The sequence below is a fragment of the Marmota monax genome, unplaced genomic scaffold (genome assembly GCF_021218885.2).
Source record: "Marmota monax isolate L192 unplaced genomic scaffold, Marmota_monax_Labrador192_F-V1.1 WCK01_AAM20220418_F8-fsc00165, whole genome shotgun sequence".
NCBI classification, from domain to species: domain Eukaryota; kingdom Metazoa; phylum Chordata; class Mammalia; order Rodentia; family Sciuridae; genus Marmota; species Marmota monax.
The window spans coordinates 3,126,528-3,703,243 of record NW_026693851.1 but is presented as its reverse complement, the minus strand read 5'-3'; the positions used below and the strand labels follow the sequence as shown (position 1 = coordinate 3,703,243).

Below are 576,716 nucleotides of genomic sequence, written 5' to 3'. Positions count from 1 at the left end.
TCACACAAGGAATTATTTCATGGTCCAAAACCTTCTCTTAATAACCTCAGTCTATCAAAAGTGATAACTCTGCCTATAAATTTTGCAACCATTGGGATGAACCCTGCACATTTTGTAATTAAGTTGTTTGTAAAAACTAACTTGTTAGAGAATCTGGTATTCTAGACATAGGATTTTTATCTGAAAGGTATAAATACTATTATATTTTTAAATTTTGAAGAAGCATGTGTAGAAGACTTTGAGTTTGGATATTTAAGAGAACTAGATTTAAAAGAATTAAATACTAGGAGAGATCTTGTTCATGTACCTTCTTTGGTTGTCTCACAAGATGTTTGAAGTATTCAAGGAAGTCAGATACTTGACATCTGTACTTATTGCATTAAATGACAGAGGTTGTGCTTCTCAAAGTATGGCTTGCCGAGCTGTATCATCTGCATCATCTGGAAATATATTACATATGCCTACTTTGGGGACCACCCCAGATCTACTGTATTGGAAATTCCAAGGGAGGCATCTAGCAGTTTATGTTTTTTGTAAATTGCCCAGAAGCTTGAGAACCACTGATTTAAAGTAGATTCATTAAATTAGTTTATAAATGTGTTATTTGTTCAAGGAAATTTAAACTGTTAGAGGAATATTAATTTAAGTTTATTTGATTTTTCATAAGATATGCAAAATTATTTTATTTATAAATGAAAAACACCACGATTCTTTAGTTGAACTCAATACTTTAATAAAACTAGGCTTTAACATTTTTTACTTTAATAAATTGAATTTTAATTTAAATACAAGCAATTGTAAGTAGCTCTTGCAGGGCAGAGAAGTTCTTCTTGAACTACAGAAAATTCAACTGATGAAGACTTAACACATATTTTTTCTTTTAATTTTTTTTGCCTTTATTTTTATTTTTTATGTGCTGAGGTTTGAACTTAGTATCTCACACATGCAAGGTAAGCACTCTACCACTGAGCCACAATCCCATCCCTGCTTAACATATTTTAATTGTGCTTGTTAATTTCCTTCAGTAATGCCAATGTCAAGTTTAACAATTATATGAGCCTATGTCCCCCCTCCACTTTCTCATTTCATATGTTTCAAAAATATAGGAACAAAAAAAGATGTGCTGGATTTGAGAGGATATAACAAAGGGAAAAGTTTAAGGGCTGATTAGGAAATAAGCATTGCAAATCCTGGTACTAAATATATATATATATTTTTTACATTTTACCCACATTTATTTATAGGTACATTTTATTGGGACATTATTGGTACATATTGATGGAATTTGTTGTTACATACTCATACATGCATAAATGCACAATATAACAATATAATCGGGCCAGCATTACTCCTCAGCACTTCCCCACTCCCTCCCTTTTTTGAGAACTTGTTTGTCTAGTGCCACAATTGTATCTAGGCTCATCTTGCTCCATCCCTGGTGATCACCACTTCCTAAGGGACCCTGATTCCCTTTATTGGCCTTGCCCTGAGTCCTGCACTTCTCTTTGCTCTGGTGGGCCACCTTTTGGATATGATATCTTCTTATATGCAGTTTATTTCTCCTATTCTGGCCTTGGAAGGACAAACAAACTATCCTGAACAATAGCTAGTGAACCTCTTCTTGTGCCTTCTGTGTGCCTCCAATTCCCTTCAGAACTAACCCCGCCCTACCCTGCTTTGGTTCTTGTATCTAGTGACCTTTGCTACTGCCTTATCTGGACTAAGACACTAGCATCCCAATACTAGAGCCTACTTTTTGTTTACTATATTGACTGATGCAAATACCTCTAGGCTCAGTCTCTGTCCAGCCACATTAGTGGTAAAATTTAGTGCTATGGAGGAAGAAAGTTTCTAGTTAACTATGCTGACCTAGACTCAGCAGTAGGGAATGATAAAAGCAGTTCCTCTCTCTGAGCCTTGGGGAGAGTTTGGATTGAACCCTGGTACTAAATATTGAGCACTTCAAAATTGCTTACTTTCTGTCTAATACCAAATTGTTTTCCAAATGTCACATTTTTTTTTCATCATAAAAGAAAGTTATGGTGCTCTTTACCTTCTACAACATAGAAGTCGTGTCAGGTAGTGCACTTTTGGTTTTAATTTACCTAAATTTATGCAAAACACACAACTAAATTGCCAAGTGATGAATTTTACAACCTACATTACTTTAATGTGACAAAAAAAACCCTGTAGTTCTGAGAAATTGGTGGCTATGCAAGCATACTTAGAATGTTCAACACTTGATAAGAGAAAATGAGTTGTTACTGATATGGCAGAAAGTTTGTTAGAGTACTTCATAGTTCTGCTGTGTCATTTCTGAAAAACCACTTCATAGGGAGAGCTATTTTCCTCTTTATTCATTAAGACTTTATACTGCACTAAATATTAATTTGATTAGAGATGCTACAATAATATAAATCCTTCCCATCTCAAATTTATAACAGTTCAAGGAATATAAAAGATTATAAGGCACATGCAATACCGCTCTTTTATAATCAGTCCTAATTCCATTCTGCCACCACCCTCAAACAGTGTTTGAACTTAGCAAACCATTTTTTCCTGAAATATACTTTTAGTGGTGAGTTATGGCCAGCTCCTATCAGCTTGCAAGAGTCAATGATTAAATTTGCAGGAATTCCACAATTCATTCACTTAACCTAGCCATTATTAAAAATTAAAGTACAAAACCTTACAATTAAATGTTATTTTTAAATATAACTCAAACTCAAAACTCATTGCTTCCTAATCATTTTACTAGTATCTATGTTCTAGAGGTTATTTTGTATCTATATGGATGATATTATATAATGATGTGCCACGGAGCATCTTTATCAACTCCATGTTTAGTGACATTACCATGGCAGCTTGAGATCAGACACAGTGGGAGTATTTACATCATGGAAAATCAGAAAACACTTCAAATCAAGGTTCTCAGGTATTTAGTTAACTTGTTTTTTTGGAGACATTTGCCAGCATACCACTGGATATACTGGCAAACCAAACCACAACTATCTTAGGAACTCCTTTCTATTCAGGGTGGCCTGATAAAACAGGATTCATAGTTAACTTTGAATTTCAGAAAACCAGTGAATAAATTTTTAATATAATTATGCCCATGTAATATTTAGATATATTTTTAGTTTGTCTCAAAAACTGCATGGGACATGCTTACATTTTAAAAACTATGCATTGTTTATTTGCAATTCAAATTTCATGGGGTATTCTGTATTTTTCATTGTAAATCTGGCAAACCTATACCTGTTTTCTCTTTCTAAGGGGTTATTTTCTTTGAATTTACCATATTTTGCTCTTTATGCCCCACTATCATCAATACACCTGATTGAGCTACAAGAAGATACCTAATTAATAAGTAGCCTAGGAAATATCTTAATATGAGAACTTTGTTCAATAGTGATAAAAGGTAATGAAGTAGGTTTTTTCAAGATGGTGGAATAGAGGAAGTCACTTTCCTGGCTGCTCTGTGGGGGTGAAACCAAGAAAGCAAACAGGCAACTTCTCAGCAAGGTGAGAAAAAAAAAAAAGGTGTGTGTGGGGGACTTTACTGGGATTTAATATTGGATATTCAAAGCAGATTGGGACTCAGGAAATTTGATATAATAAAATAAGGAAGAAATGCCCAGCACTACTGCTGCTATCACTGCCAGAGGCACCAGCCAGAACGTGGAGGGGTGAGGGAATTAAAGGAACCTGCATTTTTAGAAGGCCTGAGGTGTGTCTGGGTATAGAGAGATTAGAGGTTGAAGACACAGCTAGACTAATATGAAAGTTGTGCTGCACAATATCCTTGTGCAGGAAAGCATTTGCATTTCTCCTGTCTGCCTGTGGAGGACAGAGGAAGGAGCAATTTTGTAGCCATGGTGCAGGGGACCAACAGCTGGGGGAATCAAATCCTGGAAAATCTGAGTTTGGCCTGAAATACAGGCCTGGCAAACCCACACTGCATGACAGAGTATGTCTAAGTGACTAGGAGAAAATTAAACATGGAGAGTTTACACAGGAGAATATTGATTATGGAAATCCACCCAGCTACCCACCTTGCTCTCCAATTTGGCAGCTTGCAGGACTGGCTGGGAGAGACACACCTGGCCAGGAATTTGAAAGGGCAGGATGGGAGAGATTGAGTTTGGAGACTGAACCCAAGTAGAGACCAGGAAACATGAGGTCTGCAGATGACAGAGGGGAATAAGAATTGGGCTCTCCACCATATGAGTGGAATCCAGGGGCAATCCCTGGGGTGAAGTCTTCCAGCATGGACTTGCTGGGCCCCAAAAGTGAACTGATTTAAAATCTTCAAACTAGTCCCCATTCAAGGAAGAACCTGTAACCTACCTAAGCCTAAACCTCACCTCCAGGATCTCCACCTGTGGAATATCCTTTCACACTCCAGCAACCACACCCTGAGGGTGGAGCAGGCATCACACTCCAGCCCACCCCTCCCAACACTGCTGAGAAGGGAAGCTGAGAATCTTTGGAACTCCAAGGGAAACAATTATTTAACTTCTCATCAAGATCCTTTTTTTTTTTTTTTTTTTTTGAATTTTTATTTCTTTCTTCTCTATTCTGTTTAATTGTGACCTGAATGGTTCATGGATACTTATACATATTCATATTTTTTTCTCATTTCTAGCATTTTTGAAGCCAGTTATTTTTCATGGATCAGTATTTTGAGGACTAGTATGTTTGATCAGTATATTTCAACTTTCTTTTGTATTATTTTATTTTTTTAAAGAGAGAGAGAGAATTTTTAATATTTATTTTTTAGTTTTCAGCAAACACAACATCTTTGTTTGTATGTGGTGCTGAGGATCGAACCCGGGCCGCACGCATGCCAAGCGAGCGTGCTACTGCTTGAGCCACATCCCCAGCCCTATTATTTTATTTTTAACTTTTAAAATTTTACTTTATATATATATATGTGTGTGTGTGTATAATGTATGTATATAGTATACATACATTTATATATGTATGTATGTGTATGTATGTGTATGATACTTCAGTAATAGAATCTATTGACACAACAGTGGAGGAAATGTCAGAGAAGGAGTCTGGAATGTCCATAGTTAAACTGATCTGTGAGGTAAAGGATGATGTAAGGAGTGAGATTAGAAAGAAAATTCAGAAAGTTTAAGATCATTTCAATAAAGAGATGAAGATTCTGAAAAAAAAAATCAAGCAGAAATCCTTAAAATCAAGAAATCAATAAACCAAATTAAAAATTCAATGGAAAGCATCACCAGCAGACTAAATCATTTGGAAGACAGAGTTTCAGGCAATGAAGGCAAAAGATATAATTTTGAAAATAAAGTTGGCTATGGTGAAAAGATGTTAAGAGACAATGAACAGAACTTCTAAGAAATATGGGATAAATGAAAAGATCAAATATAAAATTTATCAGGATGGATGAAGGTGTGGAGATACAAACCAAAGGAATCCGCAATCTCTTCAACAAAATAATGTCAGAAAATTTCCAAAATCATAAGAATCAAATGTAAAATCAAATACAGAAGGCTTTCAAGATCCCAAATATACAAAATTACAACAGACCCACACCAAGACACATTATTATGAAAATGCCTAATATATAGAATAAGGATAAAAATTTAAAGGTTGCCAGAGAAAAATGACAAGTCATATTTAGAGGGAAACCAATTTAGATCTCAGCTGATTTCTCAACCCAGACCCTCAAAGCTAGAAGGTCTTGGAATAATATATATCAAGCTCTGAATGAAAATGGATGCTATTCAAGAATATTATACCCAGCAAAATTAAACTTCAGAATTGATGACGAAATAAAAACCTTCCATGATAAACAAAAGCTAAAAGAGTTTTCAACAAGAAAGTCTGAACTAAAAAAAAAAGTACTCAATAAAATATTTCATGAAGAAGAAATGAAAATAAAAGTGAAAACCAGCAAAGAGAGGAACCACACTAGGACAGTAGTCAATCAAAGGAAAAACTAATTCAAATTAAAAAAATAAGAAGTAAATGAAAATGACAGGGAATAAAAATAATTTTTCAATAATAACATTGAATGTAAATTCATCAATCAAAAGAGGCAGGTTTGATAAAAAAAAATAAGACCCAACAATATGCTGTCTCCAAGAGACTCACCTCATAGGTAAAGAGATCCACAGATAGAAGGTAAAAAGATGGAAAAAACATTATTCACGGGGATCTTATAAACAAGCAGAGGTTTCTATACTCATTTCAGATAAAATGAACTTCAAGCCAAAGTTAATCAGAAGGCACAAAGAAGGGCATTTCATATTGCTTAAGGGAATTATACATCAATAAGATATAACAATCTTAAATATTTATGCCCCAATCAATGGAACACCTACATACATCAAACAACCCTTCTCAATATCAAGAATCAGATAGACCACAACACAATAATACTGGCTGACTTTAACATGCCTCTCTCATCGCTGAATAGATCCTCCAAATAAAAACTAAATGAGGAAGCTATAGAACTAAAAATACAATTAATAATTTAATCTTAACAGACATATATAGAATACTTCATCTATCAGTGACTGAATTTACTTTCTTCTCTGTAGTACATTGATCCTTCTCTAAAATAGACCATATTTTAGGCCACAAAGCAACTCTTAGCAAATAGGAAAAAAAATACCTTACATTCTATCAGATCATAATGGAATGAAATTAGAAATCAATGATAAAATTAAAAAATAGAAGCTATTCTAACACCTGGAGACTGAATGACCAATGGATAACAGAAGAAATCAGGGATGAAATACAAAAATACTTACAGGTAAATGAGAATAGCAGCACAATATATCAAAATCTCTGGGACACTGTGAAAGCAGTTCTGAGAGGAAAGTTCATTGCATTGAGCTTATTCATTAAAAGAATAGAAAGGAACCAAATGAATAACCTATAATTACATCTAAAAGTTCTAGAAAAAGAAGAACAAGCAATACCCAAAAGAGTAGAAGACAGGAAATAATTAAAATCAGAGCCAAAATCAATGAAATTGACAAAAAAAAAAATTTCAAAACAATCAATGAAACAAAGGCTGGGGGCGGGAGTGTGGCTCAGTGGTAGAGCACTTGCCTGGCATGTGTGAGGCCCTGAGTTTGGTATATAAAGGCACCACATATAAATAAACTTAAAAAAATACATTGGCAACTAAAAATTATTTTTTTTTAAAAAAGTTGGTCCTTTAAAAAATATATAAAATTGATAAACCCTTAACCAAGCTAATGAAGAGAAAGAAAGAAAACTCAAATTACGAAAATTTGTGGTGAAAAAGAAACTATCACAATGGACACTACTGAAATACAGAAAATAATCAGAAATTATTTTGAAAATTTATACTCCAATAAAATAGAAAATCTTGAAGATATTAACAACTTTCTAGAGACATGATCTACCCGAATAGAATCAGGAGGACATAGAAAATTTACAGATAAATTTCAAGCAATAAAATTGAAGGTGCCTCAAAAGCTTACCCACAGAAAAAAAGCCCAGGACCAGATAGATTCTTAACCGAGTTCTATCAGACCTTCAAAGAAGAATTGACACCAATCCTCCTCAAATTATTACATGAAATAGAAAAGGAGGGAACCCTTCCAAACTTATTCAATGAAGCTATTATCAACTTGATACCAAAACCAGACAAAGATACATCAAGGAAAGAAAATTTCAGAACAATATCTCTGATGAACATAGATGCAAAATTCTCAATAAAATTCCTGCAAATTGCATACAAAAAACCTATTAAAAAGATAGTGCACCATGATCATCCCGGGGATGCAAGATTATTTCAACATATAGAAATCAATAAAAGTAATTATCAGATTCTTGTCTGACTTACAGACAAGAATCACATGATTAATATATGTAGAAAAAGCATTTGACAAAATTCAGCATCCACTCATGCTCAAAACACTAGAATAACTAGGGATAGTAGGAACATACCTCAACCTTGTAAAAGCTATATATACTTAATTTTAGGCCAACATCATTCTAAATAGAGAAAAATTAAAAGCATTTCCTCTAAAACCTGGAACAAGACAGGGGTGCCCTCTTTCACCACTTCTATTCAACAAAGTCCTGGAAACTCTAGTCAGAACAATTAGAAGAAAGAAATTAAAGGGATACCAATAGAGAAGAAGAAATTCAAACTATTTCTATTTGCTAACAACATGATTCTATATTTAGAAGACCCAAAAAACTGCACCAAAAACTTCTAGCACTCAGAAATGAATTCAGCAAAATATAAAAATATAAAATTAACACTTATGAATCAATTGCATTCCTATACATCAGTGATGAATGAACTGAAAGAGAAATTAGGAAAACTATCCCATCCCCAATATTCTAAAAAAAGTATTGGGGAATCACTCTAACAAAAGAGATGAAAGACCTCTATAATGAAAACTAGAGAACACTAAAGAAAGAAATTGAAGAAGACCTTAGAAGACGGAAAGATCTCCAATGTTCTTGGATGGGCAGAATTAATATCAAAATGGCCATAGTACCAAAAGCATGATACAGATTTAGTGCAATTCCTGTTAAGGTTCTGGTGACATTTTTCATAGAAATAAAAAAAAAAGCAGTCATGAAATTCATTTGAAAAAATAAGAAGTCTAGTATAGCCAAAGCAATCCTTAGCAAGAAAAGTGAAGCAGGAGGCATCAGTATACCAGACCTTAAATTATACTACAGAGCAATAGTAACAAAAACAGCATGGTATTGGCACCAAAATAGACTTGCAGTACAGAATAGAGGACACAGAGACAAACCCACATAACTACAGTTATCTTATATTAGACAAAGGCACCAAAACATACATTGGAGAAAAGATAGCCTCTTCAACAAATGGTGCTGGGAAAACTGGAAATCCACATGTAGCAAAACAAAATTAGACCCCTCTCACCCTAAATGGATTAAGGACCTAGGAATTAGACCAGAGAAACTGCACCTACTAGAAGAAAATGTAGGCCCAAATCTCTATCACACTGGCTTAGGAACTGAATTTCTAAACAAAATTCCTAAAGTGCAAGAAGTAAAATCAAGAATCAATAAATGGGATGGCATCAAACTAAAAAGCTTCTTCACAGCAAAGGAAATAATCAATAACACGAAGACAAAGCCTACACAATGGGAGAAAATCTTCGCCATCTGCCCCTCAAATAGAGCATTAATTTTATATAAAGATATATAAAGAACTCGAAAAATTTAACACCAAAAACGAGATAACCCAATCAATAAAAGGGCAAAGAAACTGAACATATACTTCACAGAAGAAGAAATACAATTGGTTGACATGCAAATTAAATGTCAAATTAAATGAGAAATGCAAATTAAAACTACACTGAGATTTCATCTCACTCCTGTCAGAATGGCAGTTATCAAAAATACAAGTAACAATAAGTGTCAGCAAGGATTCCATTGCTGGTGGGACTGCAAATTGGTGCAACCCTTCTGGAAAGCAGTATGGAGATTCCTCACAAAACTTTAAATAGAACCCACCATTTGACTCAGTTATTCCACTCTTCAGCATATACCCAAAGGACTTAAAATCAGCATACTATAGTGATGTGACCACAGCAATGTTTATAGCAGCTCAATTCACAATAGCTAAGCTATGGAACCAACCTAGGTGTCCTTCAACAAATGCATAGATAAAGAAAATGAGGTACATATACACAATCGAATATTACTCAGCCATAAAGAAAAATAAAATTATGCCATTTGCTGGAGACTATCATACTAAATGAAATAAGCCAATCCCCCAAATCCAAAGGCAAAATATTCTCTCTGATATGCAGATGCTAACTCACAATAAGCAGTGGGGTGGGCAAGGAAGAATAGAAGTTCACTGGATTAGACAAAGTGGAATGAAGGGAAGGGATGAGGGATGGGAATAGGAAAGACTGTAGAATGAATCAGATATAACTTTCATACATTCATATATGAATACATGACCAGTGTGATTCCACATCATGTACAACCACAGAATGGGATCCTAATTAGAATAAGTTATACTCCATGTATGTGTAATATGTCAAAATACACTGTACTGTCATGTATATCTAAAAAGAATTAATAGAATATCAGAAAAAAAAAACAACTTTTCAACAGTTAAAAAAAAAAAGGTAATGAAGTAGACTAATTAGATTCTGTCTTTTTCAGATGTGAAACCAGGATTTAATGGAGTGTTAGCTGGCAGTTTGACTAACAGATTTTAAAATACACAAAAGAATGCAGGCAGTAGAGTCCTTGCATAATGAACAGCTTACCTGTTCTACCCAGTGGAAGGTGAGGGAGATGGCTAGTGGCATCAAAGGTTGACACTGCAGAGAGACACGATGAGTCACTTTACAGGTAAAGCACTTTGAAGCAACCTGGGAAGCTTATAAAAGCACCAAGAACAGGCCATACACCTCCATTATTTTAGAGTTGCTGATAATAGATTCCTGGCTTCAGGTTGCTTTTGTTTTCCCTGTTTTTTATTTTGTTTTGTCTTGCTTCATCTTTTACATACCCATGGTGGTTCCATTGTCCATTCCACATTTCATTAGGGCAAATAAATGTTCTTCTACTACACAAGGCAGGGTCCAACCAGATTCTTCACTGGATTCTGAATGACCTTTATGCCCTACATTTTGGGCACCTGGAAGCCAAACAATTTTTCAGTGTGATCTTGCTTTGCTGTCATCTACTTTATAAAAAGTCTGCCCATAGACTCAATATCTTAGGTTAGGCTTCTATTAACTTAGTTAACTCACCATTTTCTGTCCTTATAACCTGAAGAGCCAATCTGACACAATTTAAAAAATCTAAACCTCTAGTTTCTTCAAACTTCCATTTTCTTTTTATTGCCATTTCTAGTTTCTAGATTAGTGGCTTTCAAACTGGAGTTCCCAGTCCTTTTGCATCAGTATCACTTGGTATGCAAATTCTCCTGTCCCACACCAGACCACTGAACCAGAAACTGAGGCATGTGGCCCAGCACCCTACAGGTTAGAACAAGCCCTAGAGGTGGTTTTGATGCACTTACCATTTAGAAACCTCTGCTGTAGAGGCATAAACCAAGGGTAACCACTAGTTAGAGGCATTAACAATAACTAAATCCTTTTCTTTTCTATGAGCCTGTTGCCTCATTTGCAAAATAAGGCAACCTGAAGAGTTTGCTTAGGGCTGCTAAGGTCAAATTTTGTGTGAAATATGATTTGGAAATGGAGCATCTGATTTGAGAGGGTACATTAGGAGAACTACTGAAACAGTGGAATGGAGGGAAGGGAGGAGAGATGGGATGTTGTCACGCTTCTAGTGATAACATTTTCTAGATGTTCAGTCTAAAATCTATTCTTTGTAACTCTCTGTCCATTACCCAGAACTCCCAATATGTTCACCTCATACTCAGATAGGTAAACTAAAATGGGTCCATTTACCCTCAGTAAATGGATACCTGAAAACAAGATAAGTTGTGTCAAGCTTACTCCTTCAGTAAAGATAAACAGAATATTCAATGCATGCTCTAAGAGATTAGACAGATTGTTAATTAAAATGTGACCCATCTGAGGAACTTACACAGTGTGCCTACAAATGATTAACTGCTAGAGTGGTTGACCAAAGAGGAACAGTTTGACCTCCAAGTATACAATGGTCTCCATGAGTTCTGATCTTTAATAAAGTTTGTAAATATTTTCCCAATCAACAAAATCTTAACAATGTCTCACCTGCTTAGGAGCCCCCCTCACAAAAATCATATATTAATAATCAGAGAGCTTACATGTGTAAGTTCACTCTTTTCTGAGAGGCAAGGGCCACCCACACTCTCTGTCAGTGCTTTTTACTTTGCTGTCCTTAAATAAATCTTGCTGATGCCTTGCTTACTGACATGGCAGCAATTTTTTTTCTGCGACAAATGTAAAAAACCTATGTTCCAAATGTAGATTCCCTCTCTTTGAACTCCTTGGACCCCCTCTGGTGATAATTAGTATTGTCTTGGAACAAACAGCTGTGAACTGAACATTCCACTTTGAAAACAAGACTAAACTGCCAGAAATAATTTTTACCTTTTTTTTCTATTGTTCTTTGTGTATAGAACTAATTGGATGGGCCCTTTCTAAAAGAGGAACCCACACTTTTCCCCCTAAAACGAACTTATAAGTTTAAAATTTGAGAAGTCCAAGAAATATTTATAAGCCTGATTTCCTTTTATTAGAAAAACAAATAGCTTTAAAAAAAAAAAAAAAAAGCTCCTATTTTCAGAGCCACTTCCCATTTTTTAGCCCACAAAATAAAGCCTGCAGAAAGTGGTGAGAATTTATTACAAAACCACACCCACTTTGAATTATAACTCAGATGTCTACCCCTTCCTCAGCCTCAACTAATGTGTATGCACAAGCAGGTACAGTCATCAGTCTCTTTCTACTGGGGCATGCTCTGAGATCAGAGAGTTCCCCCTCTGCTCCCACTGGGCCACTGCAGGCTACATTTCTCATTGCTCATTAGTCCTCTGAGCCAAATAATGTGCCCTGTATATTGGAGCCATAGACAGAATAGATGACTCAGTTCTCTCCTTCCCTGACCTGATTCCTTTTATTTCATCAGGAATCTTTTGTACAGATGTGCAAATGTTTTCTTTGAAAGGTTAGGAACATTTTCATAGGGATTTATACCCGGGGAAAAGGACCTATGTGCTTACTAACTAGGACTTTGCCAGAGGTCTACAAGGACAACATTGAAGCCTGGAGGGTCCTTTGCAGAGGGGGGTATTCTGTGTGACCTCACTGAATCTAGTCCATAGCCCTTCCAGACCAATCTCCACCATCTCCCTTAGGCAACCAGTCCCTATCTACAGGGTGCAGTTATAAATCCTGGACCTGTTCTCATCCTCACCAAGCATTTCATCCAAGTCTATCATCCAAGTCTGGAGGAGTCCAAGAGACTTGGCCATGTGTCATCAAAGCTTTGCTGAGTCCACACTGCAGGCAGCCGGCAAGGCTCTTTGCTGCTCTAGGTATTGAGGTCTTCTGTGGCTTGCCTCTTGGATTGCTTCTCAGTATTTTCTCCAGCACGAACCGCTGGCGTATTTGTTCTTTGAGAACCACATTATTAGAATAAGGACATACATATACAACAGACAGCTATTACTTTTCAGAGGTGAAATTAAAAGAAAATATTTCCTTAATGTTATGGGTTGAATTGTCTCTTTTTTTCCCCACCCCAAATTCATTATGTGGTAGTCCTAACACTTAGTTCCTTTGAGTGTGACCTTATTTGGAAATAGGGTCATTTCAGATGTAATTAGATAAGATGAGGTCATAATGGAGTAGGGTGGGCCCCTATTCTGGTATGATTGATGTCCTTATTAAAGAATGGCATGTGAAAACACAGACACACATGGGGAGAATACCATTTGAACCCTAAGGCAGAAATATGGTGATGCATCTACAAGCCAAGAAGCAAGAAAGACTTCCAGCAAAGCCCTAGAAGCTAGCAGAGAGCATGGAACAGATTCTTCTGGACAGTGCTCTGAAGTGCCGCAGTCTGGCTGGGCACAAAATCACGAGCCACTCACAGCCTTGTAGATTCAAACATCAATTCTTTATTCCCGAACTCACACCAGCACTCTACAAACACGTTCTGGGCAAATCCACACTCTCCACCGGGCTCTGAATCCCAAATACTCTCTGAATCCAACGGGAACTCAAGGCGCCTGAGGCAGCAGGACACGCCCTATTCCTAGCAGGAATCACCTTAAACCTGGAACCGCCCTAAACCCAGAACGCCCTAAATCTCAATCTGCCCTAAACCCTGATCCACCCTAAACCCAGATCTGCCCTGGTCCTTGAGCAAAGTCACCTTTCATGCAAAGTCACTGCAAATGACCTGGGTCCACCATGGAGAGTCCTTCCTCTAAGCAACATGGAGTAAACTGACAAAGAAATTGCTATGCGTCGTTCCTACTTAGCAATGGCTCTCAGCACTGAAGGAACTAATCCTACCCACACCCGACCTGGGGCTTCCAGAAATAGGAGGCCAAACAGTTCTATTGTTCAAGACACCATTTTGTAGTACTTTGTAATGGCAGCCCTAGAAAAATAAAGACACTTAAGTAGCTATATGCTACTTTTCTCCTCTGAAGTTAGGAACCATACTATTATGTTTGGTCTCTCCCCTCATTCCCGTGGCCTTGGGGCTCACCAGAATAATTAGAGCTGCAAGCCTTGTAACAACTGTCTGTCTCACTCAGAAGGGGCTGTGAACTGATCATTGTTGCAAGGATTCCATTGAATTTTTGGTTCTCTGAAGCCTCCTTTTGGTGGGACACATGGAGCAGAGGATGGGGTCAATCTGACCAATACTTCCCCTAATTCTAGAGTGTGTGCATGCATGAGGCTGCTTTGTTTCCTTCTAAAAGTCAGTGGCCAGTAAATAATAGTAAAGGACATTTATTTTTATTATTATCAAACTTATCATGTACCTTTCACTTTGTTGATACAGCTAACTTGGTCAGTGAATTGGGTTTAGATTTCTTTTTTTTTTAATTCTTGATACAAGACCTTTATTGTATATATGACTTGCAAATAGTTTTCCCCAGTCTGTAGCTTGTATTTTGTTCTCCAGACAGTATCTTTTTTCCTTTTTTTTTTTCTAAATTTATATATCAAAGATTATATTCCCAGCCAGGGTCTCCTCAAAGGGGCATCGGCATCAGCTATATGCAGTATACCATGTCTGCCAGAAGGTGTCGCTTCATTACAGCCGGTGCTGGAAGGAGAGCTCCGATCTTCACTAAATCAATTTCTTCAAAATGTACAACCAAGCAGTTATTGTGTCCCAGGGCATACTTTATCATGTCACTACCCAGAGTAGATTGATCAAGTTTTTAAGTTACTCTTAAAGTTTCCCTGTATTTTTAAAATTAATTCCTTTTACAGTCAGCTATTTAAAAATTCTCAGTAAAATAAGTGTTTGTGCTAGGAGATTTTCTAAAGAAGGGACAGAAGGACAATGTATGTTTTACCTTTTGTAAGGATAAAGCCGTTATAGGGAATTTAGTCTTAAGGAATCACAATGTTTCGAAAATGTGAGGGCACACTAGGCATCAAAAGGACTGTTTCAGGGACCCAAACCATGTGGCCCACCTACCTTTGCCAGGGGGACTGAGGTGGTAAAAGCCATAGTGGATAAAAGTGGACAGGAAAAGCCTCTAACAGTACATTGGTAAATGTGGCACATTTTTCCTCAGGTTATTTTTTTCCAATTGGGGGGAAATGATCACAACAAATAGCCTCCATAAACTATATAGAGGTCATCCAGGCAGAGAGGAAAGCATATCTCTTCAACCTAGCACCTCTACAGTGTATTCTGGACAGAGGGATTTTTTTTTTGTACCAGATATAGAACCCAGGGGTGCTTACCCAGAGTCACATTTTATTTCTTATTTTGAGACAGGGTTTCACTGAGTTGCTTAGGGCCTCTCTAAGTCTCTGAGTCTGGCCTTATACTTGTGATTCTCCTGCCTCAGCCTCCTGAGTAATTGGGATTACGGGCACATGTCATCACTCACAACTGGAGAGGAAAATAATTTTTTAAGTCACTCATCTGCTTATAATGACTATTGTCTAAGAATTTTATTTTGTCCAAACTAAAGACAAATTGACAATCAGTGCTTCTGTTATACTCTGTGTAATTAATGGATAGCCATTGGATTTATCCTCTTCATTGTTGGAAAAACACTATAATTATATGATTTTAAAGAATACGAAAACGTTCATAAGTTCTTGAGAAAAATCTGGAATAGTTCTAAAATTTTCCTGAATTATCGTTTTGAATAGGCAGGACAATATAAAAACACTGGCAACATAGTGTTGGTATGGGGCTCTTGACCCAGTGAATGGTGTGTTGGTCAGATATCTACCATTATAACAAATACTTTAGAAAATCAACTTTTAAAAGAGGATAGGTTTATTTTGGGGTCACAGCTTTGAGACTTCAGTCTGTGGTCAGCTGGCCCATTGCTTCGGGCCTGGGGAGGATTGCTTTGGGCACATTATGGTGGGAGCAAGTGGCAAGGAAACTGTTCACCTCATGGCAGCCAGGAAGTAAAAAGAGGACAAGAGGAAGGGACCAGGGTTCTAATATCCCCTTCAAGGATACATCCCCAATGACTGAACATCCTTCCACTAGGACCCATCTCTTAAACATTCTGCAACCTCCCAGTAGGGCCACAGCCTGAGGATCAAGCTTTTAATACATGGGCTTTGGGGGAACATTTGATATCCAAACTGGAGTGGTGAGGATCATGGGAATTTCCACCCTCCCTTGTCATCATTGCTGACAAGGCTATAAAAATCATCCCTTTTATAAATGGGGCTTCTCTTCTCTTCTATGTACATTTACTTTTAACTCTCCTTATTGTATATTGTCAAAAATAGGCTTTGAATCATGATCTGGAACTTCAGGTTCTAAATCAAGCTCTGCTGCTTTCTACAGCCAGATGGAAATTGCTGGGAACCTAGATTCTCACTGGTTTAGTAAGTAGACAGTGAAGCTAATGGTGTGTTTACATTGGTGCAACGAACACTAATTCTAGTCACAATTCTAACACTTTAGAAAACACACCATATGCACCACTGCAACCCACCAGTTTCATTAACCCTATTTCACAGGACACTGAATTTAAGTAATGGAGGCCATGTTTTCCATAATTCTACCCTATTTTTCATATTTAAGTTTTTACATGTCAATTCTATAACTTAGATAGGGATCTATCTGATTTTTGAAAACCAAGTTTGAGGTTGAAATATTTCAGGGAAAATTTGGTTCTTAAATTAAACCCCTATCTCATTACAATTCATATTACACATATAGAGCACAATTTTGCATATCTCTGATCATACACAAAGTAGAGTCACATCATTCATGTCTTCATACATGTACTTAGGCTAATGATGTCCATCTTATTCCACTGTTTTTCCTCCCCCCATGCCCCCTTCCTTCCCTTTGCCCTAGAGTTCATCTAATCCTCCCATGTCCCCCACCCCCAACCACATTGTGTATCAGCATCCTTAAATCACAGAAAACATTCAGCATTTGGTTTTTTGGGATTGGCTAACTTCACTTGGCATTATATTCTCCAACTCCATCCATTTACCTGCAAATGCCATGATTTTATTCTCTTTTATTGTTGAGTAATATTCCTTTGTGCATATATACCACATTTTCTTTATCCATTTATCTACTGAAGGACATCTAGGTTGGTTCCACAGTTTAGCTATTGTGAATTGTGCTGCTATAAACATTGATGTGGCTGTGTCCCTGTAGTATGCTGTTTTTAAGTCCTTTGGGTATAGACCAAGGAGTGAGATAGCTGGGTCAAATGGTGGTTCCATTCCCAGTTTTTCAAGGATTCTTCATACTGCTTTCCATATTGGCTGCACCAATTTGTAGTCCCACCAGCAATGTATGAATGTGCCCTTTTCTCAACATCCTTGCCAACATTTATTGTTGTTGTGTTCTTAATAGCTGACATTCTGACTGGAGTGAGATGAAATTTTAGAGTAGTTTTGATTTGCGTTCTCCTAATTGCTAGAAATGTTGAACATTTTTTCATATTTGTTGGTTGATTGTATATTTTCTTTTGAGAAGTGTCTGTTCAGTTCCTTAGCCCATTTATTAATTGGTTATTTGGTTTTTTTGGTGTTAAGGTTTCTGAGTTCTTTATGTAGCCTAGAGATTCATGCTCTATCTGATGTGCATGTGGTAAAAATTTGTTCCTAATTGTAGGCTCTCTCTTCACCTCACTGATTGTTTCTTTTGCTGAGAAGAATCTTTTTAGTTTGAATTCCCCCATTTATTGATCCTTGATTTTAATTCTTGTGCTATAGGAATCATATTAAGGAAGTTGAATCTGACATGATGGAGATTTGAGCCTACTTTTTCTTTTAATAGATACAGTGTCTCTGGTTTAATTCCTAGGTCCCTGATCCACTTTGAGTTGAGTTTTGTGCATGGTGAGAGATAGGGGTTTAATTTCATTTTGTTGCATGTGGATTTCCAGTTTTCCTAGCACTATTTGTTGAAGAGGCTATCTTTTCTCCAATGTATGTTTTTGGCAACTTTATCTAATATAAGATAACTGTAATTATGTGGGTTAGTCTCTGTGTCCTCTATTCTGTACCATTGATCTACCAGTCTGTTTTTGTGCCAATAACATGCTTTGTTGTTGTTGTTGTTACTATTGCTCTGTAGTATAGTTTAAGGTCTGGTATAGTGATGCCACCTGCTTCACTCTTCTTGCTAAGGATTGCTTTCGCTATTCTCTTATTTTTTCCAGAAGAATTTTATGACTGCTTTTTCTATTTCTATGAAGAATGACATTGGGATTTTGATTGGAAATGAATTAAATTTGTACAGTGCTTTTGGTAGTATGATCATTTTTATCACCATCTATTCTAGCTGGCAACCTAATGCTGGGTTCTTAAGTTATAGGAATCTGACTATTCCTATAACTTAAGAAAATGATGAAGAAAGTGCGCAAACACACCAAAGTACCTTTTCAAAATCTGTGGAGGCTCTCGACCTTAGGGGTTTGTGGAAAGAGAGAGAGCCAGTAGAATTTTTTAATTCTTATATAGGGGACACAGAAGGGGAAGTTCCCCGGAACATTCTGTCCCAAAAAGGGCAAAAGGGTAGGGTTACAAAGGAACAGATGAGTGTAACTCAACCCCACCGGGTGACACCTACTCCTTGAGCCTCATTATCCAAATGAAGGTAAAGCCTAAGTTATTTAGAAACACAATAATTAATTGTTCAATATCTCTTGCTCAGGACTTAAGGGCTTGTATTTCCAGAGCTGCTCCCGACACATTTTGATAATATTAATTCTGCCTATCCAAGAACAAGGTAGATCTTTCCATCTTCTAAGGTCTTCTTTAATTTCTTTCTTTAGTGTTCTGTAGTTTTTGTTGTAGAGATGTTTCATCTCTTTCATTAGGTTTATTCCCAAGTATTTTATTTGTTTTTGATACTATTGTAAATGGGGTAGTTTTCTTCAATTCCCTTTCAGAGGATTTGTCACTGATATACAGAAATGCCTTTGTTTTATGAGTGTTGATTTTATATCCTGCTACTTTGCTGAAGTAATTTACTAGTTCTAGAAATTTTCTGCTGGAGTTTTTTGGGTCTAGTAGGTATAGAATCATATCATCGGCAAATAGTGTTAATTTGAGTTCTTCTTTTTCTATCCATATTCTGCCACGTGACCAGTGCTGGCTTCATGAAAGAAGGTTCGATTCATGAGTAAATGCTAGGGAGTTTTAAATTAAAGAGACAAGACTCTAATTACCTTTAATACCAGCTCCGGGATGACTTCTAGCTCCCGTGTCCAGCCAACTAAAGCGATGGTGAGGTTTACAGAAGAGACTAGTGAGAGAGGGAGAACATGCCAGGGAGTGGACTTTTATTGGGGAACAAAAAATTCCAGGGAAAATCCCATCCAATGAAGGTTAAGGGGGGCAGCATCCCAAGGTCAGGGGTGACGATTGGGTCTTCGGGGCAGTGGCCAGACACGCCTCTGCATGGACAAGCCCTGGGACCTGGAGAAGGGTGGGGAAAGCTCTGACACAGCTGTGTCTAAGCGCCTCTCACCCAGCCAGGGAGGTAACTCAAATCATGTGTGAGGATGGCCTCCCACACCATATCAGTTTAATTTCTTTTGTCTAATTGCTCTAGCCAGTGTTTCCAGAACTATGTTAAATAGAAGTGGTGAAAGAAGGCATCCCTGTCTTATTCCAGTTTTTAGAGGAAATGCTTTCAATTTTTCTCCATTTAGAATGATGTTGGCCTGAGGCTTAGCATAGATAGCTTTTAAGATGTTGAAATATGTTCCTGTTATCCCTAGTTTTCTTAGTGTTTTGAACATGAAGGAGTGCTGTATTTTGTCAAATGCTTTTTCGGCATCTATTGAGATGATCATATGGTTCTTATCTTTAAGTCTATCTATGTGATGAATTACATTTTTTGATTTCTGTATGTTGAACCAATCTTGTATCCCTAGGATGAACCACACTTGATTGTGGTGCATGATCTTTTTGATATGTTTTTGTATTCAATTTGCCAGGATTTTATTGAGAATTTTCACATTTATGTTCATTAGATATATTGGTCTAAAGTTTTCTTTTTTTGATGTGTCTTTGCCTGGTTTTGGAATCAGGGTGAGATTGACCTCATAGAATGAGTTTGGAAGTGCTCCCTCTTTTTCTATTTCCTGAAATAAATTGAAGAGTATTGGTATTAGTTCTTCTTTAAAGGTCTTATAGAACTCAGCTGGGTATTCATCTAGTCCTGGGCTTTTCTTAGTTGGTAGGCTTCTGATGGCATCTTCTATTTCATCACTTCATCTGTTTAAATTGTGTGTATCATCCTGATTCAATTTTGGCAAATAATATAACTTTAGAAATTTGTTGATGCCTTTGATATTTTCTATTTTATTGGAGTACAAGTTTTCAAAATAATTTCTAATTATCTTCTGTATTTTTGTTGTGTCTGTTGTGATATTTCCTTTTTCATCATGTATGTTAGTAATCTGAGTTTTCTCTCTGCTTCTCTTCATTAGCATGGCTAAGGGTTTGTCAATTTTATTCATTTTTTCAAAGAACCAACTTTTCATTTTATCAAATTTTTCAATTATTTCTTTTGTTTCAATTTCATTGATTTCAGCTCTGATTTTATTTTTTTCCTGTATTCTACTGCTTTTGGTGGTGATTTGTTCTTCTTTTTCTAGGGCTTTGAGATGTAATGTTAAGTCATTTATTTGTTGGCTTTTTCTTCTTTTAAGGAATGAACTCCATGCAATGAACTTTCCCCCTTAATACCTTGTTCAGAGTGTCCCAGAGATTTTGATATGTTGTATTTGTGTTCTCACATCTAAAAATTTTTAGTCTCCTCCTTGATAAGTCTTTTGTAACTCTATGTTCATTAAGTACCATATTATTTAGTCTCCAGGAGTTGGAGTAGCTTTCATTTTTTTATTTTATCATTGATTTCTATTTTCATTCCATTATTATCTGATAGAATGCAGGGTAGTATCTTTACGTTTTTATATTTACTAAGAGTTGCTTTGTGGCATAATAGATGGTCTATTTTAGAGAAGGATCCAGCGCTGCTGAGAAGAAAGTGTATTGCTCATTGAAGGATGAAATATTCTATATATGTTAGTTAAGTCCAAGTTATAATTGTATTATTGAGTTCTATAGTTTCTTTTTTCAGCTTTTGTTTGGAAGATCTATCCAGTACCAGTCTGGATTTTAGAAGACCAGTTGGCAACTTTCTTCCAGCCACAACACTGAGATCTCTCTCTTTTGGGGCACACGCACACACACACACACACACACACACGTGCATACACAAACAAAATCTGTAGCAGTATTAAAAAATATGGAAAGATTTTGTTAGTGGACTAGAGTAAGCAAATTCTAGAAAACATAAAGAAGAGTTTGGAATGAAGAAACAACTGATTAATATTAAATTACTTGTGATTTCATTTTTTTAAAAAGAGTCTTAAAAGATCATTAAAAACATCCCAAACTCTGAATTGCAGAGTTTGAAATCATAAGGGCAGATAATGTCAACAGACTTCTCTCTCCAGCCATAATGGGCATAGACCTTTTAAATGAGGCTTTCTGCACCAGATGAGTCACCAGCCTAGCTGCAGATGTCATGTGCCCTGCTGTAGACCAGGCAATCAGCAGGAAGTTCACCTACTGACCTCACCTACTCAGACACTTCCCTTCAGGATCCACCCACACCTGCCACTCACCCACCCACAGGAAACACAACTACCTCCCCAGCTGTTGTCATCACTGATCAGTGTGGACTCTGGCACAGAACCCACTGGGGATCATATTAAGAGACAATTCTGATTCAGCAGCTCTGAGGTGAAAGCTTTCAATGGCACCAGTTCTACTGGTTTCTGGGCCACACTTTGAGTAGCAAAGTTCTAGACCAGCATTTTCCAAAATAGTTCCCTGATGCGCTCGCTCTCTCTCTCTCTCTCTCTCTCTCTCTCTCTCTCTCTCTCTCTCTCTCTGCCACAGAGCCACATCCATAGCTCCTTTTATCTATCTATCTATCTATCTATCTATCTATCTATTTATTTATTTATTTATTTATTTTGAGACAGAGTCTCACTAAGTTGCTTGGGGCCTCGTTAAATTGCTGAGGCTGGCCTTGGACTTGTAAACCTCCTATCTCAGCCTTGTAAGCTACTGGGATTATAGGTGTTTGCCGCCGTTGCCCAACTCCTGATGTTTTTAAAAATAAATAGACATTATAGCAGCTCAATTCACAATAGCTAAACTCTGGAACACACCTATATGTCCTTCAATAGATGAATGGATAAAGAAACAATGGAATATTACTCAGCATTAAGAGGGAATAAAATTATGGTAAATGGATGGAGCTGGAGAATATCATGCTAAGTGAAGTAAGTCAATCCCATAAAACCAAAGTCCGAATGTTCTCTATGATAAATGGATGCTGATCCATAATGGGGGGGAACATGGGAAAAATGGAGGAACTTTGGGAAAAGGGAGGGAAAGATGGGGAGGGGACATGGGGGCAGGAAAGATGGTGGAATGAAATGAACATCATTACCCTAGGTACCTGTATGATTGCACATATGTACAACTAGAGAAATGAAAAGTTGTGCTGCAATCATGTACAATGGATCAAAATGCATTTTGCTGTCATATATACCTAATTAAAATAGATAAATAAAATTAATAATAATAAAAAATAATCAATAGACAGGCCAGGCATGGTGGTACACACCTGTAATCCCAGCAGCTTGGGAGGCTGAGGCAGGAGGATTGTGAGTTCAAAGCCAGCCTCAGCAACTTAGCGATGCCCTAAGCAACTTAGTGAGATCCTCTATCTAAATAAAAAAGGGCTGGGGATGTGGCTCAGTGGTTAAGCACTCTGGAGTTCCATCCCTGGCACCAAAACAAAACAAAACAAAAAAAACAAAAAAACCAACAACAACAAATCAAAAAAAAAAAAAAATAGACATTCATAAACTAAAAAAATGTTCCATGCACTCTCTCTTTTGAGTGCATAGTCCTGGCTTTTCTAGATAAATCTCTGCTGTGTCTCAAAAAAATAAATAAAAATTAAAAATAATAAAATTATTTTCTAAATCCTTCTAAACTCTCAAAAGATATTGTTATAAATTTGAGGAAGTCTCATTTAATATCAGTAATTGTATTTGAACATTATCCCTTATTCTTTGACTCTCTTATGATTAAAAGCTTCCAACCTCTTAAATAAAAGGGTGAATCTAATTACATTGGTTTTGCACTCTTAATACAATGTTTACAATTTATTTCCAATTTGTCCTGGAGTTAAGTTGGCGCCTCTTGGGGTCTTTGACATGACAGAACACAAGTTTCATCTTGTGCTTTACTTGCCAAAGAGTTACAACAGCTGCAGAAATTGTTCAGAAGTAAAGTATATTTGCTTCGATCACTGAGTAAAAATCGAAATAAGAAGACCCTATTCATTCACCCAGAACCAGAAAGCCTTTCCCAGGGGTGGGCATTTTGGAAACTGATGAACAATTTTAGAAAAGACCTGTCTTTCACATCATGGCACATGTGATTAATTAGAAAAGAAAGAGGAAGACGCAAGGAGGCATGTGAGGACTGCTTCTCCTCAGGCAACTTCTTTAGATGCAAGGAAAGCAAGCTCAGGAAGAAAAGAGCTCATTTAAATTCCTGACCTTTCTCTGGCACTCTGTTGAAGCCTGAGTAGCTGCAAAGAGCAGCAGTCACTGCCTCTGAGTTTAGTTTTCTGACAGTCAAGGACAGCAGACAAAGCTGCCTATCAAGGGTAGAATTCTGCAGGAACTTGGGAACAGACCCAATTAGACAGGAATTTTGGCAAGTTACGCATTTTCCTAAGCCTGCACCATGAAGATAATAGTCTTTTTTCTGTCTGGGACAGTTGAGAGGATTATGGGAGATGATATATGTAAAAGATTCAGCGGTGGAAGGATGGGGTAGTTGCTCATTGTATTAATGTTAATACGATCAAGTGTTAATGCATGGGAGCTGTTCTCTGTATTAATATCCATACTGTCAAGCCCTGCTGGGTATGTCTCAGCAGCCAGCTAGCCCAGGCTTGTAGTTTCTACCTCCATCTCTCCCCGTTGTCAAGAAGCTTGAGTGGAGGTGGCCTGCTAGGCATTGAGACCTGGGGATAGGCCAGCCTAGATGTCTGACCTCAGTGAGAACTTAGTGACAATTGCATGTTAGGAGACAAGGGCTGTTTTAGACTGTTAAGACCAGATTGCAATAAATCACCAAATCGATCCTAAAGCAGGAGACGGAAAATTTACTCACCAGCTGGGGGTCTGGATCCACCAGCTGGCGGGCTAAGGGGTAGGCTGCAAGTCTATACCCTTTGACCCCCTCCTGGGGTTTGAGTACACCTTTTATAGTCCATATTAAAGCATAAGTGGCTGATGCTATGATTCAAAACCATGAACAAATGTCATGAGATCTGAAATCATAAGCAGAAAAGAGAGTGGGTCAAAATGTCCCTAGTTGTGTACAAGTTAAGGAATGGTTACTAACATCTAAACAATCAATCTCTGACAGGGTACATTGTCCAAGAAAAATGGAAACCAAAGAGAGAACACTTTTACATTGTATAAGAATTGCATTTTGTGTTGCCAAACATATTATGTTAAGCAACTGTTGATGGGTACAGAGGTGGGGCTTTCCCTGGGAGAAGCATTTCTTACATGATGTGGAGTCTCAGGGCAAAATGGAGTCTGTTTGGTCATTGTCCATATAGCCTGGCCCATAACCTCAGCAAGTTCAAAAACCAAAACAAACAAACATGAAGTCAAGTCATGGAGCTCATTTTTCCATGCAGAGGAGACTTGTGGATGCATTGGGGCTTCCTAGACAGGTCAGACAGGGCACTTAGGTGGCTAATGCACAGTACGTTTGAGGGAGAGGTGGCAAGTCCCAGCCTCTATCACTTCACCCTCCCTTTCTTGACATCACTATGGTGACCGAGAATGGAAGGGTGGGTATGAATCAAATCTGGGTTCATTTCTCTTGCCATTATTTCAATGAGGTGATATGGGGAAAATGAGAAACCAGCTTCTACCTTAGAGCAAAGCCTGTCCAAGGAAGGGGGCATGACCCTTGTCCTTGGAAAGACCCACAGAGCATTCCTAGACACAAACCCACCCTGCCGAGTTGTTTATCTACAAATAACAAGAGAGATCTGTGGAGCCAGGTGTCCCTGACTCAGTCAAGCTAGGTGAGGACCCATAGCAACCCCTAGCAATCACCAATCAGCATGAGACAGGGAAAATACCTGGGATTCCAGATGACCCTCCCAGTAGTATATGGTGGTTGATAACGTGTTGGGAAACCATGTAGTTCAGCACGTACTCCCCTCATGGCTTAAACCAATCAGCTCAAACAAATCCCCCTCTGGTACTAACCAATCACCCCTACCCAACTTGTTCCCGCCAGTGACTGTGCTAATCAATGTTGAGAGTTGTTTGATTTTTCCCACAGTATGTGATGATTTGCTAAGAGATGCTATGATGTATGTGAAGTCCCTGCCTTCCCCAAAGAGTGTATAAAACTGCTGCAAACCCTGTGCTCAGGGCCTCTCAGCATCACCAGTTGCTGTGTGTGCGGAGGACGGAGCTAGCTCGCAATAAACACCTCTTTGCTGCTTACATCGATCTTGGTCTCTGGTGGTTTTGGGGGGGGTCCCGAATTCGAGCATAACAGAAAATACTTTCTCTGAGTTTCCTTCATTTACATTATCTGTGAAACTGGCATTATCCCCCATCCTTCAATTTTGTTCATATCTAAAATGGCCAGATTTAGCAATTAAAAATATAGGACACCCAGTTAAATCTGAATTTCAAATAGAAACAAATTATTTTTATTATAAATTTATTTTTAGGACATCCAGATAATTTGATGGCTTTATAATATAAATATGTTCCAAGTATGCAGGGGATATACTTACACTAAAATATAACTTACTGTTTATCTGAAATTCAAATTTAACTAGTGTCCATTATTTTTTCCCGCCAATGCTAGTCATGACAATTAAATGTGTGAGAAAGTGTAGCATAAAGAAGTAACCAAAGTGACTTTCTAGGTACTTTTGTTACAGTTTGGATCTTAATTGTCTTCCAGAGGTCCATATCCTAAAGACTTGTCACCAACCTGTGGCACTGTTGGGAGGTGGTGGAACCTTTAGAAGGTAGGGCCTAGTGGAAGGAAGTTAGGTCATGAGAGTGTACCCATGAGGGGATATGGGGACTTGAGCCCCATTTCTCTCTCTTTGCTTCCTGGTGATGCTGCCTATTGTTTTTTGTTGTTGTTGATTTTTTAAAATTTGTGTTTGCAACCTGTCATGTTGCTCACGACTAAAACACTCAGGGTCATTCCAGGGGAACTGGGCTGGGCTGCGAGAAATAACCACACAAGAGACAGAAATATCTTTTTCTTTGGGAATGCTGTGATGGCTCCTCTGACCTTAAGGGTCCGCAGAAAGAGAGAGCAAGTGTGTGCTGACTCCTTTTATTGAGGAGAAGCCATTCAAATGAGGCAAGGGGTCAGGTTTCAGGGGGCTGAGTCTAGCTTCATGATGTCTGCTATCAGCAGGTTGACTGACATCTAGGAAGGCCACACCCAAGGGCAGAGTAAGAGAAGGGGACACACAAAGGGTGTTTCCATGGGACATTCTATTCCAAAAAGGGCAAGGGGTAATATCACAAAGGAACTGGTGAGCGTAGCTCGACCCAGGGGGCTGCAGGAAGGCACACCTATGCATGAAGACACATTTGGTTGCATTATTTCTACCCTCAAAATCAGGGCTACCATCTTCAGCTACTTAAAAGCAGCCAGATAACCGGAGTGACCTCAAACCAATCAGGAGAGGAAAAACGCTGGTCACACGATGTGGCGGCCTTCCACAGCAACCTAGGGCCTCACATACGTTAGGCAAGTGCTCTACCACTGAGCTATCCCAGGCCTGGATGCTGTAATATGAGCAACCTTCTCTCCCACATACTCCTGTCATGATATACTATGTTGTCACAGGCCTAAAGCAATAGGGCCAAGTGTCTATGAGCTGAAATCTCTGAAACTGTGAGTCAACATTCCCCAAAAGCTCCACATATACCCAGGTTCTCAAGGACAGTGAAAGAGGGAGAGGAGAAGAGGGTAATGTATTTTGATGGAGGTAACACTTGCTCTGGCTTTAAGGCACAAGTGGGAGAAAGCAGCATAGAGCCTCAGGCAGTCATGGCAGATGAGTGAAAAAGTGGAAGTACCACCATAAGGCCTGGACATTTATCCTGGGATCACTGGAGAACCACTTTCTCCCAGAAAAGTGATTTGATCATATTTGGGTTTTGGAGAGGTAGCCCTGGCAATGGTGAGGGGTTGGATAGAGGTTGTGATACAGGGGAGGGGAGAAGAAAGGCCTAGAATAGGTGAAGGGCTTGGGCCAGGTACATGGCAGTGAATAGAGAGGAAGAGATGGATCTAAGAGACATTTCAGATGGTGAATAACAGGATTTCATCAGGAGTTGAAAATGGAGAGAGAGGAATAAAAGACCATGCAAAAGAGAAAATCCCCAAATAGTATTTAATTGAAAATGTTCAGAGGTAGAGGAAGGCCATAGGAGAAAGCAGCACCATGGAAGCCTGAGGAAGAAAGACTGAAGGGAAAATGATGCACATTCTCACACACAGCAGGAGGTCCAGGAAGAGGAAGGGGTGATGAATTCTACTGACTTTGATAGTTATAATGGAGGTCACTTGTGACATTTGCATAGACAGTCTTAGAAACACCGGAACCAAGTAGGAGAGAAGGGAAGGTAGTCTACTCTTTCAAGAAAGTGACATGCGAAAAGAAAGAAATCACTTGAGGGAGAAGCATGGTCCATAGAAAGTTTTTAGTTTGTTTTTTAGTATGTGCAGGACACAAGCAATCTATTTACAAGGGCTAAGCATATAGTAGAGATGATTGACAGAGAAGAATAAGAAGCTAAGCAAGTGAGCAAGGTACCTGGGAAGGCAGAGACGAGAGCATGAATAACACAGGTGAAAACTAAAAAGGATAATTATTTCCTGTACAATAGGAAGAATATAGAATTAGTTAAGATGGGTGTTACGGTTTGAATACGAGGTGTCTCCCAAAAGATTCTGTGTTAATGGAGGAATGTACAAAAAGAAAATGATTGGGTTGTGAGAGCTGTAACCTAACCAGTCCATCCTAGTTTGAACAGACTGACTGGGTGGTAACTGTGGGCAGGAGGGGCATGGCGGGAGGAGGTAGCAAGTCCCAGCCTCCATCACTTCGCTGTACACTGGAAGGGTTCATCTTCTCCGTGGTTCCTTCCCCTTCTGTCTCTGCTTCCTGGCTGCCAAGAAGTGAGTGCTCCTCTGCCACACCTATCCTCCATGATATTCTGCCTCACCTAACTCCAGAGCAATGGAGTCGTGACCATGATCTGAACATCTGAAACCAAGGTTCTCTTCTAAGTTGTGTTTGTCAGGTATTTTGGTCCCAGCAATATAAAGCTGCCCAACACAATGGAGGTGAGGGCAGAGATGACAGAGAAAAGAAGCTGATGGGTTTCATGATTGGATGGTTTCTATTTTCTTTGGGAGTTAGAGATCAACTGAGGGATGAGGGAGGCGTCAAAAGATGATAGGTCTTTCCAAGTCAATAAACAGCTAGTGGAAGAAAGAGTGATAGAAGTAAAGGCATATAAAGTTGTGGTAGAAAAGAGAATAAGAACATTTTTTAAAATTTAATTATGATAAAATACTGTATTTTGCTTCTCCAGAGAAAGAGAAAAATAATTGAATAGAGTGTGTGTGTGTGTGTGTGTGTGTGTGTGTGTGTGGCGTGTGAGAGAGAGAGAGAGAAAGAGAGGGGGGAGGGAGGGGGAGAGATAGAGAGAAAGATACTTATTATGAGGAATTGGCTCACATGATTATAGAGCAAAGAAGTCTCATGATTTGCTATCTTCAAGATGGAGACACAGGATAACTGGTGTTGTAATTCCAGTCTAAGTCCAAAGGCCTGAGAACCAGGGGAGTTGATGATGTAAATTCCAATTCGAGGGATGTCTCAGCTCAGGAAGACAGAAAGAAAGCGGGCAATTCCTCCCTTCTCTGCCTTTTGTTCTTTTCAGGCCTTCAATAGATAGGACAATGCCCAGCCACATGGGGGAGGGCTGTGTACTTGACCTAGTCCACTGATTGAAATGCTAATCTCATCTGAAAACACCCTCACAGACGCCCAGAAATAATGTTTAATATGGACACCCTGTGGCCAGTTAAAACAACACATGAAACTAACATAAATACACATATTATAAATTGCCATCTTGACTTAAAGATCTTGAAGGAATATATAAGGATTGTGTCCTGGTATGTGTTCCTATAATGGAATGCAAGATTCTTAAAGCTGATGTAAGGAATTATTGAACTCAGTGGAGGAGAGAATGTTTGAAGAAGAACAAGGAAGTAAAAAGGGCAGGGTGGAGCCAAGATTATACGAATCTATCTTCTAGCCTCCAGAGGGAAGCCAGCATCAGGGGCACAAACTTCAGGTCTCTGTTAGGGGAGGAGATGGCAACATTTAAGAGTTAGCTATGTTTCTAGGTGGTTTATTGGAAATTAATTGTTGCTTAAGAACATAAATAGGAATATTTAAAGGGAAATTAAGTAGGAGCAGAATAGATAGTAAATATGTGGAAACTAGCAGACAACGATGAGCCTATGTGAGAAATTAGGTTAACCAGATAGGAAGTGTTATGAGCCATAACTCCAGTCAAGGAATGGGGGAGGCTGGGTGTTGAGAGCTTGGCATGAATGGAACTAACTAGGCTCATGTTCCAACTGCTATCAGGTTGCTTTTTGACTCTGAAAACTCTCCATTTATTCCTAGACAGAGCTACACACCCTTTGGGAATCAGGGACATATGTACTAGTGTGTGTTATAGATTGTGCTTTGGTGGCCTTGGTATTTTACTGAGACCATGGTGGTTTAAAAGATGGAGGAAGGGTGTTGTTTGGAAATTAAAGCAACTTAATTCAACTAGAAATTAACTGTACCTCAATCAACTTCTTGGTTGTGAGGAAGAAAGAGATTAAAACAGTCATGGGCACTAAGAAATTTTTTTTCTTTTAAAATCTTATTTTAAATTGAGAAATCAAAACTGTAATGTATAGGATACAATGTGGTGCTTTGATACATGTTTACATAGTGGAATTATCAAATCAGGCTAATTAACATACTGATCTCTCATTCTTTTTATTGTTTATGGTGAGAATGTTTAAAATCTACTCTTTCAGCACAATGTACCTGTTGGTGGACATTTAAGTTATTGTAAAGCCCCACTTCACCTTTTATATTATTGTTGTCATAGTTCACATCTATTTATACTGTGTCTTCATTAATGAATTATTACAACCATAGTTATAGTCCTCTTAGTAGGGTCTTTTGAAGACCAAGAGATGTAAGTTTTGATTCTGTTTAATCTGTCAATTTTTCCTTTAATGGATTATGCTTTTCAGTGTCTAGTCTAAGAACTTTTTGCCTAGTGCTACATACCAAAGATTCTCTCTTCTTTTCTAAAAATAAATTTCTTATAGTTTTATACTTTACACTTAAGTAAGTGTCCCATATGGATATAATTTTTGAATTATCTAAGGTTGGGACTTTGGTTAAGATTTACTTTTTTTGCCTGTGGATGGATTCAGTACTCTGTTTCCACAGAAAAAGAACTTCTTCACTCTTTCAGAAGCTTGTTTGGATAAAATGGCCTGACAACCTTTTATTTTAAACTTCCTTTGAAAATGAAAACTTATTCCAACATGGAGTCTAAACAAGTATTGTTCCAGTTAGAAAAACTGTTCACAAATGACTGGTTTCAAAAGCATCCTTTGATGTTAAGACACTGATATTGAATAGCTATCTCTGATCTCATAGATATTCAAAATCTAGTAAAATCATTTTACCCTTTTTTTAAACAAAAGAAATATAAGCTTGTTTCTTTCCTATTATATTTGAGCCACCTTTTCTTTTATTATATAAAATTTTTTTCTTATCCACAAAAGGGAAATTTGCTTTTGAATTTCCGTCTGCCTATATATAAAATTGTTTATAAACACTAGCTTGAAAACTAGTCACTTTAAATTTTTACTCTTTTTATCCCTTATCTTAAAATATCAAAATAAGAATATGTGAGGAAAAGAAACAAGTGTACAGATGAATGTATTTAATAATCATTCTTTTTACAACTTTAAAAATTGATATAAAATTCAGTTACAACATTTATACAATTCAGTAGTTTTTATAATGTATTCACAAGGCCATACAATGATCACTTCTATCTAATTCCAAAATATTCTTATTACTTCATAAAACAAACAAAAAGCACAAACTCATTCACAGTCACTTACCATTCACTCTTCTCTTAGTAAGTCCCTAAGGATTTACTTATTTTAGATATTTCATAGAAATAGAATTTTACAAAATGTGACTTTTATGGTTGGCTCCTTTTGCTTCGCAGAATGCATTTTGACATATTCTCCACAAATGTAGCACAACTTCTCATTCCTCTGGCTATACATGGTGCAGAGTTACACCAGTAGTGTAATCATACATGTATATAGGGTAATAATGTCCATCTCAATCCACTGTCCTTTCTATCCCCACACACTCTCCCTCTTCTCACTCCCCTCTGTACAAGCCAAAGATCCTTTGTTCTTCCCTACCCACTCTCCCACTCTGCTCATTATGGATCACCTTCTGCATATCAAATAAAACATTGGACTTTGGGTTTTGGGGTTAGGCTTATTTTGTTTAACATGATATTGTCCAGCTCTATATATCTACCTGAAAATGCCATAATTTCATTCTTCTTTAAGGCTGAATAATATTCCGTTGTGTATGTGAACCACATTTTCTTTATCCATTCCTCTGTTGAAGGACATCTAGGTTGATTCCATTGTTTAGCTATTGTGAATTGAGCTGCTATAAACATTGGTGTGGCTCAATGTGGTATGCTGTTAAATCAGGTTTTAATAATTTTTTCATTGAGTTGTAACAAATTCTTTGTATATTCTGGATACTAGACTCTTATTTGATACATGATTTGAAAATATTTTTTTCTTGTTCTATCAGTGGTGGTTTTACATTTTTTTACTTTTTTGTTTTTGTTTTTTGTGGTGCTGGGGATCAAACCCAGGACCTCATACATGCTAAGTAACCATTCTACCACTGAGCTACATCCATAGTCCAATAGTTTTATTTTCTTGATACTGTCTAGTGATGCACAAAAGTTTTTAATTTTGCTGAAGTTCAATTTATCTACTTTCTCTTTCATTGCTTGGATTCCTAATGTTATATGAAAGAATCCATTGTCAAATATAAAAACTTTTAAGAAGAAAACTCAATAAAATCTTATTTCTTTCTTACTAGTACCAGTAACTGTCATAGCAGTACTTTAATGAAACTATGGATCTTTCAAAAACATTGTTATGGGCTGAATTTTGTCACACCACCTTCAATTCATGTCTGGAAAACAACTCAAATCCTAACTCAGAAACTAACTCAAACCCTAGTTCCAGCCCCTTTTCCCCAATATCTCAGAATGTGGCTATGTTTGGAGTTTGGCCTTTAAGGAGAAATTAAGTTAAAATGAGACCTTTAGCATTGGTCTTAACCCAGCCTGACTGGTATTCTTATAAAAAGAGGAAGTTAAGACAGTGATATACAGGAAAAAGGCCACATAAAAATATTGTGAGAAAGTGGTCACCTGCAAGCCACAGAGAAATAGGCTCAGAAGAAATCAGATTTGCAGCCACCTTGATCTTGGACATCAGCCTCCAGGTAATTTAATTTTGTTGTTTAAGCTGTCATTCTGTGGTATTTTATTATGGCGGCCCTAGAACACTAAGGCATATATACTGGAATTTGTATCCCGGTTCACTTGGAGAGAATTGAAATATTGGTAATGAAGTGGCACCCCCTTTCTCAACTGAAAAATCTTAACTGGGCCTCTCCAGAAATCTTCACCATGACTGATTTTAGGACTGTCAGCAAAAGAGTCTCTGTGAAAGAGTCCAGTGTAGATAAACTTCCTATTTTCATGTCACCCTGTTTACTTGGCCACTGGCCGAAAAGATACCAGCACTCCAGGTGCTGGACACCCCCTTACTAGTTTTCACAAACGTATCCAGTATAGTACTTTGAAGAAATGTGCAAACAAGGCCTCTGGCCTTGAGCTGGGCTTCACAGAGATGTCTACATTTTTAAGATAAGTTACAAATGGGCTCCCTGGTAACAGCTGGCAGGGGGAGGAAAAAAAGGGCAGAAGAAACTCTCCCCTTCTCAGGTGCTGTCCTTGAAGAGTTAACTTGCCCAGAACAGTGAAAGAAAAAGCTGCTTTTATGTGAGCTTCTGCAGACTTTTATGTGAGCTTCTGGGCCCCTCCCCTTACATGCTGGGTATAAAACTCTGAAACTCCCTGAACTCGGGGTTCAGGGGATTGGTTGATTACAACAAAGGCTGTACCCTCTGAACCTGGCTGCAGCCAAATAAAACTGTTTCCTGCTATCTTCGGTGCCTTGCCTCGTTTGTCCCTACAACAGTAATACCGAAGTACACATTAATTCTTTTGAGTGCTAATGACCTACTGAATCAATTTGCTTCTCCCCACCCACCCCTACAAGGTTTGGGAAGTGACCAAAATTTCTCTTTCATTTCAAAATTTTCTGTCTGGACTTTGGATATTTTTGGACTATAGCTTCTGACGTGGATGTAAACTGTGTGAGGTGGAACTAACTCAATCTAAGCAAATAATCTTTGACTTTGTAAAATAATTTGTAATAAGTAAATTGTTTTAGTCAGCTTTTTCACTGCTGTGACTAAAAGGACCCATCCAGATCCAGAATAACTGTAGAGGAGGAAAAGTTTATTTAAGGGCTCATGGTTTCAGAGGTCTTAGTCCATAGAAGGCCGGCTCCAATCCTTGAGACTCAAGATAAGGCTCAACATTACAGTGAAAGAGTGTGGCAGAGGAGGAAGCAGCTCATATCATGATCAGGAAGCAGAGAGACTCCACTCTCCAAAAACAAAATATATACCCCATAGCCACACCCCCAACGAAACACTCCTTCCAACCATATCCCACCTACCTCCAGTTACCACTCAGTTAATCTTATTAGGGATTAATTCACTGATTAGGTTAAGGTATAACCCAATCATTTCTCCTCTGAACCTTCTTGCATTGTCTCTCACGTGAACTTTTGGGGGACACCTCACATCCAAACCATAACATAACCTGCTATTGACACTGTCTTACTCAAGCAGGAGCTCAGCATAGAACCGTAGCCTGAGCAAATCATCATGGGTATCATAGAGTCATGTGGAAGACGAAGTTAGTCAACTGTCATGGTTGTAAGAAAGGAATTGAGACTGAGAAAGATAATGAAGGTGATTTAAAAAGTGACCTAAAAGGCAATGTTTACATTTATAATTTACATTTAGAATTTACTTCCCTTTCAAGTTTCAGATTTTATGCAACTGATGGTCCAGCCATTTGTGCATCTTAATTTCTAGTGTATCCCTTTTCAAGAACAATTTAAATCAGTCTGCAGCTCAAGACATGAGTATAATATTAACAGACTTATCATTAGAAAAATTAGAGCCAAGGTGAAATGGCAATAAGCATTAACCTTTAAGATGATCATGATGGAGTAAGACCTGGGCTCTGGGCACAGCCAGCCAGAACATGACAGGTTATTTCCTGTGTGTGTATTCCCATGGACCTCACTTAAAAACAACACAATGAACCTGTTGTCTCCCTTTTATCTGTAGTAGGAAAGGATCTAAGGTAAATAAGGTCCCTTTCTGAACTTACTTTTTAAAGTAACTTTGAGAATTGCCCTGCTTGGTCTACTTTATATGAATTGTAATTCATTCTGCTGTCATATGTAACAAATTACAAAAAAAATAAATTAATTAATTTTTAAAAAAGAGTCAGGAACTATTCCCTAGAGCATTAGCCACATATGTCACTCACTCTAGATTCAAATCTGGGCATTTGTCCATAGACTCAAACATACTAGAAGCTGGTGTTCTTTTGGCTTCTCTTTATTCTTCTCACTCACTTAGTTGTATATCATAAAGCCTGAATGGCAACAAAGTGTTTTAAAGGTCTTTATTAAAATGTTAATGTATGTGAAGGATTTTGAACTTTATGTCTGTAGAGTACATCTTTCTATTGCTAAAAATATAAGCACTCCAGAACTGAAAATAAAAAGGTCCTAATAATAGTACTAGCATTAGGAGAAGGAGGAAGAAGAGTATTTGGAGAAATAAAGTCTTTCTCACTCTATTGCTTCTGGCCTTTGTTTCAGTTGTCTTACAAACCATGGACAGGGGATGATGACATACAGAAGGCTCATCTGATGCCAAGACTAACTTTTGACACTCCATGGTGACATATTCTTTCCCCAAACATTTCAAACTTTTAGGCTAAATCCCTTATAAGAACTCAATGCTGATCATTTCCCCTCACTTATACATAAGCCATACTGCTATATAGTGGTTTGAGCATAAATTTGCGAGTCAGAGCGATCTAGGTTTGATTCCTGACCCATTCCCTATTAATGATGTGGCCTTAGGCATTACTTAATTCATATATCTATTTTGTTTTGATTTCCTATTACTGCTGTAATCAATCACCACAAACTTTTTGAGTTAGCACACAGATTTTTTTTTTTTCAGTTTAAGAGATTAGAAGCTGGAACCTGGGTTCTATGGAGTTAAGGTCAGTGTCAGCAGGGTTGCATTCATTCTGGAGGCCCTAGGAGATTATCTGTTTTAGCTTTTCCAGCTTCAGAAGGTCACCTGCATTCCTTGGCTTGTGGCCTCCTTTCTTCTTCAAAGCCAGCTATCGCATCACTCCAACCTGTTTCTACCTTCATATCTTCTCTGTTGACTTGCCCATTTCTCTCTTAATGATGACGCTTGTGATCACATTAGAACCACCTTGGTAATCCTGGTAAAGCTCCCTGTTTCAAGATTTTTAATTTAATTGTATCTGCAAAGTCCCTTTTGTCATATAAAGTAACATATTTATACTCCAGATCTGCACCAACATTAAGAAATACTACTGCTTTAAAAATGTGAATTAGGGTTGGAGGTGTAGTTCAGTGAAAAAAGCACATGCTTAGAATGCACAAGGCCCTGGCTTCAATCTCCAGTGCCAAAAAAACAACAGAAAGAGAAACAACATAAATAAATAAATCGTCACATAAAAACATGAGTTTATTGTAAAAATCTAAATAGCATCTTAACTTTTTAAACTGCCCCAAACTAGAACATGCTGAATGCTAAGAGGAATGTATAGTACTAGGTTTGCCTAACCAAGACAAATTTCTTTTTATGCATTATCAGCTTAAAATCTTGTGGTTAAGTCATTGTAAAACGATATGGGCAGCCTGTCCCTGAAACACTGCACTCTGGCAGTCTGAGGCATTCCTCTCTCCAAAACGCATGTTAAGGCAGGCATGAGCTGCCTTGGACTATGTTAACCTTCTTGCTTGAATGTATTCCTCTGCTACTTCTACCCTTGACACACTTCCTTTGGTTTTGAGACTCCAGCCACATGAATCTTCTCGGGTTTCCTCAAAAATCTTTGAACATTCTCTTCCCTCCACTTGTAAGACACTTTGCCTGGCAATACCTAATCATTCTTCAGATCTCAGCCTAAATGTGCTGTCTTCAGAGAGTCTTCCTTTACCACCACATACAAATATGCACTAAAATCACATTTTGTTTACTTAATAGAACTTAATAAATATTTAAATTTTAACTTGTTATATTTCATTTGCTTTGGTGTCTGTCTCCTCATCTAGCCAAAAAGCTCCATGAGACTCGACATCAGATCATTCTTGTCTTCTACTTTCTCTTGCACTTAGTACCATGACTGGCAACAGTAAATACTGTTGAATGATTGGATGAATAACAAAAAAAAGAAGATAAACAAAATGTACTGAGTTATTACAGTACTTAACCAGGACCCAAACTTTTTTATGAGTTGTAGATGTTTATCTGGAATTACTAACATGCTTCATGATTGAATGTCATTTCTAAAGTCTAGCTATGTTTCATTTAGCCCAAGTAATTTGACTCATTGATTTTACATGTTCTGAAAACACTTCTGCTGCTGTAAAATAGTACTCCTTTGACCACAAGATACTCAAATTTCAGTGTTTCCAAATGGCTAATGCAGTGTTTATCTGATTCAGGTGTCAGGTGCAGGTCTTCAGGCTGTTGTTATTGCTATCCCAATATCTTTTCTCACATGTAGCGTGTACTATCTGGGCAAAGTCTGCATGTGGATACATAGCATAAAGCACACATTCTTACTGGCTGTCTATCTGGGTTCAGCTTTGTGCAATTTTAGAAATAATCTGGAGCTGCCTTCTAACTCAGCTCAGCCAGTGTGTGACCTGGAGGCAAATTACATCATTTGTCATCTCAATCACAAAATAAAGAAATAAGTATCATATTAACCTGTTATCTCACTTCCCAGAATTACTAACCAAACTGGGAGTTTAGATCAGTGGTATAGCACTTGCCTAGTATGTGTAAGGCCCTGGGGTTTGACCCCCAGATCCCCTGAAAAAAATTACCTTACATAATGATCAACAGAAATTTGATGAACTCCAAAGCATTTAATTTTTAAATAGGAAAGTAGGAAGAGACCATTTGTAAGGCCTCTTGTATGGCTAACATAGTTCCAGAATAGCTTTTGAAGTTCTCATGTATTTCTATCTTTTCCATGTAAGTACTGTTTCCATACTTGTTCATGGGATTACATTCTACTCTATAACGAGAAACTACATAGCTGTAAGTCATCAAGACTACTTTACCATCAATTATTTTTCTAACACTACACAAGCCAGAGCCTGGCATCTCCACTTTTGGCCTCATGATTTCTATATGCAATTCAGTAGCCTTTCTCATGATTTGCTGAGTCCTTCAAGCTGTCATTATTTAATTTTTTTTTCTAGTTCACAGCCAAAGTTGTTTTTAGGACACATAGCTACTTTGCCTATATTTCCATCTGTGCTCTCTGCCCCTTCCTTAGCTGGGCATCCTCTTCTATCTTTCTCTATCTGTCAAAGTTCCACTCAGATTCCCAATTTCTAGGCCTAGCACTGGATATTTTCTATCACTTTGGTTTTGCTATTCTTTTTTTTTTTTTTTTGGTGGGGGGGAAGGTACTGGGGATTGAACTTAGGCATGCTGAATCACATCGCTTGCCCCCTTTATTTATTATTTATTTTGAGATAGGCCTCACACAGTTGCTCAGGGCCTCGCTAAATTGCTGAGGGTAGTCTTGAACTTGTGATCCACCTGCCTCAGCCTCTTGAGTTGCTGAGATTACTGACATGTGCTAATGTGCCTAGTTCTTACTTAGCATTCTTAATAGGAGTTCTGTAGATACTTAGGTCCTATGATGTCCTTATTTGTTTTGCATTTCATTAGTTTCGAAGGTGAGGAAGGACTATCTTGATAAAGAGACAAATTTTTCTGCCCCAAGCCTCCCTCTGACTCTCCCTCTGTGACAAGATTGGGAGTAATATTTCATACAAACATTCCAGGTATTCTGATAGAAGTTGCAGTTTATGCTTAGAGTCATACAGAGGATTTAAATGAATGAGCTTTAGGGAATCTGTGAACCTCCAGAAAATTTTTACACTTTTCTCTTTATATATGTATATTTGTATTTTTATTTGCTAAGGGCGAGGTTTCATAACTAGTAGATTATTAAAGGAGTTTATGAAACAGTTTTGTAACAAAGAAACACATTATACTATTAAATATTTAACATTTAAATATTTATTTATAAGTGGATATATATTTGTATTTGTTTATAATTACATATATTTGGATTTGTTGAATAAAATAAATCTTGTTTAATTGAGGAATAAAATCTGATCTTAATATTGAGGGTCTAATATATGGGCTTTACTATATAAGACACTTAGATATACCCCCTCCCCCCAATAAATAAATAAATAAAATAAAAGAGGAAGGCAAAACTTTCGAATTGATTAAGGACAGTCAAGATGCACATGCACACAAACAAACATACATATATTTCTAGATTGCACAGTTTATTTCAAGTTCTGGAATTCCAGAGATTTAACATAATAAGATAGGTAACACATATATATTCTGCTGGAGAAAAGGGTGGTCCTAAAATTCTGTCATTTTCACTTTTACACGAAAAACACAAGATTAGTAGTTAGAGAAATCTTAGTTTTGGTCCCACCTGTAATTTTCTGATTACATAATTTTCAATAAATTGTTTAATATTTCTGGGCTTCTGATAACTGACTTCTTATAGGAATAATGGCACACAATCTTTCTGAAACCAAAACACAGGCTCGTATGATGTTCAAACCCCCCAACATACCTATGGATACAAATATATATTTGTACACACAGGTATATATGCATATATGCATACATATATAAATATGTGTGCATAAGATTTTTTTGTTAGACCACTGGAAAATGCATAAGAGTGTAAATAAATTAAAACATTCCATATTCTTACATTACAGAAATAACAGCTTTTATCCATTATTTTTTTGTTCACATGTAAACATTCAAGCAACACTTATTTTCGCTCGGCATTTTCTTAGTGAGATGCAACGTGTGCCTGATAAAATGATTCTATGATGGTTAATCTGGATTGTCATCTTGGTTGGATTGAGAGGTGATTGAGATTAAGAGAATTGAGGGTACTTCCAGAAATGATTGACCTGTGGGACAGCAAATTGGAGTAGGAAACCTGTCCTGAATGCCAGGCAGCAGAGTCCAATAGGCTGGGGCCTAGTGGAACAAAAGGTGGAAGAAAGAGGAAGCTGACTTAGTTGCAAGTTTGCTTGTTCTCAATAGGGTGCTTCAATCACTGTTGCAATTGTCTGAGGACATTGGGCTCCAGCTCCTTCACTCTTCTAAAGTGGTCTTTGGCCACAGGCTCCTCAGGGAGTTTCCAGGCCCTTGGACTGGAGCTGTATCATTGATCCTTCTTCTTAGGTTCCATCTTCTTGCAAGAGCAGCTACTATTTCCTCTGGCTCTGCAGCCTGCAGATGACCATTATGGGACTATCTAACTTCTGATCCTGTAAGCCAATCTAATAAATCCCCTTTTTGTAATCTCCTGTTGATTCTGTTCCTCTGGAGAACCCTGACTAAAAAAGACATATAAGCTATTCTAGCACATACCTGTAGCTGCAGCTACTTTCACAGCTATTTGGGAGGTTGAGGCAGGAGGATCACTTGAGCCTGGCAGTTGGGAACAGCCTGAGCAACATAGCATGACCCTGTCTCTTTAAAAATAAAATAAAATGATACATGCCTTCTGTTGGATTTTTATTCAAAAGCAAGCATTATTTCAAAAGATAGCATTAAATTGAGGAGAATTATATAAGTAATGAAAAGATACATTAAATAATATGCATATTTGCATAAGCTAAATACCAAATGTACTTTGTACAGAAGTTATACACTTATGCAGTAAATATTTCTTACAATATGCATGCTTCTATAAAATATAACAAATAACACCTTAGGGTTACCACCTTCTAGAGCTGTCTTGTCCATAAAAACAGAAAACTGGAAAATTCCTGATTGACTCATTGATTTGTATCTATATTCAATATGTTGTTGGTTAAGGATTTGTGTTCAGTAAGTACTTATTTATATGGCCTTTTAACCCACATACCTTATCACACAACAGTTTCTATGAGACAACAACAACAAAAAGGAAGTGACCTTGTGCTCACCAAAGCACAGTCCAAAGTACTTGACTGTTGACAAGTAAACTATACTTTTAGGCAGCCAGTGTTAACAAGTATATCAGTAACTGTCCCAGCAGCCAGCTTCAGTCGAGAAGGGAGGTTCCACCTCGCAGGACACATCACCACAATGAACTCTGCTTTGGGACACCGGTTTGTAAAACTCATTTGAGTTTCTTACAATTACAGAATAGACAGGGACCTTGGAGAACAATGCAGGAGCATATGACTGTGACAGAACCGGGTTTCTAGACCTCCCCATAAGTCTCCTGACTTTGTTACCCTGTCTCATCCCACACAAACTGAAATACAATAGTCCTGCTATAAGATCTTGAGGGTTTTCTGAAGTCTGTTAACAATGGTTCATTTCTACTCAAGCATATTAAAGTTTCATCTGCAAAATTCTATCTGGAAAAAAACGATAGCCCTAAAGTATGAATAGTTTTGTGTACAAAGATAAGTCTCAGAACCCAGAGAAATCCCAGAAATAGCTCAGGGATTCTCCATACTTTACATGAAATGTATTTACCTCATAAAAGCAAGAGTTGCTTTATTGCTGAATAAAATGTTGAATAAAAGTTGATATATAATTGTGTAAATACTAAGATGAAGATAGTATCTTAAGCTTATTTAATGATCTTAGTATTTCAAGATTATCTTATTTTTATTGAACTAAAAATAAGTCATTTAATGCTTTGCTATAAAAACTTCATAACGTTGTCAAATTTCATTTCTCAGAACAGGCACTATTTTTCTTTTAGTGTGCAATTAAATGGAATGCTTCCTTGGAAACACTTTGTACCACATGATAAACATAAGCATTAAGTACATACTATTTAAGCTCACTCATGAAACTCATCCTCCAGGGGCTAAGGCTGTAGCTCAGTGGTAAAGCTCTTGCCTCGCATGTGTGAGGCACTGGGTTCAATCCTCAGCACCACATAAAGATAAATAAACATACTGTGTGTTCATCTAAAACTACATAAATATTTTTAAAAACCCTCATTCTCCAAAATATGGAAAAAGGCATCTTTCAGTGTTTTTCATTTCTTGAAAAGTGGCAATGATATAGAAGTACACACCCATACCCTGGAAAGATTGCTACTGAAGAAAGTCATTTGTTAAAAAAATTGGAGACATTGCTTCTTCTTTAGTTTATCCTTATGTGAAGTCATATTTTTAATACCTAATCTGTCTGACTTTTGAACATGAAAGAGTCAAGGTGTGGAGACTGCCTGTGTTCCAATCTACTGAGCCAGAGCTCAAAGGGCACAGGAATAACTTAAGTGGAACATTCATAATACTTCCCAGGAAGATAACAATTGTGGTAGTCAGGGACCTCTTATTGCTATCCTGCCTTTTGCAATGTGGGAACTAGGACAATAACACTGCAGGGCACTGGGAGTGCTTCCTGGCCAGCAGACTCTCTCCCCCTCTCGATAAAGAATTTCTCTCAGTTATGAATTTCTCCTTGAAAATTAAAATACTGGTTGAGAGTCTTCTGTGTTTCCATCTCTTCGCAGCTTCTCTCTCACTCTGCTACTTTCTAAAAACTTCCTAGCTTACAAACCAATAGTGCTCTATTGCCAAGAGCCGTCTTGAGAGGCCGTGCAGTATAGCAGACAGAGCTGAGAGGCAGGAAATCCACATTCTAGACCCTATAAGTAGTGGAGGAAAAATGAACTGTTTTGGAGTCTTTGTTTCTTATTTTTAAAATGGGAGAGGTTTTATTTTCATCTTTAAGATTTTGGGGTTTTTCTGCAATATCAAAGGTTCTCTTCAATTAGCATCATCTAACCATCTCTTTAAATGCGATTCACTCAGTGTGACCCTCTCATCTCCACTGAGCTCCTCATTGACCTTCACACATTTGTCCAACAGTCACACTATTATCATTGTTTATCTTCCTCCTTCCCTGACATATTTCCTTTGTGGCTCACCTATTCCAAAATTTATCTGATTATTATAATTCATAGTTTTAAAATTCTGTGGTATTGATATTTATGGCTTCTATAACATGCTCTAGCATTCAAATGAAAAAAAAAAACAGACATGTCATATTCTCCAGTTATTTTTGTATGTACATTTGTGCCTTTGTTTTTTAATTGCATACACTTTTTTCCTACCTCTGATTTCTCCTTCTTTCTTAAGCTTCCGTCTTATTATGTGGGATTTGAAAGGCTTTTGATGAAAGTAAAATGTAAATACAGATAGAAAAAGGACACTGTTCATAGGATTGAAATTTTGGCACCTATGGCTTAAAGGAAATCTAATACGTTGTTGAAATCTCGTTTTCAGTAAAGAGGACCTAAACTTCCCCCAAATTCAAACTTGAAACAAATCTTTAATAGGAACATGGTAGACAGTATAAGTGATATAATGAATAGTGTCCTCAACATTTTTACAGTGTGGGGGCTCCAAAGTTTTGCTGGAATGAAACCACACAGAGTTTTTGTCTGTTCACCCCAGGACAGAAGCGAATTAGTCAAGAGGCAAGGTAGTGGTGGAGGAAGGACTTTATTATGATGAGCTGGCTGACTGGAAAATATCTGGACTACCATGCTGAAGATCATTTTAGTTAACAACCACAAGCCCAGATCCTATGTAGGAAACTTAAGAAAGTTCTTATTTAGCCACAGATGGGTGGTGCTAGAGTAATCATTAATCCTGCAGTGGTCCATTTCTTTGACACACATTCTGATGCTATCTGATGGTCACCAGATATTCTGGGTTCTGTATGTCTGAAGATTGCTGATTAGGAAGCCTTATGACTGATGGTTATACTTTGGATCTTAAATGATCCTCAAAACTGTTGAAGGTTTTTTTTCCTAATGTATCAGTATTCAGAAGTGGGGCCTCTGGGGTGTGACTGGGTCATTAAGACTCTGAACTCATGAATGGATTAAAGCATTTTGGGATTCAAAACTTAATGGAGGGGCTGGGGCTGGGGCTGGGGCTCAGCGGTAGAGTACTCTCCTAGCACAGGCAAGGCCTTGGGTTCTATCCTCAGCATCACATATAATTAAATAAAATAAAGGTATTGTATCCAACTACAAATAAAAAAATAAATATTCTTTAAAAAAATAAAGACTTAATGGGCTATTAGAGGTGGTAGAAATTTTAGGGGCTCGGCCTCATTGGAGGAAGCAGGTCATTGGAATTGTGCCCTTAAAGGGTATGTCTTCTTTCCACATGACTCTCTCCCCACTCCTTCCTCCTCCCCCTGCTTCTCCCTCCCTCTCCCAACCTCTCCTCTCTCCTTCCTCCCTCTCCCCTTCCTGGCTGCCATCAGGTTAGCAGTTTTGCTCCACCCTAGGCTCCCCACCATGATGTTCTGCCTCACCTCCTGCCAGACCAAAGGAGGCAAGTGACATTTTTTTTCTTTTTGCGGGGGTTGGGGATTTGAACCCAGGGTTGCTCTACTGCTGAGCTATCCCCAGTCCCTTTTATTTTTTTATTTTGAAATAGGATCTCTTTAAGTTGCTGGGGCTGACCTCAAACTTTTGATTCTCCTGCATCTGCCTCCTGAGTCACTGGGATTATAGGCATGGACTAAAACCATGAGCCAAATAATCTTTTCTTTCTTTTAAGTTAATTTCTCCAGGTGTTTTTGGCACAATGATGGAAAGGTGAAGAACACACCATTGTGTTTCCTGTTTTATCCTAGAATAGCTGACTTTTGAGGTGACATTTTAATCATGTAGGTGTGGCTTTTCTTTAAGGTTTAGAATGCCAGGCAAAGGTAAAGAAACCAAAAAGCAAGTTTGCAAAGGATAAATTAACCCATCAGGCAATTTCAAACAGACAAGAGACAGATCAGTGGAAGAAAAAGACATAATAAATTAACAAGTACCCAGAAAATTCACGGCCCAAGAGTCTTACACAAACTATGAGCTCCTCAGAAGAGCCAGATGGTAGAGTCCAAAGTCAAGCTACAAAGAGGAATAGAGGCTTGGATAGGGAGGGTTTGGGGTATCCTGGAGGGTAGCAATGACAAGCAATAATAGCATGAGTGAAGGGAGGAAGCACACAAATAAAGGTTGTCCTATTAGTAGATGCAGTCTCTCAGTGATCTCTCAGAGCTGCCCTCAAAAGAATAGATGAGAACTCTGGCTGGCAGAAGGTCCTTGGTGTGGAAACCTCAACTTTTCTATTTCTCAGCGGTTAACCTTTCCTGGTGAGTGAGATTTCATAACACTTGCATTCCTATGGGAATGGAACCTCAGAAGAAGCCCCCCTCTGCACTTTGGGAAAGAACGAGGATTCAGAGACCAGCATAGGGGGCGGGGGTAGGAGGAAGTTCAGAGAAATACCTTGATGTTACTCCTTTAGTTCAAAGTCACTATAATTTAGAGTTTGGGTATTGTTTCCTGAGCCCCAACAATAGCATATGTCTTTTTTAAACTGATTGTTTTTTTGTTGGTGAATTATAATGCACATAATAGTTGGATTCACTGTGACATCTTTGTACATGTACATAACATAATTTGGTCAATTTTGTTCCCCAATACCCCTTCTTCCCCCTCTTTCCCCACTCCTTCCTCTCTCCCCAGCCCCCTTACCTTACTCTACTGGTGTCCCTTCAACAGTAGCATATTTCAAATTTCATGTTCTTGCTCTTTGCAAGGACCCCCAATATAAACAGAGGACAAAATATTCATGTAAAATTAGTGAATTTGATCCCTAGCACTATAAAAAACAAACTAATAACAACAAAACTAGTGAAGATGGTAATTAAAAAAAATTTTGTATAGTGCCATATGGAATGTGAGGCATTCAGTATATGCTAAATAAAAACTTTTTTTGTGACATTTTTTTTTCTTTTTGCAGGGGTTGGGGATTTGAACCCAGGGTTGCTCTACTGCTGAGCTATCCCCAGTCCCTTTTATTTTTTATTTTGAAATAGGATCTCTTTAAGTTGCTGGGGCTGACCTCAAACTTTTGATTCTCCTGCTTCTGCCTCCTGAGTCACTGGGATTATAGGCATGCACTACTATGCCAACTTGTTAGTGACCTCTTTAAGGAAATTTCACAATGATATCTTAAAACCAGTGATGAAAATCTGTGGGGTTGTTCTCTTAGGAGCACTTACATAATCAAAGAGAACTGGGAAAGGAGAGAAACCCAGGTCCCTAAGTTAATCAAGTATTAATCATTGATTAGGTATAGGTTTTATTTGCTCTTTGTTAAAAAATTATCAGTGTGAGGCTAGAGATATAGATTGCACATACAAAACCCTAGTTTCAATCAATAACAACAACAACAACAACACACACACACACATGTGCGCGACAGGTAAAAGAAAATTATTAGTGAGTTGGAATTCCTACAGGCAGGAAACAAAATTTGGTTGTCAGGCCAAACAGATATGGTTCTATTGAATTAGAACAAATTTTAAGGTTGATCCTGCTTTTGCAGAGCTAGTATATAAGAGTATTAATTCAATGCACTTTTGGCTTGAAGGTTAAGCATCCTTATTGAAACTCTTTCTTCTCATACATCTCCTTAAACCAAAATTCTCGACCTTAGTGCTACTGAAATTTGGGGCCAGATAATTTTTTCTTGTGGGCAGCTGTCCTGTGCGATCCCTGGTCTTCGTGATCCCTTTCCTGTATCACCACCCCAACAGCTGTGAAAACCAATAGTGTTTTCAGATATTATCAAATGTCTTCAGTGGGCAAAATCACCCCATTTAGAGAATTGCTGATTTAGAATAATCTGAGACAGAGTCTCATTAGTACCAGGTAAGCTACATTATGGCTAGATTTTAATTATCAGGATATGTTTGCATTCTGCATGCCCATTTCTATATGCTTTGTATTAAAATTCCTATTTCAATTCCTCTTGAAAATTTAAGTTTACCCCAGATTAATTTAAAGAAAAAAATTTCCTCCCTTGGGGTTAAATGGGGAACTCAGCAACCCACGTATAAAGAAGTACCCAAGATGCAGGATGGGGAAATGCACGAACAGTTGGTAGCTTTAGAAGGCTCTCATGGAATTCTTTATAGTATTATTATTTGTGCTGCTGCGGATTAAACTCATAAGTACTCTACCACCAAGCTACATTCTCAGTCCTCACATGAAATTCCTTATTTCATGAAATTTCTTAGGATAACTTGTAGTCTCTTGAAGTCCAGGTTTGCATTCCTGAATATTCACTGATCATATCCTCCCACTGCTTCCTCGCTGCTCAGTGTCAAAGGATTGTATTGAGCCTTGGGGTTGAGGAGTCTGGCTCCACCTAATATGTACTGTAAGAGCTTTTAGCTCTGGGAGTCGATATGGTCCGAAGTAAACAAAACAAAACAGAGATGGTTTTAGAAATATATGAATTTAAAGAAAGAGGAAACTTAAAGGAACTCCTGAATATGTGAGTTGAAATGAGACATTTTAAAGATATTCAATGTGTAGAACTAAAGTAAAAGCAAGCAGGAAGTAGCATAGAGGGAAAATCAGGGTTGTGAGAAGTTTCAACTCTAGGAACCCATGGTTCCACCTGGGCACTAACCAAAAATGAAACTGCTTCAGAGATGGGGAGGGTGTGGCTCAGGCAGAGCCTGCACTTAGTGTGCTTCAGGCCCTGGGTTCATCCTGGGGGATGAAGGAATGAGAGAAAATAAAAAAGAGAAAATAAAAAAAAAGAAACTGCCTCTTCAAAGAACTATAATAACCTTAGGAGTTTATGTTTAAAAGTATCCAGTAACAGGAAAGGGGAATTAAAAACAGGATTTGTATGTTCAATTAACTTCACTAAAATTGATACCTTATATGCATATAGTATATATCCCAAGTTCCTTATATATTAAAACAATTTTTTAGACGAATTTGACATGGTAGAAATGCTGTTATAAGGGGAAGAAGACTGGATTCCATGAGTTGTGGTTTTGAAGCAGAAAAGGAAACTTTAGCTTACTCATGTTAATGATGGCAGAACTCATGTCAAACCCTGCCTTACAACAGACATTGTTAGGAATAAAACAGTAATAAGTGAAGTGACTCTAAGTCGACGTATAACATAATTCTATATTTCATTCTTACTGAGAGTACTTTAGATCATGTAACATTTTAGGTCATCATAAATATCAAATAGCTTGACAAAATATTATTTGTGCTTCTCATTTTTTAAAGTTGCATAACTTTATGGGTGACTTCATCTCATCTCATGGCTGATATAAGAATCCTTATTACAGGACCTTCAAAAAGTACTTGGCAATTTTAAGTTTAAAAATTTAATTGGAGTCACAAGCATGAAAGGCAAAAGATAAAACAAAACAAAAAACAGCTAAGAGGAGATGCAAATTGTTAAGTTGTCCTTATGAAATAATATGAATAGCATTCATGTGGTTTGAATGTGTCCCCAAATTTTGTGTGTTGCAAACTTAATACTTAAGTTATACGCTGACAGTAGTTTGTAGATCAGTGGGTAAGTGAGTTATTGAGGGAGTGGTTTTGTTATAAAAGCAAGCTTTCTTTGGCTAACCTGCTCTGCCTTGCACTGCCTTGGGACTCTGCAGAGAGTCCCACCAGCAATAATACTCTCATCAGATGTGGTCCCTTGACTTTGGAATTGCCAACCTCCAGAACTATAAGGAATACATTTCTTTTCTTTACAAATTACTCAGCCTGTAATATTCAGTTATTCAGTTATAGCAACAGAAAATTAACTAAGACAAACATACCTTCTCTTCTGTATAAACCTATAACAAAGCTCTTATGGTTAGTTTATAATACCATTCTGACAATGTAATAACAGAAGAAAAATATGGAATGATGGTTAATATCCAAAAGTCTTTTAAAATAATCAACAGTCTTAGTATACTTCAAAGGCAATGTACATTCATTTTAATAGGCAAAGAATATTATTGGACATGTATCAGAATATGAGGCATGAAATAATATATAGTGCAAATTTTAAAAAGACAAAATATTCACTGGCTGGGGATGTAGCTTAATATTAGAGCACTAGCCTATAATTTACGAGGCCTTGAGTTCAATCTTCAGCACTGCAAAAAAATAAAAAATAAAAATAAAAATTCACTGTACTATAAAGATAACAGATTTCAAGTCATTCAAAATGTAACATTTTTTTTTCTGAAAGTTGACTGATAAACTGGAAATGTCTATGTTGCTAAACATTTCATTTTAATAATGATAAAAATGCAACTAAAAATTGAAAAGTATTACTAAAATTCATAAAAGGTAGGTTCAAACAAGACCTGGTGAGATGCACATGTAGTCCCAGCTACTGGGAGGCTGAGGTGGAGCCCATGAGTTTTGGAACCAGCCTGGGTAATTATAGCAGGACACTGTTTCAACAAAAACAAAAATAGTAAAGTTGAAATGTCAGCCAGGAAGACACACCATAATCAGGCGGGTCACCCATAGTTCCCTGAGTGGCCATTTTCCCAGATTTTCAAAGTTACATTCATGATAATATAACTTGCCTAGCATATGACCTGTTGATTATTCCCCACTGAACTTTTACTAAAGGGGCAGACCATAGCCCCTTTTGGGGGGATGGGAGGATAAGCTACATAGTAATTATTTAAAACCAAACTGAATAAACTGTTTTCCTTTTGAGAATAAACATTACTTTCCTTATTTTCTTGAATAGCTATATATTTATATTAGAAAGTCCCTAGATACCATCAAAATGCATATTATGCAATATATAGTCTACAAACCCATGTTACTAATAAATATTCATATTTAAGTTTGCATTTGTGAATACTTTATACTATATAATAACTGTATGAATGAAGATATAGCTGGATGATACTGGAAAGAAATAAGATCATAGATATTTCCAGTTCACTAAGTAGATTAAAGTATATCATACATGAAGCTGGACATGGTGGTACATGCCTGTAATCCCAATGGCTCAGGAGGCTGAGGCAGAAGGATTGCCAGTTTAAAGCCAGCCTCAGGAAAAGCAAGTCACTAATCAACTCAGTGACATCCTGTCTCTAAATAAAATACAAAATAGGGCTGGGGATGTGGCTCAGTGGTCAAGTACTCCTGAATTCAATCCCTGGTAACCCTCCCCACCCCCCAAAAGAAGTATAACAATACATAAAAACTCAATATTTATGCACAAAATGAAAAATACATATTGTATCCTTGTGTCTCTATCTTTATTATAAAATGTTACATTCTTGGAAAGGCAAGGGATCCTGAACAACCAAAACAATCTGAAAAACAAGTTTGGAGAAGAAAAACAAATCAGAATTCCAGATTTCAAAATTAAAACTATAGCAGTCAAGACAGTGGCATTGGATGGGGATAGACATACAGGTGTATCAAATATAACTGAGTCTAGAAAGAAATCCTAACATTTATGGACTGTTGATTTTTGACAAAGAGGCCAAACCAGTTCAATGGTCTAAGAATAATACTTTCATCAAATGGTGCTGGAACAATTAGATTTCTACATACAAAAAGAATGGATTTGTATCCTTATTTCACACAAAGCCAGTTACAAACCGCCACATATTGTATGATCCTATTTATACAAAGTATCCAGAATAGGCAAATCTATAGTGACAAAAAGTCTGTTACTTAAAGTGGATCAAGGCATAAATTATGAGCAAAAGCTATAAAACTCCTAGAGGAAAACACAGGAGTAAATATGATGTGAGGTTAGGTAATGATTTCTTAGATACAATATCAAAATCACAAATGATAAAAGAAAAAATTGATTAGTTGGACATTATCAAATTAAAATATTTCATTCCTCAAAAGGCACTATCAAAAAAGTGAAAAAGCAACCTGAGTAATGGGAGAAAATCTTTGCAAATCATAGATCTCATTAGCAACTTCTATCCAGAATATATAACAAATACTTAAAACTCAACAACAATAAAATAATCCAATTTAAAAATGGGTAAGGGATCAAAATAGAAATTTCTCTACAGAAGATATACAAATGGTCAATAAACATATGAAAATATGTTCAACATTGTTAGTCTTCATAGAAATGAAAATCAAAACCACAAGATAAACTCACTAGAACAGTAATAATAAAAAGATAATAATGAACACTATTGCTATATTACTGTAATGAAGGGCATGTAAAAATTAGAATCTCCATATATTTTTAGTAGGTATATAAAATGGTACTGTCACTTTGTAAAGCAGTTTGGCAGTTTTTGAAATGTTAAACATAGAATTAACATATCATACAATCCACTCTAAAGTATATTCAAGATAAATTGAAAACATGCTCACATAAAACCTGTACAGAAATATTTATAGTAGCATTATTCAAATAATCAGAAAGTAGACAACTCAAATGTCTATCAACTGATGAATGCATAAACAAAAGTTGGTACATTGATACAAGGTAATTATTATTCGGCTTAAAAAAAGGAACAAAGTACTAGTATATGCTAAAACATGGATGAATCTAGAGAACATAAGTGAAAGAAAGCCAGTTACAAATGGCCACATATTGCAGGATCCTATTCATACAAAGTATCCAGAATAGGCAAATCTATAGTGACAGAAAGTCTGTTACTGGTTGTATAGGACTGGGAAGTTGTAGGTGGGGTGAGGTGAGGAGAGTGATTGCTAACAGGTGTGTTTCTTTTGGGGGATGATAGTGATCTAAAATTAGGTTACGATGATTGACTAATTATCAATATAGTAAATATTGATTTATACACTTTAAGGGGGTAAAATTTATGGCATATAATTTATATCTCAATAAAGCTGTTAAAAGCTTTTGAATGTTTTGTTCTGTTAGGTAATAAGGAATTTTTCTAAAACGTAAAAACATTATAGTTGTCTTAACCTTCCCCTAGGATTTTGGGGGTAAACTTTAATATACAATAAATATCATCAGTGGTGACCCCAAATTAAGCACCAATGCTGAAAAGAGTCCTTTTGGCTGGGTGTGGTGGGCAAATGCCTGTAATCCCAGTGACTAGGAGGGCTGAGGCAGAAGGATCACCAGTTCAAAGCCAGCTTCAGCAATTTAGTAAGGCCCTAAAGTAACGTAGAGAGATCCAGTCTCAAAATAAAATATAAAGAGGGCTGGGGATGTGGCTCAGTGGTTAAGTGCCCCTGGGTTCAATCTCTGGTACAAGCAAAAACAAAAACAAAAAAACAAACAACAACAACAACAAAAAACAGTACCTTTGAATAAAAAACACTGTTCATCTGCTGTTGGTAATTTTTCATATTGAGTTTATCTCTTTATATTCATCATCCTTTAGTTCACTGTTGGTTGTGTCCCAAAATAATGATGCCTCTACTGCTCCTCCCATTAAAAACAAGAAAAGATCACAAATTATTTCAGCATGTTCATTTTATACACCAAGATGAACTTAGTTTTCAGATCTGTCCTACAGATTAGGGCCATTTACTACACCCCATTACTTATCAGTCATGAGTCTTAGCAGTAAGCCAGCTTTGGAGATTGAAATATGAACTACTAGTATTTTTCTACTCTTTGTGGAAAAACTTATCCAGATTTGCCTATACAGTTCTTTCCAATTTGTGTTATATGAGAAAGAGATACATAGGAATAAAAAGAAAGACTTCTATGGCAACTTTAAAATGTTATAAACATCACTGGTACCACTTCATGCTTTCCTCCAGAAAAACATTTTGATTCATAGTTTTTTTTTAATCTTGGGACTACTTCCTATCAGATACTTCAAATGCCTGAAGTATCTTCTCACTAACCAATGTCTCCCAAAATCTAAGAAATAATTTAAAATAAAAGTTCAAATTTAACCTGAGTACAACATAATTTGAAATCTGCCATTAAGGTAAATATCATAAATTTTGAAGAAAAACACAAATTGTTTAAATATATCATCAGTTTTTGTGGTTATTGATACATCTGTTCATCAGCATATTTTTAAAAGATTATCTTTCCCCCCCCCTACACACTCAAATCTATATTTCACTCATTTTCTTCAGTTTCACAATCTTTTCTTTTTCCACAAACCCAGGAATCTTTACAGAAACATCTTGTGCCCACTAAAATATCAAGACTAGGAGAAATAGAGTTAGGCTAAGAGACCCTAAATTCTATGCCACCAGCAGGCATTAAATATGCATAAACTTAAAGAGGTGCCGAAAATTCACTACAAAGAAAAAGTACAATGAAGGTTTTCGAGTAATTTTCTTATTATTCAGTTTAAAAACTGTACCTTATAAGCCAATTTTAATATAATCCAGAATACAACAATTATATATTATGAGAGAAAAAGTTCTTCACAACTTCAGAAATTTTTACAACAAATTCACCATCCTTTAATGATAACCTTTTTGGCTAGATGTTTCAGAATTCAGAAGTAAGATTCCTTAAAAGCTAAGACTACTACTACGCAACACCTCCAAACACGTTAATATTTCTGTAGGAAACTTATGAATACTCACACCATAATTTTCAGTTATGATCCATTCAGGTCAAACTTTACTACTAAATGAGTTTGGAAAGACAAATTAGGGATCAGGGCCTGTAATAGTGTTAATTTCAAATCTTGTTCTTTTTATACTGTATTTGATATCTAGTTCAGAGCACAAGTAAATTTGTGGCCTTTTCCTTTCCAAAAACGAGTGGGGAGAAAAAAAATAAAACAAATAAGTAAGATTAAAAATTAAACAGTATATTTTATTTGAGGAGGGAAATGTAAAATGGATTAACTTATGAAACTACATTAACCACCTCTTCAGCTAGAATTTGTCCAGCTCTGTTCTGGTTAAAAATTCCATTTCTTGGCACGATAATAGAAACATCAGATAAGCCCCAAGTTTGCCCTGTGAACATCCCTGGTGCCTTCAAGGACGTTGAAAAGTGCAGCAGGGCCAGGAAACCGGGATGGTATAGTGTTGCAGCTTGGACAAACTTCAGCCTCAGAGATGAAGGGAAAGAGGCCAAGGAGGGATCTGTGTGGTCACCGTGCTCTTGCCAGAACACAGGGCGGACAACGAAATTCCTTTCTAAAACCCTGGTCTGAGTTCTTTGCTTGGGTGATGCAAAAAGCATCGCCCTGGGAAAAGGGAGGAGAGCAACCGGGCGCGCAAGAAAAAGAGTGAGGGAAACTGGGCGCGGCGTCAAGCAGAAGCCGGTGTAAACAGGTTTGAGCCATCAGTTTCAGTGTCTTCCAGGAGGCTGAGTCCTTCCGTGGGCAGAGAGCGATTCCCCAGATAACTCAGGTCGGGGCGTCGGGGCATCGAGCTCCCACAGCATCGGGCAGGTCACCGAGGCTGCGCGGACTTCGGGAGCTAGTTCGGTGCGAGGCAAGTCTTTCCCAGGACCGCAGCCCAGAAACTTAACCCAGGCCTAGAACGCTCGAGGCAGGCGGGGCCGAGTCCCTGCACGGCGCAGGCCCAGTGGGTCCCCCACTTCATGCACTGGGCGGGGCCGTGGAGGCCTTCTGTCCAATCCCGTTCCCCGGCGCGCGCGGGGCGGGACCCTCTTGGCTTTGCGTCCAATTCCCGCTCCTCTGCGGCGCACAGCGAGTAGAGCGGCGCAGCTGTCGGGAGCGGAACCCAGGGCGAGGCTCGGTTGGTGAGGATGGCTGGGAGGCCTGCGGAGCCACCACTCCCTCCCTCTCCTAGTCCGGCAGCTCAGGGGCGGGAGAAAGTTGAGTCGTTTAGGACAAAGTTAGGTCGCCTTGAACTGCAGAGGTGCTGGGGGTCAGCGGGGGTGTGGTGTCCTCCTGCATCTCGCCTGTCGGCGTCTGAAGCGGTACCCCTGAGGCTGGGCCACTGAGCTGGTCCGTCGTGGTGCTTGCTTGGATTTCTGTGACTTGGTGTCTTCTTGAGTGTGCAGAGCTGCCCTTGGGTTGGTGGGAGGAGTCTCTAAGCTTTCCTTGCCCTCTGCTGCTGCTCTGACCTCCTGAGGTCCTGCGACGGGCTGCTGGCACAGATACGGGCACAGGAAGGTATCTTGAGTCTCGGTGGACCCATCTAATGGAAGGTGCAGTTTCCCGAAACCTAGTTGATTTTATAGAAATTTAATCCTCTGCAGCAGACAGACAAAGTTTCTGCGTGAGTTTGCAGCGGTTCACAAAAAGTTGAGTCTTGGAGTCTCCCTTCTCCTCCTAGATTGTCTGTCTGCCCTCCACCTTCTTTCACCAGCTTTTGTTAATTTCTCTGAAGATTTTGTTAAGTTTGTTTCTTCCTTCCCATAGTCACAAACTTAATTCAAATGCTCGTGGTCTCAAAACAAATTGTTGCAACTGGTAGGCTTAAAAAGTTCATGTTGGTATACTGGTATGTGACAGTCTGTTCCTTTACTTATTGTTCCTGGTTCTCTAAAATCCAGCAACGTCATTTTCGTAGTGCTATTCAAATTATATTATTTAGCTTAATCTTTGTGATTGGGAATTCAAGATCACTCTTTAAAGAAAGAATCTGATAATTCATATTATTGTTACCTGTTGGTGAGTTAAGCACTGTAGTGAGTTTGAAATTAGTACTCTTGTTCCCAGTTTCCTAGAATCTATTAAGTAGCAGGGAGGTGTACAGAGAATATCTTCTCTGCATGTGTTTCTCTGCATCTTCTCTGTAATAGTTTCCTATTGTTGCAATAACAAATTACAACACACTGAACAATTAAAACATCATAAATGTATTACTCACAGCTTCTGTAGATCTGAAAGACTTCAGTGAATTTAGCTGGGTGTTCTGCATAGAAACTGTACAGAGTTGAAATCAAGGTTTCTGCAGGTCTGAGTTCTTTTCTGAGGCTGTTGGGGAGAATCCACTTCCAGATTCATTCAGGTTGTTAGCAGAATTGATTTCCACTGTGCTTATAGTACTGAGGACTCCGTTTTCTTACTGTCTGTCAGCCCTATGTATCCCCCTTGAGGCCACCTACATCTTCAAAGTCAGCGCCAGGATCTCTGCTTCAGAGGACTCAAGTGATCCGATTAGGTCCACCTGAACAGTATCCCTGTTTTATGGTCAGATGTTCTGTAGATGATAACCAAATTACAGTTACAGAAATAGTGATCCCATATTCACAGGTCTGGAGATTAGAAGAGCTGAAATTTGAGGTCATTTAGAGAAATTCTGCATATGGTTATTTCCAGCTGAATTGGTGGCTGGCCTTGAATTTGTGATCCTCCTGCCTCAGCCTCCTGAGTAGTTGGAATTACAGTGTTGCACTGTGCAGCTGGACCCAGCTTCAGCTGGATTATTTTTATAATGTACTTTTTCGGGCATTTAAAATACAGTCTATGATAAGGAAATTCGTTAAAGTTATTTGCCTCAGAGCACATGGCTAGAAGGTGGCTTATTCTATTTGGACCCAGATCTACATTTTTCATTAGGTTCAGAGCCTTTTTGGGTGCTCAGAACAATGTGTAACTGAAGTCATTAGAAAAGAAGAATGAGAGGAACTATTAGATCTTTGTTATACTTCACTTTCAAATTATCTCTTTATATTAATGGTATAGATAGCTCTTCTTCATAAAAAAAACAAAACAATACCCAAGATATGGCATGAATAAAACAAAAGTCGTGAGATTTTTGTTGTTGGTTTGAGAGCTATGTTGCCTGGCTGGCCTTGAATTCCTCCGCTAAAGCAAACCATTTGCTTCAGCCTCCTGAGTAGCTGGGACTACAGGCATGTGCCACCATGCCCAGCATTTTTTTTTTTTTTTTGATACATCTAGAGATAGGAGTCCATGCTAATAGGGTGCTTCTGACAACCTCAGCAAATGGCTTCCATAAATGGGTCCAAGGCGTTGTTCTAGTTGACATTCCCTGATGGGCAGTGAGGAGGAAACATGAAAGAACACATGCAGTCCTTTTTAGGGTTATGACTTGGAGATAACATATATCACAAGGCCACACTGAGCTCCATGGGAGAATAGGAGAAATATAACTGGGTGGCTGTATGCCCAGCTAAAACTCAGGATTCAAAGGGGAAAGGATGTTGACTGAAAAAAAATTTCTGCTGTGCCTTTGTTTTTGATACTATTTAATTTTGTGACATCTAAGTGGAATATTTGTTTTGCTTTGCTGTTTATTTGAAAGGATAGAAAATTCTTATTCAATATTAATACTCCTGTTTTCTCAGTTACTATTTTAATATGTAATTTATATATAAAGTCTTCTTTGAGAAATGTCATTTTTAAATTTAGCACTTGTATGTAGACCTTATTCATATTTTTGGTTTAGTTTGATTTATATGATGAAAATTAATACATGTGTGGAAGACATTCAAGATTGCTTTGGAATATTTGAAACCATTCTGAGTAGGCCTTACACCATCTTCACAACTTACAGCAGTTTGTCATATGATTTATTTATTTATTTTTTGTATTCTGTAATTCTATAGTTGAGCAACTCTTCCACACCCCTTCATGTGCTCCTCAAAGTTCTCTTTTTCAGCACATAAGCCTTTTCTAAACATCAAACCCCATCCACCCATCAATACTTTCTACACACTTCCTCACCCGCTACCATGCTTCCTATCCTGTACAGGGGAAATTTGCAGTCTAATAGATCTGGGTTACAGTTCTAGGCATAATCTCTTAGGCTGATTACTAAATCTCTCTGTGTATTATTTTTTCATATGTTAAAATTGCAGAGAATGTCACTTTTCAGAGATAAGAAGATTAGGGAGATGATACACGTTTTCATATCTGATTAGGCTTTCCCCAAAGAGGACTCCTCTTATTTCTTTTCTTTAAAAAAAATTTTTTTTAGTTGTAGTTGGACATAATCTTTATTTATTTATTTTTATGTGGTGCTGAGGATCGAACCCAGCACCTTGCATGTGCTAGGTGAGTGCTCTACCGCTGAGCCATAGTCCCAGCCCCAACTCCTCCTATTTCTTGCCTAGAGGACATAAACCAGTGTTTTGGGAACTGAATGGGGAGAGGGTACAAGGAGGTTCAAAATTCAAGGAGTATACTTTTTTCTTTTTTTGGTGGTGATGGAGATTGAACCCAGGACTTTACATATGCAAAGCAATACCTGGCACATACTGCAATACTTTTTGACTTTCTTTATCTGACAAGCTTGTAAATTCCACAGAGTGGGATCAAGTCTTAGATACAGTCTGACCCTGAAATATTGGTTAAATGAATTGGGCCTAGCATATATAAGAATATTTATGAGATTGAATTTGTGAGTGCTGTCTCTTTTTTCTTTAGGTTTCCTATTGTGACTATATCATGGAAAATCAACTGGCTAAATCAATCGAAGAACGAACATTTCAGTACCAGGATTCTCTTCCATCACTGCCTGTTCCTTCACTTGAAGAATCATTAAAAAAATACCTTGAATCGGGTATGTTTATAATCTTTTTTTTTTTTTATGAGCAAGACTAATTTTTTATTGTTGGTTGTTCAAAACATTACAAATTTCTGATATATCATATTTCACACTTTGATTCAAGTGGGTTATGAACTCCCATTTTTGCCCCATATACAGATTGCAGAATTACATCAGTTACACATCCATTGATTTACATATTGCCATACTAGTGTCTGTTGTGTTATGCTGCCTTTCCTATCCTCTACTATCGCCCCTCCCCTCCCCTCCCCTCCCCTCTTCTCTCTCTACCCCCTCTACTGTCATTCATTTCTCCCCCTTGTATTATTTTTCCCTTTCCCCTCACTTCCTTTTGTATGTACTTTTGTATAACCCTGAGGGTCTCCTTCCATTTCCATGCAGTTTCCCCTTCTCTCTCCCTTTCCCTCCCACCTCTCATCCCTGTTTAATGTTAATCTTCTTCTCCTGCTCTTCGTCCCTACTCTGTTCTTAGTTACTCTCCTTATATCAAAGAAGACATTTGGCATTTGTTTTTTAGGGATTGGCTAGCTTCACTTAGCATAATCTGCTCTAGTGCCATCCATTTCCCTGCAAATTCTATGATTTTGTCATTTTTTAATGCAGAGTAATACTCCATTGTGTATAAATGCCACATTTTTTTATCCATTCGTCTATTGAAGGGCATCTAGGTTGGTTCCACAGTCTTGCTATTGTGAATTGTGCTGTTATGAACATCGATGTAGCAGTGTCCCTGTAGCATGCTCTTTTTAGGTCTTTAGGGAATAGACCGAGAAGGGGAATAGCTGGGTCAAATGGTGGCTCCATTCCCAGCTTTCCAAGAAATCTCCATACTGCTTTCCAAATTGGCTGCACCAATTTGCAGTCCCACCAGCAATGTACAAGTGTACCCTTTTCCCCACATCCTCTCCAGCACTTGTTGTTGTTTGACTTCATAATGGCTGCCAATCTTACTGGAGTGAGATGGTATCTTAGGGTGGTTTTGATTTGCATTTCTCTGACAGCTAGAGATGGTGAGCATTTTTTCATGTACTTGTTGATTGACTGTATGTCCTCCTCTGAGAAGTGTCTGTTCAGGTCCTTGGCCCATTTGTTGATTGGGTTGTTTGTTCTCTTATTGTCTAATTTTTTGAGTTCTTTGTATACTCTGGATATTAGGGCTCTATCTGAAGTGTGAGGAGTAAAGATTTGTTCCCAGTGTGTAGGCTCCCTATTTACCTCTCTTATTGTTTCTTTTGCTGAGAAAAAACTTTTTAGTTTGAGTAAGTCCCATTTGTTGATTCTAGTTATTAACTTTTGTGCTATGGGTGTCCTATTGAGGAATTTGGAGCCCGACCCCACCAACTGTAGATCGTAGCCAACTTTTTCTTCTATCAGACGGCGTGTCTCTGATTTGATATCAAGCTCCTTGATCCATTTTGAATTAACTTTTGTGCATGGCGAGAGAAAGGGATTCAGTTTCATTTTGTTGCATATGGATTTCCAGTTTTCCCAGCACCATTTGTTGAAGATGCTATCCTTCCTCCATTGCATGCTTTTAGCCCCTTTATCAAATATAAGATAGTTGTAGTTTTGTGGATTGGTTTCTGTGTCCTCTATTCTGTACCATTGGTCCACCCGCCTGTTTTGGTACCAGTACCATGCTGTTTTTGTTACTATTGCTCTGTAGTATAGTTTGAAGTCTGGTATCACTATACCGCCTGATTCACACTTCCTGCTTAGCATTGTTTTTGCTATTCTGGGTCTTTTATTTTTCCATATGAATTTCATGATTGCTTTCTCTATTTCTACAAGAAATGCCATTGGGATTTTGATTGGCATTGCATTAAACCTATAGAGAACTTTTGGTAATATCGCCATTTTGATGATGTTAGTTCTGCCTATCCATGAACAGAGTATATTTTTCCATCTTCTAAGATCTTCTTCTATTTCTCTCTTTAGGGTTCTGTAGTTTTCATTGTATAAATCTTTCACCTCTTTTGTTAGGTTGATTCCCAAGTATTTTATTTTTTTTGAAGATATTGTGAATGGAGTGGTTGTCCTCATTTCCATTTCAGAGGATTTGTCGCTGATATACAGGAAAAAATTTCTTTATCCCTCACCTACTTTCATCTGAAAATTCTAATTTCTTATTTTTTAAAAAATTTCATTTATGGGCTGGGATTGTGGCTCAGTGGTAGATCCCTCGCCTAGCGTGTGTGAGGCCCTGGATTCGATCCTCAGCACCACATAAAAATAAAATAAAGATATTGTGTCCAATTACAACTAAAATATAAATTTTTTTTAAAATTTATTTATTATTATTCCACTTTTGATTATTGACTTATATTCTCTCTGAATCTAAGTTGGCTTTAGCAGTTTGCCTGATAAGATTTCAGAGGCAAAAATCAAACAGAAAGAAGATATTAATGTCTCATGATCTCTAATTAACTTTATAGCTTTATTTCAGAACATTTGGTTTTCATGGAATATTTCCCTTAGTCATGAGGCACTCTAAACTGCTCTGGGTAGGATTTATACTTATACATACATACATACATTTTGTATTACATATATTAATGATCAAGGCTCCAATGTGAACATTAATGGAAAGATGCTTTAATTTCTCCAATTTGTGGTTAAGTACGATTTACTTTCAACTGGACTGATAACTAGATGATAGTCCCACCTCATAATTTTAACTATCATCTAGAATGATTTTAAAATAATTTCAGAAAATTGTTATTAGAGTACATAATATCTCTCATTGTAATTTTTACAGTATTTTGCATTGTTGCTTTTTAGTCATTTTCATTTTGTCAACTCCTATTATAATTTATTATACTGCAGTGTTAATACTGTATTTTACATATGTAGTATGTACTAATTACATATGTGTATGTAGTGATTCAGGTAATTTGGTGGTACTTGAGGTCTAAATGCCTTAATCACATTTTTCTTTATAGTAAAGCCATTTGCAAATGAAGAAGAATATAAGAAAACTGAAGAAATAGTCCGAATATTTCAAAATGGAGTTGGAGAAAAATTGCATCAGAAATTACTTGAAAGGGCAAAAGGAAAAAGAAATTGGGTATTTATTTTAGTATGTTTATAATGAATAATGATGATCTTTGAAGAAGGAAATTTGAAAATGGGTATAACTTTTGTTTTTAAATTATTGTTGTATAATCCTTGCAGTCATTGTTATCATTATGATTATCCAAAGGAATGTAAATCGTTTAACTGGGGAGTTTTGAGTGTTATGAGTGGTCCCCTATCTTATGTGAGAACTTGTTAAAGATGCAGATTTTCTGGAAACAGTGATTCTGATTCAGTATATGTGGAAAGGGGCCCAGAAATCCTTATTTGAGCAACTATTCCATGCCGTTCTGATAACAGGCTATCTATAGGCCATGCTTGAGAAAAAACATTTTTTCCAGGTAACTATAGCCTGAAAACTTCCTGAAAAGGACTAAAATAGACATGTTACATAAGTGGCATAGACATATTTAAACACTTCATGGGAGAAAAGGAGAAGAGAACAGTTATGAATATTTTTTATTTCAGTGAGGTATATTGAGGGAAGAGTTTCTATTGAGGGCCTCAATAATTTTCCACAAGGAATCTTTGACTTCTTTCAGTTATCTACTTCACTTCTTTAATATATGAAATAAAGGATGAGTTTGTCAGTTTTGAGCCTTGGATTTTTTTAATTAAAGTGAGATGAAGGTAAAGAAGTTGTTCTGCCAGTTCCTTTTTTTGTAGGCCTTTTTCTGAAGTACTAATTATAGTTTATAACATCAGTTTCTTTAAAAAGAAATAACAATTTAATAAGATCTGCTTATGCATGAAATTCAATTGCATATTATGAAAGAAGGACACACAGAATTTTCTATGACAAATCTAAATTAATTTTAAGCCTACTGAAAAGTGGGGTGTTTTTTTTTTTTTTTTTTTTTTTTTTTGATACTGGGGATTGAACTCATCACTGGGCCACATCCCCAGCCGTTTTTTGTATCATATTTAGAGACAAGGTCTCAGTTGCTTAGCGCCTCACCGTTGCTGAAGCTGGCTTTGAACTGGTGATCCTCTTGTCTCAGCCTTCGGAGTCACTGGGATTACAGGCGTGGCCGCACCCGGCCTGAAAGTGTTTTTTAAATTTATGACTTAATATCTATTTTTGTTTAGAAATGGAAAATTTAAATTTCCTAATAACTGTTATCATTTGGTGAGGATTTAGTGATATTCATTATACCTCAGGTACTCTGAGGAAACAACTAAGTGCTTGGTTCGATACTGTGATTTCAACATGATAGTCCCTCTGAAGGTGCCTTTTCTATGCTTTCTTGTTTCATGTTTTTGATAATGTGTTTAAACAAATAATATTTTGGATCTTATAAGTCCAAAAAAAAATGATCATAGTAGCATTTTTCAATATCTATGATGATTTCAACAACAACAACAACAAAAAACCATGTTTTAAAGTGGTATAGAATAAATAAAGAACAATGTAGCTTTTTCTTTCTTTTCTTTTTTGTGTGTGGGGGGTGTCAGCGATTCCACATTTGAGTACTATGAAAAACATTAGGCTGATAATTTTAATTTCTTTTAGCTTGAAGAATGGTGGCTGAATGTTGTTTACCTGGATGTTCGTATACCATCACAGCTAAATGTCAACTTTGTTGGTCCTTCTGCCCATTTTGAACACTATTGGCCTCCAAAGGAAGGCACTCAGTTAGAAAGAGGAAGTATAATCCTTTGGCATAACTTGAACTACTGGCAGCTAATAAGAAAGTAAGGATACTTATATGAATTTAGTAACAAATGTACCTCAAACATCAATTGGCAAAATGTTGAAAATTTTTATTTGGGGAATAATAAATACTACAGTTGTGATGGTTTGATTTATAAGTTTAATAATGGCTTCTTGATCAAAATACTTTTTTTTTTAAATAGAGAAAAACTGCCTGTTCATAAAGTTGGAAATACTCCTCTAGATATGAATCAATTTCGAATGCTATTTTCTACCTGCAAAGTTCCAGGAATTACTAGAGATTCAATTATAAACTATTTTAGGACTGGTAAGTAAAAACACAGGTACTTTTTTTTTTTTTTTTGGTAAAAGCATTGGGATATTGATAATTTTGTTGTGATTTCTACAGTGACACTGGAACCCACAGTTTTGAAAAATGTTTCTTATTGGTCTTTGACAAATCAAAGGCTTTCCATGAACCTTGTCTTTGATTTGTTCTGATTAGTTTGAATGTAATATAAGGGAATTAATTTTCTAAACTGTCATGCATGATTGAATATAAACCTGATGCTTTTGTTGCATCATTTGAGAATTTAAAATATTTAATTGAAGAACAAAGTTATGAATGAGTATTAAGGAAGTCATGGAGCATAGGAAGGTTTCTGTATACCTCTTTTTGTACCCTCATTCCTTATCTGAATTGTCTTGAATGTTTGCTTGTATGTGCCCATGATGTTCCAGTTTCCTTTGTGAATATACTCTTCCCTCCCCTGCCCCTTTAACTGTTACCTGGAATCATGCTTCTTGGAGGCACACAGGTTCAGATTGATTCATCAAAATTTTGTTTTTACTGTCATTTGATGGCAATTTCTTCTTGGTGTTCTAGCATATCTTCAAATGGAAAATTCTTTTGTGGCAACTGCTGTCTTCTAGTTACTTTAGGAATTTTTATGTTTTATTGCTTTAATGACTGTTTATAATTATAGTAGAGTATAATTATGAATGGACTTTTTTTTCATAAAGTTTTAAGAGTAAACTTTTATAGTTAGTTGCACTCATAATATGAAGGTTTAAGTTTCCTTTTGTATAGAACTCACCTCCTCTTTGAAAATCTTTCTAGATATTTGAGATGCTTAATGTGCTCAAGCCTCCACACATTTACCTTGGATGTTGCAAGTAAAAGAATTAACAGGAAAGATTAGGAAAGTGGGTTTATTTATGGTACTTAGTTACATAGTGGAAAAGGTGAACAGATGAAAACTGATGTAAGAATAATAACCAGTAAAGAAAGAAAATATACATATCAGTTAAGAAATTGAGATCAGTGACCTGTTTTTGAATTTGGTCTTTGTTACTTAGTAGGCATGTCTTTAAATAAGGTAACTCTTTTGAGTTAATGTGTGTCAAATGGGGATTCATTAGCTTAATAATGTGTCTCAATGCAGTGTTTTAAGCTATCATGATTGTTGTATTCTTGGACTTATAGCTATGTAAAGAGGTGAAGATAGGTAAAGCAAAGGTAATAAGTTAATGTGAAAATATGTCAGACAGTTAATGGTAAATAATGTACAGAAAATTCAAATAAAATGAATCACTGTGTAATTGTTTAGATTAGGTAGTCAAGGAAGGTTTCTCTGAGGATCTGAATGATGATGAATCAGCATGTTTTTTCACTTTTTCTTTAATTTTTGTTTTTAACTTTTTGTTAAAAATGCTATAGGTGGGAATAAACTTGGTGTGTTCTAAGGGTATTAAGGATAGAGCAGAGCAGGCAAGAGAGGGGCAGATTCAAAAGGGAACTAGAGGCTAGTTCATCTAGTACTTTATAAACCAAGATAAAAAGGTTTTGACTTTTATTTGAAATGTAAATAGAAACTTTTTCTTTCTTTTGGTGAAACTGGGGATTTAAACCAATAGCATTCTATCACTGAGCTTCCCTTTTTATTTTAGTTTGAGACAGAGTTTCACTAAGTTTCCCAGGCTGGCTTCAAACTTGTGATCCTCCTTCCTCAGCCTCCCACTGTGGTATGTGCCACAGTACGTAGTTATTAATGGATTTTGAGAAAGAGAGTGATATCAGATTTATGTTACTAAAAGATTATTCTACCTGCTATTTGAAGAATGGAATTTTAGGAGACAAGTACAATAGCAGAGACACCAGTTAGAAAGTTGTTATAGTAGTTCATTTGAGCCATAATAAGGACGTGTACTAGGTGGTTGCAAGAAGGTGGTAAAAAGTTATCCACTTCTGGATATGTTTTGGATTTGGGACTAACAGAATTAGCTAAAGATTGGTAATAAGTATAAGTGAAAAATAGAAATCAGAGATGACTTTAAGGTATTTTGCTTATAGCCGGGTATGGTGACATGTGCTTGTCTTTCTAGTTACCAAGGAAACTGAGGTAGGAAGATTGCATGAGCCTAGGATTTCAAGGCTAGTCTAGGTGACTTAGCAGGATCCTCTCTTATTAGCACCCTTCTCTAACCAGCTGAGCTAACTGGGCCATGACAAGATACCCTCATTAAAAAAAAAAAAAAAAAGCCTTGAATAACTACTGAGGTGAATGTTCAGATAGACTCATCAAATTTGTAGGTTGTGTGTATATTCATAAGGTGGTAAAAATTGAAAGGACAAATTTTAGGGAGGAAAATCAAGAGGTCCCTTAGACTATGTTGAATTTAAGATGGCTTTTAAACATGTAAGTGGAAATGTAAATCGGCAGTTGGAGGTACAGTTTGGAGTTCTGAGAATTCAGGACTGCAGATATGGATTTAGGAGCCATCATTAGCAGGCCTAGAATTTTTTTCTAAAATCATAAAAGTAGTTAAGATTACTTTTGAAACATACATAAATAAAGATGATCAAGGGAACCACTATTGATCTTTATCACAATCCAACATAATATTTGCTTGTCAGAGGAGCCAGCAAAGGAGACCAAGACAGGGAGGAAGGAAACAAAGACATTGGTCTACTAGAAGTCAAGAGGAGGAAGTGTTTTATCTAATGCTCCTGAGGGGTCAAATGAGGTGAAAATGTGACCATTGATCTATCAAGATGATGTGGACAGAGACCATCCTTGACAAGAGCAGTTTTAGTGGAAGTTGGGGAAGGAAGCCCATCTGGAAGAGATGAAAATGAATTAATGAAGTGGTGACATTTGGAAATACTGCTTGCAAAAGCAAGTTTTGGTGTGCGGTGGGAGATTAAAAAAAAAAAGTTGAAAAGATGGGTAATATTATGTTATGGAAATGATATCGAGCCTCTAGGAGAACTACAACCCTGCTGGAATAAGACACGTTTCAGACTTGTCACCCTCTGACTTATATGATAATCAGTTTGTTTCATTTCAAGCCACTAAGTTAGTGGTAATTTGTTAAAGCAGCCATAAAAAACTTATTCAAATATTTACTCATCTTCTATTCCCTTGCACATTTATATACTTTATCTTCCATAAAAAAAAAAGATAAAATAGATGAACTGTTCTGACTCCTGAGGACATCTCTTCTATTTGTGTTCTGAATTCCACTTTTGCTTAGTCATTATCCTCTCTCTCTGCTGCATCATCAGTTTTTTCTTTATTGGATCATTTCAATCTGAATGTCTTTCATCTTAAAAGAAAAATAATTCGTCTCTTGTTTCCTTCAATTGTTACACCCCTGTCAAAACCAACATGCCCTCTTACCTAGAGTTCTTATCTGGACCACTTCAGTTATCTCATAACTAATCTGGCTGTATCATCTCTTTTCCCCTATTATCTGTTATTCTTCATGTAGCAGCTAAAGTAACCTTTTAGAGTAATAGTTAGTATTAGTTAGATCCCATTATTACTGTCCTGATAATTGGCTGATAATTGCACTGACCTTGTTTTCCTTTAAGCAAATCCCCTTGCTTTTGTCCTAATACCTTTACTCTTGCTGTTTCTTCTGCAAGGTTCTCTCTTCCTGCAATTTCCAGGCTCACATTCTTTCTTTACTCAGTTCTCTGTTTAAATATTTCTTCTCAGGTTCATTCTGAGGTTCCACCCTTCTGTTCCAGCTCCATTTCCAACCATTTATTGGATCATTTGACATCAGATTTATTTTATTTTTTCTTTTTCAGCCCTAAATTTTGGAAAGGATATGATCAGTAGTTGCCAGCAATAAAAGTGGTGCTAATGTAAAAGGATCTTTAGGTTTTTTGAAGGGCCAGAGAAGAAGTGATTTGGGACATGCCATGAGGAGCAAATACATACTTCATCTTCCAGGTCTTGAGGAAATAGGATCTAAGGGGAAAAATAGTAGTTCTTTTCAGGAGATGGTGCTTCCTTAGAATGAATAGATTTAACAAGTGATGTGTGTAATGCACTTAATACCAACCAGTAATTTTCCTTCCAGTGGCAGTATATGTCTTCTCTTTCTTCTTTTTCCTTTCTTAGAAGAAGGGATGGGGCAGGGATCATATAGGAAGACCCTTAGTAAAGGAGGGAATACTTTAAAAATGGGGATAACTCAGGGTAGTCTGAAGTTTACAGTAGATAAAACAATTCTTGGGGAGTTAAGGTATACCACAGGAATCTTAGATCAATTATCAGTGACTTAGGTTATCAGAGCCTTAAGTAAAACTACAGATTAGGCAAAATTCTTTCCCCTTGCCGCTCAGGCATCTAGTGCCCTTTTCTACTGAAAACCATTTTATTTATTTATTTTTTGGTATTGGGGATTGAACCCAGGGGAGCTTTACCACAGAGATACATCTGAAGCCTCTTTTATTTTGAGACACTAAGTTGCTTAAGGCCTCACTACTTTGCTGAGGCTGGCCTTGAACTTGTGCTCCTTCTGCCTTAGCCTCCCGTGTGATTGAGATTACAGGTATGTACCACTGCATCTGGAACTGAAAACTATTTTACTGGGGAATCATTGCTAGACATCACTACAACTAAATTATTTGATTAGTAATTAACGTTAAAATAATTTTAAAGAGACACATGTCTCTGTTTCCGTTCTTACCCTTACATTCCTGTCCCTGAACAAAATTAGAAAGCCCTATAATAGTTTGGGGTTTATGTGATTCTCAGAATGTACAAATACTTGAAACTTTCATGGATTTCTAGATGTCACATGGACAAGTTTCAAGAGTATATATTTATATCATAATAACTGAAATTCTATGAACTTACAGAGTTTTTTGAAATTATTTTTTTGCCTGATATGTTAAAAAACAAAAATTGTACATAGTAATGGACTACCATGCAATATATCAATAAATGTATATTTTGTATAATCAGATTAAATATATCTGTCTCCTGTAACATCTATCTTTTTTTATGGCAAAAGCATTCAAAATCCCTTTGACTTTTGCAATACAGAGTACTCAATCATTATCTATAGTAGTTACCTACTGTGCAATGAATAGCACACCAGGATTTACCCTTATCTGACTGTAATTTAGTACTCATTGTTGAACCTCCCCCTTCCCCTGCAAGTTGTTTTTATTCATGTGATGTATTTGACAAATATATAAGTGAATGATTATTTTCTTCTATTGGATATAAACAGCTTTACTACTGTTTAACTTTGGGAGATTTGAGTCTTGTGTTTTCTGTTTCTTTTTTCCAGAAAGTGAAGGGCATTCCCCAAGTCACATTGCAGTGTTGTGTCGGGGCCGAATTTTTGTCTTTGATGTAACACATGAAGGATGTTTGATCACCCCACCAGAGCTTCTCAGGTTTTCACATGACTGTCTTGAATCTCATTAGATCTTAAGCTGTTATTTAGGTTAAAAAAACAAATGTTGAAACTTGTCTTTCTATGAGGTGTCAGAAAGCTGAAAAGTAAGAATTTTATATGTGTATATATATTTTTAAAAAATCTATTCTTTGTTTTTAATTTTAATTTTTAATTTTACTAGATGTACATGAATATGTTCCACTTGAGAAAAAAGAAACATTGCAGATACTACCAATCCCATTCCCTACCCCCAAATTACACTAGTTTTGCCCCCAAATAATACTAGTTTTTATGTTCTGTCCTTCCAGATCTGTTACAATAAATTTATATGCACATATCATTTTAAAAAAGAGAACATATATATTTTATATATAGTATATATATATATATATATTTTTTTTTTTGTGTGTGTGTGTATATATACATATATATATATATATATATATATATATACACACATATACATATACATACACATAATTCATATATAGTATGCATACATTTTTGGAATAAATTATAGAAAAATTTAAAATATAGAATTATATAATGAAGACCCCCCACACACCCATCCCCTAACTTTAGTGTTACTTACTCCTAGTTTTAACAGTTATAAAGTCATTTAGCATTGTTTCAACTATCTGTGTTCTTCCCTTCACTCCCATGTGGATTATTTTGAAGAAAATATCAGATATAATATCCTTTAATTATAAATCTTTTAGTATATATTTCTAAAATATAAAGATTCTTGAATAGTTCACATCTAGTACCATTCTCAAACCTGATGTTGTCTTGTAATAAGTTAACAATAATTCTTTAATATTATTAATATTTAATAGGCTATTCAAATTTCCTAGATGATTTTATAACTATTGAGTCATATTTATGTAACTATCTATATATATAATTTGAATTTTTTTTTACTAAATAATTAAGCTAACTAAATAAATAAGCTTACAAAAGCACACATGCTGGCAGCTGGAAGTTTGCTGGGGCCCCTTTGGCTGTGGCTCTCAACATCTCCTCCTCTCTGTTTAAACAACAAGCATGTGGCTTAGGGACCGTGCCTGTTAGGCAGTCCAATTCAACATATGGTCCTTACCTGTCATCGGATGAACTGACCTCTAGGCGTCAGCCTCCTGTCTTAGGTTGGTACCACTGCAATTGGATCATACCCGTCACTGACTACCGGTCCAGCATACAGCCATACTTGTGGATAGGCCTTTGCACCTGTGGGGGGGTGAGGTTCTTTGCCTCACCTCTGTTGGCCCCCAAATTTTAGACCATCACTAGTAGAGGAGGATGCAAAATGCCATGACATTAAGCCAATTGAGGGCTCCTTTGAAAAATTGTACCACCGGTGACATCATCAGCAAAAATACCCCAACACTACCACAAGTCGCTGCACCAACAGATAGTTCACAATGCATACAGGTGAGCTCACAATGTGTCCAGGCAAGTTCTGCAAGCAGTTCAGTGATGGCTATTGTAGAAGCTGTAGATTGGTTTTATCTTTGACTTCACCAGCACTGGGATGAAGATAGGAATTCTGGCAATAATGGCTAAAGAAAAAATTATGTAACATTCCAGAAGGCACTAAAAGAAAACAATTTTCTTAACAATTTACATTATCTTTGAGAGAATTATTAAATATAATGAAAAGGAAAGGTGAAAGTAAACAAACAGATCTGTTAACCTTCTTTTTTGTTTACATATTAAAACAATCCTCAACAGTTGTTTACCCAATTTAAATTAAACCATATAAATCACGTGAAAAAAAAATATTTGGATCCATTTTATCATGAGCGCTCATCATATATGATATATGGACATACGTACATTCAAACATATAACACAAAACACAAGTGTGCACACATAATATAATACATACAACACATAACATTATAGTAAAGGCCTTATAACTTTTTACAGGTGAAATCTCCATTGCAATGCTTAAAAACTCTATAGTCAAAAAATAGAACTGATCAGCAAAACATTAACCTAGGTCTGTATGAGCTCAAAAAACAAAATAGAACTTCATGATATGGCAAAGGGCAATAATAAAATAGATATTGAAAAAAGCATCCTGGTTCTGTTGCAGATGTAAGAATAGCCAAACTGGAGTTTTGGATATCAGTTGTTATGGATTTGAGCCAAATCATCATCTTTTTGGTCTGTAGAAATCGCTTTAGTTAGTCTTTCTGGAATCCAAATCGGCTGCTGTTCTCCCTGTGGAAACACATAAACAGACCCCCGACTCCAGACAATCACTGGGTCAGGACCTTGGTTAATCTCTCTGGAATCCAAATCGGCTGCTGTTCTCCCTGTGGAAACACACAAACAGACCGCCGACTCCAGACAATTACTGGGTCAGGACCTTTCCATTGTCCTGTTAGAATATCCTTCCAAAGTACCTTGGAAGCACACACACAAAGTACCTGCCAGCACACACACAAATGTATAGCTGAATTCTCAGGTGACTGCCACCCAGGTCAAAACAGAACATTTCCAGTGCTCCAGAGCTCACTCTTATACGTCTTCCTAATCTCTGTGCTTACCCTCCTTCCTAAGTGGAATCACTTAGATTATTTACTACTGTAAAAATCCTCATACAAGTCTTTGGTGGATGTGTGCATGCGTTTCTGGAAAGCCCAGGAGAGGATTTGCTGAGTCTTAGATTATATGCACATTCAACATCAATAGATAATGACAGTTTTTAAAATTAGTTGTACTAATTTCCACTAGTGTACGAGTGTCATAGGAGTTCTTCATACATTCTTGATAAGATTGTTCTTTGTTTTATGTATTTCAATACACAGAAGAGGAGAATATACTTAAAATTGCTCTTTTATCCTATTAAAGGCATCATTTTTAAAAATTTTTGATTTTTTTAGTTATATATAACAGTAGAATGTATATTGATATACATACATGAAGTATAATTTATTCTAATTAGGATCCCATTCTTATAGTTGTACATGATGTGGAGTTATACTGGTCATGCATTCATATATGAACATGTCGGATTCATTCTACTGTCTTTCCTACTACCATCCCTCCTCTCTTCCCTTCATTCCCCATTTTAATCCAAAGTACTTCTCTTCTTTCCTTCTCCCCACTTATTGTGTGTTAGTTAGCATGTGCATATCAGAGAGAACATTTGGCCTTGGGTTTTGGGGGGTTGGCTGATTTCATTTAGCATGATAGTCTCCAGTTCCATTTATTTACTGGCCATAATTTCATTTTTCTTCATGGCTGAGTAGTATTCCATTGTGTGGGTGTATGTGTAGGTGTGTATCACATTTTCTTTATCCATCCGTTGAAGGGCATCTAGTTTGGTTCTATAGCTTTGCTATTATGAATTGAGCTGCTTAAAGGCATCATTTTATAAACAGTTATTAATTTAAATGTAGTCTGATTTGTTAGTCTTTTACAATATTGATTATATTTTTTGTATTATTTTAAAAAAGTGTTCCCTAACCCAATACCGAGAAGACATTTCCTTATATTCTAGAATTTTGTTTTGCCTTTCACTTATACAGTTTGCCTGAATTGATTTTGTGCGTGGTACAAGGTAGGGGTAGTTGTACGTTTAAAAAGGTGTTATTTTAGGTATTTTTCTTCAGTTTACTTCTTTTAGTTACTAATAAGGCAGTGGTATTTTTGTAGTGGTATAGGTACATCTACCTTATTCTCTAAACAGTTACATAGAATTCTGTCACATTGATAAACTAAAGTATATTTGATCATTTCTCTATTAGTGCTTATGGAAGTTGTTTCCATTTATTGCTGTAACAAATAATAATCATTTTCAAATGTGTCTTTGGAGAAAATATCTTATGGGTTGATATAGAATTGAAATTTCTGGGTCATAAGATATATACACTTAAAAGTTTTTAACTTAAGTCCAATTATTATCCAAAGCAGCATTATTTTCCCTGCTGGTATTATATGAAGATAACCATTTTTTCACATTATTGCTGTCATGATATTATTAAATTTAAAACATATCTGGTGAACTCACAAGTGAAAAATGGTTTTCATTGTTGGTTGAATTTGCATAACCCTTGTTATTAGGGGGTTAAGCATTTTTATATGTCTTTATAGGACATTTGTATTTTCTCTTCTGTGAGTTGTGTATCTGTTTTCCTGTTGTCCTATTTTATTCTTATAGATTTGTAAAAGTCAATTATATAAACTGTATACTATTCCTTTATCGATTACATGTGTAACAAATATTTTCTTCTCATTAACTGAAAAATTATTTTTTGGAAATTATATATTGTTAATTTTAATGTAGGCAAATTATCTTTTTGGTCTTTTGCTATTATGATTTAGATAACATTTGAAGGTGAATGTGATTGGTCCAAATTTGGCACGTAACTACTAGATCAGACTTATTAATTGGATTACATAGAGCTACTTTTGCAGAAATTGAATATATGTAATTCATGGGCTCATTTTAACCCGTGACCAATTTTGCTTGGATAACAGAATTCAGATCACTATTTAAAATTAGGAGAATTCATATTAAAGTTTGGATTTCTGATTTCTCTTAAAAAAATAAAAATTCTAATAATACCAGCTGGCCCTGTGGCATGCATGGCAACTCTGGGCTGGACACTGGTAGTTTAGAGTTGCCATTTCAGATTATATGTTTTAATTCAGCTTCCTACCATCCTAGCACTCCCTACACTGAGACCAAATGTTACCTCCATTTATCATTTCACTTACACAGGTTTGTTTTTGTTATGCTTGTTGCTTAATTTTAATAGAAGAGAAATATTCCTCTATTTCTATATCTCTAATGAAAGAGGAATAACAAGAACTCTGGGGCTGGGGATGTGGCTCAAGCGGTAGCGTGCTTGCCTGGCATGCGTGTGGCCCGGGTTTGATCCTCAGCACCACATACAAAGATGTTGTGTCCACCGAAAACTGAAAAATAAATATTAAAAATTCTCTCTCTCTCTCTTTCTTTAAAAAAAAAAAAGAACTCTGGCCTTATCATAGTGTTGGTAGATATACCTTCTTTTCTCATGTCTCTATTCTTCCTTTTACAGTTCTCTCACCCTCAGTGGTACCAATATCTATCCGTTATCCAAGTCTGAGAACTCCCCAGTGAGTTTAACCCTCTTTATTGAGATATAATTCACACACCATACCATTTAAAGTGTAAGTCAGTATTGTTTAGTATTTTCATAGAATTGTGGTACCACAGTTAGTTTTAGAACATTTTTGTCACCCTCATAAGTAATCCAGTACCCATAAGCTCTCCATTGCTTCCTAATCCTCCTCCATTATTTATTTTACATATATCCCAAAACATGCCTACCCCACCAACCCTAGACAATCACCAGTCTACTTTCTGTTCAAAGAATTTGCTTATTTTGGACATTTCACATAAATGGGATCTTATAACATGTGATAAATGGAATCTTTAACGTGATGTTTTGTGTTGCCTGTCTTCATTTAGCAAAATGCTTTCAAGGTTCATATATGTTTTAGCCTGTATTAGTATTCTATTTCTTTCTATGGCTGAATTATGTTTCATTTTATGTATATACCACATTTTATTTAGTCATTCATCAGTTGATGGGCATTTGGGTTTTTCTACTTTTTGGCTTTTGTGAGTAATGTGAGTAAACATTGTATACAAATTTTTATGTGGACATACGGTTTCATTTCTCGAGTATATACCTTGGAGTTGAGTTGCTGGATTATATGGAAACTCTGTTTGAGAAACTAGCAGACTGTTTTCCAAAGTGGCTGTACTATTTTATGTTTTCATCAGCAGTGTAGGGGGATTCTGATTTTTCTACATCCTCACCTACATTTATTGTCTGCCTTTGATTATAGAAATCTTAGTAGGGGTGGTGTAGGATTATATTGTGATTTATATTTACATTTCCATAATCACAGTGATTTTAAACATTTTTTTCATGTGCTTTTTGGCCATTTATATATATATATATATATATATATATATATATATATATATATATATATATTTTCTTTGGAGAAAGTTTTAACAGATACTTTATTTTTAGTTGGTTTTTTAAATTATTGAGTTGTAATAGTTCTTTATATTCTAGATACTCACCTTTATCAGATGTATATCTGCAAATATTTTTCTCCCATTCTGGGTTTTTTACCTTCTTGGTGAACTCCTTGAAACACAGATGATTTAATTTCTACAAAGTCCAATTTTGTCTATTTTTTCTTTCATTGGTTATAATTACATTGCCATATCTAAGGAATTATTTCGTAATCCAAGAATATGAAAATTTATACCTATTGTTTTCTTCTAAGATTTTTGTTTTTAAATTGTGAGAAGAGGGGGAGATAACTGTTGCATTTATCTTTAGTTTAAAATGTTGGTAAAATTGAGGTAGACATATCCGGGCAGTATTTGGAACTTCTTTAACAGAGAAAATGGGCTAAATTTAGAGACCCTATTATCTCTTGTATAAAGGTGATAGTTCAAACTATTAAAGAAGTGGATGAAATTACATATGAAGGGAGACACAGGAAGGCTGGAAGGAGGACAGTAGTCAATGAAAAAAGACTGAGCCGACTGGTCAATGAGGTAGGGGGATCATAGTAGAACAGTGCTATAAAAATCAAGGCAGAAGGATAATTTAAAGATGCACTCTTGGGTGTGGAATATTTCATAATGAAGAAGATAAGACAGATAAGGCTGCTGGGGTTGTGTTAGTCAGCTTTTCATTGCTGTAACCAAAATACTTAATAAGAACAACTTGGAGAGGGAAAGTTTATTTTGCTCATGATTAGACAATTCCTTTATGCTAGGCCTAAAGTGAGGCAGAACATCATGGCAGAAGGGCAAGCTGCTCCATTCATGACAGCCAGGAAGAGGAAAGAGAGACAGAAAGGGGCTGGGGGCAGATATAGTCCTTAAGGCCACCCCTCCAGTGACCTACTTTCTACAGCCATACCCTACCTGTCTATAGTTTCACCACTTTCTAGTGAATCCATTCAAATTATCAGTCCATTCAAATTATCAATCTATCAAATGGATTAATCCACTCATGAGGTCAGAGCCTTCATGATCCAGGCATTTCATCTCTAAACATTGTTGCATTGCCTAACTCATGAGCTTTTGGGGAGCATTCCAGATCTAAACCATAACAAGGTTTCTATTGGTGGAGTTATTTGTGACACAAAAGAAGTTTCAAGATAAACACCACAGCTTGCATATAGTTTAATGGTAGAGCAAATACCTAGCAGGCATGAGACCCTGGGTTCCATCTCTAGAGCCTCCTTCAAATGATAATTGCTGGAGGACAAAAGCAGATTACAATGAACTAAAGAGAGAGAGAGGGAAATGATGAAGGCAGAAACCAGATTGTGAGGAGACAGCAAATTCAGAAGATTTTTAAAAAGACATATGATTCTGTAGTGGAGAAATTTTATGTAAATCTTGGTGCTTCAAAATACCAAAAATTGAATGTGTAGTTGAAAAATGCATTCATAGATAGCCAAGTTAAAAGAAAAGAGGGACAATCCTCGTTTTGAGATCAGTACCTCTTAGTGATAGAGATTAGGGCAGTTATAATGTGACCTTTTATTATCAAACCTAAAATGTCATTTTAGGTTTAATACATTGCTCCCTGATAAAGACCACCTTATAAAATGAATATGAAAATGAGCCTTTCAGGGAACAGGAAAAAGTTTTGTAGTCAAAATATTTTGATATGTTAAAGGAAGGGCAGCAACAAGTACCATATGGAGAAAAACAGTGAGATAGAGATTTATTACTTTAGTATTCAGGATTTGTGATAGTTACTATGCCTACCAGGCTTTATTTGTAACTAGAACAAAACCAGTTTGTGTGTGTGTGTGTGTGTGTGTGTGTGTGTGTGTGTTACTAGGGATTGAACTCAGGGCCTCCTAAATTCTAGGGATTGCTCTACCACTGAGCTACGTTTCTGGCTCACAAAAATCAGTATTTAGCAAAGACAAATAAGTAGGAAGAGAGTCAGGGCAATTTGACCCCATCATCAATGCAGATTGTTTGATGAAGAAATCCTCATGTGCTTTAGAAGATACCATTAATGTACAAAAAGTGGGGAAATTTTGAGTAAGGAAATTATTTCTTTATCAGCAGTAAGTACAGATATAATGAACAAACAGGAATTTAGGCAAATTAAGAATTAGGTTTTTTCCAATTTTGAGTGGTGCTTTTTGACCATTTATTAAGCTTACATTAACTGCTTTCTGAGGAATATTTGCAAACTTAAATTGAGGTAACTTTTTAGCATGGGCCATGAGAAAGTAGGACTAAAACTAAAGTTTTATGAATTTTTGACTGATGAAAATTTTTCTCTTTATGAAAGAATCTGTTATTTACCTGTTATATGTTTAAAGATTGATGAAACTCATCAGATTGGAAGCATAGAATGCTATAGGGAGAAAAATTTTATCCTCAGATAATAGAGTCTTTAAAATATAATGGTTAGAAGTAACAAATGGCACATGTGAAAACACTTAAAACTTACTACATGGGACTTTTCTGAGTAAAAGACAACTATGAATTAGATATACAGTAAGTCCTCTGGTTACACACACACACACACACAGGCTTTGGTTAGTTAATATATGTACATGATATCTGTAAGACTGATTACCAGACTTCAAGTTCTCCATTGTAAACAGGGACTTACTTGAGTCCTAGAAGTGTTTGCATATTTTCAAAGTATAAATTATTCCTTTTTTGAATCTTGTTTTTTTTAATCTTCCATAAGACAACTGACATACATCTACAACAAGTGCCATAGTGAACCTGAAGGACCTGGAGTACCAGCACTAACTTGCGAGGAGCGAACCCAATGGGCTAAGGTAATTACAGTTTTGTTGTTTTGTAGGTAGAATCTCACTGTGCTGCCCAGGTTGTGACCTCAAACACATCCTGGGCTCAAATAGTCCTCCTGCTTCAGACTTCCAAGTAATTGAGAATATAGGAGTGCACCAACACACAGGAAGATTAATTTACCAAACTTTAACAAACTCTTCTGAGATTTTCTGCATATATTGTATTAAATTGTAACATTTAACCATTCTTTCCTTGCCCTTTAGTCACGAGAATATCTGATTGGCCTTGATCCAGAGAACTTGACTTTGTTAGAAAAAATTCAGAGCAGTGTATTTGTGTATTCTATAGATGATGACAGTCCACATATCACACCAGAAGATTATCGTCAGGTAACTGTCTTGTTCTGTTGTCTTTTCAAGTTTTCTTGGAAGACTCTTGAATATATTGAAATTGAGATGATCTTTTTTTCCTTTGTAGTGCTGGAGATGGGCTTTATGCATGCTAGGCAAGAGCTCTACTGCTGAGCAACATCTCCAGCCCTAGAAGATTGTTTTTTCCTTTTTTGTATTTGGGCTCTTAGAATTTTTCTTAGATGAAATAGATGTGTACCAAATTGAAACTAATACAAAAATGGTGCTTCATAAGTCTTTGCCACATTGTTTAGGTCTGTGTAGATTTATTATGTATCTTGTTTAAAGAAGTATGACTATTGCTTGCACATCACATCTCAGTGTTTCCCAACCTTTTCATTGATTACATAAGCAAAGTAATTGCGTAGGACACTGGGATAAATTACTTTTTCTTCCCAAAGGTGACATAAGAACTTACCTGTAACCCACACCAGTGTGCCTTGACTGGTTGGGAAGGTCTGTCCTAAGAATTATATCACCCTTGTAAGTAATTTATCATATCATTTTGTTTTACTGAACACAGTGACTTCATTGAGTTTAAGGGTAAATAGGGCCTTTTTTGTTTGTTTGATTTGTCCTTATCCCTGAGGCAATGTTTTCATTTCTTGGGACTTGAAAGGTAATACTTATGTAAGTGAAAGTCTCATAATCTTTTGAAAACAAATTATTTCATAATGCAGTCATCAAAATTAAATGAAAGGGGAAAATAATCCAGGTTTTAAATCTTATAGCTAGTAAACAACTAGCTAACTATTCGTTAGCCACAATTTTTGGGGGGTGGGATGGGGAGGAGAAGCACCAAAATATGTCTTAAGGAAAAATATGTTTTAATGCAGTATTGTTCAAACTTAGATCACAATCTGTACTTACAAATATGATTAGATTGCAGCTTACTATGAGTATATACATGGGTGTGCATGTACACATAAATGTAATAGTAATTTCACAAAGTAATAATTACTGTTACTATGATGTACTCTGCTATTTCTATTTATTATATTCTATTTATCTTTGTAAAGAATGTTGATTGTGATACACTAAATTGATTTCATGACTTATGGTGGGCCAAAATCTATAGTTTGAAAAACCGGTTTAGTGGGATATAAATTCTTAAAGTATTTTCTTCTTAACTCTTTAGTGGCTGAATTTTAAGACTTTATACTATTGAAGTTACAGAAGAATTATGTTTTTAATGGTATATTCTGTAAACATCCATTAATAATATACTTGCATTCTCTTTTCTGGTAGGATTTTCTTAACTTGAGATTTTGAGAAATAATTGAAGTCAGGGCCAGAATTATTATATCATGACTATAACTTCTGATTTTATTTAGTTGATCTGAAGAGGAAAAGTGAGATGATATATGTGTATTTAATATGTAAATACTTACAAACCAATGTTTAAATCCTTTTAATTTGGAAAATTAAATTTATTTTAGGTACTTTTGATTCTCCTTACTGGAAATCCAACCCTACGCTGGGGTGACAAATCCTATAACTTAATTTCATTTTCTAATGGAATATTTGGCTGTAATTGTGATGTAAGTATACTACTGAAGTCTTTTTTTTTTCTTTTAATCTTTTAGGTTAACTTAATAGTAATAAACCACAAACACTTAGGCTGTGCTGCACTGTAATATAAGTAAATACTCTTTTAAAAAGTTTTGTCACATTATGGTGAACAATTTATATATGAACTCTTATAAGTTTAGTTATTTTCTTTTATAGTAGAATTAACAGTTCAGTATTTTCTACGAAAAAGTTAATTTGCATATGATTCTTTTTATATGTACCATTATCTGCTTGCTAAGAATCACAATCTGTTTTAAAAATGATAGGGCATTCTGCGTATTTTCTTTGCATAGAGAAATATATGTGGATATATTTCTAGATTTCAAGGTTTGCCTAGTAATTAAATTAAATATTTTCCTAAAATATCACATGATCTTTGGAACAGTAGTTATTTATAATATGAATATTAAAATGTCTGGCAGTTGTTACCATTTTTGACCTTTATTAAAAAATAAACCCAACTTTTCTTATTTGTCTTCTGTCTCTTCCCAGAGTCTTTATAAGCTGTCTTGTAACTTTCTAATAAGCATTCAGGAGGTCTATAAAGCAAGAAAATAAAAAAAGAAAAACCAAGGATTCAATAGTTTTATTAATCAATATTTATTCAGTTGTAGGTGATGGAAATCTAAATCTAACTGGCATTAGCTTCAGAATATATCTGTTGTTAGAGGAGTACACCTAAATATGGATAAGGCTGACTTCCTGGGTTCAGATGCTTTTATTAGCATTTCATTAGCAAATGTTCCTCATTTTTTGGCACTCTGTTTCCCTTCATTTTTAGGTCTACTATTGGCAGGTTACAATTGTCATACCTTCAGTCTTCAATCTTCATAGCTTTCTTACCTTAGTGATCCTCATGGAAATAGCCAGTTTCTTTTTTTTCCAGTGGTTCCTCATGGAAATAGCCAGTTTCTTTTTTTCCAGTGGTTCCAGCAAAAGTACTGGAATAATTCTCATTGATTGTGATTGGCCTGTGAGGAAGATGGTTTTATCCCTGACAATCAAGTGCTTTCTTTAGTGTGGCCTAGGTCATATGCCTAACTTTGGGATCTAGTGAGTAGAATCAGTCTCAACTCGTTATGGGTGTGGTGGTTTCTTAAAGAACAATGAAGTAGCTGTTATCTTAGAAGTCCGTGTGCTGTTTAATAAGCAAGTGCTAAAACTAGAGCTCATTGGAGAGACAGTGCAAGATTGTCCTGAATCATTTTGAAGATTTGTTTTCTTTACTCTTCTTTTGACTCCATTGTTGATGAACTATTTCTTATTAAATGCTTTGGTTTTCTTCTTTTCTGTTCCTTATTTGGTTCTCCTTGACCTTCCTCAGTCTAATTTATGTCCTCACTGTTTCCTGCAAAGTATCCTATGTAAGGTGGCTAACTGCCTTCTGCCTTCTTCCCTCAATTTCTCTTGGGTCTGTCTGCTACAAAGAGACTAATAATCCTTCAGTCTTGCTGTTTCTTACTAGTTCCAGTAAAATAGTTAGAAATTGATGCTGTCATCTTAAATAAAACCATATATGTGATATGAAAATTCTTCATAAAACTGTAACGCACTGAGCAGTTGTAAGATGCGGATAGAAAATAGGTTCATCAGTGACTTGCCAGTATTGTTATAAGTGCTTGCTGATGACAGATGAATTGCTTGTGCATCTTCTGCTGACCTCCCACAGAGCCTATCTTGATGTTGTGACTACTTCCTAGTTGGTAATAGTCAACTTTGCATATAGTTGTCCAGTGGGACATGATACAGAGTAGCAGAGCCATAGTGTTAGGGCGACATTGAAGATAGCTAATTACTTCCTCTGAAACTGGGTCCATATCTCAAGCCCTTTCTTCTTTCCCTTGAAGGCTGGGATTATCACATTCAGTTCATGAATGATAAATGTTTATTGTAAAGGGAAAGTAGAAAGCACCATCTGATGTACTTGTCATTAATGGAATAAGGAGAAAATATGGGTGAAAGAAGTTGTTCTCCAAAATAAATGATGAGAAAATTCACTAGCTGCAATTCTTTTCCCTAAATGTAGCCATCAAACCTATAACAACCCTGCAACTTAGCCCATCTTTCCCACATTTCTTCAACTTGAAAATTATTTTTGCCATATCTCAGCTTTCTTGTAGAATGGCTGAGATACTGGCTACTATTCACCTAGCAGTCTTCTTTACTTAAAGAAGTTCATACCCATTCTAAATGCTCTGAGATAGTCTGCCATTCCAATCTGCTTTTCCACACTGTTCTTAACAATTCCAGAACATCTCAACATTGATACATTCCCCTGATTTCATTTCCACTAAAAATAGAAGTTAATTTTTCTGGATTGCTTCATGTTTACTTTACACACACACACACACTTATCTGTGACCCCAGGTATCCCAACTAGGTGCTTCCATTTGTCTGTTTTTTTGTTTTTTTGTGTTTTTTTTTTGGAATACAGCCATTACTATTCTGTAGGACATCTTTATCTTTATTTTTAGAAATTGAGGATAGAAACCTTTGACTTTATTGTCTGTTAAAAGTGGAGGAAAAGTGAAAAGAAAATATAGGGTAAAGCTTTAATTTGACATAAAGCATTCAAAATCTTGTGTGTTTTCATTTCAGCATGCTCCTTTTGATGCAATGGTTATGGTGCATGTTGCCCATTATGTTGATGAGAGAATTTTAGAGACAGAAGGAAGATGGAAGGTATGTTAGAACAAATCTTCCTTATTTTCCCCTGATAATTTCATAGATAAGTATTTTTAACTCTTCCTCATTTTCAGGGGTCAGAAAAAGCACGGGATATCCCACTTCCAGAGGAACTCATTTTTACTGTGGATGAGAAAATATTAAATGACATCAGCCAAGCCAAAGTCCAGTATTTCAAAGAGGTAGAGTTTTCACTTTTCTCTTAAGTAGTAATGCTTTCTCTTTTAACTACCATATATAAAAATTTGGCTACCATCCAAGCATGTCAGCATAAATTTTGTTTGTTTGTTTGTTTTTGGGAATTGAACTCAGGGGCACTCAACCACTGAGCTACATCCCTAGCCCTATTTCGTGTGTATTTCATTTCGAGACAGAGTCTCACTGAGTTGCTTAGCACCTCACCATTGCTGAGGGTGGCTTTGAACTCACGATCCTCCTGCATCAGCCTCCCGAGCCACTGGGATTACTGGTATGACCACTGCACCCAGAAGAATAAAACATTTTAAAATTATAGCTTTGACAGGCATAGTGGCAGATGTCTGTTATCACTACTATGTGGGAGGTGGAGGCAGGAGGATTGCAAGTTCAAGGCCAGCCTTGGGAACTTAGTGAGACCCTATCTCAAAATAAAATTAAAAGCTCTGGGAATGTACATAAGTGGTAGAATGCCCTTGAGTTCAATCCCTAATAACAAAGAGAAAAAGGAAATTATAGCTTTAATGCCTTTAATTCTTTATATCTGTTGATTACTGTAATGCAAATGGTAATTTGGTTTTCTTTTGGGTATTCTCTTTAGAAGATTTCTCACTGTTTATATTTAATTGTTTTGTTAGGCATCTAATCTGCAGATTGCAGCATATGCTTTTACATCTTTTGGCAAAAAGCTAACCAAGAAGAATGGGCTTCACCCAGATACATTTATTCAGCTTGCTCTTCAACTGGCCTATTACCGACTTCATGGACGGTAGGCACCATTCATTTTCCATTTTTGGAATCTTGAAGTCCAAGGGTATGTATTTTCCAACAATTCCATCCTAACTCCCTAGTAGTTTTTTCTTGCTTTTTTTTCCCCCTTGACAGCACTATATCCTGTTTTGTGTTTCCATCAATAGTTCATTAGAGACTGTGACAGTTTCACAGGTTTTCCTATCATCACAGTATCCACTTGATAATTTGAAGTATTTGCTCTCTACTAGTGTCTGGTATTCAGATATTTTGATTTTTCTACAATCTCTCTCTCTCTCTCTCTCTCTTTTTGGTATGGGGGATTGAACCCAGGAGTGCTTAACCACTGAGCCAAATCCCCAGCCTTTTTTATATTTTATTTAGAGACAGGGTCTCACTCAGTTGCTAAGTGCCTTGCTAATCTGCTGAGGCTGCCTTTGAACTCAAGATCCTCCTGTTTCAGCCTCCTGTCCCAAGTTGCTGGGATTATAGGCATGCACCACCATGCCTGGCTACAGTTTTTTTTTCTGATGTGTTCCTGAATATGATTTGTAGATTATCCAGGCTTTATTCTTCTTAGGATAGGAGAAATACTGTGTTTTGACTTTCTATATCTTAAGTAGAAATGGAAGCCCCTTGATCTTGCTTTTATATCCAATCTGAGAATATCTGCCTTTAAATATGATGTTTAGATAATTTACATTTGATGTAATTATCAATAAAGTTGGATTTAAGTCTACCATAATGCTGTTTATTTTCTCTTGATCTCTTATATTCTTTTAACTCTTCCTTTGAATTTTTAGAGTGGGTTTTGTTTGTTTAATTTTGTCTGCACTGTCAGCTATATTGATTTTTTAAAAGAAATTACATAGAGTTTAGAAAATACATTTTTAAACTTATCACAGTCTACCTTCATATATTTTCTACTTCAAATGTAATGATCTTAAAAGAGAATGCTTCTATTTCTCTTCTCCCATTCTTTATGTTGTAGTCATGCTTTATAACTCCATGGTACTCTTTTAATATATTTGCATTAAACAGATACCTTTTTAAATAGTATTAAAACATGTATAATATAAATTTGCCATTTTAACTATTTTAAGTGTATTTTTAAATATCACAGTGCAATGGAATTATTTATATTCATAATATTGTATGACCATCACTATTTCTTAAATTTTTTCCTCACTCTAAAGTGATTCCTCAGTCCCTGGCATCCTCTATCTACTTTATGTCTCAGTAAATTTGTTCTGGATGTAAGTGGAACCATGTAAAATCTGTCCTTCTTTGTATGGCTTATTTCTTAGGACAGTGTTTTTAGGTTTATTCATGTTGTAGTCAGGCTTTGTTCCTTTTTATGGCTGAATAGTATTCCTTTTTCTGGTATATATATATATATATATATATATATACACACACACACACACACACACATACATACACACACACCACATTTTGTTTAACCATTTGCTATTGTGAGTAATGCTGCTGTGAACATTGACATATAAGTATCTGTTTGAGTCCCGTTTTCAATTATTTTGAGGAATAGAATGTATGGGTTATAAGATAATTCTATCTTTAAATTTTTGAGAAACTGTCAGACTATTTAAACAAAAGTTCTAATTGCTCCATATCCTTGCCAGCACTTAAAAAGTTATGGCCACCCTAGTTATTTATGAAATGGTATTCTATTATAGTTTTAATTTATAATTCTCTAATGACTAATGATAAGCATATTCTCACATGTTAATTTGCTTATCTTTTTTGACAAAATGCCTGTTCAAGTCCTTTGAACATTTGTTAATTGGGTTTGTCTTTTATTGTTGAATTTTAGGAGGTATTTTTACCTTTGTTTTTGGTACTAGGGATTGAACCCAGGGGCACTGAACCACTGAGCACAATCCCTGGCCCTTTTTTGTATTTTATTTAGAGACAGGGTGTCACTGAGTTGCTTAAGGCTTCACTGGGTTGCCGAGGCTGGCTTTGAATTTGCAATCCTCCCAAGCCTCTGGGATTACAGGCATGTGCCACCACACCTGGCTAGGTGTTTTTTTGTTTATTTGTTTGTTTTCTGGATATGAAAGCTTTTTCACATCACATATATGACTTGTAAAAATTTTTCCCATTCTTTGTGTTGTCTTTTTGCCCCCCCACGCCTTTTTTTGTTTTTTGGTACCAGGGATTGAACTCGGGGGCTCTCGACCACTGAACCACATCCCCAGCCCTATTTTGTATTTTTTTGTTTTTTAGTTGTCAATGGATCTTTTTATTTATTTAATTAATTAATTTATTTATATGTGGTGCTGAAGATTGAACCCAGAGCCTCACACATGCCAGGCAAGTGCTCTGCCACTGAGCCACAACTCCAGCCCTCTATTTTGTATTTTTATTTAGACACAGGGTCTCACTGAATTGCTTAGTGCCTTGCTTTCGCTGAGGCTGACTTTGAATTCACGATCCTCCTGCCTCGCCTCCCTAGCCTCTGGGATTACTGGTGTGCACCTCTGCACCTGCCTTTTTTGCCCTCTATACTTTGATGCACTATTTTCCATTTTGATGAGGTCCAATTTATCTGTGTGTTTTTTTTTCTTTTGTTGTATGTGCTTCTGTGTTACATCCAAGAAATCATTACCTAATCCAGTGCCATGAAGCTTTTAAGGTTTCAGTTTTACTTTAGGTATTTAATCTATTTTGAGTTAATTATTGTGTATGGTATAAAGCCAGGGCCTATATTAGTTGGGATTCTCCAGAGAAACAAACCAATTAAATGTATGAGAGAAACAGAGAGATTGAAATTTATTATGGAAATTACCTCACATGATTATGGAGGTTAAAGAGTCCCATTATCTACTGTTGGCAGGCTGGAAAACCAGAAATGCTGGTGGTGTAATTTAGTCTGAATCCAGATTCCTGAGAACTGAGTGAGAAGACATGATGGTTTAAGTCCCAGTACAGTTATAGAGGCCCAAGAGCCAGGAGTACCAATGGCTAAGAGCATGAGAAGATGGATGTAAAAGCTCATGCAATGATTTTACCCTTCCTCTGCTGTTTGTTTTGTTCAGGCCAACAGACTGAGTGATGCCCATCCAGGTTGGTGAGGGTCATCTTCACACAGTATACGGATTCCTGTGTTAATCTCTTCTGTCAACACACAGATACATTAAAAAATAATGAATGTATCTAGGAATCCCTTCACTTAGTCAAGTTAACATAATATCTTTTGCACGTGGATATTCAATTTTCTCAGTATTATTGAAGATTTTGTGCTTTCCCTCAATGGAATGGTCTTTGCACCCTTATTGAAAAAATCAATTGGCCAAATTTATTTTTGGTTTTTCAGTTCTCTTCGATTGCTCTGTGTTTCTGTCCATGTGTCCGTACCACACTTGATTTCTGTAGCACTGTAATAAGTTTGAAACCTGCAAGTGGTTCATTCAACTTTGTAACTTTGTTCTTCTTTTAAGATTATTTTGGGTATTCTAGATCCCTTGAAATTCCATACAAATTTTAGAATGAATTTTTCTACTTCTTCAAAGTAACAACACTGAGATTTTGAAAGAATGTTATGATATGGATATGAGGTGTTCCCCAAAAGCTCCTGTGTTAATGCAGGAATGTTCAGAGGAGAAATAATTGGATCATGAGAGTTAACCAGTCCATCCTATTTGGAACCATAGGCAGATGGGGCCTGGCTGGAGGAGGTGGGTCACTGGAGGTATCCCTGGAAGGGTTCATCTTCCCTTTGTCTCTTTCCACCTTCACTCTCTGCTTTATGGTTGCCATGAAGTGAGCAGCTTCCTGTGCCACACCACGATGTGGGCACAAAGCAATGAACTCAGATGACCATGAAATACATCTTTAAAACTGAGATTTAAAGTAAACCTTCTTTCCTCTAAGTTGTTCTGGTCAGGTATTTTGGTCAAAGTGACAAAAAAGCTGACTATCGCTGTATATCCATTTTAGTTGTCATCTTAACATTAAATGTTAAAATTCATGAACATGGGATGTCTTTCCATTTATTTAGATATTCTTTACTTTCTTTCAGTGATGTCTATGTTTTCAGTATCTGTGTCTTTTTACCTTCTTGATAAAATTTAATTCTGAGTATTTTATTCTTCTTGGTGCCTTTATAAATGGGATTGTTTTCTAAATTTTCATTCATTGTTAGTGTATAGAAATGGAACTGATTTTTATCTGTTGATTTTATTCCTAAAACTTTGCTGAATTTATATGCTGCTGTAGTTTTTTTTTCTTTAGGGCTGTCTAAATATGAGCCTGATGGCCTATAGAGATATTTTTTACTTTGCAATTTAGATGCTTTTTATTTTTTTCTATTTAAAACATCCAGTACTATTTTGAATAGAAGTGGCAAAAGCAGGCATTCTTTTTTCTTTCTTATATTTGGTGGAAAATTTGGGGGTTTTAATTATTGGGTATGATGTTAATTGTGGGTTTTTCATAGAAATCCTTTATGTTGTTAAGGAATTTACCTTCTGTTCTTAGTTTGAGTATTTTTATTACAAATGAGTGTAGACTTTTGTCAAATGCTTTTTCCATAGAAGATGAGATGATTATGTTGGTCTTTTCCTTCATTCAGTACATTACATTTATTGAGTTTCAAATGTTTAAACACCTTCATGTACCTGATATAAATACCACTTGGTCATGGTATATGATCCTATAATATACTGCTGAATTCAGTTTCATAGTACTTTGATGAGGATTTTTACGTCTGTACTCATAAGGGATATTGGCCTATAGTTTCTTTTCTTGTAGTATCTTTGTCTAGTGTAAGTATCAGAATAATACTGATCTCATGAGTTAGGAAGTGTTCCTTCCTCTTCAGAAAGATTGGTGTTTTTATTTGTTTTGTTTTTAATGTTTGGTAGACTTCACCAGTAAAGCTATCTGGTCCTTGACATTTATATGCAGAAAGATTTTTTGATTACTGATTCAATTTTCTTGATTTGTTATAGGCTCAGAAAGATTTCTATTTTTTTCTTGAGTCAGATTTGGTAGTTTGTGTGTTTCTTGAAATGTATCCATTTCATTTAGGCTATCCAGTTTACTTGAACATGAGCATTCATAGTATTTTCCCATAGTCCTTTTATTTCTATAAAATCAGGAGTAATAATCCCTCTTTTATAACTGATTTTTATCATTGGAGTCTTTTTTTCTTCACGCCAACAAGTTTTGTCATTTTTCATTGCTTTCTTCAATGAACTAACTTTGTTTTGTTGGTTTTCTCTACTTTCTTATTCCTATTTTTTATTTACATTCCAATCTTTCATACTTTCTTTCTTCTCTTATGTTATATTTAGTTTTCTCTTGGCTTTTTTCTAGATCCATAAGGTATGTAGTTAGTTTTCTGATTTGAGATATTCTTTTAAAAATATTTTTTAAATGTTTAATTGAGACGTAATAATTATACATATTTGTGGGTACAGTGCGCTGTTTCAATATATGTATAAATGTAATGATCAGATTAGGGTAATTGGCATGTCCATCACCTGCAACACTTATCATTTCTTCATGTTTGAACATTGAAAATCCTCCTTACCAGTTATTTAAATATAAATATATAATTATTATATAAATTATATAAGTATACAATATATAAGTATACAATTGTGTGTGTCAACCATTGTTAACCTCCTGTGCTGTATGTAGAACAGAAGTTATTCCTCTTATGCATCTGTTAACCATCTTCTCTCCATTCCCCTTCTCCCACATTCTTCTCAGCCTCTGATAACTACTACTCTACTCTTTATTTCTATGAGATGAACATTTTTAGCTTCCACATACAAGTGAGAACGTGGCATTTCTCTGTGCTTTCACTTAACATAATGTTCCTCAGTTCTATCCACATTGCTGAAAATGGCAGAATTTCATTTTTTATGGCTGAATAATATCCTATTATGTATATGTACCACATTTTCTTTATTCATTTATGTGTTGATGTTACCTAGGTTGATAGTGTGAATAGTGCTCTAATAAACATGGAAGTATAGCCATCTCTTTAACATACTTATTTCATTTCCTTTGGATAAATACCCTTTAGTGAGATTGCTGGATCATATGGTTAGTTCTGTTAGGTTTTTGAGGAACCTGAATAGTTTTTTTCATAGTGACTGTGTTAATGTACATTTTTATCAACTGCGTAGAAATTTAACCCTTTTCTGCATCCTCACCAACCTTATTTTTTGTCTTTTTGATAATAGCCATTGTAACTGGGGTGAGACGACATCTCATTGAGGTTTTTATTTTGCATTTCTCTGATGATTACAGATGTTGATTTTTTTAAACATAATTATTGGTCATTTGTATATCTTCTTTTACCCTTACCACACAAGGTTAATAGCTACAATAGTAATGCACTTAGAGGCTTTACATCAATAATTGTTTTCTGGAGGGAAAAATCATTCCCAATTAAGATTTGACAATGTCTGGAGACATTAATGGTTGTCACAACTTGGGGAGAAGGTGCTCCTTGCATCTAAAGGGTATAGACCAGGGACACTAATTAAGTATCTTAAAAATGTATGGAAGTCTTCCCTATAACAAAAAATTATTCATTTCAAAATATCTCCAGTTCCAAGGTTGAGAAAACTTGCTCTACATAATGTTATTTTCCTTTAAATAAGAATTTCTTCACCTTCTCATGGGCAGTTAAAGTAGGGTGCCTTATCTTAGTTCATTCAGAGATTGTATTGATTCTAGGCTGGATTTTAGTGTCTTTTAGTATGATCTGTTTCTATTTGCCCTTTTTCCTATGGTCAGCTCCTGGGGTCTTTACTTGGGCCACTCTACTAGAACAAGCCTTAAGATCTTAATTTTTTATTTCTTAGAGCCATGAGATTGATGATTACTTCTGTGTCTCTATGCAGCCACTTTCTCCTTGGTCTCTCTACCATTCAGCCTACTGCTTTTACTATTCAGCAAATGCATCCAGGGCAGAGAAGCTCAGACTGTCAGATTCCCATCTCTGGATTTCCATCTTTAAGATGTTGGTCTTGCTATGTTGCCCCAGCTCCTTTGTTATCCTAAACTCTAGGGTTGTTTCACAGCTTGGTGATATTATTGAAAGCTCATGTCTTTGCTTCTTACCAATAATTTTCTGTTCAGTTTCTCAGCCTTTTTGCTTATGTGTCTTATGAAGCATCAAATTTCTTAAGGTGGAGGAAGTGGCATTAAATAAGTTGCCTCACTTAAAAAATTTGCTCCTCTTTCCAGATCTGGGCCTTTATTCACATCCTGGCTTCCTTAACAATTCTGCAAAGCCTTCAAACAGATTTTTTTTTTTTTTAAATCCAGTTTTTCTTGTTTTTCCCAGCAGTAGGACTGACTTGCTGCAAGCTAGCCCATCATAGCCAGCATTAGAAATTTCACACATTGAAATTTCAGATTTGTGTTCAGATCAAATCCCACATAAGTTTCACACATTGCATTTGATATCTCTTAAGTCTTTTTTTAGCTTTAAGAATCCCTTCTCCCACATTTTTCTTATTGCATTTTGTTTGATGAAGAAACTGGGTCATTTCTACATAAGGGTTTTCTGAATTTTCCTGATCTTAATTCCCTGGTATTCTTTAACATATTGTTGGTTTCCTTTATTTTCTGTAAACTGATAATTAGAACTAAAGACTTAGGAATAATAATCAGCTCTTATTTTTTATGACAGTAAACAAAATGTTTAATGCTGTTTGTTTCATCGTGTAAAGATTGAGAGTAGTTGTCAAACAGCATTCATTATAGATTTTCCTCTTTGAATTTTTGTTTCCTTGTTTTTGTTTTTTTGTTTTGTTTTGTTTTCTGAGATATTTTGTTTTTGTTTGAGATGGGGTCTCACCATGATACATTGACTGGTCTCAAACTCCTGAACCCAGGTGATCCTCCTGTCTCAGCCCCCTGAGTGCTAGGATTAGGCATGCCTGTCTGGCTTCTTCCCTAAATACTTTAAGTAGCCATTAATGGTCATTGGCCATTAAAGACTACACAGTGGTTACTCTCTTTTATTATTCATTTTTAATTTTTTTTTCATTCTCTATTTTTTTAAGACAGGGTCTTGCTATATTGCTGAGGGTGGTCTTAAACTTCTGGGCTCAAGTGACCCTCCTACTTTAGCCTCCTGATTAGCTGGAACTATAGGCACAAGCCACCATGCCTGGCTATTTATAATGGTTTTTATTTTTATTTTTGTTTGAAAGAATGTTATTTTAATGCTGTTTAAATTTTAATTTATGTTTTCTTTTTCATACTTTGAAAGGATCCTTTTTCAACTCAGATAAACACTGAAGAGACTCAATAACTCCTAGTTAGTAGAACTCTCCTAGTGCCCACACTCCAACCTATAAATTTGAACAGCAGCAAAGTGGTTGCAATTTAAAATACTAAAATTGTGTATCATTTTTTAGTCAAGGAAAACAGTTATCACTCTGGGAAACTTCTTAATGCTTCTACTTAATTCTAGTTATTCATGTTATATACAAAGGAACCAAAGGTCAAGTACTCATATTATTTACTTCTTTGTAACAAATTGCCCTAAAACTGAGTTAAACACAAGTATTCATTATATCACATTTTCTGCAGGTCAGTAATCTAGGCACAGTTGAGCAGGTGCTTCTTGTGAGTGTCAGCCAGGGCTTTGTTTTCATCTGTAGGCACTCCTCAGGGAGGATCTGCAATCCAACTTCACATATAAGGTAATTTCAGGACTCAGTTCTTTTCTAGCTGTTGTCCAAAGGACGTCCTTCAGTCTTTTGCTACCTGGCCTCTCTATAGGGTAGTTCCCAGAATGGCAACTTCCTTTCTCAAAGCAAGGAGGTAAAAGAGCTAGAGAGCTCTCTTTCTAACCTGATTCCAGAAGGGACATCCTATCACTTGCTATGTTCTCTCCACTAGAAGCAAGGCATTAAATCCAGCCCATACTCAAAGTAAGGGGTTACAAACTGTAGGAGGCATGAATCACTGGGGGCCATCGCGAAAGCTGCATATCACAGATTTGAGTGTATATAACCTGACAACAGCCAAGCCTTTGAAACAGCCCTTGGTACCAGAGTATTTTCTTAGTCCCATTTGAAAAATAGCTTCCTTGTTATTGAAAGTTTCAACACTAGTCTGAATTATAGGGCTTAGTCTTAACAAAGCCAATTTTATTAGCTAACTGTATTTGTAATGAGTACTTGTGATAAGCATTTTCTTTCTTATGATAAAAAATTTTTAAAAAATTAAAAATTTAAAATTTAAAAAAATTTTTTTTGTAGGCCTGGTTGCTGTTATGAAACAGCTATGACAAGATATTTCTATCATGGCCGTACAGAGACTATGCGATCATGTACAGTAGAGGCAATCAGGTGGTGCCAGTCCATGCAGGATCCTTCTACTAGTGTGAGTATTGGAAAAGAAAACAAATCATAGGATTTGTTTTATTGTTCTAAAGAAACCTTGGCTCTTGAATAACTAATTTCTTTGCTTTAGTTCTCCTAGATCGTTTAAATACTTTTAAGACTTTTACAATTTTTTTGAAGTTTTTGAAGTATTTGGTCATTTGCCAGTGAAGGGTGTGTTTGGGAAGACAAACAGAATACCTGGAAACAAGCCTATTTGTTTCATTTTCTATTCTTTGAGTGTATGAGTACTACTGATCTACATTTAGAACACCACTAGTAAAGTGCAGAAGGTCTTCCAAAGTATTTTTAAAAGGAAGAATTTCTTCCTGTGGTTGATGTTTTTGATATCACTAGGACAAGTGGCATATGAGGAAGATGTAGATTATGTACCATTATATTCCCATGGTACCTAATGGACAGGTGTTTAGGTTTTTTTTCATACTTTTTTTTTGTTTAAATATTTAGACAACAGCATATTTCTTTCCTACTAAAATGTTGGTATTTGTTTCTTTAGTTTTCATAGATGTGAATGTGTTATTTTTACAGAATTGCATCATTGTCATTTTTTAGTTATATTTGTTTCGGAATCTCAGTTGATTCTGTATTCATGTTTGCTAATATAACTTCAGTGCTGCCTAAAAGTTCTATTCTCCTTTTCCAGGGGGTAAAAAATTAAGATGCAGGGAATACAGGAAAGAAAAGGCAATAGAGAAACTAAGGAAAGACATGAATGCATGTGTCACTGTCATCCTAGGATCTTCTCTCTCCCAAAGGATCCAAATCCTAATTATGATGAGCTTAGGGTTTGTTTGTTGGTTTTTTTTGTTTTGTTTTGTTTTTTGAAGCTGGATTTTATGCAGTTTTTTACTGAACTTGATTTCTTGATTTGTATTGAAACTTGATTTTCTTGATTTTTACCATAGCTTCTTGAGCGGCAGGAAAAGATGTTACAGGCTTTTGCAAAGCATAATAAAATGATGAAAGAGTGTTCAGCTGGAAAAGGTACTTATGTTGGAATTATTCTGACTTAAAAAATGTGTTTAAAACTTTTTTTAACTACTTTTTTGGGGTTTCATTGCAGGATTTGACCGTCACCTTTTAGGTCTTTTACTCATAGCAAAAGAGGAAGGTCTCCCTGTTCCAGAGCTCTTCACAGACCCACTTTTCTCCAGAAGGTAGTATTGTATGATGTTTTATAATTGAGGCAATTGGTTTATTTTTTAAAAGTTCTTAAGAAACAATATAAACACCTATAGGCCTAGTAAAACATCCTTTCTTTGTGCCACACAGTGGAGGAGGTGGAAATTTTGTTCTCTCAACAAGTCTGGTTGGTTATTTACGAATCCAGGGAGTAATGGTTCCCATGGTACATAATGGATATGGATTTTTCTACCATATCAGAGATGACAGGTGAGGCAGCTTTCTTTTATTCTTATTGGGTAGAATAAGAAAGGTATTACTCTTATTATTTGAATGTTTTTTTTCCTACACTGTTATCTTAAATTATGTTGTCATCTGTCACTGGCTACATAAGTAACTATTTTTGCTTCTTAGGTATTTAATGTGTATTTATATTTCTCTGTCTTGCTTTTGAGACACTTATGATATCAGTCTTCAGGAGTTTTTATGTAGAGCATGGTTTAGGTTATCATACTATCCTCAAAACCAGTACATTCCTAATTTCCCTCATCTCCCTCGATTCTTATCCATATTACTATCCACCCAATTTACACTCCTTATAACAGCCAATGATCCTTTTACATGTAAGAAAACATGTAACTTCTGGGCTGAAAACTTGTAAAATGTTGACATATAGAATACCTAAAAATGCTGTACTTTATAAAGAAAAGGTTTATTTTGGCTCGCAGTTCTAGAGGCTGGGACGATCAGGTGGCCACATTTGGTAAAGACCTTGTACTGCTTCTACTTGTGGTAGAAAGTGGAAAAGGCAAGTGGCATATGAGGAAGATGTAGAATACAACGGGTACCCTCCCTTTATAATTACCATCCTTTGATTTTTTTTTTTTTTTTTGTGGTGGTGGTGGTTCTGAGGATTGAACTCAGGGCCTCATGCATGCTAGGCACAGCATTCTACTACTGAGCCACTTCCCCAACCCATCTAGTCTCTTAAGAATGGCATTAATTCCTCTTAACAACCTAATCACTTTTTAAAGATTCCACCATTTCTGTTGCATTGGGACCAGATTTCAACGTGAGTTTTTAAAAGGACAGACCACATCCAAACCATACCAAGAAGCAAAGATGATAACTTGTTCAAGGTTGTTGATAAGGTAGAGAGAAGTGGAAGATTTGAGATGTACCTTGGAATTAGAACTAGAAGAACTACCAATTCTGATGGTGACATTTACTGGAATGGAGAAAATTAGGGGAGAAATTGCTTTGGAGCCTTGAGTAGAATCAAGAACTGTTTTGTACATGTTGATTTGGAGAGTTCTGCTAATATAGGAGTTCATTATATTTATACACAAGAGGCTATTTCAGCAGATAGTTGGATATATGAGCATTGTGCTCTTAGAATTAAAGGCATACATTTACAAGTCATAATACACCAAAAATAAATTTTCCAATTAAATACCTGGAAGTTGGAAGAGAATTTTTTCCATTCATTGTTAAAACTTGAAAATTATGTGACTTAAAGAGTATTGGTTTATTTTAAAGTATCATTAAAAGTACTACATTAAATTCATTAAAAGTACTATATTCCCATTGTAAAAAACTTGTAAAATATGAAAAAGTATGAGCAAAGCTATTATACTTTCTGTGCAAGTCACAAGATTTATTATATGGTGCCGTCAATCTATAATGTATATAGATTGTGTATGATTTATACTAATTTAAATCATATAGTAATTTTTTTCCTTTTTGTGACTTCATTCCAACTTATTTCAAGCTATTTCCAATGCCATTAAATATGCTTTGAGGTATTTTAAGGATTGGAAATTTCCATCTTCCATAAGCTAAATTTCCATAATCTAATTGCTTCTCTCTCATTTCTCATCATTACAAATAACATTTATTAGTGTATTCTTTCTCATTTCTTCACACTAATGTCAACTCTAGGCTCTATATTTTAACTAGTTTGATAGACAAAGTCACTACTATAACTTGAATTCTTTGTTTAGTTATGAAGTGAAAATATTTTCATGGTTTATTGGCTTCCATTTGGTGAATTGTTTGTGGAAGTAGGAATGGTTATATTTACAATTTTAGGATAACAGTTTTTAAAAAGTTTAACAGATGTTTCTAAAACTTTCAGAATTCATTTGTAATACAGCTGGAAAATTACCTTTGTGATTATGAATCATTAGGTGAATAAAAGGCAGTTCTTCCTAAAGTTTCACATTTATCTTTCAGCAAATATAAGTCACTTAAATATTGGTTTCAGTAGACTGGGGATGTACCTCTATGGTAGTACACTTGCCTAGTACACACAAGGGTCTGACATTTGATTCCCAGCACTGGGGAAAAGATGATTTCATCATTATATGCAAGGCCAGAGCATGTTTTTATTTCATGTTTTATCTGAAGCTCATATTAAAGTTATAATTTGTTCTCTTTTTCAGCAACGTGAAAATTACATGGCTATATAGTACAAAGCTTTACAATGTACTTTGATGTTGATCTTTATTTGTGTACTTCCTAAAAACTTCTGAGGGTCTGGAAAGAAGAAGGCTAGTTCCATGAAAGGAGCCCATTTATCTACTCTGAGTCCACTAGAAACCCATTTTCTATCTCATATACTTCAACTTCTTCCTGGTACCACATTCTTACATAGGATTTTTCTGTCATGGGGATCTAGAAGGACATGGTAGAAGGGATGACTTGGCTTCAAGAGAGCTTTTCTCTTTCATTCTTCTAGAAATACTGATAAGAAGTGATAATAGCTATTTTTTCTTATTTCCTTAAATGCTTTTCAATTGCTATCCTCAAAATAGTTCGAATTTCACTGCAGACAGTAACATGAATTCATATTACAATTCATTCCAATGACATTTTTAAGGAAGAGTTTTATGTTCTGTTTTGAAGGAAAGACCTTCCTTCAGAACATACTTGGGCTCTAATTTTTTGTACGATTTTGCCCTCAGGCTGTCAGGTAGCAAATTAGGGATTCCCTAGTATTATTTATAATGTGGCTTTTCCTTCAGTTGTAATTGTGTCAGATTACATATACTTAATGTCAGCAAGAATTCATAGTTCATGTACAAACAGCCAGATGGCATAAAGGTTCTGACTCTAGCCACCATCACAGTTTGGAGTACTTTGTATAATCATTCATTATTTGTGCTTCACAGGATTTTTGTGGCCTGTTCAGCCTGGAAATCATGTCCGGAGACTGATGCGGAAAAACTAGTTCAGCTGATTTTTCATGCTTTCCATGATATGATGCAGCTGATGAGCACTGCTCGTCTTTAGAGACTAAGCACTTCCTAAAATTAGATCATTAAACTGGTACTAAAAATAGATTGGGGATATAAGATGGTAAATGTAGAAACTAAGTAGAATCATACTTTTATTCTACCACAGAAGGTAGTAAATTTGAGCTTCCTCTGATGCAGCAACAATGCAAATTATAATAGTGATATAGAACTATGCAATGTTTAAGATAAGCCTCAACAATGCAAATCTTATTCAAATTTTTAAATATTTTTGTTGATACTTATATAGATTGTATATATCTCTCAACATCATTAGAAAGTCCATCTTTCAAGCACTTTAACACTTTATAATTGCCAAAGGGTATGAAATTCATGATTGGATGCTAATTTCCTTAAAATCAATGGCTTTCCCATTCACTACAGGGATATGAGTCCATTTTTTGATGGGGGAAACCACTACAATTTAATAGTGAGCTAAAATAGTTTCTGTTGAACAGACAGAAGAATTGGGCTTTTTTTGTAGGGAGTCATTCTCCAACACACTCACAAAATTCTAATAAAATTAGGGTATGTTGTAATTAGTTTTATGAATATAAAAATAAAGCACTTATATTTAAAATTGTTATAGTTGGCTAAATAGTGAATCAATCTCAGGGTTTTATAGTTTTTCTTTCTTGTTACTTGATTTTATAGTTTCTGCTTTTTGAAAATAAAACTTATTTTGTGTTTGAAAAAATGGTTCATTCCTGTTTGCTTTGTATTTTCTGATCTCATTTATTACTGCATAATAAACCACTCAAAATTTAGTTACTTAGAACAACTTACCCTTTCTTACAACTATCAGTTGATTGTGCCCACCTAGATAATTCTGCTGGTCTTGCCTGAATTTGTGTATATGGCTGTATCATGGGGTTGCTAGGACTGAAGCTAGAAAGTCTAAGGTGGCCTTACCTACTCTTTGGAACTTTGTGGCTAGGACTGTCTCCTTATATGGTCTGTGATCATTCAGTATTCAAGACTGGATGTCCATACTTGGTATGGGTGTCTTCTGGGAGGTAAAGGTGAAAATTGCAAGGTTTCTTAGGCCTAGACTCTGAAGTTACATAATGTCACTTCTGCTGCATTCTGTTGGGTAAGTCACAACTCAAAAGGGAGGTCCAGATTCTAGGGGTGGGGGAAAAGTCTCACCTCTCAATAAGAACAAAGTCATCTTGTTAAGAATGGGCACAGAGGGCATAAATTACTGGGGGCAGTTTTTATAACACTTTACCACATAGTTTAATGCAATAGATGTCAGTATACTTAGTGCACTGGTTGTATACATTCCCCTTTTAAACATTTGTTCATCATTTGTTCAACATTATCACAACTGACGCTTAAAATCTTTACACTGGGCCAGACTATCCTTAGAAGTATTATTAGTCTGATTTTCTTGTGAAAACATTCAAAATCGGTGCCTATGGCCTTTGATACATCTTTCACACTACTCTCAATAGAAGAAATATGAACTTTTTACTTCACTAGTAGTTTTGTTTGTTTTTAAACTAGTACAGTTTCATAGTCTAGAGAGCCAGAACATTTGAGTGTTTTTTTAAAAGACATAAACATGATTATTAAATGAAATAACATTGTTAAAAATTTTTAAAAAGCTGGTTTATAAATGAAGTTGTGGACTTAATTTGTCAGAATTTTCAACATATATCAAGTCTCATAGGGGTCTAGGAACAAATACTGCCAGTGGTTAATATTTGAATACAAGAGTTTCTTTTTCTCCTTTCTCACTCCCCACCTTGCGCTGGTAACTAGGTGGAGGGAGGCAGTTCATTTCTTCATAGGGGACAGCTGGCTTCACATCTGAGCCACAGAGTAGCCATTACTGTGATCTCCAGCCAAGATGGTGTGGTTGAGGGTGGAAGCAGAACAGTCAGCCTTCTGTGGGGCTGTTGGTGCTCTCCCTGTGCTGGCAGCAGAGGATCTGTTTGAGGTGGGACTCATCTCTTTGTCTCGGTTGATGACGGGGTTCATGGCAGAGCTGAATTCAGTAAGGAGGAGGAAAAATTTTTCATAGGCCTACAGACATTCTCAACATTGCCCTACAGACAACACACATCTAGCAGTAACAAGACCAATCCAGGAGTCCAGCAGATGATAAAGGCACTATGCATAATTACTACAGTCTTCAGAAGACATCATGATGTTCTTATTCCACTAGGATCCAGAACTGTGCCAAGACAGTCTAATACATTCTCTGGTGAATGTAACCAAAGAGGCAAGTATAGAAAACCACCATTACCACAAAGGTCACCAGCCCACACTGGGCATAGCAACTGTAACGATGACCATAGTTCATATGACCACAATGACGACTACCACCTGCCAGTTTCTCATCCATGTATGGAACTCTGTGTGGAAAAATGAAATGTGCCTCATGATTGCAATAGCCAGTAGGTTGACCACAAATGTTATCAGGCTGGTGTCATTGAGGCCCTCATGGAGAAGCCACATGCTAATGGCCAGTCTCTGAGTATTGGGACCTGTGTTGAACATCATGTAGAAATAGGCCAACCTAGCAAAGAAGTCTGCAGCAGCCAAATGAGCCATTAAGTAATGAAGAGGAAATGGAAGCAATGGTTGATGTAAATTGCCACCATGACTAGTAGGTTGGCCAACAAAATGAAGATACAGTTAGAATCTAAGTCCCATCACCAACTTGCCGACTATTTCATTCTTTGGCAAAATACTTTCCACTGAAGTTATAGAAGGTGATAGATTCATTGTAGAAGCACTGTGGTTGATTCATGGCTGTGAAATCACAGAGGTGGAAGTAGAGGCAGCAGCTGTGACAACACTGTAGTTGTGGGTTGTGATCAGGCCCCAGCAGTACAGTGTCACACACAGGAGCCAATTCTTGTAGTTGCTGATCAGCGCAGGGTCATGCTAGGAGAAACTGTGAACCCTACTGCCAGACAACTTGCAGGATTCTGGAGGGCTCCTATGGATGTTTCATTTTCATTTTGTCTTGTTTTTTCCCTATGCAAAAAGCTCTAGAAGACATCACAAGGCCTGCAGATCCCCTGGAGTATGGTCTCTCTCCTAGTTCAGTTTCAAAACTTCAAAGAAGGTGCAAAGTTTCTCCCAGGGCAGCCCTGGACTGGAGATTGCGAAGAATGGGGTCAACTTCACTTCTAGAAAGGTGTGTGTTTCTGATTATGAATTTGACAGACTGGAGCTGCATACTGACAGGAGCAGTAGGGCTCTGCTCCGCTAGTTCTCCAGATCCATGATACTCTACAATTGTTTGGTTTTAAATATGTCTAACAAGTTGGGTATTTTGGAAGCTGTATGCAGACAAACCTTTTCATCCATACTTTAACATGTTTCCTTAACTTGCCTGAAGTTTAAATCACCCAGATTGCTTTTTAAAAACAGATTCCTGCCTCAACACAGACCTACTGAATCAATTTTCACTGTCGGATGCCTCAAGATCCTTCTAAGTATAGGAATAATTATATAGGAATAAATTGGATACTTCTCACTTTGAGTCACTGAAGTAACGTATTCTTTGTCCCTCTCTTGTCTACTAAAATCCAATTTATTCATATATATGTTCACCTTTGAATAATTCTTTGGTAGTATCTGGTTTATTACTGATAGAAAACTTGGTTTTGAAAGTTTATTGACCCAAATAACTTGTGGTGTCAATAAGAACTGATATTGCTGTAGAAAATAAGGAAAATAAAAAATGCAGAAAAAATTCACTGTGGTTAGATTCCAAGGGTTTCCTAAAATATTTCTTTTTGCTCTCCATCTAAACATACCTTTCTTTATTATAGGAAAATGGGCAATTCTCTGGAAAAAGATATTTCTAAGAGGAACAATACAGTTGCTATAAATATTGAGCATTTATAATTGATATATTATAATAGATATCTCTAACATTTCAAAGTTATACTAAGAAAAAATATGTACATATTAAATTAATGAGTTTAGGGAGTCTCCTTTGCAGGGGTAAGGATGAAAACGCCCCAGTAAAGTGTTAGTACAGATACTAGCTGTTCTAGTTCCTGGAAAGTTTCAGTCCTTACAGATTTGCACCCTACTTGGACAACCTGGAACTACACGGTTGCCTTGCCTTGGAAAAGGATCTCATGTCATTTCCCAGGGTACCCTCAGGGTATTGTAGTCAGGAGCTATCTTTAGAAATGAACTATTTGGCTGGAGATATATCTCAGTTGCTAGAGTGCTTGCCTTGCATGCACAAGGCCCTGGGTTCGATCCCCAGCACCACCAAAACAAACAAACAAAACTATTTCTGAGTTCTGTTTCAGGGGGTCTAAAAGACCTGCATATTCCCATCTTTGGGACTCCACAAATATTCCCTGCATTGGTTTTTGGGGAAACTGCCTTTTAAACCCAATTTGGCCCAGCAGAGTGACTAACCTAAGCTTGCTGGATGCTCTGTAAGCTCTAGGAGATGTGCATAAATACATGGAGGGTGCCACCCTGGAGAATCAGAAGAGGACACTTGAACTCTGAGACCCAAGCCATGGCCAGTACATGTAGATTTGTGCCAATGCCAGGACTGAAGGCAGGCACCTGTGTAGTTTCACTGTGCCACACTGAGGACCTGTTACAGAGCAGGGTTACACAGTGGTTCCCATTACTGTGCTGTCCACAGGTGCATACTGACAGGCATTGAGCAACTCTGGCTCTGTCACCCTGTACCAGGGTATGCATGACTGGGCATAGTGAGTACAATTTTTCCCAGCTCCAATCTTGTCCAACTTTTAGGAAGTTACTATCACCAAACCAGCAGAGCTAAACACCATGGTTTCTGCTGCCACCTCATCCTGCAGCATCTGGGCCTATAACACTAAATAATCAGAGGACAAAAGCTTCAGGTGTCTCTCTACAGTTGGGGCTTCCAGTGGCAGAGGCCCTTGCTAGTAGCAGAAGGTAGTATTAACACTGCCTGAGGAAATCCCCATCAACTGGTAAGGGCCACCACTCCCACTGTAGGGGTAGCCACACAGCACGACACCTGATAACTCTCTGGACCACAACTCTCTGAACCACTAGAGTATGTCCATTTTTGTATGACCTGTAGAGAGAGTATGAATGGTGATGGAGTCAGACACACTATATCCAAAGTTACTAATCACAGCCAAAGAAGCTGTTAGAATATTGCATCAGTGTGCTCATCTGGAAATAAAGCTAACATTTGTAACAATAAAGCTGCAAAACAAACTGACACCCCAAAACACATCTTCAGGAGAAACCTGCTTACTAAGAAGGCTACCCACTAAAAGTGGTAGAGAGGCTCAATTCATCAGATGCACAAAACTCCATGTAGAAGCATAAGAAATATGAAAAAGTAATGATGTTTCCAGAAGAACATGACTCTAGCAAAAGATTCTAAGGAATTCAGTATGGATTAAGTGCCTAATAATTTAAAAGAGTGATTATTTTTAAAAAAGCTCAGTGAGATCCAAGAGAATTCAAAATAAACAGTTAAATGAAATTAGTAAGAAAATACAGGAAATGAATAAGAGACTCAGCAGAAAGGGATTTAAAAAAATTTTTTTAGTTGTAGATGGACACAATATCTGTATTTTATTTATTTATTTTTATGTGGTGCTGAGGATTGAACCCAGTGCGTCGTGTATGAGAGACAAGTGCTCTGCCATTGAGCTACAACCCCAGCCGCAGAAAGGGATTTTGAAATGACCAAGCAGATGTCTTAGAAATGAAGAGCTTAGTAAGTAAAATAATACAATACAGTTGAAAGCCTCACTAACAGTCAAGCAGAAGGAAAAAAAAAAAATACCTGAATTCGAAGACAGGTCTTTGACAATATCCCAAAGAAAAAGGAACAATTGAGACCTTTTCCCACCATTAAACAAATATCCACCTCTCTCTCTCTCTCTCTCTCTCTCTCTCTCTCTCTCTATATATATATATATATATATATATATATATATATATATATATATACATATATATATGTATATATATATATTTAGTATATATATTTATATACTAAATATATAAATATTTAAATATTCTTCATTCTTTCTCTTCTATTCATTTTTTTGTGGTTCAGTGGTATTGCTGATGCTTGATTCTTCTCTTTTGTGAATCTACTTTTCTAGTGGATTCATATTTTCACTTGCTTTCATGATGGTCATTCTATTTCTTTCACTTCAAATTCCCTTAAGTATCTTTTAAGTCTTGGTCTGGTAGAAATGAATATATATATTTAGTTGTAGTTGGACACAATATCTTCATTTATTTTTATGTGGTGCTGAGGATCAAACCCAGTGCCTCACATGTGTGAGGCGGGCACTCTACCACTGAGCTACAGCCCCAGCCCATAAATATCCACCTCTTTAGAATAACTCAAGATGAGGACAAAATATTTAATAGCATAGAAAAACTGTTCAATGAAATAATAACAGAAAACTTCCCTAATCTTGGGGAAAATATGGACATCCATGTATAAGAGGCTTATAGGGTGCTGGGGATGTGGCTCAAGCGGTAGCGTGCTCACCTGGCATGTGCCAGGTGCTGGGTTCGATACTCAGCACCACATAAAAATAAAATAGAGACGTTATGTCCACCAAAAACTAAAAAATAAATATTAAAAAATTCTCTCTCTCTCTCTCTAAAAAAAGGCTTATAGGACAAATAGATGTGACCAGAAAAGATATTTACTCAAAGTTATTATGGTCAAACTGTCAAAAGTATAAGACAAAAATATTCTAAAATCTGCAAGGATACCAGATCACATTTAAGGGTATTCCAATTAGACTAACAGCAAATTTCTCAGTGAAAATCCTAAGGACCAGGAGGGAAAGGAATAACATATTATAAGTCTTGAAATAAAATTACTGCTAACCAGCAATACTATCCCAAACAAGGCTAACCTTCAGGAATAAAGAAATAAAGTTTTTCTAATAAGAAAAAACTGAGGGAATTCATTTCTACCAGACCAAGACTTAAAAGATACTTAAGGGAATTTGAAGTGAAAGAAATAGAATGACCATCATGAAAGCAAGTGAAAATATGAATCCACTAGAAAAGTAGATTCACAAAAGAGAAGAATCAAGCATCAGCAATACCACTGAACCACAAAAAAATGAATAGAAGAGAAAGAATGAAGAATATTTAAACAACTAGAAGAAAATCAACAAAATGACAGGAGTAAGTCCTTACTCATTAATAATAACCTTGAATTTAAATAGGTGAAATTCTCTAATTAAAAGATACAGACTGGTTGGATGGATAAGAAACAAAGCCCAATAATATACTGCCTACAAAAAATTCACCTCACCAGTAAAAACAGACAAAGTTGAAAGGATGGGAAATTATATTCCTAGAAAATTGAAACCTAAAGCAAATAGCAGTAGCTACATATATGTCAGACAAAATAGACTTAAAAATAAAAACTGTAAGAAGAAACAAAGATCACTATATAATGACCAAGGGATCAATTTATCAAGAAGATGTAATCATCATAAATCTATATGCACCTTATGTTGGAGAACCCAGTTTCATAAAACAAATGGACAGACCTCACCCTCCAAAAATCAAAGAAACAGAAGTTAAACTATACCATAGATCAAATAGACCTAATAGACATTTACAGAATATTTCGTAAAACAGTTATAGAATACAAATATATCAGCACATGAAACTTTCTCTAGAATAGACTATAAGGCCACAAAACAAGTATTAAATTAAAAAGAAAGATGAATTCTTGTATCTTTTATGATCAAAATGAAATAAAACTAGTAGAAGTCAAAAACAAAAGATTTTACAAATTACACAAATACATGGAAACTGAACAACACACTTTTGAACAAACAATGGGTCAAAAAAAGTCAGATGAGGAAGTTTAAAATATCTTAAAACAAATGATAACAAACACAAAAGACCAAAAGCAGTACTAAGAGGGAGGTTTAGAGCAATAGGTGCCATCATCAATAAAAATGGAAATATTTCAAATAAACAACCTAATGATGTATCTCAAGGATATAGAAAAGCAAAAAAGGAACCAAACTCCAAATTAGCAGATGGAAAGAAATAAAGGTCAGGACAGAAATAATTGAAAAACTAAAATTGGTACAAAAGATAATAATTGGTTCTTTGAAAAGACTAACAAAAGCCAGAAATCTTTAGCTAGAATAACCAGGGAAAAAGAGAAGACCCAAGTAAACAGAGGATAAAAAAGGAGACATTACAATGGATACTGTATAAATACAAAGGATCATTATAAAAAACTATATGCTAAGAGATTGGAAAATTGAGAAGAAATGGATAAATCTCTATAGACACATATGACCTATCAAAATTGAACCAAGAGGACATAAAAAAAACCTGTATAGACTGATAACAAGTAAGATTGCATCAGGAATAAAAAGTCTCACAACAAAGAAAAGCCCACGACTTGATGGTTTCACTGCTTCACTTTATCAAATTTTAAAGAACTAATGCCAATTATTTCATAGAATTGGAAGGATTTCATCCAAGTGATGAAACTATGAGGCCAGCAGTACCCAGTTACCAAAACCCGACAAGGACACCACAAACCAACCAAAAAACTGTAGATCAGTATTGCTGATGAACACACATGCAAAAATTCTCAACAAAATAGTAGAAAATTAAATTTCACAGCACATCAGTAAGATCTTACCAATTAACAAGTGGGTTTCATCCCAGGGTTACAAGGATTGTTCAGATATGCAAATCAATGAACTTAATACATCACATCAATTATATAAAAAATAATAATCATATGATCATCTTGACAGATGCAGAAAAAGCACTTGATAAAATTCAACATCCTTTCATGATAAAAATCCCTGAACACATTAAGCATAGAAGGATCTATACTTATAATTGACACAATAAGGGCTATAATTGACAAATGCACAAAACATCATATTGAATTGGAAAACACTGAAAACATTTCCTCTAAGATCAGGAGCAAATAAGGATGCCACTCTCACCGCTCTTTTTCTGTATAGTACTAGCAGTCTTAGCCAAAGCACATTAGTCAAGAGAAATAAATAAAAGGCATATAAATAAAAAAAGGAGAAAGTCAAATTATCCTTGTTTGGGGCTGGGGTTGGGACTCAGCAGTAGAGTGCTTGCCTAGCATGCATGAGGCCCTGAAATTGATTCTCAGCACCATATAAAAATAAATGAATAAAATAAAGGTATTGTGTCCAACTACAACTAAAAAAAAATTTTAAGAAATTATCCTTGTTTTCAGATGATGTGATTCTAAACAGAAAAACTTCAAGATTCCAACGAGACTATCAGACTATAAATGAATTAAGTAGGATACAAAACTTAACATACAAAATCACTGGCTTTTCTATACATTAATAATACATTTTCTGAGAAAGATATCATAGAAGCAATCACATTCACAATAACTTCATTAAAAAATACAGTACCTAGGAGTAAACTAAGGAAATGAAAGACGTCTACAATGAAAACTATAAAACACTGATGGAAGAATTTGAAGAAAACAAAAAAATGGAAAGATCTCCCATGTTTGTGGGTTGGAAAAATTTTAAAAACTAGTATGTATATGTTGCTAAAAATACACATACTACCCAAAGTAATCTACAATTGAATGCAATCCTCATCAAAATACCATTTCTTCATACAAACACACAAACCAGTGGAACAAAATATAGATCCCAGAAATCATCTCACATCCACAGCCAACCCCATCTCAACAAAGACACTAAAAAATACACTGGACACAGGACAGCACCTTCAACATATGGTGCAGGGAAAACTGGATCTCCACATGCAGAAGACTGAAACTTGATTCCTCTCTCTCTCACCCTGTACAAAAATCAACTCCCAGTACACCAGTGGCCTAAATGTTTGACCTGAGACCCTGAAACTGCTAGGAAAAAAACAGGGGAGACATTTCAACCCCCTGGTACAGGCAATGGTTTTCTGGATAGGAAAAAACACAGGAAACTAAAGCAAAAATCTACAAATGTTTCTGTACAATGAAGGAAACAACAGTGAAGAGAGAATCGACAGAAAGGGAAAAAACATTTGCCAAGTGTTCATCTGATGGAGGATTAACATTCAGAATAAAAAAAGAGCTCAAAAACTAAACAAACAAACAAAAACAGTAATCCACTTTTTAAAATTGGAAAATGACCTGAAGACACTTCTACAAAGAAGAAATTAAAATAATCAAACATGAAAAAATGCTCAATATCATCAACCATCAGAGAGATGAAAGTCAAAACTACAATGATATTCCATTTCACCCCAGTTAGAGTGGCTATTATAAACAAACAGAAAACCCAAATGCTAGCAAGGATATGGAGAAAAAGGAACTCATACTCTGTTGGTAGGAATGTAAATTATTTCAGCCACTATAGATAACTATATGGAGGTTCCTCAAAATAGATCTACCATATGAACCAGCTACCTTTTTCCTGTGTAAACAAACAAAGGAGGTAAGACCAGCATACCCAAGAGACACTTGTGTGCCCATGTTTATTGCACCTGTGTTTATCTGTCCATCAGCCTCAATGCCCATCAACAGATGAATGGATAAAGAAAATTTGGTGCATATACACAATGGAGTATTATTCAGCCATAAACCATAATGAAATCCTGCCATTTGCAGCAATGTTTATGGAACTGAAGAACATTATGTGAAGTGAAATAAGCCATACAGAAAGACAAGTACCACATGTTTTCTCTCACATGAAGGTGAGAAGAGTACACCTTTAAGTAAAATAGTGACCACTAGGGATTGGGAAGGGTTGTGGCGGGAATGTAGGTGGAAAAGGGTGATTGATTGAATTTCATCCATGCACATTGCATATATGTATGGAAATATCACAGTGAACCCCATTAATATGTGCAATCAACATGCATTAACAAAAAAAATGGAAAATAAAAGCCCTTATATTCTACAATGGAATGATTTGAAAATATACGAAAGAATGATTAGACTTTTGAGCAATTTATTTTTCCTTTGTACTTGAAAAACTTCTTCCCAAACAACCCTGTCATCTACTCACCTATTCAGGACCTTTGGAATTTTCCCTATTTCTGTGACATGTTAATTCTACACTGAACTTTGTTCTTCCCTCTGGTGTGACTGATTACTCAGGTTAAGCTAAGCTGCTGTTCTATACTTCAAGACAGTTGCTACTTCCAACTCTCAAGTTTCAGATGCTGTAATATTGAACACCAAATTGGATAATCTGAATTGATGTGAAGCAAAAATAAACCTATATTTAATGACTTAAACTAGAAACTTCTTTTACAAGTCAGAAAGTTGTTGAATGATCTGAATTTATTTTTAGGAGGTACTATAACAGGAGTTCATAAGTTCTGTGTGCCAGCCTGGATACTGACCATTGAAAAATAAATGCCTTTCTGTGCCAACAACTGTTGATGCGTGCCCTGCTCCTTGACCTTGCCGTTCTGAAACACCACGATCATGTCTGCGTTCTGGATGGTGGACAGGCGGTGAGCGATCACGATGCAGGTGCGGCCTTCTCTGGCTTTGTCCAGGGCTTCCTGGACAACCTGTCAATAAATCAGACACAATCCCTGTCCTGAAAATTGTACAAATTTTAACATTAAAGGGCATTTTAAAATGTTGCCATCCTAGCAAGTCAACTGTTTTAATTTATTTTCTACTCTTTTTGCATCTTTGGTTTTATGCATGTATGTTTTACATATTTGATATTAATCTACATATAGTTATGTTCTACATTTTAATTACAAATGGATTCCCATGATTTAAATAATATTAATTACTTAAATTTTCTAATTAATCTCCATATCATTTTATTTGGTTCCTTTTTGAGTATATTTCATTGTATAGTTAATGTGCTAAAAAGTGATTAATTCAGCTTTCTTTTGAATGCTTGTTTTCTTTTTATAAAAGTAATATGTGATCATTTTTAAAAATTATGAAATATTTACTATCTCAAAATAACCATTGTTTGAATTTCAGTGTTAATTTCCCCCTCTTTTTTTTCATAGCTGAGATTTTTTTTTAAATGTCCATTTCATTAACTTCGTAAGGCATAAAGTGGAGACCAAACCTTTTCACTTTCAGTATCCAGAGCTGATGTCGCTTCATCCAACAGCAGAATTTGAGGCTGTCTGACGAGTGCCCGGGCAATAGCAATCCTCTGTTTTTGACCTCCTGAGAGCTGAGTTCCTTTATCTCCCACTCTGGTTTCATATTTCTACAAGTTAGACATTAATAAATTTGATAAAGTCCCAACCCAGAAAACTTGCTACTGGTGTGTGGGGAGGGGGGGTTGAGAGAGAGATTTGTGCGTGTGTGACTTTTGTGTGTGTATAAATTTTAGGGTGTGTATAAATTTTGTGTGTGTGATAGAGGAATTGAATCCAGGGATGCTCCATCATCAAGATACATCTGCAGCTCTTTTTTATAGTAAGACTTTTGTCAATTTAATATATTTTCAAATTAATAGAAGTCTTATTTTTAAAATTAAACTAGAAAACTAATGACTTTCATTCTCAATGATATTCTGTGACAGAAATTTGGACAAGTTCTTGAATTACTACCATTATTATAATACCATTTGATCTGATATCCATGGAGTTCTCAAAAGGTCCAATGCTAAGAATTTCAAAGTTTAAAAAATTTGTAATGTTCCTATGACTCCTGTGGAGACATCCTTTTCCCCACAAGGGATTGAATCTAGGCTCTTGCACCTGCTAGGCAAGCTCTGTACTACTGAGATACAGCCCCAATCCTATTTTATTCTCTTTTAATACTATAATAATGAATACTCACTTAAATATTTACTGAGTATCTGCTGTGCCTAAAACTATGGAAAATCAAATAAAATCAGCTTTGTTCCTTCCGTAAAATAATTCATACAGAGAGAGAAAATATTTTTATACAGTACTTAGTTTAAGGGAAAAGGACCAAATTCATAGTATCCATAAGATGCTCTGAAAGATCAAAATATAGAGAAATTGTGGAAACAAGGTAGAAGAGAGAGAAGAAAGTGAGATATATGGAAGAAAGAAAAATCTTTGTATAGAACTTTTTTGGAGCTGGATTTTTAGAAAAAATTCTAGGCTTAGGACAAAGTGAAAAGCTGCAAATTGAGTTGGATAAGTTTGCAGAGCTTGGGCTGTGATATACATCATATGAATTAATTTCCTAAAGTTCAGCTGAAACTGAAGTCTAAAGATTTTCTGTTCATATCAAATTCAATATTTGATTCAAGTCAACACCTATCTCTTAAAAGTTGGTAAGGCTAACCAACATAATTTTAAAATTATTTGTGTGAGTGATTTCTAATTGTAGAGGAATATAAAAGCAAAACTAATTAAGCTGTACTTCAGTTTAATCCGCTAGAATCCTAAATGTGAGATGAATACCATAAATGAATTGTTCCTATCATCACCTTTAGAAATGTCAAGTTATCTTTCTAGAACCACACATGCTTAAATTGACACAAAATGGCCCAGAGGCTTAAATGTAAAATGGCAAACAATAAAACTTTTGAAAATGGAGAAAATTTCTGGCCCTTAGACTAGGCAAAGAGTTATTAGACTTGGTATCAAAAGCAAGATCCATAGAAGGAAAAATAAATTAGACCTCATCAGTATTAAAATTTTTCTCTGCAAAAGATCCTAAGAGGGTAGAAAAACAAGCTATGGACTGGAAAAAATGTTTACAAACTACATATCTGAGAGTAACTAAAATATACTTTAAAAACTGTTGGAATTCAACATTAAAAATAGTAATTAGAAATTAATAAGTTTTTTGTAAAGGAGTATATGTAAATGGCTAATAAGTAAATGGAAAGACTATTCAATTTTATTTCCCTTTAGGAAAATCAAATTAAAACCACAATGATATTTTACTATACTCATAAGAATAGTGTATATTAAAACAGTAGCAGCAATAAATTCTGGTAAACATTCAAAGACAGCATCACTCATGCATGCACTACTGGTATGAATATAAAATGGTACAACCACTCTGGAAAACAGTTCAGAGATTTTTAATAAAACTAAATATGTAATTACCATATGGCCCAGGAATTATACTCCTGGGTGCTTATCCTAGAAAAATAAAAACTTAGGTTCATACAAGCACCTGTATACTAGTATTTATAACATTTGTATTTACAGTAGCCCCAAACTGGGAATAACCTACATTATTACCTTTTCCAGGGAAAAGTATAAGTGTCTGTATTTTTATGTAACATTCTTAAAACAGAAAAGTGTACAAATGGAGAACAGGTGGTTGGCAGAGTTTAGGAAACACAGTGAGAATTGGAAGAAGGGGTTTGTGACTAGAAAAGGGCAACATGAGGGGTCTGGACAGTGATAGAAATGTTCTATATCCTGATGATAGTGGACACATGAAACCACACTGGTACTCTAATTAATGGAACTAGATACACATGTACATAAGTAAGAACAAGTAATGTTCACAATGTCCAAATAAGAGCAGTAGATCATATTAATGTCAATTCCCTAGTTATAATATTATTTTTGCAGGGAACTAGGCAAAGAATACATAAGATATCTGTATTCCTTATAATTGCATGTGAGTCTATACTTATCTCAAAATAAAAGGTTTAAATTTTAAAAAATTAGCATGTGAGCTAAACAAAATGTGACTTCAGTCTAGACAATGTGACTTCAGTCTAGCCCTTGACAACCAGTTTGCAATCTGAGATATGCTGCTTTGACCTTAGCACCACCTCATTTGCTTCTCACTACATTTGTATAAGGTGGGCATAAGGTCTTCTGATAAAAAGTGTCACAATGCTAATAAATCAATACAAAATTTGTTACTAGCCAGTTGGTATAACTTTGGGAATCATTTTGGAGATAAAAACTGTAGTGTATTCCAATTTCAGCTGTTACTGATTAACTCACCTGGGGCAACATCTCGATGAAAGGGTGTATGTTGGCTGCTTTGGCTGCTTTCACAATCTCTTCCTGTGACACGAACTGGCTGTTGTCTCCATAGGCAATGTTCTCAGCAATGCTGCAGTCAAACAGGATGGGCTCCTGGGACACAATTCCAAGTTGAGCTCTGAGCCACTGGACATTGAGTTTCTTTGCTTCTTGACCATCGAGGAGCTGAAAAGCAAAGTTCACAAACTGTAAGTGGCTTGAAAAAGGAAAAGGGGGCAAAAAAGCCCCTGAATAATAAGTAACTAAATTTCCTGGAGGGTTATTGTATGTGGTATCAGTAGTTATGAAATACCAAGCCTCATGATACAAGGACTCATACTGTTGAGGCCAACATGGCCAACAAGATGATTTTTTTAAAAATTGATTATATTTTTAAAACACATGACAGCAGAATGCATTACAATTCTTATTACACATATAGAGCACAATTTTTCATATCTCTGTTTGTATATAAAGTATGTTCACACCAATTCATGTCTTCATACATGTACTTTGGATAATGATGTCCATCACATTCCACCATCATTGCTAAACCCCCTGCCCCCTCTCTTCCCCTCCTACCCCTCTGCCCTATCTACAGTTCATTTGTTCCTCCCATGCTCCCCCTCCCTACCCCACTATGAGTCAGTCACCTTACATCAGAGAATACATTCAGCATTTATCTTTTTGGGATTGGCTAACTTCATTTAGCATTATCTTCTCCAAATTTGTCAAATGCCATGATTTTATTCTCTTTTATTGCTGAATAATATTCCATTGTGTATATATGCCACGTTTTTTTTTTTTTAACCATTCCTCTACTGAAGGGCATCTAGGTTGGTTCCACTGTTTAGCTATTGTGAATTGTGCTGCTATAAACATCGATGTGGCTATGTCCCTGTAGTAGGCTGTTTTTAAGTCCTTTGGGTATAGCCTGAGGAGAGGGATAGCTGGGTCAAATGGTGGTTCCATTCCCAGATTTCCAAGGAATCTCCATGCTGCTTTCCATATTGGCTGCACCAATTTGTAGTCCCACTAGCAATGTATGAGTACTCCTTTTTCCCCACATCCTTGCCAACACTTATTGTTGTTTGTCTTCATAAAAGCTGCCATTCTGATTGGAGTGAGATGATATCTGAGAGTAGTTTTGATTTGCATTTCTCTAATTGCTAGAGATGATGAACATTTTTCAGATATTTGTTTATTGATTGTATATCCTCTTCTGAGAAGTGTCTGTCAGGTCCTTGGCCCACTTATTGATTGGGTTATTTGTTTTTTTGGTGTTTAGCTTTTTGAGTTATTTATATACCCTAGAGATTAGTGCTCTATCTGATTTGTAAGGGCTAAAAATTTGCTCCCAAGATGTAGGCTCTCTCTTCTGCTCACAGATTGTTTCTTTTGCTGAGAAGAAACTTTTTAGTTTAAGCCCATTCCATTTATTGATTCTTGCTTTTAATTCTTGTGCTACAGGAGTCTTATTAAGGAAGTTGGGGCCTAATTCCACACGATGGAAATTAGGGCCTACTTCTTCTTCTATTAGATAGAGAGTCTCTGGTTGTATTCCTAAATCCTTGATCCACTTTGAGTTGAGTTTTGTGCATGGAGAGAGATAGGGGTTTAATTTCATTTTGTTGCACGTGGATGTCTAGTTTTCCCAGCACCATTTGTTGAAGAGGCTATCTTTTCTCCAATGCATGTTCTTGGCATCTTTGTCTAATATAAGATAATTGTAATTTTGTGGGTTAGTCTCTGTGTCTTCTATTCTGTACCATTAGTCTACCAGTCTGTTTTTGTGCCAATACCATGTTGTTTTGTTACTATTTCTCTTTAGTATAGTTTAAGGACTGGTATAGTGATGCCACCTGCTTCACTCTTCCTGCTAAGGATTGCTTTAGTTATTCTGGGTCTCTTATTTTTCCAGATTAATTTTATGATTGCTTTTTATATTTCTATGAGGAATGCCATTGGAATTTTGATCAGAATTGCATTACATCTGTATAGTGCTTTTGATAGTATGGTCATTTTGATAATATTAATTCTGCCTATCCAAGAGCAAGGTAGATCTTTCCATCTTCTAAGTTCTTCTTTGATTTCTCTCTTTAGGGTTCTATAGTTTTCATTGTATAGATCTTTCACCTCTTTCATTAAGTTGATTCCCAAGTATCTTATTTTTTTTATTAGGTTATTGTGAATGGTGCAGTTTCCCTCATTTCCTTCCCAGAGGATTTGTCACTGATATACAGAAATGCCTTTGATATATGGATGTTGATTTTATATCCTGCTACTTTTCTGAATTCATTTACTAGTTCTAGAAGTTTTCTGGTGGAGTTTTTTGGGTCTTCTAAGTATAGAATCATATCATCAGCAAATAGTGTTAGTTTAAGTTCTTCTTTTCCTATACATATCCCTTTAATTTCTTTTGTCTGTCTAATTGCTCTGGCCAGTGTTTAAATAATTATGTTGAATAGAAGTGGTGAAAGAAGGCATCCCTGTCTTGTTTCATTTTTTAGAGGGAATGCCCTCAATTTTTCTCCATTTAGAATGATGTTGGCCTGGGGCTTATGGTAGATAGCTTTTACAATGTTGAGATATATTCCTGTTATCCCTAGTTTTTCTAGTGTTTTGAACGTAAAGTTGTGCTATATTTTGTCAAATGCTTTTTCTGCATCTATTGAAATGATCATATGACTCTTATCGTTGAGTCCATTGATATGATGAATTACATTTATTGATTTCTGTATGTTGAACCAACCTTGCATCCCTGTGATGAATCCCATTTGGTCATGGTGCACAATCTTTTTGATATGTTTTTTAGTCAATTTGCCAGAATCAGAATTTTATTCAGAATTTTTGCATCTGTGTTCATGAGAGATATTGGTCTGAAGTTTTCTTTTTTTGATGTATCTTTGCCTGGTTTTGGAATCAGGGGTGATATTGACCTCATAGAATGAGTTTGGAAGTGCTCCCTCTTTTTCTATTTCCTGAAAAAATTGAAGAGTATTGGTATTAGTTGTTCTTTAAAGGTCTTCTAGAACTCGGCTGTGTATCCATCTGGTCCTGGGCTTTTCTTGGTTGGTAGGCTTCTCACAGCATCTTCTATTTAATCACTTGATATTGGTTTGTTTAAATTGTGTATATCTTCCTGACTCAATCTGGGAAAATCGTATGACTTAAGAAATTTGTCAATGCCTTCAATATCTTCTATTTTATTGGAGTAAAAGTTTTCAAAATAATTTCTAATTATCCTCTGTATTTCTGTAGTGTCTATTATGATATTACCTTTTTATCATGTATGCTGGTAATTTGATTTTTCTCTCTCCTCTTTGTTAGCATAGCTAAGGGTCTGTCAATTTTATTTATTTTTCAAAGAACCAACTTTTTGTTTTGTCGAATTTTTCAATTGTTTCTTTTGTTTCAATTTCATTAATTTCAGCTATAATTTTAATTATTTATTGCCTTCTACTGCTTTTGCTGTTGATTTGATCTTCTTTTCCTATGGCTTTGAGATGTAATGTGAGGTCATTTATTTGTTGACTTTTTCTTCTTTTAAGGAATGAACTCCATTCAATGAACTTTCCTCTTAGTACCTAAAGCACTAAGATATGTTATGCCGGGCTGGGGATGTGGCTCAAGCAGTAGCATCCTCGACTGTCATGCGTGCGGCCTGGGTTTGATCCTCAGCACCACATACAAACAAAAGATGTTGTGTCCACCGAAAACTAAAAAATAATTATTAACATTCTCTCTCTTTTAAAAAAAAAGATATGTTATGTCTATGTTCTCATTTACCACTAAGAATTTTTTAATCTCTTCCTTGATGTCTTCTGCAACCCACTGTTCATTCATAGCATATTGTTTAGTCTCCAGGTGTTGGAATAATTTTTATTTTTTATTTTGTCATTGACTTCCAATTTCATTACATTATGATCTGATAAAATACCTGATAGTATCTCTACTTTTCTGTATTTGCTAAGAGTTGCTTTGTGGCATATTATATGGTCTGTTTTAGAGAAGGATCCATGTGCTGCTGAGAACAAAGTGTATCTGCTTGATGCAGGTTGAAACATTCTATATATATCAGTTAAATCTAAGTTATTAATTGTATTATTGAGTTCTATAGTTTCTTTATTTAACTTTTGTTTGGAAGATCTATCCAGTGGTGAGAGAGGTGTGTTAAAATCACCTAAGATTACTGTGTTGTGATCAATTTGACTCTTGAACTTGAGAAGAATTTGTTTGATGAACATAGCGCACCATTTTGAGGAGCATATATATGTATGATTGTTATGTCTTGTTGGTGTATTGTTCCATTAATTAGTATGTAATGTCCATCTTTATTTATTTATTTATTTAAATTAACTTTGGCTTGAAGTCTACTTTATTTGATACGAGGATGGAAACCCCTGCTTGCTTCTGCAGTCCACGTTAGTGGTATGATTTTTCCCAACCTTTCATATTCAGTCTGTGTATGTCTTTTCCTATAAGATTAGTCTCCTGAAGGCAGAATATTGTTGAGTATTTTTTAAAATCCAATCTGCTAGCCTATGTCTTTTGATTGGTGAGTTTAATTCATTAACATTCAGGTTTATTGTTGAGACATAGTTTGTATTCTCAGACATATTTGTTTATTTTTGTTATTTACCTTGATTTGATTTTTTTCTTTGATTAGTTTTTCCTTTAGGGTACTCCCTCCTTCTGCTGATTTTCATTGCTGTTTTTCATTTCCTCTTCATGAAATATTTTATAGTGCCGGTTTTCTAGCTATAAATTCTTTTTTACTTTTGTTTATCATCTTTTATTTCATCTTTAAATCTAAAGCTTAATTTGCTGGGTACAGATTCTTGGTTGGCATCCATTTCCTTTCAGAGCTTGATATATGTTGTTTCAGGATCTTCTAGCTTTTATGGTCTGTGTCGAAAAATCTGCCGTTATCCTACTTGGTTTTCCCCTATATGTAATCTGATTCCTTTCTCTCATGGCTTTTAAAATGCTCTCATTCTGTATGTTGGGCATTTTTTATTATAATGTGCCTTGGTGTGGATCTTTTGTGATTTTGTATATTTGGCATCCTGTAGGCTTCTTGAATTTGGATTTCTAATTCATTCTTCATGTTTGGAAAGTTTTCTGATATTATTTCATTGAATAGATTGTTTATTCCTTTGGTTTGGACCTCTATGCCTTCCTCTATTCCCATTAACTCTTAAATTTGGTCTTTTTTATGCTATCCCATATTTCTTGAATGTTGTGCTCGTGGTTTCTTACCATTATCACTGTGTGGTCTATGTTCTTTTCAAGATTATATATTTTGTCTTCATTGTCTTATGTCCTATCTTCCAAGTGGTCTACTATGTTGGTGATGCTTTCATTTGAGCTTTTAATTTGGTTTATTGTTTCTTTCATTTCAAAGATTTCTGTGTGTGTATGGTTTTTTTTAGAACCTCTATCTCTCTGTTGAGGTGATCTTTTGCTTCCTGTATTTGTTTATGTAGCTCCTTGTTGAAGTCATCTTTCACTGCCTGTATTTGCTCTCTTATATCTTCCTTGAGTTCACAGAACATTTTAACCATGTACATCCTGAACTCCTTCTGTGTCTTTTCTTCTGTTGTGGCTGCCAATGATTCTAATGATGTGGTATCTTGATTTGTTTGGGGCACTTTCTTCCCTTGTCTTTTCATGTTGTTCGGGTGTCTTCCTTTCCAGCTCTGTGGGTCTGGGTGTTATTGTTTTTACCCTATAGATTTGTAGTGCTCTTGTAGGATTCCAAGACCTCTCCTGGCCACTCAAGATCTGATCTGGGAGCTGCCCCCATCTAATATGGCGAGAATGTTGAGCCAAGATGGAGGCAGTCTGCTTTCAGTGCCAAGGTGTCTTGTGGGGTGGGGGGCTGGGTGATGGTGTTGTGCTGTGGGTAGGTAGCAGCTGAGTGGCCTGCATGGGAGCAGAGCAAAGTCTTGCAGATCTGCAGATGTGTTGATTGGTGATTCTGCTAATGTGCTCACGAGCCCTGTGTGGCTAAAACTTTGGACTTTGGGTTTTGGGAGCCAGGAGTCCTGCTCAAATCCAACAAGATGATTTTTATGGCGACTAGGTTGTCCTTACCTAGATCTAGGTGGAAAAATGGTAAAATATTTGGCCCTGTCCTTCCACAGGCCTCTGTCCCTATCTGCCCTCCACTGGACATTTATGTCATCCTCTGCCTTTTAGAGTCTGCATCAAGGTATTCCACTCAGATCTGCTGTCCCCAGATGGAACCCAACCCTTCAGCTTGACCTATGCCCTCTTCCATAGGCATACCAGGAAAAACAAGATGATCAATAACATAGCCTGATTCTGAAAGTTGGGTAACTCTGGTCTTATTCCTCCCTCTCTTTTCCCTGAGAGCTGCCAGCCTTAAACTTCTTCCCCTTTTGGTGACCATCTAATTCAGGATAGATTCCCAGGGCTAGGTTATAGGTGCTATCCCAAGGTAAAGGCAGATGCAGGCACTCTGAGTTACAGCCAGATCTTTATTCAAGGAAGACAGCCAAGAACTATATGTCAGAAATCAAGACAAGAGCCAAACACAAATGAGCTGGAGGTCAGTGGTCAAAGTCAGAGAGCCTACAGTACAGGGTTAGAGAGAATAGCAAAGCAGACTCAGGTCCTACCCTCCCTCTCTTCCCTGAGAACTGTCAGACTCAAATTTCTCCTGCTTTTATTTTCTGACAGCATTAAAGAAGAGAGTTCAATGGAAGTTGAAAAGCTACAAAGTGCAGTATCTTTGGGAGGACTGTTTTTATTTTACAGCAAACCTTTATGAAAAAAATTAAGCATTCATCAGGCAGCAGGAAACTCACAGGCCATAGCCCCTATGGAGGCATAGGAGGCATGGCATTCCTAACTGGCTTCAGAAGTGAGTTTGTTCTTAGCTGTCAGGCTGACTCAAAAGGCCCATGGGAGGGTAGAGGTCAACCTCATATCCAGTATTTTCTGAACTAGATTAAGTTTCAGATAGTCTATCCTATTTTCCCAATATATAAGCCCATTTGGGTCTTATTCAATGCAGTCATTGTATTAAATATGATTATAGATATTCACTTATTTAATTGTTTTTATTTTGACAATATTGGTTTGACTATGTAAAATACAGCCTTAAATCTACTTATTAAGAGAATGTGCTCACCACTGTCCCAGCCATAGGGTCGTAGAACCGCTCGAGGAGCTGGACCACTGTGCTCTTCCCACAGCCACTGCTGCCCACCAGGGCCAGTGTCTGGCCCTTCTTCACCTCCAGGCTTAACCCCTGAAGCACTGGCACATTTGGCCGGGTGGGATAGTTGAACACGACTTCATTAAATGTCACGTTTCCTTCAAACTTCTCCTAAAAATTTTTACAATACTATAAGGATAATTGGTCTGGTAATTACTGATTTCAAAACTGTAGCTACAAAAACATGAAATGTATATCAATATAACAATGGCATCAGTTTATATTGATAGTAAGTTGTTATTATATAAAACCAAGATGGGCAATAGGGGTACAGTCAGATTAGACAACACATCATTACAGAAAAGTATTGTCTAAACTCAATTTCTGGTTCACTTAAGACAAACATGTAACTTTCCCAACTGTTGTTCTGAGGTTGCAGTTAAGCCCATAGCCAAAGGTTCAAAAGCTTAAGAAATGTAATACAATATCTATATAGAGTTTCAGCAGACAGCTCCTGTATCAATCCCGGAAGCTTCTTTATCTCACTCTCCTCATCTCACTTGACAGGCACAGCAGTTTTCTTAGAACATGAAATACCTTGTAAATTCCCCAAAGGATTGGGTAACCTCCAGTCTTTTTACCTACATTGCTTCTTGGACATCAAGCTCACAGCAGCATGTGTGACACAAAGAACACTCTTTGTAGATTCTAAAATATAGGATTATTACTTTCATTGTGAATAAAGTGACCTTCTTACCACTTATAACTCAGCCATTATAAAATGTGATTAAAATAAAATTGCAAATCATATCAACATGACAGTATTTATGCCTATTCCTTCATGTAGAAATGATTACTACATTTTTGTCAAAATTATTTGGTTCTAATATATCTGGTTTTACTTTTTAAAAAGCTTTGATATGATAAAATTCAGAATCCTTGAAACCTATGAAATGGTAGGAAAGGTAGCCAACTATTAGCCATATAAACAGCACAAATAAGTATATGTTGGTGTAACCACCACCAGTTTATCATTCAGTTACAATCTAGCAGACAGAAAAAAATTAAACATTTATCAGGCAGCAGGAAACTCACAGGCCATAGCCCCTCTGTACTGTAGCTGTCAATCAAAGGTTGTCTTTCAAATAGCTTGAATAAATGGGCTGCAGACAGTTTGGCTTTAGCATAGTCTGGTGCAAATGAACTAGCATGTCCTAGAGCCACTGCGCCAAACACAATCGCCGAAAATACCCTAGATGGAAGTAGAGGAATTAAAAAGTTAGCTTATAAAATTAGCTCCACAATCTTTGAAAGCCCAAAGACATATCACTCACTAGTATTTATCTTGTTACTCCTTAACAATCCTCTTCCCCAACCCACTTTTCCATGAAATTCCAGTAACAGAAGAAATCCAGATGAAAACAAGACCCACTGCTTTTTTTCTCTGTTCACTTTCCAACTTCTATAGGAGCCCCTGATTGTCTAGAGTTAATGTAATCATCCAAGGTTCTTCACTGTCAGGAAATGACTAATAACCAAATCTGATTGTGATCTCAATTTTAGCTTCTTTTTTGGATGGAAGGAACTAAAGTACAAAATACTGTAGGGGCTCCATCAATTCCACACTAGGAATATTATTCCCTACTAAATCTATAGCCCTGACTTCCAGTTTAAGGTTTCTTCAATACTACAATATAAATAATAATAATCACTGTAGTCAAATAATTTTTATCAGGAAGACATTTATAGAAAATTTCATCTAAAAGCTTCAGAATACATTTTTTCATTAGTACATGGACTTTCTCTAGAAGAAACCATATATTAGTACACAAAACAAGAATGAACAAGTTTTGAAAAATGACATCATATCTTTTCTGATTACAATGGAATAAAACTAAAGTCAACACCAAAGAAATTTTAGAAATTATACAAATGCCTGGAGTCTGAATAGCACTCTTGGTCTGTTCAGAATGGGTTATCAAGGGAATCAAAAGGGGAATTTAAAATTTTTGCAAAGAGAAAGAAAATAGAAACACAACCTTCCAAAATTTGTGGAATGCAGCAAAAACACTCAGAGGGAAGTTTATAATACTGAGTGTCTATATCAAAAATAGAACCATTTCAAATAAAAAACTTGACATATCTCAAATACTTAGAAAAGCAAGAACAAATCAAACCCAAATTAGTAAAAGGAAAGAAAGATCAAAGCAGAAATAAATGAGACAGAGACTGAAAAAAAAATCACTGAAACAAAGAGTTGGTTCTTTGAAATGATAAGCAAATAGATGAAACTTTAGCTAGACTAACCAAGAATCCAAAAAAAAGGGCCTAAGAAACAGATATTTCCACTGATACCACAGAAATACAAAGGATTATTATGAAAAACTACATGCTAACAAATTGGAAAACCTAAAAGAAATGGAAAATTTCTGGATATGTATGGTTCTATCAAAACTGAACGAAGAGGACATAAACCTGAATAGACTGATAACAAGTAATGAGATTGAATTAGGAATAGAAAGTCTCTCAACAAAGAAAAGTTCAGGGATAGATGGCTTTGCTATTAAACATCCAACTTTTAAAGAAGTTACACCAATTCTTCTCAAATTATTTCATGGGCTTAAAAGGGATGGAACTCTTCCAAACTCATACTATGAAGCTAGCATTACCTTGTTACTAAAACCTGACATGGACACAACACACACACATACAAACACACACACCTTATAGATCAATATCCCTAGTGAACATACATGTAAAAACTCTCAACAAAATACTAGCAAATGAAATTCAACAACATATCAAAAAGACTGTACCCCATGATCAAACTTGTTTCACCCTAGTGAAGCAAGATGGTTCAACATAATATATCTCATCAACTGTATGAAGGATAAAAGTCATTTGGTTATCTCAATAGATCCAGAAAATGTATTTGATAAAATTCAGTGTTGCTTCATGATAAAATACTTGAACACATTAGGTATAGAAGGATCATTCCTCAATACAATAAAGGCTAGAAGGATCATTCCTCAATACAATAAAGGCTATATATATGACGAAAGCACAACCAACATGATACTGAATGGGGAAAGGCTGAAAGTACTTCTTCAAAGAGAAGAAACAAGACATGTGTGTCCACTCTCACTGCTTTTTTTTTTTGTACCAGGGATTGAACTCAGCAGCACTCAACCACTGAGCCACATCCCAGCCCTTTTTTATATTTTATTTAGAGACAGGGTCTCACTGAGTTGCTTAGCGCCTCACTAAGTTGCTGAGGCTGGCTTTGAACTCTTGAGCCCTCAGCCTCAGATTCCCAAGCTGCTGATATTAAAGGCATGCACCACTACACCGAGCCTCCCACTGCACTTATTCAGTATAGTACTAGAAGCTTTAGCCAGAGCAGTTAGACAAGAGAAAGAAATAGGCATACAAATAAAGAGGGAGGAAGTAAAATTATCCTTGTGTACAGATGATATGATTCTATACATAGAAAAACCTAAAGGCTCCACCATAAGTACTATACTGATAAATAATTAAGTATACTAGCAGGACACAAAAATCAATGTACAAAAATCAGTAACTTGTCAGGCCTATTGGTAGAGGTCTTTTCTAGCACGCACATAGTCCCTGATTTCAATTCCTAGCACCACACACACACACACACATACACACAAAATCAATAGCTTTCTATACACCATTAATGAATGCACTGAGAAAGGATAATGAAAACAATCCTTTTCACAGTAGCTATAAAATAAAATATCTAGGAATAAACTAGACCAAGAAAGTTTATTCCTACTCTCTACAACAAAAACACTGATGAACAAAATTGGAAGAAGATTCACACAAAAAAATGGATAGATCTCAGAGCAGAGGGATAGGAAAGGGGAGGCAATGCAGAATGATTTCTTTAAAAATCATGTTATGTGCATATATAAGTATACCACAAGGAATTTCACCTTTATGCAGAAGTAAAAGGAACTAATCAAATATAGATAAACAGATGAACGAAAGGAAGTCTAGTAGAGGAAGGAGAATAGGGGAGGTGAGGGAAAAGTGGGGTATCATGAACTGAAATAGATTTCCATGCATGCACAGGTTTGTTGGGATGAACCCAACTACTATGTGTAACTACAAAACTTTCATTATAAAAAGTATAAATAAAATAAAATAAAAAGAAAAGAGCCTTCAAGTTCATGGATTATAAAAACCAATATTGTTAAAATGTCCAAGCAGCTCAAGGAGATCTAAAGATTCAATGTAATTCCCATCAAAATACCAATGGCATTCTTCACAGAACCAGCAAAAACAATTCTAAAATTCATATAGTAGCACAAAAGATTCAGAATAGCCAAAGCAATTTGGAGCAAAAAGAATCAAGCTGGAGGCAACATAACAACTAATTGAAGACATTCTACTGAGCCTTAGTAACAGATGCATTGTATTGTAATAAACACAAACACATAAACCAGGGGAAAAGAATAGTGATCCCAGAAATCCACACATCCACAGCCAACTGCATCTAAACAAAGACACCAAAAAAATACACTGGAGAAAGGACAGCACCTTCAACATATGGTGCAGGGAAAACTGGATCTCCACATGCAAAAGACTGAAACTTGATCCCCTTCTCTCACTCTGTACAAAAATCAACTCCCAGTTCATCCATCAATGGCCTAAATGTTAGACCTGAAACTCTGAAACTGCTAGGAGAAAACAGAGGAGACACTTCAACACCCTGGTACAGGCAATGGTTTTCTAGATAGGAAAGAGCACAGGAAACTAAAGCAAAAATTGACAAACACTTCTGCACAATGAAGGAAACAACAGTGAAGAGAGAATCTACAGAAAGGGAGAAAACACTTGCCAAGTGTTCATCTGATGGAGGATTAATATCCAGAATAAAAAAAGAACTCAAAAACTAAAACAACAAACAAACAAACAAATAGTAATCTACTTTTTAAAATTGAAAAATGACCTGAAGACACTTCTACAAAGAAGAAATTAAAATAACCAAACATGAAATAATGTTCAATATCATCAACCATCAGGGAATGCAAGTCAAAACTACAATGATATTCCATTTCAATCAGAGTGGCTATTATTAATGAACAAAAAACCCAAATGCTAGCAAGGATATAGAGAAAAAGGAACTCATATACTGTTGATAGGAATGTAAATTATTGCAGCCAATATACCATTATATAGAGGTTACTCAAAATAGATCTACCATATGAACCAGCTATTTTTCTCCTGTGTAAACATACAAAGGAGGTGAGACCAGCATATCCAAGAGACACTCGAGTGCCCATGTTTATTGCACCTGTGTTTACCCTATCCAACAGCCTCAGTGCCCATCAACAGATGAATGGATAAAGAAAATGTGGTACATATACACAATGGAGTGTTATTCAGTGTCATAAACCATAATGAAATCCTGCCATTCACAGCAATGTTTATGGAAATGGATAATATTATGGTAAGTAAAATAAGTCACATTAAGAAAGACAAGTACCACATGTATCTCATATGTGGAAGATAAAAAAAAAAAAAAAAAAAGTCGACCTGAAAGTAGAATAGTGACTACTAGAAATTGGGATGGTGAAAAGGAGAAGGAGAAAAAAATTCACCTGGAATTGATCGATGCACACTATATGCATTCATGGAAATATCACAGTGAACTCTATTAATATGTACAATATGTGTTAAATAAAAATTTTTTTAAAAGCATTTTTTTTTGTGGGAAGTAAGCCTTTACCAGAAGTAGCTTTTCTTCTGTAATTAAAATAATTACCCTCAAAAGATAGTTGTTCTCAACTGAAGGACCAATTATATGCTCTTTAAGGAACATATATTGAATATGACAAGTTGTAGGAAGGGCTAAAGATCCTGATTTACATCTCCACAAAGCAATTTACTTCTGATACAAGAGTTCCCAGGAGAGAGGTTGGGGTGTCATTATTTTGGTTTGTTTGTTGTTTAAGTTTTTATCTCCATAATTTCTAAATTCAAAATATTGGAGGTATGGATGGGGGTGTACTAAGGCTCTCCCTTGATGATAAGGTTAGTTACCAAATATTAACTTATTTTTTAATATCTTTATTATATTTTATGTGATGCTGAGGATCGAACCCAGTGCCTCACGCATGCTAGGCGAGCACTCTACCGCTGAGCCACAACCCCAGTCCCCCAAATATTAACTTTTATAATAGTGATAAACAACCCACATATGGCTTCCTACTTTCTCTACACAAGCTATTATCTAGTTTTAACATGAAAAATTAAAAAGCTGTATTCCAATTACCAAGAATTTAACATTTCAATGATTAAAAAAAAAGCAACCATTTTTTTTTTCAGTGATATATTTCTAAACAATAAAAGCTATACTCTGAGATGATATTCCCTTTGTCTCTCCAAAATCAGTTTCCATTTTCTACCCTTTGCCACCACCTTGTACCAATCTACTCCTGGTCCTGGGAGGCTGAACTTCATCTAAAGGTTTTCTTGTCCTCTGGGCCTGATAAGGCAGATAAGGAAAGGCACTAGCAGGGAATGGGAGTGCTGAAGGAATGAGGCTGTGCTCTTTGTTTCTTTGGTTCCTTTCTTGTAAGGATTGCTTGAATGAGGCTGTCCCTCCACCAAAGACGGAGGAATAGCTCCATGCTTAAGAGAATGTTCTGGTCTTTACCTCCTCTTGTCCTTTAGGGCTTGTGGTGGCAGCAATTTCTAACTGGTTACTCCTGGGTACTATGTACCTTCACACTTCTCACACCTCTGTTAACAGATTCTTCATGGAACTCCTTAATTACCCCATTTAAGCTGCCATTTTGTCTCCTGCCAGGATCTTGATTGACAAAGATTAGGTATATATTTTTTCCATGCTTTATTTTAATTTTGGATGAAACAAAAGAAGAGCTCTTTCTTAAATATTTTCATTTTGTCTTGAACTTATTTCAAAAAAGGTTATTCACAATTGCTTTAAAATCATCCCATCAGAGTGGAAATGTGCCTAATGATCATAAAGGAGTGGTTTTCTTCTTTCAAGTACAAAATGTAATCTAATCAGATGTACTTGGCATTTTATAAAAAGAAGAATATGGCAATCAGAAACACTTTTGGTTAGCCTTCGAACCAAGGGAAAGGCGGGGACTAAGAGAAAAATGTTGGCAGAGCCCAGGCGTGGTTAGGAAGAACCTGGCTTTGCTGGACTTCACTCAAGCATTCCCATCCCATGGTCCAGGCCTTGCTTTGGTTGCAGATAAACAGCAAGCTATTTAACCCTCTATTTTCAGTCCATGGTCATCGGCGACTTTCTAGTTATATTTTCTTTCTGCCTAAATTCTACAATGAGAAAATCTGCTGCCCTCCTGACTGGGGTTCCACATATAACCAAAATTATGCTTTATGATCATTTTCACAGCTTGATTAATTTCAGTCCACTGGGATGATGAAACTGCACTTGGAGTGTTGACAAGATCAGACTTCTGTGCCTGCCAGGGTGAAGACTCTGGTAAATTTAACTCCCTGATGTCATCTTTGGACAAATGGGATTTTTTTTTCTTACTACAAATATTTGCATAAACCTATTGGAACTTTATCATAAGGTTAGTATAGAATAATCTTAATATTTTTAAAGCTACTCACAGAATAACATCTCTGAAGCGCATATGTCCATTCACAATGAGATAAGCACCAAATCGAAAGCAACCAGCATAGGAAAAATACATAAATGCTTGTGAGATACTAAAAGTGATTCCATAGATGTGTGCCTTCCTCACTGAATTCCTGAAAGGCAAGTAAGTATATGCATAATTAGTATATTCATAGCCATCTATTCAGACTTTCTTAGTATTGTATAGTAGAAAGAACACAGCTTCAAGAATCAACTAACTGGGGCTTAAATTCTACCTTTGGTTATAGGAGTTTGGTAAATGTTTCAATATACAAATCTTTCTCATTTGTACAGTGGGTATAATAGCTATAATGAGTAAATGGTTTCAGAACTAAATTCAGTAAAACAATATAAATGTCTTTTGTAGTGCCTAGCTCACAGTGGTTGATCAAATGATAGTCACTACTGCTATTATTATACATATGTAAATGAATAAACATAGTTGTGTCAAAAATGTAAACATAGTTGTGTCAAAAATTCCCAGAATGTCAAATACAGAACTAAAGTTTGAATCATCTGATGGTGATTTCTTTAATATTGTTGTTATCTGGTCTCCTGTATCTAGCTGTTATCTCTTACGTTGAAATTGATGTCTCAGATCCATAAAAGTTGTGTGTTTGAAGTTCATACAGATATACACCCAAAGTCCTCCCCACAAATAGATCCTGCCAACCTCATATATAATTTCTTTTTCACTATTTCTAATTAGACTTCATGCTATACTTTGGGCTTCCAAAACCTCCAAAGGAATCTTAATTTATTTACTCTCAAACCCATAGTGTTCCTGATTTGAATGGTATGACATAAGTGCAGTGAGCATGTTGTTGTAACATTTCACATGACTGAACAATTTGCAAGGTTATTGAATCTTTAATTATAAACAAATTCATAACTTGCTTCAGCTTGTTTTCCTCCTTAATTCTTTGAAGTTCAAAATAAATCATAGGGTCATAGGTAATAGAGCATGCATACATATGTCCAACATTGAATGGATAGAAAAATGTAACTGCATATTATTTTATAGTATTATACAAACTATACATAACTGAAGAAATGGAACTAATCAAGAATTTCAAGGATCCTTTTTAAATTTCAAGAATTCTTTTTAAATTTGCAAGTGTTCACACTAACTGTAGTCTGAAAATTGTTTCAGACTACAAAGTTGTAATCTAAGTTGTGTTCAGTTTTGTCAGTGTGACAACATATTCATTTATAAAATCAGGTCACAGTGGAGACAAGTACCACACAGACCAACTGGCAGCTTTTTGAAAATTGTTCATCTGTAAGCTAGTGAAATTAGTTGTGTGTCTTTGTCTTCAGGGTAGGTTGGATTGGGTCCTCATTCAGAGAACAAATGGCATACCTTTCTCTGAAATACACCAAATAACAAATTTCATCTTTGGATCAGTTTACCCACTCCAAAGAAAATAAAGGTTTGAGCAATTCCTTAAGAGAATGTTCATCCTGAATCATCTACATGGGTTATTTATGTAGCCTACACAAATGACTGAGCTGTTATGCAATTCTCTGTACCTTTTCACTCTTAGAGACATAATCTTACTGTTTTTATAAGAGGTATAAACATCTAATTCTAAGCCAGATGCAGTGACTCATACCTGCAATCCCAGCAACTCAGAAGACTGAGGCAGGAGTAGCATAAGTTTGAGACCAGCTTTGGCAACTTATTGAGACCGTGTCTCAAAAAATTAAAAGGGCTGAGCACTCCTGGGTTCAATCCCCAGCAACACACACACATACTCTAATCCTAAGCCACTTATATTCAGTTAGATAGTTATTGGAGAAAGTTCATCTTTATGGTCATTGTTTGAAGCAGCAGACTTTTAATTATCTTTTGGGAACACTGATTCAGCCTTGGGAAAGCACTGGGTTCTTAGTAATCTTTTGTTCGTTACCTGTAAGGCCCATACAATTTTTCGACATACATTGCTTCAAATTTTCTTTCTTGGGTCAAGGATACAACTGTCCTAATATTTTCTATTGCCTCTGTTGCAATCTGTAACAGAACAGACTTTCATTAGAAGAGGCATTTTAATTTCTGAAATAATTAAAAATACAAGGCTTAGGGCTCTGTCAAAAGTATCCTGAGGGTTCAGTTGAAGGGTTTTAGATTCCTTCAGTTAAAAGCAAAAGGCAGAAAGTGTTCTTCAATACCAGTTTTAGGACGAAACTGGTACCTCTGGTCATATTAAGTATAGTAGGTAAGTCTTTGTATGCTCAGGGAGGCCAATAGCTCACGAAATAGACAATGGCCTGGGCACAGAGGCCTGGATCTGTTCCTAGTCCTGCCGGAGAGTGGATACGTGACTGATCTCGGCTACAACCCCTTTTCTTTCTTCACCATGTCGAGTTCTTGAAGAGAGGATTAGGCTGTGGTTTCTAAAGGTTCACTGGAGATGCCAGTCATTTTCTCTCCTTGGAGAAGCTGTCTACCCACAAGAGGGGAGGCGTCACCTTTGTGAACAACTTGACCTTGCTTTAAATCCCTAATTAAACCAAGGACACTTGACTGATCTCGGTGAATCAGATCTGGTTCCCTGGAACAAGAGGCAAGTACCTGAACTGTGGTGCCAGAGGGAAATGTCACCATGTGGGTGTAGGAAGCTGGTCTGAATATAGAGCACTTGAGAGGAACAGTGTGTGGAAAGACTCAGACAACAGAACTTGTGGTTCAAAGAGCCAGTTCATATCATCTGTCTATACTTCCTGCACTTTGGGGTTTCTATACCAAACTGTTTTATACACAAACCAGCCAGATCAGTTTTCTGATTCTCACAGGCAAACCACCCTTAATGAACGTGGTCTGAGACTTAACTACTGAGTCTAAATCAGTTCTGCAGTTGAGTTGCCCAAACCATCAGCCCAGGAAGCATAAGATCTTAATTTTACATTTTGTCTTATCAGCTTTAAGACTTCTCTCAGTTGTGATTCTATAACCAAATAAAATCAAGATATCAAAGACTTTGGGCTGAATAGCTGTATATTATAATTGAAACATCTAATAGGTAGTAATAGCCAGAACACTGCTCCATGGATTGGCATGATCTCATTTAGCCTCCCAACAACCCTGTAGGGTACATATTATTCCTACTTTTAAAATTAGGGAACTGGGGATACAGAGAAGGTTCCCATTTGCTCAAACTTCTGGAGTAAATAAATAGGAGCACAAGGATTGCCCACCAGGCCATGTTCTGCCAAGTCTATGTTCTTAGCCACCATACTGTGTTGCTCCTACTTTGTAATTTACACAAAGAGAAACCAGTTGTGAACAACTTTATACTCAAATCTGGACTTTCTGGTCAAGGATTAACTGCTTGTGAACTAGCTCTGGTATAGCAGGCCCTCTAATCTCAGCAACTAGGTCTGGATCAAGACACTTACAAAAAGTTGAGGCTGTTTTCACTAAATAGAGTTAGGAGGAACAAGGCTGGGGAAATAAATTAGTAGACTGTGCCTAGTTGCACTTCATATCTCTTTGAGACTATCAAGTTACACATAGGCAGGCCCACCATTTTCTCATCACCCAGCAACCCATACCTTCATTACGAAGACCTTTTTGGAGAATTGAAATTAATCTGCACCCCAGGTAAATCGGTGCACTTCTTTCTGAACAAAGAGTGATGGTGGGGGTGTTCTATAAATGTCTAACCCCCATTCTGCCAGTTAACAGTTGGCTAAGAAAACAATATTGAACTATGATTGGAAACTTTAAATGTTGATTACCAGCAATTCTATCTCTCATTGTACATTTTTACCTGTGAGGTTAAAGTAGCTACTAAAAAATTAGACTGGTCAGTCTGAGTTATTCATTTCTGGATCCATAAAATAAGTTTCAAGAAGGAACTTGGCCAATATCTGACACAATTTCTCATTTCACTAAGTTAGAGAGTATGGGCCAGAGGAGTTGAGGATCTTCTCCAGCACCATACACTGAACAATGAAGCAGAGACTACAAACCCAGGGTATTTTGTTTTGTTCTGTTTGCAATACTGCTTAATTCTGCTTATTTCTACATGACTTAACTCCTGCCAAAATTTTAGCAATTTTTAGTATTACCATGTTTAACAGTTAAGACTATTATGTTAACTAGACTCAAGATGTGTTCTTTTTTTGTAATTTGTCTAAGGAAGGGTTATTTTCATTCTGATAATTTTCCCTTCTGAAATGTGGGAACAATCAGGGATGGTGGGGGAGGGAACAAAACTATAGGGGATTTTTTTTTTTTAAAGAGAGAGTGAGAGAGAGGGAGAGAGAGAGAGAATTTTAATATTTATTTTTTTAGTTTTCGGCGGACACAACATCTTTGTTTGTATGTGGTGCTGAGGATCGAACCCGGGCCGCACGCATGCCAGGCGAGCGCGCTACCGCTTGAGCCACATCCCCAGCCCCACGGTATTTTTTTTTAACAGTTAGTTGTGACACATGAAAGTGAAGAAAGTAATGCCTTAAAGTACCCACAAAACAACCAAGAGGATCTTCAAGAATTTGGAACACTTAGGGATTCACACACAGGAATCACACACTGTTCCAGAGAACTCTGACTCCAGGAAAGGACAGAACGTGCAAATGGAAGTGCTCTGGCTGAAACCTTGAGATGATACCTACGTTGCATGGAGTTGCCCTGGTGCCAGGTCAGGGTGGGGAAAGGTTTAATGGGACATAATTGGTTTAGTCGGAACATGTTTGGTTCTAATTCTACTCACCTTAATGCCTCACATTAAGGTGAATAGACATGCAACCCTGGAGGCTTTCTTCCCTGTAAGGTGGAGATACAGACAGTATCCCACCTCACATAACTGTAGAAAAGGTCAGGTTGCAGTAATGTTTGTGAGAGGGTTTTAAGTGTGGTGCTTAGAAACTATTACAATTTATATTCATTATCTGTTTTACCTCCTAATGTTTCAATAAAAGATAATATTTACATCCATAAGAGTAAAAATGTTTATGATTGTCATCTACATTTGATCAAATAAGTGTTTACTTGTAGAATTAGACACATTCAAACACCTATAAAGAGACTAGAGAGAAAACTTGGAAACTAGGCCAGGCACAGTGGTGCACACCTGTAATCCCAGCAGCTCAGGAGGCTGAGGCAGGAGGATTTTGAGTTCAAATCCAGCCTCAGCAATTTAGTGGGCCCTAAGCAACTCAACGAGACCCTGTCTCTAAATAAAATATTAAAAAGGCTGGGGTTGTGGCTCAGTGGTTAAGTGCCCCTGCGTTAAATCCCCAGTACCAAAACAAAAAACAAAAACAAAAACAAAAAAATCCCAAACCTTGAAAACTAGACTTGAATCCCAGCTCCACCTCTTTTCCACCCCTGCACTGGGAATCAAATCCAGGCCTTGCACATGCTAGGCAAGCCCTCTACCACTGAGCTACACCCCTAATCCCATGCCTCTAACTTCTGCTTGAAACTCAGGCTCCACATTTAAAAAAAAACATGGTATTATCCTCACCTGCTTCCTAGGGAGGTGGAATGAGTTGGTGCATATAAATAGGACAGTAATTGGCACACAGTAAGGCTCAAGTAATGTTAGCCCAATTGCCCCACTAGTTAGAACCACAGATCTGAGGCATTACTGCCACCTGGTGGCTTCCAGCCTTAAAGATAGAAATCACAGCCAAGAAGATCAAACAATTGTCTCCTAAGCACAGCAGAATGTCTGACTTTCAACAATTCCCTTTTATTCACTGCTTTAAAGTCTCTTTTTCTGTAAAACAGGGTGACATTTGTTCTAAGAATGGCATCAGGCCAGGCGTGGTGGCACATGCCGGTAATTCCAGCAGATCAGGAAGCTGAGGTAGGAGGATCACAAGTTCAAAACCAGCCTGGGTATATGTAACTCAGTCATTACATACCCCTGGGTTCATCAGGGGTACTTGAAGTAAAAATGAAATGCATTTTGAAAATTCAGTTCTTTATAATAACCCACATGTTAAGTGCTTTCTACAAGCTAAAAGATTTATAGTAATCTCATTTTTGAGTTCTAGGCATTGTTAGTAGGTAAAATATTTCATAAATTGTTTAAAATGACTAGTTTAGTGAGCATAAACATTAAAATATGTGTATTGTAATAATTCAAATGGAATGTATAAAAACAATAGTTTCACTAATTGAAACCTGATTTAACCCACCTTTCCAGCAGTTTCCAGTTCTTTTTTATCCCTTTTGGCATTTCCAGCCAACATTTTCATTTCAACAATTCCTGAGAGAGCAATAATTGGAACAACTGATAGCAGCAAAAGGGTTAATTGCCAACCATAGATAAATGATATGATGATACCAGTTCCGAGGTTAGCTGTATTCTGTGCAATTAAAGCCAGCCTGGTTCCCGTGGCCTGGAAGAGAAGAGGAATAGAACACTGTAGGTGAAGTTCCAAAACCATGGTCAGCATGGTGCAAGGGTTTTGTGCCTGCACTAACATTCCCTCTTTTTCTCCAATAATCCCAAACACCTGTGCTTAACTCACGATGCTCTACAGGTCAGCTTTGTTATCCTCTAGCATGTTCCTCTTTTCCCATGTGACCAACATTATAGCACCAAGTTATCTACCACTCTGCTGTGGATGGATAGTGGGGACACATGAACTTTCTCACACAGGCACCATTCAAAGAGGAAGCCGACCCCAATATACTCTAGTAATTTTAAAGGCCATTTGCTTCAAATGTGAATGAGAAATTAACACACCTCCAGAGACCGTGTTACAAAGCACACATATTCTAAGAGACTGTCTATCACAGAGCACATATAAGATTAAATTAGTGTACCACTCAGAAAACGAGGGCCACTTGTCACCAGTACAGGGGACTCACTGGCATACATTTTCTCCTCTCTTCTGTTGTGTGGCAACAGCAAACTTGAGAGTAGCCCTCCTCTGCTTCCATGGCAGGACCTAAGCCAGTCAGGGCATAGCCTTCCCCTGAAGACAGTTATCGTTATTGTTTCAGGGCTGGACATGTGAACCAAATCAGTTCAAATCAGGTTTAAAGGGAGGACTTTTATTTGGAGGTTGAGACAGTTGTTCACTCTTTCCCTGCATGAGAATAAGGAAGACCATAGCTCTAAGACTGCTACTGGTAGTCAATCTATGACCAAAGGGAATGAGCCTAGGGACTAAGTCAGCACTGAGGAGGGAACTCAGACCATGCAGACAGAAGGAACCTGGGTTCCTGATGAGGTTTTTGAGCTGATGGATCAATTAACCCAGAAGTCTAACCTTCCTCTATTTAGGCCTGTTTGAGTTGGGTTTTCTTCTATTTCCAGCAGAAATCATCTTAGCAGATGTAGCTATGCTGTATGTATTTTGTTTGTTTTTAAAGAAAAATACAAATAAAGTATAGAATACATACTCCTTGGACTTGGGCAGCATCCGTGGCAAGTCTTGTAGAAAGTGCACCAGTACTGTTTTTGTGATCATCAAACCAGCTCATGTCCTACGGTACAAAATATACTTTTAAATTAGGTCAAAATTAAATAAGCAAAGAAGATCAGATTAAAAAGAAACTCCCAAAGTTTCCATGCAGAAGAAATATCCACATTGGACTTGGGTACTGAATTTTAAGGGAGACCCTGCTTGTGATATGCAGTCCTGTCCAACCCTGAGCACATCTTGCTCACACACAGTCCACTAGGCCCCACCTCCCAGTAGCTTTTTGGTGAACTGGGACATCTGTGGCAGGGCTCATCCACTGCCAGCTTCACCATGTGGCATTTAAGCCACCCAATCATCACAACTTGTACCATGGACACTTCTGCCTCAATAGAGGGTCCTCTGTCATAAAGAGTGGTAGTGTCATGTGGGAAATGCCCATCTTATAAATTCCAGGCAGTAGAAATTAAGCCCTGGTTTCTCACCATATTTTTGTTTTGTTTAAGAGTGTGTCTTAGATTTGATTTCAATTATAAGCTACTCACCCACAGCATCTTTTACCTTCATATGAAAGAATTTTCTCTACCTAACAAGAGTTTAAAAGATGCTGAAGAAAAAGATTTATCAACTCAGACTTGCTCAAAATGTAATACCTGCTATGTGTGCTTGTGTGAACAAGAAAATCAATTCCGGTCAATAGGACTGGAGACAGTCCTCTCTTAGGTCCTCTCTATCCAAATACAGAATTCATGTTTGCACATTTCCCCACACATCCTGCACTAAAATGCAAACTCACCAAAAAAGTAGAGAGTGAATTTTAGTGTATCAGCACTCTATCTGGTACATGATAAGTGATGTTTGAATTAATTAACAAGTGAATTAATGTCAAGCCAGAAACAAAACTTACTACCAACTGTGAAACTATCAACTGTGAAAACCTACAGTTAGTATGATCAGTTGTGGTACATGAACATGCAAGTTACCAACTACCTTTTCCTTTGTCCTTTGTATAAAGGCATCCTACAGTCTCCAATGACTGACCAGTGCTGGGTGTAGGGTCCACAGAAGAGATACAGGTCTTGAAATGATAATGTCCTCATGGATAGAGATAATTAATTTTAAAAATCTACTGAAATTAAGACTACTCCCATGAAGACCCTGAATATCTGGATATTGAGGGATTGGGACAATTTGCAGGATCCTGATCAATCCTTGCATGGATGCAGTGGAGGAAATATGCACATCAGTGTGCCAATAAGAACTTGAAGAGGCCTAAAATGAAAGAACTCTGAAAACCCAGAAGGCACTCGCCAGTACACACACTCACCTGTCTTAGCATTGCTTTAAAAGCCATGGACCGCAGCCTTGTGGTGAGGATCTCTCCAGCTTTCCCAAATGTGAAGCCCTGGGTGAGAAGAAAACGCTCTGTCCCTTTTGACTGTCACTAGCATTCTTACATGAATGCATATATTCATAATGACTTTTGTATTATTTATACATTAACTGATACATTCAAATAATAAAAGCCTAGGACCAAATATTAATTCAAAGTCCCAACTTAAAATGCATGCTCTGGTGAATAATTAGTATGCATTAGAATCATATGACTGAAAACCATAAAACTGTAGTTTTGGCTCTAAACCATTCTAAATAGGCTTATTTTTCAAAAACTTTCAAGATTAACATCTCAGTGACAAAGTTACCATATATAACTTTCAGTGTGTTCTTAATCCTTTCAATACAAGAGTTGAAAATGAAAGTAATGGAATTCTATATAGGAATACATTTTGACTCATGTGGTGCAGAGGGAGGATGTCCTTAATATTAAACTCCCAATGAGTTCTCTGATTCCCTGTGACAGCTCCACCAGCTTTCAGATTGGGGCACGATAAGATTGCTCTTCCCAAGCCTCCTTGTCAGGCACTTTCCCTCTTCCTAAACACCACGTATGGACTGCAGAGTAGCCCAGGTGTCTATCGCTGGGCTTGTTTCTGGGACATGTGGGATGGGTGGGCCTCCAGCTGTGCTGTGAGTGGGAAGGTAGGCATGTGGACGACACTCTTACACATCAGAACTCTTTACTAAGCAAGGAATCAGAGTGTGGGATGAGGCTGACCCATGTGCTCCTTATCTATTTCCTCCTCTCCTGCTTTTTACTGGCAGATTGCTATGCTTCAGCCCACTGTTCTGCAGTCCTTGAAACTCCACTCCCTGATGTGCCAGGGCTTGGGGTTGAATGAGGTCACAGAGATGCTACCAGCAAAGCAATGATTTCTAAATAAAAAGCTTGGCTCACTATCACCACTGGTTCAACAATGATAAGACAGAAGCACAAGGGGCGCAACCAGGAAACATTATTTTACTGATTCAATGGATTGTATTTGAAAGGCCAATGGGACGCCCACTGGGTTAATTGAGACAAAAGAGATTTGGTAAAAGTGTAATTAGGTAGAAATGAACAAATGCAGCAGGTGTGACTAGTTCTTTTTGGCCAAATGTGCAGTATGTGAATGCAATGTGTGTGTTCTTTCTAATAGTTCATCCACTAAGTAGGACAAATTAAAGTTACTTGATATCCTACAAAGAGTAACAACAGAAAAGGCTGCTGTACTGCCTCCTCCCCTCCCCCAGTTTGCAACTAGTTGCATTTAAGTGGTTCTTAGGTTCTGTAATGAGCTCTAGTCTGATTCCTTGATAATGAAGAGTTTGCTGAAGGCAAATGTGTAGCAAGTTCAGCGCACAGAGAAGTCAGGGTTCCTCCTGGTAAGGAGTCTTCCCTCTAAACCAGGCTTGTGCCAGTTGTTTTGCAATTTATTTCAGTCTAAGGATTTGGAGGCTCCATCAGGTCATAATTTTTCTATTGAATTTCAGACTTGATGAAAAGGGCAAATTATGGGTACTTACCTGAAGGAAAAAAGTAAAAAATGAAATAATTCCCAGACCTAAGAAAAGCAATGAGAACATGTTGCACTTCTGCTGCTTTATTGCATCATCCCCTGGTCCAAAAATCTATAAAAGAACATTAAAAATAACCATTTGGATGACTTGATGGACACTTGCTTATTACTCCCCTAAATAATGGTTTGAATGTCACATTTTTCAAAGTAGGTTTTGAATATGAATGTGGGAGTTTTCTAATTGTGATAAAATAGACATAAAATTAACCAATTTTTTTTTTTTTTTTGGTACCATGGATTGAACCCAGGGGTGCTCAACCACTGAGCTACATCTGCAACACTTTCTAAAATTTTTTTTTTTGAGACAGAGTCTTGCTAAGTTGCTGAGGCTGGCTTTGAATCTGTGATTCTCCTGTCTCAGCTGTCCAAGCGGCTGGGATTACAGGCATGCATCACTGTGCCCAGCATTTCATCCATTTTTAAGTGTACAATTCAGAGGCATTACAACATTCACGTGGTGCAGCCTTCCCAACCCTCCATCTCCAGAATTTTTCATCATCACATTAAACAGTGCCCCCCGCCCCATTCTCTTTTCTCAAAGCCCCTGGAAACCACCTTTTACTCCTTAGCTCTGTGAATTTGAGCACAGAGGATTAACATGGGCTGTGTACTGTGAGTGCTTCCACATTTTAGTGTTTGTCCCTCTTCCTCTGTACTCAATGCTCCCTCTGCTTGTCTCCTCCCTGCCTCCAAGCCCAGGCTCAGGGCCAGACCCAGCCCCGGCTCCAACCCTCCATGTCACTCCCTGGGGCCTCCTCTGACCATCCCATCTGAAAGAGCACCCTTTCTGTGCTCCTCTGTCGTCCTGTTCTCCTTTTAAAACACATGTAATCCATTGACACATTAGGTATATTGTGTGTATTTGCTTCGTATCTGCCACCTTGGTTTATTTTGTGTAGCACTATATATCTCCAGTGCCTAGAGAAGCACCTGCCATGTTGGAGATTCTCAAAAATGCAAATATAGTGGCTCTTAAATTGCAAGAGAGCCAGGGACTTCTTTGTTTTGAAATTTAATAGGATCTGGAGAGTGCTTTCTAATTTCTTGATTTTTTGGTTTATGGTCTTAATTGTAGACCCAATGTCCAATGTCACAAGACTAACAAACTCTTAACATGATGGAGGATGATTCATCCTTAACCAACATGTCTCTCTGATGATGGTTAGAGTTTGACTAATGTAGTTATACAGCATCAATCCTGTATTTGACACAGACAAGATATTTTGATAATTTCCTATAAGTATCACCCTGTGAATGCAATGATTGGATAGTGAGGTTTTGCTTTTAGTTTGGACTTCCCATGTCTTAGAAGGATTGCTAAAATAGTGATTTGGTAGCTATTATTTTATGAGTACTTACCACCCGACAGATACTCTTAAGTGCTTTCTACCTAGTTCCTTATATAATCTCTTTTAACCTTCAGCCATCCCATGAGGTAGGTTTATCTTATAGATGAAGAAATTCAGGGAAAGCATCTCACTAGAGTTTGCCCACATGTTCAATGGCAGGGCCAGACTACCACCAGAGCCTGGACTCATTAAACACTGTGACTTGAATGTTTCTTCTCCTCCAGTCCCTCCCAACTCCCTGTGAGATCTGTGCCAGCAACTCTCCACAAGCCAATGAGGATCATTGACACCAGTTTCACCCAAATGAAGAGAGCTAATTAGAATGCCTCTGCATTGATTTTGTACTTTATAAGTTCATTTATATCATGATTTAGAACAGTTCAAAGGCTACTTTTCTCTTTCTTTTAGAGCCTACCTCAAAAAGGAGTTAAGAATTTTGTCTTAGTTTAATTTAGGGCTTCTTGACTCCAGAATGGAGCCAGTTGGGTGAGGTTGGGATGAGGAGCAGCTGATAAACTGACTCAATTAAAGCTGTTGTGATGCTTTCAAACTTACTGCTATCATCTCTGAAAATATGATGGAAAATGCTGGCTGAAGTGCTCCATTGGCAATGGCACAGACTGTTCCCACCACAAAGTAGGGCCATTCTGTTTTATTCAGTTTCAGGACCTTCAGAAAAGACACGGGTGGCACATTTTCATCCTAGAATATATAAATATCAGGACAAACTTGTGATAACACAGCCGTTACTGGACTTTGGAGACATAGAAAAAGCATGAACATTGTCCTCAAGGATCTTGCAAACTAAGTGTAGAAAATAATCAGCAGAAATAATAGAGAGTAAGATGGTATGTTACAAAATATTAACAAAGCCCACTGAGGACACAGCACCAGCTGAGCATGAATCATTCACCCGACAGGCAATCTTTACAGTATGACTAGTTTTCTTTCCTCCTCTCAACAGATTGACAGGTAGCAGGATCTGGGCACAACATGCCCTGGAATCCAAGACTAGCTCCGAACTTATACAACTCTGGGTCCAGGTGACTGTCATGACTGGGCCACATGAGTGGAACTGCAGTTTTTTCATAATGATTATGCAGTCCTGCTTCAGAGTCAAAGGAAACAATACACATGAGTACATGGGTCAATGTCCTTATAAATGTAGGGCCTTGCACATGCTAGGCAAGTGTTACATCTTCAGACCTTTGTGAGACAAGGTCTTGCTAAGTTGCCTAGGCTGGCCTCAAACTTGTGATCCTCCTGCCTTACTCTCCCAAGTACCTGGGATTACAGGTATGCATTATCACTCCCAGATCAGGACACCATTATTCATTAACCAAAGAACATGGGCTTGGTCTTCTCACTACAGAACCCTGCCTAGTACATGCTTCCCAACTCAAAAACAAACAAAAACAACAAAAAATTAATTTTGCCCCTTTTCTTTTATCACTGTTTCCTGGGCAGATACCTCCTATTTCATAGCTTAGTTTATGGTGTAATTTTTTTGTTCATTTTGTTCACATAGCTCCTTTTCTATTTTTTTTTTTAAACTAAGGATTGAACCCAAGGGCACTTAACCACTGAGCCACAACCCCAGCCCCTTTTAAATTTTATTTTGAGACAGGGTCTTGCTAAGTTGCTTAGGGCCTTGAAAAGTTTCTGAGGTTGGCTTTGAATTTGCCAGCCCCCTGCCTCCCTCATCCTCCTGAGCCCCTGGGATCACAGGCATGTACCACCGCACCTGGCTAGTATGTGAATATTTAAAAAGTGGGGACTATGTCTTTATATTCTTAGAAACTAATCCAATTCCTGGCACATATCATAGCAAATGCTTAACTAAATGTCTGGTCCAGCATGAAGGATTTAGGTCTCATAAACAATATTCTGACTGCAGAAGCAGTTTAACATTAAACTAGAGATATAGGTAGATTAAATCCTATGGCCTTAAGGTCATTTAGTAGGTTTTATTTATGTCTACGAAACAGAGAATATAGAATAGATTCCACTCAACTCCTTTCTTTCAAATTACCCATTTTATCTATTTTTGTATCGTAGGGATTTTTTTCCCTTCCTAGTTAAAATCACCTTTAAGTCCTGCTCTCCAGTATGATAAATGAGTCTCTTCCTCAGATTGCTGCTCTTCTTCAATGCACACAAACAGGCCTTCCCAGGTCCCTCTAGTCAGACTTCATCTCTCCCTTTCCTTTGGCATATTATTTATCCTTCTATGATGGTATTTAGGACAATCTTGTTGAACGTGGCTTTTTTTTTTCCTCCTCTCTCCTCTGTGCATTTCTTCAAGAGATGTGCTCCTCTAAAATACTGGCCTTTATAAATATTTAGCAAAATGCCTCTTTCAATAAATAAGGAAATGAAAAGTAGATAATTCCATAGCCCAAAGGGGGGAATTGCTTATCCTCCTTATGATAAAGAAGCTCCACAATAATACAACCATCATTCATTCTTCTTTCTGTAAACATACCAAACATAAGACCTCTGAGTGGCTCCTGTAATTTCTTCAGTATGTAACATGTGGGCAGAGAGATAGGAATGCAATGAACTCTCGGTAGGATTAGTCTTCATGCTAACACAACAGTAAAAATAAACTCAGCCTTTATCAACAAATAGCATCAAACTATACCAGAAATATACTTGAGTTAAGGAAATATCTTTTCTGAGGATGTATCTCCTCCCTATTATAAACTTATTTCACTTAATAATATCCTAAGTCTTCAAGTAGGGAGTGTTGCAGAATATATAATTTTGCTATTTCTGGATTTAAATAAGAGTATTCTCAGCTAATTCAAAGTGTCAATGCATATGGCAAAGAGATTCAGTTTTCCACATTCCCTTGTAGCTGGGAATGGCCAGGTGCTTAATTGATGACAAATGACTTCTAAGTGAAAGTACTTTTGGAAAATCTCTTTGTTTCTTCCTGCTATCTGGAATGTGGAGATGATGACTAAGAGCTTCAGAAGCCATCATAGATTATGAAGTGTCCTGAGGATGGAGGCTATGTGTCAGGGTAGTGAAGATAAATATGAAAGGAGCCTAAGTCCCCAGTAAACGTGGAAAAAGCTTTTGGACCTTGCTTTTCACCTGTAACAAATGGAATCATACCTAACAGATGATGCCAATACCAGGACTTCTTACTTTAGACTCGTCTTATTATCTCTGGGTCTCAAAGATGAATGAGATCTTTAATTTTAATATTAAGCCTCTCAGCACAAAGACTACATTTTCTTTCTTTTTTTTAATATTTATTTTTCGGTTTTAGGTGGACACAATATCTTTACTTTACATTTATGTGGTGCTGAGGATCGAACCCAATGCCTTGTGCATGCTAGGCGAGCGCTCTACCGCTGAGCCACAACCCCAGCCCCAAAGACTACATTTTCTGATCTATTTTTTCCATTAGAAACCCATTTCTGATTGGAATTTCATTCACTGGTTAAATACATTTAAAATGTGAAATTTCCTTTTTCTTTTCTTTCTTTTTTTTTATTTTTTGTTTAAGAGTATGGCTCATTGTAGGAATTATCTGTGCTTGAAAAATATTTGCAAGGTTAAGAAGTTTAACAGCAAAATTATAAAGTAATAGACTTAATTTAAGTGAAAAACAACTTACAAGTTCATTGGTTTCTGCATCAAGGCCATTCTGATGCTTTTGTGAATTCTTGATGCTTTTGTTAGTAGAATTCCTAAATATGCGAGTTTTCCAGCCATTTGGAGCCATACCAGTGTTAGCCTTTTCTTCATTTAGTTCAACTACGAATTCTTCTGACTGGATATGATTTCCGAATGTCTGAAAGAAAAACAAAATACTAACTAAATCATGTGTTTGTGTATAAAAATGGATGTAACCTTCAAATTCAGAACCATAAAGCAATTATAAATATTACACATGTCAAGAGTTTTAGATTCCACACCAGCTTCTCAATCAAGGTTCATTGGGAAACTATAAAGAAGTGTTGCAAACAAATAAAAAGTTAAAATAATAATAATTTTTAAAGTGTTGCAATACTCAGAGAAGGTTAAAAATGAAACATTAAACTCAATATAAATAATGTGAACATTAGAGTATATGAATATTTTCTAAAAATTTAAAGATACATTTTTCGTAATCCAGCAGGTGTTCAGAAATTTCCTCAATATGAAAGAATCCAGAAAACATGTCATAATCACCATAAAAGGGAAGAATAATAAATAGAAGCATTACCAGGACTCATTATAAAAGCTCCAAAAAAGGAAAATTAAATTAAAGGGCCAGGTCACTATTCACGGGAGACAATTAAAACTGCTGTCCTCACCTGGCTGAGTGCAATCATCTTCCTTCCCCCTTTGCAGTCCTGTTCTGACTCATACCTCACCCCAGGTGAACTGATGGGCAGGCTCAGCCTCATTGACAGCTTTCAGATCAATTCTTAAGGACTTCTAGTTCACAGCCTGGTGAAGGAACAGCCAACCTGGCTGGAGTTGGACTTTAGGTCTTGTTCCCTATTTGTTTCTTTCATGTCCAAGTACACATCTTAATAGTTTGTCCAGGACTTTAGTCTTCATACAAGTACCTTGTTCTTGCTCCTCCCCTTTAGTTCTGCTTCAAATCCAATGCTTGGCTAGCCCCTTACTGCACCTGAAGTAGCGTGTCTATCATCACCTCTTATCCTCGCTTTCCAGCTGTGTTTTTGACTCTTGACAGAATATTATGCATGTGATTATATATTGCCTTGAACTAAAAAGGAGTATATCTGCTTGGTGAACTTCCTTACTCACTCATTGCTGAAATGTTGTTTTTTTTTTTTACAGTCTCCCAGCCAAAACCCAACCTGGGCTAAAGCATTAATCTTATAACTGGTCTACTGCAATCTCACTTCCATCTACTCTCATGCTGCTATCATATTCATTTTCCTAAAGGACAACTAAGAAAATCAATCACACCCTCCCACTACCTGCTCAAATCAGAGCCTCCAAAATCTAGCTCATGGCAAGTCAAATTGGACCACCTCTCTTGAATGCCTCCCCTTCTCTTTCCCTCCTTTTGTAAAATTATCCAGGCTATCAAGATGAGAGAGAGATCCAGCTGGGCACGGTGGAGTATGCCTGTAATCACAGCAGCTCAGGAGACCAAGGCAGGAGGATTGAAAGTTTTAGCCCAACCTCAGCAACTAAGAGAGGCCCTAAGCAATTTAATAAGACTCTGTCTCAAATAAGAAATGAAAAGGGCTGGGGATGTAGCTCAGTGGTTAAGCACTTCTGGGTTCAATCTCTAGTATCAAAAAAAAAAAAAAAAAAAAAGAGAGAGGCAGTCCATCTCAATGGACAATTCTTTAAATAATTCCATTCAGATCTTAGCCTCCTTCTATGATCAAATTACCATCACCTGTCTCACAATATTTTTCTTGTGCCTATCTAAGGCACACGGTTTAGTTGGTGTTGGATGTTTCAGTTAAGAGGTCTTTTAAGCTCCAAAGTCAGGACGGTCACTTTTCACCAGGTAATACAAAGCATATGTTTAAAACTTGTAGCCCTCATTTCTTCTTCTTTTTGTTTTTTTTCTGTATATTTTGTTTTATTGGCTCATTATAGTTTTCCATAAAGTGGGATTCATTTTTACACATTCATGCATGCACACAATTTAGCAATGTAACTTGGCCACTATCATTTCATAGGATTTCCCCTTTCTATCCCCCGCCCACCTACAACAGTGCTTTCCACTAAGGGGTAAGAGTTCTATCGACAAGTCCTGGGCTTCCCACAGTCTCTCAAATGCTGTCCAGTCTTTGAGTAGAGAATGATTGGTTTTGAGGACATTCTATGTAAGCATTTGTCTGGGAAGGACTTTAATAACCCTCATTTCTTATATTCAAACATATTTCAAATGGCTCAAAAATTTAATTGTAAAAAGTAGAACAAATAGGGGCTGGGAATGTGGTTCAGCAGTAGAGAGCTCACCTAGCATGCACAAGGCATTGGGTTCTATCCTCAGCACTACATAAAAATAAAGGCATTGTGTTGTGTCCATCTACACCTAAAAAATAAATATTTTTAAAAAGTAGAACAATTAGTGCTGAAAGGAAATATAGGTGAACATTCTTTCTAAGAAAACCTGAAATTCTGAAGCATGAAGAAAAAAATAGATAATTTGATTTTATACAATTTTAAAGCTTGTTTACTGCAGCCAAACAAATAACAAAGGAAAACTGGAAATATATATATATATATATAGCCTATGAACATGTGAAAAGATGCTCAATTTATGAATAGAAGAAGAAATCGGGAGGTAGTGTCTAGCTCTTTTAAGCTAACAAGATGAGAAATAAATTCTAAATAACTGTCAGTAACTATTTGTAGGGTTTAGATTATGGCGATTTTCAAATTTCTAAGAGATATAGGTTTGAATATTTCAAAATGCTTAGACTTTAAAAAGTAAGAATATATCAGAAAAAGATTAAGATATATTTAAAGAAACAATAATCTACCTAATGGAGAAGCATAGATAGTTTTTCTTAGAAGCAAAACAAAGACAAACTAAAGAGCCAACAATCTACCTAATGGAGAAGCACAGATAGTTTTTCTTAGAAGCAAAACCAAGACAAACTTGAATTAAAACTAGGCTGGTCTTAGTAGTCTGCAGGAAAGGAAGCAGCATTATCTTGAGCATCCAGTGAACCCTCAGGTTCACCATGGTTCTTTCCACCATTTCTCCAACAAGTAGTTGGGAGGGCAAAAACCAATTCAGAAAGGGAAAACATCCCAAGGACCTAAGAATCAGAATTCCAGAGCTGGTAAAAGTATCTGAGGTCATCTTAGTGAAAGCTTCTACTCACTTAACAAGGGAGGATACCAAAACCCATTTGGCTAAGTGACTTGCCCAAAGTGATTGACTAGTTGGTGAAAGGCCTTTTCTGTGCTACCAGGTCACCATTCAGTCTGAAAATGTACAACTTTTCCTAGGAAAGAAAATCCAAAGAACATGATATAGAAAGATCAGAGCTGTCTGGCAGTCTCCCAGCCTGTCTTTATGGGATGGAAGGTCATTCTTACAGGAAACACAGCAGGAGGACAGCCAAAGGAGAAAGTGTTACTTGAGAATCCAACATGTTATCATATGCAAAATCATTGAGCCGTGGTAACCACTAATGAAATTAAAACTAAAGTAGATTTAAGGTAACATTTTATATATTTTTTAACTAGTGAAGTGGGAAGGAGATTTTATGGTGCCTAAGTCATGTAGAACCAACTGATTGGTAAAGAAACTATGCCTGATCCTGTTCCGCTGGTGAACATTGTCTAGCAAATGCAAGCCCAATTATAAAACTTTCTATCAAATGAAATGATAGTTTCATTTCATATATTCACTTTGGGGAATTTTCAAATTTTAATTATTAATCATGTATCTATTTAGCATCAGGTCCTTTAAAAAAACAGCTTTATTGAGACATAATTAATATATCATAAATTTACCCTTATAAACACTTCAATATATTCAGGTGATTATTTCATTATTTTTTCTTTTTAATATATTGATATACATGTATTATATGTTTAATATATTAATATATGTATTATATGTGTAATATATTAACATTTGTTTTAGTTGAAAAGTAATTGTACCTATTTATGCTGTACAGTGTGATATTTCAATATATGTAAACAATGTGTTATGATCAGATAAGGGTAACTGGCATATCTATCACTTCAAACATTTATCATTTCTTGGGGTTATAAACATTCAAAATCCTTTATTTTAAGTTATTTAAAAATATACAGTCAATGTTTATTGACCATTGTTACCCCACTATGTAATAGAACATTAGAAGTTACTCTTTTATGTAGCTGCACCTATTAACCTTTTTCTTTCTATCCCTCCCCACCACTTCCCAGCCTTTAGTACCATTTCTCTCTTCTCTACTTCTCTAACATCAACTTTTTTTTTTTTTTAGCTTCCACATATAAGTGAAAACAAGTAGTACTTGTCTTTTTGTGCAAGATACTTATTTTTTAAATTTACAACAACTTCTCATGGCAGGTTTGGTTTTCTAACTGTGAAACTGAAGCTCAGCAGAGGTAAGCTACTTGTCAGGCAAATTTTTACTTAACTTGTTTTGAGGCGTATTTGTACTCACAGTGGCAATATTTATAATAGAGAAGTACTAGAAACAAAACAAATATCCAACTTTAGACTACTTTCACACATTTCTTATTATGATTGAGTAATTAAAATTATAGTATTTGAATGTTAACAGAAAAAAAATACATATTTGAAATGTTAACAGAAAAAAACCAGAAATATATGTGTATATACTAATTACGATTACGTCAAGGCAAATTTGCATAATTTTACACATATATGAATCACAGTCATAGAATAACATTTTTAGGTTATTTATTGTGCAAAACTCTTGGGCAGCAGTTACCTGCATGTTCACAAGTTTGAAGTACACCCCTTCCTTCTTCATCAGGTCTCTGTGGCTTCCTTGCTCCACAATGACTCCATCCTCAAACCCAGCGATGACATCTGCATTTCGGATTGTCGACAGTCGGTGTGCTATCACAATGGTGGTCCGGCCTTCTCTGGCCTAAAGGGAAACAGAACAAAATTGTGACACATCAGGTTAAGAATTGTGAATTAAAAACACATTTGAGCCCTTGGATGGGTGCTGTTTGTGACTGATTTTCGAGTAATTGTATAATTACGTGTGGGGCGCTGGATTCTATCCTCAGCACCACATAAAAATAAAAAATAAAGGTATTGTGTCCAACTACGACTAACACAAATACTTCAGTGCTCCATGTGATCAGGGTGCAGGCATGATTCTTCCATGAAAGATTAAAGTCAGACTCGAGTTCTGGACCAGACAGGCGGCCAGCCCTTTCAGTATGACTATGGATTGCTCTGGAAGCCTACCACAGAGTCAATGCTCCTCAAGAAAAACAAGCAAAGTTCGACCCTTCTCAAGTGTTTTTCACACTTGTCTGGCAAGCCCTTGCTCTGAGATACATGGTGTGCTAGAAATGGTAGAAACATTTGGGGGGAGTCATCGCCAAGATAACTGCAATTTTGATGAACTTCAAGACCATAGTTTAGGTGAAAAGGTACTTTGGCAGCAGGAGAGTTCAGATTATAGTTCAAAAGACCTTCTGAATCCCAATCTCTGAAGTAGGACCAGTAACTTTATTCTTTAATAAGCACTCCACATAATTTTTTTAATGTATATATTTTTAGTTGTAGATGGACATAATACTGTTATTTATTTATTTATGTATTTATATGTGGTGCTGAGAATCAAACTCAGTGCTTCACAAGTGCTAGAAAAGCGCTCTACCACTGAGCTACAACCCCAGCCCCCATCACATGATTTTTAATATGCTAACAGCTACAAATCACTGCTGGAAGTAGTTCAGTGATCTCAAGTTAGTTTGGCAGATTTAATCAGGACTTATACCCAAGATAATAATCAAATTATTGGGGCTGGTGTTGTGGCTCAGTGGTAGAGCACTCATCTACCATGCACACGATCCTCAGTACCACGTAAAAATAACAAATAAAGGTATTGTGTCCAACTACAACTAACACAAAATATTTTTTTAAATAATCAAATTATTAGTGTAATATAATAGCTACTTTTTCTGATACTTATTAGCCCTATTAGGCCAACAGCTCCTTAGCACCATTGTGTTACAATAGATCATTTGGATGGTTATCAGAGTATAGTTTAATTCATCTAGTTAGTTGAAATATAAATTTAAAAAATTAGAGGACAGATTCATAATAACTCAAAAGGCAGGCACAACCCAAATGTTCATCATGTTAACCACTGAAGAATGGTTACAAAATGTGGTATGTTCACACAACTGGAATATTATTGGATCATAAAAATAAATAAAGTTTAATGGATGTTATAACATTGATGAACCTAGAAAACACCATGTTAAATGAAAGAAGTCAGTTATAAAAGACCACACATTGTGTATTTCTATTTATATGAAATGTGTAGAATAGGCAAATCCATAGAAGCAGAAGTAGATTCTTGGTTTGCCAAAGGTTGGGGTGAGGGTGGAATGGGGAATGAACAGTTTCTCTTTGGGGTTGTGAAAATGTAATGGAATAAGACAGTGGCAATGATTGCACAACCTTATAAACACACTAAAAGGCATGGAACTGTACATTTAAAAAGGGCAAATTGTATATCATTTACATTTAAAAAAAGCAGCCATGCAAATTCTGAAAAAAAAGTTAATGACGAGGGAAAACCTCTACAAGATAGTAAAAAAAAAAAAAAGCAACACAATTGAAACAGTACAATCAAGGAGAAGACAGCACACGAATGAATAATTAATTAACAGAGCAAAATAGTTCAGAAATAGATAACAAAACACTTGAGAACTTAATGTATGACCCAAGTACTCTGGCACACATGCCTGTAATCCTAGCAACTTGTGAGGCTGAGACAGGAGGATCACAAATTCTAGGCCAGGCTCAGCAATTTAGTGAGACCCCATGTCAAAATAAAAAATAAAAAAAGGCTAGAGATGTACCTCAGGGTTCAATACCCCATACCACATTCACATACAAAAAGAATTTGGTATATGATATAGTATTGTCTCTCTGGAGGGAAGAGGTGAATTATACAATAAATATTTTTAAGATAATTGTGTAGCTTGTGTAGCCACTTAAAATAAATAAGATGGCATTTCTATTTTAGCCCTTACACTAAAATAAATTCAGATGAATCAATTGTGTTTAAGTAAATACAAATGAGTAAAACCATGAGAGACAGACAAACAGACACTAACATCTCTCTTGTAAACACTTAAGATTATTTGATTTTTAGCATACAAGCTCCAAACAGTATTCACAAATATTACGATATGGAAATTTCATGACTTGGTCCACATAATAACACACATAAGAAATAACTTAATCAATCTAATTATATTAATGATGTTAATAGTGATGAATAAACTGCTAACAATCATTTCATTATTTTTATAATGGCTATATTACCATTATAATATTAGGTTAACACCATGTCAAAAGATAAATACATCTGTGTACTGTGGCATATGCCTGGAATCTCAGCTACTCAATTGGCTGAGGCAGAAGGATCGAAATTTCAAGGCCAGGCTAGACAACTTAGCAAGACTCTGTCTCAAAATAAAAAATAAAAAGGACTAGGGGTGTGGCTTAGTGATAGAGTGCCCCTGGGTTCAATTCCTCAGACTTCAGAGGACTTGAGATTGCAGATATACACTACCACACCTGGCTTGAAATTTTAAATAAACTTCAGAAATACAAAGAAAGGAGCAATATGTTATTGTTAGAACTCATGTCATAGAAAAATGATTGGGTAGTTCTATTTTTCTACTAATTTCTTTGTATATTTTAACACAACTACTTTTAATCAAAGCGTAGTCCGTGTGCAAGAATAAAACAAAACTAAATGGTTCATAGCATAGACCTGGATCAAGATTCATGCACCATGGTAAAAGCAAGTCAGGACCATTCACCTTTCTCTGCAGAAAATTTAGTCCCACAGAAAAGAAAAATCAGTAAATCCTCATGAGACAGCTTGATTTGTCCTTCTGTGTATGTTTCCCATTACATATTCTCAAAGCATTGGTGAGAGTTTGCAATACAGTTTAAATTTGCTTGTCTTTCAGGTGTTCAGGATCTACTGACCTTATCCAGAGCTGCCTGTACCTCAGCTTCACTTTCTGTGTCCAAGGCTGACGTGGCCTCATCCAGCAGGAGGATCTTAGGGTTGCGAACCAGAGCACGCGCAATAGCGATTCTCTGTTTCTGGCCCCCACTCAGCTGGGCACCCCTCTCTCCAACTAGGGTGTCAAATTTCTGCAACAGAAAACACGGAAGAGCTCTTGAAGCATTTTAAATACAAAAGCAGAGACAGTCTGTAGAAATACATGATGACACTGGGAGCTTTATTTTGACTATCATCAAGTATCATAAATTATAATGAACGCTGAGTTATAAAAAACTTCTACATATTGTGTATACACTTTTAATCTTATTTTTGTACCAGAACATACTCTTGAAATCCATTACTAAATAACTTAAGGGATTTACCAGCAAAGTTGGGCAATCTTGCATCTCAAGCATAAGCTTATCCTTTAAAGTAAGGACTCAGTTCCATATCTTGAAATTCTAATTTTGAGAACAACTACATTATATCATTACCTGTGGTAATTTCATGATAAACTCATAGGCGTTGGCTTCTTTGACAGCTTTCTTTATCTCATCCATGGTTACATTTCCACGGCCATAACGGATATTTTCAGCAATTGTGGTGGAAAACAGCACTGGCTCCTGACTCACCACTCCAATTATTTCCCTCAGATATCTTACATTAAAGTTCCTAATATCCTGCCCATCAATGCTAATCTGAAAGGAAGAAATATTTCCTATTAAGTATTTTAAACCATCCGATATCTAAAGCATTAGGATTCTAATTTATTATGAAGAAATCTTAGCTAATATTGAACTTATTTCAGCAATTAGAAATGATAGTTGGAAATAAATAGTATTATGCAAGAATTAAAATCAAATGTTTATTCTCTCTTTTGATATTTTTTCTCATATATAGCTTTTTTATTGATTATTCTCCATAAGGCATTTTGGGTTATAAGTTTGTTTTTGTGGTGCAGGAGATTGAATCCAGGGCCTTGTGCTTACAAAGTGCTCTAACACAGAGCTACTGGTTATATGTTTTTGGCAGGGTATTATTTTTACTTACCAATATTAAATTTTAAAAAAACGTCCACTTATCTACCTAGGTTATCTACCATTTTGACAGCATTATGGTGTTTTAATATATTTGACATACCATAATTTACATCAGCATTTCTCACCTTTCAGATATTTGGCTTCCTTTAAAAGTAACTATAAAAGCAAAGAATTGCCGCAGAGTATGCTTTATTTTTCTCCTTTGACAATAATTGCTTACCTGTCCAATGATTGCTGTTTTCTGGGCATCTATTGCTTATTGAATAAAGGCTGCCTAAACAACTCTTTAAAAATATTTTAACAATTTACAATGTTAGCAGGAACATATAAATGTATCTGCCTCACTGTAATTTACTAGCACTGGGCCTTATTTTAATTTTTTTTAGTTGTATATGGACACAATGCCTTTATTTATTTTTATGTGGTGCTGAGGATGAAACCCGCCTCCTCACACATGCTAGGCAAATGCTCTACCATTGAGCTACAACTGCAGCCCCCCTTAATTTGTTTTTTTAATTGATAGGTGTGAGGTGATAGCTTATCTCTGTTTTCATTTTTATATATTTATAAATAAAGTTGACCATTTCTTGAAACTTTTACAAATATCCATTTATTATCAAGATTTTTGTGTTTATATTCTATGCTGAGCAGGATGGCCTTCATAGATTCTTATTAATTTCTCAAATATTAAATATGATATCTTTTATATATATCAAATATTTTGTTCCAATTTATTGCTTTCTTTTACCTTAGTTTTATTGATTTTTATTGGAGCAGGGTTTAAGGAAAAGCTGAATTAATCAAATTATCGTTAAGTATTTCTTCTATTATTTCAACAGTAAGAAAATTATTAAATCATAAAGTGAACAATGAATTATAAAATTTCTGAAGATTTTCTTTTTCTACTGATTCATATTTTCTAAAAAACATTCATATTTTCTAAAATTATTTATTCCATCAATAATTTTAAAATGGAATATTTTTAGATCACTTATCCTCAATGATTAGTATTTTACTAGATTCTTTTTTAAAAAATAACAACAATATTTACACTTAAACAAACTAGGGTTTACTTTAGTAAATGAGGATGGGCCTCTGTTCCTTCTTGCTAATATCAGATTTTTTCAAGAATATTTACTAATTTTATCAAATTAATTAAATAAATAATTTTGGTTATCCTAGAAAATTTGTATTTTGCTAAGATTTCTTTTCCATCCTTATACCTTTTAATATTCTTTTTGCTTTAGTTATTTTTCCTTTATAATCTTCTGTTTTATAATTATTAAATTATAATACATTTTAATATCAGGTAAACCCAATACCCTTAAATTGGGACAACTAAGAAAATTTTGAATATACACTGTGGACTAGTATTACATTAATGGTAATTTACTGCTTTTGATCATTGTTTTGTGTGTGTATAAGAGAATATCCTTCTTCTTAGGAAATATATTCTAAAGTATATGTGTGAATATAATACACAGATACACAGAAAAAGAGAGGAGAATAAAGAAAGTGGGTCAAAATATAATCAATTGGTAAATCTAGGTGAAGGGTATATGTGGGTTTCTGGCTTTCAATTTTCTGTAAGTTTAAATTCATAAGAAAAATGTAAAGGACAAAATATATATATATATATCTCATGCCCAATAAGTTTCTTAAGAGACTTAAATTTCTTCAGACACTATCTCACTTTCCCCGTTAGATATTCCAAAGCTTAAGAAAATTCAGCTATTTTTGCTGAATGTAATTGCTGTTCTAAGACACCTGGTTACCAGTCTGTCAAAAATTGCTACATGGAACATGTTTGACCAAACCCAATAACTCACTGGAAGTAATACTGTTGATGGTCTGAATGACTGTCCTCCAGTAATTTAGGGGGCTAGGAAAAGATCAGTTGGAACAAAAAAGAGCCTTCTTGGCTTCTGTAGTTTTTATGGCTTTTATTGAATAGAATACATTTGTTAAACAAGACCAAAAGTGTATGATTATCCAAATGGGTCGCAATTCTGTAGCCCCTCTGCTAAAACTGGATTGACATGAAAATTTGATACTAGAAAACCAACTTCAAAGGGCCAGTCTGTACCCAGCTTCTGAGAACGTGGTTCTTCCCACTTACCGTACCCTCATCAGGGTCATAGAGCCTCTGTATCAGCTGGACTGTTGTGCTTTTCCCACAGCCACTGTTCCCAACCAGGGCTACTGTCTGCCCACTCTGCACCTTCAGGTTGAGGCCCTTCAAGATCTGAGGCAAAAGGAGAAAGAACACATTTCATGACAAAGCCCTCAAAAAGAATTTGGGAAAAAAAAGTATCAAATAAGGGAGTTAAAATCTTAAATCAAAAAGCACATTATATCAAAATAATAGAAACTTTATCTTAAGAGGATGAAACAATCAACCTGAGTTAGGAATTCCTACAAGTACAGTACCTTGACATTAGCTCGAGATGGATAAGAAAAGTGAACATCATTGAAGTCCAAATTCCCTTTGATGCTGTCTGGTTTGTGTCCTCTCTCTGAAAAACTGTCAATTTTAGGATTCTAAATAAAACAAAATTCAATGACTATTTCATCATAGAATAAACAAATAAATACATTTTTTAGGAATATGATTCAGCAAGTTCCCAAAATAGAATCTGAAATGGCACAATCTCCATAATATGAGACAGAACCCACAGTGAGAGAGAGAGTGTGTGTGTGTGTGTTTGTGTGTGTGTATGCGTGCATGCGCACCTATGCGTGCAGTTTCAGGAAACATTCTTTTTCAGAAAACAGGCTTTTTCTGAAAAGCACATAATAAATATTAATGCCATTTCATGCACTATTTACTTTCTGTTTTGGTATATCTTCATAAATGTTCTAAACATTCAGAGATATGCATACTTATACAACTGCAAAAACAAAAACATACTATAATTGATAAGGCCAGGTATTTTAGCATTTAGGGAAAATCAGTTTTTTCCTAAGTAGTAACTGTAATGGATTAGTTTGAGAAGACTCACTGAATAATTAACGATTACAACATGGTTTAGGAACCATGTAAACTTCCAATGTATTCAGAAACTGAGCACTTTTTTCAAGATTTAGATCAATGAAATAAGAGGTTTTGCTTGGATTAAATTATCAAATTTCAGTGAACTACTTGCATTTTATTTGTGCAATGTAGTGTCACACTTGAGTATGTCAAAAATGGTTTTATCACAGTGGTACACTCAACTCAATACAGTTGATTCAAAATCTTATAAAAATGCAGTGATAATTTTGGGGGGGACATATCACAGCAAAACAAACTCTCAATTTTAGTCCTATAAATAACTTATCTACTAGCTGCTCCATCCTATATAGAAATCAAAATATTTTCAATCTGGCTATAGCATGAGAGAGAAAAACTAAGAAAACAAACATCTTTAGTTTGCACTGTAATAATAACACACTAGTACAAATGTATGTCTCTGAAATAAAATTAGTGCCGATATATTATCTAAAGATAAACTTATGTACACATTAAGGGTCATTTTGTTTCAATCATTGCTATGAGGAAGCCATTAATTTCATGTTTTAAAATTCTGCTGGAGTCAGTATAACTTAGTAGAGTTGAATAAAAAAAATGTAATCTAAAGTCCGATTTAATTATCTAAGCCTTAAAGACATTTTCAGCATTAAACTATAAACTACTTACACTATCAATAATATCAAAGATCACATAGGCTGCTCCTCTTGCATTGGCGAAAGCATCAATACATGGTGCAGCCTGACCAACACTAAAAGCTCCAATTAGGATTGAAAAAAAGACCTGAGCAAAAGAACATAAGGAAAAGTCACATCACCCTCTGGCATTCATTATTATCTGCATTATGACTTGCTGGAAACATACTACATGAAGGGTTGGTTTAGGTTTGTCATTTTAAATTGTTTAGAATTCTAACTTTTTATTGAGACATAATTGTATATCTTTATTGGGTATATTATAATAACTTGATACATGTAAATAATGAGTAATCACCAAATCAGGGTAATAAGCACTTCTAACATCTCAATAAAAAGTTTAAAAATTAAAATAAATGTTAGTAAAGAGGAAAATTCACATGATTAATATAGCATTCATTACCCAATTAGTTTCTCTAGCCCTCAAACACACACACACACACACACACACAACTTTTTGGCTCACTTGCTGCTCTTCTCCTGAACATTTAAGAAAAAAAAAATCCCACCAAAACAGATGTTATGAAGTTAATGCAACTGAGCCCATGCGTGCAGAGCTCCCTCATGCTAGTGTGACTCAGCCCTGTGCTAGGGGAGATGTCATCATCCCCATACTCCAAACAAGAAAACCCAGAAGACAAGCTCATCACAAAAAGTGAATGGCAAAGTCAGGATTCAAACTCCCTTCTTCATAGAGCTTCAATAGTAAACACGGAAATGAAGAAAGGTGGTAAACCTCTCAACTAACACTAGAGAGGAGATACAAGTGAGAAAAACTAGACTCAGATTCGTGCATGCACACAACATAACAATATAATTTGTTAAGCATCGTTCCCCAGTATTTCCTCTTTCCCACTCTCTGGCCCTGGTCTCTCTCCTCTATTCTACTGGGCTCCCTTCTATTTTCATGAGACACCCCACCACCACCACACACACCTTTCTTTTTCCATTTTCTTCTATAGCTTCCACTTATGAGAGAAAACATATGGTCCTTGATTTTCTGAATTTGGTTTATTTTGATTAACACAATGTTCTCAAGTCCCATCCATTTTCCTACAAGTGGCATAATTTTGTTCTTTATGGCTAAATGGCTACATGTTGTTCTGATTGTCACTGTTACAGAAATATAGTCACAGAGTATTGCTAGTTTATTAAAAAAAATTACAAAAAGGTATACATAATATGATTATAATTTGGAAAGAAAAAGGTGCATATATGTAGAAAATGATCTGGAAGATACACACCAAAAATTATCAAATATATATAGATGATTAGATTATAAATAATTTTAATTTTTTGAATTCTGTATTATAATCCTTAGTATAATTAATACATATTATTTTTATAATTACGAAATGAAGGTATTTTCATATAGAAAAATGAACCAATACATCTTCTATTTCAGATAGTAGATGTTTTATTACTTTAATGTCCTCTTGTATAATGCTCTATTTATAACAATAATACTTTCTTATACATGAAACTCAATAACAGAATGAGGTTGACTCTAATAGATGTTTGTTTATTCATAAATTCATTACATTTTTATTACCTTTATGTGTTGAATGTTTCTCAAATGATCTAACCATATGTTGTTGTTTTGTCCAACTCAGAATTATAACTTGTATGTTCCAGAAAGCCAGCACTGCTCACAGCACAGCAAAGATTAATCAAAAGAGAAAACCCTGTAATCACAGCTCATCCTTCCCCAATGAGGAATGTGAAGGAAAAGAGAAGGTATATAGAGAAATAATATTTTCAGATTCATCATGAATATTAGGAAAATTACTTACTGTCATTGCATTTCCAATAGTATATTCTTTTGATATAACTAGAGTGGATCCATACCAGAAGGCCAGTGCATAGGATGCATATATTAACAGGAAGGCAATGCCCATGGAAATGTTTGCTGAGATAGCTTTTTTAATTCCAATTTTTTTGGCATTTTCTAAATATTTCTGATACCTACCAGAAAATGAGGGGGGAGATGTTAGAGTAAGAATTAACAATTCATAATCTGAGCCATACTCACCTCCTGTATAGTCAGAGGTTTAAGGAACAAAGCTACCAAAGTAACAAACCCTTGGTGAGACCCAGTTTGCTGAGACGTGACCCCATGAAGGATCAGCTCACACTAGAACAGGGCCAAGTCTGCTCCTTCCTAGCCCGGACCCATTTGCCTTAGTCCCCATCAGGTCAAGCAGTATTCCTGGGGTGTTCCAGAGTGAAGTGTCACTCCTGGGATATGAAGAACTTTTCACATTCACGGCCAACATTTCAAGTCAGGGTCAAGGTGGATGTAAAGAGAACAACCAGCCAAGAATAGAGACAAAATGTAAATTGCATTCTAGACTCTAAAGTGGTTAGATTTTTCACTCAGGACAATTTCTTTTCTCTAGAAAAAGGAAAACATTCTCTTTATTGCTCTAGTGGGTAAGGGATAGAAATTTTACATTTTTTGACATAAAATTGGGCTTCTGGATTTGACTTTTTTAAAAATCAAGGTGACCTTCAACTGTCCAGCTAGGTTCAAGGTTATAAAGTGGTCACAATATGGGATACAGATTTTTTTTTTTTAAGTTTAGTTTCATCATCTGAAAAATAGAGTTAATGCCTACTTAGTAAGATAACTGTGAGGTAAATACATAATCATAAAAAATAGTATAGTACTTGGCATATAATTGGCAAAAGCTGCTAATTCTTATTCATATTACTATAATCATTAGAATTTCATTTCTCCCTAAATTTTGCTCATTCTATTACTCTCTTAATTTTGAATAATAATTAAAATTCATATTACTGGTTCTATAATTTGATATAAAGGTACAAATGTTTAGATTGATTCTGTTAAATTATGGGGTTTTTTTTCTTACATCAAGTTAAATTAAGCCTGCTTTTCCACACTAGATCCAGAGAGTGTGAAAATTTAACTTGGGCTCCCTGAAATCTGAAAAGGTATCCAATGGATATACAATGAAGCTTCAGGGGGAAATATCATATGAATTTAGGGTATTTCTCTTTTTAACAACAACAACAAACCAGCAACACCACCTTTATTTTCTTGGTTCAACCAAATGAGACATGGGAATTAGCTTTTACAAAAAGTATGCTGCCACCAAAAATATTGTCTTTTTAAATAGTAAACGTGCCCAACTCTTCAGAGTACTTTTCTCCATACTGGATGCCACATCAATTTAGCAGAGCTGCCTCTGTGGGGTGACAGCCAACATGCCACACCCAGTACTGTGAATACTTCTGCATGGCTGAGCCTCAAAGCACGTGCAGCAAGATTGACATCTGTCCCAGTGTGACACAGGGCTCAGGTGACAGTGGCAGACATACTGTAGTTACCTTCACTTAGGTGGCTTGCTTATCGCGGCTAATGGAGCAGCACTGATTACACTGACATCCTGAGGTCCAACTGAGGGTTAGTGTGGCCTGTGTGGACTATTGTGTACAGGAAGCAGCAGTGAGAGAGAAAAAAGGAAGAGGTTAGAGAACCAGGAACATCTTGGTTTTGAAGAGGGGTTAAGGAATAGAAAGGGAGAAGATGAAACAGAAAGGATGGGGGCAGCTTTGCTTTTCAACATTAGAAAGCTTCCAGAGAGTTTTTATTTCAAAGGGCCGTGAGTATCAGGAGTCCTACAACACAGAAAAAGAAGATTCTTCACATGGATTCATACCTTGTCTATATTAGGGGACTTTGTTCTTTAAAGGAAATATTAAATCATGAGTTATATTTAAATAAAGCACAATTCTTTTCCATGGATGCATACTCATCCCCAAACTCATCCAAATGTACACATGAAATATATACAGCTCTTTATATATCAATCAAATGGGGGGGTTTTGTTGTTGTTTTTCAGTACTAAGGATTGAACTCAGGGGCACTCGACCACTGAGCCACATCCCCATCCCTATTTTGTATTTTATATAGAGACAGAATCTCACTGAGTTGCTTAGTGCCTCCCCATTGTTGAGACTGGTTTTAAACTCGTGATCCTCCTGCCTCAGCCACCTAAGCTGCTGGGATTACAGGCATGTGCCATTGATTTTTTTTTTTTTTAAAGCATTTACACAGGGCTATAGAGAAGAGTTTGGGTTTGCTGGGCTTATTCTGGACCATTAAGACTGAAAGCCAGAGGCCAGGCTGGAAAGTTTCACCTTGTCTTTATGGAGGATTCATATAGCCCTACAGAAAATCCTGCACTATAACTGGGAGGTCCGTATCTTCTCAACTCTCCTACATTCCAGTTCAGAATCATCGAGGGAGAGAAAAAAGAATTTTGATAACTGCACCACAATATTATTGGTGTCCTTTGTAATTCTACACATTCTGTTTTATGCATTTAAAAACAGTATTCCTAGAAGGGAGTCCATAGGCATCATCAGACTTCCTAAGGAGTCTGGAACATAAAAGAGTGTGCCTGACATCGAAGTGCAGCCGACAGTACAGGGTGATTATATTCTGGGAAGGGAGGGTTAATATCAGGAAAGACAAAGTAGCAAACACATACCACAAAAGAATGAGCAACAAAACGTAAAAGTGGGTTCTTTGAACTGGTGGACAAAGAACCTTCCTGACCTTTCCAGCTCTTTGTTCTGGCCCCCGAAAGCTATCACGGTCCTGATGGCTCCCAGAGCCTCTTCTGCCACGGCACCCGCTTTTGCATAGGCAGCTAGTTCTTTGTCACTGAATGCAGAGAGTATCTGGACAGAAGAGAAACAGTCATGATTTTTGTAGTGGGAGAAAAGTTAAAAGATAGTCTGGGTCACTCTTTACCTACTTTTTCTTCCAAAACCCTCTGCTTTACCAAACATCAAAGTCAAACAGCAAATGACACGTAGAGTACTAGATCCACTGGCTGCTTCTACCTCCTACAAAGGCTGGATCTGATTCAGCTGGCAGACTTCCCAAGAGAAGTCAGGAAAAGGAACCACACATCATTCTCTAAATAGTGTTTTTGGCAATAGTGTCAAATTCCACACCTACTCTATTTTTTCACTGTTTATTGTAAGGTAAAATAAATTAAAACCTTATGCTTTCTCTTAAACGTGTCATGATTTTTATCTACAAAGAGAATAATTTCAGACTTACTCCTGGGCGATCTACTGAATAATAAGATGGCCAAACAAGATGTTTCAGGAGAAAAATAAAGGGAGAATCCAAATAGAGAGAACAAGTAGTTCACTAAGTAAATCATCAGCCCCAGAAAGAACAAAAATTGCCAATAAACTTCTCAACTCTGAAGTGTTAGCTGAAGTAAAGCAGATTTTATATATATATATATATATATATATATATATAATATATATATATTATCATAGGGCAAAACTGGCACAATGCAACATAACTGTCATGAGTAACAATTAAAAATAAATGGAACAAAAAATACCAACTTTATTTGAAGTCATGCAATAATTTGGAGGAATGTTATATTTAAAAGTGTTTCCTTAAATAGGGATATAACCATACATGTCACTTAGACTACCGTGCCAGAAGATTTAGCTAAAGAAATAATACAGCAGTGCTAAAAGCCTGTAATTGAGGTTAGAACTGTGACTTTTAAATGATATTAAAAGTTAATTTCCTTATCAAAGCTCTATATTCCAACATGCTTCTAGATGTGGTTTCTACTGATGTTTAACACCGATTTGTGTAAGTCCCAGCACTTGGGTAATAAAAACAACTGTATGTGTGGGTTAACACACATGAAAATGCCCAGGCTTCACAGACCTTTGCCCAAACAGCTGCAGAGAGTCCCAGGAGAGGGCTGATGGCCATTATCACAAGGGTGAGCTTCCATCCTCTGATGAACCCCACTATGAATCCTGCAAAAAACGTGGCTATTGCTTGAAAGAACATTCCAACCTTGTCACCAATTCCTTCACTGATTTTGGAGATGTCACTAAAAAAGATCACACCTAAGTGGTTACAGGCAGGAGGTCTTGGGTTAGAAAGGTGAAAAAGACATTTAACAAACACATAGATAAGTAAAACATGTTCATACTACTGTAAGCCTCTTTCAGAGTCTTAGCCTCTTGAATGATACTTTCCCCACCTAAATACTGCACAAAGGAAGAAATTCAGGATTAGTTCATGCTTCTAAGAAGTTAGTATTATTAAACTCCATAGTATTAAATTGGTAATCCTATTAGAAGCGCATTAACATTTTGAACACATGAATCAATTTGTTTAAGAAGAGGACTTAGGAAGGGGATTGCAGCAGTAACAAGCAGTAGTCACAGGGAAATATTATTTCCTATTACAAGTTGAGCATCCTTCATACAAAAACCCGAAATTTAAATGCTACAAAATCTGAAATTTTTGAGCATGATGATGGTGCTCAAAATGTTTTAGAAATTCGGAACATTTCAGATTTCATATTTTTGGATTAAGGATGCTCAGCAGGTGAAGTCTAGGTAAATATTTCAAAATTTGAAATACTCCAAAATATGAAATGTTTCTTGTCCCAAGCATTTGAGATAAGGGGTATTCGACAGTATAGGGAATAACAGAGAAGAGCTCCTTGCTTCTGACAGTGACTCTATTCTCATAGCAGTCAATGTGATCCTCTGAAAATTATCATGTTACTCCTCAGCCTGAAAACCTCCAGTGGCTGCCATTTCTCCCAGACTGAAAGCTAAAGCCCTTATTAAGGCCTATGGCTCTAGATGCCTTGATCTTCCCTCCTTTTTTTGACCTCAACTGCTCCTGATGCTCTTGCCAGAATTTCCATCAGGAAAAGTTTATCTTCTATCTCCCCCTGCTGGAATGTAAGCACCAAAAGGACAGAGATGTTTTCTTTATTCACTAATATACCCCAACCCCCAGAACACTGCTTAGTGTATAGGAGCCACTCAAATATATGTTGAAAAAGTGAAGAGTCAATACTTACTAAAACAAATTTCTTAGCGAATTAATGCAATCATTCATTTATCTACATGACCATCATTCCTGAAGGTCTAGCCCCTGTCAGGCCCTAAACTCCATGAGAAACAAACAGCTCAAATGTGCACTCATTTCTCAAGTCAACCTTTTAAACAGTTGTGAAGAAGATTAATGGATATGGGAAAGATGCAGTGGGACAGGCTGTAGATGGTTTCAGGATTGACGATCAGATGATATATCTCCAATTTATATCAATTACTTAATCTAGTGATTTGTTTCCACATAAGCCTTCCCCAGCAAATTTTCACAGTTAGTGTTTAATTTTTGATGAAAGTATAACACTTACTCTGTTAATCGTGTGTTGAGTTCAGCGGTGTCATTGACGTCAAACCAGCCTATCTCCTGTCGTAGGATAGCATGAAAAAACTTTTGCCTAATTTTTTTAATCTGTCGGCCAGCTGCCAAAGTCCAGAATGAAACTTGGATATAGGCAGCAACAAGAACTCCAGCACCTAATCCTGAATAGTAATATGCATATCTGGAAAATAATTAGAAAGATTCTTTTGAATACTGTCCTTTATCCATTTCTTTTCAGAGAAATTTCAGAATTGAAAATTAAGCAGTTTACTAAACTAATCATGAAGACCATATAAGACATTATAATAAATCCTTAAATTTCCTCTTTCTCTTAAATTACAGGATGAGGAACTTCATGATGGCAAGTCTGTTTACTTAAACTATTATCCAGTTAAAACAAATGAATCGTTGTGGTTAACTGCAAAAACAAATGGTGCTAATGATTCATTTTAAATTATTGATAATTTGTAAATACCATTTAACTCTTCTTTCATAACTGTATCCTAGGCTTGCATATTATATTATACTGAAAAGGTTCTAGCATAATTACATATTGCAAATACAGAAATAAACAGAGCAAGCGAAATGATACTTAGTGTGGTTTTCCATATCATTTACACAAATAACCAAAAAGCATCTCTTCTTCTTTGACAGAATACAAAAATATTCTTTAAAATAATAGGGTAGAACATCATGAATTCAAATTAATTTGAAGTAGATGCTTAACCAAGTAAGTAGAAAGTTAGTATCTTTAAAAAAAATAGATATGTTTCAACACTCTCAATTTTTAATCTAATTATACAAGTGTTTCCAGATAGAAACTTTTCAGGCCTGCTTTAGCATATAGATCACACTCATTTTAATCAGCAAAATCAGTTGATATGCAATCATAGAAATATTATGATAGAGGCTTTGGAGATTTTTATTGAGAAGACTGAAAGAGTGAGAAAATGACATAAATGACACTGTTGGATCAAATGGCCAAATTGAAATACAAATAGTAGATTAGAGAAAGTATTATATGAATATTAAATTTACTGACGCTTATAACTTTACTGTAGTTATATAAGAGAATATCTTTATTCTTGGGTACCATGATGAAGTAAAGGGCCATGATGGATATAACTTAGTTGACACTGGGGACTGAGGCACAAATGATAGTAACAAGTGGATCTGGTAAAGAGTACAGATATTCTTTGTGTACTCTTACAACTCTATAGTTTTAAATTATTTTCAAGTGAAACATTAAAAGTAGTATACCATGTGTATGTATACATAAATTACCTCGTCATTTCTTCTTCTAGAATTCTGCCTGGATTTATCAGTGACAATGAAAAATTCACTAAATGAAAACAAAACAAAATTTTAAAAAACATTTTTTAGAAGTTGAATGATTAAAAGGCACTGATAGTCAATTTTAAAAGTCTATTAAGAATATAAATATATAAACCATATATAAAAGATGCTACAGTTAAGTTTCTCTAATAAAGTTTCTCTCTCTCTCTCTCTCTCTCTCTCTCTCTCTCTCTCTCTTTCTTCTTCACTTCTTCACACTCAAGTGTACTTTTCACTTCACTCAGGTACACAGCCCTGGGGTTTATGTTCAGGACATCAGGTGCCCAGAGGGGGAGATAAGCCCTCCAGGGTTTTTGCCATCCTAGGGGTCTTGACCTTTGGCAAGCAGCTTCCTAAGATAGCCTAGAGGGGCTGATGAAAGACAGGAGGCCAGGACGCACAATTACACACATGGCAGAAAAGGCCAAAAGAAATGGTTAAAATGAAACAAAATGCAAGGGGCTCTTTTTTTGTTTGTTTTGTTTCTTGGTGGCTCAAAGTACTTTATAAGTACTTGATTCTGTACATTTTATTTTTATATCTTTGCTTTTCCTTTAACATGCTTCCTTATGACATATGTAGGAGAAAGGTTGAATTACATCCAAAAAAATTAAAGATGGAAGATACCTGAATTACTCAAAGATAAGACAGCAATAGCTGGCAACTGCTCAAGTTCTACATTCTATGTCTTCTTTCCTAGCCATACTGTCTTCTGGTATTTTTTAACCAGTATTAATCGAAAGGAAATTATTATCTGTTAATTTGAGCTCATTTGATAAAAAATGTCCCAGTGCCTTTCCTGGTTTGCCTGTTTTAATAACAGCTAATATTTCTTGAATGCTTATTGGACACCAGGCATTGTTTTGAGCATCTTATGTGCATCAACTTATTTAATTTTTCACAACAATTTCATGAGGTGGGACTATTTGATAAGTCCACACTTTACAGAAGAGGAAACTGAGCAGAGAGAAATGAAGTAACTTTTCCAAAGCCACACAACTAGCAAGTTGCAGAGTTGAATCCAGCCCAGGCAATTTGATCTATGCTCTAACACTGTGCTATACTGTTTGAAAAGTGAGGTGATGAATTACTTTCACTTAAGAAAACACAGAGTGAAAAAAAATAAAAAGGAAAATGCCTGTATCTACTGTATTCATGACATAATAGGACAAATCAAAACCACACCATTGGGGAAATGCGCAAGTAGGCACTTCCCATTTACCCTGGAGACAAAGTCTTCTTTTTTTGTTCTTTTAACATGTGTAAATAGCCTAGGGGTCATGTTTTCTTGGTGATGTGTATCTCCCTTATTTTTTTTTCAAAGAAAGATAAGTTTTTAGTTAGTTTAAAACTTAAGCTACCATCAGTATTAGTCACCAGCTAGTGGTCCAGATTGTGCCATAATTTTTCCTACTGATGTGAAATGTTTCTGGTTAGCTCTTGATCAGTTATCAGACCCTTGAGGAATCCTACCCTAGTTTATTTCTCTTCTTATCAGTTTAGTTTGGTTCTGTGTGCCCATTTTCTTCCTGAGCTCTTAGCTATGGGAAATAAGAACTGGGTTTGGAATTACAGGCAGAGAAGCTATTCTACAGTTATTGTTATCATTTGTAGAAATCATTGTTGGGTTTTTCCTCTCTGAACTTAAGTTTTTTTTCTTCCAATACCTACTTCAAAATTTTTAATTCTCTATATAAGAATATCATATTCCAAGTTGACTCTCCCTCCTAGGAAATAAGAATCTATCAACATTCTAGATTTGACCTGCTCCTTTCTCAAGAGTCCCAGGCCAAGAATGGCAATCTAATTTAGGGTTAATAACCAGAGCAACCTCATATCCCCCAGGAAGCCCAGAGTATTGGTGGTTAGAGATAAGCAAGACAAATGTGTATTGGTGGGTACTCTAAAGAGTCAAGGATTCTATGGGGCTGGGGTTGTGGTTCAGTGGTAGAGCGCTTGCCTATCACGTGTGAGGCGCTGGGTTCGATCTTCAGCACCACATTAAAAGAAAGGTATTGTGTCTAACTACAACTAAGAAAATATTAAGAAAAAAAAGGCAAGGGATTCTATATATGAAAAGAGCCTGAACCTGTATTGTCAGATGCCACCTAAGATGCTTCAGTCCCATAAACAATCCCCAAGTGGTTAACTGGTCTGATTTTCTTGACATCATTGAGAACCTTGGAAAAATAAAGATGTGCCAGGCCAGGCACAATGGCATATGCCTGTAATCCCAGTGGCTCAGGAGGGTGAGGCAGGATGATCATGAGCTCAAAGCCAGCCTCAGCAAAAGTAAGGTGGTAAGCAATTCAGAGAGACCCTGTCTCTAAATAAAACACAAAATAGGTTTAGAATGTGGCTCAGTGGTTGAGTGTCTCTGAGTTCAATCCCAGTGCCCCAAAAAAGAAATAAAGATATCTAGGCTCTACCCAAGCCCAATTAAACCAGAACCTCTGGCTGAGCTCAGAGCATAGTATGCTTTAAAAGCACCCCAGTTTATTCTAATGTGACAAAATGGAAAATTCCCACACCAGAGTACCTGAATGCGTCCCATAACAAGGAAATGGGGGAAACTGTTGAAATTACCTATTCATTTTAGAGAGCTCCCTTAAAATCCATCCATATCATACATGAAGAATAAAATCCTAGTTTGTTTCATTACCGAGTTTTCAGCTAGTTTCCCCAATATTTACTGATCATTTATGTTCCAGATACTTTACACAAATCACCTTATTTAATTCTATCAGTAAGTCATTAACTTCAAGGATGAGAATAATAAGGATTGTAGAGGTTAAGCAACTTTTCCATTGTCACACAGTGAGTTACATTATGAGTTCTGAATAATATGTGAATACATTGGGCATTAGGGAAGCAGAGTCCTCCTTGTCACATTTGAACATCAAAGTAAACCAATGCCTGCCTATCTTGATTCTGACTAGGACTTCTTTAATTATATAGAACTATTCAGCAGCAAAAAAAAAAAAAAAAAAAATAGAGCTGGGGTTTGTTCAGGCATCTTTGCGCTATGGACAGTTAATTAAAGTAACCTGGAGCTCAAACATGACTTTTCTCCCTCAGCTGGAAAGTTGATGCAAGGATATGCAGAGTGCACTTCCCCACAGGATTTTCTAGATTATTGTAATCACATAGTCTTGGCATCAAAGGTATCAAGTTCTTGACTCTGCAGATGAACTGTTTTCTATGACTCTGTTCTTAGGTTTTGGATGCAAAATGTTTTGTGCATAGTTTCTCAACAACTGAATCATTGTGAGGGAACAACCCTGTCATGGAGTAGCTCTTATTCTGTTGACAAGGATGGGCTTGTTCACAGTAAGTCATTGTCAGATCCTCTTGTAATTTGAACCTTTTCATCTTCTAACATTCTCTTCACATTTGGCTTCCATTAAGTCTAGTTGTCCAAGAATCCAACAACCATAAAGAATAGACTCTAAATAAACTTTACTCCTATTTGATGAGCTAGGGCCTCTGCAAAATACCCTATCTGCTCCCACCTCCCATGCTGTTTTCTAACCTCTGCAACTCCAAACATACCAACGAACACTCTAAATTTAGACTGAGTAGACTTTAAAGACATTTCCTGCAAAGAGATCCAAGAATAATAGTTTTACAAACTACCAAAGAATGGGTATTAGAAACTCATCATATTTGTGGGACTTTCCATTCCAATTCCTCCAAGACAGCCTAGTGACCAGTTGGCTACAGAGCATGAAGGTTCATAAACTAGAGTGTGTATCTGGAGGCTGCTGAGACAAAGTTGGAAACTCTCATGAGTTTATCACTCCAGCAACCACTTACTCACGCAGTTCCCTGGAAAGACCTTGAAGTTGCCCCTGGGCATACCACCTAATACCTGCCTGCCTTGTCCAGCTTCAAAGCCATTCCTGCTCCAAATAAACAAGTTGTGGAATTCTTCTTGTGTTAGTAAAAACAAAAACAGGACACAGAAAATTGGTCCAAAAGCAAACTGATCTGTGATAAGTGAGTTGAACTGTTTTAATCTAATTTTAAAAAAAAATAATTGGGATAAAATATGCATCACATAATATTTACCATCTTAACTGTTTTTTAAGTGTGCAGTTCAGTAATATTAAGCATATTCATATTGTTGTGCAACCAATCTCCTGAAGTTTTCATCTTGCAAAACTAATGGGAAATTCTATGCCTATTAAACAAGAGCTTCCCATTTCTCCCTCCCCCAGCCCCTGCAATCACCATTCTGCTTTCCATTTCTTCTACGACTCTTACCACTCTAGACATCCCATAGAAATGGAATCATATGATATTTGCCTTTTTTCTGACTGGCATATTTTACTTAACATAAGGTCCTCAAGGTACATTCATGTTGTAGCACATGTCAAAATTTCCTTCCTTTTTTAAGGTAAATTATATCACATTATTTGCATATGCCACATTTTATTTATCCACTCATCCATTAAACAGATTTTTTGAAACTCTGAGTAGAAACAAATTTTTGATTAATAGTTGGGTTTCATTATTGGCATCCCTCTGATATATGTGTATGTGTGTGTGTATATATATATATGTGTGTGTATAATATATATATACACACAAATACATACCTATGTACAAATTAATATGTAATAGATCTAGATCTTCTAAAAGACAAAGAAACATAAAAAGAAAACATAAAATTTCTACTTCTCTCACTTCCTTAAAGACTTTTTACAGTCTGGTCCCTGCACATGCTAGACAAGCACTGTACCATGCAGATCCAACCCCAGCCATCCTTTAAGACTTTTAAAACTATCCTTTCCACTCCAACTTCATCTTCATAGTATTTGTGTTAAGGTTTTTGTCACTGATCAAGCCTAAGAAATCTATTTATAACTTTCCCATTTTTTCCCCTGGGTAAAATACACATGGTCATAATCATGGTTGGGAAGATAGAAAGAGCTGGGTTTTAATTGTATCCTAAAAAACTCACCAATGGTGAACTATGGACAAGTTATTTGTCCCCTCCAAGCCTTTGTTTCTTCATATATCAGAGAATAATATTATCTACTGTGTAAGACTGTTCTTAGGATGGTTGCGTGAAATACTATATGTAAGGTAATTGGTGTAGGACATAGCACATAGTAAATGCAAAGAAAAAAACACTGTTTTTGTTGTTGCTGTTATAAAGAGATTCTTTTAAGAGATAATAATATTTGAGAATAAAGAAACTGGTTTTGTAGGAGCTTGCTTTAACTACTCAAAGGACAACTGGATTTCTAAAAGATATAAATATATGTAAACATATCCTACTATATTAATAATCAAGCAGTTGTATTCTTTTACATAATTATACTCATGCCTTACAACTGCAACTAAACATCGTTCTTAATCAGTGAACAATAAGAATTCTTATGGAATAATATCTAAATGTTGAAGTACATTTTTCTCAGTTATCTTTGCTAAAATACAAAAGCTGTCTTTCATACATACATACTTACATATACATATGTATTTATATTTATTTAAATTCTACTATCTGTCTGCCAGTAAAGCTTTAGTTGGTCTTCTACAGCTTAGGGGCCTCAAGGTTGCTTGGAGGAACAGCCATCAGGCTTGGTAGAAACCATGGAAATCTTCTTTTCAACATTGAATTTGAAGATTATGAAAATAAGCATAAATTCTGGATCCCTACTCCAACAGTGTTGGCAGGCCCCATTTTATAAATGATGTTAATTCACAGATTAACTTCTCAGTAACTATAGTCATTTGGGTGAGTTCCTTTGGATTCACACTGAATCCATTTGCTCTTTAATGAAGTGTCATATCCAATTCTGGTTGATCCAAAAAAAATTGTACACAGGAAATGGGTGTAATTTTTTAAAGAGAGGTGGGCAGGAGAAAAAAAAATTAAAACAGGAAACATAAGTACAAGCTAAGCATAACTAAGAAGTACTGTCATGCTAATGATGTATTTTGTAACTTACCAGTAATCACTGATGGAATGGACATCACATAGATATATTTTGTTATATTCTATCATCCTTAAGTAGAATGACTTTTCTATTTATTGACATGTAAATATTCCTGTGTGTTGCCTTACTTAGTATTAAAGTCAAACAGCACACATAAATTTTTTGAAATTTAAATGAGCACTTGAGGGATTTTCTAGGAATTTTACAACTCCTTTGGTAATATCTGGTGTCATCCAGATGTCTAAATCTTTAAACAAGTAGATGATGAATATTATAATAAATTCTGAATCTCTCACCCAGTTAAAGAAATACTACACATTGAAAAAAAAAAGGAGAGAGAGAGAGAGAGAGAGAGAGAGAGAGAGAGCACAAAAACACTTACCTGGAAAGGAGAAGTTTCCATTGGTATTAACAAATCTATCAGTCATTTCTCCAAACACTATCATCATAAGGGGAAGACCTGATCCATGAGCTATGGCCATGACGGTTCCCCAAAACATAAACAATTTATCCTGCCAATCAGAGTATCTAAACTAAAAAATAAAAAGAAAGAAAACAATGCTTATCTTGTTAAATTCTTATCTTATTAATTTCTCTTTTTCCACAATTTTATGCCCTTTGGATTTTCATTTAAAAAAGAGAACGGCAATCCAAATCATTAAGAGACTATACTTCCATTTCTATTGCTTAGTCTCTACTTTTTGCATCTTTCCTCTCTTTTTATACTTTTTTATTGGGTGTGTTGCAAACTGTTCATGATTCTTTTTAGTTTATACTTGGTGAAGAAATCAATCTAATTCTGTTTAATCAGTATGTGATTTAGGTACACGATTATAACGTAATCAGAAGGTATAGATTTGGTTGCATTAATAATATTGTTTGATCTCCCAGAGCCTCTGAGGTTATAAATTAAACCAACAAGGGACAGACATTAAGTTGACACACACATCATATCCTTAAGACAGTATTCAGAATCTTTGAGAGAGAGAATTAAAAATAGACAGCAATTAGACCCTCCAAGTTTGAGGACTAGATCCCTTTAAAAGGTTAATTCAGCTCAGTAGTCAAGTGTTCTAACACATTTAATGGACAGCCTATCTGTAGACTTCAGGAAAGTGGTGCTGATGGAGAGGATGCCCATGTAGAATCTTGAAGGATGGGCAACTGCGGAATGTGGCAGAAGTAGGGGATGTTTAGGCTTAAAACAGCAATATGACTGGAGTCTACAGGAGTGTTTAAGTAACTCTCATCAGGGAATTCCTGAAGATCATATTGTAAGGCTTGGGAAATGATATTAGAGAGAGATAAAAAGGCCTGCCAGGCTATGCAAAGATCTTGGACTTAGTACTATCTACAGAGAGGAGGGATGACACCAGTTGTCACAGTGAATCTTACAACCCCAAAGAGCTAACTGCACATCAGTGTCATAACACTTTGTTTCTTTCTGTCTTTTTAATTCTCTCCATTCTCATCTTTTCTCAATATTTTTGATGGACCTCTCTATGATTCTTTGCTCTTTTTTCCTCCTCTGCCTTCCAAACTACATCTTCTTTCACTTCCATTTCTATAGCTTAGTCTCTATTTTTTGCATCTTTTCTCTCTTTTTATACTTTTCATTCACCAACCTTTTGGAGAAAAAGAACCGTTATTGACAGAGTGGGTAATGAGTCAGGATAGTAGATTAGAATCTGAGGGCTAACGTTGAGTCAGGCTGGATCAATAACTAGGTGAATCTGAGGTTGGAAGCACACGGTTGGGATTGGGTGTGTTGCAAACTGTTCTCAAAGAGTTCCAGAAGTTCAGTTGGGGCCCGGGGTTGGGGGTCAAATTCCATCATCAACACACAGGACAAGAAAGAGTACTGAAAGAGACATAGGTCAGAAGCCAGGTGGAGCTCAGAATGAAACCAAAGGAGCAAGCAAAATCATGAGCAAAAGGGTAAAAAAGAACCTAGTCCATTAAAAGAAAGAGCAAGTGGGAGAGGTTTTCTAAAATTGCTACAAAAGGGACTACTGTCCCCAGGGTTAGTAGCTCCTGGCAAAAGAAAATAGATCTGTCAGTTTCAATTCAAAGAACAGGCTCAGGTTGACAGGTAGTGTTTTCTTTTGTGGACATTATGTGACACTGAGGAATGTTTTAATGCTTTTCATATTGATTGAATTAAAATTAACAGTCTTTAAGCTTAAGTTCAAAATTGGGCGAATTTCACAGCAACATCCTAAGTAAACCTAAATTTGTTTTTAGCTTTTTTTTTTTTTTAACAAAACAACAATTTTTCTTAAACTTTTTCAGGACAAAAAAATATCTATTCAGTGGCAGAATAAAGAGTAAATTTAAATTCAATTTAACTAAGTCTTCTAAACTCAAATGATATTTTCTGTTTCTACTCTAAGGTGTGGAGCATTTTCTTTGCTACAGGAGACAGATTTAAAACCTGTGTATTAAAACCAAGTTTTGTTTTCTCCAAAGCACTAAATTACAATTTTTTACTCTCACTGAATCTTTTAAAGCAACAACAAAGAAAAAGCAAGAAGAGAATGAATAGGGGCTTTGTGGTGACATGAGAAATGTGTGGATATTTTGATGTCTTTTTATCCATTTACTAAATAAGTTGGAGGCTTCTACTGACAAGCTGTTTAATTCTAACATCTTTGCTATCAAATAAAGCTGTCAGTTTGAAACACATCGTATTTACCAATGGCAGGCAAACACTTTCTTGGACTACCTCTCTGAGACATATTACAAATGAAAAACAGATTAGATTTCTTCCAAAAATATGTTGGCTGCCTTGCACCAGCAGAAAACCACACACACACAAAAAGGTCTTAATTAGAATCCCTACTAGGTGTCCTATATTTAACAACTTTTCCTGGAAGTAAATGTGGATATATATTTCTTAATTATTATTAAAATTTCTGTAGTTTACAATTACCCTCCATATAAGCAAGCTTATCTCTAACTATATTTTGGTGGTGGGGGTGAGTTGGTGTGAAGCAAAGCAAAGATGCATTTTCCTGAAATTGGTAAGTTTTATGGTGCTATTAATACACTTCCTATTTTTAATTTCCCTGTACACTTTTTATCTCTGCCCTGTGTCATAGCCAGTCTGCCCTTCTCTCCTTTATTATCCATCTTGGGAGTGTGGGCCATTGCCATATAAACCAACATAAGACAGCACAGGTACAGCAGAGATCTATCACTGCTTATAGACAATCTTAAGCACTTGCCCTGCAGCTCCTAATTCATGACCCCAAATATGAATGAAAGGTAGGATTATTCCAATCTAATATTTCACAGCTTACCAATGTTAATGGTCCAATCAAATTCACTTTCTTCATTTTTTGTGTGTCTTGGTTGCTGTAAAAAATATAATTGTTTGAACTAAAAATGGTTATGAAATATTTTACAGTCAATTGAGCATAAATATTAGTAGTTATGATGTTATAGTATTTTCAAATATAAAAGAGTGATGAGCACAATTGTCAAAATTACCCAATTAAACAAACCCTGTAAGGCAGCCGCCAAGTGCAAAAGTAACTGTCCAAGGTACTACAAGGACATATGGATAAAGAGAAATAGTTGTCTATGTTACAGAGCCTACAACAGAGGGAAGAATATGTTAATAATATCTGCCAAATCAATTTTTCTCCTAAAACAAAGTACACGTTGATCTAAAAATAATAAAGACCATTCTCATGGAGGTTTTCAGAGAGTGGTGTCAAGAAGTCCTATTCATTCTACATTTAAAATATAGCTAGAATTTAATAATTTCTCCCCATTTTTCTTGCTATCCCCTTGCCTCCCACTTAGTCACTCCACCTTCAATATGCCTGCTTCAGTCTGCCTCAACTGGTAACCATTATTTAAAAATTCATATCATCATATACTGTTACGTTTCTGCTCAAAAACTTACAATGGATCCCATTTTTCTCAGATTAGAAATCAAAATCCTTATGTTGGCCTCTAAGGCCCCACATGACATTTCCTTGTTACCTTTCTGACCACACCTCTCACTGCCACTCCAGCCTCTCTGCTGCTACATGAACACTCCAAACATGTTCCCATCTCAGGGACTTTGCATTGTCAGTTACCCTGCCAGGAAGGCTCTCCCTTCAGATACTCACACAGCTCTTTCCTCTCATTTCTTTCCAGTCTTTGCTCAAACATGGCCTTCAAAATAAGACCTGGACTAGGGTTTAGCTCAGTGGTAGGGCACTTACCTGGCATGTGCAAGGTCCTGGGTTTAATCCCCAGCACATCACAAACATATTTTTAAAATACTCAAAATAAGTTCTACTTAAAATTGCAAAGTACTTCTGCTTTGTGCTCCTAATTTTCTTAATGTTTATTAATACTTTTTCAAAGTATTCATTAATTCTAACATTAGCTGGAGTTTTTTTTTTTAACCTGAAACATTTCTCTAATGGGTGATAAAATTTTATTCATAAGACTTGATCCCAAATTATGTATTTATGATATTTACTGCTATCACTGGATGGAGCATCTGCCACTAAATATATTCAAAAGAATGCCAGGGGCTGTTGGCAGCATGACTGGGACAAGCATACAACTAACCCTCACTTTGCTCTAGATAACTGAAGTGTCCTTACCTTCCTTTGAATGTATAAGCTTTAGTCTGCTTTTATAAAAAGTAATACCAGTGATATTTCATAACCTCAGAACCTTAACTTATTCTTAACTTTATGCATTTCTCATTTGAGTGGTTTCCTTCTTTCTAAGAGAAAGCTATAAGCCTCTCTGCTGAGGATTTCCCTGGGTTCCAGAGTATTCTCACACCTTTTACAGGGAGAGCTCCTTTTTGCACTCATCAAATGTTCAGCCAGTGCAATACATAAATAGCCTTCTTCATGAAAATACCATCTATTAATAGATTCATAGTCATTCCCAGCCTAAATTGCCAGATGATAAAAACCTCATTTTTCTACTAGAAGTAATACTATCTACCTATTTTTCCAATTCTATATGGCAAAAATTAAAATTTCTGTGAATAAATACCATAGTACTTAGAAGGAACAGAGCAAGTCACTGTCCAAACAAGTTAATAGACCAAAATAATGCTTCAGTTTAAGTATCAGATAGGCATATTTTCAGTTAGCTAATCAGGCCCCTTGCAGCTTGAGGACCAACTACAGAACCTGATAAATTTGTTCCTCTGGGTGATAACTCCATGACACAGGTCAATTAGTTCTGGGTGGCCCGGTGTGAACTAAGAGACTGCAGCAGCCTCATAAACTATTTGAGGCTAAAGATGAAAATGATTCACTGTTCCCACAGTGAAAGAGGAAACAGAAACACACCATTGACCGGCTCTTCTGTCCCTACCAAAGCCTGTAAAGTGTGCTTAATAAGGGGCTGGGGAACCAACCCAGATGGAGTTGGAGAAAGACCCACGAGGAATGGAAGTGCTGAGGTTTTCCTTTGCACTTGAACAAAAAACTGATTTGGAAGCACAAGGTTACCGAAGAATAAGGCTGCTCAAGTTTACCCTCCCCATCTCACCTCCCAGAAAGGAGAAGTACTGAAAAAGCCTAGGATGGGAGGAGGGGGAGGAATGAGACAAGGAGGAAGAGAAATAACATGGAAGAAATTTTGCTTCAATCCCCTTATTCAAAAAGCACAACTGTCAACAGCAGATGTCTGATGCTCTAGAAGCATGAATAATCATATGAGACATAATGAAAGTTATCTGTAAAAGTTTAAGAATTAAGTAACACAAAAAATGCTATGCGCCACCAATATTCATTGAATCACCCTGGCACAGAGGAAGACAACTCTTCTTTCTGAGCCTGTTCCAAAAGGAGCCTCAGTGACATTCCTGAGGCCACTTGAAACTTCTGCTTCAAGGTCAGAACCTCAGACAAAACCTTCCAAAGAAGCCTCCTCAAAGGCCAAAGGCATCAACCACTTTTCTCAACTTCTTTCTAGGACTGAATTTGCCCTGCTGATTCACATGTAACGGAAAAGCCGATGGCCACTGGTGATGTACCTGCTGCTGCCCAATTCAAAGTCGCCCTCCACTGTCCTGGGGCGCCGAGCTGTTCCGTTTCTTGCTGCCTCAAGATCCATCTCAGCCTGGGAAGAAACCACAGCCTCAGGTCCAAGTGCACCCGGCCCAGCTCTGAGGGGACCACCAGCCTCCTCGCGACCCCAGGCGGGAGGCCCCTGAGCGGGAGCACGGGTCTGGGCCGGAGGCTCCAGGTGGAAGTCCCACTGCACCGCCCGCGCCCACAGTCCCCATTATCTCCCTCCTCCTTCACCTGGGATCTCGCGCGTTTCTGGCAGAGCCGCGGAGCGTGCGGGCTCTGGGGACCCGGGACCTGGACTTTGCTCGCTGCGGCTTCGTCCCTGCCCCCCACACGCGTCCTGCCCCAGCGACGCCTCCCGCTGCCTCCCGCTACCGCGGGGGCTAGGGCCCGGGCCCGCAGGAGCAGCTCCGGCCGCCCGCCGGGCTCGTTTCACCGGCCAGGAAAGCGCGAGGGGCCCAGCGCGCCGCCCTCGCCGCCGGGGGCGCCGGGCCACCGCTGCCGCCCACCTGGGCTAGCCGCCAGCCCCGGCCCAGCCGCACCAGCTGCGGCCGATAAGCCAGCGTGTTCCGCTGAGAACCTTGCCCAGCAGTCCACCCAAGCCCCTGCAAGTGACTGTCACTCTCTTAACACTAGGCTTTTTTTTTTTTTTTTTTTTTTTCCTTTAAACCCACGTGGGGACAGTTTCCAGACTCTCAGCCATCATAAGGGCGCGAGAACGCAGAGAGCGCACTGGGCTCAATTTCCACTTCTGCATCCCTAGTTCTGATAGTGGCACCAAACTCAAAACCAACTCCAGGGATGGTGAGAGGTAATCAAGACAGGACAGGAAATGTCACCTTACGCTCTTTAATGAAATGGAACACAGTGTTCCCTTAGTACTTGAGACATGGAATTTAAGGGCTGGAAAGGACTTAGGTGATCGAGTAATTAAAAACCCACGTTCTTTACATTTGAAGAAACAGATGCAAGGGTGTTTAAGTCCTGCCTGATACTGCATCAATAAACCAGAGTCCCAGTACAGTGCCCTGGCTCTCTGCGCTAATCCTAGACCTCTCCCTATACTAAATTATCTCTACACCAAGCTCCTATATGAACGTGGTTTCTTATTTCTTCTGATTAATCTCCCTATTCTTCCCCAAAGGAAATTTAAAACAGGGAGCAAAGGGCATCATGACTTTGAAGCCAGTGAGTTTCAAACTCCAAACTTCACATCTTATTAATTATGTGATTTTGAACACTTTACTCATTTCCTTAGGCCTCAGTTTCCTCATGTGTAAAATGAGGATAAATACATGTCCCTTATCAGATTATTATGAGGAATAAATGAGTTAAGAACAAACTAATTAGAAATAAATGAATTAAGTACTAGGTAAAAGTGCTGTACCTAAAACATGATACTAGTTCAACAAATAGGACTTTCCTTCCTCCTAATCAGACAGCTGGATTTACTACTGGTCCTTGCTCTTACTATGTCTTATTAAGGAAATAGCCTGTCCTATGGCTTTCTTGGGTTTCCAGATGTTTTCAGACAGATACTGGTATAAATCTCACCTCTGCCATTTACTACCTGTTTTGTCTTGGTTATTTAATTCTTGATTCAGTCTTTTTGAGTCTATAAAATAGGGGTGTAATAGGATTAGAGATAATATGTGTAAAGTACTCCATACATGGGAGGCATCTAATAAATGGTAACTATAGTTAAAAATTCAGAAGAGGCCCATGAAGAAAAACAGGAAGAGGAACCAGCAGCTCTGGTACATACCTGAATGTGGCTGTTATTTCCATCTGGCACTGCTGGCCACCTGAGCCATGAAACTGACTTGAAATAGTGTACTGGAAGTTGACCCAAACTATGCATGCTCTGGAGTTACATAATACATATGAATTTAGTTTAATACTTTTCCTCAAAATATTTCTTTCTCCTTATCCAGCTACCATAGCCATGAGGTTTCTTATTTGATACACTAGAAGGGCTTCCCCTTTGTGAATCTAACGTGCGTTCAGATTATTTCAAGGGATTCAGACTAAAGCATTTGGAATTGTTTAGTTTGAAAGAAAGCTTCATAGTGACAGGAGGACTCTATAAAATTCAATAGTATTTTAAGGGGATAATGTCTGTTCTTCAGTTGCTATTAAAAGGTTTGGAGGAGTAAAAAGCAGATACTTGAAGGTTCAGGAAGACTGAACTAAAACATAAACAAATAAAAATACCAATAAGCAGTGAGGTGTCTTTGCTTATCTGTCTGAATCAATTCAGAAGCTTTTTCTTACAAGAAGTTTTGTATTTTATTTATTTATTTTTTATTTCTTACATATCTGAGGACAGTGATGAAGGGAGGCCTCGTGTCAAGAGGGAATCAGAGACAAAAGGAGGAAGAGAAAAGCCATGCCTACATGGCTGTGTCAAAATATTAAAATTCCTGATAGTGTAAGTCTAAAATTCTGATAGAATAATTTTGTAAAAAATAATTTTAAAATTCTTTAAAAGACATTTATTTACATTTTAAAGGGGATTTATTTGAGAACTGTCTAAAAACACTGCAAATCACTTCACAGGACACTTAGCACAATAAAATAGGCAACAATAGGGCCGGGGTTGTGGTTCAGCGATAGAGCACTTGCCTAGCACGTTTGAGGCCCTGGGTTCAATCCTCAGCACCAAATAAAAACAAAATGAAAGTATTGTGTACAGCTATTTAATTTAAAAAAAATAGGCAACAATGACCTATTTCTGCAAGCACATACACTCAGCTATACCACGACAGTTACATAGGTATAACAGTGTGAGCAGAAGAACGATATTCATAAAGAAATATGTTAATGACTGAAATATATAAACACTTATCACTGTGATTGGTAATTGTGTGCACTCAGCTTTATTACTATGAAAATATTGTGACAATAGACAACCCAAATCTTTGGACAAAATCAATCAAAAACATGGGTGACTGCCTATGCGAAGATCTTGAGAAATTTTATCTTTCACAATGTCCAAAAAAGACATTTCATTTACTGAAGAAATTTCAATGTTTTATGTATACAGAGTCAACATTGTGATAATGCACTTTCTCAAAGTCAAATTTGTAAGAAAAATGCATAAAATGAATTTGAACTCCCTGAACATCTTTATACAATTTATGACTCTAATACTGGAAATGATGAGATGAAATATACAACATAGTGAATTGTAAAGAAATGATGCCAACAATTGTAAGGGAAAACTAAAAAAAAAAAAAAAAAAAGAAGAATAAGAAAGAAAGAAGGAAAGAAAGAGAAAGGAAAAGAAAAGAACAACAATAAAATCTTAAAAGAAAATCTGACTTTCAGGATGTCAACATTTGGCATTTACCCTTTCACAATTGTGATTCTTTGGATTTCAACATTTAGCATTATGGCCGTCAGGATTATGATCCGCACTGGTTTACCTGTATTACAACCAACTCAGGAGCTTTTATATATTTATTTGAAAATAATGCAACAATTTTGCCTGACTATTCCCATCAATCACTCACTCATTTATCAATTAGAAGCTTAAAATTTTATTTTATTTAAACCACTATGATCAATAGTATTTTCCATTATATGCAGGCTGTAAGAAATTTAAACTTTCTCTTTGTGGAAGGATAATGAGATACTTGTGCATTGAGGTTGGAAACTGAAATTACTTTTCTAATCTATCATCTTACTTTTTCTATTTGTCTCATTCCATCTTTCTTTTCCTATCTGCTTTTTTTTTCTTTTGGATAAATTGAATTTGTTTTTGGTGTGTGTGTGTGTGGGGGGGGGGTACCAGGCATTGAACTCAGAGGCACTCAACCACTGAGCAATATCCCTAGCCCTGTTTTGTATTTTATTTAGAAATAACTCAGTGAGTTGCTTAGCGCCTCGCTGAGGCTGAAGCTGCCTTTAAACTTGCAATCCTCCTGCCTCAGCCTCCATAGCCACTGAGGTTACAGGCATGCACCATCATGCCTAGTTTAAATTGAATATTTTTTTATTATTTAGATTTCCTTTATTAAATATGTGTTCTTTGTTATGTACTTAGTAGTTATCTCCTTCTTAGAGATATGGCATGTATTTTTGATGAATCATTGTACTTTTTCTTCTTTTAGGACAATGCAAAGATTTTAGAACTCTTAAACTTCATTTATATGCTGCTGAGTTTTACACTATAGCTGTCAAAATCTTTAATGTTCTCTATATGTTTATAAATCTTGTTTGAATATTACTAATTTATGAGTTGATGCTCATTTTCTTGCTTTTTATTCCTTCCTACAATTCAGAACTTCTTACTATCTTGTATCATTTTTCGTATACCCCCAAAATACTTTTTTGCATTTCCTGTTGATGAATTTAGCTGTTGATGAATTTTGTCAGTTTTTTCCCTGAAATTTTATTTCACCTTTATTTTTAAAAATTACAGGGTTGAGGGAGGCAGTCGTTTCTCTTACTGGATACCAAGACTTAAAAAATTCTAATAATCAAGAAAATGTATTTTGGACAGGGATAAACAAAATAATAAGGAAAAAGAATAAAGATCTTTTAAATGGCAGAAGTAAAATTCTAATCTACGTGATATTCCTAGCCAGTACATTAACTTCAACAGAGAAGTGGGGAAGGAGAAGATGGTTAAATATGTCAGATAGTTAAATATGTTCATTATTTTATACGTCTTCCCATCCATTGCTCTTTTTACTGTTCCGTACCCACTTCATATCCCCTCTTCCTGGATAACTCAGCCTGCAAATACCCACAGCTTTCTTGCGCTCTCTGTTAGCCTTGCCTAGTAAAACCACAACTCTGGCTACTTCACATTACCCAACTACCATGAGCCTCTACTATGCAGCAGAGTGTGTTTGATAAAAAAAAAAAAAAAATCATCTGAGGAATCCTACCATGAACTTGATTGGTTCTACACTGCTTTCTTAGTGCACCAATTATGTCCATTATTTATTGAAATGCAGGATTCATAAGAACCATTTTTTTGTTTTATTCATGGATGTATTCCAACAATCATAAAATGTTTCTTTAGTTTATTTACCCTTCCACTTTCCTGGATAATTACTTCTTTTTTCCTCAGACTTCTTTCATTCTTACCCTGTCATCACATTCTGCTGAATTACTGTGTTTATGTCACTGATGACACTGAAATTTTCAGAAAGAAACTGCTGCTATTTCCCACTTCCCAGAGTCTGTACCCAACTCTGCCTTCCTACTTGTTCCTCTCAGTGAACGATTCATGCTCTTATTTAGTCAGTCATCCTTTGTATTTTTGTACTATGCCATTCTTTCTCACCTTCTTGAGGAGACATTCATCCTTCTCTGTCCTGTATCTTCAACTTTTCCATCCCTGTGGGACCATTCCCCCTAGCACACATACGTACTGTTATTTTTTCCCACCAACTATCATCATTATTTCTCTCCTTTCCTCTGATGGTAAACATCCTTAAAGAGTGATATCATTTTCTCCATTTCCCGACCTCCTGTTCTCTCTTAACCCCAATCTAAACAGGAGTTTGAACCCTCCACACTATCGAAACTGCTCTTGTTAGGGTCACTGATAAACTCTACGTTGCTAAATCGAAAGGTCAATTCCTTGTCCTTATTTCATTTGACAAATTCAAGCCTTTGACAAATCCATCACTCTTCCTGAATATACTTTGTTCGCATGGATTCCAGGATGCCACATGATTTTGATGTTCTGACATTTTCCTGTTCACTCGGTCTCAATCTCCTTTAAGGTCCTCCTTCTTTGTTTAACTTCTCAAGTAGCATCGGAGTACTCCAAGACTAACCCCTTGGACTTGTCTGTATTCTCATTCCCTCTGTCATCTCAGCCAATCTCACAGCTTTAAATACCATCTGTATCCAATAATCTAACTTTTTATTTCCAACCTAGACCTCCTTCCTGAATTTCCAAGTTTCATGTACAACTGCATCTTTGATGACCCTCTGGGGAGGTTTAATGAACACTTCAAACCTGATATTCCCAGCATGGATTCCTTATCTTTTCCCCAAACAGTCCCCTTCAACAGGCTTCTCCTTCTCAGCTGGCAGCTCCAGGCTTTCAGTTGTCAACAAAAACACTGGACTCACCCTGGGTTCCTCCCTTTCTTCCATACCCCATAATCAATCTGTCAGGAAAAATCCTGTTGTTTTTCCTTTCAATACATCTCCAGAATCTGGCCACTTCTCTATATCTTCAGTTCTACCACCATCAGGCAAGCCACTGTCATCTCTTGCCTGGATTACTGCAACAGTTTCTAACTGTCTCTCTTTTTCTGCCTTTGCCCCCTCTTCTGCCTTTGTCAGTTTTCAAAAGAACAGCTGGTGATACCTTTCAATTGTGAATCAAGTCACTTCTCTCCTTACAATTCTATAGTGGCCTCCAATTCACTCAAGTCATGATCCACCCTGCTTCACCCTCTCCATTGACCTCCCTGTTCTCATTTTCTACTTCTCTCCCTGCCCAATTAGTCTCTAGGAAATTCCTCAAAGAAGAGAGGCAGAGCTCCACCTCAGGGTGTATGTACTAGCTATTCTCATCCCCCAAATATTCTCAGCGCTAACACTCTCACTTCCTCCAAGTCTCTTATTAGAGAGATCATCTTTTCGATAAGACAAGCCTGACTTCCCCTTCAGAAACTGCAATCCATGCCCCCAGGACTCTCAGTTCCCCTGTCTCAGCTTTGACCCCCTCCACTACATTCATGACTTTTCAAGTATATTATATGATTTATGCATTTTAAAAAATTCTTTTTTAGTTTGTGAATAAACACAGTATCTTTTTTTTTTGGTATTTATTTTTATGTGATGCTGAAGATCAAGCCCAGTGCCTCACACATATGAGGCAAGTGCTCTATCCCTGAGCTACAGCCCCAGCCCTTATTTATGCATTTTTATGAGTATTGTCTGTTGATACTTCAGTTGCATACAAGATCCATATTACTAAAGGTATTTTTCTATTTCATTTATGGAGATATCCAACAATTGATGCCCATACTTACTATGTTCCTGGCTTTGTGCTAGGGTTTGAGAATATAAAGAAATCAAGGCATGACTCCACCACAAAAGTCATTCGGATTTATATAGTGTCTTACAAAGTTACAGAGTCTATCACATGCATATATTATCTAATTTGGTTCTCAAAATAAATAGCATGAGGAGTTATTATTCTCAGCTTGAAGGTGGGGAAACTGGGACTTTGAAAGTATAAGTGACTTTTATACAGCTAGTTAACAATGAAATTACGACTCCTTCTCCAATCATATAACTCCAACTCCTCCTTCTGTATCCCTGAGGAAGATTACTGCCAGTCAGAAGCCATGTTTATCTGTATTGCTAGTCTGCTAGCATTCAAGTTCTCAGTACGTATATATTAAATAGATCCATATTCTAAAACCATAGCATAAAAGATTTATGTGGTTAAAAAAAGCATTTTCTATAGGTAAATGTCAACAAAGAAGAACAAACTCCACTCACCAAAGTATTTTTTAAATCACATTTAAAAATAAACAAACAGCAGTTTTCCCTAAAGAGGGTATGACAGCCTCAATTCTGTGTCAAGTTAAGTTTTAGCTTAATGAGAATATGCTTTGTGGTCTCTCCCAGCCGCATTTTATTGTATCTGTGGCTGCTCCATTTTGGATCTTGAATGTTCCCCCAAAGGCCCATGTGTTAAAGGCTTGGTCCCCAAGTGGCACTAATGGGAGACGGTGGAACCTTTGAGAGAAGGGCCCATGGGAGGGCTTTAGGTTATTGGGGGCATGGCCTCAAAGGCACTGTGGGACCCCAGTTCCTTCCTTTTTCTGTTTGCTCCCTGGCTGTGTGTAATCAGTTTTTCTCTGCCTCACACTCCTGCTATGATGCTCTGCCTTATCACAGCCCAAAGCAACAACTAAGAAAATTCATCACCAATGGACCAACCCTAAATAATGGCTCACAGAAATTCTCTAAAAAGAAAGGAAATGGTAAAAGAAAAACTTTTGAATATCAGGAAGAACATGGTAAACAAAAATATTGGTAAATACTATACAATAAAATATCCTTCATCTATTGAATTTTCTAAATATTTCTTGATAGTTGAAGCAAAATTATAATACTATGTGGTATGATTCAGTGTGTGTGTGTGTGTGTGTGTGTGTAAAGGAAATATGAAAGACATAAGGGAGAAGGTAAAAGGATTTAAGGCAGATAAGATTTCTATGTTTCACTTGAACAGGTGAAATGATGACAACAGTAGACTGTGTTAAGTTATGTATACATAACACAATATTCAGAGAACCACTGAGAAGACTATATAAATAGGTCAAGTTGATAAAATTGGATTTTTTTTTTACAATACTCCAATCAAGAAAGGATGTGCTACCTCCTTATTTCAGTTCAGGGTCTCCATTTGGTTTCCTGAGGTGAGGTAGGGTAAGGGTGTCCCTTGATTTTTTGGATATTACAGTTTTAGTTCCCCACTAGCCCTCTGCTGATATCTCCCTGACTGGAAGAAGTAGGGAGATGCATTGTTAATCCCCCTACATGGCCTCCATAGGGTTGGGGAGGTGACCTTATTGCCCCTGAGTGGTGGTGAAAGTCCCAAGTCTCCAATGAGGCTTCCTTTATCCTGGAGGAAAGAGGGAGAGGTGTTTTAACCCATTATGTCTCAGCAACCCATAAACAGGATGCATATAAAAAACTTAAGTTGAACAACAAATATACTATTTATGATCACTTTGAAATGAATAGTTTGCTTTTAGAGCTCTATTTTAAGAAAAGTAGTAAGTGAATGATTAAAGCATTATATATATGATATATATATATATATATATATATATACTCTATATTATGATTTCCACCCTATTTAAAGGAACCTCTGTCAATTTCATTGAAATATTCACAGAATCAAAAACTTGGGCCTCTTAACAGGCTCATCCGACCAGGCGGGGATGATAGATCAGCTCCTACTTGACCTTCTCTGACATCACCCTGGTTTTGAGGGTGGACAGAAAGGTTAAGGGATCTTGTTACTGCCTTTCAAGGTTAGAAGTTGAGGCTCCCTGTAGGCCCTTGCTGGTGTGGGGCTCAGTGGTACCACGGTTTCTCCTATCATGTTTGGCTAAAGTTCAGTGACTGTTATCTAAATGTGTCCCTCCTGCTAGCCTGCCCTTTTCCTTTTCCTCGAAAGCAGGAGCTTTTTGCCTGTGTGGATTGGCAATGGGTTGTTGCCTTCTTCAGGTCCAAGTCTGAGATACAAGGGGCAAAGAAACAACCCAGTCAACTAATCAGGGACCCACAGTGAGATGCCCTTCCTTGAATCCCAAATGCTTAGCTGGTCTGCCTTATTCTTTCCACTTCTCAGGGTCTTCTTATGGTTTTTTTTTTTGTTTTTTTTTGGAATATAATATTCAGTGTTTTTAGCTGTACTTAGCAGAACATTAGGAAAAAGTATGCCTATTCCATTTCCTCAGAAGTTGCTGCCTTATTTTTTTTAATTGTTTTTTAATAAAAGGGTGCAGAGGCAAAGGAAGACAATTCTGAAAGCAAATTCGCTCTCTTTTGTAACCTTTTCTATAAATAAAGACTGTGAAGTATTACAAAAAAAGTTTTCTCTAAGTTATCTGCTTATTTCCCTGTCACCCTCTAGTAACATACAGTTCCTTACAGCTACTTACAAAAATCTGTATATTTTTCTACATCAGACAAGGGGATAGATGAATAGTGTTTCAATCTGGCCTCAGGCTTACTCCACAGTACAACAGGAAATCAAATGCTAATAATATCCCATAGCAGAAGGATGAAACAATGTTAAAATACCAGGATACAAGCTCTTCATGTACTCAGCCATGTGTTACATTGCATATTAATTATTGCTGGGGTTAGAATAGGTTTAAGTATGTTCCCACAGCGCTCGGTGGTTGGAAGTTTGGTGCCCAGTGCATTGATGTTGGGAGGTAGTGAAAGCTTCAAGAGATGGGGCTTCTTACAATGTAATTAAGTCAATGGGCTTGCTGCCGTCAGAAAGAATTAATGTAGTTCTTGCGGTAGGCGGGTTAGTTCACAAGACAGGGTTGTTACAAAAGGTTGTTCTCCCTGCTCTCTGGTTTCTTGCCATGATGCCATCTACCATTGTTGTGACACGCGACTAAACCAGTCAGTATCAGACCAAGTGAATTTGGGGACTAAATAAAGACACAGACATAGAAAGTACCTTTTCTTTGGGTTTAGTGAACCCTCCTCAGCCACAGCACCCACAAGGGGGGCAAGGCAGGCAAGAAAGAGAAGGAGCACACCTCGAACCCGGATTTTATTGGGGATAAGCCATTCAAATGAGGCAAGGGGTAGGGTTACAACAAACAAGGGGGTGTAATCCAACCCCACCGGGTGACACCCACTCCTGAGCTACACCTCTTTATCTGAGCTGAGATAAAGTCCAAATTGTATTTCAGGATGCAATACCTGTTGAGTACCTCTTTACTCAGGACTTAAAGTTGTGTACAGAGCTCCTGTCCAGAGGCTCCTGACACACCATGAAGTTAGATAGCTGGGGCTCTCACTATGGGTCAAATCAATGAGGCTGCCCAATTTTGGACTTACAAAACTATGAGCTAAATAAACATTTTTTTTTCTTTCTAAAGCACCCAGCCTCAGGTATTTCAACATAGTAATGGAAAAATGGACTAAAATCATTTTATTAATTGCATTAGTAGTATTTTGTTATGTTAAGTTATACTACATTAATTATACTTATCTTCATATCTTTTCTCTCCCACTTGAATGTGAGCTTCTTAAGAAAAAGGAAGGAAGCAAATGTAATATTTGGAATGTTGTAAGCACCTGATAAATGCTGTTCTCTCCCTTCTTGCTCATTTCTTCTTCCATTCCTGGCTAGTTCAGGAATCAGAGCAAAAAGACCAGAGGAGAAACTCCATCCACAACCAATCTAAGATTAAGGGTTTAAAGAAGACCTCTGAACAAATAACCAGGTAGAACTTTACTAGCACCTTAGACTGGAACTTGCAGGAAGTGCTGACCCCCTGCCACTCCATCCCACATGTCTTTGGAGACTGACATATGCAGACACCAGTAGATTAGCAAGAAGGGGTTTTGGTGTCTTTTCTTAAACTTCTCATAAGAGTTCTGACCAATGTTGTCAATATTTATTCACTTTTTCAATAAGTACTTAAGGGAGAAGAGAAGGATGAAATGAAACACTTACTCAGAGAAAAAGGTTTTGCAAACTGACCCGAGGAATGGCAGCATGTACTCAGTGATAACATGTGCTCCACGGCTTGAGAAATGATGCTGCCCATGCTCTCTCATAATGCACATGAAAGATTCTGAGAAATACTGTAAAGAAAAACCTGTTTAACTCAGCTTGTGTTTCCTCCCACTTTATAGATTTATAGATTATTATCGGTATGAAGATTCCTCAAAAGTGTAGTAATGGAACCACCATATGACCTCATTTTACCATTGAAGTCAGCATACTCTAGCAATACATAATACCTATAATAGCACAATTCACCACAGACAAGGTATGGAAACAGCCTAGGAGTCCATTAACAGATGAATGGATAAGTAAAATATGGTATATATACACAATGGAGTTTTAAACAGCCATAAGAGTGAAATTAGGTCTTTGCAGGAAGGTGGATGAACTTGAGAGCATTATGGTAAGTGAAATAAGCCAGACTCAGAAAGTCAAGAATCATATGTTCTTTCTTGTATGTGGAAGCTAAGGAGGAAAGGGGGAAAAAAGAGGGGATCTCATGAAAATAAAAGGAAGACTTGTCGAGTAGAGGAAGGGGACCTGGGAGAAGGAGAAGGGAGGAATGGGAAGGCACTAGGGAATAAAATTGACCAAATTATGTTATATGCATGTACAAATCTGCCACAATGAATCTCACTATTATGTACAACTAAAATGCACCACTAAAAATCAGCTAAAAAGAATTATGTTTTTTTTCCTCAGTAATTTGAACACTCTAGGTCCCAGCAAGAAATAAATAGCACACGCAACTTAGGCTATTTGAGCAGGGTTTAACAAAGGAACTTTTATGGCAGTATGGGGAGAACCTATCTGGGGAAGGGCCATTGCTTCCCCTAGGCCAGCATGGGTGAGGGAAGGGGGCACTCACCGGAAGTCCTTTGGAGCTCCATGTAGAGAGAACTGCTTTGAGAAGAGAAGTGACCCACCTTTCCTGCCTCCCAGGCTACCCTTTCAGCTGAACCCAGGGCAGAGAGCAATATAGAAAGAAGGGGGAAAGTAGACATGGAAAAGCAAAGGGAAGATACCTGGTATATCTCTCAAGGTAGAAGACTCTGGAAACTAGCAAAAGATAATTCAACCTGAACGTATCTGGACTGCTTGACTCATGTAGTACTTCTGAAGAGGACACTGTGCTAAGCCAGTAAAGGCATGAAGACAGGTTGATAAAGACCCAGCCCTGAGGTCTGGAAAACAACTATTAACTAGAAAAATAAGCACATAATTAAGATATAGAGTGAAAGATGACGAGGTATAGAGAGCATATGGGCATGTGATTTAGATAATTTCCACAGCTAACTTATGACCTTAACCTTGAGTTATAATGCTAATATATGAAATTGTTGGCTAAGAAGGCCTTTCTAGTATAAATGCAAATTTGAAGATCTTAAGATCTATTTAAATTGAATTTCATGGTTTAATGAATTTAATTTTATTCTTATTAGCCAATGGTAACCCATAATAAATTAAGCTATTAAATATTGCTTTCAGAATTAAGTACATGCAAAAGTCTAATTCATAAATGCTAATTTTTTTGTGAAACATTGCTACTTTGTATTTAGCCTCTGATACTTTTAAACACTTTTAGGTATTCTAATAGAGGAAACCTTTAAAATTGTTTTTTTCACTTTAACCTGACCGTTTCTATTTTGGCACATTTCTTTTCAGGCTATGTCTGTAGGCACATTTCCGGATCTGGGCCCCCTTGTATTTTTTAATCCAACAAGGTTGAATGTTGTGGCCACCGATTCAGGTAGTCTCATCCATAGCTTGTCTGAAACTGGTACTTTCTCAAAACAGCACGGAAAAATCCATGGATAAATCCTGCCTGAGTCATCTATTTAAACTATAAAGAGTGGGAGTAATGGGGTCATCGCCCATGCTGATAGAGATGTTTTGCATAAGAGAGAGTTGAAGAGGGACAATGAACTCTTTTGGAAATGAAAAAAAAAAAAAAGTTCTAAAGAAGGAAGCCTCAGCAGCAAACTGATTTAAATGTAGAAATAAATAGACTTATGGCTTTGATAATAGTATTTAGTTTTCTCTATCTCTTGACAAAAAGAAAAGAAAAAAAAGAAAAAAATCTCTTTCCCTTGCTTTGCCTTTTCCCCTCCTCCCCAAATAGAATAGTCTGAGTACCTACCTAAGATGCCAGGGTCTTGTGCCTCTCCCACCCTGTCAAGGCTGAAACTGTACAACTACGGAAAGTTCTCTGCAGGCTACACACATGCTCAGGAGTTGCAAGGCAGATTCATCTTTATAATCGAAATCAAAATGTAAAATGTGATTTATTTTGTAAAATCTTATGGTATAATACGTTTGTAGAAATGAAGCCACTGTAAAGTAAAGTATATTTCAACACTCACTACTTAAAATGAATCACAGCAAAAATAAGAGTAATATAATCTATTGTGGTACACCAGGCTTTTTAAGTTCAGGTCTTACCTGATCTAGTCTCCCTCATGTGGTGACCACTGCCCTTCCCACACCCAACACCCTGAAATCCAGCTGCCCTGAATCACTTCTGGTTCCAACCTTCCAGGCTGTTCTACCCGCTCCCCACACCCATCCTCCACTGTCCATCCAACAAGTATGCATGTTCTTCTCCAGGACACAATAAATTAAGCTATTTTTGTTTGGATTTATTTTGTAATAGCCTTGTTTGTTTGTTTGTTTTGTTTTTTGTTTTTATGTTTTAAGTTTACAACAAAAATGAGTGGAAGGCACAGAGATTTCCCATACACTCTCTATCTCTACACATGCAGAGACTCCCACCAGAGTGATATGTTTGTTACAGCTGATGAATCTACACTGACACATCACTATCACCTGAAGTGCATACTTCACTTTACCTTTATAATAGCTTTCTCCCTTGACATTCTGCATTTTGTGGGTCTGAACAAGTCTCTAACAACCTATATCCACCATTACAGAATAGTTTCACTGTCCTAAAAATCCTCTGTGCTCTGCTTAGTATTCTTCCCTCCTTCTCCACTAACCCTTCACAGTTGCTGATCTTTTTACTGTCTCTTTAGTTTTACCTTTTCCAGAATGGCATAAGTTGGAATTCGACATTATGTTGTCATTTCAGGTTGGCTTCTTTCTTAGTAGCATGCATTTACATTTCCTTCTTGTCATTTCAAGGCTCATTTATTTTTAATACTGAATAATATTCCATTGTCTGGATGTACCATGGTTTATTTATCCACTCACTTCCTGGAGAAAATCTTGGTTGCTCAGGAAACTTTTTTTTTTTAACACTCAAAGCACTCCCAGGAAACATGCTTTCTCTCTTCTTTGTCACCTACTACTCCCCACAGTCTTGCACCAATACATGTTACTAAACTTATTTCCTGCATACTAAAATGTGAGTTCTTTGTTTTATCATTGAGCTCCCAATATCTATTCCACAGACACTTAAAATAAGTGCTAAATGAATAAATACAAAACTTCATTTTCATACAAGAAAACCAACAGCTTTGAAGATCAAGAAAAATATAAAATGAAGGCAATTAACATTATTTTTTTGCTTATGTTGTACATATTGAGCATGGTCCTAAATACGTCAATGAAGTAGCTATTGAAGTCTCTTGTTTTCCAGTGGGGAAACAGAGGTTTTGAGAAAATAAGTAAGTTGCGTGAAGAATCATATTTGTGAACACGTTGGCAGTCCAAACAGAAACCCAGATTCTCCTGACTGCAGAGCCTAGGTGCTCCTCTGTATACCAAGCAACAATCAGTGAGAGGGAAAACATTTAAATTTAGCTGCCTGTGGAGAAAACGAAAACGCTCTGTTTTCAACTCAAAGGTCACTTTTTCTTATGATCCAAATTGACTCTTTTGAAAGAGTCCAGGTGAAAACATTTCATCATTTATCTTTGCCTCGTGCACTTATCTGTAAGCATGCCTACTTTTTCTCTTTGCTGTTCCAATTTCTCCAGACCAAGGACAGAGAGGTCTTTGACCTTAGTGTTAGAAGTTCCAAGTAGAACATAGGACTTCATTTACAGAAAGTGCTCCAAGAAAATTTTTAAAATCTTTTTTTCCCCCAAAGAGCAGAAAATCTACCCCCCTTTCAACAACTATTTTTATTGAGGACTTCAATGTGTTAGGTGTGGTGTACAATGGTGCACCAGCCGTCCCATCAAGACATTGCAGTCTAGAGGGATTCTTTAAAGATCAAAGGAGTTAAGGTCTATGAATGTCTTTTAGGATACAGAACTAGAAGGTTTATTACTCATTCTGGTTATCAATTGACTTAAAATGCATGGCTTTTATGATATCTTATAGTTCTATGGCCTGACTGAACTCAAGTGTTCTTGTTTCCCAAGGGCAACTGTGGTCAGATGTTAACTGGGGTTGTAGTCACCAGAAGGCCTCACTGGCCCACAATATGATTGGCATTTTGATGCTGGCAGTGGGTGAAGAGCTCAGTGGGACTGTCATATAGCCACCATGTAACCTGGACTTCTTTTTAGAGTCAGGTGGCTGGATTCCAAGAGAGAGTGATCATCACAGTTCAGGATCTCGTCCTCAGCTTAAAATTTTGTTAGATAGGACATAGGAGAGCAGGCATTCCTGCTTACCAGGGTATACATTAGCCAGCTTTTCATTGCTGTGACCAAAATATCTGACTAGAACAACTTAGACAAGGAAAACTTAATTTCAAGCTCACAATTTTAGAGGTTCTGTTCATGGTCTGTTGACTCCATCATTCTGGCTTGAGGTAAGGTGAAGCATCATGGTAGAAGGGCCTGGCAGAGGAAATCTGCTCACTTAATGGAAGTCAGAAAATGGGGGGATGGGTCTTGCCACAGGTAAAATATAACCTCCAAAGGTACATCCCCCAGTGACCTACTTTCTCTAGCCACGCCTCCCCTGCCAACAGTTACTGCTCAGATAGTCCATCCAAATTATTAATCCGTTGAATGGATTAATCCACTAATTAGGTTATAGCCCTCATGATCTAATCATTTCACCTGTGAATATTGCTGTATTAACACAGGCGCTTTGGGGGATACCTCATACCCAGACCATAAGTATGTCTCATGCCATTCTCTGCATTACTCAGTATGTCCCAGCCACATGTCCTTCTTTCTGCACTTCAAGTGGCTCCTTCAAATAAGCTCTTTCCTCTAACTGGAACACTCTCTCACCTCTCCCAGCCTAGCTTCTGCTCATACTTCAGAGTTCCTTTCTAATTCTTATCACTTCAAACACAGCAAATTTTTTATTTCTTTTTCTTAACTTTCAAACTTTGAAAATAATTATAGACTCATAGGAAGTTGCAAAATTCTTACATAGGGTTCTGTGTACCTGTCATCCCACCTATACCAAGGATGACATGTTGTAACTGTAGTTCAAAACCCAGGACATTGATGTTGATACCATATTGTTACTACACTACTCCAATTTCTTTAATAAATAAATAAATAGAACTACATATATATATATATATATATATGTGTGTGTGTGTGTGTGTGTGTACACATACACACACACACAAACAAAAATTTTCTTTTCTTTTGAAAATCATAGATACAATTCACTTAAGGCTTTTCCCTTTTATTCAGCATAATGGATAAGGCAGAATCACAGGCCTATGACAATGATATGTTCATCTCCCTATTTTTTGTGTAAAATTTTATGAGTTTAGTAAAATAAGCATCCTCTTATATGTTATATTAACAAAGGACTATAGATGTTAATTTGCGGTGAAACCAAATGGACACAGGAAGGTATACACTATATCATAAACATCACATCATCAACTGAAAAGATGCAGAAAAATCACTTGATAAAAGTGAACATCCATTTATAATAAAAACCCTGAACGAGTTAGACAAACTAAGACTAGATATGATGAACTCACAGACACAGGGAGTGGAAAAAAGCTGAAAGTGCCATTCTCTGCCTTGCTCAGTATGTTCCAGCCACAAAAGAACAGACACTTATTGAGCTCTACTATATGTCAAGGATTTTGCCAAATGGAACATAGTGAGACAAAGACACAGTCTTCCCCTCAGATGGTTCACAAACTGGAAGCAGGAGTGTTCTGAAACTAAAAGGTAAGGGGAAAAAATGGATTAAAAAAAAAAAAAGACTTCTAATTGAGACCTGAAGAAAAATGTCTGCACTGTGTGGCAGGAAACAGATTGAAGCACATATTGGCTTAACTTCAGAGGTCAATTCTGGTGCACCAAGCAGAAGGGCCATTAATGCTCAGAGTTGGCTATTACTGGATAAATTTCATGGTAGAATGAGAAAAATAAAGAAGTTGGGCTAGGAAAGGATTGAGCTCAACAAATTGCACAGGCTTCTGTGTTTAGTCTGTATTCTGAGTGCCACATCTTCTGCACTGATGTCACCTGTGAGCCACATGAATAAGCCCTCTTCCTGCTAACAGAGTTCCTCATTTCCATCCACACTTTCCCAGACCAGTTTTCGAAGAGGTTGTCCTTTCTCTAGTGCATGTTTATGACATCTTTGTCAAGAATCATTGGGCTGTATGTAGTTGTGTTGTTTTATTTCTGGAATCTCTGTTCTGTTGCCTATTCAGATGCCTTATATTTCTTTCTCTTGTCTAATTATTGTTGCTAAAACTGCCAGTACTCTATTGAATAAGAGTGGTGAGAGTGGACAACTTTGTTTTATTCCAGATCTTAGAGGAAACGCTTTCAGCTTTTTCCCATTACTGGTGGTATTATCTGTGAGTTCATCATCTCTATCAAATTATGCCTAACTTGTTCAGGGTTTTTATTAAATGGATGTTGACTTTTATCAAGTATTTTTTCTACATCTATTGAGTTGATGATGTGATGTTTAACCTTTAATTCAGTTGATTTGTGAGTGTTGAAATACCTTTGCATTCCTGGGATATTTCCAACTTGACCATGGTGAATGATCATACACTGTAAGATTTTATTTGCTAGTATTTTGTTGAGAATTTAAAATCTGTATTAATCAGGAACATTGATTATAGTTTTTTGTTTTGTTTTGTCCTTGTATGTTTTTGCTGGTAATGCTGGCCTTGAAAGCACCCTCTTTTTTAATTCTTTGGAATAGGTTAATAAAAATTGAAATTAGTTTTTATTTAATGTTTTGTAAAATTCACCAGGGAGGCCTTCCAGTCCTAGTTTTTTCTTTGTTGGGAGAATATTTACACATTATTGGTCTATTCGGGTTTTTATTGTCCACATGGTTCAAATTTGGTAGGCTATAAGTGTTCCAAAATTTATCTATTTCTTCTAGGTTTTCCAGTTTGTTAGCATATAGTTGTTCATAGTAGTTCCTAATGATCTTTTTAAATTTCTGTCATATTAGTTGTAATATCTCCTTTTTCATCTCTGATTTCACTAATTTGGATCTTCTCTTTTTCCTTTGATTATGTAGGTAAGATTTGTTAGTTGTTTATATTTTCAAAATTTTGTTTCATCAGTTTTTAAAAGATCTTCTTTTTGATTATTTTTGCTCTGATTTTTATTTACTTCTACTAATTCTAGCTTTTCTGAGTTCTGAATATGCATTATTAGGTCATTTATTTGAACTCTATTTTGTTGGCGTAGGCAATTATTGCTATAAACTTTCCTATCTGTTTGTTTTGTCAGCACTGGGGATGAACCAAGGGCTTTCACCATGCAAGGCAAGATTTCTAAATTTCCCTAAATTTCCCTTTTGGTGCTTTTTTTTTTTTTTTGGTATGCTCTATTTCCATTTTCATTTATTTTGTGAAATTTTTAAAGATCTCTTTTGGTTTCTTTAATATCACATTGTTTGTTTAAAAATATGTTGTTCAGTCCCTGTATATTTGTTTAAAGTTTATTTTGTTATTAATTGCTAGTTTTATGCCATTTGCCGCGTCCGGCTAATGGAGCCGAGTCCGGCGAGGGATGGCGGGGTTAAAAAATACACAGGACACCAAGGTTCTTCATCCAGGAGGGAGCGTGTGCGCGCTTTATTGCCAAATTTGTTCCCCTTATATATCTTTTTAACAGCTGCGGGAAATCACTCAAAAGTGAGGAGGGAAGAGTAATAACTGCGTCCTTGGGTTACCGTCACGTCACCGTCCCCTATCAGGAGGCTCGAACAGGTCAAGATGTTCCCGAGAGACACAAATGCTCGAGGCAGATAAACAGGGAACCGCAAGCCCGCATCTCGGCCTTGTGAGTTGGCCACATTGACATGCATAACAAAGAACTGGGGGTTGAGTCCCCAGGGGCCAGGGCAGGCCTGCTACCAGCACCATTATGATCAAATAATAAACAATAATATAAAATATTATCTATTATGATTTCACTTTTTAAAATTTATTAGAATTTGTTTTGTGGCCTAATATTAGATGGCTTATTCTAGAGAATATTCCATAGTTAATGAAAAGAATGTATATTCTGCCCCATTGAATGAAATGTCCTGTAAATGTCTTCTAGATCCATTTGCTCTGTAGTATAGTTTAACTCTGATGTTCTTCATTGATTTTTTTTTTTTGTCTGGATAAGCTGTCCATTGATGAAAGTAGAGTGTTGAAGTCTTTTACTGTTATTGTACTGGAGCTTCTTTCTCTGTATAGATCTAATAATGGTTTATTGTTTGTTTATTTTGGTTGTTTTTATAAAATCAGGTGCTCAACATTAGGTCCATAAACATTCACAATCTATATATTTTCTTGTTTAATCCCTTGGTAATTATACAGTGACCTTCTTTGTCTCTAACAGTTTTTAAGTCTTCTTTGTCTGATGAAAGTATAGGTTCTCCTGCTTACTTTTGGTGTCCTTTTGCATGGATATCTTTTTCCATCCTTTCACTTTCAGTGTCTGTCATGGTTTATATATGAAGTCTCTCTCAAAGGTCCTGTGTAAATTCAGGAATATTCAGAGATTTAAAAAAAAATCATTAGATTATGCAAGCTATCACCTAATCAGTCCATGCTAGTTTGAATGAACTAACTGGACTGTAACTAAGCAGGAGGGTCATAGCTAGAGGAGTTAAGTCACTGGGGGCTTGCCCTGGAAAGGTTCACCTTTCCTGCAGCCTCTCCCTCCCTGCTTCCTAGCCACCATGACTTAATGAGAGTTGAAAGGAGGAGAGGGTGCTGTTGGGGAGGGGGTGTTTAAAAAGTACCAGGTCACTAGGAGACGGAGTTGGAGAAGGAAAAGAGACAGAATTAGGCTTTGCCAGAACAGCATAATTGTATTGCCAAAGAAGTTTCCTAATGTATACAAGAAGGGGCCATAAAAGATGAGGAGCAAGGGGTAGAGGAGAATCAGAGGGTGGTGAGCTGAGCAGGGAGAAAGGCTGTCCATATAGAAACTCAAAAGGGAGATGTTGACTGGCTTCTTTGGGAGGGCTTATAACCTAAGAAGAGCCAAAGGAAGGAGTTTAGTCCAATCTAAATGTAGTTCAAGAGATAGTTTAGTGAGAATGTTCTTCAAGGTCCGGTTGGTATATTCCAACTTTCCAGAGGACTGGGGATGGTAAGGGATATGAAAATTCCAGGAGATGTTGAGTGCCTTAGCTATGGACCATGAAACATGGAAAGTAAATTCAGGACCATTATCAGACTGGAGTGACGAGAGGAGCCTGAATCAGGGAAGAATGTGTTCAACGAGGATGTTGGCCACAGCAGGGGCCCATTTGTTGGTGGTAGGAAAAGCCTCAACCCATCCCCAGAAGGTGTCAACAAGTACCAACAGAAATTTGTATCACTTTACTGGGGGCATATGGGTGAAATTCAGATGCCAATCAGAGCAAGGGAGATATCCTCTTGCCTGGTGTAAAGGGAAGGCAAGTGGGCAGAGAATGGAGGTAGGATTGGTTTTCCACCGGAAGCAGAGAGGGTAGAGAGAAATTGTAGGTCCTCTGGAGAGAGTTTAAGGTGGGAAGTGAGAAACTGTTTTAAAGATGTGGTGTTAGGGTGAAAGAGATTGTGAAGGAAGGTAAGCATCTGTTGAGTGTCAGGTGGGGAAGAGTCAGTCAGGGACTAGCAAGGCAGAGAACCTCAGGTGGAGTAGGCTTTCAGAGGGTGGTGGCCCTTGTCTCAGAGTCTGCCTTGTTGTTGCTGAGTGTCACAAAGGAGGTGTAGGTCTGATGGGATTTACAATATGAGATTCGGATGGCAGTGGGAAGCTTTGAGGCCTGAAGGAGATCAGTGATAAAGGGGGCATTAGTAATTAAAGTCCCCTTGGTGGTAAGGAATCTGCACTCCTTCCAAAGAGCAGAGTGGGAGAGAAGTATGTGGAAAGCGTATATAGAGTGAGTGTGGACATTGAGGGAGGTTCCCTTTGCCAAAGTGAAAGCTCTGATGAGGGCAACAAGTTCAGCCTGCTGATTGGATGTATTATTGGGAAGGGGAGCCACTTCCACAGCTGAGGTTAGAGAGACTATATCATACCCTGCCTGACTCCCTCCTGAAGGAAGGAGCCATCTGTGAACCACGTATATGTTGCCTGGAGCAAGAGGCCTTCCTGTATGTGGGAGGGGTGTGTAAGAAGCTCCTCCAAAGTTTCAGTGCATGAATGGGTAAGAGAAGAAGAGGTGGAAGAGTCCTGAGGAACAGAGAGGAGAGTAGCAGCACGTGTGGAAAGTAAGGCTGGGATCTTCCACCAGAGAAACCTGTAGAGATAAAAGGCGACAGCAGGGTAAGAAATGTAAGCTCTTGTAGGTGAGGAGTTCCTTTAGATGATGGGGAGCCAGGATGGTGAGTGGGGCCCCAAAGGTGAGTTTCTTTGACTTGTTAGTGAGTAGAGAGACTGTGGCCAACGTTCATAGGCAAGAAGCCTATCCACGAACAGTAGGGTCAAGACCTTTGATAGATAAACCACAGAGGTAAAGGGTGGCCCCAGCATGTGTCCGAGGACCCCTAGAGCAAATCCCTGCTTTTCAACCATGTAAAGGTGAAATGGGCGTGTGAGATCAGGGAGATGGAGATCAGGGGCCTGGAGGAAGGCCTGCTGGAGCCTGGTGAGGGGCTCTGTAACAGAGTGCAATAGGGGTTCAGAGAGTGGGCCCCGGGCCGCACCATATAGATGCTTAGCCAATATAGAGTAGTTAGGAATACAAGCTCTGAGGAATCCTGCCACACCTAGAAAGGAAAGAATTTCTTCCTTAGTAGATGGTGTTGGTATATTAGCCATAAGGCTCTTTCTATCAGCTGTAATGGCTTTGTGTGTAGGGGTCAGGAGGAGGCCTAGGTATGTTACTATTACCAAGGAAATCTGTACCTTGGATGGGGAAACCCTATAGCCAGAAAGGAAGTTAAGAAGTTTACTATTGTCCTGATGACTGACCTCAAAGGAGGGACTGCAAAGAAGGAGGTCATCAACATACTGTAGCACCATAGACTGAGTGAGATATATAGATGCTAAGTTCTTAGCCAAGGCCTGTCCAAAGATATGAGGGCTATCTCAGAACTCTTGGAGGAGAACTGTCCATTTCAGCTGAGTGGAGTTGTAAGACTCAGGGTCTGTCCATGTAAAGATGAAAATGTCTTGAGAGTCAGAATGGAGGGGAATAGAGAAGAAGGCATCTTTAAGGTCTAGTACTGAGAAGTAAGAGGTTCCGGAAGGAATGGTAGAGAGAAGGGTATAAGGACTGGTTACCATGGATGAATTGGGACGACCACAGAGCTGATGGAACAGAGATCTTGGACCAAGCGATAGGAACCATTGGGCCTTTTCTGCGAAAATGGAGGTGTTATAAAGGGAATGAGTAGGTCTAAGGAATCCCTTTCGCAAGAGGTCTTGAATGATAGTCTGTAAGCCTAGGAGTTTTTGTCAGGAGAACGGGTGTTGTGATTGAGCCAGAAAATGGAGGGGGTTTTTGAGACAGATGTGAATGAGCTTGTTGTGTGAGGCTATAGAAGGACTTGATACATCCCAGATAGTAGGGTTCACCTTGGAAGTGGGTAATGGGAAGGCACTGGTGGACAGAATAGGGGATGGTCCTAAGGTAGGGGTAAGGATCAGGGGAGTGGCAGGAGAGTCTGGATGGAAGCATATATGAGGGGAGAAGGAAAGCATAGCCCCCAACTTTGTAAGGATGTCCCTTCCCATAACGGAAACAGGACACTGTGGAATGACCAAAAAGGAGTGGGTAAAAATTAGAGAGCCAAAAGCACAAACAAGGCTATGTGTCTGTAAGGGTTGGTAAGGTTTACCCTCTACCCCAACAACAGAGGTCATAGAACGAGTAGTAGGCCCCCAGAACTTCTTGAGGACTGAATATGTAGCCCTGGTGTCTAGGAGGAAGGAGACAGGCCTATGTGAAATACACGGGGTTACACTGGATACCTGTGGAGTGATGGTAGTGATCGGGTGGTGGGGACTCGGGCCTCATCAGTCCTCTGCAGCCAGCCCTAAGAGTTGGAAAGGGAACCAGATGGGTCAAATGGCTGGGGGCCTCTATGGGCTCTGGGACAGTCAACAGCCCAGTGTCCCTCCTGATGGCATTTAGGACAAGGGCCCAGAGGCTTGCTAGGCTTGGGTCACATACAAGCCCAGTGACCCATCTGAACACATTTAAAACGGGTCCAGGCAGTCCTGAGGGACTTTTCTGTGGGCTAGTGGAACCAGGGACAGACACTAAGGCTGGAAGGATGGCCTGATAGAGTTTCTGATATTTCTGCTTCTGGGCCTTCTTCTCTCTCGTGTTATACACCTTAAAGGCCACTCCCAGAATGTCAGCTTGGGGAGTTAGAGTCCCTCTCTCAAGGCTCCTTAGTTTGGCCTTAATATCGGGATATCTCTGGGAGAAAAAGTAGATCATTAGTAGTTGTCTCCCATCTGTAATCTCAGGGTCAAGATTAGTATATTGTAAAGCCTTGGTCAGGTGGTCTAGAAGGGTTTTCATTCTTATCTTGGATGATTTGCTGGAGGTTTTCATAACTGATAGCCTTATGGGCTGCCTTTTTAAATCCTTCCATGAGGCAAGTAATGAATTGGTTTCTACTAGTTACTCCTCCAGGTGAATTATAATCCCAATTGTGGTCCCGATCAGGGATTCCTTCAGTGTCAATCAGATGGGCAGGGGAGATCTGATGTGCCTCATCAGCATAATTTCTACTTGCTCCCAACTCACCTGCATTCCTTGGGCAGGAGGGTATTAGACAAGATCATATCGACATCATGGAAGGTCAAATCGTATTATTGAGTCAGATACTGAAACTCTTTGATATATGTAGTGGGACTTGAAGTATAGGACCTGAGCGGCTTTTCTATCTGTGAAAGATCTGATGAGGAAAAAAGCACATTAACCTGGATTACACCATCTACCCCAGACATCTCATGTAGAGGACACAGAGATGTGGGTTGGGCAGCATGTGGCAGGAGGAGAGAAGGGTGGAGGGGCCAAGGGAATAGTTGCTGTGGCGGCTTCATCAGAAAGAGAATTATGGTATGCTGGGGGCTCATCCGCTGAGTCGAAGAAGGAGGAGTCCTGGGTAGGATCTTCTGTCCTTTCGGAAGCAGGCTTGGGGGAGGTGAGAGCTAAGAGGGAGAGCTTGTTCGAGAGAGCTTTTGCGGAAGAGCAAGAGTTGCAGAGAGAGGGCTTAGAACGTAGAGAGAGCCTGAACTTATGATCTCTCTTTCCATTTTCCCAAACACTCACAATAGTTAAAAGATCCCTGATAATACTGGGATCTAGAGTGCCATTAAGCAGCCATTTAGATATTTATCCAAAGGATATTGAGGCCAGATCAGATCACACAAGGTGATAAGTTTTGGGAGGTTAGATCCAGGGTGAGAGAGAGACCTTAGGTTAGCCAGGAGGCAGCCTAGGGGACTACGGAGGAAATAGATGAGGAGCTGCCCTTGGTGGGAGGTAGGAGGTGAGTTTAGAGGTGGGGCGTATCCCAGTCTCTAGTATCATCTAATCAAGAGGACAGTTACGCTCAGGGGGTGGTCACCACTGCTGGGTGAGCGTCAGGGCAGGAGCCCGTAGAGGCACTTGGGTGCCTGGCCAGGAGCGTAGTAGGGGCAGAAGCCCATAGAAGGGGCAGAAGCCTTCAGAGATTAACCCAAGGCCTAGAGGTCTCACCAGGAACAACTCCCAATCACCCTCAGTGGCTTTTATCAAAACCTAGGACCCAAATAAAAGACCACCTATCGGACATTAGGGATCAGCGTATCTGTGAAAACTGTAGATGGATGACCCTGACCACATAGTAACCCTGGGAGTGCTGGAGGATTAATAGTCATTTCCCGTAGGTCATTTAGGTCATCCAGAGGCAGGGATTGGTCTTACCTGGAATGTCTGGTGGTGGGTGCAGAGAGGGCATTTGGCAAAATGGAGGGCCTGGTCCCACGATGGTATTTGGATAGGGGTCCAGGGAAGCTCAGTGACCCTCAAAGAGGGGAGTGGGCATACCAGGGAACCCGACTCTGGTTTCAGCACCAAAATGAAGGGAAAGTGAGAAAAGAGAGATGGGTAAGCAAGAAATGAAAGGCAGAGACCAGGCAGAGATACACACAAGAGTTTATCTGTCAGAGCTGACAAATAAAAAGCCATCTCTCTGTAGTGGAGAGTGGCAAAACAGGCTTGGGTTCCAGGACTTTTATGGGGCAGACTCAGGAATCAGAGCTGGGCAGGTCCTAATGCCAGTGGTTAGGGATTGGGTTGGTATGGGGGAGTGGTGAGCCTTTCTCAGATACACCCTTGGACAGGAAAGTGAAACTTTTTCCTTAAAATGGCAGCTGTCACTTACGATGGTCATCCAGATGCTAAGCAAGGACCTTATAATGGGGAGTCCTAGAGAGGGACTAAATGTATTTTGCATTGTGACCATAAGCTCTTGGGGGCCAAGGGCAAAATGTTATGGTTTGGTTATGGGGTATTCCCCCAAAGTTCCTATGTTAATGCAGGAATATTCAGAGATAAAATTATGAGAGCTACAACCTGATCAGTCCATCTGAGTTTGAATGAAGTCATTGGGTGGTAACTGTAGGCAGGTGGGGGGTAGCTGGAGGAGTTAGGTTTGGAGAGCATACCCTGGAAAGATTCATCTTTGCTGAGCCTCCTCCTTCTTGCTCTCTCTCCCTGCTTTCTGGCCACCATGAGTTGACCATCTTTCTTTTGCTGCCCCAGTGGAGTCAGGTGATCATGGACTGAACCTATAAAACTTGGAGCCCTCCTATAACTTGATCCTGTTGGTATTTTGGTCACAGTGATATAAAGATGATTGACACATTGAAGTGCGTTTATTGTAAGCAGTGTATAATTGTTTATTTCCTGCCACCATCCAGTCTGTCTGTTTGAGTTGGAGAACTTACTTCATTTACATTAAAATTTATTACTGATAGCTAAAGACTTAACTTCTATCATTGTTTTTCTTCTGTTTTTAAGATTCTTTTACCTTTTCTTCCACTATTATTGTTCTTCTTTGTGGTTTGATGTCTTACTGTACTGTTTTAGTCACTTTTTTTGCTGTTGTGACTAAAAGACCCAATCAGCACAATAATAGAGAGGAAAGGATAATTGGGGATTCACAGTTTTGGAGGTCTCAATCCATAAGCAGCAGGCTCCATTCCTTGGAGTTTGGGGTGACACAGGACATTATGGTGGAAGAGTATGGTGAGAGGAAGCAGCTCACATGATGATCAGGAAGCAGAAAGAAAGTCTGTACTCTCCAAATACAAATATATACTCCAAAGCCACACCCTCAGTGACCCACCTTCTCCAGCCACATCCCACCTGCCTCCAGGCACCACTCAGTTAATCCCATCAGAGATTAATTCACTGATTAGATTAAGGCTCTCACAACCCAATCATTTCCTCTATGCACCCTCTCACATTGTCTCACACATGACCCCCCCCTTTTTTTTTGTACCAGAAATTGAAATCAGGGGCACTCAACCACTGAACCTCATCCCCAGCCCACAGTTGCTGAGGCTGACTTTGAACTCACAATCCTCCTGTCTCAGCCTCCCACACTGCTGGGATTACAGGGGTCGCCACTGCGCCTGGCACTTCACACATGAGCTTTGGGGGAACACCTCACATCCAAACCATAACATTCTGCCCCCACAGCACTCATCTCACAATGCAAATACATTTTGTCCATTTCAAAGAGTCCCCATCCCCATGGTCTCAACAGTTCATGATTGTCCAAAAGTTCAAGCTCAAAGTCTCCTCTGAGACTCAGGGCAAGCTCTCATTGTGCCTATAAAAATCAATAGCAACTTATAAGTATCTAGTATATAAAGTATAGAGTAAACATTTTCATTCAGAAAAATAGGGACATAAAACTAAGGGATGGGACTAAAGTAAGACTGAAATCCAGCTGGGCAAACAAGTCCTGTAGCTTCACGTTCAGCATCTGGGACACATGGCATGTGATGTTCTGTCCAAAGGGCTTTCTGTAGCTCCACCCCTGTGGCCTTGTTGGTTGCAGCCCAAGTGGCCTTTCTGTTGGCTCAGCTCAGCTCAATCCCTGCAGCTTTCCTCAGTGGACATTCCACAGCACTGGCAATTTCTTAATCTTGGAGGTCTCTGCTGCAGCTTTGGCTTCTTCCTCACACCTCCATGCATTGTCCTGTCGGGGGTTGCCCACAGGGACTCCGACCCTGCTGCACTAGCCTTCCAGACCTTCCTTTGAAATCTTGGTGGAAGCCTCCATGACCCCCTACCTCCAGCTTTCTGCATTCCTGCTGAACCAGCACCACATGGTTGATGCCAAGTTCTGCTCCATCTCAAGTAGTAGTCAAGCTCCAGGGATCCTGGGTGCAGAAGCCTCTGAGTGCTTGGGTAGTTGAGTATGTCGAAAAAACTTCCTTAGCCCCCCTTGTGCAAGAAGAGCTCCCCACTGGTCTCTTCTCAAGATAATTTTTACTTTTACTTCCTTGAGTCTGAGATGGATATGATCTTGCCAATTCCTGAGATGCCCAAAAGCCATCTTTCTCATTGTCTCTGGTCAAAGTCTTTAACATTTCTTTAGTGGCAGTAATGTCTTTAACAACTGCAACTTTCTTAGCCCCAGTTTTACTCCCACTTTTCAAGTCCAAGTTTTTCAAATCTTTCTGCTCTGCTTTCTGCTCCTGAATAGCACAATAAACTTGGCCAAAAGCCACTGTCAATATCCATACCACTTCCTGAGTGTTATGCTGCATAGAAATTTCTTCCACCAGATTAAGAAGTTCATTGCTTTTAAAATCAGCCTTACAGAAAGTCTCAGGACATGGGGAAGATGCAGACAACTTCCCAGACAAAAAATAACATGAATGGCCTCTAGTCCAATTACCAATACTGTCCTCCTTTTCTTCTAAATCCTCTTGACCTCTGTCTTCACTGTCCACCATCCTATTGGCATTCTGGTCTTCTGAGCTCCCACCAGAATTGGCCATTAAACTCTGCTTATAACAATATTAAAGCATTTCCAGCTTGTACTCAAAATTCCTCCAACGGATTCCAAACTGCTCCAAAACTTATGAACCACATGGTCAGGTTAGTCATAGCAACAAACCCACTTCCCAGTACCAATTTCTGCTTTAGTCAGTATTTTTTTGCTGCTGTGACTAAGAGACCCAACAAGAACAATTGTAGAAGAGTAAAAGTTTATTGGGGGCTCACAGTTTTGAAGACTCAGTTCATAGAGAGCTGGCTCCATTCCTCAGGGCTTGAAGTGAGGCCGAACATCATGGAGGAAGAGTATGGTGGTGGTGAGTAGCTCACATGAGGCAGGAGGGAGGGAGGGAGGGAGGGAGAGAGAGAGAGAGAGAGAGAGAGAGAGAGAGAGAGAGAGAGAGAGAGAGAGAGAGTGATCTCCACTTGCCAGATACAAATACATACTCCAAAGGCACGCCACCCATGACTCACCTCCTCCAGCCACACCTCACCTGCCTTCAGGTAATTAATTCATGGATTGGGTTAAGGCACTCATTACCCAATCATATTTCCTCCAAACCTTCTTGCCTTGTCACACATGAGCTTTTGGGAGACCCCTCACATCCAAACCATAACATGTACTGATAAGGTTTGACTATTTATATTTTTATTTTTTATATCTTTTCTTCTAATGGGTTTATCCTTTCATGTATTTTTATGGTGGTAGTAATCTTTCTTTTACGTCTGTGCATAGGATTCCCTTAAGTAGGTTTGGTAAGTCTTGTCTAATGGGGCTGAATTCTCTCAAGTTTGGCTTGTCTTGAAAGATCTCTATTTTTTCCTCATTAATGATTGTTTTACTGGGTATAGTATTCTCCGTTGGTAGTTGTTTTCTTTCAGGACTTGTCATATATCATCCCATTACCTCTGGCCTGTGAGGTTTCTGATGAGAAATCTGCCATTAGTCTAATGGAGGTAACTTAAATGTGACGTGGTGGTTTTCTCTTGCAGTTTTTGGAATTGTGTTTGTCATGAACTTTTGACAGTTTGGCCATAATATGTGATGGTGTGGATCTTTTCTCATCATGTTTGTTTGGGGTCTTATTTGCTTTCTAGACCTGGATGTCCATATATTTCAAAAGATTGAGAAGTTTTAAGATATTATTGATTGAACAGGATTTCAATGCCTTTCCACTTTTTCTTCACTTTTTCAGATATTCTTTGTTCTACTTGATCTAGTCTGTTGATGTTTTCAACTATATTTTTAATTTTACTTATTAAACTCTTCATTTCCAATATTTGCTTATTTTAAAAGATCTCTTTTCTAAGTTTTCCATTTATATCATGAATTATTTTCCTGACTTCAATGCATTGTCTGCATTATTTTGAATCTCAGTTTTATTATAATCATTCTTTTGGATTTCATAAATGTTCTTCTTTCATCAATGTCTGCTGCTACAGAATTATTCTTTTGTGTTCATCATACCTTGTTTTTTCATTTTTCTAGCCACCTTATGTTGAAATTTGTGCATCAACTGGATCAGTTTTCTACCACTGTTATAAGCTGGCTTTGGTAGTAAATGGCTTTTTCCTAATGATACATGTTTCGGGGTTTCAATTTGGTAAACTCTTTTGGCTTTGGTTTCAGTTGGACACAACAGTATAGTCTCCTGTAGCCTCTTCAGCTGCAATCAATGGCTTTAGGCACAGGGTATGTGGTGGCTGAGTCAGACAGCCCTTCTTTTTCCATCCTTGTGTGTGGGGGGTGTGCTCTGGTGGCCCAACAGATGTGATACACACAGCAATAGGAGTTGGATGCCCATCATGTAGCCATTCCAGCAATGAACAGTGGTGATTCAGAAACAATGGAGCACAGTGGATATTTCCTCAGCCATGGTAGCATGCCCAGAAGTGGTTATGGTGACTAGGGGCTATCTGTGGTGTTCGGGGCATGAAGCCTGAAAATTTTGGCCCAGCAGAGGGTGGCAGCTGCTCAGACTAATCATGGAGGTGGCTTGGACTGACTGCATGGCTAAGCCATTTGGGACAGCAGCTCAGCTATGGCTGATGCAGATTATAGTGGCAGTCCAGGCCAATTAGGATGGCAGATCAGTCCAAGCTAACTATGTGGCCTAAGCTGATAAGAGTGGCTAGGGAAGCAGTGTAGTTCTGCTTCTAGTATTTTTCTCAAACTACAGTAGCCTGGGATCTGGAGATTAAGGAGATGGCAATGTAAATTCCTTCTGTGAAGCAAAGCTGCAGTGGAGACTATAGGAAGTACCTTGAACTGGGCTCCAAGCCTATCCATTCTGTCACTAGTGTTGTTGTTGTTATCTGGAGAGGTTGCCCATGATCCCAACAAGGTGTTCTGTTGGAACTCCCCTGACCCCCCTTTCTCCTGTTGTGGGGGATTTTCCTCAGCTGGCAAAACAGGATTACAGATGTCAGTATACTTTGATCCACTCTTTGTGCCACTATCCCAAATCTCTAATGGTGCTCTTGTCTCTCTCTTGCTTAATTCCAATGCTACTTGTCTCAAAATGCAGTTTTTACTTGTTATTCTGTTTTTTTTTTTGTTGTTGTTTGTTTGTTTGTTTGTGGAAGAGGAGACAAATGTTGGGTACCTCTATTTGACTATCTGTCCTTCTCTCCATTTTAATTTTTTAATAATTGTATAGTATTCAATTTTGTAAATGCACCAAAATTTTGTGCATTTCTTATTGCTAAACATTTAGATCTTTTGTTTTCAATATTACAAATAATGCTGCAATATGCATCATTGTATATATCTCCTAAATAAATTCCTATAATGGGAATTGCTATCTCAAAGGATACACATTTTAAAAACTTTTCTTACATTGTTAAGTAATGATTGAAATTTATATCAGTGACCAAGCTAACTAATAAGGTTTGTTATAGTAGAAATTTTTTATTTATTGTCAGGTTACTAGGCAAAAAAAAGCTATTTTGTTTTAATCTTCCTTTCTTTCATTATTGAAAAATGTATGCTTTTTCTCATGTTTCCATGTTTGGGAATTATTTGAACATATCCTTTGTCAATTTTCTCTTGGAGAAAATGTATTTTTTCTTTTTAGAAGTTCTTTAAAGATATCAATTGCTTACAGTAAATATGGCAAATATGGCCTGCAACTTGTGACTTTCAATCTTGTTTATATGCTTCTGGGCTAAGTTTAAAATTTTTGTAGTTAGAGTACCAATCCTTGTAATATTTTCTTCTTTTTATGTTTGTATCAGGATGTATTCAAACTCATGGCACATTTTAAATATCTGCAAATCAGGAGGTTCACCTTTGGAAGGGACCAATTGCTGAGAATAGTGATTTATTATCAATATACAGAAAGAGTAATTGTATTTTTAAAAGCACAAAAATGTTAAAATCCTTGAAGAGTCCTTTGTAAGAGCAATGCAAAAGATTTATGGTACATCTGTGTAATATTCACTTCATAATTGCACCTTACTCTACTTCTCAAAATCTTGTATTGATCTGTGCAATAGGCTTGAGAGTATCAGAGTAGGAATGCAAGAATCAGCAGGATCAAGTCCAAGAGGAAGGAAGCCAGACAGTTCTATAAGACCCAATGTGAAAGGATGTACAGAACAGAATTTATTAGAGTGTTAAAAAATTCCCCCAAATGAATGGGTTTTTAAAGAATCTACTTTTAAAAGCCAAAATTATCCAGAATATTTCAACTGAAAGTATGCATGTATGTGTGTAAATATATTATATATACAAACATATGTATGTATACACACAGACACATTTTGAATAAAAGACTCTAATCATATGAAAGTTTAGTTTTATTATAGGCATTTTATGCAAATGTTTCAGTGCTTCTTGCTATTTATATAATCTATTAGCAAGGCAGTCAGTTACAGTTCAAATGAGAAAGCATAAACAAAATTATATACTTCATCAAAAACAAATCTGCCTGAAATCCTTTTATAAATTCTAGAATGCAATTAAAACCATTATCTGCACCCCCCACCCCGTATTTGATGATGTTGTTTCTATTTATCTTCCTGTAATTATAATGTCTCTGAAGATTCTGAACTTGATGAAATAATGTTCAATTGTGGAAGAAAATGTTAAGCAGATAACTACATGTTCCAATAAGCACTTGCTTTGTAAATTTGATTAAATGCCATATTTAAAAAATATATATTAAAAAAATATTTAACATCTCATAACAGTTCACTAGCGCTTTGCTCCAGCCTGGACACTGACCAATGAAAAATAAATGCCTTTCTGTGCCAGCAGCTGTTGATGTGTGCCGTGCTCCTTGACCTTGCCGTTCTGAAACACCACGATCATGTCTGCGTTCTGGATGGTGGACAGGCGGTGAGCGATCACAATGCAGGTGCGGCCTTCTCTGGCTTTGTCCAGGGCTTCCTGGACAACCTGTTGATGAGAGTTACACAACTTAATTCTGATAATAACCTCTCTGTAACAAGCCCCACAATTTTTCAATATGTCCTTCTTAAATGGTTGGTGCCAATGAAATACAACAGATTTTAGAAACTGAGGGCTCTCTCATACCAGAAGATAACTGACCCCCAGTTTGGATTGCTTCTGAGACACTAGGTTATTGTTCTTAAAGGTATAGCAGTAAACACAGTTCATCCAATCATTTAAAAATATTTCCAAATGTGCCTCGCCATACAACTTTCCTAAAAGCATCTCTCCAATCTAGCACTGCAGCAAAAGGGCCAAACTCAGCCTCCTTGAATTTTAGAATTTTTAAGACAGAAGACATAATCCCTCTTGTTCAGATAGCTGAATTTTTAACCTTTTCTCAAACTGCAAATGATCATCAACATTTATCTTAAGGTACAGCCAGATTTGAACTTTACCCTACCCTTATCCCTCTTCATGCAGTTGCCAAAGAGATGCTGCCAGCAGAGGTGGGAATGAGTCTCCTGAATGCAGCATCTTAGATGAACACAAAGTGAGGCAGAGCTGCTATTTTGAAGCCTAAGTGCTCTAAGACTAATCTGTTTGTATCCTCTTAACTCTCCTAAATAACAGCTACAGAAAGACTTCAAATGCTGCTGACATAAGCAACAATCTTTCTGGCTAAATTTTGTTCAGAGAAACGTGTAAATTTACACCTTTCAAGGACAATCAATTCAAGTGTGGATGAACCCAGTGTAAATTCTCACCTTTTCACTTTCTGTGTCCAGAGCTGACGTGGCCTCATCCAAAAGCAAAATGTGTGGCTGTCTCACAAGGGCGCGAGCTATGGCAATGCGCTGCTTCTGCCCACCAGAGAGCTGAGTTCCTTTGTCTCCGACTCTGGTGTTGTATTTCTGTAAACAGAGTTTGGTTATTATGAAAGCAGAACTGATGATAAAGTTCAAACACACAAATTACTCACAGAAAACAGGAAAATTTTCTGATGGGATAATTGGAAAAATTTAGGTTCAGAAGTTAAGGATGAGCTCATGGAGTGTTAAACAATAAAAAGCCCTAGATGCTAAGTTTAATCATTCTGATAAAAGACATCTGGGCCTTAAAATAAGCTATTTAGTATAAATATGCCAGAATTTTTATAAAAAATAATATTGTTGCCATCATCTTATCTTTCATCTTCTGGTTTCATTATATTTGGGACAAAGATGGGTAGGAAAAAGGAAATGTGATTTGTTAACAGGTGGTACATAATAATTGAAGCTCATCCTATTTATAACCAGCAGGTGACGCCCTCTGCATGATTTTAAAGTGGGGAAAGGAAAATTCCTGAGATTTTAGTCTTTTGGTGTCTTTATGAAACTATTCCCAACACCTAAATAATTTATTGGTTATCAAGGAATCCCATTTTGATATCCAACTTACACCTGGAGACTAAAATTCACCTTCTATGTAGGGTTGCCTGTTTTTATTTGCTGTATCGGGCAAACCTAGTTCTGTGGTGTTCAGAACAAGGTCTTCCCCTTAGATGGAGTGAGAAGACCCCTGGCAAGGTTTTGGCAGATGCTCCTGGTGGCTCCACCCCTGAGTTGTGGCTGCCTCGGGTAGCAGGTGCATGGAAGCATGTCTCCTGTGAGTGCAGGGTAGAGCACTGATTCTGTTGAGGCAGAGTGGAGCAGCAATGTAACTCTACAGGAAGGAGGGCAATACGCAGCCTTCTGCAGGGTAAAGTAAACCCCAGTACTAGACACTTAGGAGAAGTGGGACCTTATAGATAATAGGACTTAAGTGTGCTAGTCTGGGCACTGCCCAAGACAGTCATTATGTCTACAGGTGTGCTTTGTGTGCCAGAGACCACAAGTCCAGAAAGAAGGTCCCTGAGGTAGATAAACATGAGAGGGACAGGATATATTTAAAGAGCTGATAATTGTTATCCTTTGTATTTGTGTTTTGTAGCCTGCATTAGTCTCAGCTGGGCTGTTAGAATGCAGACTCTACCTCCAAAGTGTCTTATTCAGCAGAGCTAGGGGAGGCCTCGAAATCTGCATTTCTAACAAGTTCCCATGCAATGCTGACCCATGTTCAAAATTTGAGAATCACTGTGGTATGCTGATTTTTAAGTCCTTTGGGTATAGACCAAGGAGTGGGATAACTAGGTCAAATGATAGTTCCATTCCAAGTTTTCTGAGGAATCTCTATATTGCTTTCCAAAGTAGTTGCACCAATTTGCAGTGCCACCAGCAATGTATGAGTATATAGCAGCTCAATTCACAATAGCTAAACTGTGGAAACAACCTAGATGCCCATCAATAGTTGAATGGATAAAGAAACTATGGAATATATATACACAATGGAACATTACTCAGCATTAAAAGAGAATAAAATTATGATATTTGCAGGTAAATGAATGGAGCTGGACAATATTATGCTAAGTGAAGTAAGCCAATCCCCAAAACCAAAGGCCGAATGTTTTTTCTGATTAGTAGATGCTGATCCATAATGGGGAGGGGAGCATGGGAAGAATGGAGAAGCTTTGGATTGGGCAAAGGAGAGGGTAAGGATGAAAAGAGGCATTGGGCAGGAAAGACAGTGGAATGAAACAGACATCATTACCCTAGGTACATATATGATTACATGAATGGTGTGACTCTACATCGTATACAACCAGAGAGTTGAAATGTTCTGCTCTATTTGTGTACAATAAATTGAAATGTATTGTGCTGTCATGTATAACTAAGTAAAACAAATTTTTAAAAATGGAGAAAAAAATTGAGGACCACTGACTTTTCATTAGTAAAGGGTTTGGAATTCTATACTTTAAGGGTTCTAGCCTCAACAAGAGTCAACTAGACTATTAAAAGAGGAGAGGGAACCGTGCCTCCTTCTTGGGGGCCTGTGGTTGAGAGTTACAGTAACTGAAGAAGAGCTCAAGAAAAGAGAAATCTTAGGAGAAGTTAGGGCTACCCAGTGCTACCATCTTTCCCCTATGTGACTGTCTTCCTCATCAGTTTGAGGCTATTGGACTTTATTTTTTAGAGGGTACTTCCTCATAATAAAGAACATAACTAATGATAATGGGAAAGAGTAGATTAGCTAGGTTGAGATGCATTTCAAAATACAGGACCTAAGAGGGCCTAAGAGATGGTGAGAGATCTAGTGATCAACTTCCTGCAGGGATTCAAAGGATGGACATAGGACAATGGCCCAGGGAAGTTTTGAATAATCAACCCAATAAATGGAGCTTGGGGTCTACAGAATATACAGTGATTGAAGTTTACATGACACCAGATGGCTCTTAGAGACAGTCATCTTCCCACATGGGTCCTGCTCTCTGTTGGCCCTAACTCCAGAGAGTGAGGCTGGAAGCTTAGAGGATAGCCTCAAGAGGCAGAAGTAAGAGAAATGGAGGAGAGAAGTGGGGAGGCATGATACTTCCTTGGCAAGACAAGATGCAGCACATCCACAGGTGGAGACAGGCCCTGTACTTGAATTTGGAGGGAAAGGCCTCCCAGATATTGTACAGAAGGGGGTAGAACTTCCGACCTAGAAGCTGAAGAATTGCTTTAGATCTGTTCCTCTTGGGAAATTCTTTTCTCCTAAACCCAAATCCATACAACACTTTCACCTTTTCTTTATGTGGAGAATCAGATGATGAAGTAAACATAACATCTGACCAGGACAGGAAGTATGCCTACATACTTATATACAGGTATGTGGGGGGTGTGTTTTGGTTGCTAATTTCTTCTCTTCACCTTTAGGAAACCAGCTCTTTAGAATCAAATGATAGGGGCTGAGACGTATGGGCCAGGGTTGCTACATGCTCCTGGGATCTTAATTTGGAGAGAGACTTACATCAGGCAGTGATTCGATGAAGTGGTGTATGTTGGCCTCCTTGGCTGCTCTCACGATCTCTTCCTGTGACACGACCCGGCTGTTGTCTCCGTAGGCGATGTTCTCTCCAATACTGCAGTCGAACAGGATGGGCTCCTGGGACACAATGCCCAGGTGTGCTCGGAGCCACTGGACATTCAGTTGTTTTATATCTTTGCCGTCCAGCAGCTGAAAGCAAAAGTTCACAGGGCAACTTTAGGATCAGTGCACTTTTGAATTCAGCAAAGTAGAAATCATCATTTCATACAGCAAAACTAAAAAGTTACTGTGAGATTAAGGAAAGGGTTTTTGTTTGTTTGTTTGTTTGTTTTAATTTGGATTGCAAAACTTAATCCAAAAAGATCATCATTGTACAAAAAGATCATCTTTGAGAGAATGTCATGTTATCTTTTTACCTTGGTTTCTGGTATATGCACTAATAGAATAATGTCCCCATTCTCTAAGATATTAATGTCCTAAATCCAAGAAACCCATGAATATATTACGTTACACATGTCAGAGGCATTAGAGTAGCAGATGGAATTAGGCTGCTAATCAGCTAACCTTAAAATAAGGCGATTATCCCGGCTTATCTTGGTGAGCCCAATGTAATCATCAGGGTTCTTAACAGTGGGAGAAGGAGGCAGGGGATCACCAGAGCAGTGCAGTATGAAGAGACTTGGTCAGTCATCGCTGGCGTTCAAGATAGAGAAAGGAGCCACAAGTTGAAAAGGCAAGAAAATGGATTTTCCCTTGGAGTTCCCAGAAGGAACACAATTCAGCTGACATCCTGAATTTAGCTTGGTGAAATTATTTTGGACTTCTGACTTCCAAAATTATAAGATATTAAATCTGTGTTAAGCCACCACATTTATGACGATCATTTATGGCAACCCAGGAAACTAAGATGATGTCTGATACTTCTGGGTTGTATCCTGGCATCCTTTTATTTTCACATCTCAATTTTTTCACAGAAAAAGTGTTCAGCATCAGAATGGAAATAAATAACAATTATGACCACATAATAGTTTTGTATATAAGGTTTCTGATCTGACTTGGGTTTAAATGGCTAAATGGAATAGAACCAAGCTTGGCAAGGTAACTACTGTATCTCTCCATAGTTGTGGATACTGGGGAAAAGAATTAATTTCTTTTAGTTTCCTGTGGGAAAAACATGAATAATGATGATTCACAGATTCACAAAATCAAGGATTAAATAAGATCTTTTGGGCCCTGCTTGGCATAGCACCAGACACAGAGTAAAGAGCTCAAGGGCTGAGAGCAGTTTGTAACTGTGTAGGTGATGCACTTGGAAGTACAGAGGATGAATACTGAGCCCCAGGAGGAGGAAAGGAAAGGCTGCCCTTTCCCTAGGATCCAGTTCCCTAGATTATCCTGCAGAAGACTGGGAAGGACCCTTTATAACCTTGCTGATGAAAAGCCTTACTCTCTGATCAAGATATGCCTATTGAATAGATCTGCTCTGCAAGAGAACTCCTGGCATTCAAATGAGAGAGCTGTTCACGACCTCTGAAGATGAGAGCAGTGACTCAGCTTTGAGCTTTGCCAATGCAGTGATAAGTATTTACTGAGCCACACACACACTCTGTGTCCTGTGTGGCTGGTTGGGGGCCTCTGGGAGATTGCTGGTCAGAGGTAAGGTAGATAGATCCTTGCTGTAGGAACACAGCTTCTGCCTACAATGCTGGCAGGTACAGGGACAGAAAACACAGCCATGACCTTATTTAGTACCAAGCCCAGTTGCCATGGAGATCATTCTGAGCATTTATGCTCCAGGCTTTCTTACAGTGTGAATAAGTGAGGGTGGAAAAATAGAGGCTGGTGAAAGGCAATAAAAACCATGCAAGGATGTGGTTAAGGAGCAAATCTTATTAGATGGAATACTGTACTTGAGAAATGGAAATCTGAGGAAAGAAAGACCTTAAAAAAATATTTCAGGCTTCTACCCCCAGGAGGAAAACAGATACTATCTAATATAATCATAGGCAAGTCTGAATAATCTCAGTATTAATGAAGAAATTCATTACACTGAATATGATAAACTCTAGGGCCCTGCACAATCCTAGAATTGCAAACTATATAAAATCTGTGTTAATTGAAGAATCCTTTAAGGAAAACATATTTAGAAGCCCAGAATGTAAAACAGGTGAAAGCACAATTTCATTGGCTGAGACATGGCTGTGGTCTGTGGGAAGACCAAGGAACTCTAGGGAATTTGTTGAAAACTGCTTAAAGGACAGTGGCCTAAACAAAAGCATAACCAAGAAAGGAAACATTGGCAAGAAATAATGTGAGGCCAAATTACAATGACTAGCTACCTCTATTGGAAAGTATCAAATGTACCATTTGCTTTTATTAGTGCAAAGTTCAAATGTTAAATACATACTTTTTTATGCATATGTACTCTGAAATAATAATAAATTTTAAAATCAAGCACGGATAATATTGTAAATTCTATGACAAGCATGTTTCATATATTCTCATTTAATCTGCACAACTCCTTTCAGGAGGTAGCTATGATTTTAATCTGTATCTTATAGACAAGGAAATGAGCAAAGTTAAGTGACCTCGACAAGGTCACACAGTCCAAGTAGTAATTAAGGGCACCTGGGTTGGATTTAATTGGATTTAAACACTATGGGATGGATTTGGTAACAAATGTCTCATAATTAAAGATTATTTTCTGTCCTCTCTGAGAATGCCTCCATCTTGGCCCAGGTACCTCCTGGGTTATAACCAAACAATGATGAGGGGCTTCTAGCTGTATCCTAGAACCATGGTGCAAGGGATGGACCAGAGAAGGGAGAAAGACATGTTTGGAGAGGGCTCAAGCTAATAAAGTCCCCTTAAACACATGTTAATCCTGATACCTGAATAGTGTTCTCATGGGAGGGAGGCCAGCATGTCCGGAAGTTCTTCACTATAAGCATTTATGGCAAATTGTCTAAAAAGAAAGGGCCCCAAATCTTTATGGCCCCAGTATTGAGATTTTGTTGAACTTCTTTTTCATTTGAAGTACATATTTATTTTGGAACTTTATTTTTGGATTTGAAATTTTGTTTTCTTTAATAGAATTCTTAGAATTGTATAACTTTCGGGTCTCACAAACTTGGGTCCTCTCCTCTTAACAATTTTGTAGCGTGATTTTTAAAGATTCTGGACAATTTGGCCTAAACTTTCCTTCAGATTTACCAGTTCAGCAGTTCTCAAACTATAGAATCACCTGAGTATAAAAACAGTCACCCTGGCCTACTTGACTGATCCTGTGTGGCTGTGTTCTTTACTAGCTCTCTAGGCCATTCTAATACACACCACGGTTTGAGAATCACCACTCCAGGTCAAGGTTTCTCAATGTATGATAGAAGGCCCGCTGATGATCATGGGAATTTCTCATTTTCAGGGTGCTCCTCTGGTTTAACTCCTTTTTTCAATGCTTATGATTAAGCAATGCTAAAATCTGCAGAGTCATTTGTACACAGAAATAAGAACTAAATGATACTAATCTTCCTGCCAAATTATTAAGGGCTACCAATTGATATTTATAAAGAAAGCTTGGCATATTTACTTGAGTTTATTGGGGGCACTTCTGCTAAGAAGTCTGGCTGCTGTGCATCACTTGGCAGTATTTTAAGGCTCTAGTACAAATGTAATGGAGCAGATAATGGACATCCTTGCAATACATGAGGACTCTTTGTTTTCAGTGCTCTCTTGAGATAATTATTGTCCTATGCACTCAGCATCCATTTCCACGTTCTTCTGTGTCAGCCTGTCCATATATCAAGGGACTAGAAGGCTAAAAACTCTTTCCCAGGCTTCCTGGATTCTGGAAATGAGTTGGGTCTATCATTGAGATTCACTGTGTAAAATCTGGGAGGCAGAGCTTACTCTCCATTAGCAGCAGGGACAAACTAACACATGGGTTAGGGCAGATGGAAGTTTTTGTAATAGCCAGACTCAAGTCTTGTGTCTTTAGGTATGGAATAGCTATGGCATTAGCATAATTTTCTGCAACTTCCTCATCATAGGATCACAGCTGTAGTACTGTGATTTGGAAACCTGGGAGTAGGCTATTCTATTTTCACTTTTTCAGACCTTCCAAGGAGTAAGCACCTAATTCCCTTTATTAAATACTTATCTCCTTGAAATACCTAGAGTGATTTTTGCTTCCTACACTAAACTATAACTAATATCACCCTCTTTAAGTTATGCTGTGCTTATGTTTATGCACTTGTAAAATAATAATTAATTTATTCTCTTCTTATGTAATTATTTTACTGTTGACTATTGTTTTCAACTCAAACATTTTATTACCGCCAAGTGTTTTTTCCACTGGAAAGTGTTTATGAGTACGCTGGCTGTACAATTTTTAAAATTCTTCATACATAATCATAAAAGCTTGAGAATCATTACTCTTACTGAATTCCCTATTTCAGCAGAATAGGCCTCTATTTTCACTGAGATCAAATCACTTACCAAGCGCAGCTTCCATTATGTCTTCCTCTGAACACTACCTTGACTGCTCACGTATATGCAAATCCTATTTTCCCCTTAAAAACAGCCCTAGACCTAACTTCTTTTTAAATCTAATGCATGGAAGCATATGACCCATCTCAGTTAAAGTCTTTGAGGGCAAACACAGTCCTATAATTATTAGAGCACAATGTTTAACATGCTATTTAATAACCATCTGTAAGGATCTTAATCAGAGACTCAGAACTAACATTTTCTCCCGAGTGCTTCAAAATTTCAGTGATGACTTTATTTAGAATCCTCTGTTCAAACTTTAGCCACAAAATTGAAACACAAAATCAGAATTCACAGAAAACAGAAAAGTAAAAATTAGAAACAAAGTCTTGGTATCTATTTAAAAAAGAGACTGAGTAAAGCCATAGCTATCTTTAAATACAGTAAAAAATATTTCTGAGTGATTGATTGCTATGGGGAAGTAAAAAAGGGCCCTGGATATAGGCTGAAATTCATTTCAGTCATTAATGCAATGAGGCTCAATATGGCGTTGGTGGGCATCAGTCTGACTATTGGTCAGTGCCCACACAACATGAGTTATTAAAAATTTTGAACATTACCTCTGAGTACAACCCATAACTAAATGCCTATGTAATAAAAATTTTTTGCTCTAAATTCTGTTTCCTCCCAATCTGGCTCTTTTTCTGCCCTTATTTTAGTCATTTAAATTCACTACTCTCTTCAGATTCCTATCTCATACCCAGCACCCGTAGAGGCACTCAGTTTTACTGAATGAATAATTCTGACTCTTCATTCATCTTTTTAGTTCAGAAAACAAAAGGTCATTCCTCCATATTCTTTATCCATTCCCAAATGTGCCAATAGTAGTCTATATTTTGTCTTGGAAGATGTTTCAATGTCCTCTTTACCCCAGTAGTATTATCTCATCTTTTGGCCATAAAAATGCTCCAGATTCTCACTCCCAAATGTGTTCCTTGGACTCTGCCCATTCAGGTTATTGTTCTAATTTGTCTCTCTTTCATCTTTGATCTTTTTAATAGTTTACACTGAAATCTCTCTTTCCCCTCCTAACCATCCTTCAGTCATGCTTACCTGTTTTCTATTATCCCCACTTAAGTGCAAGTATAAAGTGTCAGAAATAGCTCATTAATTGCCAGATCCTATCATGTCTTCTCAGTCCTCATCTTATCCAGTCTCTGCATAGCTTCTGTCCTTGATGACCATATTCTCCTGCTTGAAACAAGACTATCCTTGGCTTTCGTCTCACTTGCCTCTCCTAGTGTCCCCTTTGACTTTATGGATATTTCACTTTTTTGCTGGCTCTTCTCACATCAGCTAAAATCTCATCATAGCAAGGGAGATGGGTAGTGAGAAGGCAGCTCAGAAAGCAGGATAGAGAGGCAGTGTTGAGAGGGAGGCTAAAGAAGGTGGCGGGGCACATGACCCAGCTTGGACCCCAACCTAGGCTGTCACTCTTTATTTAAGAAGAGCTATTGTTTAAAGGTTTGAAACCCCTGGGTTTGTCATCAAGAATGAAACACACCCAGTCACTGAGACAATGAAAAATCAGAAATCAGCTGAATATGAAAGTGTGCTTACCACTGTCCCGGCCAAGGGGTCGTAGAATCGCTCGAGGAGCTGGACTACTGTGCTCTTCCCACAGCCACTGCTGCCCACCAGAGCCAGTGTCTGGCCCTTCTTTACCTGGAGGCTCAGCCCCTGGAGAACTGGGATGTTTGGTCGTGTGGGATAGTTGAACATGACTTCATCAAATGTCACATTTCCTTCCAACATAGGCTAAAATGGGAAGAGCAACAGTAAATTCGATGGCCTCAGTCATATCATCAAAACACAGGATAGAACTAACTTCCTTTACCACCAGGTGTCAGAAAAGAGTGAACAACTGTGACAGTTAAGCTTCACCCCAAACTGCTAGAATGTAATAAATAAGATCTAAAAGAGTCAAGGCTTGTATAGTAGGAATTGTTAACACAATACAAATGTATGACACAAATGTGTAACTCAAATCTGTTCCCCCAGAAAATGTGTACATAAAAAAAGAACCCAACCTCATTAGTAGGATTTGCTTATAAAGTGGGCAGTATTCTTATCTCCCTGTGATTTGGTTACATAAAAGTACTAGATGTTAAGATTTATTATTAGCATTTATTAAAATAAACCAATGATTTGAAAACTTTGTATTATCACTAGCATACCAAAAAGCCCAAATTTTATTAAATTTCCTCTGGATATTTTCATTCAGGAGTTAGGAACAAATTATATATTTGAAAGAGCAAACTCACTGGCTTTAGGCCTTCCGTGCTATAGCTGTCAATCGCTGGGATTTTCTCAATGATCATGATGATATGGGATGCTGACACTTTGGCTTTGGTATAGTCAGGAGCAAATGAACTGACCTGCCCGACAGCCATGGCACCAAAGACAATAGCTGAAAATACCCTGGAGAACAAAAGGCAGAACATGTCACATGGGGAAGGCTGTAAACTGCCCCTCTCTGACCAGGGAGTGCCAACTCAAATAATTATGAAACAGAAGTTAAAAAAATAAAACAAACACTTATAAGTTCATGTCAGTGTGAATGATTGCGAAACAGTCCATTTTATCATCTCTCTTTCCCTCTCTCTCTCTCTGTATCTTTATCTTCTTATAGTGTGACCTAAGCTGCACTTCCATTTAAGAAGTGGATTTGTTTTCCTACTCTCTGAATCTAGGTTGGCCTTGTGACATACTTTGGCCCACAGGATGTGGTGGAAGTCATTGTTGACAGTACCAGGCCTGTGCTTCGGGGCCTTGGTACTTTGTTCTCATGTTTGTGTTCTCTCTCTCTCATTGCTTGTTGCAGAGAGATGAGTGAGCCCAGATAAAATCCACTATATCCAACCCAAATCAGCAGAACTGACCTCCAGATTTATGGGCAATATAAATATCATTCTATGTCACTGGGGTTTAGAGGCTAGTTGTACATAGCATTATTGTGGCAATTGACAAGGAATGTAGTTAGTATTCCTGAAAGGACATCAGATTCTTAGAAAACCTGTGAACTATGCAACAAAGAAAAAGGTCCTCATATACCTGAAATCATTCTGTTTTCACGATACATCTGCTTCCTAATGTGTGACATGGGAATCATAGCCACTTGAGGTTGGAAGGACCTTAGAGACATTGAATTTGGTTCCCACTGTTTGTGCTTGGCTATTTTCCCTAAATTGGCTTTCATCCTCTATTTTAGGAAGTAGTATGTTTGATTAAGTCTATTGTTTAAAATTTCTTTTTAAAACTGAAGGAAAATCTACTTTCTTTTCCACAAGACAGCTTTAAAATAGTTTTGAAAAGGTCCTTCACTTCTTTGATAACTCCTTTTACTGCTCTCCTCTGGAAATGTTCATTAATGTGTCTTTTTAAACAGTAGCTCAAATAAATCACACAGATGGTTAATTTTGTCCTTGCTATCATTGAAACCTGTAGGATCTTTTCCAAATGGGCTGGTTTTAGCCAGATCTCCCCTTTTGTTTACTTACTTGGAAGATTGGTTTTTCAAACTTAAATGCCCAAGTGTCAGGAACTTTAACCAATTCAAAGGCTCAGAGTAAAGCAATATAATTGAATAATTATCTGATCCAAAGGCAAACAGCACCTGCATATCATTTGTCAGGCATACATATTAGAAAGTGGAAATTTTAAATGTTCTGTTAAGCTCATTCTGAATTAACTATAATACATAAACAAGTCAATGCCTAAATAGGACAGAAATGCTATAATAACACATTATATTATCAGGCTGATGTATTCTATGTTCAATGTAAAACTTCATTGCTATTAATTATGTGTGTTGTTAAAGGACAGTGTCTTAGCTTCACCAGTCTAGAAGCTCAGAAAGAAACCCCAATACCAATGATACCCGATTTTGATTTTTAGGTTAAAAATACAAATAGCACCTGCATATCATTTGTCGGACATACAGATTAGAAAGTGGAAACTTAAATGCAAATTTATCCTGGAATCTCCCCAGTTTGAGTACTTTCATCCATGAGTTGCTCTGTTGGAAAACTCTTTAAAAGGAACCTTGCACAGGGTTAAGTTTCTGCCCAAATGCCAAGGCCTTCCTGAGACTTCTGCATTGATTCACTCTACCACATCACAGATTCAGATAGGTCAGGCTATGTGTGTCAGCACTGGGAAGAAAAATTCCTGATAAAACCAGGTTCTTCAAAGGAACACATGGAGGAGACTCTGAGGCAAAAGGCCACTTTCTCAGTCACCAAAAGGTTTCCTGCAGGTTCACCATAGAGCTTTCTGCCTAGACACAAAGTATGTTTACCCCAGATTTACCTGCAGAGTTAAACTTCCAATATTAGCTCAATACTTACAACAGAACATTTTCAAATTCCATGTCTCCCCTTTCTATCAAGAAGGCACCAAACCGGAAACAAGCAGCATAGGAAAAATACATCATTGCCTGGGTGAAGGAAAATGTGATTCCAAAGATGTGTGCTTTCCTCAAAGAGTTTCTGAAAAGGAGACATTTGAAAACTTACTTGACTTTCATTTCAGACCTTAAAATATAACTTTTGATGGGTGGGCAATGGGGTGATGAATAAAAATGGATTTAATTTCAAAATAATTAAGTTTGATCTTCATTTTACTTGCTAGTTGCATGAGTTTAGGAAACTAACTTATCTCTAAGTCTCAGTGTCTTCATCTTTTTTTCTTCCCCTACATTATTTTATTGGTGCAGTTATTTTTATTATTTTTTAAATTTTATTGGTACAGTTTTACGTAACAGTGGGATTTGTTGTTACATTTGCATACACACACAATATAACAATATGATTTGGCCAGTATTATTCCCCAGCACTTCCCCACCCCCTTCCTATCTCTCATCCCCTGGTGCCCTTCCTGTATTCCACTAATCCCCCTTTGATTTTCATGAAGATTCCCTCAAGCTTACCACCTTTCTTTTCCTTTTTCTTCTCTAGCTTCTACAATGAGAGAAAATAAAAGACCCTTGACCTTCTGAGTTTGGCTTGTTTTACTTAATATAATCTCAAATTCCATCTGTTTTTCTGCAAATGATATAATTTATAATTTTTTTCTTTATGACTGAGTAAAACTCCATAGTGTGTGTGTGTGTGTGTGTATATATATATATATATATATATATATATATATATCACTCACATTGTCTTTGTCTTTGTTGATGGACACCCAGGCAGGTTCCATAGTTTGGCTATTATGAATTGTGCTGCTATGAACACGTAAGCGTGTTTCACTATAGTATGATGACTTTAATCTTTAGGATAAATACCTTGGAGTGGAATAGCAAAGTCACATTGTGGTTCTATGCCTGGCCTTTTGACCAGCCTTCATACCAATTTTCATAATGATTGTATTAATTTACAATCCCACAAACAGTGTAAAAGTGTTCCTTTTCCTCCACATTCTCTCCAGCATTTATTATTGTTTGTATTCTTGATGGCTGCCATTCTGTCAATGTCTTCATCTTTATGGCAGGTTTAACTACACCTCAATATGTTGAAGTAAAAATAAACAAAGCCTATGAACTCTGTGAAAAGCCTGCTAGGGACTCAGTTGAAAGTTTCCTCTCCCTATTTTAACTACTGGACACAGAACAAATGTGTCCTCTGTAGTGAATATTCATTCCACACATATTTACCCAACATCAATAAGCTGCAGGAACCAAGCTGGGTAACACAGAGGCATGGCACTGCCTTTGGGGACCTAGGAGTTGGGTAACACAGAGGCATAGGCATGGCACTGCCTTTGGGGACCTAGGAGTTGAGCAAGATAAGTACTTATGTAATAGAGGTACCTTATGAATAATATGGGAAGAAAGAAGCATCACTTTACTCTGGGGGTGTTAGAAAAGATTTTACAAGGGAATTAACGTTCTAGGATTTTCTGAGTGACACAGAACTGGGTGATGCACAGGTGTGGGTAGGAGCAGGTTGGTGAGTGGGCAGTCCTCTGGGTTTCCTAACTCCTTTTTCAACCATGATCAATTTTGCTTTTCTCTTTGTCATATTGGAGACTTTATTGGTCTCCTTTCTATTTTCATGAGATCACCTTTCTTTTTTATTAGTCCTTCCCCCACACTCTCTTTAGCTTCCACTTCTGAAAGAAAACACACAAACCTTTTCAGAGACAAAGGGTCTGAAAAACAAAAATGTTTGAAAACCTATCAATACAATCCAGCTCTCTCTCCTCTTAGTAGAGAAAAAACTGAGACTCAGAGAGGTTGGGCCCTTTCTGGAATGCCCATATTAAAGGAAGGACAGAAGGCTTCCATTAGGGGAGAAATAAAGAAAGGAATGAAAAATATACTCAGGAAGCACCACTCCTCGGTGTCCCACAGACACTTTGAATTTCATATGACCTAAAGAGCTTTCATCCCCAACAAAGCAATAATAGGGTCATTGTCTAACTGGGCATCAGAGAGCCATTCCTCAATGCCCTGTTACTCTCCCCTCACATCTGTTACCCACCCTGAGAGGTTCTACCGCAGAGAAGCCCCTGCCTTAATTTGTTTCTGGTCATTACCTCCTGGATACAGGTGCTTCCTATCTGGTACTTTCTCTACTTGAGGCCAATCTTCTGGCCAAAGAAATACTTTGTGAAAACAAATCTGATGATTAAATGCTCCTCACACATCCCTCCAACTCTTCAGTGGTTATTACCTGTATGGTATATGCAAACTCTGTGCATACATATTCTCAAACTTCTGCTCCCGAGTCAAAGAAACAACAGTGCGGAAGTTTTCTATTGCTTCAGTAGCGATCTGTAACAGATATCACCCATCACTAAGAGGCACAAGGGCAAACAGGGGCAATTAATTTGAATTCTATAAAGCAGGTTAATAAAATTAATTTTATGATACTATATTATTTTTTATCATTTAGTGTTTACCTATGAACATCTTTTTATGGAAAAGGATACTGAGTAATTTATACAAAAGTTTCAGATTTGGAAGAGACAGAAACTGACTCAATCTTACCTTCTTTATAGAAAGAGAAACCAAGACTTTAAAGTGACTAAGGCACTTGCCTAAAGCCACACAGCGTTACACAGTTTTACAAAATTAACCCAAGAACTTGGTATTTCACACCTTTTGTAGGACTCTTTCTTTTATGATGGTCACATTGAAGTTCACAGTTATTTTATATACTTTATATATTTAAAAAATATAAATGTACATTTATATTTTTCTCTTTGTAACAACTCAAGAATTTTCAGAAAATGTTGAAAAGTCAAGGAATGTATTAAAAAGTTACATATTGATGTATTTTACACATTAGCTTATGTATTGTAATTTTTCCCCTTAAGCATATGCACCTTTAACAAATTAGGGATTGAATTCTAGACTTGCTTATTCACCATTATTATTTTTTACACCATTATTTTTTGCCTTAACAAATATTAAGAATATTTTCCAGGGTCATTAAATATACATTAATAATGGAATTTTAATGGCCACTTAATATTCCTGTCAGGCATTCTTTTATTGTTGTACAATGTTTTCAATTATTTTATTATTAAAACTGTTGTGATAAATGTCCTTGTACCTAAACACTTGCCCATATTGAATGGTTTTCTTAGGAAAAGTTCTTAAAAATGAGATTACTGGGTCAAAGGGAATACACTGTTTTTTTAAGGAACATGGCACATATGGCCAGTTTTTTCCAGAAAATTTCTATCATTTGGTTATGTTCTAATTACATGTTACTTCCTGAAAAGCTATTTAATTAGGGCGTGGACATCCTTTGCTACCTTTTGGAGTCTGGGTAAAGGGATGTGGAGAATGCAAGAAACACTGGTATACTAAATCAGATTTCAGTCTATGTCACCATGGGACCTTGAGCCACCCCATCTCCTTTTCTTCATCTGTAATGTGAGGGAGTAGATGAGAGGGTCTCTCAATTCCTCACACTCAAATATAATAGGTCACTAAGATAAGTCACTCAACTATTTAAAATGTTCTTCCTCTCTCTGACCTTTTTACTGGCCAGCTGATTCTAATAAAGGCATTGCATTAATTTACAGTGATTTACAACTGAAACGTTGTATTATTTTATTATTAAAACTGTTGTGATAATTTATTATTAAAATTTATTATTAAATATTATTATTAAATATTATTATTAAAATTTATTATTAAAACTGATGTGAAATCTCACTTATTCCTCACGGAATCCTACACCAATTATCTAACTTAAAAGATAACAGCAAATATTTCACAAGACATTAAGTCAGTTTTTGAAGGCTGGTACAAAAAGCTATTCAAAGAAAAAAGTTAATAACATATTCTTAAAAACAAAATCTTATTTAAAATAAAATAAAAAATATTCTCTCTTTCAGTGAGGCAAAGACTGAAGTATGTTTACCAAAAGCTACTTAGAAAGGAAGAAAATTTGCAGATTTAATTTATGTTTTTTATAAGCTTCTTTTACACATTTAAACAATAATGTACACTCATTTTAGAAGATCCTAAAAAATACAGAAAGCATGAAATTAGAGGAAAAATTCACCTTCAAACTCCCCAAAGGCAATCCTTGTTCAGACACATTAGAAATATTTTTAATTATAAGGGTTCAAACAAATAGAAGAGGTTTTCTGGATTAGTAATAACATTCTACAAATTACAGCAATGTATGCTGAAAAGCAGATTTTACTGTAAATTTTAATGTAAAAATTTTAAGAAATATTTTGTGTGTAGTGTTTAAGGCAGGAGTGTCTGTGGCTAGATTATAAATGTCGCTTTTCAGTATATATAAAACTCAATAAAAGGGAGAGTTTGAGGACAGACCTTGCATAATGAGTAGAACAATATAATCACTTCACAATGTAATCACTTCATCTTAATGCACAATGAAGCAATTAGGAAGAACCTTAATTAGCATCCTGCATCCTCACAGCTTCCTTTATTCCCAGAGTTTCAAACAAAGTCTCAGGAATCACCAGAAGAAAAGAGAACTTCAGTTCAAGGAGAAGTAAATGGCATTGTTTCCCTCACAAAGCATCATGTAGTTGATACTTTTGGAGAAAGGAAAATGCAAATATGCTTCTAGAAAGAAAAACACAAGCAAACCTCCTCACCTTTGTCTTCCTACCTTCAAATAAAATGAAGTTTGATTGTGGCTTTTAATGTTGAAAAGGAAAATGCATCTATTTTATAGAAATGTTCTTAGTCTATATTAATGTGCTAGAACTCTAGAAATTACAGATCACCGACTGAGAGGAGGTTATGAACAGTCTCCGACATCACAGAGATAATACGAGCAGGCCCTGACCCCACACAGTAATGAACAAGCCCTGGCCTCCCACAGACCTGCTCTGGAATGGCTGCTTCAGGGCAAATCCACAGAGGTAGTCCAGGCCCCTATGTATCTTTTGTTTTATTAGGAAAGATAAACCATTTATCCACAAAGAAACAGGAAAGCAACATTAAGGGCTGAGAAATGTCATGAATTAATTCAGATGTAAGGAAAGGCCTCTCAGTAAAGGTACTACATCTGAGAGTTGAATATGTACAGGAAGAAGCCACATCTGTGGGAACCAGACTAGAGTGTTCTAAGAGTTACAAAAAGACCCATGAGACCAGAGCAGCATGACATAGGAGAGTATAGTAAAGGACAAGATTATAGAGGTCATCAGATCCTGCAGGGTTTTACAGACATTGGAATTTTATTCCAATGCGATTAGAAGCCATTAGAGAGTTTTAAATAGGAGTTAGCATGATCTGATTTGTATTTTTAAGAGATTAGTATACTGACTTTGAGAATAATAAAGACTATAGATGGACAAGAATTGAAGGAGATCAGTTAGGAAAATTGATTTGAAGTTTGATTTGCGACTTTGGGAAAGATATTTGATCTCTTCCAACAGGTGTAACTCAGCAGGGCTACTGAAATGAGCAAACATATGTAGAGCTCTTCGTATAAAGCCCATTTTTAATAAATATTCAATAAATTGTAACCTGAGAATTAGGATCAAATGGGGTTGACTTTCAATATTATGAGAACTGATTGGTGAAGCAACCACCACTTTCGCTATCTGCCTTTGTCCCTCTCCGGAGCCCCCACTGGATTAGAGAATCTCTCACAGTCTGACTTAGAAAATCTACCATATCCACACATACCATTTCCCTTGCATTCTTTCCTCAGCCCTTCTACAGGACTCCAAGAGTCTCATCTCTGATGCACCACCTCAAAGGTGCTGACCTTGGTTTGCAATGATTTAACTTAGGATCTGTCTTCTTCTTTCATAAACAGTCTAAGATTCCCATTCTAAGATTTCACACACCTCAATAAATAATGATATTATTAAAGACTTTTTTGTTTACATTTTGCTCTAGATTTTTCCAGCTTTTATTCAAATAAAGAGTCAACACCATAGGAGAAAAGAAACACAAGGCATAGGATTTCCCCAGGCTGGTCCAGTGTTACCCAGGTTAGACCAAACCAGGAACCCTGGGAGCAGCACCATATGGCTAAAAGCCTGCCAGACATCTCACAGCAGGTTTTTCCCCCACAGACACTGGGAGAAGCACCAAAGCTGGCCCAGCGGCGTTTCCTGGAGATGAGGCAGAATCTGGGAAATGCAGGAGGCAGAGGACAATGTGCCTGTGACAAGGAACATCCTTCAGGACCTGTCACATCACCCACTTGTGAGGGACCTGGTCCACAGACAAAGGACTCCTGTGCCTGAGAGCCAGACCCACCATAAACTAACTAGATTCCTGCCCTGACTCTGGAGAGTCTGGAATATCCATTGGTAAATATATTCCTATCTAGACATTAGTCCCAGTTTTGGGACTCAGCCCTGTTCTGACCCCTCATTTCTATAATGATCCAGATCTTATAACATCAGATTGTCTTCTGCCATCTAGAACAGGAGCACAGGTACCAGAATTTGAACCCTGACCCTAAGACTCCTCAGTTCTCTAAGGCACAGGGGACCACTGCCGGAAGGTATTCAGCTTCACCTGGAAAAGGAGATGACACTAGGACTTCCTGCACAAGGTCACTATGAAGAGTAAAGCATTTGCAGGAAATGCAGTAAATGTCACATAAGCATTTGTTAAATAATAAGAAAAGAATAAACAAACATGCAGAAAAACAAGTATTCAGGGAAGGAGAAGCAGAAGTAGGATGAAAGGGGGAGGAATGATAAGAGGGACAGTGGTGATCATTTAAGTCAGATAGAAAAAAGACCCCAGGACGTTTCCATATTGAACCTTTCACATCAGACATAATAAAAAGGCCCGACTTTTCTCAATAAAGGAGATTTAAGCTTGCTTAAAAGAAAGAGGGAGAGAGAGAAAAAAAGAGATGTGGAGGAAGGAAAGGGGGTGGGGATTGAAGGAAGTAAGGAGGGGCGGGGAAGGAAGAGAGGAGTGTGAAGACAGTAGCTTGAAACCAAAAAAGCCTGTGAGAAGCAGTGTCAGTCTGAGCCTAAGGCCATGTTTGATACTTTACTTCAGTTTCTAATCTGCAGAATAAATGTCAAAAATATATTGCTCTGGGGAATGGTGATAAAAACACTCAGAACATAGTAAGTAGTAGGGAATAACAAAACAACACTGATTTAAATATTTTTCTCTACTTAGGTAAGCAATTGTATTTTGTTTGACTCACCTTTCCAGAACCTTCTAGTTGTTTCTTATCTTTTAGTGCTTGTCCAGACAACATTTTCATTTCAACAACTCCTGCTATTGCAATGATGGGTACAATTGCTAAGAGTAGAAGTGTTAATTGCCAGCCATAGATTAAGGATATGATAATTCCTGTCCCAAGATTTGCTATATTCTGGGTAATTACAGAAAGCCTGGAGCCTATAGCCTAAAAAACAAATTAGAGACACATTTTTAATTTTTATTAACTTTAAAATCCACACTTCTATATTCTTAAGAACTGTAACAATTCACTTTCATGAAAATATATTAATTATCTTCTCAGTTATAAAACAAAAATAAAATTTTACTTGTAACAACTTTGAGTTTCTAAAATGAGAATTATCCATGACTTCTGAATAAACTGAAAGTGGATGATCAAAACTCCAGACTGTGATAACATATTTCTCTCTTCTGAATTTTTAATGCCAAGAAAGTCTTAATCAATTAAACTATGTTCTCTAAAGCAAGCTCTGAAAATTAGCAAGATAAACTCTGACATTTATATTAAACTGGATGGTAGAAATTTCCAAAGTTAGGTACAGTACTACTTATAATTTAAGACTATTATTTGTCATTAAGGATATTAAAAAATATTGAGGCCTATATGAAATGCTTATTATGCTTAATTTAACCTAGATTTGATTTGGAAAAAAATATACACAGAGTTGAAAGCTATAGAATTTAATTTATACTAAGAAAGCATCAAAGTCTTCAGTTTGAATACCAGAGGGAGCCTGAAGCATGATTCTTAGTAGTGTGTGGTGATTGCCAAGCCTCAAACCAGATGTCGGCCTACAAAGTCAACTCAGTCCTTGCTCGATGATTCAATCCTCCACATCTCCTCTACCCTGAAAATACTATACCCTCAACTCATTGCAAATCTTTCTCTGGCTCTCTGATCTGCTTTCTCTGGAAAGGGCCCATGTTATTTTCCATTCCTAAACATTTTTTTTTCTGCCCAAGTGAGGCTGATCTTGGGAAAAAATTATAATGGAGTTATATCTAGGATGGCCACTAAGATCTCTGTGACTGAATAATCTTTCCCAACTCCAAAAAATGAGCAGGTACATTGATTAAAGCTTCTCTCCATACTAACTCCTGTGATAGACTCCTTCAAAACTCCCATCAATTCCACCAGATTCATCTAACAGCTATTTGATATAAATACTGGACTAGTACTCTGGCTGCTATATGAATGGGTAGAAGGAGACAGGAATAGAGGTACGGAGTCTGTTACAATAATACAGGACAGGGGTGATAGTGTCTTAGATTAGTGTGGTCATATGAATGGTGGTGAAATGTAACAAATTCTGGATCTTTAAAAAAGGTTCAGCCAAAAAAAATTGTTAGTTGGATTTGATAAGGGATCTGAGAGAAAGGGGATTTAAGAATGACTCTAACACTTTGGACCTGCACAACTGAAAAAAATAAAATTAGTTTTTAATGAAATTGGGAAATTTGTTGGAGGAGTGGATTGAAGGAGAATTGAGAGCTCTGAGTGGGGCATGGCCAGTCCATGATCAGACATCAGACATCAGACAACCATGTGCACATGTCAGGGAGACAGGTGGATTTTCTATGTCTGGAACTTAGCAGAGAAGTCATCTGCAAACAAATATTGGTGATTTTCCAGTACAATGGTGGTTTTTAAAGCTATGAGACTGGATGAAAGAGCCTCTGCAGATAACAAACCCTGGGCACTGAGGTCAGGGCTATAAGGACAAAATAGCAACGAACAGTGGGAGACAGTGGCCAGTGGGAGAAAAAAGCAATGTCCTAGAAAGGAAACCAAGGTTCCTCCTTTAAGACAGGAACAACTTAGGATCTCAAATACTGCTGATAAACTCATAAGACGATGAAGCATTTCCTATTAAGACTTGTTCTTTCACTTACTTTAGTCTAGTTGCTCTGTCACCCTTACTACTTCAGGAATGTTTGAGGAATGCTTGGTGCTCAATGCCTCTGCCCTTGCTGACCTTCTGATTAGAGGCACCCCTCCAAACACCTACAAGGATGGCATCTTTCCTTCCTTCAGGCCTCTTGCCCATATCATCACTGAGTCTTTCCCTCCCTGACAACCAGCCAGCCCCTACCAACCCATGCTGCTTCCATTTCCCTACTGTACTTTTTAACAATGGACACTGGCATAGGGTAAGATCATTATCTGTTTCTGAAGGTTCAAAGTTATTTCAAGCAGTGTACATTTTGTTTGGTTAGGTTCTATATAACTGGATCCAAATCTTGATTTTTGTTGGTTTGTTTGCTTTCAACAAAGATATCTGTATTAAAATAGCATTTTTAAAGATCTGACTTGTAATTATGCAACTCTCTCATTCCAAATATAATTTATTCTTCCAAAAATATCTATTAGATAGGATAACTGCTAGGATAGTACTGACTTACAGGAAGAATAAAGGATAAAGACTATAACACCCAAGGTTGGGGGAGACACAGCAGAGATCACATTTTTTTTCATATTCTACATCAGCTTATAGATTTTTGCCATAAAAATATATAGAAGAAATTTTGTCACTTCTGCTAAAAATCAAAACCTGATGGTTCAGCAGTTTGAAGTTATTCTTTCCACCTTGCTTTAATTTTTTCAAGTGCTTTTCATTTTATTCAACCTATTTTTAAAACATATTTTATTGCTCACTTTATGAACTGCAATGTCCCTAAACTTTCCAGTAGCAACTATACACATAATTTTTTCAGTAGCAACTACAATTTTCTGTTAATTGAGCACTAAAACAACTGGTCCTGAATGATACAGTGAAAATACTTCTTTTCTAAATAACAATTCTTCTACATATATCTTGTTAAGAGTATGAATAGAACAGCAATAACAAAAGATAGCTTACAAGTTATCTAGACACCAAACAGCATTTAATGTTTAAATAGTTAACATTTTTGTTCTAAAACATTTATTTGTGGATTTGTGTCTATTTAACATTTTCTTCACAATGATGATAATAATTAACATTAAAATAAGAAAATCAATTTCATGCTGAGGTTCAAATGACCACTTATGACAAAACCAAAAGGAGTCACGTACCCCTTTCACTTGAGCAGCATCATTGGCAAGCCTGGTTGTCAATGCTCCAGTGGTGTTTTTAGGGTCATCAAACCAGCTCACATCCTGTGGCACAGAAGAGATTTCATCATAATCACATCAAAGTCCTATTTTGTGAGACTCTTGGCTCTAAGAGGAAAGTGATAAGGTCAATTTTGTTGATCAATTATATCCCCTCTGACATTCAATAGACAAGAAAGGGATTTATATACTAATACATAAACGGATCATTTCATTCATCAGAAAAAGTCTGAATGCCTGCTTGGTCCCAATCACAATTTGAAGTATTGGACAAAACAGTGAGCACTAACAACAAAATTGCTGCTCTCCTAAAGCTCAAGTTCTGGAGATAGAGGGTGCAAATACATTTATGCCATCTCAGGAGGTAATACACGCTGTGAAGAAAAACGGAGGTGGGTAAGAACAAAGAAGGAAGGGAAGGTGCTATTTTAGAAACTGGTGTAGAAACAGAGAAGGCTTTTCTAAGGTGACACTGGAGCATAGAACTAAGTGCAGGAAGGGATGAGCATATCCAAGAAGAAGGAACTGGCACATGCAAAGGATCTGAGGTGCAACTACACTTGACCTGTCCAAATACTAGCAACAAAGCTTTAAAGGGTGCTTGTAACCCAAGAAGTCACTTGATGTGAATCTGAAAAAGCTGCCTCTTCCTCTGGACAGAGATCTGTCCTCATGTGGCTTCCTCCCATCTTCTCTTCCCACACATACACAGTGAGCACTGTGTGGGGAGCAGACTGAGTGCTGGTCAAGGGTTAAGGTGTAGGAGATGAGGCCTGAGAGTGGGAAGGGGACATCATGTATGGCCTTTTAGGCAACTATAAAATTCCATACTTCATCCAGAGAGGAATGGTCACTTTCAGCAGGTTTTAGGAAGAGAGATATGGTTTGACTTAGTTTTTAGAAAAATGGCTCTGCTGTTGTGAGGTGAACCTACTGGATTGGGATACAGAGAGAGGCAATGAGACCAGCCAGGAAGCTATTGCAATAGTAAACACAGAAAGAGGAGTCACCATGGTTTTTACCCTGATCAACTGGTAGAAGGGTGCCATCACTCATGGATGTGGGCAAAGAGTAGGTAAGGGATAAGCCTATAAGGGTTGAGCTGGGGGCAGTGAGAAAGGAGGATGGCAAGTTCAAAGCCCATCTCAGGAACTTAGTGAGGCCCTGAGCAACTTAGTGAGACCCTTTCTCAAAATAAAAAATTTAAAAAATGAGCTGGGAAGTTGCTCAGTGGTTAAGCACCCCTGGGTTCAATCCCTGGTACTTAAAAAAAAAGAGTTCAGGTCTAAAATATCAACATTGGAAACATTTATTAGACCTCCAAATAGAGAAGTTGAACATGCAGTTAGATAACTGAAGTTCAGGGTGAAATAAATAAACAGGGTTAAAACAAATCAACAAAACAAATCTAAATTAAAATGTGACATTCAGTATCAAATGGAATTTTCTTTGTAAACCACTTAAAAAATGAGTTTAAAGAACTTATGTCCACCATAAATAACTATGGTTACTGAAGTGGTGATCTGCATTAAAATAGTAATTATCAGTTTTATCTAAAATTTTCAAAGAAAAGATGGAGTGTTATAATTCATTACAGCAAATATCAATCTGACTTTTAGTGTTCTTAAATATTCAAGTTTCTCCCCATGGGAATGTAACTTCCTTGAAGACAGGAACCATTCAAATTGAATGACTTAGAATACTTGGTATGATGTCTTATAAGCACAAGGCTTTAATGGGTTTGTTCTTCTTAATTCATGGAGAAGGCATTATACAAACCCTCAGCTCAGCTCCCAAAGTATAATGGACCTGGGACTTGGCCTGGAGGCTGATGGGGTAATGAGACATTTGGCCCTGGACCACGACCAGCCTAAGTGGGATCTATGTTATAAATATGGTTTGACTAGAGGGTCCAAAGATAGAGTTCCCCATCAAATAGTGCTCTCTAATTAATCAGACTCAGTCCTGGATCTGTCCATCACTAGCTAGAAACTTTCAAAAATATGTCTTTTTAGGTGGTGGTAGGAAGAGTGGGAAAGGACTACAAAATCAAAGACAGGTGGAAACCTGCATGTCCTCTAGAAATCCTAGCACAGCCCACAGATGCTTCTCAACCAGGGTTCAAGTAGCCCTGGCATGTCTGGAGCAGGTTTCTAGAGCATCATTTTATTCAATGGCAAGTGATTAATGATTTTAAAAAGGAATGTTTTAAGTTACATATAAAAATATCCTGATTATTAAATAAACTTATTCCTTTCAACCAGGCTGCTATAGGTTACATTCCTAAAATCCTTTATTTCCCTTTCTAAGGAAAACATTCAGAGTATCTGTTGCAAGGATCTTGAAGGTATGAGAAAAGAAAGGCAGTCCATTGAGTCCTTACTAGATGGCAATGCTGCAGTTTGAAGTGCTGTATCAGTCTAGCCACAGCAAAGGAACTGGCAGTAAGGAATGGGCCATGTGGATGAGTTTGGATTTGTTGAAAGGATGGGGAAAAGGGCAGGAAAAAAACATGACAGAGTATCCTAGGTTTCCCAAGAGAAAGAAGGAAAGAAAGGGAGGAAAGGATTGGGGGCATTGAAAGTCACTTCCACTGACACTGCCTACAACTACTCAGACAAAAAGCTGGAGGTGAAAATACTCAGGAAACGACATCTGCCTCAACTGCAGTTCCTTGTACCCACCTATATACATCCAACAGACACTAGGGCCTCTACTTGACCTGGGGGATGGTTTAAAGACACCTCTGAGAGGAGACTGAAGGATGACCTACACAGGAGCAGTCTGAGCAGCCTGGCTGAGCTCCCATTCCTGAGTTCCCAAGTACAAAAGAGGAGTCCCACATGCCAGCTCACCCTTTAACAACATACCTGTCTCAGCATGGACCTGAAAACCATGTATCGGAGTCTCTTGGTGAGGATCTCTCCAGCTTTGCCAAATGTGAAGCCCTGTGAAGAATAAGAAGAACATGCCACTCATTTATATAAGTGATTGTTATTTACTAAGGCCTCATCCAGGCCTGCACACTTGGGCACACGAACTCTCATAGTCGTCAAGAGGCAACATTACCCCTGTGCTACATACAGATAGAACACTGAGGCTTAGACAGTTAAAGTACTTATTTGCCCAGGTGCTTGTGGCACATGCTTATAATCCCAGTGGCTCAGGAGGCTGAGGCAGGAGGATTGTGAGTTCAAAGCCAGCCTCAGCAACTTAGCAAGGCTCTAAGCACCTCAGTGAGACCCTGTTGCTAAATCAAATATGAGGATCAAATATGAGGATGTGGCTCAGTGGTTAAGTGCCCCTGGTTTAATCCCCAATATACTACTACTACTACTACTAATAATAATAATAATAATAATAATAATAATAATAATAAATTTCTCATTTTGCTAAGGACTCAAAATTGGGTACTTGTGCAACTGGTACTCAAACCTAGCATAGCCAAGAACAGTGGCACACACCTGTAATCCCAGCAGCTCAGGAGGCTGAGACAGAAGGATTGCGAGTTCAAAGCCAGCCTTAGCAACAGTGAGGCACTAAGCAATTCAGTGAGACCCTATCTCTAAATTTAAAAAATACAAAATAGGAGGATGGAGATGTGATTCAGTGGTCAAGTGCCCCTGAGTTCAATCCCTGATACCAAAAAAAAAAAAAAAAAAAAAAAAAAATCAACCTATGTCTTACACCAAAACCCATACTGCTTTAGCATACTAAACTTGTAGAGCACTTGATGCCTTTAAAAATTTCATTTCTGCCAAATGATTCACAAGTTGTAAAATCTGACTCTAGGGTCTGAGGCTGTAGCTCAGTGGCAGAGCACTTTGCCTAGCATGTGTGAAGCACTGGGTTCAATCCTTAACACCAATAAAAATAATCAAATAGAGGCATTCTGTCGACCTATAACTACAAAAAAAAATTTTTTTTTAAATATGACTCTACAAATATTTCCTAGAGTTTTTATTTGAGGATTGACATTCTTTTTTAATATTTATTTTTTAGTTGTAGATGGAACAATACCTTTATTTGTTTTTACGTGGTGCTGAGGATCAAACCCAGGGCCTTGCGCTTGCTAGGCGAGTGTGCTACCACTGAGCCACAATGCCAGCCCCTTGAGGATTGACATTCTTTCATAGTTAAAGAGTCCTTTTTCCTTTAGAAAAAGTTGATTGATAAATTCTTCAAAACAGTGTAGCTTGTTTAGGAAGTTCTTATTTGTTGTTGACATTTAGAATACTGGAAGACATTTCTTTGGGTATTTAAATTCACTGGCAATACTTATATTCAAACTTATATCTAGAGTCTCACCAAAGCCCATTTTTGAGTTCTCACCTTTCATTTCCAATCATGATATTAGATCAAACACTGTATCCCTCTAATTACACCGATATTGGCAGCTGAGGGAGGAGTCAGAAGGGAGGGGAAGCAAATCCAGAGAGTCACAGGATGAAAACCAACATAGCTGTTAGTAACCAAGTTAATAGAGGAACAATGCTACTAAAAGGAAAATTACACAGATGGCCATAAATTCCCTCAAAATGAATAAAATAAAAGTGTAGACACTTACCTGAAGGAAAAATGTAACAAAAGAAACGATTCCTATGATTAGAAACAACAGCGAAAATATGTTACTGTTCTGTCGTTGTATTTCAGGATCATTATTTTTTGTAAATACCTATGAGAAGATATTTAAAGGACTATTAGTTTAATCACTGAAAAAATCATGCCAGGTCTGCCCCACTCCCCATCTGGCATTATTCTGGGGGTCAGGAGAGCCTTTGCATTCTGGGAATCAGGGTTGCCTCTTTTATCTAATATTGACCTTAAAGGTATCTGCCTTCTTCCTTCCTTAATAACCAAGAAGAGGTCTGTCACTCATCAATTGATCCAACATTTTGTCTGCTCAGGTTTCCTCTTGGAGTAATAAATGCCATTGGGCTATGTAAAGTAGCAATGCAAATACTCTTTCTTCCTTGGTGAGGAACTATATCGTATGGCAATTTGTTGTTTTGCTATGTGAACATTTCGAACTATTCTGAGGTATCTGGAAGGAAACTGTTGATGTGCTTTTGGTGCACCAGAGCACCAGAGAGAGAGAGGTGCTCATGCATTTGGCCTTTCAGAAAGGAAGGAGGCTGCTGTTAGCATTCTTTGTCATATGGCCAGTTAGATAGTCACTTGAGAGCTGCAGTCAGGTGACTGAGAACCATACATGGAAACTTTTACAGAAATGGTTAGAAGGGCAAATAGAACATCTTGGGTTCAAAGAAAACAGAATATCAACCACAGGGAAAGAAAACACACCTCTCCCTTCACAAGGTCAAAATCATTCTGTGAGAGTCACATTCCTAACCCAGCCCAGATAACTTTATCCTTTGTGAAAAAGGAGGGGATAGAAGAGATTAAATCATTTTTTCTTGCCTAGTCATTTCAATAGAAATAAACAACTGTCAATCACTGATTCTGACTTTGTGCCAGACAATACTCTAGCAAATCCATGTGTACTGTTCCTCTTGTCCCACAAACATCTCTTCAAGTTGCTTTATCATCACCATCATTTTATAGTAAGGGAAACTAAAGCACAGAGAGATTGCAATTAACCTGCTCAAGATAACACAGCCAGCCAGCCAGGGATGACCCAAGAGTATAGACCAAGCAATCAGACTCAAAGCCCACTGTTTACAAGACAGATGGCTGATTGCCTGCCCCAATACTTAGGAGCTATGTGTCAGCTCTGCATCATTGACCTTCAGGCTTACTGTTATAACAGGCATGAGAAAGACATTAAGTACATAAGTTGAATTTTTGTTAACAAAAGCTGAACCCAATCCTAAGTCAACCACTTCTATTTCTTTTTTTCTGATGACACCACTGTCTATCACTCTGCCTACAAGACATATGTTAGAACAGGGTCAGCAAACTACAGGCCACAGGGCAGATATTTATATAAAGTTTTAGTGGAATGCAGCATGTTCATTTGTTTCCATATTTGTGCCACAAGGGAAGAGTTGACTATCAGCAACAGAATCCATAGGACCTGCAAAGCCTAAAAATTTACTCTTGTATCCTGTATAGAAAAGCTTGCTGGCCTCTGTCATAAAATACATGCTCCATGAAACCAGAAATTTTGTTTTCTTGTTGGCAATTTTACAGCACACAGAAAAATAGCTGGCACAAAGCAAACACTGAAAAAATATTTCTTGAATGAGTACTTAATACATGAATATCAACCTGAAAAAAGCTAGTCATGCATGGATAGATGTGAATGGTTATGTATTTTTTGTTTTAAAATCAAAAGTTAGTGTTGGCTTATGCTACTTGTAGTGCTCAATTTCTTTCTCCACAATGTTTTCAGCAGTATGGCAAGGGTATCCTTAGCTTGATGATTGAAAACCTGTCACTAAATAGAGAGCACGCCTGCTTCGTTTGTAACGTTATTATTGAAAATATCACTGTTAGATCAGGTGAAACCAGTATACATCAACCTCAATATTTAGGAAGCTATTTCTTTTTCAGTTTTAGCAACAGAGATGAAAATTACACCTTCCAGAGATTGCATGCTAGGCCTGGTCATGTCCTGACAAGTGTGCAGGTTAAGTAACAGCTTATTCTTGAGTCAGTTTGAAAAATACATGAGGAATCCCCTTTGTACACTGGGTGAGATGACAGTTCTAGAATTTTGCTTAGACCCCAACGTTGATGGTACAAAAGAGTCATGTTACTGGTTTCACTATCTCAGGGATCTAGTCCCCTGAGATGGAAATTGACAGGGCCCTAGATATGAATTTACAAACTCAACTTTCCTCTCACATACCATATTCTATTTTTATATCTTTGAGCTGGTTAGTGTCATGTGAAGAGATGTGTTCTCGATGGCTTATGTAAGTTTATACAAACACACATGCTCCATTCATTCTTCATTTAGGACTCACAAGTAAATATAAAACCAAAATGGATGTAAACATTTACCCCTATAATCCTTGATAATATTATTGAAAATGCTGGCTGCAGGCCTCCATTTATAATAGAACAAAATACACCAACCACAAAATAAGGCCATTCAGTTAAATTCAGCTTTAGAATCCTCCAAAAGGAAACTAGAGGTATATTTTCATCCTAGAAAACACAAAATAGCACAAAAAGCTAGTTTAAAAAAATTGATAATTGATTTTATGATGTACAGTTCTTCCATATGCACAAAACTTCTTAAGTGAATACATTATTTTTCCTTATCAGTTACTGGTATTTAGCTTCTAGAAAGTGCTGACAGATTCTGTTACTGTATCCCTTTGTTTTTTAAGAAATGAATGATGTTTGCACAAACATTTAACTCTTGACCTGGCATTCAGAAAATAACAATAATATTTACACTTAGGGATAAACAGAAATGAAATTTTAATATTTAAAGATCTACTATAGTCTTTACATTATAAATTCTAATTCTAGAAATCTTTCTATACGTTCTTAATTTTAAATTCTAAACTGATTTTAAAATGCTGACATTTTAGTTTGTGGAACACCCTCGAGAATATCACAAAATGCTGGAAAATCATTTCTTGTTCCCATTCCTACCTCAGCCCCAGCCCACCCAACTAGGAGTGTTATTGTTTGGCTCTGAAATTCCCCCAAAAGCTCATGTGTTAAAGGCTAGGTGCCTGATCATGCAGCAGTGTTCAGAGGTGCATTCCTGGGTGATTAGATTATGAGAGTTCTGACCTCATCAAGGGATGAAACCATTGATGGATTAATTATCTGATGGCATTATTGAGAGGTAGTGGAAACTATAGGAGGTGGGGCCTAGTTGGAGAAAGTAGGTCAACAGGGGTATACCTTAGAAGGCTACATAGTGTCCCCAAACCCCCATGAGGTTAAAGAGCTTTACTCTGCCCGACCCTTCTGAGATGTTTCTGCATCATTACAAGACAAAAAACAAGGGAGCCAGCAGGCCAGGGACTGAAACCTCTGTTTTGTCTTGGCCTTGTGGTCCATGGATACTCTTGAGAGTTGATTTTCTTCTTATTATACTGGATCCTGAATCTTTTGAAGGCATATGGAAGACATCAATGTCAATTTTGGATTCACCAACTTCATTTTCTAATTCAATTTCATTTCCTCCTGTCTAAAATTAATAAGAAATATGCATACACTGGTTAGGATTAGTTAACCAATGAACATCAGATACCAAGAAAAATGGTAATTTGCTTCAAGTAGTTACAGGAATGGATGAAGTTAAACTGCTGTTCCTTTCTGTGTAATATATGGAAAAATAAAAACTACTAAATAAGGATTTCTAGTGAATATGCAGAAATGTGAAATCCTTTCCATGTATCTTATCTGGTCATCTCCTTTCTGAGGAAATTTAGCTCAATCAAGTTTGCTTTGGACCAATTGACAGAAAAATGGTATGAGCAATAATATAAGCCATATTTTTCATTTAAAACTTTCCAGTAGCTATATTTTAAAAATGTGAAAAGAGATAAAATCAATTTGAATTATTTATTTTTTTAACCTAATAACATTCAAGATATTCATATCTGATATTATCATTTCAACACACAATCAATATAAAACATTTGAAATATTTTGCAATTCTTTTTTTGTTTTTATTTTGTTTTGTTTTTGTACTAAGCCTTCAGAATCTGATGTGTGTTGTCTACTTACAACATTTCAATTCAGGTTAATCAACATTTAAATGTTCAATGATCATATGTGGCTAGTGGTTATTATTAGTGAATAGTATACCTTTAAATCACTTTAAGCTTTTCTGTATTTATTCTTTAGTTCCTCTCTTTTTAAGAAAAAAAAACATTTTAAACACTGGCTTGATCCTAAATCCCCCAGTATTTTTTCTTACTTTTCAAGAGAATCAAATCAAATAACATTTATTTATAGCTTTACTCATAGCAACATTAGTTTATCATTGACATAATTTAAGGAAGTTCTAGAGTCAAATCATACCTGCATTGTGACAAGTTTGAAGTAAACACCTTTCTCTTTCATGAGTTCATCATGATTTCCTTTCTCCACTATGACTCCATCATCAAAACCAGCGATGACATCAGCATTACGAACTGTGGACAAACGGTGAGCTATCACAATGGTGGTCCGGCCTTCTCTGGCCTAAAGAGGGAGAAATTTGGTTTTTGAATACATTCATATTTACATGTTAAAAAAAATCATTCTTTCTAATTATATTCACCAAACACCAGTGCTTTGCATGTTATAAAACCATCAAAGCTATAGACCATCTTCTCTAACTTCAGTAAACATATAGTCAATTGATAATGGTTTAACATGATATTTTATTATAATAAATACAAATACAAGTAAAGGCCAAAATTAAGAAGAATTAAAAACAGGGTGTTACATTCATAAATAAGTTGGTTTGAACCAGGGCTCACAGACCTTATCCAGAGCCACCTGAACTACTGCTTCACTTTCTGTGTCCAAGGCTGACGTGGCCTCATCCAGCAGGAGGATTTTAGGGTTGCGGACAAGGGCACGGGCAATGGCAATTCTCTGTTTCTGGCCCCCACTCAGCTGAGCGCCCCTTTCTCCAACCAGGGTGTCAAATTTCTACAACAGGAAAAACACAGGAGGAGTTAGCAAAAGAACAAGGTGTTCATGTATTAAATCATTGTAAATCAGGGAGTAATCCCATGAAACTAAGCCTCATCATAGGCAATACAGTCTAGTTCATTAGAACTTAGCAATAACCAACCCTAGTTTTAAAAGACATATCTACTACTAGTTAATACTGCTAGAGATTAACGATTCAAAATAATTTCAATTTCCCTTTTAAGGAGGTTTTCCCAATATACAGTAGATTCCTAACTTCCTATGGACTGTTTGGCCACTGTCTATTCTTCACACCTTTGGAACCATGAAGGTCAGGCTAACTCACATGAGGCAGTTTCATGATAAAGTCATAAGCATTGGCTTCCTTGACGGCTTTCTTAATCTCATCCATGGTGACATCTTCACGACCATAGCGAATGTTTTCCGCTATTGTGGTGGCAAACAACACAGGTTCCTGGCTCACCACACCAATGATTTCCCGCAGGTATCTTACATTGATTGTCCTAATGTCCTGCCCGTCAATACTGATCTGAAATAAGAAATAAGTGTGATTCTCAAATACTCATAGTTGAAATCACATCATCAGAGTGATCTGTAATGGAAATAGCATCTAGCTCACCACTCCCTCAGTGGGGTCATAGAGCCTCTGCAGCAGCTGGACCGTTGTGCTTTTCCCACAGCCACTGTTCCCAACAAGGGCTACTGTCTGCCCACTCTCCACCTTCAGGTTGAGGCCCTTCAAGATCTACCAAGAGTGAAAAATAAACTTAAAGACAATTTTGCGTGTACAGTTATAGAGTCTATGAACTATCAGTCAATTCAATACTAGGTTTAAAAATATACATGAATTTTTCTTTTTCTGTATTTTCTTAAGGAAATTAACAAGCTCTTCATCCAATAGGTTGTTCAATCATTGATTTGTCATTTATCGCCATACCTTAACTTCTTTTCGAGATGGATAACTGAAGTGAACATTTCTGAATTCCAAATTTCCCTTAATATTGTCTGGTTTGTGCCCGCTCATCGAGAAGCTGTCAATGCTTGGTTTCTAAACAGAATAAAATTTTAGATTAGTAGGTTACAGTAACTGCTTGTTAGTGATCCTTTGTGGAGAGCTAGAAAAATGATAATGAAACTGAATCTTAACTAGAAAATATTTTAGGTGAATGGATAAATGGCCAGTTCAGACTTACATTATCAATTATCTTAAAGACTTCATAAGCAGCTCCTCTTGCGTTTGCAAGTGCTTCAATGTTGGGAGATGCCTGTCCAATACTGAAAGCTCCAATTAACACAGCAAAGAAGACCTGAGGAATGGGGAAGAAAACCATCAAATTACTTTGTGTATATCACAATTATTTTCATACTTCCTCTTCTTTCCAACATAGCTAATTCCATTTTAAAATGGGAAGGCAACACAAGAATATTGGGTATTAAAAGTGTTTTAAAGGTTTGTAGATAGTAAATTACAAATGTATCACCACAAAAAAAATGTCAAGTAAGTGAGGTGATAAATGTTAATTGGCTTGATTTAATCAGTGCATATCATACATATACCAAAATATTATATTTTATAAAAATAATAAAATCATGATAAATTGATTAAAAATAAATTTTAAAAATGTTTAGCATGTGGAGTTAGTCTTATTTACTCAGTGAAACAACAATGTAATTCTATATAACCACAATATTATAATAGAACATTTTTTATATTTCTTCAATGGCTAAGTATTTTTATTTAGACCATTAAGAGGGGAAAATGGAGACAAACACTAGAAGATAAGTCAGAAGACCTAGGTCCAAATCCTAAATAAGTACTAATTACTATATGTCTTTAGGACATTCTCTTATAATCACTGAACTTTTATTTCTTCATTTGTAAAAATAGGTAAGACTGTTCTTTTTGTACATTGTATCTGATGAAACTGCACATGAAAATATTTTATAAATTATAAAGCACACACATAAGGCTAAGTCTCCCCCATGCTCACCACCAGACCATTCTCTGAGGTCTAATAGATACGTTTTTGCTGTCTTTGTTTTGCTTAAATCAGTTTCTTATTCGTAACGACTTACTCAATTTTGCTTCTATTGGAAGTTGAAGAGAAGTTAACATTTCTTTCTAAATCATATAAGACTTATATTGACCAATAATTCATATAGAAGGAACTTTGCTAAGAAATTCTATATTCATTACTTCAATTAGTCCTTACTTCAACACTGAAAAGGCACACTCCATTTGGCAGAAGAAGCAACAGAGGCTTGAAAAGTTTAAATGGCTGCCCCACTCATTTAGCTAGTAACTGGCACAGCTAGAATTAGAAACATGTTGGTCTGATATCAAATCCTGAACTCACTATTCCAAATGACTCCAGTTTGTGAAGCAGATTTGGGTTCAGTGAATACTGGATTTAAACTGCTCATCTAGGATTGGGGGTATAGCTCAGTAGTAGAAGCTCTTGTCTAGGATGAGTTAGGCCCTAGGTTGAACTCCCCAGCACCACAAAAAGTAAAATGAAATAAATTGCTTATGTATATTAAAATGAGGCAATATACATCTCTTACTACAACCTACCCTCACCCACAGCATCACTATCCTAAAAAGTCTTTTTCGTAAAAGCCATTCCTTCTCAGGACAGCCTCACAAATGCTGGATGATGCAACAGGCTGAAAAAAACCCAAGAGGAAATTATTACAAAATTATTACAAATGTGAATCCTGAGAAAATAAACTATTTTCAGGAACTCAAGGAAACACAGTCTCTGGTTAATGCAATATACTTGTGCTTGGCCTAAGAAAGAAATGGAGTGACCTTCCCTAAAGGATGCAGATTAAACTTGGTTTGCCAATTATTTCATTGTCTTTCATCAATTTGTGAGGTGGATTAGTTGCCATTCAAAATAATTTGAATGTAAATTATGTGTTTTGCCATCTGTTAATGTGAATAGTAAATTAGAAAATAAAAATGTTTAGTATTAATTTTGACACAAAGAAATGATCTCATTAAATGAAAGTCTCTGCTAGAGAGATTGATAATGTTACTATTATTTAGGCTACAGGAAGAATTGTGCAAGAGATTTGCAAAAGAGACCACAAAATTGCTTGCTGAATGCATCGGACTTCCTTACCATTCTAACCTAGTAACACCTATTTCTTTGGAATATTCAATAACTGTTCAGAGTATATTCTTTTAAAGTAAAGATAAAGCCACTTGATTTCATTAGCATTTTAAATAATGACTTATCTCTTTTTATGACTCATATATAACTTACAGTGAGCACTTTTCCAATAGTATACTCCTTTGCGAGGACCAAGGAAGTCCCATACCAGAATGCCAGTGCATATGATGCATAGATCAGCAAAAAAGCAGCACCCATAGAAATGTTGGCTGTGATAGCTTTTTTTATTCCAATTCTTTTAGCTTCTTCTAAATTTTTATTGTACCTTGGAGAAAGAACAAAAATTATCACATATACTCATAAATCTTATGAAAATGTCAATGTAGCATGATGGTGATTGAGTAGCTAGAATATGCTCATCCTAGTAACATACATGTATTTTCCTTTTGCCCTTACATTGACATTATGATGTTATTACTATTTTATTCTCTTCTTGTAGAACATGAAAATGAGGCTAACTTATTTGTGGATGAGTATTCTAAAAGTTCCTTCTCTGGCTTTAGCAATAGTGAAATAAGTGAAGCAATGTTTAGCAAACATACAGGATATGAACTGTTTTACACACAAAACAAAATAAGAAGCTGTGAAAAAAGCTGCCTTCCCTTCAGAATCTGCATGCCTCTTCCATTAATTAATAAAATGGAGACATAGTTCTAGAAAGTACTAAACACAAGAATGTCATTTAAATCTCTGACCCTTAAGGACAACTTGCTCCCTAGCCTGCCTCCCTTTGGTACTCTTGGAAGGATCAACTGGGAGATTACATGTGTGAGAGATTTTGCCTGCTTTGAATTGCCATGTAATACTTTTACATTTAAGCTATACAATTTATCTTGTTTTCATAGATATCTATTTTAAAAGTCACTGACCAAAAAAATTAATCGAGGCTTAAAAATATATAATATTCCTCCAGTATTTATCAGTGTCCCCTTCTTTTATTCTTTCTACACATTGCCTATATTTTTTCTTCCAACATTTTTCATGCCATGGCTGCCTGCTGCTAGGGGTAAGTGGCTTGGGCCACCCAAGGCTTTCCGGCTATGAGGGCTAAGAAAAATAAAAATTTCAACATTTATAGCCCTGCTATCCATGCACAGCACAATGTCTTGGAGAACTCCCATGAGACCTCTTAGCGTAAATATAAGGAGTTACATACAAAACAAGCAAGCAAACGTAAACAACAATGAAAAATGTTGGAGTCCACCGAAACATTTTCTTTCTTCAATTCTAATGGCTTAACAGGCTTTAAAGTACTTTAAACCTTCAAAGAGTGGACAATTTTTGATGTTAAAGCAAAAGGAGACAGTGCCTATAATTTTACCTTCATTTAAAAGAAACACACAAAAATTGCTTTAAGAAGATAGATATGGAGATAAGCTAATAGGACCAAGAGTTAAAGAAAGAGACAAAACTTTACAAACATAGAAACAAGGTAAAATTATTAGAGAAATAGGACAAATGGTAATTTAGCCTTAAAGTTGTCTTTATCCTTTTTGTCAGACCTCCCATCAAAACCCAGAGTATTGCCTTGCAGAAAGGAACTCAGGCTATTGAAATGAAGAAACTTATTGGCAGAATTCAGAGTTGGGAGTCTTTGGTCCATTAAATACACCAGTATCTGAATGTTACAGAGTATTATGTTTTCTTTGAAGGATTCATTTCATTAGTACAGCAGAATTCGACCTCTGACCAATATGAGCATGCATTCTCTCTGGTCTTTATGACTACTTTTTATAAACAACTACTTTATCACAAATATAAAAGCATGCCAAATAAAATTTATATGTCCACTAAGAACAAATTTAAATGGAACTTTATAGTCATAAAATATGCAGATCCTCAACTTGTCAGTTATAACATGTTTCCTTTTCAGGGTTCGGGGGTGTGGCACACACAAGTGTGTATATATCTCCCACTTTAGGAGTTGAGCTGAGGTACGCAGTACCATCTGCCATAAATTACACATGATTACATTAAGAAAATTTAATGCTTATAACCCACACTCTAACCATCTCCTTTCTGGCCTTTCTGACTACTTTTTTTTTTAACTAGCCACTTTATCATTACAAAAGTATGACAGATGAAATCTATATGATGATTACATCCACTAAAGAGCAAATTTAAATGGAACTTTATAGTGATAAAATATGAACATCCTTATCTTGCCAGCTACAACATGCTTCTGCAGAGTATGTGTATATCTCCCACTTTAGGAATTGAGTTTAGCTGAGGTATAAGGTACTACTTGGCATAAGTTACACATGATTACATTAAGGAGGTTTAATGCTTATGACTCACACTCTACCATCTCCTTTTTTTCCATTCTTGCTTACTGAGACTAATGCAGAAACCATTTCACTGATGTGCTATTGTCCTATGCAGCCAGAGGAAACATTTGCACAAGAAAAAGCAACAACAGGAAGAAAATAATTTAGACACCATAAAAGCTAAATGAAGACAAGGGGGTAGAGGAGAGAGCTGACATAAACAATATTCTTTTTACATAGGCTCTTTGTTAATTTTTCTATAAAATGTCAGTCAGTATAAAACCAGATTTTAATATCATTTATCCATTAAAAGATTTAGCATAGGAATAATAAGGTAGAAGTTCCTAAAATGAACTGAATATAGCAAAACATTAATATTTAGAAAATCTTCTTCTTAACTATTATGAAAATACTTGTCAAAGATGAAAGTAAATGCTTAAAAGGAGGAATAATCTTGGTTAAACAAATGGAAAATAATACTAATAGACAAATATATTTGCAAAGCACACATAAGAGAGAAGAATATTATTAAATTAAGAAGAACAAAATGATTCTATTACATTTGTTTACAATTAGGATTAAATTTCCATTCCAAGATAGTTAATTTCCTCCTGTATCTGCTATTTTGAAGACAAAATCATACCAAGACTTTGACTGCTAGTCCATATGGAAAGAGAGACAAAGAGAAAAAGAGCCAGAGAGAAAACTGAAGGAATATGTTTGTTCTAAAAATAGTCTTATCCATTGTGCTTTCGAATTAAATCCCAAATCTAGGTACTTGTCACTCTTGTCTCCGCTCTAGAGCAGGCTACAATAATTCCACTCCTGGGACTGCTGTATCAGCACTCCACTGGTCTCCCTGATCCCACCCTTTATCTGCTCTCACCCATTAACCAGGTCAAAACAACATGGTCATTCTTCTGTTTAGTACCCTCAGCCACTTCCCCAGGCCCATGGAATAAAGTCCTCGCTCTTCTCTGTGGCCTACAGATCCCCACATTCTGGCCTCTATCCACATCAAATTTCCCTCACTCCTCTGTCCTCTAATCACACGTCTTATGATATTTCCTAGAACACAGAAAACCTTTGGCACCTCAGAAAATTTGGAAGATTCTTCTTCCAACCCATCCATCCCTATTCCCATCGTGGGTGGCTTTTTTTCATCTCATAAGTTTCAGCCTTCATGAAACCTCCTGAAGAGGGCTTCCCTGACCACCATACTTAAATCTTTCCTTTTCATCCTCATCAACACACAGACTGATTGTTTTTCAGGGAATTTTAAAAAATCTATAATGTCTTTCTACCCCCTCTGATTCTCTCATCATTTTCCCAAATAATATTATCTCCAACTGGTGCAGTAGATACTTGCTCATTTGTAGTCTGTACCCTTCCCTTCCTCCTGTAAAAATTTAAGCTCCAAGAAAGTATGGGCTTTATTCAATGGAATGTTGGCATGGCCATTAAGCAAGACTTCCCATTTTATTCGTTAGACACAATTGAAATCAAAAGCAAAATCCTTAGCAAAAATCAAAAGAGAACACATATGTTGTTTTCCTTTGAACTTTGATACTTAGCTATCATACATTATCTTAGTGGGTATAAAATACATCATATGAACAAACAAATGTGTGCAGTATAAAAACAATTCTACAGTGACTATGCATGCAATCATATCTAAGGTCAAGAAACAGAACACTTCCAGAGCCAGAGACTCCTGGGCCATGTGTCCTACTCTTATCAGACAACATTACTTCATCACCAGGAGCAACCATTGTTTTGACTTTAAAAATTCCCTTTATGGATTTACCATACAATGATATACCCAAAACAATATATTTAATTTGTGTGTAAAAAAACATTAAACAATTATATCAGAATATTAGAGTATCCATTAAATTTTAAAGAAAGTCTCTCACTGCTCAGAAATCAATGGATCTGGTGAATGTTATAAATTTCAACAAATTACTATCTAAACTCTCGAAAGCTAATAAAAGAGAACAGTCACAGGAAAACAGTAAACAGCACATAATAAAAAAGATTTTGAGCTTTTGTAAAAATTTGTTTTTGGTTACATTTTTATCTTCCAAATTATGGAGCATATTCATCTAAGTAGAAGCCTGGATAAAAAAGGGAATGAACCACAGACTAAAATGTTCCTGTACACTTTACAGGAAATATTCAATCTTACAGAATCAAGAATTAGCTCGATAGACCAAAAACAAAAAATCAGAGATATAAAATACATTTCAGACTTAGTAAATTATTTTTATATCACTGTCCACCTATAAAACCATAGAAAACTCTTTGAATTAACAGATATAAAAAGAATGCAACTAGAATTGTAACTTCTCCAGAATATTAGCAATGCTATAATGTATTCATTAAGATATTTAAGGAAATACATTTATATTAGGAAAAACTCTTATAATTAACACTGTCAAGATGAAAGGTATATGAGATGACACAGAATTGAACATTTATAGCAACTTTAAAAAGAAACTCAAACCTTTCAAGTTCTTTATTTTGTCCTCCAAATGCAATCACAGTTCTAATGGCTGCTAAGACTTCTTCAGCTACTGCTCCAGCCTTTGCATATGCCAAGAGTTCTTTATCAGTAAAGGATGATAATATCTGTTTAAAAGTGCAATTCAAGATACTTCAAAATTTTTAACAAGTTATCTTTCTCTTTTGCAAAGTAAAAATAAACAGATATACACAAATGCTGTTTGTAGATTAATGCATGTTAAGAACAAAATCTCTCTTTTGTCTTTGGTCATGATGTTGCATTTTTTAGAATACATATTCATTCTGTAAACCACCTCAAAATCTCTATGAACTGTGACTGTCTTTAGTACATTAGATTGATTACAAAATTTATTTTCCCAATGAAAACCTCATTGACATAATTATAACTGGAACTTTTGGGCAATGTTAAATTTCAGAAAATGTATACCATACTATAATCATAAACAAATATAGAAACAGATATTATATCAAGGAAATATGATATGTGTTTAAAGCAACTGCTTTTGATACTTTGGTTAAGAAGTGCTAAGTTCCAGGAGGCTAGAGGAATGCAGGGGACCAAGTGACTTCAGGAAGGTTTCACATGCTAGGTAAGTACAGAGTTTCCTCTGCTGTTAGAAAAACAATACATTCAGCCACTAGGGAGGTCTTTATTTCCTGGAAGCTCTTTGATCTTGCTGTCTGATTTATGAGCATTTATTCTGTAAACAGAACATTACTGGTTACCTTATATGCACAAGATCTCATTTATTTGTCTCAGTTGCACAGTGAAATAAGTATTATTTCCCCCACTTTGTATATAATGGAAACATGAGAAACTAATTAATTTGCTAATAGTGGAATATCCAGGATTTAAGCCTGAGTCCACTAGCTTCAAAGCCTAGTGTGAATCTCTCCCTGAAACCAGCTGCTAACATGAACTATTAGGAAAGCTGAATCAATTCGTACAGATGAAGGTTACTGCTTGCACAAGGAATGCCAAAGTGGTCAACCATCTAAATAAGTATTACACATAACCAATTTATAATAAAATTCTGATTAAACAGTATTATACTCTTTCAGCAGGTAATTCACAGTCATTTTTAAGCTCATTAATGTAAGTAATATCAGTCTATTCTTTCTTAGCCTGAAAAGATCAAAGTTGTTTTGATTTTAACAGTGCATTTCTTCCTTTCCTGATGTGCAAGTAAGTAGAGCTATAACAGACACAGGAATGGGTAGATGAAAGTGATTAACACTTATTAATGATGTTCTGTGAGCAGATGTCATGCTGCATGTACTTGTCTTCTTCAGTACCCAAACAATATCCCATAGATTCACTAGACCTTCCTGACTTTGAGCCCTCCTCCTAGAGCTGGTCTAACACACTTTTCTGAATCATTCACAAACTTATGAGACTAGTCAGAGCCATCCCTGAGCATCTAGGCCTGCAGAATAGAGGAGGCTCATATAATATGCTTTAACAATGCTTCTCCACTCCCCTTGAAGCACTGCACTGACACAGCTTAGGCAGCTAACAACAGAAGTGTTATCAAGAAATATTTTTGGAGTTTTAAAATATGCTATTTTAATTTACTATGAATATATCAAGTACCATAATGAATTCCTTTCTCCTTCTATGACCTTCCTAAGCAGACAAGAACATGACAGGATCTTTATTAAGTGTCTTTTCAATAGATTATATCTGTCAAAAGAACAAAACTCTCAAACCTATTCTCAAGGATATTAAAAATTAACTTCTACTATTCTTCCAATATAAAAAGTAGGTGACACTTCCATTATTCTAATTACCCATATAAAACTATATAAAGTATCACTAACCATCCCTTTCCAAAGTCTGATGGTTTCTTAATAAAGCCTAATAGGTATTAGTTTGAGATATATGAAACCGTTATTTCTACAAGTTAGAAAGCTGTCTAGGGCTGGAGCTGTAGCTCAGTGGTAGAGTGCTTGCCTTGCACATGTGAAGCACTGGGTTCGATCCTTAGCACCATATAAAAATAAAATAAAGGTATTATGTCCATCTCCAACTAAAAAAGAAAAAACATAAGTCTAAAGGGTTGGGGATCTAGCTCATTGGTAGAGTGCATAATTAGCATATTTGAGGTTATGGGTTCGATGCACCACCACAACACCGCACACACACACACACACACGCATACACACACACACAGAGAGAGAGAGAGAGAGAGAGAGAGAGAGAGACTCAGTCAGTCTTATATATACAGTTTTGTTATCCTTCAGAAGGAGTATTTAGAATTACTATAATAATTGTGACCATCCTTATCCCATTTTCCCACTTACAAAAAAAGTAGTCTTTGTTTTTTATAAATGTTTTATTTTTAATTTTTTTATTTTAAGGTGAGATGTAGTTGTAAAAAGAATACAACGAGGTCCCACTTGCTCCTTATCCAGTGTCCTCCAATAACAATATCCTGAAAACTACAGAATAAGATCCAAACCAAGAATTTATTGATAATACCCAACAATATCATTCACATCTACCATCTTACATGCACTCATGCATGTATGTCATGTTTAGTTTAAGCAATGTTATCACTAATACAGATTTATGTGACTTCTGTCACAGTCATGAAGAACAATTCCATCATAAGGAGTCTGTCCTCCTGCTACCTTTTACAATCACAGTCACCTCTGCCCTCACCCCTTGCCTCTCCTCTCCCCCAACATTCCTAAATGCTGGCATCCACTAATTTATTGTCATGGCTATAATTATGCCATTTTAAGAATGTTATATAAATGGAATCATACAGCATATGACCTTTTAGGATAGGCTTTTTTCCTACTCAGTATAATTCTCTAGAGATTCATCCAGGTTGTTGCATGAATCAGTAGTACTTCAGTTTTTAATTGTTGGGTATATTCTATGGTAGGTACGTACCAGTTTATTTAATCATTCACCTATTAAAGGAGATCTGGATTGTTTCCAGCTTAAGGCTATTCTCTCAATAATGCAGGAATGCAGTTGCTGGGTTATATGGTAACTGCAAATTTTGTTTTGTAAGAAACTGTGAAACTGTTTTCCACAGTGGCTGTGCCATCTTACATTCCCACCAGCAATCCATAAGCAACTGGTTTCCTCTGTAGTCTCTCCAGCATTTGGCATTTCACTTTTTAAAAATTTTAGCCATTCTAGTAAATGGGTAGTGGTATCTCATTATGGTTTAATTTGCATTTCACTGTTGACCGATGCGGCTGAACAACAGCTTATTTGCCATCTTTACAGCCCCTTTCCTGAAATGTCCTTTCATGTCTTTTGTTCTTTCTCTTATAGTTTTTCCTTTTAATTGGGTGTTGAGAGTTCTTTATATCCTACATAGTAGTTATTTGTCAGATAAGTGGTTCACATATAATTCCTTCCCAGTCTGTAGCTTGTCTTTTCATTCTCTTCACATAGGCTTCCACAGAGGAAGAGCTTTAAATTTTGGTGAAGTCTAATTTATCTTTTTTTTTTTTCCAAATAGGGATTATGCTTTTGGTGTTAAGTCTAAGAACTCTGCCCAGTCCTACATCCAAAATATTTTTCCCTATGTTTTTTCTAAGTTTTACAACTTTAGGTTTTTACATTTAAATCTGTGATCCATTTTGGGTTAACTTTCCTATGAAATACAAAGTTTAGGTTGAGGCTGTTGCTATTTTGCCTATGGATGTCCAATTAAACTCTAGAACCATTGTTGAAAGGGCTGTCCCTTCCTCCATTAAAACACTTTTGCACCTGCATCAAAAATCAGCTGGGCACATGTGCATAATTGTTTTTGAGTTCTCTATTCTGTTTCATTGATCTGTGTATTTATTCTTTCACCAATACCGCACTGTCTTGTTGACTCTTAACTATACAGTACGCCTAATACCAGGTGGACTTTTTCCTCTTTTTTCCCCCATGATTGCTTTAGTTCTCCAGGGCCTATGTTTTTCCATATACATTTTTAGAATAGCCTTGCTTGTCTGTCTATAAAAAGCCTTACTGAATTTTTATAAGAACTGTCTCAAACTTCGAAGTCAGTTTGGAAAGAACTGACTTCTTTAAGTGTTGTCTTCTAATTCTTGAACACATGATGTTTCTTCATTTTTGGTCTTTAATTTTTCTCATCAGCACTGAATAATCTTCAGCACACAGAACCTATATATTTAAGTGGTTAAGTTTCAAATTTTAATTTTAATGACTGTAAAAGGTGTTATGTTTTCAACTAGTTGCATTAACTGCATGCATTAACTTAGGAAGTTGTAGCACTTTGTTAAAAAAGAATGGTGAGAGTAGACTTCCTTGACTTAATTCTGATCTTAGGAGGAAGATAGTCTTTCACCATTAAGCATAATATTAGCTGAGGGGTTTTGTTGATGATCTTTACATATTTGAAGTAATGGTCTTCCATTCTTTTTTAAAAAATATTTTTATTAGTTAATGGACCTTTATTTTATTTATATATGGTGATGAGAATCAAACCCAGTGCCTCACACATGCTAGGCACAACTCCAGCCCCAGTCGTCTATTCTTAACTTCGGAGAGTTATCATCAATGGGTGTTGAATGTTGCCAAATGTTTTTCTGTGTCAACTTATATGATCATGTTTTTTCTTGTTTAGTTTGTTGTTATGGTAGCTTACAAAGATTGATTTTCAAACATTAAACCAGTATTACATAGCTGCAACAAATCCTATTTGTTTATAATGTGTAATTCTTTTATACATTGCTGGATTTGTTTTGCTAATATGGTGCTTAGGACTTTTATTAATATTCATATATGACTCATAAGAGTCTACTGGTAACATTTCACCACTCATAATTTTTGGTTTCAACCATCAATATGATTTATAAATCTCACTGGGAAAAGTAAAGTCTATTGTATAGGTCCATACTTCAGCTCATTCTGTTGTTCCTTATCTCTTGCTAATGCTCCAATATCCCTTCTCTTATCATTTTCTTTCTGTTAGAAGAATGTTACTTAGCCAGTCTTCAACAAAAGGTACACTGGTGAAAATATTTTCCAATTTTCTTTAATCTCAAACTATTCTTACTGATGTTACATTCTGGTTATTTCTGGAGCACAATCTTACCAGATCTAGTATTTATCTTGATAGTTTATTTTGTTTTTGGTTTTGAAAAATTTGGTTTTGAATACTTGAAAAATATTGTGCTTCTTTCCTTCTGGAATTCATGGCTTCAGAGGAGAGATTTGTTATCATCTAAGTTGTTGTTCCCCAATAGGTAATGTGTTATTTCTCTTTGGCTATTTCCAGATTTTTTTTTTTGTCTTTGTTTTTCAGTAGTTTAATTGTGTTCCATAGCATGAATTTCTTTGAGTATATCCTGTTTTGGGTCAGCCTCCTGCATCTAATGGTTTGTCTTTTACCAAAAATGGCAAGTTTTGTAGGGCATGGTGGTGCACGCCTATGATCCCAGTGGCTCAGGAGACTGAGGCAGGAGGATCTCAAGTTCAAAGCCAGCATCAGCAATGGCAAGGTGCTTAGCAATTCAATGAGACCCTGTCTCTAAATAAAATACAAAATATGGTTGGGGATGTGGCTCAGTGATTTCAATCCCCAGTACCAAAGGAAAAAAAAAGAAAAAGAAAAAGAAAAGAAAGAAAAGGGGGGTGGAGTTTTTAGCCATGACTTCTTCAAATTTACGTTAGCTCCATTGTTCTCTTTCTCCTTTTCTTTTGGAACTCTGATGATAATATGAACTTTGGATTTATTGTTATGATCCCACAGGTCCCTGAAGCGATTTTCTTTTTCTCTATTTCAGACTGGATGAATTCTATTATTCTACATCCAGGTTCCCTGATTCAATTCTGTCATTCCCATTTATTTACATAGATGGTATCCACTCAGCATGATTCTTATTCCTATTGTGTCTATCAGTTCTCTAATTTCATTTTGATCTTTTTAATCACTTCCATTTTGCTGTTTTTTGTTTGGTTGGTTGGTTGGATTTTTTTTTTTTACTTCAAAAGAAATTGTCATTGATTAGTGAGGCATTTTTATGATAGCTAGTTTTAAACTGTTGTTAGATTATTCCAATATCTCATTATCTCAGGGTTGGGGCCAACAAATTGTTTTCAGTTTTATTTTCCCATTCAAGTTGTAATACCCTTGATTCTTGATATGATAGGTGACTTTCTATTGCATCCTGGACATTTTTTTCTATTAGAAGATGCTGTTGTCTGTTATTTAACTCTCATAGTTTAGCAGGTAGTTATCCTCTTTAGGTTTTGCAAGGTATTTCTGACCTACATTTGTGAGTTTTTGTAGTGTTTTGGTCAGCTTGGTTTATCTGGAGCTGCTGGGATCTTTATGGCTCCCGTTTCCACTTTCTGAGGAAGTGAAAGTGGTTTCTCCAGGACTTGCAGTATCTCTTGGTAGGGAAAGAGTGTGGTAGTTACCCCTACTTCTGCTCTCCAGCTGCCCCAGTATCTCTGGTCAGGGGAATAGGGTCTTGGGCATACAGCTACAAAGACAATTCCCAGACCAAGCTGTTTGTTGGGACTGGAGCCCTTCCTGTTCTTGCCTTTTGCTTTTGTATCTCTGAGTTGCAAAGGAGAGCCTCATGCTCACTGGGACAAAAAGGCTTCCAAAATTAGTAAATATTTATTTTTTTAATGTGGTTGATAATCAGATGCTTTAAGAAATGTTTTGAAAATCATAACAAAAGATTATTTCAGAATAGAGTTTATAATTTAGGTCTCAGCAAGTAGCCTAAGGCTCCTCCTCCTGCTTAAATAGTATCTGAAGCAATAGGTAATTAATTATTAAAATATTAAATCATGGTCTGTATTCCAAACTTAGATATTAACAGATTTTAAGTAGTTTTTCAATCAATGACTGATGTAAAGAGTTTGCATCTAACTTGCTTAATGTCCTAGTAAACAGAAAAAAATCAATTAACAACAAGAAACTTTTACCAACTATTTTAGCTAACTGATAACCATTAGGAACACCATTTAAATCCTGCATAACTCTGAGCAACAAATTGGCAGAGTCCTCAGAACTTTAATTTCTTCCTTCATAAAGTAAGATAAGACCCATGCTTCAGAAGATAACATGTGTATTTGCTTGACATAGCAGATGTTCAATAAATGGCAGTTATGGTTTGCAGGAACAAAACAACATCTATCCCATAGGGGGAAATTTCTAAAAGTATACTTACAGTCTAACTTACTCTGTGTCAAGCATGGCTGTGGTTGGTCTTCCATTACTTACATTTTTTTGGTATAAAAATTTGTAGCACCCTCTCCACATTATATGGAACCCAACAAAAATTTATATAATGGGCCAATCTCTTTATTGCATACCCAGTTTTACATCAAATCAGTTTGTAAAATGAATACCACTATCAAACTGGGAAACGAGCTTTAAAAAATCATTGGAAGAACTGTGCAGAGTTGGGAGGACCACTTTTCTTGCTCTGCCTTCATGACTGGGAGAGAGAGAACTGAAAGCTAAGAACTTATGTGTAACTAAGGCTTGAAAGTATCTATTTTCTTAAATTATTATTCTAACAATGGATCTGAATATGCATAAACACAGAACCATTCATAGTGATGGAAAAACTGTAATATCAATTTACTAAGTAAGCAAAGTCTACAAAACCAAAACTATTAACATTGAAAATGTTAGCTGAATAGAATATACGTGTCATTCACTGAACTTGAATATGGCATTGTTCACTACAGTGAGTTTAATGTGAGTGAGTTCACTACATTGTTCACTACAGAACGCAGATCTTTGGAGTTCAGTATGTATATTTCATGAAGGCACAGGATGAGAGGTAAAAGCCACTTCCATCTTTTTTATCTCTTTCCCAAATTCTCACATGGCCAAGAACATCATGGAGTCCTGGCAAGGGTTAGTACTCAGTGAGGTGGATCAGCTTATTCTGCCGATTGTGAACAGAATATTTGAAAGCAAGTATAAAATTCAGAATAAGTGCTATCGTGGTTAAAAGATCCTTCCATGGGGTTGTAGGAACAGTTTAAAATCTGGATGTATAGTCTTTACCTACCTTTGCCCAGAGAGCAGCTGACAGTCCAAGAACAGGGCTGATGGACAAAATCACAAGGGTTAGCTTCCAACCACGTGTAAATCCTATTATATAACCAGTGAAAAATGTTGCCAATGACTGAAATAACATTCCAATTTTGTCACCAATTCCTTCGTTAATCTTGGAGATATCACTGAAAGAACAGATAATGTTAGAAAATGTCAGAATTGTACACCCAGAACTTTTTTTCCTGAATCCCGTTTTGTTTGGTGTTGAGTATATTAATTTACATCTAGAGGCTTTGTTGTATGGGCTTGTTTTATTTGGGAGGGTGTAAGTTTCTAGTTAAAAAAAAAACAAACTGTCATTAACAACAAGAAGCTGTAATTCAGATGACCCTAGGAAATGGAGATGGTATACTTAAGAAATTGTCAATGCAAAAATTTCAAGTAGCTTAGAAATTGCCCTAGAAGGTGTGATATTAGTGCTGTACTGTATGCTGCTTTCTGCATATTCTCAGAGTATTTCTTGATTTTGGTAAGTCTAATCCCTCATTCAGTGCTAGTCATGCAGGTTCCCTCATGGCTTGCCAGGGGACTGGGAACAAAAAGGTGCATAAGATATGGTTGCTACTTAGTCTTATGAGTGATACATTAACACCTCCTAACAGATTTGATGACATCTATTTCACTTCATTAAGGATAAGACCCATGTCGGAGTTAAGAATACAATTAGGTACTTACTCTGTGAGTCGGGTGTTAAGCTCGCCAACATCATGCACATCAAACCAGCCTATCTCCTGCTTCATTATAGCATGAAAAAACTGTTTTCTAATTTTGTGGACTTGTCTTCCAGCTGCCATGCACCAAAATGAAACCTGAATATAAGCAGCAACAAGCACACCAGCACCGATTCCACTATAATAATAGGCATACCTGAAAAACAAGAAGACTGCACATACTCTGTTTTCTAATCAATGCATCTTTCCCAAACAGACTACTCACTTACTTTTAATTTTCTGGGCATTTCTTCATCTTTAACAAATAATAAGGGGTTGTAACAAGCAGAATTGATGGTCAGCATCCAACTATCTCTGGGTCAATATCAAGGAATTTGTAAAAATGGTTTCCTCTTTGGCTTAAACCCTAAATTTTTACTTAACAGCAGTATAATCTCATCAAGCTGCTTAGTAATCTTTCCAAGACTCAGTTTTCTAACTGGTAAATGGAGGTAACAATAGTAATGCAGTATTGTGTGAATATACCTGGACCAGTGCCTGGCACATAGTAAGCACTGAGAGAATGTCAGTTACTATGGAAGATCATGTGTGCTGGGACCTCAGAGAAATGCATCATTATAGTCTTGACTACTTTTATTAGATCAGCATTGATCAATAAGCCTCTGGAGTTGTCTCTGCACATTATAGGACGGATAGAAGTGACAGAACTTGTCAAAAAGTGAAACCAAGATAGGGAAGTGGTCCCCTGGCCTTTTGGTCTATTAGTCTAACAGAGTTTAGATGTTAATTGACAACTGAAAATAAAAGGAATTTTTATATTATCTATGCAACTGGACATTATCAACAATCATGAGCTATCCTAAAATGTTCAATGAACCAAACAGTAGCTCTTCCAGTTTAAACTTCAACAATAAAAAATAAAACCAGATGCTCGATATCTATAAATGTTGAATTAATGTTTTCTTACATTTCAAAAAGCAAATAACTCTTGGGTTTCAATAAATATTTTGTTGTTGTTGTTTTTGGCACCAGGGATTGAACTAAGGGGCACTTGACCACTGAACCATATCTCCAGCCCTATTCTGTATTTTATTTAGAGACAGGGTCTCACTGATTTGCTTAGCTCCTTGTTGTTGCTGAGACTGGCTTTGAACTTGCGATCCTTCTGCCTCAGCCTCCCAAGCTGCTGGGATTACAGGCGTGTACCACCGCACTCGGCAAAAATTAATTTTTAGGTTAAAGGAAAACATTCTAAAAAGGATACAGGATACCAATTTCCCCATTTTTAAAAGTTCTCTACTTGCTGTCTTCTAATAATAATGCATGCCATGTAGAAGCTGTAAAAATGGCCATGCAATAAACAGTCCCTGATGTCACTGTTCACAATTTTGAGTTCAACCCATCAGGAATCTTGCTAGACAAATCTTCCCCTCAAGCTCTATCTTCTAGTTTGCAATTTATTTGTCAGAGAATCTATAATCAGAAAACTAAACTTTAGTTAATAGGTAACTCTGGGTTAATTATTATCAAAGTGTTAATGATACACCAAGAAAGAGCTAAATGAAATCCCATTTAACAAGTAGAGCTCTTGTTTTGAGAGTCAGTAATATATTCTAATGTAACATTTTAAACAACCAAGACATTCTAGTTTTCCCTATAAAAAAAACAGTTCTTCTTCACAGAAATAATTGGAGGTATTTGCTTCTCATCTTTCAAAATAGAATCAAGTATGTCAACTGTCTGCACTTTCCTTAAACCTATCATTTAGATTATAACATACAATCATTCTGATTCACTAATACATAACTTTGGACATCTGTTATAAATTGTTCTGGGAGGTAAACTTCATGATGCATGAATCATTAACAAAAAGTTTCCCTGTGTTAGGTCAGAGTGACTTTATTTCCTTTGGGATGTTTTATTGTTTAGAATTAGATGTTGGCCTTTAAAAAAGTGTTTTAGGTTGATCTATCATGTCATGATTGAAAGCACTCAAGAAAAAAAACTGAATAATTACAAAGTCATTAAAAATAATGATTCTTAATTCAATTATATTTTAAAAGACTACCTTGTCCTCTTCTAATTTCCCTGTGTATGTATTCTGTCTTTGCCAGTGCAGACATAAATCTAATTTAGGCTTAATCTTAACTTTGGTTCATTTTGTGCAGCAAATATTTTTCTTTAAAAACAACCACAAGAATGAGAAGTTATACTCCATGTATGTGTAAAATGTCAAAATACACTCTACAAGTCAAAAATATGTAAAAAAAAAATTCTATAATGCATACCCCTTGAATCCTAATAATGGGTTTTGTTCTCCTCAAAAATTTACTTTTTTATTATGATACTGCGAAGTTTTGAAAGATACTATAAGTGGACTGATACAGAAAATGTTAACAAAACAATAGTAAGAAAAAAATGTTTAATTACGTGGTCATTTCTTCCTCCAAACTGATGTTCAGTTTAAAGTCAGCTCCACCTAGATCACCATAAAACAAACAAAATTTATGTCTCTTTGGTCTCCAGTAAAAATAAGAACATAAAAATGAATCAACTTCATCTCACTTAATAATTTACACAAAATAGGTCAAACTGACTCAGTTTTAATTGCAAAAAAGCATTATGTCATTCACTTAAATTCTTCTTTGCTGGCTGTGTGCAACCACATACAGACTAAATTCAATGAGGCTTACTTGCAAAAAGACATGCAAATTGATAATAAATACCAATACATACTTGACACATATTTAAAATCTAATACTGCATTTCTCCAGTTTTTATTTTTATTTTAAAATTATTAAATAATTATCACTATGAACAATGTATCAAATTATCACAAAGAATAGTGTAGTGAACATCACCCAATATTAGCAAAATGCTAACATCTTTGGGCCAAGTACTTTAAAAAGTCCTTCACATCTTTATCCCCCTCCACACACACATACACATAACAAATAAACACTTATTCAACTTTTTGCATATATATTTTCAGATTTCATACATGCATATATACACATGGGCAAATACAAACACATGCTTAGTTTTTTAAAAATGGACTCACAGTCTACATGCAATGGCCATTTTCCTTGTCAGTATATATGTGAATCTATTTTTTCAAAGTGCAATCTATTTTAGTTGTTTCTAATATTATACTGCAATAAATAATGCTGTATTAAACATACTTGTGCACATAATATGGTAAACATTTTGTAGGATAAATTATCACAATCAAGACTGCAAGATCAATGGGTAGATACACTTTAAATCTTATAGTCATTACAAAAAGCTAGGTTACAATATGAGAGAAGTCTGATCTTGATGAGTGTGGAAAAGAGGAGGAAAAGTATTTTTGGCAAAATGAGCAATATGGGCAAAAGTATATGGTAAGTTTGAAGAATAAGCAAGCCAGTGTGGCGGGGGAATGGGATATGTTTCATAGAGGTAAGAAGGGCCATATGTGCCTGGAAAAAATAGTCTATTCAGGCATGTATGGAATATGAAAACAAACTGGCAATCAATCAGTGGTTCTGAGATAAAATGGCTATAATCAGAAATATGATCGAGGAAGATTTAGCTGTCAGTAATGGGCAAGGTAAACTGGAAGAAAGACTAAGGAACTTGAACTATTCCAATTATATAGGGGGAAAAGGCCTGAATGAAAATAGAAAGTTAGGAAAATATAATATTTACAGTGGAAGAAGCTACAGGACCTCATTAATGGAATGCAAGTAGACAGTAAAAGTAAAAAGTGATCAAGACCTCCAGCCTAAGCATCTGGAGAATGGCAGTACTATGGTGGGAAATAAGCCAGTAGAAAGAGTTGCTCTTAACAGATGAAGGAATATTATGAGATCAGTAGTGAGCACTTTTATTTTTTAGTGCTGAAGATATTCAACTGAAGATGTCCAAAAAGTACTCAGACTATGACTTTTCAGTTTGAGAAAGTTCAAGCTAAGACCATGTAAATACATATATTTTCAAAGTCAAAATTAGATCTTCAGGGCTGGGGTTGTGGCTCAGCGGTACAATGATTGCCTAGCACATGCAAGGCCTTGGGTTCAATCCTCAGCACCACATAAAAATAAAAAAATAAAATAAAAGTTTTTTGTTCAACTACAACTAAGAAATATTTTTAAAAAATTGGGTCCTCTGCATTTATATACACAACAATACCACATATATAGTTTCATTCATCAGAAACCAATTCTGAAACTAAAATAGTCACTTTGACTCTTGTCTTCTGGCTTCTTGAAACTCATTCCACTGTGACCACATTCCCTTAGTCTCCTGTTCACTGGCTCTCTGTACTATTCCTCCTCCCTAAATTCTGGTGTTTCCCAGAATCCTATGCATGCTCCCAGAATGACCTTGGCCAGCTTCAGCAATTCTCAAATCTGTATCTGGAGTTATTCAAATACCATCCTTCCTCATGGTTAATGCTCTGGTCCCCCATCATCTGAACCCCTACATTAGCTTGTGGTCATTTGCCCTCATTCCTTACAACATGGAGACTTAGAAAAGGAGTTTAGACCAAGATTTTAGACAAGCGTTCTCATTAAGGGGTTGGTGCCCAAAGTCATTGTTTTTAAACATTTATAAATTATTTTTGACATTATTTGTGCTGCTGTTAGTTTTATTTTTGGAGTTAAAACATGCTTCTGAGGGTGGGCTGAGAGGCAGTATCTAGTATGCCATCATCCCCAGCTCAAAATAAAGTCAAAATGTTAATTTTTTTAAAAGAAAAATATGTATTAGAATTTATATTTTATGAAACCCATTTAGAATAATAAAAGCAGCATAAAGAGTATTTTATAGAAATTAGATTTGATAGTGTTGATAACTACTATTCTGAACCTTGAATTTGGGTCTTAATTTTCTGAATAATTCTCTTATGAGAGCTGAGGATGTCTCTCAGTGGGTATGTGCTGCCTTGCACATGCAAGGCCCTGGATTTGATCCTTAGCACCATCAATATTTTTTTTTCTTATGATCAATTGTTGTTTTGAAACATAATAGTGCCTGAGTCAAATAATACTAAGGTTTAATTTTATACTCTTAACTCTGCCAGATTACATAGAATCAGACTCTCTGGAGGGAGGGTCCTAGAAATCTAAATTTTTAATAAGTACACCAAGTAATTATGCTTATTAAAGTATAACACAATTGTGGTATTGCTAAAGTGTGAAAACCCTCATCTAAATCTAAAGAGTACCAACTGCTGTGATCTCAAAAATCTGTTCTGTGGCTGCCCATGGTGGCACAAGCCTGTAATCCCAGTAGCTTTGAACCTGAGGCAGGAGAGAAGGATTGCAAGTTCAAAGCCAGCCTCAGCAGTTTAGCAAAGCCCTAAGTAATTCAGTGAGACTCTGTCTCTATATAAAATTTTTAAAAAGCACTGGGGATATGGCTCAGTGGTTGAGTGCCCCTAGGTTCAATCCCCAGTACCAAAAATAAAATAAGATAAAAAGGACTGGGATTGTAGTTTAGCTGTAGAGTACTTGCCTAGCATGTGTAGGGCCCCAGGTTCAATGCCCAGTACAACAAAACAAACCAAAAAACAAAAAACTGTTTTGTTTGGCTTACAGTCTGTGTATGTATATATTTATATATTTTTAATTACTTGACAATATCTAATACTAGGGAAATTCTATACAAAAATCCAGACTTCAGATTTCTCATTTTAAAAAGTAAAAGATCCTAATGCTTGCTTTGCACCCTCACATGACAATCGGCTAGAACTAAGTAGAGTTCAGCCTCCATTTCAGCTCTTCACCATTCCCTATTATTTTACCCGAAGATTCGGCGATCTCCTTCACAATTACTTGCTTATCACCTATAGATACTGTATGACCCACAATGCCTGACTTACAAATTCATTACGAGTAAATTCTTTAGAAAGATGATAATCAAGTGAATCTTTTATTTAGTGAGGATATTACAGGAGAAAAGAGCCAAGTCAAGACAAGATTTGGCATAGTGTTTTTTAATTTATTAAAAATAACTTTTGTCAACCTCTACTTAATTAAGAACATTCTACCTTGACCTTCTATTTCAATCAGGTCTTCATGTTTTCATCATATTTTATCTGTGGAAACAATATGATTTTGTTGTTTCCATTTGTAATCTTCAGTGACTGTTTCCATTGCATCAAAGATAAAATCCAAGGCCCATAACACGTCATATTAATCCATTTGCAATCTTGTCACAATGTACATGTGACAGCATCATATTTTTGAAGTATCAACCAATGATTTTCCAGATATTTTCTTTATCCCCACATCCTTTTCCTCATTCCAGTAGCTATGAGGAAATCAGGAAATCACTGCCGTAGCTAAAGAGAAAACAGTGTGCAGGTTTCTTCTTGACTTTCGTGAGCCCAAAGTCTATCCCTGAAGAGTGCGAAAGGAAACTGAGCAAGGCAAAAAATATTTTGCTTAAATTCTATGAGACTGACTTCTACCTTTTTTAGACTAAAAAATGTGCTGAGAAAAGATGCAGTTAAGAATTGATAACAGTATAGATACCTGAGGGCCCAGGAGAGAAAAGCCTGTCTCCTGATACCTTATTTCCAGAAGAAAAGCCTGTTCTCCCATAGAACTTGAAAAAGAATGATTATATAATTAATTGAGCAAGCTTTGGGATAGCTCCCCAGAGTCTTCCTGGACCTAGAGAGAGGCAGAAGAAACAAATGTTCCCAGTGCTCCTAAGAAAAGGGAACACAAGTGCCCAATGGGATGCACATGTGGAAGACAGTGCTGAAGGACTTTGACCTTCACACGTGTCTGGAGCGAGGCTGGCCTCCTAGCTCATCCCAAGGAAAGGTGAGGGCTACCCTAAAATAGCTGAGATTGGGTTTCTGTCACATTATTTGAGGAAGGACTTGAAACTGAAATTAACTCGTTGTATAAAATTAAGTTATATTTTTTGCACGCTTGGGTTCTAAACAACACCTTCACTGCACCCCTTTCCAGCCTCAACTCCTGCAACTCCTGTACCCCACATTCCCCAGTACTTTCCTTTTCATGGAGCTCTGGCTTGAAGCCCAATGAGAAGTTTGTTGTTCCCTAAGTTTTCTATGTTCTTCCTTCAACATTTAATTCATTCTGCTCTTTCTACCTGGAATGCCCTTTACCAAAATTTTTCTCCTAGATGATAATTTTTCTCCTTACAAATGAGGTAAAAGACGACCTTTTATTAAATGGCTTACACCTAGCAGAGTCACTCACCTGGCCTTAGTAATTGACACAAGATTCCAATTACAAAGTCAGTGCTAGAATAGAAGTATGACTGCTCTGGCCAAGTCCTCTCATTCCCACCCATGTGAGCTCTGAGAAAACTGAACTATATCCTAAGTTCATCTTTGTCTCCACAGAGTTCAGCCTGTTCTATCTGCAGTAACCCAGCCTTCCCGACAATGATAAGTGGTCCCATGGAACCACCACAAATGACAAACCATTTGTTAAAATGCTCTATTCTAGCATTCTTCTACCATAGAAACAAGTGCCTCATATGAGAGCACAAAGAGATATTGTAGGTCATTATACCTGGTAAAGAAGGCCTTTCCCAAACCCAAGCTAGGCTTCAAAGGAACTAAACTGCCCATGACTCAATACTCTATATCGTTTAGGGATCACATTATATTACCGTTTTATCTGACCCAACTACCTCGTATATTCAGTAATTTTAAATACTGAGAACTTAGAAAAAGCAAAGAGATTATGTTGAAAGGACGCTTTTCAAAGCAGTCTCCACAGAGCCCTCATGCCAGGCGCTATTCTAGACGCTGGGGGGTACCATCTAGAATCAGAGCCACTTTTTCTCATCTTTTTGGATTTCTGTTCCAGCAGGAAGTTCTTTTATTTCAGGCCCCAAAACTCACATAACAGGGTAATATTGCCAAAATATCTAGCAAATTTATCCCCAGGAACTCCACCCCCACCACCACCTTATGCCTTTCTCGCCTTGTGATAAGTTGTAATAAACAAGTAAAAAAAAATCAGCAAGAAAATTTTAGAGTAATGACTCTTAATAAGTAAAGGTATGATGCTATAGTGACTTTGGGATGGCTGGGGACAAAAGATCTTTCAGAGGAAGAACTAAGTGATAAACAGCAGCCATTAGAGAAAGACAGGGCAGGGTCTAATCCTCCCTAAGCTGGGAAAGACTGGAGGAAGGACAGTGTGGGTAGCCTGTGGTGAGTAAGTAAAGAGCAGACTGATGGGACAGGCTGGGGTGAGGTCACATAGGACATATAAACCACTGTACTGAATTTGTATTTATTCCATTATATGGAAGGCCAATGGGAGAGATATGAACTGACTTTTTTAAAAAACTTGAAATACACAGGCAGCAAAATGAAAGTAAGCTCTTATCTCTCACCATGCACAAAGCTCAACTCAAGAATGTACCGAAGATCTAGGAATTAAACTAGAGACCTTGCACCTAATAGAAGAAAAAGTAGGACCAAATCTTCATCATTTCAGATTAGGTCCTGACTTTCTTAACCAGACTCCTAAAGTGCAAGAAATCAAGTCAAGAATTAATAAATGGGATGGGTTCAAACTAAAAACGTCTTCTCAGCAAAGAAAACAATCAACGAGGTGAAAAGAGAGCCTACATTTTGGGAGCAAATTTTTACCATATGCACATCAGATAGAGCACTAATCTTCAGGATGTATAAAGAACTAAAAAAACTTAACACCAAAAAATAACCAATCAATAAATGGGCTAAGGAACTGAACAGACACTTCTCAGAAGATATATAATCAATCAACAAATATATAAAAAAAAGTTCAACTTCTCTAATAATTAGAGAAATGCAAATCAAAACTATTCTAAGATTTTATCTCAGGCCAGTCAGAATGGCAATTATTAAGAATACAAGCAATAATAAATGTTGGCAAGGATATGGAGAAAAAGGCACACTCATACATTCCTGTTGGCATGGCAAATTAGTGTAAGCACTATGGAAAGCAATATGGAGATTCCTTAGAAAACTTGGAATGGAACCGCCATTTGACCCAGCTATCCCACTCCTACTCAAAAGGACTAAAATCAGCATACTATAGTGACACAGCCACATCAATGTTCATAGCAGCTTAATTCACAATAACTAAACTATGTAACCAACCTAGATGCCCTTCAACAGATGAATGGATAAAGAAACTGTGGTACATACACACAATGGAATATTACTCAGCCATAAGGAAGAATAAAATTATGGCATTTGCAGGTAAATGGATGGAATTGGAGAATATCATGCTAAGCGAACTAAGCCAATCCCAAAAAACCAAAGGCTGAATGTTCTCTCTGATAAGTGGATGCTGATCCATAATGGCGGGGGGGTGGGACATGCGGAGAATGGAGGAACTTTCATTGGTCAAAGGGGAGGGTTGAGAGGGGAGGGGGGCATGGGGGCAGGAAGGATCATTACCCTAGGTACATATATGACTGCACATGTGATGTGACTCTACATTATGTGCAGCCAGAGAAATGAAAAGTTGTGCTCCATTTGTGTATAATGAATTGAAATGTATTCTGCTATCATATATAACTCATTAGAACAACAACAAAAAAGAAATGCATTAAGTTGTGTTTGTCTTAACACTTAAATAAAATAAGTATTTTGCTCTTTAAAAAAAAACAAAACCTCACTCTGACAATGTATGGAGAACTGGACTAAGATGGGCAAGAATGGAAGCAGGGTGAAGAATTAGGAAGTTAGAGCTTATAGGCAAGGCATGGAGATGGCTCTGGCTACAGGTTGTATCTGGAGATATAAGTAGTCAGATTTTTGGGAATGACCTTAGCACTGTTGTGGGTGGTAAGAGGCTGGCCATCAGCAGACCTTGGCTCTGGGCTCCCTTCACTTAGTTTTAACCTGGACAACCTCCTTTTGAGATGTTCTCCCTGGTGAGTTTTCATGACAGATGGGGTGGGGTGGGGTGGGTGTGCTCTGGTCAAAGAAGAGTTAGTAAAGTCTCCTTGGGCAGAAAGCTCCCATCAATGATAAGTGAGAGGAATTGGACCTTTTGCCTAGATGATCAACCCCTCTGGCATTTGCCCTAGCTGGAGCCAGCCACTCAGTATGGTGGGCTTGCTTACTGCCGGTGACACATTCAAGGGACCATGATTTCCTCACATGTGCTGCTTCCACTTCTGGCCTTTAGAGCTGTGCCTCCTGGCTGACCTTCCTGACATACCCAAAAAAAAAAAAATCAAAGCTACAGGATGATAACTGTGGGAGAGAAAAGACCAAGGAAAAATTGTTGGAATTTGCTTCTATTTTAGGCAGAGTTTGAAAAATATCATCAGAGAGCGGGGGAAAGACCAAACCAAAATGCAGGATTCCTGTCCTAGGAACTCAGTTCTGTAAACTAGCAAGCAACCCTGTCCTGAACATATTATTTCTACTTCTTAGACATGTTTTATTCTATCTATAAAACTATGGGCTCAGGCCAGATAATGTCTGGGATCCTTTAACCTACAAAGATGATTCAGTCTTTTATTTATTTATCCCATTTCTTAAGCACCTAGCATGGGTCAGGGTCTATGTGGCTATTATTTTTATTTTATTTTATTTTATTGTTATTATTTTTTGCTACTTTTGTATTGTGGAGATTAGATTGTAATTAGCCTATTTTGGGGGCTTGAAAAAGCAGTACCTCAAAAATAATAAAAACAAACAAAATGCTGGGTATAGTGGCATACAGCTGTAATCCCAGCAGCTCAGGAGACTGTGGCAGGAGGATTAAGAGTTCAAAGCCAGCCTCAGCAACTTAGCAATTTACTAAGCAACTCAGTGAGTTATTAAGCAACTCGGCAAGACCCGAGTTGCTTAATACAAAACAAGGTTGGGGATGTGGCTCAATCCTCAGTACCAAATCAATCAATCAATCAATCAATCACAACAACCTGATTGTATCTCATATTATTCAAGAAAAATTAATCATATTTTAAATTTTAACCTAAAAGTTAAAAAATAAACTGACTCAATTAAACAATATACTTTGAAATATTTTATCCTTATATGTTACTCAATTTTCCAAAAAATTATCAAGAATTTTTCCAGTGAAATGTTAAAAGCAGAGGAAAGCCTTGAGCAGATGAAAGAAAACAGATCCATCATAGACCCTTTTATGAAATATTAAGAATTTCAATGTTAGCTAACATTCTAGTTGGCACATACCCATAATCCTGGCCTTGAAGACGCAGATAACAATGTTTTCTTTACTTACAATACCAAAGTTTTGAAACACACATACAAAATCTGCACATAATTTATATATTCATATTTAAATATCAAAACATAAATACAAGTTAAATATTCCTAACCTGTAAATCTGAAATGCTCCAAAATCCAAAATTTTTTGAGCATTGATACGATGCCACCAGAAGAAAATGATACCACAAAATTTTGTTTCCTATACGTAATCATTTAAAAAATATTTTGTAAAGTTATCTTCAGGTATAAGGTATATGTAAAAATAAATGAATTAGATGTTTAGAGTTGGTGCCCATCCTCAAGATATTTTGTTACATATAGGCAAATATTCCAAAATCTGAAAAAGTCCTAAAATATTTCTGATAAGGGTTTTTCAACCCATACTATTCTGAGAACTGGCATTTCTTTTTTTTTTTTTTTTTAATTTTTTATTGTTGGCTGTTCAAAACATTACATAGTTCTTGATATATCATATTTCACAATTTGATTCAAGTGGGTTATGAGCTCCCATTTTTACCCCATATACAGATTGCAGAATCACATCAGTTACACATCCACTGATTTACATATTGCCATACTAGTGTCTGTTGTATTCTGCTGCCTTTCCTATCCTCTACTATCCCCCCTCCCCTCCCCTCCCCTCCCCTCCCCTCTTCTCTCTCTGCTCCCTCTACTGACTTTCGTTTGTCCCCCTTATATTATTTTTCCCCTTCCCCTCACTTCCTCTTGTATGTACTTTTGTATAACTCTGAGGGTCTCCTTCCATTTCCATGCATTTTCCCTTCTCTCTCCCTTTCCCTCCCACCTCTCATCCCTGTTTAATGTTAATCTTCTTCTCATGCTCTTCGACCCTACTCTGTTCTTAGTTACTCTCCTTATATCAAAGAAGACATTTGGCATTTGTTTTTTAGGGATTGGCTAGCTTCACTTAGCATAATCTGCTCTAATGCCATCCATTTCCCTGTAAATTCTATGATTTTGTCATTTTTTAATGCAGAGTAATACTCCATTGTGTATAAATGCCACATTTTTTTTATCCATTCATCCATTGAAGGGCATCTAGGTTGGTTCCACAGTCTAGCTATTGTGAATTGTGCTGCTATGAACATCGATGTAGCAGTGTCCCTGTAGCATGCTCTTTTTAGGTCTTTAGGGAATAGACCAAGGAGGGGAATAGCTGGGTCAAATGGTGGCTCCATTCCCAGCTTTCCAAGAAATCTCCATACTGCTTTCCAAATTGGCTGCACCAATTTGCAGTCCCACCAGCAATGTACAAGTGTACCCTTTTCCCCACATCCTCGCCAGCACTTGTTGTTGTTTGACTTCATAATGGCTGCCAATCTTACTGGAGTGAGATGGTATCTTAGGGTGGTTTTGATTTGCATTTCTCTGACTGCTAGAGATGGTGAGCATTTTTTCATGTACTTGTTGATTGATTGTATGTCCTCCTCTGAGAAGTGTCTGTTCAGGTCCTTGGCCCATTTGTTGATTGGGTTGTTTGTTCTCTTATTGTCTAATTTTTTGAGTTCTTTGTATACTCTGGATATTAGGGCTCTATCTGAAGTGTGAGGAGTAAAGATTTGTTCCCAGGATGTAGGCTCTCTATTTACCTCTCTTATTGTTTCTTTTGCTGAGAAAAAACTTTTTAGTTTGAGTAAGTCCCATTTGTTGATTCTAGTTATTAACTTTTGTGCTATGGGTGTCCTATTGAGGAATTTGGAGCCCGACCCCACAGTATGTAGATCGTAGCCAACTTTTTCTTCTATCAGACGGCGTGTCTCTGATTTGATATCAAGCTCCTTGATCCATTTTGAATTAACTTTTGTGCATGGCGAGAGAAAGGGATTCAGTTTCATTTTGTTGCATATGGATTTCCGAGAACTGGCATTTCACAAGTAGTTCTCGCACTCCTGATGAGTTTTACAGAAGTGAGAGAAGAAATGATAAAAGTAAGTTATTTCCATTTTTCCTCTTGCTAATCAAGGGAAATTTAGCATCTGGTGAGGATTTGGTTCATAGACGGCACATTCCAGTTGTGTCCTTGAATGGGGGAAGGGACCAGGCAGCTATTTGAGTGTCTTTTATATGGACACAGCCCTCATAACCTAGGACACACATCTCAAAGCTACCACTTCCAAATAGTATGACATCTGGAGCAGATTTCAGTGTATGAAGTTAGAAGGGCATCAACTTTCAGAGATAGCACTGCCTGTCTTCACACATCTTTGGATGGTCCAAGTAAAACTGGTAATGATTGGCACTTATACCTAAAGAGATCATTTGTTTCCTCACAAGTATAAGAGCAAATTAATTTGGGGGTACTAGAGATATAATATACACAAATGTTAATATAGCTAAAAAGAGGCCAATGTATACAACAAAAGCTTAGTTTGTTACGGTCAGTCTAAGTTTAGTTCTGTTAGTTTCAAAGAGCTATTTGATGTTCTGCTCTTCCCAGACTGGACTAAACTTCAACAATTGTTTTAATAACCTATAATTTCTTTACTGACAGATAACCACAGCACCTGTTTCTTTATGTAGTGCACAGAGAGCAGCATAATAAATATAACACCTCATACACTGTTATAACACTGTTCATGAAAAAGTGGATTGGATCAGAATAGGCATACAGGCACACATTGGGTCAGGTGAGCTACCAGAGAACACAGAAAGATATTATTATTCCACTATAAGGTAATAAGACAGAGAACTCAACAGAATATTGCCAAACATAGCATGTACAGGAACCAATGAATGCAGAGAGCACTAAGAACTTGCCTTCACTGAATGGTATAGACGAAAGGTGCCAGTTCATAGGTGGTACATCATCTTTTTGAGGGTCCTTTTGAATGCCATAAAAGGAGGTATAAATGCATATGAATTTTATAGAGCTCAAATATACTATCCATTTTTCTGGCCCAAGTCATTTTCTGCAATCACAGAATTGAAGTATTCTCTACCTCAAGGAAAACAATGTATTCTTCAGAATTACAAATTAGTTTCCAAGAGCACAGGACAAGTATCAGAAAGGTTCCAAATATACCCCAAACTGGTATGAATATTTAAGTACATGTTTTGGGGGATAGCATCTGTAGTATTCATCACAGACATAAAAGTTAAATGTTGATGTGCAAACTCGTGGATTTGATGCCCAGCAAAAACACACACACACACACACACTCACACACACACACAGAGTTCCAACGTTGAGGGTCGTTGGAAGCTAAATGGTATCACGACATTTTTGAGTATATTCTCAAACTGGCATTTTCAACATTTTTACCACCTGAAGGTAAACTCAGTTGTAAGTTGTTGAGTACACTAGTTTAAGTCAAGCTATGCTGAACAAGAGGTGACCTGAAGATTGAAACTCAGAATTATCAATCAATATACATACTCTTTACTCAAGAGTATGTGTATTACTTCCATATTTTTTTTCAAGTCATTCACTTTCCCACTCTCTTACAGGACTGTTTTACAACTGTTTTGCTTACTATCTTACTGCAAAAAACGGAAGTACAGTAGTCCCCGCTTGTCCATGGTTTCACTTTCTGTGATTTCAGTTGCCTGCAGTCAACCACAGCATGTATCATCTCACATCATCACAAGAAGAGTGAAAACAGTACAGTAACAGTTTGAGAAACCATACTCACATAATCTTTATTAGATAATTACTAGTTAATGTTGTTAATCTCTTATGATGCCTAATTTATATATTAAACTTTATCATAAGTATGTATATACAGCAAAAAATATAGAGCACATAGGATTCAGTGATATCCATGGTTTCAGGCATCCACTGGGGTCTTAGACCAAATCCCCGGAAGACAAAGGGGTACTACTGAAATCAGAAGAAAATTTCCACAGATTTTCACTTCCTTATCTACCCACCTTTGGACACTGACATCCAAATATTCTCTATTTCCACCTATTATTGTAGACAAAATGCTGGTTTTTATCTAAAGTAAAATTTTCCTCCTGTGCTTTGGATTCCCTCCTTTCTCAAGACTATCTAACAAATCTCTTCCCTCTCTTTTAAACATCATTTATCACCTTCTCCTCTCATTTGGATTATTTCCATTCACATACAAACAAGCTAATATTATTCCCATCATAAATACACACACAGACACACACACACACACAGACACACATTTACACTCACACCCTACTTGTCTTGGCTCCTTTTCTCCATTCTTGCATCTGCTTCCAGACAGCCCGACCCTGGACAATATCCAAAACTAAATTTCTGGAATTTTCTGCCCAAACCTATTCTTCCTCCGACTTTCTCATCTTAGTTGACAGCAACTGTATCTTTCTGATTTTTCAAGCTAAAAGCATTAGAATCACTTGGATTCCCCTCTTAGTCGCGTAGCCAATCTATCAGGGACTCTCATAACTGACTCCAGTGTACAAAGTCCTGCTTAGTTTCCTATACTTCCTCCTTAAGCTTTCTAGAATATTTCTGACTTCAGAGAGCCCTCTCCTTTTCTACATATTTCTGCTGGCATTTCTATTAGGTATTCTATTATCTTCTCAAACTCATTACAAACATGAGCTGGAACTCAGACCCTCTATCTCCCACAGTATTAAATATATTTAGTAAGGGCTCCGCAAACATTACTCCAAGTGATTTCCAATAAAATCAGTGCCATAAACAATACTTACTTGTAAAGTTTTCTGGGATTAAGTTTCCAAAATTTGCAAAGGTATCTGTCATGTCTCCAAACACCAGCATCATGGCGGGGAGGGCAGCTCCATGGATAATAGCAGCCAAAGTTCCCAGCACCATGTACAACTTATCGAGCCAATCTGAATAGCGAAACTAAGAAAAAGAAAAGAGCATAAACATAATCAGCAGTTTCATGAATGATTTTCTCTACCTTCAAAGTATATTTTAAATGCAAGCTCTTTTTGCATGTTACTTTCTAACACTTTGGTCCAAGCTACCCTCTACCTTTGTTACTGCGATAGCTGAATTATAAATGGGCATTTAATTCTTCTACTGAGTTCTGGCCTAATTTTTCATATTGGACTCCATCTATCTTCTTTTCTTATATGAGGACTGATAAGAATTATCAAAGTCTTAGAAATCCAGTATTTATTGTTCTGATTTCCATAAATAAAAGTCACTTTTAATTTCATGAAAACAAATTTGAATGTCATAGTCTCCTCAGAAGACACAATTCAGGAAACATTTCATCACCTTAAGAAAGGGTTAAAGATCTGCTGCTGTACAATAGTATTTGCATAAGTGTAACATAATTTTAAAATAATTAGGCCTTAGTAATGAGAAGGAGGAGAAGAAGATTGAGTCAGATACATGCTTCTCAAGGAACATTTTTCCTGAAAAGGTAGAGTATGGCCACAATGAACCACCAGTGCAAATCCACATAACTTTTTAAGTCTCAGGAAGGCAAGAAATGCCCCTCTGGATCCAAACAGTGATGGGAAGAGGACACAGTAAGAAGAATGGGAATTGAAAGGGATGGAAGCATTCTAAACTCATTCTACAAGATCATCACTACTCTTCTACCAAAACAAAAAAAGACAAAACAACAAAAAGAGAAAACTATAGACCAGTATCCCTGAGGATCACAGATAGAAAAATCCTCAACAAACTACTTACATATCAAATCAACATCATTTAAAAAAAAAATCATACACCATGATTAAGTTGGCTTTAGAGCTGCAAGGGTGGTTTAACATGCAAATCAATATGCATAATCCATCACATAAATAGAATCAAGGATAAAAATCAGCTGGGTTTGGTGGCACATGCCTGTTAATCCTGGCAGCTTGGGAGGTTGAGGTAGGAGGATTGCAGGTTCAAAGCCAGCCTCAGTAACTTTGAATTTTGAACAGGTCCTAAAGCAACTCAAAAAGAGTTGCTGTCTCTAAACAATATAAAAAGGGTTGGGGACGTGGCTTAGTGGTTAAGCACCCCTGGGTTCAATCCCTGGTACCCCCCCCCAAAAAAAAGGATAAAAAATATATGACATCTGATCATCTCAACATATGCAGAAAGACTTTTGATAAAATTCAAATCCCTTCATGATAAAAAAAGCAAATTTGGTATAATAGGATCATTTCTCAACATAATAAAAGCTATATACATCAAACTCATATCCAACATCACACTGAAGATGTGTGAAGATCTAAGATCAGAAACAAGACAAGGTTGTCCACTCTCATTGCTTATTCACTAAAAGTTTTAACTAGAGCAATTAGGCAAGAGAAATAAATAAAAGACATGCTAATAGGAAAGAAGGAAATTGAATTATTCATATTTGCAGGTAATATAATTCTATACACTAAAGTCTCCACAAAAAGACTTAGAACTGAAATATGAATTCAGTAAAGTAGCAGGATACAAAATCAGCATACAAAACATCAGTAGTTTTTCTATACACTAATAATGAATTTACTAAGAAATCAGGAAAAAATCCCACTCACTACAGTCACACATAATAACGATAAAATACCAGGAATAAGCCTAACTAAGGACTTGAAATACCTGTACAGCGAAAATTACGAAACATTGATGAATGCAATTGGGGACAATACTCATAAAATGGAAAGACATCCTGTTCGTGAATTGAAAGGATTAATATTGTTAAAATGAAGAGGAAGTGAGGGGAAAGGGAAAAATAATACAAGGGGGACAAATGAATGTCAGTAGAGGGGGCAGAGAGAGAAGAGGGGAGGGGAGGGGAGGGGAGGGGGGATAGTAGAGGATAGGAAAGGCAGCAGAACACAACAGACACTAGTATGGCAATATGTAAATCAATGGATGTGTAACTGATGTGATTCTGCAATCTGTATATGGGGTAAAAATGGGAGCTCATAACCCACTTGAATCAAAGTGTGAAATATGATATATCAAGAACTATGTAATGTTTTGAACAGCCAACAATAAAAAATTAAAAAAAAATATTGTTAAAATGTCTAGACAACACAAAACAATCTACAGATTCAATATAATTCCCATGAAAACATAACAATGACATTCTTCATAAAGCTATAAAAATATTTCTAAACTTCAACAGAATCATGAAACATCCCAAATAGTCAAAGCAATCTTGAGCAAAAGGAACAAAACTGGAGACATCACAATAACTGAGTTCAAAAATATCACATACAGAGCTGTAGTAACCAAAGCAGCATGGATTGGCTTAACAACAGACATGTTGGTCAATGAACAGAATAAAGATCCCAGAAATAAATCCATGTATCTTCAGCCAACTGATTCTTGAGCAAGGTGCCAAAATCATATGAGAGAAGGAACCATCTCTTCAACAAATGGATATCCATGTGCAGAAGATTAAACCATAACCCTAGTGAAAAGTCAACTCAAAATGAATCAAAGACCTTAGTATAAGACCTGAAACTCAAAATATCAGAGGAAAACATAGAAGAAATACTTCAAGATATAGGTACAGGCAACAATTTTCTGTATGGAAATCCAAAAGCACAGAAAACAAAAGCAAGAATTGACAAGTGGAATTATCTCAAATTAAAAAGCTTCTGCACAGCAAAGGAAATAATCAACAAAGAGATAACATACAAAATGGAAAAAAAAATCTTTGCCAGCTATTCATCTGGCAAAGCATTAATATATAAACTATGTAAAGAACTCAAAAAACTTAACAACAAAAAGAAGTAATCCAATTAAAAAATGGGCAAATGATTCAAATAGACACTTCTCAAAAGAAGAATTACAAATGGCCAATAAACATATAAAAATGCTCAATATCATAAGCCATCTGGGAAATGCAAATTACAATGAAATTTCATGTCACCTTAGTTCAAATGGTTATTATCAAAAACATGAAAAATAACAAATACTGACAAGGATGTGGAGAGAAAAGAACACTTACACACTGTTGGAGGGAATGTAAATTAATATAGTCATTATAGAATAACAGTGTGGAGATTTCTCAAAAAACTAAGGATAGATCTACCATATGATCCAGTTATCCCATTTTTGGGTATATACCCCAAATAAATGTCAGCACACAAAAGAGATACCTGCATACCCATGTTTATTGTGACACTATTCACAATAGCTAAGATATAGAATCAGTTTATGTGCCTGTGTAACAAATGAATGGATAAAAAAATATGATACATGATACACAATGGAGGATTATTCAGCCATAAACAAGAATGATATCCTTTCATTTGCAGGAATATGGATGGAACTAGAGGGTATCATGTTAAGTAACAGAAGTCAGACACAGAAAGACAAGTATGGCCCGTTTTCTCTCATATGTGGAATCTAGGGGTAGGGAGAGACCTGAAAGTAGAATTAGGACTAGGAAGGGGGCCAGGAATATAGGAAAGAGAGGGTAGAAGTAGATGGAGATGATCACCATATAATGCATGCACATATGGAAATATCACAATGAAGTCCATTCATTTGCATAATAAATATGTGTTAATTATAATAATAAAAAATGGGCACAGGGTTCTCCAAGGAAGCAATTAAGGATAAACACTGCAGGGCAAGGTGGCACATGCCTGTACTCCCAGCAGCTGGGGAGGCTGAGGCAGGAAGATCGTAAGTTCAAAGCAAGCCTCAGCAATTGCAGGGTACTAAGCAACTCAGTGAGACCCTGTCTCTAAACAAACTACAAAATAGGGCTGGTGATGTGGCTCAGTGGTTGAGTGCCCCTGAGTTCAATCCCTGACACCTCTCTTCCCCAAAAAGGATAAACCCCAAAGTAGGTGGATGTGACTGTAGACAGCAGGTTTTTAACCCATGCAAACTGTATGAAAAGTTTTAGGTCTAGGCAGAGAGTGTAAATCAAAACAAAGATTATGGATCAGGCAATGCAAAAGACATAGCAGCAAAAAACAAGATTTTAGAGCTTTTATATACTTCAAGAGAAGACAGACACCGATCCTAAAGTTAGTTAATGAGGAACCTACAAAAATGCAGTAGTAATGAGTGGGAGTAAGTGCCAAATTGACCAGTGGGAAAACAAAGAGTGTCAAAGCCCTTGGCAGTAGCAAATGGCAACCCATAAAGCAGAAGGGAGAAAGTGAAATTATGTGATAAAATGATAAGTGAAAGTTAGGGTTTGGAGTAAGAAGAGTGTCTAATATAAAGAGTACTCAGGCATTTGGATTTAAATCTTTCCTAACTTTCAAAAATGTAATCAAGTAGTTAAGATGGGGTTGATGACATAACTTTTCATGACCCCAAAACACCATCGCCTTTTGTTTGGGCAATTTTTTTTTTGTTTTATTGAATCACAGGCCAGATTTTGCTGCTACTTATATTATCTTGACTAAGGATTCATCCTCTTCCTCTAAAAAAAACAAAAACAAAAATGAAAGGGGAGAGATAAGCAGAAACAATTTATTTTATCTTAGAGACTCTACTGAATGGGTAAAATAGCAAATTCCTCAGTACAGGAAAGAAGATGACTGATGTGCAAAGATATCCCTCACCACCACCACAGGATATTTTGCCTCCACAACTACTCATTGGTGATAATAAAAACAAGCAGCCCAACATGTAAGTATCTGCTGAGTGCCGTCTCAAGGACAGATAAAAGCCAGAGAGTAAATGCCAAAGATGGAAACCCTACCCTCACAGAGTTTAAAACGTAGGAAGATAAAGCAAAAGTTTAGGCAATGAATACTCCATAGGCTTCCATAGCACACTGTACAGAATAGACACAAAATTGAGCACATGGGCTGGGTGCAGTGGCGCACCCCTGTGATCCTAGTGGCTCCGGAGGCTGAGGCAGGAGGATCACAAGTTCAAAGCCAGTCTCAGCAAAAGCAAGGTGCTAAGCAACTCAGTGAGACCCTGTCTCTAAATTTAAAAAAATACAAAAACAGCAGTTGAGTGCCCCTGAGTTCAATCCCCAGTACCAAAAAAAAAAAAAAAAAAAAAATTGAGCATATCCCTTCTTGATGGAAAAGAAGCATATTGACACACCCTTCAGGAAGCTGGGACAAGCTGGCAGAGACAAGGGCTTGAGGGAATGGAGAGAACAGAAGTCTTATTGAGTCTTGTCTGAATGCTCATCTGGGAAGTGCTATTCAGAAAGTACATGGAAAGAATTCAAAGTCTGAGGCATAGTTTTGTAGCAGAAGTCACAGGAGTGGATAAGTTTATCCAGAAAGAGATAAGAAATACATACAATTAAGAAAAAAATAGAGATTAAGTAACAGAGATAGCATGTTGACTCTCATTTAGATGATCTTGGGGCAAAAGGAAGAAGAGAGAGGGTAGCTGCTAGAGTGGGATTCAGTGTCAAGGGAGACTATTTAATGAAGTCTTGCATTCATAGGTAAATTTTCCAAAGAGACAACTGGTGAAATGTAGGAAGTAAGTTAGGATGAAACAATGTTCTACAGAATAAACAAATATTTCAAGAACCTGAGGCAGGAGATCATCAGTAGATAATATAAGTATTAGGTTAAAAAAAAACAAAACTCCTACAATGCCCCAAGATTTCTCCATAGTTGCAAGGGGTAGAGATCCCGTTACAGTGTGCATGAGGAAGGGTCCAATCTGTCATCACCTAAACAAATGACCAAATTTAGCATCATGAAAAAGTGAATTCCTTGGCATGTGATGTTTCTGGATGTGATGGACATGAAGTATATAGCATCCCCTGTGCAATTTTCTTACCAAAAAATGTTTGGTCTGAATGTAATAAAATCTTTAGACCTAACCATTACCATAAAAAGTACAAAGCATGGAAGATCAAGTTAGATGATGCTCCAGGGAAACAATCAAAATAGTCCAGCAGGTGGGACATTCTACAAGACAACTAGTACAGTCTTTTCAATATGTCAATATCATTTAAAAAGAGGAGGAAACTGTTCTAGACTAAGAAGACATAATACCCAAATATTATTATTGACTGGATTCTTCTTTGAACAAATTAATTGCTAAAGACTTTTTTTGGAAATAATGAGAACATATGAATATGAACAGAGCTCTATACAATATTAAGAAATCATTGTTCATTTTGTTAAATATGATCAATGCATCATGTTATACAGAAAAATGTTTTGTAGAAAAAATTTTCAAGAAATATAAACCAAGTTAGTTATATATGTAATATCATGAAATCCATAATGTCAGATGAAACATGGAAAAAAGTTATAAATGATGACTACATAAGTGTGAATTTTACTATCCTATTTTTTATGCTTGAAAATTTTCATCATAAACTTGGTACAAAAGGGATGGTTCTGAAACAGAAGGAACTAGAAGGAACAAACATTAGAGTAAATAGAGCCAGGCATGGTGGCACATGCCTATAATGTCAGCTGCTTGGGAGACTGAGGCAGGAGGATCCTGAGTTCAAAGCTAGCCTTAGCAATTTAGCGAGGTCCTAAGCAACTCAGCAAGATCCTGTCTCAAAACAAAATATAATTTTGGGCTGGGGGTGTGGTTCAGTGGTTAAGCACTCCTAAGCTCAATACTGGTACAAAAAAAAAAAAGAGAGAGAGAATAAATATAGACAAAATTAAGTTTCTAGAAATAGACAGAAATTCCAGAGAATAAGAATCTCATATTTCTATATTATATGAAGCAAGATTGATTTCTGGAGAAAAAGAGAAAGAAGATTTGAGAACAGTGGTAACATAATACTGAGTAGGAAAAAGCCACCATCAAATGTCCTAGTTCTATAGTTTATTAGGAAAGAGCCTTTTGGGGTGGCATCTCTTAACCTTGAACCTCAATTTCCTTATTTATAAACTGAGAAAAATATTCATAAACACAGAAAACCCCATATAGTTGTTTTATGAGGATTAAAATGAGACTTAATATGAGAAACTTTTTATGAAGCATACAATATAAAACACAAAATAAGAGGTTACTATTATTGGTTTTACATATGTGATAATAAGAATTTTCAGGCTCTCACCTTGACTGTAAGAGACAAACAGTCAAAAAGTTATAACATATTAGGTGAAATGTAAGAGAGAAATTTAAACTAATTATAATTGGAGTCCTTAAAAAAAAGGAAAAAAAAATTATTTGGTTAGTTACTGATAGGAAAGAGAGATATGGTGAACCAGAACTACATAAAAAGAAGGGTAATCAATGCCAAAAACTAAGAGTCAGGCTCTCTGGGGCAAAGTAGAGGGTGCTGGTAGGAAAGTGGTTTAGGTAACATGCAATAGGCTAGATGGGAACATGGTTCCCAGGTTAGAGAGGGAAGTCAGTGAATTCATTCATTCATTCATTCATCCAACATTCAAAAAATATTTTAAAAAATAAGAGTCATGCTTGGTTCTAGGTACTGACAATGACAGTGACTAAGACACATCATTTGTCCTCATAATGCTTACACTCAGGTATAAGTAGTAAAAGAGGGAATAGAGGTATTTAATATTCATTCAATATCTAGGTACTTAGTAAAGTTCCAGGCACTTTTTTAGGCAATTGATATACAACACTAAATAAAACACAAAAACTCCACCCTCACAGCTTACATTCAGAGAATGGAAGACATGATGAACAAGAAATCAGTGGTTAAGTATTCAGAAAAAATATCATAGAGGGCCATGGCCCACCGACAAGCATGGCCAGTGGGTTTAGACTGGCTAGTCAGGGATTGTCCCTGAGAAGGGACCTCAATGACAGAGGGATACAGTTATGTGATGATCTGAGGCTGAGCATTCCAGGCAGAAAGAGTAAACACAAAGATCCTTGGATGGACATAAGCTTACTGTGCCTCAAAGATCAAACAGCATGAACACTGTGGCAAGAGCAGAGTATGGAAGATTTGTATGCAATAAAGTCAGAGATGAGGTGAGACCAGGTCAGATTATGCTGAGTCTTTTATAGCAACAAGATAGAATTTTGGTTTTACTCTACATATTCCATGTAAGTGGAAAGGAAAAGCATTCAAATTGTACATTCTACAACATGTACAATTTGAAGGAAGGGATTGAGTGATTTGATGTGGCTACTATGGGAAGATATTTAGAAGGGAAAAACTGGAAGAGGAATACCCAGAAAAAAAGAGCAATTGAGAGTAAAGTCTTGACCAGGTGTGATTGGCAGAATAATGTCCCCTTCACATCCTAATCCCAAGTTCTTGTGAATATGCGTTCCTGTTTGGTAAAGAGACTATCAATGTTAAGGATCTTAGGATGGGGAGACTATCCTGGGTTATTCAGGTGGACCCAATTAATCACAAAGCTACTTCTAAGAGGGAGGCAGAAGGCTCAGCATCAGCAGTAGGAGACATGATAGTAGAGGAGGCTGGAGTGATGCAGGAAGGGAGCCAGAGGTTCAGGAACGCAAGTGCCCTCTAGAAACAGATTCTCCTCCAGAAAGAAAGGAATCCTGCTGACACCTTGGTTTTAGCCAGTTCAACCTCCAAGTTCAGAACTGTAAGGTAATAATGTGTGTTGTTTTAAGCAATAAAGTTAGTGATGTTTTGCTAAAGCATAAATAGGAGATGCACATATGATGTCAAAAGGGGAATAACCAAGAGGAAGGGCAAAGGTGGAAGGAAGCAGAAATTGTAGTCAAAGAGTAATACATCAGAGTTTATGACTTCGTAGATAAAATAAGAGGTTACTATTATTAGTTTTGCATATGTAATAATAAGACTTTTCAGGCTTGGGGATTAGCCCAAGGTTCTCACTCACAAATAAGGACTCAACTGAAGGTTTATATAACTGAAGAAGCTAAAGAATGTTGAGTCTAGGCTTATTTATAATTTTACTGAAATATTCAGTATAACTGGAGCTAGGTGAATGAAATTGAAGCAGTCAAATGCCACAGTCTTCAATGAAGGAGTAATTAGAAGGGTTTAGAGGATACCTCTGAAGATGGATACAAGAAAACATAATCATACAGAGACTCAAATGAGAAAGAAGTTTTACATGAGGATCAAAAAAATTTTTTAAAAACAGCTGTGTAGACCTAGAATAATGTCACTGGCTCATGCAATATGGGGTTGAGGAACAATAACACCATAGGTAAAGGTGACACAAGAAAAAGCCAAATAGCTGGAAAGCAAATCATTACACTCTGATATCACAAAGGCAAAGAGAAGATTCTAATATGATGGACCATGTCAAGAGCTATAAATAGGTCAAGATGGAATTTTTAAATGCCCACTGAATTTTGTGAGTGTTGAGGACAGAAGTCAAATTTCTATAGGTTCAAAACTAATACACAGACATTATTATCTTATATACATACATGGTTGCATGACTGATGTGATTCTACATGTACAATCAGAAAAAGGAGAAATTATACCCCATTTATGTATGATATATCAAAGTGCATAAAGGCATTCTATTGTCATGTGTTACTAATTAAAACAAATTCAAAAATTAGATATGTCAAGATCATTGTACTGTCATGCTTAACTAATTAAAACAAATAAAAAAACTGATAGGAAGATGTAACTGAGATAGAAAGCAAAGACGACTCTTGTACATGGTTTCAAGGGCATTAGGAAGATGAAAGAGACTTGATGGAGCAGAACCCACTTCAGGGACAGAGATTGAAGATAAAAAGAATGATAATATCAGGTACTTAAGAAGGTGAAAGAGATGAGAGTCAAAGTCCAAGTGAGTGAATAGTTTTAGGAACTGGATAGTCCCTCTGTCTTAACAAGGGAAACAGAGAGGGAACATTTCCAAATTCAGGTGGGTTTGTAAGATAATAGCAGTGGTGAAAGTCAAGGAGTGGTTTATGCCTATAACCAGAAAAATCACCCAAGTTGGTAGAAGGACCAGGAAGGGAAAAGTATATATTGAGCCAGGTTACAAGATCTTCACTAACAGGTGGTTAGAAGGTAACAGCATTTAACAAAGAATTCTTTATAAGCAGACAACAGTTTAACCAATCATAAATCCCCATAAACAATCACAGCTTTTAGAAGCAACAAGGCATGTCTGGACAAAATCTGGGCCTGCCTCCTTGCTAGTAATGTGACTCTGTGACTTTAAATGCATTATTTAACTTCTGTGAGTCTGTTTCCTCATCTGAAACATAAGGATAACATAAGCTCTTACATCCTAGGGTTATTGTGTGAATTAAGTGAGATAATACATGGGGACAGTACTTAACAAATGCCTGGTACTTAACATTGATAGCTATTATCTATTTAGAAAGAAATAATTAATATTTCAATAAGATATATACTGTGGAGAGCTCAGAGTTGAATCTGCAGTATGCTGCTGGCAGGAGCGTATAATCTTTAAGGAGTTCATTTTGTACAGAATCTGCAGCCCAACTTTTCTCTCTCCTTCTTTTAATTCCTCTACTTGTCCCTTTTCCCCACTTGCGTTCAAGTTTATTCTACTTTTGTGTTTCTATAAATGCTGACGTGAGGCCTGCTATAAATAAAGCAAAGACCAGTAGGAAGTCTTAAATCTGTTCCTTATTTCTTTTATCACTTTCTCAAAATTGATAAAGTTTCATAGTAAAAACAAGTTAACAGACACCATGAGCAGAAGAGTTCTGCTGTATTTAGAAAGATCTGCATACAAAATTGGTCTTGACTGGTATCTGAAACTCAAATCTGGGGAGTGTTACCACTATTCCAAAAAACCCATCTCTAACAGGTATGAATCTTTTTCTTAGCTGGAAACTATAATTGGTAAGCAATACAGTCACATCAGCATTTGCCATTAAGTTTTCTGATTATGTCTTTGTATTTAAGGTTTTGTATACAAGTTAGGTTCATTGTTTTCTATGCCGCTGTTCAGGAAAAAGACATAAGGAAAGCCATCCCAGTAGTATCGTACTTCATAGAAAGTTTTAGAATACATTCTATCTTGGCCCTGCTGTATATCCTGGGACAAGTAAATGCCTGGCCTCAATTTCTTCATCTGTAAAACTGTAATAATAACAACATCTACCACAAAAGGAGTCCTAAAGATTAAATGAATTTCTACATAAAGTACTTAAAACAATGCCTAGCACATAGTGTTATATGTGTGTTATTACTATTTCCTCACATTTGAACTCCAGATTTTATTCTTTTGTGACTTGAATTGAGTTCTGATATATTTGAATCTGTAACATTTTATAAAACATAGGAATGCTAAATTTAAAAAAAAAGTTTAATGTACAAATAATAAAAATCAAGCTATAGGGCTAGAGGTGTAGCTTAGTGACAGAGCATATGCTTAGCATGCATGAGGCCCTGAGTTTAATTCCTAGTGCCAAAAAAACAAAAAAAAGGAAAGAAAAAAAAACCCTAAACTATAAAATACAGAAATGTTTTGGTCTCAAAATAACAAAACTGAAATTAAATGTTGGGAATAAATTCAATTTTAACATAAACATTTCTTTCCATACAGAGTGTAAGTATGAAATCTAAAACAAAAGTTGTCATTTGGTAATATAAGTAATGTTATTGTGAATGTCTGAGTATCTAGAGTCTCATCTTCCAAATATTTCAAAGGAAGTGGAAATAGAACAAAAGGAGGAGCCACAGTAAGAGCAAATGTAGCACAAGAAAATGAAGACGGTATAAGATAACCAAGGTCCTCAATGCAAAAGTCACGCAACGTTTTTCCTACTTATAGCTATTTTTATACTCAACTTACCAAGATCCATTTTATATAGCAGTCTATCCACTCCTCTCTATTTTAAAAATATGTCTAGTGTATAAAAGTAAATTGTAAAGTATGTGCAGCAAGACTTAATTGATTTACTAATCTTCTGGGTTCACCCCTGGAACAGTTCACCTAAGTTCAATTAAGTGGGGACTCTTAGAAAAAAGGAAAGATTCGGGGAAATAAAATTATGAAAAACCAGCCACACCAAAAAACACCTATCTTAATCCAAGCGGGATTAAAGAAAAGCTTCAAAACAACCATCATGCAACTAGAAAAGGAAATAAAGAGTTATGGTAAGGTTTTCAGATTCCAGATTCTCAGCTATTCAGAACAGAAAACAATGGCCTATGCTAAATCATGGTAATAAATAACCCATTGCTACCTTTTATTATTATGGGCACTTGAGACTTGGACTTCAAACCTGCCAGTATTTCAGAGCCATTAAAAGACAGCACAAGATGACAAAGACCATCCCTGGGAGAAACATTTCCAGAGGTAATAGATCACTGGCAACATAACTAGTTAGGAGAATACTGAAATCCAAAACTCAATTCACACAGCAAAGCTATGATCATCATTCCTCTGAAAATAAGCTAAATCCAACTAGTTCATTTTGCCTTTCCATTATCAAATCATGTAAGAAAATATTACACCAAATAATATATCTCTTTTATAGATAAAAAGTCAAATTACCAAAGTATTTTTAATAGTGAATTAATTCAAAACTCACCATTGCAAATACACTGACAGTTGGTTTCTTTTCCGCCTTCTTTTTACTGAAAAATATAGCAAAGGAGTTACACAAAACTTTAAAAACTACAAAATTTTTTAAACTAACAAATTAATGTACAAAGTTTATATTTAGTGACAATTGAAACAAAGAAAAATGTCTATGATGTACTTTTTAATAAAAAATCATATTTAATAGTATGATATCATTTATGACGTTCAAAAATAAATATGCTTACATTTATCTTAGAAAGATATGGCATGTGGTGGACTGGGGCTGTAGCTCATTTGCAGAGTACTTGCCTAGCACGTATGAGACACTGGACTTGATTCTTAGCACCACATAAAAATAAACAAATAAAATAAAGGCATTCTGTCCATCTAAATTACAAAAAAAAATTTTTTTTAAAGATGTACCATGTGATTACCACTGGATACTATCTATAAAAATATTTTCTTACTTGTACCTTAGATACTTCCTTATTTTCTATGATGATTACATATACATACTCCTTTTACAATTAAAAAAATATATACTAAAAATGAGTCTCCTATTTTTATCCTAATTTAAAATCATTCATGGGTTCCAGCAGTAGATATTCTATTTATCTACTACCTAGATATTATTCTTAATCATTCCCTGTACTAATGGAGAGCAGAGGTAATCAGATGTTGGGATTAACTAACCTAAGGAAAAAAGTAATTCAATCACTCTATGAACAAATCTAATTCTGAAAGGATGTCTGGAGCCCTAAGTGAACCATTATGAAAATAAATGCAATCTAGAAAAACTGTTCTCCAAAACAGATGTTCTGTAAACTGTCAAAAGCTGTTCTTGGGCTGGGATTGTAGCTCAGTGATAGAACACTTGCCTAGCATATATGAGGCACTGATTTCGATCCTCAGCACCACACAAAAAAAATGAAATAAAGGTATTGCGTCCACCTACAACTAAAAAATATATTAGAAACAAAAACGCTGTCCTTAGGCATAAAAACCTCAGTTATCATTTTGAGCCTAGATTCAAATGCCTGTAACTCAGTAACCCACTGTATATAACTACCACCTAGGCAGGGAAAGCAAACAAACCACAACAAATCAGCTTCAGCTGCATTTTTCATACAATAAAAGACTATTTTTTTTTTCAAAAAAATAGCATTAGTTTTTCATGGATTTTTAAGTTCAAAAAGTAAATTAAAAAAAAAAAAAAGGAAATTCGTCTTTGTTCTTTACACCAAGTGAGGTCAAAAGAGGTGAAGAGACTTCTAAAGAAAAAATCCAGAGTTTACTCATGTTTGGCTTCGGAGCAATGTTAGACGCAAATAAATACACAAACATTTTCAGGTTTGGCTCCACCCTATTCCCAGTAAGGGCCTGGTTTCCATATTCCTGGGGCCAGGATGGGAGAAGAGAAATAGCCATAAATAGTAGAGTTTTAGTGCTGAGCTTTTTATTTATTTCTTTTTTGTTCTCTAAAACTGATGCTACTTGGGAGAACTAGAATGTTCCAAGCACTTCCCATACATGATTCATAAACAACTGTCCAGGCACATTTTGTCCTTTTAGAGATGAGAAAACCACAGAGGAGCAAGAAGAGTTTACTAACTTATCCAAGGTCCCACGCCTGGAAAAAAGCTAAGATGTAAACTGCAAAGCCTTTCTTCTGATCACCAAAGCTGTAAGGTGTGAGCTCAGACTTCTGAGATGCTGCACTGCATGTAAGTACTTTCACATGAAATCTCTTCCCTGCTACTTTACTCACTTACTCCTGCAGCATGAAACAGTGCCTACAAAGGCAAGCAACTCATCAAACATCACTTTAATGAAGAAAGTTTGCAAATACAGATATCCCCAGTTAGTGCTCTATCTCAGCTTTATCTATTAGTAGAGCCAAATACTTCTTCACAATTTATGTTAACAAACATAGTTTTAAGAACAGACCAAAAGTCAATGGTGATGGGCACAGTTAATTAGGAATCACTTAACAAAAAGAATGGTCTCTAGGGCTGGGGCTATAGCTCAATGGCAGAACACTTCCCTAGCATGGGTGAGGCACTGGGTTCGATCCTCAGAACCATATACAAACAAGTAAGTAAAGTTTAAATTCTAAAACAAACAAACAAACAAACAAACAAAAAGAATAGTCTCTAATTTGAAAATTCTGTAGACCATTTCTGCAGACCATGATAGAACCAATAATTAATGAAGAAATGAAGACATGTAAAGGATCAAGCAATTTTCTTTACCAATTCCCTCCATAAATCCCTCAAAACTTCTTACGTAAATACACCTAAATGTTTCTGTCTTAAGAACATAGTTCTTTAAGCTACCTGTTTTTAAAAAAAGGTCAAAAAACCAAAAGACTTCTTGAAGTCTTTTTCTTTGTTTACATGTAAAGCTTTTATTGTGGAAACACTTCAAATAAACAGAAAAAAATGGAAAGAATAGTATAATGACTACTCACATAACTCATCTAGATTCATCAATTACTAATTTTTTAACCACATTCTCTTTGAGAGTATACACTGATATTTGTTAGTATTTTGATAAACTATTCAAAAGCAAGTTGCAAATATGGAATCACACATTCTCCTACCATTATCACATCTATGAAAATTAATAACAATTTTAATATCATCTAGTATCAAATCCACATTCAATTTTCCCAAAAATGCTTTCTATATTTTTTTTGAACTCTGATTTAATCAAAACTCATATGTTACTTTTGGTGGTTATGTCTCTTTTATCTCTCTTAATCTAGAAGTCCCTATTTTTTTTTTTTTTTGACATGGACCCTTTTAAAGAGATAAGAGCAGTTGAAGACTGTCACATTTCTGGATATAACTTGTCCCACATCTTGAAGATATCTGTTCCAAACTGAGTATAATAAAGATATACAGTATATGTAAAAATGTACACCAAATTGGAGTACTTAGTTTGAAAAAAGAATATAAACTATCTTATTAATAATTTTGATTATATGTAGCAATGACTATATTTTGGAAATATTATTCAATTAATTTTTAAAAATTAATTTCAATTGATACTAGAAATTTTTAAATGATAAGTACAGCCTACATTATATTTCTGTTGGACAGCACCACAGTCTAGAAGCTTGACTGGGTTCAAATTAGTGTTTGCAAACATACCCTCTATATAATATTGTGTACTCAAATTCCTACATGCTAAGTAACTTAACATAGTCTGTTCCACCAAAAGTGATGTTAAATCTGATCACTTGGTTAAGGTGCCAACTACAAAATCTCTGACTGGACAGGTACCTTTTCCTTTTCCCATCAGTAAGAATTGTGGAGATAACTGTTGGTTACAATTTCTCTAAATAGTTTATTGTTCCATTGATAATTCTTGCCTGGATCAATTACAACAATGCAGTTTCTAATACGATCACTGCATTTTTCTGTAAATGTTACTTTATTTTCTGTACCTCTCTCACCCTCTTTCAGTTTCCTTCTTCTCAGAATATTATAAAGGATTCATCAATTATATTGTATTCAATATCTCAAAATCAATTGCAGCTATTGTTTCCCTTGATGCTCAAATTGTCCCAGACTTAACCAGAGGAAACCTGTCCAAACTTCCTCCTGTGTCTTCTGACTACTTCATTAACCTTCACTTCCCTGTTTTCAGGTATCACAAAGTACCCTAGGCTCTCTTTGTATTTTTCCTACCCAAGACTTGGCTAAAATTAGCTGTTTTTCTATGGGGTGCTCATTCCATTTAGTGAGCAACAGTATTTAAAAACAAGATTTGGCATTAGGAGCACTTATTTCTATTGTCCCTTTCAGTGTATGGAAAATGAACTATTAAATAACCATAAATTTATATTGAGGTTTCTAATTCATATTTAACATTATTTTGATTATTTGATTCACACGTTTGCTTTTGTTTTCTTACAGTGAAAAGCTTGTTTTCTAATAATATTGATATATTTTCTAATTGGTTTTATCTTACAATTTACAACTTTCTACTAACAATGTACCTATTGAGTGAAGTGTAATATTTCTTGCAAAGGCAGACCACTGTGATAAACTTTACTTACTTTCTCCCTGTTACTTTCTCCCTGTAATTACATCACCAATTTTATATATAGTCACTAATAGTTAAAGTTAAAAAAAAACCCAAAAAACCTAAATGTAAGTTTGGCTTTCTGTTCCATTGGCCATATCACAAATATGCATTGTTTAAGTAGCTGTTTATCAGAAGCAAGGTACTAAACCACAAGAGCTGAGCCTAAGCAGCATATGGTGCTGGTGGGTGGGCGATCAATATTGCTTGTAAAGGAGAAGTCAATAAAATTTTAAAAAGGGATGTGAGTACTGGCCTGTCTGGGGCCAGGAAGCTGTGGAAAAAGCCTCACCAAGACCTAGAGATGATGCAAAAACTATGTCCAGTTCAGCCAACTGCACTTCTACTCTAAGCAGAGAGAGTGGGGGCTGTTTCCAAAGGCTGACTTGGATATCTTAAGATCAACATAATAATCACCAACAACATTTATTTCAGGGCTGAAGGCTGTAAACAAACTCCCCAAATCTCTCAAGCGCTATAAACTAGAAATGTGAAACAAACTGGCTACCTTTTTTTGTTGCTCTGCTTCAAGGAGTTCTCTCCTTCTTTTTCATTGACGTCCCCTTCAAGCTCCATCGCGACCTGGGAAGAAACCACAGTACATTAGCCAAATAGCCCCTAGGAGTTAGAGGGGAGACTGACCTCTACTCCCCAGCGGATCCCAGAGTGCGGCAGGGCAGAGCACTAGCCCTGATGAACCAACTGCCCAGGCGATGATGGTCACGATGGGCTTCTCTGGGCTCTGGGCTGCCAGCGCTTACACACAGCTGTTGATTGAGCCTGCAGGAAGGCGGCGCTTTCTGGATCTCGTTGGCTGCAAACGCGGCTCTACCTCGGCGTTTTCTTCGCTTTTTTTTTTTTTTTTAAATCCACCCGCCGGCAGGCTGAGTCCCTGTACCCACACCACACCACTCCGCGCGCTGCGGGCAGCAGAATCCATTATGCGAGGTTATCGCTGAAAACTAAGGGCTGAGAGCTTCTCAAGTGACTAGCACTCACCCGACTTATTCACCATGGATTTGGCCACGAAAAATCTTTCACACCCTCCACCCCGCAAGAAGCCCTCCTCCGATGGGGTCCGCGCTCTGGAAATTAAACATCTCTACTCTTCCTGGGAACTGACCGCTTCCAGTCCATAACTTCGCGCGCCCCTACCTGTTGTTTTCCTTTGGAACGCTCACCAGGACGTGGATTTTGGAAGAAGAGACTCCCAGTTTAGTCGAAAGGACTGGCGGATGTGAGCAGCACCTTCAACGTTGTTGAGCTTCGAGGAACCGCTGCGCAAGTGCGCCGGAGCTTCCTGTAGCCTGGGAGCAAAGCGGGTGGGTGTGCGAAATTCCCAACCCGGCACAGTCCTGCCCAGCCAATCAGCCTGAAGACTAGGGATTCTTGATTGAATGTTGATTGCGCTAGAAGTTGCGAAATAGTTTGGATTTCCCCAAGGAATGGCCTCATTTCTGTTACCTCTCTGCAAGGCCACATTGCCTGAATCATCAGAGACACACGTGGAGAGTCTTGTCTCTACAAGTCCACATAAATCTCCATATATATAGATAAGCGTATATATGTAGGTACACAAATGGCTACCTGGATTTAGAGAAGTTATGGGAAACTTTCTCTGGCATCGCATTATAATTAATAAAACAACCTCCATCCTTATCTATTCTGTAGTTACATTTCCCTTTCTTGCAGCACCTCTAAAAAGGCTGGGAGAAATTTCCTGCAAGTCTCCTTTCATTATGCTTGACAATGATGAACAGGAGGACATTAAAAGGAAGATGCTTGAATATGGTTTATATACTCAAGAGAGATGCCCTATATGGAGGTGGGTATTTGAGGATAAAATGGCATTTAAAAGTGTGTAGTGGGGTAGGGAGAGCCAGAGGTTATGGCTCAGCAGTAGAGCGTTTGCCTCACACGTGCGAGGCCCAGCAACATAAAAAATAAATAAATTTAAAAATTTTCAAAAAGTGCGTAGTGGGGGCTGGGACTGAGGAAGGGGGGAAGTGTGTAATACTTTAAAGTTCTTACATACCTTTAAAGGTATGTAATCAATGTCCATGTTTTCCCCAGGGCATTTCAAAATTCTCACATTGTAATTTGGATTATTAAAAACAACATTTTATTATGTTACTTTATTTGTAATTTCTTTCTATATTTACTTGCTAACATTTAATGTTGTATTGTCTACTCTTTTCTTCAAACTGACCAAAAGCCTCACAATTCAGATTACTAAGGCAGTATTAACTCACATCAGAGTTTTTTCATACATCTTATAAGTAGAGAAAATAGCTATTTTTGTAACTTCTAGTCTTCATTCTCTGACTTACAAGTTAACTCTCAGCTTGCCGCAACCCTGGGAAGAAAACCCCTTCCCTTTTTACTACACAGTGTGAGGATATTTCCCGTATTTGAACAATATAATCAAAAGTCATAATTTTCTCTGTGTACTCCAAATTGTTCTTGCCTATGTTTCCCCCCCTCCCTAGACCATACAATCAAGGTTTTTTTTTTTAATTGCAAATTGTTAATTAGACCTTCTAACAGGCCACTAATTTTTCTCTATTCTAATTGGATATGCTTGTGTGCCCCCTCAGTTCACTGCTTACCGGCTCAACATGCCCCTGTAGGCCACCTGAGGCAAATGGATGAATTCTCATCTGCTCTCCCTTTCCACTTTTATTCCTGTGTTCCCTTTTCCCACCTTTATGCAATCTTGTTAGACTTTATGTGTCCTTGTGAGTGGCCTTAAGTCCTTTCTGAAACAGTGCTGGCAATTTTTAAAAGCATTCTAGTATGCTGTGTATTATTTCTATAGTCTTAAGCTTCAACTGAAGATCTCTGTTAAGGACGCATGTAGGTTAAGGATAAGAATAACCCAGAGGGTTTTTTGTTTGTTTGTTTGCTTGCTTTTTAATAAGGATCTAGCATTCTATTATGTTTTATTGCATTTCTTTGCCCCACTGATATGAAAATATGGATGGCCCTAAAATATAATGGCCCTAAAATAAAGGGCAGTCCTAGATCTTCTACTTACACATCACATCCCTGACTTATTTACAAGCACCTGTCTTGCATTACTGTTACCACCCCATGCCAAACTGACCTTGGTGATTTCTCCTTGAGCTTCACCAGTTTCCTGTGAAATCCAATCCTTCCCCTTCCGTGTTGTCACCCACAGGCCTTCATCCAGCAGCTGTTTCTACTTTTTGAAGTGTGCCTTCCCACAATCTGCACTTTCCTGTCCTCTACCCTTATGTAGTCATTTCACCAATTTGTGTTCCCCAAACACTAAAGATCACATCTCTGCTATACTCTGTCCTATCACATCTATAGGAATGATAATAATAGCAATGAATCACATTTATTAAGCACTGATCATGCATTAGGAACTGCTTCACCTACTTCATTTAATCTTCAGGAGAACCCTGCAAAGTGGTTATTATTGTTGCTGTTCCCATTTTACAGTGGGAGAAACCCAGGTTTACTCTATTTGCACAAAGTCACACAGTCGATAAGTGACTGACCCAGGACTTGAACACAGACCATCTCTCAAGCACACTCTTGACCACTCTGCTGCACTATGGCACACTGTGATGGTATATTGTATGCTGCCTTTTTTGAGCCCAATGACACATATCATTTTCTGACTTCATCTTAGAAATGCTGTGATGGTTCCCTGTTACCCACTATATCTTATCTAAGAGTTTTCAGTTAGCTTTTAAAGACTGTGATACATTACCTCTCCCCTGACTATATTCTTATACTTCACTTCTTTCTACTATCACTCTCAGTGCATACATGGTCATTCCACGTCAGCCAAACTCACTGTACTTCTTCTTAGATGGTTTTCCGGTTTTATTTTTCACTCTGTTCTTTTACACACTGTAAATCTTTAAATTATTATTTTTTAAATTTTCTTTGTTAGCAGTTGACTCCATTAAACAATTTAAGTTTCATAGTCAAAAACCGAAAACAAATACAACAGGTTCAAGTAATATCTCTGCTGCTTTTGCTGTGTGACTTTGAACAAGCTACTTTTCAGATCTAAAAAACTGTGTATTCATCTATGAGAACATTGTTTCTTACTCATGGAAGTAATATTTTAAAGAGATATATCATTTGACAAATCTGAAATCCTTTTTAAAGAATGAGTGAGTGAACACCAGCTCACTGAATTGAGTTCACTTTACTACCAAGAGAGAGTTCACTTGAGATTAGGAAGTTCAAATTCTATGAATCATAAATCAATTTAGAAAACCAAACAAGTTATGACATTTTTCTCTCCCTCCACTATCTCTTTTGCAAGATAGCTTAGAATGTTATTGCAAGATTAAGTAATTTGTGTATTTAAGTCTTGTATAGTGCCTGAAACACTCTAAATACTCAATATTGGCTATATGTTAATAATAAAAGCTCATTTTTGATCACTTTTTGTCCTTCCTTGCCATCCTTCAGCTTTCATGCATGTATCTATATTTATTTATCCTTAAAGACTTGAACAATTGTTATGATTACTGCTTTAGGACACAGACTTCCTTACTCTCAATCATGATATGGGAAAAGACTAAGTAATGGATAAATATAATACCATTTCATACCTTTGTTGTCACTTCTGCCAGCAGGTATCACCATTAGTATTATAACAACTTTGTAACTGGTATTTCTGCTTTTACCTTTACCCCTCTCTGCTTCCCTGCCCTTTACCCACCCACCCCCACCATGATTGTCTTTTAGAGTAAAAGAAGTGAAATAAATATCACTGTCTAATGGCATCCCACCTCATTCAGAGCAAAACCTAAAGCCCTTCCTATGACGTTAGTCCTTGCATAATCTGGCCCCCCTTACCTCTGACCTCATCTCTTGTTACTCTTTCCCTTGTTTATTCTGTTCCAGTCTCACCAGCCTATTCTCTGTTCTTCAGACATATAAGCATGCTCTACCTCAGACCATTGGCACTGTTACCTACACCTGAAACTTTCTTCCCTTAAGTTAACTGAACATGTTCATTCATTTTCTTCCAGGTCTTTACTCAAATGTCATGCCATTTTGTCCACAACACTTAGAAATAATCCCTGGTGCATAGAATGTGCTCAATAAACATGTGTTAGATAAGTGAATGAGAAAATTGTGAACCAAGTATAAAATTATAAAGGCTTTTTATTGTAAGATGACATTGTTCTTATTTTGTGTACTGCTTAAATTTTTTTAAATTATTGGGATGTTTCTTCATAAATTTGGGCTTCTGTTCAGTCAATTGCCCATACACAGTTACTGAGTGCCTTCCATATGCTAAACATTGTGTTAATCATAGTGATATATGATTTAAACATTATATCCTGCCTTTACAGAGACTATAGATTATTTGTAGCATTTCTGCTGCCTCCAAGAGAGTCTAAGGTCCTTGTTGCTGGGATGATTTATTCATTTGTTGTATAGTGGTTAGTACAGTGCTTTTCAGTGGTAAGGATTCCATAAATACTGTTGACAGGCTAATTGCCTTATTTTCTCTGAACCTGTTTATTATCTAAAACAGCTTTAACCTATAATGAAACACACCTTTCTATCCTACAAAAGTGAAACTATATGTAAATATCTACCAAACAACTCAATCTTAAATGTAAAGAATATTTTCCATATGAGTCCCATAAATAGTTGAGTTTCCCCCAGGACCAGAGTGTTAAGAGATAGAAGTCCTACCCGTGTTTTAGCTATACCCATTAGCTCTCCTTATCAAATAGCCTCTTGATGCACAAAATTGTTATTATTTTGGTTATTATTTGAACCAGGATCTTAACTATATTGCCCAGGCTGGCCTTGAACTTGTAATCTTCCTGTCTCAGTCTCCCAAGTAACTGAGACTACAGTGGTGTGGCATTGCACCCAGCATAAATGCATCCTAATTTCAATTTCTGATTTCTTAATTTCTGTAAATTTATTGTTAATACACATTTATATGTCTTTAATGTGGAAATTTGATAACCTTATAATTCTGACATCAACAGAAAATCTATTACATGTGTTTTTATCATTCAACAAGCTTTGACTTACTGTGAAGAATGTACAGGTTCTGGTTACATATTCAGACAAATTCTCGATTCCTAGCTCCCCCAACCCTTTTTTGTCATCACAAATTTACCAATTTTAGAAAGCTTTTCTGCTATTTTCCCTTCTCCTAAGATTGTTTAATTCTTTAGGAGGTTCTCCTCATGACCACTTTGTTGTGAATCTGGTGGGTCTCTTCCTCTGATCTCTATCATGATTCATCCCCACCACTATCATTTCTCCTAGACCCTCTATTTAGCCAATCTGAGTCCAAACTATATATATCCTAAAAGAACATATCTTGAAAGAAAGAACAAAAACATGTGTGTGTGTGTGTGTATGTGTGTGTGTATGTGTGTGTTTGTGTGTGTGTTTGTGTGTTACTGGGGATTGAACCCAGAGCCTTATGCATGTGAGGCAAGTACTCTAACAACTAAGCTATATCCCTAGCTCCCAAAATATAAATACTCTGTTGAACTTCCTGCTCTGAGCCAGAGAAAGAATCTAACAGGTTACTAGTGCAAAGAGTACTACAAATGACTCAGTGTGCTAACGACAATAAAAGGTCTACAATAATAAAATCTCCACCCATTTATGTGTAACTGATATTTTTATGTGTAAAGGACATATGACTGTCTTAATGACAGGGAACAATGAATGACTGTACCTAAAGTCATATTTGATTACCTCAGATTGCTTTAAAAACTCATGCATTAAAAAAATTGAAATCCTTAAGTTAAATCTGGTAGTTTCCGAAGAGGTTGTTTATTTTGCCATCATTTAGCAAGTACTGCAACAGCCACAAGTTGGGTGAAATAGTGATCAAATAACAATGATTTTACTTAATTGGAAATTAACTGACTTACTGATTTACTCCAGACAGAAGTGATTTCTACCCCTCTCAATCCTACTCATCATTGTCTATACCTCTCACTTGGTACATATTATCGTATGTGATGATCAATTTCTTTGTATGTTCTTTATAACTTACACAAAGATTCAGTGAATGCTTGTTGAATACTAAGTACTGAGAGTATGACATCAAAGCAGCACACACTGGTAATCCTAGCTACCTAGGAGGCTGAGGCAGGGAGATGGCAAGTTCAAAACCAGTCTCAACAACTTAGTGAGCGCCTGTATCAAAATAAAAAAATAAAAAGGTCTGGGAATGGCTCAGTGGTAAAGCACCCTTGGGTACCAAAAATAAAAATTAAAAATTAAGACTGCTTTCTGAAGTTAGACTGGTAGACTGCTGAATTATCTTCAGAGTCCTTTAAAACTTCTATTGCCACCCACCATCTCTTCTACCAACCTCTATTACCATCTTTAAAGTTCCATTAGAGAATTGTCCCTCTCAGTAACTTTCCTCTATGAGAATACTGTAATAACACAAAAATTTTTAGATGAATGACAGAATTAAGGGGAGAGAAGACAAAGGAAAGAGGAGAATGAAGTGGTAGCTTAGGAAGATCTGAATTCTAGCTTCATTACTTATCAGCTGAAGGGTTTGGATAAGTTATATGGCCTCTGGCAAATCCTGATTTCTGAATTTTTAAAATAGGAACAATTATAGTATATACCTAGGGTGCTTCTAAGAAGTAAACAAGGTAAGAAGGAAAATATTTGGCATAAAGCACATTATTACCCAGATGTCCCGATAGAGATGGCCAGTGGAAAACTAAGACATATGTAAGAATTAGAGACTTGAAATTAAGTGTAATGACTAGAAAAAGCTAGTGAGAGATGCTGAAAGTAAATAATAATATGGAAATAATTATAAGTGGATATTTCAAATAAAGTCACAAAATGAACACAAAAATCAACTTGTATAAATTCAAATTTAAAGACAATGGCAAACCAAGTTGCTATTTATTGCAAGTATTATAATAAATTTATATTTCTTGGGCTGGGGATGTGGCTCAAGTGGTAGCGCGCTCGCCTGGCATGCGTGCAGCCCGGGTTCAATCCTCAGCACCACATACAAAACAAAGATGTTGTGTCCGCCGAAAACTAAAAATAAATATTAAAAAATTCTCTCTCTCTCTCTCTCTCTCTCTCTCTCTCTCTCCCTCTCCCTCTCCCTCTCCCTCTCCCTCTCTCACTCTCTCTTTAAAAAAAATTATATTTCTGATATATAAAGGGTTCATATAAATGGATAAGAAATAATTTAAAGACTTAAATAGAACTGGGGAAAAGACAAAAATAGGAAATTCACATGAAAAAGGAAAAAAGTATACTGGCAAACAAAGAGGGGTATACTGAAATATTCAAGGTAACTACAAAGAAATTTTTACTACAAATTAAAGTAGTAAAGGCATTTTGAAGATGAAGCTATTAAGTGTTCACAGGAGTGGAGTAAGATAAGTATGTTTGGAAAATTACTAAAATGAATTTTTTAAAATATGGCCATATACACTTAAACTATGTTTGACTCACTAATAAAATTTTAGAAAAATTATCTTAAAGAAATAATTCTAAGTAAAGAATTTTTTAAATTGGGCACATAATTTTATTTGCTGCTTAATTTTAAACCATGAAAAGTGAGAAATACTCTAAGCACTTAACCACATATGTGTGACTGAATAAATTATGATTCTTTACCTTAAATTAAATAGTAATATAAAATTTGCTTATGAGTTTGTAATAACATCATAAAATGTCTATGTTAATATGCAAGGAACAGAGAGGGTGAAAGTTGTGACAATATGATATTATTTTTTGGAAAGCAAATTGGCTGCTATAATAATAGCAAAAAATAAATCAAAATATTGAGAGCTTATCTTTTAGTTGTAGAAGTTAGGTGAGTTTTTTTTACTTTAATTATTTTTTTTTGTATTTTACAGATTTCCTATATTAAATGTGTATTACTTTTGTAATGAAAAAATAAAATAATGAAGATTATTTTATAATGAAGATTAGGACCTACTTTTTCTTTTATTAGATGCAGAGACTCTGGTTTAATTCCTAGGACCTTGATCCATTTTGAGTTGAGATTTGTGCATGGTGAGAGATAGGGGTTTAATTTCATTTTGTTGCATATGAATTTCCAGGATTTTTTGGTTGTTTGTTTTATTTTTATTAAGCTGAGGATAAGACAGAAGGTCCAGGATCCTGGTTACTGTTTTCTGTCTCTCATTGAGATTTGCTGTTTATTAAGGAGAAAACAGTCACATTAGTGAAAGCTAAAATTTACTGGCTAAAATGAACAACATTGGGAATCCCCAGGATTCTGCATTTCTTTAAAAATTCTCAGATTTCTGAAAATGTCTTTCAGTATTTTTTCTAAGAAAAAAGAATATAAGATAGAAAGAAAAAGTAACATGGAAATGATCTTGAGGTGTCTGTTCATGACCTTGGCCCATTTGTTTTTTCTGTGTTTAGCTTTTTGAGTTCTTTATATACCCTAGAGATTAGTGCTCTATCTGATGTGTGAGGAGTAAAAATTTGCTCCCAGAATGTAGGCTCTCTGTTCACCTGATAGATTATTTCTTTTGGTGAGAGAAAACTTTTTAGTTTGATTCCATCCCATTTATTTATTCTTGGTTTTAATTCTTGCGCTATAGGAATCTTATTAAGGAAGTTGGGGCCTAATCCCACATAATGAAGATTAGGGCCCACTTTTTCTTTTATTAGATGCAGAGACTCTGGTTTAATTCCTAGGTCCTTGATCCATTTTGAGTTGAGATTTGTGCATGGTGAGAGAGAGGGTTTAATTTCGTTTTGTTGCATATGAATTTCCAGTTTTCCCAGCACTATTTGTTGAAGATGCTATCTTTTCTTTGGCACCTTTTTCTAATATAATTGTAATTTTGTGGGTTAGTCTCTGTGTCCTCTATTCTGTACCATTGTTCTACCAGCCTGTTTTAGTGCCAATACCATGCTGTTTTTGTTACTATTGCTCTGTAGTATACAATCAATCAACAAATATATTAAAAAATGCTCATCATCTCTAGCAATCAGAGAAATGCAAATCAAAACTACTCTAATATATTATCTCACTCCAGTCAGATGGCAGCTATTATGAAGACAAACAACAACAAGCGTTGGCAAGGATGTGGGAGACCAACCTTGCACGTGACTGAGTCACTCCCCAGCTGGGTGCTGAGGCGCTCAGTCACAGAAATGTGGCAGAGCTTTCCCCACTCTTCTTGGGTTCCAGGGTCGGTTTCACATGCATGGGTGTGTCTTGCTACAGCCCCATGGGTGAAGCTATGCTCACCTGTTCCTTTGTAATATAACCCCTTGCCCTGTTTAGGATAGAATCTTCCATGGAAGTGTCTTGTGTTTGTGTGCCCTTCTCTTACTGTGCCCTTGGGTGTGGCCTACCCAGGTGTCAGTTAACCTGCTGACAGTGGATATCATAACAATAGACTCAGCCCCCTGAAACCTGACCCCTTGCCTCATTTGAATAGCTTCTCTTCAATAAAAGGGGTCAGCGCGTGCTCTTGCTCTCCTCCTTCGGACACTTAAGGTCAGAGGAACTGTCATGGCGATCCCAAACAAAAAGGTATTTGTGTCTCTTGTGTGATGATTATTTTGCGCAGCCCAGTTAACCCGATTTTCCTGGAGTGACCCCTGAGCCTTTTAGTCGCGAAAACAGAAACCAGGCATGAGAATGTGGGGAAAAAGGCACACTCATACATTGTTGGTGGGACTGTAAATTGGTGCAGCCAATTTGGAAAGCAGTATGGAGATTCCTTGGAAATCTGGGAATGGAACCACCATGTGACCCAGCTATTCCCCTTCTCAGACTATACCCAAAGGACTTTAAAACAGCATACTACAGGGACACAGCCACATATAGGTTTATAGCAGCACAATTTACAATAGCTAAACTGTGGAGTCAACCTAGATGTCCTTCAGTGGATGAATGGTTAAAAATAATGTGGCATATATATGCAATGGAATTTTACTCAGCATTAAAAAAGAAGAAAATCATGGCATTTGTGGGTAAATAGATGGCGTTGGAGAAGATAATGCTAAGTGAAGTTAGCCAATCCCCCAAAACAAATGTCAAATGTTTTCTCTGACATAAGGAGGTTGACTCATAGTGGAGTAGGGAGGGAGAGCATGGGAGGATTAGATTAATTCTAGATAGTGAAGGGGGGTGGGAGGGAAAGGGAGGGGGCAGGGGATAAGCAAGGATGGTGGAATGTGGTGGACATCATTATACAAAGTACATGTATGAAGACTTGAATTGTGTGTCAACATACTTTATATACAGAGATATGAAAAATTGTGCTCTGTATGTGTAATAAGAATTGTAATGCATTCCATTGCTGTCGTGTATTTAAAAAAAATAATAAAATCAATAAAAGATTTTTTTAAAAACCACCAAAAAAATTCCCATCACAGTGTAAAGAGTGCTAGCAGGTTGCTTTGTCCAGTTACAAAACATTAAAAGACAAAAATATCAACTAATAAAAAAAAATGAAAGAAAGGAAAAAATGATCTTGAAATGACAAGAAAATTTATGGTAGACTGAAATAACTGGATTCCAGCTTTGATTTGGCCATCAACTTCCTATGTAACCTGGATACATTTTTTTCTTAATTGCTGTTTTCATATCAGCCTGAAAGAGTTATTGAGAAGTCAATGGCCTGGAGGCCCTTTTTGTAACTAACCCTCATAAACTTCTATTTGAATAACATAATAAAGAGGAAAAAAACCAACTGAGGACTTAATTGTCATACCCCTGAAGAGTTCTGGACTTTAGCTGGAGGGATTATTTCTTTGATTCTTTTTTTCTTTACTTCAAATTATTATTTAGCACTATGTAGCAAACACTTTGCTAGATGCTGAAAATGTGAAGATGACAGGTACAAAGTCCCTCAAGCTATATGTGTGTGTTTAAGTGTAAAAATTGTTAGGTTAAAAATATAAAGATATAGGGGGATTGTTTTTTTTTCTGTCTTTACAAACAAAACTGAAATGACACATCTAAATGATCACTATCCCATTTAAAGTAAATATCCAAGGAAGTCATGTGCCGATTTTGGTGATGGCTGCCAAGAAATAGTTTGAACTCTCTTGTTTTTTTGGATTCAGCTTCAGAATCTACAAGACTATGCTTTGAATGTTCTCAATAATAACAATTTTTGCCTTGTACTAACGTTTTAGAAATAAGAAATAACACACTATTACATTGAGAACAGGGACTTTAGTATCAAACTGATGTAGTTTAAGTTCTGATTTCTGCTTTTTAATTTTTTGTTTTTAAGATGGAGTCACTAATGTTGCCAAGCTGGTCTCCAGGAAGATTTATTAATTCTCACTGCAACTGAAATTTCTCTTTTGGAAAATGACATGCTGAATGTGAAGCAGTTAGCTTAGTACCTAGATGTCTAAATTCTGAGTGTTTGTATTGTTGTTACTGTTATTGTTGATAGACTAATGAATTATTTATTTAACAGGAGTTTTAATTAAAAACGAAAAGTGGCTATAAACATTGGACTAATTTTTTGTGTGCTTAATAATAAATTTTTTTCTGAAGATTATTACTAAAGGTAAATTTCTTTGGTGTTCAATAAGTATATGGATGGTATGTTTAATTATTTTCTTAATTTATAGCCAAAACTTTCACCCTTAGTACATCAGCAATGAGGAATTCCTGACATAAAAATAGCAACATTACCTTAAAGGGTTTTTTACTTGGCAGCGTTCATTAAAAAACATCATGTCCTGTTTAGTTTCCTAAATTGCTTTATGATTCATAGACTTTGAACTTCCTAATCTCAAATGAACTCTCTCTTGGGAGCAAGGTGAACTCAGTTCAGTGAACTGGTGTTCACTCACTCATTCTTTAAAAAAGGTTTCAGATTTGTCAAATGACATATCTCTTTGAAATATACTTCCTATAAGTAAGAAACAATGTTCTTTCTCATAGATGAACACAGTTGTTTAAATCTGATTTTACAATTGTAACTTAAGAAATATTTTATTTTAAATTTCTATTGGGAATTAATTTATTTATTTGACAATATTAATTGAGTACCTACTAGATGTTATGTGCTATTCTGTGAACAAAGTGTATATCCATGAGTAAAACAAAAATCTCTGCTCAGGCAGAACTTATATTTAGAGGTGGGTATAGGTAGATGAACAGAAGTATATAAAGGTAGTTTAGTTATATTAAAAGATGGAAAGTACTATGGGGAAATTAAAACAGGGGAAGGAGACTGGGAAAGTTAGGCAGGCAAAGATTACAATTTTAAGTAGTATGGTCAGGGGGAAACCTCATCAAAAGAAGTGACAATGAGCCAAAACAGGAAAAAAAGTTTTAAATAGTGCAGCTAAGGTCTTGGAAATCCTTGAACATTAATGCTTTTGAAGTTATTTCTTTAACATGGTTTCTACTATAGGATAATTCTTATGCTACAGTATTTCTCTCTGGATTAATAGATGTTTGGGTTTATAAGACAGTGTAAAGGTCAACATATGCAGTTCCTTCCTTACACTGAGTCTCTGAAGTGCCAAAGTTGATCAAAGCCAGACAGTCTGTTAGAAAGACAGAAATTAACAACATAGGTTTTCTGGCATGGTACTTGCTGTTTTTCTATCATACCGAGAGGAGATTTCAGATTAGATCACATGGGATACATGTTGGAGGGACAGGGCAATCCTGTTCTCTAGCTAGTTTTTGTTTGTTGTTTTCTTATTTCACATCAAGTTTCTCTCATCTTGATTTTTGGTTTTGCCCTTGACCAGCTAGACCAGCCCAATTTTGTTACCACTCCTCATGATCCAGTAGAACTGTAGATGCTAAAATGCAATCTACTTACTATATTAGTGTCTGCAGATCATGTATTTAGGATTCCAAGGTCAATCAACTGAGGCCTGAGGTTTATTTTGACATGCAACAATGGAAACATAGGAAATATTGTTTATTACAAGTTGCATTTTTGTTGTAATTGATAATAAAGTTCTCTACAAATATCTACAATAATGTTAACACATACAAAATGAGGGACTGGGCTGGGGATGTGGCTCATGCGGTAGTGTGCTCGCCTGACGTGCATGCGGCCCGGGTTCTATCCTCAGCACCATACACAAACAAAGATGTTGTGTCCGCCGAAAACTAAAAAAAAATAAATATTAAAAAAATTCTCTCTGTCTCTTAAAAAAAAAAAAAAGAAAATGAGGGACTGATACTAATCAGAGTAACATGAAAATTCTGCAAAATTTATGGTATGACTTTAAGACACAAAAGAATTCTTTTTTTTCTTTTTTCTTGTATTTCTTCTTTTTTTGTGTGTGTGAGAACCAGATGAATTCTGATTCTTATCTTTTAGTTGACTTTCTTTGTATTTGTCCTTCCTAGTGAGGTATTCCGTAATTCTGACAAGTATTTAACTGTGTTATCTCTATTTGACAGTAAGCCATGACCTTGGAGGCAGTGTTCCTACTTATTGCCAAGTTGCACTTTAGTGTCCGTATCTAGAAACTAACTTTAGCAAAAATTAATATTCTGCTATGGTTTTTAGCTTTGTTTTCTTTATTTTTCTTGATCATTATGTATCATAATCAAATAGTGACCACTTATTACCAGTTCATCGAATGGCAAAAGCGAAACTTTCTACTGTCCCATAGTCAGGTTTTCCTCACTCTCCATCATCTTTGTTACCATTTTAAGATAATAAATTATAAAAACTGTACTGCAGAAATTGCCACCTAAGTGATATAATGTATTTCACATTGAGTACTGACTACACAAAACTTTTGATTCTGCCCCTAGATTGGATTCTCTTTTAGCCTGCACTATAATGAGTACACAGCAGCAATACTTACTCAGTTCAGAAACTCAGTCATCCCTTCTCCCTTACTCTGCATGTCCAGTTTGAATCTATTTTTTCTCAACAAGGACAGTGACCATGTCTAGACTATGATAACAGCCATCCTCTCTTACTTGGGCTACTTTGTTTCATAACTAGTTTCTCCTCAAAGTAATTTGTAAAAATGCACATAATACCATATGATGTTCCTTGGTAAGACTTACAGCTTCCTGTTGCTCTCAGGTTTGATACCATTGATCCTCCATGATGTGGCCCCTCTGAATTGCCCAATACATCCATATGTGTGCATACACCCAAGCATAAACCCTACACCTGAATAACATAGATTCATTCTTCAGGCTTGGTTTAAAGTCACTTCTCAGGGAAATATTCCCTATGCTTCCTGATTACACTTGCTCCCCTTGATAGTAACTCACAAAGTATCTTAGACTGTCCCCTCTTATTGTATATCACAATTACAACTTCTGCTCATTATAAAATGTGTCCTCCCTATTGAGTTAAGAGCTTTGTAAGGGCATACCATCTCTGTTTTATTCATTTCTGTTTCCTAGCACCTGCAGCATAACAAGTACAATAGTTGAATACAGAGTAAGTATTTACTGAATTGAGGAATGACTGAATTGACATCACTGGTCTTCCCTTTCCTCCTACTCTATTTTCGTGGGCACTCTTTTTCAATTCTCATTCCACATTTTAGAATAATATTGCAGGGTCTTAGCTGGCAAACAAAACACTGTTTTAATTTGACATTCTCAGAAAGATTCCTATCTTTTGAGATCATAAAGAAAATATTATATTCATATTTTTTAAAACAATGCTTGGAGCAGGTTTGAGTTCTTGGATCTATGAAGATTTGATTTTTATCTTTATGTATATGTTGTAACTTAAAAAACCAGGAAATGGAGTTTCACAAAGGAATTTTTTGATTTATGATGTTTTTCATAGAAAAATGTAAAAGATACAAATTAATCATGTTTATACACAGAGCAAATCATCTTTAGTTAAGAGAAAGATAAACAATTTGAAAATTTCTTAGAGACTCTGGTATGTTCAAGATTTGTGGCCAGTATTAGAAGGTGAGCCCTGATGTTTACCACCAGGTATTCTATCCTGGTAACCTGAGGCCACACACAACACATTATAAATTTTTCAATTCTTAGCTCTTCATTCCGGATCTAAGAATTCCATAGCAACAATATTTAACAAATATTAACCAATTGTGCTGACCATCCTAGACACAGGAGAAATAAGTTAGTCTTTAACCTTAGAGGAATTTTTTCCTGCACTTGAGGAAAGGGTAATAATGACTAATATTTATTAAATCAGATATTTTCATTAATTTTCTCATATTTATTTATTTATTTAGCTCAAGGGATTGAACCCAGGGGTGTTTAACCACTGAGCCACATCCCCAGATCTTTTTATTTTTTATTTTGTAACAAGGTATCACTAAGTGGCTTAGAGCCTCACTAGGTTGCTGATGCTGACCTCTAATCTGCAATTCTCCTGTTTTAGCCTCCAGTGATGCAGGGATTATAGACAGGCACGACTGCACCTTGCTAATTTTCTCATTTAATCCTTAATCTTTAATCTTTAAAGAAAAAACTAAGGTTTTGCCTGACAGAATAGAAATTTTAATTCAGGGTCCCATGTGAAACTTTGAACTCTGGAACCACTCTATAACTACTTCTAAATATTTCTTTTGAGTTCAGAACCACATTATATGTTTAAGAAGCATAATTGAGAGTTTAGAGTTTTCAGGTAGTATACTACTAAGGAAAAAAAAATCTCTTTTTAAGTCTATATTTCTACTTTTTAATTTTTTTTCTTGAAATCGTGTACATTAATGCTAAATGTAGCTACATTGAAGTTTGCAAGAATAAATATTCTAGATGCATTATCTTTCTGTTAGAAGGGAACTTAAAATGGTCTCTATCAATGTACCAAGAAATGCAGTTCAAGATCATGAAGATTTCAAACCATCCTGGCCCAGCATTTGTCATTCTCAAAAGTAAAATTAGGCCCTACTGCAATTAATCAGCTAGAGTGTGTTTGAATGATTTGATGAACAGGTTTTATAGCTAGATCCTGGATAAAGTCTCACTCTCCAAGTAACCTTTGGACATGACAAGACTGGCAACTAAATGAAGAAAGAAGTTGTCATAGTCACTATGGGTAAAGTGTTAATGAGAGGAGTCTTCAGGAATTACTAGCAGCCTTGGAGTTAGAACACGAACCTTTCTATAATTGGCTGAATTACACAGTTCCTTGTATTCTTCAATGTAGACCTAGAGAATATCTTGTGTGTGATTTCATGATTGCTGAAAGCACTGGCATCCTATTTGAATGGCTTCATGACAAAGTTCTACCATTTAGAGTGGAAACATGAATACAAAACAGGTTCCTGACGGTTGATCCTGGTGGATCTGGATATGAGTTTGTGGAGGGTATCCTTCCTAGAGTCCTTCAGCTATAATGCCAGATCTATGGCAGGGTTCATAAGAAAAGTATAAAGGGTTCCTAAACTAGGGGGCAGTGAGAAAATTCCACTCTAAGAAACTCAATCTTATAATTAAACTTTGTGAAAATTTTCCTGATTATGTTCAAATAAAGTGGTCTAAATTAGGATATAAAAATAGAATTTGAAAAGAAAAAACTTTTATAAATAACTTTTCTTCATACAGAGAATTACAAGTTTTATGTGATTTCCTGTAAAAGAAACAAAGGAAGTTCCTGGAAAAACTTAACCTTTTATTTATTGATTTTATAAAGTTTTATCAGAACACAAGAATTTATCCTTTAGAATGAAGAACTTCTATACTTTAAAAAATTCCTTTAATACTATTTTTCCCCATTTAAGTATTCAATTATATGTTAGTACAAGACCTTGGACCCTTTGGCACTGGTCCTGTGACAAATGGCAAGGAATAAAAATTTATCCTTGTCTTTAAGAAACTCACACAAATTGGTATCTGTTGGGTACTACCAACAGTTAAAAAAAATAGCTTAGGTTTTGTGGCTGAGCAATCCAGATTCTTCTAGTTGAACATTTTCCCCTTAGATTTATTAATACTTTGACATATCTGTATGTCAAAGTATTATCTGTATGTATTTATTAATATCTGTATGTATTTATTAATACTTTTATTAAGTAAGTATTTATTAATATTTATTAATATTTATTAATACTTTTAATTAATACTGTATGTATTTATTAATATCTGTATGTATTTATTAATACTTTGACAAGTCTGTATCTTTCTTTCCTGGCAAATATATGTTCTAAGATATTTTGGTATATTTCTATTCTAACCCACTATATGTACCGTTTAGAATTTATCTATCACAAGGAAATGTGACTGCCAGCTTTAGTGGGTAAACTTTTTTTAAAAATCTTTTTTATAGTTGTAGATGGACAGCATACCTGTATTTAATTTTTTATGTGTTGCTGAGGATTGAACCCGGTGCCTCACACATGCTTGGCAAGTGCTCTGCCACTGAGCCACAACCCCAGCCCTTCAGTGGGTAAACTTAATTACAGCTTTTAAGAATAGACAGCAAGTACTTTCAAAATAACCATGCCAAATTTATAGTTTACTTCTCTTTTTTTTTCTTTTTGCAATTTATTTATCAGGGATAGTTCGATTATAGTATGATACATAATTTTTTTAAAAAAAATCATCCTTTCCTCAGATATAAAACCTGAGTTTCTTTAATCAAAAATTGGGTCTAAGAAAAGGAAATTACCAGTCTTGGAAGCTTTACTATTATTTAGCAACCTGTAAAAACTTGGCCTCTGTTAAATTATCCTGGGAGTTTATGATAATATTTAATATCCTTTCTTTCCTTGCTCCTCATTTTGACCAAACAATTCTAAATAACTTTTTTTAACTTTATAAAGCTAGCTTTTCTCTCTACCCAAGTCAAAAAATAAATGAATAAATATATAAAATTATAATGAAAGGAAAACCTTGAGTAGGGTTTATGTGTTATAGATTACAACATTTCCTAGTTAATTGCCTTTCAAAGTTCACGAACCAACATTATATTACAAATCATCAGATCAAATAAAGATATCTTCAAGGTGAATGTTAAGTAAGAGGAGTGTTTCAATCTGAAATAAAACAAAATGAGATGTGTCATGAGTTGGCAAGTTTAGGTATTTATAATAATTATTTATAATAATTAAATAATTTAGGTACTTATAAAATATTTATAATAATTCTTTTTTTACTGCTTCTGCTACACTATAAATTCATTAGGAAAGAAGCTTATCTATCTTGTCTACCTCTATAATCTCCAAAAGCCTATGTAGAAAATAGGGGCTTCATCAACAGTGACTGAATTAATGAATGGGTAAGGTCAGACTGCGTGCTTAGTCCACTGAATTAATAAGAGGCCTAGGAATTAAGAAAGAAAAAATGGGGAGGTTTTCTACAATAACCACCTGCTGGCTTCTTGTCTTTGATCTCTATTCCCTCACAAATTCCATGTTATTACCAGTGTCCTAAATTTGTTAGAGAAATAAATCTGAGCATGATAACTTTTAGTGACACCCAATTGCCTACACAGTTCAATCTCCTTTACATGATACGCGATAGGTTCTGAATTCTGTCTTCAGTTACCTGTTTTAGTCTTCTGTCTTGCTCCCTTGCTCCAATGTTACCTATCCAATTGTAGCTCCAACGTCCACCATTTTCTTTCCTTCCCCAGAATTGCTTATTCTGTGCTCTGCCTGTAATGATCTTCTTGTCAAAGTCCTCTCAGAGAACATCTACTCAGAAAGTCCTTTACCACCTGTTGAGTCCAAGTAAAGCTAATCATGGAGCTTTGATATTTCAATGTACTGTGTGCAGATACGTGAATAAGGTACTTGTTGAGGAATTATAATTGTTGGTGTCCATGTTTATGTTTTCTTCTAGTCTCTGAGCACTTCAAGGGATAAGATTGTCCTATTCATCTTTGTAACCCTAGCATAATACCTAAAATATATGCCTAATAAATGATGAGTGAATGGGGAAAAAAAGATAAAACTGGAAAAGAAAGCTGAAGTGGAATTAAATGACTCAAAAAAGTAACAACTGAAAACAATTACATGTTAAGTTTTGTTCTACATAAAGTACAAAACACAATTTTTCCCCTAATGGAGTTTATGTCTTAGCAAGGGTGACTAAAAATGAACAAATAAATGAGTGGAAAAATGTAATATTGACATGGCAATAAGTGCTGTAGAGACCAACATAGCGGTGAAAGAAGCTAAGGAATTCAGAAGAAAGGTGTGACCTGAAGAAAAAGAATGAGCCCTGATGATACCTAGGACAAACACTCTAAGGCAGGAGCATCCCTATCAAGTCCAAGAAACAGCAGAAGTAGTGTGGCTGGAGCAGAGTGACCCAGGGGAAAGAGAAGCCGGAAGTGATATTAACATGACTTGATTAGTTCCTATAGAGCCTGGCAGGTCACTGTGGAGAATGACTTTTGCTCTGAATAAGAAAGAAAACTACAGGAAAGTTTGGAGTGAGGAATATTATCTTATCATTCTATTAAATTGAATTTACATGCTTCATAATTAAATATGTAGATTTATGTTAGAGTTGTCAAATTAGCTTATTAATAAGACATACTCAAAGGAGGAAGGAAAAGGAGAGCAAGAGGTCCTATAAGAGTCCAGGGTTTGTATGTTTGAAAAGATATATTTAATCTAATTTTATTTAGGAAAAAACCCTGATTTTATTAATTCAAACTATAGAAAGTAAAGTTTTTTTTACAAAAACTTCTTGACTAGTAGAGATGGGAGGATACTAGAAGATCAAGGAAGCAAACATTGAGAGAGAGCCTAACAATTAAACTTGTGCTTGGTTTTGTTGATAAATATGTTCTTAGTAAATGGAAGGCATAGTTTACATCTCTATGGCTATTGCCTAGTATAACATATTTTAGGGAGAGTAGACTTTAGCATTGTTTAATTTCATAGTAATGGTTTAAAACAATAAGCATCCATCCTTTCAAATTATGTTTGAAAGGATGTTTGCTATTTGTTCTTATATTGGTATTATCTATTACTTGGAGTAGTGACATCTCAAATGTGAACATCTTCTGGGATATTATTGGCTTATTGTGACTCCTGTATTTCAAGGCCTTAGAAGTTTTATGCAAGATGAGAAAAGGTCAAATGTGATTTAAAACTCCCTATTGGGCAAACCTTTAAAATGATAGTGAATTTGTTATAAGACTATGATAAGAGGAAATATTTGATAAGAGGATAGTGTTCTGGATAATCTGGAACTGACAAAAATTTTATGTTACAAAATGTTAAAATCAAATTCATGAAACCTTTGCCAAATTATGTATTAAAATTTTGGAGACACTGACATGAGATTTGATGTTCTGGGACCTCTTCCAGGAAGAACAATTAATGATAAGAACTAAGACTTGTATGACACTTGCCAGGCCCTGTTCTAAGAGCTTCATTTGTTATTCATTTAATCTTTCCCCAAATCATATGAATTACATACTATCCTCATTATATCCATTTTCTTGATCAGAAAACTGAGATACATAAAAATAATGTAATTCATGAATAATGTAGTTCATAACGGGCAGAGCTAGAGTATATCCTTAGAGTGAAGACAGGTACAATTTGAAAAGAGCTCAATAGGGCATATTCATTGTTCCTTCTTCTAAGAGATATCTGCAGAAATGTTATGGATAAGGTATAGGTATGGAATGTAAATGTGTGGCAAGGAGAGGGAGGATGAGCTCATGGGAGAGAGCTATGAGCTGATTTGGGTTATATATTTTATTTCTTCTATTCCATGAATTAGAGTTCTGCCTGACACTGCAAGCTAGGAATCACAAAATTAGTAAAATAAGTTTATCTAGATCTGCTCATTTCGGGATACTATTAAATGGCTCAAGGCCCTGGGCTATTTGCTAAATTTGACTTAAGTGGGGAAGATGATCAGGCATAACCAAGCCAATCTTGCCATCATCCAAGGATGCACAAGAGGCATTCCTTTTAAAATTATTCATCAGCGATGGGTACCATGCCTATTGTTCCAGCTACTGTGGAGGCTGAGGCAAAAGCATCACTTGAGCCCAGGAGTTCAATACCAGTCTGGGCAACATAGTGAGATCTCCATCTTGAGACAAAACTAAACAAAGCACAACAACAACAACAACAAAACCCATCAGTTGTCCAGTTGTTTATTTTTTGATAGAAGATGATAATGTCACAGGAAACCAAAGCTTTGATGAGGCATATGTTAAGTATCACAAAGGAGGAGTTTTCCATCAGCTTCACTAGGTTAGAAAATTCTATAGGTCAGAAAATACCAAGTAACTACATGTGTCCTTTTCCTTGAAGGCAAAACTGTTGCCCAGGAAAATCCTAAATAAAACTTCTCGCTTTATTTGCTCTTAACCTAAAAACCACTAATTTTGGAGGTTACACAGATGGGCGATACATTATTAGTGTCCCATTGACTTTGCTATAGATCATACCTCTTATATGTGGGTAGTGATCATAACAGTTGTGAAAGTTACTCTTTGAGGACCTTGAAAACACAGACTCTCCATTTGGGCCTACAAATACCTGATGGGTGACTGGAATCAAATGAAAAGTCTTGGCTTCTGTGCCTTCATACTATGTCTGTATCTTTTGTTACCTTAACCTTTGGTTCAGATTCTGCTCTGTGCTACATGTAGATGTGTTGGTCATTTATGTTTTTTTTTTTAATCCAAACTATAATATAGGGTCAACTTGACCTAGACCTGCATGTTCTCCTGCCTCACTTTAAGGTTAGAGACACCTGCAGCCACCATGACCAGAAACACCAGACCATGAAAGGAATGACAAGAGGTAACACCCAAATTCCTGGGAGGTCTCCACCTATTTCCAGAAAAGACATGAATATTCCTCCCCTTTATTAGCCTATCCTTCTCCGTCATATTTCCTCTCATATCAATAGCCCTCATTCTCCTTGAGTTGAGAAACTGATTTATCTCTCTTTGTTCACTGAATAAAGCCTTTTTCCTCAAAACTAATCTCTCAGACATTTTCTGTGGGATGAGCCTCCAAACCTGGGTTCAGCTACAAAACCACAGTGTATTATTGAAAAGGCAGCAGAGTTTTTGGTTACTTTTTTTCTTCCTCTTTTACAGAGCACAACTTGGCTCCGTACATGAGATTGCACAGTAGTGCTGCCTATTATCAGGAATGCACTCGGCCTTTAGAGCAAGAAACGGGAGCTTCTGATCACAGACACTGCATCACCCAAGCCATTAGGGAAACTCTAATAAAAGTTTTGAATTCTGAGTATTGTCAAATCATTTCAAGGCAAAACTTTTTACTGATGTTTTCAGTCATTCTTCACAAGGCAGCCAGAGTGCTAATTTCAAAATTCACATCTGATCTTGTCAGCCTCTTGTTTCAAACTCTTTAAAGGGATTCTCAGTGCTCTTAAGATAAAGATGAAAATGTGATCAGTGAGCCTGTGTGTAAAGCAAAGCTTGTCTTCCACTCTGGTCTTTTGTCCAACTGTGCCCTCATGATTCCTGAGCTCTGGCCACATTAACCTCAGGCACAGTAGATTTCCTCTAGCCACAGGTCATTTGTACTTGTTCTTCCCTCTGCCTGAATATGTTCTTCCTCCTTACCCGTCCTTCCTTCATCCCTCAGCTCCATCATCACTTCCTTTCCTGATCCTGCAGTGCCATGGTATTGTTCAATTCCAAATGCACAATTGACATTGTCTTCCGTAGGAATAGGACCTTCTGAAGTCCTGTCCCAAATTTACCCTTTTGTGTAGTGTCCTCTCCTTTGGATAATTTGTCATACTTTATAAGTGTATGTTTAGCTAGTTTTTGACTAACACCTCTCTCTCCCATCTAAACCTTAAGCTCTATGAAAGCAGGAAATTTTGCTCACTATTTCATCCCCACAACCTAATATGATGCCTGTTACATAGTGGACAAATAAAAATATTTATTGAGTGAAGAAAAATGACAAACATTCTCCTAAGCCATGGAGATCACCAGTTGGCTGATGGGTATTTTGAAATTAGCTAAATCAAAATTCCTATAATGATATCAAGACAACTTGTTTGCATTGGGGAGGACATTGCCAAATTAACAGACATTTAACAAAATAAATCTCTTTAGGGAATACATTGCTTTTCTCTTCTGTGGCTAAAACAGAATTCTAAGATGGCTTTCATGATCTCCACTCCCTGGTATTAGTACTCCTGTGGTTACCTTACTTTGCATGGCAAAAGATTTTGCTGATATAATTAGGTTTACTAATTGATTGAACTTGAGATCCAGAGATTATTTAAGTGGGCCAAACCTAATCACCTGAGTCCTTTCAAAGCACAGAATTTTCTTCATCTAAACTGAAGTAGTTAGTAATTTGAAGTATGGGAAGAATTTCATGCACTGTTGTTGGCTTGGAGATGGAGAAAGTCACATGCAAAAGTCAATGACCAGCCAGAAAACAAGGACCTCACTCTGACAACTAACTGCAAGAAACTAGATGCTGCCAACAGCTGGAATGAACTTGAAAGTAGATTCTTTTTCAGGGATTCCAGATAACAAAGCTCAGTTGACCCACTGATTTCAGCCTTATAAGACTCTGAACAGAAAACCCAGCTGAGTAGTGGCAAACTTCTGACCTACAGAACTTTCAGCTAATAAATGGGTGTTTTAAGCCACTAAATTTGTCTAATTTGTTAAACAACAATAGAAAACTAATATAACAATTATACATAGTCTTCCAAACTGTGCCAAGAAATATTTGAGAGAATATTAACATAATTAGCAAGGCCAAGTATATTAATCATAATGAATTAAACATAAATTTGATACAAATGATATGAATGATGACTGCAGCATTCTTTGCCTTACTTATTATGTTTATTGGTTGACTTGGGTAAATATACTTGGCCAAACTTGTGAGATGGAGAATACAGCTAAACTGTTTTTGAACACAAATCCGAGATCTTAGTGGGAATATATATTTAAATATATATATAAATTGGCCCTGAGATTTCAAGGGAAAATCGTTAAGAACATTGCTGTTTTGGTATATTTTAAACTGCCTAAACAAAATTTACTTGTAGTAAATATGCAGTTTAATTCTCTTTATTTACAGATCTCTCAAACAGAATTTTCTTTAATATCCTAAGGGAAAAACATTTCATTGAATTAGACAATATTTTCTTGATAACATGGTTAAAAATCCTGTTTAGAAGTTTGTGAGTACCCCATTTCACACTAAGATATAGTCTTTATCAAACTAGTCCTAAGATGATTTTCTTAAAAAGTACTTAACTTTGATCATTTGCCTAAGATAACTTACAGAAAATTACTTTGTAGAAATGGCATTCATGCATTTTTAGCTATAAAAACAATTTTTTTTTTTTTGGTACTGGGGATTGAATCCAAGGACACTCAACCACTAAGCCACATTCCCCCAGCCCTTTTTGGTATTTTGATTTAGAGACAGAGTCTCACTGAGTTGCTTAGGGGATCACTAAGTTGCTGGGGCTGGGTTTGAACTCCTGATCACCCTCCTCAGGCTCCCCAGCCCCTGGGATAATAGGCATGTGCCAACACATGGGCCTGAAAACAAATTCTTGATATTAAAGAGATTTGCAGATTTGCATGTTGTTTCACTGACCTCACTTTTAATCTTTCTTTTTCTAAGCTAGTGCCTATTTTTACAATGTTTTTCTACATTTTAAAATATAAGTTAATAACTGATAAAACAAGTCTTCTGTCGTTCTTCTTTACCTAGTAGTCTTGGCCATAGTTGCATGTTTATTCTTAGAGATAAAATTTAGAATCACTTTGCCAAAATCTGAAAACATAAATCCATGTATTTTGTTGTGGATAAATTGGTCTCTCTGGTAACTTAGTAATAGAATAAATATAATAAAAATAATTTTATTTAATGCTTATTGAGTGCTTACCAATATTAAAACAGCTATATGAATTAATTAAGATGATGTAAAGTCTTATCTGGAAAGTCAATAGAATAAATTGCAAAGTCTATTGAAAATAATAAGTACATTTAAAAAGGTGGTTGTGAAAAAAATGGATACTGCTATTATATAAAAATTATAACTTGTTATGAAATAGAATTGGAGGAAATAAACCTAGTCACAATACCAATCTGGAATTCTATAACAAAACTATAAAACTTCATAAGGAACTTGCAGAGTGATGCATGCCTGTAATCCCAGCTACTTGGGAGGCTGAGGTAGGAGGATTGAAAGTTGGGTCCAGATTCAGAAACTCAGTGAGACCCTGTCTCAAAAAATAAGTGAAGGGCTGGGATGTGGCTCAAGCGGTAGCGTGTCACCTGGCATGCGCGGGGCGCTGGGTTGGATCCTCAGCACCACATAAAAATAAAATAAAGATGTTGTGTCCACCGAAAACTAAAAAATAAATATTAAAACTCTCTGTCTCTCTCTTTTTTAAAAAAGTGAATAAATATAAAAGTAAATAAAAAGATTTGGGGATGTAGTTCAGTTATAGAGTGACCCTGGATTTGATCTCAGTACCACAAATAAAACAAAACAAAATCCTGCAAAAGAAAAAAAAACATGCCCCAGAAAAATCCTCTACCAAGAGAAATAAAAGAATATGTGAGAGGGCTGGGGTTGTGGCTTGGTGGCAGAGTGCTTGCCTAGCACATGTGAGGCATTGGCTTTTATTCTCAACACCACATATAAATAATAATAATAAAATGTATGGGTCCATCTGCAACTAAAAAATAAAAATAAAAAAAGAATATGTGAGGAAATAAAGAGCTATATCATAGTCTTAGAACAATTCTTGCAAAGAAATTAATGTTATTTAACCTATAAATTCAGTGAAACTCTAATCAGAATCACTATAGGCATTTTTGGAGGGGAGAATGTATCAAAATGATTCTAATGTTTTTATGGAAGACATTCCAGAATTTCCTCAGGACATCCTGAAAGAGAATAATGGGGAGATACTAGTGCTACTTAATAGCAAAAAAATGATAAGGTTTCAGTACTTAGATTTTTTTCTATCACTTGCTCACAAATGATAAATCAATGGATCAAAATAGAAAACCCATCAGTATATGCAAATATTCACAATTATTCAGTACCTGACAAAGGTGGCACTTCTGATCAATGGAAAAAGATATATTATTTAGTATTAATATTGGATAACTATTGGGCATTTGGGAAAACAAGGCTCTTTTTTTACCAATTGATTTTTACATAAATATCAAATAAATATAAATATCAAAATGAAAATGAAAAAAAGAAAAATAAATAATATTACCAAAAGACAGGTAAACTCTTACACAAAGCCTTTCTAAGTACCATATGAAACCCAGGAATCAAACAAATGAAAATGTAAAAATTGTGACTGCATATAAATCCAAAATTTCTGGGCAGAAGATTATAAACAGACACAAATGAGTAATAACAGACTAACAAAAATATGTATATATGTTGACTAAATGTGGAATTAGCCCACTTAGATAAAATTAATTTCATATCTTTATTGAATGTCTGGAAAAAAGTTGTGAAATACTGATGTTAGCTGTCTCTGTGGATTTATCATTATGAATATAAACCTTTATTACAAATGCAAAATTAGTATTTAATGATTAAATGCTAAATTAAAATTTGAAATCAGTAGGGAAAATTGATCATTTAATAAATACAATTGGAAAAATAGCTAATAAATAATAAAGTAATTATTTGCATATGATAAAGAATGAAATATCTGTATAATCTTGGGGGTGGCAGAAGCTTTTCTAAACTGAAGGAAAATATTAATGAGTTTTCTTTATATAAAACACTTTCAGGGCTGGTGTTGTGGCTCAGTGGTAGAGTGCTGGCCTGGCTTGTAGGGGACCTGGGTTCCATCCTCAGCATCACATATAAATAAATTAAAATAAAAAGATCCATTGACAACTAAAAAATATTTATAAAAATAAAAATAAAACATTTTAAATATTTATAAATAAAAATATTGCCTCAAAAACAAAGTAAATAACAAATCAGGAAATGTATTTGTTACACATGTAAAATACTAATATGACATTAAGAAGCTACAATAAAACGAATACTTTTTTTGAAAAATATAAGTAAAAGATATGATAGGTAAAATCCAAAACCAAAATATAAGTGGACAATAAGAACATGAAGTAAACATGTAAGTTCCCTGCCAATAAGCAAGTTAAAAAACAATGTATTTTCCTTTGCTTTTTACATGGAACAACAGCAAAAATAATGATACTATTTAGAGTGAGCAAGAATGTAAGAATACTTATGTACTGTTAGTAGAAATGTAAAGTGGTGAAACACTTCTAGGGAAAAAAAATAATTTCTAACCATTAAAATGTTGCATGTCTTCTGACTTAACATGTAATTTCTGAATCAAAACTATAGGAAACAAGGTCTCTTAAAAAGAATAGTCATGGATATGCAGATATTGCAATGTTAATATTGTCTATATTTTAGTTAGAAACAGGCTAAAAGTTCTGCAGTGTGGAGCTGATCAAATATTTTAGAAGAATATTCATTGTCTTCAAGGTGACAGAAAAATGATGATATGGTATAGAAAGAGGAGGGGACAGGAATGGACAGAAAACTCAAGTGCTGCAAGAGGGTGACAGCAATCACCTTGCTAGTATAATAGTTCTGTCTGGTACAACATGAATCTGGGGTACTTTTCAATGAGAAAGGTAAGAGAGGAGAGACGTGAAAGAACTGCTGCTGCCCTCTCTCAGGTGATCAGGATTGTCTTGCTAGCACCCATGGTGAAACTTGTTCTATATTACTTACAAAGCACATGGAGGCCTGAGGTTTGTGGCTCTCTGTTATCTAGAGACTCTGCTGATCCAAGAGTGAGTGATGTAATCGGCAATGTGTACAGTCCTTCCAGGTTTATGCTTCTGGGTTTTTTTTTTTTTTTTTTTGCAGTGCTAGGGCTTCATGCATGCTGGCAAGCACTCTGACACTGAGCATATCCCCAGCACATGGACATGGAATGTCACTAGCACATGGACAATGTGTGTATCTTAAGCAGGGCAATGCAAGGGGTTAGGGTTTTTTTAACCTTACCTAGAGCTACTTTCTCAAAATGAAACATTAGAAAAAACAAACAGATTTTACATATAATAGTTCTTTATTTCAATCCTGGCTCTGCCATTTACTGTGTTACTTCCTACTTAATGTCTAAGTCGGTTTCCTTGTTTGGAAATGAGAGAATAGAATAGTACCTACTTCAGAGAATGTCTCTAAAGATTAATTGATATAACTCATGCAATGTCTGGATCTTTTTTTCCTCTCATACATACTACTAATTTTACCCATTCAGTGGATTCATTCTATTAGCTTTAAAATATGCTCAAGTCATGTTTTTGAAAAGGAAAACACTAAAGTAATGAAATATCAACATCCTTCTACTCAAAGTTCTCCTATACTGCCAGTCTCTTTTCTTCCCCCTTCACAACAATTTGTGTGTATGTATGTGGTAGTGGGGATCAACCCCAGGACCTCCAGCATGCTAGGCAATCATTCTACCACTGAACTACACCTCTAGCTCACAACTTTTTAGAAGAGTTGTTTGATCTTCACTTCCTACTGACTTTTACTCATTCCTATTTGGCTTTCACCTTCATTGATCTACCAAACAATGTTTACTAGTGCTTATTGATTTCTACGTAAGGAAATTAGCTCTTTGTTCATGACATTAATTTCAAGAATGATTTCTCAGTCTGATCTTTTTTATATATAATTTTTTAGTTGTAGGTGGACACAATAACTTTATTTCATTTATATGTGGTGCTGAGGACAGAACATGGGGCCTCACATGTGCTAGGCGAGCACTCCACCGCTGAGCCACAACCCCAGCCCTGATCTTTTTCTTTTGATTTTGCTTAGATTGATTCTTGATTTGTGGTTTTATAAACATCTGTATCATCCATTGTTCCAGTCATTTTTTGTTTTTTGCTTTTTTAAGACTGCTGAGTTTGTGGCATAATTAGAAAGTTCACTTCTTCTTTGAGATTAAAATAAATTATGGTTTGGTAAAATCACCTTCTCTTATAGCATTTTGTATATGAGTACACACAGAGTTTACATTTGTAATTTTATCTCTTTTGATAGAAGGAGATTAGGGAAAATGGTGAATGTGGATGGTATGCACATTCAGTACTAATAGAATTCATATAGGTTGGATTAGGAATCCACTGTTTTCTTTTTTTTTTAATTAAATCATTTTTATTTATTTATTTTTAAAAAATATTTATTTATTTATTTATTTTTTTAGTTTTCCAGCGGACACAACATCTTTGTTTGTGTGTGGCGCTGAGGATTGAACCCGGGCAGTATGAAAACTCATGGAGCTGTAGTAGTGTAATGCTATATACAAGATAAAATTGATTAGTAATCTCCAGATTAGTAATACAGAAATAGAGACCTAGGACATACAGCTCTGGATAACTGAGTAAAAGCCTTATCAAATAAAGACTGCTGATAGCAATTTAATGACATGCCTTAGATTTAAAAAAAATTGCTTTATTAAGACAAAATCTTTTTAAACCAGTACCAACATGTCAATTGAGTCCCCCAAAAGTAATGAATGAAAATACTAAAGTGGAATTTTACTGTCTTCAATCATAACTATAACCACCAAGTACAGGTAACATGAAAAGGCACTTGATGCTGGACACCAGATTTCAAAAATGTTAACATGTCACTTTTCTTGTTCCAATATGATTACTCACACACTCTGTCTTCTTTGATAAATACCTCAGAGATTTGTGTGTTCTCTCTCTCCCTAAGGACATACCAAGCACATGTGTACTTTCTACTTCTTTTCCTATTGTTGTGGTGTGAACTGATAAATACAATCAATAAGAGTGTAAGTTATAGGTTATAGATTAGTAAAAAATATAGATTATATAAGATTTTGAAAAGTGAGATAAGACAATTATAAAGCAAGAACTCTCATAGACAGGCCTAAGACTCCATTTTGCTGCCTTCTAGAAAAACCTGTTACAAGAGCTGTTTCTGAGAAATTGAAATGAAAGCTATTTTCTTATAAAAAAATTGTCTTTCTGAACTTTGTACCCCACAAATCGCACTCTACTCAGGATGCAGCCGTGGTTTGGTTGTGGTGAGCTACATCCTGAGTGTGAATGCCCTTGTGGGTCTATACGATTTTGAAGTAGATTCTCACCCCGCCCACTCCCCACCCAAGTTCAGAATGTGACTGTCTAGCACCTGCTTGAACCCAGGACTGTGGTCAACTGAAATGCAAAGCTAATGCTATTTTAGCTTCTGATTATCACTTGTTTGCTGACTGGAGAATTCCAGTCCTGCCTAGAGCCCACAGGTCCCACTTATTAATGTTTTAATTTCTATGATTGGCTAGTTTACATGACAATAAGCAAGTCACTGAGTTGTGGTTTTTGTGCTTTATATTCTCTTTGGATGGACAAGGAAGCTGCTGTCCTCTCACAGAGCTTGAGTCTCTGTGGTGGGTGACAGTCTCTGGCCAGGTAAATAAAGCTCTCTTTTGATTTGAAATTCGGACTTAGAGTGTTCTCTGAGGTGAGGTGTCTCCCCATATCGTTATGTAGGTTTTTTTTTTTTTTTGGTAGCGGGGATTGATCCCAGGGATGCTTAACCACTGAGCCACATCCCTTTTGTAATTTTTAGAGACAGGATCTCACTGAGTTGCTTAGGGCCTCACTAAGTTGCCAAGGCTGGCTTTGAACTCAACCTCCCCAGCCATTGGGATTACAGGTGTGCCCCACTGCACCTGGCCTTATGCAATTTTAATCTGTGATTAAAAAAATAAGAATATGGGGGGAGCTGGGATTGTGGCTCAGTGGTAGAGCACTTGCCTGGCATGTGTGAGGCACTGGGTTTGATCCTCAGCACCACATCCATAAATAAATAAAATAAAGCTATTATGTCCATCTACAATGAAAAATATTAAACAAACAAATAAAATAACAATATCAGGCTGTGGTTGTAACTTAATAGTAGAGTACTTGCCTAGGATGTTCAAGGCACTGGGTTCAATCCTCACCACCACATAAAAGTAAATAAAATAAAAGAATAAAAATACACAATAACATTAAAAACTGACAACATCAATTTAAGTAGTACTTGTCATTGCCAGAATAAATATTTACTGAAACTGCTTGCATAGCCAGTGCACCGGTTTCCTAATGGCTACTCTGAATTTACACTGTTGGGCTACCAGGAAAAGACAAGTTAAGACGCAGCTCCTAGGAAGGAAACCTCACAAGGGTCTATGTAGAGCAGACAAGAAATGTTTGAGAACAGTGCACTAACTAGCTACATACACCCGCTTGTGGAAAACTCCCTCGTTTCTATTTACTTGAGATATAAAGTCTGCCTAAATTATTTTCTCATAATTTTAATAGGTGAATATGTATTGTAGTAACTTAGTTGAGACAGATGTTTTTTCCTATGGAGTTTTTATCCTACCGAAATTAGCTTTAGTAGGCATAGGTGAGAATCTGCCCTGATTTTAATCTTCAAAATCTTGCCCTGCTTGGTGGCACACACTGTAATCCCAGCGACTAGGAGGCTGAGACAGAAGGATGGCAGGTTCCAAACCAAATTCAGCAATTTAGCGAACTGTAAGCAACCTAGCAAGACTCTGTCTCAAAATAAAATATTATAAAGAGCTTGGGTTCAATCCTTCCTTAGAAATTAGTACATACAGCTGGGGAGGCTGAGACAGGAGGATCGCACACGTTCAAAGCCATCTTTAGCAGATTAGCGAGGCACTTAGCAACTCAGTGAAACCCTGTCTCTAAATAAAACACAAAATAGGGCTGGGGATGTGGTTCAGTGGCCCAGTGCCCCTGAGTTCAATCCCTGGTACTCAAAAAAAAAAAAAAAAAAAAAGAAAAAAAGAAATCGGTAACACAGTTTTATTATACAAAACACCGCATAAAAGGCATTCAGCACAGAATACACAGAATTATTGTGTATAATACATAAATACAGATATCTCTAAACTATATGTGCTATAACATTCTTTGACAGAAATTTCAAATCCAGAGGTGGAAGTTGTCTGGATTTTGAAGCCGCTGAAACTGCGAAATTTCAGTAAAAATAATGTTAAATGTAACCTCGAATTAAATTTAAGGCACATTTACTAAGAACGTGTCTTATGCAGAGCATTGTGCTAAGTCCTATGGAGACAGGAGTTACTAAAAATTTCTTTCTGAAACCTGGGCGCACCGAAAGGGTAGCGAATAGCGAGTGCCAGAGGTCTTGGGCCAAAGCCTGGAGCCTCCCGAAGGTGACACCTGAAAGGTGGTGGTGAAGCTCTGGGAAGGGGTCGCTTCTCCACAAGCGCATCGCGTCGAGGGCGCGCTCCAGGTCCCTCTAAGGGAGCAGCCCGCCCTGCCAAGGCGAAATGCCCCTAGGCTCACTACCTACCCCAAACTGGGGTCACTACCCAGGACGCGAGCAGACTACACACTCGCAGTAAACAGGTTCTTACGCGGGTGTTCTTTCCTGGTTGCAGGCACTGCTGGACGCTGAGGTGAGAGCGCTGTGATGTGTGGAGTCAAAAAATCCTACCATCAGATGCCCCAAGAAGGACATTCTACGGGCAGTTGTCTTCCTCGAGCTATTGTGTCGCTCTTTATCAGGTCCCGGGAGGGCGTTAGGACAAAAGGAACCCCCCTCCCTTCTGGTTAATCAGGCTTCTGGTCGGGTGCGAGTGCCAGCCCTGCTGCATCCTTGCCTCTGAAGCTACGGAAGCCACCGGACTAGGGATCAGTCCTTAAAGCTTGAGACTCGGCTGCTAAAGCTTAGCTCCGAATAGGTGGGCCCGGACACACTGGGGCCCGCATCCCACAATCCCCGCGCTGAAAGCGGTGCTGCTTGGTTGCGTTCCGACTGACTGCAGCACGCGGGCGGCGAGCGCGAGCCCGGCGCCTTGACAGCTGCCCACGCGTCGGGGCGGGGCTCGGGCACGTTGCTTTAAAGGTCCGCGCAGTCGGCCCCGCCCTCGTGCGGTGATTGGCTCCAGCCGGTGCAGCGTTTACCCGGTAGGTACTGGGAAGGCGGGGCTGCGCGCGCGAGGCTCGGGCCCTCACTGCAGTTGCCCCGACTGGGCGCCTGTGGCGGCAAAGTGTGGGTGGTTAGGAGTGCGAAGCTGAAGGGCTCGAGCGCGCGCCGGCTGCCCAAGTCCCTAGGGAAGTAGGGGAGCGTCCGACGCCGGCTCGCGCGCGCCACCCCGCGGCCGGCGGCGCGCGCGAGGGCGGAGGTTGTCCGTGCGTGTGAGCGCGCGCGCGCGCGCGTGTGTGTGTGTGTTTGGAGCACCGGTGCAGAGGGCCAGCCGTCAGTCCCTGGGTGCGAATCCCTTGCTGTCTTCCACACCATCCCGCTTCCCCTACGTCCCTCCCTCAGCCCCACGGTCGCGCACGCAGCGACGGCCCCGGGAAACAGGTGTGGGGGGCGTGCGGGGTCGCTCGAGACAAAGGGGGCACGGGGGTGAGCCCGCCATGGCCTCCCGGAGCTTGGGGGGCCTGAGCGGGAGCCGCGGCAGTAGCGGCGTCTGCAAGAAGAGCCTGAGCGCCCGCAATGCTGCGGTGGAGAGGAGGAACCTGATCACGGTGTGCAGGTAGGCGGCCGGGGCGAGGGGAAGGGGCTTGCTGGCGCCGAGGGCCGAGGGCTCTGAGCAGGCACGCGAGTCCCCGGGGGGTCCTGGGGCTGAGGGGCGGTGGTCCCAGCGTCGCTGTCTTTTCTGTGCCGGCCATGTCCGGCGGCGTCCAGGGGCCAGGAGAGGAGCTGGTGTCTGGGCACTGCCGAGGCCCCGGACTTTCCATCAGTTCTCGTGCTGAAGGCGACCGCGGGTAGGGCTTGGGGCGGGGCCGGGGAGGATTTGTTTTGAACGTGCAGTCTAGTGTCAGAGTGAAAGAGGAGGGTAAGGAGGAAGAGCTCTTTAATTTAGTGCACATTAAGCTGTCAGCCAGCTTCTGGTAAAGTAGTTGCTGTGATTGTTTATTGTGTTGCCTCAAAATCGGAGCTCATTTTGGCTTTTTTACATATATCTTCACTCCTTCCATCCCACAAATATCGAGTGCCTACTGCATTGTGTGTTCGTGGGTAGGTACTTATAACTATAGTGCTAGGGCTGTTTGTGCACTACCAGAAGAGTGGGACGATGGAGGATACCTAGTCTTCATGTCAATGATTTATTCCCAGGTCTGCCCTTCCTTAAACGTTTTCTAATTACGAATGTAGATTTCCCTTCCACTAGAAATGTAACACAAAAGGGATAATTATTATCTAGTAGCCTAATATTCAGAAAAAACTGATTTTAATATGCTGATATATTTTAAGTTGTTTTTAAAATTACGTTGTTCCATTAAACCCTAATCAGCAGCCAGCAATAATCCTCACAGAATTGGATGATGAAACCTTTTCCTCCTTCTTAATTTATATCTGTACTTAAAAAAAAATCCTCGTGTTAAAAAATGTGCCTAGCATCTTAAGCAGAATACAGGTTATTGTATTAGGAGTTATATTCAATAACTTTGAGTGACTTTAAAAGTTGGGCTGTTATAAATATTCATCTATCTAGCAAGAAGATCTGTCTCACTGACAGTTGTGGCATTTAGAATTGTAAATAGTAAAATAATATGGAATATTTGTCATTTTTACTGTGTAGGATACAACTTTTGAGAGAGGCTTTATTTAATTCTCTTAAAATGAAGCAAATATTTTTTAAAGTTAGTTAAATAGAACATTATAAGTTAGGTGGATTTTCTTACCTTTATTTTACAGATATTAAAAAGATGTTTTAAAATGAGGATAGTTCCAAGTCAGGTTCAATTATGTACAATGCTTGAAGTAATATATTTCATAAAAGATCCATCATAGTTAAATTTCACAAGGCAGTGGTGTCATCTGCTTTTTGCTTATTAGTCTTTTATAATTCTTCCCAGTATAGCATCTAACAGTCAATATTTATTGAATGAATAAATTCAGTGGTGAATACTACTCATTTTATTTCTCCATTTTAATCTTCACTGGTTTTAGATCATTTGCTGTTCATTTGTGTCCTCATCAGGGTCAGTTTAGTAAAAGAAAGGAATCTGTATTTCAACCTTATTTAAATTAAATTTTCAGCTATGTTTGAGAAATTTCAGTAACATCATTAATGTATGTGTATGTTTAACTAGGCTAGTTGTATTTTCATTAATTTTATTTATATATTTTCTACTTTGAAATTAATGTAAATGCTGACTTTAATTACAGTTTATACACACATTTAATATAGTAGCGGAAATAAATTTCAATTTCTGGCTTACATTTCAATCTGTGTAGTTATTTAGTTGATGGTACATATAAGTTATCTATATCTAGTAATGGTGTCTATTGGATAGGCTTTATCTAAATAACTTTTACTTTTTGGAAAAAAGTAATTATGGGCCATTTGTAGGTTTTAATAGACCCACCCCAATTCAGCAAAATGAACAAAGTAGTATTATGCATTTATGCTGCTTTGGTTTAACTTTGAAAGTTATTAAATTTCACCCATGGCTTTTAACGAGTTCACTCTTTATATCTCAAATCAGAAATGACTTGATATTTAAGTTGGGAAGAAGTTGGTTTAGTGGAAATACAATTGGGTTCCAAGTTGATTTCTTCATTAGCAAACATGTACTTTAACAAGTCCTGCAACCTTCCTATTTTCTGGTTTTGTCATCTGTAAAATAATATTGAACTAGATTATTGGTAACTTGCAGTGATAGTCCTGAAATTAATAATAGCCCTTAAACAAAATATGCTCATATTTTACTTATTTCAAATATGAGCAGGGTCATAGTATTGATAGGTATGTGTTTATAGCAGTCAGGTGAGGCATGTGCATTTTTTTTTTGTAAACAAAAACACTTTGAATCTTCTATTTTGTGATTGCTGATATTCTGGGATAATTGAACAATTTATGAAACAAAAACAAGCAAAACGCAAACCCCACTGCCACATATCATACTTAAACAATAATGCTTTTTCCTTAACCCTTAAACAATTGAGGTGTAAAGCCCTGTGAAATAAGTACACTATTCTTTAGGTTTAAAACTTTATAAGAGGACGATATTATTACAGTTTAGCACTTTGGAAATAGCCTGTTTGGTTAAGTAGGACAGTCAAGGAAAAAAGCTGAACTGAATTTTGGCTCATTGTGATTGTGTATATATGTAATTATTTCATTACTTTTTTTCCCCTAGTGCACAGTATTGCATATTGTAGACTTAAAATGTCTGTATGGTTCTTATCTCAGCAAATAAGTACAGTTTTATTTATACTTTTTCACAGATTGTGGTGAAGAAAAAGTAGATAATTTGAAGACTTTTCCACACTCAATTCCAAAATATTCATAGACTGACTTTGGCTCTCTGCACGAACTACTATTTTCCCTGCACATTAGCACATTGAAAAACTAAATTGTTAAAACTTTTCAGACTTTTTTTAACTTACATTTTTCATCCATAGAAAATCAGACAGTCATTTTTTGTTGTTTTTAAGCTTAATGGTTTACTAAAAAGCTGAAATATTACTTTGATTTTAGTTCTTTTGGCAAATAATTAAAATCTAAATTCTCTTTCAATGGATTAGCAATGTTTATGAGCAGATTATTAAAATATACGTGTTTAATAATTTGCATAAACATTTAAAAATAACATTTGTCTCAGTTTTTAATCAATACTTAAGAGATAGGTCCCCCAATTGTCATAATTTTCCTGTCTTTTAGATAGAAAGAACTAAGAGGAATTTAGGGAGATAGTAGGATGAGTTAAGCAAGGTAGAGACAGATGTTGATTTCACAATTAAAATACTTTTAATAACATATACATAGGTCAAGATTGTATTTCAGGACTTGAATATTATTTCAAATTAGATTAGCACCTCATTTTTTTTTTTACTGTAGTCATGGAGTAAAGAACCTGTATTATTTGAAACTAGTGTTTGAATTAAGCTTAATATTGTACCATCAACTGTAGTGTCTTACTCAGCATTTATTGTAAATGTAGTCTTCTGTATAACTGAAGCTGTAATTTAAGTGCTCACATTTAAACCACAATAAACAATACTTAAAACACTTTGAATAAATTGCTTTTAAAAAAGGACTGTACATTTCCCTACCTTCTTTAACAAGATTATGCATGACATAATAGCTTACTGATAACTTTATTCTGGACATGTTTCTATGAATATGCTCACTGTACAATGATTGCCCTTTGAGACTCTTGAGGTCCCTAGAGGTTTTTGCTAAATGGCCCCTTAAGATTGTGTCTTTGGTGTTCTTTGTTTTTACAGGCTGCTATTTCTTCCTACCAAGGTAGCTGTTATTTCTTACAACTGTTTCTAGCAGCTCTTTCTTTGCACTTCTCATTTTGACTTGCTGATTATAACTGTGAGCTAGGAGAGCAGATAACTAAATTTCTAATGTGTATGTTCTTTAAAAAAAAAAGCGCAGAGCTTTGAGTGAATTTGAGCAATTTAAACTTCTCAACATTCTGGTTGCTGAACAATCAGAAAAATGTCTGTCGCTGTATTTGAACTTGCTGGGAGAGATGCAAATATGTGAAATATTATTGAATATTATTAGCAGCTTAATCCTTTAAATAACTATAAATGCAGTTACTTGTTTTTCTTGTTACTGTTTGCTTGAGTGTTCTTAAGACTGTTCATATCTTGACTATAATCATTAAAATACTTTTTTTGGCAGTAGTAGGGATTGAATCCAGGAGCAAGTATTCTACGGTTGAGCTATACCTCCAGCCCTTTTGTTTTAAGACAAGTCTCATTAAGTTGCCCAGACTAGCCTTGAATTTGCAGTCCTCCAGTCTCAGTATCCCTGATAGCAGGAATTAACAGCCGTGTGCTACTGCACCCAGCTTGATTATAATACTTTTGACTAAAGTTTTGTTAGTCATGCTGTATGAAGTAGAACTTTGGGTTGGGACTTTGATCAGCATTAGGTATATTGCTTTGGAGCAAGTTTGGTAAGTTTAAGAATTCTTAGTACCCTACTGGTAGGTGCTTAACATGGAGATACTCTTTTTAGTTGCTGGTTCTAGGTAGACTTTTCAGCACTCACAAAAAATCATCATCTTTTCCTGCAGCTAAACTGGTTTCAGATTAAGTGACAACAGAAAAGAGCTATCTCCCAGGCATTTACTAGGGGGTATTTGTTTTAACTTTGTGGCTGCTGGATAAATGTCAAAAGTGGAGTTAAGAGATTCAATAATCACAGGGGAATGTGTGAGGCTTATCCACTCTTCTGTTCACTCTTACAGGTTTATAAAATTTACTTCTGGGTCAGTCCAAATCATCTTAGAACAGCTGAGTTTGTACACTGTGTTGCTCCTTGCTGTGCTATCCCCATGTTATCTATTTTGTATTAGTAAAATTTCATCAGTGAAATGATGTATGTTGAGGTGTGTTGAGAGTCATCAGAAGAAGCAATCAGAGAGTCTTCTTGAACTTACTATCAAGAACACTGTTATGTCAAAAAGTAGCTACTTTGGGTGAAGACTTCTGTGAGAAATATCTGTGTTAGCACCAACAATTGTATTACTAAGCAATTAATTTTCTTGTATCTACTGACACATGGATATATAACTGACAACTTTATCTTTTTATTGAATAGTTTTAAGAAATCTTAGTGTTAAATCTATACTAATCTCTAGAAAATACATAGAACATTACAGTAATGCATTTAACCTTATTCTTAGCTCTACTATGCCCCAACATTTGGTGGAGAGATGAGTAATGGGGATTGAACCCAGGGGTACTCTACCACTAAGCTATGTCCCAAGCCCTTTTATTTTTTTATTTTGAGATGAAGTGCCACTGAATTACACAGGTTGGACTCCTAAGTTATAATCCACCTGGGCTGGGGTTCAGTGGCAGAGCGCTTGCTTAGCAGGTGTGAGGCAATGGGTTCGATTTTCAGCACTGCATATAAATAAAAGAAAGTTCATCAACATCTAAAAAAACGATTTTTTAAAAAAAATTGTAATCCTCCTGCCTCAACCTCCTGAGCAAGTGAGATTACAGGCATGTGCCATTACTACTGGTGTGCCCCTTCTTTTTAATAGAAATTTTATCGATTTATATGCTCAGAAAAGTGCACCTAGCATAAATATACTGCTCAGCCCCCCCCCCTCATTTTGTGGCTTTATTTTTCATTCTACAGTGTGTTTTGATCAATGGAAGTTCTTTATTGAAAGTAGTTTAAATTTCTTTCATGGCTAATGCTGATTGTGATCATAAGAAATCTGCTTACTCCAAAGTAATGAAAACATCTCTTATTTTCTTCTAAACCTTTATTTTTTCACATTTATACCAACAATCCATCTTCAGTTTTTTTTTTTAATTTATAGTATTATATATAGGGGTCAAGATTAAACATTTTCATTATCATTAGGAAATTTTCCTTTTTATCTTTAATAATGCTATCTTAAACACTATTTTGTCTGCAATTAATATAGTTAAAAGTTTTCTTTTATTATTTGTATCTTTGCCATCTTTTTACTTTCTGGATACTTAAAAATTTTCCAGTAGGCAGAATAGAATTGAACTTTGCATGTTACCTAGCTTGATAATCTTAGTCTTTTATTTAGGGTATTTAGCTCATTTACATTTATGTTAATATTATTTTATTTGGATTTTAATCTGTTATCTTAATATTTGGTTTCTGTTTACTTTTTCTCTTTTCTTGCCTTCTTATTTATTAATACAGTGTTATTTATAGTTCTATCCATTCCACTATTCCAATTTTTCACTCTGCAAATTTACTAGTCATATGTTCTTTTTCTGTTTCTCTATATATTTATATTCAGTTTCTATACTTTTGGAAGTTACCTTTGATTTATTGTATTATAATGAAAATTATGGCTTTTATTCCTTTTCCAATAGTGTAATAACCATTTTTCATCACCCTAAAACATACTTTAAAAACCTACATATATTTTAAATTCTACAAGATTATTTTATTATTATTATATTTTATGCTCATTCAGAAAATACAAATTTACCCTTTCTTCCATCAATTTTGGAAGAACTTTAGCCATTGTCTTCTTACTCTTTAATTATATTTATGTTAAACTTTTCCAGGCCTCATTTGATTCATTCTTCTCTGTATTTTTAGTCTTTTTTCTCTTTATGCTTCTAGTTTTCTACATATATACAAACTATGTTCTTTTCCAGTTCATTAATATTTTCTTCTGTTGTATCTATTGTACTATTTAATCCATTGATGAGTTTTTTATTTCAGATAGTTCTAGAATTTCTGCATGATTTTTATCCTCTGTCTTCTGATAAAAAGAACTATCCTTTCATGTATTATGTTCTTTTCTTCTATCCCCTTAAATGTATGTATTAACCATAGTTATTTTGAAGTTCTTGATAGTGGTTTAGAATATTTAGATCATTTTTACATCTGCTTTTGTTTTTTGCCTCATGCAATTTTCTTTCATTTTGCATGTCATTGTGGTATGTCTAGAATTTTTTAAATGTCATGTAATGTGTTGATTTTTTTCTTTAGCACTTTCTTTTTTTTTTTTCAATCCTATTATGCTGTTATGGTTTAGATCTGAGGTAACCTCAAAAGCTCATGCATGAGACAATGCAAGAATTCTCAGAGGTGAAAAGATAGATCATCAGAGAGGTATAGCCTAATCAGTGGAGTGATTAACTGGGCAGTAACTGTAGGTAGGGGATGTGACTGGAGGATCTCGAGCGCACATTTGCGGGTCATTCTCTTTCTCTCTCTTTCTGGTTGCCATTCTGGAGCAGCTTCTCTCTACCACACCCTTCTGCCATGATGCTCTGCCTCACTTTGGGCCCAGAGCTATGGAGTCAGCCATCCGTGTGCCAAAATAAACATTTCCCCCTCTTAATTTTCTTGTCAGGTCACAGTGTTGCAAAGCCTACTAAAACATGCTAATCGTATTATAAACTATTAAGTGTTACATAACAGCATAACATACAATGGAGGACATCACAGTGGAGCAAACAGATGGAATACACCACTCACTTTTAGAAAAACATGGCCTCCCCAGTTAACATGGGAGACTGAGCAGAGGAAATCACAAGATGGACCCCAGCCTCAGCAACTTATCAAGACCCTAAGCAACTTATCAAGACCCTGTTGTTGGGAGCAGCAAATGAATTACAGGTCTTTGAACTGTCCAGAGACATAGGTGACACCTCCCTTGGGAATTGCTTGGTACAGAAGGAAGATAGCCCAACAGGTGACTCCCTGTGCAAGGGGGATTCTGTACCAGCCATGGAATTTTTTAGTTTGTGGCCTTGTGTTCACACACCTGCTGCCCAGAGGGTAGAGAGTTATAGGCACAAAGTGATAAACCCTAATTGAGCGGTATTACTCCCAACTTCAGTTTTTTGAAGAAGTTTTCTCACAATAAATCCTTTTGATGTTTAAAACTATGTAATAAATGTGCCAAGCTTGCTTGTGGTCAGTCTTTCTCCACCAGAGTTGGCAGATCCACCGGGTCCTGGCTTTTTTCTCTACTTGTGCGTGTGTTTGTTTTTTCTTATTCCCTCTCACAGCCTAGTTTGTGTAGCACAGAATAAAGCTGTTTCTCAGGACATGATACCTGTCTCACAAAAAAGGGGGGCTGGGGATGTGGCTCAGTGGTTTGGTGTCCCTGGGTTCACTCCATGGCACCAAAAAGAAATAAATAAAATAAATCAAAATGTAGCTTAGTGGAAAAGCACTTCTGAATTCAGTCCACAATACAAAATGGGGGTGGGGGGAAACATGGCCAACATCATGGTAGTGCCCATGGCAATAGTGTAGGGCAGTTCTCAATTCTTTTACCAGTGCTGTCTTCCTCCAGAAGAAAGAGTGGTGGCTGATCACCTTTATCCAGTCAGGGACGGTTCTGAATCCAGGCTGGGTTTCAACTCTGATGAGTCTTTCACAACCTGTTGTTTGCCCTTGGACTTCCAGAGTTCTCAACCTAGATTTGATGATTTTAAATTCGCTTCCTCAAGCAGTTCCTGCACTATTACTTTGTCTTCCAGGATTATCAAGTCCTTTACTTGGTTTTTCACAAGCTTTCTCATTAGGATTTTAGTTTCCTGTACCTCTACAAGTTTCTTGTGCCACACAAGCCCCAGATAAAGGGAAAGGGTTTGAGACCTTCCCAAATCTACTTCAAAGGCTTTTCTGGATTTTGTCCCCATCACCAGCTTTCTGTGGGTACCAGACCCTACTAGCATTCAGAATTTGCAGGTATTACTATGTAAAAGTGTTATAAAAGCTCACTTTTTTTGAACTTTCTCTTCTCAGGAGTCTTAGACTCTTCCAATTCCTAATGTTTCAACAATTCTTTGCAGCCTTCAAGCACATGATTTTGTAACACTCTACAGCCCCCACCTCATTTTTCTGGCTGTACTCTGTGGGAGTGCTAGTCTATCACAGTCTATTCCAGTCTACTTGAAATAGGAGGTCAGTTGTCACATTTTTAATTTTCTCTCCAGTTTTAATTTATACTAGCTAACTGATTGTATTTTATATTACCTCATAAGCAATCTCAAATATTTGCTCTGGTATAGGTTATAAAAATTAATACAGCATTCATTATGTTGTCTAGTTATATTTTCTCTTGCAGAATGTGAATTTTGTAAACATTAATAATTTTATTCACCATTGATTTTTATTTCCAGTATCTATTATATAGTGAACATGCTTATCAAATAATTCTAACTAGTAAAGTGTAATAGTGGTGGATATTTACAAGCTGAGTTTGAAAGTCAAATTTAAAAAATACCTGTACTAATTTCTAAAAAGTCACCCTAATGCATGAGAATAGCTTCAGCAATAGGATTTGCTTTCCTTTGAATAGCATTATTCTAATTAAAATTTATTTGGGAATGAAAGATAAAAATTTATCTCTTCCAGTGTTTGAATAAAAACAATAGTATAGTAAAAGTTGAGTTGAAATTAATAAATTTTTTAAAATTTACTTTCCCAAAGCAATCAACTTTGTTGTCTATTTTTGAAAAACAACATTTTAGCCAGGCATGGTCCCTGGTACTTGTAAAACCAGCTACTAAGGCAGTACGATTGAGAATTCATGGCCAGCCTAGGCAACAGATTGAGACCCCTAAAAAATTTTTTTCCACAATAGTAATAGGTAAGAATTTCAAAATGACAAAATGCCTACTGTTTTGCAAGTAATTTATAAAAGATACAAAATGTGTATAATGTGCAATTTTATTGTTTTAATACTAAGAAAAATGATTTATTGCCCAATGTATCCAATTGTGATTATCTTTAGAAAAGGATAAGGAAACAATATCTGCCAAATTTTCAAATTTAACATTTGATTTTGAGATTTTAAAATCTCTCTTAGTATTTGTAATTATAAAATGAAATCCTCTATTATATTTCAAATATAGTCTCAAAATTAATATTAACATATTTTAAAATTTAATAAAATTTTTAAAGCCCAGAAAATATCACTGTCTAACATCAGGAGAAAATGTATTTATTCATCTTATATCATGTATGTAAAGTATGTTTTTTGGATGAAAAACCCTAGCTTGAGCTTTATGATAAATAATGAAATTCTAATTATAACATTTTTTAATCAGATTTATTTTATAGTTAAGACTAACATTGCAAGTATTCAAACACAGTTATCTGAAAAAACATATGCTTTTCCTTTTATACTATGTTGCATTGAGTGTCAGATCAATTGGATCTTATTCTCCCATGAGTGTCGGTGATTGATACAGGTCAATATTCCATGACTGCTACATATTACACTTTAAAAAATAGAAATTTACATGCAAAATCTCAGAATTCCTGCATTTTTTTCTATGCTTAATGTTAAGTGTAGTGGTGATAATCTGAAAACAAAGGGGATGCATGTAGACACATAGTAGTTTTTGTATAAGCTAACACTACGCTACATGTCTTGCATATGCTATATCTTTTCTTCACAATCATTAGGTAATTAGTTACTGAAGAACCTGAGTTCAGTATCTTGACAAGGACTGAACAAGAGCCAGGTATGAGTCCAAGCATCTTTCAGTGCCCAAGCCCCTGTTCTTTATATTGCTCTGCTGCTGCTTTGGAGTGTAGTTTACAGTGTGGTTTACTTGTGGTATTCTACTTGAATATTTTCCTTTGGATAAAGAACAGATGGATTCAAAAGGATATGTGATCCAAGTGTATTATTATTATTATTTTTTGACATAGTCTTACTGTTGGCCAGGCTGGTCCCAAACTTGTAGTCCCAACGGATCCTCCTGCTTTTCCAGTAGCTGGGACTATACCACATATTCTTTGTTTAAACAATTGTAGTTGGGTGTTCTTACATATAAGGTCAAACCAGTTAATTGATTTAAAAATGGAAAGTTTTTTTTTGTTTTGATAGATTTCTAATTTTAGAAAAAACATTTTTTGAGGGGAAATTTTGTCTTCTATTTTTTTTAACATTATGCTTCGTTGTCAAGTTGAACAATCTCCAATAATCAATCTGCTTATATAGCAAGATAAGATGTTAATACTATAGTATCTCATTCTTTTTTAAAAAATATTTATTTTTTAGTTGTAGTTGGACACAATATCTTTATTTTATTTATTTATTTTTTTAATGTGATACTGGGGATGAAACCCAGGGCCTTGCATGTGCTGAGCGAGCCACAACCCCAGCTCAGTATCTCATTTTAAGGTGCTCAGATGAACAATTTTAAGTTTTGAAAGTACAGATAGGGTATGTATTTTAAAATATACTGCTTCTCTCTTTCAAGAGAGTTAACTCTGCTAATTATAAGGATACATTGTAAGGAATTTTTACATTAGGTAATTTTTTTAAAATGATAGAATAGAGACTTTTGAGTTTTGGGGTACAAACTCAAGGAAAGATGGTTGGAACTTTTTGTTGTTATTTCAATAAATGTTTATTTTCAGAATCAGGCAAATAGTTGAATTTGGCGTATGGATAATAATCTGTAGATTTCTGCCAAAAGGATACATTAAAAGTATTTTTTCTCATTTTAAAATGATTTATATTATACAAAAAATGGAAAAATACACATAATGTTTGTGAATTCTTGTATAATTCTTTCAAAAAGAAGGCATGTTACTAATTTCAATTTTTTAAAAATTTCTGATGTAAAATCTGACAAAGAAAATAAGCCTTCCATTGAACAGCTCTTATCACCTGTAGTCAATATTCTGTATTGTCATATCTCTTGGCTGTCAACTCCTTGTTGATTGTTGATGATGGCTATTATTTTAATAGCAGAGAATAGTTTACTTTGCTAATTATAAGGATACAGTGTAAGGAATCCTAAAAGTTGGGTGTGAAATAATAGTAAGAAATCTCTCAGAATTTGAATATTTAGTGCTGGGGTTGTGGCTCAGTGGTAGAGCACTTGCCTTGTATGCAGATCACTGGGTTTGATCCTCAGCGCTACATAAGTAAATAAAATGAAGGTATTGTGTCCATCTACAACTAAAAATTTTTTTTAAATTAAGAAAATGTTTGAGAAAGAATTTGGATACTTATGGTATATTTAAAAAAATTTAATGACTATTCTGAACCAATTTTAAATGTGACAGTTCTAGATGGTTTTATATACTTTAGTTATCTTCAGACTTATTTGATTTTTTTCCTACTCAATCTCTATGTATGTTAATGTATATGTATGTATTACTATTAGGGGACCTTAAATATTAGAGGTGAATTTCTACTTTTTAAATAGATTCTTTTCAATAAAAAGTAAAAAAAGAATTATTTTTGATTTTGTTGTTCTCATACTTTTGCATTATTTTTAATTATAATTGTTACAAAACTAAACTGTGGAAGGAATTAATATAGTTATAATAAGCATCTTTTATAGTTTTGTTACTCGTTTCTCTTCAGTGTATTATCAAAGGGATAAACATAATTCACATATTTTGAGGTTTGAAGGTTTTACTAATAATCATTTTTATTTCTTTTAAAATTTTTTAAAAACTGTAGATGGAAAAATATCTTTATTTTATTTGTTTATCTTTATGTAGTGCTGAGGATTGAATCCAGGGCCTCTCATGTGCTAGATTGAGCTACACCTCTCACTGAGCTGCAACCCCAACCCAATCACTTTTATTTCTAAGCTAACAAAAATTTCCTGTGAATATTGAAGATGGAAAAAAATATTTTGAAATAGACATTTCAAAAATTATTTCAGAAATTTCATTATAAGTTTCTTTTATGTTAATTTTTTATTTTTTAACTCTTATGAAAAAGCTGTTACTTGGATTTGATTTGGTATTTTTAGATATTCATCAAATTGTCACTTTATTATTTAAAAATCACTCCTTTTCAAGAAATAGATGACTAATATTAATGTCATCATTATCAGGTAATAGCTCAACATCTGTGTGATATTTTTTAGACATACTGAAATTCTTTTTACAGGTTTGGTTTTTATAGCACATCTTAGCTAGTTGCTTGCTGTGTTATAGCAGAAAGATTCTCATTACTCTGGCATAATGGAGCTAACTACATGACTTAGAACAGTAAGTGTTGAGTGGGAAGATTTAAATAGTTGGAAGTAAAACACAGATTCTGAGGAACTGATTTGCTTTCTGAAGTTTTGGTTCATGTTGATAGGAGAGCTTAAATACATATGATCAAGCAAAGCTGGGGAATATTCTTCTTCTTCATTATTAACCTTAATATAATAGAAATTATTTAAAATGCTTTTTTACTCTCCTTTTTGTACTTAGAAATAACAGAAGTTGTGTTTAATATGCTTTAGGGTATTTGGAATTTGGTTTTTGTTTTAGTTTTTTAGTCAGGTGTTGAGTTAAAAGTAATTTGGTGCTTTGAGATTCACCATCTTAGGTTTTTATCATGCACATAGTATCTTTTATAGGAAAATTTAGCAGTTCTCCTAGCAATCTTCTTCATTCCCCACTGTTTGTCTTGGACACTCAGATCTGTCTTCCCTATAAGGCAGAACTATAAAGGTGCAGGACAAAGGAATTGTTAGAAGTGACAGTGTTTTGTATCCTGATTTTGATGGTGAATATGCAAATCTATACATGTTAAAAAAATAAACTTTTTTTTTTCCACGACATTGGTAGGCATTTGAACATTTCTTTGCCATTCTTTCACTATAGAATTTTCAAATAAATCAATAAGTATTTCTTAAATACAATGTTGAAGACATTGTCCTAGGTGCTGAGGAAGATACCAGCATGCAGATGGCATGTTTCTGCCCTGGAGGAATTTGTATTTTAACAAGATAGGGATAGGCAGCACAAGTAATGGCTGTAAGTTAAACTGTAATTGTCTCTTAAGAGAGATGCAAACAAAATGCTAGTTAGTGTTAGGAATATGAAGGTAGATAATTCTTCATTGAAGAGATAGTGTTTGAGCTGAGACCTAAAAATTTTTTGATCTTTGATAATCAGAAATAGAAAGGACATTCTGATAGGAAGAACAAATATAAGTATTATTTATAGATGTGCAGGTTTTCTTCTCTACAACTTATAAAAAACTGGATTTAGGCAGTTGTGGTGGTACATGCTTATAGTACCAGCATTTATGGCTGAGGCAGGAGGTATTGCAAGTTCAAAGGTAGCCTCAGAAACTTAAGGAAGCCCTAAACAACTTAACAAGGCCCTGTCTCAAAATAAAAAAGGGCTGGAGATGTGTCTCAGTAGTTAAGCGCCCCTGTGTTCAATCCCTGATATAAAAACAAAAATAAAAACAAACTGGGTTTGCAATTTATGAATGCTCACATCCTGTTTTATTCTATTTTGTGTTCAAAAACTCTGAAGTCTCAAAATCAAATTTATTACTAGTTCTCAGATTTTTCTGGACTTAAAGTGGGGTTATATCCTAATAAATCTATTATAAAATGAAAATGTTATAAATAAAAAATAGTTTAATATATCCAACATTCCAAACATTGTAGCTTAGCTTCACCCACCTTAAAAATGTTCAGAACACTTACTTTTTTTCTGCAGTTGAACAAAATCATCTAACACAAATCCTATTTTATAATAAAGTGTTGAATAGTTCATGTAATTTATTGAATACTATACTGAAGGTGAAAAATAATTTTGTGAGTATACTTTTTACACCATCAAAAAGTTGAAAAATCATAAGTAAACCATAGCAAATTGTGGCTTTTGAGTAGTTAGGAATTAGTAGTTTAGATCTTATTTTGATTCTGATTTTAATGACTGTGAGGACAGAGAGCTATTTTATATTTATTTAAAAAAATTTTTTGTAGTTGTAGATGGACAGCATTTATTTATTTATTTTTTATGTGGTGCTAAGGATTGAACCCAGTGCCTCACAGTGCTAGGCAAGCGTTCTGTCCCTGAGCTATAGCCCCAGCCCCAGAGAGCTATTTTAAAGTCTTAGTTTGGTGAATAGGTAGTATCTTAAACTTTTCAGGCTGCTATACCAAAGTACCTTAGACTGGGAATTTATAAATAATATGAATGTATTTCTCAGTTTTGGAGGCACCATGATGAAGGTGCTAGCAGATTAATTGTTTGGTAAAGGACATTGCTCCTGTTTGGTGCCTTCTGTATATCCTTACTGGGCAGAAGAAGCAAGCAACCTCCCTTGGACCTTTTCCACAAGGATGCCAATAAAAGAGCATCACCTCCCAGAAACTTCACCTCTTGGTACTATTGCTTTGGGGTTCAGATATGAACATATGAATCTGGGGAAGGCACATATTCAGACCATACCAGATATTAAGTGTACAAGTGAAAAGCTTAGTTTTTATTTAAATTTATCTATTTACAGAGTGAATTTGAATAGGATTTTCAGAATATATAATCTTATAAAATATTTCTATAATTCTTCCCCAAATTGCCTTTATCCCAGTTTTTTTATACTTACATGGTAAATGAATTAACTCTGCCTAAAAGCAACAATAATCTTTTTTTCCCCTCCTTAGGTTTTCTGTGAAGACCCTCATTGATCGATCTTGCTTTGAGACAATTGATGATTCCTCTCCTGAATTTAACAATTTTGCAGCTATTTTGGAACAGATTCTAAGTCACCGGCTAAAAGGTAACAGCATTACTGTATTATTCATTCTCCTCAAAGTTTATATATATATATATAATCTTGAAATTTTAAGAAACAATACAGTATGGTGTGTTTTAGATAGTAGCCATCTACATCTTAAGAAACATAAAACTGCTTTCACAATGCATAATCTTTTGACCTTTGTTCCTAGAAAAGAATTTCTGTTCTCAATTTTACACTATCTCTAGGATGTGTTAAAAATGTCAAGTATATTTATTGCCATGTTCAAGAACAAAGTTGTTTCCCAAAAATAATAATAAAAGCTTAAAATTAAATGATAGCCCATCCCAAAGGTTACTGGATGATATTTTAGTGAGTTTATAAAAGAGCAGTCCAGGCACTTTGATTTCTTAGCATCTACTCCTTTAAATTAGAAATCTGAATTTTTTTGGCATTGAGTAGGTTAAAAAAGATGTAAAAGAGATGTTTGACTTGAGTTTTCTTTAATCAGTAAATATATATCTCTTAAAATTTAAAGGGGAATAATGGGAGCTATGTTCTCTCTGAATTCTAACATTTAAAAAATATATCTATAAAAATATCAAGAATTATATAGTATAAATCTTACTAAAAATAATGACTTTTTACATTAATTCCATTATCTAGTCTTCAAAAGAAAACTAATCATTATGTTTTAAGTTTTTATTTAATCTTTAAAGTGTTAATAGCATAGTTTTAAATTTATCATAGTAATCTACTTTGTTACTAGAATTTATAAGAATCTCCCAAGAGTAATCTAGAGGCTTTTTGTATTCTGTACTTTTTGATGTTGACAGCATCAAAGTTTTACTAAGCATTAGATCATTTGAGTAGTAGTCTTATTGGCCCATAGCAAAGAGATGAACTCACATGGGAGGAAAAACAAAATCTGAATTCTGTTAGCCGTATGCAGTTAAAATGGTGTCTATAATATCACTGATGCTTTTCTATTGAAGTTGATTATTTTGCATCTTCAAAGGTTATTGCTGTACTTTCTCCCCCGCTCAGTTTCCTGCCATTAATATGTTGCTTTTTATTAAAAATATGTTTTTATAAAAACAAAGATATGGATGTATTTTGAGGTATTTTCAGTGTTATTATATTGTGTGATGATCATATTTTAAAACTATAAGCATAAATTTATAAATAATACCTGACCAAAAACCATATAGAACACAGGAGACCCTAGTGTGCCTTAGTTAACAAGCTTTTTATCTTAAGACCCAACTTCCCTTGATTTGGTATACATTTAGTACACAATACTCTCACAAAATGTGAAGAAAACTTTCAACAAAAAAGAATAAGGCTGTGCTGAAATTTCCTTGATGAGTGATTTTTTGCAGACTTACTACCATGTAATTGGACTTCTCCTACATGCTAGACTGCCTTCTTCTGAATACAAAATACGGATTGTGAACCTTCAGAATTACTTCTGAATACAAAATACATACTGTGAACCTTCAGAATTACTTCTAAACAATCACGTATATTACTGTTACTTCTGAAAAATACTATAATGAACATTTAGTTCCTAATTGATCTATAGATAAGAATTCTGCTTAATGGGATTAAGACCACAAGAAAGCTGAAGCAGTAAGATTTGTCTTAATTTTCTAGACTAGGTAAGATCAGTAATTAAAAATACACTTAAAAAAGTCCCTATAAACTGGCTATTATGATCACTGTAATTGATATAGATATGAATCAGAAATGATATATAAATTTAATATGAATATTTTAAAGGATCAAGTATCTGGAACTTTTATATATTAATTTCTAATATATTATATATTTATTTTACTTTTGAATAGGTTATATAAAATTTGATAGTACCCTGTGTTCGCTTAAAATTTAGTTATATATTAACTTTTACAAATTTTTCTTTATATAAGTATAAATTTAAAATATATAGATTTATGAGATTTTAAGATTTATTTTTCTTCATCTACTACTTATTTTTAAAGTAAAGGACATTTGGTTTAAACGTTAAATTTTTCCAGAGAAAGATAAAATCTCCTTCAGATACAATATAAGCTATGCTGACATAGGTAAATTGAAGCGATGACACAATTATCTATTTAATTCACTCTGAAAGACCCATTACTGAAGAAAAGGAGGCTTTTAAATCATAGACATTAATCTTATTTGCAGTAATCCCTCAATAAGATGATGGTCTTACTTTTTCTAGAGTATGTCTGAGAAGTAGGGATTAATTATAGAATATTAAAAATGAAAGAGACTTTCTTCTTTTAATATGACCCCCACAAACGCTAATAAAAGCCATTGCGGGGCTGGGGGTGTAGCTCAATGGTAGAACACTTGCCTGATATGTGTGAGGCACTGGGTTTGATTCTCAGCACCACATAAAAATAAATATATAAAATAAAGGTATTGTGTCCACCCACAACCCACAACCCTCCAAAAAATACTACTGCAGAAGCTGGGTATATAAGTGGAATGTTTTGTTGAAGCCAGGGTTTTGAATTTAGGCATTTTTCTTGCACAGCAACAATTGCACTTCCCACCCCACAACTCCATACCACCATTTCACGTAGCACCAAGGATCCCAGATAAGAAACACTGTTCTGTACTAGTCTTGTCTCCCACTGAAATAATTCACTCAACAATATTTCTAACTGGTGGACATATAGTTTTTTGTGTAAATACTTCTGATCTCTGGGAACTTATTAAAGTAGTCCATCACATTTTTTTGGACAGTTCACATTGTTAGGAAGTTCTTAGGTATTCAAAACTAACCTATCTTCTATGCTTTGATCTTTTTCTGCTACTTTCATTTTTAATATTCTATGATTAATCCCTACTTCTCAGACATATCTTAGAAAAAGTAAGACTATCATTTTCTACTACTTTAAAAATGTGCTTAATAAATATTTTAAAATTAATATTTCCCTCATTTGCTTTTTTTCTCTTGTAAGATATTTCTAGTTCCTTCAATCTTCTGGAATCACCACAGTCTTAGCTATTCTTCTGATTTATCACTGATTTGTCTTAAAATTTGGGTTATGTAAAATACTTCAGATAGGCTAAATTCTGTACTAGTCAGAATTTTAAACTACATTGATTTTTGTTTTTGTTTCTACATCACATATTTGGTTGACATGAAGTTGAACCCATGTGAAATCCCAAGACTTTTTAAAAGTTGATTATTTCTGATCTTTTTTTTTCTCTAAATTAGTTTATCTGAGCTGAAGTTTGATAAGGATAAATGCAATATAATTTCTTTTGTCAACCATTTTAGAGATAGGTGAGATGACTATGAAAAATCCAGTTATGGTCATGTGTTGCTTAATGTGGGGATTCATTTTGAGAAATGCATTGTTCATCAATGTGCAAACATCATAGACTGTATTTATACAAAATAAGGTGGCTACAACATCACTAAGAGATATAATCTATAGGATCACCATGGTACATATTATCTACTGTTGAGTGAAATCTTGTTATATGGTACATGAGTGTAAGTGGAAAGCTAACCCCATGTTCATGGATTAGAAGATGAATATGCATAAAATATCTATACTGCCAAAACTATCTATAAATTCAATGCAGTGGCTATCAAAATTACAGTGACATTTTCAACAGAAAAAAAATCCTGAAATTGACAAAAAACCACAAAAGATTCTGAATAGCCTAAGTGAATCTGAGAGCAAAAAGAACAAAACTTGAGACTGCAGACCAGAGACATCAAATTATATTACAAAGCTACAATAATCAAAATAGCATGGTGTTGGCATAAACAAGGATAGCTAAACCAATGGAATAGCATATAGAGTCCAAAAATAAATCCAAACATTGATTTTAGATGAAGTAAACCAGAGATATAAAGGATAGCATCTTCAGTAAATAGTGTTAACACAATTGAATATTGACATGCATGCAGAAGAATTAAATTAAACCTTTATCTCATACCATATACAAAAATCAAAGTGGATCAAAGATTTAAATGTAAGACCTAGATAATAAATAATAAATAAAGCTACTAGAAGAAAATGGGAATATCTCTCTGATATTAGTCTCATCTGAGCAATGTTTTTTTTTTTTTTTTTAATATGAATTCAAAAGGGCAGGCAAAAAAAGCAAAAATAGACATCTGGAATTAGATCAAACTAAAATGTTTCTGTGTGACCAAGGAAATAATCAACAGAGTAAAGAGAAACCCACAGAATGGGAGAAAATATTTGTAAACCACAAATCTGATAAGGAGTTCATATACAAAATACATAAGGAACTTAAATAACCCAAACAGTGAAAAAACAAATAACCTGGTCACAAAATGGGCAAAAGACTTGAATAAACAAGTACTGGCAAGGTTATATACTGTTGCCCTACTGGTGGGAATGTAGTATAACCATTATAGAAAACAGTATGGAACTTCTTATTTTAAGTGAAAGAGAACTCTCTTATGATCAAGAAATCCCACTTCTGGGTACAAATAAAAAAAAAATGAAATCAGTATGTCAAAGAAATATTAGTATTCTCGTGTTAATTGCAGAATTGAATTATTCTCATTATCCAAGATAAGGAATCAATTTAAGTGTCCATCTCAGATGAATAGATAAAGAAACTGTTATATGTACACAGTGGAGTACCATTCAGCCTTTAAAGAGAAGGAAATTCTGTCATTTGTGACAACGTGGATGAACCTGGAAGACATGTTAAATGAAATGAACCCAGATATAAAAAGGCCCATACTGCATTGTCTCACTTATATGTGGGATCTAAAAAATTTTGATCTCCTACAAGTAGAGAGTAGAATGGTGATTACAAGATGCCAAGAAGGTGGTGGGGACATGTTGGTCAAAAGATAAAAATTTTTGGTTAGGTAGCAGGAATATGTTCAAAAGATCTGTTGTACAATTTGAAAACTATAGTTAACAGTTTACTGGATATTATAACATTTCTAAGAGAGTGTGTTTTATGTTCTCTTCACACACATGCACGAACACACATACACAATCATAGTATGTGAGTGCTATGTCTGAAAATAATGTGTTGGGAATTTAGCTTCCAGTGTAATGGTGTTGGTAAGTGGGGTGTTTGGGACTTGTTTAGATTGCATTTGAATTAAGCTCTGGTGAGTGGAATAATGCGCATATAAAAGGGCTGGACAGAAAGAGTTTGTCCTTTTTTTTTTCCTTTCTGCTTTTTTTGCTGTGGGAGAGTAAAGTATTCCTTTTCTCTGAAGGACACAACATTTTGAGTGCTTCTCAAAAGCATGCACTAGACTCTCATCAGGCACCAAACCTACTGGAACCTTTATCTTGGACTTCCCAGCCTCCAGAACTGAGAATAAATTTCTGGTTTTTTAAAGATTATTCACTCTCAGGTATTCTGTTATAGTAGCACAGAACAAGCTAAGACAGAAATGTAATGAATGTTAATTAGCTACATTCTATATATGTATTCATGGACAATCTATACCATATATATTATTTGCATTTGATACCATTTGTATTCCATAGCATTATATTATATTGCATTTGATATGTATGTATTTAATTTTGTCAGCCCAAAAACATTTTTTTAAAGAAGTTTTTTAAAAGAAAAGGAGTTGATTGGGCCTGGGGTTTTGGTGGTACAGTGCTTGCCTAGAATGTGTGTGTCCCTGGGTTCGATCCTCAGCACCACATATAAATAAATAAATAAAATAAAGGTATTGTGTCCAACAACAACTAAAAAAGAAAAAAAAAAAAAAAGAAAAAGACTTGATAAAGTCTAAGGTTTTTCCAGGAGAAAAGAAAGAAAAAAAGAGTAGCCTGTGAAAGTAGAAAATATGGTATGCAAAAACAAAGAAGAAAGAAAATATGGTATGCATTGATAGAGTAAAGAACTCCTAGAAATTGGTTGGCTGGGTAAGAGAAAGCTGAGAAGAGGTCTGATATAGATATTCCAGACTCTATGTGGCCATTACCCAAGAAAACCTAAAAGGAAGAGCATGTTTGGGAAAAAGGAAAACACAAAGGTTGGTTTTGGACACCAAGGAAAACAAGATAAAAGAAAAATGGCACAATGAAGAGAAGTTAGATAGAAAAGACTCATTATTCAAAACAAAGTTAGTTTTAGTTAAAATTAAATGGGTAGCTTCAAAAAGCTTAATTCTTTGAGGAAAAAAACAGCTGGTCTGTTTTTTTTTTTTTTTTTAAACTTGTTAGTTGTATCATGATTTACCATTACCTTTCTTGCAGTGTTATTCATACTTCAGTTTTATTCAGTGTCACTAAGCCACTTAAATTTCTGATTACTCATTCAAAACTATACTGTGTTGGATGCAGTGGCACATGCCTGTAATCCCAGAGGCTCAGGAAGGTGAGACAGGAGGATTGCCATTTCAAAGCCAGCCTCAGCAATGGGGGCGCTAAGCAACTCAGTGAGACCCTATCTAAATAAATACAAAATAGGGTTGGGGATGTGGCTCAGTGGTTGAGTGCCCCTGAGTTCAATCCCTGGTTCCCCCCACCGCCCCAAAAAATAATGGGTGATCTATAAATATGTTTGTTCACTTATTTATTCAGTTACTATTTAGTGAGGTACTGTTGTACTGGGCATATATTACTGAATAAAACAAAAATCCTTGCCCTCATGACTTATTCGTTCTATTAAACAAGGAAAACAATTAGGAGGACTTCTACTTTTGAGAAGATGAAATTGACATAATTATCAGTCACTAAGTACAACCCCAATCCCTGGACATTTTAGATAATAGAAGCACAAGGAGACTCTGAAAGGTAGAAGAAGAAAGACTGCCTGGGAACCTCAGGAATGCTACAGTAGTAGGTTTCCTGGATTTTCTTTTTATTTCATACATCCCACATTGGGTGCCGGATAAGCCAGGAATCTACAAGTGTCAGTAGGCACAGAAAACAAAACAGAATAAAATCCTAGGAAGACCCTATTCTGTTTAGCCAAACAACAAGGAAGAGAGCAACCTAGCAAAAAAGAAAACTTTTAGACAGTAATCTGTTCTACCTTAGCTAAACACCACAGAAAAACTATGGCATCATCCACTCCAGAAAAAGCTGAATAGGGAGCTCAGAATTCTATCCTTATGAGGCTGTATGTTTTTCAGGGTATCCCAAAACCACAATGAGGGTAGGATCAAAAACGCCCAACAGGAGCTGCAGCTCTTCCCTCCTGCCTGTTCATGAGCCTTTCCTGCTGTTGATGTACACCACAACACACTGGGGAGCCTGTTCTTCCATCTCACCTAGCAATAATGAGGTGCTACTTTCCTATCATGCTGAGGTGGCATCAGAAGGGCCTGTTAAAGAGTTATGGCTTTTACTGTCACACAGCAGAAGGAAGGCCACCCAGTGCAATGTGAGTGGAGACCATGTAGGAAGTATAGACTTATATCCCCATTACCATTAATGAGAACTCCCCCCTTGGATTTCAGTGGAGGCCAGTTAGGAAACTTGGACTTCTCCCTCTACTTAACAGTAATGAAGTGGTACCCACCCCCACTTTCCCTTCTGGAGTAGTGTCATATAAATTCAGTTAAAACAGAAAGTTCAAATAAGATCCAGAATCTCAAACAATATGAGCATATCCAGGTTTCAGTTGAAAATCACTCATCATACCAAGAACTAGGAAGAACACAGAAGACAATAGATGTCAACACTGAGATGTCAGAGGTGTTAGAATTAATGACAATGATTATAAAATGTCCAGGATAAAAATATTTCAGTGAGCAATTACAAACGTACTTAACAAACAGAAAAAATAGAAAGCCTCAGTAAAGAAATAGAAGATATAAAGAACCAAGTGAAAGTTTGGTGCTGAAAAAATACAAAATCAAAATAGAAAGCTCAGTCAATGGGCCCAACAGGAAAATGGACATGGGATAAAAAGAATCAGTAGACTAGAAGATAGAATAGATATTTCCTAATCTTAACAGAAAAATTAGACTTAAATGAACAGAGCCTCAGGGACCTGTTGGAATTATAATAGAAGATGACTCCTGTCATCAGAGTTCTTAAAAGAGAGGAGAAAGATGATGGTACTGAAAAAATACTGAAATAATGGTTGAAAATTACTCAGACTTGGCAAGAGACATGAACACATAGCTGCAAGAAACTGAGCAAATTCCAAGAGGAAAAACTGAAAGAAATCTATATCTCAACATAATTAAACTTCTGAGAATTAGAGACAAAGAGACATGTTGAAAATAGCCAGAGAAAATGACTCCTTGTCTTTAGTTAAAAAAACAACTCTAATGTCAAGAGATTTCTTGTCAGAAACCATGGAGCCCAAAAGATAGTGGCCCAATATATTTCCAGTGCTGAAAGACTAGAATTGTCAACACAGAATGCTATATAATACAGAATTCCCTTGAGAAATTGAGGGAAAATTAAGACCTTTTGTATGAAAGAAAGCTAAAAATTTGGTCTCAGCAGACTTACCTACAAGTAATGGCTAAAGAACCTTCTTTTGGCAAAAAAGAACTGATAAAGAGCTTTGGGATATCAGGAAGAAAGGAAGAATACAATGAGAGAAAATGTAGGTGAATATAATAGATAATTTTTATTTTAATTTTTAGTTTTGTGTTTGTTCCTTCTCAGTTTCTTTATTTTCTTTTTCTTGTCTTCCTATGGGTTATTTGCACATTGTTTAGAATTTCACTTTTAATTATCTATTGTTCTTGACTGTATCTTTTTTTGTGCAGGTTTTTCACTGGTTGTTCAAGATATTTGTCTATTTATATACATGAATATGTATAGAAAGTCTTGGCACAGTCTATTTGGTATCATTTTCTAGTCTGAAATTAAAAAGTTACCTTAGGCTCTTTGCCCCACTGCTTTATAGTATAATCATTTCAAGTATGTATTATACATATTTTTAATTTTTTTTTAACTGTAGATGGCTAAAATACCTTTATTTTATTTGTTTATTTTTACGTGGTGCTGGGGATCGAACCCAGTTCCTCATGCATGCTAGGCAAGCGCTCTATCACTGAGCCACAACCCCGGCCTTATTATACATATTTTATGACCACATCAGATAGTGTTACAATTTTGTCTCCCACCACACATAATTTAGAAAACTCAAGAGGAGACAGCAACCTTTTGTTCCTGTGTTTGTACTGTACATCAAGATTGCTGAGGTATCCAACACACTGTGGGATTTATGAGGCAAAGAGAAGGCCCAAGGAAGCTCCTATCATGTCATTCCTCGGTTTCTGAGGTTCTTGGCAAGTCTTCCTTTTTATCTCCACCTTCAGAAACTTATGTTTTATATGTAATGTCCAAGATTTTTAGTTGTATTTAGCAAGAAAGCACAGCTATTTTATCTTATCCTAGATCCAGAAGTCACTTTTAAGTTTTTAAGGTGAAGAATTGCATCAATAATTTTTTAATGTGTATTTTTTTAGTTGTAGGTGGACACAGTAACTTTATTTTATTTTTATGTGGTGCTGAGGAACATGTGCCAGGCAAGTGCTCTACCACTGAGCCCCAGCCCCAGCCCTAGTTTTCCTAGTGTTGAATTATTTATTTATTCTTAGGATAAATCCAACTGGACACTGAGATATTGTTTTTTTTAAAAAAAAATTTTAGTTTTATTTTTTAGTTGTTGATAGACCTTTGTTTATATGCAGTGCTGAGAATCAAACCCAGTGCCTCACACATCTGCCAGGCAAGTGCACTATCATTGAACCACATCCCCAGCCCCTCAGATATTGTTTTAATATTTTTTTTATTTATAATTTAGTTTGCTAATATTTTAGAAGTTTGATTCTATGCTCACAGTAAAATTTGTCTGTAATTTTTCTGTTTTGTACTTGCTTTTTGTTATAAAAGTTTTAGTAGCCTCATAAAATGTTTGGAGGTGTTTAATCTTTTTTAGTTATTTGGAAGAATTTTGTATAAGCTTGGAATCATCATTTAGTAGAATTTGCCTGTAAAACTGTATAGGTTGGGGGTGGGGAGAAAAAGAGGATTTTAACTACTAATCTATGTTCTTTAATGCTTGTAGGTCTGCTTAAGCTTTTCTTATGATCTATATTTTTCTGAATTGTTGTCACAAGCGTCTATTATATATACTATTAATTTTAAAAAATTTTTTTAGTTGTCAATGAACCATTATTATGCAGTGCTGAGAATTGAACCCAGTGCCTCACACATGCTAGGCAAATGCTCTACCACTGAGCTAAAACCCCAGCTATATACACTGTTAATTTAAAAGTATTTAGTTAGGTAGAAAGATAGAATTTTTTCTTGAATGTTACCACTTAAAATAGATGAGTGATTTTTAAAAGTTAAAATTCTCTAAGGAGTTGTAAAGACTAAATTTTTATATCTTTATGACATTGTTCAAACTAGGATTCTGATTTTTTAAAAAACACTTCCTTTTCTTATCATTTGTCAGCTATCTCCCTCCTGTGAGGAATATGACATATTTAATTGGTGCTGCTGTTAATGAGTGAATCAAAAATTCTGTCAATGGGCTGGGTTTGTGGCTCAGTGGCAAGAGTGCTTGCCTTTCATGTATGAGGTACTGGGTTCGATCCTCAGCACCACATATAAATAAATAAATAAATAAATAAAACTGTGTCCATCCACAACTAAAAAAAATTTTTTTAAAAATTTCTGTCAATGAACACTTGGTAAGACTTTCCACACAGACATTAGCTAGTTGGTCCCTTTGTGTTTTTAATATCAGTTATTCATTATTTTGTTTGCTTCAATATTTTTATTTTTAGTTCTTTTTTATTTTGTGGTTATCCATTTATTTTTTTTTCTTGATAAGTATTGGCAGAGATATGTCAGTTTTATTAGTCTTTTAAATAACTAACTTGAGGCTTTGTTGATCATTTGTTTGCTAGATAACCATTTATTTTCTAGTTCAGCTACATTTTCCCCTTTTCTCTCTCTATTCCTGTTTATCTAATTAGTTCTTAATAAGTTTTGCCTACAGGTGGTTTTTCTTCTTCCTCTTCTATGTATTATTGAATTCTAATTTTTTCACTATATTTTTCTTATTTGTAATGACTTCCATAAGGAAAATTATTATTTTTTCTCCTCTATCTTTTATTCAATAACTTGGGTTCTATTTTCTTCTTTTTTATATCCTGTATGTACATTTTTATATATTATAACCATCAAAAGTTACTATTCAGAAAGCTAACTAAAAATGTTTGCCAAGGTGGAGTAAGTACAGCTGCTGTAACAAAATACTACGAACTAAGAAGCTTAAGTAACAGAAGTTTATTTCTCAGTTCTGGAGAATGGGAAGTCCAAGATCAAGGAAACAGAATGATTCACTTTCCAGACAGGACTCTCTTCCTGGCTTATAGGTAGATGTTCAGTTTTCCACTGTGTTCTCACATGTTGGAAAGGGAAAAAGAGTTCTTTGGCGTCTCTAGCTCCACCCTTATACTTCATTTAACTCTACTCGCCTCATTACAAGTCCTGTCCCGAAATATAGCTATACAAGGGAAAGAGGTTTTGCATATGAATTTCAGGGGAGCATAACTTAGTTCATAGCACCCTCCCATTTATTACAGCAAAAACTCTAGACAGAATACAGAAAACTGCTTGTATACTTTTTACTTCAAAAGTAAACCATAGCAGTTAGGTTGGGAAGGGAAATTAAAATTTGAAGAACCAGTATAGGAATGTGTGACTAGTATATTTTCCTTCTCGTATATCATCATTTTTAATTCAAGTATCTAGCAAAAATCTCCAACAGTAACCTTTTCTTTTTTATCAGAGGATCAGGAAAAGAAGCCTCTTCAAGCCAAAGAGTATTAAGGAATTCCTAGTCTCTTTTCTGTTTTATCCCCCCAAGAGGGGGCTTGAGTCCTTCAGAACTGTTACAGTGTAGTGAGTAAGAATTCTAAGAGAAACATTTTTTCCTTCTAGAATGACTTGAACAATGAGGTATCTAGGAGCTGGCATGTTTTTCAGGGAAGAGAGAACTGGTAAAGAGAATGTCATAATTCTATTTTGATCCTAACTGTCCCAAGACTTTGAAAACAGAGCTAGGAATCCTCCATCCAAGTCCCTGAGTGGCACATGCACCAAAACAAGCTTAAGGCTTTATAAACTAAACTTGTATTAGTACCTCTGCTCACTTGAGGCAAGGATTTACTATCTAAATCTGACTCCCTGTCAAACCAAACAAAAAAGTCTATGTACTCTAAAAGCTTTTAATAGGACTCAAAGAGTCTGAATATAAGATTAAAAAAATTCAGAATAAACTACAAAAATTGCCTTACATACAAAAACAAAACAAAAAAGTTTGACTAATTCTCAAAGGAAAAGACTATCAAGGTACCCATCCTGAGGTGACCCAGATGTTGGAATCATCAGGCAAAGATGTTTCAGTATCCATTATCATCTTCCATTATGAAGAGCAAACCCTCTTGAAGAGAAAAAATAGACGTTCTGAGTAAAGAAATAAAATCTTGAAAAAGAACCATGGGAAATTTGTAACTTAAAAAGTAAACTATCCAAAATAAAACACTGACTAGATGAAGTTATGTAGCAGAATAAAAATAATAGAAATGCATATGTGAATTTAAAAGTACATCAATAAGGTCTGGGAATACAGCTCAGTTGGTAGAGTGCTTACTTTGCATGCCAAAGACCCTGGGTTCAATCCCCTGTGCCACCAAAATAAATAAATAAATAAATAAATAAAAAATAAAAAAATTATCTAATCTGAAGAATAGAAGAAAAAAAATGAACAGGGTCTCAGGAACCTCTCAGACAAAAGAAAAATACATTACACTGTGTCATTGGAGGCACAGAAGGAGCAGAAGAAAAGATTTTACCAGAAGATACATTTGGAGAAATAGTAGCTAAAAATTTCTGGATATGGTGACAAGAAATGTAGATTCAAGAATCTCAGCAAGCTATTTGACAAACTCAGCATTCTTTCATGATAAAACTTCTTAACAATTAAGAAGGAATGTACCTTAATATAGTAAAGGCCACATATGGCCAGCCCACAGTTAACATTATGTTCAATGGAAAAGCTGAAAGGTTTTCTCTTGAGATCAGAAACAACATGTGGATGCCCACTTTCACCACTCCTATTCAACATATACTGGAAGTCCTATCCAGATTAATAAGGCAAGAAAAATAAAATATGTCTCTTATGGCTTGGATACATGTGTTGATGCCGAGATATTCAAAGGTGAAATGATTAGATTATGAGAGCTATAATCGAATGGGTCCATTATAATTTGAGTAGACTAACTGTAGGCAGGTGATGTGTGGCTGGAAGAGGTAGATCACTAGGGGTACAGAGGAAGGGTTCATCTTCCCAGAAGCCTTTTTTTCTTCTCTCTCCACCATGAGTGGAGTAGTATTCCTCTCCCATGCCTTCCTTTGCTATGATGTTCTGTCTCACCTTGGGTCTAGAGCAATACTGTTGGTCGATCTTGAACTAAACCTCTGATACTGTAAGCCAAAATAAACTTTTTTCTCCTCTAATTTGTTCTTGTCGGGTATTGTGGTGAGAGTGATGAAAATCTAACACAGTACCCATGTTGGAAAGGGAGAAGATAAATTATCCCTGTTTGCAGATTACATGATCTTGTATGTACAAAACCCTGAAGACTCCACCAAAAAAACTGTTATAATAAACAAATTCAGTAAAGCTTCAGAATACAAAAATCAACATACAAAAGTCAATTGCATTTATATGTGCCAATAATAAGCTAAAAAATTAAGCAAATAGTTCTATTTATCATAGTATTGAAGGAATAAAATACCCAAACTCTGTACAATGAAAACTGTAAAACATTGATGGAAGACATTGAAAAACACACAAATGAAAGCAAAGATATCCCATGTTCATAGATTGTATGCATAGTTAAAATGCGCATATAATAGCCAGGTGTGGTGGTACACGCCTGTAATCCCAGAAGCTCTGGAGGCTGAGACAGGAGGATCGCAAGTTCAAAACCAGCCGCAGCAATGGAGAGGCACTAAACAACTCAGTGAAACCCTATCTGTAAATAAAATACAAAATAGTGCTGGGTATGTGGCTCTATGGTTGAGGGCCCCTGAGTTCAATCCCTGGTACCTAAAAAAAAAAAAAAAAAGAAAGGAAAACAAAAAAAAGAATGCGCATACAGATTCAATGCAGTACCTAACAAAATTCCAATGGGATTTTTCACAGAAAAATAAACAAATCCTGAAATTATTATGGAATTACGAAAGATCCTGACTAGCCAGAGCAATCCTGAGCAAATAGAAGCTTCAGGTGTCACACTTCCTGATTTGAAGTATATTACAGAGCTATAGTAATCAATGCAGTATTGTATGAACATAAACACAGACATATACACCAATGGAACAGAATAGAGAGCCCACAAATTATTCTCCACATAATTTTCAATAAGTGCATGATGTGGGAAGGATAGACTGCACAAAAAATACTGTTCAAAAACTTGTTTATCTACATCCACAAAGGTAAAATTGGACCCATAAAGAGGGTTATTAAAGAGTTAAGCTTATGGCCTGAAATGTAAAACTTAGAATAAAACATAGGGGAAAAGCTCCTTGATACTGATCTCAGCAATGATTTCTTTTTTCAAGATTTGACACAAAAAGCACATACAACAAAACAGAAATAAACAAATTGAACTATATCAAATTGTTTCTTCACAGAAAACAGTAAGCAAGATGAAAAGATAACTGACAGAATGGGGAAAATATTTATAAACCATATATCACTTATGGGTTAAAATACCCAGGATATATAGGAAACTCATACAACTCAATAGCAAAACAGATTTAAAAACTGATTAAAAAATGGGAAAAGGCCCTGAATAGACATTTTTACAAAAAAGGTATGCAAATGGCTAGTAGGTATACAAAGAGATATTCATATTATTATCATCAAGGAAATACAAGTAAAAACTATAATAAAGTATCACCTCACACCTGTTAGGATGCTATTATCAGAACATCAAAAGAAACAAATATTGGTGAAAAGGGATCCCTCGAATGCTGTTGGTGAAAATGCAAATTAGTATAGCTTTTATGGAACACAGAATTGAGATGACTCAAAAAATTAAAAGTAGAACTAAAACATGATCCAGCAATTTCTCTTCTGGGCATATAGAAAAAAGAAATAACATCACTATTTCAAAGAGACATTTGCACTTTCAGATTTATTGCAGCATTATTTACAATATTCACAATAACTAAGATATGAATACAACCTAAATACCCATTGGTATTTTGAAAATTCTTGACAAGTAGATGGATAACCATTTGATAACCATTGACAAATAGATGGATAAAGAAACTATTGTACATGTACACAAGGAATACGATTCAGCCTTAACAATGCAGGAAATTCTGCCATTTGTAATAATTTGGATAAACTTAAGAGGATGACACTATGCTAAGAGAAGCCAGGCACAAAAAGACAAATACTATATGATATCACTTACATGTGGAATCTGTGTTACAAAAAAAAAAAAAAAAAGTCAAACTTCTAATTACAGAGAATAAAGTTGATTACCAAAGGCTATGTAAAGTTGATTACAGAGAAGAATGGGAAAATATCTACAAAAGTGCAATCTAGTACATTACGGTGACTGTAGTTAATAATAATTTGTACTTGAAAATGACTAAGAGAGTAGATCGCATAAGTTCTCAACACATACACACATGCACACATACCCACACAATTGAATAAATCAAGAAACCCAGAAACCCTACAAAGACAAATTCAGTTAACCACTTCTAGACAACATCAAAATCAAACTTCTTCAGAATCTTTTTAAACAAAAGATTAAAAACTTTTTGACAGCAACCAGAGAAATATAATTTATTATGTTGAGGAAACAACAATTCAAGTGACTGCAGGTTTTTCAACAGGAACCATGAAAGACAGAAGACAGTGGAACAGCATCTTTAAAGTTCTGAAAGAAAACAACTGTTAACTCACAGTTCTATACTCAGTGAAAACACAGTTCAGAAACGAAGATGAAATAAAGGAATTCCAGAAAAACTCAGAATTGTCATTAGCACACCTGGACTAAAACCAGTGCTAACAAAAGTTTTTGGGCTCCAAGAAGTGATATCAGAAGAAAACTTGGAACTTCGTGAATGAAGAAAGAGCAACAGAAATGGTAAATATTCAAGTAAATATGGCAGATTGTTTTTCTTCTCTTAAGACCTTTCAAAAATAACTATTGAAAGCAAAAATTATGTCATTGCTTGTGGGAGGCTTTAATGTTCTTATATGTAATAAAAGTGACATTTAAAACAGGCTGGAAAGCAAAGGGCTATATGTGATTATATGTTACTTGACATGGTAAAATGTATTGACTATTAAGAGTTAGGCATTATATTGTAATCCTTAAAGCAGTGACTATAAAAATACTAAGAGTTATCAAAAAAAACCCCATGTTAGTAGTTACTTTGTATATTAATAGTTTAAACATCAATTAAAAGAGATATTTTCATTAGGTTAAAAATGACTCTATAGATAAAGAAACCCACTTTTAAGTATATTGATAACATAGGCTAAAGGATAGGAAAAGATACTCCATGCAGAACTAACTACATTAATGTCAAAGTAGATTTCAGAACAATCAAAATTGACAGGGATGAAGGTGTACATTTACATATAAAGAAGTGAGCAAATTTGTGATGAAAACATGAAAAATACTACATATGTATGCAACTAAAAATAGCTGCTATTAGGAAACTCCACAATTATATTTGGCATCTTTAGCATCCCTCTCAGAATAATCAAATCAAGGTAGACAGAGAGGATCTAAAGACCTGGGCAATGTTAGCACTAGTTGACTTAATGAACATTTATAAAACATGCCACATTCATAATTGACATTTATAAAGCATTCCTCAAAAGCAGAATGTACATTCTTTTTAAAGGAAAATAGAACATTCAGAAAGATAGACCTTCAACAGAACTTAAGAAAACCTTAAAAAATTTAAAGAATTTATTCAGTGTATGTTTTCTGATCATAACAAAATTATACCAGAAATCAAGAACAGAAAGGTATCTGAAAATCACCGAATACTTGGAAACTTAAAAACACTTTTTAAGAACTCACAAATAAAGAGGAAGTATCAAGGAAAATTATAAAGTATTTTCAAACAAATGAAAAATTAAAATGCATAATATGAAATTTTAAGAATGCAATTAAGGTAGTGCAGAGATGGAAATTTAAAGTATTAAAAGCTTATGTAGAAAAGAGGAAGACCTCAAGTCAATAATTCAAGCTTTTACTTTAAGAAACTAAAGAAAGAAGAGCAAATTCAAGCGAAAGCAAGCAGAATGAAGAAAACAATAAAGGTAAAAACAGAAGCCAGTGAAATAAAACAATAAATATGATCAGTTTAATATCTTGAAAACATTAATGAAATTTGTAAAATTCTAGATGGCTCACAAAAAGAGAAAGGATGCAAATGACTAACATCAGGAGTGAATGAGGCACATCAATACAAGCCCTCCATTTAAAGCATAATATGTGAATACTTTAAATAATTCTAATCATAAAATTGACAATATGGATGAACTGGGCCAATTTCTGGAAGGGCAGATCTTTACAAAACTTACTAAGAAATATTTAATATACCTATTAAAGAGATTAAATTAGTATTTTAAAACCTTCCAATAAAGAAAGATTAAGGCTAGGGTATTTTCACTCTTTATTGCAACAAACTACTAAAAAAGAAATAATGGCAATTCTACTCAGATCCTTCTAGAGAATAGGATAAAAGAGGACATTTCTTAATTCTTTTTATGAGGCCCCAATTAGCTTCATACAAAATTAGACAAAATATTAAAACAAAACTGTATGCCAATACCACTCATAGGCATAGACACTAGAATTCTCAGAAAATATTAACTCTGGAATTCAGTGATGTACTTTAATATTTGAAAAACACTTAATGTATTTCCTTTTATTAAGATGCTGAAAAATAGGGCTGGAGTTGTGGCTCAGTGGTAAAGCGCTTGCCTCGCACACGTGAGCCACTGGGTTCGATCCTCAGCACCACATGAAAATAAATAAATAAAGATATTGTGTTCATCTATAACTAAAAAATATTTTTAAAAACAGATGCTGAAAAATAAAAACCACATACATAGATACATACAAAAGCATTTGACAGATTCAGCACTTATTCCTGTTAAAAACTTTTCACAAAGTAGGTATCAGTATAGAACTTTCTTAAAGGCCATCTACAGAAATTTACAAGATTTCTCAACATTGATATATTGACATTTTGGACAGACAGTTCTTCATTATGGATTGGAAAACTCATTTTTCTCCATGATGATCTTTAGACTCAATACAATCTGGAAGTTTTAGAAGGCTTTTTGTAGATAAGCTGATTCTAAAATTTATATGAAAATATATATTTATATGAGAGAAGATGTCAGTTCTTTCTATACTGATCTGTGGACACAATGCAATCTCAAAAGTTTTAGAAGGCTTTTTGTAGACAAAATAATTATAAAACTTATATGCCTAGGCAAAGTAACTAAAATAGGCAAAATAATTTTGCAAAGGAGGAGCAAAGCTGGAGACTCAAACTGTCTTATCTCAAGATTTACTGTCAAAATATAGCAATCATAGTATTTTTAGTATAAGGTTACTCATGTAGGCCTTTAGAGCAGACTAGAGTTTAGAAATAGACCCACACAGGGCTGGGGTTTGTAGCTTAGTGGTAGAGCGCCTGCCTCGCACGTGTGAGACCCTGGGTTTGTTCCCCAGCACTGCATAAAAAATCAAAAAATAAAAATAAAGATTAAAAAAGAATTATAGATCCCCACAAAAATACTTGATTTGTTTTTGACAAAGATGCAAAGATGATTCAATTGTGAATTGAATAAACTTTTTAAACAATTGGAACAATTGTATATCTGTGTGCAGAAAAAGAAAAAAAAAGAATGTAGACCCACAACTCACACTATATTCATACGACAACTTAAAATAGACTATAGGCCTAAAAGTAAATGTAAAAGTTTAAAACTCTTAAATAAAATTAACATTTTGATCGTGTTCATTTATACAGATTTTAGATACAACAAAAGTGCAATCCAGAAAATGAAAAAATGGTAAAGTACATTTATCAAAGTACAAAAATTTTGTCACCCAGAAGGCAATATTAAGAGATTAATGAAAAGCTACAGACTAGGAGAAAATATTTTCAAACTTGTATCTAGACTATTCAAAGAACTGTTATAAAAATGTGACAGTGAGAACAGCTACCTCAGTTTCAAAAAGGAACAAAGAATTAAACAGGCACTTTCACCAAAAAAGATAAACAGAGGGGCTGAGGATGTGGCTCAAGCGGTACTGTGCTCACCTGGCATGCGCAGGGTGCTGGGTTCGATCCTCAGCACCACATAAAAATAAAATAAAGATGTTGTGTCCACCGAAAACTGAAAAATAAATATTTTAAAAAAATCTCTCTCTCTCTCTCTAAAAAAAAAAAAAAAGATAAACAAATGGGGGCCTAGGGATATAGCTTAGTTGGTAGAGGGCTGACTTCACATCTTCTCTCTCTGTCTAAAAACAAAAAAAGATAAACAAATGGGGGCATAGGGATATAGCTTAGTTGGTAGAGGGCTAACTTCACATGCACAAGGCCCTGGTTCAATCCCCAGCAGCACAAATAAAAAGCCAAAACAAACAACAACAAGATAAACAGATGGAATGTCAAAATGAAAAAATGCTCAGCTTCATCAGTTATTTGGGAAATGCAAATTAAAACCCCAGAAAGGTACCATTGCATACTTATTAAGTTCTGGGGAATTGGGAGAAATTAGAACTTCATACATTGATGACTGATGGGAGTGCAAAATACTACAACCACTTAGGAAAGGTTGTTAATTTCTTAGAAAGTTAAATATACCCTTGTTTCCCAGAACCCACTCTTTTACTTTAGAGAAATGAAAACTTTTGTTTACAGAACATTTTTATAGCTGTTTTATTCATAGTAGTCAAAATTAAAAACAACACAAATATCCATCAAGTGATAAAGGGTAATTGGTTGTATACCCTTACAAAGGAAAATCTCAGTAGTAAATAGGAAAAAGTATTTCTACCCACAATAACATGTATGAATGTCAAATACATTATTCCAAGTGAAAGAAGCAAAATTCTAAAAGGTTAGATATTATATGATTCCATTTATATAGCATTCTTGAAAAGGTGAGACTGTAATTTCAGAGAATAGAGCAGAAATTACTAGGTGTTAAAAGTTGGGGGGTTGACTACATAGCATCAGCATGGTGGAACCATTATGGATCTTATGGATTTAGTTACATGACTGTGCATTTTCCAAAGTCATGGGACTACAGTGAATTTATTAAAAAATAAATTTATAATTTTCTCAAATTAGGAGGTTCTCACTTTTTCATCATAATCCATAAAATTCCAACTGCTTAATCTCCAGTTACTTTAGGAAGCTGGATAGTTTGGTGCAGAGCACAACCACTATAAGCCCTAAGAGCCATTCCTTGACTATCACCTTTATATATATATATATTTTTTTTTTTGAGAGAGAGAGAATATGAGAATGAGTATGAATCTTTTTTGTAGATGGACACAATACAATGCCTTTATTTTTATGTGGTGCTGAGAATCGAACCCGGGTCCCGCCCGTGCTAGGTGAGCGCTCTACCGCTGAGCCACAATACCAGTCCTCACCTTTATATTTTTCTCTACTAAATTTTACTCTTACTTTTGCTCTGCTTTAGAAATGAGTAATAGCCTGAGTTCTCTATTCTTTTACTGGAGCAGATGCCTGGAGTTTGATACTTTGTATATACTTTCTTGGCTTTTTTTTTCTTTTTTAAAAAACCTTTCTTTCCCCCCCCCCCTAATTTTTTACCTTGTTTTCTTTATTCCATCCATTTCTCTTAATCAGTAACTCATCCAGTTGACACTTAGGATACAAAGATTAATAAGGTATGATGTTACATGAAACTCAGTCTTAAAGGGCAAGAGGAGGACACATTTTTTGATAAATACTATGTGTAACTGTGTCATCATGTCATAAGGGAAGTATTGCCGAGTGTGATGTAGTACCAATCAATGAATAATCTCCTTAATGATCATATTAAAGAAAATAATGTTCAAGTATAATGAAACATGATGTCATTTCCTATGAATTAATCTGATAATTATACTTACATTGGCTTGCTAACACGTTCAGTTTAGATTTTTGCATTGACCCTGAACATTTTTTTTTCCAGTTATACTTGCATATAACGAATCTTTTCTTTTTTCCTAAGTTACCACACACTGTCCTCATTGGTCTTTTCATTTTCTTTACCTTACTGGGTACATTCTACCCTAGTGTATTTCTGCATGGCTGCTCCTGTGTAAAGGACACACTTCTCCAGTATCTGAACTTGGTGGACTCCCTCATCTATTTTAGAACTACTCAGTGAGGCCTAACCCTTCCAAACATGTCTTAAATTTTACATCATCTCCCTTCTGTTACCCAGCAATTTTGACCTCTTTTTCTCTGTGTTACTTTTTTTTTTTGGTCTTAAGTTGTATAACATATTATGTGATTACTTACTATGATTATTTATTGTCCTTCTTTTTGTAAACCTCACCAGGGCTAAAATCTTGGTCTTTTTGGCTCATTGATGTATATCCTAGAACTCTAGTAATGTCTGAGAGATGATGGACATTCAGGGAGAATTTGTTGGAAAATTGAATGTTTGATGCAGGAATAATAATCTTTATTTTTCTTATATCACTTAAATTAAGAAGAGTTAGAACTCTTGTGACTTGGAGTTTTAGAATTTCTCTAATCAAGCTGAACTATTATGATACCTAAGCATTGCTCAGAAACTCTGGCTTAAACCTCAAAGCTCTTCCTGACTTGAATGATAAATAGTCACCTCCCCATGAGGCCATCTTTTGAAGTGTGGTATAAACACTGTTAGAAACAATGGGTAAAGATAAACCTGTCTATCTGGCTTTTAAGTTTTCCTTCTTTATTTTTGAAGGCTTTCCAACTTTTGATTCTTAATTTGCACACAAAATGAGAGTTGAATTGTTTCTGTAATACCATATGAACACAAGTCATCCAATAAAAACCCACATACTCATGCCAAAACATGATGCTAGAGATAATGGCCCTAAGGTTTCCAGAATTTGGCTTTTAGACAATAGTCAAGGCCACTCTCAGAAACACTCTTTTAAGTTATGTACTTGGAAATTTAGGGAAGCTTCCGCATATTTTATATCTCAGAAAATCATAATATTCAAGTAATTCTTGAAACATCCAGGACTATATATACCATGTAAATTTAATTCAGTCTTAAATTGCCCAGAGAATAAAATTAACCTTTATATTAATGTTCTTTAGTAACTTGAAGTTTCAGAAATAAATTTGTAGCTATGTATATTCTAAAAATGAAAAGCCCTAGTCTGTAAAGCAATTATAGTAAGAAAAGTTAATACTTGGGAAAATTTAAATATCACTCAGATTTTCATACTTTTCACTCATCCTTTTCAATACAAATTATATTTCTATATTTTGTTGTCTCTTAAGTTTGTAACCCTAATGATTTCTTATTTTTCTGTTGTCTTTTGGTTAAGCTCTTCACTTTAAATTTTATCCTGTTATTACCATATAAATTATTTGACTTTTGTTTGCATTCCTGTTAATGGTATATTGTGGTAAGCCATTCTTATAGACCGTGGCCGCCATTAGAAGATGGCGCCAGCTTCCACTGTGGCCTGTGATAAACAACTCCTTTTTTGGAGAGTTGGCGTACAATCCCTTCCCACCCTATGAGAGAGATCCACGTGGCAGCTTGGGATTGCTATGCGGGAGGCTTTATTAGGCTGTGCTTGGGCGCTCGGCGGGGGGTCACTAGAAGATGATACATGAAACAAGGCCTGAATAAACTGCTGAAAGAAGAATCCTGTGTCGTGTTTTCCCTTGCCGGCGAGGGGTCGCGACAGTATATTACATTTAAAAGGAAAAAAAGGGAAAGAAAGTGATGAGAAGTTCAAATATAAAGAGGTGGGAGGTGGAAATAAAAACTTCCAGAAATTCTAGATATAACTGCCGCTGGCAAACTTGTGTATGTTTTATATTTTTTCTTTGTTATGATTTATATTTTAACCCTAGTGTATTATAGATACCTTTTTATGGCACTACTTACATAATCATTTCATTTTGTTTTTATTATTCTAAAATTTGAGTTTAAATATAAAATTCACTATTTTAAACATTTAAAAATACACAGATCAGTTTTTTGTGTAATTATAGAGTCATACAACTATCACTGATATCTAATTCCAGAACATTTTTATCAGCACTAAAAGAAACTCTTATCAATCAAGTTGTCATTTCTTTCTTCACCCTTACCCATCCCCTGATTTATTCTGGACATTTCATACACATGGAACCACAAAATAAATGATCTTTTGTGTTTGTCTTCTTTCATTTAGCGTATTTCAAGGTTCATTGTTGTTGTTGCATGTGTCACCATTTCACTCCTTTTACTGACTGAATGATATTCCACTGTATGACATACACATCTTGTGTGCCCATTCATCAGTCAGTGGACATTTGGATTGATTTTACATTTTTGCTCTTATAAATAATGCTGCTATAAACATTCATGCACCAGTATTTTTCTGTTTGATGTTTAACAGGTAACTGGTATTCATTGTATGAGTGAATCATAATGAATTTCCTATTGATTTACTCTAAATTTTCCTTTTCTTAAACATGCTGTTGTATGCCACTTTTACTGAGTACCATAATTTAAAAAGTTATTTCCTAATGATGATAGTAATAGCTAATGAATTATAATTATAATTACTGGAATCAAAAGGTATATACATTTTGAATTTAATGTACATTGCTAAGTTGTCTACCAGAAAGGCTGTACCAACAATAATATATGTGATTGTTCTTTTTCCCATATCTCACTTTTAATTTTGTAGGGGAAAGTATCTTTTTGGCCTTCCACTTATATGTTTGTATATATGTACATGTCATATATATGTTCATATACATGTATATATATTGTTATTTTGATTTGTATTTATTTGCAAATGAATTTGAAAATAGTTTCATGTTTATTCTGTTTTTTAAATTCCTATTTATCACCTTTGGCTACTTGTTTTGTGGAGTGAGTCTTTTTAATTACTCTGGGATAAAAGAAAATTAACTATTTATATCACACAGAGCTAGTTTATATATATATATCCTGTTTTTATCAATAATGACTTTTTTCATACTTTATTGTTAGTCTCTTTACATAATTACTGTTGGTAGTTTATTACTTTAATTTATGCTTATTTTTCACTAGTTTATGATTTGTTTTAAAACATTTGAAATATTTTTCATACTGTTATACTGTTTTACACAATGGTGAATATCAAAAATTCTAAAACAACACCCCCATGTACATGGGCACCTGCCTCTGTTTGAGTTATGTGATTGTCATAGCACTCCCGGTTACTATGCTTGCTCTGGGTATTTCTAGGTGAAAAGTAGGAACAGTATCTCAGGTGTTTGTGTTTATTAGAAGATATAGACAAAATGGCCTTTATATTTAAAATCAGACCAGAAATTTCAAGTCATTTTAATCTCCCAATTTATATATTTACTAAAGAGTTTTATTTATTAATAGTTTTTAAGTTAATTACTCTGGAGAAATTTTCAGGTTTAAGTTATAGGAACTTAACTTTCAAAACCCTTTCAAATCAAATGATTGAAAATTTAGATTTGGCCTCTGAGGTAGAGTACCATATAGAAGAAACTAAAGGAGAGTACCACATAGAAAAAAATATTATTGGAAAGACACACATTCTATTGATAAAATTATCTAAGTTTTTTTAAATGTCTTTTTAAAATGTATGACAGAGAGTTAAACAAATTGTGGATTCTACCAGATAATCTAGTTTCTTGGATTTAATATGAGCTAATGTTCCCTAGTAGTATTCCATATTAATGTTTATCTGTTTTGTAGCTCTTTGAGTGTTCACCAGAAAAATAATGGGACATTTCTAATTTACCGTGTGTGTGTGTGTGTGTGTGTGTGTGTGTGTTTTTAAATAAGCACAGAGCATTTTATAGTGCTTATAATTATCAAGTCACAGTTTATTTCAGTCATGTAAAGTTCTCTCTTGTAAATTCAGTTACATAAATCCAGTAATAGCTTGGGTCACTTTAATGCTCTAATATTGCTCATTTAAAGGAATAGATGTTTCTCATTTTCTAGAACAAGGAATAGATTGCACAATTTAGGGGACTATGTTCATTTTTGTAGGCTATAATATCAGTTTCTTCATTTTTCTGATTTTCTAATTTCAATTTGAAGGTGCTCCCTTCAAAATCATTTATAAATTTGTGTCTTTTTATGTATTTTTCTTGAAGGCAAGTTACTTTACCAAAGCTCTCATGCTAAGTTCTCATTCTAATATATGATTTGTTTTTTGTAATATATGCCATGTTTAAGAATTGATTGCAGTTTAAAATTTTGAATGCCTGTTTTTTTATACACTGTATTTTTACTCTAAATTTTTACATATCTCTTAATAGTTTCTTAATGAGCCTTGTTCAAATACTTTGTTATAATATATAATTGTTCTTTTATTACTCTCATTTCCATAAATTAAAATATTTTAATTTTATGGAAAGATTAATTTAATTTCTGTCCATTAATAGCTGCCACTATGTAAATTAGTGCTATTTTTCATGTGATTTAATATTATTTTATTAAAAGTTTTTGTATTTCCTTTTTAACATTATTATGACTTTTAAAAATATTTGTGTCATTTAGGTATTTAATATTTTTAAAATTCTTAAATTAATGAACAAAGAGCTTTATTGCTAATATATCCACCATGTAACTATAAATGGCATTTTAAATCAACCTTTAAAAGTTTAAGAAAATTTCCATATAATACTTCGTTTTAATTTCAGAACCTGCTAAGGATGAAAAATGGTCACATAGAAGATTTTATTATTAGCTGAAGTACAGTACATATCACAATTGTAAAATACTGTTTCACTGAATAATTTTTCTCATATATAAATACTGCTTTGAAGATTCAAAATTTTAGATAAAAACTTGAATTAATATTATTAGTAACAGATTAAAATATGTTCTATTCAGTATTGCCAATTAAAGAGAAGCCTATGAAAAGCCTGAATTACTATTAGTTAATTTATAATTAGTTTTTTTTATTTGCCTTACAAATGGCAGTAAGTTTACAGATTCATTGAGGAGTTTTTTCAGTAATCCATATTAACACATTTAAAACTAGAGCCATCTACCTGCAACTGCATTAGAAAAATGTGTGTGTATGTGTGTGTGTGTGTGTGTGTGTGTGTGTATACACACACACATAGAGAAGAGATGGCACATTTAGAAATAGAGGTACCTACCTGCATCTTTACTAGAAAAATGCATATATACACACAGAGAGAAAGAAAGAAAATTAGAATAAATGTAGCAGAAACAAAGAAGTTTATCTTCAGCATAATTGTTAACAATTACTGAATTATATCAGTCATCATAATGTGGTTCAATCATCAAAGAAGTAGAAATTAATCAAAAGCTAGAGTTAGAATAGTGCTAACATGAAAAATATGGAAGAATAATCATATTCATGAATTAGACTCACATTTGCCTTATCACCAAGGCAAATTCATTTGCTTAAAGCCTGCTTAGTAATCTTTTCTGTAATGAGGGCTAATTTTGACATTAATAAGATTATGAAGTTGTATTAATTTTCTTTTCTTTGAAAGATACATACTTTTTGGATCAGGAAATCCTGTATCTTCAGTGTGATTAAGCAATCTGTTGTGTGTTCATCTCTCAGTGGATTCTTCTTTTGACTAAAATTTCAGAAACTAATATCTGTCTGTATTATGATCATAATAGTGTATTTGAATGAATTTTGTTCTTGAACAAAATACTTTTTGAAATTGGTTTTCTAAGCTACTTAATGTTAAAGTACTTTTAACATTACATATCTTATAACATTATATATACTTATAGCAAAATGTTTTATTTCAATTGCAAATGAGAACCTTTTCTACAGTCAAGCAAGCTTTGGGCCATATTGAAATAATGTGAACTTTGTCACTCATCTGAGGTAGAGAAAGCAACCACCATGCTAAGGGTTAAAATTTTATATGAAAAATATTTACCCCAGATACAGTACATGTTGCACTACCTCATTTCCCCCTCTTATTTCTGGAGCTGTCAATGAGAACTCAAAATCAACCAGGAAAACAAGCTGACTGATTCTCTTCCTTCTGTCAGGTCTTGCCTATAGCCAAAGGAGTAGATCAACATGAGGGTACAGGGGAAAGGATGTGTGCTGGATCTTGGCAGGTCTCTTTGGGCCTCTCTTTTCCCATCTATAAAATGTGAGAGTTGATAAAATTTGACTACAGATAATTTGGAATTTAGTGTATTGTTTGATCTGAATGCTTCTGATTGCTTTTAATTGTTGTAGAATGAGGCATTAAATTAGGATCAAAGCAATTATATACCACAAATAACTGGAAATGTTTTAATTAGTAAAAAAAAATTTCTTGGTCTTTCACAGCTAAGATGAAAATAATACATGTAACTAGGACACAAAGACTAGCATACTAACAGCTTTTAAAAATACAGTCTATAAATTGATTTTTATAATAGATTCAGTAATTGTTTACCAGTTTGTATGAGGGATTGAGGTATAGCATAAGTCTGGTCATGTAATAGTTTATTTGATAAACTTTTTGAAGTAAAATCCTTTAATATTTTTATGAAAGTTGTTATTGCTTTGCTTAATTTTTGGATCTATAAATCACAAAATAAACAACCTTGTTTCATGGTAGAGCTAATAAATATGGCTTAAACATTAAGAACTGGTATTATTTGCAAGGAAAAGCATTCTGTTTTGATTTGCACTTCTGTATTGAGAAATTTTTGCTTTAGTTTTTTGTAGTTGTAGCAGGAACATTATGTTCTAATATGGCCTTCAACGAGGGTACTGAATTATAGATCCTTTTAGATATGTGTTTCAAAACTTAGTATTTGTTAAAATGTTACAAATGGATATAGGAGAATAAAGAGTGAATGGTAGAGACATGGATGTGGGAGACTGTGTAGATCTTTCATTTTTCTATTCTCATTATTTACTGTATTTGTCTTTTCGCAGTATCTAAGTATTTGGAGAGGTGTGGGACCATGTTGTATTGGAGATTTCAGTGTTTGCTCATGAGATGAAAAAACATCATTTGTTGGGAATGGGATTCCAGAAATTTGTCTTTGGAGTTTTCCCATATAATTATTCTAGCTGTTTTCAAATAACATAGCAAAGATTTATAGTGGGAGTTGTTAAAAATAATAAGTGGAAATTAGCAAATAAAGAAGTATTTTCCATAGGGTAAGAACATGGTGAGTGTGGTTATACTTAATAATTAGGAACATTTTACTTGATATCAAAGTGCTGTCCTCATATCAAAAAGAAAAGGACACAGAAACCTTAACACTAAGTGGGCAAAAAAAAAAAAATAGAACTGTTCTTTTAAAATGCATTTGTTTATAACTTATAATGAAGTTAATGTCAAAAACTTTTTGTATTTATTTTTAAGGTTAAAAACTTTCTGAGCCAGATAGTCCAAAAGTGAGTAATTTTTCATAACCAATCTTATTATAAATTCTGAGGTATAGAATGAATAAATTCAGTCAAGGTGTTGCCCATTTTGAAGTCTGCTGTCATCATCAGCTTGTTACTTTTGGGTAAGTATGATAGAGGTAGAAATCAACATGGAACAGTTATTGCTCACTTATTGCTAAGACCAGGAGATACCCTAGCCTCTCCAAAAGAACAGGTTGCAGCTGACCAGCTTGATTTACTTGTTAAGTGTAGATCACATTCATCCTAATTTAATTCATTTTATTTGGTAGGTAAAAGTGGTGTTTACTGCTTTGAGATTATGTATAGTCATCTTATTTGGACTATTCAGTTTGGAATTATAAACTTAATGGCAGGTTTCTTAAATATCTGTTTTGTTGTTGTTGTTCATTTTTTAAAAAGAGATTTCTCAAAGTTGTAGATGGCTGGTTTCTCTCCAAATACCTCTTCAAGGTACTCTATGCCTGTGATGTCTCCTGCCACTGAGCTGCACGGGAGCATGGCATTGACTTACCAGGGAGGGCTATAACAGATAAGTGATCTTTTATAGAATATTGCATGGGTCTTGCAAAGCTTTCATTTAATTTTTGTTTTTTTAAAACCCAGAGAGCACAAGTACGCTTATGCTAATTTTTAAATTAAAATCTCTTTCTAAACCCACACAATATAAGTATATATTATTGTTCCTTTCCCATATGACCTTGTATATTTCTATTAAGTTCCCTGGTTTTAATCATTATTATTATTTTTTTTACTTATGCATATAAGTCTTCTTTATATTTTATTATAACTTAATGACATAAAGTTTATTTCCTCAATTTTGTAAGTGCTGTATAATAGTATTTAATTACATGCAAACTGGGGGCTCAGGGAAGTTATGTGAATTTTCTCATCTTTCAGTAGAACATAGTCGGGAGCTATTAACAACAACTGCTTTGTCATTCTTGAACCACTAGTGAGAATTTTATTTTCAAGTTTCTCCCAGGTAAAATGCATACCTTTATATGCTTATTCAAAATGTTTTCTATTGAGTTCCTGCTATATACAAATCACTGGTGGCCCTTTCTGCTTCTGGTCTAGCCTTTTGTTATATTTTTAATTAGAAAAGAAATAGTCATTATTTTCTTAAGATTATAGTAGGATAAAGGATGAAATGTAGGAAACACATGTCTTTTCATTTCCTTAATCCTGATTCCCACAAGTAATCATTTTAAACAATTACTTTTGCTTTATGTTCTATATCTGTAGCCTTAATCACTACTAAAACAAGTCATGCTTTATTTCTTCAGGGTTATGCAAATAGGTATAGCTCTCTGTATACTTCGGCCTTCAGTGTTCTAATTCAGTCCACCAGCATTTTAGGTATTATGTTAATGCTTAATGTTAATGTAAAGAATAGGAAAACACCATTGTACACCAATTGGGAGAGTTTAAAATTGCTGGGATAAAAATCCAGTGAGTCAATTAGGTTTTCACATTTTTCTTGAACCTGGTTATCCTGGTTTTTTTGTTGTTGTTGTTTTGAAAAAGTAATAATTGACTCATTTATTGGTATAGACATATACTTAAGATATTTTTATATGTTTATAATATATTTCATTCCAGATATTAAATTATCTGTAACAAAAGATACTAATTATTTTCTAGATGATATAGTGGCTTGATGATTTGCTTCAGGCTAGCAGTGTAAGTACAATTGAGTCAGATTCTGTTTAAAGTGTAACAAATTATTTTTCAGTGTTGAATGTTGTTCCTTTTTTTGAATATTAATATGAGATTTTAGGTAGAAAATTAAAATTTAACCTTCAAAGTTGGGTTATCTAAAGGTAAACCTCAACTAATGCTAGTAATACTTCTTTTAAAGGAAAGGATCTGACTTCTTGGAAATGGGGAAATTTTCTTTTTGTAATAAAAAGATAGTGGAGAATGTTAAGCTGGTTCTTCTAAGTTGGTAAAAAAGGATTGCAACTATAAAAATTGGAATATTACTCAGCTTTAAAGAAGAGTAAAATTATGGAATTTGCCAGTAAATGGTTGGAGTTGGAGAATATCATGCTAAGCAAAATAAGCCAATCCCACAAAACCAAAGACTGAATAGTTTCTCTAATATGTGGATGCTAATTCACAATAAGACAGGGGGCACTAAGGAAGAATAGCATTACCTTAGATTAGGTAGAGGGAAGTGATGAAAGGGGAAGGGAGGGGATGGGTAGATAGGGAAGATAGTAAAATGAAACAGACATTATTACTGTTATGTGTATATGTGACTATATTACCAATATAATTCTGCAACATGTACACTCAGAAAAATTATATCTCATCTATGTATGATATATTGAAGTATATAATTTCATTCTACTGTCATGTATAATTAAAACAAAAATAAAAATTATAAAAAAATTTAAAGTGAAAAGTTAAAAGCTTAATATCTAAATGTTAATACAGTGTCAAAATAATACCATAAGTAACCAATTTCCTTTAAGTATCTACAACATTTTACAGTATCAGAGTAATTTGTTAAAATTTGGTGGGACTAGCTTGTTCTTCATACCTTGTCTAGATAAACATCAGCTCTAAAGGTAATAGTCTTTGCTATTGTTAGGTAGGTAATATAGAACTTAAGTTATGAGACCAGCTTCATTTATCATTACAAAAGTGGAGAAAGGAAGTCAATTCACAGATTCATTTATATTTTCTGTTACATTGTTAAAAGATGATCCATTGTTAGCCACTGTTTAGTAGAGAACTATAAAAAATTTAGTTTCTGTTCCTAGAAGATCTGATTTTGGCCACAAAACAAGATACAGGAAAGCACAGATACCTTATAGGATATGAATACATGTCTCATTTTAGAGTATAGAAAAGTTAATTTTAGAGTAACATTGGACCCTAGAGATCACAGACCAATTTTTTTTGATTGGGGGCTGGGTACTGGGGATTGAGCTCAGAGGCACTCCACCACTAAGCCACATCCTCAGCCCTATTTTTTATTTTATTTAGAGACAGTTCTCAGTGAGTTGCTTAGCGCTTTGCTTTTGCTGAGGCTGGCTTTGAATTCACGATCTTCCTGCCTCAGCCTCCCTAGCCACTGGGATTACAAGCGTGTGTCACCTTGCCTGGCCACAGATCATTTTTGATACTGAAAATGAGGTATTTTTGTGGGAAATACACCATAGCTGTCAGTAACTGATTGTCTTTTAGTCCAACGAACTTTTCACCACATATTTCTGCTTAAAATTAACTGAAATTGGATTGATGGTTTGAGGGTAAGTTTTGCAAAATTTTTGGTAAACAGTGACAACTTCTAAGAATACTTATAACTGAAAGTATATTATATATCTGTCTTCATCTAGAACTTTAAAAAGAGAATTGTTAGTAATAGCATATCTCGTCTTTAGAATAAAATTTCTCCAAGACATAAAATAGTTTCTTGCTATTTGATTTGCTTTTGTGGTTATGTTTAAAGAACATGAAAATATCTTAGGAGTGGTTATTTGTTACTTCAGTCTTTATTTTTAAATAAGGCAAGATCACCTTGTAGCTTTGGTTTTTTACTCTTCCTGTTAAAAATTAGTTATGAACTTTTACTAGTAATAAATCTATGTTGAAACAAAAGTGATATTCAAATAATGATAATATCTGAAATAACCAATTGAGCACTACTGTTATATTTAATTAAATTGAATTCCCTATAGATGTAGAATGATTTCAATAAAATTCTGGGATATGTAGAAAATTTACATGAGAGGTTCTTTGAAGGGAATCTACTTTCTCTTAAAGTCCATCCTTCTGAATGTGAAAAGTTCAGTGTCTTGAATAAGATTCTCATTTTGAAATGTTGCAGGCACATGGACCAGGAAGAAAGATCCTTACATCTTGTATGTTGAGTTGATAAGTTGATATTGTGAAGATAATCTGGTTTATTTAAGGCCCTGCAAGTCCTGATGATATCCATCTGTTAATTAGTCTCTCAGACTGTAATCTGGGAAATCTTGCCATTATGTTTTGGGTCAAAGTCTTACAGTCAGTGTAGCCTACCCATAGCACCAGTCCTATGGGTTTGGAGTGCCCACTCCTTGTTCAACCCATGCCTTGATTTGTTTCCTTTCCTCCATAATGGGGCTTTGTTATATTTTAGAGTTTTGACAGCTATACTTTAAAACTTACAAATTATTTTCCTCAGACATTTGGAACTCTTGAGAAGTTTTCAAGTTGTATTGTAGGAAAGTAAATCATCCTCTAATGCAAAAGGGCTAGGCTCTTATTTATTTCCTTACAAAGGAAATTCTTGGTGTGGAAATCTTTGCTTTACCTTTCTCTTTGCTTACCTCTCTGGGTGGTTGCACTAGTTAATACAGTGTTGCCTTTTCTTTGCCTGCTTCTCTTACTTTGTCTCCTGTATTGCCTTTTACAGAGATTTAACTCTAGCAGAGAATTCTTATGATTCTTTCTTCTCTGACAGTGTGTAGTATTCCATTTCTTGGTAGCTATACCTCTCATTGAAAAAATTATAGAATGTTGTCAAAAAATGGAAGGCAAGGAAGACTAGTTGAGACTAAAAACATTTTGAGGAGATACATTTGGAAGCGTTGATATGGTGAAAGGTTGGATTAGAAAGTAAATTTCAAAATTTTGTCTAAATTCTCAGCAAGTAATGAGAAAAATTTAACTTTGCATATTATTCTTACTTGTTTGTGGTGCAAGGGGAACTTTTTTTAAACAGTAATAACAGAAGCAATAATGAACACTTTCCTAATATTTGGTATTAACTAGGCTCAATGCTACTTTGTCTCATCTAATCCTAATGATATCAGGTAGATGCTAGCATTATTCTCAATTTATAGAAGAGGCTCAGACTTATACAGTGAATTTAAGTTATTTAGTTAATATCACATAGCTAGAACTCGATCTAGTTAAGATTCACCTGACTCAAAAAAAAAAAAAACATGTTATTAACCTCCAAGGCATCCTTACTCCCCTGTATCAGTCCTTCAGAGGGCTAACAGGTGAGTAACTTGAAAAGCATCCTTAAGAAAAACTATAGGGAAGTATTATACCAGGATTTTTTTTTCTTTGGCCTGGGGTGGGGGGTTGGGGGGAAGACCAGGGATTGAACTCAGAGGCACTTAACCACTGAGCCACATCCCCAGCCCAATTTTTGTATTTTATTAGAGACAGAGTCTCACTGAGTTACTTAGTTCCTTGCTTTTGCTGAGGCTGGCTTTGAACTTGCTATCCTCCTGTGTCAGCCTCCTGAGCTGTTAGCATTACAGGCGTGTACCACCGCGTCCGGCAGCAGGAATTTTTTTACCTCAGAGAAGAGAGTGGCCAAAGGAAAATGATGGAAAGAGATTAAGAGGAAGAAGAGAGATTTAAATATGCTTATAGATATCTATTTATAGTAGTAAGATATGATTTTTAAAGAGATACTGAATTATTTAGTTACTTGAATAAAGATTTACATGTGCTTTGTGTTTTTATTTATATGTAGACACAGGTAAATATGTTTGTCTAAAATATTTGATATTGTAATCTATATACAGACAACTCAAAACCAGATTCTCACCAAAACTTACTATGAAAATACTTTAAAATTTTAAGGTTTTATGCTCATTGTGATTAAGATGATTTGTTTTGTGCTAATTTATCAGTTTATTTATTGAAAAAATAAGTAATTTATTGAATGCCTACTGTGAGCCAAACATGGTGTGAAGTGCTGGAAATTGATTGAAAGGAAAATAAGATGCAATCACTGCCTTAGTGATTTTATCACCTAATGTGAGATAATCAAGTAAAGAAAAAAAATATAATGAGTAAGCACAGGGTGCTGTGCCAACCAGTGGGACTAACTGTAGAGATCTCACACAGCTTACTGGAAGAGAGGGGCTTTTAAGATGTCCTGAGTGCTGAATCATGACTGTTTGGATTTCTGTTGTTTGATTAACCATCAGTACATCATTAGAAATGCCAGGGAAACGTTTTAAAAAATACCCATGCCTGGGCCCTCCCCTAATGGTTTTGATTATTCAGTTTGCAGGAAAACCAGGGATGAGTATTTCTAAAGGCAGTCCAGTTATTCAGATGTGCTGCCCTTGAGAACCATTTAAATAGCATCTTAGACATTGCTTCTAAAATGGTGCTTGCTGACAGGAACACTTTTTGATGTCTCTGGAAAGAAGTTATTACTAGGAAAGGGAAGGTTTGAGATGAATAAATAATTCACAATAAAGAGGCACATATTTAAAATATAAAAGCAAGTCTTTCTATATTAAGATTTAAGCAACTTCCCTGGGTAAGATGACTTATCACTGCAGACAAATGAAGAAAGATGTCTCTTATATCCCACTTAAAAATATAAGTACAAAAATGGCTTTCATGAACCCACTACTCAGAGCCCTACATAGAAATATTAATACAACATACATCTAGTGGAGCATTTGGTCATAAGTAGATACATAATTACCCAAATTTGAGAGATGAGCATGGGAAATACCTGGAGTTGTCATGGATTAGTGACTAGATGAGAGCAAATGAGTGACATAGGGGAGCTTTATAATATGTTTAGAAGATTGTGAATTATCAGTGAATATGGGATGCTAATTGATTTTATTTGCTTATTGGATAGAGCATACATTGTTTCACCTTTTGAAATAACCTATAAAGAGGGAGAAAAGAATTGACAGTATTTTTTCTGTTTTTCAAAGTAAGGTTTAAAATTCACCTGGAGATGTTTAAATTCATGTTTAACTCATATACGGGAAACATAAGGAAGGTCTTTTGTGCATTTTGTAAGACTGTCTTAGATAATAAAATATTGAGCTACAAGATATTTTTAGCATCTAATTACTTTTAATTTCATTTGCCTTGATTTTATTGTTAAGAAAAACTGTGATCCAGATTCATTAAGTCAGTTTTCCAAAGTAACACAACTAAAGGTAGAATGGGATTAGATTTCAGAATTTTCAACACCTAAATCCATACCCCTTTTACATTAGCACACTATAGTATTCTCTATTTTTCAGAATTTTATTGTTCTTGTATTTTTAATTTTCTATTCCAGTTTTCTTTTATTTTGTATTACAATTTATCTCCTGAAGGTCAAGTAACCTGGTTTGGTTATGAGAGTCCTCGTAGCTTCTGGGACTATATCAGAGTGGCTTGCCGGAAAGTTTCTCAGAATTGTATCTGCAGCATTGAAAATATGGAAAATGTCAGTTCCTCTAGAGCTAAGGTAAGACATTGATAATATGTAATATGTATAATCTAATTGTAAGTGCTTTTTAACATATATATAAAATATTTGAATTTTTTGCTGTAAAAAATTTCAGAACCCTCTTTTTTTTCTTTTTTTCATTGCAAGTAGTTATTCTAGAATGTTCATGAGTCTTCACTGTGCGTCTTGAATATCAGGAAGATATGAAACTACTCACCACAAATTTCCTTTTAAGAAGTGAGATAAAATATTTTCTGTTTTAACATCTTGAATTATCTAAGCCAGTGGCTCTCAAACAGTGTCCTGCAGAAATCTGGGGGTCTCCAAGACCTTTTCTGTAAGGTTCTATGATCTCATGTTATTTGACTTTTTACTGTGTTAATATTTGCACTGCTAATGGTAAGTGAAAATCCTCGTGCCTTGGTACAAATTGAGGTGGTGGCAGCAAAGTGAATTAGTAGTCATTGAGTTCTTCCTTACCATACACTCATCATGAAAAAGCCAGTTTCCTGTAAGAATGTCTATGATGATGCAGTAAACCTTAATTTTATTAAATCTCAACTTTTGAGTATATGTCTTTTTAATTTCCTGAGTGAAAAAAGGGGAAATAGGCATAAACATTTCTATAGCATATTGATATATTATGGTTACCTGGAGAAAGGTAGTTAGTTCTGCAGTGTTTGAATTGTTTGAATAGTCTTCATTTAAGACTGTATTTTTACTAGAAAGAAACTTTAAAACTATATATTTTTTTTAGACTTCATCATTTGGCAGACATTTTCTTGGAAAAAAATTTAAAGCATAAGCTTTCTTCCTGGAGCAATCACTTCAGAAAGCAGCTGACTGTATTCATTGCTAGTGGTAAAACTAAAGCTTTGAAGTAAGAACTCCACTTTTGGAAAACTTAAATTCATCATCTTAGGCTTGATGACTTGATAAAGGTTGATAAATACTTTTCTAATAATATGGTTGCTGATATTAGCAAATGCAATTTTAACTATTTAATTACATTTTTTAACATTTTGGCAGATCTGTATAACTCATATTTTTATAATGAACAATTCCTGAAATTACAAGATCATTTGTGGATAGAAGAGTAATTCAAAGTTCCAAATAGACTAAAGAATTTAATGCGATATAATGCTAAAAATTTAGTGATTTGGCTACATAGTCCACGTTGTAACTGCCTTTTAATAAATTATTACTTACTGAGATTTGTAGTAGATTCCAGGGAGAATATCTACACTTATCTAAAAAGACTATTAAAATACTCCCTTTTCCAACTATGTGCAAGGAAAGATTTTCTGCCTATACTTCAACCAAAACAACACATTGTAGCTGATGGAGTGCAGAAGCAGATGTCTAATTCTCTTTTATTAACCCAGACATTAAAGAAATTTGAAAAAATGTAAAATCAAGCCACTTGTCTCACTAATATTTTTGTTTATGGAAAACAGTAATTTTTCATAAAATGTTAATTTATGCTAATATGTTTTTAAAATTACCCAATGTTCTGAAAATTTTTAGTTTTAACTTATAATATAGTAAATTTTGATATAACCTGTGTAAAGGCTATTTTAGGGTCCTCAGTAATTTTTAAAATTGTAAAAAGACAGCTGCTGATCTATATCAGCTTTAATTAGGAATTTTATTTATGTTTTTTATTTGTTTATTCATTTATATTTTTATTGGGTTTAAATTAGTTATGTATACTTTGACAGTTGACATAATTCAGTTCATTTCTTTAGAATTATAAAATTGTAACTGCATCTTGGTTGAGTTTGTGTCACTTCTACTTTCATGTTTTCTTATGATTTAAGAATAATATTTTAGTTTCTTTTGGTTAAGATTAGAAGACTAATTATAATTTGGATGAATCAGATCTATAAAAATAAAGTTTTATGATACATAAACTTTCTCATTTTCAAATTTAAAGTCAGAGACATGTATATGACAAGTACATTCTAAGTCTGTTCAATAGAAGAAAGGGTATATTTTTAGAACTAGCATTTCTTCAAAATACAAAAGGTAATTGAGAAGTTAACAAACATTAGAAATGTAGCATTTGGATTTGGGTGGACCAAAGGAACCAAACCCTGGCTGCCTACCTCTCTTAATGAGACTCTTGGGAATAGTCCCCGCACAACAGGATGTTGTCCTGCAGAGAGGTAATGTTTATTCTGTAAAGAACTAGTGTTGAGTATCAAAACACCACAGAAAAATTATGTTCCAAATCCTGTATTTATATCTTTGTTTTTCTCATGCCTCAAACAGATTCCAGTTAGTGGAGAGAGAGATTCTATTATTTGCTTGATATACTGGGAGAAGTCTGTGGGCAAAAATTAGATCTGTCTTTATTCATTGCAGTGAGGAAAGCAAAGTACTTAATCAGTAGTCACACTGTCAAGTATTAGGATTGAAGAATTAAATAAATGCTTCAGATGGCAGGTTTGTAAAGCTGTAGAGCTTCAGTCTTAAAGAACTTCTTAGCATATGTAGCACTGTCATCCTGCCTTAACACATGAGAAAAAATATACTAGAGTGGAAGCACCAAACATACCTGATATTAATTTATAGCTCAAAGTGCTTGGGACCAAAACAGCTTTATTTTTAAAATACTATATAAGGATCTAGATTTACTCTGATTACATTTTTAGTGTTGTACAGATGACAGTTCAAGATGCACTATGGAGCAATGACCAATTTGATATAGAAACATTCTTTAAGTGTTTTACCTCCTGCCGCACTCAAGCCAGTGCTGGGATTGAACCCCAAACCTCATACATAATAGACAATGCTCTACCACTGAGCTATACTCATAGTCACATTCTTTAAATTTAGCTGAATTAATTGAATCAGGATTGTCTGTGTCCTGGTACCTCTGTGCCACTTAAACTCATATTGGAGAAACTGGTCACCATGAGAAATCTGAAATTAATCTCTTTAGGTTAAAAGACTATTCCCTTTTTTTGGTTGGTCTGTGACAAGTTGAGTCTATTTCCCAAATCTAAACATAGCATAAGAGTAGAATGGAATATTTGAGCTGAAGATCATGTCCATAGTCTCCCTCTTAGGTATGCAGCATGCCTCTTTTTGTAACATGCAGGGCTTCTGAGACATGGAATTACTATCCTAAACTTACTTGTATTTCAGACTGGAATTAGCACTCCTAGAAAATTGACTTCATCTCAACAGTAACCAACTTATTTCATGCTTTTCTGAACTCACCTGAATCTGTTCTTGGAAAATTATTTATAAGCATATTAGATGTTCTGTGATGAAAACCACTACTAATTTTATCTTTAGTACTACTTTTACTGTCTTTGCACTTACTTCCCTTGGTTTCAAGTTAAAGAAATCTTTTTTTCTCTTTTATATTTTCTTGATTTCAAAATATGAGCCCTTTGGTTTTCTTGAGTTCTTATAACCTTCTGGCATATGTTGTGTAGGGTTTTCCCCCCACTTTTTCTTTATTTCTTTTTTTTTTTTTTTACCATTTTTGAGAACCTTTCATTGCTTTTATTTTATTATTATTTTTAGTTGTATTGATTTTATTTTTTAAAATACATGACAGTGGAATGCATTACATTTCTTATTACACATATAGAGTACAGTTTTTCATATCTTTGTATATAGAGTATGTTCATACCAATTCATGCCTTTATACAATAGTAACAAAAACAGCATGGTATTCTTTATTTCCTAAGAGCAGTTTTTAGCAAGGTTTGGCTTTCCTAGTTTGTGGTTGCTTTTGCTATATTCTATTATTGTGGAATTGAACATACCTAAACCATTTTCTGAATATACTAGTTACATCATCTAACCATATACATACAATGCATACTACATACCTTCCACCCATCAAATTTTATTGAGTGCCTCTAATAGGTAAGAATTTGAACATAGTAATACAATCTTATGACATATATCCCCAATCCTTTTTTTTTTTTTTGGTCTCCTTGCTTACTCTGTCCTTCAGATGGACCAGAATATCAAATAATTAGAACTTTATAATAAGATAGTATTGAGAAGGAAAAATTTTAATTATTATTTCCCATTATTCAATGCCCAAATCTTTTTCTCCTCTCTTAACCTCCACTTGAAATTTCCTATTCCCAAGTCTTTATTGTGTTGGTCCCAACTTGGAAAGAGTGTCAGAAAACCTCGGAAAGCTTTAAAAATAAAAATAGCTGGGCATGGTGGCACATGCCTATAATCCCAGCAGCTCCGGAGGCCAAGGCAGGAGGATTGCAAGCCAGCCTCAGCAAAAGCAAGGCACTAAGCAGCTCAGTGAGACCCTGTCTCTAAATAAAATACAATAGGGCTGGAGATGTGGCTCAGTGGTTGAGTGCCCCTGAGATCAATTCCCAGGACCCCCCAATAAATAAAATAAATATAAAATAGTTTCTCACACAGAAACTAGAGATATTCGGATTCTACCTATTTGTTTTATGTAGTTTCCACTTAAAATTCTAGCTTCAGAAGAATCATTCTAACACACTGTTATCATTATGTCATTATTTCTCTCTACTTGTTAGCAATAGCTTAAATACTGAACAACTGTAAGCAAGTTACTTATCTCCTTCAACAAGTATATATTGAATACCTACTATATGCCAAAAACTTATAAAAATAGGTGAAAAAGATGACAAAGAGCAAATGTTATGTACATTACATTTTAATAATGTAATAAAGAAATGTGTGTGTGTGTGTGTGTGTGTGAGAGAGAGAGAGAGAGAGAGAGAGAGAGAGAGAGAGAGAGAGAGAGAGAATAAGTATCTCCAGAGAGAGAGAGAGAGAGAGAGAATATATTAGTATCTCCAGGGCCTTGAAAAATTCAAACAAGTTAAGAACTTACAAAGTAACAGGAGTGGTAGTAGAGGATACACACAGATATTGTGGTTATAGAAGACTTCTGTGTGAAAGTAACCTTTGACCTAAGACATAAATTAAGGAAAGAAATGTCCTGTGCAAATATTGATTATAGTAAGCAAGGTATAGAATAGAAGATATGGTTAAAATTAAGAGTTTGGATGTCATTCTGAGTGCAGTGGGGAACTGTTTGAAGGTTTCTTTTCTACCTTTTCCCCCCTTGTTTTAAACAGTAGAGTACTGTAATCTGATTTACATGTTTAGGTCAACTCAGTGCTTTATGGAACATACAGAGAAAGGAGGAGTGCAAATCTAATACAAGGGTGTAATTGGAATCTAAAAGAAGAAATGATCATTGAAGTAAGAAAAAGTATTAGTTTCTGGATCCAGTGACAACAAAATAGCTTATATCAGGGGTCACTCATACCAAGAATAACTATAAAGATTGAAGAAAATATGCAAAGCAACATATTTAAGGCATAAAAGGAAAACCATGGCATGAGAACTTGAGTGACCACAACCTGGAGAGAAGGGTTATATTGGGTGAACCTCATATTCATGTTGGCTTGAGCCTGAGGATCTTTGTTCACATCATAGTTATAGAGGGGAGAGTGGTGGAGGTGAAAGTGGTTCTTTTCAGTGTACTGGGCTAGTAAAATAGAAGTTGGAGCATGGAACTTCCAGTGAAACCAGGATTTAGGGGAAAGAATTGCAGATAAATGTGTCTGAAGTTGAGAGTATGATTTTCTGAGGTGGTTGCACTCAACTCTTAGTTATCTGTAGGATGGGGGGGGGGGGGGGGAGGGGGGGAGGGAGAGAGAGAGAAGAACAAGGTCCATAAACCAGAATGAAAGCAGCGGGTAAGAGATCAAAAAACTAATTGAAGATTTCACAGCCTTGTACTGGAGATATAGATATCAAAAGTTCAAGGGCAAACAAGATGGGAGAGTGCCGTAAAAACTCCAGGCTTTCATTTAAAGCCCCAGCAGGACTTTACTTTGGGATTAAGGTAAATTTGGAAGATTATTCCAAAAAAGGCCTAAAGGTGGTGTCTAAGTGGTACAGGGTGATTTTCTAGTATTCTGTACTCCTGCCAAGAAAAAAAAATTGCTCTGGAGAAAGGTGGTATCTGAATGCTAAAAAATTTTGTAAACAATGTCCATTGTTCAGTCAGAATTCATCAAATGTATCAACAAAGATCAATGACTGGAATCAAGAAGAATAAAAAAGATAATCGAAACAGATCTGTGAGGGATAAAGATTATGGGCTTTTAAGTAATTTTAATTAAAGTTCAAAATACAGAAATAAATCTGAATTCTAGGACAATGGAATATATATTTCTTTAAAAAGCTAACTGCAAAATACATACTCTTATCAGACATACACAGGATATGTACAAAGATTAATCATTTGATGAGCCATAATTCATTTCAATGAATTTCAGAGATTAGGGTCATAGAGTATGTTATTTAATGGAATTAAGCTGGGATCAGTAACAACAAAACAACAAGGAAGTAGAAACACTTTTATGAGTGAAACTGAGAACTTTTAAATGCTCAGGGATAAAAGGGGAACTCATAATCAAAACTGAAATATATTTAGAAAGTAATGATAATGAAAATGATATATAAAACTGTGCTTAGAATAAAAAAGGTTTACTGGAAATCCATATGTACCAAAATGAAATTAAACCTCTATCTCTCACCCTGCACAAAAATCAACTCAAAGTGGATCAAAGGCCTAGGCACTAAAACAGAGACCCTGTGCCTAATAGAAGAAAAAATAGGCTCAAATCTTCACTATGTTGGCCTAGGATCTGACTTCCTTACAAGACTCCTAAAGTGCAAGAAGTAAAATCAAGAATTAATAAATGGGATAGATTCAAATTAAAAAGCTTTTTCTCAACAAAGGAAGCAATTAATAAAATGAGGAGAGAGCCTACAGATTGGGAGAAAATCTTTACCACACCCAGCTCCAATAAAGCATTAATCTCTAGGGTATGTAAAGAACTCAAAAAACTTAACAAAAAATCAAATAACCCAATCAATAAATGGGCTAAGGAACTGAACAGACACTTCACAGAAGAAGAAATACAGTCGATCAACAAATGTATAAAAAAAGTGTTCAACATCTCTAGCTATTAGAGAAATGCAAATCAAAACTGCTCTTAAGATTTCATCTCACTCCAGTCAGAATGGCAATCATCAAAAATACAGGCAACAATAAATTGATGAGGATGTGGGGGGAAAAGATACACTCATACATTGCTAGTGGGACTGCAAATTGGTGCAACCACTATGGAAAGCAGTATGGAGATTCCTCAGAAAATTGGGAATGGAACCACCATTTGACCTAGTTATCTTACTCCTTGGTTTATATCCAGAGGACTTAAAATCAGCATACTATAATGATGCAGCCACATCAATATTTATAGCAGCTCAATTCACAATAGCTAGACTATGGAACCAATCTAGGTGTCCCTCAATAGATGAATGGATAAAGAAAATGTGATATATATATATATATATATATATATATATATATATAATGGAATATATATATTCCATTGAGTATATATATATATATATATATATATATATACACTCAATGGAATATTACTCAGCTTTAAAGAAGAGTAAATTATGGAATTTGCTAGGAAATTGTTGAAGTTGGAGAATATCATGCTAAGCCAAATAAGCCAATCCAACAAAACCAAAGGCTGAATGTTTTCTCTAATATGCGGATGCAAATTCACAATAAGGCAGGGAGTCACTAGGAAAGAATAGCGTTACCTTAGATTAGGTAGAGGGAAGTGATGGGAGGGAAGAGGTGGGGATATGGGGATAGGAAAGATAGTAGAATGAAGCAGACATTATTACTGTATGAATATATGTGACTGCATGACCAATATGATTCTGCAACATGTACACTCAGAAAAATGAGAAATTATATCCCATCTAAATTATATCCCATTATATTCCACACACATACCAAAGTGCATAAATATATTTTACTGTCATGTATAACTAATTAAAACAAATTATATATATATATATATATAAACATAAAAAAGAAAAAAGGCTTAAATGAAGAACACAAACTTAATAAAATTTAAACAGTTGTACAGAAGAAAATTAACAAAACTAAAAGTAGATGTTTGTAAAAAGATTAATATACTTGATAATCTTCTAGCAAGGCTATTCAAGAAGAAAGAAGGAGAGATGATGAATTATCAATAGCAGCAATGAAGAAGAGGCTAGCCCATATACCCTCTGACATTAAAAATTCTAAAAGGATATTATGAGTAACTTTATACTGATAGATTTGAAAATTAGTTGAACAAATTATTTGAACAATATCACTAAAACCAATACAAAAAGGAAGAGCACATCTGGATATTCTGATATCTACACAATGAAGTTAATCTATAATTTTAAAAAAAAATCTTTGCCATGCTTTTAAATTGGATTATCTTTTTCTTGTGGATTAGAAAGAACTTTTTGTATTTTATGGATGAGAGTCTTATGTCAGATGTATAAAAGCAAATATCTTTGTCCATTCTGTGACTTGTTTTTTCACTATCTTAAGTGATGACAGTTCATCCCCTGAAATAGCAAGGTAGAGTATATGGGTGTTAATGTAATTATGTTGGTCAGTTTGATGGTGAGAAAATGAGTTTCCTCTCTTCTAATTTCTTATTTTCTCATATAGTAAAGTAGGGCAAGAATAGTAACCTAGCTCACACAGTTTTGGGGAGGGTTAACTATCTAAATGTATATGAAACTGTTAAAACAGGGCCTAGTACATATTAGTTGCATTCTTAAGAAGTGTTGACTCCTTTTACTATATTTATTTAAACTTTAGTGCTTCATCACTATCAACTGATAAAGTTTAACTTGCTAATTATAGCTTATAAGCTTGTTAATAGCATCAGCTTTTCTACTTGTTGGACCTAACAGCCTTTTAAAATCGGTTTATCTTCCATTATAGTAAAAGTTCTTTTGTGGAAAGAAAAGAGGCCATTAAAATTAGCACAGTTTATTAACAGAGAATTCCACACACACACACCAAGGACAGGAAACTAAGTGCAGCCCAGTTCTGTGTGGATCATGATGAATACATCAGGAAGCAGGACTTTTTCCATAGTTCTTGTTGGTAATAGAAGTCTCCCATGCTTGATTCTTGGATAACAACTTTCCCTGATTCTATATAGATGACATTGCAGCCTTTTGAGTCAAGACACTGCTGCTGGTTTCTATGTCTTTAAAGAAAATTTCAAAAGAAAATCTTGAGGCTGCTGGCCAGCCAGTGGTTTGCCTCTTCCTTCCTTTGTTCCATTCAACCATAGCTTACTGTAAATTCTCCTATCCTTATTCAAAGGGAACAATAGACTGAGCACAGGGTAAGCTGAAAGAGGGTGTTGAGCTTGGTAGGCAAGTTGATTGGCATGCTAACTACACACAAATTATTCATTTTCTTCCCAGCACTACTGCTGCTTCTAGCCTAATTTCATCACTGCCTAGACTGGCTGTTTTTTGACCTTTCCTGTCCACAAGTTTGGTTGATTCACCAGATTCATAGATATTTTCATGCTTTTCCTCCTTTACTGGTAGTTGACCATCACACATATTGATTAGTGTTGCCTCTGTTCCCAACTGCCATTGCAGTGTTTTGATATTTTCTATATTCAATCTTCATTATTTTTCTCTCCAGATTTTTGAAAGGGTTGAATGAAATTAAAATTAATTGAATTTTAAAATTTTCTCAATTGTATCTCTTATATTCTAAAGAGTCTATAAGAGACACTTCTGAGAATAAAAAAAGTATGGCTAATCTCAACTATTGAAAGGTATTAACACTTTCAGTAAAATTATATTACCATCAAGAATGGTAATACTTCTGTGATTCTGTGCTAGAATATGCTGAACTTCTGGGGTTTTCGTTTTGTATCACAGTACTGAAGATTAAACCCAGGGCCCCATGCATACTAGGCAAGCATTCTACCACTGATATATACCCTCAGCCCTGGGTGTTTTGTTGTTGTTTCTAGTTTAAATATTTTATAATAGTTTTTAGAATTCTCATGGGACTCCAGATGATTTGGTCCTGTGATTAATCATGCAGTTTGGGGCTCATTATCACTTATGTAAAACCTTTGTCCCTCTGGAAGACTAGAATGGGAAATTCTGGATAATGGTATTAGAGTGATTATTACTGAAAGAGAACTCTGTTCTTCTTGTTTCATAAGGGGCCTCATTTTAATTAGCATGTTGACTTAGGTATTGAAATAGAGGATTGTATCTTATGATTTCTTTATATGATTAAGAAGAAGCCTGTAATGCAAGTAACTCAGTATGAATATTTTATTCCATCAGAGAATAGAAAGTTTGATATGCTATACCCTACGTGTTCTGACAAACAAAATATATATTCTTTATAGTCAGCATTTACCTATTTTTATCTAAATATTTTTCTTAGTCTTTATTCAGTGTGTATTTTGAATGAGCTATTCTTTATGTGTTAAGAAGATTATATTTTTGTGAAATAGTAGGCAAAATATATATTTTTTCATATTTGATTCTTTCTTCTTCCTTTTAGGGTAGAGCCTGGATCAGAGTAGCACTCATGGAAAAACACTTATCTGAATACATCTCTACGGCTCTGAGAGACTTCAAAACAACCAGGTTTAAAAGCTCTTTTAATTTCCTAATTTAAAAAAAAAATAGCCTAAAACTTTAGAAATTGGAAAAAATCAAGAATTATTTAGTTTCTAAAGTCCTAAGCTATTTTATTTCCTCCTTTTCTTACTGCTCAGATAAATTCACTGTTTTCTGAAGAATAGGTAATTTGTCAGCTAAATACACATCTACCTTGGTTTATGTAAAAGATAGACTTTGTGGCTGGAATATCTTCTCTGACTCATTTTTTACTCTCATTCTTTCAACACTTGAAAGATAAGAGCTTCATTCTCCCCACAGGCTTTTCCCAGACCAATTTGAAGAATGAAATTCCTAAAAGGATTCCTATAGCATCTTTTCTCCTTTCCCACCTCAGCATTTACTTATTTTTGTGCTTGTAAAGAATATAAATGAATCATTTACTTTTTTATTTCATGTATGTACTTAATGATTGCTTGGTTGTCCTCTAATAATAGTCTATACCTATGTCATTTTTCTTGAATTACATAGACTAAAGGAATGACATACCTTGCCATGTGAAAAACAGGACTTTATTATTTTTTCATGATGTTAGGAAAAAAAGGTTCATGTTAGGACAAGATTTATTGTCCTTTAACATTTTTTGCTGTTGAAAAAGCCACTTTTCTCCATATCAAAATATTTGTAACTAAAAATATTTAAAAATTTTAGTGCCTTATACATGTACTGTCTAATGCTACAACCACAAAAGACTATATAAGTTAAAATTTGTTAGGGTTGCATTAAATTTCAAATGTAGTTCTGAGGTTGCTTTATCACAATTTCTGTGCTCAGTAACCACATATGACTAATGGATACAGATATAGAACACTGTCTTTGTCACAAAAGTTCCACTGGGCAGCACTGTCTTTGATTCTTCTAAAGTACCATACTTATTTCTACCTTACTAGTCACATTTCTGAAAGAGAAGTTAATAGTTACAACTCAAGGGCTGGAGTTATAGCTCAGTTGGTAGAGTGCTTTCCTCACATGCACAAGACTCTGGGTTCAATCCCTAACACCATACACACAAAAAAAAGATTGCAAATAATTACAACTAGAACCATTTTTAGTTAAGAAAATCAGGCACAAAGAACTCGTATATCTAAAATCTTAACTTTCATGACTCAATTTAGTGTCTGGCATTCTGGATTTTGAGAAAATCTGGACATTTTATGACATAGTTTTTTAAAAAAACTAACTGCTACAAATTATAGTATCTTATATGCCTCTATCTTTGTAGGCAATAAAATAATAACCTTTCAATTTGGAGATACAAGGAAAACAATTATAAATACTATAAATTTGACCAGGATAGAAAAACTTTTTGTTAAAAAAAAACTGTTAGCATGAGGTAAATCTGATATATATTTATTGAGTTCTTGTTTAGTAATATGATACTCTTGGTGTATTTCTGAAGATGGACAGTGAGATGATGATAAACTCTTAAACCTTTGAAACAAACCTTATAAAATGAAACATTTTATCACTAGGAAATTAATTTAATTATGAAAAGTAAGTATTGAGAATACTGAAGCTTTGGAAATAAGAATTAAGAAGCATATCAGAATCTAGTAGACGATACCTAAAAATCTGAAAATTCGTGAAAATAAACCACGTTTTCACAATAATCATCTTATGTAATTATAATATTGTGTCTTTTCTAAATAGAAATTGAAACAGCAATAGTCTAGGTTGTTAGTGTTGTTTCTTAGTTTAAATGATTGGGTGGGGTAAAAATAATTCTTGAATAGATTATTTTTAGAACAAGCCGTTTAAATATTTAAAGGGAAATGTTTTTTTGCCTGTTCTTAAGTGTTAGCCATGCTTTTTCATAAAAAGGAAATGATTCAGCTCTAAAAAAGTCTATGAAGTAAAAATATTCTTGTAATAATACATAAACATACTCTATGCAAACAAATGTAGCTTAGTATATAGATCTGTGTATGTGTGTGCATGTGCATTTGTCAAAATAATAGTGTTTAGATGTGAATATAATGGCTTTGTAATTTCTAAGAAAGAAAGTAGGGATTTATTTTAGAATCTCATCTTAGTAACTAAAAAAATGTGAAAATGAGAGCTTCTTGTTTCCTTTTTCTACTATTTGTGCTATAATTTTTACTAAAATAAAACCAAAGAAACTTTTTAATTATAAATAAATTTGAATGCATACCTTTGGCAGACAAATGTGTTTGGAAGGCTAGGTTTATAAAATACTAACAAAGTATTATAAAAAGTAGTTGTACCTTACCTTTTATCTGATGCTTCTTGAGGTAAATGCTTCTAGAAGGGTGAGAAATTATCTCTAATCCTTTAGGAATCTTGAGATTATCTGGGTTAAGTGGATTTCTTCTGTTCTGTCTGACTTCACAAAGAGCAATGATATCCTTTATAATAGTGGAACAAGTGTTTACCCAGTACTGGAGGAGGAGCTACAGGACCTAAGGCAGTCAACTTTGAAGGCACTGATCAGTGAAAATCCAAGAATAAGTATGAGTGGAGGAAGGGTGGGGAGCAGAAATACACATTTTCTTTAGCTACATGACTGTAGCTCTAAAGTATTAGAGAAATTCATGTTTTCTTTGCTAAGACGGAGGATGTATTAGGGAGCAGTTGGAAAAAAACCCCACCCAAACCTTGAAGAGTGTTATGGTTTAGGGATGAGGTGTTATTGGGAAATAGGGAGCCAGAGTAGGGATGATGGAAGAGTGAAAATTAGAATATAAGCTAAAAAAGAAAAAGTGGAGAATCCCTTTGTTAAGTTACTAGGAAGACCTACAAAAACTGAACTAATTTGCTTAAATTTAATTTCTTTTCACCCACAGATTAAAAAATGACTAGAAAAGTTGTTGAAGGAACAAATATGGACAAATTTGAAGTAGCAGATATGGATGGAAAATACAAAGATAGAATTAGCTTTATGGAAACCTCTGTATTACTTTGTAGTCATACTACAACATTTAATTTATGACAAAAGTTGTATTCTGAAAAAAATGTTCATTTTCAAAATATTTTAGTGTAAAAAGGGGATGAATAAAGTATAAAATAAAACTTTGTAAATTACTGAGCTGTCACAAAAAGGAAATATGAAGGCTGGGGAGTGACTCACTTGTCAAACACTTGTCTAGCATGTTCAAGGCCCTAGGTTCAGTCTTTAGTACTACAAAATAAAAACAACAAAAAAGATGAGTTAATAAATACTTTTTAAAGTTGTAGTGAAGTAGATAAAATAGTAACATTACCAACATCTTTTAAGAACAAGGAAAGAATTTTAGAATATGAATATGCTTGAAAGTTTTATATTAAATCCTCCTACATCCAGCAATTTGCTTTCCATGGTTTCAGTTACTCTCAGTCTAAAAATATTGAGTGGAAAATTCTGGAAGTAAACAATTCACAAATTTAAAAAAAAATTTTTTTGTTAAAGTCTATTGTTAATACTTGTCCTACTATTGTTTTTAATCTCTTAACTGTGCCTAATTTACTAATTAAACTTTACTGTAGATATGTTCATATCGGATATAAGACTGTATATATATAGTTGCTTCTTAACTTACAATGGGATTTTGTTCCAATAATTTGTGATAAATTGAAAATGTTCTAAGTCCAAAAGTGCATTTGATACATTTATTCTACGAAATATTTTTATAGCTTAGCCTAGCACACCTTAACATTGTCAGAACACTTACAGAATCATTTGACACAAAATCTGTTTTATATATGTTAACCATGTGATTGTACCGCTTATTGGGAGCTCCAGCTCACTGCCACGGGCCAGCACTGCAAAGAGCTAGCCTAGGAAAAGATCGTCATTCAAAAATTTAAGTATAGTTTCTATTGAAGACAAATTGCTTCTCAACATCCTTAAGTCAAAAAATCAGAAGTAAAACCACTGACTTGGAGGCTATCTGTATAAAGATTGATATTATCTGCAGTTTAAGGAATACAAGGGCTTCAGAACATATCTCCCATGAATAAAGCGAGGCAACCCTATTAACATGAAAAACTAAACATTACTCAGGGTTACTTTTAAACTGCTACCTTATAGCCTATACAAAAAATCCCAAAGGTTAACAATTAAATGTAAAATTCCTAGAAAAAAAAACAAACATAGATGCGAATCTTTGGATTAGGCAATAGTTTCCTAAATATGATACAAAAATATAGAGAACAAAGGAAAATAAGTACATAAATTAGACAGAATCAAAATTTAACACTTTATGCTTCAAAGAAAACCATCAAGAAAATAAATAGGTGGGTGACCTACAGAGTGGAAGAAGATTTTTAAAATATAATACGGAACCTGTATGTAGAATGTATATATAGGACTTTTTCAAGTCATTAGTAAAAAGACAACCTATTTAAAAATGGGCAAAGAATAAATAAACATTTTTCCTGTGAAGGTATACAGATGGCTAATAAATACCAAAATGAAGCCCAACATCATTAGCCATCAAGGAAATAAAAACCCAAACCACAATGTGATATTATTGCATATCAACTGAGATTTCTATATTCAGTATCAAGTGATAACAAATGTTGATAAGAATATATAAAAATTGGATCCCTCATACATTGCCAGTGGGAAAGTAAAATGGTGTAGCCACTTTGAAAAATGATCTGGCAGTTCTTATGAAGGTTAAATTTTGAGCTACCATGGGACCTGGAATATGACTCCTAGGTGTATGTATATGTCCCTGTATGTATATCTACATATCTCCAAGAGAATTGAAAACATGCTTACAAAAAATATTTATACATATGTTCATAGCAGCATTACTTATAATGCTGGAGGAATTGGTTGGAGAGAAATATAGTGTGATTAATAATGTGGACATGGTTTCATTTTGGGGTAATGAAAATATGTTATAATTGATTGATGTGACAGCTGCACAATTCTTTGCATATGCCAAAAATCGTTGAATTGTACTTTGGATCAGTTATATGGTATGTGTACTGAGCTTTTTAACAGATGTGTACAAAAATTTGAAGTTTATTGAATCATATATGGGATATGAAAAAATACAGGTTTTTGTAATGAAAGGAAGAAAATGAGTTGCACTATTCCATGAGAAAATATAAAATCTCAAATGTAAGTTTGTCTTTAGAATAATTCAGTTTTTAAAATTCTGATTAATTCTCAGTTACAGTCTTTTTGTTTTGTCAATAAAAGTCTATTAAAAATCTTATTAAATATCTGAAAGCTCTTTTAATAAAAATATTTCAAAACTTGTTTTTAAATTTGCATCTGAGCAATAATAATTCACATATACCTGGTAACAAGGAAACAAAAACTTCAGAATGCATTGGTGTTTTTCTATAATAAAGAAAAATCTTCCTGCCCTTCCATACAGATCTGTAACCTAACAGTAAAATGTATTGTAACTGCCCGTTTCAAATCGCTGCTTAGAATCTGGTATTTTCATTAACTTATTACTACAACACTACAAGACCTTTTTTTCCTTTTAATATCTGATTAAATTTATTAGCTTAACATTAACTCTGTCATCAGTCCTTTCCTATGGACCAGTCTTCACTTTGTTTCCTAAGGAAATCATTCTCCTATAATAAATGATGTTTCTATTCAGGCTGTCTTTTAAAGTAAAACCAGTAACCAAATAATGGAAAAGAGTATTTGTTTTCTATAGTATACATATAGTATATGTTTTCTATAGTTTCCCTTAGTGGTGGTCTTTATATAACAGTTTTCTTGAGGAAGTACAAATGAGGATTAGGGCTGGTTTAAAATATGACCACAAACAGACTTTAGTAGTTTTTTTTAATTTTGAAAGAATTCTTCATGAAATGATATATTCTTGTGTTTTAGTGTTTATTTATTTATTTATTTTTTAATATTTATTTTTTAGTTTTTGGCAGACACAACATCTTTGTTGGTATGTGGTGCTGAGGATAGAACCCGGGCCGCACGCATGCCAGGCGAGCGCGCTACCGCTTGAGCCACATCCCCAGCCCATGTTTTAGTGTTTAACATTGTATTTGCTTATTTAAGTGGGCAGATAATATTGTATGTACTTTTTGTATACAGCATATACTTTTTGAAATACATGTATATACATATGTATATATGTATATGTATATATACACACACATGTGGAAAGGCTCACATACTTTTTTGTGGTGAATTTGCCTAAAGCATCTCCTAGAAATTTTTAAGAATATTTAATAACTATATCCACTATGTTGTATAAAAGATTTCTTAAACTTACTTCCATTGGCTGACATCTCACCAATCCTCTCTTTTTCTCAACCCATTCTACTCTATGAGTCTATGAGTTAACTTTTTTTAGATATCATGTAGAAATGAGAACATGGAATTATTCTCAAAATTATTTGTCTAGATCATGTGTAATGCTTATTTGATTTTGGATGGATGAAAGAAAACCTTAGAGGCTGGAGCTTTTAAGTCTAATTCCTTTTACTTGGGGAGTAAGTATTCACAGTGATAGACAGATAATAGGACAAATGGAAAATGACAGGTATTTCCTGTCAGTTTTGTTGAGTTTTATAAGAACAGGTTTTGCAAGAAGAGTTTTGGGCGTATGAAGTAATGAATTCCCACTTAATGTCTCATCTAATTTGTATTTAACATGAAGATTTCTGTTTATATTTGATTCTGTTAATTTCATTTAAAAATGAAATATAGAATATCCTCCTTATAGAGAAAATTCACAGACCTTCCAAAACGTAAGGAGAGAAATAATCATTCTTAGACTGTACTTAAAATTAGCTGTTATTAAAGGTGACATATTTCCTTTCAGCCTTTCGTTGAAAATATTCTTAAAATAATGACTTCATTGTGCTGTTTCTTCTGTTATACATTTCTGCTTTTTAATTCTGTTTCACATTGTATTACATGTTCATTTTTACTATATCACTTCTATAAATATTTAATAGCTATACAATATGACATTTAATGTCCCTTAATATACTTTATCCTCTAGTTGCTTGTTTGATTATATGGTTCCTCACTATGATTAATAATGCTTCAGTGAGTATGAAATAATCTGCATGAAGGTTTTTTTTTCCTCTACAGAGTCATTGCTTTGATGTAGTCTCAAGAATAGAATCACAATGTTAAATGATATGAGTGTTTTTCAGTGCTTGACACATATTTCAAAATGATACTATTATTTTCATTATTCCTGTCAAAAGTTTGATAATATCCCTGCTTCAGTTAACTTTTGTGTCACTGTGACCAGAATTCCAACAAGAACAACTTAAGAGGAGGGGAAGTTTATTTGGGGTTTAGTTTCAGAGGTCTCAGTTCATAGATAAGGAATCTATTACTCTGGGCCCGAGATGAGGTAGCATATCATGTGGGAAGGACCTCATGGAGGAAAGCTACTCAATTCATGGCAGGGTCAGGTAGCCTAGAGAGAGCGAGCGAGAGAGGAAAGGGCCATAGGAAGACTACCCTTCCAAAGCAACAAACAGTGATTCACCTCCTCCAGCCAGGCCCTACCTACCTAGGTTACCACCCAGTCAGTCCATTCAAACTAGGATTAGGCTACAGCTCTCATAATCTAATTATTTAACTTCTGAATATTCCTGCATTAACAAAAACTTTGGGGAGATACCTCATATCCAAACTATAACAATCCCTTTTACTAGTCCCACAAATGGATAAATTTTCATGGTATTATAGAGGTCCTCTATGCTTTGTCAAATTGTTTTAAAATCAGCTCAAGAAAATGAACAAGTTTGGGATGCATTTATTATTCAAAAGAGATTAATTCATAAAACTATTCATGCTTTCTTAGATGCATATTTATCAAGCATTTAAGTTATTAGTTAAACCAGTCATAAATTTTTTCCTGAGAGGTCTATTATCATTTATACATAGGACTGAACAATGGCAAGTTTTTTGTGATACAAGAGTATATATAGTGGTTTAAGATTATCTGCCTTTAATTCAGATAGACCTGGATTTGAATCCTAGATCAGTTCTCTGCTATCTCCATGAGTTAACTAGTAAATTAGTTGCCTTCTCCAAGCTTCAGGTTTTGTCTGTAAAATGACAATAATTTTAATACCCATTTCATGGAGTTCTAATGATTAGATTTGATAATTCATTTAATTAGATAATGTACTTGACCAGTTCCTTGTACAAAGTAATCATTCACTAAATGGGTAAAATTTATACTAAGAGGTTAATTATAAAACATTAAATCAAATAAAATATGAGACAGTAAAATAATTTTGTGATTTGTATGCTTAGATTAATTTTTGAATTATTAAAATTATTTTAATAATTTTGTGATGTTTTATATGATAAAAATTCACAATGATCTTAAGATTCAATGTCATAGACATCAATGTGCATTAAAGAGTACCCAGAAATCCTACTTGGTTTCTCTAGTAGTCCTGCTTTACCACTCCCCCAAAATGACCATATTATATACCACATCCTTTCTTAGCAAACCTGAGATAGCTCCCCTATACCCTCATTCTCAACCAATTCCCTTGCTTTATACTTCAGTTAGAAAACCAAGCCTATCATAAATAAGTGCCCTTATTGCTGTCCACCATACACCTTAACCAGTTTGTTTTTGTTTCTGTTCATTGTGATGAAGGTCTCTTCTATGGCAGACCACTTTCTTCTGGATCCTCTCTTTATTCACCTCTTACTTTAGTTGTCACCTTTCCCTGTTTTCATCCACAATCTCTTTGCTATTGTTGGATCATTCTCACCCATGTGGAACATACACTGGTATCTCCTACCTGAAAAATAAAATATTCTCCACTGAACCCACATTCCCTCCACTATTGCTCCCTTCCTATTCTGCTCTATCACTAAACTTCTCAAAAGTGCTTATAAACACCATCAGCATTTCTTTAGAGTACATCTTGTCTGACTTCTGTCCCTCACTATTCCACCAAGGATCTTTTTTTAAGACTATCAATAACAATAAGCTACACTATTTAATGCACAATTCTTTGTATGTATTGCATGGCATCTTCCAGCTACTCTTAGTATCAGTTGACTGTTTCCTCTATCTTGAAAAAAACCTTTTGCCTTCAAATTATATAACATCCGTTGGCTTCTCCTCACACTGCTGTAATTGCTCTCTCAATCTCGTTTCCAGTCCTTTTCTCTTTACAAATGATAAATATCAGTATTCTCTGGCCTCAGTCTTGCACTGTGCGCTTTTCTTAATTAATTTTTTTTTCTCTATTCTCTCTGGAATTTCATCCATCCCCCTGACTTTAAACATTATCCATATCATGATACCACATTTAAAATCTCTAGGTAGATAACTAAGATTATCTTGATTTTTTTTCTCCTGCAATACTATTCACCCCTTCTTATTAAATGACTTAACTGCCTTCATACATGGTTGAACAAGCCATGATCTAAAATTCATACTGATTAATTCCTATCATCAGTCCATTAGAAAGTCTTATTGATCTATCTCTAAAATCTTTTTTTAATCTATTTACCTTTACCTGTTAAAGTAATCCAGACTCCTTTATCTCTTGCCCACACTTGAACCTGCTGGCTTCCCAACTAAGCTTCCAGTTTGCTTCCTTTCAATTGCATGCAGCTTCCAGCCAGTCTTAAAGGTAAAAGTAATCTTGTCAATTCTCACTTAAATCACTGAAGTGATTCCCCCATTACCTTAGCCAGCAGGCTCTGCAGTCATGTTTTCTGGAATTAAATCCTGATTTCACTTTTTTCTAACTGTGGAATCTTGGACAAGTTGCCTAATCTTTCTGAAAAAAAAAAAAAACTACGTAGTGGCAAAGTTAAAGGAGATAATTCCTTTAAAACAGTAATAGCTATCCTTAACCACCAATAAATATTCACTATTATTATCAGTGTTATGTGGCTTGCAAAACCCTATGTGAACAGACTTATATGAGCCAAGGTTTCAAGTTGAATATTTGAAGAATACCTTTCTTAATGTCTCTTCAAATAAGAATCTTGTTTTATCTCTCCCTTGAAAAACAATTTATTTACTTTATACTAGTTGTCATCATGTGTAATTATCATTTTCTTTTGTTTGTGGCCTATTTACTAGACTGTAAGCTCCATAGAGAGACTGTGTCTAGCTTGTTCATCATTATAACTATGACACCTAGCATAGATTTTATCACATAGTAGGAATTTATTATATATTTGTTGATAAAATAATTAATGTATCTCATATTCTTAGCAAGACCTTTGTATATTCAGATTTTGGGTAGTTTTTCATTCCGATTCAGTTTGAATGCAATATAACATCTGTTTTGCAAGTCATAAGTGAAATTTTCTTACATTTCCTTATATATAGATTAAATTGGAGAAGAGAACAAGAAGGTTGATAATGAAGTTTCTGTGACATATATATATAAGTTCTCTCATATTTAATATTGTATTTTCAGAGTATAGAATAACTTCTGACTCTCAAAAAGGAAAATGTGAGGCATGATATTGTGTGGTATTAACATAATCTATATTGACTGTTCACCTTGAATTCCATCCCAAAGGATATTTGTTAATATAATTTCTAAGGCCAAGAGGCCTTAAAATAATCTTATTGCATGAGTCAGCATTGTAGGAATATATTTCAATTAGCGTTAATTTATATGTGATAAGAAAAAAAACATATTATTTCATAAGGACTTTAAGTACTTTCCTAGTTATTAATAATACTTTTATAATCAATGGAAAAAAATAAATGGAAATTTTATAACTATTAAAAATGGAAGATATTTCTTTCAGATTGCACTACCAAATAGTTACTTATAATTTAAGAAATAATAGCTTCTAAAATACAGAATTATATTTAATATCATCTAACAATATATAAGTATTTAAATGAAAGTTTTACATATTTTTTACTTGGGTACTTTCAATATTTATAATATGTTCTTGGAATTCAGTATACTGTTTTGGTTAGCTTCTCATAAAAATATTTTCTTTAAAGATTAACATTAAACAGGGTTGAGAGGTGGGAGGGAAAGGGAGAGAGAAGGGAAAATGCATGGAAATGGAAGGAGACCCTCAGAGTAATACAAAAGTACATACAAGAGGAAGTGAGGGGAAGGGGAAAAATAATATAAGGGGGACAAACGAATGTCAGTAGAGGGAGCAGAGAGAGAAGAGGGGAGGGGAGGGGAGGGGAGGGGAGGGGAGGGGGGATAGTAGAGGATAGGAAAGGCAGCAGAATACAACAGACACTAGTATGGCAATATGTAAATCAATGGATGTGTAACTGATGTGATTCTGCAATCTGTATATGGGGTAAAAATGGGAGCTCATAACCCACTTGAATCAAATTGTGAAATATGATATATCAAGAACTATGTAATGTTTTGAACAGCCAACAATAAAAAATTTAAAAAAAGAAATAATTATAAGCAGAACTTTCTGATTATATTAATAAAATGCATACAAAAAAGAAAAAAAAATATTTTCTTTAGAACAAAAAATATTTTTAAAAAAAAGAAAGGATTTTTTTAGTTTATACCTTATTGGATTAGTCATTTCAAGGTTTACTCTTGGTTTATGTACCACATAACTTTATTTATATAAACAAACCTTATTAGCATTCCAGTCTTTCTATGAGATAAAGTGAGAAGGTTGAAATTTTAAAATCTTTTGAAGTCTTTAAAAGTGATTTTCAATAAAAAATTATTGTTAGTTTTATTGAGAGTAAAAAATTAATGTTTCCAAATAGTTTCTGCCTCTTTAATACGCATGAATGACTTAAGTCTTCAATGAAATGATAGAAATGTTATCTTTTCACATTAGTTCAATTCCGTATTCTTTTAAATACGGAATTACTTTTTAAGTATGTTATTTCACATTGGAAGTATATTTTCTGAAAAATTCTTTTGTCTTAGCCCATATTAGTAAATGAGAAAGTTCAGATATAACAGACAGTCCTCTTTAATTGACCCTTCCTCTTCCATATTTCCTCACCTCCTCTCTCCTCTTTTGCTATTCTATTAAGTCAGGCCTGTGGAGTGTTATGCTTGAGTTAATTTTCATTTGAGTAAAACTATTAATTTCACATACATGAAGTATTTCATTTATTGTTAAAAAATCATCAACTTAAAAATTAACACATTTTATAATGAGGAAAACTAAAGATCCCTCCCAAAAGGCTCATTAAAACAGTATTATGTATATACAAATATAACAGAACTTTAGACTTTAAAAAAAATCTATGAAACCAGTTTTTTAAATTGTTTTGTTTTTAGTATTCTTCAGTGATTCTTAATGAAATGTTGACATTAGGAAACAAACAAGAATAGTTTTTACTGACTCTTAGAATGTAATTTTAAACTATGGTGGGTTCAAGATGGGGAATAAAAAAAAATAGGTCTTTTCTTATATAAGAAAGGCGAGAGTGGTGGGTAATTCCCAGTTTAAAAAAAAAAAAAAAGAATTCTTTTCTAAAGAATACATCCCGTAGAAAGGGTGTCCTAGAACTTTTGGAAGCATAGTCCTTCCAGGGATCTGTACTATATTCTGCCAACAGGTAAATTAGCCATTGGGGTGAGGACCAAAAAAAAAAAAAAAAAATCTAAGATACATGTATTTGTCTAAATATCTTTTATCTTTTTGTAGAACCTTTCAACTGAATGTCTAGAAACTTTTCCATTTATTTTACTGATCTTTGTTATACAAGAAGTTTTATTTTTTTGTGTAAATCAGTAAAAGCAACTCCCAGTATGTCCAAGGAAACAGAAAGCATTTACTCCAAGACTGTTCTCTGACATATTTGTTTGCAGCCTTCCATGTGTCAGAGAGTAAATAGTTGTCTCTTATTTTCCTGTTCATACTTTTAATTCATGTAAAATTCCATATGAACCATAACATAGGTTAAATTTTCTTTAAGTATTTTGACTTTATAAGTAATAGTCTGGAAGAATTGGATTGTTTCCTCAAGCAGTTCATTAATATGAGCTTGTGCAAATTGTTTTAACCTCATACTTCCCTTGGTGGTATATTGGAAGCTAATGATGATTGCTTGTCATTTACTTTGTGGGATTTTTTTTCAGGTATCAAATGATATGTTTATAACAGTAATTAGCAAACTGTGAACAACTATTCAAAATTAATGGTGGGATTATGAGCATATTAGAATCTTTTTGCAGCCTTTAAGAACCCATGAATAGTGAAAAGAGCAAAACATTTCATTTACTAAAATGTTTTTATTTTAATTAATACACTGGTATATTCACTGTCTATATTCAATATAAATACATAAAACAGTGTAACAATCCTGGGTTACTGAACATAAACTAATTTTTATATAGTGCTTTTCTTCAAAAGAAGAAAATTTGGGGATCTTACATTCTTTTGTGGAAAAATAACTTGGGTCCTGTTATAGTATTTTTCAAATAATTTTAAAAACAACTGTTAATAAAAACAGAAGGCTTTATAGGAATTAGTAATGACAGATACATATTTATATTTTTATTAAGGAATGTTGGGTAGTTTCTTTTTTATATGTAGCCACCTTGGTAGCCCATCTGTTCTGTTAGTATCACAGTATTAAGGTTAACATAAATTCATAATGAGCACACCTTCCAAGTTCTTCATTTAGTCAGTAACCCTTAGGATTACAGAAAAACAAAATTACTTTTGTTTTAATAACAGAACTAGTGTCAATACAGTATAAATGACCCTGGATTTATCAACATTTCACTTTACATTAATATTGCTTCAGTATTAGGGAAAAGTTCTGGGAACTCTAGACCCACTGAAAGAGTCATTTTAGGGATTTGTGTGTGTGTGTGTGTGTGTGTGTGTGTGTGTGTTGCAGAAGATAGAACCCACAGCCTTATATATGCTAGGAAGTGCTCTGCCTCTAAGCTTCATCCCCAGCCTCACTTTTTTTTTTTTCTTTTATTTATTTATTTAGTTAGTTAGTTCTCAGCGGACACAACATCTTTGTTGGTATGTGGTGCTGAGGATCGAACCCGGGTCGCACGCATGCCAGGCGAGCACGCTACCGCTTGAGCCGTATCCCCAGCCCCCCAGCCTCACTTTTGTGAACTGTTTTTAACAGTTTAAACACTTGGGGAGAATGCTTTTTATTATGGTGACAGGTGATTTTTGGTTTTGTTTTGTTTTTTGTCTGTAGCTTCAAGTATGGAAGTATGCATGTGTGTGTGAGTGTGTGTGTGTGTGTGTGTGTATACACACACATATATAAACACATACATATATATAAGTATAAATTATTTGTATTTATATATGTGAATTTTAAAAAATGTGCTCTTTATTTTGGACTCTGATTCTCTAGATCAGCGTTTAACCAAATTTTAATATTTATATATTGACTCACTTCATTTTTTAGGAGATTTTATGAAGACGGAGCAATTGTCTTGGGTGAAGAAGCAAATATGCTTGCTGGCATGCTGCTTGGACTCAATGCTATTGATTTCAGGTACTTAATATTTAACTAACTGAATTCAGTTTTTTTTTTTTAAAGAATTTTAATATTTATTTTTTAGTTATTGGCGGACACAACATCTTTGTATGTGGTGCTGAGGATCGAACCCGGGCCGCATGCATGCCAGGCAAGCGCGCTACCGCTTGAGCCACATCCCAGCCCCTGAATTCAGTTTTTAAATTACCTCATGAGAGTTTCTACTTACGATTTTTTCTTTCAATTTTCTAAGTAAAACACACAGTTGATATTTGGTTCATGTTGTTCCCTTTCAAATCCATTAGTTTTCCAAATGAGTTTGCGCTTAGAAAAGAGACATTCTCAAATTTTAAGAGCTGACAGACTTGCCTTCTAACTTGGACAAATGAAAGTTTATAGACTATACCCCCTAAGCCAGTCCCCTACTAGCACTGAGGGGAGAGCTCAAATATTAGTATTTTTCAGCTACTCTTTTAAAATGAAAATAAATACATTAAATGTAGTCTCAAAGGAAGAAAGATTCTGGCAGGATATCTTGGGTATCTTACATTTCTTGTGTTATATATTTAGAATATCAAATAATATTGTTAATTTTTTCTTTTCTTATCAACAAATAAAATTGTTTCAGATTAAGACGAAATACTAAAAATGGTCATTGTGCTTTCTAGATGCTTGGAAGCATCTTTTTATATTTTTTTAATCAAGCCCAGATTTTATGTATATTTTAAATCAAAGTTTGTCTTCAAGAAAACTCAAAGACACAAATGAAGGAAGCATTATATTTTTATTGAAATATACATATCATTTGAAAATTCAAGAGTATTAACAAAATAAGACTGAAATGACTTGGTTTTTCCTTCATACACTTTTATATTTGATCAAAGCCATGTACATCCCATTTACACATGTTCAGGATTAACATGGCACATTCTTTCAAGCACTCTCAGCACTTTCATAGATACTATATCACTAAATTCATTCCCACTGTTTTTATAATGAGGTTACAAATCATGCTTGGAATTTCTCAAAGGAATACTAGGCAAATTTGCAAACAAATCATCCAGCAGATGTTAAGATTTGCTTTGCAGACATTAAGCATACTTGAAGGTAGTTATACATTGGAGGTTTTTCACTTAGTTATGGGGGAGACAGTGTCTGAATTAGATAAAGTCTAGATTGTAGAAAACTTTAAAAAGCACTGTATTCTAATTCTCAAGTATTCAACTTATACTAGACACATTAAAGTGTTTGTCAATTAGAGACTGAAATGTCTTTTAAGTCTTGAATTAAAAAATAATTCTGCCATTTTCTTTTTCTAGTAAATCACTCTTTTCCAAATATTTGACATAAAAGAAGTCCAGTTTTTCTCTATTTGTACTTGTAATAAACAAGTATTCAGTTAATTAGTTCACTTTCTTAGAATGAATATGATGGTGGAGCAGGAAGATTATCTTTTTGGGCCTTTTAAGAATGTTAACTTTTTATATGACAGGTTGTTGGCCTGGCTTAAATCTTTGGAAGATGGGAGTTTATAGATGATTTTTTTTCCCTTTGCAGATCAACTTACATCTACACATTCCTATTTATCTTTCTCGAAGATGCACTTTTTTCTTCTAATAATAGTAATAATAAAACCAAACACCTTTTGTGTTATATTTTTATATGTGCATCATATAAAAGTAAACATTACTCAGTTGGGTAACTGAAAGATCAGAATTTCCTTTATTGCCTCTATGAGACTCCTCAGTATAACTTTCAGTAAGTCACCTAATCTTTTTCTTGTTTATGATTTCAAAAGAATTGAATGGAGGACTTTCAGCATCCTTTGTAGGTCTAAGATCTAAGCTTTTTCACCATTTGGATAGTTTCAGAAACTCTTTGTTTTCTAACTAATCAGATCTTTTTAAGGAATATACATTGTCACCGGAGAGTTTATATCTGAATGTGAAAAGCAAATCCTCATTTGAAAATTCTCTAGTGACATGTTGAAAGCCTGAAGACAAAGATATTGTCAAATACAGAGAGTTTAAGAACTTTACTGTTGCTACTTGATAAATTATATAACAGGTATTAACTTGTACAATGCTTTGTCATTGTATTGAAGGTAGAGTATTTTTTTAGGTATTTATAATAAGTTTGATAAAAGAAATGTCTCTTATTTGTAATACTTAACTTTGATTTAATATTTATGTATTAATATGAAATATTTATTGTTTATCGTCTTAGCTTCTGCCTGAAAGGACAAGGATTAGATGGCAACTTCCCTGCTGTAATAGACTATACACCATATTTGAAGTTTACACAAAGGTACTTACCATTTTGAAATGTTGTTGACATCTTATTTTATAATTGTATGTTTTGTGCAGTAGTCATCTGTTTTAAACTACTTTGTATAAAACATTTGTTTCAATATCAGAAATTACTAGAGTATAAAATTCAGTTGTATTTTTAGTATTTATGTAAATACACATTTTTATATAATTGCAATTCTCATAGTTTTTACATATAAAAGCATTTATTGATTTTGCTTTAATCACCATGTAATAGTAATAACTGAAATTGCTCTGCAGTAGTCCAGTGAAGTTTCAAATTTGTAATTCACTATTTAGATACTTTTCTATTTTATCTCCTTTATAGAGAATAATGAATATCATTGTACAAATCAATTTGCCTTTTGTTTCTGTTGTAAATTTTCAACAGAAAATTTATTTTAAGAAAATTCAATGAAAATTTTGACTCTTAAAAAATATGCTTATAAAAAAGTTGTGCCAATTTATCCTCCTATGATTATTGTGTAGGCATTCTAGATTTCCCACAAATACAATAGCATTGAAATTAATCAGATGAAATATATACACATTTCCAAGTTCTACTAGAAAAATTGATCTCCTGGCTAGCATGGTATTCTTTATATACTTCTAAAATGTTATAATCAAGGCGAAATTGTAAACTACTCTGTGTGTATATGTGTGCATAAAACGTATATATGTAACATGGGTGCATACATACATACATTCAAGAATGTATGAAAGGCATTTTCCTAGAAGCCAGGGACACATATTAAAAATAAGTGAATTTTTGATACTTCCATAAAAAGCCAAGATAACCACCACCTAGTGAGAGATAACACTTAATATTTCAGAGCTAGGTGTTTGACAATATTTTGGATGGGGAGGGAGAAAGAGAAATAGTGCATTATGACAATTATCTTCATCGAGTAAGTGGATCCTTTGGGAAACAGGATACTTCTAGTACATTAAGTGTAGAAGCAAGAAGATGTTTTGAACAGACATACAGTTACAGTATTTTGGGATATGTTAGATTATGTACATTTTGTGAAGATGTCTAGTAGTTCAAAATAATAGTAGTAATTATTACTGGATGTTTATTATATATAAAGGGCATTTTTAAGAGCTTTACTTCTGTTAATTAATTTACTCCTTAAAGTCAGTGAGGTAGGCATTACTTTCCTGATTTAAAAATAATAAAACAGGAACACATAGAACTTAAAACATATCATATGGGTGGTTTTGTTTTGTTTTGTTTTTTTGCTATGCTGGGATTGAACCCAGGGCCTTACATATGCAAGTACTCTACTACTGAATTAAATTCCTGCCCTAGACATATTTTTTTTTGGAAAAAAACCTAACTAGAATAATATATATTTTATGCTTATACAGTTATCAAAATGAAATCTGTTATGTATAATTAGAATCAAAAAATAGAAGAAAAAGAAAGAAAAACAAACAAACCCAATTAGGTTCCTAATTTTAAAAAAATTTTAAAAATCATCGGATTCTCACTTTCCACCCCAAATTAATTTATCTAGAAAGTTATATGTATTCATTGAAGAAAAATTAGAAAATACAGAAAGGTAAAAGAAAACAAGTCACCCGTTATCTACCTTCAAGAAATAGCTTCTAGCTGGGCATGATGGTGCATGCCTGTAATACCAGTGACTCAGGAGACTGAGGCAGGAGGATCATAAGTTCAAAGCCAGCCTCAGCAACTTAGTGAGGCCATAAGCAATTCAGCAAGACCCTGTCTCTAAATAAAAAATATTTTTAAAAAGGCTGGGGATGTGGATCAGTGGATAAAGCCTGGATTCAATCCCTAGTACCAAAAAAAAAAAAAAAAAAAAGAAAGAAATAGCTTCTAGAAGCATTGTTAATGTTTTGTGAGATAGTTTTCCAGCCTCTTCTATGCATAGATACACTTTTTTTCTTAATAAAAAATTTAAATATAATATATGTGTACTGATTTTTTTCCCTTTAAACAGTGAACAGTTTTACTTGTCATTAGCTCTCTTTCTACAACATTGTTTTTTAAAATGAACAGAATTTCATTGTCTATATAGGATGTTTGCCCAGTTATTTTGGGACTTTTAGGGTATATTCAGTTATTTGTTTTTATATGCAGTATTATAGTTAACATCCTTACAAGTATACCTTCTTACATAGATCTATGATTCTTTCTTTTTTCTCCTTTCCGCCCTCTTTCCCTCTCTTCCTTTTTTCTTCCCTCCCTCTCTTTCTTCCCTCCTTCCCTCTATTTCCCCTTCTTCCCTTCCCCTTAATTCCCCTCCTTCCTTCTCAGGACCTTACATATGCTAGGAAAGCACTGTGTTACTGAGCTGCACCCCCAACCCTTTTTCATTTATTTTGAGACAAGGTCTCACTAAGTATCCCATGCTGGCCTTGAACTTGTAATGATCCTGCCTCAGCCTCCCAAGTAGCAGGGATTGCAGTGTGCACCCCCAGGCAATGATTATTTCTTTAAATTCAAATGATTACAAGGGGGATTTCTGGAAGAGAGAGAGAGAGAGAGAGAGAGAGAGAGAGAGAGAGAGAATGAATATTATTATTAAAGCTTTTGAAATACACTGTAAAATTGCCCTCTAGAGAGCTCATACCAGCAATTGTTCCCTTCCATTAAATACCCCTCTTTCCTATATTTTCCACGTATTACACTCTGAAGACATAGTGGAAAGACATGATCCTGTCTGTGTTCATGCCCCGTAAATTTGCTGGAGTGCCTAATAGAACTCAGGGAAACACTTTCTTAAATTTACTGGCTTATTATAATGGATATTCTAAATGATATGGATAAGTAGCCAGATGAAGACATACATAAGGCAAGGTCTGGGAGAGCTGTCCTGTCCCCATGGAGGTGGGGTGTACCACCCTTCCAGAGCACTCGGGCAAGTTCTCGTTTACCTTCTTGTAAGCCTTCATGTGCTCTGCCGTCCAGAAGCTCTCCAAACCCTGTCCTTGTGGAGTTTTGTGGAGACATCATTGCTTAGGCATTTTTGAAGTATGGCCAGCTATGTAGACATGGAATTGAATAAAGAGTATGATCTGATGCTGACAGAGTGGAGAACCCAGTGAGGCCTATCTTCACAGTCTCCTTGGCCTCTCTTTGCAGCATTCGTTCCTCCCAGGTATGAAACATGAAGCAAGACCTTTTCTGAAATGGGGACATTATCTGACAAGGCAGATCAGAGAAATACTTTATGGCAAGCTCTAAGACAAAGGCACGGGACAGAGTTAGGGCATAGTTTTAGTTTCTGTGACCCACCTTGAGGAAGAGAAATTCTAGTTTCTACCACAGGTGAAAGAAGGGCAGAAAAAGATGAAAGAGAAAAAGATTTGTTTCTGAGGCCTAAAGTACCTTGACATTATAGCAAAAGATTGTCTTTCACCTTTATGACTCTGAAGCTATTCCAGAACTGCTTCAGGAGCCAAGGACAAAAAGCCAGGTACTTTAACTTTATTGTTCTCATCATTTTGGAAACAACAAGAGCTGTGGAAGTTATGAGCCAGGACAAAAGCCAAAAAATATATATATCATAGTATCACAGCAGCAAATAAGCATGTTGTTACATTCCCCATTTTAAAAACAAGACTTTTTAACCCCACATTTACCTGTGGCTATTTCTCTTTTCCCTTTTCTTTTATTACAAATATGTCTCTGTTTTTATTTATGGTCCCTAGTAGTAATACTGAGTCCTTAAAAGGACTAAAGGAAGCACCTAGGATTACTGAAAAGTTTCTTTCCACCTAATGAGGTAGTCTGGCAGTTTCCTAGTTTTGTATCTTGGGTTCAGTAGAAATATTTCTTAGTGGTATGTAACCTCTTGATGCAGGGTCTGGGTTTCTCTATAATAAATACCTTTGCAAAATGCAGCCTGCAACTGCCAGAGTGAAGCAAATGGGTAAGTAAAACTGTCCTGGTGAGGGAGCATTTTCCTATAGGAGTTCAGTCTTGATGAGTCAGTGTAGAAACTAAACTCCTAGGAGGGCTACATGATCTCCTGACAGGATTTGCCAGCCACTTCTGGGCAATGATATCAGCATTCTTTGAGGTGGCAGGTTGGATGCCTGCTTCTGATGTATTTGGGTGAAAAGCTGAGTCAGCCAGCAGGAGGTTAGATGATTAAATAAGAAATAAGAGAATCTTGGTTAAGCTGAGGACTTCATTTGGAAACCAGAAATGTTAACAGGTAACCATGTATTATCCTGGAAAAGTATACATTTAATCCCCCAAAATTTTGTTGGGAGTTATGTTATTGAGAAAGGAAACTAAGATGAATATGAGGAGGTTTTATTTAGTGGCATACTGTATTGGAAATCTAAAGGCCTGCAGCATATTTAAATTCCAACTCTTAATTTTTTAAAGATTGTGAAATTGTCAAAATACATATGTAGCAAGTTTTAATATATACTGTATGATGGGTGGATAAGACTGTCCATCATACCATTTCTCTTGGATCACTTGGCATAGTTTGGCAGTGCAAGAACTCTATAACATTAGCAAGTTCAATAAAAAAGTAAATATGTAGGGAAAAATGTATTTTGGTGATACTATGAAAGATTGAAGGAGTATTTTTTCTTTGTTATCTATAGGAATTTGATTGGAATTACACAACATCTTTTGAATATTCGATGAAGCTCAGTCAGTAAAACCATTTACACATGTTTTCTTTGAGAAAAGTGTTCTTTTTAAATTACTGATTTGATTTCATTCGTAGTCATATGATCATTCCAATTTTCTATTTCTTACTGATTCAATTTTGGTAAATTATTTCATTAACATTTTCAAAATTTTATACCATGATGTTCAAAGAAATCTCTTTTTAATATCTTAAATCTCCTGCATTAACTAGTAGTTTTGTTACTTTTAAGGCTCATAATTTTTATTTTTGTTTTCTCTTTTTAAAAAAATCATTTTTGTTAAAGGGTTGTCAGTTTTATTCATGTTTCTTAAAGAATATTTTTTATCTCTGTTGTATCATCACCTTCTAGTTCATTAATTTCCATTCTTATCTATATTCTTTCTGAATTTGTAAAGATCTTTTCTTTTTCAATAATTAAAAATTTCCTTTTAAGTACATAGACTGTAAATTTTCTTTGAAGTCCTCCTTTAGCTATATTTCATAAGCTTGATAAATTGTTTTTATTTTAGGTCAGTTTAAAAATACTACTTCATATATATTTCAAAAATATATATGTATATATGCTTATATAGACATATGTATGTACAACACCTTCATACATATATGTATGTGTGTGTTTTTACCAAGATTTGTTTGAAGTATGATTTCCAGGGCTTTTTGTTGCTTTTATTAATGAATGTAGTCTGCATAATAATAGTTCCTTGAAATTTGTTGAGTCCAGAATTCATCAATCAGTTTTCCGGTGATGAGGTCTTATATTCAGATATGCTTGTTAATAGTTATGATCTAATATTCTATGTCCTTTCTCATATATGCTTAATCTTTTAAATTAAAATATGATATACTAAATTTTATCACTCTGATATTCAATTGGTCAGTTTTTCTTGTGGTAGTTTTAATTTTTGCTTTCTGTTTTTTGAGCAAACTTATTAGATACACACAAGTTTATAATTCTTAAATTTTCTTGATATAATGACCTTTTTATCAATATAACTATACATGTGTAATGATGTTTTTATTTCTTAAAGTCTATTTTGTTTGATATTAAAGAGTTCCATCAATTTTCTTTCAGTTAGTATTATATATTCTCATCTTTTTTACAGACTTACATCTTTTTTTCATATAGACTAACATGCCTTCCAATATAAATGCATCTCAATTCAGACATTAATACATAAACAAATGGCTTGACAGTAATAGTTAAATATCATCAGATTCAGGCTGTACCCTGATTTAAGCTATGTTAATATGTGGAAAAATGAACACCAGGAGTTTATGAAATACAGTGCTTTCAACCTTTCTGGGTCTTTAAGTTTTTAATTGTTTTTTAAAAACAATACAATTTGGGGGCTGGGGATATAGCTCAGTTGGTAGAGTGCTTGCCTTATATGCATAAGAGGTTCGATCCCCAGCACCACAAAACAAACAAACAAAAAATGATACTATTTGGGATTTTAAAAATCTACTCCAATAGGCTTTGCCTTTTTAAAAAATACATTTTTTTTTAGTTGTAGTTTGGCACAATACCTTTATTTTACTTATTTATTTTTATGTGGTGCTGAGGATCGAACCTAGGACCTTATGCATGCTAGGGAAGCACTCTACCACTGAGCCATAAGCCCAGCCCCTAGGCTTTGCCTTTTAAGTGAGGTGCTCAGGATATTTACTGATATATCTGTCCTTATATCTTCTATTGCATATGTTGCTTTATATTTATACTACTCTCTCTTCTCAGTTTTCTGTATTTCTTTTTCCAATCTCCCTCTCATCTTTCTTGCCTTTATTTGGATTGATTTTCCCCTCCCCCTATTTTATTCCTCTATTAGTTTATTCTCTATTTCTCTTTTACTGTTCCGCCATTAATTTTAACATGAAGATTTAAATTTTAAAACATTTAAAATTTTTTTTAAACACCTAAGGTTAATATCTATACCATTCATCCAAATAAATGAAGAATTTGCACTGCTTGAGCAATCTTTCTTTTTTTCTTTCTACCAGAAATTGAATCAGGGGCACTTTACCACAGAGTTACATACCCAGTTCATTTTTATTATTTTTTTAAATTTTGAGACAGGGTCTTGCTAAATTGCTAAGGCTGACCTCAAACTTGTGAGCCTCCTGCTTCAGCCTTACCAGTTGCTGGGATTACAGGTGCCACAATGCTCAGCTCTATTTCTTTCTTGATGTATGTTATTGCTATGCAGACTTCCAGTCTTCTATTCATCTGTTTAAAATTTCACAAAGTGTAGGCATCATTGTTATTCTTTCAAAGCCTAAATTGGGCAGTCATAAACACACATTTCTCTTCACTTGCTTTCTCATTTTTTCACTTTATTTTCTGTTCCTCTGTCATACTGATGTCCTACAGAATTTTAAATTTGGATTATGACGTATATTCTGTCTGCTCTACCTCTGGCTCTCTGTCTTCCCAATAGAAAATAGTTGAGAATGACTGTTTTTTTCTGAACTTACCTTCTCCTTGCCAAAAGGGAGCTGACCTTGAACACTACCCTGTATGTACCCCATTGCCACTAGCTGGTAGTGCTTGTTTTCTGTCTTGTAGTGGAGATTAGACAGTCAATGATCCACCTGAGCCAAGGAAAAGAACATAGCCAGAAAGCTCCTACTAGCACATCTACAATTTCTGGTTCTCTTCTCTGGAAATTCTTTCTTTCTCTTCTGAGCATTCTCACGGGTTTTAACGTTAATTCCTTACTCTTTAGGTCTCACTTGAATTATAGTATCTCTACATTTGGTTTTGTGAAAGGGAGTCAACAGGCCATGCTAGTTTGCCATTTTTTTAAGGAAACTAAAGTACTTATTATTTTTATTATTATTATATATTTACTGCTAAATATTTTGGATTTGCTCACTAGTAGCTTAAAAATATAGAGATATTAATCAAATTAGAACGTATTTTTTACTTTCTTTCTTTTTTTTAATTTAACCTCTGCTCGTCCCAGTTCTGACAGTATCAGCAGCGATGAGGAAGAACTCAGGACTCTGGGCAGCAGTGGCAGCTCAGGAAGCAGCACTCCAGAGAAGGTGGGGCCTCCTTTCATCATGGATGAGAACAGCTGGTTCAACAAGTGTAAGAGAGTGAGACATAAGTATCAGCTAACCCTGGAACAGAAGGTACTTATCAGTTGTCAAAAGTCACTCAGTTTGGCTCCACTTATTGCCTTTGGACTGTCACTACCAGAAGCCCTTTTAACTTAATAAATTATGTGCCATTGCTACTTCCCTTCTGTTTCTGAATTATCCCCTTAATTAAAAATCAGGCAGAGTTGTAGGAGAGGCTTTTGTTTGTTAAAAACTTTTTCTAATCTTTATGTTTTAACATAAAATAAGTCATTTTATTCTTTTGTAAGCAATTTAATTTATAAACTTGATATTATAGTCCCTATAATTCATTTTGTAAAACATTACTGGTTTGTGAAGCATATGTATGTCTGTCTTTTTTCTTAATTAGGTATATTAGCAAATCTTGTCTTCCAAACACTATATTAGGGAAAGTGGAACATATAACAGAAAGAAAAATGAACTACATTATTTTGAGTTTGTGACCTTTACTTTTTTACCATAGTATTTATTTTCCCTGCCCCTTCTTTCAAATGTTCATTATTCTCTTACGTGACACATGTAGAGAAAACACAGTGGAATTAAAATAGAAATATTACAACAATTTAGAAATATATCCAGGAAAATGGTCATAAAATAAATTTACAAATATAAATAGATTTCCTATATCTAAACAGCAACTGCTTAGAAAATATAAGCAAAAATATCACGATTATAATAGCTATGAAAGTTTGCATAATTTATATGAAGAAAACTTTATACCCTATTACAGTAAACTTCTGGTGGCAGCAAGAAAACAGACTAAGATCATCTGAGAGCTTTTCTTCTGTAAAAATCTGAAAATGACGGTTATTATACAAATTTGAGCCTCCTGGCATTCTACCATCAAGCCGCATCCCCAGCCCTTTTTATTTTGTATTCTGAGACAGAGGCTTGTTAGGTTGCTCACGTTCGCCTTAAACTTGTGATCCTTCTGCCTCAGCCTTCTAAGTAGCTGATATTACAGTTGTGTCTCTCTGTGCTTAGCTTAGAATACAGTTTTGTTTTTTAAAGTTTTACGTAGAGCTCTCTCTCAAAGAAAAGGAACTTACTAGGGACCAGAAACATGCAAGGATGTGAAAACAGGAGGAATAAGTACATTAGTTAATACCCCTGCAAGCCCCAGAGATAGAGATAAGCCTACAATCCTTTAAATTTAGATACTTGTGCTTTAATACCCACAGGGGAGCAACAGATAAGGCCCACCATCTCATTCAAAACAGAAACTGGACCTAGAAGGCCAGAGTAAATAAACATGGACTACATGAAATAGCAACAATAAGAACTATTATAGGATGGTAGTTGTGTCCTGGAATATGTTTCATAACTGGCTCTTACAGAGCAGATGGAGAGAGGAGTACTAATTTGTAGGATTTGCCAATTTCTGGGGCAAAAACTCCTACCATGGCCAACTTAGAGCCACCAGTATGACATTACTGAATGTGAATTGGGAAGAAATGTGCAGTAGAACATGATTATGTCGTATTTCTGTCAGAAAGATGAAGTAGACAGAAATGACTATAACAACATAAATTAACAGTAAAATAATTAAGAAATGGTGAGTTTTGAGGAGTTTTGTAATATAATTCACTTAGTTGTAAGTTTATATAGTTTTATCTTTAATAATAGCAGTGCTGGACTGGGGCTGCAGCTCAGTGGCAGAGCACCTGCCTAGCATGTGTGAGGCACTGGGTTCAATCCTCAGCACCACATAAAAAATAAATAAATAGAATAAATAAAGGCATTCTGTACATCTACAACTACAAAAAAAATTTTAAATAATAGCAGTGTTTAACAGCAGACTTAGAAAGCTTTTGAAAATTTAACAATCAGCTTGTGGAGCCCATAGGAGCTGGCTGCAGCCTACCACTAGAAGTATGATAGAAAAGCAAAATTAAAAGGCTAAAAATATCAGAAAAAGCAAGAAGGACTAGAGCACTTGTCTCACACATGTGAGGCACTGGGTTCAGTTCTCAGCACCACATAAAACTGAATAAATAAATAATAAAGATTTCACTCTCCCCTCCAAAATACTTTAAAAAAAAAAAACAAAAACAAGAGGATTATGGAAGCAAGAGCCTTCAGAGATTTGATGATAATGAAGGGTAGAGACATTTTGTAATGTGCATGCCTGTTTACAAAGTTAACATTTAGGAGTTGCAATTTAAAGAATAAAAATAGAATGTTTGACTTCCAAACTAGTAATGGGAAAGAAAAAAAATAGGAAAAACTTGATTCATACAATAAAGGAAGCAAATAAGAAAAAATGGATATGTTAAAAAAGAACAAAAACCAGGGGCTGGGGTTGTGGCTCAGTGGTAGAGCACTCACCTAGCATTTGTGAGGCCCTGGGTTTGATTCTCAGCACCACATAAAAATAAATAAAATAAAGGTATTCTGTCCAACTACAACTAAAAAATAATTTTAAAAAAAGAACAAAAACCAAAGCAGTATAAATAGATTTGAGTAATAACCAGAAAAGTCAATATCACCATAAAAGTAAGTGGCACAAACTTACCAACTTACCATTAAGGCAAACAGATTTGTTGAAAACATAATTATAAAATTTATATGCTGTTTATAAGAAAAGTGCATAAGGGGCTGGGGCTGTTGCTCAGTGGTAGAACGCCTGCCTCGCACGTGTGATGCACTGGGTTCAATCCTCAGCACTGTATAAAAATAAATAAATAAAGATACTGGGTTCATCTACAATTAAAAAATATTTTTTTAAAAAAGAAAGATGCATAAAATATAATGACAAAAAAGTTGAAACTAGGGAAATAAATAAACCATGCAAATATGAACCAAAATAATTCTGTATCAGACCAGTGACTCAGAAGGCTGAGGCAAGAGAATCACAAGTTCAAGGCCAGCCTTGGCAGCTCAACTGTGATCCTGTCTCAACATAAAAAATAAGGAAGGCTGGGAATGTACCTCAGTGTTGGAGTGCCCCTGGGTTCAATTCCCATTATTCTACATGCACAAAAAAAGAATTCTGTCAGCTTGTGGAGCCCAGCAAGGCCAGCCTCAGCAATTTAGTCTGTATCATTATCATTAAACATAGACATTAAAGGTACAAAGCATTATTAAGATTAAAGAAAGGCATTGTCTTTTTAAAATGAAAACTCACTGAAAATGTATAACTTGGCTAAATTTACATACATTTAATAATATAGCCATGGAAAATATGAAGCAAAAGTTAATTAGAATATGTAGGAGAGAAATTAACAAATCCAAAATCTTATTAGGTAATTTTAATATCTTTCAAAGTAATTTATATATTGAACAGACAAAACTTCTGTAAGATATAGTAAGCTTGAACAAAACAATACATAAACTTGATCTAAAATACATTAATTTTGACAAAATATACGTTTTTGTCAAGCACAAATGGAATAGCTGAACAATTTTTATCAAACGTATAGGTCACAATACAAATATCACAATATAGATATCACTAAAAACATGATATAATGGTAATCATAATGCAATAAAGTTAGATATCAATAAAAAGTTTAACACCACTCACATATCACCTAGTGGAATTTTTGAAAACTTTCTAAATATGAGTAAAAAAGAAATGAGGAAATAGAAATAAAGGACAATGAAAACAATGCATATTAACAGTTGTTAGCTGCAACTTGTATGATACTTGTACAAATACTATAAGGAAGAAAAATAAGTATCTTACAGTAGGCAAAGAAAACCAAACCAGTTCAAAAAAAGGAAAATAATGAAATAATTGATACGTATAATATAACAGATATAAAAAACAGATGAATAAAAACTGCTTATTTACAACAACTAGCAAAAATGATAAATCTTAGCAGGAATAATTTTTATTAAAGTTAAGGCACAGATAGACAATTTTAAGAATTAAAAAATAGATAGCATACCTACAAAAGCAGCAAAAACTTGCCCCAAAATGGTGGTGCACATGTATAATCTTGGGAGCATCTTGGGAGCCTGAGACAGGAGGATCGCAAGCTCAAAGACAGCCTCAGCAATTTAGTCAGGTCCTAAGCAACTTAGCAAGACGCTGTCTCAAAAAATAAAAAGGGTTAGGAATGTGACTTAGCGGTTAAACACCCCTGGGTCTAATCCCTGGTACTCCCCCCCAAAAAAGAATAATTTTTACCATTTTATATCAATGCCTTAGAAAACTAAATGAAGAATTTCTTTTTTTTTTTTTTCTGAGTCTATTTCTCCCACCTTCTTTATTTGTAAAATGGGAACACAGAAACAACTGGAGTATGTTTTACATTAAACCAAATAGGAATTATGACATTAATGAAGAATTTCTTTAAATGTTATTTATCAAAATTGATAGACCTATAACTATTTTAAGAATTGAGTAAATGGTCTAAAATCTGTCTACCTATTAATCATCAGACCTGTATGTTTTGGAGAAAATTCTAACAAATTTTCTAAAGTCAGCGATCCTGATTTTATACTGACTATTTCTGAGAAGTGAAAAAGAAATAATATTCTTCAACGAATTAAGTGAATCCAGTATAACTTTAATAGTAATTTAAGGTCATGTGAATATAATATCAGGTAGAAATGTATATAAAGCAAAAATAATTATAAGAAACAATTTGACATTATCTGCTACCTATGTCCTAACAATTCTGCTCCTAGGCATGTTTCCTAGAAACTCTTGGATGTATGTACCAGGAAACATAACTGTGAATGAATTCACAGCAGTATTGCTTATGTTAATCCAAATGACCATTGTCTGTAAATGGCAATTCACATGGCATACAATATTGAGAATAAATGAACTATATAGCTAGACTCATCAATGTAGACCAAAAAAAAAAAAAAAAAAACCCTAAATTTCAAAAGAATATAGACAGAACTCAGGGAAACTGAACAATATATTGTTTGAGATGATACGTCATAAACCTAGTAAGAAAAGCAAGGGATGATAAATATAAATTTCAGGATATTGTTATATGTGCAGAGGAGGTGCAAAAGAGTGTAATTAAAAAAAATTTTAAAATATATTTTTTAGTCATTGATGGACTCTATCTATCTATCTATCTATCTATGTATCTATTTATTTATTTATTTATTTATGTGTAGTGCTGAGAATTGTACCCTGTGCCTCATACATCCCAGGCAAGCACTGAGCCATAACCCCAGCCACCAGAAGAGTGTAATTTTAAAAGAACCTGACACTGACTCTTAAAACATGCTGATTGATCTGAGTGGTAGACATAATTTTTTTTAGAGCGAGAGAGAGAGAGAGAGAGAGAGAGAGGGGGAGAATTTTTTTTTAATATTTATTTTTTGGCGGACACAACATCTTTGTTTATATGTGGTGCTGAGGACCGAACCCAGGCCGCACGCATGCCAGGCGAGCGTGCTACCACTTGATCCACATCCCCAGCCCGGTAGATATAATTATTCCTTAAATATTATTTGAAAATATTTAAATATAGTTTATGTGAAGATGTAATTTTTGAGAATTTATTATGGAAAAATTAATGTTTGAGAATTGTCAGAAAAGGTATGGAAAATAAGTTTGTGAGGGGGAAATAATATGAGTTAATATTAGCAGGTATCATAAAGCTTAGAGCTGAAACAGTTGATGACACATGAATAGGATACCATGTACTGATTTAGAAGAATAATAGAAACAGTAAAGAAAAGATCCTGATCAATATCCTCAGAAGAAGTTGAAAGCACATTGAAACTAAAAATAGGACACGGCAGTGGTAGAATGTATGCTTAGCATGAAGGGCCCAGTGTTTAATACCTCCCCCAAAGGGAATAATCAGAAAACATGAAAGAGCTATTAAAAATTAAAATGATGTCTGATTCAAAAATTTCAGCACAAAAATTTAGAGGATAAATTTAATAATGTTTCCCAGAATATATAACAAAAAAGAGTAAATGAGTAAAAGGATAAGAGGTCTAAGTCTCATATCTACTAGGTGTTTGTTAATAATAATAGCTAATAATTATATATTATGTATAATGTAGTAGAAACAGTTGTAAAACAGTTTGCAGATTTTACTCATTTAGTACTCCTAACTAGGTACTCATGTTGTTCCCACTTTTTTAGGGGATGAAACTATAACAGAGAGGTTAAGTGACTTGCTCAAAACCCATAGCTAATAACTGGTAAAACTAGAATGATACTGGACAATCCATAAGCCTGTAGGCCTAACAAAAGCATTATACTGCCTCTTGCTGACATGTCAATGCTAAAAATGTTAATATCTGCATTTAAAAAAAATGTTCAGCCCAGCATGGTGGTGCACACCTGTAATCCCAGCAGTTCGGGAGGCTAAGGCAGGAGGATTGCAAGTTCAAAGCCAGCCTCAGTACACACCAGGAGCTAAGCAACTCAGTGAGACCCTGTCTCTAAATAAAATACAAAATAGGGCTGGAGATGTGGCTCAGTGTTTGAGTGCCCCTGAGTTCAATCCCCAGTACAAAAAAAAAAAAATTCATATAGAGGAAGCTTTCTGATTGGTTATTCTGTAATTAGGTCTGTTTTTTGAAGCTAGCCATATGTATTTATTGCTTTTGTGGAACTTGGAAATTATAGTATTTTAACTAAGATTTGCTTTAAATTTAAAATATATTTGCTCAGACTTTAGGGAAGAGGTTTAAAGAATGGATAATATGCATTAAATTTTTTGTATTCAATTAAAACAATATTTTTACTAATTCATCAATAAAACTTTATTACAAGAGCAATAGTAATGAGATTTAAGCTACTCAGCATTTATATTCAAGGTCTCTATTAGAATTTTACAGTTGCTGTTATCTTGGTGATATCATATTTCCAGGGGTATCTTGAAGAACTCTTACAACTTCGAGAGAACGAACTGTCTAAATCTGTCTCCCAGAATAAACTACTACTTCAAAGGATTGAGGACTCTGAGCTGGCTCATAAATTAGAGAAGGAACAATTAGAGTATATAATTGTGGAGCTTCAAGATCAGCTGTAAGTGATATCTTTTTAGAAAAAAAAATTGGCAGTATATAAACATTAGGACAAAATGTATCTTGCCATAGAATTTGAATTCTAAGAAATATGATGGCTTTTAAATTCTTTCACTTATTATTTTTAAATGTTTATTTTTGCTTTTGAAAAGTAATCCATATTTATTGTAGAAACACTAGAAAATATAGGAAGAAAATAAACTCACCTGCAATTGTACCACACAGAGTTAACTATATTATAAATGGGTATATGTTCTTCCAAATGAAAATGTATAATTTTTAAGTATTTATTTAGTTGAATAAGTTATTTATTGACTGATGTATTGAAAAAGATGATATATTAGACCATTGCTACTCAAAATGCAACTACAGTGTATAAACTATTCCTAGGTTGTGCCAGAATAGCACTGTGCAGTTTAGTATATAGCTTTCTTTTTTTTTTTAGCTAGGCTTTCTTTAATGAAGAAAACTGTAGTATATTGATTAAGCTTTCTGATAAAATAAGCTCCCTATCACCATTTGAAGCATTTGTACTAATTACATCATTCTGTCATGTTTGTTTTATTATTTATAGTGAAAATCTTCACACATTAACATTTTTTGCTCTTGAGATGATTTTTTATTTTGAATTAATTTTGAACTTTCAGAAAAGTTTTGAGGATAGTATATAGAATTTCCTTATCTTCTTTTAACATTTTTGCCTTATAATTCTCCCCTTTTTCCTATATACATGTACATATTTTTAACCACTTGAGAGATTACATCCATCAAAATTCTTTGTACCTTAGTGCTTTAGTGTTGCGTTTCTGAAGAACACAGATATTCTCATATATAACTGCAGTTCAATGATAAATTTAAGAAATTTGAGTTGATATACTGCTTATCTACAATTCATATTCTAGTTTCATCAATTGTTCAAAGGTCCCTTTTTGTAACTTTGATTTTTCTGGTACCAGATCCAGTTTAGGCTCATGTTTTATATTTGGTTATTGGTTTCCTCAGTCATTTTAAACATAGAACAATTTCCCAGTCTTTGTCTTACATGAGGTTAATGTTTTGAAGAAGATAAGCCAATAATTTTATATTTGTGTTTGGTTTTTCCATGTGAGTAGAATGAGCTTGTCCATTTTGGCTAGGCTACAACATCAGTGGTATGTTTCTTCAGGTACATAGAAGTTAAGGAAGTATGTTGGCCCTTTTTTGGCTATATTAATTTTAATCATTTAGATAGGTATTTTTCTCTTCTGTTTTGTTACTGTTGTTTTTTGTAATTAACAGGTAATATGTAAGGAGATATTTTGAGTCTAAATATAAAAGATGAGTTTTTAACTTAAAAAAAAAGTTTTGTTCAGGAAAAAAAAAAAAACACCTTACTATTTTCTAGGAATTTATATCTTTTTTTTTTTTTTGTACCAGGGATTGAATTTAAGGGCATTCAAATGAGCCACATCCCTAGCCCTATTTTGTATTCTATTTAGAAGCAGGGTCTCACTGAGTTGCTTAGTACCTCACCGTTGCTGAGGCTGGCTTTGACTCACCATCTTCCTGAACCACTTGGATTACAGGCATGCACCACTGTGCCTGCCTAGGAATTTATATCTTGATTTGACCTCTTCTGTTTTTTCTGATACTATAAAGAGGATTTGTCTTGTAGGGTATCACTCATTGAGGAGCAGGTCCACATCTTTGGTCCCCCTCACTCTAATAAGCAGGGAGAAAAAACATCAAGAACCAAATCAATAGAGATTTCTGGTTATTCCTTTACAATTAAAAGATTAAGAAGATAATTTCATTTTTCTTTTGTAAAGTATTACTGGTAATTTATCTAAATGCTTTTAACCTAAAAATAATTATGCAGTTTTTGTTTTATCTAAAGATATTTTTATTTGAAGATTGAATTTAAATAGATCAAATTTGTTTTACTTTTGATAATTTAAAATAAACAAAGGCTCAAAAACATTTTAGTTTTTAAGAAAATAATCCACTTAAGTTACAGTTTTATCATACTTCCATGGTAGAAACTGTAATTGATCCTTTTGATTTTGCAAAGGAACCTTATAGTAGTGTTTAATACCTTTAAGATTTTAACTAAATATATTAATAGGGAAATTAATACAAATTATGGGCATTAATCAGAATTAGACTATTTTCTTGATTTCACATGTTAAAGGTTTACATTCTATAATATGACCACAATCTCTAGGTAGTGTAAATTATTGTCCCAAAAGATTCCTTTGTTATAAAAAACTACCTTTAAGACTACTGAACAGGAGAATAAGATGAATTCATCTATGAATGGTCACAGTTCACTAGTTTGTCAAAATTAGTTTCAAATATGTGAAATAATATGATTGTTTTTTGTAGCTAGGGAGAGAGCGAACAATTTTTCCCCTTAATATTGCTACAATTTTTTTTTTTCCACAAGATTTCTAAAGGCCTGCAACCAAAGCTGGGCACTGAAATTCCCTTTGTTCATCCTGAGAAGATAAAAGTGGCCTCGAGAAGATTAAAAATTTAAATGTATCTATGGAAAAATCAGAAAAGGAATACTAAGAGGTAGAATATGAGGCATATAATATTTGCTTTTACATTGTGTCATTTTTTTCCTTGTCATTTAAATCCTTTGTCACCTTTTTTATATTTCTTAATGATTAGCTATATTTGAATTACCATTATTCTTTGATTATGTCTTTGGGTACTCATAAAATCTGAACATTTTGTAGTTTTGGTGATAGAATACAAGTTACTGTGGAGTAGAACAAAAGCATCCTAAAGCTTTTTTGCAAATCAGAACCGTCTAGATAATGACTTTACACTGCCAGTTGTGAGCTCTGCCTTAAATTAATTAATATCTTGAAGCTTCTGCTTCTTCATCTCTGAGAGAGAAATAATGTTCATTTTTTAGATAATTGAGTGTTATGTATAACTAGGAATATAACTGTGAAATAGAAGATATTCAAAAAATATTCAATTTATTCCTCTGCTTTGGTCTGTAGCAACCTAAAATATCCTTATTTAAAAAATTAAACTTCATTCAACAAAATAAACATAATCAAACAAAGTATTAGTTATATTTTGGATCAACATGGAAAGTTTGTTACAGATTATGAAATGTTTTCTATTTATTCATGAAGAAAGATAAATAGGAAATTATAAGTGGTTTACTTTTTCATGCCCGAATGCTACAGATCAAACAGTGACTTGACTGTATTATCCCCGAGTTTCAAGAAATTCATTTTGAGTTGTAATTTCTAGATGACATTTGGCTAAAATCATGGTATGTATTTGTATATACCATGTGTGTGGGAGACATACATGTTTAATTACTATTTAACAAGTGTCACTTGTAACTATAATTATTTTACTCATTGTGTTTGGTAAAATGCTAATTTGGAGCATTTTATAAGGTATTGACAAAGGTACAGTTGAATAAGTTTATAGTTGGTAGAATTTTAAAATATTGAACCATTTAAAATCTGCATATATGATTAGGAATACTTTTATTTCATTGATGAAATCTGTGAGTCGCTGGGATTACAGGCATGCACCACTGTGCCTGCCTAGGAATTTATATCTTGATTTGACCTCTTCTGTTTTTTCTGATACTATAAAGAGGATTTGTCATGTAGGATATCACTCATTGAGGAGCAGTCCACATCTTTTGTCCCCCCTCACTCTAGTAAGCAGGGAAAAAAAACATCAAGAACCAATCAATAGAGATTTCTGTTATTCCTTTACAATTAAAAGATTAAGAAGATAATTTCATTTTTCTTTTGTAAAGTATTACTGGTAATTTATCTAAATGCTTTTAACCTAAAAATAATTATGCAGTTTTTGTTTTATCTAAAGATATTTTCATTTGAAGATTAAATTTAAATAGATTTAAATAGTTGATTTTATCTTGCATCAGTAACTTTTAACTTCATTTTACACATTAAAAATTATTCAATAAAGTAAACATAACCAAGCTTAAAGTATAAGTTATATATTAGATTAGTATATAGAATGTTTGTCATAAGATTATGAAATGTGTTCCATTTGTAGCCTTTTAATTATATATTTATTTTTGCTGATTAATGGGAAAATTTTATTTTTGAAGTTACTTCCATTCAATAAGCTTTTATTTTCCCAGCAGTTTGGGAGACTGAGGCAAGAGGATCATGAATTCAAAGCCAGCCTCAGCAACTTAGTGACGCACTTAGCAACTCAGTGAGACCCTGTCTCTAAATAAAATATAAAAAAGGTGCTGGGAATGTGTCTCAGTGAATAGGCAATCCTTGGTTCAATCCTCAGTACCCAAAACAAACAAGCAAAAAATTTATTTAAACATATACTTTGTTCTTGGGATTCTACTAGTAGCTGAGAATACAAATAATGAGGCATGATCTCTTTTTATAAGGACTTGCATGTGAGGTAGATATATTAACATCATCAATCACATTGCTATTCAAAGAATCATGGCTCACTTAGGAATAGATAAATTATTACAGTTCGTAGCCATACATAAAAGGGAGGATTTGTCAACATAGACAGGTTTAGATCCTCAGGTAGATGATCTGCTACACAAATGGCCTCTTTATAAAATATGCATAGTAAACCTTAGGAATAGACAACCATAGAACAATGTGTAAAACCTGAACACCTGAGAGACAGCCAGTATCCTTCAAGATAATATGTGTCTAGACATTCTGATGAGACCTACTTCCAGTGTTCCCTTTACTTAGCTAGTTTTTGGGGAACAGAAAAGGGCATTTAGGAACATGGTGTTTTATTATCCCCTTTTTCTTTATGGACAACATAATGGGGGAATGGTGTTATCATGGCTCTCTTAAAAATGGATAAATTATGACAGTTTCTAGTCATCTGGTCAGGAATATATTTTGTCAGGTAACAATTGTTATTAAAGTTTTAAATTACAACAGTGTTAATATTGAATATATACTCCATTGCCATATAAGGACAAAAATATTAAGAAAATTCAGTCATCAGAGAAAAAGCCAGGTACCACATAGGTAAAACCATGTTCTATTATACTGATTGAGTGTTAATGGGAAATTAGGATACTGAATTAGGAAAGGTTACTGATTTACTAGAATGGTATTTCATTGCCTTTAGTTGTGATGTGTTCCATTAAAACTGCAGAATCTCCTACAGAGCAGATGTCCATATATTTGAGTCAGGGGCCTAGCAGCAGATGGGACCACAATGTGGCATTTCATTGAGAAGTGACTCGTTATAAAAGAAAAAAAAGATTCACTTTTGGCATCTTTGTTATGCAAATGTTTAACGTTGAGTACATGAAGAAAAGAAGCCTCTCTCAATTACAATTTATAAAAATACACATTGTTATTATAACATACAATATTATTTCCATGAAGTTATTTTAATTCTTTATCATTTAATCAACTTTTATAAAAGAGAATTCTAAGAAGATGTTGGAGTAGGAAGCATCAGGAATCTGCCCACCTAGTCAACAATTATATTGGCAGAATCTGTCTAATGTAACTATTTTAGAACTCTATAATTTCTTGAAGGTTTCTAGAGGAAGGCTTAGATGTTAATTTCAGTCAGTTTCCGTTTTTAGCCCAGTAGCAGCTACCCATACCTTCCTCCAACCCTGTAGTGGGTGACTATGCAGGTGTTCTGAAGCAGTATGCCCACGGCTCCTGGATGCCAGGTGGTCAAAAAAATAGCTTGTCCTCCAATCCAGGGACCTTGGCTTGGGTCACTGATTGTTGCTTCTGATCACAGACATGCAAACAAAGAGGTGGTGTGTAGAGGGGCCATTGCTCTTGCACCACTCCTCCATTGTTACAGGACCTTCCACCTTTGGCTGAAGAGGTTTCCAGGGGATTTAAAGGGCATTCTTCCCCACCCCCTTTATTTTCTTTTTCCTTTCCATCATCCAGTGGAGGCATTCAAAAACAACCAGGTATATGGGAAAAACTAAAAAGTTATCATGCATACTAAGAAAAAAGATCAGATTCAGAGAAGATTTTAAGCTTGTGTTAGCAGGCTGATGTTCAGCACGGACATCCTCTAACAACAATAATAAAACAATAACAAAAGAATAACAAATCATGGAAAGAAAAGAGCATCTGATTTTCTGAATTACCACATTGTTAGATTCATATGTATAGTTTTTCATCAAAAAATTAGAGGACATAGACAGGAAAGTGTGGTCCATTCAAGGAAAAACACATCTGAAGAAATTGTTCCTGATAAAGACCTGATGTTGTCTACATGATAAAGATTTTAAAATAATTGTGTTTGGTTGATTTTGTTTGATTTTTAGTACTTGGGATAGAACTATACCACTGAGGCACGTTATACCACTGAGCTATATCCCCAGTCCTTTGTATTTTTCAATTTGAGACAGAGCCTTGCAGCAGTTATAGAGGCTTGTCTTGAACTTGTAATCTGCAAACCCAGTTTCTCAAGTTGCTGAAATTATAAGCAGGTACCTCCATGCCAGTCAAAACAAGTCTTAAAGATGTTTATAGAATTAAAAGAAGATGTGGAGAAAGTCAAGGAAATAGTGTGTAAGCAAAAGGAAAATATCAGTGAAGAGAAAAAACGGAATTCTGAAGCTGAACAGTAAAATAACTGAAGTGAAAAACTCACTGGGGGAATTCAACAGCAGATTTGAACAGGCAGAAGAAAGAAACAATAAACATGAAAACAGGCAAAGGAACTTATCAAGTCTGAGGAAAAGAAAGAAAAAGTTTGAAGAAAAGCGAACAGAGTCCTTAAGGCACCTGTGGAATAACATCAAGCAGACCAAAAGATGCTTTGTGGGAATTTCATTAAAAGAAAAGGAAGAGAAAGGGGAAAAGAGGATATTTGAAGAAACAATGGCTAAAGACTCCACAGGTTTGGTGAAAAACTTTAATATAAACACTGAGAAGCTCAGTGAGCTCCAGGTGAGATGAACTCAGAAATATACACCAAAGCTATGGAACCAACCTAGGTGCCCTCCAACAGATGAATTGATAAAGAAAATGGTACATATAACACAATGGGATATTCCTCAACCATAAAGAAGAAAGAAATTATGGCATTTGCCAGTAAATGGATGGACCTGGAGAGAGACTATCTTGTAAAGTGAAATAAGCCAATCCCAAAAAATCAAAGGCCAAATGTTTTCTCTGATATGCAGATGATGACTCACAATAGGCTGAGAGGAGGGAGGAGTGAGGATTTGCTGGATTGGACAGGGAGTTGAGGGAAGGAAGAGGGGATGGGAATGGGAAAGACAGTAGAATGAATTGGACATAACTTTCCTGTGTTCATATATGAATACACATTCAGTGTAACTCCACATCATATACAACCACAAAAGTGGGAGGTTAACCTCCATGTAGGTATGGTGTGCCAAAATATGTTCCACTATCATGTAAAACTAAAAAGAACAAGTAAAAAGAAGAAAGAAAGAAATATACACCAACACACATTACAAGCAAACTTTTGAAGGACAAAGGAAATTTAGAAAACAGCAAGGGGTAAAAAAAGGAATTTCTCATACACCAAGGCTCCTCAGTAAGATTTTCAGCAGATTTCTCATCAGAAGTTCTGGAGGCCAGAAATCAGTGGGCCAATATATTCAAAGTGCTTATAAAAAAACCACAAAACTATCTTCTCGAAATCCTATGTCCAGCAAAAATAGCCTTCAAACATAAGGAAGAAATTAAGACATTCTCAGTCTAGATGCCTACCAACAGATGAATGGGTAAAGAATATATGGGGTGTATACACACACACACACACACACACACACAGTGGAGTATTATCCATCCATAAAGAAAAATGAAATCATGTCATTTGCCAGGAAATAGATGGAACTAGAGATTGTATTAAGCAAAATAAGCCAGACTCAGACAAACATCGTTTTCTGTCTAGTGGGAAGGGGAGAGAACATAAAATTGGAAGGGGAAATATTATGGAAGGGAATGGGAATGTAGGGGGGTAGGAGACGGTAATAGCAAAGCATATATGAAATTGTCACAATGAAACCTGTTATATGATACAATTAACATACACTAATGATTTTAATAAAAATAGTGATAAAATAATGTTTTTAAAATGAGGGAGTTCATTTCCTCTAGACTTGCCTTGCACAAGGCAAAATGAAACTTGAAGCTATATGGAGAAAGGGGGATCTCATTAAAGGTGGACCATGGGCAAATATGCCAGTATATTTTTAACAGTGGTTTGTACTCTAGTTTTTATTTTCTACATGATTTAAGAGACTAGTATATTAAAAAAATAATTAGTCTAAAAGCTAATATTTTGCCTTTGGCTAATAACTACACATTTTGTTTTTTATAAGATTAGCACACTTTAAAAAGTTATTAGATTATATATTGAGGCACAAAATGTATAAAGATGTAATTTTGAAACATTGATAATTAAAAGGGATGAGGGCAGACTGCTCCTTGAGCAGAGTTTTTATATATTTTTATTGAAGTTGATGTAACTCAAATTCAAGTATTATAACCTTAAGATATTAAATGTAATCTCCTTCATAAACACAAATATCTATACAATATCTACAAAAGGAAATGAGAAAGAAATTGAAACATTACATACCAAAAATTTGACCAAACACAAAAGAAGACAGTACTTCAGGAAAAGAGGCTATAAGGCATACAGAAAACAGGTATCAAAAAGACATAAGTCTGTCCTTAGCAGTAATTAAGTGTAAGTGGATTAAACTCTCCAATCAAAAGACAGATTTCTGTAAGAGGCTCACTTTATATCAGAAGTCACAAACTGATGGAAAAAGATTTTATGCAAATAAAAACCAAAAGAGAACAAGTATAGTATGCTATTCTAAGAAAAAAGAAAACTTTAAAGCAAAAAAGGTTATAAGAGGGACTTTATATTAATAAAAAGGTTCATACTGCAAGAATATATAGGTGATATTGTTATGCATCTAATGACAGACCCTCCAAATACATGAAGCAAAAAATAAGAGAGAAATAGTTCTGCAATAATAGTTGGAGACTTTAGTACCCTTTGAAATAATAACTAAAACCAGACAAAAGACAATTAGCCAAAGAGACCTCAACAAGGTATGCGGAACACTTCCCAACAGCAGCAGTGTGTGCATTAGCGTTAAGTTCCCATTGGAAGTGTCCCAGGATAGACATATGGGAAGCCACATTAAACTCTTTTTTTTATAAGAGCATTATAGTCACACATAATATTTGGGTTCTTTTTGACAAAATTATACATGCATGGAATTTGGTTTCAATCCCTGTTTGTCCCCTTCTTTTCCCTCCTCTCTCCCCCTAATTCTCCTTCCTCTATAGATCTTCCTCCCACTTATTTATTTATTTACTTTTATCATTACTTTCTACATATACTTAAAGGTGAAATTTACAATAGTATATTTGCATATGCATATAATGTGATTTTATTAAATTCATTCTATATTTTATCTTCTTTCCCTTCTTCCCTCCCTCACATCTCCCCCACTGATCTTCCCTATACCTTTATGAAATCTGACCCCTCCTGCTTTCTTTTTTCTTATTTTGCTGTAGTTACCACATATGAGAGAAAACATTTGACCCTTGATTTTCTGAGTCTTGCTTATTTCACTTAGCATGAAGTTCTCCATTTCCATTCATTTACCAGCAAATGCCATAATGTTATTCTTCTTTATGGCTGAGAAAAACTTCATTATATGTTTATGCCACATTTTCTTGATTCATTAATCTATTGATGGTGTTCTGGGCTGATTGTGTTTGACTATTGTGAATTCTGCTGCTATAAACATTGAAGTGGCTGTATCACTATAGTATGCTGATTTTAGTACTTTTAGATAAATACCAAGGAGTAAGATAACAGGGTTTATGGTGATTACAGTTCTAGTTTTTTGAGGAATCTCCCTACTGCTTTTTAGAGGGATTGTACTTCTTTGTAGTTCCACCAACAAAGTATCAGTGCACCTTATTCCTCACATCCTTGACAGCATTTATTTTTTGTGTTGTTGAGGATTTCTATTTTGACTGGAGTGAGATCTTGGTGTATTTTTGATTTGCATTTCCCTGATTGCTAGAGATATTGGACTTTAAAAAAAACGTATTTATTGGCCATTTGTGTTTCTTCTTTTGAGAAACATCTGTTTAGTTCTTTTGCCCATTTGTTGATTGGATTATTGGTTTTTTTTCAATATTAGTCTATTCTGAATATTGATCCCATTGGAGAATTAGCTAGCAAAGATTTTCTCCCATTCTGTAAGCTCTCTTTTTTCACACTCTTAATCATTTCCTTTGTTGTACAGAAGCTTTTTCAATTTGGTGATATCCTACATATTGATTCTTAGTTTTAGTTCTTGTGCTTTAAAGGTCTTATTGTGGAAGTTAGTGCCTGCACCTGTATGATGGAGTGTTAACCCTGTGTTTTCATCTAGTAGTTGTAAGATTTCTAATTCCTAAGACAGTGATTCATTTTGATTGACTTTTGTGCACGGTGAGAGGGATCTAAATTCATTCTTCTATATATGGATATCCATTTTTTCCAGCACCATTTGTTAATAAGTGTATCTTTTTCCCAACACACATTTTTAATACATTAGTCAAGTATCAGATGGTTATAAGTATGTGGGTTTGTCTCTGTCTTCTATTCCATTCATGTCTATTTTGATGCCAACACTGTGCTTTTTTTGTTACTATACCTCTGTAGTATAATTTGAGATTGGGTATGGTGATGCTTTCTGCATTGCTCTTCTTGCTCAGGATTGCTTTGGCTATTCTGGATTTCTTATTCTTCCAAATTAATTTAAGGACTGTCTTTTTCTAGTTCTGTGAAGAATGTCATTGATATTTTGATGGGGATTGCATTGAATCTATATGTTACCTTTGGTAGTTTGGCCATTTTGACAATATTAACTCTGCCTGAATAAGAACATAGGAGGTCTTTACACATTCTAAGGTGCCATGGTTTAGATATGAGGTGTCCCCCAAAAGTTCATGTATGAGACAATGCAAGAAAACTCAGAAGTGAAATGATTGGGTTATGAGAACCTTAAAATAATAAGTACATTAATCCACTGATACGATTAACAGGGTGGGAAGTATAGGTAGGTAAGTTTTGGATGGAAAAGGTGAGTCATCAGAGGTGTGCCTTTAGGATATATATTTTGTACTTTGTGAGCCAAGTTTAGTTTCTCTCTCTGCTCCCTGGTTCCATGTCCTGAGCCACTTTCCTCTTTCACACTTTTCCACCATGATGTTTTTCCTCACCTTGGGCCCAGAGCAATGGAGCCAGCTGTCTGGGGATTGAGACCTCTGAAACTGTGAGCCCCAAATAAACTTCTCCTCTAAAATTGTTCTTGCTAGGTGTTTTGGTCACAGTGACAAAAAAAAGTTGATTAAAACTAATAAGTTCTTCTTTAATTTCTTTCTTTAGTGTTCTATAATTTTCATTGCCGAGATCTTTTTACCTCCTTATTTAGATAAATTCCCAAGTTTGTTTGTTTATTTTAGGTTGTGAAAAGGATGGTTTTGCTGATTTTTTTTTTTCTCAGCAGAATTGCTGTTGGATTATAGGGAAGCTATTTATTTACTTATTTATTTATTTTTTCCAGTTTGAAATTATATTTTATTTTAAAAATACCTAGAAATATCCAATAACTATATATATATTTTTAAAAAATTTTTAGTTGTTGATGGATCTGTATTTTATTCATTTATTTATATGTGGCACTGAGGATCAAACCCAGTGCCTCACACATGTGAGGCAAGAGCTCTACCACTGAGCCACAACCCCAACTATATATTTTTAAGAAGAAAAACTTCGTTTTCCTTCTTCTAGCATCATTGGCAGAAAAAAAAAGAACATTTTTGTTTAGAAATGTTATTGAGTATCTATGAAAATTATGACTGTATTTATGGAACTTTCAAAAATCTAAAAACACAGGGTACATTTTCAGAAGAATAATGTTACTCATACCCATTTATAATTATATTCATAATATTAGAATATAGCTAAGCCATGTATAAATAAGCCAATCAAATAGAGTCCAGGAAGAAACTGTTCTTATTGAATTAAGAACAGCACATATTGAAGATTTTGATAGTACATATGAACAAAAAGAACACTCGAAAACCCCAATCCAAATATAAATGTATTTTTAAAGGATTTTAAAAGCATGCTCCATTAGATTACAGCTTTCTCTCACTTTTGTAACAGTTGTATTTCTGTCTACCTGTGCATAGCAAAGCATTAGAAATGATGTCAGAAATGTGCTAATGTAGAAATGCACTCCATAAAATTTATCATATTCCTTATCCCTGAAGGGGCAAGAGGGAAAGAAAGCCTAGGTAGAGGTATAGTTGCAGTATTTATGGAAGAGATAAATAATGAATCTTCATAGTGCTAACTATTCCATAATGAATTAATAAGACTCTCATCTATTTTAAAATTGATCAGGAAGCTAGTTGCCTCTATATACATCAATTAATTCAAACCATATACTCTTAAAAAGACAAAGATCAGTAGGTATTTCCTAAGTAGAAGACCAACACCAAAAGGAATACCTCTTCCATTGTTTTTTGATATCACAGGATTTTGTCAGGGTGGAATATAACATTTAAATAAGCAATCTTATTTAAGATTGTAAGAGGGGCTGGGGTTATGGCTCAGCGGTACAGTGCTCACCTCACATGTGCAAGTCCCTGGGTTCGATCCTCAGCACCACATAAAAGTAAATAAATAAATAAAATAAAGTTTAAAAAATGTTAAAAACAAAACAAAAAAATATTGTAATAAACTACACTACTATGAATATTATCCCACTGTTACTATATATATTACATATTAAATTAATATGTATTACACATCTAATTAACATGAAACATGCTTGCACATTTATGCTACGAGTGAGTGAAGACAGCAGTGATGATGCTAGTAAGAAAAAAATTATCATTAGCTAATACAACAAGCAGAAAGCAGGCATAGGGTTGATTATTTTCTGATGAGGAAAAGTAAATTAAATTTTAAACACAGAAATATAAAAAGAAAAGTATTCTCTTATTTCCCCATGTTAAAATAGAGCTAAGTAATCCATTGCAGCATAACCAAAAAAAAAAAAAAAAAATCACCTCTTCAACACAGTGTAAGATTTAAATGCAACCTACACCAAGGTGCATGTCATATTAAACATAGTAAGGTTTCTGCTGCCTCAAGTACTTCCAGTTCCTACCCAGGTTATAGTGAAATACTGGTGGTGAGTCTAATAGTTTTATCAAAACAAATGTAGTTTTTTTAAGAAAAGTATTTCAAAAGACAAATCAAAATGCCTCAAACTTTATCCAACTCCACCTTTACATATGTAAATGATATTTATTTGCTTCACACTAATAAGTCATTATTTCACTCACACTAGACTAACAAACTTTCCATACTGTAGTGTCTTCCTTGCCCAATGTCAAAGGAAAAATCCAAAGTAATTAGCAAAGAAAAATGTATGAATTTGCACCCCCTTTTCTTTTGTTTTAAATATCTTTAAGTTGTAAAAAGTGTTTCAAGTTTGTAATTCCTAATAGGAAAACGTTATCTAAATAAATACCCTAAGGGCAAACTACTGTAAAATGTTTCAACTGTATTTGGTGTAGAGGAGTAGGGATTATCTTCATAGAACCCCAACTCTTCTGATGTATTTTTACGACATCCATTAAGTGATCTAGGTTGCTTCCAGGTCACTAAAAGTTTCATTGAGCCAAGGCATTCCTGCCATTGCAGGCATGCCCACTCCCCTTCCAGGTATTCTCCTTAGGAAAGTCACCCAGAAAAGAACCATACTGAGCTTCTGCTTACCATCTGGCTTTTTCCTCCCTCTGGGCTATCATGCAATTCTCAAGCCTTCTTAATTCATTCTTTCTATTGTTTCTTTGATTTCTCACTCTTCATGTTTTTGTTCATACATTCTCCATTGTTCAGCAATTTTCTGGGCCCTTGGTTGAACTTCTTTCAGCATTGCACTAGCATCACCAACATAATCCAGTTTACAGGCAAGGACAAGATCATGGGATTCCTTCCAGTGTCCCAGAAGTCTGTGTGCTTTCCCTAGCCACTTGGAGGGCTGAGCTGAATCAGAATTTATTTCAATAGCTCCATCACAGTCTTGAATGGAAGTATTTGGCTTTTGTAATTTGGTGAAGACAGTGACTCTCTTGGTACACAGAATACCCAAGTGAGGATTTAGCTTGATGGCATCTGTGAACAAGTCAATGGCTTTCTATAGTTCATTATCATTCAGAGCTTCAGTAGCAGCCCCTTTCTTTTCATTTGCTTGATCCATCATCTCCTTTATTATCTCTGTATTTTTGTCTCCCATTGCATAAGTGTCTGGTTCAGTTATACCTTGTCAATTTCTAGACACATATCTGGGTTCCTATTAAGGTATCTATTTCTTTTCCTACCAGCTGCCCTATCCTCTCTCTTTTCTTATGCTCCTCTTGTCACTGCACCTACCACTGGTGCTAGTCAAGTTGGTGTGTCTCTGAAATATTATGTTTGTCTCTATGTGTGTGTATGTGTGTGTGTGGTTTTTTTTTTTTAAACAGTCCAGTGTTAAGTTTCAGTGAGTACCATTAGTTACCCACCTCACTGAAGAACAGTCTTCCTGCTTTGTAAGTTGGGGCTAAGGAACTGCTGGGAAGTGCATTCTTCCTTTAATCCACCATCTTCTCTCCCACATTAAACTCTTAATAGATTTAAAAAGACAGATGACATAAAAGGTATCTTGTCTGAATGAATGGAAAAGCAAAATATGGTATGTACACACAATGAAATACTATTTAGCTTAAAGAGGAAGGAAATATGCTACAATATGGGTGAAGTTTCAGGACATTGTTTATGCTAAGTGAAATAAGTCATCCACAGAAATACTATATGTTTCCACTTATATGAGGTACTTCGAATAGTAAAATTTACATAGAAAAATAGAATACTGGTTGCCTGGGGCTCAAGAGGAGACTGGGAAATTACTGTTTGATATAGATTTTCAGTTTTACAAGATGAAAACAGCTATGTGATAGCTGCTAGTGATGGTTTCACATAATTGTGAATGTGTTTAATTCCACTGAACTGTATGTACACTTAAAAGTGGTTAAGATGGTATATGTTATATTTGGTTTACAATGTTATTTTTTAAGTTAGAATTAACATTTAGATTCTAAAGATATTTTATTTTCAATTTCTTTGTTTTATTTGTGGTACTAGAGGTTGAACCTAGGAGTGCTGTAACACTGAGCTACACCTTGGCCCTTATTCAGTTTTATTTCAAGACAGGGTGTCACTTAGTAGTCCAGAACTAGCCTCTAACTTTTGATCCTCCTGTCTCAGCCTCCAGAGTAATTACAATCATGTGTCACCACATCCAACTTAATTTCCATGTTTTATTAAGAAACTTTGAAGTGCACACAAAAGAGAATTTTTATAGTAAAACCCTGAAATGCCCATCACACAGATTGAACAGTTACTAAGAGTTTATCAGATTTGCTTTATCTCCTCTTTTTCTATTTTGTTACCATCATTGTTGTCATCTTCTCCCCCCACCTTTTTTTTTTTGACTGAACTGTCTTTCAACTAAGTCAAACTTTAATCTGTTATTAAAGTAAATCAGTGTTATGTATTCCTACATACTTTAGTACACCTTTTTAAAAAAAGAATTTTTTTTCACATAATCACACCTAATAAAATTAGGAACATTGCATTCTATCATCCAGTGCTCATCTGTAACCAAATGTTCCTGTTTGTCTAAAATATATTGTTTTGTAGTTGATGTTTCTGAATCAGGATTGAAAATCATACATACAGTTATAAATCCTTAGCCACTTGGTAAAGTAATTTCTCCCACATTCATTTTTTCCTACAGTTTTTTATTTACAGACTTTTCATCTAGAATGCCTAGCATTCTGGAATGTTCCCTTGTGTTTTACTTAAGTTTCCTATATTCATGCTGTCCAACATGTTAGCCACTAGCCACATATGGCTCAGCATGGTCAGTCTAAATTGAGATATGTTGTAAGTGTGAAATACATATGAGATTATGAAATAAAGTTAATATCTCATTAGTAACTTCTTACATTGACTACATGTTGAAATGATATTTTGGACATATTAGGATAAATAAGTACATTATTAATTCTGTCAGGTTTTCATGTATTTACTGGAATATTTAAAATTACATATGTGACTCATATTTCTAGTGGACAGCACTGGTCTATATTCTTTCTGTTTTAAGCCTCCTGGCTGCATTAGCATCATCTCTGAACAGAATATCAGACCCACCCCAAGACTATTGAATCAGAATCTGTATTTTAACATGATCCCCGGGGGATGAAGGACACATTAAAATTTGAGAATTGCTGCATATCCATATCCTGTGAAGTAGATCCTCTTAATGCTGGATTAGTGATTCTCAATTCTGCTTGTACATTAGAGTCACCCCAGGGAGATTTATGAGGATGACAGACTGAGCCTCACCTCCAGAGGTGTTGTTGATTTAATTGATGAAAGGTGGGACCCAAACAATAGTATCTTTGAAAATCTTCTCAGGTGTTGCTGGTAAGCAGTCAAGGCTGAGAACTAATCTAAAGAGTTAGGTTAAAGAGTTAGGTTAAGTTTTAGGTTAGCTTTTTGGGCAAGAATATTCTATAACGGGTACTTCTTCTGAATGTTGGGAAGCACACAGGTTGTCTCACGTTTAGTGAGTCTCAGATTGGTGAGCTGGTGGTGAGGACCTGATTTCTTCTATGTGATAATTCACATCAGTCTTTCATCTAATGGCTGGAGCCATAGTCAAGCATCACTTAAAGCAATTGATGAATCAGGGTTTATAAAATGGTGATTTTTAGTTGTTATCCCTCCCATACCTATTGGCTGGAATTATGTATAAAGAACTTCCCTTCATTGATTAGTGCTGTTTAGTGGTTACTTTGAAATAAAGTTCTTACAAAATACTGTTAGTTTTCAGAATAAGATACTGATGTCCCACTTCTTTCAATTATTACCAATAAGATGAAGTTTTTGTTTTGTTTTTCTTTTTGAGAATAATTACAAATTTACTGCATGCAGTCTCTTCTACAAAGTTGATTAACTTATATGAGATACATAAAAAGATATGATCTCAGTGTAGCAAGGAAATCATCTTAATTCATAGGTGATATTTCCTCAAATTTAATGTATCTTAACAAGTAACACCACATGAATACCGAGTAGAGTAATGCAGCCAAATACTATAAAACACCAGTGGAAGGCATTCTCTCACTACTACCCCTGGTTCAGTTTAACTAAGTCTTGGAGGTGCTTCTGCTGTAGTTACTTCATTTCATGCATTTTATCCTTGACTTCATGAAAGGCCTCAACTTTTGCATCCTGAACTCTTCTGTACTTTCTTCCCTCCTACTGCACCTCAGTCCTGTAAATTAAACACAGGGGTGCTCTACCACTGAACTATATCCTCAACCCTTTTCATTTAGAGATTAGATCTCATTAAGTTTCTGAGTCTGGCCTCAGATTTGCAATCCTCCTGTGTCACTGTGATTACAGGCCTGCACCACTATACCTGGCTCTGTACCTTTTTCTGTCAAAGACTCTTTGTAGTTGATGATGTTGTTAAAGTTTTTTGGGCGTGGGGGTGCTCTGGGCTTAGAGCCTTGTGCATGCTAGGCAAGCACTCTACCATTGAGCTACATCCCTAGCCCAATTGTAGTATTTCTTTACTATTTAGGAATTTGACAAATATTTTTAATTGGGTTTGGAATTTTTTTAGATTATTATTGTTTTGTTATGTTGTTGTTGTTTGTATTCTAATTAGAAAGTTGAACTGGATTTAAGTTGTGAGTTCCTAACATGTCTCTGCCTAATGCCAGTTACTTTTGATGTGATATTGCAAAACCACATCAAAAGTTTGTTCTGCTTGTTCCTGTATTATAGCAGAAATGTCTGCACTCATTGTGCAACTATCTTTTTCATTTTCATTTTTTATTTCTGATCCTTAGTTATTCTCATTTTTTATTAATATAAGTCCCTTCGTTGATTCCTTTGTTGTTCTGACATGACCCATTTGTCTTTGATGACTTCCTTGCTTTTTAGCACAAGATAGCTGAAACTCATCTTGTGTATTTCCTTCATTATAACTGGCATCAATCATTCCTATAAAAAGCCAAGGTTTGTCTTTTAAAAATTTTAAAATGGTTTGGGGAGGGGGGTGAATAATGAGTTGTTTGATTTTTTTTTAAGTTCTAAATTACTATTTATTGTCTCTTTCTTTTTAAAAGATAATGTCAAGTTCTAAAATGAAACCAGGGCTCAAAAACACTGCTGCTTTCAGAATCTTAATTAGATTTAGGTTTAACTTTTTGGACAAGACTATTTCATAGGTAAATAGATAATTAATTTATAATTTTTGGATACCTGGATCCCTTTTTAGTCTTTTCCTTTGGCAAAATTTATTTGAAAGGAAATACTTATAAAGTATAAATACTTATAAAGCAAATATTTATTCCATGACTGTTTTAAAACAATGTAGAGAAAAGAATAGACACACAAATGGAGAACATTTTATATTAACATTATGAAAAAACCATATATACATTTCTAATTCTGTGAACTTGGAACAAAGAAGAGTAAATTCTCATTACTCCTCTTGGTATTGTTATTTTTTAACTTCTTTAATATTCATTCAATTGCCAAATATTCACTGAAAATATAAAATGTGCCCAGGATGTTGGCACACCTGTAATCCCAGTGATTCTGGGAGCTAAGACAGGAGGATCACAAGTTCAAGGCCAGCTTCAGCAACTTAGCGAGGTCCTAAGCAACTTAGTGAGGCAGGGTAAATTAAAAAATTAAAAATAAAGAGGGTTGGGGATGGAACTCAGTGGTAAAGCATCCTGGGTTCAATCCCCAGTGCTAAAAATGAAGGAAAGAAAATTTATGATGAGCTAGGCCCCGATTCTAGGTGCTGGTATTTCAAGAATGAATAAAATAGTCCCCATCCTCACCAAGTTTACATTGGGTCAGAACAGGAGTCAACAATAAATAGCATCTGAAAGTTGGTCCTGTTCCTCTCCCAAAGAGAAACTGGGTTAGGTAGCTCTGTTATCCTGAGTTATGGAGTGAAATTTATCTTACATCTTCAATTTTTAATGATTTTCCCTTTCATTGACTTTTTCAGTATTTTATACTTAGCCATTCTGCCCATTAGCACAAAATTCTGCATTACTGTAGTTATATTAGATCCTTTATTTTCATGAAGATTATAGCCTATGAGTTTCTCAATGTGCCACATCACAGATAGCATTGGGATACACCTTAAGACTTACAGCACATCAGACAAGAAGTGCTAAATTGCAAATAATATAGATTTTCTGTCTTAGTTCATTTTACAGAATACCTGAAACTGGATAGTCTATAAAGAACAGAGATTTATTTGGCCCACAGTTCTGGAGACTTCGAAATCAAAGAGCACAGCAGAGGCATTTTTCCAGAGCCTTCCTGCTGTGTCATCCCATGAAGGAAGGCAAAAGAACAAGAGAGTGAGAGCAAACAAGAGACCTAACTCAAAGCCCCGAGCACTTTGAGTAATCGATGAGTGGATTCATCCATTAATCTAGGAGGGAGGAACCCTCATGACCTAAATTACCTCTCATTAGATTCCACTTCAAAACAATGTTGCATTTGGAATGAGGTTTCCAAAACACTCATTATGAGGGACACAATTGCTCTAAGGGATATTATCAAAGTCTAGAGTATAGATTTCTAGATCTTTTAAGAGGGCTTAATAACTATAGATAAAAGCCTACTTTCTAAAAGAAAGAGAAGAGACCAAATTGTGGAAATATTTTATTTTCTTTCATTTAAATAGTGAGCATAGTGTTGTGGACTCAGAAGAATGTAGGATCTCATTTTTAAAGCCAGAGTACTCTGTATTTCTAGAGAAACTGAAGACTTTGAGAACAAATTGGTGGGAGTTGTTGAGAACACCATTTAAAGGACCAAGTGGATGGAAAGGAGCCACGAAAGAGAAACAAACAACTTGGGAGTTTAAAGAGGAGGATTGTAAATTTGAGGTCCCCCTCAGCAACTTGGTGAGACCCTGTCTCAAAAATAAAAAGTCTGCGGATGTAACTCAGTGGTAGAACTACCTTGAGTTTAATCCCAAGTATAGAAAATTAAACATAAAAGCCTTTTAAATTGTGATTAAGTACTGAAAAAAAGTAATACACCACTCTAAAGTACTTTGTATGTTTTAACTAATTTAATAACCTTTATAATAATTTCATGAGGTAGGTAGTTGTCATCCAGAGATGCGGATTCTCAGATTAAAAACTCAAAGCCACATAACTGAGGGGTGGTACTACCACTAATCTAGAGCCCTTGATCTTAACTTTTATTATGAAGTGGTGTATACAAAGTCAGCCAGCCTATAATCAGTGACTCAGGAGACTGAGGCAGAAGGGTGGCAAGTTCAAGGTCAGCCTCAACAATTTAGCAAGACCCTCAGTTACTTAGCAAGACCCTCTCTCAAAGTGAAAAATAAAAAGGACTGGGGATGTAGCTCAGTGGTAAAGCACTCCTGGATTTAATCCCCAGTACTAAAACAAACAAAAACAAAGTCAGATGGAATCCATGGGAAATGTCAAGCTGAAATAAATGGTTTTCATTGAGTGGTCATGTGAATTGTATATAGAGGCAATACAATACTGTTTACCAGTTTTCTTCTTTGTTAGAAAATCTGCTGATTCTTTAATAAATTTTAGTAAGTAGATTTTTAATTGATTTGTATTTTTTTGGTGCTGGGGTTCAAACCAGGGGCCCTATGCCTGCCAGGCAAGTACTGCATCACTGAGCCATACCCCCAGCCCAAAGTTACAAATATTTTTAGAAGACTCTTAATATTATGTTAATCATCTCAATAAATAAATATTAAATAAAGCTGCTATTCCAAAGTAGCTCATAATCAAAGGAGAAGAACCAAAGGACAGACTAAATCATTAGAATAATTTATTTTTTATTTTTTGTTTGTATTTTCATGCTGGGATAGACACTGATGCATGCTAAGCAAGTGTTCTACCATATATCTACACTCCTACCTTAAAATAATTGATTATTAAATTTTATGAGACTGCAAAGCAATAAAGGTGGTATCACTGTGGTCTGAAGGTCTTTATGTAAGAGGTTGAAAATTAAATGGATCTTGAGAGATGGATAGAGTTTGGATCCTTTGGAATATAGTAGGGATATTATTAATGGTGGAGGAGTAAAGGCAAGGAGATGATATATTTTGGGCATATAAATAAACCTGAGTTTTTAATCATTATCGCTAATAAGGCAGCCTTGCAACTTACTCTGAGCTCTATTTTAGCATTAAAAGTGTCAGAAACTGCCTCAAAGAAAGACTTGATGGAGTTATATCTAGCTTAAAATCCATAAAATCTTTCTTTAAATTGTTTTTGAAAAGTCAATTATGTTTTTTTGAGGGACCAAATTCCTGAATAATTTATCTTGAGAATCTAAAAAGAAATTAATTACTAGAAATTTAGAGGTACATACCACATGAAAGTTATTAAAATTAACTGTGATGACTGTATTATTATTACTTTCTTAGGCAATTAAACAATTTTCCTTGAGTGGAACTTTCTGTAGAATCTTTACCTCAATGAGAGAATAGTAAATCTATGATTTATATCATAGATGAATGATTAGTAGAATCTATCACATATAGAATAGTTCCATGTTTTTAGAGTTGCTGACTAACTTCAGTTAGAGTTTCAATTAAAGTAAAATGCTAAACATTATATATTTTTACCTTTACCACTGACTTAATACCATTATGTGATAACAATTGTTGAGTAATTTAAAGTAAATCCATTATAAGCTGGAACAAATAAGAAAAATATCGTCAGCCTCATATTAGGGTTATTTGAATCAGTTTGAATAGGTCTTGATATTCAAAGAGTATATTTTCCTGGTTCTAAGGTAAGTGGTAGGATTCTTTGATTCCAGCCAATCACAATCAACTCTTTAGTACAAGTAGAATTCTTTAAAAAGATATCAGCAACTCACAGAATAGATAAATGACTGGAGAAATAAGTCTGGAAGGAAAAGCTACTCCCAGGGGCTAGAAATAGGGACTATGGGGAGGTCTCTATGCTCAGACACTCTGGTCAGAGCCCCACTGCTCAAGTGAATGAATTACTGTCCTTTTACTAGCTCTAGTCAAGATAAAATCCAGGGATGGGATTTTTCAACCTAACTTAATTCATTTGCCTGTCCCATAGTGTACTGGAGTATACAGGAGTGGTGAAAGAAAGGGCCTTATGCAAGGATTCTCCAGGAACACTTCCTCTTCATAGTGGCAAGGCAAGTGCCCGGATTTCCTGTCTCCAGATTCCTCACAAAAGAAGGAAAAAAGATGAACAGAAACTACACCTATCCTGTGCACTGAAATGTCTCATCTCCTGTTTCAGAGGATCGGACAACTGTCCATAGAAAACAGGATTTCTAAGAACAGAGGTCTAAAGACATACCTTAACCTGTCATTAGGCAAAAATTCTCTATGGACAAGTGTTGTGAAAAAACTTTGGTGAAATTTTAGTTTTTTCTTCTATTTTATGAGGTGTAAAATTTCTCAATTTTTCAGAAAGAATATTTTATATATTAGAAATTGTTCAGTTGCTTATTAACAAGAGTTCTACCAGTGTCCTTACCTCACACATGCACATTTGCTTGTCTCACATCCTGCTCAGTTAGGACTTTGAAGTTGAGTTTTCTAGTGATGATGTTCACTAGAAACCCCAAGAAAGGGAATATGTAAGAGAAAAATCTACTAAGAAAACCAAAAATAATGATAGTTTATTATAATAGGTTATCTTGCCAATAATCCTCAGTTCTGCTTTACATGATTTCTATATCAATCTTAAAATTACTTTAAAACTTTGCTGTTTTCATTTTAAAAACACGGTTAAAATACCTTTAAAGATCTTTTCTGAATTTTTCATTTATATTCTAGTACAAGGAAATTGTCACAACTAACCAAAAAGATTATCTTCATGGGATACATTATCACTGACTTTGCCTATTTTACTTATTACATTTTGAGAGTCTAGTGCTTATATTAGATGTTTTTTTGTGGACATTATAGGACAACTATTTTTCAACATATACAGATTGTGAAAAATCCTAAATATTTGCCTATGGCCTGGTTGAGACATGTAAAAATGGTAATTCTTTTAGAATCACTGTTAAGTTAGAGGGGATATGCCGGTTGATTTTCCTAAGTGCAGGATTGTTCTGTTAGTACCTCATTTCCTCCCCTCTCTTGCCTCCCAACACAGGACTATTGTCTGTAGAAGTTGTTGGCAAACACAAATGACTTCCTTGCTTCTGACTTGATGGTTCCAAACCTTGGCACACTAAGGTCATGGACTCCTGTCTGAGGATGTGCATTGCCAAGATAATTTTTAAGGCTCTGTAGACATACAGCAGATCTCTACTTTTAAATCTTCTTTAACCATAAACTTAAACGTTGAATTTGTTTCATGAAGATGATCACTTGGTTCATACAGTTGAAATTTTAGCAAAAAGATAATTGTTTTGTAAGTTGTTATTCACAATAACATTTCTACAAAAATTAAAGGAAGGAAACAAACAAAAAATAAAACCACAAATTGTTATGATGGCTTTATTCTGTAGTTGGAATATGTCCAGTGGCTTATATTGTTCACTGCAGCTGTCACTGGTTTAATCAAATTCATGAAGATTTATATCCATCAAAAACAGTTATGGGAATCTCATGGATTTTTTATTTTGTATTTTTCTGTACCCTTTCTTTTTTTTTTCTTTTTCTTTTTCTTTTTTTTTTTTGGTGGTGGTGCTGAGGATTGAACCCAGGGCTTTGTGCATGCGAGGCAAATGCTCTACCAACTCTATATACCCAGCCCTGCAACCTTTCTTCTAAAATTCATTTTAATTGCTTTTTGCTTATTTGAGTTAAATTACTTTTGGAGGTCGTTTCTGAGTTTTGAAGCCAGAAAAATCATACACTTGAAATCTTAAATGTTTTAAATGGCACCAAATAGCTTGTATCTTTAGGCTATCACCATTGTATTTTAGTTATGATGTAAAATGCTTCTTTGGTCCTTTAGTCTTTTAGTAATAATCTCTGTGGAAAATATAGAAAGTCTGAGTTTCAATAGTAGTGATTTATTGTAATCAGCAGAGAAAGAAAATAAAGCATATACTGCAGAAGACAAAACAGCCATAGTCCCAGCCAGTCTTGCTGTAGTTTTGTTCACAATCTATTAACATACCACTTTTAAAAGATGAATTTTGGGGACCTAAATTGATATCATTAGGTTCCTCTGCCATTGTAACAGTGAAGACAAAAGCACTCACCATCTTAATATTCACAGGACTGTGCTAAAGAATAATGATTTAAGATCAAGACAAGAGTTAACTGCCCACCTCACCAACCAGTGGCCTTCCCCAGGAGCTCTGGATGTCAATGCTGTTGCCTTGGATACGTTGCTTTACCGAAAACACAATAAACAGTGGTATGAGTAAGTGTAACACCTTTTTTTCCAACTAATTACAAATTCAGTTGTACCAAAACATGTGGCTCTCCACTTTGGTGTCTCAGTTATTCTGAATTTATTACTAGCTTAGAGCAAAGATAGGCTTTAGGTCTACTTTGGTAAAGTTAGACAGTTGATGTATTAACATTTTGAAGCCAAGGCACCCTGGGGAAGTAAAACATCTGAGAAATTCTCATGTGGTATTATTGGACCAGCTATCTGCTTCTTCTGTTAAATTTTTAGCCAGTCCTTTGGTTACATCTGTGAGCTTATGTTTAATGAACCATTCAGTTTTTAATTCTAGCTTTGGTGTTATATTTGCTTAGAATTAATTTTCCTGCTTGTTAAAAGACATAAGACTGCACCTCATGAAAGGATAGTAAGATATATACTTGTTTTTGGTGGGTCTGAAAGTGTTATGTTCATTTTCAGTAAATTTAATTTTAGAAGCTATAAAAAATATAATGACTACCTATGGGCCAGAGACCCTTTTCCTATTTCTTTGCCTTGATAGTTCAGGACTATTTCTTTTAGTCATAGTATCTTAATATTAAATGAGCTACAAATTGTAGGTAATCTTCATTTTGAAAAATCACTAAGTGTATTATCTTCTTTTGGCTATTAGCCACTTATCTATCTTAATCATTTGTTTCACTGTGGTTTTTGTCTTTAGTTAATTTTCTGATTATTTTCTCTGAAATCCTTCCCTCCTATCCCCATGTGTTGCTTTTTTCCCTTTTCTCTATCACTTTTCTCATTTTCCTTCTTCCTTCCCTTCTTTCTCTTCTTCTCTCCCCCCCTTTCTCCTTATCTCTGTTTTTTCTCTGTTTCTCTCTGGAGTTCTTGATTTTAGTTTTTGCTGTTAGAGCCATACCCTTCTTGAACCAGATAATTGCAAAATAAATCAGTAGTACTCTTCAAATATTACATCTATTTCCTAGTATAATTCAAGGTATTGACTTTGGATATTTTGTAGATTAGGATCTAGTTTATATACTCTGATAAAAGTTTTGAATGACTAGAATATGATTGTGTATGATTTTACCTTTCTGTGGCATATTTAATTAATAGAAAATATTTTATTTCTAATTTGTGATTAAAAAATAGAATTTATAGCAGTATTTGGTATATTTTATATATAACACATGAGATATTTTTGCTTTTTTAATGTGAAATTATGATATTAAATATAATCTTGATAAGTTAAAAGACTGCCTTTTTTTGGTACTGCAGTTGAACCCAGCGCTGGGGTGCTTTACCATTGAGCTATATCTTCGGTCCTCATTTATTTATTTATTTTTAATTCCGAGATAGGGCCTTGCTGAGTTGCTGAGGATCTCACTAATTTGAGCTGTGGCTGTCCCTGAACTTGCAAACCTCCTGCCTCAGCCTTCTGTGTTACTGGAATTATAAACCTAATAATATGCCACCATGCCCATATCAAAAACTGTGCCTTTTAATTGTAATATTCATATTGTTATGTTAAAGAGAAGGAAGTAAATATTTTTTCCAGAAGACGTGTGCCCTTTCCTACCTGCAAAGTTGCCTATCAAAGGGCCTATAAAGACTCTCTAGATGTTTTTGGTTTTTTTTTTTATTTCTAGTTTACCTCTGCATGTGTAAATGACTGGTTTTTATGAAGTAGTATAGCTGCAGCAAAAGTAATTGCAGTCTCAAGAAAGAAGGCAGATAAACTGCCTGTTGGTTGGTAAGCATGGATCTAGATTTTATGATTCTTGATTCAGTTAATCCATTAGCTTAAGAGGAGATTCTCTTCCCTTCTAGCATCATCATTTAATCTAACCTGCCCTTAGATGTTGGCACTGCTTTTGGATGGCCCTTTTTCCAAACTAATATTCCTGAACAAAAATTGTACAGATGGAGAGGGTACAGAGATCACTGGGCCTAGAGTTTAGTCAGTATTTGTTAAGCTATATCTGCCTCTTATTGCAACACAGCAGTACTTTCTCTTATCCTTTTCCTTCTCTGCATGTATTACTGGAGATAATGCCTGTTTAACAGAATTTTAAGCATCAAATGAGGCAAAAAATTATCTGGCCCTTAATTGCTTCTTAGTGAATCTTTATATACTCTGTATCATCATTGTCTCTAATATAACTCTGTATTTTCCATGTAAAACAATGTAGAACAACCACCTAAAGTTCCAGACTCTCCTTTCTGAGTTTTACATAAAAATGACCAGCAAATCCCAGTTGTTCTGAATAGATAATCCCAATTGTGTCATTTAAAAATGGAAGCTTGGATTTTTAGACTAGAGAGATTCTTCATAAATCCTGTTTGAAACTAATTGTAGCTTTTCATCAGGTTATAGTTTTTGCTCTCCTCAAATTTATAATTTGAGCCAAGATTCTTGAACTATCTGATCATTAATTCCTTTTAATTTGACCAGCATCTTAAATAAATTCAACCAATAATTATTGAAAACCTACAAATTATAGAGGTGGTATCTAAAACCTTTTAAATAAAAATATTAGCTGTGTTGGTAATTTGGAGAAACTGACCCTATAATTTGTTACAGTCTTAATGCTAGTAGATTTTTTTTCTATGATGAATAGGTATATAGCTTTTCCTCTGAGAGCTCTGTAACTTTATTCTACCAACTACCCCAAGACAACTTTAAGAAGAAATAAAATGTTAAAAGCAAAAATTTGAACAAATTGAACTTTGTAACAGCAAAGAACATTTCGCAAATTAGGCAGTACATAGAACCAGAAAGGGTTCAGGCATTCCATCCAGCAGTAGAAGCAGCAAGCTTGTTGTATAGGCTGAATAGGAAGCAGAGTAGAGAAATTATATGATAGGCTACAGCTAAGCTTCTGCCTTGTTTGGGCATAGTGTGATGATGCGTTTCTCTTATTTGGGTGTGGTGTGATGAGTTGACTGCCTGTGATTGGCTGAAGTTTGGCGCTTTGTTAAAAAACAAATATGCTCTTGAATAGGTTTCATCAGTTCATAGCATTTTTTACACACATTCACACACATGCACACACCTAAATTAGGTTTCAATTTGTTTATGTATTAGATTGCAGTTTGTTACTGGGAACTCAGCATAGTGACATAGCCTAAAACTAATGGCCTCCTATTTATGTAATTTAGTAGTGTACTGTACTGTTCTATTTAATGAATTTGTTGGTTTGTTTACATTTCTTAAATTGAACTATTAGGTATCTTGATTATGTTGTCACCTCCTTATGGAGTGATCTCTGTTGTTACCTACTTATGATTTCTTTCAAAATTTCCATTTGCTATGCTGGTTACAAAACTTTTAAAACATGATTTCCAGTTTATTTCTTGATTACCTAGACCTGGCATGATTATCCAGGGTGGTTTTATATCTTTTCCCTTATTTTTTTTAATTTATATATCACAGCAGAATGTATTACAATCTAATTACACATATAGAGCACAATTTTTCATATCTCTGTAGACACAGTATATTGACACCAATTTGTGCCTTCATACCTGTACTTTGGATAATAATGAACATCCCATTCCACATTCATTAATAACTCCATACCCCTCCCTTCCTCTCCAAACCCTCTGCCCTATCTAGAGTTCATCTATTCCTCCCATGCTCTCACTCCCTATCCCAATATGAATCAGCCTCCTTATATCAAAGAAAACATTTGGCATTTGTTTTTTTGGGATTGGCTAACTTCACTTAGCATTATCTTCTCTAACTTTATCCATTTATATGCAAATGCCATGATTTTATTCTCTTTTATTGCTAAGTAACATTCCATTGTTTATATATGCCACATTTCTTTTATCCTATTAAAGGGCATCTAGGTTGGTTCCACAGTTTAGCTATTGTGAATTGTGGTACTATAAACATTGATGTGGCTGTGTCCCTGTAATATGCTGTTTTTAAATTTTTTGGGTATAGACTGAGGAGAGGAATAGCTGGCTCATATGGTGGTTCCATTCCCAATTTTCCAAGAAATCTTCATACTGCTTTCCATATTGGCTACACCAGTTTGCAGTCCTATCAGCAGGGTATGAGTGTACCTTTTTCCCCACATCTTCGCTAACACTTATTGTTGTTTGAGTGCATAATAGCTGCCATTCTGACTGGAATGAGATGAAATCTTAAGAGTGGTTTTGATTTGCATTTCTCTAATTGCTAGTGATGATGAACATTTTTTCATGTATTTGTTGATTGATTGTACATCATCTTCTGAGAAGTGTCTCTTCAGGTCCTTGGCCCATTTATTGGGTTATTTGTTTTTTTTGGTGTTTAGCTTTTTGAGTTCCTTATATACCCTAGAGATTAGTGCTCTATCTGATGTGTGAGGGGTAAAGATTTGCTCCCTAGATGTAGGCTGTCTATTTACATCACAGAATGTTTCTTTTGCCAAGAAGAAACTTTTTAGTTTGGGTCCATCCTATTTATTGATTCTTGATTTTAATTCTTACACCTTATTAAGGAGGTTGGGGCCTAATCCCACATGATGGAGATTAGGGCCTACTTTTTCTTCTATTAGACACAGGGTCTCTGGTTGTATTCCTAAGTCCTTGATCCATTTTGAGTTGAGTTTTGTGCAAGGTGAGAGATGGGGATTTAATTTCATTTTGTTGCATATGGATTTCCAGTTTTCCCAGCACCATTCATTGAAGAGGCTATCTTTTCTCCAATGCGTGTTCTTGGCACCTTTGTCTAATATAAGATAATTGCAGTTTGTGGGTCAGTCTCTCTGTCCTTTATTCTGTACCATTGGTGTACTGGTCTGTTTTGGTGCCAATACCATGCTGTTTTTGTTACTGTTGCTCTGTAGTATATAGTTAAAGGTCTGGTATAGTGATGCCACCAGCTTCACTCTTCCTGCTAAGGATTGCTTTAGCTACTCTGGCTCTCTTATTTTTCCAGATGAATTTCATGATTGCTTTTTCTATTTCTATGAGGAATGTCATTGGGATTTTGATCAGAATTGCATTAAATCTGTATAGTGTTTTTGGAAGAATGGTCATTTTGATAATATTAATTCTTCCTGTCCAAGAGCAAGGTAAATCTTTCCATCTTCTAAGGTATTCTTTGATTTCTTTCTTTAGGGTTCTATAATTTTCATTATATAGATCTTTCACCTCTTTTGTTGGTTCCCAAATATTTTATTTTATTTTTTTGAGGCTATTGAGAATGGGGTAGTTTTCCTCATTTCCCTTTCTGAGGATTTGTCACTGATATACAGAAATCTTTTGATTTATGGGTGTTGATTGTATATCCTGCTGCTTTTCTGAATTCATTTACTAGTTCTATAAGTTTTCTGGTGGAACTTTTAGGGTCTTCCAGGTATAGAATCATATCATCAGCAAATAGTGCGAATTTGAGTTCTTCTTTTCCTATGTATATCCCTTTAATTTCTTTCATCTCTCTAATTGTTCTGGCCAGTGTTTCAAGAACTGTGTTAAATAGAAGTGGTGAAAGAGGGCATCCCTGTCTTGTTCCAGTTTTTAGAGGGAATGCCTTCAATTTTTCTCCATCTAGAATGATGCTGGCCTGGGGCTTAGCATAGATGCCTTTATGATATTGAACTATGTTCCTGTTATCCCTAGATTTTCTAGTGTTTTGAACATAAAAGGGTGCTGTATTTTGTCAAATGCTTTTTCTGCATCTATTGAGATAATCATATGATTCTTATCTTTAAGTTTATTGATGTGATGAATTACATTTATTGATTTTCGTATGTTGAACCAACCTTGCATCCCTGGGATGAATCTCACTTGATCATGGTGCATGATATCTTTGATAATTTTTTGTATTCAATTTGCCAGAATTTTATTGAGAATTTTTGCATCTATGTTCATTAGAGATATTGATCTGAAGTTTTCTTTTTTTTTTTTTTTTTTTTTGATGTGTCTTTGCCTGGTTTTGGAATCAGACTGACATTGCCCTCATAGAAAGAGTTTGGAAGTGCTGCCTCTTTTTCTATTTCCTGAAATAAATTGGAGAGTATTGGTATTAGTTCTTCTTTAAAGGTCTTGTAGAACTCGACTGTGTATCCATCCGGTCCTGGGCTTTTCTTAGTTGGTAGACTTTTGATGGCATCTGCTATTTCGTCACTTGAAATTGATCTGTTTAAATTGTGTATATCATCCTGATTCAATTTGGGCAAATTATGACTCTAGAAATTTGTCAATGCCTTTGATATTTTCTATTTTATTACAGTATAAGTTTTCAAAATAATTTCTAATTATCCTCTGTATTTCTGTAGTATCTGTTGTGATATTTCCTTTTTCATCAAGTATGTTAATAATTTGAGTTTTCTCTCTCCTTTTCTTTGTTAGCATAGCTAAGGGTCTGTCAATTTTATTTATTTTTTCAAAGAACCAATTTTTTGCTCTGTCAGTTTTTTCAGTTGTTTCTTTTGTTTCAATTTCATTGATTTCAGCTCTGATTTTAATTATTTCCTGTCTTCTGCTGTTTTTGGTATTGATTTGTTCTTTTTCCAGGGCTTTGAGATGTAGTGTTAAGTCATTTATTTGTTGACTTTTTCTTCTTTTAAGGAATGAACTTGACACAATGAACTTTCCTCTTAGAACTGCTTTCATAGTGTCCCTAAGATTTCAATATGAAGCATCTATGTTCTAATTCACCTCTAAAAACTTTTTAATCTCCTCCTTGATGTCTTCTGCAACGCATTGTTCATTCAGTAGCATACTATTTAGTCTCCAGGTGTTGGAGTGGCTTTTATTTCTTATTTTATCATTGATTTCTAATTTCATTCCATTATGATCTAATAGAATGCAGGGTAGTATCTCTACTTTTTTTTATATTTGTTAAGAGTTGCTTTGTGGTATAGTATATGGTCTATTTTAGAGAAGGATCCACGTGTTACTGAGAAGAAAGTATATTCTCTCATTGAAGGATAGACTATTCTATATATGTCAGTTAAGTCTAAGTTATTGATTGTATTATTGAGTTTTATAGTTTCTTTGTTCAACTTTTGTTTGGAAGATCTATCTAGTGATGAAGGAGGTGTGTTAAAGTCACCCAAAATTATTGTTTTGTGGTTTGTTTGACTCTTGAACTTGAGAAGAGCTTGTTTGATGAACATAGCTGCTCTGTTTGGGGCATATATATTTATAATTGTTAAGTCTTGTTGGTGTAAGGTTCCCTTGAGCAGTATGTAGTGTCCTTCTTTATTCTTTTTGATTGACTTTACTTTGAAGTCTACTTTATTTGATATGAGGATGGAAACTTGCTTCCACAGTCCATGTGAGTGATATGATTTTCCCAACCCTTAACCTTCAATCTGTGAATGTCTTTTTCCATGAAATGAGTCTTTTGGAGGCAGCATATTGTTGGGGCTTTTTTTTTTTTTTTTAAATCCAATCTGCTAGTCTATGTCTTTTGATTGACAAGTTTAGGCCATTAACATTCAGGGCTATTCTTGAGATATGATTTGTATTCCCAGCCATTTTTATTTATTTTTGGTATTTAACATGACTTGGTTTCTCTTCTGATTAGATTTTGCTTTAATAATCCCTCCCTCTGCTGATTATCATCATTGTTTTTCATTTCCTCTTCTTGAAGTATTTTGCTGAGGATGTTCTGTAGTGCACATTTTCTAGTTGTAAATTCTTTTAACTTTTGTTTATTAGGGAAGGTTTTTATTTCATTATCAAACCTAAAGCTTAGTTTTGCTGGATATAAGATTCTTGGTTGGCATCCATTTTCTTTCAGAGCTTGGAATATGTTGTTCCACAATCTCCTGGCTTTGAGGGTCTGGGTTGAAAAATCTGCTGAGATACGAATTGGTCTCCCCTTGTATGTGATCTGATTCCTCTCTCTTGTAACTTTTAAGATTCTGTCCTTATTCTGTATGCTAGGCATTTTCATTATAATGTGCCTAGGTGTATATCTGTTGTAATTTTGTACATGCGCTGTCCTGTGAGCCTCTTGTATTTGGTTTTCCAATTTGTTCTTCATGCATGGGAAATTTTCCGATATTATCTCATTGAAGAGATTGTACATTCCTTTGGTTTGAAACTCTGTGCCTACCTCTATCCCAATAACTCTTAGATTTGGTCTTTTGATGCTGTCCTATAATTCTTGGATGTTCTGTTCATGGTTTCTAACTATCTTCATTGTGTGATCAACTTTATTTTCCAGATTATATATACTTTGTCTTCATTATCTGACATTCTTTCTTCCAAGTGAGATAGTCTATTGGTTATGCTTTCTATTGAGTTTTTTATTTGATTTATTGTATCCTTCATTTCAAGGATTTGACTGTTGTTTTTTTTTTCAGAGTATCTCTCTCTTGAAGTAATCTTTTGCTACCTGTATTTGCTCTCTTATCTCACTGTTGGAGTGATCAATCTTTGCTTGTATTTGCTCATTTAGGTCTTCTTTAATTCACTGATCATTTTAATTATGAACTTTCTGAACTGCTTCTCTGACATCTCATCAACTTTGCTGTCCATGGGTTCTGTTATTAGAGTGTCCTGGTTTGTTTGGGGCACTTTCCTCCCTTGTTTTTTCATGGTGTCTATGTCTTCCTTTCTTGCAGAGTGGATCTGAGATATTAGTTTCTTCCCTGTGTTCTTGTAGTACCTGTGCATATTGTCTGTACCTCACCTTGATGTTGGGCTTACAGACCCTGCTGGTGTCCCTTAATGAATGCTACTGCATCCTGGATCTGGATCCTGCTTAAGTTGGAGTGGGTGGATCTGGGCTGCTTGCCTTGACCTCCCGCGGTAGTCTGCTAGTTGGAAGGGGAAGTCCTGCACCAAAGGATAGGCTCTGGTGGTGTCTGTCCCACCTAGGGAGGGGTGAACTGGGCCTACTGAGAGCCTGATTCCCATATAGGCTGGTGTGGGCAGTCTGGGCTGGATCTTGGCTCCCCGGTAGTCAACTGGTCAGAAGGGGTGGTTCTGCACCAGAGGCTAGGCTCTAGCGAGTATGTGCCCCTCCAGGGAAGGGGTGGACCAGGCCTGCTGTGTTTCTGGGCCCTGCAGAGGCCGGTGTGAGTGGATCTGGCTCCCTTATTTTGAACATGGCAATACCATGTTTAAAAATTGATAAAACAATTAGGATTACAGGAAAATCTCAATACTAAATAAGTATAAAAAGCATGCTCTCCTAACACAACATGGAATAATTGCTTACTTTTTTGTTTCTAATATGTTATGTCTTAATATTTTATATTCATAAAGTCTAGGTAGGATGAGCCTGTTAGATGATCTGTTATATACCCTCATTAGAGTATTGCCTAACTCAACTAATCTTACGCCAAAAGATCAGAATCCTTGTCATCATACTTATGTTTTCTACTTTTTTTTTTTTTTAGGTCTTTCAATCATTGATTTCCAATTTGCCTGTTACTCAGACTGTAAAATTGTGAGATTCATAAGCTTTAATAAGCCCTTCATGACCTATTATTTAGGCTTTTAATTTTTCTTAATAACTTTCACTTCAGATGTATTAGGAATTCTCTTTCCCATGTGTGTCTTTCAAACATGTTTGGAGTAGGTATCTTTAAACACCAAAACCACAAACATATTTTAGTTTGTAAAGTGGGCATTGAACTGATCCACATAGTCCTTCCCTAGAAGGCTTTTCTGGTATCACTCTATTAATTTTTACTAGATTTAGAGAAAATAGATATTCTGCTGTAAAAAAAAATTGATTATTTTTGTTTCTTAAACTTATTTGTATGAAAAAAAAACAGGAGTAAAAAAGTAGTGTATCTCTCTCCATGTAATTGCATGTGCCTCTGTATACACAGTGTACATATATTTGTTTTTATATTCCACATGTGGATAATACTTGTCTCTTTCTGTGCATCATCTGTTTCCTGTGACTATCAGATAACGTAAATTATTGACCTCAACACATCTATTGGACAAATAAATGACACAAATTATTCATATTATTCTGATTATTTATATAAAGTGTAAGAAAAATTAACTAATGAATTCAGACCTGTCACTCAATTTCCTTTTTTTTTTTTTTTGGTATCCAAATTCATGTATATGAATTTGTATTTGAATGGTTTAAAAATATTTAAATAGTTAGATCTTGAATATAGTATATGTTGTTGTATACCAAATGCCCATGACATATAAGTCCTACAAATTTAATTTATATTATATTTAATAGTATAATAGCATATACCAAAATATAAACTTTTGTATAGTTAGAATGCATGGCTTTTACTGTTTGGGGTTGTTACTTTGATTAGGTTAAGCTACTGATATTTAAAAAATTATATTCTGAGACATAAAAATAGCTATTAATTGGATTGGTATGTCTGGTGGGTTATATTTAAATCTTACAGTGTGATGTTAATTAGTATAAAATTCTACAATAGGACTTAGCTGTGGACCTTTACGATAGAACTCCCCTAGATGGATAATTTACTGTGTGACAACAAATGTTGTCAGATGGTGCTGCAAGTCTTGGTGGAAATCAGGTAAGAATGTAGAAGCCAAACCCCTTCTTAGTTACATGGAAAGCAGCTGAACTAGTTTCCTCCCAGATTGTGCATTTGTAGTCATCTTCAAGCAGGGGAGATATTGTAAACTACTGTTCTTAATGATAGATGAATAGAGTACTTAATTTTGGTTTGGAATTTTTATTATTGCTTCAAAAGATCATTGTATATCAAATTCTATTTCTATATTCATTGGTATTGGGTTAAGTAAAGTTTATAACTCAAGGATTGTCTACTGAGACAAATTAAAGGGTATAAAAGTCCCCAAATCACTTTGGATTCAGAAGTGTGATATCCTAAAAGGAACTTCAGTAGTCATGCAGAAAGCTCATTTCCTATTGCTGTTCTCAGGGGCTACTTTCATAGTTTCTTCCTCCCAATGACTGCAGTCCTGGAGATTATTGTAAATATGTGCTGTCAAACTCTCAGGCCATATTTAACACTATTTAATGAATTCCATGTCTTTTTGCTTATGAGTACTTAATGTTTGTAAATATTTATAGATATTTTTAATTTAAAAATATTAACACGTTTCTCATGATGAAAATCAGTGGCAGACATTCATTTTAAGCCATCAATTTAAAGAAGAAGACTTCTACTTACTGGGCAAGAAAAATTATTTGAAGAAGTATTTATCATATAATATGAATTATATATATATAAATTATTATTATATAAAATATAACAAAATTTCTCACTAAATTCCTGTTTCTGCTTTCCTCAATAGCTAAAGAAATGACTTTAGTGAAAATAAAGTGAAAATTTCAGTAATATATTTATAGTATAATTTAGATATTCTATCTCAGCGAAGGCTATTCTATGACAAGAGTTTCTAACAAAATAGGAAGCCAAATCTTTTCTTTCTATATTAGAGATAAGTAAGTTTTTTTTTGTGTGTGTGTGTGTGTGTAATAGTGCCTAGAATATAGCAAGTGCTATGTAAACATTGGGTATCATTTTTATTGTGTATCATGTAACTCATGAAAGTGTTATATGCCTTATTTGAGTTTCCTGCAATAACAGAATTAAAAATTAGAATTAAGTGCTAGGTTTGTGGCTCAGCAGTAGAGTGCTTACCTAGCATGTTGGAGGCCCTGGGTTGATCCTCAGCACCACATAAAAATAAATAAATAAAGGAGTCCAACTATAACTAAAAAATAAAATATTTTTTAAAAATTATAATTAAGTGCTTTTGTACTCAGAATTTGAAAAGTCATTATATTATTACTTGAGAACACCACATTCTAAGCTTGTAAAGTTATTCTGTCACCTCATTCTTCATTTCTTAGTGAAGAAAACAGATATCTTTTGTATATACCTCATTGCTGTGAAATTCTGTAAAATTTTATGTTAATAAATTGATGGAGTATAAGCACAAAGGCAATTTTAAATAACTACAAATAACTGCTGTTTTTGTAGATACACTGGGTTCTGCCTCCATCCCCCTTTTTTTATACCACAGATTGAACCCAAGGGTTCCACATTCCCAGCTCTTTTCATTTTTAATATTGAAATAGAGATTACAGGCATGTGCCACTGCACCCAACTGGGCTCTGCCTTTTTAAAAAATGTGCACTATAGTTTTAGTGAATGAATATTTTCTCATTTCCTTTTCATTTTGAGTTGAGTCCTGACTAAAAATAACCTATGAGCATAAGTATATAAATGATATTTAATATCAAATTTTTCAAATCTGTAAGTCTACTCTTATGTGTATTAATAGATCTATTAAATAGATTATTTAAACTATATGTGCTTTCCTATAAATATTATCATAAAATATATTTTAAGAAAATTAGATGGGATTTGACTACCTTGTGAAATAGATATTTGAGCTTTTCATAGATCATATATATTTGGAATTGATAATTTTTCCCTTTACATGAAAAGTGAATAACTAACAGAGCTGCATGTATGTTCTGAGTTTATGTTATCCTAAAGAGCCAAATATGAAAAAGGGTTAATAATAAGCTTTCATTAACTTTTTACTTATAACTGAACTTATTTTCTAATATAATTCACTTCTAATTAATTACCTTAATAAAAAATTGGCCTCAAAATATCATATAAATGAGGAAATTAATTATTTATTACTCACATTCTTTAAACTTCAGAATTATAGGAATTTTTAATAATTTTGTTTTTTTTCAATAACCATCTATAATCATACTAAAATATTGAAGAATTATAAACTATTTAAAACACTGGTCATTATTATCCAAACTTTGTTTCTTTATTAAGAATAATCTATAGATTTTCTGCTTTTTTTGAGAATTATAAATAACTCAATGATAAGTTCTCATTTTCTAGTCACCTGAATAATCAAAAGTGGTGTGAGGTTTTAATTTATTTGACAAATTATTTTCCTTTTCTACTTTGCAACAAGTAAAACATATATACCTCCAAAGAGGGTAGGAAGGAAAGTGTAATAGAGATCATACTAAAGTCATGATGAAGACAAAATTTAGGGTAAATATTGGGAAGAAAATTAACTAGAAATTTAATTAACTTGAAACCATTAAAGAATTCTCTACAAATTCTTTTTTGTTAGAAAAATGCAAGTAGTATTTTGTTTTTATTTTACAGGAAAAGTTACCATAGTCTTGACCAGTTGTCAGCAGAAGTTAGCCTTTCTCAGACTTCATTGGATCCAGGTCAGTCACAAGAAGGAGAAGGAAAACAAGACCCATTGAATTTCATCAGTGAAGGTAAGAAAAAAAAAATTGAGTCGAAAGTTATCTTTTTAATACTATTTATGTTTTCGTTACAGACAAGGTCAGAGAATAAATACTGGCATTTCTGTGAAGCATGCTAGAAATCAAGTTGCCTTATGATTAAAAATGGTCTGCCTTAGTTTCTTTCTCAGGTGCCTAACCTTCTCAGAGGCTCATCTATGTTACTGAATTATTAGTAATAATAAAGAAAACAGAAATTCTAGGCAAAAAGATAAAACTACTTACAAGGGGAAAAGAATGAGATGGGTAGTAACCTCCTCTAATTTTGCAGTGATAATAATTAGCAAAAATAAAGACTTCTAAATAACACAATTTTTTTTTAAAAAAGGGAAGAAAACATGTCATCATGTAATAATTAAAAAAAACAGCAAATAAAACAGAAGCAAAATGGTACATTATATAGGAAAGAACACCAAAAATGCATATAAAATATCAAAGAAAATATCATGTAAATAAAGGTAGTAAATGTAACAACACATACATAAAAAATTATAATAAATATAAGTTATTCAGAAGGTCAACATGTAAAGAGATAGAGGAGGACAATTAAAACACAAAGAAATCAGGGTGTAGACTTGATATCAGACAAGTAGAATTTAAGTCAAAGTGCATTAAACATTACAAAATAGTCATGTTTTAATGCTGAATGCCACAATAAAGATATAAAAGGATTATGCACCTAACAATGGCATCCACTTTTATACAAGATAAAAGGAGAAATATGAACTAGTGACAATAAGAGATTTAATATTCTCTTCCCAGTGTAAGAAAATCAAATGGACAAAAACCTGGTAAGAATATATAAAAGACCTATAGCAGAATGTTATAGTTTGGACTGTAAATGTCCTTCAAAGGCCTATCTGTCAAAGACCAAGTCTTCAACTTGGTGCTGTGAGAAGGTGGAAACTTTATAAGAGGTAGGTCCTAGTGGGAGGTCTTTTGATCATTGGGGAGCGTGCTTTTGAAAAGAATAGTGGTACCCCAGCATCTCCTCTTTTTTTTTCCACTTCTGACCATGAGGTGAGCAGCTTTGTTCCCTGCAATAGTGTGCTGCCTATCCAAGTCCAAAGCAATAAGGCCAATCATTAATGAACTGGAACCTCTGGAACTGTGAGCCAAAATAAATCTTTTCTTTTTTTTAACTATTTTTTAGTTGTAGTTGGACACAATACCTTTATTTCATTTATTTATTTATTTATTTATTTTATTTATTTATTAAATTTATTATGTGGTGCTGAAGATCAGACCCAGCGCCTCACACATGCTAGGCAAGTGCTCTACCACTAAGCCACAACCCCAGCCCCATAAATCTTTTCTTTTTAAAAGTTGATTATCTTAGGTATTTGTTACAGTAACGGAAAGCTGACTGCCACAGATATAAAAGACCTAAATAACATAATCAGTAAGGTAGATCTTATAATATTATGGAACTTTACACCCTGATTTTATAGATAACATTATATAGATATGTTATTATTATATAGATACCTTCTTAAGTACAAATAGAATAGTAACAAAATGATCATATATTAGATCATAAAGAAAATAATAAATTCAAAACGTAAAATATTGCAAATAGTATTCTCTGGTCACACTGTAAGAGAACCCTAGAAGTTATTCATCATGATAATTCTTTTGTTCAAAAGGGCCTTTCACTTGGAAATAAATAAACCTATTAAATGACCCTTGGATAACAGAAATTCAAGCTGAAATCATGAATATCTAAAAAATAATGACAATAGATTTTATGGAGTTGATTTCAAGCAATAGCCAGAGAAAATTTTATCTTTTATATACTTTTGTTAAAAAAAAATAAGATAAATAAATTCTGTTTTTTGGCTCACAAAGCTGGAAAAATAACAACAAAGTAACCAAAAGCACAAGAAAAGAAATAATAAAGATCACAAACAAATGAGATAAAGAATAAAAAATAGAGACTACTTTGCAGATCTCTACGCAAATTCATTTGAAAACCTAAATGAAATGGATAGTTTCCTCTGTAAGTATACTTCACAGAATTATTTGCATTAGAGATAGAAAGCTTAAAACACTATCCAGGAAAAAAAAATAGAGCTATGTAAGAACTACTCAATAGAAAAGGGCCAGGCCCATGTGATTTCTCAGAAGCATTCTACCTAAACATCAAAGATCAAATATTCCCCCAATGCTTTATAAATTACTATTCCAAAATGAAGGAAAACTTCTTAATTATTTTAGGAAGTAAGTATAGCCAAATAAATACACTATGACAAATAAAAACTATAGATTAATATTACTTATAGATATTGTTACAAAAGTTCTAAGTCATATATTAATGAACAGAATCCAGCAACAAATAAAAAAAATGTTATATCACAATCAGGTGGATTTGCTCCAGAATGTTTGGAATGTGAAATGATCAATATTAGAAAATCCTCTAATGTCACAAATACTATATTAATAGATCTGAAATAGCAAAGGCAATCTCCATAGATGCAATAAAGGGCCTTGGATAGAATTCAACACTTGTGTGACAAATAAGAATATTCAAGAAAAATAACTGAAAATACCTTATTTACATGAGTGTATGCGTATGTGTGTATGTATGTGTAGAACTTTTTCTTAAAACTAGTGTCTTACTTAATGGGGAAATACTTAGCTGAGGGACAAAGTAAGGCTCTACATTGTTTCTACCATAATTTCACATTATACTGATAATATTAGGTAGTGCATTTAGAGAAGAAACCTTAAGTAAAGACATGAGAATTATGTTTTGGAGATGATTTTATGAACTTGGAAAAACAGAGAAATAATACAACTAAATGCAGCAATAAAAGAAGTCCTGAAATGTAGCTAGATACAGAATTATCATGCAGAAATCTGTAGTCCTGACTTACCCAAACAGTGATCAGTGAGATACTCTAATGATCAGGGAAAACAATTTAAATAGCAACAAAGATAAAGTACTTAGACTTTGCACATATCTTGTGAAATTTATAAACTGTTCTTAAGAGACTCAAAAGTAGATTTGAGCAAATTGAAAGAAATACTTTTTTAGTTCCCCCTAAGTTTAGAGTTAACTCAGTCCTGTAAATGCTTTTGCTTTCTAATACAGCAACCATACATCTACGAATTTACCCTGAAGATACATTTAATCAGTATGAAAATATAAATGCAAGATTATTAAGCTACCTTGGCATTCCTTCCTTTTCTATACTTTTACCTAAGTGCTTAACACATTTTAAGGAACTTTTCTAGCTACTGCTTTTCTAAAATTTAACTTCTTGGGCTGGGGTCGTAGGACAGTGGTTGAATGCTCACCTCACATGTGTGAGGCACTGGGTTCGATCCTCAGCACCACATAGAAAAATAAATAAATAAAACAAAGATATTGAAAAAATAAAATAAAATTTAACTTCTTATTTTGAAATAATATTAGATTCATAAGTAATTATAGGAATGAATACAAAGAAGGGAACTGAATGTGCCTTTCACCCAGTTTACCATCTTGTTCACTTCTTACAAAGCTATAGTGCAGCATCATAGCCACAATATTGAAATTAATACAACTCACTTATTTTATTCAAATATACATGTATTCCTATATTGTGTAGTTCTATGCTGTCATTGCACGCTTAGGTTTGTGTTCACCACTGCAGTCAAGATACAGAAAAGTTCTATCAACACAAAGATCCCTTGTGCTGCCCTTTTGTAAGCACACCCACCTCCTTCCCAGACTCCATCTCTGTCCCATCCCTAATCTATGGCTAGCACTAATCTGTTCTCTACTACTGAAATTTAGTCAGTTCAATAAAGTTATATAAATCATATAGTATATATAAGACTGTACATATAGTTTAGACATGTAGTACTTCGGCTATTGGGATTGACCTTTTTCACTCAGCATATTTCCCTTGAGATCTGTCCAAGTTGTGTGTATCCATAGTTCATCTTTTATATTGCCAAAATATTCCATTTCATGAATACACTATAGTTTTGTTTTAAACAACACCCATTAAAAGACATTTGGGTTATTTGGGGTTATAAATTTACTATGAAGATTATTGAGTTTTGGTATGTACAGAAGTCTTCATTTCTGTGTCATAAATACCCAGGAGTACAGTGCTGAGATGTATGAAGAAAAAAACAAATTATTTTGATTGTACCATTTTGCATTCCCACCAACAATGGATGAGTGATCCAGTTTCTTCACATTGTTGCCAATATTTAGGGTTTGATTTAAGATATTCTGTAATAGCTCTGTATTATTTCTTACATTTTTTTTTAATTGTAGCTATTCTGGTTCATGTGGAGTGTTACCTCATTATGGTTTTAGTTTGCATTTCCCTGAACATCTTTTCACCTGCTTATTTGCCATGTATGTCCTCTTCATTGAAACACCTTCTCATGTTTTTTACCTTTTCTCTAATTAGATTACTTTTAACTGTTGCATTTTGAGAGTTCAGTAGATCATTCAAAAATCAATGCTTGTACTTGAAAAAAAACATGAAGGTAAAACAATAAATATTTTTCATATTTTCTAAAATTAGAGTAACCTTTTATAAAAATTAACTCTTTTATTGATTTTATTTTTGTAAATACACAACAGCAGAATGCATTACAATTCTTATTACACATATAGAGCATAGTTTTTCATATCTTTGTATATAAAGTATGTTCACACCAATTCATGTCTTTATACATGAACATTTTTTGCATTACAATTCTTATTACACATATATACCACAGTTTTTCATATCTTTGTATATAAAGTAGGTTGACACCCAATTCGTGTCTTCATACATGTATTTTGGATAATGATGTCCATCACATTCCACCATCCTTGCTAATCCCCTCCTAAGGCAAAAATATTTATTGGAATTTCAACATTTCTTTTACTGTTCTTTTTTTCTTATATTGATTTCCAGTCAAAATAAATTGAAAATTTTTATTAGAAGAAAATCATGACATCATACCAATTTTATAATATTCTTTCCATTTTATTCTGAATATAAACTGTGATAATATCTTTAATATTTGTGTGCTTTACTGCATTGATTAAATTCTTTTAGAATGAACATACATGTCTTTGTTATAAGCATAGTAAATGGGTTTTCCTTCTTACAAAAAATAAAAAACAAAAAAACCCAACTAGTAGCGTAATATATCAAGATTTTAAAAGGATAATTTTGGTGGTGGAACTATAAATGATTCGTTTTTTTCATTGTTGAGTATTTTTAATTGGTTTTCTTTGTTATACATGATAGTAGAATCTATTTTGGTAAAAATTATACAAGCATGGAATATATCTTATTCTAATTAGGATTCCATTCTTGTGGATGGACATGAGTTTGGGATTCACTTAGGTATTTTCATATGTGTACATAGAAAAATTATGTTAGATGTATTCTTTTTTTAAATTTATTTATTCTAATTTGTTATGACAACAGGATGCATTTCGATTCATACTACACAAATGGAATACAATTTTTCATTTCTCTGGTTGTACATAAAGTAGAGTCACACCATTCGTGTCTTCATACATGTACCTAGGGTAATGATGTTCATCTCATTGGACCATCTTTCCTGCCCCCATGCCCTCTTCCTACCCCTCTGTCCCCTTTGCTCTATCCAAAGTTCTTCCATTCCTCCCATCCCCACCTCCCATCCCCATTATGGATCAGCATCCACTTATCAGAGAAAACTTTCAACCTTTGGTTTTTTGGGATTGGCTCGATATTCTCCAACTCTATCCATTTACCTGAAAATGCCATGATTTTATTCTCTTTTAATGCTGAGTAATTTTTCACTTTTACACATTTAATTCATGTTAATACTTTTATTAATATCTCCTGAAAAGTCTTAAGCAATAAAGTTTTTTTTTTTTACTTAGTACTTAAAACAGCAGTTTATGAGCTGGGCATGATTGCGCACATCTGTACAGCCAGCAACTCAGGAGGCTGAGGCAGGAGGATAGCAAGTTCAAGGTCAGCCTCAGCAACTTAGCAAGACCCTGATTTAAAATTAAAAATAAAGACACTGGGGTTATGGCTCAGGGGTAGAGCGCTTTCCTACACGTGCAAGGCCCTGGGTTTGATCCTCAGCATCACATAAAAATTTTTAAAAATAAATAAATAAATAAATAAAGTTATTGTGTCCAACTACAACTACAAATAAAAATAAAATATATATTAAAAAAATAAAAAATAAAAAGGGCTGGGGATATGACTCAGTAGTTACATGCTCCTGGGCTTAATCCCTGATACCACCACAACTACCAACAACAATAAAAATAACAGTAACTTACATATTCTAAAATTTGCTTAAGCAGAAAAACAGTTTTTTATGACTTTTCAGAGCCCATAACTCAATATTTATCAAAGTCATTTTAATATATATTATAATCTAAAGGCATATTTTAATATATATTATAATCAAAAGCAGATCCACTATTTCAGAAGTTAAAGTGCACTATAATCAATGCTAGAATAAGAAATCATCATTGTTTTCTGAAATATTTATTAAGCCCTCATATGTGGCAGATATTTCCTACAAGATACTGATTTTATTAAATCTAAGATGACCTGAGTCTTAGAATAAACCATTTTTTACATATCACCAAAAAATTGCTAGCAATTAAACTTCAACATGTTCCTGTATCTCTTAGTATTTTTGTATTTATTTAAAGAGATCCTTTAGACTTTCTTTAACCACTTTTATTTAAAAATAATTCACTTAATAAGGGGGCTGGGGCTATGGCTCAGTGATAGAGTGCTCGCGTGGCCTGTGTAAGTCATTGGGTTCGGTCCTCAGCACCACATAAAAATAAAATAAAGGTATTGTGTCCACCTACAACTAAAAAATATATATATTTTAAAAAATAATTCACACAATATAAAATTTACCCCTTCTATTTATTTATTTACTTACCTATTTTCGGTACTGGGGATTGAACTCTGAGACACTCTACCACTAGGCTCCTTTTACTTTTTATTTTGAGACAGGGTTGCTGAATGTCTTGCTAAGTTGCTGAGGCTGGCCTTGAAGTTGCCATCCTCCTGCTTCAGCCTCCTCAATCACTAGGATTAAATGTGGATGCCACAATGCTTGGCAGAATTCAAAATTCACCATTTTAAAGTATACAGTGAAGTGGTAATCAGAGCATTCACAGTGTTATGCAGCCATCACCACTGCTTCATTCCCAAATATTATCATCACCCCCAAAAAAAGCCCTATTAGTCTCCAGTTCCAATTCCCCCTCAGTTTACGCCCACCCCTGTAACTGGCAACTACTAATTTACTCTCTATGTCTTTGGATTTGTCTATTCTGAAATTTTAATATAATAGAATCCTATAATATGTAGCTCTTAAAAGTTGTGACTTCTTTGGCTTAGCATATTTCAGGGTTCATTCATGTCATAACATATCAATATTTTATTCCTTTTTGTGGCAGAATGATATTACACAGTATGAATATACCATAATTTGTTTGTTTATTCATCAGTTGAACTTGTTGGTGGTTTTTACTTTTTGGCTATTCTGAATAATGCTGCGATGAAGATTCATATATGTCTTTGTGTGACCATATATTTTTATTTCTCTTGAGTATATACTTAGGGCTAGAATTAACTGGATCATATATTTGACCATTTGAGGAGCTGCCAACCAATATATCAAAGTAACTGCATTATTTACAATCCCAATGTCAACAAAAGGGGTTTCAGTTTCTCTTTAACACTTGTTATTGTGTGCTTTTTTTTAAAAAAAAAATTTGTTTGTTATAATTAGTTATACATGATAGCAGAATGCATTTCAATTCATTGTACACAAATGGAGCACAACTTCTCATTTCTCTGGTTATACGTGATGTAAAATTGCACCACAGTGCAGTCATACATGTTTGTAGGGTAATGATGTCCATCTCACAATGAGCATTAATTTGGACTTCATTGTAGTTTGAATTTGCATTTCCCCAATAATGATTTTTAGCATCTTTTCATGTGCTTACTGGTCATTTTGGTCATTTGTATATCATCTTTGGAGCAATGTTTGTTCAAGTTCTTTGGTGGTTTTAACATTGCATTATCCTTCATTATTGGTGAATTGAGTTACAATTTTGGTAAAGTCTATTTATCTAATTTTTCTTACGATTGCTTATGCTTTGGTGTCGTATATAAGAAACTGTTGTCTAATCCCAGGTCATGCAGATCTATACCTATGTTTCCTTCTAGGAATTTTACAGTTTTAACTTTTACATTTAGGTCTCTGATTTATTTTGTGTTAATTTTTGTATAAACTGTGGGCAAAGGGTCTAACTTTGTTCTTTTGCATATGAATATGTAGATGTCCCAATATCATTTGTTGAAAGTACAGTTTTCTCCCTCATTGAATGGTCTTAGAACCCTTGTAGAAATCTATGGACCGTAAATGTATGGATTTATTTCTGGGGTTTCAATTCTATTCCATCGATCTGGGTGTCTTTGCTAGTTCCACACTATCCTTGTGCTAATACCACACTGTCTTGATTACTTTAGCTTTTAGTTTGAAATTAGGACGTTTGAGGTCTATAGTTTTGTTCCTTTTCAAAATTGTTGAAGTTATATGGGATCTTTTGCATTTTGTTATGAATTTTAGAATCAGTTTGTCATCTCTGGAATAAAAAAGGCAATGAAAATTTCAATGGGAGTGACATTGAATATATATTGGGAGAGTTAACGCCATTTTAACAATATTGTCTTCTAATCCATAGAAAAATGAGACTTTTTTCATGTATTTAGATATTTAATTGCTTTCAACATATTCCATAATTTTCAAAAGGTGTACAACTCTTGCACTTCTGTGGTCAAATTTATTCTTACATATATTATTCTTTTAGATACTGTTATCAATGGAATTGTTTTCTTAATTTCATTCTTTGATCATTTGTTGCTTCTTTTAGACTTTAAGCACAGATTTAAAAAAATCATATTTTGTTGCTCTGTATCTATAAGAGGGAAAATAAAATTAAATTCAATTGCTCAGGGTATTTTCAGGACTTCTTTGTTCAGAGTCAGTCTCTTCTGAGTCCTTTTTTGAGTCAAAATCGTCAATGACCATGTCTTTCCTCACAATATCATCCTCTGTGCCAACAAAGAACCATTTCAATACTCTACTATTGTAGGAATTTTTATTTCAAACTACCAGTAAGTTTTCTGTATACCCTTTCCTGTTTTCCTATAGTTTATCCGTACCCCCTCAATTAAACCAAATACTTTTGGAAGTTAAACAGCTTCTCCTCATAGGCCATAGGAATTTTATGAAAAATGTTAAAAGATCCTGCACAATACATTAATCAGTCATACCAGCTGCATATGGTTCAGTTTTTGTGGCACCAGCCTCCCTGCCAGGTGCTCTACTACTGAGCTATACCTTTTAATCATAATATAATTGAACCCAGGTCCTTGTGTATGCTAGGCAAGCACTCTACCACTCAGCTACAACCTGCCCCTAGCCCCCAAATTCTGTATTCGGATGGATTTCTCCTGCCTTAGCTACATGCTTGGTATGTGATAAGCAATCCTTTTGCATGTCACAAATTTTCATTTACTTGCAAGGTATTTTCCTTTCTTAGAGATTTCCTTTGTAACAAGCTTTGTCTTATTTTATGAGAAAATGACTTGCAATAATTTTTCTAATGTGTATTTGCTTTAGTAATATGAAATTTACCTCTAGCTGCCTGTTTTCATCCTTTCCTGTAAACAAATAACTTTTCATTTTAAACAGTATATAAACTCAGCACTTGTGATTCCAGTCAGACAAGTAACTGAATTAAATTGATATCAACATGACTACCTGTGACCAAGTCCATATAGGCACATGCAGAAACAACTGTGTCAGAGCCCCCCCACCCCCGCCCAATCAACTACAACATATACTGGTTCAAGCAGTTTGAAATTTTACTATATGAAGTAACAGCCTTCCCGTTTCTGTAACTATCAATTATAAAAAGTGACATGGACCTTACATGTTAACAGCTTAACTTTTCTTCAGTTTGTGGATTTGTGATAGAGGTGATTTAGGCATTTGTGATTTAGGCATTCCTCAAAATTAGAATACACATTCACTATCTCTTCCTGTCCTCATTGATCCCCTTTTTCTTCTCCTGTTTTAGAGTTGGTAATCTCACCATTCATCTACCAATTCTGAAAACCTTCTGAGTCTTTCTTGTTTTTTTCCACCTATCATTTTGCTGTCATCAAGTCCTACCAGTTTGAGTCTAAAGATTTCTTTCTTTCCTTTTTTTTTTTTTTTTTTGGAGGGGGGGTACTAGGGATTCAACTCAGAGGTGCTCTACCACTGAGCTATACCTTTTAGTCATAATATAATATGATAAAACATTTTAAAATATAAATGTAACAACTACTCATCCATATCTTTTCTAAGAGTAATTATATTTTCCTGGTCAGCAAAACTATGAAGTTAGTTGGTATCTGTTCCCACTTTGCAAAGGAAAGAACAGGCTCAGAGAAGATGCCTTGCCCAAGGTTGCAAAGCTGAAAAGGGGCCCTATCTTGAGTTCCATTGCAATTCCATGTAATCATTCTTTATTAATTGTATAGTTATTTAATGACCTATTGTATACTAGGTACTGGGAGTACAATAATCAATAAAACAGAGTCCATGTCCTTTCTCAAAGAGTTTATCATCTAATGAGAGAGAGAGAGAGAGAGAGAGAAAGAAAGAGAAAAAAATGAACCCCCACTTGCCATACAGTGTGATAAGGTAGAGTTAAGTACAAAAGAACTATGGGAAAACTTCAAAGGCTGGTTGAAATAATACATAATATTCAAAACCATCTGATGTCCAGCTCAGCTTACATTTCCATAATGACATGAGTGAAATCCAAGTTTTCCATCTTTGGAAACCTGCTAATTTTCAAAGTCTTTAGCCTTTCACAACCCTAACCCAGAGCCACTTACAGCTAGTGTCTGGGCAGTGTGCGTTGAAACTTACTCAGCTATAGGAGGTTTTACCTCAGCCACAGAAACAGACGCGCCATTCTTCCTTCAGAGTTTCATCAAAGTCCAGCATTTAGGAGAGTTCCTGATGCAAATAGTAGATACTAAGTAAATGTTCAATACATGAACGAAGTCTCTAAAATCAAACCTTCCTTGTAAGTTGGTGTAGTCTAGTCTCACCAGGACCAACCTGTTTGTAATGCATTACTTAACCTAAGTATGGGTTTCCCAGTATTCCTCTGGAATAGGTACTTATTTTATTTGTTTAGTTTTTTTATTATCCTTTACTAACCAACTGAACACAGACATGTCCTCATAAAAAGGTAAACTTTTAATTTTTGTTCTAAAGCATGTTATTTCAATCTTTCATATCTAGTTTTACAAGAAGCAAAATCTTGTGTAATATTTTACAGTCATATTGAAACTGCTGAAAGATCCAACATGTCTAGATGCAGATCTTTGCACAATTAGATATATTTTTATTATCTTGTAGATTATGAAAGATTCTATGGGTTTTAGGATCTTATTGTTATCATTCTTTTCTTTATGCATTATTTTATTTTAGTACAGAACTGGATATTGAACCCAGGGGCATTTTACCACTGAGCTGCATCCCCAATCCTGTTGATTTTTTATTTTGAGATGGGGTTTTGCCAGACTGCTGAGGCCGTCCTTAACTTGGGATGCTCCTGCCTCAGCTTCCCAAGTCACTGGGTTATAGTTATGCACCACATGCTAAATTTATTGATTTCATTCTCAAAGGCTATTAATTGTTATTTTATCCTGACTTTCAGGTAAAGAAGATACTCCCTCATTACTTGGTCTCTGTGGGTCTCTTACATCAGTGGCAAGTTACAAGTCTCTAACAAGCCTAAAATCTAATGACTACCTTGCAAGTCCTACAACGGAGATGACAAGTCCAGGCCTAACTCCATCCTGAAAAACTTATGTGAAAGTTGAAAGTTTCTATATTGTAAATGTTCAGTTTATGTAAGTTCAACTGCTGGGGAGACCTTTGAAATTTTATATTGTTCTGGTACATGTCTGGAATTCTGCTTAGAGAGTTCAGTACTCCATGTAAACTTATAAGGGGAAAAATAATGGTCCTGACATTTTTTCATTTAAAAAAAACTTATATTTGTCATTGAGAAAGTTTAAAATTGAACAGGCTTTAAAAAACTTTTGAAGATTCTCCAAATTAATGATTCATTCAAATTGTACATAGTTAATATTCAACTGATTTTTATATATTTCTTTACATATATCTTAGTGATCAGAGACTGAGATCAAGGCTTTATTCCAGAGACTTAAGCTAAATATTTTCTTTCACTCAGTGGTCAAATTTTCAAAATAAGACAACTAAATTCAGTTTTCCACTAATTTCTAACATTTAAATGCCATATGTTTAATATTAGGGCAGTGTTCTAGATTGCAGTTCACAGTGGTTTTTCAGTTTTTTTGGTTTTGGGTGGTTTTGTTTTGTTTTGTTTTGTTTTTTTGGTTATGCTGGGGATTGAACCCAGGGCCCTGTACATGCTAAAGAAGTGCTCAACACTGAGCTATTCCCTAGCCTGTCATTTTTTTCTTCAACATTTATCATTTGGTACTAATTAAACATTCCATTTAACATTTTATAAATTTTGTAGGAATGTGCCTTTTTTGGCAATCACTGATTTTCTTTGTATGGGTCATAGGTAAAGTATATTATACAGAGAGAAAAATGAATAAATTTCTTATTGTTGTTTCCCCAGGATTTTCATTAACGGTTGTCAGTTTTTAAATGTGATCAGGTATGTCTGAAAAGTTGGAGACGTTTCAAATATAGAAGGAATGCTAGAAAATGTTACATCAGGAATGATTTTAAGTTCAGCTAAAGATTGAGAAGATTTTAAACAAGGATCACTAGAATAAGCACCATACTTAATAATAAATAAATGCCTGACATACAGTGCTATTTTTTCCTCCCTTACATGTAACAATGAATTATGTCATGCGTGTTTTATGAACTCTAGCATCATGTCATAATCTCATTTTTAAAATGATGTTAATATTTAAAAGGTCCCTACACTTCTACAGGTAAATTAGTTTTTTTATAGTCCATATTTTAAATCTTTTGCAATTTTTAAAACAGCTACATTTGTCCCTTAAATTTCCACCATATCAAAAGTGAAAATATATGAAACATATTTTCTATAGTAAGAAATAAGGAAAACATGATTAGCTGTGCCAAAGAGATTTTATACATTGTTTACATGAAAAGGCCACAATATTTATCTGGAATGTCATATGGTATTTTTGTTTATTACTAAAACATTACATTCAAACATAGTAGCTTTGACATATAGGAAAAATGTTCTTCCTAAAACAATTTTTTTAAGAAGTGAATTACCTGTTCATTCTTTGTATTAGAAATGTAGGAGTCTGATGGTTCTCTGCAATATTTAGAGCTTAGTTTCATAATTTGGAATATAAACTAAGGTCAGTCTTGTATGTGAGACAGTCCAAACAATGTCATTTCAGGGACAAAGGAGACCTGGAAGCCCTTATAATAAGCTATCTTAAGTGTGCCAGGACATACTCAGAGCTTTATTCCTTTATCTTAAGGCTTTAATATTTGTAGAAATGCAAATGTTCTTGAGAAATGGTACCTTTAATCTATTCTTAATTCTGTATACCCTTGACAAGAGTGAAGTATCCAAAGCAGTTTTTAAGAAGCATGAGGAAGAAGGTACAAAATAAAGACATTTGACATCTTGGGAGGATGGAGTAAAGAAATGAATGAGGAGGGAACTTTGGGAATTTTAGGCTAGCCTTGAGCAGCTTTCCTAAGAATTTTCAGAATATTTAAATGCTTAATAATTCATGGTCCACTCTCAGCTGACACATAGGATCCTTCAGTAATTAAAAAATATTGTTAATTTTTTTCCATTCATTTTTAAAATGTAGAAGGAAATTCAAGATTCCATAATTGGTATACTTTTCAGGTTTGTCTACTGGGAACAGTAATTTGTGTATCTTAACCTGCTGCTAAGTGCAGATTTAAACATGGCATCTGAGGATCAGGACTTTTCCTCCTTTCTTGGAGCTCTTGGAATAAAATTCATTGGCTACTGTGAAATTCAGGTTTTTACACAGTTCATTTCACACTAGAAGTAGTTTGTAAATTTTGCATGAAGAAACAATGTATGTCTTAACCTTTAATTTAAGTGGTAGTGTTTCTTTTTAACGACCCCTCCCCCAAAAGAATGCTGAACTATATGTTAATATTTCCATGTGTATTTTGTTGCCTTGATGTACTATACTTGTTGCATGTATATTAAAGATTTTGTACCCTGCATTAATAGATTTTTTTCCTTGACTAGAAGGTACCAAATTCAAGTTTTACACTGAACTTTTTGTTTCAACACATGTGGTAAATATATATTATTTTACACCTAAAATACTAATAGGAAAGTGGATTTGGAGAAATCCTTATTTCAACCCAAATTAAATACTCTGTTTCACCACATGACATTTTCGTCAATAACAGACAGCGTATGTGATAGTGGTCCCACAAGATTATATTGGTGTTGAAATTCTGTTAGCTAGTGACATCATAGCTTTCATAATGTCACTGCTGATAAAATGCTGAGATGTCTTAAATGTAATTATGAGGGCTAGAGGATGAAGGAAAAGATGAGGAATGTTAATCAGTTAACAATTTGCAGGGAAAAAAAACCAACAAAAAATAGTTCACATTCCTGATAATATGTTGAATACTTAGATCTCATCACTTTGAACCACCAGGACCACCAAACCTTGTTTACATATCAACTTTAAAAAAAAAAATTTTACATGTTGATTAACTTTTATTTTATGTATTTATTTATATGCAATAGTGAGAATCAAACCCAGTACCTCACACATGCTAGGCAAGCACTCTACCACTGAGCCACAACCCCAGCCCTACATATCAACTTTTCAGACTAGGGTAAATATCCGAACCAATCCAGAAGCTACAGTTGGGACTGCCCTACCTTTCCATCACTTCACCTGCCCTGTTATAGTGCCTCTCATATCTATAGTCAATGTAGGTTCAATTTATGGTTTCCTTCCCCAAATTTTTGTTAGAAAAGTACTTTAGCCCTATGTCTTGTGGACCTTTTTCTAACTGCTATCAGCCTTGATGCTGGTAGTTGTGTAAACTTGTCAAGACCTCATCCTTTTCCAGGCTGACATCTGTAGCAGCTCAATGAACTCTTTTATTCCAGAGATCCTGTGGTCTCAATTTTGGTTTAATATTTTTTGATGGCAGCAACAGGATCCAGTCTTCAAAGGAGCAGAAGGGGACATGATCCCCTCAGGGCTGAGTACATTGACATCATAGCAGCACTCTCATCCATTCAAGGTAAGTACCTCCTGTTTGACCATTCGGAGGCCCTGGAATTGAACACCCAGACCTTGTAGCTATCACATTCAGGCTTTGTGGAGTCCCTTCATTATGGGCTCACCTGGAAATAGCTGCTCTGGACATCTGTGGCAGAATTAGCAGTCTGGAAAACAGGTGAGTTGTCATGGGAATGCCCTCAAATTTGGAAAAGGAATACCTTCAAATTTGGTATGATAGCCAAGTGCTGTGGAACATACCTGTAATCCCAGCAATTTGGGGAGGCTGTGGCAGGAGGATAAGTTCAAAGCCAGCCTCCACAACTTAGCAGAACGCTGTCTCAAAAAAATTTATTTAAAAAAATGGCTATTGAAGTGTCTCAGGGGTTGAGTGCCCTTGGGTTCAATCCCCAACAGCAATAATTAGATGGAATGGATAGATAGACAGACAGACTGCCTGGAGATGTACCTCTGGTACCTCTGAGTTCAGTCCCTAGTAAAATTTTTAAAATAGTAGTATATTTGAGTATATTGTGAGGGGACTCCCTCAAATTTGCTATCATATCTGCCGGGGGGGGGGGGAACTCTTGAATTCAATTTTGATTTTCTCTTTTTTCTGGCTATTTTGTTTTGTCTGAAATACTTTAACCCCATAGTGACATCTGGTGGCCATTCATGTAGTTGCTATTTGGATATTGGCTGCTTTCAGTTAAACCAACATGGTTAACTCTATTATTCAAATGAGGAAGAATTAAAAATTCACTCTGAATTCAAGACAAATTTTTTCTTCTTGGGCTCTTAGAGAAGTTTTTAGAGACTTTCCAGAAGTATTTCCACATTGTCCATTATGAGTAGTGGTTTTGTAGGGCTTGTTACCAAATAATACTTTGTTCCCAGGTTAGAGGAACATTTCTGACTCATCTGAAGGGGGCGCAATATGGGACTTCTCTCAGCACCTCAGGCACCCTGATAAATGTGATGTTCAGGGCCATCTGAGATCCAGAAAAGGGTAGCCAAGGTCTTCCTGGTCACACTCTGGGAGTGACACAAGCAGTACACTGAAACTCAAAACATTCATTTCCTGTCCTTAAAACATTGATTTCCTGTCCTTGTTTGAGAGAAGCTTTTATTAGTTATATGTAGTCAAAATCCTAAAACTTCTGACTGCCTTCATAAATGCCAGCTTATGCTAAAAAATGTAGAGCTGAATGTGCACATTTTTTTTATCACAATGGATTAACTCTTTTAACGATTACAGGTTTTTAGAAAATCATTCCTTTTTTTTTTCAATCTAAATTAGAAATCAAATGTACTGAATAATTAGAATGGGAAGTTTATTTCACTGATACACTAAAGCTGGTAGATGATCTGTAGACTAAAATTGCTTCCCTGTTGACCAGGTACAGTGGCACACACCTATATCCCAGCAACTCAGGAGGCTGAGGCAGGAAGATTGCAAGTTCAAGCCAACCTCAGCAGGTTAGTGAGACTCTGTCTCAAAACAAAAAAGGGCTAGGGAATGTACCCAGTGGTAAAGTGCCCCTGGATTCAATTCCTAGTACTGAAAATTTAAAATAAAAAAAAAAATGCTTCCCTGCAAGATTCTCTTTCTAAAATGACTAAAAGCTAGAATTTACTAAAGCAAGGAGCTTTAGAAAGCTTTAAAGAAGCTTTCCCTAATACCAATCTTCTTCTTTTTCTAAACCCTTTATCCAACTTTCCCAAGACTCCAGAACCTGAAAACCTAAAGAAGCTGCATAAAGTATAAAGGTTAATCCCTGAGGTCAAGCACACATAGAATATGCTTTCTTTTCACTATCCCTTAAAGAAATATGCCTTAATATTAGTGACCTGATTAAGAAAACAAGCTAAGAAGTGTATGCTGGGCAAACATTCTATCACTGTGCTGTACAGTACTCTAGGATAAATGTTATAAATGAACTCTCATATTTTCAAAACTCCTTTTTAGTAACTAGAAATCTTAAGGGCATGTTAAATAGATACTTATTGAATGTCAGGGTCATTTCTAAATAAAATTTCTTAAACATCAATTATTAAACATAAGTTTACAGTTGATATGATGAAAAGTAAGTTATATGAACTTGGAACTGTGTGTCCTTTTTCAAAATTTTTGTTATAAGGAAGCATGTATTTCTAAAAATTATAAAATTGCTAGGCAAGGTGGCAGAAGGCTGAGATAGGAAGATTGCAAGTTCAAGGCCAGCCTCTGCAACTTAGCAAGATCTTGTCTCCAAATTTTTAAAAGGGGGAGAGGGTGCTGGGGATTTAGCTCAGTGGGTAAAGCACCCTGGGTTTCACTCCTCGGTACCAAAAAATAAAAATAAAATAAATTATAAAATTGTGTTGGTCTACAGAATGCTGGTTCACAATTGCTAAGGATTACTAATGGTAACTGAAACTAAAAATAAAACGGGAGATAGTATATGAGGAAAGCAAGATATGTTTTATGAAGGAAGTTAAGGAATATGAGGATATGTTTTTGTTAAGGGAAAAAGAAAGTAAATTCTGTGCTAAAGTAAAATGATAGTTTGTTCCAAGATACAAAAAAGAGGTATAGGACAAACTAAAGGCTGGAAAAATTCTGAAAGATTTGAGAGTTATAAAAGGGTATGGAAAGAAGTGGATCTTGTGGAAGCTTTATGTGTAATCAAGTTGATATACCAAAAGTGTACTTGTGGGAAATTCAAGTTTGATACCCTGTGGTTGAATACCCAGAGATTTCTTGGAATGTGGATCTTCTCTTCCTAGGAAATTATGAGCAGTTTTTTAAGTAATCAGAATAGAGATAAAAGATTCTGATACTTCTTGTGTTTTATGCCTTTAAAAAAATTTTTTTGTAGTTGGTCACGGTGTCACATGCCTGTTATCCTAGTAGCTCCAGAGGCTTTGGATCACAAGTTTTAGGCCAGCCTTAGCAACATAATGAGATCCTGTCTCAAAATAAGTAAATAAATAAAAAGAGCTGGGGATCTAACTCAGTGGTAAAGCACCCCTGAATTCAGTCCTCGGTACCCCACACACATACACACCCATACACACACACACACACACACACACACACGTTGTCGGTTTTGTTTCATAAATGATCTCATTTTAATATTAAAAACCTTTTGCTATGTTTGGCAAACTTTCAAAAATCAAATTCTAAAATCAAGCATTTTTGGCTTAGGACTAGGTTTGGGATTTCCAGGGGACTCTTGCAAATTCAGAAAAGATATAATAGACTTATTTGATTTAAATTATATCAAGAGCATAATCAAGCTGTGTATGGTAGCTCACTCTAATAGTCTCAATGGCTAGGGAGGCTGTGGCAGGAGGATTGCAAGTTCAAAGCCAACCTCAGCAACTTAGTGAAACCCTAAGCAACTTGGGGATGTAGCTCAGTGATTAAGCACCCCTGAGTTCAATTCCGGTTATAAAAACAAAATCGTCAAATAAGAAGAAGTGATGGTTATCCTTGAGTTATGTTTGTATTAATATTTTCAATATATGTTCAAAAATTAGATTCCTAGAAATATGATATGTCTTGGTATAGTTATAATTCTAATGTTAGATTATAGTACACCATGGAATAACCAAATTTCTTTGTTAATTGTGAACTGTTATTAGATCTTTAGCCATGACTGTTTTAAGTCTTGTCCAAAGTTAAATTGTTTTGTCTTGGGGCTTAGAATGTGGCTCAGAGATAGCGTGCTTGCCCAGTATAAATGAGACCTACATCAATACATCAATAAAAATTCACAACCTTAATGAACTCTTGAGAATGCAGAACACACACACTTTTATAATGAGAATCTAGGGCTACAGGAGAAAGATGCATAGGTTTTTCAGTTATGACTTCAAAGGGGTAAAACCTGATTTCCTAAAGAAGTTGTCTCTGAATTATTCAGTATCAGTACTCAAAGAGGCCTATAAAGCTTCAGGAATGTCTTTGAGCAAGAGGAGTCATCAGATACTCTGGATTAATTTCAAGAGGAAACATAAAGGTACTGTTATCTTCCTTGTGTTCCCATTATATATATAGTAAAACAATCTTTTTTAGTGACAAGGAGACTGATCTTCCACTTCACAGAATTCCTGATACAATTTTGTGGAAGAGGTCTCTAAAAATTCTTTAAAATGCACTAGAAAGATCCTTTGAGTTTCTTCTTATGAATTCCTATGCAGCCAAAGTCAAAGAAATTAGGTGGGATCCATATTTCCCACTTATAAAAGACTAATCCACTTGAATGGTCCACCACTTCCTTCACCAACCTCAAGCATCATCCAACCAGTAAGAGAAGTTGCTGTGGTAATTTTGATCTTAGGAATATTGATGATTTTGATTGTGCTACACCAAGCTGGTCAGATTCCTTATCCTTCAGACTATATTTAAGGTACATATTTATTACATAGGTAGTGACCTACCAAGGCAAGGGTGGGCTTGCCACTATAGATAGCTGGCAAAAAGAAGGACAGTGCTTCCTAAGACATTATTACTCCCCTCTCTACACAAAAATCCAGACTCAACCAAATGAAGAAACAAAAGGAGCATGCTCAATGCCAAGGCAGAGTTGGATTTCTTATTCCTGCTGATGGAGTGTAAGTAAATGTATTTGAGCTGAAACCTTTCTGCCACCATGGGTCAAACAGCAGAAGACACTGCCAAAAGTTTTGCTGCCCCAAGAACAGTCCCAGTTATGTAAATCAGTGGACTGAACCCTGCCAGCTTTATGCTTGTTCAAAAGATTGAAGTAGCTATGCATACCTTTGCAGAAGCAGCCACTTCCTAGAAAAATGTTGACTCCTGATGGTGGTTAGCTGGGTTCTCTTCCCCTTCCCATTAACCACCTCTTATTGTCAATAATTGAGTTCAAAGAAATCTCACCATCATTACCTATAGCTTTCTCTCTTTTGTGGGACATGATCCAGGAATAAGCCACCTAGGAACATGGACACATTTTGAGCATAAAAGAGCTAATTAAACATGATTTAAAAAATAATGCAAGTATTTATCAGTGATGCTTTCTCAAAAAGGCCTTAATGTAAAGGGGAGATGATAAAAGAAAAATTGTTAGCCATCCCAAATTTAATTACATGGCCTACAGAGTGATAAAAGGAAGAGATGAGGGAAGTTAATCAGGTAAAAAGCTTGTATTAGACTTTTTCTTATTCTTAAATGTATGTGGAAAACTTGACATAAATCTAGGCTGATCACCAGGGTCACAGCCCCTCTGTTCAAATATAAACTCTCCATACTGTTAACAGCAGCCTATCCAAAAGGAACAATTACTTCTTATGGATGGCCCTTCTATCCCAAAGCTTCTCCTTTGTTTTATGCTGCCCCTCTTACCTATAGCCAATGTAGGTTCAATTTATGCTTCCCCTAATTTTCTTCAAATATTTATTTTTAAGTTATAGGTGGACACAATATCTTTATTTTATTTTTATGTGGTGCCGTGGATCGAATCGTACTAGGTGAGTGCTCTGCCTCTGAGCCACAACCCCAACCTCATGCTTACTCTTAGTTCTAGGGCTAGCGGACATTTTCCCAACTGCTATCTACTCTTGCTGCTGGGAGTTGCAGAAACTCGTTTCAGGATCTGGTCCTTTTTCCAGCCAGCATCTGTAAAAGCTCAATGAACCCTTTTACTTCAGAAGTGCCCAAGGTAAAAGAGTTTTGGTTTAAAATGGCACAGTGCATTACTCATGTTTGCAGTGTGCCGATGTAAGCAAACCTACAGCCAATTGCACATATAAAAGCACAGCATGTACAATTACATACAGTATGCAATACTTGATGATAATAATAAGCTGTTAATAATATAGTATTTGCCATACTATATTTTTATCATCTATGTCAAAATATACTCCTACTTATTAAAAAAAAAAAAGTCTACAGTAATACAGTGTGTCATGTTAGGTCACCAGGTAGCCTTAGACATGTTGATGCAACCAAGAAATCATGTACTGTTTGACCTATAATATCTAGGTTTATGTAAATACAACCTATAATGTTTGCACAACAAAGAAATCACCCGATTTTTCAGTGTTTCCCCATGGTGAAGCACCAATGGCAACATGATGTACTTTAGAACAGGCAATGTCTATTGAAGTGGTATAACTTAAGTAGTGGTTCTGGCAGGGTTGCTGATTTAATTATGAAAGAGCTATGTTTTCTGTAAAATAGGAATACCGTTTTCTTGGCAACAACGTGATGGATCCAGGATGTGAGCATTAAATCAAATTATATACACGTTTGCCAGCCTAATAACAATCAGAGAGAACTTATCTGAGGAAGGATGATATTTGGAAATAGAGCAATGCAATGTGAATAGTGTGCCACAGTAAACTGTGTTCAAAAAGGTTGAGGCCAGGGGAAGGTTGGTTTTTTTTTTTCTATTTGAACATTTAAAAATTTAACTGATAAAAACACAATTCTACATATTAACCAAGTACCATGTAATATTTTGATGTGTGTATACACTGTATAATGTTTACATCAGATTAAACATATGTCTCCTCAAACATTCACCCTTTGTGGTAGAAACTTTCAAAATTCTCTCTTCAGCTTTTCAAGTTGTCCAATACATTATTGTTGCCCATAATTATCCTTCTGTGCAATAGCACAAGAACTTGCTCCTAACTATAACTCAACACACATTGATCAATCTTCCCCCACCCTCCTGTTACCTACTCTCTCTGGCCTCTGGTAACCACCATTATATCTCAATTTCCATGAGATCAACTTCCTTTGATTTTACTTGAGGGAGATCAAGTGGTACTTCTTGTTTCATTACTGACTTGTTTTGCCTAAGATAATGATCTCTGTTTTCATCCTTGTTGACACAATGATAGATAGGATTCCATTCTTTTTATGACTAAATAGTATTCCAGTGTATATATTTTCTTTACCCATTTATCAGTTGATGGACGGCATATATTGTTTCCACTTTGTGGCTGTTGTGAAGAGTGCTTCAGTGGATGTGGGAGTGCAGTTCTCTCTCTAAAGAGCCTGGGTTCCTTCCGCAGTACTGCAGTTATAACTTTCCAACCGAGCTATATCCCCAATCCTCAGTAGATGCCTGATTTCATTTCCTTTGGATATAAACCCAGAAGTGAAGTTGCTAGGTCCTATGGTAGATCTGTTTTTAATTTTTGAGGAAACTCCATACTGTTTTTCATAATGGCCATACTGACATTCCCCCAACAGTTTGCAAGGGGACATTTTCTCCAGATTTTCATCAGTGCTTGTTAGTCTTTTTGATAAATGCCATTCTTGCTGGGGTGATTTCTCATTGTGGTTTTGATTTTCATTTCCCTGGTAATTTACTGATGCTGAATATTTTTTCATGTACCCATTGAACATTTGTAGGTCTTCTATTAAGAATGTCTATTGGGGCTGGGGTTGTGGCTCAGTGGTAGAGCGCTCGCCTAGCACATGTGAAGCACTGAATTCCATCCTCAGCACCACATAAAAACTAAAATAAAGGAATTGTGTCCACCTACAACTAAAAAATATTTTTTTTTCTTTTAAAAAAAGTGTCTATTTAGGGCTGGGGCTGTAGCTCAGTGGTAAAGTGCTTGCCTCACATGAGTGAGGCACTGAGTTCAATCCTCAGCACCACATGAAATAAAAATATTGTGTGTCTATCTACAACTAAAGAAATTTTTAAAAATGTCTATTTGGATATATTGCCCATTTTTTAATCTTTTTTTTCTATTAAGTTTCTGGAGTTCCTTATATATTCTGGACTTAAATCCTTGTCAGATATATAGTTTAGAAATAGTTTCTCCAATTCTGTAGGTTGTCTCTTTATTCTGTTGTAATCCTTTGTGCATGGAAGTTTTTCTCATCTAATGTAATCATATTTGTCCATTTTTGCTTTTGTTTTCTGTGCTTTAGAGGTCTTGTCCAAAAAATCCTTGCCTATTCCAGTTTCCTGAAGAGTTTCCCCATGTTTTCTTCTAATAGTTTCATAGTTCAGGTTCTGGAGTTAAGTCTTTATTCAATTTTGAGTTGATTTTTTGAATTAGTAAGATAAAATGGGGGTTAAGTTTGCTTTTGGTTTATTTTTGCAGAGTTCGAGTGTGAACCCAGGCCCTTTAGGCAAGTGCTTTACCATTGAGCTATATCCCCAGCCATAGTTTCAGTATTCTGCATGTGGATATCCAATTTTCCTAACCTCTTTTATTCTCCAATATGTGAACTTAGCACTGTGTGGGTTAATTTTTAGGCTTTCCATTCTGTTCCATTGGTCTATGTCAATTCTTATACAAATACCATGTTATTTTGATTACTATAGCTTGTAGTATATTTTGAAGTCTGGTAGTACCATGTCTCCTGCTTTGTTCCTTTTACTTTGGCTGTGTGTGTGTGTGTGTGTGTGTTTCCATATAAATTTTAGAATTGTTTTTCCTAGTTCTGTAAAGAATATCATTGGTATTTTGATAGTGATTGCATTGAATCTGCTTTGGGTAGTATAGACATTATAACACTATTAATTTTTCCAATCCATGAAATGAATGTCTTTCCACTCTTTTGTGTCTTCTTCAATTTATTTCTTCAACATTTTGTAAGTGTTGTTGTGGAGATCTTTCACCTCTTCGGCTATATTTATTCCTAAATATTTGTGTGTGTATAAATGGTTCTGTGTTACTGTGCTGTTGATTTCTATTTCAGATAATTCACTTTTGGCATATAGGAATGCTACTTGTTTTTCTGTGTTGATTTTGTATGCTGCAACTTGATGAATTCTAATAGTTTTGTATTTGGTTGAGAGTTGGGGTTTTCTATATGTAAGGTCATGTGAACTTGTGACAATTTAACTTTGATCTAATTCACCCCTTGTTTTTTATATGATTGTGAAAGTAGGTATTCTTGTTTTTTCCAGCTCTTAGAAAAGCTTTCAATTCTTCCTAGGAAAAAAAGGTTTATAGAGGGGAAGAGAGGAAGATTACATTAAACATTTTTTTTTAAATTTTTTATTGTGGGTTGTTCAAAACATTACAAATTTCTTGACATATCATATTCCACACTTTGATTCAAGTGGGTTATGAACTCCCACCTTCACCCCATACACAGATTGCAGAATCACCTCAGTTACACATCCATTGATTTACAAATTGCCATACTAGTGTCTGTTGTGCTCCTCTGCCTTTCCCATCCTCCACCCTCCCCCCTCCCCACCTCTCACCTCCCCTCCCCTCCTCTCTCTCTACCTCCTCCACTGTATAACCCTGAGGGTCTCCTTCCATTACCATGCAATTTCCCTTCTCTCTCCCTTTCCCTCCCACCTCTCATCCCTGTTAAATGTTAATCTTCTTCTCCTGCTCTTCATCCCTACTCTGTTCTTAGTTACTCTCCTTATATCAAAGAAGACATTTGGCATTTGTTTTTTAGGGATTGGCTAGCTTCACTTAGCATAATCTGCTCTAATGCCATCCATTTCCCTGTAAATTCTATGATTTTGTCATTTTTTAATGCAGAGTAATACTCCATTGTGTATAAATGCCACATTTTTTTTATCCATTCGTCTATTGAAGGGCATCTAGGTTGGTTCCACAGTCTTGCTATTGTGAACTGTGCTGCTATGAACATCGATGTAGCAGTGTCCCTGTAGCATGCTCTTTTTAGGTCTTTAGGGAATAGACCAAGAAGGGGAATAGCTGGGTCAAATGGTGGCTCCATTCCCAGCTTTCCAAGAAATCTCCATACTGCTTTCCAAATTGGCTGCACCAATCTGCAGTCCCACCAGCAATGTACAAGTGTACCCTTTTCCCCACATCCTCGCCAGCACTTGTTGTTGTTTGACTTCCTAATGGCTGCCAATCTTACTGGAGTGAGATGGTATCTTAGGGTGGTTTTGATTTGCATTTCTCTGACAGCTAGAGATGTTGAGCATTTTTTCATGTACTTGTTGATTGACTGTATGTCCTCCTCTGTGAAGTGTCTGTTCAGGTCCTTGGCCCATTTGTTGATTGGGTTGTTTGTTCTCTTATTGTCTAATTTTTTGAGTTCTTTGTATACTCTGGATATTAGGGCTCTATCTGAAGTGTGAGGAGTAAAGATTTGTTCCCAGGATGTAGGCTCCCTATTTACCTCTCTTATTGTTTCTTTTGCTGAGAAAAAACTTCTTAGTTTGAGTAAGTCCCATTTGTTGATTCTAGTTATTAACTTTTGTGCTATGGGTGTCCTATTGAGGAATTTGGAGCCCGACCCCACCGACTGTAGATCGTAGCCAACTTTTTCTTCTATCAGATGGCGCGTCTCTGATTTGATATCAAGCTCCTTGATCCATTTTGAATTCACTTTTGTGCATGGCGAGAGAAAGGGATTCAGTTTCATTTTGTTGCATATGGATTTCCAGTTTTCCCAGCACCATTTGTTGAAGATGCTATCCTTCCTCCATTGCATGCTTTTAGCCCCTTTATCAAATATAAGATAGTTGTAGTTTTGTGGATTGGTTTCTGTGTCCTCTATTCTGTACCATTGGTCCACCCGCCTGTTTTGGTACCAGTACCATGCTGTTTTTGTTACTATTGCTCTGTAGTATAGTTTGAAGTCTGGTATCGCTATACCGCCTGATTCACACTTCTTGCTTAGCATTGTTTTTGCTATTCTGGGTCGTTTATTTTTCCATATGAATTTCATGATTGCTTTCTCTATTTCTACAAGAAATGCCGTTGGGATTTTGATTGGCATTGCATTAAACCTATAGAGAACTTTTGGTAATATCGCCATTTTGATGATGTTCGTTCTGCCTATCCATGAACAGGGTATATTTTTCCATCTTCTAAGATCTTCTTCTATTTCTCTCTTTAGAGTTCTGTAGTTTTCATTGTATAAGTCTTTCACCTCTTTTGTTAGGTTGATTCCCAAGTATTTTATTTTTTTTGAAGATATTTTGAATGGAGTGGTTGTCCTCATTTCCATTTCAGAGGATTTGTCGCTGATATACAGGAATGCCTTGGATTTATGCGTGTTGATTTTATATCCTGCCACTTTGCTGAATTCATTTATTAGCTCTAATAGTTTCTTTGTAGAGCCTTTTGGGTCTGCTAGGTATAGAATCATATCATCTGCAAATAGTGATAATTTAAGTTCTTCTTTTCCTATTTTGATGCCTTTAATTTCTTTCGTCTGTCTAATTGCTCTGGCCAGTGTTTCGAGAACTATGTTGAAGAGAAGTGGAGAGAGAGGGCATCCCTGTCTTGTTCCAGATTTTAGAGGGAATGCCTTCAATTTTTCTCCATTCAGAATGATGCTAGCCTGAGGCTTAGCATAGATTGCTTTTACAATATTGAGGTATGTTCCTGTTATCCCTAGTTTTTCTAGAGTTTTGAACATAAAGGGATGCTGTACTTTGTCGAATGCTTTTTCTGCATCTATCGAGATGATCATATGGTTCTTATTTTTAAGTCTATTGATGTGGTGAATAACATTTATTGATTTCCGTATATTGAACAAGCCTTGCATCCCAGGGATGAATCCTACTTGATCATGGTGTACAATTTTTTTGATATGTTTTTGTATCCGATTCGCCAGAATTTTATTGAGGATTTTTGCATCTAGGTTCATTAGAGATATTGGTCTGTAGTTTTCTTTCTTTGAAGTGTCTTTGTCTGGTTTAGGTATCAGGGTGATGTTGGCCTCATAGAATGAATTTGGAAGTTCTCCCTCCTTTTCTATTTCCTGAAGTAGCTTGAAAAGTATTGGTATTAGTTCTTCTTTAAAGGTTTTGTAAAATTCTGCTGTATACCCATCCGGACCTGGGCTTTTCTTAGTTGGTAGTCTTTTTATGGTTTCTTCTATTTCCTCAATTGATATTGGTCTGTTTAGGTTTTCTATATCCTCCTGACTCAATCTGGGCAGATCATATGACTTAAGAAATTTATCGATGCCTTCACTATCTTCTAATTTATTGGAGTATAAGGATTCAAAATAGTTTTTGATTATCTTCTGTATTTCTGAAGTGTCTGTTGCGATATTGCCTTTTTCATCCCGTATGCTAGTAATTTGAGTTCTCTCTCTTCTTCTCTTCGCTAGCATGGCTAAGGGTCTGTCGATTTTGTTTATTTTTTCAAAGAACCAACTTTTAGTTTTGTCAATTTTTTCAATTGTTTCTTTTGTTTCGATTTCATTAATTTCAGCTCTGATTTTAATTATTGCTTGCCTTCTACTTCTTTTGCTGTTGCTTTGCTCTTCTTTTTCAAGGATTTTGAGATGAAGTATGAGATCATTTATTTGTTGGTTTTTTCTTTTTTTAAGGAATGAACTCCAAGCAATGAATTTTCCTCTTAGAACTGCTTTCAATGTGTCCCATAGATTCCGATATGTTGTGTCTGTGTTTTCATTTATCTCTAAGAATTTTTTAATTTCCTCCTTGATGTCTTCTATAACCCATTGATCATTCAGTAACCTATTGTTCATTCTCCAAGTGATGTATGCTTTTTCCTTCCTTCTTTTATCGTTGATTTTCAGTTTCATTCCATTATGATCAGATAAGATGCATGGTATTATCTCTACTCCTTTATATTGTCTAAGAGTTGCCCTGTGACATAATATATGATCTATTTTTGAGAAGGATCCATGTGCTGCTGAGAAAAAAATGTAACTGCTTGATGTTGGGTGGTATACTCTATATATGTCAATTAGGTCTAGGTTATTAATAGTGTTATTGAGTTCTATAGTTTCCTTATTCAACTTTTGTTTGGAAGATCTGTCCAGTGGCGAGAGAGGTGTGTTGAAGTCTCCCATGATTATGGTGTGGTGGTCTATTAGACTCTTGTACTTGAGAAGAGTTTGTTTGACGAACATAGCTGCACCATTGTTTGGGGCATAAATATTTATGATTGTTATGTCTTGTTGGTGTATGGTTCCCTTAAGCAGTATGTAGTGTCCCTCTTTATCTCTTTTGATTAACTTTGGCTTGAAATCTATTTTATTTGATATGAGTATGGACACGCCTGCTTGTTTCCGAAGTCCATATGAGTGATATGATTTTTCCCAACCTTTCACCTTCAGCCTATGTATGTCTTTTCCTATCAAATGCATCTCCTGTAGGCAGCATATTGTTGGGTCTTGTTTTGTGATCCATTCTACTAGCCTGTGTCTCTTAATTGGTGAGTTTAAGCCATTAACATTTAGGGTTATTATTGAGATATGGGTTGTTCTTCCAGCCATATTTGTTTATTTCTGTTACTAAACATGGTTTATTTTCCTCTTTGATTATTTTCCCCCCCTTTACTGTCCTACCTCCCACTGTTGGTTTTCATTGTTATTTTCCATTTCCTCTTCCTGCAATGTTTTGAAGAGATGGTTTTCTAGCTGCAAATTCTTTAAACTTTTGTTTATCGTGGAAGGTTTTAATTTCATCCTCCATCCTGAAGCTTAATTTCGCTGGATACACAATTCTTGGTTGGAACCCATTTTCTTTCAGTGTTTGAAATATGTTATTCCAGGATCTTCTAGCTTTCAGAGTCTGTGTTGAAAGATCAGCTGTTATCCTGATTGGCTTACCCCTAAATGTAATCTGCTTCCTTTCTCTTGTAGCTTTTAAAATTCTCTCCTTATTCTGTATGTTGGGCATCTTCATTATAATGTGTCTAGATGTGGATCTCTTATGATTTTGCACATTCGGCGTCCTGTAGGCTTCTAGGATTTGGGATTCTGTCTCATTCTTCAAGTCTGGGAAGTTTTCTTGTATTATTTCATTGAATAGACTGCTCATTCCTTTGGTTTGGAGCTCTGTACCTTCCTGTATCCCAATGACTCTTAAGTTTGGTCTCTTAATGTTATCCCATATTTCTTGGATGTTCTGCTCATGGTTTCTTAACAGTCTTGCTGAGCTGTCTATGTTCTTTTCCAGTTGAAATACTTTGTCTTCATTGTCTGATGTTCTATCTTCTAAGTGTTCTACTCTGCTGGTAGTATTCTCCATTGAGTTTTTAAGTTGGTTTATTGCTTCCTGCATTTCTAGGATTTCTGATCGCTTGTTTTTTATAACCTCTATCTCCCTGTATAGTTGATCCTTTGCTTCCTGGATTTGTTTGCGTAATTCGTTGTCGAAGTGATCTTTCATTGTCTGATTTTGCTGTTCAATGTCTTCCTTGATACTCCAGATCATCTGAAGCATGTATATCCTGAATTCTTTATCTGACATTCCATCTGCTGCAGCTATTACCTCTTCTAAAGTTGCTTTGACCTGCATTGCTTGTGGTCCTTTCTTTCCTTGTCTTTTCATACTGCTTGCGTATCTTTCCTGCAGGTGCGGGCGGCGGCTCTGCTCTCTCCTTATTCCAATTGGGGTGTCGTGGCTACCACGCCGGCAGGTCACTGGGCCTGTTCTGGGAGCTGGCGGCGGCTCTGTTCTGCCCCTATTCCAATTGGGGTGACGAGTGTACCACGCCGGCAGGCCACCGGGCCTGATCCACCGGTTGGTTGCAGGTTTGCCTACCCTGCAGGTGCGGGCGGCGGCTCTACTCTGCCCCTACTCCAAATGGGGTGACGTGTCTGTCGTACCGGCAGGCCACTGGGCCTGTCTCGCTGGTCGGTCGCAGATCTGCCCACCTTTCGGGCACGGGTGGAGGCTCTGCTCTGCCCCTACTCCAATTGGGGTGTCGTGACTACCCCGCCTGCAGGATGCTGGGCCTGTTCCTGGCACGGGCGGCGACTCTGCTCTGTCACTACTCCAATTAGGGTGGTGTTTGTACCACGCCGGCAGGCTCCTGGGCCTGATCCGCCGGTCTGTTGTAGGTCTGCCTACCTTGGAGGCGCGGGCGGCGGATCTGCCCTGCCCCTCTTACCACGCCTGCGGACCCCTGGGCCTGATCTGCAGGTTGATCACTGGTCTGCTCACCCTGCAGGCACGAGTGGCGGTTCCGCTCCGCCCCCACTCCAATTGGGGTCACGTGACCACCACACCGGCGGGGCCTGATCCGGGTGTGGGAGAAGGATCTGTTCTGCCCCTACTCCAGTTGGGGTGACGTGTGTACCACACTGGCAGGCCACTGGGCCTGACCCGCCAGGCTGTCACAGGTCTGTTTACCTTGCAAGCGCGAAGGGCGGCTCTGCCCTGCCCCTCCTACCACGCCCATGTACCACTGGGTCGCGGGTCTGCCCACCTGGCGGGTGTGGGTGGCGGCTCCGCTCCGCCCCCTCTCCAATTGGGGTCACGCGGTCACCACGCTGGCGAGCCGCTGGGCCTGCTCCGGGCGCTGGCGGCGGCCCGGCTCCTCCCCTCTGGCTCGAGGACAAATTGAGGAGACTCGGGTGACTGTGCCTCACACCCCCTACCAGGAGTCCAACTGCTTATGTCACCGCTGGTATTGATGAAGTTCTCTCCTCCGCCGCTTTCTGCTGACATCAGATCTCTGCCATGTTGGTATCCTATGTGAATGGCAGCATTTCGTTCCCCTTGCCGGGCAACCAAAACAACGGGTGAGTCCTGACCGGCCCTCAGCAGGACCCGGACTGAGACGCAGTTTCCGCGGGCTCCTAGCCCCGGTCCAGGGAAGTTCCGGGAGCCGGAACTCGGCCGCTCCGTGCTCGGTGTAAGCTCCTATAAGTGTAAGCTCCAAGAAGCAGTCCCCGCGGGCTCAGTTCCGGGAGCCGGAATTCGGCTGCTTAGTGCTTGGTGTATGCTCTGATAGTAGCAGGGTCCAAGAAGCAGCCTCCGCAGGGTCCGCAGCCGTGGGCCAGGGCGGTTCCGGGAGCCGGAACTCGGCCGCCCCGCGCTCGGTGTTCGCTCCGATAAGATCAGATTCTAAGAAGCACCCAGGCGCTGAACCCTAGCAATCTGTCTGCAAGCCGCAGGCGAATTGCAGCCTGAAATTACCTGTTCTATGGCTGAATGAGCTGCGGTCAGTCGAAAATAGGGAAGGTGACGTCAGTTTACCAACATGGTGGCTGCTGGCCTCCTCTGTGGTCTGACCGGTGTGGAGAATCGAGATGGACCGCTTCCTTCCCCCGTCTCGAACCCAGAATTCAGCCCTGAGTACAGTGCTTGCACGGCTGGCAGAAACTGCAGCGCTGTAACCCTGCGTCTCTATCCCAGCGCGCGCTGCAGACTCTAGCCACGGGGCGATTTGCTGAATAAGCAGTTTTACCCTCCGTGCGACAAACCTCTCGCGTTTGAGTCCCCGTAACCGATCCTCGTGCGATGGAAATCCTTCCTCCAGGTTCCGGAGCACCCCACTATTGCTGGAAATTCCTAACAAGATATCCTTTAGCCGTCCTGACTTGTCATACTCCCACACAGTGAAGCAGCACACGGGGGCAATGCACTCCCCTCTCCGCCATCTTCCTCTCCCTCGGAAAAGATTCTTTCCACGCGTAAGAAGATATGGCCAAAGACTCATTCCCAAGCTGAGGACTAAGGATGAGAGCCACCTCCTCCAAAAACTACATAAAATATTTTGAAACAATAATCCTTGGCTATAAGAATTAATAACAAGGATGGCACCAGACCAAAGTCAAGGAAAAGAAAGTTGCTGGGTAGAGTGTAACTATTTTTTTGTGTAGATTGTAGTTCTGGCAGACTTGTGATAGTTATCAAGTGTGTGTGTATGAATCCTTTTTTCAAAACTGCCCAGCTTTTTTTTTTTTTTTTAATTGGTTGGTGTTGATACAAACTACTGATGAACCCAGCCTAATTCCATTTTAAGATTGGGAGCCATCTCATCTCAAAGTCATGAAAAGTTAATTTCTGTTTTACTATAAATTACTGTGATTTCTAAACTTGCTTGGAATGCCTGCCCGTGTCTTGAACTCACCCATGCCTGGTTTTCCCTGATCAGATAACAATCCTCTCTAAAACCTTAGTGGAGCCTCACAAATCCTGGCTCCCTCTGATCAGATAGCAATCCTCTCTGAAACCTCATTGGCACCTCATAAATTCTGATGTTGGGATATAAATTTATTTCCTACCTTAAATGTTAAGCCATATAGGTCATTAATTTACTATCTACCTTTGTGTTATGCTTCTCAAAATCCTGTTATCTGTAAGTTCTCAAGACACCTGCCTTTGCAACTTTTTATGCTATAAAACCTTGTTCTTGGAGAGCTGGGGATGCTGGTCTCTAGCCCGTGTTAGGAGAGACAGTCGCTGATCAACTCTCTTTGTGTACACAAATACAAGCTTGCTTTAATTTGATTTAAAATTAGAGTTGGTGGTCTTTTCTTTGCATCAGGGTTCAACACTACTCCATTTTGATTCTAACAAAAATTTATAAATTCTAAAAAGGTAAATGCCAAATGCAGGCTAGTATTAATTATGGTTGCCAGAAACTTAAGAAGCAAACTAAGTCAGTTTTTATGTAAGTCATTTTTATTTTACATGCAAGTTTTCAAGTGGTTATGTATGTATCTTAAATTTACAACCTCCCACCCCAGGGCTTCACATATATTAGGCAAATATTCTACATCTAAACTATATCTCCAGTCCTTTTATTTTTTAAGTTTTATTTTGAAATACAATCTCATTAAGTTGCCCAGGCTAGCCTCAAACACAGTTCTCTTGCCTCAGCCTCCAGAGTCTTTGGGATTATAGGCATGTGCCACTATGCCTAGCCCAAACCTTTAAAATGTTTTTAAGTAGGTCCTTCATTATAAATCCAGTTGTCTTTCCCAACTCCAACTGTTATACCGTGGCCAAAAAGTCTTTCCTGGTTTCTCATGGCCTTGTTCATCCTTTGACTTACAAAAGCTCTAATGACATTTCCAATCTGATCTCCAACCAACATTCTCATGTATTTACTTTTCTCAAGTCACATGAACTAAATTCCATTGTCTCACTGAGATTCTCACGTTCTTGAATGTCTAATTGGATTGCTTGTCAGTCCTACTCTTAGATTTCCTGACTACTTCTCTGCCTCTAGGATGAGTGAAGAGCTCTTCAGATTTCCCATAATCCCCTTTGGATACTTCTATCATAATTGTGAAACCTCCTGCAACCAGTGACAATTTCCAAAATATCTCCTTCAGTGCTTTTTATACTGCTTACAACATAAAAGATCTCAGTAAAAGATGGTATATTAAAAAATAAAGTTACCTTTTATTTAAAAACTTCATTTAGGAAGAAATTTTAAGAGTGTTAGTGATAAATTCAACCATATCCCTAAAATTTGTGCTCTAGAAAAAGGTAGGGAAAAATGTAAAGGAGTCATATGCATACCTATTTTTTTCTTTTCGTTCTTTATTATTATTATTATTATTATTATTATTATTATTATTATTATTATTGTTTTGTTGGGAGGTACTGAAGATTGAACCCATGATTTCATACAGGCTAGGCAAGTGCTCTACCATTGAGCTACATCTCCAGCTCTCTTAATTTTGAGACAAGGTTTCACTAAGTTGCCCAGTCTGGCCTTGAATATGTGATTCCTCCTGCCTCAGGCTCCTGAGTAGCTGGGATTATAGGTGTGTGCCACCATGCCTAACTACTCCCATGTTTTGTTTTGTTTTGTTTTGTTTTAAATCCAATATGTATTATGTTAAAAGTTGTAATACTTGAATATTCAAGACATTTCCTCTTAAAATTCTTACATTTAAGTACTTAAATATATGTTACAAAATTTAACAATAGTATTGGAATGAAAATTGTTTCCTTTATAAACATCACATTACCTAGAACACTACTGAAGACCACATTAACAAATATTTCAATTCCTGTAACATATGTATTGAAAAGCCTGAGAAGCCCATATTGCTGAGAGTTAAATATGTCTACTGATGTGATGTGAAATTTGAGGATATTCATCAATGCCAATAATAGTTTCATTATTTTATAAGAACTTTAGGAAACAATTCAAAATTTAACATTTTAGCTATTCCCTGAATTCATTTAGGAACTCTTTCAGCACAAAAATGTGGTTGTATTAAGACAGAATGCTGAAGCAACTTCTAATAAACTCATTTTGGATGCTAATATATTTTAAAAATATTGTTTCTTTACCACTTAAGCCTAACGATTCAGTTTAGCCTTTTTATCCAGACACACTACATGTAATATGTGTTAGAAAAACTACTAGGCAATTTATTTATTTTATTAATAAGAATTTTCCTCAAATGCAGTCCTGGAGGAAGGGAAGATTGAAACCTTTCTTGTTTTCACAGGTGCTATTAACTTGAAATATGTGACTGGTTTTTTTTTTTTTTGAGACACAGTACTAAGTTTCCTGCCTTCTTCTACTAATAAATTATTAAAAAGAAACATAGCAAAACCAAAGTAAATTTAAATTTAATAATTTTAAATAGCAGTGTTCAAAATAAACTTTCATTTATATATAATAGAGTTACATAATGATTGTATATTAAAACCACTTAGCTAGAAGCACAATGATAATTTTAAGTATGCATAAAATAACAAAATATAACAAAGTCTTGAGTATTTATGTTTATATCAAGTTTACGGTAAGTCAACATAGGATTAAAAAAATAAAAAAAGGTTCCATTAAACCCTACATAGTTTATTTCTGGTGAAACATTTACATGCTTTTCTACTATAATACGAAATATATTATTTCCCCTACCAACAAGAGAAAAGATCTGTCACCAAAATACATTACTTTCAGGGGAAAAATGCTTCTCATTTTCATAAAACAATGTAATAAAGTGCTTTCTCTTATAGGATATAGATCCTGGGAAAGTTAAAAATATATTTTTAAAAATATAATTTCTTGTCCTGCTAGTATATCCTTCTACCACCCTATGCTGGGTATTAAATCCAGGGTCTCCTCCATACTAGGCAAGCACTCTACCACTGAGCTGCATTCCCAGCCCAATCATATCATTTTTCTATATCATTCCTACATACAGTTATAAACTAAATTAATCATGTACAATTTCTTGAATGAAAAGCTCATTTAGTCTTGTGATAAATGTGAGATAGTATAAAATCGAGGGACTTTTTTTTAAAATACTTTATGACATTTATTATAGTATAGGTTGAGTATCCCTTATCCAAAATGCTTAGAAACAGAAGTATAATGGATTTCTGATTTTTTTTCTTTTTGGATTTTGGGATATTTACATATACATAATGAGATTTTATAGGGCAGGAACCCAGTCTAACTATAAAATTATTTAGGTTTCATGTGTACCTTATATACATAGCCTGGAGATAATTTTGTACAATATTTTAGTGTCCCTGCATTTTGTACACAATGTATCACATGAAGTCAGATGTAGAATTTTCCACTTGTGGTGTCATGTCAACACTCAAAAAGTTTCAGATTTTTAGAGCACTGCAGATTTTTAGAGCACTGCAGATTTTGGATTTTCAGATTAGGGAAGCTCAACCTGTCATGATATCTATCTTGTTAGAAACAGTCAATAGAGATGAACTAAAGAACTCCTATCAATAATGATACTTTGATTACTCATTGGATAAAAACCAAAGGCTATTCATGTGCCCAGACTACTTACTTAAGATTAGTCTAAATGCAATACTGTTTTCCACTGAAAACCCAAGTTTGAGTGAAATGAACATTTCCTACAATCAGTAAAAACTCCCCTTTTTACAGAAACAGTAGATAAGGTCTTTCATCATCCAAAGTGGCAAGATCCACATCACACAAATGATTCATACAGATTAAATTGTCATTCCTTTAATTAGAGAAATCCTAATTCACACAAGACCCTAACAGAGTAACTTGGGTGCCAAACAATGCATTTGGATTTAAGAAATTAACAGGTAATATCTGGCAAATATGTTATTTAACAACTGCCTTCTATTATCTACTAAAATTTCTATGTACATGATTTATATGTGCACAAGGTGAACTTTTTTCCTACCATGCTACACATCATTTAGCACACAACTAAAACAATTCTGATGTATCTGACATACAATAAGATTAAGTTACACTGAAATGTATGTATATCAAATTCTCAGAAACTGCTTTTGATATTATGGAATAATTTTCAGTTTTCTTTATAATAATTCTAAGTGGTTGTGATTTCTAAATTATCTTTTAAAAAATCTCCAAAAATAAGACAATTTTTATTTTAAAATTGGGATTATGACTTAAGAGGTACAATAGAAATATTCATTTAAATTATTGGAAAGAAAAACATAAAATCATTGTAACAGAATAACTTGAAAAAAAGTTCTTGCCCAAGAATCTCCACCTTATTTGGTTATTGTTGTTTCAAGTTGAAATGGCATCACTAGAATTGTTGCCTTTGAATATTTTGTTTCTGGAAAAAAGCCTTTCCAAATTCATATGTACTGATCATAATGGCACAAGCAGGAGCAATTTTAATTAAGCGAGGAATCAGGCCTGAAAAGAGAACAAGAAAAAGAACAAATTTTACCTTATTTTTTTTAAAAAATAACTTATTTGACTTCATTTTGATAATAACCAAAATAAATGAAGTGATATATCAAATTTTGTATCATAAATTGGTCAAACCATTCACTTCAAACTTCTTCATTTCAATTCTAGGTTATACAGAAATTAGTAAATCTGTTTAACCTTTCATTTAACTTACAGCAATGATATTTAGGAGAATTTTTTAAAAATATAGAATGTTATCTGAAATTTCCTTCTTGAAGTTAATTTTATTATTATTATTATTATTATTATTATTATTATTATTAATTTTTTTTGATACTGGGGATTGAACCCAGGGGTGCTTAACCACTGAGCTATATCCCCAGCCCTTTGGTGCTTTTTATTTTTAGAGGGGGTCCTTCTAAGTTGCTCAGGGGCCCCGCTATATTGAGGCTGGCTTTGAACTTGCAATGCTCCTGCCTCAGTTTCTCAAGCTGCTGTGATTCTTTAACAGACTGAAACTCAATAATTTGGTTCAAGGATTTAGTAAAGCAATATTATTACCTGTAAATAATCCAGATAATCCATCTTTAGCAACAATATTTTTCATTATAAACCAGGTTGACATGTGGGAAGGCATAGAAACTAAATATTAAAAGAAAGAAACAATGCTATCATAAATTACAATTTAATTAAATTTCTCATACTGATAATATAAATACAATGGTGTTTATTGCCTTTGGGAGCATATCATATATAAGAAGAACAGATCTGTTCACCTAAAGAGCTAATTTCAGTCATATTATTAATATTTGAATTCATTAAGAAGGAAAGGAAAAAGGTTCTAAGTCTTAAAGTATATAGAACTGGATGCAATAAAGGAGGGGTACACAGAAAGCTTCTTTTGAATTGAAAAAGTTTGTTTCTTTAGCTTAATGGTATTATTCTTTATAGTTTTTCCCATGTCTTAAAATGCTGCATATGGGATTTTTAAGAAATGTATAAAAACTTTTCATGGGATATCTAATACCAAAGAAAATTCCAGAAAATAATTTGTCATTTCAATTTGATTTCCCACAATTAAAAAACTTTTTTTCTTAAAAAAAAAAAACAAACAAACAAAAAGACTTCTTTTTTTCTTAAAAAGAAGTTCTGAGGAAAATAGATCATTTTCCCTAGTGGCATCCTACTGTATTATAACCTTTCTAAGCAGATATTAGTCTTGAAATAAATTAGAACTGTCCTCTTTCCTCCAAAGAGAAGATGTTTAACTAACAGTACCGTTCAGTTATTTGCAACCACTGAAAACTGAAGAAAAAAATAATTTTTTAAAACTTAGCAAAAGTGTATGTCACTGAAATTCAAACAAAGCTTATGAATGGTGGATATATTGTACACAAACTTTGCTTACCTTCATTTTACACAGTGATTCTAAGCAGCAGGTTAGAGCCTGAAGATTACTAAATGCAATGAGGTTTTTAAAAAAGTCTAAGGAGCAGGTGTATTAGCGTGTAAGCAGTGTGAATGCTGATAGGCTTAAGGTTTCAAAGTCTTGGTTTGAGACTAAGTGGATGACGGACAAATGATCTTGATTGCCTTCTCTAGTTTTTGAGAACTGCATTATAAACTGTACAACTCTTAGTCATTAAGAAAGAGTAAAGGATGGGCTGGGGTTGTGGCTTAGGGTTAAGAGTGCTTGCCCAGGGGCTGCGGTGTGGCTCAGCGGCAGAGTGCTCGCCTAGCACATGTGAGGCCCTGAGTTCGATCCTTAGCACCACATAGAAATAAATAAATAAAGGTATTGTGTCCAACAACAACTAAAAGATAATATAAAAAAAAAAGAGAGAGAGAGAGTGCTTTCCTGGCATGTGTCAAGCACTGGGTTTGATCCTTAGCACTACATAAAAATAAATAAAGGTACTGTGTCCATCTACAACTAAATAAATAAATAAATACACTATTTTTAAAAGAAAGAAAGAAAAAAAGAGTAAAGGCAAGTGCTGGGAAATGATATTGGCCAAATTATATTGTTACATTGTGTATATGTACAAGTACCTAACAACAATTTCCATCATTATGTACCACTACAGTGCACCAAAAAAAAATATGGAAAAAAAAAGCAAGGAAAGTACTATTAAGCAAGACTGGGGGATAAAAAGGGAAATTTTTTTTACCAAGTTATCCTTCAGAAATAGAAACACACACACACACACACACACACACACACACACACTAAAAACAAGACCCAATAATATGCTGCCGTCAAGAAACTCACTTAATAAAAAAAAAAAAAAAAAAAGCAAAAAGAAGAAAATAGATATTCCAAGCAAATAATACTCAAAAGTGACCAGGAGTAGCTACACTTATATCTGACAAAATAGAATTTAAGACAGAATATCTGAAGAGACAAAGGTCACTGCTGTAAGATGATCCAGAGATCAATTCAACAAGATATAATAATTATAAAAAAATATGCATTAGTAACAGAGTATCCAATTTTACAGGACAAGATCAAAAGGGAGAATCTCCAATACAATAAGAGTAGGAGACTTCACCCAACTTTCATAAACAGATAGATCATCCAGACCAAAAATAAATAGTTAGGCTATGCTATAGATTAATTGAACTTAACAGATATTTATAAACATTTCATCCAACAGCTGTAGAATACATTTTCTTTTCAATCAGCATATAGAACTTCCTCTAGAACAGACCACATATTAGACCACAAATCTTAACAAATTTTAAAAATGAAATCACATCCTATGTATTTTTCTGACTACAATGAAATTATACTAGGAATCAATAATAAAAGAAACTTTAAAATTATACAAATACATGCGGACTAAATGAACAACACACTTTTGAATGAAAAAAAAATGGGTTCCTGAAGAAATCAAAAGGGCAATTTAAAAACTTGTTGAAAACAAATGAAAATGTAAGCAGAACACAAAGAAACTTACTGAATACAGTAAAAGCAGTATTAAGAGGGAATTTTATAGCAATAAATGCCTACCATGAAAAAGACAAAGATTTCAAATAAACAACAATTTATATAAAGGATGTAAAAAAGAAAGAACAAACCAAACCCCAAATTAGAAAGAAAGAAATAATAAAAATCAGAGCACACAGGAAATAATATTAAAAATTAATAAATGAGATGGTATGGTGTTAAAAAGTTTCTATACAGCAAGGGAAAAAGTTAAGAGCATAAAGAGAGAGCCTACAAAATGGGAGAAAATCTTTGCCAGCTACTTTCCAACACAAGATTAATATCTAGAATATACAAAGAACTCAAAAAAATCTACACCGAAACAACACAAAAAATAACCCAAGAAATAAATGGACAAATGAACTAAACAGACATTTCTCAAAATAAAAACAAATGACCAAAAAAAAAAAAAAAGAAAAAAATGTTAAACATCTTTAGCAATCATGAAAATGTAAATCAAAACTACACTGACAGTTCATCTCACTCCAGTTGGAATGGCAATCATTAATAGTACAAATAATGAATGCTGGTGAGGACGCAGGGAAAAAGGAAGACTTTAACACCGTTAATGGGGTTGGAAATTAGTACAACCACTAATTCAAATTAGTATGGAAATCAGTATGAAGGTTCCTCAAAAGACTGGAAATGGAAGCACTATGTAACCCAGGTATACCACTTCTCAGTATTTATTCAAAAAAATCTGAAGCATACTATGGCAATGTACATGCATACCCATGTTTATAGTAACACAATTCAATAGCTATGTTATCAAATCAGCCTAAGTGTGCATTAACAGATGAATATATAAAGAAAATTTTGCCACTTAATGAAACAGGAATAAGTCTTTCAAAATTTCAGTTATTAAAATCTCTATGAAGGTAAACGAGGCTTATGATTTATTTACAAAGCTATACTATCGGGGTTGGGATTGTGGGTCAGCGGTAGAGCGCTCGCCTCGAATGTGCAAGGCCCTGGGTTCGATCCTTAGCACCACGAAAACATAAGTAAATTTAAAAAAAGGTATTGTGTCCAACTATAACTAAAAAATGAATATTAAAAAAGCTATACTATCAATATAAATAGTATAAGCATCATAAATACAGTAATCCAACAAAAGGAATAATAATTTTTAAATTAATTACAAAAAATTATGAATAAAATTAAACTTTCTAAATAAAGTCTATAACAAGAACCTTATACAAGTTGACACATTTTATGTTTCATAGTAATTACTACAAATAATAAGCAACTCTTACTTTGTATAGAAACACTGTTTTTAACTAAATATTTAAAGAATAGAAGATAATACATGCTCATTTATTGACCAAACTTATTAAATTGTAACAACTGTGTATTTTGGATACAACTTAAGTTCCCAATACAGTACTACCAGATCTTATTGTTCCTCTTTCCTCAGAGGTGAAATTCCTTTTTTAAAAAATTACCTTTCTCAAGTGTTTAAATTTTTACATCTGAATATTTTGATAAACAATGTATATCTTTATTTGCCCCTTTTAAACTTTGTATCACACCATGCTATCACACCATGCATTTACTCTTGTAATATGCTTCTGAAATTATCTAGGTTGGTAAGTATAGCAGTACTTTATTCATTTTAATTGCTGTATAGTGTTGGATTGTATAGATTATCACCACATACAGATAGTCTTGACATTTAGGTGGTTTTTAACCTTTTGTTATCCTTTAAATATCTTTGTACATGCGTAGAGGCTTCTCTAGGGCACACATCTAGGGTGGAACTGTTTGTTCAAGGGGCATCAAAACCAGACTGTTTTCCAAGGCAGTTGTTCCAAATTTATACTTACACCATCACAATATGATTGTTCATATCCTCCCAAATAATTCAATTCATACAAAATATCCCCCTCATTGCTATTACTCATTACTACTAAGATTGAACATGTTAAAATAAGTGTGTTCACCATGCATAACCACTTTTAGTGATTCTTTTTGTTCTAAAATATTGTTTTGAGCCAGGCACAGTAGCACAGACATGTAATCCCAGTGACTCAGGAGGCTGAGGCAGGAGAATCACAAATTCAAGGCTAGCCTCAGCAATTTATTGAGGCCCGCAGTAACTCAGTGAGACTTTGCCTCTAATAAAAATATAAAAAAGGCCTGGAGATATGACTCAGTGGTTAAGCAACCCTGGGTTTAATCCCTAGTACCAAAACAAACAAACAAATAAATAAATAAAAATTTAAAAAGTGGCTGGGGATATAGCTCAATGGTAGAGCACCACCAGTTTCAATCCCCAGTGCCACAAAGTAAAAAGAAAAGTTGTTTGGAATATTTATAATAGTTTAATGTTACATTTATTAAAAATTAAGATAAAAAATTTAAAAATGTTTAAATTGTATTTTAAAATATTGACTATACACATAGAAAATGAAGCTTAACTCTGAAAAATAGGTGCATTTAGACAAAGTTTAAGAAGTTGAAACCAGATATTAACCTTAAAAAATTAAATAAAAATGCACTCAAATGAGAGAACAGTTACAGTTATAGGATCTGGCACATACTATACCCTAAATATGTGTGTGTGTGTGTGTGTGTGTGTGTGTGTGTTACTGGGATTTGATCCAGGGGTGCTTCCTCACTGAGCCACATTCCCAGTCCTTTTTATATTTTTTAATTTTAAGATGTGGTCTCCCAAAGTTGCCCAGGTTGTCTTAAACTTGTGATCCTTTGGCATCACTGGGATTATAAGCATGTACCACCACACCTGGGATTTCTTAAATTTTTTGCTTGGGTTTAGAATGTCTTTTTCTAGTATATATTTATTAGTTTTATTAAAGAATAAAACATAAGAAAAAAATCTTCCTTCTTTTATTTTAGATATTCTTAACCTAAAACCTAGAAGGAAAAACATGACATTTTAAAAATGTTTTAATTGAACTTACTTTTTTGACTTTCATATATCCAAAGTTGAGTCTGCTTTTGGGTTTTTACCACATCAAATGGTAAAGTTGCAACAGCTGCAAACTATCAGAAAGTAAAACTAATTAACTTAAGTCTTTTACTTTTTCTAAAGTATTTTAAATTCTTCTAATTAGCATATTAACAAGGATAATAATGAAAATCATCACTAAAATTAAGTTTAAAACATTTTTTAAAAGTTTTTATTAAAGAAAATAGATATACCTTGTATATTCCTCACAAGACTCAACTAAACAGTTTCATGGAAGTTCTCTTACTTTCCTGAGATCAGACAGTTACTAGTGGCAGAGTCAGAATTCCAATCCGACGTCTCTGACTCCAAAACTCACAATTTTTGTTGCTTCTTTACCTCACATGAAGGTATAACACAATATTAAAGCATAAATTTTCCAGTAAACATATAAAATTTTCCAACAAGTGTTTTAAATGCAAATAAAATTTTAAAAAGATAAATTAGAAAATGGTCTTTAAACATTTAGTTCTATATACCTTTTCTTAATGGGCTTTAATCATATTTATCAATAGTTGTTACAATGGTTCAAAAATCACATTTTAAAAAATTTTTCTCAAAATGATTCAATTTTACAATTATTTCCATAATGTAGGTAAGGGAGAGTTTTTTAAAAAGAATAATTAAATTCCTTTAAGAATATTCTCACTGTATCTGATAGAACAGCCACACAAAGTAAAATCTGGTCTTTATTTTGCTTACCAACTCACAGTTGTGCAACGTACTCATAACATGCTTATTAAACTCAATTATATGTAACCCCAGCAATCTGTTAAATTCTTGATATCAGTTTTAAAGATCATGGGTAAGACTAAATCAGTCATTGTTTCTCTGTCTCTACAACCTACCATGTAGTAACAACAGGTAGCTACAATCTTTTACACACTTTCTAAAGTAATGTAGTTTAAACTGCTTTGTTTTATAACAGAAAGCCTAGATACTATCACTTTCATATGCTTTTCCTGTTACAAAAACAAGTCTTTATTTGAAAAATTCCAAAAGACATTTTCTAGATCATTAAAACATAATTTAAGGCCTGGGGCTGTAGCTCAGTGGTAGAGTGCTTGACTAGCATGCTTGAGGGACTGGGTTTGATCCTCAGCACCACATAAAACAATATACAAACAAAATAAAGGTATCTATAAAAAAAAACATAATTTAAAAATAAGTTTTCTATGTTAAGCGGAAATAATAAAATAGAGAACTTCCCTTTATATTACTGTAAAGCTGGTGCAACATCCTGAAGTTATTATTCAACAATACTAATTGTGTTTCTAGCCTCAAGGGCTTATAATTTACTAGGCTTACTTTGACAGATTTTAGACCAAATAATATTCTTGTCTAAGTTTTGAACTCAATAGCTGTAGCTTCTGTAGGTTTTCTGATATATTATTCCAGTACTTTCTGTCAGGTTTCTATCACTTCACTCTGGACCTTTAGTTCTGTTTTTATGTGGTTCCAATATGTCAGTGTCATGCTTTAAACAATCACAAATTAATTGTGGAAGTATGTGGATATAGAAAACTCTTCATTGCCAAAGTCAGGGTGACATAAATCTACCTAAAAAAAGTTTGCTATGCAACTTTCTATTATTTTTGAAGGGGTGGGAAAGGCAACCTTCTCACTCAAAAAATGGTCTTAAATTTAAGATTTTCCCTGCTGGTTATAATTTTTCTTGAAATTCTTATAAGCCAATGTTTCCTAAGAAACAGAAAATAGCAACAAGGTATGGAACTGCTTCTGTTTAGTTCAAAGATATATATGGAATGAGATTCTATGAAATATTAATCATATCTACTAGTATTTATTAACCTAGTGTATTATAAAATATTCTGCAAATAATAAAGCACTATTCCAAGTATTATCATGATCATAACTATAATGATCCAACAAATCTAAAGATTTCTCAGAAAATATGATAATGCACATTAATATAATAAAAACATAAATACAAAGTACATTTAAAAACTATTTTAATGGTCAATAATTTATTTCCTTAAATAGGATAATAAGTACTTACACAGAATTTAAAACAGTACAAAAAGCACTATCTCAATATACATTAAATACTATCCAATACTTTACTCTGTTTAAAATAATAACTACCATTTTGCTGGAGTATTAACAACAAAAGGATAAACTTACAGAACCAGACAATGCCCCTGAAGTAAAGTTGATCATAAATGTGGGTTCATATAAACCAGATTTCTCACACAACCACTTCTTTAAAATTTCATAGTTATACCAGTACATTGCTATAAAAATAGAGAATGAAATGAGCACACATTTAGAAATAAAATGTCGACTTAAAGAAGAGTTATGAAGTTATAAATCAAAGGAAAAGAGAAATTCTGACAGTGACACACATCTTGCTTTCTGTTAGACTGGGTGGGATTTAAAAGGGCAGGGATTAAAATTTTTAGTAATTTTCTAGCATTCTTTAAACAAAAAACCATCCTGTTTATCAGTAAAGTAGGACTATAATTCCAAAACCTGACAAGAGTAAGTAGGAGGGAAAAAAAAAGTAAATGCCCATCTATTGACAAATATAGGTGTAAAAATCCTAAAAAAAGAGCAAAATGAAGCTAGATTGGATTATCCCAGAAATGCTATGCTGAGGCAGTTACTGTAACAGTGTTATCTACCACATCAACAAAACAGTGGCATAAAATAGTAACCAAAAAAAGCATTCAAAAAAATTTAACACTTCCATGTAAAGTGAACAAAAAAATTTCTTAGGATTCTATAGGTAAAAGGGAATTCCTTTAACTTGATAAATGGTATGCATCAAACCTGTAGCAAAAATAATTATTGGAAACAACGGAACTATTTCCTTTAAAATAAGAAAAATGATAGGGATGCTTATTATCACTACTACTCAAAAAAGTTTGCTATGCAACATTCTATTATTTTTGAAGGGGTGGGAAAGGCAACCTTCCTGTAGGAAGAATAGTTATAATGATTACAGTAATATGTAACCTTTATGAGAAAAATTAAAATCTCTACTGAAATACTTTAAAGAAGTTTTATTATTAATAAACAGATATGGACATTCCTAGAAAAGAAAAATGAGGTGACATCAAGAATTTTTACAAAGAACTTGTCATTTAGATTAGTAATTTTGACAGAATCTATTGGCACAGATGTAGACAAATTAACCAGTGAAACACATGCATGCATATACATGAAAATTTGATATGACACAGGTGACAATGCAGATACCTACCGGAACTGTAATTATTCCATAAATGATGCTGAGACAATAAACAATCCAGATGGGGGTATGTGTGAAAATGAATATCTATTTGGTCTATATCCCCAAATTGATTCTGAATAACTGGATAGCTAGTGAAATAGTGCCCAGCCTTATTAAAAGAGAATTGTAAATTAAAGTGAGGTGCTACTTTAAATAGCTAGATAAATACCATGAAAGAACTGTGACAATAAAAGAGCTGGCAAAGGTATAAAGCAGATGGAAGTTTCATGCAGTGCTGTTAGCTGTATAAATCCATTCAATCAATTTAGAAAAGAATCCACTGTTGAAAGAAGAATGATCAGACATTACTTTCCTATATTCATATATGAACACACAACCAGTGTAACTCCATATCATGTACAACCAAAAGAATGGGAAGTTATACTCCATGTACGTATAATAGGTGAATGTACATTCTACTGTTTGTATAACTAAAAAGAACAAAAATATTAAAAAAAAGGAATCTACCATTACCTAGTAAAATTAGAAATGTATATGTGGAACTGAGTGTGGTGGCACGCACTTATAATCCCAGCTACCTAGGAGGTTGAGACAGGAGTATCACCAAGTTTAAACACAGCCTGGGCAACTTAGGGACCCTGTCTCAAAATAAAAAGGGCTGGAGATGTAGCTCAGAGGTAGAACAATCCCAGGGTGAATCTCCAGTACCAAACAAACAATAGTAAATAAATAAATAGTAAAGAAAACATAAGTGACATAGGAATCAATGATTAGTTATCTATTTCATGTTTTTAAACAGGATAACTGAACACAACCACCTATCTGATTATTTGATTTATAATAATCCTTTATAGGATACTCAATGGGGAGATGTTTATATAATTTAAAAAAGTAGGAAGGAATTCATGTATTTTAAAGGGTCATAAATGGATTTTATGATATTTTGATTTGAAAAGTTTACTTACCTTACTAATTATCACTTATTTAGAATAAAGTTAAAGGTAGTTTTTATTCTCTGAATATGAATACCTATTAATTAATGTTTAAAAGAAAATTAAACACAAGGAGAAAAGAAAACCAGGTTTGAATTAGAAACTTCATTCAATAAAGGCTTATGAAGATCTGAAAGCCCAACAATGAACCTGGAATTTGTGGTCACTACAGAAAATAGCTTACCTTTAATCATAACGGATTTAAACCTTAGTAAAAGTAATATAGGAATAAGGACAAGGTTATGTGAAATTTATAAGCTACTAGTAAGAAGACATATCCTACCTGAGAAAGGTACATCTCTAAGGATAGTGGGAACCCAGCCCTTCCAAAGTGAAATCCAACCATCTTCAGCTACTTTCTTGCTGACAAATCGATGCAGTTCCTCATAAGAAAACTTCTTAGACTGCATCTTAGTTCTAATCAATTCTAATGGACTTATCACAGTTACTGCACCAACTAATAGAACCAATCAAATAAAAGAAAACAAAAATAAAGCCATGTACTAAGCAAACACACATGTAAAAATATTTCATATATTTTAACATTTTATTCTGAAATGTCTGCAAACATTAAAATACCTACTGATGTCAAAACATTGGCACAGATTTTCTCCCTTGATGAAACAAAAAAGTATATTTTTCATATACCTTTTTCTGGTTTCAACTCTTTCAAGATTAGTCCCAGAAATGTTATAGTCAACTAGAACTATTACAATAACTAATTCCAATTAGTGCCCCCAATAAACCTCACTTCTGTTTCACAGATATAAATGTTCTTCTGCATAGAAGCATATTTCCTTCTGACTAAACTCTGAACCTAAGGTTATGAAGAAAATGGTTCAAGACTTTGGCCAGAAACATACATGGACCCAGATAACATCTTTGAAGTTTAAGGGAGTAAGAATCAATTCTGATGGCACTCTAAAAACTGTCCAAGATTCTACCAAGATGGGCTAATTCCATCTCATTCTGAGGGCAATCATTATGCCATGTTACTTTTGGAATAAAGATATTAACAAATTAGTACAAACTGGAATGCAAAATATACTGATATTCTTTCTACATTGTACAAATTCTCTGTGGATACCAAATTTAAATGGATGGTCTAAACAGAAGTCAAAAAGAATATAAAAGTTCATTACTTACATCTGGCCACAAATCCAGCAACAATTGGTATTCGGGTTTCATTTTCTCCTAATTTAGATCTCAGAAAAGCACTTAATTGATCATAGCAGGTGAAATAAATAACTGTGGCAGGAACTGCCATCACTCTGATAGAAACAAAATTTTTTTCAAAATTATCAAAAGGTCTCAAACATACTATTGAATTAAATTCAAATATTACTATAAGCTAAAAAAATTTTTTTTCTTTTTTGTTTTGTTTTGTTTTTGTGGTGTTGGGGATTGAGCCCATGCCCTTGTGCATACGAGGCAAACACTTTACCAACTAAGCTAAATCCCCAGCCCAAAATCTTTTATTTTGGATAAGCTAAAAAACAACAAATCAGCCCATGAGATAAATTTTTATTTTATGTAAAAAATTATTAGCATTTAATTTAGCAATAAAAAGTTATAAGATTGGTGTCTGCCCTCCTCTAGTTGTGAAGTTCCAATACTATGGCATCAAATAAATGCTATGTAAGATAAATTATAATATGTAGCATTAAGTAAGTGCTATGTTACCAAACTCAGATAATATAAATTATATTACCTCAGGTCATAAATAGGGAAATAAAATTAGAACACTTGTCCTTTTCCTCAACTTTTTTGATCTGTTTCTGGTCTCCCAGATATGATTTCCCAATTAACATTTACCTTAATATGAGAATCACTGCAATAAAATGTTGTTGAACAACAGTAAGATATTTTTGAACTATGGAAATATATCACTCCTGCTTACAACAAGAAATAAACTACAATTAACATTACCAGAATTAATGTTTTGAGGAAATTCTAATGACCCATTCTTCTAAATGAAAATATAAAAAGGGAATTATTAAATTCACATACAATGTTGTGTGCATTGTCATGTCAGAAATATTAATGCAATAAGAAACCAGTTTATGCTTTATGTTTATGGTTTAACAGACCTAGTTTGGAATGCTTTAATAACCATTCCCCTCCAACCCCACCCCTCATACTGGAGATTAAACCCAGACACACTTTATCCCAAGCCATATCCCCTGCCCTTTCTTTCTTTCTTTCTTTTTTTTTTTTTTTGATTCAGGTTGTCACTCACTAAGTTGTTTAGGGCCTCACTAATTTGCTGGGGCTGGCCTGGAACTTGCAATCCTCTTGCCTCAGACTCCTGAGTTTCTGGAGTTACAGGTATGTGCCACCACGCCTGGAGGAATGCTTTAATATTCTATGGTGAAGTTTGAAGCTAAGAATTTGGAGTAGGACTGAAATAGTGCTCTTAGATCTACCACTAACTTTATAATCTTAGGCATTAAAATAAATGCCTCAAAATTGATTCTATACAAAGGATAGAAATTTTTAGAAATAAATGAGGCAGAGAAAGCCAAGGTATTTTATTTTGGAATTTTTACATTCAGATCTACTAGTTTATCATATTCATATAATTGCTAGTAAGTAGAATTACCTGGAGGAAATATACACATAATACAGTATACCTCACAGTTTTGGTAAAATAAAATCAAATAAACACTAAATTATTTTTTTCCCTCTGGTTCTGGGAATTGAACCCAGAGATACTTTACTATGAGTGACATTCCTAGCCCCTTTGATTTTTTATTTTGAGACAGGGTCTTGCTAAATTGTCAAGGGTAGACTCAAACTTGTGATCTTCTTGCCTCAACCTTATGAATGGCTGGGATGAAAAGCATGTGCCATTGTACCTAGCCTAAATTATTTCTGAACATAAAGAAAAAAATTATGCTAACACAGCAGGTCTGGTTGCTTGAATCTTCTATAATTATCTTTAAGAGGTCCTGTTTGCATGCTGAGCTTTGACTAACTCATGGGAATTTAGCCACTGGAATATTCAGTATGATAATACTTTCTAGATGTCTAAAGCTCTAAACCAACTAATCCAAGTGGATTTGTGCAAACAATGTAACATATGTGAAACATCTATTTTCCCTCTGGGGATCTGAAGTTTAGCTAATCATAACTGGTCACAAAGACAGAATGTACCTACATGACCAACAACCAGTTAATGCTGTACACTGTGAAATCCGAGTTTCCCAAGGCAGAAACACTTTACACATTTCAGTGAGTTACTGGAAGAAAAATGTGTTCTGTACAACTTGTTTTTTTTCCTCTTACCAATTCTCCTTGTATCCTTTAGCTGTAATAAACCATATTCATAAGTGTAACTCTCCCTTAGGTCCTGTGAGCCCTTCCAGCACATCATCAAATGTGTGGATAGTTGTGAGACTCAAAGAACAATGCTTCCGAAAATTAAATTTATTATAGTTTGGATCTGAAATGTCCACCAAAGGCTCATCTGTAGAAGGACTGATTCCCAGATGACAGTGCTATTGGGATGTGACACAAACTTTTTTAAAGTTAACTCAATGGCAGCATGCCTTTTACATTTTGTCCCTGAACCATTCCTCTCTTTCTCTCTCTATGTTTCCTGGCTGTCATGAGGGGAACAAGTGTCTTCCACCATGCCCTTCTGCTGTAGTGCTCTGCCTTGTCTCAGGTCCAAAGCCATAGAACTAACCAACCATAGACTGAAACCTCTGAAATGGTGTGCCCAAATAAATCTTTCCTCCTTTAAACTGTTTTTCTCAGATATTTTGTCACAGAGATAAAAAGTTAACTAACACAGAGTTCTAATATTAAAAATACAAGACTTTGTTTAACCATGGAAATTGTAAGATTAAATAACCATCAGAAAAAAATATTAAATTTCAACTTACAGAGTAGGAGGAAGGCCGCTCCACAGGGATTTAATGCCTTCATTTCTAATGATTTTAAAAAAGGCATCCTAAAATTAAAATAGAAAAAAAATTAGTCAAAATATATCCCTAAACATGATACATAGAAATGTATAGTGATAATTTATTGGTAATTTGATTCTTTCAAGCATTTATTTCTCAAATATGAGCTCCATGGATTTATAGCTGTCCATTCTTTTAAAAAATAGAATTTCAATGCAAGTACACAAATGCAAGGATAGTGAAGAATTTCTGGATAACAGTTCTTACAAAATAAAATCTATATTACTCAGATCTGGATTTTTCTACTTAGGGCTTAGAAACAAAGGTTTGGAAACATTATTATAAGAAAATAAGTAGAGTAACGATGGCAGAGAATTGGTAAGATAAACCCTCTTCACCAAGTATGAAATCTGAAAAAGTATTATTAAAGCCCACTTTTTGAAGACTCTGGAGAGGAGCTCTAAGTAGTTAGAAGCTGAAGGAAGTCTGCTGTTAACAGACAAACTCTTAAAATTTAATAATAAAAATTAAACATTGGCAAAGGATTAAAACACACATATCTCCAAAGAAGATACACAAACAGCTAATAATTGTATGAAAAAAAAATGTTGAAGAACATTGATCATTATGAAATGCAAAGCAAAACCACAATAAGATTGGAACCATCATATATTCTGATGGGAAAATAAAATAATGAAGCTACTTTAGAAAAGGTCTGGCATAGTGTCAAAAGATTAAGTGTAGAGGTACCATATAAACCAACAATACCAACTCTAGGTATATATTCAAGAGAAATTAAAACACATGTTCATACAAAAAATTGAATATTCAGAAAGTAATGATTCATTCTCCAAAGTGGGAACCAAATGTCTAGCAACTGATGAACAGAAAAATAAAATATGGCATATTCAAACAATAATGTTATTTAGGAATAAAAAGTAAATACTCATACATGCCATAACATTTACAAGACTTAAAATACTGTGGTAAGGAAAAAAAAATAGCTAGTCACAAAGGACTGCATATTTTCCCAGGAAAGGGGAAGCTCAGGAAAATAGAAAACTTTAGACAGAAGCCACTCCATTCTAACCAAACACCACAGAAAAACCTGTGGCACCACCTACCCATACCACCAAAGGCCAATAGGTAGCCTATTCTATTCCTGTGAAGGCTGCAATGAGGCACTGTAACACCATTATTTGTGTGGTGTCATAGGTCAATAGGGAGCTGAAACTTTGCCCCACCAGATCAATTATAAGTTCCCCCACTCTCACTAGGGTGGAGTCAGTGGAAGAGTAGTGGAGAGTGAGGACTTTCACCATCACCCAGCAGTAATGAGACGAGTCCACCACAGAATTAGTGGAAACTACGTGGGGAGCCAAAATCCTTATCCTCGCCTAATAGTAAAGAGATCTTCTCTCAAAACTGTGTGCCAATGGAGACTGAGCAGGAAACTGGGACTTGTAGCTTGACCCAGCATTAACAAGGTGGTATCTTCCTTTTGTGGAAGCAGTGTCAGTCAGTTAACAAAGAAGATCAAGGACTTAGGCATTAGAACAGAGACCCTGCACCTAATAGAAGAAAAAGTAGGCCCAAATCTCTGTCATGTTGGCTTAGGAACTGACTTCCTTAACAAGACTCCTAAAACACAAGAAGTAAAATCAAGAATCAATAAATGGAATAGAATCAAACTAAAAAGCTTCTTTATAGCAAAGGAAACAATCAAGAATATGAAGAGAGAGCCTACAGAATGGGAGAAAATATTTACCACTTACACCTCAGATAGAGCCTTAATCTCCAGGATTTATAAAGAACTCAAAGAACTTAACACCAAAAAACAAATAACCCAATCAATAATGGGCAAAAGAACTGAACAGATACTTCACAGAAGAAATACAATCGATCAACAAATAGGTGAAAAAATGTTCAACATCTCTAGCAATTAGAGAAATGAAATTAAAATTATGCTGAGATTTCATCTCACTCCAGTCAGAATGGCAATCATCAAGAATACAAGCAACAATAAATGTTGGCAATGATGTGGGGAAAAAGGTACACTCATACATTGCTGGTGGGACTGCAAATTGGTGCAACCACTCTGGAAAGCAGTATGGAGATTCCTCAGAAAATTTGGAATGGAACCATCATTTGACCCAGTTATCCCATTCCTCAGTTTATATCTAAAGAACTTAAAAATCAGTGTACTATAGTGACACAGGCACATCAATGTTTACAGCAGCTCAATTCATAATAGCTAAACTATGGAACCAACATAGGTGCCCTTCAACAGATGAATGGGTTAATAAAATGTGGTATATATACACAATGAAATACTACTCAGCCTTAAAGAAGAATGAAATTATGGTATTTGCTGGTAAATGGATGGAGCTGAAGACTATCATGCTAAGCAAAATAAGTCAATCCCAAAGAACCAAAGACCAAATATTTTTTCTGATATGAATATACTAATTCACAATAAGGAGGCAGTGCTAGGGAAGAATAGAGGTACTATGCACTAGACAGAGGAAAGTGAAGGAAGCGGGTATGGGAGTAGGAAAGTAGAATGAATTGGACATTATTACCCTGTGTGCATATATGAATACATGACCAGTGTGATTCTCTACATCATGTACAACCAGAAGAATGAGAAATTATACTCCATTTATGTATAATGTGCCAAAATGAACTCTATTGTCATGTATAACTAATTAGAACAAATTTTTTAAAAAGAAAAAATCAGTTTAAAATAGAATGTTTAGGCCATATGTGGTTGCACATGCCTGTAATCCCAGAAGCTTGGGAGGCAGAGACAGAGAATCATGTGTTCAAAGCCAGCCTCAGCAATTAAGTGAGGTGCTAAGCAACTCAGTGAGATCCTATCTCTAATAAATTACAAAAAATAGGGCTAGGGATGTTGCTCAGTGATTGAGTGCCCCTGAGTTCAATCCCTGGTACCCCCACACACACACACACAAAAAAAAATGTAATAAAAGTGACACTTAAAAAAATAAAATAGAATGTTTAAATGAGATTCAGAATTAAATAAGCAAACACTCAAAATGTCCAGATTTTACTAAAAAATCATTCACTGTTCTAAGAAAATGGAAGATGTTAAACTAAATGCAGGGAGACAATAAATAAATACCAACACTGAACAAGATGTTCTAATTTTATCTGACAGTGATTCAAAGAAGCCAACAAAAAACACTGAATGATATTTATGAACATATCTGAAACGAATGAAAAATTGGAATGTGCAGAAAAGAAATATGTACCTGAAAGCACTAGAGATCAAATGGAATTCTAAAAAGTGTAACAGAGGAAGGCAAGAGAACTACCAGTATTAGAAAACAGAACAAATAAATAAATAAATGGAAGAGATAGGCTCTTAAATATCTATAATAGCATTAATATAATTGGTCTATCAACTAAAAGATGAAAACTGACAGTAGACTTAGATATACATTATCTATAAGAAATCTGCTTCAATTAGAATGATATAGGCAGGTTAAAAATGAAAGACTCAACACAGTTAAGATGTCATTTCTCTCTAAATTGATAAATTGGTTTGGTATAAGTTCTATGAAAATTTTAGGAAGACTGTTTTTTTATGTCTTCAAACAAGATTATCCTAAAATATATATGGAAAGAAAAAGAAACTTTGGGAATAGCTGAAATAAACCTGAAAAAGAAACAGGAATGAAGTGGGAAGGCGGGGGATGTGGTTCAGTGGTAGAGCACTCGCCTAGCATGTTTGGGGCCCTGCATTTCATCCCGAGCACTGGGAGGGAAAAAAAAAAAAAAAAAGAAAGTGGGAAGAATAATTTTACCTGATTTCAAGTTATTACAGAGCTACAGTAATTAAGACTGTGTTGTATGAATAAAGTGACAGACATTATCAATCAACAGAACAGAATCGAGAACCCAGAAATAGATACAGCTCAAAATGTTCAACATAAATGTATATAAAGGCATAAAAAACAACTTGATGGGTGAAAAAAAACAAACGCAGCTGAACATCCACAGGTAGCAGCAACAGCAACAAACAATCTTCAACTTCAGTCTCATACCTTAAATAGAAACAACTCAAAATGCATTGAAGGCTTAAATATACAGCTGTAAACTTTTAGGGGAAAACAAAGGAGAAAACTGTCAGAGTCTAAAGGCAGGTAAAAAGTGCTGAGAATGATTTATAAAAGGAAAAACTATAAATTGGATTTCATCAAAATTAAAACTTGGGGCTGGGGTTGTGGTAGAGCGCTTGTCTAGCATGTGTGAGACGCTGGGTTTGATCCTCAGTACCACATAAAATTAAAAAAAATATTGTGTCCAACTACAACTAAAAAAAAATGAAAAACTTACTGTGTGAAAGATCATGTTAATAAGATGAAAAAACAACTCAGAGAATGGGGAAAAATATTTTTAAACCACACATCCCCAAAAGGACCAGTGTCTAGATTATATAACCAACTCTCAAAATTCAATAGTAAAAATACAAACAATTTAATTAGAAAGTGGGCAAATAACATAAAGATCCATTTCACTGAATAGAATGGCAAATAAGCATGAGGTGGTCAACATCATTAGTCACCAGAGAAGTGCAAATTAAAACTACAATGAGATATTATTATGCATGTATAATAATTGCTATAATACAAATAGTGATAACACCAGATGCTAGTGAAAACACAAGGGAACCAGATCACTTACATGTTGCTGATGGGAATGTTAAATGGTAGAGCTACTTTAGAAAAAACATGCTGGCAGTTATCTTAAGCTCTCAATATGCAATTACCATGTGCACTCAGCAAATGAAGATTTTCTTATAACACACACACACACACAAACACAAACTGTAAATGAATTTTTGTAGCAGCTTTATTCATAATAGCTAAAAACTGGATATGGCACATCAAAACCACTGAATAGAACAGAGCAATAAAAAGGAACAAATAATTGATACATATAACAACCTGGATGAATTTCCAGATAATTATGCTAAGTGAAAAGTGACTACCCCAGAATTCATTTGTCATGATTCTATTTATAAAACATTTTTGAAATGTCAACATCTTATAAACTGAAACAAATTAGTGTTACCAGGGGTTAATGAGTGGGAGAGAGCACAGGAAAATGTGGAATACGGAAGAATCCTTATAGTGGTGGAATTATTCTTTTTATTTTTTAAAATTAGAACAATGTTAATATCTTGGTTGTGATTGTTGCTAGTTTGGTAAGATTTTGTTGTCATTGTGGGTGGGAATCTGGGAAAAGCATCCTTGAGATCTGTCTTGTATATTTTTCTTAAAATTACATCTGATCTACCATTATCTTAAAACAAAAGTCTAATTTTTAAAAAGTTACCTCCTCTTTTTTCTACATAAAAAGTATGAACCAATGAAAGTTAACAGAGTTATAAAGGAAAAAAGTACTTCCCTTTTCCTACTTTAATATAATGGACTTATTACTTCCCTGCAATGAGAAAATTTTTCATATATAAGAATAAATATAAAAATAGAAAATATACAGTAATTCCAAATAATATAATCTCCTTACCAATGTCCCCTGAAAATTTCCTGGCTTCTTATACCATGCTTTGTTGCCTCCCTCTTCACAGACACACATATGATCCATGAGTCCATTACTATACACAAAACATTTTCCTAACAAAGAAGATTCCAGGGGTCAACAATTATTTCACATAACCAAGTTGAAAGTACAATGAGGTGACTAGAAAATTATGGAAAAAGAAATAACCTTAAAAAAGAAAAATAACTATCTCTTCTTTCTAGAATGAAACATACATAATTAATTCAATTTGTTAAATGATATAGTTTTAAATTCACAGCTGTGCAACGTAATGGAGTAAATTAGTGGGTTTTGTGTTTTGGGGACTGTAGTAAGAAATGTACACAGAAACACAATCTTTTAAATTATATGAGGTAATGAAGAAGAAAGAATGAGGAGGAAAATCTGTTTTGAAAACATGGTTCATGTCTCCTCTATTTGTCCAGAAGAAAACTGTAGTATGCCAGTGAAATTCAAGGCAAAAAAATAAAAAATAAAAATAAAGTGGAGACTAAATGTTCATCTCAATGTAAATAGTGGTATGTGTTGTCCTTTTCTCTGTACTTGTACTGCTCAATATAGATGTCTGCCAGTTCCTACCTAATTTACCACAACTTTTGCTAATACCAATTCTTTCTCATTTATTAGTCTCACTCCTGCTGCCCAAATTGTCTTCTCTGTTCAATACGTATATAATTCTGTGAGTTTCATCAATATGTAAGTCTGAGAATCTCCTTCTGCTCTTAAGGCTTTCTTTAATGTGTAAGAAATTACCTTCCTAGCCTCTTCCTATAATCTACCTAATCCTTTTTCATTCATCTGAAATATGATTGATTTTAATTCCATCTCACTACTATGCATTCAACAGGGAAGCATTTATATCTAAGCCAATTTTTTTCAGTCTAGTCTGTTTTCTGCTATTTAAATATATTTGAAATGCTGCTATTTTAATAAACATTTAAATGATTGATCTTGGAATTGCTACTCTTGCCCAGCTTGTAAAAATATATAATTATTCATATGAAATTTCACAGAAATGACTGTCCAAAAATAAACCAACCTGCCTGATAAAATAATGAATTTCCGATCACTAGATTTAAGTAACAATTGGATAGTTGTCATGAATGTTCTAGAATAAGTATAACTCTTGAACAAAGGAAGAATTTAGAGTCTAAGTTCCCTTATAATTCTGTTCTTACATGAGAGGCACATATTCAAATATATAATAATCCCTCTGCTCTTAATTGGTAAGTCCAAAAGAGTGTTTCATGTTTTTCTGCCTAGACCTCATCATGTACTACAAAATGGCCAAAAATGTTTGTGAATACAGAATAAATTTTAAAAAAGAATTATTCAAATGAAAATGAATTCAGTAACATTGAAAAATTAAACAACATTATCAGGATAACTCTCACACATACCTTTGGGGAATGGGGTATGCTGGGCTTGGAGTCGAATTTTAATAACATCCAGGGGTGTTACTATGAAGGTACATAAAAATTTCAATTAGCAAGAGATACCTATAAATTGTACAAAGATTTTACAAAAACCACAATATACATCCATGCATACTTTTCCTCATGGCTATATAATGAATAAGGTTATTTATCTTAAGTACTCTTGAATGTAACATTCTAATTTTTGCCCTTGAATTTTGTTCAAAGAGCATAAGTGAAAAGACAGGCAGCACTTCTCTAACAAGTATTAAATTATTATAATATATCTACAATTACATTAGCATTAAAAATAAAATACTAGTCTTTATAGGAAAATATGTTATCTAAGGTAAAGAATAAAAGTTTCTAAAAATCTGTTTAAATATTTAAAAATAACTTTGTTTTACAATAGTCAGGAATCAAACCCTGATAGTCTTCCTAATCTGTTAAATTTATCTGTATCAAATAAAAGCTACAGGAAATGAAAATTGGAATATCTAACCATAAATCATCTTTAACACAGGTTGTGTCATCTTATTTGGAACAGCATGGCAAAGGCAAATTTGCATGTCATATTTTATCCAAGTAGGAAAAAATATCAAGTATAGTTCCAAGAAAACTATCCCTCATCAGAGTTAGAAAATCAGATAATTTCTAAGGCCTTTAACATCCTAAAACTCTGACCTGAAGATACATCATAGAGCAATTACTTGTTATCTTATTTAAAATAAACTAGCCAATCATTAAATGCTAAACTATCGACACTGTCATTTGGCCATGTCTTTTTAAGAAACAAAAATGTGATCCAGAGAAATTTAAGAAATTCACTAGTAATGTAGGCAAAGTAAAACATTGTTTTGTCACTACTATAAAATTTGTTCACCTTCTGTTTTATTCAATATGCTAATATTTAATTCTGTCTTTGTAATTTTCAGAGATAATAATCTGAAAAGTTTAATGTTGATAGGGAACTCCCAAGAACTCCTCTTATAAACCCGTAATTTGAGATGAAAAAATGAAGTCTAGAGAGAAGTAGGTACTGTCCCTAAGTAAGAATCCTAAGAATGGCGAAGCAAGAATTAAAATTCAAGTATCTTGATTTTCTGACTTGTTAACTTTTCATGTTATCAATCTGATAAAAGAATACCATTAGCATCATGGAAACACTGATTCAAAGTCACATAATAAACATCAGTAGCACAATTTTACCCATTAGTGATGTCAATATTGCTCCAGTACAGGAGGCAAGAATTTGCTGAAAAGGTGTCACTTTCACAGTCTGTGAGCTCCCTTTTTCAGGATCCATATTTTTAACTAATTGAAGAAAAGTCCTGTTAAAGAAAAGCAAAATAAAAAAAGGTTAATGGAAAAACCTTAAAAATTGACAACTCAAAGTTAAACTATAAGAACAATGATCAGAATTTATATCAAAACACATTTTTAACCACCATCAAAAGTAAATACAGGGCTGGGGTTGTGGCTCAGCAGTAGAGTGCTCGCCTAGCATGCACAAGGCACTGGGTTTGATCCTCAGCACCACATAAATGTAAAATAAAGATATTGTATCCACCTAAAGCTTAAGAATAAATATTTTTTTAAAAAAGTAAATACATAAGTTCGCTTATAAAAGGTACCTTACAACTGCCATTAGTAGAACATGTCCTCTGAGTCCTCTGATCTTACAAACATGATAATATACTTCAGGCTAAGTTATGTGAGCAGCATCACATTTATAAGATAGCTAAGAGAGAGCCAGACACAGATGTTGACCACTTGCCAGAATGAAGGCAACAGACTAACAAGTCATGGAATCTGTCAAGTTAGCGTCATAAACTCTACTCAGTCCTTTTCTAATCTAGTACAGAGTAGCACTATTTTATTGCATAATGAAAGTTGCAATTAGGTACAAAATAAAATAAAAACATATAACTTTAATCAAAAACATTGTTACAAAAAGTTGATGACAAAAGCAATAATTATTTTTTAAAAGTTGGATAATATAAAAAGTATAAAATTCACTTGCAAACTCACTAATCAAAAATCATCACTAGCAAGAGTGTCAGCTTTCCAAATTTTAACTTATATATCCACATGTATATGTGTGTGTGTGTGTGTATGTGTGTGTGTAAATATACATGTGCACACAGATTATATATCCAACTAAAAGTATTAATCCAACATGTATACAAATTCATACATTTGTGTATGTGTCCCTTTTTCTGAAAAATAAAAATGGGGTAAGCCAGGTCTGGTGATGCAATCCTATAATCCCAGCGGCTAGGATGGCTGAGGCAAGAGGATCACAAGTTCAAAGTCAGCCTCAGCAACTTAGCAAGGCTTTACATAACTCTGTGAGACCATGTCTCTAAATAAAATATAAAAAGGGACACTGGAGATGTGGCTCAGTGATTGAGTGCCCCTGGTTTCAATCTCCAGTACCAAAACAACAACAACAAAATAAAAATAAGTTATTATTATTCATGTTTGTTTTTTAACCTGCTGTGACAATTATATTGTGTCAATATAGATTCATATAACTTTTACTGATTGCACAGTATTTAATTATATTTAAAGAATCTCATCTTTTAGACACTTAGGTTGTTGCCAATTTCTTAACTGTAAAACATTCTGACACGATATCCTTATCCACACAACTTTTTATAGTCTTCCTACAATTACCCTAGGAGAGAAAGTAAGATTGTTGGGCTGACCCATTTAAAAATTTGATAAAAATGGCCAAAATCCTTTCCAGAAAAGTTAGAATAATATATACTTCCACTGGTGTTACACAAGTTCCTAGTGATCCACTTCTTCACAAACTCTTACATAGTATATATCATTAACTTTCTCTGAGCCATTCAAAAGTAGATTGCATACACCATGCTCCTTTACTCTAAATACAACAATATATTCTCTTATATTATCAAAGTATAATAAACAATTTCAAGAAATTTAATTTTGACACAACACAGTTCATATTTCAGTTTTGTCAATTATATTAATAACATCCTTTATAAAAATGAATGGTAATTTTATTTTTTCAGACTTTCATTATTTATCTACCTGGTTTAAGTCTTTTCCTCAATTCTGTGCTCCCGTATTTTATTGTTTGTAACATCAGTAGCTGGAAACCTAAAAAAAAAAAAAAAAAGGTAAGAGATTATCTTTTTACATAAAGGGATATTACATCTGAAGGAAAGAGAATGTACAGAAACAAAGCTGGGGGGTGGCTTAATGGTAGAGCCCTCCAAAATGCAAGCATTAAAGTTATGAAAAGGATTTTTACAAAAATGTCATGTTATCCTAATTAATATACTCTTATTTAAAAACAACCACTCTAGAACTTGAACACAGCGACCAACCTAAGCATCATGTATAGTAGAACTAGATTTTTTAACGCAAAATTAAAGACAGCATCATCTAGTATTTTTTGAGGGGGGTGGAAAAACCTCCTCTAATCTAAATTTAAACGAGCTTCTGATCTAACTACCAATTCCCAGGAAATTCAGAGACTAGAGTAACAAGGCAACAGATGCCACAAAATAGCACATACCACAACAGTAGTAGTATTCTAACCTACAGGCCTCTTGACTTGGTTTCTTCAAGTCAAAGTAAGGTGGGAAAAAGGTGGCAGCAGAGGGAAAACTGTTAAAGCCTCATGGTTTCAACAAATTTTTAAAACCCAATTTGAGGGGTTGGGGTTGTGGCTCAGTGGTAGAGCGCTTGCCTAGCATGTGTGAGGCACTGGGTTCAATTCTCAGCACCACATAAAAATAAAATAAATGTATTAAAAAAAAACAATTTTGGGGTAACTAGAGAAATCTGAACATGGGTTGTTAGATAACACTAATTTGATATTAGTTAATATTTTTAAATTATTGATCTTTTTGTGGTGATAATGATACTATCATTATGTAGAAACTATTCCCCCACCACCACCCCACCACCACAAGCAGTGATTGAACCCAGGGACTTAACCATGCTAGATACAGAGGTCCCCAGCCCTTTTGAGGCAAGAGTTAACTGGGCTGACCTCAGACTCCTAAGTAGCCAAGATTGTAGGGATTCACCACCAGATTTGGCTGTATTTTGTAGTTTTGATAATAGCTATTCAAACTGGGTAGACAGTATCTCATTGTCATTTTGATTTGCACATCCCTGGTAAGTGTTATTTAGTACTTTTACATATATTTGGTTAGCTACTTGTATATCTTTTTTGAGAAATGTCTTTTCAGATCTGGGAGGTTTTGTTGTTGTTTTTCTTTTTTGGTGCTAGTGATTGTACCCAGGGCTTTCCACATGCTAAGTAAGGATTCTACCACTGAACTATGCCATAACCCACATTTGCTCCATTTTTCTTTTCAAATAGTTTTTTAGTTGTATATGAACACAATATCTTTATTGTTTATTTTTATGTGATGCTGGGGATCAAATGCATGCTAGGCAAGCGTTCTACCATTAAGCCACAACCCAGCCCTCTTTTCTTTTTCTTTACTTTGTGGTGTTGTTTTGGTACTGGGGATTGAACCCAGAAGCACTTTACCACTGACCTACATCCCCAACCCTTTTTATTTTTTCGAGACAGAGTCTTGCTAAGTTGTGAGGCTGGCCTTGAACCTGCAATCAATCTCCCCAATAGCTAGGATTACCAGACTTGTGCCATTGTGTTCAGCCGATTTGCTCATTTTTAGTTGTTCCTTGCATATTCTGGTTAAATCTCTTACTAGATGAATAGTTGGCAATTTTTTTTTTCCCATTCTGTAGGTTGTCTCTCAACTGCTGTTTCCTTTGCTATGCAGAAGCTGTTTTGCTTGATATAAACCCTTCTGTCAATGTTTGCTTTGTTGCCCATGACTCTGAGGCCATTACCTGCCAAAGTTTTACCAGATCAATGGCTTGAAGTATTTCCCCTTTGCTTTCATCTAGTACTTCATGTCCTACATTTAAGTATTGGATCCATTTAAGTTGATTTTTGTATATTATATGGTCAGAGATAGGGGTCTGGTTTCATTCTGCTGTATATGGATACCCAATTTCCACAGCACAATTTATTTAAAAGACTGTTCTCCCTCTAATGTGTGTATACTTCTCTTCATAGAATCCTCTCACTTCCTTGGTTAAACTTATTCCTAAGTATTTCATTCTTTTCATAGCATTGTAATCAGAGTGCCTTCTATATTTTTTCATCAAGTGCATTTTGAGGTACAGAAAGACTACTTTCACTTTACTTCATTTTGCTGAATTTGTTCCACTGGTAAGTTTTATGGTAGAGTCTAGTTCTTCTATATTTAAGATCATGTCATTTGCAGAAAGGGACCTTTCCAATTTGGATGTCCTTTATTAGTTAGGACTTCTAGTACTACAATGAATAAAATCAATGAAAGTGGGCATTCTTATCTTGTTCCTTATCTTAGAGAAACACTTTCAACTTTTTTTCAGTTTGTTAGTTGTGGGTTTGTCAATATAACCTTAATTGTGTTGATATATAATTGTTCTGTCTCTAATTTGTTGACAAGAGCTTGTGCCGCAGTCTGGCTGGGCACCAAATAACCAAGCCACCACAAAGCCTTGTAGATTCAAACAGCAACTCTTTATTCCCGAACTCTCACCGACACTCTACTCACACTACCTCAGAATATACTGCCTCCACCGGGCTCTGTGTACCAATTCTCTCAGAACCCCGCGAGAACTCAAAAGGAACTCCAAAGGAGAGGGCGCCTGAGGCAGCAGGATCCGCCCTAATCCTGGAGCCGCCCTATTCCCAGCAGGATCCACCCTAAACCCGGAGCCACCCTAATCCCTGAGCAGGGTCACCTTTCAACCCAAAATGCCATGCGTCATTCCTACTTGGCTATGGCCCTCAGCATCTCCCCCCTTCTGTTTAATTAAACAACAAGCAATGTGGCTTAGGGACCGTGCCTGTTAGGTTGTCCAATTCAACATATGGTCCTTACCTGTCATCGAATGAGCTGACCTCTAGGCGTCAGCCTCCTGTCTTAGGTTGGTACCACTGCAATTGGATCATACCCGTCACTGACTACCGGTCCAGCATACAGCCATACTTGTGGATAGGCCTATGCACCAGTGGGGGGGTGAGGTTCTTTGCCTCACCTCTGTTGGCCCCCAAATTTGGCCTTGGTGCCAGTGGGGGGGTGAGGTTCTTTGCCTCACCTCTGTTGGCCCCCAAATTTAGACCATCACTAGTAGAAGGGAGGAGGATACAGAAATGCCACGACACCGAGCCAATGATGGCTCCTTTGGAAAAATTGTACCATCGGTGACACCATCAGCAAAGATACGCCAGCACTACCACAATTTGCTGCACCAACAGATAGTTCACAATGTATACAAGTGTACATAGTCCAGGCAAGTTCTGCAAGCAGTTCAAAGCGGAGGAGTCTATCAATATGTCCATTTCCTCCCAAAGTAAATCAACTCCTTGATTGAGCATTACTTGTTGAGTTATTATTCACTGATGCATCAGTTTATACAGTTTGTTGTGATAACTATCGAAGAAGCTGTAGTTTGGTTTTATCTTTGTCTTCACCGGCACTGGGATGAAGATAGGAATTCTGGCAATGATGCTAAAAAAAATATGTAACATTCCAACAGGTACTAAGAAAACAATTTTCTGAACAATTTACATTATCCTGAACAGAATTATTAAATATAATGAAAAGGAAAGGTGAAAGTAAACAAACAGATCTGTTAACCTCCTTATTTGTACACATATTAAAACAATCCTCAACAGCTGTTAACCCAATTTAAATTAAACCATTAAAATCACGTGAATAAAAAAAAAATTCGGATCCATTTTTTCATGAGCGCTCCTCAAATATGATATATGGACATACATACATACAAACAGGTCACTTAACTACTGAGCCACATTCCCAGCCTTTTTTATTTATTTTGAGAGGTCTCACTAAGTTGCTGGCCTCAAACTTGTAATCTTCTTGCCTCAGCCTCTTAAACTGCTGAGCTTAGAGCTGGGTGCCATCACAAGGGGCAAATATTTAACATTTTAAGAAACTGATAAAATGTTTTTCAAGACAAGTATATTATTTTACATTCCCACCATCACATAAAGTTCCAGTTGCTTAACATTCTTCACTCTTGGTATGGTTAGTGTTAAAATTGTATACATTTGAAAAGTTGAAAATTGTTATCTCACTGAGGTATACTTTGTATTTTCTCAAGGAAATAATGTTATGTCTTTTCACATTTATTTGCTATCTATATGTATTCCTTGGAAAAACATCTATTCAAAACTTTTGCCCATTTTTAATAGGGATTGTTTATCTAATGTTGAGTTATAATAATTCTTTATATACATTATATACTAGAATCCTTAACAGATATGCTTCACAAATATTTTCTCCCATTCTGTGGGCTCTTTTCACTTTCATGAAAGTATCCTTTGAGAGATGTTTTTGGTGCTATTGTTTACTTTCTTTACTTTTTTTAGTGTTGGGGAATGAAACCAGGGCTTCAAGCATACTAATGCTCTATACTAAGTGATATCCCCAAACTGAGACATATAAAAAGCTTTTAATTTTCATGAAATCCAACACATCTTTTTACCTACTTTTTTTTTTTTTGAGTCTTGTGCCCTTTCTAGAGAACAGGATAAGTGATAAAGTCACTTCCAAAATTAACATAGAAATGGTTGTGACTCCCTTAGTATTCTCCCTTTGCTGTGTCTTCCTTGCTCAGAAGAATCAAGCTGCTATGCTATGAACTGCCCATTTGGGCACCAGATAACAAACAGCATTAAATTGAGGCCTTCCAGTCCAAAAAGGAAACTGAATCCTGCGAACAACCACATTAATAAGTTTGGAAGCAGATCCATCCCAGGTTGACCCTTGGAATGAATGTAACCTCAGCAAATACCTGAAATGCATGATTGTGAGAGATTCCAGGTTTACCCAGCTCCGTTGTATCCAGATTCCTGATGCAAAACTGTGAGGTTATAAATATTTATTATTTTAAGCTAATATATTTTGGAGTAATTTGTTATACTGCAACAGATAGCATCTATTGAGATGATCATATGTTTTTTCCTTTTTAGTCTGGTTATATGGTGATTTAAACTGCTTGATTTGTGTATGTTTTACCATCCTTGCATTTCCAAGAAAAATTGGCTCATAGTATTCTATCCTTTTTGAATCAAATTGGTTTTGATTTGTTAAAGTTCTATTAAGAATTTTACAATCCACATTTATGAGAAATACTGGTCCACACTTTTTTTTTCATGGATAGAAAAAATTTATTAAGATGTGGGTTCTCCCCAACTTCATTTATAGATTCAATGTATTCCCAACAAAAATTCCAGAAAGTTATTTTGTGGATATCAACAAACTGATTCTAAAATTTAGATAGAAAGCCATAAGCAGAATAGCCAACACAATGTAATACTAAATAGAACAAAGAGGATTAATACTAACTTCAAGATAACTATAAAGCTATAGTTGTCAAGAGAGTGTGGTACTGACTAAAGAACACACACAAAAACAGATGAGTGGAACAAAACAGATCCCAGAAATAGAATGATACAAATATATTTAATTGATCTTTGGCAAGGAAACAAAGATAATTCAGTGGAATAAAAATAGTCTTTTCAACAAATGGTGCTGGAACAAGTGGCACTGGTCCACAATTTTCTTCTATTGCCTGTGTCTTCTTTAAATTCAAGTTTGACAGAATTCACCAGTGACGCTGTCTGGGCCTAGCATTTTCTTATATTTAGGCTACTTATTTCCTCTTGTGTAAGTTTTGATAGTTGATGTACTTCAAGGAATTTGTTCATTTCACTTATTAAATTTATATGCATAAAGTTTCTTGTAGTATTACTTTATTGTTCTTTTAATAGCATTAAGCTTTGTGTATTATTTCTCCTGTTCTTTATATTGATTAAATTGTGTCTTCCTTTTTTTATCCTGATGAGTCTGGCTGAAGTTTATAAGTTTTATTTATCTTCTCATATAGCCAATTTTCAGTCTTATTGTCTCAACTATATTCTGTTTTCTAGGCCATCATTTTCTCATGTCATCTTTATTATTTCTTTGTACAACCATCCCTCAGTATCTGTGGAGGATTCATTCCAGAACCACATCTCCCCTGTGGATACCAAAATCTGAGGATGCTCAAGTCTCTCATATAAAAAGACATAGCTTTTGGTATACAACCTATATACATACTCCCATACACTTTAAACCAGCTCTAGGTTACTTAAGATCTTTCTTCTTTTCTAATACAGGCTTTAGAATGCTATACATTTGCTGAGTACTACTTAAGCTCATCCCACAAATTTTGACATAATTTATCATTTCTATTCTGCCCAAAATTTTCAAATCAGTCATTCTATTACCATCCTTATTGGGTTTTGGTATATGTGCTATGTTAGTCTCATGAAATGCAAAGGGGAATATTTTCTATCTTTCTGCTCTGGGAGTTTATCCAAGGCTGGAATTATTCAATCCTTAAATATTTAAAATTAGTTATCTGTAATTTCACTTTGTTTTCAAAACAGATATTGCTTTAACATAATGCCCTAGCAAAAATAAATACACATATTGACAAGACCGTGGTTTTCCCTTCTCTAATGAAAGGAATAAGGGTCCCTTGGAGAAGCAGTTTATGCTAGGTCTAGGGCAAGAAAAATACAAGATGAGCCTGGAACATACAATATTGCTAAAAAGTAAGGAAGTGATTTATAAAGGTAAGATACAAGTTGAAGGGCAAAGAAACCAAGAGGAAAGAGTTCCCAATGGACAAAGATAGAACAATTTGAACAACAAACTAAATAGTAGTTTTGAATTATAACCCATGACATGAAATCAATACTTATGAGAAGATACTGACATAAATAAATAATTTAAATTAAAAAACAGGGAGATGGAACTTTCTTCCTTACAAAAGAATTCTTATCAAAGTGTAAGAAATAAGAAATTGAAAATCACCTTAAGAACACCAATTACTGTGAAGAGAAACAAGATATTTGCATATCTCAAAGTATCTCCCCCAAGATATTAATTACAAAAATGATATTTATTAATTACAAAGGTATAAATACTATCTTCACAGTGCAAACACTCAGCAGACATTACCTTAAAGACATGATCATGGTTAATGTAAGCAATAAGAAATGCTGACATCATGTACTAAGTGCAACAAGGTACTAAAAAGGATGTTTTTATTATATTCTTGTCCAAAATGCATTTTCTCTATCTAATCATGAGAAAATAGACAACCCCAAATTAAGGGACACCCAACAAAATAACTGACCAGTAGTTTTCAAGGTCATGACACACAAGAAAAGACTGAGGAACCTGCTGGGCACAGTGGTACATGCCTGTACTTCCAGTGGCTCAGGAGGCTGAAGCAGGAGGATTGCAAGTTAAAAGCCAGCCTTAGCAATTTAGTGAGACCCTAAGCAACTTAGCAAGACCATGTCTCAAAATTTTAAGAATATTTTAGAGAGGGCTGAGGATGTGGCTCAATGGTTAAGTGCCCCTGTATTCGCTTCCTGGTACCCCCCCCCCCCACACACACACACACAAAGAAGAAACAAACAAAAAAGACTGAGGAACCATAATAGACTAAAAGACTAAAGAGATAAGAGAACTAAGTACAATATGGAATACTGGATTAAATCCTACAACAGAAAAAGGAAATCAGTTGAAAAAATTCAAAATATGAATACATACAGTAGTTTAGTAATACATACAGTAGTTTAGTGGGATTGTTGAGTCATATGGTAGTTCCATTCCTAGTCTTTTTTTTTATTTTTAAAAATATATTTTAGTTGTTGATAGACATTTATTTATTTATATGTGGTGCTGAGAATTGAACCCAATGCTTCACACACACTAGGCAAGTGCTCCACCATGGAGCTAGTAAAAGGTCTGTGCCAATATTTATACTTTCACTTTTAATATACTATTGCTTTATAAAATATTGAGAATAAAATTTAAAAATTTTAAAATGCACTTACCACCAAACACAACAATCTCAATTCTGTGTTTACCCAAGTAAAATGAGAAATTCATATTCACACAAAAACTTATACACAAACACTTATAGGGTATTATAATTGCCTCAAACTAGAAACAACTCAAATGTCTCTCAACTAGGAAATGGAGAAACAAATTTGTATAAGTTTAAAATGGAATACTACATAACAATAAAGTATTTATTAATGCAATAACAGATGAATTTGAAATGAATCATGCAAAATAAAAGAAACCAAACTCAAAAGGGCACATGCCATAATTCTGTTTAACTGACATTATTGCAAAGGCAAAACTTTAAGGAAAAAAAATTTTGTGGTTGCCTAGGGACTGAAGGTGGTGAAGGGAGGGGTAAAAGCTGACATCAATAGGACTTAGGGAAATTATTGGGTGTGGGGTGTATCATAAAACTGTTTTAAATCTTGATTGTGGTAATTACACCATATGTGTTTGTCACAACTCATACAGTGTAATAGGGTAAGATTAATTAAATGTACATTACCTTTAAAAAAGAGAACATTAAAAAAGACAATGCTTAAGAAAAAGATATAACATCAGGAACAAGTAGTCTCAATGCATATAGTTAATAATAGACAACTCCGAATTCTCCGTTTTCTGTTTTTATTGGCACATTATAGTTAAACATAATATTGGGGTCAGTTTTTACATAATATACATGTAAAGAATATAATTTGCTCTACTTCAGTGCTCAGTCTTTCCCCTTTCCCTCCCATCCTCCTTCCCTGTTCTTCTCTGGTCTCCCTCTGTTTCCATGGGATTCCCACCTCTCTTTTTGGTTCTTCTCATTTTGGTTTAGTTTCTGTATATGAGAGAAAACATTTGACCCTTGAATTTCTGAGTCTCTCTTATTTCATTTAGCATGATATTCTCTAGTTCTGACATTTACCAGCAAATGTCATAATTTCATTCTTCTTTATGGCTCAATAAAGCTCCATTTTGTACATATACCACATTTTCTTTGTCCATTCATCTATTGGTAGGCACCTGGACTGGTTCCTTAACTTAACTATTGTGAATTGCTCTGCTACAAATATTCATGTGCCTGTATTACTATAGTATGCTGATTTTAGTTCTTTAAGATAACTACCAAGGAGTGGGATTGTTGAGTCATATAGTAGTTCCATTCCTAGTCTTTTTTTTTTTATTTTTAAAAATATATTTTAGTTGTTGATAGACATTTATTTATTTATATGTGGTGCTGAGAATTGAACCCAATGCTTCACACACACTAGGCAAGTGCTCCACCATGGAGCTATAACCCCAGCCCATTCTTAGTCTTTTGAAGCATCTTCATACTGCTTTCCAAAGTGGTTGTAGTAATTTGCAGTCCCTCCAACAACCTTTCCCCCCACCTCCTTGCCAGCATTTATTATATTTGTATTCTTGATGACTACCATTTTAACTAGAGTGAGTTAAATCTCAATTTAGTTTTGATTTGCCAGGGATGTTGAACATTTTTCCGTATATTTGCTTGCCATTTCTTCCAAGAAATGTCTGTTTAGTTCTTCTGCCCATTTATTGATTAGGTTTTTTGTTGTTATTATTGATGTTTTGGGAGGAGGGGTTAATTTTTTGAGTTCTTTTTTTTAATTTTTATTTTTTTAGTTGTAGTTGGACACAATACCTTTATTTTATTTATTTATTTTTATGTGGTGCTGAGGATCCAACCCAGAGCCTCACATGTGCAAGGCGAGCACTTTACAACTGATCCACAACCCCAGCCACTTTTGAGTTCTTTATATATTCTGGATATTAATTGCCTGAGGAGCAGCTGGCAAAGGTCTTTTCCCATCCAATAGGCTTTCTCTTCACACTCTGTTTCTTTTGCTGTGCAGAAGTTTTTCATTTGCTGCCATCCCACTTAATTCTTGGATTTATTTCTCAAGTTTAGGAGTCTTATTAAGGAAGTCAGTGCCTGAACCAATACGTTGGAGTGTTGAACCTGTTTTCTTCTAGCAGTTGCAAAGTTTCTGGTCTAATTTCTAGGTCTTTAATCCACTTTGAGCTCAATGTTGTACAGATAAAGATCTACTTCCATTTTTCTACAAATGGATATCCAGTTTTCCTACACTATTTGTTAAAATGGCTATCTTTTCTCCAATGTACGTTTTTGGGACCTCTGGCAAGTATCAGATAACTGTATCTATGTGGATTTGTCTCTGTGTCTTCTAGTCATTCCATTGGTCTTCATGTCTGTTTGGATGCCAATACCACACTGTTTTATAACTACAGCTCTGTAGTATAATTTGAGGTGAGATATTGTAATGCCTCCAGCATCACTCTTCTTGCTCACAATTGCTTTGATATTCTGGGTCTTTTTTCCTCTCCCAAATGAATTATAGGACTGTTTTTTTCTAGTTCTATTAAGAATGTCATTGGTGGAATATTACTCAGCACTAAAAAATAACAAGATCATGGCATTTGTAGGCAAATGGATGGCATTAGAGCAGATTATGCTAAGTGAAGTTAGCCAATCCCTAAAAAACAAATGCCGAATGTCTTCTCTGATATAAGAGGGGTGATTCAAAATGGGATAGGGAAGAAGAGCATGAGAAGAAGACTACCACTAAATAGGGAAGAGAGGTGGGAGGGAAAAAGAGGGAGAAGGGGAGTTGTACGGAAGATGGAAGGAGAACCTCATTATTATACAGAATACATATATGATGTTGTAATGAGAAAAGGAAAAAGTGCGTCACATTATTGGATAGAGAGAAAGGATGGGAGAGGAGGGGAGGAGTAAGGAGGATAGGAAGGGCAGCAGAATAGAATTGACAATATGATTGATGTATGTACATTTCATGTATGTATTATATGTCAAAATACATTTTGCTGTCATGTATGATTAAAAATAAATAAATAAATAAATAAGTTTTTTTTTTTAAAAGAATGTCATTGGTATTTTGGTGGGAATTGCACTGAATCTGTATAACACTTTGGTAATATGGGCATTTTGACAATTCTGTCTATCCAAGAACACAAGAGATCTTCCACTGAAAATGGGCAAAAGTTTAAATACTCAACAAAAACACACATAACTGGTCAATAAGTACCTGAAAAAATATTCAAATCTTCAGTCTTTGAGAAAATGCACATTAAAACTACATAAGGAATATGGTGGAGTAGAGAACTCCATTAATAGTCCTTCCATAGGAACAGTATAACCTAGCAATAACTGTCAGAATCAGCTTTACCTCATCTCTTGGAAACTATTGTGCTTAGATCAACTGTGCCTAAATTTATTTTTTTTTTAAAGTGAAGTTCCTGTGGCTTTTAATTTATCATGGCCATATTATTCCTCCTCTGGCTAAGTGGTGGTCTTAAAGAGAGCACTCTGTGTTCCTAGTATGGGTTCCTGATGGAAGTGGAGCAGAGAGAACCTTGTTCACAAAGCATTGTGATTATTTTGACTAGTCTGGTGGCTGTCTAAAGGATAAATGCAAAGGTACAGTGCATTTATTTCATTTAACTCAGATTTTTCCAGGTTGATGAGGCAATTGTTCAAGGAATGTGTCTTAAAAACCAATGTGTCAGCTGTTGCTGCTTGGGATGAGGGATAACAGGTTAAGAAAACAAAACAAAACAAAAAAAAATAGACACACAAAAAGGATGGGAGAAGTAAACAGGGAGTAAGTTGTTTCAAAAAATTAAACTCCCACATCTCTCTAGAAGGCCACATGCATGCTCAGGAAGGAACAAAGGCTCCAAAAGGCTACGGAAGACACTATGCTTTCACTTCTAGTTGACCTCTAAACTCTAGACATGCAGGAAGTAAAGGTTAAGATGGAGTTGTAATTGGTTTGGGTACTGAAATTATATTTCAGTACACACACACAAATCACGTATTTACCCTGGTATGCAGAAGGCTTTATTTTTTAATTCTAGACTTCATTGAAAACAAATTTCCATCAAATCACAGGGTGACTACTAAGCTAACCAGAAACTTCAGTGGCTACACATGACAAGGAATATGGACTTTACAAAATTAGTTCAGAAGAGTCACTACCCCAACAACTGCAACAAACAACAGCCCAAGTTACTAACCCAACATGGGCAAGGTGGAGATATTCATTTTCAGAATAGCCACACTGTAATATTAAAAATGTTCAATCTTAAACAATGATATAGCATGAAAATAAATAAGGAAATATGTATGGCCCATACATAGAGAAAATGGAAATAAAAAGAAATGGTCTCTTGGAGTTGGGGTTGGGGTCGTGGCTCAGTGATAGATCGCTTGCCTAACGTGTGAGGCACTGGGTTTGATCCTTATTCCTCAGCACCACAAAAAATAAATAAATAAATAAAATTAATTTAAAAAAGAAAATGAAAAAGAAATGGCTTTAGGGAAGGCTAGACACTGGATTTAGAAAACAGATTTTAAAAAACTGTTTGAAATATTGTCAGAATTGGGCTGTGGTTGTAGCTCAGTGATAGAACACTTGCCTAGCATGTGTGAGGCACTGGGTTCGATTTTCATCACTGCATATAAATAAATGATCTAGCAACAATTGAAAAAAAATATATATAAAAAAGAAATATTGTCAGAGTTAAAGAAAACCATGGACAAAGAACTAAAGAAAATCATTACAACAATACTTCATAAAAAAGAATATTAATGAAGAAATGGAAATTATTTTTAAAGACAACTCAAACTGAATTCCTAAGTTGAAAAGCACACAACTGAATTTAAAATCTACTAGGGGATTGCTATGATTTGGATAAAAATTCCCAAAGGCCCATATGTATGTTAAAAGCTTGGTCCCTATTCCATGGTGCTATTAAGAGGAGGCAACGGTAGGGCCTAGTTGGAGGTCTTCTGGTCACTGGGGCATGCTTTTGAAGGGGAGACAGGGACTCCAGTAGTTTTCTCTTCTTCTCTTTTGCATCGTGGCCATGAGGTGAGTGGTTTTGCCATGTGCTGCTGCCATGTTGTACTGCCTTGCCACAGGCCAAAAAATAACAGGCTGAACTATCATGGATTGAAACCTACAAAACTATGAACCAAAATAAACCTTTTCAGCTTATAAACTGATTATCTCAGGTGTTTATTAACAGTAATGGAAAGCTGACTAAAACAATATATTAGTACCAAGAAAGGGGTCATCGTTGTAACTACACCTGATGATGTGGAAAAGTTTTTCAAATTGATAGAGGAAATTATAAAGGTTTGCAAAAGCAAGCAAGAAAAAGCCTAGAGTGCTATACATAAACATTAATAGGCAATTCTGTTGAGGGCTCAGAAAGCCAGTATACTGATAGAAATATGAATGGTAAAGACTGTGCTGATGTTGTTTCAGATGGAAATGAGGATTCTCTTGGAACTGGACTACAGACAAGAATCCATCCATTACAGGTATATCAGTACAAATTTATTTCAAAGACTTTCTTTCTTTGAGAGCCCCAGGGTACCTTGCTCAGCCAGGAACAATTAAGATGGCAAGATACTCAGAAATCACTGCAGCCATGCTTCAAGCAGACCCAATTGCAGGTCACACTGGTGGCAGATTTTTGACATTTATGCATGTGATGCTAGTTTTCAGGCACTGCAGAATTCAAGAGTTGTAGGGTCCATTCTTGAAGGCTTCCAAAAAGATATCAAAGGAAATCCTGGGAGGTCAGGCAGAATGTTGTTGGGCTGGAGTCCCTGCAAGTACTCCCTCACAGGACAATGTGTAGAGTTGTAAATTAAGCCAAAGCTACAACTGATATTCTGAAAGAGATGCCCGGAATGTGCAAAGTTTGTCAAGGTGAGATATAAAAAATAAAAGGAAAAAAAGAAGAAAAAAAAAAAAGGAAGGAAAAGGAGACTATAACTTTAATCTTAAAGCCTTGTGCTAAAGTTCCTCATATTTTTTCTCAGACCTTTTCAAGTTCCTCCTAACTTATTCCCAAAACCAGTTTTTCTCTCAGGACTATCATTTCTAAATTCTTGGTAAATCTGTAAATCTTAAAGTAACTTTAATCTCTTATGAAAATTGTCCCCATTTAATAAATATTTTAAAAATAAAAAAGAAAGTATGCCTATAATCCCAGTGGCTGGGGAGGCTGAGGCAGAAGGATCGTGAATTCAAAGCCAGCCTCAGCAACTTATCGAGGCCCTAAGCAACAGAGAAAGACCCTGTCTCTAAGTAAAATATAAAAAGGGCTGGGGATGTGACTCAGTCTCAGTGGTTAAGTGCACCTAGGTTCAATCCCCAGTACAAAAAAAAAAGGGGAGACAAAATATTTCAAGAACCCTATAAATAGTGTTACATTCCAAAATTATATATTGATATGACAAAGGAGACAACATCAACCTAAAGGTTCTGAGAAAAGCCAGACTATAAACAATCTTGTGATCACCAGGCTAATGCCATCCCACATACTTTCCCTGGCCCACCCTTCACAAAGTTTCCTTTAAAAGAAGGGGAGAGGGACTGTGGTTATAGCTCAGTGGTAGAGCACTTGCCTAGCACTGGGTCCTATCCTCAGCACCACAGAAAAACAAATAAATAGAGATACTGTGTCCATTAAAAAAAAAAAAAAAAGGTGAGACTCTAAAAATGCATCTTGCTCTTGAGAACATCTGTGTTCTATCTCTCTTTGAATGCTCTGCTTTCACTAAATAAACCTCTGTGCTTTACTAACTTACATGTGTTGAAATTCTTTTCTGCTGTGAACATCAAGGACCCAGTTATCCTGAGTTGGGGTTCCCCTCTCCAGGGCCTTCTCGGACCCCATCAGGTGAAAAAGGGAAGTTGCTGGAAGCCTGAAGAGTCAGCCTAAGAGAGTGGCTATGTGGACTGCAACCAGCAAAACCATAGGGATGGGGCTGTCTAGCATTCTACCACAAGGTGCCCTGGATGCCAGTCATGGAGACTTGAAATTTGGCGTCTGGTCACCTATGTTTCTGCAATGCTTTGATCTCATCCCTCATTATTTACATATTCCTTCCTTGTAGAATAAGAATGCTTACCCTATGTCATACGTACATTGGAAGTACACAGTTTTTAAATTTTTTACAAGGGCTCACAGCTGAGTTTTCCTTAAGTCTAAGAAGAGACTTTGGGCCTGGACTTTTGAGCAATCCTGGGAACAGTTAAGACTTTGGGGACTCCTGGAAATGAACTAAAATCATTTTGCATTATGAGATACACAGACACTTTTGGGGGCCGGCAGCTGCTATTTCTTAGATGATTCTCTTCCAAAGGCTCATTTGGTAAAGCTTGGTTCCCCTCCTGTAGTGCTGTAGGGAGGAGTAGAACATTCAATGGGTGGGCTATTGTAGGAGGCCTTCCAGTCGCTGAAGGTTGCCCTTCAAGGGGATATTAGGATCCTAACTTCTCCTCTCTTTTGCATCCTGACCATGAGGATGAGTGGTTTTGAATGTGCTACTGCTGTGATGTGTTGTCTTGCCACAAGGCCAAAAGCAGCAGGGCCAACAAATCATGGACTGTTACCACCAAAACTTTGAACCAAAATAAACACTTTCTCTCTAAAAGTCAATTATTTCAAGTATTTGTTACCCAAGAAAACTAACACAAAGTTCAACAGCATATATTTTGACAAGGAAAAAATAATCAGTATATTTGAAGATGGCTCAATTGATATTACCCATCAATTAGGAATAGAAAAAAGGAAAGAATGCAGAAAAATGAACATAGCCTAAGAGAATTGGTGACATTTTTCAGTATACCAACATATACATGATAGGAGTCCCAGAAAGAGAAGACAGAAGGTGGCAGAATGATGGCCAAAATCATCCCAAATTAAAATAATAATAATAATAATTGTTGATGGACCTTTATTTATTTATTTTTATGTGGTGCTGAGTATCAAACCCAGTGCCTTACACTTGCTAGGCAAGTGCTCTACCACTGTGCTACAATCCCAGCCCCCAAATTTGATGAAAGAAATGAATCTGTATATCCAAGAAGCTCAACAAATCCCTAGGATAAACTCAGAGATCCATACAAAGACACACTATACTCTATACATAATCTCCAAAAGACAAACACATAAATATGTTTCTTGTTTGTAAATCCTTTTTGTTCTCTCTGATTTAAAAAAACAACTGCATGAATCAATAAATCTGTACTGTTGGGCATATAATATATAAAGATGTAGTCTGAATGACAATAGCATAAAGTGTGGAAAGGCAATGGAGCTATATTAGACCAAATTTTTGTAATTATTAAAATACATTGGCATGAATGTGAAGTAGATTGCTACAAATGAATATGAAAGCTGCAACCCTTTCTGTCCAGGAAACCACTTAAAAAACATACACACACACACAAAAAGTCAAAGAGCTGGGCATGGTGGCGCACACCTGTAATCCCAGTGGCTGGGGAGGCTGGAGCAGGAGGATCGTGAGTTCAAAGCCAGCCTCAGCAACTGTGAGGCACCAAGACTCAATAAGACCCTGTCTCTAAATAAAATACAAAAGTGGGCTTGGGATGTAACTCAGTGGTCAAGTGCCTCTGAATTCAATCCCCACTACCAAAAAAAAAAAAAAAAAGCTCAAAGAAACAATAAGTTAATAAGTTAAAATGGTATAAGAGGCCGTGCTGTGGCACATGCCTGTAATCCCAGCAGCTCGGGAAGCTAAGACAGGAGGATCATGAGTTCAAAGCCAGCCTCAGCAACAGCGAACTGCTCATTAAGACCCTGTCTCTGATAAAATACAAAAAAAAAAAAAAAAAAAAAAAAAAACCTGGGCTGGGGATGTGGCTCAGTGGTTGAGTGCCCCTGAGTTCAATCCCTGGTACCCCCCAACAACAACAAAAAAAAGTGAATATCTTTTTAAACCAAGAGGAGACAGTAATGAAGGAAGAATGGAGTTACATACACAGAAAAAATACATGCATATTTAAAAGATATGCTGGAAAAGTAGCAAAATAGCAATGTAAACCCTACTTTATTAAAGGTAAATTAATTAAATAGTACAATTAAAAAGCAGGAATTGGGAAAATAAATAAACTATACCCTGTCTACCAGAGATACATTTTAGATTCAAAAACAAATAGGTTGAAAGTGAAAGAATGGAACACTAATAATGAGTAAATGTAAAAATTGGTATTACATTACTTTGGTTAGTAATCTCTTTATTGCCCCACATGATCTAAAAGACAATTATGTAAATTAATAGTTATAAATAATGTAGATTGCTATCATTTGCAACAACATGTATCATTTGTAAAAATAGGAACATAAACACAGCATAGTGGCACACACCTGTAATCCCAGCAGTTCGGGAGGCTGAGACAGGAGGATTGCAAGTTCAAAGCCAGCCTCAGCAATAGTGAGGCGCTAAGCAACTCAGTGAGACCCTGTCTCTAAATAAAATCCAAAATGGGGCTGAGGATGTGGTTCAGTGGCCAAGTGCACCTGAGTTCAATCCCCAGTACTGAGGGGTCGGGAGACATAAATAGGGTGGGGAATGGAGCTATATAGGAGCAAAATTTTTATATTCTATTAAGCCAAACTGGTATTATTCTGAGCTAATTTTTTATAAATTATATGCTAACTGCAATCTCCAGAACCACCAAGAAAATACCTAATATACATACAAATAAAAGAAATAAGAAGGGATCAAAATGGTACACTAGGAACATCTAACATTAAAAAAAAAAAAGGCCAGTAATGGAGGAACTGATGAATAAAAAAGGTATAACATATAAAAAACAAAAATCAAAGTAGCAAAGTAAGTTATTATTAAAATGCTATTGGCACAAATCTGAAAGAGTGCTATAAATTAATATGAAAATTACAACTCTCCTGACTAGCAACCTTATGAGTAATTTCATTAAATACAAATGGACAGGTCTCCATTTAAGTGGTACATACTAAAAGAATTATTTTTTTTTTAAGAGAGAGAGAGAGAGAGAGAGAGAGAGAGAGAGAGAGAGAGAGAATTTTTTAATATTTATTTTTCAGTTTTCGGTGAACACAACATCTTTATTTATTTTTATGTGGTGCTGAGGATCGAACCCAGCGCCCCCCCGAATGCCAGGCGAGCACGTTACCGCTTGAGCCACATCCCCAGCCCCAGGAAGAATGATTTTTAAAGTATCCAACTGTGTGCCATGTGCAAGAATCTTACTTTAGAGCAAAAGAAACAAACAGGCTGGAAGTGAAAATGGAAAGATATTCTATGAAAAGAATAATAATAATAAAGAAAACAATAATCAAAATAGAGTAACAGTACTAATATCAGACAAAATAGACTTTAAAACAAAAATTGCCACAAAAGCTAAGTAGAATGTTTTACAATGTTTCAAATCTTGAATAAGATATAAAAATAAAATGTTCCTATTTTTACAAATGATACATGTTGTTGCAAATTACAGCAATCAACCTTATTTATAACTATTAATTTACATAATTGTCTTTTGGATCATGTGGGGCAATAAAGAGATTACTAATAAAAAATAACGTAAATGCACATAAATAAATATAGATTTTAAATAAAGCCCCATATGTGAAGCACAACTGATAGAACTAGAAATACAGTTGGAACTGAAGACAAATGGCTGGAAACTTCAAACACCTCACTTCAATGTGAAAAGAATATAAATTCCCCCAAGTGAACATGGAATAATCTCCAGAAGAAATGAAGTAAAAGGCCACAAAATAAGTCTCAATAAGTTGTAAGACTATAATATAAACTATCTTTTCTGACCACAAAAGAAAATGTGAAATAAACAACAAAAGGAAATTTGGAAAATTCATAAATATAAGGAATTAAACAATAAACATGTAAGCAACCAATAGGTCAAAGATAAAATTTCAATGGAAATGTAACCTCAAGATGAATGAAAATACTACATACCAAAAACTTTAATGATATAGCAAAGCAGTGCTCAAAGGGAAACTTAGAACTGCAAAAGCCTATAATAAAATGTAAGAGATCTGAAATTAGTAAACTGAACTTCCCCCTATAGAACTAGTAAAAGAACAAACCAAAATCAATATAGATTAGAATGAGGATTAAAAAAAAAGAAAATTTTAAAAAATACATGAAATTCATGAAAATAAAAGTTGTTATGGAAAAAGACTGACAAAATTGGCAAACTTTTGGCTAGATTAGCAGGAAAAGAAATAAGACCTGAGTTACTAAAATCAGAAACAATAGCAGGGTCATTACTATCAGTCTTACTAGAACTGACTCCAGAAGAAACTGAAAAGTCCAAGAGCTGGGCATGGTAGCATATGCCTGTGATCCCAGTGGCTCAAAAGACTAAGGCAGGAGGATTGCAAGTTCAAAGCCAGCCTCAGCAACACAGTGAGGCCCTGTCTCAAAATAAAAAATAACAAAAAGGGCTGGGGATGAGGCTTAGTGGTTAAGCACCTCTGAGTTCAATCCCCAGTATGAAAAATAAGAAAAGAAATAGAAAATCCAAATAGTCTTAGAAGTAAAGAGATTCAATCACTAATCAAAATCTACCTGAGTAAAAGGCCCAGGACTAGATGACTTCATAGATGAATATAATTAACATTAAAAAAGAATAACACCAGTATCTCTTAAACTCTTCCAATAAAGGAGGAAACACAAATCCATTCTATGAAGCCAGTTTATTAGCCTGATACCAAAGCCAGATGTCATCACAAGAAAAATAGAGACCAAAACTGAATGTATCTCAGTGGTATAGCACTTGCCTTGCATGCATGAGGTCCCAGATTTGATTACTAGCACCACAAAAGAAAAAAAGTAAAAATTAGAGACCTAATCCCTTATGAAAACACAACAGTCTAACATAAACTTGTGTTGAGAGCATTATTCATAATACTCAAAAGCAGAACCACCAAATGTTCAACTGATGAGTAGATAAACAAAATGTTATATGAGAGAATTTTACTCAGCCATATAAAAGGACTGATACATGCTACAACATGGATTAAACTTGAAAGTACTTGCTAAACAAAAGAAACCAAACATAAAAACCCCACATATAGGGGCTGGTGTTGTAGCTCAGTGGAAGAGTGCCTGCCCAGCATGTGTGAGGCACTGGGTTTGATTCTCAGCAGTAACACATTAAAATAAATAAAGTAAAAGTATCCTGTCCATCTACAACAACAAAATTTTAAAAACTCACATATTGTATGATTCTTCTTAAAATGAAATGCCCAGTACTGGTAAATCCTTAGATAGAAAGTAGAAGAGTAGTTGGTAGGGGTTAGAGAGAAGAGGTATAGAATGAGTACTTAAATGGATATGAGGTTCCTTTTTGTTTTGTTGAAGATGTTCTGGAATTAGATAGTGGTGATGGTTGCCCAATATTGTTAGTATATTGGAAGCCACTGAATTGTACACTTCAAAATTGCTAAAATGCTAATTTTTGTTTTATGAATTTAACCTCAATTTTTTAAAAAAAATCTATGAGATACCAGTTCACACCTTGTGTGTGATAAAGATGTGCAACAGGTAGGACTCTCATACACTGCTGCTGGAGGAAGAGTTAAAAAATTCAATAGTTTCTCATACTATGAAACAATCAGTTATTATCTGATCTAGCAATCCAAGAGAAATAAAAGTGTGTCCCACCCCCCGCAAAAAAAAAAAAAAAAAAGAACACTTGTATACAATGTTCATAGCAGGATTATTCACAGCAGGATTATTCCTAACAGCCCCAAATAGAGACTAAATATGCATCCATAGGTAAATAGATAATCAAACTGATACTTACACACAATGGAACACTAGTCAGCAATAAAAAAGAAGAAACTAAGACATATAACATCAATGAATCACAAAAATAATTAAATACTATATAATGAAAAATAATTAACCTAAAGTATACAAATTCTATCATTCATAATAAAGCTGAAACAATTGTTTCAGGCACAATTGTTCTATAATAATAGAAATCAGAAGAGTGCTTATTTCTGGTTGAAAAGGGGAGACTGGAAAGAGGAATGAAGTATTCTGAGATGAACAAATATTCTACATTTTGAGGAACTGCCAAACTATTTTCCATATGGCTGTACCATTTTCCCACTGGAGTGATAATAGATACTTGTTAGAACTTATCAATATGTATGCTTAAAATGAGTGCACTTTCTACATGCTGATTAATATCACTGGAAAAATTTTAATTTTATATGAACATCTATGGGTCTTATATTAGTTTATGGGTTTGTACCCATATCATTGACGTTGCACACTGTTGCTCAAAAAATACAGAAGGAACGCAGGAAGTAGGGTAGGTAAACTGTTTTACGGTCATGGTCAAATGTGTTTAGTGCTTTCCTAAAGGAATTTATAACAGTTCAGGATGTAAGATACAGTCTTTGAAATAGTTAATTATCTATAACAGCTGTTACAGCAGCCTCTGAATTTTTGTCTCAGGAAAATCTACTTCTAAATTCTGAATCCTCTTGTCTTGCTTATTCCCCATTTTTGTTCCTTCACTTAGGTTATATTTAAGTATTTGACAAGGTCAAATTTACCATTTCCCAGTCTACCTTCACCTAAAACAGAATTCAGTACTATGACCACTAACCAATTTTATCCTTTATATGCTTAGTCCACAAAACTAAGAACTTAATCTTGAAGAATTTATGTCCTCCATTTACCAGTGTAGTGAGACTATAAAATATTTTTAAAAATAATAAAAATGGGAACAGAAAACATTTCAGAAGTAACACCAATAATTGGCAAATGAATCAAACAGGAATGACTATTATTGATGGCCCCAAATGAACAGGATATAAAGGTTGACACTAAGCTAGGTTTGCTATAGATAGGAAAGAGAATAACTACTACCCAAGAGAAGAGACTTAACAAAAGAAAAGAGGACAGTGATACATATTGCAGAACTAATTTGTCTAAGACTCTACAATGTAAAGTTTATATTTGGATATGTGTGACATAATATGAGAAAGCAGATTAGTTCTCATTTGATAATCACAAAAAGTTATAGACTGACCTTCATTTACATGTGAGGAAATTCTAAAGTAGGTTAATATTTGTCCAAGGTCATGAAACTACTTAAAGTACTGAAAGAAATTCATTTCTCTTGATTCATAGCCAAATGTTCATTTAATTAGATGATTCTGTTTAATATTCTTTAATTTTTTCCTCAATAGAACTCTTTAACCAGCCAGGTGTGGTGGTACATGCCTGTAATCCCAGCTACTTTGGAGACTATCACAGAAGATTGATATCAAATTTGAGGTCAGCCTGCGCAATTTAGGGAAACCCTATTTCAAAATTTTAAAAAGGGCTTGGGATGTAGAGCAGTTGCCTAGCATGTGCAAGGCCCTGGGCTTAATCCCCAACCCCTTCTATCCCCCACCACACATAAAAGAACTCTTTAAGCAAGCTTCTCACCACAAATAAACCTCCCCCATTCCTCTCTTCTTGAATGTAAACCCTTCATCTGAAGGGTTCTTTTTCTAGCACATTTTCAAGTTCTACTTTAACACAAACCTCATGCTTTTAGCAACAGACTTGATTATTGAGATGATAGGTAAGGAAATTTCTATCTTCACTGGTTATAGGTATATGACTAAATCCTTCCTGTGGCTACTAAAAGATTTGGGTTCCAATAATAACATTTTTAAAAACCTTGGATGATATATTGGAAAACTATCCAATAAGGCAGATTTTTTGCTTATTCAGGGCTTAGAATTATTATTGTGATGCAGTTATGGGTCCAGTAATGGGTGACTCTACAGCACAGGCTGCAACTTTTACTGTCCTGCTTCACTTAATAAGAAACATGACTTTTCTTTCACTAGAAAGAACATAAATGAACTGTCATTATTAATTTTCTTTAGTAGAAACACACTTAAATCTTTCCCATATCTTTTAAACTTTCAAAGACCCAAACTTCTTTTCTTATCACCACATTTTCCCACACTGACAAATTTCTTGACAGTATAATCAAACTGTCTCAACTTCAAATTTATCATTTTTATCTAGTATTTGCCTTTACCACATGCTCATATTCTCATCAAATAAACCAGTGATATTTCCCATACTAAAATCAAAGGCCTATTTTTCAAGTGTTAGCCTTTTTGAATTTGAGGGTGGAAGAGTTGGTGCAAAGTTCACCAGAATGACTGAGCTTTTACTCTATGCAAGGCAATGTAGTGATTAAACTTTCAAAAATGTTGCACTTAATCCTCCCAACAGCTCTCACAAGTATTACCTCATTTTCACAGATTAAATTTGAGGCTTAAAATTATCCATATCCAATAGCTTAGCGAAACCCAAACAATCTCAATGTTTGTAATTATGACTTTTGCCTTAAGTTTTGTTCCCAGTTCTCTTCCCAACTCTGAGGCCTTTTCTCCCTTTTTATCATCCTCTGCACATCATTACTTGTTTTATTTATGTGCCCTATTGGGCAATTTCATTTCCTTCCATGGCTTTAACTGTATTCTCTGTTAGTGTTCCTGGAACTTTTAAATCTTTCTTACAGACAAAATCTTGATGCTCTTTTTGTATTTTGTTTTGAAAATACACGATCTTTTTCTCAGAAATTATAATAAACATCCCCAACAAACTTTAATAAAGTTTCACCATTGTAGCTCCAGGTTCTTCAACCTAAACCTGTCCAAAACAAAATTCACATTTCTCCTTAGCAAACTTATCCATCTCGGTGTTCACCATTTTGGTTAACAGTGTCACAATCCATCTTTGTCTGTGTTTCAAGAAACCTTTTTGCAAAACGGTTATATTGACATTCTCTTCCTTTCCTGAGCTGAGATCAAAAATCAGTCACTATACAATTCCTACTATGGCCAGAACTAAAGGAATGCAAAACAAGACAAAATACAATCCTGTTCTTTAAGCAGTTAACCAGCAGAAACATACCAAAAAATTTTTTTAGGTATTTTCCCATTTATAAAACATTTCACAAACATTTAAATTTAATCTTTACGATATTCACATCACCATCCCCATTTTACAGATTAAAAAACTGAGACTTCATTTTCCACTCTTCTTTATTGTTCAAATAAACTTACACAAAAAAGGAAATTGCTTTGTACAGAACAAAAGTCAACAGAGCAGCGCACACAGCCAAACACCAAAGTGCCCCAAAGAGCGTCCTGAATGCGTTCTGGGGCTGTCCACTTAGGGCGGCGGAACTCTGGACCCACCTGGCCCCCGGCGCCCTCCGGCAGCCCTAGCCCCAGGAAGTCCCTGTGAGGCCAGCCTGCACCCGGCGGGGTCTGCGGGAAAACCTCGCTCTGCGGCTTGGAGTGCGCCTAGCTAGAGCTGTCACCGCTCAGCTCTGGCCAGCTCTGAGGCTGAGTGCAGGCTGGGCCGCAGTCACCGCGCCTCCAGCCTCCCGGATCGCCAACCTGCGGAAAAGAAGCGTACCTGGTGGAGAGGCGGCTAGAGGGTCAGCGGGCCCAGCCGACCTAGAAGGCGAGAAGGAGCCTGGCGGCAGTCTGGCCGACCTCAGCCGCTGCCAACTGCATCCACTACTCTCGGTCAACACCGAGCCACATTGATTCTTCAGATTATGCGGGACCCCGAAACCAAAGGCGAAGAGAGCCGGGGTTTGAAGCAAAAAGGGCATCGCAGTGGGGGAGGGGCGAAGGCGGAGACACGATCTGGGGGCGGGGCGCAAAGGGGCGGGGCCACGTCGCCAGGAGGCCAGCGCGAGGGAGCCAGGCGCTCGTCGGGAGGGAGCGGGACACCAGGAGGCGGGCACAAGAGGGCTGGGTGCGCATTACGAAGTGGCGGCCACTAGGGGGCGGCCACGAGGACACAGCGCGTCGCCAGGAGGCGGGCGCGAAAGGGGCGGGCACGTGGAGCGAGCGCGAGGCGGGGCGCGGCGCGAGAGGGCGGGGCGCGCGTATCGTCGCCGCGGCCGCGTGACGCGTTTTCAAATCTTCAACCGCCGCAGCCCAGTCGTTTGTGCTTTTTCCCTTTCCTCCTCTGCGCCTTGGAGCCGGACCGTCCCCGGAAACTCGGCCCGCGGACCCGGCACCTTTGCTGCGTGGAAACCTCGGCCGACGAAAGGAAAGAGCGGGCCGTCCTGTCAACCGGGCCGGAGAAGCCTTGTTTTCGCGGCCGTCTGACGCCGCACCCGGGCCGGACCCAGCATGTAGGTGCCGGGCGGCTGCCATGAACTCCGGAGCCATGAGGATCCACAGCAAAGGACATTTCCAGGGTACGAAGCCCCTCCTCCGCCTGCTGTCCCTTTAATCTTCCTCCTGCCATGGTTCCACCATTGATCTTCAAGACTTCTCCCGCCAGGTCCACTGCTGCTTGGCTTTCCTGCTTGTCCTTCTCTGACCTGGAGGAAGGCTCATTCAGGGTTTTGCCTCAGAAAGGAAACGGTTTCCACGGCTCCTCGCGCTCTCCTGTCCCCGTCGCGGCCCCACATTCCCGGTGCGCGGGTGGGTGAAAACCTGCAGCGTGCGGACCCGGGAACCTGCCGGGTCTCGCGGGGCCTTCAGTTTAAAGGCCGATGTGTTTGTGCCTTTTCTCTTCCTCATTAGATTGTATGATTCTGGTTGGGTTTCTTGTCTTTAAATCATAGTTAAGGGACACTCTTTGTGTTTCAAACACACCCATTGTTGGTTGCAACTTAATAGTGAGACAAAAGCAAATTTCCATTTTATTCATTTTATTTGGCAAAAACACTTAAGCATCTGAAGTCATTCCTGTATGTGAGTATGTAGTAACCACCAAGAAATAGATTTGATTCCAAAAATTTAAAGCAGTTGCTTGCATCTGAGATGTTTTCAAAAATAATGGAATGAATGGTGATGTAGTTCTAAATGGACCATTAAGTTCTTTTTTTAAAATTTGTTTTAATTAGTTACACATGACAGTACAATGATCTTGACATACATTTGAATCAGATGGGGTATAATTTCTCATTTTTCTGAGTGTACAGGTTGCAGAATCACATTGGTCATGCCTAAATGGACCATTAAGTTTTTAATATCTATATAAATGTGATTGAAATGATTCATTTAGTTCTTTTTAATAAAAGGCTTTATGTGAAACTTAAACTTGAGCAGTCAGTAAGTCTTAAAGACAAGGTCATTCTAGATAACAGGTTGTTTGGGTTGCTGTTCAACATTGTAAGCACCAATTTTGAATGTATACCAGAGTAGTGGAGGAAGGACCCCCATGGAGTTTACAAACCTAAGAGTCTTTCAAAAAGGGCGTATGTAGTCCCATGCTTTAATACATTCAACAGGAATTTTTCCTGCTGATTTCAGCTGTTATTTTATAATATGAAATCTATGAACACATGCAGGGCATTTCACCTTTACCTAAAAGTACTACAGAAAAGTACATTTAAACACTGATGACAAAAATTGATGTAATTATTTTTCTTGAGGTATTATTGCATATGAAATATTTTTAAAATAGTAAAATCTTGTCTGTACAAAACATGATCTAATAAACACTTTTAATAATAGGTGGAATCCAAGTCAAAAATGAAAAGAATAGACCATCTTTGAAATCTCTGAAAACTGATAACAGAACAGAAAAATCCAAATATAAGCCACTTTGGGGAAAAGTGTTTTACCTTGACTTACCTTCTGTCACCATATCTGAAAAACTGCAAAAGGACATAAAGGACCTGGGAGGGGTAAGTGAAAATCAATCGTACACTAACAAGAAAATATTTATAACTAGTATTTTCAAATATGTAATCATTTTAGTTTTTTCATTTTGCAAAATTTATGACCACCTTATCAGCACCAAGTTTAAAATTTTTACCAGCTATTTACAGAAAACCATTTGAGGACTAGAGATGTAGTTCAGTGGTTGCCTGAAAGCATCCCTGGGTTCAATCCCCAATATCAAAAAAAAAAGAAAAGTCATTTGTTCTGACCTTTTATAGCTTGACAAAACTTCAGGTTTCGGTGATTAGTAGTCTTGTGTAAATTAAGTGTAAAAAATGAGACTGCCAGGTATGATAGCGCACACCTGTACTCCCAGCAACTCAAGAGGCTGAGGCAGGAGGATTACAAGTTTAAGGTTAGCCTCAGCAAGTTAGTGAGATCCTGTTTCAAAATAAAAAGAACTGGCCATATTGCTCAGTAGTAAAGCAGCCCTGGGTTCAATGACTGGTACCAAAAAAGAGAGAGAGACTCCCTTTTCCTATTGGAACTGTTTATTGCCTTCTATATATACTGTTATGTTGTCCTCCAAATAGCAGAAACTCTTTGATGATGATTATTGGGAGACCACATAGAGTTAAATCTTCTTTCCTACCTTATACATTGATTAGATGATTCCTACTGGATTTCAAGTTTCAGGTTTCTAAAGGTCATTTCATTCTGAGACTAGAAGCTCAGAAAAACATTTAACAAGTTGCCTAGAACTATTTGTCAATGTTATTTTACTTAACCTAAAGGTCATGTAATAGACTTGCCACCATATTGACTACACACATCACCTATAAAGATTATCTTCACATGTTAAAGAACCTGAGTAAAGTCTCCATTTTAGAAATGAAGTATTTGAGATCCAGAAAAATTAGATGGCTGGTCCTATCAGAGTAATATTAACCTCTTACTTCCCAGAGTAACATAGTACTATAGTATTCTGTTCTTCTAGCAAACAGTGGCTACAAAGTAGCTGTTTAATATAGTTTGACAGCTTTCTCAAATATGATAATCAATCCGTTCTACTAACCTGAGGTTTAATGGTCTAAATCAGTGAGGTTTGTTTTCTTAGCAGTAGAACCCTTCAGACAAAATCATATATAGCAATCTAATGTAGAAAGCCTGTAAAAATGGAACTCTCCCAAAATACAGTGTCTAGGGCAGGAACCACTTGCCCTGGCCTCTTTCTTTTCTCCACTGTCCCCACAACTGTTCCTGAGGTATTCGCAAGAAACAAAAATTTGAATTATTTCTGCCATACATTGAGGAACACTTTAAACTTTATGCTAACATGGTTTAAAATACATCAATGTGCATATTAAGGGCATAAGTTTCCAATTTCCCACCCTGAACTATAGATTTTTCAGTTGAATTTGCTTTATTAACTTCTTATTTATTTATTTATTTATTTTAAGATTTACTTATTGAATTCTGATCTCTCACACACACACACACATACTGTCTTTCTTATGAAATTCAATGATGTTCATTCCTTGGGTGCTGATTTCTGACTCTAGCACATTTCCTGTTTTGGTTACTAAAACAATATTGTCATAAAACTATCCTCTGTGAACTATAAAAGAACCTCGACCTCTGGGTAATTTTAAAAAGTTTTAGGATTCAGTTTTATGAAATATTAATTTTGTTATATATTTCGCTAAGGATTGTACTTTATATTTTTAGTTTTACGTAGGCCTTTTATCCTTTATTGCTTATCTTGCTTTAGATATCATCCCTGATCCTGACTTTTTGTTTAATTGACCACTTTATATATTGGCTTTTTCTAGTGTTGGTAAATTCATGTTAATACCCCATTTATCTCCACAGAGTACTTTTGATAAATTCAGCCACTAAAAGCATAGCAGTAAATTCTGACTCAGTGGGGAAAAATATTTAATAGTGGCTAGAAAAGTAGTAGCTATAAAACCATCTCAGAAGAACATACAACCAGTGACATTTGTAAACAGTTTAGGTTAAAAGAAGGCAGTTGGTGAAGAAACAGAAATGTAAGGGCAAATATTTTGCCATACATATCATGAGTTTGAGTACATAGTTAAATATTTGATATTCATTTTCATGACCTAGAGTTATCTGGAAATAAGTTTTGAGTTTATTCTTCAAAAGGCATAGATTAACGATTTCTAATAAGTTGAAGACCATGATAGAACAAATTCAACAATCATTGGATTGTGGCATGCAAGGCACAGCATTGTCTGTTTTAGTACTTTAAAAAATGAACCCTGTGTCCATCAACCAGCCTGTCTTAAAGTTCTAATCTAGATAGAGAAGGCATGGATACAGTTAATTGTAATACAACATAAAATATCAAAAGGAGGAGGAGATTACTTCCTGCTGAGGAATTGTGGAGCACATTGTACAGATACAATTTGAACTCTGTTGAAAAATGATTTAAGATTTAGGTAGGCATTTGAAAATTCAGAAATTTTTCCACCACTGTCTTCTATGTGCCAGCACTATTTTAGATTGTTGAGGGTATAAAAATAAGTAATGTGTAGTCCAGTCCTCTAAGAACTCAGTCTAGTAGGTACACGAGACAACTAAATAAAATAACTTATAGTAGAGCATTGTCAAACAAAAAATATGTGGAAATTGTTATTAGAACACAGATAGGAATCATAGCATAGATAATGTTTGAGCTAGGTTTTCAAAACCTTGTAGGAATATACCAGTCAAAATGGACATACATATTAGAGGAAACAGCATATTTAAAATATATGTCAGTATAGGGATTCTTTTATTTTTTATTTTTTGGTACAGGGATGAAACCCTGGGGTACTCAACCACTGAGCCACGTCCCCAGCCCTTTTTTTGTGTTTTTTTTTTATTTAGAGACAGGATCTCACTGAGTTATTTAGGGCCTCCCTAAGTTGCTGGTGCTGCCTTTGAACACACAATCCTCCTGTCTCAGCGTCCCAAGCTGCAGGGATTATAGGTGTGCACCACTCACTATGCCGAGCCAGTGTGAGTTTGTTGCGTAACTGCTAATATTGCAATGTGACTTAAGCAACAAGATTTTGATTGGAGAAATGGCAAGAAATGAAGGTATATTAGTACCAGATTTTTTTTTTAATATTTTATTGTTGGCTGTTCAAAACATTACATAGTTCTTGATATACATATTTCACACTTTGATTCAAGTGGGTTATGAACTCCCATTTTTACCCCATATACAGATTGCAGAATCACATCAGTTACACATCCATTGATTTACATATTACCATACTGGTGTCTGTTGTGTTCTGCTGCCTTTCCTATCCTCTACTATCCCCCCTCCCCTCCCCTCCCCTCCCCTCTTCTCTCTCTGCCCCCTCTACTGACATTCATTTGTCCCCCTTGTATTATTTTTCCCCTTCCCCTCACTTCCTCTGGTATGTACTTTTGTATAACTCTGAGGGTCTCCTTCCATTTCCATGCAATTTCCCTTCTCTCTCCCTTTCCCTCCCACCTCTCATCCCTGTTTAATGTTAATCTTCTTCTCATGCTCTTCGTCCCTACTCTGTTCTTAGTTACTCTCCTTATATCAAAGAAGACATTTGGCATTTGTTTTTTAGGGATTGGCTAGCTTCACTTAGCATAATCTGCTCTAATGCCATCCATTTCCCTGTAAATTCTATGATTTTGTCATTTTTTGATGCAGAGTAATACTCCATTGTGTATAAATGCCACATTTTTTTTATCCATTCGTCTATTGAAGGTCATCTAGGTTGGTTCCACAGTCTAGCTATTGTGAATTGTGCTGCTATGAACATCGATGTAGCAGTGTCCCTGTAGCATGCTCTTTTTAGGTTTTTAGGGAATAGACCGAGAAGGGGAATAGCTGGGTCAAATGGTGGCTCCATTCCCAGCTTTCCAAGAAATCTCCATACTGCTTTCCAAATTGGCTGCACCAATTTGCAGTCCCACCAGCAATGTACAAGTGTACCCTTTTCCCCACATCCTCGCCAGCACTTGTTGTTGTTTGACTTCCTAATGGCTGCCAATCTAACTGGAGTGAGATGGTATCTTAGGGTGGTTTTGATTTGCATTTCTCTGACTGCCAGAGATGGTGAGCATTTTTTCATGTACTTGTTGATTGATTGTATGTCCTCCTCTGAGAAGTGTCTGTTCAGGTCCTTGGCCCATTTGTTGATTGGGTTGTTTGTTCTCTTATTGTCTAATTTTTTGAGTTCTTTGTATACTCTGGATATTAGGGCTCTATCTGAAGTGTGAGGAGTAAAGATTTGTTCCCAGGATGTAGGCTCCCTATTTACCTCTCTTATTGTTTCTTTTGCTGAGAAAAAACTTTTTAGTTTGAGTAAGTCCCATTTGTTGATTCTAGTTATTAACTTTTGTGCTATGGGTGTCCTATTGAGGAATTTGGAGCCCGACCCCACAGTATGTAGATCGTAGCCAACTTTTTCTTCTATCAGACGGCATGTCTCTGATTTGATATCAAGCTCCTTGATCCATTTTGAATAAACTGTTGTGCATGGCGAGAGAAAGGGATTCAGTTTCATTTTGTTGCATATGGATTTCCAGTTTTCCCAGCACCATTTGTTGAAGATGCTATCCTTCCTCCATTGCATGCTTTTAGCCCCTTTATCAAATATAAGGTAGTTGTAGTTTTGTGGATTGGTTTCTGTGTCCTCTATTCTGTACCATTGGTCCACCCGCCTGTTTTGGTACCAGTACCATGCTGTTTTTGTTACTATTGCTCTGTAGTATAGTTTGAAGTCTGGTATCGCTATACCGCCTGATTCACACTTCCTGCTTAGCATTGTTTTTGCTATTCTGGGTCGTTTATTTTTCCATATGAATTTCATGATTGCTTTCTCTATTTCTACAAGAAATGCCGTTGGGATTTTGATTGGCATTGCATTAAACCTATAGAGAACTTTTGGTAATATTGCCATTTTGATGATGTTCGTTCTGCCTATCCATGAACAGGGTATATTTTTCCATCTTCTAAGATCTTCTTCTATTTCTCTCTTTAAGGTTCTGTAGTTTTCATTGTATAAGTCTTTCACCTCTTTTGTTAGGTTGATTCCCAAGTATTTTTTTTTTTTTTTTTGAAGATATTGTGAATGGAGTGGTTGTCCTCATTTCCATTTCAGAGGATTTGTCGCTGATATACAGGAATGCCTTTGATTTATGCGTGTTGATTTTATATCCTGCCACTTTGCTGAATTCATTTATTAGCTCTAATAGTTTCTTTGTAGACCCTTTTGGGTCTGCTAGGTATAGAATCATGTCATCTGCAAATAGTGATAATTTAAGTTCTTGTTTTCCTATTTTTATGCCTTTAATTTCTTTCGTCTGTCTAATTGCTCTGGCCAGTGTTTCGAGAACTATGTTGAACAGAAGTGGTGAGAGAGGGCATCCCTGTCTTGTTCCAGATTTTAGAGGGAATGCCTTCAATTTTTCTCCATTCAGAATGATGCTAGCCTGAGGCTTAGCATAGATTGCTTTTACAATATTGAGGTATGTTCCTGTTATCCCTAGTTTTTCTAGAGTTTTGAACATAAAGGGATGCTGTACTTTGTCGAATGCTTTTTCCGCATCTATCGAGATGATCATATGGTTCTTATTTTTAAGTCTATTGATGTGGTGAATAACATTTATTGATTTCCGTTTATTGAACCAGCGTTTCATCCCAGGGATGAATCCTACTTGATCATGGTGCACAATTTTTTTGATATGTTTTTGTATCCGATTCGCCAGAATTTTATTGAGGATTTTTGCATCTAGGTTCATTAGAGATATTGGTCTGTGGTTTTCTTTCTTTGAAGTGTCTTTGTCTGGTTTAGGAATCAGGGTGATGTTGGCCTCGTAGAATGAATTTGGAAGTTCTCCCTCTTTTTCTATTTCCTGAAGTAGCTTGAAAAGTATTGGTATTAGTTCCTCTTTAAAGGTTTTGTAAAACTCTGCTGTATACCCATCCGGTCCTGGGCTTTTCTTAGTTGGTAGTCTTTTGATGGTTTCTTCAATTTCCTCAATTGATATTGGTCTGTTTAGGTTGTCTATATCCTCCTGACTCAATCTGGGCAGATCATATGACTTAAGAAATTTATCGATGCCTTCACTATCTTCTAATTTATTGGAGTATAAGGATTCAAAATAATTTTTGATTATCTTCTGTATTTCTGAAGTGTCTGTTGCGATATTGCCTTTTTCATCCCGTATGCTAGTAATTTGAGTTCTCTCTCTTCTTCTCTTTGCTAGCATGGCTAAGGGTCTGTCGATTTTGTTTATTTTTTCAAAGAACCAACTTTTAGTTTTGTCAATTTTTTCAATTGTTTCTTTTGTTTCGATTTCATTAATTTCAGCTCTGATTTTCATTATTTCTTGCCTTCTACTTCTTTTGCTGTTGTTTTGCTCTTCTTTTTCTAGGATTTTGAGATGAAGTATGAGATCATTTATTTGTTGGTTTTTTCTTTTTTTAAGGAATGAACTCCAAGCAATTAATTTTCCTCTTAGAACTGCTTTTAATGTGTCCCATAGATTCCGATATGTTGTGTGTGTGTTTTCCTTAATCTCTAAGAATTTTTTAATTTCCTCCTTGATGTCTTCTATAACCCATTGATCATTCAGTAACCTATTGTTCATTCTCCAAGTGATGTATGCTTTTTCCTTCCTTCTTTTATCGTTGATTTTCAGTTTCATTCCATTATGATCAGATAAGATGCATGGTATTATCTCTACTCCTTTATATTGTCTAAGAGTTGCCCTGTGACATAATATATGATCTATTTTTGAGAAGGATCCATGTGCTGCTGAGAAAAAAGTGTAACTGCTTGATGTTGGGTGGTATATTCTATATATGTCAATTAAGTCTAGGTTATTAATTGTGTTATTGAGTTCTATAGTTTCCTTATTCAACTTTTGTTTGGAAGATCTGTCCAGTGGCGAGAGAGGTGTGTTGAAGTCTCCCATGATTATTGTATGGTGGTCTATTAGACTCTTGAACTTGAGAAGAGTTTGTTTGATGAACATAGCTGCACCATTGTTTGGGGCATATATAGTTATGATTGTTATGTCTTGTTGGTGTATGGTTCCATTGTGCAGTATGTAGTGTCCCTCTTTATCCCTTTTGATTAACTTTGGCTTGAAATCTATTTTATTTGATATGAGTATGGACACTCCTGCTTGTTTCCGAAGTCCATATGAGTGATATGATTTTTCCCAACCTTTCACCTTCAGCCTATGTATGTCTTTTCCTATCAAATGCGTCTCCTGTAGGCAGCATATTGTTGGGTCTTGTTTTGTGATCCATTCTACTAGCCTGTGTCTCTTGATTGGTGAGTTTAAGCCATTAACATTTAGGGTTATTATTGAGATATGGGTTGGGATATATTTGTTTATTTATGTTACTAAACATGGTTTGTTTTCCTCTTTGATTATTTTCCCCCCTTTACTGTCCTACCTCCCACTGTTGGTTTTCATTGTTATTTTCCATTTCCTCTTCCTGTAATGTTTTGCCAAGGATGTTTTGAAGAGATGGTTTTCTAGCTGCAAATTCTTTTAACTTTTGTTTATCGTGGAAGGTTTTAATTTCATCTTCCATCCTGAAGCTTAATTTCGCTGGAAACACAATTCTTGGTTGGAACCCATTTTCTTTCAGTGTTTGAAATATGTTATTCTAGGATCTTCTAGCTTTCAGAGTCTGTGTTGAAAGATCAGCTGTTATCCTGATTGGCTTACCCCTAAATGTAATCTGCTTCCTTTCTCTTGTAGCTTTTAAAATTCTCTCCTTATTCTGTATGTTGGGCATCTTCATTATAATGTGTCTAGGTGCGGATCTCTTATGATTTTGCACATTCGAGTCCTGTAGGCTTCTAGGATTTGGCATTCTGTCTCATTCTTCAAGTCTGGGAAGTTTTCTCGTATTATTTCATTGAATAGATTGCTCATTCCTTTGGTTTGAAACTCTGTCCCTTCCTGTATCCCAATTACTCTTAAATTTGGTCTCTTGATGTTATCCCATATTTCTTGGATGTTCTGCTCATGGTTTCTTAACAGTCTTGCTGAGCTGTCTATGTTCTTTTCAAGTTGAAATACTTTATCTTCATTGTCTGATGTTCTATCTTCTAAGTGTTCTACTCTGTTGGTAGTATTCTCAATTGAGTTTTTAAGTTGGTTTATTGCTTCCTGCATTTCTAGGATTTCTGTTTGTTTGTTTTTTATAACCTCTATCTCCCTGTATAGTTGATCTTTTGCTTCTTGGATTTGTTTATGTAATTCGTTGTTGAAGTGATCTTTCATTGTCTGATTTTGCTGTCTGATGTCTTCCTTGAGACTCCAGATCATCTGAAGCATGTATATCCTGAATTCTTTATCTGACATTCCATCTGCTGCAGCTTTTACCTCTTCTAACGTTGAGTTGACCTGCATTGCTTGTGGTCCTTTCTTTCCTTGTCTCTTCATACTGTTTGCGTTCCTTTCTACTTGGTGAAACTGTTGTGCTATTGAATTTTCCCCCTATATATTTATATTGGTCTTGTATAGTTGCAAAGTCTCCCTCGCAGGCGCGGGCGGCGGCTCTGCCCCTCCTCCAATTAGGGCAATGTGCCTACCACGCCGGCAGGCCGCTGGGCCTGCTCTGCCGGTCGGTAGCAGGTCCACCTACCTGGTAGGCGCGGGCGTCGGCTCTGTCCCTCTGCGGGCCGCTAGGCTTGTTCTGTTGGTGGTCGCAGTTCTGCCTACTTTGCAGGCGCAGGCAGCGGCACTGCCCCTCTGCAGGTCTCTGGGGCTGTTCTGCCAGTGGGTCGCAGGTCCGCCTACCTTGCAGGCGCGGGGGGGGGGGCGGCTCTACCCTTCCTCAGGCCACTGGGCCTGTTCTGTCTGTCGGTTGCAGGTCTGGCCTGTTCTGATGGTGGTCACAGTTCCGTCTACCTGGCAGGCGCGGGGTGTGGGGGGCGGCTCTGCCCCTCAGCAGGCCGCTGGGCCTGCTCTGTGGGTGGTCACAGTTCCCTCTACCTTTCCGGCGCAGGGGGAGGGGGCGGCTCTGCCTCTCAGCAGGCCGCTGCTCCTCTTCTGCAGGTGGGTCGCAGGCCCGCCTACCTTGCAGGAGTGATTGGAAGCTCTGTCCTGCCGCGGGCCACTGGGCCTTTTCTGTGGGTGGTCACAGTTCCGCCTACCTGGCAGGTGCGTGGGGTGGGGGGCGGCTCTGCCTCTCAGCAGGCCGCTGCTCCTCTTCTTCTGGTGGGTCGCAGGCCCGCCTGCCTTGCAGGAGTGATTGGAAGCTCTGTCCCACCGCGGGCCACTGGGCCTTTTCTGTCGGTGGTCACAGTTCCACCTACCTGGCAGGCGCGGGGGGTGGGGGGCGGCTCTGCCCCTCAGCAGGCCGCTGGGCCTGCTCTGTGGGTGGTCACAGTTCCCTCTACCTTGCGGGCGCAGGGGGAGGGGGCGGCTCAGCCTCTCAGCAGGCCGCTGCTCCTCTTCTGCTGGTGGGTCGCAGGCCCGCCTACCTTGCAGGAGTGATTGGAAGCTCTGTCCCGCCGCGGGCCACTGGGCCTTTTCTGTCAGTGGTCACAGTTCCGCCTACCTGGCAGGCGTGTGGGGTGGGGGGCGGCTCTGCCCTTCAGCAGGCCGCTGCTCTTCTTCTTCTGGTGGGTCGCAGGCCCGCCTACCTTGCAGGAGTGATTCGAAGCTCTGTCCCCAGTACCAGATTTTTAAGTGTGTTTTATTCTACCAAGGAGTTTTAACTCAAGTCTAAGAAATGGAAAACCAAACAAAATATGTGGCACTAGCATAAAAGATAGACATACAGACAAATGGAATAGAACAGAGCTCAGAAATAAACCCTTTTATATTTATATACATGTAAGTATATATATATACACATATACACATACATATATATATGTGTGTGTGTGTGTGTATGTATGTATGTATATAGTGAATTACCAAGACCATTCAGTGGGCAAAACTGGTTTTGGGAAAGGTGGATATCCACCTGTATAAAATGAAGTTGGACCATGACATATGTACAAAAATTAATTCTAATTAGATCTGAGATCTAAATATAAAGGTAAAATTTCTTCCTTTTTTCTTCCCAAAATTCATTCATTCATTCTTTTTTTCTTTCTCATTGTACCAGAGATTGAACTTAGGGGTGCTTAATCACTTAGCCACATCGCCAAACCTTTTTTTGAGATAGGATCTTGTTAAATTGCTTAGGGCTCACTAAGTTACTAAGGGTGACTTTGAACTTGTAATCCTCCCCCCTCAGGCTACTAAGCCACTGGGATTATAAGCATGTGCAACCATGCCTGGCTAAAGGTAAAATTCTTAGAGGAAAATATAGAGGGAAATCTTTATAACATAGGATTTGGCAATGATTTCTTGGGTATGATGCCAAAATCATAAGCAACAAATGAAAAGGTAAATGTGCCTTAGTCAAAATTAAAAACTCTTGTGGCTCAAAGGACACTATTATGAGAGTGAAAAGACAACCCATAGAATGGTAGGTAATGTTTGCAAATTATGTATTTGATAACTGATTAATACCAATGATATATAAAGAACTTATATGGTTCAACAAAAGAAAGATAATCTAATTTAAAAATGGGCAAAAGCTGGATGTGGTGGTACATACTTTTGGTTCTATTACTTGGAGACTGCAGCAAGAGGATCACTTGAGACTACCAGTCTGAGACCAGCCTGGGCAGTGTAGCAAGACTGCATTGTTAAAAAAAAAAAAAGAAAAAAAAGACAAAGGTCCTAAGGAAACATTTCTTCAAAGAAGATATACTAATGGCTAATAAGTGCATGAAGAGATGTTCAACATCTATAAGCATTTCCCTTAATGCAAATCAAAACTACAGTGAGTCATGCAGTGAGTTTTATGGCTACTAAGAACCAGAAAATTGTATGTGTTGTGAAGAATGGAACCTTTGTGCACTGTTGGTGGGAATGTAAAATGATGTGACCACTATGCAAGACAGTATTCATGGTTTCTGGAAAAATTAGAAGTTTTTAACAATTCTATTTCTGGATGTATATCCAAAAGAATTGAAAGCAAAATGTCGAAATAATATTTGTATATCCATATTTAGAGGAGCATTATTCACAACAGACAAAAAGTGGAAACAGCCCAAATGTTCAACAGGTAAATAAACAAAACATTGTATACACATAAAATGTACTATTTAGCTATAAGAATAAACGAAATTCTGATACATGCTATAACATGAATGGACCCTAAAAACATTTTGGTAAGTGAAAGAAGCCAGTCACAAATACAGGATTCTACTTAAATGAGTATCTTAATCCACTTTCTATTGTTATAGCTGAATAACGAGTAATTTAAAGGATTGAGGTTTATTCGACTTCTAGTTTTTAAGGTAGTAAAGTTCACAATTAGGTATCAGCATCCAGTGAAATCCTTGTTAGTGGGGACTATATACAGAACCTCAAATTGACAAAGGGCATCACATAGCAAAATTGATCTTCCTAACTCAGATCTTGTCTCTTATAAAGCCCCAGTCTCATTGATTTAGGGCCTGGATTAGGACCTCATTCAACTTAATTTCTAAAGATTCTTCCTCCATGCCAGTCAGAATAAATTTTCACCCTCTTAAATACCCCATAATGGGAATTAAATTTCAAGATGACTTTTAATGAGGGTGTTCAAATCACAATAGTGAAGCATCTAGAATTGCCAAATTCATATAGAGTAGAATAGAGGTTACTAGGGGCTGTGGTGATTGGGAAATAGGGTTATTATTTAATGAGTATCAACTTTCAGTTTGGGAAGATGAAAAAATTCTGGAATTGATAGTAGTGATGACTGTATAACATTGTGGTTGTACTTATTGTCTCTGAATTATACACAAAAAATGGTTGAAATCATAAAAAGAACCTCTGGCATTGCTACAGCCTCATATTTATGAAAATGAAGACAGTGTTGAACATATAAATTGTCATTTATATTTCTGCCTGGCCTTGCATGAATTTGAGTCAAATACCTGGAATATATAAGTTTAATAAAGTTTTTAATAAATTTTATTTATTAACTGATCATTTAAAGTGCATATTGTGGAAAAAGGGTGATTTGATTTTTAATGAGCAGTGATTTATTTCTGATTAGTATTTAGTGTTTTTCTGTAACATTTGTGTATTTATACAATATATATTTTAATAATACTCTTAATATTATTCTACTTAGTATTTAATTCTACTTAATCTAGTGTTTTATTTCTGCCCCTAGAGGCAGGTGCTCTTCAATAATATTGACTTTGGTACATGTTTATAAATTTAGGCATTTAAGCATTTGTTTTCAAATATTTTAGTGGGGAAATTCAGTCTTATGCTGATGAGGGTAAATGTTTCCTCCACCTTATAAGTTTAAACCTTTGGGGATATAACTTCATGATTCAGAGTCATGCTGTATAATACAGTAACCATATATGTGTCTATTTAAATTCATTAAAATTAAATAAAATTTAAAATTTAGTGGCTTGGACATAATAACTATATTTCAAGTCCTTATGGCTATATGTGGCAACTTGTTACCATATTAGATATGCAAAGAGCATTTCTCCATCATTACCGAAAGTTCTGCATGCCTGCTGCTTATATTGAATCAGAACACTTATATTCAAATTCTTTTATTTACTACTGGTGTGACCTCAAGCAAGTCATTTCAATTGTCTCCTGAAAAATGTGGATAATATTAATACTATGGGGTTGTTACATGGATTACATTGATTAGGGTAAAATACTTGCTGTTGTGCTTTTAGAACTCTCATTATATTTCCATAGAACTCCAGATTGAGGAAAATATAGACTTGAAAACACCATTTGCAAGATATTGTTACATCAATTGAAATTTTATATTGTGCCTAGTGTATGAAACAAGTATGGTTTTTATTACATAAAAATACTTTGTTTTCCTCTAGCGAGTTGAAGAATTTCTCAGCAAAGATATCAGTTATCTCATTTCAAATAAAAAGGAAGCAAAATTTGCACAAACATTGGGTCGAATTTCTCCTATACCAAGTCCAGAATCTACATATACTGCAGAAACCACTTCACCTCATCCCAGCCATGATGGAAGTTCATTTAAATCTCCAGATTCAGTAAGTCTCTTTAAATGATGGAAGTTCATTTAACTCTCCAGATAGATTAAGTCCTTTTAAGACTCTCAGACTGTAGCCTGAACATCTCATGATTTTCAGTAGCATGCTGGCAGCAGAGTTCACTTGGGTAGAAAAGTTATTGTGGCTTTCTAGTTAATAAGGTTGCTGTCTTTTAGAAAGGTGATTTTTTTTTCTTAATAGTATAGTGCAGTAATACCCTGTTGCCTAAAATGTGCCCTTGTACTTGAAGATGGGTTTTATTTTTTAGAGTAATTGACAATTAAAAAATAATAGCAGATTATTCCTTTAAAGAAGAACTATAGAAACCTTTTTTAATTTTAGACCAGGGGTAAGCAAACAGACCAAATTCAGCCTGCTGCCTGTTTTTTGTATAGCTTTGCAAACTAAGCATGGTTTTTAAATTTCCAAATGGTTGGTAGAAAAAAATGAAACAGTATTTTGTAACAAGTAGAAATTATATGAAATTCAGATTTCTTTGCTTGTAAAGTGTAATTAGAACATAGCAATACCTGTTAGTGTAGGTATTACTTATGTTTGCTTTTTTCTTTAGGCAGAATTCAATCATAGTAATAGAGACCATATGACCTAGAGAGCCCTTTGCATAGAGAGGTTACCACCCCCATTATAAAATTATTGATATATCTAACACTTCATTAATAAGTTGGAAGATACAAGTAAGGACAAATTTATTTAATTGGTTGTGGGGAGGTAAGAGATTGAAAGAAAAAATTCATCTATTGAAAGAAAAACTTCATTTATTCTCAATTTTAGATTGAAATGAACTAAATTGTGATTTTTAAATATATTCCTTTGTTTACTATAGTTATTTGAGAAGCAGAAATGGGAAAACAGGTATAAATAAAAGAATTACAAGGGAAAATCACTTGAAAAAGAAACATATGGAAGGAAAAATAGTCAAAGAAGTGAAAAGAGATAAAGAAGGCTTATGCATTTTTTCAATTAATACTTTTTTGAAGCAAGGAGATAATACTAATGATTGATTCCCAATTAATTTTGCTCATCATATTTCAACTACTTTTCTTGGTATTTTATTTAAAAAGGAATATAACTTGTAAATATAGTATATAAAGTTTGTATTTTTTCTTAAATCTTCATTTTAATAAACTAAAGTGTAAACTAGGTAATTATAAGTATAAAACTTCAATGAAACCTATTTTTCTTATTGAATAGAATTTACTGCAGAACTGAACTCTTGGGTCTCATTTGGTTGAATTAAGTTGCTCCACGAAAACAAAAAACAAGAAGAAACAAACTTTTTCCTTTTTTTTTAATATTTTTTAAGTTTTTCTCAAAGGATCACTGTTACAACTCTTTATATGTTTGTGTATTTTTCTTGGACTTTATAGGTTTGTTTAAGCAGAGGAAAATTACTAGTTGAAAAAGCTATCAAGGATCATGTAAGTAGGAACCTTAATTTCACACTGTCCCCAACCATACAATATCATGTTCTGTAGGGATCTAAATTCATCCATTGACAGATTTTGCTTTTAGTGTTTTTTTTTTTTTTCCCCTGATATTTGAGCATCTTGTTTATAAAAGATGATATTCCGGGGTAGAATTGAGTGCTTTTCTTTTAATTAAAAAAAAAAAAAAAAAAAATTACAGCTGGGTACTGTGGCACATGCTTGTAATCCCAGCAGCTCCTGAGGCTGAGTGAGGAGGATCATGAGTTCAAAGCCAGCCTCAGCAACAGTGAGGAGCTTAGCAACACAGTGATGCCCTGTTTCTAAATAAAATACAAAATAGGGCTGAGAATGTGGCTCAGTGGTTGAGTGTCCCTGAGTTCCATCCCTGGTACCAGAAAAAAAAAAATTACAGCAGTTTAAAAAAACACTCTAGTTGTTTGCAGTTTAGTAAACTTGTTTTGCTCTATTGAGAAAATAATTAAACTTGGCATTTTAAAATGATTCTCAAAGCTTAAACATGATCTTCAAACATAATGTTTACTTGTATTCTGCTTTTGGTATAGCCAAATATTCAGCTTGTTTTTCATAGTTTCTGGTATTTTCAGAAAAATCAAAATAAATTTGTTCCTTTAAAAAATTAACACTGTATTTTTTTACTAAAAATGCAACTGGATATTATAGATATCCTTGAAATCTTCCTTTCATTCTTTTTTTAATAGTAAAAGTGTAAGTTGCAGCATGTATCTCCTTTACAAAGAACAGAATTTGCTTTTTATGGAAAAACATCCCCATCTTGTGGTCTTTTAAATTATTGTTGGAAACTTTTGAAATTTTCCTTAAAGTATGCATTGAGTTTTTTCAAGAACATATTACTATATTAAACAGGATTGATTTTAGAAATACCAAAAGAAAAAAATGAGGTCTTCATTGCTATTATAATTCTATATGACCTGTTATGAATAAGTGACATTAAGCTTTTTTTAAGAAAGTAGCTCATTTTTAATAGCAATTTTCTAGAAAAATCATCAAACCTTATTTGTTTGTTTTTTTAACAGGATTTCATTCCTTCAAATAGTATATTATCAAATGCCTTATCATGGGGAGTAAAAATTCTTCATATTGATGGTAAGAATTTTATAATTGACTTTTGACAATTTTGGGTATAGGACTTATGTCCATCCTTTGGTTCCTGGCTTTACCTAGTGAAAACTTTTATAATACCTATAATGGTAAATCCTTCATCTAAATTTACTACAACTCTAAGGAAATACTGATGTTTCACTCCAACTTGGAAATTATTAATCATAAGCCCTTTCTTTCTTTTAATAAAGACATTAGATACTACATTGAACAAAAGAAAAAAGAGTTGTATTTACTCAAGAAATCAAGTACTTCCATAAGAGATGTGGTATGTTGTCTTCTTTAATTGTTAAACTGGTTTTTAAAAGTGGTCAAGTTTTGTTTTTTGTTTCATTTTTAGTCTTTATGTATCTGTGAAATATTTCCTGCCAGGTTCAAAATATTGTCAGAATCTCAGGGGTGAGTTTGTGTATTGTATGCATGTTTCTGAATTTTTGTGTATGATTTAACTTTAGGATTGTACTCATGAGGAAAAGTTGCCCTTGGGATAGTGGAGTGACAAATGAGTTTTGGTTTTTATTTTTTACTTTCTTTTTGGTTGCCAGTAGGTTTTTGTTGTTGTTGTTTTTATACATACACATATAAGCATATGCATATCTCACACCCATACAGATATTATTATTTTTTTAGTTGTAGATGGACACAGCACCTTTATTTTATTTTTATGTGGTGCTAAGGATCGAACCCATGCCTCACATGTTCTAGGCAAGCACTCTACCACTGAGCTACATACAAGCCCAGCCACCTGCTATTGTTTTTTATAGGTACTTTTGTTTACTCTGTAAAATAAAACTAAAATAGTCTATTGCATAAGAAATTCCTAATATAAATAATGTATTATTTTTTAGAACCAAATAGTGAATATAGTATGATGATGGTGTAACAAAATCTTGTATGGCTATATAGTCTGACCTTAAAACGAATACAGTAAACCTTCCTTTGATCCCACATCCCTACCTACTATCCAATCTTTATATCACTCTTTTCATTCATGCTTCTTAAATCTCTAATATTTTCCATTCACTTTTCAACCTATAAGATATGAAACTCCTGACCAATTTGCTGAATCAATTTGATATTTTTTAAATCATATTGGTTTTCTTAACCATTGTCCATTCTGTCCTTGCACTTTTCTAATCTCTCCTGGAATATTTCATTTCGTAGCTGACTTTGGCTTTCCTCATATGTCCAGACCATTCTTTTGTGGTCTGCTTTGGTTTTCCTCATTCAGTCCTCAAGTAACTAGGATCCAGACGAAAATAAATTTCATAGGAAAGAGTGTATAAAGACATGAAAACACAAATAAGTAATTTGGCATGTTTGGGCAATTTCTTATTAGTATAATACAGCTTGATAATTGAGTGGGATATCACTTTGTACAACTCCAGTAATACTAAAAGGTCTCTCTTGATTTTACCTCAACTTATCCCTGACGTTCTGTTTTGTATTTCCTCAATCTTTTTTTTTTTTCTGTTTTTCAATTGGAGATAGCTGTTCACTTATCTTTGAGTTTACTGACACTTCATTCTGTCATCTACATTCTATTAAGGCCATCCAATGAATTTTATATCTCCTATAATGTATTTTTCAGTCCAACAATTTCTGGTGAATTCTTTTTTCTACTGATAACTTATACTTTTGTTTCATTTTAAATGTGTTTACCTTCACAGTAATTGTGACATTAGAAATATTTTGGTCTTAGAATCTGATTATTGTTTATCTTCAATAATTGGTCATTTTTTCCTGTTTTTTTTTAATAAGCCAGATAAGTTTGCATTTTATATATAGGATACTGTAAATGTTATGTTGTGTAGGCCTCAGATCTATTATAATAGTCTAGAGACTGTTGATTTTGTTTTTGCGATTGTTTTAGCAGGCAGTCATCCCAGTTTTGTTCAGCCTCTCAGTTCTGTCTTAATTTTTGTGGGTGGTTGTTCTAATTTGTTTCAGTTTTCAAAAACAAGTGCTATTGCTTCTTTTACTATATTTTTAAACACATTATTTTCACAATTTTTTTAAGGGAAAAAGAGTTGGTATTGGAACACAAAAAACAAGAAGTAAGTATTTTGATACCCGTAAATATATATGGTTTATACCTATAAAATAGAATAAATCACATAAAGATAGTCTAATATCATGTAAATAGCTCTTTAAATTGTTTTGTTTTTAGGGGATTCCTGGTTATTTTTAGAACATGTACTCCCTATGACAGTCTGGTGAAGCCTATGGAGCCCCCTCCCTTGAATGATATTTCTTAAAACACTTTTTTTTTTTATCATTACATTATTAAAAAATCAATTATGTTGACATTGATTTATGAAAGTTATTTTAATTATGAAGTAGTGCTATACTTGCTTTTTATTGCATATTGAAAACAAGGTTCTATCAGTTATTCTGATTGCTACTGTAATTTTTAAAGTGATAAGCATAAACAATGTTTTGATATATCTATAACAACCAGTATACTGTGAAAATACATGCTATTCCATTGGTAGCAAAGTTATAGTAGTGTCAGTGCTACTGTGATCTGTTACTTACATTTATAATTGGAGGAAATGTTAAGTATCAACTAGAGGGTAGTGAAAATAAAAATGTAACTTTTCTATGTCAATTCACATTCCTCCTATATTCTATTCATAGACCCTTTGGGAATTCCATTTAGTTTGAGAATCTCAGAATATGGCCAAACCTTCTGAGATTTTTGAAAATGGAGTGATATTGGAATGGCCTTCTCCTTAGGATTAAATCTTTGAAATGAATAGGTTATTTCTGGTTTCAGGGGGGTTTTGTCAAAGTGGTTTTATTTGAGTGGGGATCCTGGATTTGCAGCTCCATAATATTATGTTTTCTATGTTCTTAAGCAGGAAGACTCAAAAAGCCTTTTGTAAAGGTAGAAGATATGAGCCAGTAAGTATCTTAAGTGTGATAAATATGACTTAGATGCAGTTTTAAAGGAGAAAATCTCTCTAAATTAATGAAGCTATTTCCATTAATACTGTTAAGTTCCTTTATATTACATAAGTGTGCATGTGTCATTAATTCATTTGCGCTTAAGGACTGGATTTAATTTCAGTATATTGTAGATGTCTTTGAAGTATCTGGTTTAGAGCAATCATGAGTCCAGCTCGTTTTTTAGCATTTCAAATAATTGTTCTCTACAGTACCATATGATTTAGAACTACAACTTAAAGATCACTCTTACATTTGTGAAAATAGGTATTAGATGCTATTTGGAAATATAAAATTGAAATATAACATCTAGTATGGAAGCTTTCCTACACTTTGAAGTTTTATAGAATAATTTTGGTGAAAACTATACATATAAATAAAGTAGTTTGGAATAGAAGAATTAGATTTCTTTCTTTTCAGTTATTTATTTAAACATGTATAGTTCTTTTGGGTGCTCACTGAGGTTACAAACGTGTTGAAACTTCTTTTGATGAAATGTGTTACTGTGAAGAAAAAGTGCAATTCAGAGTTAGGCCTATAGAAAACACCAATAAATGGAAAGATCGCCACATTTATGGATTAGAAGACTTAATATTGTTAAGATATTGATTAACACTACCAATGCATTCTATAGATTCAGTGTCATTCTTGTCAAAAAACCTAATGATGTATTTTTTTTATTGTTTTGTAGAAGTAGAAAAACCCATTCAAAAATTTAGTTGAACTCTCAAGAATCCCCATATATCTAAAACAGTCTTGAAAAAAGAACAAAGTGAAATTTCTCACACTTCGTGATTTCAAAATTTATTACATAACTACAGTAATCAAAAAGTTTGGTACTGGCATAAGCTCAGCCATATAGGTAGTTTACAGAGCCAGGAAAAAACCCATCACACATGATCAAATCATTTTTGCCATAAGGAGGGCATTGAATGGAAAAGAACCATAACAAAAACTGGGGGGAAAAACTAGATATCAACATGCAAAAGAATGAAGTTGAACTCTTATAAGACCTAAAACTATAAAGCTCTTAGAATAAAACACAGGATAAACACTTCATGACATTGAATTTGTTGATGGTTTTTTTAGATATGATATTTAAAAGCACAAGCAGCAAATAAAATAAAAATAATTGAAATGTATCAATTGTAAATTCTGCACATCAAATGACAACAGTTAAAAGCTAACCTAAAGAATGGGAGAAGGTAATTGCAAATCATATATCTTATGAGGGGTTTATATCCAGAATATATAAAGAACTACAATTAAAAGAAAAACATTACTCAACAAACAAAACCCCAGATATAACCTGATTAAGAAATATACAAAGTACACTTTCTCAGTGATGTATGCATGGCCAACCAACAAATGAAAAGATATTCAAAATCGCTAATAGATAAATGCAAGTCTAAATCAAACAATACCACTTCATATCAATTAGGATATCCACTTTTTTTAATTTAAAAAATAAAATAAAGGTAAACGTTACTCATATCCATCAGCAAATGAACAAAGAAAACAAGATGTGGGAGATATATACATATGTATACACAGAACGGTATAGTAAGTCATAATAAAAAATGATGACATGGATGAAGCTTGAGGACATTATTCTAAGTGAAAGGAGGTAAGACATTAAAATTGGTTTCATTTAATGTAGATTCAACCTACAAATTGGTTCTATTTAATCACAGAAGCCTATTTGTTTTTTCTTTTAGACTTTATAGGCCATTTTATCTTCAGATGACAAATATGCCTTTTATAAACTACTCGATTCAGAAGCCCTGCAGTCCATATGATGTAGATAAGCCATCTAGTATCCAAAAGCAAACTCAGGTTAAACTAAGGTTGGTTTGAATCATTACCTTTACAAGGAATATTCTTAAAGGTTATCATCTCAAGAAATTATTTCTTTATAAGCAAATATTTGAAATGGTTCATTTTATTTCATGATAGGGATGATGTTTCTGTTTCTAATCACTATTCTGCTTACTTTTCATTCCTTGTATATTTGTAATGACCCTATGCTTGAAGTTTGAATCTATTTTAAGTGCATCATGTTTAGACTTTAGTTTGCAGAGGAGGGAGATGGAGAGGAAATGTTTGCAAATAATGCAAATGGGTATTTTTCTTTCAAGAATCATCTGAAGTATGCTCCAGAATATTTAGTACATTCTTATTTTGCTTTTAAATTTCTTTTAAAAATATATGGGCCAGGTGTGGTGGCACAGGCCTGTAATTCCAGCAACTTGGGAGGCTGAGTCAGGATGATTGCAAGTTCAAAGGCAGCCTTAGCAACTTAGCAAAACCCTGTCTCGATAAATAAAAAGGGTTGAGGATGTGGCTCAGTGGTTTTAAGACCTCTGGCTTAAGTCCTCAGTTAACCTCTCCCCACCAAAAAAAATTTGCCAGGCACAGTGGCACAGTCCTGTAATCCCAGTGACTCAGGAGACTGAGACAGTAGGATCACACATTTGGGGCCAGCCTGGACAACTTAGAAGCAATGTCCTGTCTCAAAACAAAAGGGTTATAAATGTAGCTAAATATAGTGTCCCTGGGTTCAATCCTTAACACCCCCCAGAAGAAAGAAAGAAATGTGGGTAAAAGTACTTGCTAGTAATTCAGTTCTGTGCAAATTATGTAGATCCCGTGTAGGACAGTAAATTTTGAAAATTATTCTTTAGATTTAGCAGGGTTTTTTTTTAACCATTTCTATCTATCTCCAGAATTCAAACGGATGGCGATAAATATGGTGAGACCCCAATCCAACTCCAGTTGAAAGAGAAGAAAAAAAAAGGATATTGTGAATGTTGCTTACAGAAATATGAAGATCTCGAAACAGTAAATGTGATTTTATATTTAGGGGATTAATGTTTCAGAAACTCTGAAGAATATTTGTAATTTAAATTTTAACAACTTCTGATTGTGGTTTACAACTTGATAATTACAAATAGGTTTTTTTTTTTTTTTTTTGTAGGTGAACATAGTACCTTTATTTATTTATTTTTATGTGGTGCTGAGGATCGAACCCAGGGACTCACATGTGCTAGGCAAGCGCTGTACTGCTAAGCCACAATCCCAGTTCCTACAAATAGTTTATATTTCTTTTTTTTTGATAGAAATATCTAGAAATATCTTAAATTTTGAGAACCCAAAATAATTTGAAAATATTTGAAAAATAATCAAGTATATGTAGAGAATGTCATATCATTGCTTTGGAAAAACTAAACCAAACCAAAAAAATAAAGATGTTGTTACTAATTTAAACCAGCCAAGGAATATTTAACTGATAGAATAGAGAATTATTATGTAATAAGACTTGTGTATATTGAAATAAGCAAGAGGAATAGTCTCAAACTGATTGAGTCAATGAAATAACACATCGTGGTGGCCTGGACTAAGCGTGGTAAAAGAAGTGCTTGAGACATGCTCAAGATTATGGGTATATTTTAAAGTTGGGGCTGAAGAGGATTTGCTGATGGGAGTAGCTATTGGCAGTGAGAGGAAATGATGAATCACACATAAAGTAATCTGGGCCTGAAATTTTTTGCTTCTTATTTACTATTGGGAAGAAAAGAGTTGAAAACAAGTGGAGAATTCTTGAGGTAGCAGGAAGATCAAATAGAATAGTTGGCAGGGCATACCAGATAGAGTTTTAAAGATGGGGGGCTACTAGTTTTAATATTTTTAGTTATAGACGGACACAATAAATTTATTTATTTTTATGTGGTGCTCAATACCAAAGAAAAGGAGCAGGAGCTTTGGACCTAGGTTCATTAGATTTGAATCCTGGCTTCTTGTCTTGTGTGTCCTTAGACAGAGCCTGACACATAGTAAATGCTTATTAATGTTATTATTTGAATGGTTAGTTTTTATTTGAATGGTTTATTTTTAAGGTAGTAAATAGAAAGCCAGGTGTGGTGGCTCACCCTTGTAGTCCCAACTATTTCAGAGGATCAGTTAGGATCAGTTAAGTGCACAAATTCAAGACCAGCCTGGGCAAGATACTATCTATTTTTTTTTTTTTTTTTGGTTTTATTTTTTAAATACATGACAGAGGAATGCATCACAATTCTTATTACACATATTGAACAATTTTTTATACCTCTGTTTGTATATAAAGTATGTTTACACCAATTCATGTCTTCATACATGTACTTTGGATAATGACATCTATCACATTCCACCATCCTTGCTAATCCCTGCCCCCTCCTTTTCCCTCCCACCCCTCTTCCCTATCTAGAATTCATCTATTCCTCCCATGCTCCCCCTCCCTACCTCAAGATGAGTCAGAGAAAACATTCGGCAATTTTGGGGCGGGTGGGGGATTGGCTAACTTCACTTAGCATTATCTTCTCCAGTGCCATTCATTTACCTGAAAATGCCATGAAGAAACTACCTTAACAAAAATAGATAGCTTTGATAACTTGGTTTGGTCTGGTTTGGATTAAAGATGTTGGGAAAGCTAAAGAAAAAGAATAAATTTTTAAAATATCTGATTCATAAAGTATCTGTCTTCATACTCTTAAGTTGGAATTTTACAACCCTAAATGATATTAGTATGTATATATGTGTTTTATTTATATAATAAAGGGGAAATATGGTTTAAAATTGCATTTAATCAGAAGCTAAAATGTTTCAAATATTTTCCTTTCCCTCAAATCATTTTGAAATTACACATTTGTCCCAAGATTTACTTCACTGTTATAACGATAGAATAATCTAGAATGGCTTCTTTTCGTGATTATTATGTGATTCTCAGAAAATGTTAATTCTGCAAAACAAAAAGTTGTTCAGTGGTTGTCACAAAAAAGGAAAATTAGTGAAAGTTGATGTTGGGAATGGAATTCATTTAAGATTGTGTCTTTGAGTTTTTCATTTGTATGTTTTTTTTAGTCATTAAGAATAAAGAAGGGGGGCTGGGGCTGTAGCTAACTCAGCCTCACATGTATGAGGCACTGGGTTCGATCCTCAGCACCACATAAAAATAAAAAAAATAAAGGCATTCTGTTCATTTACAACTACGAAAAAAAAATTAAAGAAAAAGAATAAAGAAGAGGCTGGGGTTGTGGCTCAGTGGCAGAGAACCTGCCTCACACACGTGAGGCACTGGGTTCGATCCTCAACACCACATAAAAATAACAGAATAAAGATATTGCATCCATCTATAATTAAAAAATATTTTAAAAAAAGAATAAAGAAAATATTCTTTTGTTTTAAATCTTACGTTTCATAATGACTGAGTTCTACCTGTGCCAATCCGTTTAACAAATATTTTTGAATCAATAAAAAGACCTTCCTTGTACATATTATGGTCAGACAAGAAGATAAATACAAAACATGTATTTGCAAACATGATGAATGTCACAAAAGTGAAGTATAGAGTGCAACGGTAGTAAACAGTGCAGCTAGGGGTGAGGGGTGTAGCTTAGTGGTAGAGGGTGTGCTTAGCACACATGAGACTCTGGCTTCAATCTCCAGCAAGCACCCAAAAAATAGAAAGTAAAAATAAATACTGAGGTTACTTAACCAAAAGTACTACAGAGAAGCCCAACAGGGAAAGCTATATTAAATCAAGACCTAAAGAATGAGTAAGAGCAACTAGGTAGAAGTAGAAGGAAACTACATAATAATTTAATATTGCTTTACTTAATTTGCTTAGGTGGTTAAGGGATTTTTTTTCCTTCTAGAATATACACTGAGTCTGACTTTATATATTTTACCTTTATTTTAAAATTTTAATCATTTCTCTCTTTTCTTATATTATTGGCCATATATAATTTGTATGTGGAAAATATTTCAAGTAAGAAAGAATACACATGTATTCTATGCATGATTTTGTGACCTGTGAGAATTTGGTTTTTGGCAATGTAATCAAATCATCAAAAGTTAAAATTTTGTAATGGTGCTTTTAAATAACAGTGTCCTAATTAACTGACAGTTGATAGAATTAGCCTGGAAGTCCCACTCAGAAGGAACTTTGTTTCCTGTGAGTTTCATCCTAATATTCTATGAACTTCTTTTGTTGTTAACTTTTAAGATTGAGAATAACTTCTTACCCTATATTAAGAGTACTGGGTGATGACATAATTTTGTTTGATCATTCTTGAATGTTTTCTTTGGTTACAGGTCTTTACTTTTTAATAACTTCACAGCATTTAATGTGGTTTATTTATTTAGTCTTATTGTACATATTTCATGTAATATTCCATAAACCCTACATTACTCACTTAGATGGGGAAAGGTGTCTTACAAAGATATTAGTACACAGTGAATGTTAAATGTTACTGTTTTTCTTCTCTTTCGTTCTTTTTCTGATAATGTTTCTTTTCACTTCTGTTGTAATCACAAATTAGTATTTGTCACAGACAAAAACAAAAATTTTAATGGATTCTAAGAAGTAATTTGTTTTACTTCTTGACATACTTTTAAGTCTAGTAAGAGGTTTTGAAGTAGTTAATATAAACCTAACTTTACAGACATAAAAATGTTAGAAATTCTGAACAAAAAAGCATATGTTGGTTTAAAAATATAATTTTTGTGATATATTTGTTTGTTTGTTTGTTTTTAGCACCTTCTTAGTGAGCAACACAGAAACTTTGCACAGAGTAACCAGTATCAAGTTGTTGATGATATTGTATCTAAGTTAGTTTTTGATTTTGTGGAATATGAAAGAGACACACCTAAAAAGAAAAGGTAATTTATCAAAGTTTTATAATAATTCTAGATTATTAGACTATTTTATTACACTAAAAATCAAAGTTTACTTGTTCACAGAAAGGATATGTATTTTCAGGATATAAGTATGGTTAAAGACTAATAACTTCTTCCCCTACTTCCTACTTTAGTTTTAGTCTCCTTGACATGGTTTAGAAAAGCAGCTGGCAAACTTTTTCTGTAAGAGCCAGATAGTTTATATTTTATATTTTTTAAACTGTAAGATCTTTGTTACATCTGTACAGCTTTGCTATTATACAACAAATATGGCTATTTTGCAACAAAGCTTTACTCACAAAAAATAGACTGAAGGCTAGATTTTGCCCAGACTCTATAATTTGTCAATCTGTGGTCTTAGAATCATAAAGTTTACCATCTACTTAGACTAAAAAGGCTTTGAACTTTTAGTTAATCTTATGGAGTTTTGAGAAACCTTTGTCTACTTGCCTCTATTAAGGCTTATCAATACTATCATAAATATTTTTTGCTTAAATTCTATTGCTTATAATGAGTTTTAACTATGAATACAGTCCAGTTCAATATACAGTAACAGCACATTGACAAAAAGTGGTCCTGATTAGATTTTTCCCATTAATCTAAATTTTAAAAAATGCTTTCATATGGATATACTATAGAGTTGGTGGTAACTCAAAGTTTATTCAGTGTATTTATATATGTACTTTTATTTATTTAAATATTTTTTGAGATGTTGATGGACCTTTATTCATTTATTTACATGCGGTGCTGAGAATCAAACACTGTCCCTCACACATGCTAGGCAATTGCTCTACTGCTGAGCCACAACCATCGATAATTCTTTTGACTCTAGGTAAAACATTTTGGGGGGTTTGTTTGTTGACTTTTTTTTTTTTGGTACTGGGGATTGAACTCAGGCATTCAACCACTGAGCCACATCCCCAGACCTATTTCACATTTTATTTGGAGACAGGGTCTCACTGAGTTGCTTAACACCTCACCATTGCTGAGGCTGGCTTTGAATTCGCGATCCTATCTCAGCCTCCCAAGCTGTGTGCCACTGTGTCTGGCTGGTAAAACAGTTCTTAAATCTCATATTTCTGTAACATTCAGAATGGTTCATGACTGATTCACTAATACGGCATTTGCAGGCTTATTTCCAACTATTAAAACTGTAGGGCTCCTGTAAGAGCTTTCAATTCCCTAAAACCTCATTCTGCAGCAAAATTCACAAAATTCTGAACTATTTGTTGGTGTTATGAGCTGGATACCCCATAAGTAAGTTACTTCCCTGCTTTTTTTTTTTTTTTTTAAGTGGGGGTATTGAACCCAGGAGCATTTCTACCTCTGAGCTACATTCCTGGGCATTTTAATTTTTTTATGTCAAAACAGGGTCTCACTGAGTTGCCTAGCTGGGCCTTGCACTAAGTAATACTTATGTTTCAGCCTTCCACATTACTGCAATTATAGGTGTGTGCCACTGCACCTGGCGATCTGGGCCATTTTTACTTGTGGGGCCAGTCTTCTAAACATTGGCTCCCTCTTTTTAAGCATATTGGACTAGTATTTCTGTTTTTCATCATTCTTTTTATAAATTTTTTTTTCTTTTTTTCCCTTGTGCCAGGACTCCAACCCAGGACCTTATGCATGATAGGCACAAAGGAAATCTTAAGTAAAAGTATAAACAAAAATAGACATAATTTAGTATTGTCTAATACAAACCAGGATCCCAAGAATATGAAGATGCTCCATGAAGAAAAGGGTTTCAGGTCTTAGAACCATAAAGTTTACCATCTACTTAGACTAAAAAGGCTTAAAACTTTGTTTGAAATTTAAGGTTTACCAATAAGTATAAATATATTTAAGTTTCTAGCTCACATTGGTCATTTCTAAGAAAAATGAGGAGTGAAATGTGCACGAATATAAATTATAGCAGGGCACAGTGGTGCGCACTTTTAATTTCATCTGCTCAGGAGGCTGAGGCAGGAGGATCACAAGTTTGAGGCTAGCCTTAGCAACTTAGTGAGGCCCTAAGAAATTTAGTGATACCCTGTCTGAAAGTAAAAAGAATTAAAAGGATTGGGGATATGCTTAATTTTGAAGCACCCCTAGATTGAATCCCTGGTACAAGGAAGCTGGGGTGGAATTTATACACACAAACACATCAAAGCACAGAAATTATGAAATTTTCAGGATAATAAAAATTAGGATCCGACCCAGATCTCTTACTGTCATCTTTGGTTTACATGATTAAAGTAGTTTTAAACACCAAGTTCAAAGTTTTGGTTATCCCTGGGAAGGAGGAAGAATGTGGATGAAAAACTTTAAAAGATAACTTTTTGGGACTGGGGTTGTGGCTCAGCGGCAGAGTGCTCGCCTCGCATGTGCAAGACCCTGGGTTTGATCCTCAGCACCACATAAAAATAAACAAATAAAATAAAGTTATTGTGTCCAACTACAACTAAAAAATAAATTTTTTAAAAAAAGATAACTTATGCTAATTTGATTTCTAACTAAGGAATTTGTTTTCATAGCAATTAATTTTTTTTTCTTTTCTAATTTTTTCCTTATAAAGAATAAAATACAGTGTTGGATCCCTTTCTCCTGTTTCTGTAAATGTCCTGAAAAAGTCTGAACCAAAAGAAAAGCTTGAATTGCAACATATTTCTCAGACAGACTTCAGGGAAAATTGTGCACAGGTGATCAAGCAGAATTTCCTGTATGAAGAAACCCAGGAACCTGAACAAAAGCTTGAGTTTATTTCAGAATCCATCCCTTGCCTGTCACAAGAATTGAGAGGACTTAATGAGAAAATGATGGATGAATGTTCCATGTTAAGTGCAGCTGAGAATGACATACAGCAGAATTTTGCACAGCTACCTCCACATAAAAATAATCAGGAATGTATTCTTGACATTTCTGAACATAAATTAATTATAAATGAAAATAACTTAGAAGAACTAAGGGTAGATCACTGTCCATTTAAGCTACAAGCATCTATAAAAGTTTCTCATTTCAATACAGATAATAGTGCATCACAACCAAAACAAAAGTCAGATACTGCACTTTTTCTATCAAAAGACATAAGGGAAAAGGACCTTCATTCAGTGTTTGGTGATGCTCCTGGTCTGATAACAATAAATTCAAAAGAACACCTGACAATAAAGACAAAAACATCGAATAGTCCTCCTGAAGAACTCAATGAATGTGATGTCAAGAATATGGATAATGTACCGTCTAGTAAAATCCATCGAAAAGTAAGAATATTATTAGGACGAAATAAAAAAGAAAATCTGGAACCAAATGCTGAATTAGATAAGAAAAGAACTGAATTTCTTATTACACAAGAAGAAAACAGAACTTATAGTTCACCAGTACAATCTCTAATGGACTTATTTCAGACAAGTGAAGAGAAATCAGAGTTTTTAGGTTTCACTAGCTATACTGAAAATAGTGGTATATGCAATGTTTTAGATATTTGGGAAGAGGAAGGTTCAAATAGTGTGTTAACGTTTTTCTCTTCTTCAACTTCTACATTTACTGGCTTTTAGTCTTTAAAAATGTATACTTTTTATAAAGTGATAAGGATCATATTCTTGAAATTTTTACAAATATAATTCTTAGGGGTTTTTTTTGCCAACTTTGTTTACAGAGCCAAATGTAAATTTTAATACAGATGATGTTTGTGATTTTTTTACAAAACTGAATACCTGTTATAAAAAATTATAAAATAAATTTGACTCATTTTACATACTATTTTCATAGTTCTTTCCTGAGAGTTAAAATGAATATTATTTGGGGGCTGGGGTTGTGGCTCAGTGGTAGAGCGCTTGCCTAGCATGCATGAGGCACTGAGTTTGAACCTCAGCACCATATGAAATATAAATGTATTGTGTCCCATCTACAACTAGAAAATTTCTTTTTAAAAAATGGATATTGTTTGTTTGGTCACTGCTTTGGGTGAAGTTTTGAGAATATCAAAAAATTAAGCATTATAAATTTGGATATTCTAGTTATATCTTTTGTCTATTAAAATAGATTCTTGGGCTATAGATGTATCTCGGTAGTAGAACACTTTCCTACATGCACAAGGTGTTGGGTTCAAACACACACACACACACACAGGCATAGACTCCCTTGATAATGTGAAATTATTGCCTTTAAAAACAATATTTATATGGAAAGGGAAAAATACTAATTTCTATGTATAAATTCTGGAGTTATTAGAAACATTGGAACTTTATTGTGACCTGGTTGGATCATGCTTGTACTTTGGCATGAATTAGATTTTTGTAGGGTAAGAAGTAATGAAGGAGCCTCTTGTAGTGGTATATGCCTGTAATCTGAGCTACACTGGAGGCTAAGGCAGGTGGATTGCAAGTTCAAGGCCTGCCTGTGCAAGTTAGTGAGACCCCACCTCAAGATTAAAAAAAAAAAATCTGGGAATATAAGTGGTAAAGTATCCCTGAGTTCAATCCCTACTACTACAAAAAAAAAAAAAAAAAGTCAAAAGTTTTTAAAAAGTTAACAATGCTACCACATGGAATAGAATTATGAAAGGAAAATGGCATTGAACTATAGATTAATGCTTTGAAATACATGTGAGGATTGCCTTGATCTTGTCAATAAAGTAATTTGGAAAATTGAAAATTCAAGTGTAAGAAGAATTTTGACTTCATAGATAATACTTTTTGCCTTTTGATATAGTTTTATAGGAGTGAGGCATTTACAACCAATGACATCTTTTTCACAGTAAAATATTTGTTGTCAGGCGTAGTGCTACACACCTATAATCCAGGTTTAAGCCCAGCTTGAGCAACTTAGACCATGTTTCATGTTCAAAAATAGGAGGTGCTAGGATTGTGGCTCAATGTTAGAGCGTTTGCCTAGCATGTGCGAGGCTCTGGGTTCACCACATAAAAATAAAAGGTATTGTGTTCAACTACAAGTAAAAAATATTTAAAATAAAAAGGGATAGGAAATGCAGTGGTGCAGTGTCCCTGATTCAATCCCTAGTACTGAGGGTTGGGGGGAAAGTACCATTAAATATTACAAGTAACTAAAAATTAAACTTGGTTAATAGTGTTAATCAATTTGGTAATAGGAGATGAAAGGAAAAATGGCATTGAACTATAGATTAACACTAACCTTTTATGATTCCAAATATAGGATTAGTTCATATGATTTCTGGTATAAAAGTACTTAGACAAGATCAAAGAGAGAATAATGACTTCCCAACAGCTTTATTATTTATACCATTGTAAGTTACTATTGTAGCATTTTCTGTAACAAATGCATGTGTATATGTGAATCTCAAATTTTGTATACAGCCTTATAAAATCTTGGAAACTTAGAAAATTGCAGGTTTATCTGTCCTTCAGTTAACTTGTATTTTTCAAATTTTCCCAAATAATTAGGAGATATATATTTTGCCTTATGATACTTTGGTATTAGAGTAATGGTCTCATCAGTTTTCAGTGGTGGTGTTTGCCTCACAATTGGTCAGTACAATTTTGCCTCAGTTGTATTTAGTAAGAAGAAAAAGACTCAAGCTGAAACGAACCCTCTATTACATTTTATTTTGACATTATTTTTTAACTACTATTTTGAACATCAGACCTTTAGAACACCCCTAAAATCTTAAACAAAAAAACGTTTAAATTTCAGTTCCCTTGGAATAGTGCTATACTATTAGTGCTATACTAATAGTGCTATATGTTGTAAGAGGGCTGTCACATAAAGTTTGTATGGGTTGAGCTGTGCAGACAGGCATCTAGCCAGGGAGATAACTTCCGGTAGAAAACCAGCCTGCATTTGCAACAAGTATGTGCACTGACAAGAAGGGCGCATTTCCATAGCATGCTCACAAAAGGACATTTAATGTAGCAAGGCACTTTCACAGTAGGATTCTTCAAAGATCCCTCAGCAAAGTAGATAAGCAGTTCTTGGTTTGAAAGTCATATACTGCTGGGCACAGGAGGCATGGGATCCTCCCAGCAGCACGGGAAGCTGAGGCAGGAGGATCGTGAATTCAAGCCAGCTTCAGCAACTTAGTGAGATTCTGTCTCAATAAGTTAAAAAAGGACTGGGGGTGTGGCTCAGTGGTTAAGCACCCCAGGTTCAATCCCTGGTACAAGAAAGAGAAGGGGGCTGTGTGAGTGTTGGATGGTGGGGGGGACCCATGCTTTGCCAAAAATTTCCAGACAAGTAAGAATTCCCTGGTAAGAATATAAGTAGAATTCTGCTATCAAGAGCACTACAGTTGAAAAATGTTGGGGGGTGTGGGGGAAGACACCTTAAATAATGATCAGCTAAGGATGACTAGTATTAGCGTTCAAAGTTAACTCCATATTACCTAGAAGTAGAAATAGCAGTGAAGACAATGTGGTTTTGTGACTCAAAAATGAATGCTAATTTTCCCAAGATGACAAATGAAATTGTAGCAAAAGGTATATTTTATGCATCATATAATTTTTTGTATTACTAGATGAATTTTATGTTTGAACACTGTTGCTAATCTAAAGGATATATTAAAATACTTGAAAGTGAATAAATGTTATATATTTAAATATTATAAATTTCTATAAATGTAATATTGATTGTGAAACCAAAGAAAATTTTGTTACACTTTTCAGAAATCATTCCAATGTTGTTTAATTAATAAAGTGAGATGTAAGAGTAATGGACCTCTTCCTATAGATGGAAGAGTTTTTAAGCACAATAAATGCAAATTAAACCTTTGCTGAGCTAGCTGAATCTTAAAACCATGAGGCTGCCAGGTTAAAAACAAAGAAGTCTAAAACAGTGCCCTTCACAGTATAGGCTGCTCAAGATATAATTGGGCCCAAATTACCTTTTATCTAAGAGCTACTGTGGAAATGCCTGTTTTAAATCTGTACTATTACAAATAAAATGCTTAAGACAAGTGCTGTGATTACATTACATGTCATGGGTAGGGTGGGGCAAAAGCTGGGGAAGATTGACATACTGCAAAGAAAAGTCAAAAGAAAGGTCAAGCAGTTCAGCATTTCAGTTGCATTAGATATAGGGCTGTTTAATGGTATCATACAAGAAGTAGTACAACATCATGCTTCCACAAATTCCAATCAAGAAATTACCCTTTCTAGCCAGATGTGGTGGGCTCACATCTGTAAACCCAGTAATTTGGGAGGCTGAGGCCAGTCTTAGCAATTTAGCCAGACCCTGTCTAAAAAAAAAAAAAAAAAAAAAAAAAAAAAAAAAATGGTAAATCGATCCCCAGTACCAAGGAAAACAAAAACAAAAAAGAAAGAGACTACCCTTTCTGTATCCAGAGACAGCAATATACCCACATGGTCATCTATTCACACTGATGATTATGTACAACTTAGATTTAAAAGAACAATTTAAGGTCTTTGCAAATAAGCTCCTTACCATTAATTAGCTGTCTTAATTATGTCAGCAATATTTGAGGGAAGTAACCTCCTTAAAATCCTATACAAAAAATAAAAAAATTAGGAAGAGCTCAGAGCAATTAAGACGCAAAAATAATTTATCAGTAAAAAAGTAACACTCAATGCAAGAAATAGATGTGAAAAATTTAAGCATTGTAAAAAAAAATAGCAGGTAACGAAAAAGTAAGACTTGAAAATTCCATATACAAGATTGAGGGTTCATACAGTGACATGTATCATTGTCAGTAATAAACTCATGTAACAATGGAAACAAATATACACTTTGAGAATGATCTCACTATATTACAACCATTTCAAAAGGAGTTATTCACTTATTTTTAATGAATATCTTTAACTCGAAGGAATAAGCTGAGTAGTTTGGTGTTTTACCCCCAAAATTTTTTTGAGGCTCCCAAAGACCACATTAGGTACCTCTAATATCAGCCCATAAAATCTTTACCTGGTCTTAGTATTTTCATAGAGAATAAAACTATAA

The 576,716-nt window shown here is 35.5% G+C and overlaps 6 protein-coding genes, 1 long non-coding RNA gene and 1 pseudogene across 18 annotated transcripts; 3 read left to right on the top strand and 5 right to left on the bottom strand.

Annotated features, from left to right (window-relative positions):
- Nucleotides 1-48,457: 48,457 nt before the first annotated feature.
- LOC124105312 (uncharacterized) lies at nt 48,458-54,740 on the bottom strand. 2 transcript variants are annotated; one of them, XR_006855695.2, is made up of 4 exons: nt 53,649-54,740; nt 52,106-52,223; nt 49,186-49,275; nt 48,458-48,972 (listed from the first exon to the last, which is right to left on the bottom strand). It is a non-coding gene; the product is annotated as an uncharacterized LOC124105312 (long non-coding RNA). The 2 variants fall into 2 exon arrangements; XR_009228462.1 differs by lacking the exons at nt 48,458-48,972; nt 49,186-49,275 and adding an exon at nt 49,290-50,160.
- Nucleotides 54,386-97,636, top strand: Crot (carnitine O-octanoyltransferase). 3 transcript variants are annotated; one of them, XM_046462463.2, is made up of 17 exons: nt 54,386-54,494; nt 58,096-58,231; nt 61,180-61,304; nt 62,826-63,007; nt 63,170-63,294; nt 68,562-68,670; nt 77,435-77,528; nt 77,766-77,891; nt 79,352-79,453; nt 82,083-82,166; nt 82,244-82,351; nt 83,003-83,133; nt 92,378-92,501; nt 93,427-93,505; nt 93,585-93,678; nt 93,794-93,913; nt 96,817-97,636. In XM_046462463.2, exons 2-17 carry the CDS (start codon nt 58,117-58,119, stop codon nt 96,935-96,937), a joined length of 1,839 nt encoding a protein of 612 aa, XP_046318419.1. In that variant the 5' UTR covers nt 54,386-54,494; nt 58,096-58,116; the 3' UTR covers nt 96,938-97,636. The 3 variants fall into 3 exon arrangements, with proteins under 3 accessions (XP_046318419.1, XP_046318420.1, XP_046318418.1); XM_046462464.1 differs by having other exon boundaries at nt 54,421-54,490; XM_046462462.2 differs by having other exon boundaries at nt 54,476-54,569.
- A 517-nt stretch (nt 97,637-98,153) lies between these two features.
- Nucleotides 98,154-175,885, bottom strand: Abcb4 (ATP binding cassette subfamily B member 4). Of its 4 annotated transcripts, none has more exons than XM_046462459.2 (29): nt 175,690-175,885; nt 175,419-175,504; nt 172,714-172,768; nt 169,794-169,944; nt 163,413-163,470; nt 162,118-162,309; nt 160,617-160,788; nt 159,465-159,589; nt 156,673-156,844; nt 154,854-154,967; nt 153,605-153,715; nt 153,294-153,419; nt 150,629-150,832; nt 150,113-150,283; nt 146,847-147,008; nt 142,058-142,234; nt 138,982-139,128; nt 137,025-137,129; nt 135,448-135,525; nt 134,101-134,184; nt 132,885-133,088; nt 128,642-128,742; nt 126,701-126,841; nt 120,152-120,308; nt 119,030-119,227; nt 111,847-112,053; nt 109,011-109,157; nt 108,313-108,486; nt 98,154-98,932 (listed from the first exon to the last, which is right to left on the bottom strand). In XM_046462459.2, the coding sequence occupies exons 2-29, from the start codon at nt 175,496-175,498 to the stop codon at nt 98,825-98,827; spliced, it is 3,921 nt and encodes a 1,306-aa protein (XP_046318415.1). In that variant the 5' UTR covers nt 175,499-175,504; nt 175,690-175,885; the 3' UTR covers nt 98,154-98,824. The 4 variants fall into 4 exon arrangements, with proteins under 4 accessions (XP_046318415.1, XP_046318417.1, XP_058441027.1 ...); XM_046462460.2 differs by lacking the exon at nt 98,154-98,932 and adding an exon at nt 98,961-100,051; XM_046462461.2 differs by lacking the exons at nt 163,413-163,470; nt 169,794-169,944; nt 172,714-172,768; nt 175,419-175,504; nt 175,690-175,885 and having other exon boundaries at nt 160,617-160,711; nt 162,118-162,255.
- Nucleotides 175,886-207,826: 31,941 nt separating this feature from the next.
- Nucleotides 207,827-389,340, bottom strand: Abcb1 (ATP binding cassette subfamily B member 1). 2 transcript variants are annotated; one of them, XM_046462454.2, is made up of 28 exons: nt 389,195-389,340; nt 291,048-291,121; nt 286,455-286,500; nt 273,818-273,974; nt 260,356-260,404; nt 257,930-258,121; nt 257,208-257,379; nt 249,166-249,290; nt 244,486-244,657; nt 242,407-242,520; nt 242,151-242,261; nt 241,833-241,958; nt 241,539-241,742; nt 241,040-241,210; nt 240,593-240,754; nt 239,595-239,753; nt 238,604-238,750; nt 236,202-236,309; nt 234,505-234,582; nt 231,596-231,679; nt 228,503-228,706; nt 223,547-223,647; nt 221,219-221,359; nt 219,134-219,290; nt 218,430-218,627; nt 212,307-212,513; nt 209,207-209,353; nt 207,827-208,445 (listed from the first exon to the last, which is right to left on the bottom strand). In XM_046462454.2, the coding sequence occupies exons 2-28, from the start codon at nt 291,113-291,115 to the stop codon at nt 208,242-208,244; spliced, it is 3,804 nt and encodes a 1,267-aa protein (XP_046318410.1). In that variant the 5' UTR covers nt 291,116-291,121; nt 389,195-389,340; the 3' UTR covers nt 207,827-208,241. The 2 variants fall into 2 exon arrangements, with proteins under 2 accessions (XP_046318410.1, XP_046318409.1); XM_046462453.1 differs by lacking the exon at nt 389,195-389,340 and adding an exon at nt 291,695-291,846.
- Nucleotides 324,732-470,469, top strand: Rundc3b (RUN domain containing 3B). Of its 2 annotated transcripts, XM_046462456.2 has the most exons (11): nt 324,732-325,053; nt 340,401-340,516; nt 376,259-376,392; nt 386,846-386,931; nt 401,262-401,351; nt 403,560-403,640; nt 411,252-411,423; nt 418,215-418,372; nt 442,803-442,949; nt 456,008-456,129; nt 467,927-470,469. In XM_046462456.2, exons 1-11 carry the CDS (start codon nt 324,935-324,937, stop codon nt 468,070-468,072), a joined length of 1,371 nt encoding a protein of 456 aa, XP_046318412.1. In that variant the 5' UTR covers nt 324,732-324,934; the 3' UTR covers nt 468,073-470,469. The 2 variants fall into 2 exon arrangements, with proteins under 2 accessions (XP_046318412.1, XP_046318413.1); XM_046462457.2 differs by lacking the exon at nt 442,803-442,949 and having other exon boundaries at nt 324,733-325,053.
- LOC124105332 (putative protein FAM10A5) lies at nt 432,090-432,745 on the bottom strand (annotated as a pseudogene).
- Nucleotides 470,470-490,725: 20,256 nt separating the features above from the next.
- Slc25a40 (solute carrier family 25 member 40) lies at nt 490,726-541,439 on the bottom strand. 2 transcript variants are annotated; one of them, XM_046462475.2, is made up of 12 exons: nt 541,215-541,437; nt 516,930-516,998; nt 515,076-515,197; nt 513,852-513,911; nt 512,419-512,525; nt 506,842-506,909; nt 504,098-504,222; nt 503,235-503,408; nt 500,888-500,997; nt 498,696-498,777; nt 493,344-493,424; nt 490,726-492,785 (listed from the first exon to the last, which is right to left on the bottom strand). In XM_046462475.2, the coding sequence occupies exons 3-12, from the start codon at nt 515,170-515,172 to the stop codon at nt 492,673-492,675; spliced, it is 1,017 nt and encodes a 338-aa protein (XP_046318431.1). In that variant the 5' UTR covers nt 515,173-515,197; nt 516,930-516,998; nt 541,215-541,437; the 3' UTR covers nt 490,726-492,672. The 2 variants fall into 2 exon arrangements, with proteins under 2 accessions (XP_046318431.1, XP_058441026.1); XM_058585043.1 differs by lacking the exon at nt 493,344-493,424 and having other exon boundaries at nt 541,215-541,439.
- Nucleotides 541,440-541,688: 249 nt separating this feature from the next.
- On the top strand, nt 541,689-573,299 carry Dbf4 (DBF4 zinc finger). Of its 3 annotated transcripts, none has more exons than XM_046462481.2 (12): nt 541,689-542,013; nt 543,281-543,453; nt 556,378-556,557; nt 557,946-557,996; nt 559,061-559,130; nt 559,337-559,413; nt 561,166-561,202; nt 562,007-562,052; nt 563,813-563,941; nt 564,821-564,935; nt 568,666-568,790; nt 571,363-573,299. In XM_046462481.2, exons 1-12 carry the CDS (start codon nt 541,968-541,970, stop codon nt 572,336-572,338), a joined length of 2,025 nt encoding a protein of 674 aa, XP_046318437.1. In that variant the 5' UTR covers nt 541,689-541,967; the 3' UTR covers nt 572,339-573,299. The 3 variants fall into 3 exon arrangements, with proteins under 3 accessions (XP_046318437.1, XP_058441025.1, XP_058441024.1); XM_058585042.1 differs by lacking the exon at nt 541,689-542,013 and adding an exon at nt 542,038-542,242 and having other exon boundaries at nt 562,010-562,052; XM_058585041.1 differs by lacking the exon at nt 541,689-542,013 and adding an exon at nt 542,038-542,242.
- Nucleotides 573,300-576,716: the final 3,417 nt, after the last annotated feature.

Excerpts from the sequence above, each read along its gene's own strand:
- Crot (XM_046462462.2), top strand. The coding sequence starts at position 54,501 with ATGGCTGGGAGGCCTGCGGAGCCACCACTCCCTCCCTCTCCTAGTCCG. Across the intron at positions 54,570-58,095 it reads CAGCTCAGGGGCGGGAGAAA|GTTTCCTATTGTGACTATAT; the intron begins GTTGAGTCGTTT and ends TTTTTTCTTTAG. Across the intron at positions 93,914-96,816 it reads TACCATATCAGAGATGACAG|GATTTTTGTGGCCTGTTCAG; the intron begins GTGAGGCAGCTT and ends TGTGCTTCACAG.
- Abcb4 (XM_046462459.2), bottom strand. The coding sequence starts at position 175,498 with ATGGATCTTGAGGCAGCAAGAAACGGAACAGCTCGGCGCCCCAGGACA. Across the intron at positions 137,130-138,981 it reads TATTTTCAGAGATGATAGCA|ATTTTTGGACCAGGGGATGA; the intron begins GTAAGTTTGAAA and ends GTTCTTTTATAG. Across the intron at positions 128,743-132,884 it reads AACTGGAAACTGCTGGAAAG|ATTGCAACAGAGGCAATAGA; the intron begins GTGGGTTAAATC and ends GTTCTGTTACAG.
- Abcb1 (XM_046462454.2), bottom strand. The coding sequence starts at position 291,115 with ATGGAGCTTGAAGGGGACGTCAATGAAAAAGAAGGAGAGAACTCCTTG. Across the intron at positions 238,751-239,594 it reads AAGGCCAAGACAAAACAGAG|GATGAAAATATACCTCTAGT; the intron begins GTTTCAGTCCCT and ends TGTGTTTTCTAG. Across the intron at positions 236,310-238,603 it reads TATTATCAAGGATTATAGGG|GTATTTACAAAAAATAATGA; the intron begins GTAAATGTTTAC and ends ATCTTCTCATAG.
- Rundc3b (XM_046462456.2), top strand. The coding sequence starts at position 324,935 with ATGGCCTCCCGGAGCTTGGGGGGCCTGAGCGGGAGCCGCGGCAGTAGC. Across the intron at positions 340,517-376,258 it reads TCTAAGTCACCGGCTAAAAG|GTCAAGTAACCTGGTTTGGT; the intron begins GTAACAGCATTA and ends TATCTCCTGAAG. Across the intron at positions 401,352-403,559 it reads CTCAATGCTATTGATTTCAG|CTTCTGCCTGAAAGGACAAG; the intron begins GTACTTAATATT and ends TTATCGTCTTAG.
- Slc25a40 (XM_046462475.2), bottom strand. The coding sequence starts at position 515,172 with ATGGATCCTGAAAAAGGGAGCTCACAGACTGTGAAAGTGACACCTTTT. Across the intron at positions 500,998-503,234 it reads TAGAGATGTACCTTTCTCAG|CAATGTACTGGTATAACTAT; the intron begins GTAGGATATGTC and ends CTATTTTTATAG. Across the intron at positions 492,786-493,343 it reads ATTATCTGGATTATTTACAG|GCCTGATTCCTCGCTTAATT; the intron begins GTAATAATATTG and ends TTCTCTTTTCAG.
- Dbf4 (XM_058585041.1), top strand. The coding sequence starts at position 542,062 with ATGGTTCCACCATTGATCTTCAAGACTTCTCCCGCCAGGTCCACTGCT. Across the intron at positions 543,454-556,377 it reads ACATAAAGGACCTGGGAGGG|CGAGTTGAAGAATTTCTCAG; the intron begins GTAAGTGAAAAT and ends GTTTTCCTCTAG. Across the intron at positions 564,936-568,665 it reads AATATGAAGATCTCGAAACA|CACCTTCTTAGTGAGCAACA; the intron begins GTAAATGTGATT and ends GTTTGTTTTTAG.